General features: G+C 38.8%; 6 protein-coding genes, 1 non-coding gene and 3 pseudogenes across 14 annotated transcripts in view; 8 read left to right on the forward strand and 2 right to left on the reverse strand.

Moving 5' to 3' along the window:
* Nucleotides 1–6,133: 6,133 nt before the first annotated feature.
* On the forward strand, nucleotides 6,134–418,353 carry EDA (ectodysplasin A). 6 transcript variants are annotated; one of them, XM_027053657.2, is made up of 8 exons: nucleotides 6,134–6,741; nucleotides 290,369–290,474; nucleotides 396,879–396,902; nucleotides 407,222–407,401; nucleotides 408,792–408,826; nucleotides 409,757–409,808; nucleotides 412,422–412,552; nucleotides 414,358–418,353. In XM_027053657.2, exons 1-8 carry the CDS (start codon nucleotides 6,349–6,351, stop codon nucleotides 414,607–414,609), a joined length of 1,173 nt encoding a protein of 390 aa, XP_026909458.1. In that variant the 5' UTR covers nucleotides 6,134–6,348; the 3' UTR covers nucleotides 414,610–418,353. The 6 variants fall into 6 exon arrangements, with proteins under 6 accessions (XP_026909458.1, XP_026909459.1, XP_026909462.1 ...); XM_027053658.2 differs by having other exon boundaries at nucleotides 412,422–412,546; XM_027053661.2 differs by having other exon boundaries at nucleotides 412,422–412,510.
* LOC128311609 (60S ribosomal protein L12-like) lies at nucleotides 63,678–69,995 on the forward strand (annotated as a pseudogene).
* LOC128311608 (chromobox protein homolog 3-like) lies at nucleotides 131,496–148,587 on the forward strand (annotated as a pseudogene).
* Nucleotides 320,689–330,011, forward strand: LOC128311607 (keratin, type I cytoskeletal 18-like; annotated as a pseudogene).
* LOC113597480 (U7 small nuclear RNA) lies at nucleotides 347,064–347,125 on the reverse strand. The gene has a single exon (XR_003418254.1). It is a non-coding gene; the product is annotated as a U7 small nuclear RNA (small nuclear RNA).
* An 882-nt stretch (nucleotides 418,354–419,235) lies between the features above and the next one.
* On the reverse strand, nucleotides 419,236–427,812 carry AWAT2 (acyl-CoA wax alcohol acyltransferase 2). 2 transcript variants are annotated; one of them, XM_027053662.2, is made up of 8 exons: nucleotides 427,511–427,812; nucleotides 422,522–422,542; nucleotides 422,015–422,125; nucleotides 421,563–421,633; nucleotides 421,112–421,316; nucleotides 420,709–420,883; nucleotides 419,925–420,124; nucleotides 419,236–419,704 (listed from the first exon to the last, which is right to left on the reverse strand). In XM_027053662.2, exons 1-8 carry the CDS (start codon nucleotides 427,596–427,598, stop codon nucleotides 419,550–419,552), a joined length of 1,026 nt encoding a protein of 341 aa, XP_026909463.1. In that variant the 5' UTR covers nucleotides 427,599–427,812; the 3' UTR covers nucleotides 419,236–419,549. The 2 variants fall into 2 exon arrangements, with proteins under 2 accessions (XP_026909463.1, XP_014936034.1); XM_015080548.3 differs by lacking the exon at nucleotides 422,522–422,542 and having other exon boundaries at nucleotides 427,511–427,801.
* A 9,852-nt stretch (nucleotides 427,813–437,664) lies between these two features.
* On the forward strand, nucleotides 437,665–442,688 carry OTUD6A (OTU deubiquitinase 6A). The gene has a single exon (XM_027053625.2). It carries the CDS (start codon nucleotides 440,305–440,307, stop codon nucleotides 441,178–441,180), a length of 876 nt encoding a protein of 291 aa, XP_026909426.1. The 5' UTR covers nucleotides 437,665–440,304; the 3' UTR covers nucleotides 441,181–442,688.
* Nucleotides 442,689–478,670: 35,982 nt separating this feature from the next.
* Nucleotides 478,671–512,419, forward strand: IGBP1 (immunoglobulin binding protein 1). Its single transcript, XM_015080584.3, has 6 exons — nucleotides 478,671–479,413; nucleotides 479,797–480,090; nucleotides 488,211–488,406; nucleotides 496,210–496,289; nucleotides 496,964–497,076; nucleotides 511,941–512,419. The coding sequence occupies exons 1-6, from the start codon at nucleotides 479,223–479,225 to the stop codon at nucleotides 512,084–512,086; spliced, it is 1,020 nt and encodes a 339-aa protein (XP_014936070.2). The 5' UTR covers nucleotides 478,671–479,222; the 3' UTR covers nucleotides 512,087–512,419.
* A 12,001-nt stretch (nucleotides 512,420–524,420) lies between these two features.
* On the forward strand, nucleotides 524,421–549,111 carry DGAT2L6 (diacylglycerol O-acyltransferase 2 like 6). 2 transcript variants are annotated; one of them, XM_015080551.3, is made up of 7 exons: nucleotides 524,421–524,663; nucleotides 541,548–541,658; nucleotides 542,186–542,256; nucleotides 542,618–542,822; nucleotides 544,209–544,383; nucleotides 547,749–547,960; nucleotides 548,389–549,111. In XM_015080551.3, exons 1-7 carry the CDS (start codon nucleotides 524,579–524,581, stop codon nucleotides 548,541–548,543), a joined length of 1,014 nt encoding a protein of 337 aa, XP_014936037.2. In that variant the 5' UTR covers nucleotides 524,421–524,578; the 3' UTR covers nucleotides 548,544–549,111. The 2 variants fall into 2 exon arrangements, with proteins under 2 accessions (XP_014936037.2, XP_026909446.1); XM_027053645.2 differs by lacking the exon at nucleotides 541,548–541,658.
* Nucleotides 549,112–571,990: 22,879 nt separating this feature from the next.
* AWAT1 (acyl-CoA wax alcohol acyltransferase 1) overlaps nucleotides 571,991–576,716 on the forward strand; it is an 8,135-nt gene continuing 3,409 nt past the window's right edge. Inside the window, exons 1-5 of the mRNA XM_015080549.3 lie at nucleotides 571,991–572,333; nucleotides 573,282–573,389; nucleotides 573,659–573,729; nucleotides 574,606–574,810; nucleotides 575,495–575,666. Of these exons, the coding sequence (XP_014936035.2) occupies nucleotides 572,258–572,333; nucleotides 573,282–573,389; nucleotides 573,659–573,729; nucleotides 574,606–574,810; nucleotides 575,495–575,666 (632 nt within the window). The 5' untranslated portion in view covers nucleotides 571,991–572,257. The remainder of the gene's footprint in view (nucleotides 572,334–573,281; nucleotides 573,390–573,658; nucleotides 573,730–574,605; nucleotides 574,811–575,494; nucleotides 575,667–576,716) is intronic.

Raw genomic sequence — 576,716 nt, forward strand, 5'->3', positions numbered from 1 at the left:
ATAGATAAAGTAGTAAACAAAAATAGAGTCTGCCTTCATGGAACTGATATTCTAGCTGTGGCTCCAGGGGAGTCATACAATAAGCAAATGCATATATAATATGTCAGGTGCTGATAAGTGCTAAGAAGGAAAACATAGCAAAGGAAGGGGACAGAGAGTGATGGGAAATTGGTCAAGGAAAGGTTCTTTGATAAGGTGACATCTAAGAAGAGACCTGGAAGAAGTAAGGGAGAAGCCATGTAGCTATCTGGGAGAATAGCATTCCAGGCAGAGGGAAGGACAAGTAAAAAGACCTGTAAGTGGGAGCATGCTTTGCAAGTTCAAGGAACAAAAAAGAGGTGCCTGGGGCAGAGTGCAAGGACAATAGTAGTAGGAGAGGACCCCGGGAGGTGGCTGTAAATCACATTATGTAGGGCCAAGGCAAAGACTCTGAAGAAGATGGGGGAGCCATTGGAGGATTTGGAGCAGACGATTAATAGGCTCTGACTTCAAATTTTAACAAAAATCCTGTGACTACAGGGTAGAGAATATAGTATGGGGTGGCAAGGACAAAAGCAAAAAACATGGAGACCCAGGAGACAGCTAAAGTAGTAATCCAGTGAGAGATCTTGGATTAGGGTGGTGATGGGGAGATAGTGACAAATGGTCAGGTTCTAGGTATATTTTCTTTTTGTTGTTGTTTAAGTAACCTCTACCTCCACTGTGGGGCTCAACTCACAACCCCAAGATTAAGAGTCACATGCTCTACCAACTGAGCCAGCCAGGTACCCCCTAGGTATATTTTGAAGGCAGAACTAACAGCATTTGTAGACAGATTGGATGTGAGGTGTTCAAAAAATAGAGGATTCAAAGATAACTTCAGTGTTTGTCTTGAAACATGGGAGGTTGGACTTGCCATTTGCTGAGATTTAAAAGACCAAGGGAAAAGCACAATTTGGGGGAGAAAAGTTTTGGGTTTGGTTATGTTGAGTTTGAGATGTCAATTAGATATCCAAGTGGAAATGGAGAGGAGGAAGTTGGATACATGATACATGAATCAAGAGTCCAGGAGAGGGTGATGGGAACATAAGGGTCTTATCTTAACTTTAAGAATGCAAAAAGAAGGGGGCAGGCATTTCGAAAGGGCAAAGAATGTAGATGCATTTTTATGTGTTCTTGAGTACTGTTATATAGTTTTCCTCTCATCTCCATTTGGTGGAAATCTCTTAGATAGCAAGGACTAACATTTACTGTGCTTTTATTATGTGCCAGACTCTTTGATATATAGCATCCCATTCAAGCGCAGTTATATCACAAAACATATGTTGTCATCTCCATTTTACAGATGAGAAAAGTGGGTATCTGCAAGACAGGCAAAAATTATCTGCCTAATCCACACAGCTGGTAAGTGAATATGCTGAGATTTAAACCAGGAATCAAATCCTAAACTCATGTTCTTCCACAACTACCTATCTGCTTATCACCAAGTGGGTCAGAGAGTCAACTCTGATTTCTTTGTCAATGATTTGTTCTGTATATTAACCAGAGCTAAGAGGTATTTAAAACCAGTCCCTGCAGGGTGCCCGGGTGACTCAGTAAAAGTGGCCAACTTTGGCTCGGGTCATGACCTTTGGTTTGAGTTTGAGCCCCACATCTGGCTCTCTACCGTCAGCATGGAGCCTGCTTTGCATCCTCTGTCCCCCCCTCTCTCTGCCCCTCCCCTGTTACACTTTTTCTCTCTCTCTCAAAAATAAATAAAAATTAAAAAATAAAAAGTAAAACCAGTCCCTGGCCACCTCCTTATCATATTCCACCAGAGGTTGTCAACTTGTTCTGAAAATTTATTATTCAGGTATTGTCAACTAATATTATTAAATTTTTTTAATGTTTATTTATATTTGAGAGAGAGAGAGAGAGACTGAGCACAAGCAGGGGAGGGGCAGAGAGAGAGGGAGACACAGAATCTGAAGCAGGCTCTGGGCTCTGAGCTGACAGCACACAGCCCAACATGGGGCTGGAACCCACAAACTGCAAGGTCATGACCTGAGCTGAACTCATATTATTTTAATATTAGGCCTAAACAACATTAGGAAGGTAAACTTGATGGGACAAAAAGTCAGTGAAGTACTACAAACCAACTATATTTGGATTTATGGGTCATTAACTTTTCTAGATTATTCACAAGTACAATAGCAGTCCAAACAAGAGGATAATTGCACAGTTGTCATTTGGTTTTATTTCCTTAATATCTTTCTATGATGTGGTATACAGCTTTGCACACAGTAGGTGCTTCATAAGTGGTACTGGCAGGCATCCCTTGGCCCACTTCCCTTTTTGGAATTCTAGGCAATGTAGGTTACCATAGGAGACTTCATGCACCATTAATTTGACAAACAATACTGGTGCCTACTATGTGGTAGGTGCCACGTTAGTTACTGGGACTACCAACATGGAAAGGATGTGGTTCTTACCATCAGAGAGCTAATAGTTCAGTGCTGAGAAAGCATGTGAAAAAAAGAAAAATACAATGTGGTAAGTGATATCATTGAGATATGCTCAGGGTACAGTGAAAGCATAATGAAAAATCTATTTGGAATGAGTTGTGGGTCTGTACCAAAGGAAACACATGATTTGATTCTTGAGGAAGTTATCAGCTGCCCAAGGTGGGAGCATTCCAGGCAAATCAGCTTGTGCAGGGGAGCCTGGGTGGCTCAGTCAGTTAAGCATCCAACTTCGGTTCAGGTCATGATTTCACAGTTTGTGGGTTTGAGTCCCACATCAGGCTCTGTGCTGACAGCTCAGAGCCTGGAGCCTGGTTTGGATTCTGTGTCTGCCTCTCTCTCTATGCCCTACCCCCAATCATGCGCTCTCTCTCTCTCTCTCTCTCTCTCTCAGAAATAAACATTAAATAACATTTAAAAAGAAATCAGTTTGTGCAAAGACACACATGTATGAGAAATGCCAATGAATTTAATTTTGTGGGAATACGGGTTCCTTGTAGGATGGTGGGAGATGAGGTTGGAAAGGCAGATTATGGGTCATGATAAGGAGCTGATACTTTGTCTCCTGGAATACATGAGCCCAGACAGGCAAGGTAAATGGGTGACAAGGGCAGTAATGGAGACTAGATGAAGGAGGTAGGGATGACTGTGTGGAACTTGATTGTTCCCACTTGTTTCAAGGGGTTAGGTCTAGCTGACTGTAGCCATATTGGAATGTGGATCCAGTGTTAGCAGGTTTTTTGGTTTTTTTTAGAGAAAGAAAAGGAGGAAATCTGGATTTTTTTCGTGTGAAATCTCCTGATTTCTAAATGGTGGCAATTAATTTTTTTAATTCAAAGTTTTAGCCAACACTGCACCAAACACAACACATCTGTTTGCTGGTTGTGGCCAGTAGGTTGTCATTTTGAGACCTGTGCTATAGGGGATGGGGTATTTACAGAAACATAGAAGCTAACTGAAGTAACACTTCAAAACACCTTTTTAAAATTTTTTTTTAACGTTTATTTATGTTTGACACAGAGAGAGACAGAGCATGAACGGGGGAGGGTCAGAGAGAGGGAGACACAGAATCTGAAACAGGCTCCAGGCTCTGAGCTGTCAGCACAGAGCCCGACGCGGGGCTCGAACTCACGGACCGTGAGATCATGACCTGAGCCGAAGTCGGCCGCTTAACCGACTGAGCCACCCAGGTGCCCCAAAACACCTTTTTAAAAAATGTTTATTTATTTATTTTTGAGAGAGCATGAGCCCAGGAGGGGCAATGAGAGAGACAGACAGAGACAGACAGAGAATCCAAAGCAGGCTCCTCACTGTCAGTGCAGAGCCTGATGTGGGAACTCACAAACTGTGAGATCATGACCTGAGCTATGAGATCCTGACCTAAGCCAAAGTCAGATGCTTAACCAGCTGAGCCACTCAGGCACCCCTCAAAACATTTTTACAGAATAACCACGTACATTCTTCACCACATTGCTTTATTTCAACATATCTACTGCATATGAAGACATATGTTCTTACTCTGGGGAACCAAAGTGAGGTTCTAGGTCAGATGTAACTTGCAGGTCTTCTGAGGGTAATGGTGCAACCCAGGGTCTTGGTCAGGCTGTTAAAAGCCTGGTAGAAGAGGGTAAGCTGAGACCAGTAAGGCTCCTGAGCACCACTACCAGGAGATGGCTGCTATTTGTTTCCTTTTCACTTTAAGGAAACAAGGGGCAGCCGTTTTGAACTGTGTATATAACCAAATTAACATAGCCAGTGATAACAGATAAAACGCAATGTTATAGTTGTTAAAGTCCAAACTCCTCTATTTACCATTGGAGAAACTAATGTTTCTGGCCAAAAAGCCCAGTGACTTGCTCAGAGTGACCCAGAAATCCAGTGGCAGGGTCAGGTCTACAGACTCTTAGTGTAACATTCTTTCTAATAATCCTAGGCTATGATAATTAAGGTAAATCAGCCCAGTAGTTCCCCTAGCATCTAGAATCCCTAGACAGAACAAGCAGGACTTGAGATTAGCTTAGCTATTAAATGCCCTTTTTAATTTTCTTCTTATCATCTCATGGTGATATTCTTTGCAAACTTTATACTTCATGAATAAGGGCCAATGAGGGGGCAAATAGATCTTTCTGAAGCACTGAGATCATTCACAAAGTGTCTGGAAGAAAACTTGGCTGTGGCCAATATATTTAAGGTTTATGAACTCTGTGCTTTCTGGACAGACCTTTCCATTATATGTTTTGCTTTTGTTTCATTGTTTCTCTTTTCTTGTCTTCTTTTCTATATCTCCTTATTTTTCTTCTTTCCCATCAGCCAAGATCTGAGGCCTACCCTTGACAAATCAATAAACTGCTAATTGTTCATAACATGGGAATAGGAGTACATAGTGACCAAGAAGCATACATATTTCCCCTGCTATGGTCATTTAGCTCTCTATAATCTCAGACTAGTAACTCTTGTAGATATTGACTGAACTAATCCTTTCCATCCTTCATTTCAGGGTCTATTGTTCTGACATTTGCCTTTTTTTGGAGGGGGGTTGCTCTGAACCCTTTTCTTATTGGTTCAGCTGTTGAAGATGCTGCAGTTGCAGCCATGTACATCTGGAACATTTGGCTGACTTGTTGAACTTCCCCCAGGGACTACTCCAGGGAAAGGAGGGGAGGAATGGAGAGGCCAGAACAGTTGCCTGCAAATAGAGATGCCAATATTGCCTGGTCATTCTGTGGACCACCGTTGTAAAAATCCACCTCATCTGGCCCTCAATTTCCCCATTTGCTCATTGAAGGCACATATTCTCCACTCAAAAGTCCTGTTGCTGAGGCAGAAGAGAAACTCCACTGGCTGTGGATTATCTCATGCAGTACTTTCTACATTGTAAAGGGACCAATACATATTTGTTGAATTAATTAATGTGTCACGAAATCCTAGGGGAGTGTTTGAACCTGCGTGGGACAAAGTCATTTCAGTTCCACCTGGCATAGGTAGACTTCTTGGACACTTAGAAAGAGGCCCCAGGCTCACTCTAGGAGTGGGGCTGCCTTAGTCCCACCCCAACCTCATTCCTTTTGGCTCCCAGGCTCCTGGGTCTCCTTTTCTTTTGGCGCGCCACTGGATTGCAAACACAGCAGGCATGGTTTCATTCCAAACCCAGAACTGTTTTAATTAGTTTAACGTCTGTTAAACGCTTTGAAGATTGAAAGCAACAGATAAGTGCTGGATGATGTTATTAACAACTGCAGTTAATTGCAAACATTTCTATTAATTCTAGTTTCTGCCTCCTTTCTTTGCTGTACTTTCTTTCCAAGGTGCCCCAATTCTTCTCAGCCTCCCCCTCTTTCCTTTCTCCTGCCCACCCTCCCCCCACCCATACAGGCGCTGTAGGGTTAAATTGGGGCGGAGTCCAGGGATGAACGACAGCGTTGGTCACCAACTGAAACAGGCGCAAGCGGGAAGAGCTGGGTGGGGCCGTTCGGCTGAGGCGAACCCACACGCCCCCAGGCCCCGCCCCTTGGCTGGAGGCCCCGGGTGGAATGGCAGGGGGCGGGGCGCCAAGGCTTGGCGGGTCGGTGGTTGGGCGTCTGGGCAGCCGCTTGGGAGATGGGGCGGGGTTGGCCTCCGCCTCCTCCCTCATTCTCCCCGCGGGCAGAGCCACCCCTCTCCCGCCCCTCCTCCTCCCTTTCCCACCCCTCGGAGTGGAGCTGCACATGCGGCAGCTCCCAGCTCGGTCCCGCCCAGCATCCGTTGCACTGGAACGGGTCCCTACAGCCTCCAGCCGATGGCAGGGCGGTAGCCGCCTGTCAGGGGTCCTGAACGGCTGAGGAAGACGCGGCGGCTCCCGGGCCTCAGAGAGTGGGTGTCTCCGGAGGCCATGGGCTACCCCGAGGTAGAGCGCAGGGAACCTCTGCCCATGGCAGCGCCGCGGGAACGGGCAAGCCAGGGCTGCGGCTGTCGCGGGGCCCCTGCCCGGGCGGGCGAAGGGAACAGCTGCCGGCTCTTCCTGGGTTTCTTTGGCCTCTCGCTGGCCCTCCACCTGCTGACGTTGTGCTGCTACCTGGAGTTGCGCTCCGAGTTGCGGCGGGAACGGGGAGCCGAGTCCCGCCTTGGCTCCGGCACCCCTGGCACCTCTGGCACCCTGAGCAGCCCCAGTGGCCTCGACCCTGATGGTCCCATCACCCGCCACTTCGGGCAGCCACCACCGCAGCAGCAGCCTCTGGAACCGGGCGAAACCACACTCCCCCCACACTCCCAGGACGGGCACCAGGTGAGTCACCTAGTAGGGGCGGTGGCGGCGGAGGCCCCCTCCCCTTGTGCTCAGGGCGGGGGCCCTCCTCCACCGGGCCCTGAGGAGGACTCTGCCACCTCCAGCCAAGTTGTAGGGCCGCACCGGGGAGGGGGCAGGCGAGCAGGGGAGAGGTCGCCCCGGGGTAGGTTGTCCTGGGTCCGGGTCTAGCTCACCCAGACCCTTAGGACCCCTGGACTTGGGAGCCCTGGCTGGCGCCCGCCGCCCCCAGCCATGGGCTGCCGCGGGAAAAGTTGGCTGCTCTCCCGGCCGCGGAGGTGCGGGCGCTGCCCCTCTGGCGGACTAACGGCCCCTCTGCTCCTGGTGAGATTTTCTGCCTGCGGTGCTTGTTTTTTCGTGTCCAGAGCTGATGCCAGCACGAGCAGGCTCTCCTCTGGAGTTGGAGCTGTAAACAGCTGTAATAACTGCTCCACAGTTGAAATAACTTTTAATCGCATTTTCAGCGCGGGTCCTTGTGCGCTGACCAGAACTTGGGCTTGTTCACACTTACCTGCAATTTGAGACTGATTGTCCTCAGTGTTCTAGTGAGGATCAGCGCCCCTGTGGAATTCTGGTAGAACTATGCCATCTTGCTAGACAACTTCTGAACAGCAATTTAAAAAATCTATGGAAATAAAACTCACCCTTTGCATACCGGTTCTGACTCTTTTGGGGGGGTTAGGTAGGGTGAGTGTGAAGGCTGTTAACCACTGCTAGTTTGAGAACAGGAGTCTATTGATTGGAATAATTACTCAGGAGTAATCTTCCAAGACCAGTTATTGTTTTGTTTGTTTTGCAATCTTTATGGTGTTTGCGCCCTTGTTAGCTAACTATTAGCTTTGGTGTTTGTCTTCTACATTTTCAGCTCTTTATTCAAGTAAATTTAGTGCATTTAAAATAAGTTTTCTCCTCACTGCCATATTTTGTCATGTGAAATTTAAAAGAAGCAAGGATCCAAGAATCCTTTTGAGGTGGTTAGAGAATAACAGTGAATTTATTTTGGGAAAGAGGGCAAGTTGTGCAAATGAGTTTCTTGAAGTGAGGGACCCAGGGTTTCTATATTTACTACCACATCATTGTCATACTCTGTAAACATTATTTGTGCTATTATTTGTGGTATTTTGACCATGCATCCAAAGCTGGCATCACATTCATGATAAAACTGTAATGTTAGGATGGGCCATATATTCTACATTGTGTATTATAAAGTTACCCTGAACCTAAAAATGTCTTGCTAGCACACTCCAACTTATATAACAGTTTATCAAAGAAGAGAATCAGTAGACATGCTTCTCATACTTGAAACTTTAAACACTGTAGCTAAATGATAATTAACTAGGATTCTGGCTTTCTTTATCCATCCCCTGCCCCCACAGCGCCCAGTGGCAATACTTAGCAGCTGAACATTGATATTCTGTGAAAAGATAAAGGAATTGAACTTCCTTTCCTTAGTCAAATGGTAGCCAAAGCCTTTTGGTATTTAGGATGGACAGACCTATGTTTATATATTGAGGATTAGCAGGACAGCTGTGCTCTAGGGCTTCTGAGATAGTGTGGGACTCTTACAGGTCTATAATGGCATTTAGTCGCCTTGTCCTTCACATGGCACTTCAAATAGTTCTGTCTAGGTTTAAATACAGATCCCTATTTTCCGTCCTTTATTTCTGTTTTAATCTTTTTGAGCAGTAGCAACAAGCATACTGGCTCTTTACATTTGCTGGCATCAATTGGTGTCAGAGATTTTTAGAATTGTGAGGGGCTATATAAGTCCATTTTGTTTGATCCCCTTGAATAGCACATAGGCCCTGCGGGGGGTGGGGGGCAGTGATTTGTCCAAGGTCATACAACTCTGGTCACTGGTAAAAGGGAGGTTGGTTTCTTGACTCCCAGTACAGTGCCTGTTCCCCTGTAGCATATAATTCCTGGAGCCTTTTTGAGGAAAGCGGGGTGGAGCTCCATAGTACCATTCTTGCCATGTAGAGAGCTCAGATTTATATCATTTTCTTTTACTCCACCTATATTTTGGTCAGACTAAATTTAACATGTATTCCTTACTCTTCTTAAACTTTACTTTCAGGAGAATTGAAGTATAATTTAAAGAAATTTTAGCCCAGATTCAAATTATGTTTCTTTTGAGGATGTTAGTTTTAGTATACCCACCTCTCCCCCCCAAAAAAGGCAAAAAGTTGATTGGCTATTAGAGTTAAACTGATAACTGCTACATCTTGGGTAAAATTGCTAGTACCCTGGTGCACCCTCTGCTGGCTTTGCAGGGACATTTAATTGCAATATCTGCTGACAGTCAAGATTCTAAGTTGTGCTGACATTCTGATTCATAAACAAGGAAGTAAACAGCCTTGTGGGATTTGGCCACGTAGGTCATATTTTTATATTTTAGTTTTTCAACACAAACAGCTGCTCTTACAGAAACTCTTACATGGAGAGGAAGAAAGATAAAAATATACACCCTTTAATGGGCAGAACATTCAGGTTCCTCGCCAGCTTATTTGCAAGGAGTAAAGACAAACTGATGAGAATAAATTACAGAAAGACCAAGTGGGCAAAACAGAGGCTCTTCATTGTATAAGGTCATGCCCACCTATTCATCTTTATGAGATGATAGGCTCAGTTATGACTCAAGAAAGGGATCTAGAGATCACTGAGGAGGTTTTTAAAACAAGAGGGGCACCTGGGTGGCTCAGTCGGTTAAGCCTCTGACTCTTGATTTTGGCTCAGGTCATGATCTCACGGGTTCGTGGGATAGAGCCCAGCATTGGGCTCTGTGCTGACAGTGCAGAGCCTACTTGGGATTCTCTTTGTCTTTCCCTCTGCTCCTCTCCCCTGCTCATTCTCTCTCAAAAATAAATAAACATTTAAAAAAAAACTTTTAAAACAAGATACAGAAGGAAATTAGGGCAGTTGGGATACATAACAGAGAGATCAGCAAAGTTCTCCAACGGAATTGTTAGAAAAGCCTCCCCAGTGGAGACGTTGCTAATGATAAAAAGTGAGAGGGTCGCTTCAGACCTTTTAGAATCATAACTCTCTCCTTTAGCTGGAGTAGTCAAGGAATACCTGTAGATTTATCTGGCTACTCACAGGAGATGATATGAAGATCTAGGTACACCTCATTTTCTGAGTTAGTACACAATATGATTGTTAGAGTAAAATAAAAATAAAAATAAAAATCATTATTGATCATTTTGTGAAGAAGTTGCCCCAGTTGTGATTGTGGTCCCCAAAGCAAGTAATATGGTGGGCAGTATCAGTAAGGGTGTTGAAAATAATGACAAAACAAAACCATTATCTTTTCTATGTAAAAGAACAAAAAGTGGATTTGCATCCATAATCATATAGGAAATTCTGACGGTCACTTCTCAAGAAAAACTTAACAGCTGATAAAAGTCTCCAGAAACCCAATCTCACGGTCCATGAGTTCGAGTCCCACGTCAGGCTCTGTGCTGACATCTCAGAGCCTGGAGCCTGCTTTGGATTCTGTGTCTCCCTCTCTCTCTGCCCCTCCCCCGCTCACCCTCTGTCTCTCTTTGTCTCTCTCTCTCAAAAAATAAACATTAAAAAAATTTTAAATTATAGCCATTCTGGCAGATGGGTTTGTAATACTATCTCATTGTAATTTTAATTGACATTTCTCGGAAGACTAATGAAGTTGTACACTTTTTCAAAGGTTTATTATCTATTTGGATAACTTCTTCTGTGAAGTGTCTCTACAAGTATTTTGTGCATTTTTAAAAATCAGGTTGTTTGTCCTTTTCCTATAGATTTGTAGGAATTCTTTATATACTCTGGCTATGGACCGTTTTTGCACTTTTTATATTGCAAACCCTTCCCAAATCTCTTCAGTGTTCTTTGAGGAACAGACGTTTTAAATTTTCATGTGTCTAGTTTTTCAGTATTTTCTTTTATGACTGTTTTTTGTGTTTCATTTAAATAGTATTTTCCTACCTTGAGATCATGTAGGTATTTTTTTCATGTTATCTTCTAGGAGCTTTATGTATTTTGCCATTCACATTTAGATCTACAGTCCATCTGGAATTGATTTATGTGTATGATGAGATATAGGGGCCAAGCTTTATCTTTTCAACTGACCCAGGCCATTTATTTATAAGGAATGTCTTTTTCTTTGCTTCTTTACAGTATCACCTTTGTCGTAAATTGTCTGCATATGTGTGAGATTGTTTCTGAACTGTTCTGTTAGTCTATTTGTCATTGTAACAATACTATAGTCTTAATTACTGGACTTCATAATAAGCTCTTGATTTCTGGTAAAGCAAGTCCTTCCACCTTGTTCCTCTTCTTTAAAAATATCTTGGATGTTCTTGGCCCTTGGCATTTCTCTATATATTTTAGAACCAGCTCATCATATTCCACAAAAAGAGAATAATTTTAAAGGGGATGATGTCAGCAAGATGGTAGATTAGGAGATTAGGACACCCTCTTGCCAGAGTATCTGCCACCAGCTCAATACCATATGATAAGGAAGAAACCCCCTAGCTTCAGCATCTCCCAGTGGAGGGAAGAGGTTGGTTCACTTGTCCAGCACTCTGCCAATCTTGAAACTCTGAGGGGCATGCCTCAGAGAAAACAGACAGTGTCATGGGCTGGTAGATATCATGGATCATCCCTCCTGCTGAGCACAGAGCAAGAAGACAAAAAATACCAGCTCTCAATATTTCCCTGGGGAAGAAAGTTTATTTTTGCATCTGGTGCTCCAACTTCTCCAGGGTTTCCCAAAGAACTGGCATCTGACTTGTCAGTCTAGGATCTCAGGGTTCTGGCACAGTCTAGTCTCCTGGAGGAGAACAGAAATGATGGCTAGGACTGATAGATACCATAGATCCTCCTACCCCACTCAGCACAGAGTGGGTAGATGAAACATGTCAACTTTCACCTTACTCCTGGAGGTGGAAGAGTTGATATGGGATTCAGTGCCAGAACTTCTCCAGGGCTGCCCAAAGAACTGGCATCTGCCTTGCCAGAGTCTTGGATCTCTGATGGATCTGGCTTTGTCTAGCTATCTGAGGGAGAATGGAGATGGCACTTTGGAGTGGCAAATGCATTCTGTACAGAGTAAATAGACAAAGACACAGCTGCTTGCTTCTCTTTAAGGAGGGAAAGAATTGATAGAAGCCCCCAGAATCTCTGATTGGGCTGCTTGGTGAAGGTCTTCTGTACAAGACCAGTCCATGGAGATTGGGAGAGATGATTGCTTTCTGTAATATTTTGACACCAACACAGAGAGTCAATGAAAATGAAAAACTGGCAAAGATGTTCCACACAAAGAAATATATGTTCAGATACTGACCCTAATGAAACAGTTATGAGATTTACTTGACAAAGAATTCAAAATAACTCTTATAAAGATGTTCACTAAGATCAAGAGAACAGTGCATAAAATGAAAATTCTAACAAAGAGATAGAAAATATTAAAAAGAACAAAACAAAAGTCATGGAGCTAAAGAACCAAATAATGAAACTGAAAAATTCATGAGCAGGATTCAGAGCAGATTAGATAAAGCAGAATAAAGGATCAGTGAAATAAGATTGGTCTTTGGAAATAATTCAGTCCATGGAACAAAAAGAAAAAAAAAGAAAAGAAAAATAGTGAAAAAGCATATGGGACTTAAGTGATACCGTCAAGTAGACCATTATTGGCATTAGGGGAGTCCCAAAAGGCGTAGAGAGAGAGAGAAAAGACCAAAAGCTTATTCAAAGGAATAATGGCTGAAAACTTTCCAAATGTGGAGAAGGAAATGGATGACCAAATTCAAGAAGCCCAAAGAATACTAAGTAAATAAACCCAGAAAATCCACACCAAGACAAATTATAGTCAAATTGTCAAAAGTCAAAAACAAAGAATTTTGAAAGCCTCAAAAGAAAACCAACTTACCATGTACAAGGGAACTCCCCTTAAGAACATCAGCAAACTTTTCAGCAGAAATTTTGCAGACCACAAGGGAGTGGGATAATATATTCAAAGTGCTGAAGAGCAAAAAACTGCCAACTAAGAATACAATACCTGTCAAAACTTTTCTTAAAAAATAAGAACAGATACATTCTTAGACAAACAAGAGCTGAGGAAATTCATCATCACTAGACCTGACTTACATGAAACGCTACAGGGAGTTATATTAACTTGAAATGAAAGGACACCAAAGAGCTATGTGATAGCATGAGAAAGTATGAAACTTATTGGTGAAAGTAAATATATAGACCCATACAGAATACTGTATTACTGAATGGAAGAGGATAAATCACTTTTATTTCTAGTATAAAAGTTAAATGGTAGAAGTATTGAAAATAACTCTATGTTAAAAGATACACAATATGAATAGATGTAGAATGTGACAAAAATAATAAGTTATGTATGTGAAATAAGTTAGAGTGTAGAGTTTTTATATGCAATTGAACTTATCAGGCTAAAATAGACTTAATATTTTATGTAAGCCCCAAGGTAACCATGAAAAAATACCTATAGAAGTTACACACATACAAAAGAAATAAATCAAAGCATATCAATACAAAAAACAATAAAATACAAAGGAAGAGAGCAAAAGGGGAAATAAAAGAATCTCAAGACTAACAAAGAACAACTAACAAAATAGCAATGGTAAATCCTTCACTATCAAAAATTACTTCAAATGTAAATAGGCAAAAATCTCTTCCAATCAAAGTCATATAGTGGCTGAATGGATAAAAGCAAGACACAATCATGCTTTCCACCAGAAACTCTCTTTAGGTTCAAGGACACAGATATAGACTAAACATAAAATAATAGAAAAATCATATGGTATTTGTCTTTCTCTGACTTATTTCACTTAGTGTGATACTCTTTAGCTCCATCCTTGTCATTGCAAATGATTTCACTTGTGTGTGGAATTTAAGAAACAAAACAAATGAACAAAGAAAAGATAAACTGAAAACAGACTCTTTCTTTAAATCTTTATTTATTTTGAGAGAGAAGGAGAGGGAGAGAGAGAGAATGAGAATGCATATGTGCAAATGGGGGAGGGGGGGAGAAAGAGGGAGGAGAAGAATCCCAAGCTGGCTCTGGGCTGTCAGCGCAGAACCTGACATGGGGGTTGATCCTACAAACTGTGAGATCATGACCTGAGCCTAAATCAAGAGTAGATGCTTAACCAACTGAGCCACCCAGACATCCCAAGACATTACCAGAAGGGAGATGGGGGGGGGGGGAAGATGAGTAAATTAGGTGAAGGAGATCAATAATACACTTATGGTAAGTATAAAATTTTTGAATCACTATATTGTACACCTGAAACTTAAATAACATTGTATGTTAACTATACTGGAATTAAAATTTTTAAAAAGTAGAATAATTGGCCTAAACACAGGTATATAGGCCAGTTGAACAGAATAGAGATCCTAGAAATAAATCCATGTATATATAGTCAAGTAATCTTTGGGAAGGGTGCCATGAATACACCATGGGGAAAGGATAGTTTCTTCAACAAATAGTGTTGGGAAAACTGGATATTCACAATATTTTATAGTTTTCTGTGTAGAACTCTTATACCCCTATCATTAGATTTATTGTAAGGTATTTGATATTTTTTGAAGCCATTTTAAACGATATCTGCAGTTAATGCCATGATCTGTCACCAAAGTCCCCATTCAGAAATGGAAGACTTATTCCTCAAAGGCTGAGAGTGCTGCTAGAAGACAGATCTCAACTGACAGGCCCTTTTTGAATTTGTCCTGGTTGAAGAAAACTGTCTCACCCATAGAGATCCCTCCTTTCAGGGTATCCCATATCCAATGACTGATAAGTTAGGAGGTGGAAAGGCTTGCCCCTTCCCACTAAATCCAGAATACTTTGAAGGACTGTATTAGCTCCAGAGCTCCCTATGGTTTCGGCTAGAGCCTTTTGGGGATTTCTTTTTTCCTTTCTCTTGCCCATATGTTGAACCCTGCAAAAATTAGGAATTAAAAGTCCTGCGTAGTAATCTATGTCTTCTAGTCTGCTTCACAGGAAAAACAACCTGGGACCACATTATCTTAAAATCTCATTTTTAAATTGCTTCTGGCTGATGCTCAGAAACATATTTTTATATATTGTTTGGTGTCCAACATCTTGCTGAACGCATTTATTAATCCTAATAAATTTTCTGTGGATTCTTTTGGATTTTCTACATACACTATTACATTTTGTGACAAAAGACAGGTTTTATTTTTTTATTTTTTCTTTTCCAATATTTGTACTTTAAATTTTTTTCTTTATTGTACTAGCTTAAGCCTTCAGAACAATGTCAAATAGAATTAGTGATTGTAGGCATCCTTACCCTATTCCCAATCTCAGAGGGAAAAGCTTTTAACATCTTTAGGTATGATGATGGTTGTAGTTCTTTTTCTAAAGATAGCCTTTATAAATTTAAAGTTCTGTTTTAGTCCTAGTTTATTAAGATTTTTTAAAATCATAAATGGATATATCATTATATCAATGGCTTTCCTGCATCTATTGAGATAATCCTATGATTTTTTTCCTTTATTCAGTTAATGTAGTATTAAACTAACCTTGCACTTGTGGAATAAACACTTTGTCACAATGATTATTCATTTTACATATTGCTAGATTTGGTTTGCTAATATATCACTGAGGGTCTTTTTTCCCTCTATATACATGAGTGAGATTAGCATGTAATTTTCCTTTTGTATCAGGTTTGGATAAAGTTAGAATGTTCTTATAAAATTAGTTGGAAGTGGGGCACCTGAGTGACTCAGTTGGTTAGGCATCCCACTTGAGCTTAGGTTGTGATCTCACCATTCCTGAGTTTGAGCCCTGCGTTCAGGCTCTGTGCTGATAGCTCAGAGCCTGGAGCCTGTTTCAGATTCTGTGTCTCCCCCCCCCCCTCTCTCTCTCTCTCTCTTTCTCTCTCTCTCTCTCTTCCCCTCCCCCACACATGTTCTGTCTTTCTCAAAAATAAACATTAAAAATTTTTTTTTAATTATTTGGAAGTGTTTTAAATTTTTTGTCTGTAAGAGTTTATGTAATATTTCTTCCTTAAATGTTTGGTAAATTGGTGAAACATTTGGGCCTGGAATTTTGGGAGGGAGAAGCGGGGATATTTTATTTGTTTATTTATTTATTATTATTTTTTAATGTTTATTCATTTTTTTGAGAGAGACAGACATGAGCTGGGGAGGGTCAGAGAGAAGAAGACACAGAATCCGAAGGAGGCTCTAGGCTCTGAGCTGTCAGCACAGAGCCCCACATGTCCCCCCCCCCAACTCATGAACAGTGAGGTCATGACCTGAGCTGAACCTGACGCTCAACCGACTGAGCCACCCAGGCGCCCAGAAGAGGGGAGATTTTAAACTGTAGATTTGATAACTTAATAGGTATAAGATTTACAGATATCTTGGTTTTACTTGTGTCAGTTTAAATAAGTTTTTAAAAATGTTTATTTTGAAAGAGAGAGAGAGACAGAAAATGAAAGAGTGGGGGAGGGCCAGAGAGAGAGAGAGAGAGAAAACCCCAAGCAGGGTCTGTTCTGTCAGTGCAGAGCCGTACATGGGGCTTGATCTTATAAACCGTGAAATCATGACCTGAGCAAAAATCAAGAACAGGACACTTAACCAACTGAGCCACCCAGGTGTCCCTAGTAATTTTTATGTTCTAAGAATTTGTTTACTTCAGTAAAAAATTTAAATTTATTCACATGAAGAATTTCATAATATCCTCACCATCTGTTGTTTAATTGTGGTAAAATACATAACATAAAATTTATTATAACCATTTTCAACTGTGTAGGTCAGTGGCATGAAGTCCATTCACAACATTGTGTACCCATTACCACTATTTTCGGAACTCTTTCATCCTCCCAAACAGGAACTCTGTGCCCATTAAATAATAATTCCCTATTCCCTTTTCCCCAGCCCCTGGTAACCTTTAGTCTACTTTTTTCCTTTTGAATTTACCTATTCTAGGTACCTCATATAAGCAAAATCATACAGTATTTGTTATTTTATTTTGGTCTTATTTCACTTCACATAAGGTTTTCAGGATTCATTTGATGTTGTCACATATCAGAATTGTACTCTTTTTATGGATGAATAATATTTGTGTGTGTGTGTGTGTACCATATTTTATCAATTCATTTGTGATGGACGCTGGGTTATTTGTACTTTTTGGCTAGTGTGAATAATGTTGCTTTGAATATTGATGTACAAATATCTGTTGTAGTCTCTGCTTTTAATTCTTTTGTGTGGAATTGCTGGATTATATGGTAGTTCTGTTGAATTAAGAACTGCTAAATTGTTTTCCACAGTGACTGCATCATTTTATATTACTGGTAATGCACAAGAATTCCAATTTCTTTACATTCTCACTAACACTTATTTTCTATTTTTTAAAATATAATTATCCTAATGTGTAAGAAATCTTTCCTTCTTGTGGTTATTATTGCCTCTTTTAAAAATTTTGTTTTAAATTAATGTTTAAAAAAATTTTTTTTAAGGGCGCCTGGGTGGCTCAGTCATTAAGCATCTGACTTTGGCTTAGGTCATGATCTCACGGTTTGTGAGTTCCAGTTTCACATCGGGTGAGCTCTAGCCCCGGTTCGGGTGAACCCGCTTCTCTCTCTCTCTTTCTCTCTCTCTCTCTCTCTCTCTCTCTCTCTCTGTCCTTTGCTCACCTGCACCCTCTCCATCTCTCTCTCTCTCTCAAAAAAATAAATAAAATAATAAAAAATACAACCTTTTTAAAAGCTTTCATTTAAATTCCATTAGTTAACACAGTGTAATATTAGATTCAGGTGTAGAATTTAGTGATTCAACACTTACATACAACACCTAGTGCTCATCACAAGTGCATTCCTTAATCCCCATCACCTGTTTAACCCATCCCCCCCCCCACCTCCCTTCCAGCAACCCTCAGTTCTCTATAGTTAAGGATTTCTTGGTTTCCGTTTCCCCCCCCATGTTCGTTTATTTTGTTTCTTAAATTCCACATGTGAGTGAAATCATATGGTATTTGTCTTCCTTTGACTGACTTAATTTCACTTAGCATAGTACTCTCTAGCTCCATCTACATCATTGCAAATAGCAAGATTTCATTTTTTAAATTTATGACTAATATTCCATTGTGTGTGTGTGCATGTATATATGTGTATATATATATATGTATATGTGTGTGTATATATATATGTATATATATACACATACACCACCTCTTTGTCCATTTATTAGTCAATGGACATGTGGGCTCTTTCCATAATTTGGCTATAGTTGATAATGGTGCTATAAATGTCAGGGTGCATGTATCCCTTCAAATCAGTATTTTTGTATTTTTTAAAGTTTATTTATTTTGAGAGAGAGAGAGAGAGTGGCAGAGGGGCAGAGAGAGAGAGGGGGGCAGATAGAATCCCAAGCAGGCTCCATGCTGTCAGCACAGAGCCTAATGCAGGGCTCAGTCCCACAACCCTGGGATCATGACCTGAGCCGAAATCAAGAGTTGGATGCTTAACCAACTGAGTCACCCAGGTGCCCCAATAATTTTGTATTCTTTGGGTAAATACTTAGTAGTGCAATTGCTGGATCATAGGATAGTTCTATTTTAACTTTTGAGGAACCTCCATACTGTTTTCCACAGTGGCTATACCAGTTTGCATATCCACCAACAGTGTGAGAGTGTTCCTTTTTCTCCACATCCTCACCAACACCTGTTGTTTCCTGTGTTAATTTTAGCCATTCTGCCAGATGGGAGGTGATAATCTTATTGTAGTTTTGATTTGTGTTTCCCTGATGATGTATAAATTGATTGAATAAATGTATAAATGGAATCATACAGTATATATTTGAGATTGCCTTTTTTTTCACTTAGTATAATGCCCTTGAGATTCATAATAGTTGTTATGTGTATTAGCAGTTTGTGTACTATAGTGTGTTTAAATCATTGAATTCTAATCTGTATGATCTGTAGTTTTCCCCTTTTCATTTCAGTTTTATTAGTGTGCAGTTTTCTTGGTGGTTTTACCAGAGATTTGTCAATTTTATTAGTTGATCTACACTATGGATTGTTTTCTATTTCATTAATTTCTGCTAATATCTTTTAAATTTTCATATTTCTACTTTTGTTGGCTTTAATTTGGTGATTTGAAAAAACATCTAAGGGGCACCTGGGTGGCTCAGTCAGTTAAGCCTCCAGCTCTTGATTTCAGCACAGGTCATGATTTCATAGTTCGTGAGTTCAAGCGCTGCATTGGGCTCTGTGCTGACAGTGCGAAACCTGCCTAGGATATTCTCTCTCTCTCTCTCTCTCTCTCTCTCTCTCTCTCTCTCTCTCTCTTCTCCCTCTCTCTCCCTCTCTCCCCTTCTCTCCCCTTCTCTCTCCCTCTCTCTCCCCTTCTCTCCCCCTCTCTCTCCCTCTCTCTCCCTCTCTCTCCCTCTCTCTCCCTCTCTCTCCCTCTCTCTCCCTCTCTCTCCCTCTCTCTCCCTCTCTCTCCCTCTCTCCCTCTCTCCCTCTCCCTCTCTCCCCCTCTCTCCCTCTCCCTCTCTCCCTCCCTCCCTCCCCCTTCCCCTGCTTGCTCTCTCTTGAAATAAATAAGTAAACTTAAAACAATTTTTAAAAATATATCTACTTTCTGCTTTTTTTGAGAGTGAGTGCATGCACCCATGCAAGCTCAAGAGTGAGGGAGGGGCAGAGCTAGAGGGAGACAGAGAGTCTTCAACAGACTCCACCCAGCTTGAAGCCCCAGGCAGGGCTTGATTTCACTACCAGAGATCATGACCTGAGCCGGAATCAAGAGTTCGATGCCTAACTGACTGAACCACCCTCTAGTTTCTTGAGAAGATGCTTAAATCATTCTTTTTTAAAATATGCATTTTAGGGGCACCTGGGTATCTCAGTCAATTGAGCGACTTCCGCTCTGGTCATGATCTGCCCTTCATGAGTTTGAGCCATGCATAGGGCTCTGTGCTAACAGCTGAGAGCCTGGAGCCTGCTTTAGATTCTGTCTCCCCCTCTCTGTCTCTCCCCTGCTGGCGCTCTGTCTCTCAAAAAAATATATATTAATAAAGTAAAATAAAATGTTCATTTTAGGGGTGCCTGGGTGGCTCAGTAGGTTGGGCGTCAGCTCATGATCTCACAGCTGGTGAGTCTGAGTTCGAGTCCCACATGGGGCTTGGCTCTGTGCTGATGGCTCAGAGCCTGGAGCTCTCTTTGGATTCTGTGTTTCTCCCCCTACCCCTACCCTGCTCATGCTGTGTCTCTTTCTCTCTCTCAAAAATAAATAAACATTAAAAAATTTATTAAAATGTGTAGAGTATAAATTTCCCTCTAAGCACAGTTTTAGCATGTTACATAAGTTTTGATTTTGATATGCTATAGTTTTAACATTCAATACAAATAATATTTTCTATTTTCCATTGTGGTTTATTAGTCATTTTAAGTGTATGTATTGATTTCCAAAGATGATAATTTTCTAGTTATCTTTTTTTTAATTTATTTTTAGCTTAATTCCACTGTGGTTAAAGAACATCTCTGTATGATTTAAAGTATTTGTTATTAATGGTGACTGTAGTCAGTTTTTATAGATGCTCTGTGTGTACTTGAAAGAATATGTCCTATAGTGTAGTGCGTGCTATTTATTTACTAAATAGGTCAAATTGTGTTCTTTGAATAATTTTTGCCCTCTCTGATTTTTTTTGTTTACTCATTCTATCAGTTGTTGAGATATTTGTGTCAAAAATCTCTCATGATAATTATGTATTTATCCATGTCTTCTTTTAGTTCTGGTAATTTTTGATTCACGTATTTTGAGATTGTGTTATTAGGTAATTACGTATTTAGAACTGATATATCTTCTGTTGAATTAAACTTATTTGTTTTCAAAAATTTTTAATGTTTATTTTTGAGAGAGAGACATAGAGATAGAGACAGAGTGCAAGTGGGGAAGGGGAAGAGAGAGAGGGAGACACAGAATCCAAAGCAGGCTCCAGGTTCTGAGCTGTCAGCACAGGGCCCGACACAGGACTCGAACCCATGAACCGTGAGATCATGACCTGAGCCAAAGTTGGACATTTAAGTGACTGAGCCACCCAGGCACCCCTGAATTGAACTTTTTATTGCGAAATGTCCCTCTTTAACTGTAGTAATGCTTTTTACCTTAATGTCTACATTGTTTTATATTAATAATGCTACTTTCTCGGGGCGCCTGGGTGGCTCAGTTGGTTGGGCATCCGACTTCGGCTCAGGTCATGATCTCACCGTCCGTGGATTTTGAGCCCCACATCAGGGTCTGTGCTGACAGCTCGGAGCCTGGAGCCTGCTTCGGATTCTGTGTCTCCCTCTCTCTCTGCCCCTCCCCTGCTCAAGTTCTGTCTCTGTCTCTCTCAAAAATAAATATTTTTAAAAAATAATGCTACTTTCTTTTGATCAACTTTTGCATGATATGTCTTCCATCTTTTAAAATTATAACCTTTCCATATGTTTTTTGTTAAAATTTTTTTAATGTTTATTTATTTTTGACAGAGACAGAGGGGAGAGGGGCAGAGAGAGAGGGAGAGACAGAATCCAAAGCAGGCTCCAGGCTCTGAGCTGTCAGCACAGAGCCCGACGCAGGGCTCAAACTCATGGACTGTGAGATCATGACCTGAGCCAAAGTCGTATGCCCAACTGACTCAGCCTCCCAGGTGCCCCTCATATGTTTTAAATGCATCTCTTATAAATAGATATAGTTTTCCTTTTCAATTTAGTTGATCTAACTGGCACATTTAATCAATTTCAATTTAATTAAATTACTTACATATTTGGCTTTAAATATACCATCATACTATTTGTATTTGTCTTGCCCATCTTAAATGAACATTTTTACTCCATATTGCCTTCTTTTGGATTTTTTTTACTAATCTTTTTTACTCTTTGTTAATATTGTAGATACATATTTTTACTGTCGTTTTAGTGGATACCCTAAATATTACAACATGCATTTTTTCCTTACAATAGTCTGATATAATTAGTTCTTTGACCTCTTCCTGCACAGTGCAAAGGCCTTAGAATAATTTAACTCCATTTACCCCCTGCCAACTCTATGCTATTGTTTTTTGGTAATTTAATTATGTATATGATTTAAGCTGCACAAGACATTGTTATTTTATAGTTAATATTCATTTAGATTTCCCCTATGTTTACCCTTTTCTTATCATTTTTTCTTTTCTTACCAAATTTCAGTTTGAGGTCATTTCCTTCTGCTCTAATAATACCCTTTAACATTCCCTTTAATGTGTATCTACTGCTAATTTTTTCCAGTTTTTGTTTGTCTGAAAATATTTCTTTATTTCACCTCTATTTTTGAAAGACCTTTTTACTGGATATAGAATTATAGGTTAGTTATTTTTCTTTCAAAATTTTGAAGATACCATATCAATGCTAAAAAGCCTTCTATTATGTATTTTGGGAAACCAGCTGAAACTTTTATATTATTAGCTTTTCTGAAGGTAATGTGTCTTTTTGACCTGCTGATTTTGATATATCTCTTTATTTTGGGGTTTTATTTTTTATGTTTTTGGCTTTTAGAGTTTTTATTTTAATTCCAACTAGGTAATATACAATGTTATATTAGTTTCAGGTGTACAACATAGTGATTCCACAATTCCATACAACACCTAGAGCTCATCACTACATGTGCACTGCTTAATCCCTTTCATCTATCTAACCCATCCCTCCACAATCATCCCCTGGTAACTATCAGTTCTTTATAGTGTAGAGTCTGTTTCTTGATTTATCTTTTTTTCCTTTGTTTTGCTTCTTAAATTCCACATATGAGTGAAATCAATCATATGGTATTTTTCTTTGATTTATGTCACCTAGCAGTATACTCTAACTCCATTCATGTCATTGCAAATGTCAAGATTTCAATCTTTTACATGGCTGAATAATGTTCCATCTCACACACATCACTTCTTCATTATCCACTCACCAATCAGTGGACACTTGGACTGCTTCCATAATTTGGCTCTTGTAAGTAATGGCAATATAAACATAATCGTGCATGAATCCCTTTGAAGTAGTTGTTGAAGAAGTTGTTTTATTCTTTGGGTAAATACCAAATAGTGCAATTGCTGGGTCATAGTGTACTTCCACTTTAAAATTTTGAGGAACCTTCATACTGGTTTCCAGAGTGGCCATACCAGTTTGCATTCCCACTAATAGTGCATGAGTGTTCCTATTTCTCCACATTCTCACCAGTACCTCTTGTTTCTTGTGTTGTTAATTTTAGCCAGTCTGATAGGTGTGAGGTGATACCTCATTGTAGTTTTGATTTGCATTTCCCTGACGGTAAGTGATAATGAACATTTTTTTCACCTCTTTATTGCCATCTGAATGTCTTTTTTGGAGAAGTGTCTCTTCATGTCTTCTGCCCATCTTTTAGTTGGATCATTTAGGTTTATTTGGTGTTGACTTCCATAAGTTCTTTATGTATTTCAATACTAACCCTTCACTGAATATATTTGCAAATATCTTCTCCAATTCTGTAGGTTGCCCTTTAGTTTTGCTGATTATTTTCTTCACTGTGCAGGTTTTAATTTTGGTATTTTCCCAAAAGTTTATTTTTTTAATTTTTTTTAATGTTTTATTTATTTTTGAGGGAGAGCCCAATAGTTTATTTTTATTTTTGCTTTTGTTTCCTTTGCCTCAGGAGACATATCTAGAAAAAAGTTGCTATGGACAATGTCAAAGAAGTTGCTGCCTCTATTCTCTTCTAGGATTTTTATGGTTTCAGGTCTCACATTTAGGTCTTTAATTCATTTTGAATCTATTTTTGTGTATGGTATAAGAAAGTGGTCCAGTTTTATTCTTTTGCATATTATTGTCCTGTTTTCACAGCACCATTTGTTGAAGAGAATGTCTTTATGCCATTGGATATTCCTTCTGCTTTGTCAAAGAATAATTGACCATATAGTTGCCAGTTTATTTCTGGGTTTTCTATTCTCTTGTATTGATTTGTGTCTATTTTTGTGCTAGTACCAAACCGTTTTGATAATTACATCTTTGTGATATACCTTGACGTCTGGAGTTAAATGCCTCCAGCTTTGCTTTTCTTTCCCAAGATTGCTTTGGATATTTGGGGTCTTTTGTGGTTCCATACATTTTAGGATTGTTCTAGTTCTGTGAAAAATGCTGTTGATATTTGGATAGGGATTGAATTAAATGTGTAAATTGCTTTGGGCAGTATAGACATTTTAACAATATTTGTTCTCCCAATCGATGAGAATGAAATGTCTTTCCATTTCCTTGTGTCATCTTCAGTTTCTTTCATCAGTGCTTATAGTTTTCAGAGTATGGGTCTTTCACTCTTTGGTTAGGTTTATTCCTGGGTATCTTACTATTTTTAGTGCAATTTTAAATGGAATTGATTTCTTAATTTCTCTTTTTGCTTCCTCATTACTGGCATATAGAAACACAACAGATTTCTGTACTTTGGTTTTGTATCCTGTGATTTTACTCAATTCATTTATCAGTTCTAGCAGTTTTTTGGTGGAGTCTTTCAGGTTTCCTATATATAGTATCATGTCATCTGCAAATAATGAAAGCTTTACTTCTTCATTGCCGATTTGGATGCCTTTTATTTTTGTTGTCTTATTGCTGTGGCTAAGACTTACAGTACTATGTGGTAGAGAAGTGGTGAGAGTGGATATCCTTGTCTTGTTTCTGACCTTGGGGAAAAGCCGTCTCTTTTTCCACATTAAGGATGATGTCAGCTATGTGGTTTTCATAGATGGCCCTTATGTCAAGGTACGTTCCCTCTCAACTTAACTTTTTTGAGGGTTTTTTTTTTTTTTATCATGAACGGATGTTGTATTTTGTGAAATGCTTCTTCTGTGTCTATTGAAATTTTCCTATCATTCACCTTTCTCTTATTGATGTGATGTATCACAGTGATTTGCAAATATTGATCCACCCTTGCAACCCAAAAATAAATCTAACTTGATTGTGATGAATGATTTTTTTAATGTATTGTTGAATTTGGTTTGCTGGTATTTTATTGAGAATTTTTATATCTATGTTCATCAGGAATATTTCCCTTTTTTAATGGTGTCTTTATCTGGTTTTGGGATCAGGGTAATGCTGGCCTCATAGAATGAATTTGGAAGTTTTCCTTTATTTTATACTTTTTGAAATAGTTTGAGAAGAATAGGTATTAAATCTCCCTTAAATTTTTGGTAGAAATTGCCTGTGAATCCATCTGGTGCTGGACTTTTGTTTGCTGTGTGTTTTTTCATTACTGATTCAATTTATTTGCTGGTTATTGATCTTAAGTTTTCTCTTTCTTCCTACTTCAGTTTTGGTAGGTTTTATGTTTCTAGGAATTTATCCATTTCCTCTAGGTTGTCCAGTTTGTAAGCATATAGTTTTTTTAATAGTATTCTCTTATAAATGTTTGTATTTCTGTGTTGTTGGTTGTAATTTTTCTTTTCTCATTTGTTTTCATATTTGATTCCTTTGTCTTTTTTCTTGGTATGTCTGGCTAGAGGTTTATCAATTTATTGATTTATTTTAAAAAACCAGCTCCTGGTTTCATTGATCTGTTTTATTGTTCTTTCAGTTTCTATATAATTTATTTATGCTCTGATCTTTATTATTTCCTTCTTTTTGCTGGTTTTAGGTTTTGTGTGTTATTCCTTTACTAGCTCCTTTAGGTGTGAGGTTAGGATGTTTGAGATTTTTCTTGCTTCTTGAGGTAGGTCTGTCTTGCTACAAACTTCCCTCTTAGAAACACTTTACCTACATCCCAAAGATTATTGGGCTGTTTTCATTTTCATTTGTTTCCGTGTACTTTTAAATTCTTTGATTTCCTGGTTGACCCATTCATTTTTTAGTAGCATGTTATCTAACCTCCACATATTTGTGGTCTCTCCAGATTTTTTCTTGTGGTTGACTTCTAGTTTCATTACGTTGTTGTCAGAAGAGATGCATCTTCTTGAATTTGTTGAGGGAGGGCTGTTTTGTTACCTAATATGTGATCTATTCTGGAGAATGTTCCATGTGCACTTGAAAAGAATGTGTATTCTTCTGTTTTAGGATGGAATGTTTTGAATATATCTGTTAAATCCATCTGGTCACATGTGTCATTCAAAACCATTGTTTCCTTGTTGATTTTCTGTTTAGATGATGTGTCCACTGACATAAGAGTGCTGTTAAAGTCCCCTACTCTTATTGTATCATTATCATTTAGTTCCTTTATTTTTATTATTAACTGTTTATGTATTTGGGTACTCCTGTGTTGCATGCGTAAATATCTTCGATTGTTATATCTTCTTGGTAGATTGTCCCCTTTACTATTGTATAGTACTGTCCTTTGATTCTAATTTCAGTCTTATTTTTAAAGTCTATTTTAAATAGTATTGCTACACTGGGTTTCTTTTGAGAACCTTTGCATGATAGATGTTTCTCCATCCCTTCACTTTCAATCTGCAGGTGTTGTAGGTCTAAAATGAGTCTCTTGTTGGCAGCATATAGATGTGTCTTGTTTTTCATACATTCTGTCATCCTATATCTTTTGATGGGAGCATTTCAGTCATTTACATTCAAAGTAATTATTCATAGATCTTTATTTATTGGCATTTTATTTGTTTTGTTGTTTCAGAAGATTTTCTTTGATCCTTTCTCTCTTTCATGGTTTGCTGATATTCTTTAGTGATATATGTGCATTTCTTTCTTTTTATTATTTGCATATTTATTTTTTGGTATATGATTACCACTAGGTTTGTACATAACCTCTTCTGCATATAGCAGTTATATTAATTTGATGGTCATTTAAGTTTGAACCCATTCTTTGTTTCTCTCCTCCATACATTTAGGTATATGTTGTCACATTTAAACCCTTTGTTTTAGGAACTCCTTCACTGATTTTTTATAGAAATACTCCTTTTTACTGCTTTTATGTTTCCTACTTCATGCTGTCACTTTTGGTCTCTCCTTTGCAGTCAGAGTCCCCTTTAATATTTCTTGCAGGACTGGTTTAGTGTTCAGGAACTCCTTTAGTTTTTGCTTGTCTGGAAAACTGCTTATCTCTACTCATATTTGGCATGATAGCCTTGCTGGATAGAGTATTCTTTTTATTTTTTAATGTTTATTTATTTCTGAGACAGAGCATGAGTAGGGGAGGGGCAGAAAGAGAGGGAGACACAGAATCAGAAGCAGGCTCCAGGCTCTGAGCTGTCAGCACAGAGCCTGACGCGGGGCTCGAACTCACAGACCGCGAGATCATGACCCGGGCTGAAGTCGGACGCTTAACCGACTGAGCCACCCAGGTGCCCCACTGGATAGAGTATTCTTGGCTGCAGATTTTTCTCATTCAGTACTTTGAATATGTCATGCCACTCTCTTCTGGCTTACTATGTTTCTGCTAAAAGCTACCCTGCTGGCTTTATGGGGTTTCCCTGGTATGTTGCTGTCTTTTGTCTTGCTGCTTTAAATTTTTTTTTCCTTATCACTGTTTTGCTGATTTAATTACAATATATCTTGATGTGGATCTGGTTTTGTTGATTTTGATGGGGGTTCTCTGTGTCTCTTCAATCTGGGGATCTGTTTCCACCCCAGATTAGGGAATTTTTCAACTATTGTTTTTTGAAATAGATTTCTGTCTCCTTTTCTCTATGTTCTTCTTTTGGGACTCCTATAATATGAATGTTATTACATTTCATGGAGTAACCGAGTTCTCTAAGTTTATTCTTGTTTTTTATAATTCTTTTTTCTCTCTTTTTTTTCAGTTTGAGTACTTTCCATTACTTTGTCTTCTAGGTCACTAATTTGTTCCTCTGCTTCTTCCAGCCTGCTGTTCATTCTGTCAAGCAAGTTTCTAATTTTATTTATTGAGCCCTTTATCCCTAATGTGCTATTCCTTACCTCTATGTTAAAGGTCTCAGTTGTCTTCCACTCTTTTCACAAGTGAAATGAGTATCCTTACATTCATTACTTTAAATTCTCTCTCAGGCATGTTCCTTATAAATGTTTTCTGAGATCTCTGGCCATGGCCTTCTGTTCTGTCATTTGGGATAAATTACTGTGTCTTCTCATTTTGTCTAATTCTCTCTGCCTTTTTCTATGTATTATTAATGTCAGCTATTTTTCTTATTCTTGTGGGTATTGGTCTTAATGAAGAATGGGTCCTGTTGTGCCCTGCCATGTAGTATCCCCTTTCCCCAGGGCCTGGTGGTTCCATAGTGTGCTGTATGTGCTCTGCTGTTTTTTCCTGGCCACTTTATTCTTAAGGCCAGCCATCTGAAGCCTCTCTTTGCCTGTTATAGGCAGTTTTGGTCCCTGTGCTAAATATGGTGCGCTTTAACTAGGTGTGCTTTACTCAGTTTGTGAAATGAAACCTGTTGCCACTGCCACTGGAAACTCTGCTAAACTCTTGCATTGGGAGATGTGTTGTGGGAAGGGTTTGAGCCAGTCTTGGGGACGGGTACTGCTGCACTTGGACTGAGGCAAGTGTGACTGAGAGGGGCACTTCCAGTGGAGTGTGGGGTGCTGGGACTTAGTGTCAGCAAGTTAAGTAACAAGTATCAGCATTTAAAAAATATTTTTTAATTAAAAAAAAATTTTACATGTTTATTTTTGAGAGAGAGAGAGAGAGAGAGAGAGAGAGAGAGAGAACAAGTGGGGAAGGGGCAGAGAGAGGGAGACACAGAATCAGAAGCAGGCTCTAGGCTCTGATCTATCAGCACAGAGCCTGATGCAGGGCTCAAACTCATGAGCGGTGAGACCAGAACCTGAGTTGAAGTCAGATGCTTAACTGAATGAGCCACCCAGGTGCCCCAACAAGTGTCAGCATTGAACTGGTTTCCACAGGTGGCCCTGTGCTTATGCTGAGAGATGGGGTAGGGAAATGGCTCCCGTTATTTCCTTAGTTCCTGGAGAGATCTCTCTGTGAATGATGCCTATCTGGAATATACTCCAAGGTGAGTGAACAACCTACTCATTGTGTGCCCCAGGCACCTTTCAGCTGCGAGAACTTGGCCCCTCTCACTTTCCAAGCCAATTGCTATGGGGATTCATTTTCCCCATGTACTTCATTGTGTGCTAGTCTCTCTCACCCTTCTCTGTGACCACAGCTCACTCTCCATCACTGCAGCCACAATCTTTTTGTCTGCCAAACCACATCTCCACACTTTCTACTTTCTTCATTGTGACCTCTTCTCTACCTTTAGTTGGGGAATTTGTTCTGCCAGTCTTATGTTCAGTTTATGGGGTATTTAAGATGATTTGATACTTGTCTAGTTGTATTCATGGGATGAGGTGATCTTACAGTCCTCCCACTCTGGTGCCATCTTCCAAACAAAAAACTTTATCTTTGCCTTTTAGTCATTTGTCCATGATATGTTTAGGTATGACTTTCTTTATCTTCCTTGGGGTTCATACTATTTGCATCTGTGGCTTGATGTTTTTTGTCAGTTTTGAAATATTCCCAGTTATTATCTCTCTAAATGTTGTTCCTGCTTTATTATCTCTCTACTCTTTTTAAGATCCAGTTATAAACTTTCTTATACATTTTCTCTTATGTATGTACTTTTTTTAAAAGTGTTTTGTCTTTTTTCTCTCAGTATCACATCCTGATTATTCTGACCTATTTTCCAACTCATTGATTCTTTGTTTAGATTTGTCTAATCTCTTGTTAAGCTCACCCACTGAGTTCTTAATTTAACTTCTTTTTTTTTTTAATTTTTTTTTCAACGTTTATTTATTTTTGGGACAGAGAGAAACAGAGCATGAATGGGGGACGGGCAGAGAGAGAGGGAGACACAGAATCGGAAACAGGCTCCAGGCTCTGAGCCATCAGCCCAGAGCCTGACGCGGGGCTCGAACTCACAGACTGCGAGATCGTGACCTGGGTGAAGTCGGACGCTTAACCGACTGTGCCACCCAGGCACCCCTTAATTTAACTTCTTATATACATTTTTATTTTCTAGAATTTCCATTTTGTTATTTTTTAAAAATAGTGTTAAGATCTTTGCCAAAATTTATAATCTAGTCTTTTCTCTTTTTTTGAACATATTAACCACGATTACTTAAAATTATTCATTTAGCAACTCTTTTATCCCAATCCTTTAGGGTTTGTTTCTGTTGTCTATTGTTTCTCTTGATTTTCTATTTGCCTTGTTTGCTTATATGCCTGCTTAGTTTTGGTTGAGTGGCAGATATTGCATATGAAAAACTATAGAAGAGGTTGTCTTAAGCATCAGGTTTTGTTTTTCTTTTTATCCTTCTGCATTAAGGATTTATGCTTATTTCTGACAGGTGGTTAGCATATTAGCAATCTCATATCACTTTAATCCAATCTGATATTGAGATAATTTGAATCTGGCCATGTGAATGCTGATTTAGCCTTCCTTTCAGTTTCTGTCCTTTTTCAGTTAGAACCCACCATCTGAGAATTTTTATGGTTCACCTCAATTGTGGGGCCTGAATTCCAACTCTTGTTATTTTAGTTCCATGATCCTGTTAAAAGCTCTGCTGTCTCTCAGCTTCTCCTGTGATCAGCCAGTGACCTCAGGAGATTAAAATAGTCTCTTTGAGTTTTCTATTTATTCTTCATCTTGGCTTTATTGCCTTGTTACATGCTGGTTGCCTTCAAATATATACTAGTTATATTGTATCTATTTTTGTTGTTGTTTATAGCAGGAAATTTCATCTGAATTACTTAGTCTTCCATTATTAGAGACAGAATAATTTTATCATTTCTTTAAGAGGTATTTATTGATCATGTCCTATGTATTAGGCAGTATACAGAGCAGTGGAAATAAAACTATTGAACTGGTTAGAGAGGATTTTTACATTATTGAGCTTACAGTCACATGAACAGGCAAATTTAGTGAAATGTGATAATGCCATGATAAGGTTAATCATTGGATCATCTGCAGTACTAAGTAGGAATACCTGACACAGACTTTTGAAATCAATGAACAGTTTCTGGACAAAGCATCTTCTGAGCTCAGACCTGAAAAATGAGTAAGAGTTCTCTAGGACAAGAGTGTTTTAGGCAGAAGGAATAGCCTGTGCAAAGACCTGGAGGTGAGAGAGAACATGTCATGTTTAGGGAACTGAAAACACAGTTTTTATAAAACTATAGTTATCAAGACTGTGTGGTACTGACACAAGGATAGGCATATAAACTTTTTTTTTAACGTTTATTTATTTTTGAGACAGAGAGAGACAGAGCATGAACGGGGGAGGGGCAGAGAGAGAGGGAATCACAGAATCGGAAGCAGGCTCCAGGCTCTGAGCCATCAGCCCAGAGCCCGACGCGGGGCTGGAACTCACCGACTGCGAGATTGTGACCTGAGCTGAAGTCGGACGCTTAACCAACTGAGCCACCCAGGTTGCCCCAAGGATAGGCATATAAATCATTGGAACAGAACTGATTGTTCAGGGACAGCCCTTACATTTATGGCCAATAGATTTTTTACAAATGTAGAAACACTCTGTTCATCAAATGGTGCTGGGACATTGGGATATCCAAGTACAAAAAAGATCAACCTAGAACCTTGCTGTACAATATACGCCCAAAATTAACTCAAAATATACAACTGGTTTAATTGTAAATGCAAAAACAATAAAACTTAGAAGAAAATACAGGAGAAAATCTTCAAGACTTTGGGGTGGACAAGAGTTTATTAAATAAAACACCAAAACAGTCCAAATAGAAAATTTGATAACCTGGACTTCATTAAAATATAAAAACTCTCGTTTAAAAAATTAAAAATGAAATAAATGTAGCAGATTAGGAGAAAATATTTGCAGTACACACATGGAATAGAGAATTTTATCCAGAATTTTAGACTACTCTTGGAACACACTAATAAGATAATCCAAATACAAAATGGTCAAAAGATGTCAACAAATATTTCAGCACAGAAGATATTCAAATCACTGAATAAATATGTGAAAAGATGCTCAACATCATTGCCCATCAGGGAAATGCAAATTAAAACTGCGATGAAGAAAATTACCACATGATCTCACTTATATGTGAAATCTAACAACAACAAAACCCAAGCTTATAGATACAAGAATTGATTCATGGTTGCCAGAGGTGGGGGGTGGAGAATGGGCATAATGGGTGAAGGAAGTCAAAAGGTACAATTTTCCAATTATAAGATAAATAGGTCATGAGGTTGTAATGTACAGTATGGCGACTGTAGTTAATAATACTGTATTTTGTATTTGAATGTTGCTAAAAGATCTTAAAAGTTCTCATCATAAAAAAAAACTTCTGTAACTATGGTGACAGATGTTAACTAGACTTATTGTGGTGATCATTTCACAATATATACAAATATCAAATCATTATGTTTTACAGCTGAAACTAATGTATGTCAATTATACCTCAATAAAAATAATAAACATTTTTAAAACCACAATAGAGATACCATTTCATATTCACTACAATGGCTATAGTGAAAAAGACAATAAAATGTGGAGATGTAGAGAAAAAAAACCTCGTAAATTGCTGGTGGGAATGTAAAATTATGCAACTGTCTTTAGAGAACAGTTTGGGACTTCCTCAGTAAGTTAACATAGAGTGACCAGATGATCCAGCAATTCTTATCCTGGGTATATACCCAAGATAAATGAGAACATAAATGTTCACACAAAACCCTGTAAAGAAATGTTGATAGCAGCATTATTACTGATAGCCCAAAGTGAAATCAACCCAAATGTCTAATGGATAAATAAAATGTGGTATAATATTTTCTACAATGAAACGTTATTCAGTTATAAAAAGGAATGAAGTATAGATACATGCTACAATATGGGTGAACTTCAAAAATATTATACTAAGTGAAAGAAACCAGTCACAAAGCACATAATGTATGATTCCATTCATATGAAATATCTGGAATAGGAAGATCTGGTGCCCAGTTTGGTTTCTGTGCCACAGATGGAAATAATCCCCTGGGTTTGGGGGCAAACAAATACGTAGAGACAAAAATTAGATCAGTGAATACTTGGACCAGCTGGATGGAATGGAATTAAGAGAATATGGGCATGAGAGAGTTTACTGAGGGAACTTGTTGGAGGGATTAAAATATTTTAAAACTCATTTGCCAAAGCCAGGGTGATAGCAGTGAAACTAGAAGAAAAGAAATGATGCAAGAGGTATCATGATTATAGAATTTGGTAAAATTTCTATAAATCATTGAATTGTACAACTAAAATGAGTGAATTCTACAGTATGCAAATTTTAGCTCAGTAAAGCTGTTATTTTAAAAAGTGTCTGGCACATATAATATCAATAAACGTGTAGGAAGTCGTTGTTTCTGAGTGATACCTATCTTTAGAGGAAGACAGTCTTCAACACTATTCATCCCAACGACCCTCAGAGCTATCTCCCATTAATCAGTGTGTCTGGGATCCCAACCTAGAATCAATTAGAAGCTCCGGGGGTGGAAGTTTCATCATGTATACTTTTTTAAAGTTCTGTGGGTGATTCTGGTGTGCACTCTTGGGTAAGAATCTGTGATTTATGGAATTGTGAATGGCTTAGTATGGTTAGAACCTAGATTGCATGTGGAGTCCAATGGTTGCTTGCACTAGAATGGACACACAGAATGCAAGGATCTTAGCCCAGAATGATCTTTGTCTCTATCTCTCTTACTCTTATTCTTTCTAATAGAAATATTCCTAGATCCTACTTACAATTTTTTTCAGAATTGTAGGGTTAAAATATATTATGCTGATTATCAGTTGCAGAGGTTCTTAACCACAGGTTCTTAATGCACAGGGTGCATTTTAGTCTTACCTTGGAAACTTTTCCAAATGCACATGTCCCTGGCCACACTCAGACACATATCATCAGAGCCTTTATAGTGGGAACATGAGCATATATTGTTCAGGAAAGGAAAAGGCTTGTTCAGTGATGCTGACACTCATTCCATTTGAGAACTAATGCTTTAAAGGAAGGAATAAAGCAAAGAGTGTAAATGAGATAACAGTTGTTTTCCAGGGCCTAACTTCAGCTCCCCTGTTATGGCCTATTTGGCCTTTATCATCTGTGATACTGGGACTACTTTTGAAGACCACTGGACCATAAGCTTGGGTGGTAGTGGATGCTTAATGAACTTCTCTATGGAACACTATTTGGGAAATCAATTTATAAACTCTGTGTCTTTGGGGGGAGAGATCGGTTTCAATTGCCAGTTTCTCAGCTAGATGATAGTCCTGTGTGCTTGGAATAGTCAAGGCATGAGGGTGGTTCCCTGCCTCCTGTGGATTCATGGAGACTTCCCTGCTGCTAGCTGCTGAAACCAGTTTAAAATAATAGGCTGCTGAGTAAGCGTCACTATGAACATCCACCTGTCAATGGCCTGCACTTCAGAGATGAAGAGTAATTTTTATTGGAGTGATGGCATACAGCAGGGGTTGAAACTAAACAGCCACGATGAAATTGATTTTCAAAAGGAGGTTACTTCTGAATTTTATTTAGTGGTTTGTGAATTGTTATTCTTGTTTTATCCTGCAGTACCAATGGCCTACAAGGGCAACAAGATACTGAACATTAGTAAGGTTTTGGATCAATTCACAAGGCTCTCTGCCTAGAAGCATTGCAATGCTTCACAAGCTTGTGTGAGTGGAGAAGGGGCAGAGAGAGAGAGAGAGAGAATCCCAAGCCTGCTGTGCACTGTCTGCCCCAGTGTGGGACTCCATCTCATGAACCGTGAGATCAGGACCTGAACTGAAATTGAGTCAGATGCTTAACCAACTGACATCCAGGCACCCCTGGAAGGAAGATTAACACTCCTTACAGTTAGTCAGACTCCCGGGAAGAAGAGGGAGGAGCAGAGTTCAGGAGTTCTCTTGACTCAACCACCACTTCACTGAGTCCCTATTATGTGTACAAGACACACATTTAGTGGGGATTCGATTTCTCAAAGCTGATTTATCTAACAAAGACTCACTCAACCAAGGGGAAACCTCCTTGGTTTTTAATGACATTAGACACATCCTTTTGGTGCAGTTTGTTTCTGCTTGGATTTCCAGCTGTCATCTCAAATTCAATAAATTAAACTGAACTCATCTCCATTCTTAGCCCCTCCCACCACACACACCAAATTTTACAAAATTAAACCATAGTTTCATTCTCTCATTCACTCAGGCATAAACCCCTGGAGACTTTTTTTTTTTTAACTTAGCAATCAACTGCTAAGTTGATTCATACTTTGTGGAGTTGATATATACTATTATGATGTCTCTTGCATCACTCCCTTTTTTTTTTAGTCCCACTGCTACCACTCTGGTTGCATTTGGCTTAGATGATCTTCAAGGTTCCTCCCAACCAAGAAAATCTGTGATTCTACCTCAGTTCCTTATCACCTCACTCCTGCAGTGGTTATCTGGTCAAGAGGTGCTTTGTTCTCTACTCCATATGCATACCTCAACTAGATTATTTTTTCAGGTACCACTTTGTCATGTCATTCCCTCCTCAGAAATCTTTTTATGTCTCCCACTGCCACTGTTCAAACTTTTTGCACTGCCATTCTAAGCCCCTCTGCCATCAGGCTTGAGATGCTCTGCTAGTCTGCATCCAGGTTAGTCTATTCACAGGCCTCTCACATTCTGGACTTTGTTTACCCATTCCTCAAAGCAGAATGTCTTTCCCTCCAACCTACCTCTTGGATCCCTTCAGGTCCTTCACATCTCAGCTTAAACCTTACCACTTTAGTAAATTCTTCCTTGTCCATCCATCTCAACACTTCTCTATGTGCCTCATTTGGCACGTTATGTTGTGGGCAACCTTCACTTAGCCAATTAGCACACTTCCTGAACTAGAGGGAAGTTTTCTGAAGGCAGAGACTGGGTCTTACACTTTGTAGCTCTTACAACTGTATTGATCTGTACTCTTTTAGTTAAAAATGAAAGTAAATCTTGTTATTAAAGCATTTTCCTTAATATTGGACTCTAAAACACAGTTGTACACATTCGTTGAATACTACTACTACGAAATCATGCTACTTTAAGGATCTGGTGATTATTCATGGCATCTGTCACTAAGGCTTCTTTCCTTTTAGAGCCCTGCGTAAGGTCAAACACCCTCTCAAAAAGCATATTGGACCCTAGAGCCTCCACCCTCAATTTCTTTCCTTCCTTCAAATTTTTAAAAGCCTCCCACATATCAGACATTCATATTCCACTTTGACCTACTGTGTACTTAATTCCCCCAACCTAGCAAGTCCTTGCTTTTACAATACTTTTGTAATTAATTTCCCCCAGAGACTAGTAAAGTTACTTCAATTTCTTGACCTATGGATTCTAACTGATTTGCCAGGTCGCTGGAGGCTCCATACCCAAGTTTTCTTTAAAGTTCAAAGCCTTCCCCCATCATGCATCAGAACTCCTTGTTTGTATTTTTAACAGTATCTCATTTAATGTGTAAATATGGGTAAACACTTAAGGCAAGGACTCTATATCTTGTATAATACAAAATATGCCAGTGTTCCAAATAATAAAGGCCTAGGGAACAATCAGGGTTGTGGTTAGGGGTGTGTGTGTGTGTGTGTGTGTGTGTGAGGGAGAGAGAGAGAATAGACTGTATGTGTATGCATTTAAATATTAAACACTTGAATTCTGTCTACTGGGAGATATAGTATATATCACAGCTATTTAAGTAATATTATTTTGCCTTTTGACATCATTCCAGTAAGAGCAGTTTCAGTGTTTTCTTCATTTCTAGCAGGACTCATAAAGCATATGGTTTGTGACCCGAGAATAATGACATAAGGTTATATTTACCATCCATAGACAATATGTATATAGATTGAAATTTGTGTCATTAAATTACTAAACAAATAACTACTCTGTACCTACTATATACCAAGATTTTCTAGGACAGATGTGATTCAGAGCACCAAGTAGTACTGCTATCTCATAAACTACTCTCTCACTCTTCCAATTAACCTATTTTCTCCTTACCCCTGCCTTTACCTACTCAATCACAATGTCTTGCTCCTACCTGCTAAACCAGATTGCCTCATGGTTGTTTTGTTCTATTTTGGAGATTTGCATTGTCCCAGAAGTTGTAGAAAGAGTACTGGAATGAGTTCTGGCTCTTCACTTAGCCAATCAGCACATTTCAGTGTCCTTATTTGCAAAATTTGAAAGGTAATACCTTCTCTGTCTCCTTCATGTTTTTTTTTTCCTGAGGGTCAAATACAAATATATGGGAAAAATACAAAGTTGTAGTTATTTCTAGAGGACTTACCAATTTATGTGTCAGTCTTAATTGTGTAAAACTTTTATTCTGATTGTTCCTTTATATATTCCATAGTTGTCCTGTCTGTTGGCATAAATTCACAGGAATTGATGGTATTGCAATGCTTTAAGTTATATTCCTTTATGTGTACTTCCTTATTATATTTGCAAATTCTTTCAGCAAAGTCATGTGCTGGTTTCTTTCCATGTGTGGTAGAAGGAGAACTAGATTGAAAGTTGGGAGATAGGGGTTCTGGTCCCAGGTATGAGTCTATTTATTCTCCCCTAGTTAAGTTGGGTTAACTTAGGTGGGTCACTTAACCTTTCTGCCTCTCAGTTTCCTCAATTGGGTCAGTGACCTATAAGGTCTCATAATGCCATCAGTTTTTATCACTACAGCTAAATAAAAGCCCCATTGCTTCTCCCCTCCCAGATTTTCTTAACCTTGTTCCCCCCTTGAGAATCATTGGCCTAATAAATATAGTCCAAATGTTTTAACTAGCCATTCAAGACCCATGTCAATGTTGGTTTGCCAACATTATCTACTGTTCATAATAGGAACTCCCAGTTATATATAAATTGGTTTTCTTACTGAATATTCCTATTTCGTTGTCACTTGTGTCATCCCTCCTACTAAAATTATCTTTTTGGTGGTAGAATAATTATCTTTAAGGACAAGCTTAAATTTCACACTTTCCTGTGAAGCCCTTTCTGATTACTTAGCCCTTAGTGTTTTTTTTTTTCTATTTCATCTGAACTCAAATCCATATTTATGACATGTCAGCCACTCTACTTGGCATTCTAGGAGATAGAAAGATTTTTAAGGTCCCTGCCATTAGAGACAAGCTGAAATTATAAATGAGCATTCTGAGCAGAGAACAACATGACTGAAGACTAGGAAACAGTAGAGAGGGTAAAGGCTTAGAGGTCATGGACCTTATTTTTGTCTTATAACAGTTCTTGTGATATGCCACCATATAATATAAAATTATGGTTCAAATATAACACTGTTAACTAACTGAAATTTAAACCTTAAAAATAAAAAAGAATATGGTTCCTTTGTTATTTATTGGTCACCCAGCTTCTATTTCCTTTTCTTAATAGCACTGCATTTTCCTTTTGGAGTAGTCCCTCTCCAGTACTGGATAGTTTTGGGAAATCTTGGTGCCTGTCCCACAAGAGAAGCCAAAGAGATTGGGTCTTTCTTTTTACTACCCCAATAAAACTGCATTGGTGGCCGTGTGATGTCAGATCGACTAGCTTACATTCTCTTTTGAAACTGGCTTGACTTTTTATCTAGATCCTTTTACCCATTACTCCAATTGCCCTTTTGCAATTACTTTCAAGTATCTTGACTCCTTATTTTCATTTCTCCCTACCTTAACAAAACTTGCAAAACTGTAGTTGTTTCATTCTCCTCACTCACTGAAGTACCTACAAGACTGAACTCCATTTGCACCCACTCTTGACCTTCTGTCTCCATAGAGGAAGTGTGGGTTTTTTGTCTAAGACCAGTCCTTTCACCTGGGCTTTGGATCATATCCCCTCATACTATTTCATGGTCCTTTCTTTGACCTCTCTCAAATGTGTTTTTTTTTTCTTTTTAGCATGTAATCATGTTTACATCTTATCTTTGTGGGGGAACTTTCTTTGGCCCAATATCTTCCTAAAACTACCCTATTTCCCACTTATCTTAATAGTGAAACTTCTGAAATGAATAAACTTGCTGGCTACATTTTAACAACTCATTGATTCTTTCTATGGTTAGGTTTCTGTGCTCCCCTCACCACTGAATCTTTTCTTCCTAAGGTCACTAGTGACTTTCATATTGCAGAATTAAAAAAAAAATTTTAATGTTTTTATTTATTTTTGAGAAAGACAGAGAGCAAGTGGGGGAGGGGTAGAGAAAGGGTGAGACACAGAATATGAAGCAGGCTCCAGGCTCTGAGCTGTCAGCACAGAGCCCGATGCAGGGTGCACTGTGCGATCATGACCTGAGTGAGCCGAAGTCAGATGCTTAACTGACTGAGCCACCCATGTGTCCCATCATATTGCAAAATTTAATGGAACTCTTGTTATAATCATATGTTACGTCTGTGTCATGTTTGATATTGTCCAATCCTTTATTTTCTTTTTCATTTGCTTTTTTAAAAAATTGATAACAAGAAAACCACTTGATATTATGAATTTACTGGTAATGGGATAGAGTTATTTCAATTATTAATGTTAGTGAATATATTAAATGTAAAGTTTAAGTCATATTTTGTTTTAAAATTTGTTGAGATGAATTCACATGCCATAAAATTCACCCTTTTAAAGTGTGTGATTCATTGTTTTTTTAGCATATTCACAGAACTGTGCAACCATTAGCACTATCAAATTCCAGAATATTTTCATTACCCCCTGCAAAATATGTATCCATTAGCAGTCACTCCTCACTTCCTCATTTTCCCCTGGCCCCTATCAACCACAAATCTACTTATTTTCTGTATGGACTTGCTTATTCTGGATATTTCATATAAATGGAATAGTATGTGTCTGACCTTATTCATTTAATATAATATTTTCAAGGTTCATTCTTAGTAGCATGTATCAGTATTTCTTTCCTTTTATGGCTGAATAATATTCCACTGTATGAACATACCACTTTTATTTATCCATTCACCCACTGATGGACATTTGAATTGTTTCCACCTTTTGGTATTATGAAGAATGCTGTTGTGAACAATATAGTTCAAGTGTTTGAACATCTGTTTTCACTTCTTTTGAGTATATACCCAGGAGTGGAATTGCTGGGTCATATGGTAATTCTATGTTTAACATATTGAGGAACTGCCAAACTGTTTTCCACAGTTGCTGAACTATTTTACATTCTCACTAGTAGTATGTGAGAGTTCCAATTTCTCCACATCCTTGCCAACACTTGTCATTATTTGTCTTTTTAAAATTATATCCATCTTAATGGGTGGAAAGTGGTATCTAATTGTTTTAATTTGCATTTCCCTGAAGACTAAGGATACTGAGCATCTTTCCATGTGCTTATTGATAATTTGTATATATTCTTTGGAGAAATGCTTATTCAAATTCTTTACCCATTTTAAATTGTATTATGTATCTTTTTAATGTTGAGTTGTAGGAGTTTTTAATGTTTTCTAGATACTAAAATTTTTTTTTTAATTTTTGTTTATTATTTTCTTTTTTAAATGTTTATTTTTGAGAGAGAGACACACACACACACACACACACACACACACACACACACACACACACACAGAGTATGAGCGGGGAAGGGGCAGAGAGAGAGGGAGACCCAGAATCTGAGCAGGCTCCAGGCTCCACACTGTCAGCGCAGAGTCCACTGGGGGGCTCAAACTCACGAACTGTGAGATCATGACCTGAGCTGAAACCAAGAGTCAGAAGCTTCAACAGACTAAGCCACCCAGGCGCCCCTAGATACTAAATTCTTATCAGAGAAACGATTTGAAAATATTCCCAACCCCCAATTCTGTTTGTTATAGTTCTTTATTCTTTAAATTCTCTCCTGTTTTGATTTCTGTGACAATGGGACTTCCTGTTTGTTTTCCTAACTCTCTGAGGGTTACATCTCAGGTTCTTTTAGAAGATCAAGATCCTCTTCTGCTTATCTTTTAATTGTTGATATGTCCCTTGACATCCTTGGCTCTTTTATTACTCTATACATCCTCTTCTGCTTATCTTTTAATTGTTGATATGTCCCTTGACATCCTTGGCTCTTTTATTACTCTATACATTCTCCCAGAATGACTTCATTTATGCTTTCCTCTATTCCTACCCACTGAGCTCCAGTACAGTTTCTATTGGAAATCTCGAGTGTCCCATATACAGCTTAAAATCAATTTGTCCTGAATATATTTGTCTCTTTTCCACCCCAAACCTGCTTCTCCTTTCCTGTTTCCTATCTCAATGAGTAGCAGTACTGTCCATTTACTTATCTAAACCAGAGATGTAGGAATTGTTCTAGATTCCTCTTTTTCACTTATTTTCCACCCAAATTCTAATTCCTATATACAGTCTACTTTTTAAATGTTTCTTTTATCTCTCCTCTCATTTCCTACTGCCTCAAATGCAACTCTCACCCTGATTTAGTTTAACTTTTACTTTTTACTCTCAAAGCTCAAATGTCACCTACTCCAAAAATTTTTCCCTGACTACTCTCTGCCAAATCTAAAATAGATGCTCTTTTGTATTCCCATAAGAATTCTAGGCATACTCCTGTTACTATACTTAACTGTAATATATCATAGTCTGTGAATGTTTTTTAAGCTGTCTGCCTTCTCTACTAAAGCTCTTTACTAAAACCTATCTTATGTGACTTTATATTTTCAGTTCCTTGAACAATGTTGTATACATAGTAGGTGCACAAACTTTTTTTTGTTGTTCAAACTTTTGAAGGAAGGAATGAGGGCGTGATACTTTATTATGAATTCCTAGGCAAAATAACATTTATCCCTAGGCAGAAAAATGTTCAGGGAAACTTCTTTCTTGCAATTAGCTTTTTGTTTCATAGCTGTTTATTTATTGAGAGGATTCTGTTCATGGTGGGACCTGGACTTGTGTGAGGTAAAAAAAGAAGATCAAGTATGCTCTGTCAGACACGCCATCTGACCTTTTTCATCTTGCTCCAGTGGAGTGTTGCAAGATTGTGGCGCTATTACAAGTGGGGCAAGGGATTGGAAAGACAGGACAAACAAACTTATCAATCAGCATTAAAAAAAATTTTTTTTAATCTTTGTTTTTGAGAGAGTGAGACAGAGTGCAAGTGGAGGAGGAATAGAGAGAGAGGGAGACACAGAATCCAAAGCACGCTCCAGGGTCTGAGCTTTCAGCACAGAGCCTGATGCGGGGCTCAAACTCACAAACTGTAAGATCATGACCTGAGCTGAATTCAGACACTTAACCAACTGAGCCACCCAGGTGCCCCTCAGTGAGCATTTTTTAAAACATTGCCCTGGAAGATCACATAATAATAGAGCTGAGAGAATTTGAAGAGATTGTGTTGTCCAGGACCTCTACCTTCAAGGAGGTGAATTCTAAAGGATTAATGACAAATCGTTGCTCAACAATATTCAATATGAATAGGAACAAAAAAAGGTATAAAGAACAAATATAAAAGTACAAAAAATATGTATGCCAAGTAGTCTACAGTTGTACTTCAATACAGAGAAGAGATAAATTAGGAAATGACTCTAAGGTGCAGCTTTATAAATAGAACCCTGTTTTCTCATTGACTCCCATTAACACATGGGTGATTTCATTCCTCTGAGAACTGAGGACTTTTTCTGGGATGGAGCCAAAGAAAAGAAAAAACCGGAGAACAAAGAAGGACTCGAGTTGCTTCTAGGATCTGGGCTAAGGGAGTGAGCCAACTGCCTTGGGAAAGACTCATATCAGTTACATGAGTTATATTGCTTCAGGCTGCTTAATTAACATGATTGAATTCTGTAACTGACCCATGGATATAAAATCTGAAGACTAATTTGAAGAGATACGTACCCCCCCTATGTTGATTGCAGCATTATTTACAATAGCCAAGATATAGAAGCAACCCAAGTGTTCATTGATAGAAGAATGGATAGAGAAAAATGTATGTATACATTTATAGATATATACAATTGAATATTAGTCATAAAAAAAGAATGAGATCCTGCCATTTCTGACAACATGGATGGACCTACAGAGTATTATTCTTAGTGAATAAGTCAGACAGAGATAGACAAATATTATGTGATTTCACTTATATGGGGAATCTAAAAAAAACCCCAAATGAATAAACAAACAAAAAGCAGAAACACTCATAGAGAACAAATTGATGGTCACCAGAGGGGAGGCCAGTGGGGAGATGAGCAAAATGGTTGAGGAGGAGCAGGAGATACAGGCTTCCAGTTATGGGATAAATAAGTCACAGGAATAAAAGGTACAGCATAGAGAATATAGTCAAAAAAATCTGAAGACGTTGGAACATAGTGTGTACAAAGATTTTGCATTCTAAGTGGAGGATCATGGAGAGGTAGTCCATATACATGGAGTTGGGATCCAAGTCAGGATTTGAACCTAAGCTCTGACATTTACTAATTTCCTACTAACCTCAATTTCTTCATCTATAAAATAAAAATAATAAAATATCTAGTCTATAAAGTTGTTATGAAAATCAAAGAGCAAATGCATATGAACTTTATAGCATAGTGCTTAGAATGTAGTAAGCGCTCACTGAATGTTAGCTACTAATACGAGTAACAGCAGCAGTAGTAGTGTTTTAATTATTATTGTGCTGTACTGAAGAGACCCTGAAGAAGCAAAGAGGAAAAATCTTGGTCAGTCTTAAGTAAATGAAATTCTTAGTTATTTGTTAGTGGTGATGGTGGCAAAGAAAAAGTACACTATTGCACCAAAAGTGTAAATACCTAGAGAACCTTCTCATGGGTACCCGAATTCTGTCACATTTCCAATGTGAGACAACATTCACCCATTATATGAGGGTTACAGCTATTATATGGGATTTGGCATAAAAAAACATTTCCATTGTCTTAATATTTTAGGCTCTGCCTCTCCTTCCAAAAATAAATACAAGCCAAAAACAAACAAACAAACAAACAAACAAACAAACTGGAAACTCTATTTACATTCTCTTTCTTAAGAAATACTGTAGTCCTCCCCCAAATTGACACTTTGCTGATGAATTAAACAAAAAAAAGGAGAAAAGACTAAAAGAAATAGTCCTGTTGTACCAGAAACAACCAGCAGCGTTTTCATCTGATGGGTCTGTGACTTAAAAGCAAGAGAAGTTCATGTATTTGGAATCTGACTGTTAGACTAGGAAAACTCATGTAATAGGTTTACCACGAGCTCTCCCTCCATTCCCCCATACCCCCATCCCACCCCCGGTAGAGAGTCATCTTAAAAACAACTTCCTGATAATCATTTACAGTCAAATTAGCTATTTTCCTATTTGTAGTATGACTTTTATTCAGCCTGGCTCATTTAAAATTGTTTTTCAGTAATGCATTTGGGGCTTGATAACTTCATAAATGGTTTTCTCAAACAGCATTGTGATGATGCCAAGTACTCTGTGTGCTTTTTATGTCTTCACCATAATTTTACATTTGAACCTGAATATGCTGAACCAAGCTTTCTCTGAACTAATCTAAGCAGCAACTACTAGACACTTACAACAGGAGGTAAGAGTATAGGCTGAAGAGTCACAGACCTGCTGTTTTGTTATTTTTTTACGTGGTAAAATATACATAACATAAAATTCACCATTTTAACCATTTTCAGGTGTATAATTCAGTTTCATTAATTACATGTACAGTGTTGTACAGACATTAACCACTATCCCTTTCCAGAATGTTTTCATCCACCCAAATTGAAACTCTGTATCCATTATACAATAGCACCCCATTTCCCACTGTCCTCGACCCCTGGCAGTCACCACTCTACTGTTTCTATGAGTTTGACTACATTAGATAACCATTTTAATGGAATCATACAGTGTTTGCTTATTTCACTTAGCATATTGTCTTCAAGGTTCATCCATGTACCTTGCATCAAAAATCCATTGCTTTTTAAGGCTGAATAATATCCCATTAAATTTTGTTTATCCATTCATCCATCATTGAGTACTTGCATTGTTCCCACCTTTTGGCTATTAAGAAAAGAATAATGTTGCTATAAACATGGATGTATAAATATCTATGCATGTCCCTTGTTTCATTTCTCTTGGGTATATACCCAGAAGTGGAATTGCTGGATCACGTGGTAATTCTATTTTTAATTTTTTAAGGGATCACCAAACTATTTTCCATAGCTGCTGCAATATTTTACATTTCTACCAGCAATACAGAAGGGTCCAATTTCTCCACATCCTCACCAATCTTTGTGTGTGTGTGTGTGTGTTTTGTAATAGTCATCCTAATAGGTGTGAAGTGGCATTTCCTTGTGGTTTTGATTTGTATATTTTAATGATTATTGGCACACTGAGCATCTTGTACTTGTTGGTCATTTGTATATCTTTGAGAAAAGTCTATTCAAGTTCTTTGGACGTTTTTAAATTAAATTTTTATTTTATTTTATTAAAATGTTTGTTTATTTTTGAAAGAGACAGAGACAGCATTTAAGTGTGGGAGGGGCAGAGAGAGGGGGAGACACAGAATCCAATGCAGGCTCCAGGCTCTGAGCTGTCAGCACAGAGCGCGACACGGGGCTCAAACTCATGAACTATGAGATCATGACCTGAGCTGAAGTCGGACGCTCAACTGACTGAACCACCCAGGCGCCCCTCAAATTCTTTGGACGTTTTTAATTGGGTTGTTTGGGTTATTTTTGTTGAGTTGTATGAGTGCTTTATGTATTCTGGATATTAAAATTTTATCAGATAAGTGATTTGCAGATATTTTCTCCCATTCTCTGGTTTGCCTTTTCATTTTATTGTTAGTGTTTTTTGATGCACAAAAGGTTTTTTTTTACCTTTATTTTTATTTTTAGTAGGCTTTATGCCCTGTATGGAGCCCAATGCGGGGCTTGAACTCATGACCCTGGGATCAAGACCAGAGCTGAGATCAAGAGTTGGATGCTTAACTGACTGAGCCACCCAGGCAGTGTGCTCTTGACACACAAAAGTTTTTAATTTTAATGTAGTCCAACTTAGTTGTTTCTTTTGTTGCTTATGCTTTTGGTGTCATGTCCATGAAATCATTGCCAAATCCAATGTTGTGAAGTTTTTCTCCTATGGTTTCTTCTAAAAACTTTATAGTTTTTGCTCTTATATTTAGGCCTTTGCTCCATTTTGAGTTAATTTTTGTATATGGTATAAGATAAGGGTCCAACTTCATTCTTTTGCATATGGATATTCAGTTCTCTTAGCACTGTTTATGAAAAGACTGCCCTTTCCTCCACTGAAGGTTTTGTCACCCTTGTCAAAAATTACATGACTGTGTATGTGAGGATTCATTTCTGGGCTTTCTATTTTATTCATAGACCTGTTTTTGAATCTTGGCTTTGTTACTAGGTGATAATACCTCTCTGATTATCTCCCCATATTCTATCATGAGGGCAGAAATTTTTTTCCCCAAGTTTTTATTTAAATTCCAGCTAGTTAACATACAATGCAGTATTAGTTTCAGCTGTAGAATTTGGTGATTCAACAATTACATACAATACCCAGTGCTCATCAAAATACATGCCCTCCTTAATACCCATCACCTGTTTGAACCATTCCCCCACCCCCTCCTCACTTCCCCTCCAGTAACCATCAGTTTGTTCTCTATAGTTAAGAGTTTGTTCCTTGGTTTTCCTTTCTCCGCTCCCCCCCCCCACATGTTCATTTGTTTTGTTTCTTAAAATCCACAGATTCATGAAATCATGTGTATTTGCCTTTGTCTGACCTACTTAGTTTGCTTAGCATAATACTCTCTGCCCCTATCCATGTCGTTGCAAATGGTAAGATTTCATTCTTTTTGATGGCTGAGTAATATTCCATATAGACATTTGAGCTCTTTCCATATTTTGGCTATTGTTGATAATGTTGCTATAAACATTGGGGTGCATGTATCCCTTCAAATTCGTATTTTTGTATCCTTTGAGTAAATACCTAGTAGTGCAATTGCTGGATCATAGGGTAGTTCTATTTTTCACTTTTTGAGGAACCTCCATACTATTTTCCAGAGTGGCTGCACCAGTGTACATTCCCACCAGCAATTTAGGAGGGTTTCCCTTTCTCTGCATCTTTGCTAACATCTGTTGCTTCCTGTTGTTGTTAATTTTAGCCATTCTGACAGGTGTGAGGTGATATGTCATTGTAGATTTGTATTTCCCTGATGATGAGTGATGTTGAGCATCTTTTCTTCTGTCTGTTAGCCGTCTGTATGTCTTCTTTTTAAAAAAGATTTTATTTTTAAGTAATCTCTACACCCAACATGGAGCTTGAACTCACAACCCCAAGATCCAGAATTGTATGCTCTGCTGACTGAGTCAGTCAGGCATCTCAGCCATCTGGATGTCTTCTTTGGGAAAATGTCTTCTGCCCATTTTTTATTCGTGTCTGCTGCCCATTTTTTAACTGGATTATTTAGTTTGTGGGTGTTGAGTTTTATAAGTTCTTTATATATTTTGGATACTAAGAGGGAAAAAATTTTTATCTCTTTTGTTTATTATACTGTTAGTACCTAGAATAATCAATTAATTGCAATCAATAATTTTGCTGTTAAATGAATAAGCAATATTCTCCCTCAGAAGGCTATTGTAAGAATTAAATGAAATACTATATGTAAAGCATTCAGCATACTTACTAATAAAAAGTGTATAAGAAATGATGGTTAACTTAAAATATTCATATCAATTATATGATTCCTATGGATTAAGTGAATAATATTAACAGATATTATAATATCTGTTGTAGTTTGGTGGGTCTCTCTTCAGATAAAAGCACAGGTTTGTGTGGGTGTGGAGTTACTTTGACTTGAGTGGCCCTCAGTTGGAAGGCACACTAAGATTCAGCACAACCATCTTCTCCCCCTTCTAAATTGCTGAGACTGGCTCCCTTATTTCTGGCAGCAGAGACAAAGGCTAGAAGAACACTGCTGCTGAGGTCTGAAAGGAACAAAATTAGTATCACCATGATTCTGTAACTATTTTGCACTAACCCCAGTCCTGGCAGGGGGATTAGAGGGATTTGGATCGTTAAGGGTCTATCATGTGCTAAGTGCCAACCACTGGACTAAGAGATTTATAGTTATTCTGATGTATTCTCCACAATTTTTCTGCAAAGTAGATATTATCCTTATCTTACAGAGGAGTAAGCAAGTTCTGAGAGATGAAATAATAGTAAATAGCAGAACTTGGGTTTAAACTCACATATATTTTGACTCCATGGTCTCTGATCTGAAGCAACAAGATTTTGTTCGGTTTCCTTTTCAAATTCCAGCCCTTCTGGTAAGGGTGGGAACAGCTATTATAAATTTTTGTACTCATGTAATGTATTATTTTGTTGTTGTTTCTCTGATACATGACTGCTTAGCCTTTGCATTATCACCATGTCCTGGTCTGGTTTTTTTTAAATTTTTTTAATTTAAAAAATAATTTTTTTTCAACGTTTATTTATTTTTGGGACAGAGAGAGACAGAGCATGAATGGGGGAGGGGCAGAGAGAGAGGGAGACACAGAATCGGAAACAGGCTCCAGGCTCTGAGCCATCAGCCCAGAGCCTGACGCGGGGCTCGAACCCACGGACCGCGAGATCGTGACCTGGCTGAAGTCGGACGCTTAACTGACTGCGCCACCCAGTCACCCCTGTCCTGGTCTGTTTTAACTGGTAAGTTGGAGGTTGCAAAACTGCTAGGAAACTATTTTTTCTGAGAAGTCTATAATTTTCTATATATTATAAGCCTATGCATTTAAAAATTTTAATTTGCAGTAGCAAATGATAAATGATTATCATAATTGTCATGTCATTCTGGTGCTAAGTCTTGGACCAGTTTGTTTTACTGCTTCCAAGCCAGACCAATCATTTTAATAGACTCATATTATTATTTATGAGGTAATAAGGGCAGAAAATGTGTATGGTTCCTCAAAAAGTCATTATCTTAGCTGTAAGTTGACATAAAGTGATATCTTTCTGGGCGATTGGTGCCATCTTCATACAAGGAGAGGCTTGGGTGTATGCAGGACTTCAGTGAGTGTGCCCCATCTAGACCGTAAGGACAAGAGTTCAGAGCTGAACTTCATGGTTTTGAATCCTTGTTCTGACCCTAGCTTTGGGACCTTGAACAAGTTACTTAAGGAAATTGAGACTCAAAGTTTATGTGAAAAGTGGACCTAAGAACAGGCTATCTATCTACCCCATAAGGTGGTTATCAGAATAAAAGAATCCAGTTGACCCTTGAACAACATGGGTTTGAGCTGCCTGGGTCCACTTATGTGTAGATTTTTTTTTATTTAAAAAAAAAGGTTTTTTTAATGTTTATTTATTTTTGAGAGAGACAGAGCTTGGGTGGGGGAGGGTCAGAGAGATAGGGAGACACAGAATTCGAAGCAGGCTCCAGGCTCCGAGCTGTCAACACAGCCCGATGCAGGGCTAAAACCCACGGACGGTGAGATCATGACCTGAGCCGAAGTCGGATGCGCAACCAACTGAGCCACCCAGGCGCCCCCTATGTAGATTAAAAAAATATATTTTTTTATGTTTTTATTTTTGAGAGAGAAAGAGACAGATTGCAAGCAGGGGGAGGGGCAGAGAGAGAGGGAGACAGAATCTGAAGCAGGCTCCAGGCTCTGAGCTGTCCACACAGAGCCCTCACAGAGCCCGATGCGGGGCTCAAACTCACAAACCACCAGATCATGACCTGAGCCAGAAGTTGGACGCTTAAGCGACTGAGCCACACAGGTGCCTTTATGTGTATCTTTTTTTTTAAATATGAAATTTATTGTCAAATTGGTTTCCATACAACACCCAGTGCTCATCCCAAAAGGTGCCCTCCTCAATGCCCATCATCCAACCTCCCCTCCCTCCCACCCCCCATCAACCCTCAGTTTGTTCTCAGGTTTTTTTTTTAAATTTTTTTTTCAACGTTTATTTATTTTTGGGACAGAGAGAGACAGAGCATGAACGGGGGAGGGGCAGAGAGAGAGGGAGACACAGAATCGGAAACAGGCTCCAGGCTCTGAGCCATCAGCCCAGAGCCTGACGCGGGGCTCGAACTCATGGACCGCGAGATCGTGACCTGGCTGAAGTCGGACGCTTAACCGACTGCGCCACCCAGGCGCCCCTGTTCTCAGTTTTTAAGAGTCTTTTATGTTTTGGCTCCCCCCCTCTCTAACCTCTTTTTTTTTCCCTCTCCCCCATGGTCTTCTGTTAAGTTTCTCAGGATCATGTGGATCTTTTTTTGATAAATACAGTACAACACACTTAAGTGTAGTTACTTTTCCTTATTATTTTCTAAATAACATTTTCTTTTCTCTAGCTTACTTTACTGTAAGAATACTGTATATAACACATATAACATACAAAATATGTGTCAATGAATTGCTAATGTTACCAGTAAGGCTTCCACTCAATAGTAGGGTATTAGTATTTAAGTTTTGGGGGAGTTAGAAGTCACACGTGGGGTTTCAACTGTGTGAGGGGTTGGTGCCCTTAACCCCACATTGTTCAAGGGTCAACTGTACATAAAAAGCATTTAGAAAAGTTCCTGACTCACAGAAAGTATTCAATAAGTGTTAGCTGTTATGGTTGTTATTGTTGATTACTTTGTTCTTATTCTGGTGGTGGTGGTGGTGGTGGTGGTATAGATATGTCGCAGACTGATCATGAGTAAGGAAATAATACCATATAGCCACAAAATTTTAGCTTTTGAGGCTGGAAAGCCTGGGTTTCATTACTGCTTTTACTTAGAACTTCTTTAGTTATTCTTTCATTTGTAAATGAATAAAATCATACTACTAATGCTTATGTCACAGTATTATTATGAAGACCAAATTGAAATTACATACATAAAAGTACTTGGTAAGGGAAGTATACTATATGTTATATGTATATTTTACTGTTTACTAGATTTCTTATAAAGAACTCAAGAGCATTGAGAATGACATTGATGCTTCCACAAGTACAAACTTTTCTTTGTACTAAGTACTATGATATACACTATAAAGCTTGCTTTATGTATTCCTTGCAACAGCCCTGTCAACAGGAGGGTGAGGAAAGAGCATCTCAGGGAGATGATATGCTCTTTCCTCACATGAGTACATGGGTGAAGGCCTTGGTGCAGGAGGGAGATGACACATTTAAGTAGAATTGAAGATAAAATACTGAGTGCTCAGTTAAATTTGAATACTTTTTAAGTAGAATTATGTCTCATATAATATTTGGGACATATTTCTATTAAAAATACTTGTTTACAGGGCACCTGGATGGCTCAGTCAGTTGAGCATTCAACTTTCACTCAGGTCATGATCTCACAGTTCATGAATTCAAGCCCTGCGTTGGGCTCTGTGCTGACAGCTCAGAGCCTGGAGCCTGCTTCGGAGTCTCTCTCTTCCTCTGCCCCTCCCCCACTCGTACTCTGTCTCTCTCAAAAATAAATAAAACATTAAAAAAAAGGGAGGGCTATTATTTCTTTACTTTTATTAACTTATAGCAAACTTCCCAGTAGAATCATATTACATGCTATGAAATAAGCAAAGTGCATACCCAAACATATTTCCTTTGTCTCCTTTTAGTATGTGAAGTAGAGTCTTTTTTTTTTTTTTTTTTGAGGGTGAGGAAAGAGGTAGTACTTATTTCAGCAAAATCCTTCAAAGCTAAGAACTGGAGTTGAGGTTACCACATATTTATAGGAAATGTAACTCAATGAGTTTATTATAGTTTTTGGGTTCATGCAACAAAGGGCATTCCCTGTTCAAGTAGTATAAAACAAACGCATTGAATTTGGAGTTAGATGACTTTAGTTCTATTACTTACTGTGTGACTCTCTACCTATATAACACGGGATAAGAACACGTTGCTTATCTCCTAGGATATTGGAAAATCAAAAAGAAATGATGGATTTATTCATATATTCCTTCTAAAGATATTATTTTTCCTAGTTTATATGAGGCATTATACATTAGATAAATATGGAAGCGAACAAAACAGATAGTGTCCCTTCCCTGATGTAAGTTATAGGCTAATGAAAGATAGCCAATATATATGTAGATATATGTTTACAAAGGGCTGTGAGAGAATAACAGGTGAGGACTTGCTAAGGAGGTAGCATTGATACTGAGACATAGAATCAGAAGAGGATTGGGGGGGGTCCCATATTGCATAGTGAGAAAACTTGCGTGGAGGTTGTGAAACAAGGAAGGTCTTGGAATGTTGAAGGAACTGAAAAATGAGCAGTGTGACTGGGAAATAGTGAGTTAGGTAGAAAGTTATGCCAGATGAGGTGGTAAAGGCAAGAGGATCTATATCTTCCTAGACAGAGTTAGCAGCAGAATTTGGATTCTATTCTAAGTGCAAAGTCCTAAAACAGGAAAGACTTTGGCATGTTCCATGTACAAGAGGATGCCAGTGTGATTAGAGCCTAGTGCCAGTGAGAGATTGGTGGGGACAAGGAGTTTGGATTTTTTTTATGTAAATGCCTAAGGATAATCTATAGAGAAGGAGAGATTGACGATGCACAAAAGCCAAAGAGGTGGTGCATGATGTGGAAATGTTGGGGTTCTGAGCCAACAGTCAGGAAAGAATTCTTGAGATGTCTTTGGTGCAAAAAGGTGCTTTTATTAAAGCATGGGGACCAGACCAGTGGGCAGAAAGAGCTGCCCTGGGATTGTGAGGAACAATTGATTAAATACAGCTGCGGGGAGGTAAAGACAAGAGGGAAGTTTCCAAAAGGACTTTAGTTTGGTAAAGAAGACTCACAGGATCCTGGAGGCCTAGCTATTTTAAAGCTGAAGTTGTTTTTCTCTCTAGCAAAACATGAACAATATAACAGTTGGGGGAGTTCCTGGAGGAATGTTTTACTCTGCCAGCCTCAAGTATTTGTCAGTAAGCTGCAGGTAATAAGGAAATTTCATCTTATCTACCTTTCCTTTTTTGTCTTTGTTCCCCACATCAGTGCAGGGAGAGAAATGGGATACATGGTACAAGTGGAAGGTTTGACCTTTGAGAGGGAGAAGTTCATCCACTAGAAACGGAGAAAAGAAAGAAAAAAATGTGTTCAGATAGAGATCAGCTGACAGATTTGGGGGTGGGAAAAGGGAGTGCCCACTTCCAATGGTACTCTTTACAATGAAGTTTGGGCAAGATCATAAGGGTAGAGGGCAGAGAAGAGTGGAGGGAGAGGTTTGAGGACAGAAAAAAATATATATAAAATAATTATCCTGGAACATGAGGTTAATATAGAAAAGCAGTGGATTTCAAACAGGCATTTAGTACTTGTCTGATGTCTGTGATCATGAATTTAAGTGCGACCTCTGAGCAAGATTGTGGGATTTTCTCTAGGAATATTCAGTGCTCAGATGCAAATTCAGAGCAGGTAAATGGTTGGATTTATCCAGGATCAAGGATTTGCCAGAGTAGTTTACTGACAGGGTGAGAGAGGCAAGGACATTGAGGAAGTGATAATAATGGTAGATCATTGAATATGCTAGATAAGGAGGGGAAAGACAGGAGGAGGCGAGAAACTGGCAGGCTTAATATATTGTAATCTTAATGAAGTCCGTACATTTATTAATTCATCAAAGAATTGGAAGGCTTGGGGTGCCTGGGTGGCTTCAGTGGGTTAAGTGTCAGACTCTTGGTTTTGGCTCAGGTTATGATCTCCCGGTTCATGAGTTCAAGCCCCACATCCAGTTCTGTGTTGGGATTCTCTCTCCCTCTCTCTGTCCCTACCCTGCTTGTGCTTGCTCACTCGCTTGCTCTTTCTCTCTCAAAGTAAATAAACAAACTTAAAAAAAGAATTTGAAGGCTTAATATATACAGTAAAATATAAAAATGAAAGCATATTAAAGATAAAAATTATTAAAATTAAATACAAAAATAAGATATATAACAATAAATATAAAGTATTAATGAACCAGAGAAGACAGAAATTATAATCCATGGTATTTACTGGGGGTGAAGGGCAAGTAGAAGAGGTAAAGGGATCATTAGAGACAACATGGACATGTTTTTGGTGCAACTAAAAAAATGAGCTTTTAAACTTCTCAACATATTTCATATGTGACTACACAATCCTTTTTCTTGACTTTTTTAGCAGGCTTCCAACTTAAGTATTGCCAATAGAAAGTAGTTTCACTATTCAAAAAGTTCATCATTCCTGTCTTTGACCTTTTGCCTCTGGCTTCCATGAAGATGGCCCACTTAAACTCTGTTTTGTTAAGCTACTGCCAATCCATTACTATCTTATAAGAAAGAAAGATAGTACTTAAAGAAATATATAAAAATGTTAGAAAATTTTATGTTACTATAAACATAGAATCAGCTATCATTTACATGAATTATTAAGAAGAAAAGTCCATACTTGATATTTGTGTAACATTCTCAGATATAAAAGCACTTTCCTATACTCATTCACCTAAATATCCATAAGCTCCTGCTATTATATGCCAGGCTGAGTGCCAGAGATACACTAGGAAACAGGACAGTGAAGGTCCCTGCCTAGTGTACAGACCTTACATTCTATGCACAGACCTTATGATTATGTAGGAGAGGTATCATTACTTTCTTTTACAGATAATGAAAGTGAAGATCACATTACTCAACTTGGACTAGAAGCCAGGTCTTCAGACTCTCAATTTTGTCTTTCTTCTATTCTGTATCATTTCCTTATTAGCATGATAATATCTACCTTTAGTGATCACCTCTAGGTAAATTTGAAGGATTTTTGACCACATATTTTCCCAATGTGTCTGAATTCCTTCCATCTTAAGAAGGTTCTCCACCATTATTTACATCATTAGAATACATATTATTGCACTTTGCGATTTAAATTATGTTGTTCCCCTATCCCATTTGTCCAGTCTTCATTGATCCTGTCCTAGGAGTCCATCTCCCTCTCCACCTCACTATTACTTAGGTGATAATCAACTCCATTGTCCACTGACTTTGCCCACCATCAAATTTATTGCCAATTCAGGCAAAATTACCTTTGCCTTCCTGTCCTAATTTCCCTAGCCCACTATTTGCCAGGTATATGCCTTATCTGCACATCTCCAGTGGCTCAGCACTACTTGAGGAAATCTAGGACTACAGCTGACCTCTAAAATCCCACCTGTGCAGGACTTTGTGAGCAGCTAGTGTTTACATGCTGTTGCCTGGTTAAAACGTATGCCGGGGCATTTTTTGAGCCTCTCATGCATCTTAGCTAAATCCTACCAATCTGATCTTCAGTGAATCTCAGTCTTATCCCCTTCTATTTCTACCACCACCACTCTAATTCAGGCCCCTAGCATACATATACACTTAACCCTCCTTGCCTCTTTTCACTTATTTTTTTTTGTTTCTTCTTACTATTTTTAATGTTTATTCATTATTTGAGAGAGACGGAGTGTGAGTTGGGGAGGGGCAGAGAGAGACGGAGATACAGAATCTGAAGCAGGCTCCAGGCTCTGAGCTGTCAGCACAGAGCCCGATGATGCAGGCTCGAGCCATGACATCATGACCTGGCTGAAGTCAGATGCTTAACCTATTCCGGAACCAGGCTGGAACACTGGCGGAAAAACCAAGCGGCACACGGAGATCTTGGTGGATTGGAGATTTATTTTACAGTGGCGAGCTCAGAGGAGACTGTTTCTCCAAATGTCTGAGCCCGGAATGCAAGTGGGCAGGGTAATTTATAGCCGACAGCCTCTAAATCTGTGGGGGTTTTCGCGGGCACAGCAAACGAAGGAAGAAGAGACCGGAGGAGGGGTCTCTAAGCTAGAGGCCAGAGTTTGTTTTAGTCCAATCAGCCACCTTTGGTGTACTTTATCCACTTCTCCAACAAACCAACTGAGCCACCCAGGTGCCCCTATTATTATTTTTTAATGCTTATTTATTTTTGAGAGAGAGAGAGAGAGAAAACGTGTGCGACAGAGCATGAGTGGGGGAGGGGCAGAGAGAGAGGGAGTCACAGAATTCAAAGCAGGCTCCATGCTGTCAGCACAGAGCCTGACAAGGGGCTGAAACTCCTGAACCGCAAGATCATGACCTGAGTTGAAGTAGGACTCTCAACTGACTGAGCCACCCAGGTGCCCCTCTTATCAGTTATTTTTTTTTAAAGCTTTTAATTAACATATTTATTTTTGAGAGAGAGAGAGCAAGAGAGAGTGTGAGCAGGGGAGGGGCAGAGAGAGAGAGCAAGAGAGAATCCCAAGCAGGCTTTGCACCGACATCGCAGAGCCCAGCATGGGGCTTGAACCCAGGAACCTTGAGATCATGACCCCAGCTTAACTGACTAAGCCACCCAGGCCCCGCTCCTCTTACTTATTTTTATTTACTTGACAAAACTACAATTATGGTAATTTTCTGCCTGCTTGGTTCTTGTACCTATGCATTGAAAGAAGCTGGAGAAAAAAAAAAAACAAAACATGACCACACTGCCTGCTCTTACTTTCAATTCATGACCACAGAACTCAAGTTAGACCCCTAGTGCTGCCCTCCCATTTCCTACCTATGGTTTCTAGATTTTTTTCATACTTTCTCAAATCCCCAACACCTCTACCCTCACCCCCACCCCCCCACTATCAAATGAGAACTTTGCTTCCTCTATTTGCATAGTACTTAAAAGCTTACAAAGTACTTTTGCACCCTTTTCTGACTTAATCTCTTCGTCTTGTGCCCTAGGAAATGGTTAATTGGAGCAGCATTCTTTAGAGACAATGACTCTTGGTTATTCTGTTGGTTCTAGTATTTAGTTTACCTAGCTGCATTTTTGAAGTCCTCACCATTCGAGCTGCACAAATCAACCCCTGCTTGTTTCTTTTTGAAAAAGGAGGATCCTCATACCTGCCTTTTCCACTCACTCACGGGAATATTTTGTGAGCATTTGTCTGTACTCTGGTCCTTTTAAATCTTACAGTACAAAGAAACAGACTTGCCATCCACATTCTTTGCCAGATTAATGCACAGCACTACGAAAGATAACCACCTTGCACTGGAGATTCAGTGATTACTTTTTTGGGCTCTAAAGTATATGATCTACAGGTTGATATTCAAGAAAAATACCATTTGCACTGTAACCTAGACTAACTTCTACTTAAATATTATTGTGCCCTGTTTTAATATATATTCCATGTATTAAATCAAAATTTTCAGAGCAAATAAAATTAGAATGAGCTTTATTTTTCTCAACGTATTCCTTTGTTTACTAAAGGATTCCTTTTAGGTTAAGCGAGTCCATGGTAGAATTTAAATGACTTGACTGATAGAAATTCAGTTTGTACCAGGATGTCTGGGTGGCTCAGTGGGTTAAGCACCTGACTCTTAAGATCTCATTGTGTTTCGTGATCGTGGGTGGTGGTGGGGGGGGGGGCGGGGGAGGGGGGTGGAGATCGAGCCTCTCTTGGGCTCTGTGCTGACATAGCGGAGCCTGCTTGGGAATTTCTCTGTCCTCCTCCCTGTCTCTTTGCCCCTCCTTGTGCACTCTCTCTCCCAAATAAAATAAACAAACAAAAAAAGAAATTCAGTTTGTACTACTTTTCAGGAACATACCTTTTGTGAAAAGTGAGCTACACCACTGTAGTGTTCCTGCAAATGGTGTCATGAAATGGATTATACTTTCCCACAGGAACAATATTATAATTGGGGGGTTGTGTTCCTGACCAAAGACTCAGCATCAAATAAATCATAGATATTAACTGACAGTGTGGCATAACAGCAAACATATAGGAACTATAAATTTCTAATCATTTAACGAATTTAAAAATTATGCTCCAAGTCTTACTGTTGGGAAAATAAGTAAAGTTATGCACCATAAGATGGCCTAAGGGATTAACATAAACTCTAGTTCCTAGTTCAGAGACTCCTTCCGGGTTCTTCTTTCTTCCTGCCCTGCTTGCCATGCACGCCAAATCACTACTAATACAGAATGCGGAAGTAGCAGACGGTAAATTGTCCCACGTGCTTGTGTTTGGGGCTCAGATCTCTGGAGAAGGATCTCCTCTGAGGCTGCTGGTGCAAAATAAAACTCTGATCCAACAAGATCGCTGAGTGCCACTTGGTTTTTCCGCCAGCGATCCAGCCTGGTTCCTTAACACTATAAAATGGACATAAATGTAGCATATTCAACCATGCAAAGGACACTGCTACATTATAAAGTGTGCATAAAGCTCTTAAAATACAGTTCTATTGTATAGTAAACTAAAAAAATTTTTAATGTTTATTTATTTATTTGAAGGAGAGAGACAGAGAGACAGAGTGTGAGCAGAAGAGGGGCACAGAGAGAGGGAGACACAGAATCCCAAACAGGCTCCAGGCTCCCAGCTGTCAGCACAGAGCCCAATGTGGCACTCAAACTCAAAAGCCGTGAGATCATGACCTGAGCTGAACTCAGACGCTCAACCCACTGAGCCACCCAGGTGCCCCTACTGTATAGTAAATTGTATTTACTTTACTGTTAGCCTCAAGAAATCTATTTTTAGCAACAAATCAATAATTTCTTTTGGTATCCTGTAATAGAGAAATTTTTGTGGGGTTGTGAGTAGTGAACAGTCTAAATGATTTAACTTTGGTTTTCAAACCTGATAGTACATCAGAAAAATCTGAGGAGTTTTAAAGATGCAGATTCCTGGGCCTGAACCCCAAGAGTATGAATAGGCCTGGGGGTGGAGTGGGAAAAGGAATATGTGTTTTTAAAAATTCCCTAGGTGATTTCTAATGCATGGCTGAGGTAAGAACCCTAGGCATGGATATGTCAGCACCAATTTTCTTTTTTCCACCCTTTTTTCTTAAGGGCTGATACATTCAGGATCATTCTATTGACCACAAAATTTGTACAGGTAATATATTTAATAATGTTTCCAAGGTGTTTCTTCATTGAAAAACAGAAAAATTTTTTTAATATTTATTTATTTTTGAGGGAGAGACAGACAGAGGGAGACACAGAACCTGAAGCAGGCTCCAGGCTGAGCTGTCAGCACAGAGCCCGATGTGGGGTTCAAACCCACAGACCACAAGATCATGACCTGAGCCGAAGTCAGATGCTTAACCGATTGAGCCACCCAGGCGACCCTCCATTGAAAAACATTTTAAAAGTAAAGACTGTCTTGAAATTTGAAAAACCTTTTAATAAGTTGGGACTAACTCCACATTTCTCTACTCACCTGCCCCAATCTGTAGCTTTGAATAGTCTCAGGGCTTGCAAGAAACACATGCTCTTAAATTGTATTTTAGGAGGTGACAGTTTTTTGACAGCCATCAGAGTTCTTCATGGTTGATTGGGAAGCAATAAGAATTGCTAGGTCATTCATTAATCACTTGCCTTTTTTTTAAGTGTTTTATTTATTTTTGAGAGAGAGCACGAGTGGGACAGGGGCAGAGAAAGGGGGACAGAGGATCTGAAGCAGAGTCTGAAGCAGACTCCGCGATGACAGCAGAGAGCCCAATGCAGGGTTTCAACTCACAAACCGCGAGATCATGACCTGAGCTGAAGTTGAACCCTCAACGACTGAGCCACCCAGATGCCCTTAATGACTAGTCTTTTTAAAAATTTTTTTATTTTTTAAAAATTTACATCCAAATTAGTTAGCATATAGTGCAACAATAATTTCGGGAGTAGATTCCTTAATGCCCCTTACCCATTTAGCCCATCCCCCCACCCACAACCCCTCCAGCAATCCTCAGTTTGTTCTCCATATTTATGAGTCTCTTCTGTTTTGTCCCCTTCCCTGTTTTTATATTATTTTTGTTTCCCTTCCCTTACGTTCATCTGTTTTGTCTCTTAAAGTCCTCACATGAGTGAAGTCATATGATTTTTGTCTTTCTCTGACTGATCTCACTTAGCATAATACCCTCCAGTTCCATCCACGTAGTTGCAAATGGCAAGATTTCATTCTTTTTGATTGCCGAGTAATACTCCATTGTATGTATGTACCACATCTTCTTTATCCATTCATCCATCGATGGACATTTGGGCTCTTTCCATACATTGGCTATTGTTGATAGTGCTGCTATAAACATTGGGGTGCAACCTTGAAGGTTGTGGTCAGAGAGTGTCATGTTTGAATTAGTGATTTTGGAGTGGTAAAGGGTGATGATAATTTCCAAGGTGGGTGTGGGGTGTGGGTGGCTGACATGGAATGGAAGAGAAAGTCATTGGAGATGAAGAGGTTAAGGAACTGAGAAGTCTCGGTGCATTAGATGTGCTATACCACACTTTCCTTAAGTTATCTTCCTTTTAAATGGTAATAAAAATACACCTGACACCCAGCAAATTTTTAATCTATTAAAAAAATCATTTAGAGTCAGTTTGTGAAGTAAGGTTGAATACATTCTATACTCTGAGGCAATTCATGGGAGCTAATAATGTTCAGTAACTATTTTCTCTATGTTTAGTAGTTTTACTATGAAATTTATTATTGAATCAAGCTTTTTTTTTTTTGGTGGAGGATGGGATCTTTATTAGCGTTCACAAGAGACACATTTAAATGTCAGGTCTAGGATGGGTATTCTAGGCTATTCAACCTCTATTCTCCAAGGAATTTGAAGAGCTCTCGGAATGGATATGTTAAATTAGCGACAGCAGTAAGAAAGATGTGTGGATTTTCAATCTCTGCTTCTCTCCTATCTCCTTTGTCTTGGCACATGCTCAAGTTTCCTTTTCTTTTTAAATTTTTTTTTTCAACGTTTATTTATTTTTGGGACAGAGAGAGACAGAGCATGAATGGGGGAGGGGCAGAGAGAGAGGGAGACACAGAATCGGAAACAGGCTCCAGGCTCTGAGCCATCAGCCCAGAGCCTGACGCGGGGCTTGAACTCACGGACCGCGAGATCGTGACCTGGCTGAAGTCGGACGCTCAACCAACTGCGCCATCCAGGCGCCCCTCAAGTTTCCTTTTCTAAAAAAAAACATTTCCTCAAAACCTGCTTCTCCTAAAGCCACCCTCTCAACTCTCTTCTTCCTTTCATTGCTATAAATATTTACTTTCCTGTTTATTTGTTGGAGATCGCTATTTTTCTTGAAATATGTTTTTCTTGAAAAAATATTGTTGGGAAATATATTGGAGAGTAATCCTACCTTCGTAACATACAACTTTTGTCATTTGAGGGTATACTTTTCTCTGTTTGCATGTATGTATATATCTTTTCACAGTTTTGATCAGACTATTAAGTCTTATGAGGATAAAAGGCCTGTTTTATCTGCCACTGTATAATGTAGTATGTGCCTGTAATATTAGGGAGTGCTCCATAATTGAATGTCAAATAAATAAATGGTATATGTTTTAAATTTACATTTTGATTTTTCTACCTAACATATCAAACATTTCCTGTTTCTTCATATTCTTTATATTTAACAATTATTTTATTATTTTAGCATATCATCAATTACTAGACTATTTTCCTATAGTTGGATATTTCTAATAGTTTATAATTTTTTATTATGACTGGTAACAATGAAATGTATGTCTTCCTGTGCTCATGTATTTGTTTGCTGTCATTCTTTTGTTGAACCATTTTTTGAGATAAATTCCAAAGAGTGGGGTTATTAGGCAAAGACTATGAACATTTTTACGCTATTAAGCCTACTAAAAGAATTGTACCTTTCATTTTTAAATGCCTTAGAATTTGGCTTCTACCCTTGCCACTTCAATGAAACACCTCTTCTCAAAGGTCACGAATGGCTTCCTAATTACCAAATCAACCCTCTTGACTTTTCTTGCAATATTTAATACTGATTTACTATCACTTTCTTGAAAGTCTCTTCTCTCTTGTCTTGATGATATGACATTGTTTTGGCTCTCTTTCTACTTCCCTGATTTTTTTTTTCATTGAACTTCCTAAATGTAGCCTTTCCCAAAGTTCAATTCTATCTGCTTCAACACTATTATCTCTATATCTTTAGTTTTGACCTCTTTCTTAAGGTCTAGACTTGCATTGCTTGATCTCTCATTAATGCTCCCATATCATATGTCATCATGTCTAACAATGAATTAATTTTCCCTCTCCAATCAGTTTCCTGTATTTTATCTCTGATAATGCTACTGCTATCCCTGGAGTCTGGACACCATGGAGACATTTTGATCATTTTTCCTTCCTTGCTCAATCTATCACATCAGTTGTTTTGCCCTGTTATATAAATTCTAATTTTGCAGTGTCCATGTTTCTTTCACTTAGTTTTTCCTGAATTCATTAATTTATTCATTTGTTCATTCATTCATTTATTCAATACTTATTGAGGACTGTCACATGCCAGGCACCATTCAAAGCACTAAGGATATGGCAGTGAACACACCAGACAAAAATCTTGGCCATCTTTTAGCTGATATTCTAATGGAGGAAGACACACAAGCAGATAAGTAAAATAGAATGTCACATAATGAAAGTTTTATAGGGAAAAATTAGGGAAGTTGGATAGGGAAGATTGGGACAGAATGTGTATATGTGCACAATTTGAAATGGTATACTCCAAGAGAGCTAATTGACATTTAAGCAGAGATTTGAAGGAGGTCAGGAAAGGGCCAGACAGATATGGGAGGGCAAAAGTGGAGCATTCCAGGCAGAAGGCCCAGCAAGTGGAAGGCCTTGAGATGGAAGAGAACATGTGTTCCAGAAATAGCAAAGTGGCAGTGTGATGAAGCTGAGTGAATAAAACAAAGAGTAGTAGGAGGTATGGTCAAAGAGGTAAATGGAGAGGCCAGACCATGTAGGGCTTTGTAGGCCATTGTAAGGACTTGGGGTTTTTTTTTTGTTTGTTTGTTTTTTACATTTTTGTTTATTTTTGAGAGACAGAGAGACAGAGCACAAGCAGGCAAGGAGCAGAGAGAGAATGAGACACAGAATCTGAAGCAGGCTTCAGGCTCTGAACTGTCAGCACAGAGCCCAATGTAGGGCTCAAACTCACAAACTGTGAGATCATGACATGAGCCAAAGTCAGATGCTTAACCAGCTGAGCCACCCAGGTGCCCCAAGACTTTGGCTTTTTACCATGAGTGAAATGGGTAGCCATTGGATAGTTTTCAGAAAAGGAGCAACCTGATTTGACTTTTTTATTAGGAAAGCTCTGGCTATTGGCTTGAGACTAGACTGTAGTAGGGCAAGGATAGAAACAGGGACTAAGTAAAGGGATACTACATTAAGCCAGGTGAGAGTTGATGATGGCTTGGATGAGGGTAGTGGTAGTGAAAGTGGTGAAAAATTGTTGGATTCTGGATTTGCTTTTGATTGGATATGGGATATGAGAGGAAAAAGAGGAATGAAAAATGCCTCCAAGGTTTTGGCCTGAACTGGAAGAGAATGTGGTTTTCAATAGTGTGTGTGTGTGTGTGTGCACATGTGTGCGCACACATTTTATCTCTAGTTTCTTGGAACTCCCATAAATTGTTATGTCATAAATTATTATGTCATGTTACCTGTTAGGTTACATTATGTTATTTTCCTTGATTACTTTTCACCAGGGCTATGTCAGTAATCTTAATAAAAATATTCAGTGGTAAATCTGATCTCCTCTCCTAGCCTTTCTCCTCACTCCAGTTCATCCTCTATAAAGTGAGGCATTAATCATATGATCATCTTCAGTGACTTCCAATTGCATTTAATTCAGCAGACAGACTCTTCTGTCTTATATTCAAGACCTTCCATAGTATAAGCATGACCTATTTCATCAGCTCTTTCCTTTACTATTCCCTTATATATTCCAAGTAAATTGGCTTACTGCTCCTTGAATATAGTGCTTAACATGTTATAGATCATGTTTATATGGTATATGATAATGGGTAAGATCACAGTCTACAGCATGGACACCCCAGGTTTGAATTGTGATTCCATTTCTCATTGTGTGCTTTTGGGCAGTTTATTTCACCTCTGTGTCTTAGTTTTCTATCTGAAAATGGCGGGGGGGGGGTAATAGTAATCTACGTCATAGAGATGTTTTGAGGATGAAAAAGATTTTAATTTTTTTTTAACTTTCACTCATTTTTGATAGAGCAGGAGCGGGGATGGGGGGGCGGGGTGCAGAGAGAGAGGGAGGGTGCAGAGAGCAGGCTCCAGGCTCTGAGCTGTCAGCACAGAGCCTGATGCGGGACTCAAACGCACAAACCATGAAATCATGACCTGAGATGAAGTCAGAAGCTCAACCGACGGAGTTACCCAGGTGCCCCAAGGATGAAAAGATTTTATATGTAAAGCACTTAAACAGTGCCTACTACAAGTGCTCTAATGTGTTAACTGTTACTGCTGTTATTAGTTACTATTTTTGGTTATTCTCATTCTCCTCTCCCACGATCTCATCACCCTCACCACCTTAATATCAGCTCCATAAAGGTGGGAATTTTTGTTGTGTTCACTGTTGTATCTATCCCCAGTAACTACAGTAGTGACACATAAGAAACGCTCAGTAAATATTTGTGGAATGAATGACTGCATTTTCCTCAGTTTGAGATGCTGACTACTGTTGCCTCTTCCTCCTGTTCTCTTAAAAACCCATCCAACCTGTAAGGCTCATCATGAATGCCATTTATTCCATGGAACTCTTTGTTACTTTCTGATCCTTCTCCCAAAACTAAATCTCTTTCTTTCTTTGAACTCCCATTATATCTTGTTTATGTATTTCTTACATCCCTTACCTTTCTTTGCCTTTTATCTTAGTCATTTGTATCTAATCTTGCCTACTAGATATTAAGTTCTTAAAGCATGGACTGACTGTGTATTACTCATTTTATATCCCCTGTAGTGTCTACTATAATGCCATGAATATGCTAGATGCTGAATAAACATTTGCTGATTGAATTGAATTTGTTCTCTCATTTATATGCTTAGTTTTATATGAAATTTCAGATTTCTTAGTCATGCTTCCAAAGCATTAAATCACAATGCAATTTATCTCTTAGGTATCCTAAGTGTTCAGGTTTAGAAAGACTATACTTTTTTTTTATCTTCAGTTGCAGAAGGAGTAGAGTTATCTTAATCAAACCTTGTTTTAACTGCCTAAGGACTTTGTGCCAGATCGTAAATTGTTCCAATGGTAAAAGGGAGGTTTTATCAAATATGGCATACAGCTGGAATTCAGTGGTCCAGTGACTTCACCAAAGAACTAGGATGAAGAAAAAAGGCTTTGTGCAGATAAAGTATGTGTCACAAAATCCATGCACTTAAGCTCATGCACTTTATAGGGTAAGCTCCTCAAATCCTCACTCATAATTTATTTACTCATCATTTTGCTTAAATCATGATTATCAGATTTTCCAGCCAACAGCTATGGAGAGGCAATTTAGAAATGTTAGAAAGGCTCATAGAAGATAGGTGGGAGGGACAGCTGACTGTAAGGAAGGAGACAGCAAAACCAAAAAACAGGCCAAGGACTCACAGCAGTGTGGGACTAATAGCTCTATATTGCTTAAATAGGCCTTGAGGGCATTGGTGTGTTATAACATAATATGGTAATTGATGTTCATAATAATGACCCAAATTCATAAAAAAATGATTAATTTCTGATCATCCACATATTCTATTTATGAAAATAAGCAGTGAGTATTGTGTTTAGATTCCTACCCATCAAATTAAATTAAAAATGGTTTATTTATAAGGTCATAAGACTTTAACGAGGTGGACAACTTGGATAATTCATGCCTGACAGGTTATAGATAATCAAGGTTTCCCTGCATTTAGTATATACTTTCTTGTTGAGGTTCCTCTAACTAAAATTGAAAAATAGTTGAGAGGCAGCATGAGGCAGTAAATCCATAAAAATGAATTGTTCATCTATATTTATAACATAGGAAATATGATTATAGAGCAGATGTTGACTGAAATGCTGTATGCTCAATCATGTTAGTGTTTATTTGATAAGGAATGCCATTTGTTTAGCTTTGCTCATTTATTCAGTGACTGTGGCCTGGAATTTTATTAGATGCTGTACCCAACAGAATGTTGAGAGAGCCAAAACTTGAAGGAGATTGGATAAGAACTTGGAACTCAAGCTTGGGAAATGAAAATGGAAAGAAGTCTTTAATTTGGAAAGTTTTCAATTTTAAACCTCTTGGTTTTGTTTTATTTAGTTTATATATGGATACTGGAACACAGAAGCGACTGTGTGGCAATATTCATTACTTTTTAAACTTTTTTTCTGAAAACTTTCATTTTCCTAAAAGTCTTTTCAGTGACTACCCAGGGAGAGAAAGAGCCAAGAAAATTTCCTGAAATGGAACCATTTACAACTAATGTGTTTCTGAATAATGGAGTAAACTAAAATTTAATTTTAAAAGTACTTTAATACTGAACAGCTCTTATATTTGAAATAAATTATTCAACTAATTTTTTACTCTCCCTTGGAGCCAGTTAGCAAATATCTTTTGTGTTGTAGCAAGATTACAGCAAATGATTTCATGGGAACATTTATTCAAATATTGTATTTTATTAGCTGGTAATATCTGGGCCTTTGTGATATAAAAATGAGTACAATAAATATTTGAATGAATAGATTTATGACCTAGATAATTTGGAAGAATAATTTAAAAACTTGGATTAACTGTGACATCTAGAACTAGCATTTTAGGCCATCTTGCAACATATTATACAATTCAAGATACAGTGGAACAGATTTTGAAAATTAAGACCTTAAGCAGTATATTTTAGAAAGAACTTTATTTTTAAGAATAAGATAAATTACGTTCCTAACACTGCCACCCAAATATTTTTGTGTATATTTTTCCCTCTTGAGAAAAGCAGAAGAGGATTTTTGACTGTTGTCAATGCAGGATAAGAGTTTTTAACTTCTACAAACTACACAAGCAAACTGTAGTCACTTCAGAAGGATGCAGTATGTTATGTTGCATTACAGGTTTTTATGATTTCTATAGCCTTTAAAATTTGTTTCATTTATTTAAAAATAACAATAATAGGGGCATCTGGATGGCTCCGTGGGTTAAACGACTGACTCTTGATTTCAGCTCAGGTCATGATCTCACCGTAGTGAGATTGAGGAGATTGAATCCCGCGTGGGGCTCCGCGCTGGGCTTGGAGTCTGCTTAAGATTCTCTCCCTCTGCTGCACCTCTGCCCCCACACACGTGCAAATGCACTCGTGTTCTCCTATAAGTAAATAAAAAGAATAATAAACCCAATGCATGTTAACATAAACATTTTAATGAACAAAAACTATAATGCCTTCTGCTTCATCAAGAGAATTCTTTTTTTTTAATTTTTTAATGTTTATTTCATTTATTGATATTTTGAAAGAGAGAGAGAGAAAACGTGAGTGCGAATGGGGGGAGGGACAGAGAGAGGAGAGAGAGAATTCCAAGTAGGTTCCCTGTGCTGTCAATAGCAAAGCCCAACATGGGGCTGGAGCCCACAAACTGTGAGATCATGGATGACCTGAGCTAAAATCAAGTTAGTAGTCCAACCAACTGAGCCATGCAGGCGCCCCATCATCAAAAGCATCCTTAAGTGAGCTTTTTTTGGCTTTCGGCTCGGAGGAGGCGACGGTGCAACAGTCTTCGGTGGTCCCGAATCCGGGTTCATCCGACACCAACCGCCTCCACCATGCTGCGTAAGTTCTACCCCAAAGAGACCAAAGTCATATACCTGAGGTGCACCAGTGACAAAGTCGGTGCCAAGTCTTCCCTGGCCCCGAAAGTCAGCCCGCTGGGTCTGTCTCCAAAAAAGGTTGGTGATGACATTGCCAACTGGTGATTGGAAGGGTCTGAGGATTACAGTGAAACTGACCACTCAGAACAGACAGGCCCAGATTGAAGTGGTACCTTCTGCCTCTGCCGTGATTATCAAAGCCCTCAAGGAACCACCAACAGACAGAAAGAAGCAGAAAAACATTAAGAACAGTGGAAATATCACTTTTGATGAGACTGTCAACATTGCCCAACAGATGCGGCACCGATCCGATTGTTAGCCAGGGAACTCTCTGGAATCATTAAAGAGATTCTGGCCACTGCCCAGTCTGTGGGCTGCAATGTTGATGGCCGCCACCCTCATGACATCATAGATAACATCAATAGTGGTGCAGTGGAATGCCCAGCTAGTTAAGCACTGCAAAAGAAAATATTTTAATAAAGGATCCTTTGACAACAAAACCAAACCAAAGAGCATCCTTAAGTGAGATGGTATTTATTTTGCCCCAAGTGCATTGTGGTAAAGAATATAATGGCCAGTAGTATAGTTTGGTGCCCCACCTTCATCCATGACATGGTGCCAGCAGTTTTACTCATTACTGCTTTTATTTTAAGCAACAGTTTTATTAAGATGTAATTCACATACCATACACTACACCCATGTAAAGTGTACAGTGAGTTTTAATATATTCAGAATTGTGCAGTCATCACCAAAATCAATTTTAGAGTCGCAAAAAAGCCCCATATAGATATAACGTATATATAACTAATCACTCCCATTTCCCTCTAATCTTCCTCTCCTCCAGCCTCCAAAAACCATTAGTGTACTTTCTGTCTCTATAGTTTGGACTTTTCTGGACATTGCATGTAAATCGAATCATATAATTTTTTTTATTATTTTCTTTTTCACTTACCATACTATTTAAAGGTTCATCCATGTTGCAATCAGTACTTTATTGTTTTTGTGGTGAAAGAATATTCCATTGCATGGATTCTATATTTTGTTTATTGATCCATCAGTGAATAGATGTTTCAGTTGTTTCCACTTTGGGCAATTATGAATAATGCTGCTATGAACAACTGTGTACATGTTTTTGTGTGGACATTTGTTTTCAGTTCTCTTATATACCTAGGAATAGAATTTCTGAGTCCTATGCTAACTCTATGTTTAACATTTTGAGGAACTGCCAGACTGTTTTCCAAAATGACTGCATCATTTTACATTCCCACATACAAGGGTTCCAATTTTTCCCACATTTTCTCCAATACTTGTTATTATCTGTCTTTTTTATTAAATCCATCCCAATGAAGTGGCATTTCAATTGTGATTAAAGAAAATTTTTTTAATCTTTATTTATTTTTGAGACAGAGACAGAGCACAAACCAGGGAGGGGCAGAGAGAGAAGGAGACACAGAATCTGAAGCAGCCTCCAGGCTCTGAGCTGTCAGCACAGAGCCTGACACATTGCTTGAACTCACAAGCTATGAGATCATGACCTGAGCCAAAATCGGATGCTTATCTGACTGAGCCACCCAGGTGCCCCTCAATTGTGATTTTTATTTGTATTTCCCTAAAGACTGATGATGTTAAGCATCTTTTTATGTGCTTACTGGCTAATTGTATATCTGTTTTGGGGAAATGTCTGTGCATATTCTTTGCCTATTTTTTAATTGAGCTATTAATATTTTTAAAATTTTTTAAATATTTATTTTTGAGAGAGAGAGAGAGAGAGAGACAGAGCATGCGTAGGGTAGGGGGCAAAGAGAGATGGAAACACAGAATTCAAAGCAGGCTCCATGCTCTGAGCTGTCAGCACAGAGCCCGATATGGGGCTTGAACCCACAAGCCATGAGATCATGACCTGAGCCAAAGTCTGATGCCCAACTGACTGAGCCACCCAGGCCACCCAAGCTATCTATCTTTTTATTGTTGAGTAGTAAGTTATTTATATAATCTGGATAAGAGTCCCTTATATATCTGTGACCCCAATTCTGTGAGTTATTTCACTTTCTTAATGGTGTCCTTTGTAGCATAAAAGTTTTAATTTGGGGGCACCTGGGTGGCTCAGCTGGTAAAGCATCCAACTCTTGATTTTGGCTCAGGTCATGATCTTGGTTCATGGGATCAAGCCCTGCTTCAGGCCTTCTGCTGTCAGCGCAGAGCCTACTTTGGATTCTCTCTCCCTCTCTTTCTTTACCCCTCCCCTGTTCATGCTCTCTCCCTCTCAAAATAAATATTTTTAAAAGGTTTTAATTTTGATAATGTCCAATTTATTAATTTTTTTCTTTTGCTGCTGTGCTTTTGGTGTCATTTTTAAGAAACTATTGCCTAACATGGGTTCACAAGGATTTTTACTCCAGTATTTTCTCCTAAGGGTTTTATAGTTTTAGCTCTTACATTGAGGTCTGTTTATCCATTTTCCGTTAATATTCTTGTATGGTATGAATAAGGGATCCAATTTCATTCATTTGCATGCAGGTGTACACTTGTCCCAGCACCGTTGTTAAAGACTATTATTTTCCCCCATTGAATTGCATGGTCTTGGCATGTTAGTGGAAATCAATTGATTTTAAATGTAAGGGTTTAGTTTTGGACTCTCAACTGTACCCCATTAATCTGTATGTCTATCCTTCGACCAGTTCCATTGTTAAATATGTCTATCCTTATGCCAGTACCATACTGTCTTGATTACTTTGTAGCTTTGTTTTTATTAAGTTTTTATTGTTTTTTAAATTTAAATTAAATAAAATATTGTTTTATTAAGTTTTTATTGTTTTTTAAATTAAATTAAATTTATTTTAATCTAATTTTAAGTTTTTTTTATTTTTTTAATATGAAATTTATTGTCAAATTGGTTGCCATACAACACCCAGTGCTCATCCCAACAGGTGCCCTCCTCAATGCCCATCACCCACCCACCCCTCCCTCCCACCCCCCATCAACCCTCAGTTTATTCTCATTTTTTTTTTTAATTAAAAAAAATTTTTTTTAGGGTTTATTCATTTTTTAGAGACAGAGCATGAGTGGGGGAGGGGTAGAGAGAGAGGGAGACACAGAATCCGAAGCAGGCTCCAGGCTCTGAGCTGTCAGCAGAGAGCCTGATGCGGGGCTTGAACCCACGAACTGTGAGATCATGACCTGAGCTAAAGTCAGACGCTCAGCTGACTGAGCCACCCAGGCGCCCCTGTTCAGTTTTTAAGAGTCTCTTATGGTTTGGCTCCCTCCCTCTCTAACTTTTTTTTTCCTTCCCCTCCCCCATGGTCTTCTGTTAAGTTTCTCAGGATCCACATAAGAGTGAAAACATATGGTATCTGTCTTTCTCTGTATGACTTATTTTTGAGACAGAGAGAGACAGAGCATGAATGGGGGAGGGTCAGAGAGAGGGAGATAGAATCCAAAGCAGCCTCCAGGCTCTGAGCTGTCAGCACAGAGCCCGACGTGGGACTCGAACTCATGACTGTGAGATCATGACCTGAGCCAAAGTTGGACGCTCAATCGACTGAGCCACCCAGGCGCTCCAATTTAATTTTAATTTATCCATCTATTTTGAGAGAGAGAGAGAGAGCTCCTGCAAGCAGAGGTGGGGCAGAGAGAGAGAGAGAGAAGGAATGAATGAATGAATGAATGAATGAATGAATGAATCCCAAGTAGGCTCCACTCAGCCAGCTCTGAGCCTGAGGTGCGGCTACAACAAACGGTGAGATCATGACCTGAGCCAAAATCAAGAGTCACATGCTTAACTGACTGAGCATCCCAGGTTCCCCTGGGTTTTTAAATCAGGAAATGTGAGTTCTCTAACTTTATTTTTCAAAATTGCTGTACCCCTTGGATTTCCATATGAATTTTAAGATCAGCTTCACAATTCTGCAAAGATTCTGACTGGGATTTTGATAGGGATTATGTTGAATCTATAGATCAAGTTGGGAAATGTTGCCATCTCTTTAAAAAATGTTTTATTTTATTTTTGAAAGAGAATGTATGTGAGAGTGGGGGAGGGGCAGAGAAAGAGGGGGACAGAGGATCTGAAGTGGGCCTTACGCTGGCAGCAGAGAGCCTCTTGTGTGTGACCTCATGAATGGTGAGATCATGACCTGAGCCAAAGGCTGGAGGCTCAACCAACTGAGCCATCCAGGAGTCCCGGAAATGTTATCATCTTAACAGTATTAGGTCTTCTACTCTGTGAACACGGAGGTCTTCATTACTTTCTTTCAACAATATTTTGTAGTTTTTGGCATAAGTTTTGCACATCTTTTGTCAAATTCATTTTTCTTTCTTTTTTTAATGTTTATTTATTTTTGAGGGAGAGTGACAGAGCATGAACAGGAAGGAGACACAGAATCCAAAGCAGGCCCCAGACTCTGAGCTGTCAGCCCAGAGCCCGACGTGGGGCTCGAACCCACCAATTGTGAGATCATGCCCTGAGCCAAAGTTGGACACTCAACCAACTGAACCACCCAGACACCCCTGTCAAATTTATTTCTAAGTTATTTTATTTTATTTTATTTTATTTTATTTTATTTTATTTTATTTTATTTATTTTATTTTATGTGTAGCTTTATTATAATTGGCATATAAAATTATGTACATTTAATGTGTACAAATGATGACTTTATATACATATATTTCAAAATACCACAATAAGGTTAGTTAACAGCTATGTCACCTTATATAGTTACCTTTTTTTTGGTGTGTGTGGTGAGAATTTATAAGATTGACTGTCTTGGCAACTTTCAAGTATACAACACAGTATTTTTAACTATAGTCACCATCCTACATTCAGTCCCCAAAACTTATTCATCTTTTAACTGGATGTTTGTATCCCCCCCACAATTCCCCTGGCACTGGCAACCACCAATCAAGTCTCTTTCTCTAGGAGTTGAGGGTTTTTTTTAGATTCCACATATAAGTGAGTTCATACAGTATTTATATTCCTCTGTCTGACTTATTTCATTTAGCATGATGCCCTTCAGGTCCATCCATTTTCTCAGGATTTCCTTCTTTTCGTGACTGAATAACAACATTCTATTATATGTATAGAATGTTCTGTATAATATTATACACACACACCACATTTTCATTGTCCATTCATCCATTGAAGGACATTTAAGCTGTTTTTATGTCTTGACTCTTGTAAATAATGCTGTTGTGAATGTGGGGGTTGCACATCTCTTCATGATGGTGATTTTTATTTCCTGTAAATATATACTCAGAGCAGGATTGCTGAATCACATGATCTATTTTTTTTAACTTTTTCTTTTAATTCCAGCTAGTTAACATACAGTGTTATATTAGTTTCAGGTGTAGAATATAGTGATTCAACACTTCCATACATCACCCAGGGCTCATCACAAGTGCACTCCTTAATCCCCATCACCCATTTCACCCTTCCCCCCACCTACCTCCATTCTGGTAACCATCTGTTTGTTCTCTATAGTGAAAAGTCTGTTTCTTGGTTTGCCCCTCTCTTTTATTTTTCCCTTTGCTCATTTTTTTCTTAAGTTCCACATATGAGTGGAATCATATATTGTCTTTCTCTGACTTACTTCACTTAGCATTATACTCTCTAGCTCCATCCATGTCATTTCAATTGGCAAGATTTTATTCTTTTTTATGACTGAGTTAGCATTCTATTGTGTGTGTGTATGTATGTGTACATATGTATGTACACAAACACACACACACACACCATGTCTTCTTTATCCATTCATCAATCAGTATATACTTGGTTGCTACTATATCTTGGCTATTGTAAGTAATGCTCCTATAAACATAGGGTGCATGTATTCCTTTGAATTAATATTTTTGTATTATTTGGTTGAATAACCAGTAGTGCAATTCCTGGATCATAGGGTAGTTCTATTTTTCACTTTTTGAGGAATCTCCATTCTGTTTTTCACTGTGGCTGCACCAGTTTGCATTCCCACCAACAGTGCAAGAAGATACCCCTTTCGCCACATCCTTGCCAACACCTGTTGTTTCTTGTGTTGTTGATTTTAGCCATTCTGACAGGTGTGAGGTGATACCTCATTGTAGTTTCGATTTGCATTTCTCTGATGATACTGATAATGAGCATCTTTTCATGTGTCTGTTGGCCATTTGGATGTCTTCTCTGGAGAAATCTGTGTTCATGTCTTCTGCTCATTTTTTAATTGGATTATTTGCTTTTTGGGTATTAAGTTGTGTATGTTCTTTATATAATTTAGATATGAGCCCTTTATCAGATATATCATTTGTAAATATCTTCTCCCATTCAGTAGCTTGCCTTTTAGTTTTGTTGATTAATTCCTTCACTGTGCAGAAGGTTTTTATTTTGATGTAGTCCCAATGGTTTATTTTTGCTCAGGAGCCATATCTAGAAGAAAGTTGCCACAGTCAATGTCAAAGAAGTTACTCTTCAAGGATTTTTATGGTTTTAGCTCTCACATTTAGGTCTTTAATCCGTTTTGTATTTATTTTTGACGTGATATAAGAAAGTGGACCAGTTTAATTCTTTTGCATGTTGCTGTTCAGTTTCCCAACACCATTTGTTGAAGAGACTTTTTTTTCCATTGGATATTCTTTCCTGTTTTGTCAAAGATTAATTAACCATGTAATTGGGCATTTGCTTCTGGGTTTTCAATTTTGTTCTATTGACCTATATGTCTGTTTTTGTGCCGGTACCATACTGTTTTTTATTACTACAGCTTTGTAATATAATTTGAGGTCCAGAATTGTGATGCCTGCAACTTTGCTTTTCTTTTTCAAGATTCAGGGCTATTTGGCTATTTGGGGGTCTTTTGTGGTTCCATACAGATTTTTGGATTGTTTCTTCCATTTTTTAAAAATTTAATTTTTTTTTAAAAGTTAAAAATGCTGTTGGCATTTTGATAGGGATTGCATTGAATGTGTAGATTTCTTTGTGTAGTATAGATAAAAGTATTTGTTCTTCTTCACATGGTAATTCTATTTTTAATTCCTTGAGGAACTTCCATATTGTTTGCAACAGTGACTATACTAATTTACATTCCCAACAACAGTGCACAAGGGCTTCCTTTTTTCTATGTCCTCACCAGCTCTTACCATTATCTTTTTTTAATAATTTTTTAAATGTTTTTATTTATTTTTGAGACAGAGAGAGACAGAGTATGAGCAGGGGAGGGGCAGAGAGAGAGGGAGACAGAATCTGAAGCAGGCTCCAGGCTCTGCATTGTCAGCACAGAGCCCGACACAGGGCTCGAACTCACTGACTGTGAGATCATGACCTGAGCTGAAGTCGGATGCTTACCCGACTGAGCCACCCAGGTGCCACCCCCCCTTCTCCTGTTATCTTTTTGATAATAGTCATTCTAGCAGATGTGAAGTAGCATCTCATTATAGTTTTGATTTGCATTTCCCTGATGATTAATGATGTTGAATACCTATTCATGTACCTGTTAGCCATTTGTATACCATCTTTGTAAGAATATCTATTTAGGTCTTTTGCCCATTTTTAAATTTTTTTTTTCAACGTTTATTTATTTTTGGGACAGAGAGAGACAGAGCATGAACGGGGGAGGGGCAGAGAGAGAGGGAGACACAGAATCAGAAACAGGCTCCAGGCTCCGAGCCATCAGCCCAGAGCCCGACGCGGGGCTCGAACTCACGGACCGCGAGATCGTGACCTGGCTGAAGTCGGACGCTTAACCGACTGCGCCACCCAGGCGCCCCTTTTGCCCATTTTTAAATTGGATTATTGTGTATATTTTGGTTTTGATGGTATTGTAAATGGTATAATTTTTAAATTTCATTCCTAGTTGTTTATTACAAGTATAGATATACAACTAATTTTGTATATTCATCTTTCATCTTGTAAACTTGCCACATTCATTTATTCTAGTAGTTTTTTGTGGATTCCTTGGCATTTTCGTTATTTACCATCATGTCATCTGCAGGTAGAGATAGTTTTTTTTTTTTAATGTATATTTATTTTTGAGAGAGAGAGAGAGAGAGAGACAGTGTGAGAGGTGGAGGGACAGAGAGAGAGGGAGACCCACAATCCGAAGCAGGCTCCAGGCTCTGAGCTGTCAGCACAGAGCCCAACATGGGGCTCAAACCCACAAATCTGTGAGATCATGACCTGAGCTGAAGTCCAATGCTGAACTGACTGACCCACCCAGGTTCCCTGAGATAGTTTTACTTCTTTTCCAGTCTGGATGTCTTTTTTTTTAAATTGCTTTATTTCATAAACAGAATCTCTACCACAGTAGTGAGTAGAAATGGTGAGAGCAGGCAACCTTGGCTTGTTCCTGTCGTTCATCATTGAGTATTACATTAACTTAACTCTAGGTCTTTCCCAAGTATCCTTTATCCAGTTGAGGAAGTTCTCTGACATTCCTAATTGGTTGAGTGTTTTTATCACAAAAGGGTGTTGAATTTTGTCAATATGTTTTTATGGCTTTTTAAATATTCATATGTTTTTTTCCTTTATTCTATATATATGGTGTATTTCGTTAACTGATTTTCTGATGTTAACCCTTTTATTCCTGGGATAAGTCCCACTTGGTCATGGTGTAAAATCCTTTCTATACGTTTCTGGATTCAGTTTGGTAGTATTTTGTTGGGGATTTTATGCCTATATTCCTGAGATACTGGTCTATAGCTTTCTCATGATATCTTTGTCTGGTTTATCAGGGTTACCCTGACCTCATAGAGTAAGTGGGGAAGTGTTTCTTGCCTTCTGTTTCACGAAGAGTTTGTGAAGGATGGGTGTTAATTGTTCTTTGAATGTTTATTAGAATTTACCAATAAAGCTGTCTGAGCCTAAGCTTTTCTTTGTGGGCTCTTTTTTAATTATTAATTTAATCTATTTACTTGCTATAGTTCTATGCAGATATTCAATTTATTTTTCAATCACTTTTGGACATTTGTGTCTTTCTAGGGATTTGGCTATTTCAGCTCAGTTATCTAATTTGTATACATACAGTTGTTATAGTATTTTTTATATCTGGACAGTCACTAGAAATGTCCTCTCATTCCCAATTTTAGTAATTTGATCCTTTTTTTTTTTTGCTATATCAGCCTAGCAGTTGTCAAGTTTATTGATCTTTTCAAAGAATATAAATGGCCTTTTGATAAAGGAAGCAACAAATTGAAAATTAGAAGGCAGCTAAGTAACCACTATATAATGGTCTCACTGGTAGTGTGTTCTTGGCTACATGTTTCTTTTCTTTTCTTTTTTTTTAATTTTCTTTTTAATTTTTTAAAATTTACATCCAAAGTAGTTAGCATATATTGCAACAATGATTTCAGGAGTAGATTCCTTAGTGCCCTTTACCCATTTAGCCCATCCCCCCTCCCACAACCCCTGCAGTAACCCTCAGTTTGTTCTCCATATTTATGAGTGTCTTCTGTTTTGTCCCCCCTCCCTATTTTTATATTATTTTTGTTTCCCGCTTGGCTACATGTTTCTTAACATCTTGGAGCCTCAGTTGCTTCATTTATAAAATGGGACAGTGAGGCTTGCCTCACAGATTTGACTATAAGATTAATGAAATAACATGTAAAATTTCTAGTACAATACTTATTCATGGTAGTGTTTCAACAATGTCTCATACACTTTTTTTCTATACCATTATGCTGACCCTTGTTTAACTGCATTACTCTCTGGTTACTAGTCTAATTTAATAAACATTAGAAACGACTTTTTCTAATAATGTCTAAAAATATTTTTTTCTGCATTGTCTGCTTACCATAAAACCAAGTTGACATTCATTTTCATGAAGACCTTGGGACACACCAATTTCTTAATGTAATCAGGTAAAGAAATAATGATAGTTTAATGTAGGTGACTCTAAAAGCACAAATGAGATCCTATATAATAAATAACTAGGCTCTGTATTATTTTCATCTTTTTCTCATTTCAGTAGTAATTGCATTTTCCTATCAAATATCCATAGAGATGGGGTACCTGGGTGGTTTACTCTGTCGGTTAAGCATCCAACTTCAGCTCAGGTCATGGTCTCGTGGTTCATGGGTTCCAGCCCTGCTTTGGACTCTGTTCTGACATCTCAGAGCCTGGAGCTTGCTTCAGATAATGTGTCTCCCTCTGTCACTGCTCCTCCCCTGCTCAGGCTCTGTCTCTCTTAAAAATAAATAAGCATTAAAAAATATATATCCGTAGAGATAATATCTCTCTTCTTGAAGGGGAGCACCATCTCTAAGATAACTTGAGCATTTTTGAGAGATAATTATGACCTTTTAATGAACCTCATGATAATTTAGTACTATTATAAAAGTTATCGAAACTCCCTTTAAATTGTGGTATATAAGTTATTTAAGTAAAGAAAGGGACCTCTGGGGGAGTGGGGGAGAAAGGTACCTCTGATCCAATTTTACTTTTTATTAAAAGTGTCTACCTCCTTTTATTAGAATTTGCGTTGTCTCTTTCCTGAGTATCTTTTGGCCTAATTTCCATAGTTGTGTATCCTCATTGCTTGCTAGTAACTTGGGAAAACATTTTTCTAATAAACTTTGAGTTAATGAAGAGCGACTCCTTTTTACAAATAGATATTGAAAGTTATTGTCACAATTATGAACTCAGTGTTTGGTACAGATGTTTTACATTCTTCTGAAATGAGGAGCATTTGATAATGCCTCACTTCATATGTGTCTGGCTAGCTGTGGTAACATGTATCTCATGAGCACTATCACTGGCTTTACCCTGTGGATGATCAACATAGCTGGAAAATTTGAATTGCAAAGTAGGGTTATGGCTAAGTTATGACTGGATTTCTGTGGCCCACCCTGACACATGCAGAACATAAAATGGATGAGGTTTTTAGGGAGATAGTGGGGTTCATGGGGTCTGGGGCCAACAGCCAAGAAAGAATTCTTGAAGACGTCTTTCGTGCAAAAAGGTGACTTTATTAAAGCATGGGGACAGGACTCATGAGCAGGAAGAGCTTCCCCCGGATCATGAGGAGAGACTGGTTTTATACTATGGAATTGGGGGAGATAAACTCCAGGGGAAGTTTCCAGTGATATTTTCATATGCTGAAGAAGACTCCCAGAATACTGGAGGCCTAGTTATTGTCAAGCTAAGGTTGTTTTTCCTTCTAGCAAAGCATTAGCATTAAGACATTAGGGAGTTCCTGGAGAAACATTTTGCCCTGCCAGCCTCAACTATTTGTCAATGGGCTGCAGGTTATAAGGAAATTTATTTCTATCTGCCATTTCCTTCTGCCTCTGTTCCCCACATCACTATGGAGGGGTGATGGAGACTTAAGGTCTTGCATGGTAATGATCTCTATGAGTTAACCATTTGTTTCCCCCTTTCCTTTGTTCTTGGGCAGCCAGGAGTGTGGAGGAGTATCACACATATCCCACCTGGGTCAGGGGGATGTTTGCATCCTGTCAGCTTGCCTTATGCTCCCTCATCAAAAATGATCATGATTCTAGTGTTGATGATAGGAAAGCATTCCATCCCCTCCGGGCCCGTATCTGTAGAGTTCCCAGGGGTGACTTCTTATCTCAATAGATCCCTAACCCCATCCAGAAGATACTTTTCCCCCCTCTGGGATACAGACAGTGGTGACTCCTGAATGGATGAGAATACCTTCCCAAGAGACCTCCCTTTTAGACAACTCATGTACTTTACTAGCAATATGATCTTAGGAAAAATTTTCAACTTCTCTGAGCTTCAATTTTCATATGTATAAAATGCATATGAAATGTAATAACAGGGTGGTTGTGAAGTTTTAATAAGATGTGTGTAAAGTACTTACCATAGTGCCAAGCTATTTGTAAGGAATCTTTATCAAAGTAACTTACCTCCTAAGACCCACCTGGATGTAGCAACAGGCTCAATAAAGCTTTCTCAGACTACATTTAAATTTTTGGATTTTAGACTATTTGATCTTAAATCTGGTATAAATTTTTTGTAAATTTATGCAAGCTAATTTGCTAGTGGTAACAAACCATGCTTGTTTACCCTGTCCTGTTATTGTAACTAGCTCCTCTATTGATGGTCTTTTTATTTTGGTTTCTGCCCAGCCTGTGACTATGCTAATTAATATACGGTCACCAGCTTTTATAATCCTGCTATGTTCCAGATAATGCCACTTACATATCAAGAGGATCAGGCCTCCAGCTCAACCAGGCCAAAAGTATCTTACCAATAAAAGTAGATCCTGTTGAGTGGCACATTATTGTGGTAGCAGGAAATGAATCTCAGTAGATGAAGAGATTCTTGCATTATAAAAGGCTTACATCTACTTTGGTGTTATTACCAGAGTATGTTTCTGGACCCCATAGGCTTTTATAATTAGAAGATACTTTAAAGATTATCTTCTCCCATTCAGTAATGATATCAGACATATATTGAGTTTTTATTGTATGCAAGACACAGTGATAAATACCCACGTGCATCATTTAATTTAATTCTCCCTACCTGCAGAAGTATCCTATTGTTAACTGAAATTTCATAAATGAGGAAATAAATCAGAGAGGTTAACTTGTCCAGGTTTACATAGTTAAGAAGTAAGATTCAGGTTTCACACCCAAGTCTGGTTGCAGAACTGCATTCCTCAATACACTATATAGTTACTCTCCCGTGCTGCAAGTATCCCTTCTAGAGTATTCCTGCAAGATTATTCTGTGTTCTGCTTGAATATCTTCATGGATGGTCTGTTGACTATTCTCCTGAGGCAGCTCTTTCCATTATTTGATAAATTTAGTGGCTAGTGGGAAAAACGTTGAGCTAAAGTCTGATTCTTTGTAATAACAAAATCATGGACTATTAGAGTAGGAGGGACTGGAAGATTGTCTTATCCATTCTCTTCATTTTACAGATGAGAAATTTCAACCTTAATGATGGCAGGTGGACAAGATCTCACAGGACTTCCAGAAATTTTGTCCCCTGGAGCCTGACAGAGTAACTCAGTTCTCTATTCTTCAGATCAGTACTTTTAATGTTTAAGATAGCTTTTATTTTCTCTCAATTTTACATTTATGCCAAACATCCCCAGTTTTTTCATTCCTTCTTTATAAAAGTGATTTGCAGGATTTTTATTATTCTGGAAACCATACTTGGAACCTACCCTCGGTTGTTTATTTCCTCCTTAAAAATGGAGCATACAGAACTGAACCTCATACCTTAGAGATTATTTGTCCAGCCTAGAGTACCATGGAATTGTACCTTCCTTTAATTCAGTCAGTAGACTTCTACTTGTATAGACTAAGATTACTGTACACGTTTCTTTCCAACAGCTGTTGTATAAATTGTGGCTAGATCAAAGGAATCATTTCTGAGGCAAGAGACATTTCTGAAATCATAGTTCTGAAGCTCTCATTCAAGAATTCTTTTTTTCAGCACTGAATGTCTGCATGCTGGTTCTATCAGTAACCTATTTGCTTAGAGACTGATGTAGTAGAAAGATGAAATGGCATTTGTAATTGTGTATTGGATACTTTATATTTACATACATACATTTGAGTGATTAATTTATATGCACCAACATTTTCCACATCTGCTGTTCAAATCTTATCTAGAAAGACTAGCTTATAGAGCGCTGGCTTCAAATGAAATTGTGAAGCTAATTCTTATCTGAAGCCTAAGTGAGGAAAGGCTTTTTTCCCCAAACAAAACCAAGGATAGTCCTAAATTAAATGAAAATGAATTAAATGGAAATCAAGAGCTTATTCCCTCCTCAGCTTTGTTCTCTTTGCCCCCCAGGAAGAAGGAAGAGGGTAGCATAGCCTGTGGGAGAAGACTGCTGGAGTGAGAGGAGCCCACCTACAACTAACCTGTTAGTTAGATACCTGACAGTATCATTAAAAGAAAAAGGAATTATAGGGGCGCCTGGGTGACTCAGTTGGTTGAGTATCCGACTCGACTTCGGTTGACTTCTGCGCTGACAGTGCAGAGCCTGCTTGGGATTTTGTCTCCCTCTCTCTCTTCCCCTCCCTCGCTTGCTCTCTCTCTCTCATAATAAAGAAAAAAGAAAAAAAAAGAAAAATTATAGAACAAAGAGAGGATCAGTTTTTATCATATTTTTACTTGTCTTTGTTATGAAGTTTTTGGAGTGACAGTGGGGTTCATGGGGTCCAGACCTGAAGGCCAAGAAAGAATTCTTGAAGACGTCTTTGGTGCAAAAAGGTGATTTTATTAAAGCATGAGGACAGGACTCTTGGGCAGGAAGAGCTTCCCCCGTACCATGAAGAGAGACTGGTTTTATACTATGGAGTTGGGGAGGTAAAGTCCAGGGGAAGTTTCCAGTGAGATTTTCATATGCTATAGAAGACTCACAGGATACTGGAGGCCTAGCTATTGTCAAGCTAAGGTGGTTTTCCCTCTAGCAAAGCATTAGCATTAAGACAGTAGGGAGTTCTTGGAGAATCGTTTTACTCTGTCAGCCTCAAGTATTTGTCAATTGGCTGTAAGTTATAAGGAAATTTCTTTCTTTCTGCCATTTCCTTCTGCCTTTGTTCCCCACATCACTATGGAGAGGTGATGGAAACTCAGGTCCTGCAAGATAATGATCTCTATCAGTTAACCATTTGTTTTTCCCCTTTTCTTTGTTCTTGGGCATCCAGGAGTGTGGAGGAATATCACACAAATGGGGGGGGCGGGGGGGCTGGGGAGGAAGGGGGACGTTTGCTGCTTGTCAGCTTGCCTTATGCTCTCTCATCACTTGGATTATCCAGGACAGATTTTGAATAGGAGGGAAGCACTAAGGATTGAGCCTCCCTTTACCCCACTTTAGGTGATATCAGAATTATTTTGTTACATTAATGTTTTAATGCCTAAATGTTTACTTATTGTACTATATAGAAGAACTGTCATTTGGAAATATTTAAGGTTTTATTGCCTTTGAAAAACCTCAGTTTCCATGACTACACTTTTTTGTACCTCAATTTCCTTATCTATAAAATGAGGATAAGAGTACTTAGAATTCTCCCTAGCTTCCCAGTCCCCTCATACAGAAATTTCACTGTCTTTCCACTTATCTTTTATACTGCTTTAAACCACTCCTAGTAGCTCACATAAAATTGTGTAAATTGTGGTTACATGTATTATGTTGTATATCTCCTACTAAATTACAGTTTCTTGAGGTCAGGAATTAGTTGAGTTTTGATCTTTTTACCTTCATAGTTTCTGGTTTAGTGCTTATATATTAAATACACTTGAACATTTATTATAATAATTTTAGGTGCCTTCTTTAAATCATGATTTTTGTCTCATCTTCTAATAAAATAGCAGGAATTTATTTAGGCATATGGAGCAGCATGAACAAGAAGTAAGTAGAAAAAAAGGGAAAAACGAGAACAAAACAAATATACTTGACATAAGAGAAGAACCAAGTTAGGAAGCACAGAAGGAATGAAAAATGTGTATGGTTTAAATTTTAAGCAGGAAAGCATCAATGACTATCTTTAAGTTTGAGGGAGAGGAGTAAGTCACATTACTCTTAGTGATAAGTGAAAATCAACTTGATTAGACATGGTCACAGTGTTGGAGAGGAGCAAAATTACAAGATATGGGACAGTGAGATGTCCATCACCAGTGTGAGAGAACACTCAAGTCATAGTTCTTTGTATCTCTAATAGTTAATTAGTAATAGTTCTCAACTGCTTTGAGTATGCAGAAATCTAAGAAAGCAAGTGCTTTGGAATCCAACAGCCTGCCTTTGGAGTTGAGGGAGATAAAGACAAGAGGAAGTTTCCAAAGGGATTTTCATATGTTAAAGAAGACCCACCGGATACTGGAGGCCTAGCTATTGTCAAACTAAGGTTATTTTTCCCTCTGGCAAAGCATTAACATTAAGACCCCAGGGAGTTCCTGGGGAACTGTTCTACTCTACCTGCATCAAGTATTTGTCATTGGGCTGCCAATTATAAGGAAATTTAATTTTATCTGCTGTTTATTTCTGTCTTTGTTCCCCCTATCACTATGGAGGGGAAGGTGATGTTGGGGCTCCAAGAAACAGTCTATAAGTTTCTGGACATAAGCCTATTGATAAGACTACCTTTTTCTTATAATTTACTAAGACATTTGCAAATTGATGGAGACTGGGGTCCTGTGATCTCTATCAGTTACCCATTTGTTTTCTTTCCTTTCCTTTGTTCTTGGCCAGCCAGGAGTGCCTGAGGGATATCACACATATCCCACCTGGGGGAGGGGGTGCCATTTGCAGGGTGTCTGCTGGCCTTTATGCTTCTTCATCATCTTCATCAAGTTTATTTACAGTGGGAAAGTGAAGAGGTATAATAAAGTAGGAGGTATGACCATTAGGTACTATGTCAGAGAGCTGGGTGACATGGAGAGAATGATGTTAGACTGGGAAGGGTTAGATGGAGTAATAATAATAATTAATTTTATTGTACAATTATTATTATTAACAATATGTTTAGCACTTAATTTATGAATTGTTTTCCAGTACATTATGTCATTTGGTGCACATTTCACTTCAACCTACTCCAATCCTCTGGAATCCAATCTGATTGATTTTGGCATACATGGAAAAGCTGTTGTTTAGTCAGGATAGTTTAAAAGACAGAGAAAAGAGTAGTGATTGTAAAACTTGTCACCTCTTCCCCTCCCACTTCCCCATACTCACTCTCTAATACCTATGACTGGAAGGGGGTTGACTTTAGTTTGCTTACTAGAGGATATGACAAACACATTCACCCTTTTCTCTTGCTCTCATTTTTGTCACCCACACAGAGCCTTTATTTTTTTGGAGTAGCACTTAAATGGAGCAATGTTTCAGAGTTCATGTGTAGAATATAGTCTTTGAGGCTTGGGCTTAAAACTTCAATGAAACCACAAGAAAGTAATCAGGAACATCATTGAGCATGTGGAACAAACTTGTTAAATTTGTTTTGGGAAAACAATAACTGGTTTTAAGGTAATAAATCAGCTTCAGGTTTACTGTTCCATAATCAGGGTGGAAACAAGGGAGGGAAGAATTGTAGGTTTTCTGATGGTATCTGAGAATACAAGTGCTATCTCTAATATGGCTGATTCCAATGGGGAATGGAGGAACCTCTTCCTTCTCATATCCAGCAAAACTGGGAAGCTTGTCTTTAGCTCTCCTGTGAGGCAGATGAGTTCAAAGGAAGCTGTTCCCTTCATCTTGTGTATGTTGTACTAGATAGCAATATTTCAAACTATCATAAAATAAGGGATTTGAGGGATGATATTAAAGTCTAATATGTACTGCATGAAGAGGCATAATTTCTATTAACTACTGATCTTTTACTTAAGACATAGCTGGACAGATGTATTTAGTATAGGACTCTTATTGGAAAAGATTGAGTTTTCCCTCCTCTATCTAAAAGAGAGATCAGAAGTGTCAGAGAATCTCTGTGTTAGAACGGACATGAAGATCATCCACCTTAAGTCCCCATCTCCTCTGTGAATCGCCTCTATAATATCTCTACCAAATTGTCATCATCCTAGGCTTGAAATGTGTCAGTAATGAAGAACATGCCCTCACCAGAAATGGCCTATGTCATTTGCAGGCCAGTCTAGTTGTTAGAAAAGTCTTCCTTAATTAATACGGCCATCAGCTAGCCTGTGCCTCTCCTATACAAACTCACAAGCTTTCTTCTACTTGGCAGCCATTCAGATAGAAGACAGAAATCACCACAGCCTCCTCAATTATCTCTCACCTGCTCTAGACTAAATATCTTCCAACTGTTCCTTTCTTTGTTGCACTTCTCATACCATATTATGGTTATAATTTTAAAGCTCTATTTTCCACACAATCCTCTGATTTGTGAACTCCATGGACTGTATCTTATATTTGAGTGTGTGTGATATATAACAAGTGTTTGAATGAGACAAATATGGTATTAAATCCTTCCTAGGCTACTCTTGTTTGGATGTTCTCTGATTTATTCTTCATTAAACAAATATTTACTGAATGCCTTCTGTGTTTTATTTTTTTATTTTTTTTTCTCATCCCGATAAATCATTTTATTTTTATTTTTATTTTTTTCCAATATATGAAGTTTATTGTCAAATTGGTTTCCATATAACACCCAGTGCTCATCCCAAAAGGTGCCCTCCTCAATACCCATCACCCACTCTCCCCTCCCTCCCACCACCCATCAACCTTCAGTTTGGTCTCAGTTTTTAACAGTTTCTTATGCTTTGGCTCTCTCCCACTCTAACCTCTTTTTTTTTTTTCTTCCCCTCCCCCATGGGTTTCTGTTAGGTTTCTCAGGATCCACATAAGAGTGAAACCATATGGTATCTGTCTTTCTCTGTATGGCTTATTTCACTTAGCATCACACTCTCCAGTTCCATCCACATTGCTACAAAGGGCCATATTTCATTCTTTCTCATTGCCACATAGTACTCCATTGTGTATATAAACCACAATTTCTTTATCCATTCATCAGTTGATGGACATTTAGGCTCTTTCCGTAATTTGGCTATTGTTGAGAATGCTGCTATAAACATTGGGGTACAAGTGCCCCTATGCATCAGCACTCCTGTATCCCTTGGGTAAATTCCTAGCAGTGCTATGGCTGGGTCATAGGGTAGGTCTATTTTAATTTTTTTAAGGAAACTCCACAGTGTTTTCCAGAGTGGCTGCACCAATTTGCATTCCCACCAACAGTGCAAGAGGGTTCCCGTTTCTCCACATCCTCTCCAGCATCTATAGTCTCCTGATTTGTTCATTTTGGCCACTCTGACTGGCGTGAGGTGATATCTGAGTGTGGTTTTGATTTGTATTTCGCTGATGAGCGATGTTGAGCATCTTTTCATGTGCCTGTTGGCCATCCGGATGTCTTCTTTAGAGAAGTGTCTATTCATGTTTTCTGCCCATTTCTTCACTGGGTTATTTGTTTTCTGTGTGTGGAGTTTGGTGAGCTCTTTATACATTTTGGATACTAGCCTTTTGTCCTATATGTCGTTTGCAAATATCTTTTCCCATTCCGTTGGTTGCCTTTTAGTTTTGTTGGTTGTTTCCTTTGCTGTGCAGAAGCTTTTTATCTTAATAAGGTTCCAGTAGTTCATTTTTGCTTTTAATTCCCTTGCCTTTGGGGATGGGTCAAGTAAGAGATTGCTGCAGCTGAGGTCAGAGAGGTCTTTTCCTGCTTTCTCCTCTAGGGTTTGGATGGTTTCCTGTCTCACATTCAGGTCCTTTATCCATTTTGAGTTTTTTTTTGTGAATGGTGTGAGAAAGTGGTCTAGTTTCAACCTTCTGCATGTTGCTGTCCAGTTCTCCCAGCACCATTTGTTAAAGAGACTGTCTTTTTTCCATTGGATGTTCTTTTCTGCTTTGTCAAAGATTAGTTGGCCATACGTTTGTGGGTCTAGTTCTAGGGTTTCTATTCTATTCCATTGGTCTATGTGTCTGTTTTTGTGCCAATACCATGCTGTCTTGATGATTACAGCTTTGTAGTAGAGACTAAAGTCTGGGATTGTGATGCCTCCTGTTTTGGTCTTCTTCTTCAAAATTACTTTGGCTATTCGGGGCCTTTTGTGGTTCCATATGAATTTTAGGATTGCTTGTTCTAGTTTCGAGAAGAATGCTGGTGCAATTTTGCTTGGGATTGCATTGAATGTGTAGATAGCTTAGGGTAGTATTGACATTTTAACAATACTTATTCTTCCAATCCATGAGCAGGGAATGTTTTTCCATTTCTTTATATCTTCTTCAATTTCCTTCATAAGCTTTCTATAGTTTTCAGCATACAGATCTTTTATATCTTTGGTTAGATTTATTCCTAGGTATTTTATGCTTCTTGGTGCAATTGTGAATGGGATCAGTTTCTTTATTTGTCTTTCTGTGGCTTCATTACTAGTGCATAAGAATGCAACTGATTTCTGTACACTGATTTTGTATCCTGCAACTTTGCTAAATTCATGTATCAGTTCTAGCAGACTTTTAGTGGAGTCTATTGGATTTTCCATGTATAATATCATGTCATCTGCAAAAAGTGAAAGGTTGACTTCATTTTTGCCAAGTTTGATGCCTTTGATTTCCTTTTGTTGTCTGATTGCTGATGCTAGAACTTCCAACACTGTGTTAAACACCAGCGGTGAGAGTGGACATCCCTGTCGTGTTCCTGATCTCAGGGGGTCAGCTCTCAGTTTTTCCCCATTGAGGATGATGTTAGCTGTGGGCTTTTCATAAATGGCTTTTATGATGTTTAAGTATGTTCCTTCTATCCCGAATTTCTCGACGGTTTTTATTAAGAAAGGTTGCTGAACTTTGTCAAAGGCCTTTTCTGCATCGATTGACAGGATCATATGGTTCTTATCTTTTCTTTTATTAATGTGATGTATCACATTGATTGATTTGCGAATGTTGAACCAGCCCTGCATCCCAGGAATGGATCCCACTTGATCATGGTGAATCATTCTTTTTATATGCTGTTGAATTCGATTTGCTAGTATCTTATTGAGAATTTTTGCACCCATATTCATCAGGGATATTGGCCTGTAGTTCTCTTTTTTTACTGGGTCTCTGTCTGGTTTAGTAATCAAAGTAATACTGGCTTCATAGAATGAGTCTGGAAGTTTTCCTTCCCTTTCTATTTCTTGGAATAGCTTGAGAAGGATAGGTATTATCTCTGCTTTAAACGTCTGGTAGAACTCCCCTGGGAAGCCATCTGGTCCTGGACTCTTATTTGTTGGGAGATTTTTGATAACCGATTCAATTTCTTCGCTGGTTATGGGTCTGTTCAAGCTTTCTATTTCCTCCTGATTGAGTTTTGGAAGCGTGTGGGTGTTTAGGAATTTGTCCATTTCTTCCACGTTGTCCAATTGGTTGACATATAATTTTTCATAGTATTCCCTGATACTTGCTTGTATCTCTGAGGGATTGGTTGTAATAATTCCATTTTCATGCATGATTTTATCTATTTGGGTCATCTCCCTTTTCTTTTTGAGAAGCCTGGCTAGAGGTTTGTCAATTTTGTTTATTTTTTCAAAAAACCAACTCTTGGTTTCGTTGATCTGCTCTACAGTTTTTTTTAGATTCTATATTGTTTATTTCTGCTCTGATCTTTATTATTTCTCTTCTTCTGCTGGATTTAGGCTGTCTTTGCTGTTCTGCTTCTATTTCCTTTAGGTGTGCTGTTAGATTTTGTATTTGGGATTTTTCTTGTTTCTTGAGATAGGCCTGGATTGCAATGTATTTTCCTCTCAGGACTGCCTTCGCTGCATCCCAAAGCGTTTGGATTGTTGTATTTTCATTTTCATTTGTTTCCATATATTTTTTAATTTCTTCTCTAATTGCCTGGTTGACCCATTTTTTCTTTAGTAGGGTGTTCTTTAACCTCCATGCTTTTGGAGGTTTTCCAGACTTTTTCCTGGGGTTGATTTCAAGCTTCATAGCATTGTGGTCTGGAAGTATGCATGGTATGATTTCAATTCTTGTATACTTATGAAGGGCTGTTTTGTGACCCCAGTATGTGATCTATGTTGGAGAATGTTCCATGTGCACTCGAGAAGAAAGCATATTCTGTTGCTTTGGGATGCAGAGTTCTAAATATATCTGTCAAGTCCATCTGATCCAATGTATCATTCAGGGCCGTTGTTTCTTTATTGACCGTGTGTCTAGATGATTTATCCATTTCTGTAAGTGGAGTGTTAACGTCCCCTGCTATTACCACATTCTTATCAATAAGGTTGCTTATGTTTGTAATTGTTTTATATATTTGGGGGCTCCGGTATTCGGCGCATAGACATTTATAATTGTTAGCTCTTTCTGATGGATATGCCTTCTGTGTTTTAGACACTGTGCCAGCATTTAGGAATGTAACAGTGAAAGAGACAGACATAGTCTCTGTCTTCCTGGCACTTAAAATCTAGTGTGAGATATAGACAAGGAAATAAGTATTATAAAATAAGGATATAAGTCTTCAATACACAAAGGACATAGGACATGGCTTCCAACCAATACTTTCTGGGGTCAGAGAAATCTTTTGTTTTTTATTGTTAAAACAAGAAAAATATTCTAGATATGATCTGACCAGGCCTGATGGTCACACTCTTCAAAGATCTGGATATATGTCTGTTGTTATAGCTTCAGATGATGTTGGCCTTGATTAAGCTACTGCATATTGTTTATTCATTCATTCATTCATTCATTCGTTCAGTAAATTTTTAGTGAACACCCACCATGCTTGACAAAATGTGCTAGGAACTGGCACTACAACAGTGATTAGAGGTAGGTATATGATGAAGCTAATAAAGCATAAGTTCGAAGGCCCCTCACTTGCAGGTGTACCTTCCAAGGGCCTATAGCTCATTTTGTATTTGTAATTTTGTATTCTTTTTCTTAAAGAAGGTCTTGCAATTTGTGTATACTTCAAGTCCAAAAAAACCTGTATCTATCTCTGGCTAATATTCCATGGTATGGTTGTGTTACGTAACCTGGTATGGATCACTCGGTGGAAGAACCAAGTGGCACTCGGAGATCTCGGAAGGCAGGAGGTTTATTTCACACCGGTGGGCTCAGAGGAGATCACTCTCCAGAGATCTGAGACCCCAGTGTAAGCAGAGGGAAAAATTTATAGTCTGTCACTTCTGCATTCCACATTAGTAGTGATTTGGCACACGTGGCAAGCAGGGTAGGAAGAAGAACCCAGAAGGTGAGTCTTACGTCGGGGACTGGAATTTCCCTATCAGTCCTGTTGGCCATCTTATAACAGATTTTTCCCTATCAGTTGTACCATCGTTTAACCAGTTACCTGTTGAAGAGACATCAAAGCTGATTCCAGTTTTTGGCACTTACAAATAAAGCTGCTATAAACATTCATGAACAGGTTTTTATATGAACACAAGTTTTCATTTTCCTGAGATAAATGCCCCAGAAGTACAGTTGCAAGGTGCTATGATAGTTGTACCAAAAAAACTGTTTAATTTTAGAGTGGCTGTACCATTTTACATTCCTGTCAGCAATGTATAAGTGATCCTGTTTATCCATATACATTCCAGCATTTGGTGTTATCACTGTTTTTTGTTTTAGCTATTCACATAGGTGTGTAGTGATAATCTTATTGTGGTTTTAGTTTTCATTTCCCTAATGGCTAATTATATTGAACATCTTTTCATGTACTTGTCTGACATCTTTACACCCTCTTTGGTTAAGTGTCTCTTTATGTATTTTTCAATTATCTAATAGGATTGTTTTTTTTACTGTTGAATTTTGGAATTCTTTATATACTCTAAATATAAGTCTTTTGTCAAATATGTGGTTACAAATGTTTTTCTCCAGGCTGTGACTTTGTCTTTTTATCTATTAACATAGGCTTTTACAGAGCAAAAGTTTTTAATTTTGGTGAGGTTCAATTTATCAATTTTTCCTTTTATGGAAAGATTTTTGGTGCCCTGTCTAAGAACTCTTGTCATGTCTAAAATGTTTTTGGTGTCATGTCTGAGAACTCTTGGCCTATCCCTAATTCCCAAAGATTTTAATCATATGTCTTTTTTTTTCTAAAATTTTTATAATTTTGCTTTTACTCTTATGTCTATGATTTATTTTGAATTAATTTTTATATTGTTCCTATTTCTGCGTTCTCTATTCTGTTACATGGATCTATGTATTTACTCTTCCACCAATACCACACCATTTTGATTACAGCAGCTGTATAGTAAGCCTTAATATGTGGTAGAATAATTCATCCCACTTTTTTGTTCTTCTTCAAGGTTGTTCTAGATATTCTAGGGCTTGTGCCTTTTCACATAATGTTTGGGTAAGTTTGCCTGTCTACAAAATTCCTTTCTGGGATTTTGATAGGAATGACAATAAACCTGTGGATCAATATGGGAAGAATTGACACCTTTACTGTATCATCTTCTAATCCATAAACACAGTAAATCTCCCCATCTATTTAGGTATTTGATTTCTTTTATCAGCATTTTCTAATTTTCAGTGTATACATCCTGTTCATGCTTTGTTAAGTATATATCTAAGTACTCCATTTTCTTCAGAGCAATTGGCACTGGTATTGTGATTTTTATTATTGAGCTGTAGTTGACATACAATGTTTCTTTGCTTTCAGATGTATGGTATATTTATTCAGAAGATTTTTTAAATTAATTAATATTTAAATTTACATCCAAGTTAGTTACTATATAGTGCAACAATGATATCAAGAGTAGATTCCTTAATGCCCCTTACCCATTTAGCCCATCCCCCCTCCCACAACTCCTCCAGTAACCCTCTGTTTGTTCTCTGTATTTAAGAGTCTTTTATTTTTTGTCCCCCTCCCTGTTTTTATATTATTTTGCTTTCCTTCCCTTATGTTCATCTGTTTTGTATCTTAAACTCTTCATATGAGTGAAGTCATATGATACTTGTCTTTCTCTAATTTCGCTTATCATAATACCCTCTAGTTCCATTCACGTAGTTGCAAATGGCAAGATTCCATTATTTTGATTGCTGAGTAATATTGCATTGTATATATATACCACATCTTCTTTATCCATTCATCCATCAATGGACACTTGGGCTCCTTCCACACTTTGGCTATTGTTGATGGTGCTACTATAAACATTGGGGTACCTGTGCCCCTTCAAAAAAGCACACCTGTATCCCTTGCATAAATACCTAGTAGTGCAATTAGAGGGTCCTAAGGTAGTTCTATTTTTAATCTTTTGAGGAATCTCCATACTGTTTTCCAGAGTGGCTGCACCAATTTGCATTCCCACCAGCAGTGCAAAAGAGATCCTCTTTCTCCGCGCCTTTGCCAACATCTGTTGTTGCCTGTGTTGTTAATGTTAGCCATTCTGACAGGTGTGAGGTGGTATCTCATTGTGGTTTCGATTTGTTTTTCCCTGATGATTGGTATTGAGCATTTTTTCATGTGTCAGTTGGCCATCTGGATGTCTTCCTTGGAGAAGTGTCTATTCTTGTCTTTTGCCCATTTCTTCACTGGATTATTTGTTTTTTGGGTGTTGAGTTTGATAAGTTTTTTATAGATTTTGGATACTAGGCCTTTATCTGATATGTCATTTGAAAGTATCTTCTCCCATTCCATAGGCTGCCTTTTCATTTTTCTGATTGTTTTCTTTACTGTGCAGAAGCTTTTTATTTTGATGAGGTCCCAGTAGTTCATTTTGGCTTTTATTTCCCTTGTCTCTGGAGACAATTATTGAGTAAGAAGTTGCTGCAGCTGAGGTCAAAGAGGTTTTTGCTTGTTTTCTCCTCCAGTATGTTGATAGTTTCCTGGCTTATGTTTAGGTCTTTCATCCATTTTGAGTTTATTTTTGTGTATGGTGTAAGAAAGTGGTCCAGGTTCATTTTTCTGCAAGCCGCTGTCCAGTTTTCCCAGCACCATTTGCTGATTTGTTGATATTTTGATGAGGAATTTTATATCTAAGTTCATAAGCAATATTGGCAAATTTTCTTTTTATATACTGTCTTTTGTCAGATTTTGGTATAAAGATAATATTGCCCTCATGGAATGAGTTGGGTAGTATTACCTGCTCTTTCTCTTTTCTGAAAGAGATTTTATAAAATTGAAATTAATACTTTAAAAAAAATTTTTTTTAATGTTTATTTATTTTTGATAGAGAGAGAGAGAGACAGAGCATGAGCGGGGTAGGGGCAGAGAGAGGGAGACACAGAATCCGAAGCAGGCTCCAGGCTCTGAGCTGTCAGCACAGAGCCTGACGCGGGGCTCGAACTCACAGACGGTGAGATCATGACCTGAGCCGAAGTCAGACGCTCAACCGACTGAGCCACCCAGGCGCCCCGAAATTAATACTTTTAAAAAATGTTTGGCGGAATTCTCCAGTGTATCCAGGTTAGCCTAGATATTTCTTTGTCAGAAACTTTTTAGAGTGAGAGGGAGAGAATGCTAGCCAGGGAGAGGGGTGGAGGGAGGGAGGGAGGGAGGGAGAGAGAGAGAGAGAGAGAGAGAGAGAAAGAGAGAGAGAGAAAGAGAGAGAATCTTAAGCAGACTCCATGCTCAGTGCAGAGCTTGATGCAGGGCTTGATTCCACAACCCTGGGATCAGGACCTAAGCTGAAATGAAGAGTTGTATCCTCAACCAACTGAGTCACCCAGGTGCCCTTGTCAGGAACTTTTAAATTAGAAATTGAATTTTTCTGTTGTTTATAAGGCTGTTCAGATTGTCTGTTTCATCTTAGTTGGGGCTTAGTAGTTTGTGATTTTTGAGGAATTGGCTTGTTTCTTCTCAGTTGTCAAATTTATGAGCATAATATTATTCATAGTATTCCCCTCTTTTTTTTAAAGGTTGTAGATTTCAGTGATATAGTCTATCTCATTTTTGACATATGTGATTTGTGTCTTTTCTCTTTTTATTTTTGTCAGTCTTGCCAGAGTTTTGTGTATTTTCTTGTTTTCAGATTCAGTTTTTTTGTTTTATTGATTTTCTATTTTATTTTTCTATTTTCACTTTCATTGAATTTGCTTATCTTTATTTCCCACCTTCTGCTTCCCCTAGGTTTCTTTTGGTCTTTTTTCCTAGTTTCTTGAGGTAGGAATTTAGGTTATTAGTTTGAGACCTTTTCTTATTTCTAACGATAGCATTTAGTGCTACAAATTTGCTTCTCAGCACTGCTTTAGCTGAATCACAGATATTTTTCTATGTTGTATTTTTAATTTTCACTAATTTCTGTGACTTTTATTTCCTTTGATACTTCTTACACCCATGGATTATACAGAAGTGTGTTTTATAATTTCTAGGCATTTAGAGATTTCCCATTGTCAATTATATTCCTAATTTCATTCCATTATGATTGGATAATATAGTATCCTAGCTGAAGTTTGTTTTATGGCCCAGGATATGGTTTGTTTCATGAGCTTGAAAAAGATGTGTATTCTGCTGTTGTTAAGTGAAGAGTTCTAAATACAGAAATTAAATCCTCTCGGTTGTATTTTCTGATCTTGTATATCCTTGTTAATTTTCTTTTTTGTAGTTCTATCACTTGCTGAAGGCTGGGTGTGTAAGTCCTTAACTATAATTCTGGGTGTTTTGATTTTTCCCTTTAGTTCTATCAGGTTTATTTCATGTATTTCGAAGTTCTGTTTTTTGTTCTATACATGTGTAGAATTGCTACATCTTCCTGGTAGATTGGTCCTTCATTATTATGTAATAACCCTGTTTGTTTGTAGTAATTTTATTTGCTCTGAAATCTATCTTATGTTAATACACTCATTCTTGCTTTTTTTTAAAGAAAATAATGTAATATTTTTATGGTACATCTTTTTCAGTCATTTTACTTTCAACTTATGTTATTGAATCTGAAGTGAGTTTCTTGTAAAGAATATGTAGGTGGGTTGTGTATTGTTAGCTACTGTGTAAGCCTCTGTTTTTGATTGGTATATTTAGACCACTTACTTTTAAGGTAATATATACATATATAAGCATGCCATTTAAAATTTTTTTATTTCAATTTTAATTTAAATTCCAGTTAAATATGTTATTTGTGGTTCAGCAATTCCATACATCACCTGGTGCTCATCACAAGTGCACTCCACATGGATGCAGATAGAGTATAATGCTAAGTGAACTATGTCAGTCAGAGAACATCTGCCATTTTATTATTCATTTTATGTATGTTTTCTCCAATTCTCATTCTTCTATTTTCGTCTTCTCATAGGTTGCTTCAGCATTTTTAGCTTAATTTATTTATAGTGTCTTTGAGTGCACCTCTTTATTTTTTAATGTCTATTTGTTTATTTTGAGAGAGAGTGAGAAAGAGTGCAAACGGGAGGGACAGAGAGCGAAAGAGAGACTCCCAAGCAGGCTCCATGCTGTCAGCACAGAGCCCAACAGGGGGCTCAAGTTTTCGAATTGTGAGACCATGACCTCACCTAAATGAAGAGTCAAATGCTTAACCAATTGAGCCACCCAGGCACCTATGAGTGCATCTCTTAATATAATTTTTGTAGTTGTTGCCCTGGGTATTACAATATACATAACATGATTAAGAATCTACTGGTAACATTTTAACACTTCAAGTGATGTTTAGAAATATCATTTACATGTAGGTCTCTTTACCTTCCCTGTAGTCACATATTATTGTTTTAAGTATCAGATGGTTTTGGGGCGCCTGGGTGGCTTGGTTGGTTAAGCGTCTGACTTCGGCTCAGGTCATGATCTCACGGTCCGTGGGTTCGAGCCCCTCATCGGGCTCTGTGCTGACAGCTCAGAGCCTGGAGCCTGTTTCAGATTCTGTGTCTCCCTCTCTCTCTCTGCCCCTCCGCTGTTCATGCTCTGTCTCTCTCTGTCTCAAAAGTAAATAAACGTTAAAAAAAATTTAAAAAAAAAGTATCAGATGGTTTTATAATTTTTGTTTCAATTACCAAAAAGATTTATGCAACTCATGAGAACAAGGATAGTCCACTGTGTAACCTATACTTTCTGCTCTTTCTATTGTTCCTCTTTCTTTCCTAATGTTCCAAGGTTCCTTCTGTTACCATTTTCTTTGAGAAGGAAGGAACTTCTTTTGGCCAGCCTTTTAGGGTGGGTTGGCTAGCAATAAATTCTTGTAGTTTTTCTTCATCTGAAAATGTGTTTATTTCCCTTTTACTCTGAAGGATAGTTTCACCAGATACAGAATTCTTGGTTGACAGCTGTTTTCTTTTAAAACTTGAAAAATATTGTGACACTGTCTACCAGCTTCCATGGTTTCAGAATAGAAATCCTTGCTCTTTGGATTGACATTTCCCTGTAGGTAATAATGTCATTTTTTTCTTTCTGCTTTCTAGATTGGGCGGGGCGGGGGGGTCCTTTAGTTTTTAAAATTTTAATTACAGTGTGTCCTGGCATGGATTTTTTTTCTTGAGTTTATCCTATTTGAGTCCAGTCAGTTTCCTGCATGTGTGTCTTTTACCAAATTTTGGAGGTTTCAACCATTCTTTCTTCAAATGTTCTTTCCACCCCACATCCTTTCACCTGTCTTTCTGGGACTCCAATGATACAAATTGTGGATCTTTAGTTATTTTCCCATAGGTGCATGAGGCCCTGTTCATGTTTTTTCAGTTTGTGATTTCTTTGTTGTTCAGATTGGATGAATTCTGCCATTAAGTTCACTGATTCTATCCCTTATCATTTCTTTTATACTATTGAGCCCTCAAGCAATATTTTACCCCCCTCTCATTTTATTTTCTGGTCCTATACTTTCCATTTGGTTCTTGCAATTTCTATTTTTCTTTGTTGAGGTTTTCTATTTTTTTCATTTGTTTCAAGAGAATTTGTAATTGATTCTTGAAGCATTTTTTGATTGCTGCTCTAAAATCTTGTCAAATAATTGGAACATCTGATTCAGCCTAGCGTTGGCCTCAATTGCTTGTCTTTTTTCCTTCAAGTTATTTCCTTTTTCTTGGTAGGGTGAGTGACTTTTTACTGTATCATACATAGATGTGTATTTATCATGTTATGATACTCTGGGTCCTATTTATTTCTTTTATTTTAGCAGATGGCTAAAATAGGTTTAACATGAGAGTGTTCGCTTACTTTGTGGGTTCTAATCACAGTTTGATTTTCATAGACTTTGTGGTATAATTTTAGTTTGTTTGGTTTATCTGGTGTGCTGGGGCTCCCACTGGTCCCTGCTGGTGATTCCTAATGGGGAAGAAGGAGTTTCTCCAGGCCTACTACTGGATGTCTCTGAGTCAAGAATGGGCACAGTGGGCTCCCCTACCAATGTCCCCTACCCTCACGCTGGCCCAATGTCTGGGAAGGGGAAGGGAGTTTTGGGTCTGTGAGACAGAGTAGCTTCCTGGAACTGGGATGTTATGTCCTGAATCCTATGTCTGGTTCTGTCTTCCCTCCCAGTGTCTTTGGGTGGGAGTGGGGATTTTGGGGCCCGGGAAGAGGCTTCCCGGACTAGGCTGCCTGTGATAGCTGTGTCTTGTGTGCTTTTGCCTCCTTGTAGGCAATGAGAATCTCAGACTTGGTGCAGAAAGAAGAGTGTCTCTCCTGGCTACTTATTTCTCATGATTCTCCTGTGATATTGTGATTTATAAGAACTACATATTTGGTCACACAAATGACCAAAATACAAAATGCTTAGAATTTCCTGAGTGACAAGACCAATTATTGGGAGCATCTTTTGTCATAATATTTCATCTCTTGTCTTCAGTTCCTGAAATTGCTTCAGAGCCATAAAGGTGAAATGGGTGTCTTGTTATTTATAACAAGGCCCTTTACACCACAACTGGGTTTAAGTTAGTGAGGTAACTTTTGGAAAGCACCTAAGGGTGGGAGCTGGTTGCCAGGGAAAGCAACCATGATTGGAGAGTTGGATCTTCCAATCCCACCCCTTGATTTCCAGGAAGAGATGAAGGTCTGGAGGTTGAGTCAGGCACCGATGGCCAATGTTTTAATCAATTGTGCCTGTGTAATGAGGCTTCCATAAAAACTGAAAAGGAAAGTGTTCAGAGAGCTTTTAGGTTGGTGAACACGAAGAGATGTGGAGAGAATAGCTCGGAGAGGACATGGAAACCCTTTACCTGTTCTCCATACCTTGCCGTATGCATCTCTTCCATCTGGTTGTTCCTGGGTTGTATCCTTTCATAATAAAAACATTAATTTAGTATGTAAAATGCTTCTCTGAGCTCTGCCAACTGCTCTAGCAAATTCATCAAACCCAAGGAAAGAGTCACTGGGTCTCTGGTCTATAGCCAGTTGGTCAGAAGCACAGGTGATAAACTCAACTTGTGACTGGCATCTGAAGTGAGGGAAAGGGCAGTCATATAAGACCAATCTTTAACCTGTGGGATCTAATGCTGTCTCTGAGTAGATAGTGTGAGAATTAAGTTGAATTCTCAGACACCCTCCTGGTGTTGAAGAACTGTTCATATAAAACCAACCTCCTTACCCACATGTTGGAATTGGGTCCAGAACTCCCTTAGCTCCCAATTGATTCTCTATAGTGGTGATGTTGGGCTAGCCTAACGTTGTCAAGTGTACACCTGTTTGATCTTGGAGAGGAATGAGTCTCCCTGGGGCTGATCTCTTGCTAGGGTAAGGATATGGAAACACCAGGCCTGGGTGGGTTTTCTTTGTTGGGTACAGGTACGCAAGACATCCTGGTGTGCTGTTCTCTAGTTCTGGTGTCCCCAAACCATTCAGTTTCTTCCTACCATCCTTCAGAGTTCTCTGTTGGTTGTCTTTTGTACCATTTCCAGGTTTTATACTTGTGTTTAGCTAAGAGAAGTAAGGAGAAATACCATTCTGCTTATACCAGAACTCTTCCTTTCTCTGTAATAATATATTCCTTTCAACTTGTTTAGAATTGAGATTAAATCCACCAGCTTTCAGACATGACTTTCATGTTTCCTTTCAACTTGTTTAGAATTGAGATTAAATCCACCAGCTTTCAGACATGACTTTTTTTTTTTTTTTCTTTTGATAATCAGGACTACATTCGCCTCTTTCCAGAATTTGGTTCCTTTCTCATTATGCACAATTCTATCTAGACAGCAGTTTGGAAACTTTAGCCCAAAGTCTTTCCCATATCCTGGAATGTGATTATTCTAGGAAAACTGCTTCTTAATCTCTTCTTGTGTGTTTTAATTTTTTATCCACTAATCTTTGTTGTACCCTTTCTTGGTCTTTCAATTTTATTAACAGTAGATACATGGAGATAAAGTAGGAATTTTATTGGTTTTCTTTATTTGTGTCACTTAACATTACAGTTCTTTTTATTTCTGATGAAAATTTTGAATACCCTTTTATTATCCTGAGAATATCTCTTTCTAAGACTCAGGTTATTCTGAACCTTGGCTTTTTTAGTGTTGCAGGTACACGTCACTCTTTTGTAGTTATTATTGGTTATGTCTCTGTTACATCAGTAGTATGATTTATACCAACATGAGAGTCTTACCTCTACTTTTTTCTAGATGTGTGATTTGAGGTTGGTTATTTAACCTCTGAGTTTCCCTTTCCTCATCTATAACTAAAGTAATATTACTGATAACAGGACCAACTTTATAGGATTGTTCTGATGATTAAATGAGAGAAAACACATTAAACATGTATCATGGTTCCTGACACAGATTTAATTACTCAGTAAATGGTATTGCTATTGTTATAAATTTTAAAATCCGAGATTATGAAAAACTTTTTATAGCTATCTCTTTGGATGTCTACTGTTTTCTCCTTCTTTGCAATTTTATAGTCAGAATTTCCTTTTTGAGAGCCTTCCAGTCAGATTATGTAAATTAAAGTTCCCAGGGCAGGAGATTGCATATCCTTTAAAATGTGAAATTTCATCTAATTTAATTACAACTGACATTCTTAAGCCAGTGCTGCGATGGTCCTTTTAGTGAGTAGTAAATGCAAATATTTCACAGCTCTGTCTCCATGCAATTGATGTGTAGGTGTTAAATTAGCCTTTCTGGTTAACCATCCATAAACACTTCAAAATACATACCTCATGTGAGTACCCAGCTTGCTTCTACATGCTAGAAAAATTCTTGCTTGTTAGACATTTTGCATTATCATAAGTCTACCTGTATTTCTTGCTGTATTTTAAAATAGGTTTATGGTTATAGTATATTTGCACACTTATCTGGTAAAATATGAAGTTTATCAGACACTTGATTTGAACTCTAAACAAGAATCATATCTAATTTTATATTTTGTACAGTGTCTAGCCTATTGTCATTCAGGTGTTTATCACTAACAATTGTATCTAAAATTATGTAGCAATTGTATAAAAGTTAACAAATTGACGTTATTGAGTGTATTCCATTTTTTATTTGAGTGTATTTTTTTTATTTATTTGAGTGTATTTTTTATTTGAGTGTATTATTTATTTATTTGAGTGTATTTTTTATTTGAGTGTATTATTTATTTGACGTTATTGAGTGTATTCCGTTTTTTTCCTGAGTTAAAGTTGGTAATCGTTTTAATCTTGGTAAATTCATTAGGTTTAATGTTTGATAGCTATAATTCTGGAACCTCCCAAAACTATCTTAATTAGAGGCATGTTGGAATGTGTTTGAAATTTTTCTGCTTGGGAGTTCAGTTACTTTGGAGCAGTATTATGTAATCTCCAGGATGTTAGTTTTCTTCAGGGATTCAACCTTTCCTGCTTTCTTTCACCTACTTTTCTTAGCTCTCCAGCTCCTTCCTGGCAAGAATAGGAATCCAAATAGTTGTTAGTCTTTTGGAGATGTTTGGAACTAGGGTCTTTCTGACTCTAACCTATGAATGTTTTAAATTGTTTTTGAGGGCAAGCAGTGGCATTATGGCCACATTCTAACTTAGATTAGATTCTGATATCTAGATTCCGATATCAGAAATCTAATTGAAATGGCACAAGATATAGTATTTTCCGTTTTGTTATCAGGAAATGGTGGTATGCAGTGGCTAGGTACTATGCTATCTCAATGATTCATTGGTGAATTAATTGCTAGATACGATTTGTTTAAATGCTTGTAGAGTGGTGAGGCCTTTGAGGGAAATAAAGGATTGATTAGTAGTGACTGGATGCTTCATGTGAAGTTACAGAATTGTAACTTGCCAACAAAAAGAAAGATAAAAGGGACTGGGGCCTTGGGCCCGAAAGGAGGATGAGCTCACTCTGTGCTTTCATGGCCCACTTCCCTTTCCTCATCTCTTCCTTTAGCCTAATCCATGACTTTGCTTTTCTTAGAGAAACATATTCTGACTTTTTTTTTTTTGGCAGGATCCTCTTGCTTAGACCATTTGCACATCGTACCATATTTATGGAAAAGTGCCCTCTCCTTTGTCTGCCAAACTCTTTGTCTGCTGTCAGCCAGTGAGAGCTAGAAATCACATCTTCTTCATTAAACTCTGTTGACGTGTCACATAAGTGACAGCGCCCTGAGGCACAGATCATGTAAACACTTCTTGTCAGTTTATGTACACGTTCAGTGTTTTTATACTGCTGTCTTGGTATCTTTGTGAGATAGTTATTTGTTGTCTGGCATCTTGGATTTTCAAATCCAAGGGAGAATCCTATCAGACTTGCTGGGGTCTTCAGCTTCACAAGTAAGTAGAAATTTAATAGAGGGCTCTTTGATGGCAGTGCCATTAAGGGCAAAAGTTGACAAATAGCCTCTGAAAAATTAGAACTGTTGTTGCTGCTCGCTGAACTTTCTAATAGGTAACTGAACTTATATGCTTAGGAAATAAAACTTGAATCATTTCAATTCTTGGCCACATAGTATCTACTACGATATTTCAGAATTTTTTTTTTTCTTTGTAAGCTAGTCAGGTGACTCAAAGACTTGACTTTATTGTTTCGTTACCCTACTACATTGCTTAAGTATGGTAATACTGCCTTTGAATTTATAAGGCATTGACTGGAGACGTCTTAAATTTCTGTTGTTGAATTCTCCATAAATCTGACTGAACATGTGGTAGATTTCTACCTCGGGAAATGTCATTCATGCATTAACTACCTAAATAATAAATTTTAGGGAAGAGACAAAGCCCTCCACAATCAGAACTCTGCCTGCATGTCTTTTTTTTAATATATATTTTTTTAGTTTTATTTTTCATTTTTTTAAAATTTACATCCAAGTTAGTTAGCATATAGTGCAACAATGATTTCAGGAGTAGATTCCTTAGTGCCCCTTACCCATTTAGCCCACCCCCCACCACAACCCCTCCAGTAACCCTCAGTTTGTTCTCCATATTTATGAGTCTCTTCTGTTTTGTCCACCTCCCTGTTTTTGTATTATTTTTGTTTCCCTTCCCTTATGTTCATCTGTTTTGTCTCTTAAAGTCCTCATATGAGTGAAGTCCTATGATTTTTGTCTTTCTCTGACTAATTTCACTTAGCATGATACCCTCCAGTCCCATCCACGTAATTGCAAATGGCAAGATTTCATTCTTTTTGATTGCCGAATAATACTCCATTGTGTGTGTGTATGTATATATATACACCACATCTTCTTTATCCATTCATCCATCGATGGACATTTGGGCTCTTTCCATACTTTGGCTGTTGTTGAGAGTGCTGCTATAAACAGGGGGTGCATGTGTCCCTTCGAAACAGCATACCTGTATCCCTTGGATAAATACCTAGTAGTGCAATTGCTGGGTCGTAGGGTAGTTCTATATTCAGTTTTTTTTGAGGAACCTCCATACTGTTTTCCAGAGTGGCTGTACCAGTTTGCATTCCCACTGCATTTCTTCTTCTATGTTCTATTGTAAGCTACACTCATCTAGTTCCAACAGTAACAAACTAATTGTACTTTCCCATGCCAACTGCCATACCTTTACTCATATAATGTTACCTCCTCTTGAAGTGTCTTTCTTCTATTGTTGCAACTCCTTATTCACCTGGCATATTCTTTTTTTAAATGTTTACTTATTTATTTTAAGAGAGAGAGAACACACGCAGGGGAGGGGCAGAGAGAGAGGGAGACAGAGAATCCCAAGCAGGCTCCATGCCCTCAGTACAGAGCCCAGCATGGGGCTCAAACTCATGAACTGTGAGATCATGACCTGAGCCGAAATCAAAAGTCAGGCGCCTAACCACCTGAGCCACTCAGGCACCCCTGGCTTATTCTTGACATACCTCAAATACCTTCTTTTTAAAAACATTTTGAGAGAGGGAGAAAGAGAGAATGAGAGAGCATGTGCAAGGGAGGAGCAGAGAGAGGGAAAGAGAGAATCCTAAGCAGGTTCGTTACTGTCAGTACAGAGCCGGATGGGGGCTCAATCCCACACAGGGCTTGATCCCATGAACCATAAAATCATGAGCTGAGGCAAAATCAAGAATTGGATTCTCAATTGACTTAGTCACTCAGGCGCCCCACCTCAAATATCTTCCATTCTGTGATAACTTTTTAAAAAAAATGTTTATTTATATTTGAAAGAGAGAGAGCGAGAGAGCCAGCGAGTGAGTGCTGGGGAGGGGCAGCGAGAGAGGGAGGAGGAATCGAAGTGGGCTTTGTGCTGAGAGAGGAGAGCCTGATGTAGGGCTCAATCTCAGGAACCATGTGATAGTGACCTGAGCCAAATTCAGGCGCTTAACTGACTCAGCCACCCATGTGACTCAGGCACCCCATGTGATAACTTTTTGATTCCTGCACCCAACAAAGGTTGTTACTTAGTTTTAAACACTCAAGAATTGTGTTTTCACTATTTATGTTTGTAGTTTTACCCCCACTGATTCTACTATGAGTTTCTTAAAGACAGGACATTTTGTTTTCCCAGAGTCTTACAGAGTTCTTGACACCTACCATATGCTCAATACATGTTGGAATGAATGAATGGATGAACCAAGGACAGGCATATCAATGGACTTAGAAACCATGGATGTGGGTACTTTTACTTTTGACTTTGAGAAACTAACCTGTATCAGACCAAATATCCCTCAAGGACGAGAAAAGCTAGATAAAATTATAAAATATTTGTTTGAAAGCATCAGAGAGCTACCAAAGCAGCTAGAGGTCTAAATCTCAGAGAGGAGAGCTGTATTGAGGTGAGCCCAACATTTTGAGCTACATTTCCCTTCAAGGCATTTGCCAAAATAAGTGCTATAGGTAAAGAGACTCAGACACCAAATTGAAAGTAGTAATTAAGAGACAAAAAACCTGAACAGAGGTTTTAGCGTCTCACAGGGCTGTAGAGACAAAAAAAATGGAGTTTAGGGCTATCATATTAGGACTTAAGGGTCTAGGATGAAGAGAGAGAAATTATAATGTACTTAGTCCAATCAATACTTTACACTACCTTTCCCTTGGGTCATTTGCTGATATCTAAATGATATAGGTCAAAGAAGTTGAAACATTAAGCAGAAAGTGGCAGATACAAATCTGAGTAGCTAAGCATAGCTTTCAGCAATTTCACAATCCTGGAGAGTCAGAAATCGGAGTTTAGAGCCTGTCAAAGAGGAGGGACACTGGTAATTACTTCATGTTTTCATTTGGGATTCCCAAAGGGCTAAACCTCAGGAGAAAGGATAAACTATAAAATACCATTCCTCACAAAGAGTAAAGTACAGCTTTGAATCAGCTCAATCTCAGGCAGGATTAAGGCGATCTGTCCTTCATCACCTGGCAGGAACAAAAGTAAATCTTCTCTGAAGGAAGATAATATCATCCAGAGCTTCACCAACTTTTAATATGCAATGTCTGGCATTTAATCAAAAATTACTAGGTTTACCAGTATGAATTTCCTAGGACTGCCATAAGAAAGTACCACAGACTGGGTGGCTTAAAAAACAGAAGTTTATTGTCTCCTAGTTTTCGATGCTAGAAGTCAGAAATCAAGGTATTGGCAAGGTCGATTCCTTCTGAGGGCTGTAAGTAAAGGATCTATTCCAGGTATCCCTCATTGGCTTGTAGATGGTCATTTTTTCCCTGTCTCATCACATTGTCTCACTTCTATGTGTATCTTTTTGTCCAAATTTATTCCTTTTCATAAGAATGTCAATCATATTAGATTGGGTCCCACCCTAGTGACCTCACTTTAACTTGATTACTTCTGTAAAGATTCTATCTCCAAGTAAGGTCATATTTTGAGGTTTTCTAGATCAGTAGAAAGTACTCAGACTGAAGAATCAAGAGGAAAAAAAATAGAAAATACAAAAAAAAAATACATCAAGAATTCATTGTTGATTGTTCATTGTACATTGGCTTCACTTTAGTGTACTTGTTGGGAAGCCATGAAAACCTCAACTTAGCCTGTGCAGTGAATAATAGATTTACAGTCAGATGGACATGGATTAGAACCCTAGCTCTACCTCTAACTCTTTTACTGTGTGACCCTGGATTAGTGATTCTCTGAGCCACAAGTTTCTTCATCTGTAAAAGGAGGACAATAATACCTACCTGACAGGATTATTGTGGAGATTAAATGAGATAATGCATGTGAAAGTGCTTTGTAAACTGCAAAGCCACACATATGACAGCATTTGTTCTTTATTGTGCATAATATACAATACCTTGAGACTTTTCTGAGCAGAAGTCTACAGATAACTTGTTTTCTAGAGCCAATATCTGCCTTAAAAACACTTGAATAAAAGTGTATTCCATCTCTTATTGTGTATAATTGGTGAAAAAAAGAGGGGTGTTTGCTGTGCTATGTATTATTCTGTCCGGTCTCATTTTATCATCTTTGTCAAAAGTTAAATCTGCTTCTTTAAGATTGCTGAGATTTTCTGTGTTTTTTCTTTTTCTATTCCGTAAAACATTTTGTAGAAATATATCTTGTTTGGGTGTGTTAAAGAATTTTTATTTGTATTTCATCTGTCAACTTATATTTTTATTTTATTGCTGTTTCTAATCTCCTCAATTCTGTAATCAACTCATTCAATAAACATTTGTTTATTGAACAATGTATATTGTATATTGAACAATATACTATGTGCCAGGCACTGTGCTAAAGTGCTTGTGATAAAAAGATGAATAATATATCTAGTGGAGAAGTTAGATACATAAATACTTTTGATATAGTAAGATGAGTGCTATGGGGGAGGCATGTAAGCACAGAAAAGAGGTCGTCACCTCTGCCTGTGGTGCCACTGAGATGGTGACATTTGAGTTAAGTCTATAATGATTAGTAAAAATACCTTGCTGACAAAGGGCAGATGTTCAGTTCAGGTAGAAGAAACAGGATGTACAAATGCCCAGGGGAATTGAAGGATCTAATGTATTTAGGGATCAAACGTAATTTGGTATGATTAGGGTGTAGGATGTGAGGCAAGAGGGGATGGGATGACAGACTCAGCTGGAAAATTTGCAGGTCTTTAACTTGAAGAGAAAAAGGAGAGGAATAATAATGAAGGGTTTAAGCAGGGGAATTGAATAAACTCTATGTATTAGCAGTGGTGTGGACAATGGACTGGAGAGTGGGGAGAGGAAAGGTCAAGAGATGAGTTGGGAGGCTGGTGCAGTGGCCCAAGTCAGAAATGATGAAGGCCTGAACTAATGCAGTGGCAGTGGCAGTGGCAGTGGCAGTGGCAGTGGGAATGGAGAGAAGAGCCCAGATTTGAGAGTTGTGACAGAGATAGTAGATAAAACACATCCCTTCCTCTTGGTGTAGAGGTTTCTCCTCACAATTGAATGGATAGTTTGTATCTGTTATTTTCTTTCTAGTAAACTATAGAGTACCTCCATTGGGTGAGGGTTTATCGCTAACTAAAATGAATCCAGCTGGGTGGAAATTGATGTGGAGATCGTAGGATTTGGTTACGTGAGTAGCTGGATCTGGGTCAGTTTGGTCAGAATGGATATCCTTGGATGACTATTTCCTGATCTCTTTTTTTCTCCTTAACTCTTTATCACATCTTTCCTCTTTACTCTAAATTCCATGTTTTTCCTTTCATGAGAAAAGAGAAGACAATCACTTGTGGACCTCCAAAGGTTCTTACTCCACACCTACTCACCTACTTGGATTTGTGTCTATTTTCTCTGTCTTCTCTCCTGTTAATATAGATAAACTGTTCATGCTTTTATCTGAAGTCAACCCCTCCACTTACATACTAGATTCCATCATCTTTTGCCTACAAAAGGAGATTCATTTATACCATAGTTCTCCTCTTTCTCTTGTACTCCACAGCCAATCCTTTAGCAATTCTATCAGCTCAGAATTTTAAATATATCCAAGCTGCTTCTCATCCCCTACACTGCTACCACCCTGATACAAACCACCATAATTTCTGAACTAGATTATTTCAATACCCTCCTAACCGACTTTTCTGCTTCTACCCTTGCATCCTGTTTCATTCCAATCTCCACACAATAGCCATACGGTCCTTTTAAAGGGTAAGTCAGGGGCGCCTGGGTGGCTCAGTCGGTTGAGCGTCCAACTTCAGCTCAGGTCACGATCTTGCAGTCCGTGAGTTCGAGCCCCACATAGGGCTCTGGGCTGATGGCTCAGAGCCTGGAGCCTGCTTCCGATTCTGTGTCTCCCTCTCTCTCTGCCCCTCCCCCATTCATGCTCTGTCTCTCTCTGTCTCAAAAATAAACGTTAAAAAAATTTAAAAAATAAAAAAAGGGTAAGTCAAATCAAGTTGCTCTTTTGCTCCCATTGTCCTCTTATGTAAACAGTCCTTAATATGGCTTACAGAAAGCTGCCTTTTTGACCACATTTTCTACCACTCCATTCCTTACTCTCAGTATCAAACATGCCAAATTTGCCTTGGGGTCTTTGTACTTTCTGATCCCTCTGCCTGGAATGTCTTTCTCCACCTCTACGAATAGGCACCTTGTGGTTTTCTTCCTCACTTCTTTTGGGTCTTTCCTCAAATCACAAATATCCATCCAGACCACACTTTATAGCACACAAAAATTTCCTGCCCACCATCTTTGTTTAATGCCCTTTCCTGTTTTATTTTTCTTCATATCATTTACCCACTAGTTTGTGTTGTTTCATTTATTTGTTTATTGCATATTCTCCCCTTAAAATGACCTAGTTCTGTGAGAAATGGTATTTAGTTTTGTTTGCTGCTGTATCCACAGTACCTAGAAGTATTAGGTGCTTGATAAATATTTCTGAATGAGGAAATGATTTAATCAATTAGTGAATCCATCCTGGAGGAGAAGAGTCTTGAGGAGCAGTTTCAAAGCATGAAGGGATATGACTTGGTGGAAAAGCGGAGGAAGGGCATTCCAGACGAAGCATTGTCATTTACCAAGTCAAGACTATACGAATGAGCTCTTGAGGTATGGGGGACAGTAAGCATATGTCTTACTACTATGAAATAGCTGTTAAGATGTGAATGGAAGTAGGTAGCATTATCCTCTTCCTTTTTAAATACTATTCAATCTTTAAACCCTTAAACTTTACCTTTCTGAGGTCTCATTTGACGCTACAAGTTTTACTTTCACAACTATACTGTTCTTTGGAGGCAAGAACTTCAGTTAAGCCTTGTGTACTTGATAGATGCTCAAAAAGTATGTGTGTAGTGTTGGATATTGTCCAGTGTTGTTAGTGCTTTAGTAAATGAAAGGGTCTACATTTTGTGACTTTTGATGAGTGGACCGTAATGAAAAATATTTATTACACTTTGCCTATCCACTTTTTTGCTTTGTGTCAGGTAGTGCTACTGAATATGTATTAACTCCCAGACATACATATTCTGCTTTTATCTTGGGAAGATAATCATATATGTCAGACTTCATTAAATTGTTCATTTAAATTGGCTGCATTTATTATATTTTAATTCTTCTTTAAATATTGAAGAATTTGGAGTAGAATTCTCCAGTAAAATCATGCCAACCTGGAGTTTTCTTTGTTGGAAGGTTTGTAACTACAAATTAAATGTATTTACTAGATATAGAACTGTTCAAGTGTATTTATTTCTTTTTGAATGACTTTTTATTTTGAATCTTTTAGAGAATTGGTCTATTCCAACTAAATGTCAAATTTATGGGCATAAAATTGTTCATACTATCCTGTTTTTGTCTTTAATGTCTTCAGGGTTGTGTTAACCCTGCTTTCATTTCTCTTATTGACAATTTGTTTCTTTTTATTTATTGGTTTGTATAGCTAGAGGTTTCTCAATTATGTTCATCCTTTCACAGAGCCAACTTTTTATTTCATCAACTTTTCGCAATAAAAAAAAAATCATGGATTTCTCAATGGAACAGGATTGAGAGCCCAGAAATCGATCCATGCTTATATAGTCAATTATAACAAAGACAAAAATGTGCAATGGGAAAAAGAGCCTCTTTAATAAATGGTGCTGGGAAAACTGGACAGATACATGCAAAAAAAAATTTAAACTGGATCACTTTTTTATACTATACAGAAAAATAATCACAAAATGGATTAAGGACCTAAATGTGAGACCTGAAACTGTAAAACTCCTAGAAGGGAACACACGTGGTAAGTTCTTTGACATCGCTTTAGCAACATTTTTCTATACATATATTCTCAAGCAGGGAAAACCGAAGCAAAAATAAACTATTAAGACTATACCAAAATAAAAAGGTTTTGCACAGCAAAGGAAGCCATCAACAAAATGAAAAGGAAACCTATTGAATGAGAGAAGATATTTGCAAATGAGATATCTGATAAGGCGTTAATATCCAAAGTATATAAAGAACTTATATAACTCAATACCAAAAACCCCAAATAATCTGATTAAAAAATGGTCAATGGACCTGAATAGACATTTTTCTAAACAAGACCTGGAGGAGATGGCAGACAGACACAAGAAAGGTTGTCCAACATCACTAATCATCAGGGAAATGAAAATCAAAATCACAATGTGATATCCTCTCATACTTCTCAAAATGGCTAGTATCAAAAAGACAATAAAAAACAAATGTTGCCAAGGACATGGAGAAAAAGGAACCCTCATGCACTGATGGTAGAAATGCAGATTGGTGTAGCCACTGTGGAAAACAGTATGCAGATCTTCAAAAAATAAAATAAAATAAAATAAAATAAAATAAAATAAAATAAAATAAAATAAAATAATCTTATAATCCAGTAATTCCATTACTCAGTATTTGCCCAAAGAAAATGAAAATACTAATTCAAAAAGATATATACACCACTATGTTTATTGCAGCATTGCTTATAATAGCCATGATATGACAGCAACTCAAGTGTCCATGGACAGATCAATGGATAAAGAAGATATTAGGGAAACTAGGCCAGATCTGTGGGTATTTTTCCTGCCCAAGGTGTCTCAGATTCATTCTTAAGGAACTGAGAACCTAATCTTTCCAAATGTCAAAAAAGACCATCTTGCGCCCCACCTCCCAACCCAGCTCCTACAGCATAAATGCCCAGCACACCAGGGTTTGTGGGATATAATCCATACAGTCAACTTGTCTATAGCTGCAGGCTGGGAGGTAACTCAGGCACCAACTGTTGGGTCACAGCATCCTTTAGTATTATGATTCTCAACCCCCCAAAGTCACCACATAAGCCATTCATGTCCTACATGAGGTACAGTAGAAACGTCTGGGACCAAGTAAAAGCTTCTAACCCTGACCTAAACTTGTGGGAGATTGGCAAGATTATTGGTAGCATGTGGCAAGATCTCACTGATGAAGGAAAACAAGAATATTTAAATAAATATGAAGCAGAAAAGATAGAGAACAATGAATCTATGAAGGCTTATCATAATTCCCCCCCACATAGCTTGCTTACACAAATACAGAAAGTCATGCAGAAGCTGCTTTAGAGAGAGAAAGTCTACATGGAGAAAGGGGAACCTTACATGAGTATTCAGTTTGCTGAAGATCTAGATAATTACGATGATGGCTTTTCAGTGAAGCATTCAGCCACCTCCCATTTCCAGAGAAACCATCGCCTCACCAGTGAAATCTCACTTAATGAGAGTGTGGTGTCAGATGTTTATTCAGTTGTCACATTAGCTAGAATGTTGGTCCTCAAATGACAAGTCTAGTCCTCAATGGTTTATCAGTGAAAACTAGAAGTGGACTTTTTTCAAATAGAGGAACACCACCAGAAAAGAAGAGGAAAATCACGGAAAGCACAGATAGGCAGTAACCTCATTGACATTAGCTGTAGCAACTTCTTTCTAGACATGTCTCTGGAGGCAAGGGGAACTCAAGCAAAAATGAACTATTGGAACTTCATAGAAATAAAAAGCTTCTGCACAGTGAAAGGAACAATTAACCAAACTGAAAGGTAACCTTCAGAGTGGGAGAAGATATATGTAAATGACATATTTGATAAAGGGTTAGTATCCAAAATCTATAAAGAACCTATCAAACTCAACACCCCCAAAATCAAATAATCTAGATAAGAAATGGGCAGAAGACATGAATAGACATTTTTTGAAAAAATACATGCTAATGATCAATGGACACATAAAAAGATGCTCAACATCACTCATCATCAGGGAAGTACAAATCAAAACTACAATGTGATATCACCTCTCACCAGGCAGAATGGCTAAAATTAACAGCACAGGAAACACCAGGTGTTGATAGGAATGCAGAGTGGTGCAACCACTCTGGAAAAGAATATGGAGGTTCCTTAAAAAGTGAAAAATAGAATTACCCTATGATACAACAATTGCACTACTAGGTATTTACATAAAGGATACAAAAATACTGACTTGAAGGGATATGTGTGTCCCAATGTTATAGTTGCGTTATCAACAATGGCCAAATTATGGAAAGAACCCAAATGTCTATCAACTGATGAAGGGATAAGTAAGAGGTGGTATATATATACTATATATACAATGGAATGTTACTCAGCTGTAAAAAAGAATGAACTCTTGCCATTTGCAAGGACATGGGGGTTCAAGAGAGTATCATGCTAAGTGAAATAAGTCAGTCAGAGAAAGAAATACAATATAATTTCACTCAGATGTGGAATTTAAGAAACAAAACAAATGGACACAGGGGGAAAAAGAGAGGAAAGCCAAGAAACAGACTCTTTAACTTTAGAGAAAAAGCTGATGGTTACCAGAGAGGAGGTAAGTGGAGGGATGGGTTAAATAGGTGATGGGGATTAAGGAGTGCACTTGCTGTGATGAGCACTGGGTGTTGTATGGCAGTGTTGAATCACTAAATAGTACACCTGAAACTAATATTACACTGTATGTTAACTAACTGGAATTTAAATAAAAACTTTAAAAAGTTCAAAAATATTTTTTGAGTTTTAATGGTGTTATGTGGTTTGTACATTAATATTTTTCTTGTCCATATCATACCACCAAAGGCTTTTGGACCATTTATCATCATGAGCTGAATAGCACAGTCACCTTTCTTAAGCCATTGTGAAGAAGGTTCTTTTCTTTGGGTCTTATTTCTAGCCCTCAACTACTGAAAGCCTCACAGTATAAGTTCATTGAGAAATGCCCACCTCTTTTAGAGAGTTATCCTTTGATGCTGCACAATCTACTCTTACAAAGGCCTTCCTACAGCTCCCTGGGGTGCTTTCCATAGCCATAGCCATAAACCTCCCAGTTCCCATCAACAGCTTCCTGAAAGTCCCCTTTCCTGTATACTTCCACAGAGAGTAGCTTTTTGAAAACTTAATCATGTATGAGTATGTGTTTGTTCATTTACCCCTTTTTATTTTTAATCAAAAGTTGTGTTAAGGAGTTGACTGCAACTATGCTTGGGTCATATTGATCTGGAAATAGTCTCCATAGTTAAAAGTAGTTACTAGTTTATGAAGTAGTCATTAAAGTTAACATGGCACATATACATTATGTATACTGCTTTTTGTTATAATTAATATTTGGTATGTTCTGATAAATTCATCCTTATTGCACAGAAAATTAATTACCTGTTTACCAAGTTTTCCAAAGACAGAATAGATAACAAAGCTTAAGAATTGAATATTCTTGCAGTGGACTAGATAACTTCAAAACTATTAGCCCATTCCAGAAGGAAAACTGCTGGGACTTAAGTTCATCCACTTGAAATTGCTCTACAGTTATCAAAACATTCAAAAGCTCAAGGCTTAGGATCCCATAGATCAGATCCTACCTTATTTTTTTAAGTTTATTTATTTTTGAGAGAGAAGGAGAGAGAGCAGGGGAGGGGCAGAGAGCAGGGGGAGAAGAATCCTAAGCAGCAACTGTGTTATCCCAACATGGGGCTCAAACTCACTAACTGTGAGATTATGACCTGAGCTGAAATTAGGTGTTGGACGCTTAACCCAACTGAGCCACCCAGGCACCCCAGAGTCTACCTTTTTGATACATTCTTAGTAAGGTTTTGGAGACTAGATGCAAGATAGTTTGTGACACATATGCTTCCCAAAAACTAGAATAGATTTTTCCTGAATAGTGGTATATCAGATGGTATATGTTTCTTCAAAGTCCAAATGTAATTATTAAGTGGGAAAAAAGATAGTGTGATATATGTATGCAATGGAATATTATTTAGCTATAAAATGAATGAGATCTTGCCATTTGCAACAGCATGAATGGACCTAGAAGGTATTATGCTATGTGAAATCAGCTAGACAGATAAAGACAAATACTATATAATTTCACTTAGATGTGGAATCTAAAAAAAACAAATGAACAAACAAACTAAGAGCAGAAACATACCCATAAATACAGAGAACAAGCTGGTGGTTGCCAGGGAAGAGCAGTTAGGACCATGGGAAAATGGTTGATGGGGAGTGGGAGATAAAGGTTTTCAGTTATGGAATGAATAAGTCATGGAGATAAAAGGTATGGCATACGGAATAGAGTCAATGGTATTAGTGCTGTATGATGACAGATGGTACTATACTTGGGGTGTGCATAGCATCATGTATAGACTTGTGGAATCACTATCTTGTATACCTGAAACTAATGTAACATTGTCAACTAAAATTTTAAAAATTTTAATCATTGATTTCTGTTATCATAATTATTATTTTTCATTTTCCTTACCTTAAACTTCATTTGCTATTTTTGTTTAGTTTTGTTAAGTTGGATGCTTAGACTATTCAATTAAGACCTTTTGTGTTTTCTAATATAAGCATTTAATGCTATAAATCTCCCCTAAGCACTGCTATAGCTGCTGAATAGGAGTGGTGAGAATGCATATCCTTGTTTTCTTCTTGATCTTATGGGGAAATTATTAAATCTATCACCATTAACTATATTTTTCACTCTAGATTTGTAATAGATGATTTTTATCACATTGAAGAAATTTTTTTTCTATTCTATTCTATTGATAAGTAACAAAAATTGAACTGAGTAAATTTAAAGATCACATTGTCTCTATTCAGCAATTCATTAGACAGCATCCCATCTAGCAAATATAAAGGAGCTCCATCAAGTTGCAGAAAAGGAAAGTTTTTTAAAGGAAGAGAGTGAACAGAATAAAATTAATTATTAGCAAAGAATGCATTGTTTTAGGCAAGGTTACCCTCCCTAGGGAGAATCCTATCTCAGTGGATTACCTCCTAGTGCTGACTCAGGTTAGCTGGTGAAAGATCACATTTCCAGGAAAAGCTGAAGCTGCACTTAGGTTAGGTATTAAGTTTTGCTGGAGTTTAGCATAAATGACTCTACTTGGGGCCTGCTGTCTCCTTTTAACACTAGTTTGCTTAACCTTTTTTTCAAGAATAGATGTTGATATTTGTCAAATGCTTTCTTGGTGTGCCTATGGAGATGATCGTCTGCTTTTCTTCCTTTATTCTGCTCATATGGTGAATTACATTGATGTTTGAATATTTTACTGAAGATGTTAAACATCTATGTTCATAGGTGATATTGGTGAAGTAGTTTCCTTCTTGTAATGTCTTATTTGGCTTTAGTATCAAGATGATACTAGCCTCATATAAAATGAGTTGGGAAGTTTTCCCTTCTCTTTTATTTCCTGGACATTTGTGTGAAAGTGGTATTATTTCTTCCTTAAATGTTAGAATTCACCAGGAAGGCTATTTGGGCTTAGAGTTTTTCTTGTTGAAAGGTTTTAAAAAACAAATAAAAATTTAAAATAAATGTGCAACTATTTGAGTTATCTATTTCGCTTTCAGTGAGCTTTAGTAGTTTCTGTTTTTTTTTTTTTAAAGGAATTGGTCCATATTATTTAAGTTGTCAAACTTATAGGCATAGAGTTATTTGTAGTTCTTCCCTTATTATCTTTTTAATGTTTCTTGGGTCAATAATGATGCCTCCTTTTTTTATTTCTGATATTGATGATTTGTGTCTTCTTTCTTATTTTCTTGGTCAGTCTGGTTGTATAGGTTTGTCACTTTTATTGATCTTTCCAAAGGACTGGATTTTGGTTTAAAAACAAAAATAAAAGAGAAATTGCATCAATTTCTGGTATTATCTGTGTCCTTCCTTCTTGCTTGTATAATTTGCTTTCTTTCTGTAGCATTGTAAGTTTGGAGGTTAGATTACTAATTATAGTCCTTTCTTCTCTTCTAATATAAGCATTTAATGGTGTATTTTCCTTGTTCACACTGCTCTAACTACATCCCAGAAATTTGTATATGTTGAACTTTCATTTTCATTAGGTTCAAAATATTTTATACTTGCCTTGAGAATTCTCCTTTAACTTATGGGTTCTGTACATGTTTGTTGTTTAATTTCCAGATATTTGGAGGATTTTTTTGTATATCTTTATGTTTTTAATTTCTAGTTTAATTCCACTGTGGTTATTGAACATATTTGGTATGGTATCAATTCCTAAAAAAATCTTTTGTCATACCTATTAGGATGGTTAAAAAAATAATATTAAGTATCGGTAAAGATGTGCAGAGAATGGAACTCTTGTGCACTGTTGGTGGTATTGTAAAATCGTGTAATGAGTATGGAAAACAATATGGAGTTTTCTTTGTAAATTAAGAAATAGAACTACCATATGATGCAGCAATTCCACTTCTGGATATTTAACCAAAAGAGTCAAAAGCAGCATCTCAGGGATATCTGTACGTCCACATTCATAGCATTGTTATTCACAATAGCCAAAAGGTAGAAGTGGCCCAAATGTACATTGATAGTTGAATAGAAAAACCAAATGTGGTATATGTATATATATACATACACATACACAATGGAATATTATCTAGCCTTTAAAAGTAAGAAAACCCTATGGCACCTAAGACTGTGTTGGTTTTGTAGTCCCCTTGCTTATGTTTAAATGTGGTAAAAATCAAAGTTTCAGAGCTGAGATTTATTACATGAGGATTTCACAACATTGGAGTCAGTTGTTCAACTGATTTTCCGAGAAGCAGTATCATACAAAAACTAGGCTTAGAAGCAAACCAGCTAGATTTGAATCTCTGTGCAGATATTTACCATCTATAATGCATTGAAGATATTACTCACTAAGCTTTGGTTTCCACATTTATAAAATAGAGTTCCAAATAATTGAGTACCTATTTTATAGAACTACTGAGACAATTGAACAAACTGAAGCATATAAAATTATTAGCATAGAATCTGGTACACAGTAAATGTCCAATAAACACAGCTCTTGTTATAGCTATTGTTAGTGGTATTGTTGAAAAGTAAATGAAGCAAATTTGCATTCATTAATGTTACATTTTATCTCACTGATTTGGACCCATTGCTCAAATACACTTTGAATCTGGAGCTTGTCATGTGCCATAAATCCATTTAGCTGAGCCATCATGTTAAAAAAAAAAATTCAAAAGACATGTTGTCACATGCTACAATATAGATGGACCTTAAGGACATTATGCTAAGTGTAATAAGCCAGTCATAAAACGTCAAACACTGTATGATTCCACTCATATGAGGCATCTAAGGTAGTCAAATTTATAGAAACAAAAATGGAATGTAATTACTGGAGGCTGGGGGAAGGAGGAAAGGAGGAATTGGTTAATGGGTATAATGGGTATAGAATTTTGGATTTGCAAGATAAAAAGCTTGAAATCCATTCCCTACATTATCTACTGAACTGTACACTTAAAAATGGTTAAGTTGGTAAATTTTATGTTATGTGGGTTTTTTCATGCTTGACCACTTTTAATAATGAAACTTTAAAAATAGCCAAATTATGGATATAGCCCAAGTGCCCATTGACTGATGAATGGATAAATATATGGCATAAATACAATGGAATATTATTCAGCCACAGAAAAAAATGAAATCTTTCCATTTGCAATGGTGTGGATGGAGCTAGACTGTATGCTAAGCAAAATAAGTCAGAGAAAGACAAATACCATATGATTTCACTTTTGTGTGGAATTTAAGAAACAAAACAATCATAGGGAAAAAGAGAGAGTGGCAAACCAAGAAACAGACTCTTAACTATAGAGAAAAAAACTGATGGTTACCAGAGGGGAGATGGTGGGGAGATGGGTTAAATAGGTGATGGGGATTAAGGAGTGCACTTGTTGTGATGAGCACCAAGTGTTGTATGGAAGTGTTGAATCACTATATTGTACACCTGAAAATAATATTATATTGTATGTTAACTAACTGGATTTTAAATACGAACTCAAAAAAAAAAGAGTTATATAGAGACTCCCCCACAAGTTGGGAGCCATTTAGACAAGCAGATATTTACTATTAAGTAAAAAGACAGCATTAAAAATGAAAAATCCTCAAATCTAAGGAGAATGCTTGTTCACGTCTTTGATATGCATTTATATAAACATGAGAAAACAAAGAGTATTTTCATTTCAAGGAAATCAACTCTTGAGTCCTCACCTTTCTTCACATGTGATCTGTCTCATCTTCATTTTGACTGCATACCCCTCCCTACAGAGCTTCATCTCCACTGACCTGCCACTTCCAGCACAGGCTAACCATGAAGCCTTCTATGCCCCATTCCTATGTGGGTTTTTTTTTTTTAACCATGATTTGAAAAAACCTTTTTGTGGTTTGTTTTACAGACCAGAATATGGTCTAACTTTGTGAATATTCCTTGTGTACTTGTAAAGACTAATTTGCTCTTGCTGGGTGAAGTGTTCTATAAATGTCAATTAGGTAAAGTGTGTTAATAGAGTTGTGCAATTCCTTATTGATTTTCTACCTGTTTTATTGATTGCCAAGAAACGGGTGTTAAAATCTCCAACTATAGTTATCAATTTTCCTATTTCTCCTTTTCAATTGTATCACTTTTTGCTTCATGTACCCTGAAACTCTGTTGTTAGCATCTTGCATGTTCAGGATTATTATGGTTTTTTGTGATTTGATCCTTGTATCACTATGTAATATCCCTATTTATTATCCCTGGTAATATTCCTTGTTCTGAAGTCTACTTTGTCTTTTAATGTAGCTACTTCAGCTTTATTTGAATTAGAATTTATATGGTATATAATTGTGCTTTCATTTTTAACTCATATGTCTCTATATTTAAAGTGGATTTCTTGTAGACAACATGTAGGGTTTTTAATTTAACCAGTTTGAAAATCTCTGTCTTTTATTAGGTATATTAAACAATTTATATTCAGTTTAATTATTGGTATGGCTGGGTTATATTCTACTATTTTATTATTTGTTTTCTGATTGTCCCCTCATTCTGTGTTATTTTCCATTCTTGCTTTCTTTTTGGGATGTGTTTTTTTAATGTTTATTTTTAGAGAGTGAGACAGAGAGGAGTGAGCACATGAGTTGGGGAGGAGCAGAGAGAGAGAGAGAGACAGACAGACAGACAGACAGACATGGAATCTGAAGCAGGCTCCAGGCTCTGAGCTGTCAGCACAGAGCCCAACATGGGGCTCGAACTCATGAACTGCGAGATCACAACCTGAGCTGAAGTCAGAGGCTTAACCAACTTAGCCACCCAGGCACACCTGGAATATAAGTGTATTTATTAGGCCATTTCAATTTTATCTTATGGGAGTTTTGCTATATGTCACACTTGTATCTTGGTCCTTGCTCTATGGATGACAAGTCACACATACTTAATATTGCAGTGTCTGCTTTGAGTTAATAGTGCACTATATCAAGCAAAATATAGATGCCTTACAATTGTATGTATCTGTTACCCTGCTCCACTTACCTTTATTATTGATATATGTACATGTGTATATGTATATGTATATATGTATTTATGTATATATGTATATATCTACATACATTGAAAATTCTACATATGATATCATGGGCTTTGCTTCCATTAGTCATACAGATTTTAAAGAATTTGAGTGTAATTTTTAATATTTACCATATATTTACTGTTTCTGTCACTCTTCCATCATTCTTAAAGATCTAATTTTCCCTGTGATATCCCTTCACTTGGTAAGAGTTTCTTTTAGAGAAGATCAGCTGGTGATGAATTCTCAGTTTTCCTTCATCTGAAAATGTCTTTCTTTCACCTTTATTTCTGAAGATTATTTCACTGTATATAGAAGTCTTGGTATACACTATATTTAGCACTTTAAATATGCTGTTCTACTGTTTTATGACCCCCATGGTTTTTTGTTTTGTTTTGCTTGAGAAATCCATGGTTCTTTGAATCTTTGTTCACCTATTGTACAACAGTAATTTAAAAAACCCTGATTTCAATATTTAAAAAAAATCTTTGGTTTTCAGCACTTTAGTTATGATGTACATAGACATAGCTTCCTTTGAGTTTATTATATCTGGGGTCAGCTGAGCCTCTTGAATCTTATAAACATGACTTTCACCAAATTTGAGAAGTTTTTAATCATTATTTCTTCAAATATATTTTATACCCAATTTTTTCTTTTCTTCTGGCATTCCAATGACATGTTAGAATTTTTTTAATTTGTTAATATTTATTAATTTTTGAGAGAGAGAGAGAGAGAGAGAGAGAGAGAGCACAAGCTGGGGAGGGGCAGAGAGGGAGATACAGAATCTGAAGGAGGCTCCAGGCTCTGAGCTGTCAGCACAGAGCTCAATGTGGGGCTTCAACCCATGAACTGCGAAATCATGACCTGAGCCAAAGTCAGAGGCTTAACCGATTGAACCACCCAGGTGCCACATAATGTTAGAATTTTTGATGTTGTTCCATAAGTATCTGAGCATTTATTAATATTTTTTCAATACTTCTGTTACTCTTGATAATTTCTGTTGATCTCTGTTAAATTTCATTCATTGTTCTATAATTTACATTATACTTTGAGCTCATCAAGTCATGTTCTTAAAAAAATTTGAGATCTTATTTATTTCTAAAATTTGCATTTTTGGGGCACCTGGGTGGCTCAGTCGGTTACGCATCCAACTTCAGCTCAGGTCATGATCTCGCGGTCTGTGAGTTCGAGCCCCACGTCGGGCTCTGTGCTGACAGCGCAGAGCCTGGAACCTGTTTCAGATTGTGTCTCCCTCTCTCTCTCTCTGACCCTCCCCCATTCATGCTCTGTCTCTCTCTGTCTCAAAAATAAATAAATGTTAAAATTTTTTTTAAATAAAATTTGCATTTTTTTATAGATTCATTTTTTTCTGCTGAAACTACTGTCTTTCCATTCATTTAAAGTGTGTTACTGCATGGGGCATACTTTTTAATTTTTTTTAACGTTTATTTATTATTGAGAGACAGAGAGACACAGAGCATGAGCAGGGAAGGGGTAGAGAGAAGGGGAGACACAGAATCCGTGGCAGGTTCCAGGCTCTGAGCTGTCAGCATGGACCCCAACACAGGGTTTGAACTCACAAACCATGAGATCATGACCTGAGCTGAAGTGGTCGCTTAACCAACTGAGCCACCCAGGTACCCCTGCATGAGGCATACTTTTAATAGCTGTGTATTCATTTTCTATTGCTGTATGATAAATCACCACATGCTCAGCAGTGTAAAATACATACATTTATTATCTCTCAGTTTTTGTGACGTCTGTCCGTGGCCTAGTTGACCGGTGTCTCACAAGGCTGTAATCAAAGTGTCACCTGAGCTTCATTCTTATCTGGAGCTTGGGGTCCTCTTCCAAGCTTTCATGGTTGTTGGCAGACTTCAGTTCCTTGAAGCCTATAATTCCCTCCTACATGACCCTCTCCATAGGCAGTTTACATTATAGCAGCTATAGCAGCTTGCATCTTCAAGATCAGCAAAGAATCTCTCTTTGGAGTCTGCTAAGACAGAGCCTTATAGAACATGACATAATCACTGAAGTGATATCTCATCACCTTTATCATGTAATATAATCTAATTAGGGGAATGATATCCCATCATCTTTGTATTTTCTATTGCTTGGAAGCAAGTCATATATCCTGCCTGCACTCAAGGGGAGAGGAGTACACAAAGCCATGGCTACCAGGAAGCAAGAAATCTTCTTAGGGTGTTTGCCATAAGCTGCTTTGAAGTGTTTGATAATTACAACATCTAGGTCATATAAGGCACCTGTTGATTGTTTTTTTCTTGAGAATTTGTCACATTTTCCTGGTTCTTTGTATCTTGAGTAATTTTGGAGTATATCCTGGGCATTGTGAAAGTTATGTCATGGTTACTCATGTAACCATGAGTTACATTATAATCCTGTAGAGAAAATTTTTTAAAGATATTCAACCAAGTTAGGGTTGGACCACAAGTTCAATCCTACCTTCTGTGGATGGAGATTCTAATTTTAGTTCAGTTCCAAGTCATTAGCTTACTGTTTTATTTCTGTTCTGTGCATGTGCCACTCAGGTGTTTGAGTGCTGGGTTGTAGTTTAAATCTTAGTTCATTCCTCCTGCCCTTTGTTATGATCTGGGTCATAGCTTAAATCTTAGTTCATTCCTCAGTGCCCTTTGTTATGATCTTTTGGGTCTTTCCTGCACTTGTTCAGCTTTGGAATGAGCCCAGGACTTGTGTGAATGCATTTACAGGATTAGGAGATCTTTTTCTCTAGCTCTCTCCTATACATAATTTCCTTCCAAAGCCCACTTTTGAGGCCATGGTGTCCCCTTTCCTGGTTCCTCTGGCCAGAAATTGTATCTCTTGGATTTTTGGTTGCTTACACAGCCATCACTGGCAAACAGCTCCATGACTGGGCAAAGCTGCTAGAGAACACAAAACCCAACAGAATTACATCTCCTTCTTTGGGTTATAGTAGTCCCTTGTATGGTTACTCTACCTGGTAACATGGGGTTTCTATTCAAATTTTCACAGAATCATGCCAGTATTCTGCTGTATAGCTCTGCAACTGAGATCCACTGTCAGGAAAAATCTGCAAGAGAAAAAAATATATAAAATATCCACCTTGTTGCAGGTACCTTTTCTGAGTTTTAACTCCCTTTCAAATCTATCTGCTTTTGGGGTGCCTGAGTGGCTCAGTCAGTTGAGCACCTGACTTCTGCTCAGATCATGATCTCATGGCTCGTCTCATGGGTTCAAGCCCCATGTCGGGCTCTGTGCTGACAGCTCAGAACCTGGAGCCTGCTTCGGATTCTGTGTCTCAGTCTCTCCCTGCCCTTCCCCTGCTCATATTCAGTCTGTGTCTCTGTCTCAAAAATAAGTAATCATTAAAAAAACATTTAACAAAATCTACCTACTTTTGATTACTTTTTCAATCTTACGGTACTTGATTTTTGTTCGTTTTTAGTTGTTTATCAGAAGAAGAGACAAGCTGTAGTGGGATTACTCTATCTTGGCCAGAACTGAAATTTGTCCTTTGACTTGTAAAGTATCTGCACATTTATATTTTAAGTACTTTTCTTTTAAACAATAAAGAGTTTGCTTGTGCTTTTTAAATCCAATGTGATAATACATGGCTTTTAATTTGAATATTTAGATAATTTTCATTTAATATAATTATGGTTATGGTTGGGTTTAAATTTACCATTTTGGTATTTGGATTTTATTTGTTCCATTTGCTGTTTGTTTGTTTTCTTCCTCTCTATTCTTGCCTTCTTTAGGAATAACTGAATTTTTTTAATATAAATATATTTTTAAATATAAAAGTATACCTTTATTTTGCCTTTTCCATCCTTTGTGCTATTGTTGCCATATATTCGTTTTACTTCCATACACGCTATAAACCACAAGATGCATTGTTATTATTTTTACTGTAAACAGTCATTAATCTTTTAAGGAGATTTTTAAAATGACAAAAGTTCTTTTATATTTAGCATTTATGGCACCCTTTATTTCTTTATATAAATCAAAGTTGGCTTCTGGAATAATTTTTCTTCTGCCTGAAGAGCTTCATTTAATGTGTTTTTAATGTAGGTCTGCTGCTCATTAATTCTTTCAGCTTTTGTTTGCCTGAAAAAGTCTTTATTTAGTGCTCAATTTTGAAAGACAACTTCACTGGGTAAAAAATTCCAGGTTGACAGATTTTCTGCCATTACTTTAGAGATGTCACTCCACTGTATTCTAAATGGAGTAGTTTCTGATGAGATGTCTGTGATCATTCTTACCTTTGTCCCTCTATGTAATATGCCTTTAATTTGAATTTCAGGATTTTTTTTTTTTTAGTACTAGTTTAAAGGAATCAAATTATGGGCACCTTATGTGGTTCTGATTGTGTTTAACTTGATTCAGATTTGTTGACCTTTAATTTTCAGGCTTATCATCTTTAATAAACTGACAAATTTGGGCCATTATTATTTTTTGACCCTTATCTGTTTTGGGGAGTCTGATGATCTGTTCATTTAAAAAATTTTTAGTCCTTTTGCTCTAGGTGATTTATTTGGTATGACTTCTATTCCTTAGTGTTCAAGTTTACTTATCTTTTTCTCCAGTGTATAATCTATTATTAATCCCATTCAATATACTTTTCATTATAGATAGCATATTTTTAATCTCTAGACATTCTATTTTTTTATTTCAGTAAAGTCAGTAGTGATGTCGTCCATTTCTTTCCTGATTCTACTAATTCAATTATTATCTCTGTTTTGCTTTGTCAGTTTAGCTAAAAGTTTCTCAATTTTGTATTATTTTCAAAGAACCAACTTATGGTTTTATTGATTTTCCATATTATTTTTCCATTCACTATTTGATTAATTTTCATTCTAAACATTTGTATTTATTTATTTACTTTGAGAGAGAGAGCAGGGGAGGGGCAGAGAGACGGAGAGAGATAATCCCCAAGCTTGCTCCATGCTGTCAGTACAGAGCCTGATGCAGGGCTGGAACTCAACGAATTGTGAGATCATGACTTCAATCAAAATCAGGAGTCAGACGCTTAACCAACTTAAGCCACCCAAGTGTCTCGAGTAATCTCCATTCTAATCTTTATTATTTCCTTTCTTTTGCTTGCTTTGGTTTAATTTGCTCTTCTTTTTCTAGTGTATTAAGATAGATTACTGATTTGAGATTGACTTTTTTAATGTAGACACAGCTATAAATTTCTAAGTATTGTTTTAGCTGCATGCCATAAATGTGATGTTATGTCTTCATTTGTATACATATCAAAATATTTTGCAATTTCTTTTTTTGAGTGAAAAGAAAATTTTAATGTTTATTTATTTTTGAAGGAGAGGGAGACAGAGCTTGAGCAGGAGAGGGGCAGAGAGAGGGGGAGACACAGAATCTGAAGCAGGCTCCAAGCTGTCAGTGTAGAGCCCGACATGGGGCTTGAACTCGCCAGCTATGAGATCACAACCTGAGCCGAAGTCGGACACTTAACTGACTGAGCCACCCAGGCACCCAAAATATTTTGTAATTTGCACTGTGATTTCTCCATCGACCCATGGATTATTTAAAAATCTATTGTTTATTTTCCATATATTTATGTATATCCCAAATTTATTTCTATTAATATCTAATTTCATTACACTGTAGTCAGAGAAGATTATTTGCATGATTTGTGTCTTTAAATTTATTGAGGCTTGGGGTACCTGGGTGGCTCATTTGGTTGAGCATTTGGCTCTTGATTTCAGCCCAGAGTCATGATCTCACTATTCATGGTTTCATTCCCCACATTGGGCTTTCCCTGATAGCACAGAGCCTGCTTCAGATTCTCTCTCACCCTCTCTCTCTCTCTCTCTCCCTCTCTCTCTCTTGCCCCTCCTACACTTGTGCTCTCTATCCCTCTCTTTCTCTCAGAAAAATAAACAAAAATTATTGATGGGGCACCTGGGTGGCTCAGTCAGTTAAGCATCCGACTTCAGCCCAGGTCATGAACTCACAGTTTATGGGTTCCAGCCCCACGTTGAGCTCTGTGCTGACAGCCCAGAGCCTGAAGCCTTCTTCAGATTCTGTGTCTCCATTTCTCTCTCTGCCCCTCCCCAGATCATGTCCTTTCTCTCTCTCTCTCTCTCTCTCTCTCTCTCTCTCTGTCAAAAATAAACAAAAACTTTAAAAAAACTTAAAGAAATTATTGAGACTTGTTTTATGGCCTGGAATGTTCTCTAAATGTTCCATGTACATTTGAGAAGAATGTGTATTCTGCTGTTTTTTTTTTAATATATGAAATTTATTGTCAAATTGGTTTCCATACAACACCCAGTGCTCATCCCAAAAGGTGCCCTCCTCAATACCCATCACACACCCTCCCCTCCCTCCCACCCCCCATCAACCCTCAGTTTGTTCTCAGTTTTTAACAGTCTCTTATGCTTTGGCTCTCTCCCACTCTAACCTCTTGGGTTTTTTTTCCTTCCCCTCCCCCATGGGTTTCTGTTAAGTTTCTCAGGATCCACATAAGAGTGAAACCATATGGTATCTGTCTTTCTCTGTATGGCTTATTTCACTTAGCATCACACTCTCCAGTTCCATCCACGTTGCTACAAAAGGCCATATTTCATTTTTTCTCATTGCCACGTAGTATTCCATTGTGTATATAAACCACAATTTCATTATCCATTCATCAGTTGATGGACATTTAGGCTCTTTCCATCATTTGGCTATTGTTGAGAGTGCTGCTATAAACATTGGGGTACAAGTGCCCCTATGCATCAGTACTCCTGAATCCCTTGGATAAATTCCTAGCAGTGCTATTGCTGGGTCATAGGGTAGGTCTATTTTTAATTTTCTGAGGAACCTCCACACTGCTTTCCAGAGCGGCTGCACCAATTTGCATTCCCACCAACAGTGCAAGAGGGTTCCTGTTTCTCCACATCCTCTCCAGCTCTATAGTCTCCTGATTTGTTCATTTTGGCCACTCTGACTGGTGTAAGGTGATATCTGAGTGTGGTTTTGATTTGTATTTCCCTGATAAGGAGCGACGTTGAACATCTTTTCATGTGCCTGTTGGCCATCCGGATGTCTTCTTTAGAGAAGTGTCTATTCATGTTTTCTGCCCATTTCTTCACTGGGTTATTTGTTTTCTGGGTGTGGAGTTTGGTGAGCTCTTTGTAGATTTTGGATACTAGCCCTTTGTCTGATATGTCATTTGCAAATATCTTTTCCCATTCCATTGGTTGCCTTTTAGTTTTGTTGGTTGTTTCCTTTGCTGTGCAGAAGCTTTTTATCTTCATAAGGTCCCAGTAATTCACTTTTGCTTTTAATTCCCTTGCCTTTGGGGATGTGTTGAGTAAGAAATTGCTGCGGCTGAGGTCAGAGAGGTCTTTTCCTGCTTTCTCCTCTAAGGTTTTGATGGTTTCCTGTCTCACATTCAGGTCCTTTATCCATTTTGAGTTTATTTTTGTGAATGGTGTGAGAAAGTGGTCTAGTTTCAACCTTCTGCATGTTGCTGTCCAGTTCTCCCAGCACCATTTGTTAAAGAGACTGTCTTTTTTCCATTGGATGTTCTTTTCTGCTTTGTCAAAGATTAGTTGGCCATACTTTTGTGGGTCTAGTTCTGGGGTTTCTATTCTATTCCATTGGTCTATGTGTCTGTTTTTGTGCCAATACCATGCTGTCTTGATGATGACAGCTTTGTAGTAGAGGCTAAAGTCTGGGGTTGTGATGCCTCCTGCTTTGGTCTTCTTCTTCAAAATTACTTTGGCTATTCGGGGCCTTTTGTGGTTCCATATGAATTTTAGGATTGCTTGTTCTAGTTTCGAGAAGAATGCTGGTGCAATTTTGATTGGGATTGCATTGAACGTGTAGATAGCTTTGGGTAGTATTGACATTTTGACAATATTTATTCTTCCAATCCATGAGCAGGGAATGTCTTTCCATTTCTTTAAATCTTCTTCAATTACCTTCATAAGCTTTCTATAGTTTTCAGCATACAGATCTTTTATATCTTTGGTTAGATTTATTCCTAGGTATTTTATGCTTCTTGGTGCAATTGTGAATGGGATCAGTTTCTTTATTTGTCTTTCTGTGGCTTCATTGTTAGTGTATAAGAATGCAACTGATTTCTGTACATTGATTTTGTATCCTGCAACTTTGCTGAATTCATGTATCAGTTCTAGCAGACTTTTGGTGGAGTCTATCAGATTTTCCATGTATAATATCATGTCATCTGCAAAAAGCAAAAGCTTGACTTCATCTTTGCCAATTTTGATGCCTTTGATTTCCTTTTGTTGTCTGATTGCTGATGCTAGAACTTCCAGCACTATGTTAAACAACAGCAGTGAGAGTGGGCATCCCTGTCGTGTTCCTGATCTCAGGGGAAAAGCTCTCAGTTTTTCCCCGTTGAGGATGATGTTAGCTGTGGGCTTTTCATAAATGGCTTTGATGATCTTTAAGTATGTTCCTTCTATCCTGACTTTCTCAAGGGTATTTATTAAGAAAGGGTGCTGGATTTTGTCAAAGGCCTTTTCTGCATCGATTGACAGGATCATATGGTTCTTCTCTTTTTTTTTGTTAATGTGATGTATCATGTTGATTGATTTGCGAATGTTGAACCAGCCCTGCATCCCAGGAATGAATCCCACTTGATCATGGTGAATAATTCTTTTTATTCGATTTGCTAGTATCTTATTGAGAATCTTTGCATCCATATTCATCAGGGATATTGGCCTGTAGTTCTCTTTTTTTACTGGGTGTCTGTCTGGTTTAGGAATCAAAGTAATACTGGCTTCATAGAATGAGTCTGGAAGTTTTCCTTCCCTTTCTATTTCTTGGAATAGCTTGAGAAGGATAGGTATTATCTCTGCTTTAAACGTCTGGTAGAACTCCCCTGGGAAGCCATCTGGTCCTGGACTCTTATTTGTTGGGAGATTTTTGATAACCGATTCAATTTCTTCGCTGGTTATGGGTCTGTTCAAGCTTTCTATTTCCTCCTGATTGAGTTTTGGAAGCGTGTGGGTGTTTAGGAATTTGTCCATTTCTTCCACGTTGTCCAATTGGTTGACATATAATTTTTCATAGTATTCCCTGATACTTGCTTGTATCTCTGAGGGATTGGTTGTAATAATTCCATTTTCATGCATGATTTTATCTATTTGGGTCATCTCCCTTTTCTTTTTGAGAAGCCTGGCTAGAGGTTTGTCAATTTTGTTTATTTTTTCAAAAAACCAACTCTTGGTTTCGTTGATCTGCTCTACAGTTTTTTTAGATTCTATATTGTTTATTTCTGCTCTGATCTTATTTCTCTTCTTCTGCTGGGTTTAGGCTGCCTTTGCTGTTCTGCTTCTATTTCCTTTAGGTGTGCTGTTAGATTTTTATTTGGGATTTCTCTTGTTTCTTGAGATAGGCCTGGATTGCAATGTATTTTCCTCTCAGGACTGCCTTCGCTGCATCCCAAAGCGTTTGGATTGTATTTTCATTTTCATTTGTTTCCATATATTTTTTTTAATTTCTTCTCTAATTGTCTGGTTGACCCACTCATTCGTTAGTAGGGTGTTCTTTAACCTCCATGCTTTTGGAGGTTTTCCAGACTTTTTCCTGGGGTTGATTTCAAGCTTCATAGCATTGTGGTCTGAAAGTATGCATGGTATAATTTCAATTCTTGTAAACTTATGAAGGGCTGTTTTGGGACCCAGTATATGATCTATCTTGGAGAATGTTCCATGTGCACTCGAGAAGAAAGTATATTCTGTTGCTTTGGGATGCAGAGTTCTAAATAGATCTGTCAAGTCCATCTGATCCAATGTCTCATTCAGGGCCCTTGTTTCTTTATTGACCGTGTGTCTAGATGATCTATCCATTTCTGTAAGTGGGTATTAAATTCCCCTGCAATTACCACATTCTTATCAATAAGGTTGCTTATGTTTGTGAGTAATTGTTTTATATATTTGGGGGCTCCGGTATTCGGCACATAGACATTTATCATTGTTAGCTCTTCCTGATGGATAGAGCCTGTAATTATTATATAATGCCCTTCTTCATCTCTTGTTACAGCCTTTAATTTAAAGTCTAGTTTGTCTGATATAAGTATGGCTACTCCAGCTTTCTTTTGGCTTCCAGTAGCATGATAAATAGTTCTCCATCCCCTCACTCTCCATCTAAAGGTGTCCTCAGGTCTAAAATGAGTCTCTTGTAGACAGTAAATAGATGGATCTTGTTTTTTTATCCAGTCTGATACCCTATGTCTTTTGGTTCGAGCATTTAGTCCATTTACATTCAGTGTTATTATAGAAAGATACGGGTTTAGAGTCATTGTGATGTCTGTATGTTTTATGCTTGTAGTGATGTCTCTGGTACTTTGTCTCACAGGATCCCCCTTAGGATCTCTTGTGGGGCTGGTTTAGTGGTGACAAATTCCTTCATTTTTTGTTTGTTTGGGAAGACCTTTATCTCTCCTTCTATTCTAAATGACAGACTTGCTGGATAAAGGATTCTCGGCTGCATATTTTTTCTGTTTAGCACACTGAAGATATCGTGCCAATTCTTTCTGGCCTGCCAAGTTTCAAAAGAGAGATCAGTCACGAGTCTTATAGGTCTCCCTTTATATGTGAGGGCACGTTTATCCCTTGCTGCTTTCAGAAGTTTCTCTTTATCCTTGTATTTTGCCAGTTTCACTATGATATGTCGTGCAGAAGATCGATTCAAGTTACGTCTGAAGGGAGTTCTCTGTGCCTCTTGGATTTCAATCCCTTTTTCCTTCCCCAGTTCAGGGAAGTTCTCAGCTATAATTTCTTCAAGTACCCCTTCAGCACCTTTCCCTCTCTCTTCCTCCTCTGGGATACCAATTATGTGTATATTATTTCTTTTTAGTGTATCACTTAGTTCTCTAATTTTCCCCTCATACTCCTGGATTTTTTTATCTCTCTTTCTCTCAGCTTCCTCTTTTTCCATAACTTTATCTTCTAGTTCACCTATTCTCTCCTCTGCCTCTTCAATCCGAGCTGTCGTCATTTCCATTTTGCTTTGCATTTCATTTAAAGCGCTTTTCGGCTCCTCGTGATTGTTCCTTAGTCCCTTGATCTCTGTAGCAAGAGATTCTCTGATGTCCTCTATACTCTTTTGAAGCCCAGCGATTAATTTTATGACTATTATTCTAAATTCACTTTCTGTTATATTATTTAAATCCTTTTTGATCAGTTCATTAGCTGTTGTTATTTCCTGGAGATTCTTCTGAGGGGAATTCTTCCGTTTGGTCATTTTGGATAGTCCCTGGCGTGGTGAGGATCTGCAGGGCACTTCCCCTGTGCTGTGGTGTATAACTGGAGTTGGTGGGCGGGGCCGCAGTCCGACCTGATGTCTGCCCCCAGCCCACCGCTGGGGCCCAAGTCAGACTGGTCTGTGCCTTCTCTTCCCCTCTCCTAGGGGCGGGATTCACTGTGGGGTGGCGTGGCCCGTCTGGGCTACTTGCACCCTGCCAGGCTTGTGGTGCTGGGGATCTGGTGTATTAGCTGGGATGGGTAGGCAAGGTGCACGGGGGCAGGAGGGGCAGGCTTAGCTCGCCTCTCCTTAGGTGATCCACTTCAGGAGGGGCCCTGTGGCAGCGGGAGGGAGTCAGATCCGCTGCCGGAGGTTTGGCTCCGCAGAAGCGCAGAGTTGGGTGTGTGCGTGGAGCGAGCAAGTTCCCTGGCAGGAACTGGTTCCCTTTGGGATTTTGGCTGGGGGATGGGCGGGGGAGATGGTGCTGGTGAGAGCCTTTGTTCCCCGCCAAACTGACCTCTGTCGTCCGCGGGCTCAGCAGCTCTCCCTCCCTTTGTCCTCCAGCCTTCCGGCTTTCTGAGCAGAGCTGTTAATTTATGACCTCCCAGACACTAAGTCGCGCTTGCTGTGGGAACACAGTCCGTCAGGCCCCTCCACTTTTGCCAGCCAGACTCGGGATCTCTGCTTGGCCAGGGAGCAGCCCCTCCGCCCCTCCGCCCCTCCGCCCCGGCTCCCTCCCGCCAGTCCGTGGAGCGCGCACCGCCTCGCTGCCCTTCCTACCCTCTTCCGTGGGCCTCTCGTTTGCGCTTGGCTCCGGAGACTCCGTTCTGCTAATCCTCTGGCGGTTTTCTGGGTTATTTAGGCAGGTGTTGGTGGAATCAAAGTGATCAGCAGGAGAGCCCAGCGTCCTCCTACGCCACCATCTTCCTCGAGATCTATTCTGTTTTGGGATGCAGTCATCTATCTATGTCTGTTACATGTATTTGGTTTATAGTTTTGTTCAAGGCCTCTATATCTTTGTTGATCTGCCTAATTGTTTTAATCATTGTTGAAGGTGGGATATTGAAGGCATCAGCTATTATTGTTGAAAGGCCTATTTTCCCCTTCAATTCTGTCAGATTTTCCTTCATGTATTCTGGAGTTCTGTTGTTAGGTACATATATGGTTTATGATTGGTATGACCTTCCTGACAGATTGACCTTTTTATCATTATACAATGTCCCTGTTTATCTTTTATAATTTTTTTAAGTCTATTTTGTTTGATATTAGTATAGCCACTCCAACTTTTTTATAGTTGCTATTTGCATCATTTATCTTTTTCCATTCTTTACTTTCACCCAATTTAGATCTTTGAATCTAAAGTAAATGTCCTGTAGACAGCATGTAATTGAATCTTATTTATTTTTTTTTTAATTTTTTTTTCAACGTTTATTTATTTTTGGGACAGAGAGAGACAGAGCATGAACAGGCGAGGGGCAGAGAGAGAGGGAGACACAGAATCGGAAACAGGCTCCAGGCTCTGAGCCATCAGCCCAGAGCCTGACGCGGGGCTCGAACTCACGGACCGCGAGATCGTGACCTGGCTGAAGTCGGACGCTTAACCGACTGCGCCGCTCAGGCGCCCCTCAATCTTATTTTTAAAGCTTTTTAAACAAATGTTTACATATTTATTTTGAGAGAGAGTGTGTGTGTGCAAGTGAGAGGTGGGGCAGAGGCCGGTGGGGTGGGGGGCGGGAATCCCAAGCAGGTTCTGCACTATCAGTGTGGAGCCCGATGCAGGGCTTAAACTCACAAACCATGAGATCATTACATGAGCCAAAGTTGGACGCTTAACCGACTAAACCATCCAGGCACCCCTGATCTTATTTTTCAATAGAGTATGACAATCTCTCACTTTAAAAAAAATTTTTTTTAATGTTTATTTATTTTTGAGAGAGAGAGAGAGAGAGAGAGAGTGCGAGTGGGGAGGAGCAGAGAGAGAGGGAGTCACAGAATCCAAAGCAGGCTCCAGGCTCTGAGCTGTCAACACAGAGCCCGATGCAGGGCTCGAACCCACGCTGTGAGATCATGACCTGAGCCAAAGTCAGACACTTAACTGACTGAACCACCCAGGTGCCCCCAATCTCTCACTTTTTATTGGATTGTTTAAATCATATTTAATGTTGTTATTGATGTAGTTGAATTTATGCCTGTTACTTTACTTTTGGTTTTCTGTTTTGTGTCTTTTTCCCCCTCTGTTTGTATTTATATGTTTTCTTTTGATTAAATGAATATTTTCTAGCATAATACTTTAATTATTTTTATGATTTTTTTCCACTATATTTTTAGTTACTTTCCTTGTTGTTGCTCGAGCTCACCATTATATCTTAATATATCATAATGTAGTTCATATTTTTACCAATTTAATTATTGTCAGATAGACCTCTTACCCGTGTATAGTTCTACCCTGCCTCCCCTTTTTGTGCTATTATTGTTTCTTATATATCTATATATGATACACATCCAACAATACATTAGTATATTTACTATCTTAGATCATTTATAGTTTTAAAGAAGCTAAGAGAATAAATGCAAGCAAGTATATATTTATAGAGTTGATCCTATTTGTCTTTCTATTACTGTTCTTATTTGCTTCATTTTTTCCTATAGTTTCGTTCCCATATGATGTCGTTCCCTTACGTCAGTACAGCTTCTTCTCACCCACTTTCCTGGTGCTGTTATTGCCAAACTTATTATATTTCTATATATTAAATGCCCAACAATTCCATACAACGTGTATTTTCATACAAATTAATTAAACGAAATGAGAAAAATACACATTTCACTGCCTTTTACATTTATCAAATAACCTTTACCAGTGCTCTGTGTTTTTTATTGTAGGATCAAATTAACATCAGGGTCACCCTCTTTCAGCCTGAATAACTTCTTTTAGCATTTCTCGCGAGGCCGATTTGCTAACAACAAATTCTCTGTCTTTGTTTTCCTGGAAATGTCTTTATTTTACCTTCATTTGTGAAAATAGTGTTTCTGGATAGAAGATTCATGGTTGACAATTTTTGGTTCAATATTTTAAAAATATCCCACTGCTCTTCAACCTCCATTGTCTGTGGTAGGAATTCTCTGTTAAACTTAGCGGGTTCCCTCCTTTGTGATGACTTGTTTTCCTCTTGCTGCTTTCAGGATTTTCGTTTTTTGTCTTTCAATATTTTGCTATTATTTGCCTGGGTGTGTATCTCTACCTTTATCTTACTTGACGTTTATTAAACTTCTTGTATGTGTAGGTTAATGTTTTTCACCAAATTTGGGGAGTTTTTGGCCATTGTTGTTTCTAATATTTTTTCTATCTCTCTCATTCTATTACTATATTACACATATGTTGGCTTATTTAATGGAGTCCTGCATTGATTGCTCTGAGGCTCTGTTCATTTTGGTTCATTTTCTCTGTTCTTTGGATTGTACAACTTCCTAGTCTTTCCTGAATTCATTTCACTGATTTCACTCTTCTATATGTAAAATCTATATATAACACCTCTAGTGAATTTTTCACTTCAATTATTATAATTTTAAACTCTAGAATTTCCATTTGGGTTTTTAAAATTCTGTGTATTTAGCTTCTATATTAGATGTGACATTGTTATGATAGCTTCCTTTATTACTTTAGCCATGGTTTCCTTTAGTTCTTTAAACATATTTACACTATCTGTTTTGAAATTTTTATTTGCAAAGTCTAGTATCTGATCACTCTTGAGGACAGTTTCTGTTTCCTATTTTTTCCTATGTGAGTCACACTTTCCTGTTTCTTTGCATATCTTGTATTTTTTTGTTGTTGAAAATTGAACATTTTAGATAAATAATTGTAGAAACATGAATACTTATTACAGCCCTCACCCCCCTCCCCCCACCTCCTGGGCTTCTTGTTGTCTGTTGTTGATTTGCTTAGTGACTTAGCTGTACTAGTTCATTAAAATCTATTTCCCTCAAAGTATAAAGCCTCTGATGTCTCTTCACAGGGAATAAGGTTTGGTGTGTGGATAGTCACCTTGGGATGGCAGTGGTTTTAGCAAAATCTATTTGCTCTCTCTTTTTCTAGTCTGTGTTGTCTGTCTCTATTGGTACAATCAGCATTAATTGCCATCTGGTTGTTGTATTGTTTTGACAATGTCCTGGGGCATAAATTGTTCCATCTGATCTAATTAAATTCAGGTCCTTTTGCAGGGGTAGTTTTGAGACCAGTATTTGAGATATATTATGACCCTGGGAAGCCTCTTCTTAGCTACATCTTTTCTTGGTTCTCTCTTTTCAGCTTCTAGCTTATGTATGGTTTTGCTATCATGGGCCAACCAGTCCCTTCTTAAGTGCTCACCAGTGAAATCTCCACTGTTTTTCATAGCAGTCTGTGGTTTGAACTTCCTCATGCTCTGTTCAAAATAAATCAGTTCCCTTGGGGAGAGTTCTGGAGTTCACCATTCTTAGGGCCTTCCTGTTCTGCTGGGAAAACATCTATTCCTTTACTCAAGAGCTAGATGTTAAGACAGTGACCTCCTTCTCAGTTATATCCCTAGTTTATTCACAGTGTTCTGGGTGGAGGTGGTAGCTTCTAGACTTCTTGACTTTACTGTCTTGGTATGGAACCTCATCTTATAAGCAAGCTGAGGTGAGGGCATTTGAGGCCCAGTATTCTTGGCCTGTCATGCCTGCCCCATGAGTGGTAGCTGAGTAGAGGAAAGGGGTCCTAAGTCCTTTCAGCCATGCCCAATCAGATTAGAGCTTCTGAAACACAGGGTTGGGGATGATTAATGTGGGTATGCTGGTATACCCCACGTGAGATTGCAATCCTAGGTTTTGAGTTGAGGGGGAAAGATCCCAGGTAGTTGGCTGCAACTGCCCATGTAGCTTCTGTCACACTGAATTGGGGGACTGTCAGGTAGGGGCAGGGAATGGATCATGTCTTAAAAGCAACAGACTGTCATTGTTCTTACCAAAAGTTAGTGCATTTTCTTGATGAAATGTTTGTTGGTTTGCTGTGTGTCCTTAGGAAAATTTCCAAAGAACTTTAGTGGTTGTTACTTTTTTTATAATTTTAACTAATTATGGTTCTTTACTGGGTTTAAAGTCTGCCAAGCTCTTCATGCCACTATCCTGTAAGTCATTCTGTCTATTCCTTTCTCATCGTTTCATCGTTCGTGTCTCATCTCAGCTTTCAGTAGGTTCAGTAGCTTTCATGAGCTTCTCTCATGCATATTACAGATTCCATAATCAGCCAGAGACTCAAAGAGACATCTTTGTAGGTCTTTGGAGCTCATACTCTCTATATAGCTCCCTTTTGTCCTTCACTCTCCTCAACAATTTCAAACCACATTGGCCACTCTGAACTCTATTCTCTGTCTCTTCAATTCCCTGATCTCTTTTTGAATTCCCTCTCCTTGCACCATGTCATGGAAACTGCCTCCATACAGTAAACTGGGGCAATGTTGCACTTACCTTTTTTATTTACCTTTTAGCAGGGGGAGATCACAGTCCTGTGTTACTTGTCTGATATCTGAGAAAGGTTGTTTTACAACCCCCTGGTTTTCTAGTCACTTAAGGAAGTACAATAAATCTGGTCCCTTTTATTCCATCTTGGCTGGAAGTAGAATTCCCATTCCAATGTTCTTCTGCTACTTCCTTTTTGCACAGTGATTAAGAACCACAATTCTGGGTTTTATTTCTGGCTGTTTAAGGCAGTTCACTTCACTTTTTTGTGCCTCATCTTCCTCTTCTACAAAGCAGAGATAATAAGAGTATCTTCCTTCTAGGTTTGTATTAAGTGAGTTATTGCTTGTTAAGTGTTTATGACAGGATATGGCCAATAGGAAGTTGAAATAAGTTTTCACCACTATTGCTATTACTACTACTATCTTCATTTCCAATATATCACTGGGGAAATTGCCTAAGGCATTACTTGTGGAAGAGAAATAGAAGAGGACTAGATCAAAATGCGTCGTATTTGTAATTAAATATTAGACACAATACAGCAGCTGGAATTTTATATGTATAAACTCATTTATTTGTATCAATATACAAACTTAAGATGGCAGACTCTTTGAGATGTTAGAGAACACCTATGTTGATTCACTTAGTTTGCACAAGAGCAGCATTAGGTCTGTAGAGCTGATTCCGTGGGCTCATACTATATAATAAGTCAGTTTCTGACTTCCATTAAGTACTTTTGGTGTCACACCATGATATTACTTGTCTTTTCTATTTCTAATGCCTTCTTTCACCACAATCCAAGTGAAAATGTTGCTAGTAAATCTCTAAAATTATGTGATTAAAAAAATGGATACATAACAAAGATAGTGTTACCACAGTCTTTGGGTAATTAACCCAAGAGTAGGTGGATATGTTGAAAACCCAAGCATTTGCAGAATATCCATGGCCTATTTTTATTTTATGAAGATCTGGAAATAGTTAAGGTGGCTAATTTTGGAAATGTGTTGTATTTCCATCTGGTCTGAAATCAATGGACTTGAACTTTATGCTACATGAGATGGAGACATTTTTTTTTAAGTTTTTATTTTAAATTCCAATTAGTTAACATACAGTGCACTATTAGTTTCAGGTGTTCAAGTGATTCAACACTTCCATACAACACCCAGTGCTCATCACAACAAGTGTACTCCTTAATCCCCATCACCTATTTAACCCATCCCTCCACCTACCTCCTCTCTGGTAACCATCTGTTTGTTTTCTGTAGTTAAGAATATGTTTCTTGGTTTTCCCCCCTCTCTACTTTTTCCCTTTGCTCATTTGTTTCATTTCCTAACAAAACATGAGTGAACTCATGTCAGCCTTTCTCTGTCTGACTTATTAAATAGTAAGATTTCCTTATTTTTTATGGCTGAGTAATATTCCATTGTATGTAAATACCACATCTTCTTTTTTTAATATAATTTATTGACATTTGTTTCCATACAACACCCAGTGCTCATCCCAACAAGTGCCCTCCTCAATGCCCACCACCCACTTTTCCCTCTCCCCCAACCCCCATCAACCCTCAGTTTGTTCTCAGTATCCAAGAGTCTCTTATGGTTTGCCTCCCTCCCTCTCTGTAACTTTTTTTTCCCCTTCCCCTCCCCCCAAAGTCTTCTGTTAAGTTTCTCAGGATCCACGTATGACTGAAAACATATGGTATCTGTCTTTCTCTTACTGACTTATTTCACTTAGCATAATACCTTCCAGTTCCATCCATGTTGCTGCAAATGGCCAGATTTCATTCTTATTGCCAAGTGGTATTCCATTGTATATATAAACCACATCTTCTTTATCCATTCATCAGTTGATGGACATTTAGGCTCTTTACATAATTTGGCTATTGTTGATAGTGCTGCTATAAACATTGGGGTACATGTGTTCCTATGCATCAGTACTCCTGTATTCCTTGGGCAAATTCCTAGCAGTAAATACCACATCTTCTTTATGTATTCACCTGTTGGTGGACATTTGGGCTATTACCATATTTTGGTTATTGTAGATAATGCTGCTATAAACACCAGGGTGCATGTATCACTTTGAATTAGTATTTTTGTATTCTTTGGGTAAATATCTAGTAGTGCAATTGCTGGTTCATAGAGTAGTTCTATTTTTAACTTTTTGAGAAACCTCCATACTGTTTTCTAGAGTGGCTGCGCTAGTTTGCATTGAGATGGAGACATTTTATGAGACACCAGATTTAGAGACTGTTATATAATATTCCCAGAATCTTCTTTTTTTAATATTTATTTATTTTTGAGAGAGAGAGCACAAGCAGGAACAGAGAAAGAGGGGGACAGAGGATCTGAAGCAGGCTTTGCACAGACAACAGATTGCCCAATGGGGGGGCTTGAGCTCAGAATCCATGAGATCATGACCTGAGCCAAAGTCGGATGCTTAACCGACTGAACCACCCAGGCACCCCCAGAATCTTGTTTTTGTGTTAGAAGTTAAGGGGTGCCTGGGTGGCTCAGTCGGTTAAGCATTTGACTTAAGCTTGGGTCATGATCTCATGGTTCATGGGTTCAAGCTCCACAGCAGGCTCTATGCTGACAGCTTGGAGCCTGGAGCCTGCTTTGGATTCTGTGTGTCCCTCTCTCTCTGCCCCTCACCTTCTCATACTCAGTCTGTCTCTCAGTCTCACAGAAATAAACATTAAAGAAAAAGAAGTTTAATTACTTATCTGGGCACAAATAATGTGGTATTCATACTATCTGATGAATAAAGCAAGTGGATGTCTCCTGTTGACTTTGATACTCAATTTTGAGCTCTCAAACCTTCCATGTATGTGTGACATACTGTTTCAGGCGAACAGTGCATTTGGTGCTTTACTGTAATGCTCTTCACCATATCAAGGTGGTATTCTAATAAAACTGACAATCTGTTGTTCAATGTCTGTGTGCCAGGCGTTGTGCTATACCATTTACATGCATTATCTCATTTACTTCTTAATAGAAACATTTGGAAGTTGGTATTATATTCCAATTTTACTAAGGAGGAAACCGAGGCTCAAAAAGATGAAGTATCTTTTCCAAGATTGCATAGCAAGCTGGGAGTAGATATAGAATTCTGATACTGGATGTCTTACTCTGAAGTCCTGTGCTTCCCATAAGACTTGGAATTATTACTGGGATTTTTGGTCTTAGCATAGCTATCTAATGCATGCCTCTACTTCATGAACTGTTAATGTCATAAAGATACTCCAGCATGTCTTTGTACCCCAAAGGCTAACAGGGGAGACAAAGTAATTAAAGGTCTTGTGTTAGATAAGATTTTGATGAAAGAATGCAAGAAGCTAAAGAAGTGCTATGAACTCAACCCCTGAATGGTATCCACACATGGGTTTTACTAGCCAGCAGGTGATCTTCAAGAAAAGAGGATTGTAAAAGGTTAAGCAAAAAGACTTTGTAGTCATTGTAGTTGCGGGGGTGGGAGGATAGTGCTGCTAGGTGCTTTATATACTTCTGATCCTCATAAAAGTGCTTTAAAATAGATGATATCACCCTATTTCTGTATAAATAACTTGAAACCTAATAACTTGCTTCAGTGTACAAGCTGGTATATTCTTGTAGAATTTGGCAGTCAACCCTCAGATCTGCATACTCTATAGTCCATGATCTTTTTTTCCTCTCTCACTCTGCCTAAAGTGGCATCCACATAGCACCAACCCTGTGAGTAGCTTCTCTTTCTCCCTGCTAGGGTCTTCTGGATCATTTTTCAATGAATGGCAATGAATGTGTTTTCCCATCACTTAATTATTGTTTCACTGGAGAGCTATGTGGGATTGTTTACATCACACATAATTCATCTGGAGTCTATGAAGGGCAGGAATGGGGATATTTGAGCAGTTCTCACATCCTGATTAACATGTTCGGTTTCTATGCTTTACCTTGAATTGTGTCAACTTGTGATGATACTCATTATCTCACTCTGATCACAAGTTCCATTGAGTAGCTATGTTTTCAATTGATAAAACCTAAAAAATGATTAATTAATAAATGCTATTTGTCTATGAGGTTAAAACTTTCAGAAATGGGGTCTTTTACGGGGGGGGGGGATAGAGTAAAGAAAAAACTTGATGGAAAGGTTTAGAAGTCATTGCACCAATATATCAGCAGTTCTTGGAGTTAGTTAATGCTATTTAAAATTGGTGATCTTCCTAGCTAGTGGTTCTGCCTCCTGCCTTTCATTAACTAACTTTTAATCAGAGCTATCAAAAAGAAAAAAACCCAAATACATGGCATTGATCTCCCAAATGTTTTGATTTTGGCTCCCCTTTGCTCTAGAGCATCAAAGTAGTCGTTGCTCATTAAGAAGGAAGAGACCTCACAACCTCACTGATGGAATTGACTTACCAGTGTTCCAAAACATGGAGTACCCCAGAAACAATCAGTCATAGAAGCTAAATTATGAAAACAAAGATCTACTCCTCTCTTCCTTTCCCTTTCCCCATTCATTCTGTCATTGTTTTTTTTTTCATTCTTTCTTCTGTGGTCTCTCATCCTCTCTCTCTTGCTCTCGCTCTCGCTCTCATTCTCTGTCTCCCCTGTAATTCTCTCTCTTTGTCCCTTGTTCTCTCTGACTCCCCCATTATTTGTATTGTAGCTGCCTCTACTTTATGTAAACACTAAGCAAGAAGCATGTTTGCTTCAGGTTGTCATGGAAATGTTGCAAGTGGGCCTTTTAAGGAAACTGGCCTCTTATATTAGTGAAATCACCCAGCTCTTCTAAGGTTGGTAATTTAGGGACATTTTCTACATAGAGATTACAGTTCAGGACTCCAAAGATTAGCCACTACTCCCAACCTGAACTTCTGTTCTCCTGTATCTAGTTTTCTTCCTATTGTGTCTTCTAAGAGATTTGGGTATAATTTTAATAAGGGGAAGGATGGATTTCTTCAGACTTCTATTATGATTTAAAATTCTTTTCAGCCTGCAAGACATATTTTGTGACTTCCAGTATGCTCTTTTTCAGAGCAGAAACGAGGGTACAAGTTGGAGTCTTGGGGATACAAAATCTGGCTTGGAGTGGGAGGAAAAAAAGTGGAGTGAGGAGAGAAAAAAAAGTCTTAACTCTGACAAGGAGGGGCAGATAGGAAAAGATGAAGGTTTTGCTGCCAGAAGGGGGTTCCTCTCCCCTCTTTTGCCACCAGAAAAAAAAATTGAAGAGAGGCACCACATCTGGATGAAGAAAGGGGGAGACAGGCAACAAATTTCAAAAATAGTTAAGAAAATGTCAGATGGTAATCAATACGAAGAAGTACAGAATCCACATAATAAAATAAAGATAAATAATGATAAAGATAGTTATGATAGGATGGTTAGAAGGCATGTTGGAGGAGATAACATTTAAACTGAGCCTTATCGAGGGGACAAATCTAGCCACACAAAGAGAACAACTGATACAGGTAAAGGAAAAGGTGAGTTCAAAAATCCTGAGATTAGGAAGAGTTTGGTCTTTCTTAGAACCCAAGGGAAAATATGAGTAGTGTGAAACATCAGCAGAGGCCAGATTATTCAGAGTGGCTTTTATAGGCCATCGTAAGCAATTTGGATTTGTTCTGAGGTTAGTGGGAGGCCACCGGAAAATTTTAAGGAGGAATGCGATTGATCAGATTGTGCTTTAAAAAGATTACTGTCTACAGAGTGGACATTGGATTGTGGGAAGTTAAGAGTGGAAGCCAGGACACTATTTAGGAGGATGAGGTTTTTGGGGGTGACAGTGGGGTTTGTGGAGTCTGGAGCCAATGGCAAGAAAGAATTCTTGAAGATGTCTTTGATGCAAAAAAGGTGATTTTATTGAAACATGGGACAGGACCTGTGGTCAGGAAGAGCTACCCTGGGACCTTGAGGAGAGACTGGTTATATACTATGACATTGGGGGAGGTAAAGTCCAGGGGACGTTTCCAGGGAGATTTTCACATGCTAAAGAAAACTCACAGGATACTGGAGGCCTAGCTATTGTCAAGCTAAGGTGGTTTTCCCTCTAGCAAAGCATTAGCATTAAGACAGTAGGGAGTTCTAGAGAAACATTTTACTCTGCCAGCCTCAAGTATTTGTCAATGGGCTGCAGGTTATAAGGAAATTTAGTTCTATGTGTCATTTCCTTCTGCCTTTGTTCCCCACAGCACTATGGAGAGGTGATGGAGACTTAGTTCCTGCAGGACTTTGATCTCTAATGGTTAACCATTTGTTTTTCCCCTTTTCTTTGTTCTTGGGCAGCCAGGAGTGTGGAGGAATGTCATGCATATCCCCCCTGGCTGTTTGTGTGTGTGTGTGTGTGGGGGGGGGAGGTGTTTGTGCCCTGTCAGCTTGCCTTGACTTCCCTCATCAAGGAGGCAACTATTTTTGTCCTAGGGAGAGATAATGTGGTCTTAGTTTAAGATGATAAAGATGGAGAATGAGAGAAGTGGGAGGATTTGAGTTATAATTTGAAGATAGAGTCCACAGGGCTTGCTGATAGATTGGATATGGAGATAGAGGAAAGGAAAAAATTAAGGCTTTCCTGTCTTTCTAGTTTTAGTATTTTGGGGAACTCAAAATAGGTGTTGGAAAGGTGGTCGTCAGGATTAACAGGTGAGACAGTGATTTTGAAAAGTAGAAGCCCAAATGAGACTGACAGAGCCTAGGAATTGATAGACTAATAGCAGTCACATCAACAGCTGCCATGCCAGTAAGGAGGGCAAATATAGGAGGATGAAAGCCCCTTGGAGGAGACTGATGGTAGGAAGTTCCTTAGCCTATGCCTGTGTTGGGGGGGAGCACTTAGGTGGTACAGGAAAGAATTGGAAAGCTTGGAGATTCAGTATTTGAGTGGGGTTGGGGGGGGGGGAGTTTGATGTCTCCTTTTGCCTTCATTGTGATTCAAATATTTTAATTTTAGCCCTCAGGCTACTGAGCTCCATAGAAACACCTGTTAAGCTTATAATAGAACAATCTTTGGAAATGAAAAACACAGTCTTCTGTTTACAAAAGAGTTAATTAGGTAAAGGCAGAGAAATAAGATGATTTGCAAAGTTCTGTATCTGTCCATCTCCAGGGGTATGCAAAGTTATATATTACTAAGGACTGTGCTAAAAAGGCCTGTCATGTGATACTTGTAAGTGTTATCATTGGTTATGCTGGTTGCCTTTAAGGAATTACAGTTTTGATATTATTACATTTAAAAAAAAGCAGAGGAACTTTTGGGTAATTGATAAACCAACAACCATTATTTGACTGTATCCTTTGTGAAGACAGCATAGTATAGTAGCTAAAGGCATGGATTCTTGGGATGCCTGGATTCAAAGCTCTGTTCCACCATTTACTTGCAGCATTATTTTGGGTCAATTAACCTTCTCTAAGCCTAAGTTATTATGTATGCAGTGAAGATAATGGAACTTCCCTTATAAGGTTGTGTTGATGATTAGATGTATTGATATTTATAAAATGCTTAAAACAACATCCATATTAGTGTTTGTTAAATAACATAAAATAAACAAGCACTTGGATAGGAGGATTATCAATAAATATAAGACTGGCCGTAAATACTGGGTCATTGGGTAGAGTAGGCAGGACAAAAAATAAAAGCAACTTACTGGGACTTGAGACACAGGTTTAGAGTCGCTTTGAAGTAGGACCAGGGGTGCCTGTTATGACTTGATTAGTCTTTTTCTGGCTACAAGACAGGAACTAATGTAGACCTCTTGAGGCCTGGAGATAGGTGAAGAATCCCTAGATTCTGTAAGAACATTGAACTGTATACAAGTAATAGAAACAATGACATGCTGACATTAGGTCTAATAGAATATTAGTCCCTGAAAATCACCATTTTACCAAAGCTAAATATAACTCCCAATATGTCCATTAAAAAACAATTCCACTCTCTAGAGGTTTCTTTTTCTTCTTTCTTTCTTTGTCACTTTGTTTTCTTTCTTTCTTTCTTGAAAGAGATGGAGCTATCACTTCTGTCATGAGAAAGGGTGAAGTAAAAAACACTTTGATAATTTATTTTTCTCTTGAAGAAGTGACCTCAAAGTTTTTATTGCTATACATAATTTTTTCTTTAACCAAAACATTTTCTCCTTCCTCCCATTTTATCTCAAGTATTCCCATCCAAAAGACATAATGGCATTCTTTGTATATTATACTGAGTGGTGCTTTGTGAGCATCAAATGGCAAAAGTCAGCATCTCTGGATGGATCAGGATAATAATTATAAGTGGCACATTTATCTTATTCCATCTGTGGAGTTCACAGAGTTAAGGCCATTTTTAGAGTTATAGGGCTACATGGGTTTAGAGAGGTCTCATCCATCTTCCTCCTTCTAGTCTTAACTCTACTTAAACCTTTCTAGAAAGAGGAATCCTTTATTTTTAAGGGGCCCCGGGAATGAAATTTTTCATGATCCTTTTTTTTAATTTTTAAAATTTTTATTTAGTTTTGAGAGAGAGAGAGAGCACAGGTGAGGGGCAGAGAGAGAGGGAGGCACAGAATCCAAAGCAGGCTCCAGGCTCTGAGCTGTCAGCACAGAGCCTAATGTGGGGCTCAAACTCATGAACTGTGAGATCATGACCTGAGAGAAGTTGGACGCTTAAGCTACTGAGCCACCCAGGTGCCCCTGTAAGATCCTTTAAGTCCTTTAAGTCACAGATATAGATGCAAATGCCTCAACAAAATATTAGCACTGAATCCAACAACATATTTAAAAAATCATACAATTAGATTAAGTGGGATTTATTCCCAGGATGCAAGTGTGCTTCAGTATTCACAAAAAAACCAACGTGATATGTCACATCAATAAGAGAAAAGATGAAAATCTTATGATCACTTCAATAGATGCAGAAAAAGCATTTGACAAAGCATAACATCCATGCATAATTAAAGCCCCCTGCAAAGTAGGTATAGAGGGAACGTATTTCAACATAATAAAGGTCTTATATGAAAAACAGACAAGAGGTGTTCCTGGGTGGCTGAGTCAGTTAAGCCTCCAACTTCGCCTCAGGTCATGATCTCAAGGTTCAGGGTTTGAGCCCCTCATTGGGCTCTGAGCTGTTGGGCTCTGTGCTGACAGCTCAGAGCCTGGAGCCTGCTTCGGATTCTGTGTCTCCTCCTCTCTCTGCCCCTCCCCTGCTTGTGCTGTGTCTCTGTCTCTCAAAAATAAATAAACGTTAAAAAAAACCAGACAACATTATACTCAAGGGGTAAAAACTGAGAGCCTTTCCCCTAAGGTCATGAACAATACAGGAATGTCCACTCTCACCACTTTTCTTCAACATCGTACTTGAAGTCCTAGCCACAGTAATTAGACAACATAAAGCAATAAAAGGCATACAAGTTGGTAAAAAGAAGTATATATGCGTTTGACATGTGATTATATATAGAAAACCCAAAAGACTCTACCAAAAAACGACTAAACTGATAAATGACTTCAGTAAAGTTGCAAGATATAAAACCAATGTACAGACATCTGCTGCATTCCTATACCAATAATGAAGCAACAGAAAGAGAAATTAAGACAGCAGTCCCATTTACAATTGCACCGAAAACAATAAAATACCTAGGGATAAACCTAACTAAAGTGGTGAAAGACCTGTACTCTGAACAGTATAAAACCCTGATGAAAAAATTGAATATAACACAAAGAAATGGAAAGACATTCCATCTATACTCCTGGATTGGAAGAACAGATATTGTTAAAATGTCTGTACTCCCCAAAGCAATCTGTACATTTAATTCAATCCATATCAAAATACCAGCAGAATTTTTAACTGAGATAGAATAAGCAATCATAAAATTTGTAAAGACCTCAAATAGCCAAAGCAACATTGAAAAAGAAAAGCAAAGCTGGGAGCACTTGGGTGGCTCAGTTGGTTGAACGTCTGACTCTTGATTTCAGCTTAGGTCATGGCCCAGGGTCATGAGATCAAGCCTGGGAAAATTAAACAATTAAAAAAGAAAACAAAAGCTGGAGACATCAGGATTCTGGGTTTCAAGTTATATTACAAAGTTGTAGTAACCAAAGCAGTATGCTGCTGGCACAAAAATAGACACATAGATAAATGAAACAGAATAGAAAACCCAGAAATGAACCCACAATTATATGGTCAATTAATCTTCATTAATGAGGAATGAATATCCAATGGAAAAAAGACAGTCTCTTCAACAAAAAATGTTGGGAAAATTGAATAGCCACATGCAAAAGAATGAAGCTGGACCACATACAAACATAAACTCAAAATAGAGTAAGGACCTAAATGTGAGACCTGGAATCATAAAAATCCTTGAAGAGAACATAGATAGTAATATCTCTGATATTGGCAGTAGCAACATTTTTCTAGATATGTCTCCTGGGGCAAGGGAAATAAAAGCAAAAATAAACTATTGGGACTACATCAAGATTAAGAAAAAAGCTTCTGCACAGCAAAGGAAACATTGAACAGAACTAAAACGAAGCTACTGGCTGGGAGAAGATATTTGCAAATGACGTGTTTAATAAAACGTTCATCCAAAATATATAAAGAACTGATGCAAGTTAACATCCAAAAAACAAATAATCCGATTACAAAATGGGCATAAGACATGAATAGACATTTCTTCAAGTAAACATACAGATGGCCAACAGACACATGAAAAGATGCTCAACATCATTCACCATCAGTGAAATACAAATTAAAATTACAGTTAGATATCACCTCATGCCTGTCAGAATGGCTAAAATCAAAATCACAAGAAACGACAATGTGGAGAAAAAGGAACCCTGTGCACTGTTGGTTGAAACACAAACTTGTACAGCCACTCTGGAATATAGTATGCAGTTTCCTCAAGAAGTGAAAAATAGAACTGCCCTACAATCCAGCAATTGCACTACTGTGATTTCATCCAATAAAAACCCCCACTAATTAATTTATTTTTATTTATTTATTTTGAGAGAGAGAGAGAATGCAAGAATGAGTGGGGGAGGGGCAGAAAGATAAGGAGTTAGAGAATCCCAAGCAGGCTCTGTGGTTGATCCCATGAACCATGAGATCATGACCTAATCTAAAACTTCAGATGTGTAACCAACTGAGCCACCTAGGTGCCCCCAAAAACACTAATTCAAAGGGACACGTGCACTCCTATGTTTACTGTAGCATTATTTACAATAGCCAAACTATGGAAGCAGTCCAAGTGTACACTGATAGATGAATGGATAAAGAAGTGGTATATATATACAATGGAATATTATTCAGCAATGGAAATGAACCAAATCTTTACATTTGCAACTATATGGATAGAGCTAGAGACTAATGCTAAATGAAGTAAGTCAAAGAAAGACAAAGACCATATAATCTCACTCATATATGGAATTTAAGAAATAAATGAGTAAAGGGAAAAAGAGACACACCAAGAAACAGACTCTTTACTATAGAAAACAAACTGATGGTTACCAGAGGGAAGGGTGTAGGGGATTGAGGGTAATAGGAGATGAGGAGTAAAGAGTAGACTTATCATGATGCAAAAAAAATTTTAATGGCATTTAAAAAATAAAGGCTAAACAGGTGACCCAGTAATTCCACTCTTAGGTATATACTTCAGAAATCAAAACATATGTCCACACAAAAACTTTACAAAGAATTTCATAGAAGCATAATTCATGATAGCCAAAAAGTGGAAACAACCTAAGTGTTCAGCAACAGATGACTGGGTAAACAAATTGTGATGTCACCATACAATGGATTATTATTTGTTTATAAAAGGCAATGAAATTCTGATACATGCTACAACATAGATGAATCTTGAAACATTATGCTAAGTAAAAGACACTAGTTAAAAAGACTAAGTAGTATATTATTCCTTTATGAAATATCCAGAATAGACCAATTCATACAGACAGAAAAGTAGATCAGTAATTAAGGCAGGAACAGGGATGAGGGTTGCAGCAAAAATGAGGAATGACTTGCTAATGAGTGCAGGGTTTCTTTCCAGGATGTTATAAGTACTTATAAATTAGATTGTGGTGATGACTGTACAAATCTATGATTGTACTGAAATGTATGAACTATAAATAGGTGAATTTTATGGTATATGAAGCCAACCACAATAAAAGCTGTTTAAAAAAGAAAAGAAAAAGGGAGAAAAGACTAAATGGAGAAGCCACTTGGAGAGAAGAGGACCTGGAACTACATGCAGAAAGAGAGATGCCCCACCTTCCCAGCATTTAAATCCATTTACAGAACTCCAGCATTACAGAACTTTACAGCATTTACAGAACTCCAGCCCCAGCCACCAAGTACTGCAACTATACAAGAGAACCAGAGGCAAGATTAGCAGAACTGCTCAGCTGAGTCAAATCTTCATAATAGCTATGGAAGCTAATAAAGTGGGTATTATTTTAAGCCACTAAGTTTGGGGGTAGTTTGTTATACGTTGATAAATAACCAAAATAGCCACTTGGGAAAAGATACCACAGAGTCCAAATCGGTCAGAGATCTAAATGCAAATCTTGAAGCAACAGAAGAATTAGAAGAAAATATGGGTAGATTCTTCTATAATCTGTGTATGGGGAGAGATCTTTCTTATTATGTTTCAAAATGAAGACGCAATAAAATAAAATATTTACACATTTAATTACTTAAAAAAATTAAGGCTTTTCAGGACAAAAGGTCCATTAAAAAATAAATAAAGGGGGAGATGCTGCAAACCAGGGACCCAGAACTGCTCAGAGGCAGTGAATAAATGCTCTTCAAGCCTGCAATAAAAAATGGCCTCCAATAAAACTACATTGCAAAAATTGGGAAAGAAATAGAATGAGAAGAGAAAAAAAGTAAAAGAGGCAGAGCCTGAAGAAAAGTACTGAAATGTACTGAAATGACATGTAGTGAATGGGAAGGTGGAGTATTTCCTTAAGTGAAAGGGATTTACAGATGCTGACAATACTTGGGAACCTGAAGAAAATTAAGATTGTCCAGAATTAATTGAAGTATTTCTTTAATTTTCAAAAAACTGACAAAGAAAAAGATTGTATGAAAAGAAAATCTGTATCTGACAATGAATCTGATGATAGCAAATCAAAGGAGAAAAAAGATGCTGCTGATAAATACTGAATGAATAATTGGTGCCACGGGCAGTAGTGGAGAATTAATGTTTCTCATGAAATGGAAAGATTAAGATGAGGTAGACATGGTGCTGGCAAAAGAGGCAAACATCAAATGTCCTCAAATTGTAATTGCTTTTTATGAGGACAGACTAAGGTGGCATTTTTGTTTAGAAGATGATGCTCAATAACTTTTTATATATAGATTGTGTCTGTGTGTGTATATATATATATATATACATATATATATGTTTATATACACACATATACACACACATGTAATCTGGGTTTTGGGGTTTTTTTATGTTTATTTTTGAGAGAGAGAGACAACAAGAATGCTAGTGGGGATGGGGCAGAGAGAGAGGGAGATACAGAATCCAAAGGAGGCTCCAGGTTCTGAGCTGTCAGCACAGAGCTCAAAGTGAGTCTCAAATTTGTGGACAGAGGAGAGATCATGACCTGAGCCAAAGTTGGATGCTTAACCTACTGAGCCACTAAGGTGCTTCTGGGTTTTGGTTTTTTGATTTATTTGTGTGAAGAAATAGTATTCTAATAAAAATCAACTTTGATAGGTTCAATTTGAAGTAGTATTGGGGGAGTTGTTGTTGTTTTCCAGTCTATATCTCTGGTTACTTTGAAACAATAAAAGTTTTCTGTAGTTGATTCCTTCGTCAGAAAAGAATATTTGAGACCATGGGAAAATCTTTAGAGTCATTACTCAATCAGAATTTGTGTTTTACGGGTCACCTGGGTGGCTCAGTCATTTGAGCATCTGACTGCATCCCAGGTCATGATCTCACAGTTCATGAGTTTGAGCCCTGCGTAGGGCTCTGTGCTGATAGCTCAGAGCCTGGAGCCTGTTTCTTATTCTGTGTCTCTCATTCTCACTGCCCCTCCCCCACTCGCACTCTGTCTCAAAAATAAATAAACATTAAAAAAAAAAAAAGAATTTGTGTTTTACTCCCATATGCCTAAGGGCCATCTGGGTTTTTGCTTATTTGTGGTTGTTTTTGTGTGTATACATAAAAATACAAACGTAAATGGTTTCCTTTCCTTTCCTTTTTTTTTTTGACATTCACCAAAACAAAAACAGCATTTCATAATCATGGCTAAGCCTATGTTTCTGGGATGCTGTCATTTTCAGCAACCTAGGAAATGAATCACTTAAAGTTAAATTGAAATTTTTCCTGAAGCCTTAACTTTTCAAATTTTGTAATTAATTGGACAATTTAAATATATTGTAAACAATTTAAACAGAACAATTTAAAAGCAGCCATATCAGAATCCATTTCCATACCTAGAGTGATATAAATGCAAGTTTATTTGCAAGATCCCTGAAAGAAAAATTTTATCACTACCAACAACCTCCCCATGCAAATGAGAAAACTAGACAAATCCTTGTTTAATTAGGTAAGTGAAAGTTAGTTAAATGGACATTTAAAGGTTCCTTGTACTGAACTATTCCTTTTCAAGAAGTGGAAATCTTTGTGCTGTATTGACTAAAAGATCATGATTCATGGAATGTCTAAGACATTCTTCATGGAAACCTAATCATAATCAGATATTGGCAATTTAGGACCTGCTGAAATAAATGGGTCAACAAACTTTTGTATTCTAAATTCTTTGAGTTGCGTGTTTTTTCTTTACCCCAAATTCTTCCTTACATGTAGGCTCAGTCTTCTCAGTATTTGAGTTACTGGTTCAGCAGAAACCAGGAAAAACACTAACTTTGTAATAATCAGAATGTTATCCAACTATGTATTGTTTACTTTATTGTAAATACTGGTAAACAGTAGTCAATAAATAGTTTTATATTCTTTTAAAATAAAGGGCCCCTGGGAATGAAATTTTGTAACCTCTTTCTAAGTCATTTCTGTGTTTAGGACTTTCACTGTTCAGGACATCTTTCCTTTTATTCAAGTAAAATCCTATTACAAAGACAAAGATATTTCCATACCATCTTGGAGGCTCTATAGTAATGGTGCTTTGTTTGCAGTGACTATAGTGGACTACATTACTACAAATAAACCTATAGAAGAAAATGGTTTTGGGGGGCCCTGATTTTGTAACAGCTTGTTTATAATACAAATATCTGGTTTTATGTCTGCTTTGTGTAGGGAAGAAGAGTAGAAAACTCTAGAAGAGGTGTGAGAGGTTTGCTTTGTAAACTTCCCTAATTACTGCTAGGTTGTGATCATGTGCTAATTTACCATTAACAGCATGAAGTGAGCTCTCTCATTTTCTGGTCCTGTGGGTTAAGAATGTGATTTCTAGCAATACACCAATTATTTTAAAAAATCACAGTCAAACCAGAGGAATGGGAGGGTTAGTTTAAGGGAGAACAATTGGTAGTGAACTCTTACTTGCATTTAACAGGAGTCCCCTTTCTCTTTCCCAGTATGTTAGTCTCCTGGTCCTTTTGATTTTCTAATTTTTATGAATGTAGCCCATGAGAAATTCCTGGTAGATGCTGCTAAACTCAGAAGAAATAAGTTAAAGCTATGTCTCCTTAGTTTTTAAAGGGTTTGCTGCAAATAATTTATTAATTAAGGAGAGTGCTAACCAAACTTGGTTGGTCAAGTGTGATACCTCACAGTTAACATTTATTTAGCCAACTTAATTCCAAAGTTGAACATGAAATCGCCTTTTTTTTTTTTTTTTGAGTAGTATTGATTGTATGATCCTGAGTATTCAAGGTTAAAGCATGTTCATCCAATGCATCTCTTTTAGGAGGTAGAAGGTTATCATATGGTATACATTTGACTTATTGTAGTCTAGAGTTCTTTCCTTATAATGAAAAGATATTCTAACTTCATCCCAGCAGATACTACGTTAGCTGCTTAACAGAAACATGTCCATAAGGAAGAAACTCTTACACTCTTAATTCTGCCTGGAGGGGCACTGCAAAGCATTACAAATAGAAAGCTGAAATTTCATAATAAAGCCATTGTAGATAAGGTGTTAAGGTATCACTTTAATCCAAATTTTAATCATCTGGACTTCACCTGTCACATATTTTCTATTAGCCACACACCTGTGAAATGCTCACTAAGGGGCATTGGAGATAGGATCTACACCTGTCCTGATAGGTTTTCACTGCCAGGATTTGATGGATCTTTGTGCACAGATCTCCATATGGGCTGTCTCTGTGGGATAAACTCTTTATGTGGCTACAGATATGAACTTAATAGCATTTTTTGGCTATGGAGCCATCATTCTCAAGCAATTTATTTGCATTTTTGTTGTATATCACTCAGAAGTAGGGTTTATACTGAAATGTCCTTTAGATGCTAAAATAATTCATGTTTGTATCCTTCCAGTTCTACTACATGCTCTTCTTTGGAACTTTTCTTTAAGACTACTTGCAAATGTCAGGTACAGTGTTTAAAAGGTGTCCATCTCCATGTGTACACACAAAGAGTAAGGATTAGGCATTGTGATTCATCCAGATAATTGAGCATAAGCCAAAAACTCCTGTGGGGTGGAGAGTAAAACTATTGCCCATGAACTGGATGAAATACGGACCTTGTATGAAATCTCCAATGACATGAACTAGATTTTCACAGTGAAAGAAGATTCATTGCCAAGGGATTACTCCTGTATGCTTTGTAAGAGCTAGTTGACAATCACAGTTTATGGAGTATTCTAGTTTGCTTGCTCCTTCCCTCTTCCATTGCCCACATTTGGGCTTTTTCACTGTTTCTTAGACCTAGGAACAGCATCTATATTGAGCAAATATATTTTGAGCAAAAGTTTCAGACAAGTTTGTCACACACACAAAAAAGGTAGAGACATCTTTCTCTCCATGTTGATACTTATGAAACTAATTGCTGAACGGGATTTGGGATTATATCTGACTCTTGGTTCCACACAACAATTTATGTACAGTCCGATCTATTTATCCTCCAATACATTTTGATTTTTTTAAAAAAAAATTTTAATGTTTATTTATTTTTTGAAAGAGAATCTGAGCATGGTGAGGGGCAGAGAGAGAGGGAGACACAGACTCCAAAGCTAGCTTCAGGCTCTGAGCTGTCAGTACAGAACCTGACGTGGGGCTTGAACTCATGAACCATGAGATCATGATCTGAGCCAAAGGTGGACACTTAACTGACTGAGCCACCTAAGCAACCCTAATGCATTTTGGTTTTTTAACTTTACGTTGTCATTAAATATTTGCATTAATTGAAAAAATGGAATTTATTATGCAGTAACTCTGTGTATCTTAAATTGTCTTTCCCCTCTGTTTGTTTTAGGGAAATTAATGACTTTATTTTTTTAGCCAGCATTGTTCCCCCTGATACAGCATTGTAACTAATGATAGCTGGAATATATTCAATTCCAGGTGGACTGTTGTCATTTTTCTGTACAGCAGGAGAGAATAAGATTATCTGTAGATTAGCCAGAAGGAAAATGGCTTTGTATTTTGCCTTTGTAGCAGACTATTGGAAGGTATTTAATTTGATATTGTTATCTGTAAGAAATAGAATAAAGCAGGATGAAGCATGTACATTCAAATGTGTAGCTTATCGCACTCTTGAAAGCAGAAAGTGCTAATTTTTTACTTTAAAAAAATCTGGAAGAGGGCCCCAAATAATTCAGTGGAAGAAAAATGATGGCCAAGTGAAATCACATGACTAAGTAGATAATTCCAGTGAAACCCAGGAAGAACCGCATTAGTGATAGTCTGTAAGTATACACAGTACTTTACAATAGGTTGATTGCACTAAACAAAGAAGAAAATCCTTTCACTAAGGAGCTTACAGTCTAAAGATACAAGTTGGTGCAGCGCAATATAAAATGAGAACAATAAATGAGCCCCATAGTGGGTGGTCTTCATAGCTGAAATGCTTAAAAAATAAATGCCTTCTTAGAAAGGTAGAGGTTTGAGAGGGAATGGTCTGGGCGTGCAAAGAAGTGGAAAGCTATTCTTTGGGGCTGGAAGATGAGGACAAGGAAGGGAGGGTTGGATCCTATGTCTAAAAAGAGGCTCAAAATAAGAATGGGTAAAGAGATCAGGCTAACATTGGCATGGTAGAGCTTGGTGATTTAAAGAACAAGATGAAATGCCAGTAGAGAAGGATTTAGAGAGAGGGGACAAACAACATACAATACGACTTTCTATTACAGCATATACCACATCTTTAATAACCCAGATATGGAGAATGCTGCTTGAAACAGCTTCTTGCCAATGTGAATGGCTTCTACAACAAAGAATAGTCCGGAATGGTTCCATTGAGATACTATATGTGAAAGGGGTTTGTAAGCAGCAAAGCAGTACAAATGTAAGTCATCATCATATTCTGTTTAGCTTTGACTTCATTACATTTTCGCTTGGTAATATATTTTAAGACAAAAGGTTAGCAGTAGAACTTATTTTCAGAGATGTTGTCAAGAATAGATTTCTTACTGTAAATGCTTCGTTTGTTTCCCTGTTAGCTTATTACAAATGCTGATAGTAAATGTTCCCCAAATGGTTCTCTCTAGTTTTCTTACAATTGAACTGATACCTTTACATCAGTGAAGATCATTCTCATCCTCATTCCTGCTCCCTCTCTTGCTACCCAGTCTTTTTTCCACCTTTGTTCATATGGTCATGTAGTGTTTTAAGTCTCACAATATCATTTTATACTCTACCTCATTCTAACAGGATTTGAGTTGGTTTACTGAGAAACTAATACAATGACAGGATGAACAAATTGACAAATGCATGTGAAGGGAAAATAAATGTAAGAAACTGAAATGAGGCCACAATAAGGACTTTTTTTTTGAGAAAGCGAGTGAGAGAGAGAGAGAAGGGGAGAGGGGCAGAGAGAGAAAGAATCTCAAGTAGGCTCCGTGCACAACGTGGAGCCTGACATGAGGCTCGATCCCTTGACCCTGGGATCATAACCTGAGCAGAAATCAACCAACTGAGCCACCCAGGCACCCCAGTAAGGTTTTAACCAAGTATACAGCATTGGGGACTTTATAGTTGTAATCTAAGTTTGGCTCTGAGTGTCTTAGCAGACGAAGAGGGAAATATTCACTATAAGATATGCAGAGATTCATGACATTAAAATGAACCAATTTCTCAGAAGAAGCAAGCACAGATTTTTTGAGACTTCTGAGAAATTCTTCCCATGGATTTTTATGAATGCCAGTTTGGTGATTTTGGATTTTATCCTGAGGGCACTGGGAAGTCAGTGAAAGCTTTTGATCCAGGGGATGACCTACTTGAAGCTGTCTTTAGAACAGCTATAAGAAAGTTTACTTAACTAGAAACTAGATACAAGAAACTAGATATAAGAAAACCAGTTAGAGATGATCTCTGAGGGTCTGGAAAAGGATGCATCCAAGTGAATGGAAGGCAAAGGAAAGCTATAGGAGGGGTTAAAGAGGTGGCCAAGGTCATTACTTAGATATGAATGGAAAGGGAGGAATCAAGGATGCCTGTTGGGTTCAGTTTTACCTAGAATGATGGTATCATAATCCCTCACAAATATAAGAGGAGGAGAGATGTGTTAAACGAGAAACCACAGAAAGTTATGAAAAGGGTAAGATAACCACTATGGATTCTTATAGTTGTATTTTGGACTAAACAGAACAAAGTAAATGGAAAGCTACCATTTTTTAACACTTTATATTTAATGAAGTGTTTTACATACAGTATCTTATTTTGTCCTTATGACAGTCCTGTCAGGGAAATAGTAAGTATCCACATTTTAAATTTTAAATTTTCAGACCCAAACTATCTGAAACTTGCTTAACCGGTACATCTAAAGCCATATGAGGAGTAAGTGCCTTGTTTTCTTCCCTCCACTGTCTGACACCACCTCAAGAAGGCCTTCTGTTTGGAGCTATTGGTGTAAAGTGGGATCCAGTAGGATGACAAAATCAGGACAAGATTAGAGTTTTGCCAACATTATGAATCTCAAGTTTTTGCTTTGTCTTAACTATAATTGTTCCAGTGGGGACATTTGATAGGAACAGTACTGTTTTTCCCCACACTAAATGTCCCCAGACTGCTATGCTTTTTAAATTTCATATCTGCTTTTTATAGTTGTATAATCTCTTCCACTGATGTCAGCTGTTACTATTTGGTGTATTTGGCAGCCCCTCATTCCAAATCAGTTGTGCCACTGGGACCAGATAAATAGGCTTGTTATTTTTAGACACAATTTTAAGAGTGACTATACCTTGAACACATAGGCAATCCTCTTATGAGAACCTAACCCTAATGTTGTGTTATGCTATATTTTTATGAGCAAAGGATATATGTCTTAATGTTTGATCATTCTTAGAATGTATATTATTGGCTGTCTTGTAGGTTATTGGCTACTTCTGGGTAGTTAAAGTATTGGATAAGTTACCTAGAAATGTTTACTATATAACTCTTGACTCTTTTAAAAGCAGAAGCTATTGGTGGCAACAGGGAAATACACATAGGAGGCTGTGTATTTCTGGTGCATAGCAATCTAGTTGCCAAAGTCTTGAAATTACTGCCCAATCCCCTTTATTCCAGAATGATTTGTGGCCACTTCTTCCAGTCTCCAGTGCCCTCTGCTAGAAAGGTTACAGGCATTCCCTTTTGTTTCCAATAAGTCGTCTCTCCTGAAACAGCCACAGAAGTTTTCAACCAGCCCTCTCCTGGTTCACTTGTCTCTCCCTTTTTCCCTTTGGAAGGAAGGCTTTTAATAAAGATTTATTGACTATCCACAGGGGGATTGTTCCTATAGGAAGCACTGCACTCCTCAGTGTGAAATCTGTGTCTCCAGCTGGCAGAATAAAACATTTTGTGACACTTGGTAACAGTGAGTGTGTAATTCAGTGAGTGCTCACTTCATGAACACCCAGTCTATCTCCAACACAAGTGATGTTTTTTCCAAATCTACTTTTCAAATTAATTTTAAAGATGATGAACAATCAGTAACTAATCAGTACATTCATTAAGCAGACTGAACTGGTTGGAAATAATAAGAGGAAAGATGATTTCCCTTTATGTTCTACTGAAGGATGAAATTAATAAACGTTGCTATCATTAGAACTCAGCAGGGTCCATAACTGAAATGCTTGGCGTGTCAGATGTTGATAGGTAAGACTGTATTCTTCTTGGTGTTAGTAAGGAAAGGTGTTTATTCCTTTGCATAGGTACTTTGGGACAAAGAAGCTACTTTTATTTTTAGCTAGAAATACCTGCATATCTCCTTGTGCCCTGAAAAATGGGAATGAGTTTGGATTTGCTGCGGCCTATGGAAAGTAAAGCTGTGATATTAGAATCTTATGGCCCTGAGTTAGGCTTTGAGAGAAAGTTTCTGGTTTGATGGTTTTTAGAACCAACGACGACAGATAAGAATTACAAAGAAGATTGGTAGATTGGTGGAATAAAATTCCTGATGCCCTTACATAAATACATTGAAGTCATGAAAGTATTTTCTAAAAATATGCAGGGCATCCAAGCCTCCTTGAGAGTGAAGTAGATTTCATAGAAGCTCTTGGGCTTTGGTAGTTGTCTTGATTTGCAAGTGAGTATGTCATTGTTTATATTTTAGACCGACCTTTGAGAAGGAGAGAAATTTGCTTTCCATTTTTTTTTTGTTTTGTGTCTAAATGTCTATTACAGGAGCATACATTTGGTGAGCAATCAAACGTCTCTGAGATGTTTATTGGTAAATAAGAAAAATGTTTTCTGAAGGGAGCAAGTGGTATGCTCTCTAAAGATAATCAGATTTATCAATTTGAAAATATGACAATGCAACTGAAGTATCTAGATTGAATGGAAAGCTATGAATTATGCCTACAGAATGCTGCAGCTTCTCCCTTATGTGACCTCTGACAGTATAATGAAAGTAAATTATTAAACATTTAAAAAGCCTCAGTAAATGAAAACAATTAGTGGCTTGATATGTTATATTTGGACCTAGCACTAGAGAGGCTTCACTGGTTATAGCGCTTGTGAGCACTGAAGCCAGCCCCTGGTATTTTAGGTACATTATGCAAATTTCCCTAGAGCAGCATGGTTGGAGTTCTCTGCCTGATGCATCAGTTAGCTTTAGTGCCCTCTGACTAAAAAGGATATGATGATGAGTGATTATCAGGCATAAGATTTAAGCCAATGAGATTTGAGACTTTAGACTTCAATTGCATTTCATCTGTCAACTGCATTGAACTTTCCTGTCAAAAACCAGACTAACATTGACCTGCCAGAGTCTGTGGGGAGACTCTGCTATAATACATCTTGATTAGGTATTAGTAGAAAGATATAATAGGGACAAGCAATGAGCTAGCCAGAAAGGGAGAGGTGAGCATAAGAGACTTTTTTGAGCTGAGAAGATAATGAGATAAGATCAAAAGAAAGTTTATATTCCTCTTTGTCCTTCCTCTCTGATAGTACCTTGGTCTAGTACTGAACCTTACTTGTAGATCTGTTCTTATCTTTCCTTATTTTTTTTTCCTTCTACCACTGCCACCTCCATTCATTCCTTGCTTCTGAGACTCTGTCCTAATGAAAATTCCCTATTAAGGTATTACATAATAAGAAAAAGACACCAAGGAAAACTGTTAGTTTTCCTTTTTTGTTGTATTTTTGAAAAATACTTCCTACTTTTACCCTCTTATCTTTATTTATTAAAACTGCCCTGATAAAACCTTTATTAGACAGTCTCATCTCCCATATTTTTATAAAGTGACTCCATTATAAATGACCAGAGCTGAGATCATTGTATTTATCTAAGGGACAACATTCTTTTTATGGCATCTTGATCACTCTGACATCTTGTCATCTAGGGTGGTATCCCAGGATGTTTACAATCTTATCAAAGGTTAGTGTGAAATTCTCAAACCAAAATTAATTCAAAGTCATTGTCTCTTTAACTTAAAATGACTTGGATAAGATCCGCAAATCAAATGGTCATAGGCACAACACCACCTAACAATTAGAAATTGGTGCTTTAAAAAATTGGTTTTTAAATTACTTATGGAGGGAACAAAATTATATTAACACTCCACCCTAAAGGGGGAAAAACCAATCATTTATCACCAAAGAGCCAAAATTCTGGTCTCCTTTAGCCACACACACCCCTAAAATGTTTTTTTAAAGACTGTGAGAGAGCATAGCAATGATGACATAGATAAGAAGGAAACTGGCTTACCCATTCATTCATTCATTCAACATATATATTTTTAATATGTTGATAGCCTACTATATACCATCTTTATTCTCTCTCTACCTTGTTATCCCAAAGATAATGTTCCCAAGTTTGAATATAACCATTCTCTAGTGGTGTGTAACCTATACTTGGAGTAAAGTAACCCTTCATTCCATTTCTCTTCGGTAGTCAGTGATTTGGTAATATGTTGTTTGGATGACGACAAGTATAATGCTTTTGTTTTCCCACTCTAGGATGTCTCTAGCCTGCAGAATCTTACCCATCATTCATATTTGTTAAATTGTGTTTCTAGTTGTTTCCAATGTCTTTGTTAAAATTTTATTTATTTACTTTGAGAGAGAGAAAGAGAGCGTGAACAAGTGAGCAGGGGAAGGGCAAAGACAAAGAGAGAGCGAGGGAGAGAATACCAAGCAGGCTCCAAGTTGTCAGTGCAGAGCCCGACACAGTGCTCGATCTCGTGAACCGTGAGATCATGACCTGAGCCAACATTATGAGTCCAATGCTTAACTGACTGAGCAACCCAGGTGCCCTTCCAATGTCTTGATTTTATTTTTTCTTTTTAAACGTTTTATGTTAAAATAAATACTATTAATATAATTTAATATAAATAATAAAATATAAATTATTGTAAATTAAATTCAATATAAAATATTAGAATATTCAAAATAACATTTTATTTTGTATTATTTAAAAAATTTTTCCAATGTTTATTTATTTTGGAGAGAGGAGAGAGAGAACATGAATGGGGGAGGGTGAGAGAGAGAGAGAGAAGGAGACACAGAGTCTCAAGCAGGCTCCAGGCTGTGAGCTGTCAGAACAGAGCCTCGATGCTGGGCTCGAACTCACAAACTGTGAGATCATGACCTGAGCTGAAGTCCGATGCTTAACTGAGTGAGCCCCCAGGCACTCCAAAAATAATCTTTTATTTTTAAAAATTCACAGGGGGTTGCAAAAATAGTACAAAGAACTGTCGTATCCTTTATATAATCTCCCCCAATGGTTGCAGTCTACATAACTAGAGTGCTATATCAAAACCAGGATATTATGTGCGTATATAGTTCTGTGTCATTTTATCATATGTGACGATTTGTATAACCAACCAAGAGACAGCACTATTCTATTACCACAAAGATCTTCTACTTGTTACCCACCCCTTTGGAATCAAGTCTCCCGCCTCTCATCTTTCACTATCCTTAACTTCTGGCAACCACTAATCTTTTTTCCATCTATAAAGCTTTGTCATTTCAGTCATTTCTATAGTCTTATATAAAAGAAAACATACAGTATGTAACCTTTTGAGATTGACTTTTGTTCACTGAGCATAATACACTTGAGATACATCTGTTTGTTGTCTGTATCCGTTTTTTATTTTTATTGTTGAGTAATATTCTCTGGTATGGATGAACATAGTTTGCATAATCTTATACCCATTTTATTGTTCTATTTCCAAGTTTTCTGATTCTTTCCTCCATTCTATCCCTTCTGCTGTTGAGTCCATCCATTGAGTTTTTAATTTGGCTATTGTATTTTTCAGTTCTAAAATTTCCTTTTGGTTCTTCTTTATATCTTCCTTTGTTGAGACTTCCTATTTTAAGTTTTTATTTAAACTCCAAGGTTTATTTACTTATTTATTTGCATGTAGTTATCCATTTATTTCTTCATCATTTTTTGAATAGACAGTTCTTTCCCAGTTAGTTAGGGGCACCTCAATGGCTCACTTCTTTGAGTGTCTGACTTCAGCTCAGGTCATGATTTCATGGTTTGTGAGTTCCAACCCCACCTCAGGCTTGCTGCTATCAGCACAGAGCCTCCTTCAGATCTTCTGTCCGCCTCTCTCTCTGCCCCCCCCCTCTCTCTCTCAATAATGAATAAACATTAAAAAAATAAACTCCAGTTAGTTAAAATACAGTGAAATATTAGTTTCAGGTGTACAATTTAGTGACTCAACACTTCTGTACCAAACCTGGTGCTCTGATGATTGATTCTTAATTGAATACTGGGCATTTTGAGCATTATGCTATAAGTTCTGGATCTTATATCAGTTTTAGCAAGCCTCCTTTGATGCTACACCTGTGAGAGAAGGTAGGCACTGACTAGTTCATGCCAGGTGGATGTGGATATCTAGGTTCCCTGCTCAACCTTTCTTGAAACTCTAGTCAAGAAGAGGATGCCTTGTTACTGCTAGGTGGAGGTGGGAGTTCAGGCTCCCCAGGAGGCCTCCACTGACACCACCTTGGCAGGGAGGAAGAGGAGTGCCTTCTTAACCATTAGGTAGGAGTTGAAGCTCAGGTTTACCAGATGGTTTTTAATGACAGTAAGTAGTGGGAAAACCTTGTTATTGCCAGACATGGATGAAGGTCCCAGGTCTCTACTCAGTGTTTTCTGACATCTTCCCAATGGGGAGGTAATAGAGGCTCTTCCTTACAGATAGGCTGGAGTTGATATTCAAGTTTCCCATTTGGCCTTTACTGAAGGTGATATGGGTGGTGCCACAGTTTTATCTATGGTGTTTGTGTAGAGTAGGGAGAAGATTGTCTACAAGTTTTCTGTCTTGCTAGTCTGCCATTGTCCTGGTCCTGTGGCTAGAAAGACTTGATTTTTCAGGGGGTTGACATTAAACACTTAGAAATCTTTACAAGTAGTAAAATAACTATGAATAAAATTGTGATTGTGTTAACTATGCCATACTTTTCCTTATAGTTTTTAACACTTTTATTGAGGTATAATAGACATATAATAAAGTACATTTAAAGTGTACAATTTGATGTATACACCCACGACCACAATCAAGATAATAAATATCCATCATCCCCTAAAATTTCCTGGTGCTTTTTTGTGTTCCCTCCATTCTCTGATCCTTTACTACTTTCCCTTCCAGGCAACTACTAATCTATTTCCTGTCATTACAGATTAATTTACAGATTCTAGAAATTTCTATAAATGGATTCATTCTGTATGAACTCTTTGTCTTCTTCCACTCAGCATAATTATTTTCATATTCATCTATGTTGTGTATAAGACTAATTCATTCCTCTTGAATGATTAGTAGTATTGCGTTGTATAGATACATGACAATTTGTTTTTAGTTTCGACTATTGATATTTGACTTACTTTCACTTCTAGCTATTATAAATACAACTGCTATGAACATTTGTGTACCAGGGTTTCTGTGTACATACACATTTATTTCTCTTAGATAAATGAATTGTGGAATGTCTGTGACATTTACGTTTTAAAAGCTGCCAAACTTCCAAATTTTGTACTACCACTAGCAACATGTGAGAGTTCAGTTGTCCTACATCCTTTCCCATACTTAGTATAGTGAACTTTTTTAATTGTAACCATTGTAGTGAGTGTATAGTATTATCTCATAGTGGTTTTAATTCATATTTCTCTGATGGCTAATAATATCAAACATCTTTTTATGTGCTTATATGCCACCCAGATATATTCTTTGGTGAAGTGTCTTAAGTATTTTTCCTATTTTTATTAAGATCTTTGACATCTTACTATTGATTTATAAGAATTCCTTATGTAATTTAGATACAAGTCCTTTGTCAGATACATGTTTTGCAAATACATGTTTTCCCAGTCTTTGGCTTGCTTTTACCTTTTCACAGTGGTGTCTTCTGAAGGGTAAACATTTTTAATGTTGATGAAATGCAACTTACTGATTTTTTCCCTTTTATAATTTGTGAGTTCATGTCATATTTAAGAAATCTTTGGCAAACAAAAGGACACTGAGATTTTCTCTTATGTTTTTGTCCAGAAGTTTTATCATTTTAAATCTTAGATTTACAGGTCCATGATTCGTATTGACTTAATTTTGTATATAGTGTATGATAAGAGCCAAGGTTTATTACTTATTTATTTGCATGTAGATATCCATTTGTTTCTGCATCATTTTTTGAATAGATGGTTCTTTCCCAGTGTATGGCTTTGGTACCTTTGTTGAAAATCAATTGAGATTATAAGAGCATAATTGAATAAGTAGGCAGTATAATGAAATATAATGAATGACAACATAATGAAATATGATGAAAATCAAATGTCAATATTGTTTTGTCTATCTTTACACAATAATATACTATCTTGTTTCATGTATCTTTATTGTTTTCTGAGCAAAGTAGTGTAAATCCTTCATTGTTCTTTTTCAAAATTATTTGGACTATTGTAGGTGCTTTATATTTCATTATAAGTTTTAGAATCAAATTGTTAATTTCTACAAACATTTCCTTTTATGTGGATTTAATTTGTTCTTATTTTATTACATAATGTAGAAACCTGAGGTCATTGATTAGAGACCTTTGTGTTTTTTTCTAATATAGATATTTTCATGATATAAATGTCCCCTGAATTTTTTATTCTGATATATTGTATATTCATCATCATTCAGACCAAATCTTTTTCTAATTTCCCTTTAGATTTTTTCCTTGACCCATGGATTAGCTAGAAGTATGTTACCTAATTTCCATAGAATAATCTAATTCTTGATTATTTTCCAGATGTATTTCTGTTCTTGATTTCTGTTTTAATTCCATTGTGATGAGAAAACACTTTGTGTGACTTGAAATCCTTTTAAATTTATAGAAACATTTTTATGGCCCAGAATATGGTCTATCTTGGTAAATGTTTCATATGCAGGTGAAAAAGGATGTGTACTCTTGAAAGGCTTAGTGGAGTGTCATTTACATATCAGTTCACCTTGGTTGATGGTGTTTGCAGTCTTCTGTTTCCTTACTGATTTTATGTCTACTTATTTTTTCACTTAGGAAGGGGTAATGAAATCTCTGAGTATATTTGTGAATTTGTTTATTTCTCCTTACAGGTGTCAGTTTTTCGTTTTCGTATTGTGAAGCTCTATTATTAGATACATAAACATTTAGAATTGTTCTTTTTATGAATTGACCTCTTTATCACTATGAAATGAACTTCCTTGTCCCTGCTTATATTCTTTTCTCTAAAATCTACTTTGTATGGCGTGCCTAGGTGGCTCACTCAGCTGTGTCCAACTGTTGGTTTTGGCTCAGGTCATTATCTCACAGTTTTTGAGTTTGAGCCTTGAATCTGGTGGTGTGCTGACAGCAGGGAGCCTGCTTGGGATTCTCTCCCTTCCTCTCTCTGTCTCTCCCTCCCCCATTCTCTCTCTCTCTCTCTCTCTCTCTCTCTGTTTCTCTGTCTCTCTCTCTCTCTCTCTCTCAAAATAAATAATTAAAAAGCAAACTTTCAATAAATAATAAAATAAAATCTACTTTGTATGGCTAATATAATACTCCAGATTTATTTTGGTTAGTGTTAGCATGTAATATCTTTTTTCATCCTTTTACTTTTAACATTTTTGTGTCTTTAAAATAAACCATATTTTTGTAGGCGGCCTATAGTTGAGCCTTGCTTTTTAAAATCCAGTCTGACACTCTCTGCCTTTTAATCCAAGTGTTTAGAATATTTACACTTAGTGTGATTGTAGATATGGTTAGGTTTAAATCTGTTATCTTGTCATTTGTTTTCTGTTTCTTCCATCTATTCTTTGTCCCCTTTCCCTCTTTTTCTGCTTTCTTTTGGATTGAGTGTTGTTATTCAATTGCATGGGTTATTAGCTATAATTCTGTTTAATTACTTTAGGGTTTATAGTACACATAATAAGAAAACAATTGTATGTAATTTGCCCATGTAATTACCATTTCTGGTGCTCTTTATTCCTTTGTAGAGATCCATGCTTCTCTTTGCTATTATTTGACTTTTTCCTGAAGGATGTGCTGTAACATTTTTTATACTTTGGGTATGCTGGTGATGAATTCCTTTAGCTATTATATCTCTGAGAAACTCTTTTAATTTGAAATACCTTTTTATTTTGAGATAATAGATTATGTGCACATGTAAGAAACAATACAAAGAGGGGCACCTGGGTGGCTCAGTCAGTTAAACGTCAGACTTTGGCTCAGGTCATGATCTCTCACATTTAGTGGGCTTGAGCCCCGCTACAGGCTCTGTGATGACAGCTCAAAGCCTGGAGCCTGCTTCGGATTCTGTCTCCCTCTCTCTCTGCCCCTCCCTTGCTCACACTATGTCTCTGTCTCTCAAAAATATAAATAAATGATAAAAAAATTAAAACAAAGAAATAATATAGGGAGATCATGTGTACCCTTCACCCATTTTTCCCCAATAGTAGTATCTTGCAAAATTGTAATACAATGTAAAAAACCAGGATGTTGACCTTGGATACACTAAACACAGAAAAATTCCATTACCATAATGATCCCTCCTGTTGGTTGCTCTTTTATTAGCCACACCCATGAAACCCTTACGTTTTACTCATGACAATTACTATTCTCCATCTCTATAATTTTCTAATTTCTAGAATGCTATATAAAAGGAATCATTCAGTGTATGTCCTTCAGAAATTGACTTTTAAATTCAGCACAGTTTCCAGTTGATGTTTGTATCAATAATTTGTTCCTTTTATTGCTACAGTTTATTCACATGTTGAAGAACATCTGGTCTGTTTCCAGTTTGGGGTATAATGAATTAAATTGATATGAACATTTATATACAAGTTTTCATGAATGAATATAAGTTTTTATGCCTCTGGGATTATTGCTTAAGTGCAAGTGCTGGTTGTCTGGTTTAGTTTTATAAGAAACTGTCAAATTGTTATCCAGGCTAGCTGTATCATTTTGCATTCCCACCAGCAATGTATAAGTGATCCAGTGTTTCCACATCCTTTCCAGTATTTGGTGTTATAACTAATTTTTATTTTATCCATTTGGATATGTGTATAGTGCATTGTGATTTGAGGTTGCATTTTTCTAATGGCTAATGAAATGAAACATCTTTTGATATGCTGTTTTGCCATCTGTATAATCTCTTCAGTGAAATATCTCTCTCTTAATGTCTTTTATTTTTTCATTTTCTAATTGGATTTTAACCATTGCATTTTGAGAGCTCTTTATATATTTAACATACTACTAGTCGTCTGGTGGATATGTAGTTTGTAAATATTTTCTTCCAGTCTGTAGCTTTTATCTTTTCATCTTCTTACGTGAGTCTTTTGAAGAGCAAAATATTTAATAAAGGTGAGGTCCAATTTACCACCTTTTTAAAAAAAGTGTATCATGCTTTTTGGTGCCAACTCGAAAAACTAACTCATTGCCTAGTACTAAATTCTGAAGATTTGCTTTTATGTTTTTTTTTTATTCTCTTGTAACTTTTGTCTCCTACCATGGTTTTGTAAAAATTGAAGTTTAGTTGACCTACAATGTTATATTAGTTTCAGGTATACAACATAGTGATTACTTTACATCTTACACTTATGTTCATAATCCATATTGACTTAATTTTGTATATGACTGATATTAAGTTCAAGAGTAATGTTTTTTAAATAGATGGATGTTCACTTGTCCCAGCATCATTTCTTGAAAAACTATATACTTGACCCATTAAACTGCTTTTGCTTCTTTATCAAAAATCAGTTGTATCATGGTAATTAATAAAATATTTATACATTTATACATAAACTTGCATTAGTCTTGAAAACATGCTAAGTGAAAGAAGCTGGTTGCAAAAAGCCACAAATAGTAGTATTCAATTTATGTGAAGTGTCCAGAATAGGAAAATCCATAAAGACAGAAAGTTGATTAGTGGTTGTGTTGGCTTAACTGAGAAGTGATTAGGAAGTGACTATGTTAGGGCATAAGAATTCTTTTTGGCGTGATAAAAATGTTCTAAAATTAGATACTGGTGTTGGGTGCACAATTCTATAAATATACTGAATAAAACTGTCATAAAAAACAAAACAATTAGGGGTGCCTGGGTGGCTCAGTCCGTTAAGTGTCCGACTTCAGCTCAGGTCATGGTCTTGCAGTTCACCAGTTCGAGCCCTGCTTTGGGCTCTGTGCTGACAACTCAGAGCCTCAAGCCTGCTTCGGATTCTATGTCTCCCTCTCTTTCTTCATCCCCTGCTCGCACTCTGTCTATCTCTCAAAATAAAGATTAAAACAAATTTTTTAAATAAAAATAAAAAAATAAAACAATTAGGCATATTTTTTGCGGGTCCATATGGGGTTCTCTATTTTGTTCTGTTGATTTGTGCACGTATTGCTCTGCCAATGTCACACAGTATGATGTTAACTCTAGGTATTTTGTAGATGCTCTTTATCAAGTTGAGAACTTCTCTATTCCTAATTGCTGAGTTTTCTCGTGAATGGGTGTTGCATTTTACCAAATACTTTCTATGTGTCAGTTGATATGATATTCTTAGTTATCTGTTGATATAGTGGATTACCATATTAATAATATAATTCATCATATTGATTTTCAAATGTTGAACCAGCCTTGCATGCATGGAATAAGATTTACCTGACCATGGTGTGTAATTATCTTATACAATGGTAGCTTCAAATTACTAATACCTTTATTGAGGTAAACTTTATATAACATAAAATTCACCATTGTAGTCATGTTAAAGTGTACAATTCATTGTCTTTTAGTACATTCACATTGGTATGCAAACATCACTACTATCTCATTCCAGAACATTTTCATCAACCCCCAAATAAACCCTGTAGCCATTAAACAGTCACTCCCCATTTTCTCCCTCCCTTAGCTCTAGGCTACTCCTGTAGTTTCTATATCTACATATGTGGACATTTTATATAAATGGAGTCATAACAGTAACAGTACATAGTCTTTTGTGACTGGTTATTTCACTTAACATAACGTTTTCAAGGTTCATCCATGTTGTAGCATGTATCAGAATTTCATTTCTTTCTAAATCTGAATAGTATTTCATTGTGTCAAAATACCACATTTTGTTTGTCGATTCATATTGATGGGCATTTAGGTTGTTTTCATCTTTTGGCATTTATGAATAATAACAGTGCTATGAACATTCATGTACAAGTGTCAATTTGAGTCCCTGTTTTCAATTGTTTTCGTTAAATATCTAGGAGTAAAATTGCTAAGTCATAAGTTAATTTTGTGTTTAACTATTTGAGGAACTGCCAGAATGTTTTCCCCAGTGGATGCACATGTTATTTTCCCACTATTAATGCACAGTGGTTCTAATTTCTCCATATCTTCACCAAAATTTATTTTCTTTTTTTTAATGATAGCCATCCTAATGTGTGTGAAGTGGTATCTCACTGTATTTTGATTCATATTTCCCTAATGATTACTGATATTGAGCATCTTCATCTGTTTATTGACTACTGTATGTCTTTGGAGAAATATCTATTCAAGTCTTTTGCTGATTTTTTTTAAAGTTTCTTTATTTCTGAGAGAGAGAGAAGAGAGAGTGAGCAAGCATGAACAGGGAGGAGCAGAGAGAGGGAGACAGAATCCAAAGCAAGCTCCAGGCTCTGAGCTGTCAGCACAGAGCCCCATGCGGGGCTCAAACTCATGAACTGCGAGATCATGACCTGAGCCAAAGTCAGACACTCAACCAACTGAGCCACCCAGACACCCCTTTTGCTGATTTTTAATTGAATTGTTTGCTTTTGATGTGTTATGTTTTAAGAATTCTTTATATATTTGGATATAGTTTTCTGGATACTAGATATTTTTGTATTCCATTTTATGTTCTTTAGCTCTGTTCTGAGCTACAGTTAAGTTTCTAGGAAACTGTTCCTTTCCAGTATTGTTTTTAAGATTATTTAAGATTGAGCTCAGTCTAGTACTAATTATTCACTACTCCTTAAACAGTGACGTATTGGTTTATTCTATTCAATGCCTTTTGAATTATGAGTTTTTCCATTCTAGGTGCCACAAGCAGGCATTACTCCTGGGCCTTGTGTGATCACTGGGTGTTGCTCTGCCTAATCCTTTTGGTTTCCCCCCAACCCCAGGTCTTGGGTAGTTTTCCCACATTCATGCACTCTGCTGGATACTCAAGTGGGAACCTTTAAGATTTCCAGGATTTTCTTTCTGGGCTGCTCTTTCTACTTTCTGGTAGTTTATCCCGTAAATAAGACCAAGATACCTTGGTTTTCTTATACTCTCAGTTCTGTCTCCTCAATTCAGAGAGTCTTCCAACCTGTAGCTGGGTTCTTCCTTAACTACAATCTGGAAACTGTCTCACAGGACTAAGCTGGGGCAATCAGTGGGCTTACTTTATTTGTTTCCAGATTCTCAGGGACCATCCTCCTTTGTTCTCTGATGTCCAAGGCCTGGAAATCCTTTGTTCTGTATATATTGTCTTTAAAAAATCTTTACTACTTTGCTTTAGTTGTTACAGGCTGTTACTCCATTTTGACCAGAAGTGAAGCTGTCGTATTATTTTAAATTATAAAGTTGTGCTGGTAGCTCAGAGAAATCTCTGACTCAAGAGACTTTTCTAAACTTGCACAGCCTCAAGTTCTTTAGGCATATTATATTTCAAAAACATACAGGTGTAATAGGGAGATCAACCTAATCATCTTGATTGTTACCTTTGTTTATTTTCCAACCTTCCCTACTCAACTAACTGGAAACCTTTTTTCTTTGCTAGGCACCCACTCAAATTTTTATTCTATGTTGAATCATACTTATTATTATATGTTAAGCACAGGCATGTGTGGAATATTTTATAGAATGACATGATTGCTCCTGCTGTTCCCAAACACCCATGTTTAAAATAATCTCCATGCCTCCTAGTTCTCCCAGTAAAACATTATGGCTCCATTATCCATGAACTTAAACCTTGAAAATAACATTATTTATATTTATATTCTGAACCATCTTTTGAGATTCTTTTAATTTTTCTGGATACCATGGGAAGTATTCCTTCTGATTGTTAGTGTTTCCTAAATTCTAGCCCCTGTAATTTCAAACAGAACTCTGTTCTTCCAATATTTTGACAGACATCTCCCCCATGCTGTTCATATTATGGTCTGACTATGGTAATATCCCATGTCAGTCATCATCTTTTAAAACTGAAGAGATCTCATTCATCTTTTTAATCTATTATTACCACATAGCAACCTTCCTTTCTGTACTCACACTATCCCTTCTATTGTTTCTATATTTCTATTCTATCTTAAGATATAGCTCCCAGAGCTACATTATAATATTCTATATTGTATCTAAAATATTTATATTATAGAATGACAGAGAAGAATAATATCCTTCTTTTTCCCTTTCTTGAAAATTCCCACTAATTAAAAAAACTTTTTAATTAGAGTTAATTAGAGTTGCCTGGGTATCTCAGTCAGTTGAGTGGTCCAACTTCGGTTCAGGTCATGATCTCGTGGTCAATGAGTTCGAGCCCCGCATTGGGTCTGTGCTGACAGATCAGAGCCTGTAGCCTGCTTCAGGTTCTGTGTCTCCCTCTCTCTGTGTCTCTTCCCCACTGTTACTCTGTCTCTCTCTCTCTAAAAAATGAATAAGCGTTTAAAAAATTAAAAACAATAAAAAACTTTATAATGTTTTTAAGATATCACATAGATTTGACATCACATAGATTTGATGTCTTCTGGAAATATTCCCATATTCTTTTTCGCTTATACAACTAACTCAAAGCACATCATACTGTAAGTTATTTATATTGATACTCACCGAGCTCATCCCGTTATCTATATAAAATTCATCTAATTGGTATAATTTATTTTATAAGCTCAATTTTTTCATTTGCTATAAAGTCAACAAACTAGGATAACATTGCTTTAATGAACACAAATTTTGAAATGAGGTTATAGATGATAGTTATATCCTATATCTGTCTCAACATCTATTATATTTTTTTATTTTGTTTTTGATGCATATGGAGTAAATCCTAACACATACATATAAATAACTTTAAATGCCAAAAAATTTTAATAGCTCATCTTAATCTTTAAGCCTAAAAAAAGAGTATTAGGAAATGTTTTCTTTGAAGTTGAATTATTAACTATCTGACAAGTGCTCATATTCTTTATCAAAAATATAAGAGAAATATCTAAAACTCACAAATAAGTTCATTAATGATAATTAAGTGTATTGACACGTTTACTTGTTATTTTACAACTGATTCTAATAACAAGACAAAGGCATATGTTGAACAGATGTGCACAGGCTCAATTTGATGCCAGACATGTCTTAGGTACATATGTTATAGTACTGTACTTGCTTTAAAGTTTTATATGAGCAGAAATGCATAGCCCTGAATAAGAGGGAAGCTGTGATGTTCCTAATCTTATATCTATTCAGAAGAACTTAGATAAGTGCACAGAAACGGCAGGACAAGATTTATTCTGAGGTTTGAAGAAACAAGTTAGTAATTAGGTGGTCCTTGATCTTATATATTTGGTATACAACCTAATCAATTGTTTGTGCTGATAATTCATAATTGTTTTTATAGATTCTAAAATAGCTAAAAATATTTTTAAGTGATTTTCAAATTAAGTATAAGCAGAACTCCTAAAGTATCTCTGTATCCTAGAGTTTTGGAGAATACATTTTTTAAATCGTTCAAAATCTAAATATTTATTATTATCCTTTGTCAAACTTCTTTTTCTGTTGTTTTATCCTCAATAACTTCAAAAGTTTCTAGTCAAGATTTTCTTTCCAAAAACTATGAACCTTTTCTCCAATACCTTATGACATTAGTTTCTTTTTATTGTATTTCATTTTTAAGGCAGATTATAAACTTGCCCAATATGGAATTTAAACTTGTTAGTTTGTGGTTCTATAGAGGTTTCTAATGAATGTTTGGGATGTGGGTAGGTATTTTGTTGACAGTTCTTAGCTATTTGGTATGATGCCCATAAATCATGGCAAACTGTACTTTTATAAATGGTAATTTTGATTTCTCACCTGTGTTTCTTTAAAAATCTTGGGTGAATGAGACCTCAATTATTTTAATTATATACAGTTTATCATTTTTGATTTAGGAGTTACTGTCAGTAAATTTCGTACATCCAACCTGTGTGTTTCATAGGCCAATTTATGAATAAAAGACTAATATTCTCTAAGTATTAACTCACAGAATTTATTTGTTTAATCCCTGTGATAGTCCTTTTTTATCTATGACTGTATCCTTTTCACTGTGATCTTTGAGTGGACCTATCCTTTTCTTGTATGTCATGTGATATACCACAGTCATGAGCCTAGATAGACTATGTTATTTGTAATGCTATAAATGGAGAAAGAGAAGTTTTGTGAAATTGCCCCCAAATTAAGCATAGGACACTTCCATACAGCATAGTTTTGCCCCACTCAGCATTCATATGGAACCACCTGAAGAAAGTAAGTAACACAGCACTGCCACTGCCTGCTTAACCACCCAGCTGCACTCCTGTGGAACTACCCTTCTGAGTCAAGCTTGCCTTACTCCTGGCACAGCAGGCCCTTCCCCCAGAATACTAGCCCAAACCCCTGACCACACCACCTCTCTAAAACCTGGAAATTTAAAGGTCAGCAGGCTTGGCTGGTATTGAGCCAGGAGGGCAATGTGCTACTCCTGGATAGAAGGCTGGTAAAAAACCCTGAGGCAGAGAGCATTGAAACAGCTATCTGAAAAATGCCTGGGGCACACAAAGGGAAGACAATTCCCTATTCTAGGGGCCCATCCTTGAAAGGCAGAATTCACTGAAACACCTCTCCAGGAACAAAGGAGTTGATGGCACCATTTCCTTCCCCCACCCCTCAGCATAAGTACAGAGCCACTTGTAGGAAGCAACTCAGCTCTTACAGTGGCTGCCTAAGTTGTTCACATCAAGCCCCCTACCCTGTGCCCTGGCTTGACTGCCCTTCTGTGTCAAGATTACCTCTGTCCCAGTGTGGCATGCCCCTTCCCCAGAAGACCAGGACAAACCCTTGCCCATACCACAACTCCTGACCAGAGAATTCTGATTCTGTAGGGCTTCAGTTCTGGTAGAGTTGGTGTCTCTTCTCATTTCACAAGCCGACCAGAGGACACCTAGGTAAAACTCAGCAGATACAGGCCAGTGAACGAGAAGATACAACAATTGAAAATATTCATGCACTCAGCATGGGAACACTCATATATAAAACAATTAATCACAATCATAAAGGAACTAATTGCTAATAACACAATAATAGTAGGAGACTATAACACCCACTTGCATCAGTGGACAAATCATCTAAACAGAAAATAAACAAGGAACTGGCTGTGAATGACACACTGGAACAGGTGGATTTAACAGAGGTATTCAGAACATTCCATCCTAAAACAGTACAGTACACATTGTTTTCAAGTGCACATGGGATATTCTCTAGAATAGATCACATATTAGGTCGTAAAACAGACCTTAACAAATACAAAAAGTTTGAAATCATAACATGCACTATTTTTGACCACAACACTATGAATCCATAAGTCAAACACAACAAATAATTTGGAAAGACCACAAATACATGGAGGTTAAACAACATGCTACTAAACAATGAATGGATCAACCAGGAAATCAAAAAAGAAAGAAAAAATACATGAAAACAAATTGAAAACACAATGGTTCCAAATCCTTTGAGATGCAGCAAAATTGGTCCTAACAGGAGAGTATGTACCAACGCAGGCATACCTGAAGAAGTAAGAAAAATCTCAAATGAATATCGTAACATTACACCTAAAAGACCTAGAAAAAGAACAGGAAACAGCCTAACACTAGCACAAAGAAAAAAGTAATAAACATTAGAGCAGAAATAACTGATATATAAAACTAAACACACACACACACAGGAACACAATAGAAAAGATCAATGAAACCAGGAGCTGGTTCTTTGAAGAAATTAACAAAATTGATAAACTTCTAGACAGGTTAATTAAAAAAGAGACACAGAGATGTGGGGGGAAGACTTGAGTAAAATCAGAAATGAAAGAGGGGAAATAACAACTGACACAAGAAATATAAACAACTGTAAGAAAATATTACAAAAAATATTCCAACAAACTGGATAGCCTAGAAGAAATGGATCCATTTCTAGAGATGTATAATCCACCAAAAGTGAATCAGGAAGAAATGGAAAATTTGGACAGACAGGAAATTGAATCGCTAATCAAAAAACTCCCAACAAACAAAAGTCCAGGACCAGATGGCTTAAGAGGTGAATTCTACAAAACATTTAAAGAAGAGTTAATATCTATTCTTCTGAAGCTATTCTGAAAAATAGAAAAGGAAGGAAAACTTTTAGATTCATTCTATGAGGCCAGCATTACCCTGATACCAAAACCAGATAAAGACTGTAAAAGAGAACTACAACCAATAACCCTGATGAACATGGATGCAAAAATTCCCAATGAAATACTAACAAACAAAAAGCAACAATACATTAAAAAATAATTCACCACAATCAAGTGGGGTTTATTCCTAGGTTGCAAGTTTGGTTCATTAATTACAGATAAATCAATAAAGGAAGATAAGAACCATATGTTCATTTCAATAGATGGAGAAAAAGCATTTGACAAAGTACAACATCCATTCATGATAAAAATACTTTAAAAAATTAGGTTTAGAGGGAATATACCTCAACATATTAAAGGCCATATATGAAAAACCCACAGCTAACATCATCCTTGATGAGGAAAAACTAAGATCTTTCCCCCTGAGATCAGGAACAAGATAAGGATGTCCATTCTCACTACTTCTGCTCAACATAGTACTAGAATTCCTAGCCACAGAAATCAGACAACATAAAGAATAAAATGGGCATCCAAATTGGCAAGAAAGAAGTAAAACTTTCTATATTGAAAACCTGAAAGACTCCATGAAAAAGCTACTAGGACTAAAAAATAAATTCAGTAAGGTTGCAGAATATACAATCAATATACATAAATCTGTTGCAGTTCTATACACCAATAATAAAGTAGCAGAAAAAGAAATTAAGGAGCCAATACCATTTACAACTACACGAAACCAATAAAATACCTATGATTAAACCTAACTAAAGAGGTGGAAGACCTGTACCCTGAAAACTATAAACATTGATGAAAGAAATTGAAGAGGACAGAAATAAATGGAAAGACATTTCATGCTCATGAGTTGGAAAAACAAATACTGTAAAAATGTCAGTCTATACATTTAATGTAATCCCTATCAAAATATCAACAGAGGGGCACCTGGGGGCTCAGTTGGTTGGGTGTCTGACTGCAGCTCAGGTCATGATCTTGTGGCTTGTGAGTTTGAGTTCTGTGTTGGGCTTTGTGCTGACAGCTCAGAGCCTGGAGCCTGCTTCAGATTCTGTGGCTCCCTCTCTTTCTGCTCCTCCCCCACTTATGCTCTGTTTCTATCTCTCAAAAATAAATAAACATTAAAAAAATGAACAGAATTTTTCACAGAACTAGAACACTCCTAAAATTTGTATGGAACCACAAAGGATCCTGAGTTGCCAAAGGAACCTTGAAAAAGAAAAGAAAAGCTGGAAGTATCACAATTTCAGACTTCAAGTTATATTATCAAGCTGTAGCGATCAAAACTGGATGGTACTGGCACAAAAATAGACACATAGATCAGTGGAAAACAATAGAAAACCTAGAAATGAACCCACAATTGTGTGGTCAATTAATCTTTGACAAAGCAATAAAGCATATCCAATGGGAAAAGCACAGTGTCTTCCAACACATGGTATTGAGAAAACTGAACAAGAACATGAAAAAGAATGAAACTGCACCACCATATGCAGACATAAATTCAAAATGTTTTAAAGATGTAAATATGAGGGTTGAAACCATTAAAATTCTAGAGGAGAACAGAGGCAGTAACTTCTTTGACATAGCCCATAGTAACTTCTTACTAGATATGTCTGAGGCAAGCAAAACAGAAGCAAAAATAAACTTTTGGGACTTTGTCAAAATAAAAAGCTTGTGCACGATGAAGGAAATAATCAACAAAACTAAATGGCAGTGTAGAGGATTGGCAATGATATTTGCAAATGACATATCTGATAAAAGGTTAGTACCAAAAATATATCAAGAATTTGTAAAACTCGGGGCCCCTGGGTGGCTCAGTTGGTTATGTGGCTGACTTCGGCTCAGGTCACGATCTCAATGTTGGTGATTTTGAGCCCCTCATCGGGCTCTTTGCTGACAGCTCAGAGCCTGAAACCTGCTTCACATTCTGTGTCTCCCTCTCGCTCTGCTCCTCTCCCACTCGCCTTCTGTCTCTGTCTCTCAAAAAATGATAAACATTTAAAAAAGTAAAGAAGAATTTGTAAAACTCAACACCCAAAAACCAAATAATCCAATTAAAAATAGGCAAGAGACATGAATAGACATTTTTCTAAAGAAGACATACAGATGGGCAAGCAACAAATAAAAAGATGCTCAACATCACTCATCAGTGAAATACAAATCAAAACTACAATGAGATATCACCTCATATCTGGCAGAATGGCTAAAATCAACAACACGGGACAACAGGTTTGGGCAAGGAGAAAGGAACTCTCTTACATTGTTGGTGGGAATGTCAACTGGTGCATCCACTCTAGAAAACAGGATAGAGGTTCCTCCAAAAGTTAAACATAGAACTGTCCTATGATCCAGCATTTGTAAGTACTAAATATTTACCCAAAGAATACAAAAATTCAAATTCAAAGGGATAAATGCACCCTGATGTTTATAACAGCATTATCTACAATGTCCAAATTATGGAAACAGCCCAAGTATGCATTGACTGAGGAATCAATAAAGAAGGGGTGGCGTGTATACACACACACACACACACACACACACACACACACAATGTAATATTACTGAGCCAAATAAAAAGAATATAATCTTGACATTGGTAACAACATGGATAGAGGTAGAGAGTATTATTATACTAAAGTTAAATAAGTCAGAGAAAGACAAATACCATGGTTCCACTATATCTGGAATTTAAGAAACAAAACAAATGAGCAAAGGGCAAAATAAGAGAGAGGGGCAAATGAAGAAATAGATATTTTCCTATAAGAGAACAAATATGGTTTCCAGAGAGGAGATTAGGGGATGGGTAAAATAGGTGATGGGGATTAAGGAGTGCTCTTGTTGTGATGAGCACCAGGTGTTGTATAGAGTTGTTGATTCACTATGTTGTATGCCTGAAACTAATATTATCCTGTATGTTAATTAAATGGAATTTAAGTAGAAACTTTTTGAAAAATGATAAATTAGTATTTAATAAAATTTTTGTTAAACTGCATATGAATGTTGAATGTGCTGTATATGAAAACAAGCTTACCGTTTCTCTTTAAGGGAATGAATTTTACATGGGCTTCCAATAAATAGCCATTCTTGTAGATTGATTCCTCTGTGTGTCATTTATGACGCCTGTCAGAAGAGACACTGCTAGTATTTTTGTAACAAAGTCTAAATTCCTATTCTTGTCCAATCTGCATAATGACCATATTTAGTTGAGTTTCTGAGGTTTATCTTTTATTACAAACTCAACAAAATTTTTTTAATGTTTATTTATTTCTGAAACAGAGACAGAGCATGAGTGGGGGAGGGGCAGAGAGAGAGGAAGATCCAGAATCAGAAGCAGGCTCCAGGATCTGAGGTGTCAGCACAGAGCCCAACGCAGGGCTCAAATTCACAGACCGCGAGATCACAACCTGAGCCGAAGTTGGACGCTCAACCAACTGAGCCACCCAGGCTCCCCTACAAACTTTTTAAATAATCTTGAATGTATAAATTTTCCCCGGTGGTATTTCGATTTGATTATAGCAGTGTGAAACCAAAGTCAAGGTTAATGTGCTGGGATTTTAGAAATGGCTGACAAGCAGATGCTCCCCTAAATATGGCTGAGACTTTCATTTAACATTTCAAGTCAAACTGATGAGCCAAAGTGAGATCTTTATAGCTGCAGATAAATTAAAGGAAGTATTGTTTTATTATTTGTCTGTAGTATCACTGATCGAGGAAAAAATACCTGGAGGCAGAGGTGAACCAGACTCCTTAACAGTGATAAATAGTGATCTGAAACTCATGCCACTAAAGATTTAAGAGTCTGCTTGCCATGAAATATTTGATAAATGTCTCCTCCATGATGTATTTAAATAGTTCTGGCTTGTGTGGCCCCTTCATTTCCTTTCATGAAGAGCTTACTAAGGAAACCTCGTGAAACTTCTTGTGGTAAACCATGATTACATTCTATGGTTTTGACAATTGAAGAGTTCATTGGATTTTTATACAGGCTGTTAAGTACAATAATCATTAGTTCATGCAGAGTGTATGAGGTCTGGCTGTCTTGTTTTCCTTCACTTTTGAATTATAGTTAAGGCAACCTCCTGTTTGAGCCTGCATCTTGCTATTCCATGTTTTCTTAGTGATGAAATTTAGTAAACCCATGATTGACCCATGAATCTTTACAATAGATTAGTAAAAATGCTTCCTAGAAGTTTCTGGCTGAAACTTTTATCTCAGCAGTCAGCAAATATTTTCTCTAAAGGACCAGATAGTAAGTATTTTCTTTATAAATTTCTTTTAACATTTATTTATTTTGAGAGAGTGAGTGCAAGCAGGGGAGGAGCAGGGAGAGATGGAGAGAGATAGTGCAGAGCCCAACATGAGGCTCAATCTTTCGAACCATCCATGAGATCATGACCTGAGCTGAAATCAAGAGTTGGGCACTTAACTGACTGAGCCATCCAGGCAGACCCCCCCCCCCACCGACATAGTAAATATTTTGACCTTTGTGGGCCATAAGTTCTCTGTTACAACTACTTGACCCTCTTCTATTACATATATAGCCATAGATAGTATGTAAATAAATGAGCATAGCTGTGTTCTGATAAAAATGTATTTACAAAAAGAGGGAACAACATTTCTTCAAAGACTGTATATATATATATATATATATACACACAAATGTCCAAGCAGGACATGAGAAGATATTTATCACTATTAATCATTAGGGAAATGTAAATCACAATCACTTTGTACCCTACTAGGATGTATGTAAATTTAAAAAAATGGAAAAGAACAAGTGTTGGTGATGATTCAGAGAATTTGGTATCCTTGTATATTGCTGATTGGAATGTAAAATGGTACAACTACTATGGAAAACTGTTTTAGCAGTTCCTCAAAAAGTTAAACATACGAATACCATATGATCCAGCAATTCCATTCCTTAGTATGTAGCCCAAAGAATTGAAAACAGATATTCAAATATGTGTTCACAAATGTTCACAATAGCTAATAGGTGGAAATGATCCAAATGTCCATATGTGGATGAATGGATAATTAAACAGTGGTATATCCGTATAAAGGAATGAACTCGGATTTTGATGACTTCTCGTCTTACATTTAGGTCTTTCATCCATTTTGTGTTAATTTTTGTATATGGTGTAAGAAAGTGATCCAGGTTCATTTATCTGCATGTTGCTGTCCAATTTTCCCAGCACCACTTGCTGAAGAGACTGTCTTTATTCCACTAGATATTCTTTCCTGCTATGTGAAAGATTAATTAGCCATGTTTGTGGGTCCATTTCGGGGTTTGCTATTATGTTCCATTGATCTATGTATATGTTTTTGTGCTAGTAGCATACTGTCTTGATGATTATAGCTTTGTAATACATCTTGAAATCCTGAATTGTGATGCCTCCAGTTTTGGTTTTCTTTTTCAGGATTGCTTTGGCTATTTTTGGGTCTTTTCTGGTCCGTACAAATTTTAGAATTGTTTATTCTAGCTCTGTGAAGAATGCTGGTGTTATTTTGATAGGGATTGCATTGAATATGTAGATTGCTTTGGGTAGTATAGACATTTTCACAATATTTGTAATTCCATCCATAAGCATGGAATGTTTCCATTTCTTTGTGTCTTTTTTAATTTCTTTCATAAGATTTCTGTAGTTTTCAGTGTATAGATTTTCACCTCGTTGGTTAGGTTTATTCCTAGATATTTCCTTGGTTTTGGTGCAATTGTAAGTGGGATTGATTCCCTGATTTCTCTTTCTGCTGCTTCATTATTGGTGTCTAGAAATGCAACTGATTTCTGTGCTTTGATTTTATTCTTGCAATTTTGCTGAATTCATCGATCAGTTCTAGCAGTTTTTTGGTGGAATCTTTTGGGTTTTCCACATAAAGTATCATGTTGTCTGCGAAGAGTGAAAGTTTCACTTCCTTCTTGCGATTTAGATGCCTTGTTTTCTTTGTGTTGTTTGATTGCTGAGGCTTGGACTTAACACTATGTTGAATAACAGTGGTGAGAGTAGATGGACATCCTTGTCTTAACTTATCCTCGGGGGAAAGCTCTCAGTTTTTCCCCATTGAGGATGATCTTAGCGTTGGGTCTTTCATATCTGTCTTTTACGATCTTGAGGTAGGATCCTTCTAGCCCACTTTTTTGAGGGTTTTTATTAAGAAAGGATGCTGTATTTTGTCAAAATAGTGAGAATCTATTGTTAAGAATCTATTTCTTCATTTTTCCCTCTCTCTTTTTTGGCCCTTTGCTCATTTGTTTTGTTTCTTAAATTCCACATATAGTGGAATCATGGTATTTTCCTTTCTCTGACTTATTTCACTTTAGTATAATACTCTGTACCTCCTTCCATGTTGTTACAAATGGCAAGATTATATTCTTTTTATTTGGCTCAGTAATATTACATTGCATATATATATATATATATACACACACACACACCACCCCTTCTTTGTTGATTCCTCAGTCAATGCATACTTGGGCTGTTTCCATAATTTGGACATTGTAGATAATGGTGTTATAAACATCGGGGTGCACGTATCCCTTTGAATTAGAATTTTTGTATTCTTTGGGTAAATACCTAGTAGTGCAATTCCTGGATCAAAGGGTAGTTCTATGTTTACCTTTTGGAGGATCCTTGAAGTGAAGGGAGAAAGGTTAAAAATCCTTGCCTGGAAGTTATTTTGTTCTTTTGTGGCCACACAAAAGTGTAGCTTAGCAACTCTGTTCAACTGTGAGGCACACTAGTGCTGCTTTGTGTGATTATGAAGTGGTACTTGTTTTAAACAGATCCAATATTATTGTATAGGAGCTTTATTCCTGGAGGATTTGTTAATCCTGGAGGATTTGTTAATGAATGTGTCCCATTGTTAGAGTTTTGTTTCAAATATATTATAAGAAATCACTGTCCTAGGGTAGGGAGCAAGCCAATAAACCATATGATACCTGGCTTCTCTGTTGTCAAAAGGTGAAAAGACCTTTGAAGCCAACCTGAGACTTGAAACACATGTAAAATATAACCTGTTTGAACTCTCAATCTAGTACTGGAACAAAACAGCATGTATATACACGTTCAAAATGAAAAGAGGTTTTAGTGATTGACATGCATTATTTTTTACTTCCCTCACTTATACTGCAAAATTACTTCTTATATAGAATGAAATAAGGTGACATCAACAAATTATTTTCTGTGGATCATTCACCAGGTCAATTATATTCTTCAGAATTTAAGTCTTGCTTTGATAGTCATGAAGTATAAATGTTTCTATAGTGCAATAAAGAATTACAGAATAAGGACATTAACATCAGTATATGTCAGATATAAGTTCAGTTATGGGCATCTGGGTGGCTCAGTCAGTTAAGCACCTGACTCTTTTGGTTTTGGCTCAGGTCATGATATCATGGTTCGTGAGTTCTAGCCCTTGTAGGTCTCTATGCTGACAGTGCAGAGCCTGACTGAGATTGTCTCTCTCTCCCTCTCTCTTAGCCCCTCCCCTGCTCCTGCTCTTTTTCTCCCTCTCAAAATAAGTAAATAAACTTAATAGAAATAAGTTCAGTTAAAAATAAACACAGTGGGATTGGGGTTGAGTACACTAACGTCATTCAATTAAAAGTTTAAGCAAACCAATGAAATAGCTCTCATTGGATGAAATAGGGATGGTTTCTGGAGAAGCTGAAAATTTAGAATATTCTCAATGTCACAAGAGATATTTGGTGACCAACAGTAGTGAACACAATCTAATCTTGTTTCTTAGCAGAACCAGAAGTAGCAGCAGAATGACCAAAGGAAAGGATTTATGAAATTAGCAAAGATAGTATGTAAAAAAGTCATGTCAGTTTCCTTGGGAGCAAATTTTTCTAATGAATTCTCTAGACTAGCGATCTCTATTTCCTTTCTACCCTTCTTCCTTGATACTTTATAGTATCTATCCACTGTCACCATTCTATTAAAACCAGTGATATAGTGTAATTTCAGGCTAAATTCTGAAACCCGTTAGCCTTTATTGAGTCCTTATGCTTCACGATCTCTGCCATATTTGATGTAACTTCTCCAAAACTATTCATTGTTCTCCATGATACTGCACCAACCTAGCTTTCCTTCTGCTTAAAAAAAGTTTCTTTTGTATCCTTCCTTATCTCTTTCTTTTTCCTTTGTTTTCTCTAATCATTTTCTTGTGAGACCATCCACTCTTCAGTTTGCAGTTAAATAGTCTCTTGTCATAACTTCAGAATGCAGACAGTGCTTTGTTAACATACTTAAACATCCCAAGTGGCTGATGACACAGCTTTCCAAAATGAAGAGGTAGAAATCAAGTCAGAGAAGTGATTTGTAATTTTTTAAGTATTAAAATAAGGTATTAATGTTGGGTCAAACTTGAACATAAGTTTCTGATACCCAAGCCTGTTTTAGAGTACTTTAGAAGATGTTTTTCCAGGTTTGTTCTATCAGCATGTTTTGAACATCTTGAGCACTATTTGCTTATGAGTGCAATGGCTGCCTAACTAAATTATCTAATCTTAATATATCATAATGGCTCTGATTCGTGAATATTCACATGACTTTGGTGGATTAAAAAATATAAAGGAAGCCTAGTAAGTACCTGTACCATAAGCATGTCCTCTTTTGTCAAGATGTGTGTGTGGGGGGTGGTGGAGGGAGTGTTCAGATTTCACTCTTGTCCATTAAGTTGCTTAGCTATATAGTTTATTTAATCCTAGTTCAGTTTTTAGCTCATTAGTCAAGAAAAGATATTCAGTGTGTGAGCAATTCAATCAATGAAATAGCCTGCTGCCAGAAGTCCCTGAATATGTGTAGGATACCTTCTATATTTAATAAGACTATTCAGGCTCACAAGTATAGCAGAAAAAGGATACATCACCTGGAAACCAACTTTTGTTGTTGTTCTCAATGTTGTGTTCTATTATAGAATTATATGTTTAACATGAACCAGTGTCTTAGTGTCTTTTTGGAGTAAGTGGAGCAAAACTTCTAAATGGTTTGCTCCATACTATAATATTTAAATATATCACTAGTGCCAGCTGTTCACCTGTCGTCCAAAGTGCCTTATAGAATTTCTTGGATGAATTATAAGTTTTGGCAGCCAGTAATTTTCTTGTTACTTATTTTTGGTTTACTCAACCAAATGCTCCAAAATTATGTAATCTTTTTACACATATACCCCCCCAAACCAGCAAGTAAAGTAGTATGATGAGTGAATTATAGTCTTTGCTTTTCATTTCAATAAAATATTGCCCTTTGATGGGCATATATGCTTGTACTTAATTTATGATAGAGAAGATGTGTCTTCTTTAAGGTTGTTTAATTTTGTTATGGAGAATTGAAAAATGTACACAGCCACCCCACATATGAATATACATCATCCAGCTTCAACAAGCATCAACCCGTGATCATTTTTTTACAACAAAACTTGAAATTACAGAATTGGTAAGTTAATTATGGATTTTCTATTTATATCTAGGAACTTGATGGAATTTAGAAATAATTTGAGAAGTTCTGTAGATAACATTAATAAAAATAATAACAAAAATATTTACACATTGGTACCAAGCCCTTTTTAAAATGCTTTACTTGTATTAGATGCTTAATTCTCACAAAACCCCATTTCAGGGAAACTATATTACTATAATTTTACAGATAAAAATATCATCTGAGGCACAGAAAGATAATGTGTCTAAGGTACCCAGTTTGTAAGTGACAGAAGTGGGGTTTGATCTCAGGAAAACGGACTCCAAAAATCTAAGTTCTCTATCACAAAAGGGAGAATTTGGAGAAAATAAATGTAATATCCAATTGAGGGTCATTCAGATACGAAGGCTGTATTGTATGAAATTCTAATGTATGCCCATAGGCAAATTCTAATTTTATAAACATTTGATTAACTCAGCTTTTTAAGGCTCCACCTGTTTCACAAAATAAAGGCATACCTGTAAATTAGAAAGGGAACCCAGTTAATATGGCAGAAGCCCTCTGACATGAGCTGTATTTTTGTTGTCTGCATTCTATCATGCTGTATCATCTTTATCAGTTAAGGTCCTTTTGGGTACAAGTAACAGAAAATCCATTCCAAGTGGCTTTAACAAAAGAAAATATCTTTACATATAACTTGATAAGGGGCTCACTATTTGTAGCTGTTCTTCCTGTATTTTTTCACTCAACAAATATTTAATGACTGCTTTCCACTCAGAAATGCTTAAGTTGAAATCTGAAGGATGAATAAGAGTTAACTAAGCAAAGAAAGGAGTGACTAGGAGAGATTCTGGACAGAAGAAACACCCTGTGCCAAGATGCAGTAGCATAAAAAAGCAAGGTATATTCAAGGGACTGAAAGAAGACTGACCTGGAAAGCACCGAGAACAAAGGGAAGACTGATTTTTTTAAAAAAAGAACTAGATTTGAGATGTAGGCAGAGGTCAGACTCTGCAGGGTGTTGTAGGCCATAGTGATGGTTTTTAGCCTTTAGGCAGTGATAGGAAGCTATTGAAGGGCTTTATGTAGGGGATACTGTGATCAACTTCACATTAAAAATTTTTTGAACTTTTTATTTGAATAATTTATACTAATAAGTTTCAAAAATAGTACAAGGGATTTCAGTATACCCCTTACTCATATTACCCCTGTGATAACATCTGAAATAACCATAGCACAATTATCAAAACCAGGAAACTAACATTGATACGATACTAATAATTAAGTACAGATGTTTGTTGTATTTCACCAGTTAGCTATACGTGTTTAAGAGATCCTTCTCATTGCAATTCAGAGAATGCTTTGAAATAGTGGAATGTAACTATAAGTGTTTAAGAGATCCTTGTGGTCACAATGCAGAGAATGCTTTGAAGGAGTAGAATGTATGTGGGGACACCAGTGAAGAGGCTGTTCAAATTGATGAAGTGAAGTGATACTGGCTGAGATTAGGGTATTGGCAGTGAAGATGCTGAAAATTATATTCACTAGATATTTAGGAGGTAACATAAAAAAAGACTAGGTGATTCATTTAATGGGATGCTGAGAGGGAAAAAGGTTAAGGATAACTTCTATGTTTTTGGCTTGGAGAACTGGCTAGAAGATGGTGCAATTCACTGAGATAAGGACTAGATTTGTGGCGGAAGGTCAAAGCTCATCCTTGGATAGACAGAACTATTGAGTAGGAAGTTGGATATGAAAATCTGAAGCTTGGAAGAGGGGCTGTGTAGTATTCTATAGTATAAATGTACCAAAACTTACTTACAAACCCCATCTTATTAGACATTAGACTTGTTTCCAAATTTTTCCTCCTAAGTACAGTAAACATAATTGTAGCTAAATCTTTCTGTACATCCTTAATTATTATTTCCTTTGGTTAAATTTCCAGAAGTGTAATTTCTGGGCTAAAGAACATGTACATACAATAGTATTTGTAATATTCTCTAAATCGTTAAAGACAAACTGATAAATCATTAGCAGTTTTTAAGCTAGAGTACTTCATGTGGGAAAGTATTGGTAACTTGTGGTAGACTATAATGTTGCTTCTAAACGATGAGACATCAAAAAAGTTTGTGGTGCTATATGTGACATCAGTGGGTAGTCTGGCATGGGATGAAATTCAATATTCTAAGAGAGACTAGAGGCTGGTAAGTAATAGAAAGGAACTGAGACTGTGGAAGCTTGGGAAGATGGTGGAAAGGAGTACCCTGAACTCTACCCATTCCAGGTTTATAAGTATATATCATCCATATCAAAGTAAATAAAACAGTGATCCAAAGACTGGCAGAATAAACTCCACAACTAAATGTGGAGAACAGTTTGCATCTGAAAGGCGTGGAAGGTCAGAAATTTGGAGGGAGGCTTCCTGCAGGAAGGAAACAGCTGCACACTAGGAGAAGGAAGAGAAATGGGCCTTCCCATCAGGAAGCTCACCTGAGGAAGACTAATCCCCATAATGTTTGCCTTTGAAAAACAGAGGGAGTGAATTCCATGAGTTTGTATAACCTGTTGGACTTGGGGCCTGAAGCTTTAAAAGTCAACTGAGTCAGCACTGGGTGAACCCAGTGGGCTAGTGGTAGATGTGTCCCCACCCTTAAAGAGACAGCAGCCTATGCAGAGAGGCATCATAAAAATGCCAGTTTACACAATACTGGGAGCAAATGGGAGACATACCTGTTCATACTGAATTTGGAGTGTATTTGGGGACTTCCCGTAAACAAAAGAGTGGGTAGGCACTATTTGCTTCCCCCACTGCCCAGCATAAACACAGAGCCACTGCAGGATGTGGCATTGCACAAACAATTGCTACTTAACCAACTAGCAGTCCCCCATGCTCAAGAATTCTCCTGAGGACTTGCCCACTCCAGGCCTGCTAGCTTTGGCCTTGGGTTCAGGAAATTTTTGATAGTGCACACACCCTGTCCAGCCACCACCACATGACACACTCAGCCACCAGATGCACAGCTGCCACCACACACCTTGCTGGGCCACACACCATTACCCGCCATTGCACATTGGGCCCAGCTGCACCCAGCCATCACCATATGCAGTGCCCAACTTTGTACCCTCCAGCTGCCCTGGCATGCATCCCACAGCTGACTCGGTGCTTTGGGAGATCCAGGATAGGACAGCCCAGCACAAATTTTGCTAACACTCCTACCCTGCTCCCAAGTTCCCTGGTGGTCATATACCCTCAGAGCTGGCCTGCTTGAGTCCCATAGCCCACAATAGGCAGAGAGTCAGTGAAGACACTGAAATGAAAAGTGACTCAGACACAACAGCAGGGCATAAGCAACACACATGGGATACTCCTGAAGTGCCAAGTTCTGGTGAACAAGGGATATTGCTCCGAAGGGTACTCCAAGACCTTTTGTTCATAAAGTCACTACTTTCAAGATCAGGAGACATAGCTGACACTCTTAACACACAAGAATAGAAACAGAGAGGGGCACCTGGGTGGCTCAGTAGGTTAAGCGGCCTACTTTAGCCCACGTCATGATTTCTGTGCTGACAGCTCGGATCCTGGAGCCTGCTTTGGATTCTGTGTCTACCTCTCTCTCTGCCCCTCTGCTGCTTGCACTCTGTCTCTCTCTCTTTCTCTCTCAAAAATAAAAATAAACATTAAAAAACATTTTTTTAAATAAAAAAAGAATAGAAACAGAGAGGCAGACAAAATGAGGACACAAGGAAACTTACACAAATAGAAGAAGAGGACAAGGCCATAGCCAGAGACCTAAACAAAACAGATATAAGTAATATGCCTCATAGAAAATTGAAAGCAATGATTATAAGGATACTCTTTGGATTTGAGAAAAGAGTGGAAGATGTGAGTTAGACCCTTAACAAAGAGATAGGGAATAACATAGCAGAGGTAAAGTGCTTAATAAACAAAATGAGAAACATATATGATGGAATGATCAGCAGACTGGAAGAAGCAGAGAAACAAAATAATGACCTAGAACACAGAGTAATAGAAGGTACTCGAGGTTAACAAATCAGAGAAAAAAATAATTATGCAATATGAGAATAGACTTAGGTAAGTCAGTGACTCCATCAAACATAACGTTTGTATCATAGGAGTCCCAGAAGAAGGAGAGAGAAAACTTATTTAAAGAAATAATAGCAGAAAACTTCCCTAATCTGGGGAAGGAAAGAGAATACAGATCTAAAATGCATGCAGAACTCCTATGAAAATCGACAAATGCAGGCCTACAAGAAGAAATAGTATAACTAAATTTGCAAAATATAGTGATAAAGAAAAATATCTTAAAAGCAGCAAAAGAAGTCAGTAAGTTACAAGGGACAACCCATCAGCCTGCCAAAAGATTTTTCAACAGAAACTTTGCAAGATAGACACAGTGGCATGATATAGTCAAAGTGTTAAATGGGTAAAATCTGCAGCCAAGAAAATGTTATCCAGCAAGGCTATCATTCAGAATGGAATGAGAGATACTTTTCCACACAGACAAAAACTAAAGTTCATGACCACCAAACCAATGCTGCATGAAGCATTAAAGAGGGCGCTTTCAGTGGAAGGGAAAGACTAAAAGTGAGAGTGTAAAGGTTTGAAACAAAAAATCAGTATAAAGGAATATTTCTAGAAAATAAAATCACTGATGGAACTCACAAAAAAAGGATGTAAAATAATATAAATAAGATACCTAAAACACGAGGATGAGAGGAGAAATTAATGGCTTCAAACATAAATGACTCTCTACTTAATATTGACGACTGTGTGCAGAAGAGGTTATATACAAATGTAATGGTGACTGTATATCAAAAACCACTAATAAATATGCAAAAGAAAGAAATCCAAATATATCATTAAGAAAATTAGCAAACATGAAAGAGTGAACGGTAAGAAAGGGCCAGAGAAAAATCTTCAGAAACAACTACAAAACAAGAAATAAAATGGCAATTAAAACATATCTGTCAATGATTACTTTGAGTGAAATGGCCTAAATGCTCCAATCAAAAGAATTGGGGTGACAGAATGGATAAAATAACATGAGCCATCTATATGCTGCCTATAAGAAACTCATTTTAGACCTAAAGACACGTACAGATTGAAAGTGAGGTGATGGAGAATCACCTATCATGTAAATGGATGTCAAAAGAAAGCCAGAGTAGTAATCCGTATATTAGCCAAAGTGAACTTTCAAACAAAGAATATAACAAGAGACAGAGAAAACAGCTATATAATAATAAATCAGACAATCCAATAAGAAGATACATCAATTGTAAATATTTATGCAACCAACATGGAAGCACCTAAACACATAAAAAAGTGAATAACAAACATAAAAGAACTAATCAATAATAATACAATAATTATAGGGCACTTTAATACCCCACTCACATCAATGGAAAGATCATCTAAACAGAAAATGAACAAGGAAACAATGTCTGTGAATGATACACTGACCAGATGGATTTAGCAGATATAGTCAGAACATTCCATCCTAGAACAGCAGACTACATATTCTTTTCAAATGCACATAGAACATTCTCTGCAGTAGATCACATAGTAGGCCATGAAATAAGCCCTAACAATTTCAAGAAGATCAAAGTGATACCTTGCATCTTTGCTGATCATAAGTCAAATACAAGAAGAAATATGGAAAGACCAAAAATATAAGGAGGTTACATAACATGCTACTAAACGAGTGAATCAACCAATAACTAAAAGACATTAAAAAGTACATGGAAACAAATCAAAATGAAAACACAATGGTCCAAAATATTTGGGATGCCACAAAAGTGGTTCTAAGAGAGAAGTTTATACCCATTCAGGCCTAACTCAAAAGCAAGAAAAATCTCAAATAAACAGCCTACCCTTGCACCTGAAAGATCTCAAAAAAGAGCAAAAAATCACATCCTAAGCCAACAGAAGTAAGGAAATGATAAAAAATTAGAGCAGAAATAAAAGATAAAGAAATTTTAAAAACCAGTAAACACAGAAATGAAATCAGAAGCTCGTTCTTAGAAAAGATTAACAGAATTGGTAAAGCTGTATCAACACTTGTCAAAAAAAGAGAAGGGACTCAAATGAATAAAATCACAAATATGAGAGGAGAAAAACAACCAACACCACAGAAACATAAACAATTGTAAGAGAATATTACGAAAAAACTATATGGCAACAAGCTGGAGAATCGAAGAAATGGATAAATTCCTAGAAACAAACTACCAAAACTGAAACAAGAAGAAAAAGAAAACTTGCACAGACTATTAACCAGAAAAAAATTTTAGTTAGTAATTAAAAAAAAAAAAAACAAAAAACAACTCCAAACCAACAAGAGTCCAGGACCAGATGGCTTGGCATGCAAATTCTGCCAAACATTTAAAGACGAGTTAATACCTAGTCTTCTCTAACTATTTATTCCAAAAATTAGAAAAGGAGAACTTCCAAATTTATTCTGTGAGACCAGGATTATGCTGATAGCAAAACCAGATAAAGACACCACTAAAAAAGAGAACTACAGGCCAATAAAATATTAGCAAGCCAGTTTCAACAATATGCTTAAAAAGTCATTCACCATGACCAAGTGGGACTAATTCCTTTGTTGCAAGGGTGGTTCAATATTCACAAATCAATCAACATGAGACAACACATCAATAAGAAAAATAAGAAACATATGGGGTGCCTGGGTGGCTCAGTCGGTTAAGCATCCGACTTCAACTCAGGTCACGATCTCGTGGTCCGTGGGTTCGAGCCCCACATCGGGCTCTGTGCTGATGGCTCAGAGCCTGGACCCTGTTTCGGATTTTGTGTCTCCCTCTCTCTCTGCCCCTCCCCCGTTCATGCTCTGTCTCTCTCTGTCTCAAAAATAAATAAACGTTAAAAAATTTTAAAAAAAAAGAAACATATGATCATTTCAATCGATGCAAAGAAAGCATTTGACAAAGTGCAACCTCCATTCATGCTAAAAACCTTTCACAAAGTAAATTTAGAGGGAACATACCTCAACATACTAAAGGCCCTATATGAAAAACCTCACAACAAACATCATCCTCAATGGGAGAAAACTAAGATCTATTCCCCTAAGATCCAGAACAAGATAAAGATGTCCACTATCACCACTATTATTCAAAATAGTACTAGAAGTTCTGGCCACAGGAATCAGACAACACAAAGAAATAAAAGGCATTCAAACTGGTAGCGGAGAAGTAAAGCTTTCACTATTTGCAGATGATATCATACTGTATGTAGAAAACCCAAAAGCTTCACAAAACGTCTGCTAAAAATGATAAACAAAATCAGTAATGTGGCAGGAAATAAAATCAATGTACACACAATGTACTGTGAATGTACTGTGAAAACTATAAAACACTGGTGAAAGTAATTGAAGACCACAGAAATGGAAAGTTATTGCATGCTCAAGGATTGCAAGAACAAATATTGTTACAATGTCTATACTACCCAAAGCAATCTACACATTTAATGCAATCCCCATCAAAATACCAACAGGATTTCTCCCATAACTAGAACAAACAATTCTCAAATTTGTTTGGAAACATCAAAGACCCCCAAATAGCCAAACCAATCTTGAAAAAAAAAAAAAAAACACAGCTGGAGACATCACAATTCCGGACTTCAAGTGATATTACAAAGCTGTAGAAATTAAATTGGTATGCTACTGGCACAAAAATAGACACATAGATCAGTGGAATAGAATAGAAAACACAGAATAAACCCACAAATATATTGTCATTTAATCTTTCACACAGCAGTAAAGAATATCCAATGGGAAAAAAGACTCTTCAACAAATTGTGTTTGGAAAACTGGACAGCAACATGGAAAAGAAAAAAAAAACTGGATAACCTTCCTATACCATACAGAAAAATAAATTCAAAATGGATTAAAGATCTAAATGTGAGACTTGAAACGATAAAAACCATAGAAGAGAACCCATGCGGTAACCTTTTTACATTGGCCAAAGCAACTTTTTTCTAGATATATCTCCTGAGGCAAGGGAAACAAAAGCAAAAATGAACTAGTGGGACCTCATTGAGATAAAAAGCCTATGCACAACAAAGGAACAATCAACAAAACTAATTGGCATCCCACCGAAATGTAGAAGATATTTGCAAATGACATATCTGAAAATGGGTTAGTATCCAAAATATATAAAGACCTTATAATACTCAACACCCAAACAAAAAATAATCGAATTGAAAAATGGGCAGAAGACATGAATATACATTTCTCAAAAGAAGACATACATCTGGATGGATGTGCCAAAAGACACATGAAAAAATGTTCATCATCACTTACCACCAAGGAAATACAAAAAAAAAACTATAATGATCTATCCTCTCACACCTGTCATAATGCTAAAATGAACAACAGAAGAAACAATATGTTTTATTGAGGATGTAGAGACAAAGGAACACTCATGCACTGTTAGTGGGGGTGCATACTGGAGAAGCCACCCTGGAAAACAGCATGGAGGTTCTCCCAAAAATTAAAAATGGAGGTATCCTATGATTGAGGAATTCCACTGCTGGGTATTTAACCAAAGAATACAAAAACAGTACACAGAAGGGGTATATGCACACCTATGTTTATTGCAGCATTATTTACAATAGCCAAGATATGGAAACATGCTGTGTCCATTGACTGATGAATGGGTACAGAAGTGATAATATATGCATGTATAAATACCACTTTTGCACACACAGACACACACACACACACACACACACACACAATGGAGTATTATTCAGCCATAAAAAGGAATAAAATCTTGCCATTTGGAACACATGGATGGAGCTAAGGAGTATAATAGTAACAAAATTACAGAAGTCAGACAGACAACCAGGAAATGGGCACTTAATTATAGAGAAGAAACTGATGGTTACCAGAGGGGAGGGTGAAGGGTATTGGGTTAAATGGATAATGGGGATTACAGAATATACTTACGATGAACAGCATGTGATGTGTGGAATTGTGAAATCACTATATTGTAGTCCTGCAACTAATAGAACACTGTATTTTAACTAACTGGAAGCAAAATTAAAGCTTTAAAGAAATAAGTAGACAGACACAGGAAGCAAAGAAACCTAAGTGATCAAAGGTTGACTAATTTTTTTTCTTTGGTATATTAAGATTTTTTGGGTGGTTGAAATAATTATGTAAAGCTGATACAGATACTAAGATTTCGGTTTTTTTAAAGTTTATTTGAGACAGAGAGACAGAGCAAGCAGGAGAGGGGCAGAGAGAGAGGGAGAGAGAATCCCAAACAGGATCTACACTGTCAGTGCAGAGCCTGATGCAGGGCTTGATCTCAAGAACCAGGAGATCATGACCTGAGCTAAAATCAGCAGTCAGACGCTTAACCAACTGAGCCACCCAGGTGCCTCCAGGTTCAAAGATTTGAGATGAATTCATACCAACACTGTGAACATTCTCTGAATTAAATGCATTTTGTCTTTTTAGGATTTGAAAAAGGTAATTCAAAGGATGATTTTTTGAAGACTTGTTTTAGAAAAATGGTTCTCATACCATGCTTGATAACTAACATAGGTGAATTCTACTGCTTGTAGTCATCACTCACCTAACTTACATCACTTATCAAGGATTTGCTTTACTAATATTTCTTTTACATAAAGTAGATAAGATTTTTATTATTTCTTTTGAGATATATAACTCAAAGGATTCATAGAAATCAGTTAGAAACACAATTTACTCTGCTGAGAAGGCTACGGTTATGATTTAATTTTTGTTTCCACATCTGTGAAGTATTATTACAAATGAATGCCAACCATTATTACAAATGGATGCCAGACCAGTTCTCCTCTCACGTGGGCCAAGCTAAAAGAAAAAGGGTTAAAGTATATTGGGAATGTTAAAGCAGGCTTAAATTTTATTGAAAGTGTTATGTTACACATAAGGAAGAAATGTTCAATAACAAGGTTTATTAAATACTTCATTAACCAAGGGAGAGAGCTGAATCTCACTCCTGAGAACGTTACAAAATAGGCAGTCATCTAACAAGATTTAGTAGTGGGAATGATGTGCATGTAACTAAATAGTCTTTTTTTTTTTTTAAAAAAAAACTATACGTTTAATTTATGATGGCATAAATCATAAAAATTAAAAAAATTCCTATAAACCCCATTTCCAATCTTACTACCAGGGTACTTACTTACCTTATTATTAAGATGATTCGTTAAAAATCTTTAATTATTATCACAAGTGTTAGTAAGAATATTCATACAGGCACCTGGGTGGCTCAATTTGTTGAGGATCCAACTCTTGATCAGCTCAGGTCATGATCCCAGAGTTGTGGGTTTTAGCCCTGCATTGGGCTCTGTTCAGCATAGAGCCTGATTAAGATTCTCTCTCTCTCCCTTTGCCCCTCTCCCCCCACCATGCTCTCTCCCTCTTTAAAATAATTTTTAAAAAGAATATTTATATAACCATCTTCTAAAAAGCAAATATGCACATGCTTTTTTTAATGTGGATATTATTAACAGAAGTTGACTCACTAAAGGTTCTTGTTTTTTTTATATGTAAAACTCTGACTTCAAAACTTCTTCAGTGCTACATGGTCCCAACAGTTTAAAAAATATGTTAATTATCACTAGGGCAGGAAAGCTAGATGGTCATGAATATTAAAATTTTTACACTAAATATGTTTTTACTTATAAAATACTGATAATAGCTTTTTTAAATGAAATGTATTGTCAAATTGGTTTCCATACAACACCCAGTGCTCATCCCAACAGGTGCCCTCCTCAATGCCCATCACCCACTTTCCCCTCCCTCCCACCCCCCATCAACCCTCAGTTTATTCTCAGTGTTTTAAGAGTCTCTTATGGTTTGGCTCTCTCCCTCTCTTTTTTTTTTCCTTCACCTCACCCATGGTGTTCGGTTAAGTTTCTCAGGATCTACATAGGAGTGAAAATATATGGTATCTGTCTTTCTCTGTATGACTTATTTCACTTAGCATAACACTCTCCATTTCCATCCACATTGCTACAAAAGACCATATTTCATTCTTTCTCATTGCCACATAGTACTCCATTGTGTATATAAACCACAATTTCTTTATCCATTCATCAGTTGATGGACATTTAGGCTCTTTCCATAATTTGGCTATTGTTGAGAGTGCTGCTATGAACATTGGGGTACAAGTGCCCCTATGCATCAGTACTCCTGTGTCCCTTGGGTAAATTCCTAGCAGTGCTATTGCTGGGTCATAGGGTAGGTCTATTTTTAATTTTTTGAGGAACCTCCACACTGTTTTCCAGATCGGCTGCACCAGTTTGCCTTCCCACCAACAGTGCAAGAGGGTTCCTGTTTCTCCACATCCTTTCCAGCATCTGTAGTCTCCTGATTTGTTCATTTGAGGCACTCTGACTGACGTGAGGTGGTATCTGAGTGTGGTTTTGATTTGTATTTCCCTGATGAGGAGTGATGTTGAGCATCTTTTCATGTGCCTGTTGGCCATCCAGATGTCTTCTTCAGAGAAGTGTCTATTCATGTTTTCTGCCCATTTCTTCACTGCAAATGACATATCAGACAAAGGGCTAGTATCCAAAATCTATAAAGAACTTAACTAAATGGTCTCTTAAGACTGCTTCCAAACTTTGGATTCTGTAAAAATAATTTAATTAAAATCTGTTACCAAAATAAATAGGTATTTTTAGTACAGGGTAGATTTGTTTAGTAAGTTTACAGTAAGTATTTACCTAATTCTCACAGAAAATCTAGAATACCCTGAAGCCTTATGATAATGTCATCATAGGATCTTTGTTATTGATATTATTATTGTTTAAGTTGGAATGTCATTCTAATAGGTGAGGAAACTAAGGAACTGAGGAACTGAGGTTAAATAACTTGCTTAAGGTCATAAACTGGCACAAAACTAGAATTTACCTCCATTTTTACTCCTAATTCAGAACTTTTTCTATCTCATCACCCTAGTGACCCTAGGCTTTCTGTGCCACTGCTGGGAGATGAGAATTTCTTTTATCCACGACTTTCTGAAACATCCTAATTCTTCTGACACATGTCTTGGACCAACTTACTTACTTAATTAATTAATGCTAAATTCTGATCTGTATCAGAGTTATAAAAAGTGTAGGAATAGCTTCAGCAACCTTGAAATTAGAAAACACTCTGGCTTTATCTGCCTCTGGAGGGGTCCGTGTAGTTATGTATATATATCCTGTCTCCCCCACTACACTCAAAGGAGCCATGTCTGCTTTTCCTTCTACTGAATCTACAGTCCTTGACACAGAAAAGGTAGTGAAATATCCGTTGAATGTATATGAATGAAATTAACCTTCTTTATTATTAGTCAGAAATAGATTGTTGCACTGGGACACTCACTGTTTTTAAAGTGGATACATTTTCTCTTTTGTCTTGCAAAATGCTTTACCAAGATAAATTGTTTTTATTTTTTACCTTCTCTGCTTATAAGAGTGAAATAAAGGTAAACTAAACTAAAAAACTTTTTTACTTTTTCCCAGGTAAGAGCTTTCATGTTGGTTTGCTTTTAATGTAAAGCCAAACGCACTGTAACACTTAACAACACAGTGTGCTTGGGTGGGTGCCTGGTGGCTCAGTTGGTTAAGTAACTTTGTCTCAGGTCATGATCTCATGGATTCATGAGCGTCGCCTCAGGTTCTGTGTCTTGTGCTCTCTCTCTGCCCTTCCCCGGCTTGCACACTTTTAATAAATAAAACATTAAAAAACACAGTGTGCTATTAAACTCAACACCAATACAAAATGCTTTAATTAAGCAAGCAAGTGCCTGGGATGTTCGTTGAAATTAAGGAGCTGTGGTCCCTGCTTAAAATCTAACTCAAACAATACCTATCCAGACATGCTATATTTGTAGAAGTACTCAAACCTTTACAAATGACAAGTATCCTAAATTACTTACATGCATGTGTTTCACTTGGTATATAGTATGCTCTAATATAGGAAAGTCCAATTCACAAAAATTTGAATACTAAGATGAACAAACCATGTTTTATTGCAGCATATCATTTATTGCCTTCCTACTATGTGCTAGGTGTTATGGTAGGGAATCTGTATGTTTTTTCTAACTCTCACATAAACAATGTATGATAGAAATTCTCCTTAATATATACACAGAGAAATCATTTGGAAGGAGGTATTTTACCCATTGTCACATTGGTACATGAAATAGAATTTTAGGCCTGGTTATCTAATTTGATAGTCTGTGATTTTTCTTTTGTAACATCTATCTTGTTTTTTTAATGTTGATTATTTATTTTTGAGAGAGAGAGCACGCACGCAAATGGGGGAGCATCAGAGAGAGAGAGGAAGATACAGAATCCGAATCAGGCTTCTGGCTCTGAGCTGTCAGCACAGAGCCCAACCCGGGGCTCAAACACATGAACCATGATAATGACCTGAGCCAAAGTTCGATGCTTATCTGAGCCACCCAGGCGCCCCTGTACCATCTACCTTGTGTGATGTAATAGAAAGAACACTGGAAATGTAATCAAAATATCTGGATTTTAGACCATATTCTGCTTTGAAGAAGTTACCTAACACTCCAGATTTCAGTTTTTCCATTTCTATAATGCAAAAGGATCAATTATTTTGAATGTTAGGGCATGTTTTTGATGGTAATATTTCCTATGTGAATATTATTAACTTGTTTTATGAATAGGGGAGAGTATGTAATATTGGTAAGGTCCTTTTGTGTTTTGTTGGAAGTGTCTGTTTATTCATCCAGCAAATATTGGGTGAGTACTTAGAATATGCAAGACAGGTTTTAAGTGTGCTAAGTGCTGGAATGGTGTGGGACAAAAAAAAAAAAGATTATGAATCCTACCTTCACTGAGTTTACAGTAATTTAGTGGGAGAAATAAACATCAGAAATCAACAGTAAATGTAAAATTTACAACTCTGTTACATGCTTCAAAAGAAAGAAATATGATGCCATGAAACCATATGATAGCTGCCTTGACTCAGTCATGACAATGATCAAGGCTTTCCTGAGGAAGTATTGATAAGACCAACATCTGAAGGAAGAGTAGTTATTAACCAGAGATTAAGGAGATTAAGTAAAAGAGTTCCAAGCACAGGGAATGACACATGTAAGTTCCTGTAGTAGGAGGGGGCATGGTAAATTTGGACAAATGAAAGGATTTAATTGTAGGTGGAATAGAGAGAAGAAGTGATAGTGAAGCTAGAGGAGGCTAATCTAAATCATAGGTAGAGACTAATCTAAATCATGACTGGACTCAAAGGCAAAGTTAAGAATGTGGTTAAGTTCTGTTTAAATCCAACTTGCTTTGTATACTTCTGTTTTCCCAGTGGTTTTACAGAGAAATTATGTGGTTATATGCCATCCACACTTGAGTCAACTAAGTGTAAACAATATCTGGAAATGTGACTAATTAATGAATGATATACAGTTATAAATGGGAACTAGTAACAAAATTCTTTTTAGATAAGGAGAATTAAAATCCCTGACATATAGTACCTTAAGAGGATCCAGTCCATTAAAGAGGCAAAATTTAAAATATAACATGTTTCTTGTGAACAATTATTGTACAAGATACCGTTAAATCAGAAAAATGATGCTGTAAATGAGTAAGAGATAAAGTGAGTGGGACCGATAAGTGCTGATAGAAGCAAAAGAAAGAAGAAATGGCTTGGACTAGCATAGTCTGGAAAAACATTATCAAGTTGATTAGACTTGAACTCATCCCTAAATACTAGGTACGGTATGGATTGCAAGAGATGGGCACACTAGATACCTCTACCATGTCTCAAAATCATTACTAATAAATTCAGATTTTGGAGCATAGGAGGAAAACAATTGATTTCTTAGCCTTTACCTCTGGTATCACAATTCTCCCATCCAAAGTAGGTAATCTAAAGACAGTTGGGGGGTGTGCCTTGGAGGCTCAGTCAGTTAAGCATCTGCCTCTTAATTTCTGCTCAGGTTATGATATCACGGTTCATGAGTTTGAGCTCCACGTTGTGCTCTGCACTGACAGGATGGAACCTGCTTGGAGTTCTTTCTCTCCTCCTCTCTCTCCGCCCTTCCACCATGCATTCTATCTCTCTGAAAATAAGTAAGAAACATTTTTTTAAAAGACAGTTGGAGAGTTATTTCCTAGGCTTGAACTTGTGTATATCTGCCTATCAACCACATCTCATGCCAGACAACATTCAAAGTATAAAAAAACATCCCAGACCATATGATTGGGAAACAGTCTCCTGACATGAATTGGATCAGAGCCACCAGTGTCCACCATATGATCACTAACAGAGAATACTCAGAAAGATATCATTTAAGGAGAGAACAGGTAGCGTAAGAACACCTGAGTGTGTCAGTATAAAGAAAGTGAACTTCGAAATCAGAAGACCTGGCTTCCCAGCCCTGCTACTGCCAAAGACCTTGAAAAACTTACTCAATATCTCTGAACTTATATTACTTCAAGTATTTGTTTATTGGTGAAAAACTCAAACATACACCTACAGCTGCTATAAAAAGAACAATCAAAACTGAAACCCAGAAGAAGGAAAGAAGTAATACAGATTAGAGAAGTCAATGATATAGCAAATAAGAAAAAAAAAATTTGGACAGATAAATAAAACCTGGCACAGGTTTTCTAAAAGATCAGCAAAATTGATATGCCTCTAGCCATCAAGAAATTTAAATAAAGAGAGCATGTGAGAGATCTTAAATAAAGAAAATCACCAATAAAAGAGGAGAAATAACAAGTTACACCACTGAAATAAAAACAATTGCTAGAGAGTATTATGAAGAATTATTTGCCAGCAAATTGGACAACCTGGAAGAAATATATAAATTCCTGTATACATATAACCTACCAAAAGTAAAGCTGGAAGAAACTGAAAATTTGTACAGACTAAATACCAGCAAGCAAATTGAATCAGTCATCAAAAACCTCCCAAAAAACAAAAGACCAGAAGGCACAGATTTACAGTTGGATTCTACCAAGCTGTATTTTTTCAGAGAGAGAGAGAGAGAGATCATGGAGGATGGGCAGAGACAAAGGAAGAGAGAATTCCAAGCATGCTTCACACTGGAAGTGTGGACCTGATGTAAGGCTTGAACTCTCAAACTGTGAGACCATGATATGAGCCAAAATCAAGAGTCAGACACTTAACTGGCTGAGGCCACCTAGGTGCCCCTCTACCAAACATTTAAAGAAGAGTTAATACCTATTCTTCTCAACGTATTAGAAAAAGGGAAAAGGGAAGGAAAACTTACAAATTCATTCTATGAGGCCAGCATTACCCTGATACCAAAACCAGATAAACACACCACAAAAAAAACAGAACTACAGGCCAATATCTCTGTTAAGCATAGAAGCGAAAATCCTCAACAAAATATTAGCATACTGAATCCAATAATACATTTAAAAAAAATCATTCACTGTGATCAAGTTGGATTTATTCCCAGGATGCAAGTACTGTTCAGTATTTGCAAATCACTCAGTGTGATACATCAATATGAGAAAGGATTAAAACCATATGATCATTTCAATACATGTAGAAAAAGTATTTGGCAAAATACATCATCCATCCATGATAAAAACCCTCCAAAGTAGGTTTAGAGGGAGCATACCTCAACATAATAAAGTCCTTATATGAAAAACCCATAACTAACATTATACTCAATGGGGAAAAACTGAGAGCTTTTTCCATAAGGTCAGTAACAAGACCAAAATGTCCATTTTGCCACTGTTCTTCACCATAGTACTAGAAGCCCTAGCTTCAGCAATCAGAGAACAAAAAGAAACAGAAGACATCTAAATTGATAACTAATGAGTAAAATTTTTACTACTTGCAGACCACATGATATTATATATAGAAAACCTAGAGTTTCCACCATTCAAGCTATGTTTTCAAGCTATATTCAGCAAGACAGTATGGTACTGGCAAAAAAACAGACACATAGTTTAATGCAACACAATAGAAAATCCAGAAATGGACCCACAGCTCTATGGTCAGCTAAGCTTGACAAAGCAGTAAAGAATATCTAATGAGAAAAATACAGTCTCCAACAAATGGTGTTGGGAAAACTGGACCACTTTCTTACACCATACACAAAAATAAATTCAAAATGGATGAAAGACTTAAATGTGAGACAGGAAACCATCAAAATCCTAGAGGAGAACACAGATAGGAACCTCTTTGACCATGGCTGCAGCAACTTTTTACTTGAACCATTGCTAAAGGCAAGGGAAATAAAAGTAAACATGAACTATTGGGACTTCATCAAGACAAAAAGCTTCTGCACAGTGAAATAAACAATAAACAAAACTAAAAGGCAGCCTACACAATGGTAGAAGGTATTTGCAGATAGTTTATCTGATGAAGGGTTAGTATCCAAAATCTATAAAAAACTCATCAAACTCAACACCAAAAAAACAAACCAGTTAAGAAATTTGCAGAAGACATGAATAGACAGCTTTCTAAATATATCCAGATGGCTAACAGGCACATGTAAAGATCCTCAACATCACTCAGTATCAGGGAAATGCAAACCAAAACCATGATGAGACATCACTTCACACCTGTCAGAATGGCTAAAATTAACAACAGACAAATGCTGGCAAGGATGAGGAGAAAGTGGAACCCTTTTGCACTGTTGGTGGGAATGCAAATTCATTCAACCATTGTCAAGAACAGTATGGAGGTCCACATGAAAGTAGAAATAGTACTACCCCTAAAATCTAGCAATTGCACTATTGGGTATTTACCCAACAAATACAAAATTATAGATTCTAAGGGGTATATGCACCCCAGCATTTATAGCAGCATTATCAACAGTATCCCAAATGTCCATCTACTGATGAGTGGATAAAGAGTGGATACACACACACACACACACACACACACACACATAATGAAATATCAAAAACTTAAAAACAGAACTACCCTACGACCCAGCAATTGCAATATTAGGTATTTATATAAAGGTTACAGGATTGCTGTTTTGAAGGGCACATACACTGCAATGTTTATAGCAGCACTATCAACAATAGCCAAACTATGCAAAGAGCCCATCAAGTGATGGATGGATAAAGAAGATGTGCTATGTATAGTGTGTGTGTGTGTGTGTGTATATACATATACATATATATACATATATATATATATATAGTGGAACATTACTCAGCCATCCAAAAGAATGAAATTTTGGTTTTTGGAATGCCATAGATGGAGGTAGGATGTATTCTGCTACGTGAAATCAGTCAACCAGAGAAAGACAAAAACCATTTTATTTCAGTCATGTGGAATTTAAGAAACAAAATAGATGAACATATAGGAAGGTAAGTGGAAATAGAAGAGGGAAACAAACTAAAAGACTCTTTGTGATAGAGAGCAAACTATGGGTTGATAGATGGAGATGGGTGGTAGATGAGCATGAGCTAGATGGGTGATGGGTTCTAAGTAGGGCCCTGGTTGTGATGAACAAAAGTAGAGTCCACCAAAAAATTACTACAACTGATAAATCAGTGCAGGATACAAAATCAGTGTACGGAAATCAGTTCCATTTCTATATACCAATAATGAAGCAGTAGAAAGAGCAATTAAGAAAATGATCCCATTTAGAACTGTACCAAACATAGTGAGATACCTACAAATAACCCTGATGAAAGAGGTGAAAGACCTCTACTCTGAAAACTACAAAACAGTAATGAAAGAAATTGAAGATCAGAAAAACAAATGGTAAGACATTCCATGCTCATGGATTGATAGAACAAATATTGTTACAATGTTTATACTACCCAAAGCAATCTATATATTTAATGAGATCTGTATAAAAATATCAACAGCATTTTTCACAGGACTATAACAAACTATCCTAAAATTTGTATGGAATGATAAACGTGCCAAATTGTCAAGGCAGTCTGGAAAAACAAAACTGGAAGTATCACAATTCCAGTCTTTGTTATATTACAAAGTTGTCCTCACAACTATATGGTACTGACACAAAAACAGACACATAAATCAATAGAACAGAATAAAAAGCCCAGAAATAACCCCACAATTATATGGTCAATTAATCTTCAATAAAGGAGGCAATAATATTCCATGGGAAAAAGTTTCTTCAAAAATAGTGTATGGAAAACTGTACAGCTATATGGAATAGAATGAAACTGTACCACTTTCTTACACCATCCACAAAAATCCATAATAGATTAAGAACCTAAATGTGAGATCTTAAACTATAAAAATCCTAAAAGAACAGGCAGTAATTTCTCTGATATCAATTATCTCAGCATCTTTCTTGACATGTCTTTTGAGGTAAGAGAAACAAAAGCAACATTGGAATTACATCAAAATAAAAACCTGCACAGGAAAGGAAACAACAAACAACACTAATAGACAACCTACTGCATGAGAGAAGTTTGTAAGTGACATATCTGATAAAGCATTGTTATCCAAAATATACAAAGAACTTCACACTAAAAAAGATGCTCAATTAAAAATTACAGAAGACATGAATAGAAATTTCCCAAGACATACAGATAACCAACAGACACATGAAAAGATGCTCAACATCATTCGTTATAAGGAACGTGCAAACCCATACTACAATTAGATATCACCTCACACCTGTCAGAATTGCTAAAATCAAAAATTCAAGAAACAAAAGTGTTAGCAATGATGTGGGTAAAAGGGAACCCTTTTGCATTGTTTGTGGGAACACATACTGGTACAGCCACTCTGGAAAACAGTATGGAGGTCCATCAAAAAGTTAAAAATGGAAGTATCCTATGGTCCAGAAATTACACTACTGGGTATTTACCAAAGATTTTGAAAACTCTAATCCGAAGGGATATATGCACCTGTATGTTTATAGAAACATGATTTACAATAGCCAAACTATTGAATCAGCCTGTCTATCAGTAGATGAATAAGTAAGGAAGATTGTGTGTGTGTGTGTGTGTGTGTGTGTGTGTGTGTGAGAGAGAGAGAGAGAGAGAGAGAGAGAGAGAGAGAGAGAGATACAGTATTACTCATGCACAAAAATGAAGTTTCGGCATTTGCAACGACATGTGTCATTTTAGAGAGTATAATCCTAAGTGTAATCCAGTCAGAGAACAACAACTGCCATATGATTTCACTCATATTTGGAATATAAGAAAGAAAATAAAGGGCAAAAAAAGATATAAACCAAAAACAAACTCTTATCTATAGACAACAAACAGATGGTTATCAGAGGAGAGGTGTCTGTAGGTACGGGTGAAATAGGTGATGGGTGGTAGGAGTACACTTAGCACTGAGTAATATATGGAATGGTTGTATCACTGTATTGTACACCTATAACTAGGATAACATTGTTAATTACACCAAAATTAAAATTTAAAAAATAATAAATATTTTTAAAATTCCCTCCCGTATAAAAATGGAAATAAGAAAAATACTTCCTCACAGCACCTGGATGGCTCAGTCATCTCATTGTCTGACTCTTGATTTCAGCTCAGGTCATATTCATGAGATTGAGCCTCACATCAGTCTCTGTGCTGAGTCCTTACAGCCTACTTGGGATTTTCTCTTTCAGTCTCTCTCTTCCCCTCACCTGCTTGTGTGCACTCTCTCTTTTTCTCTTTCAAAATGAATAAAGAAACTTAAAAAAAGAATAATATTTCCTCTACAAATTGGTGTAAGGGGTAAGTAAAATTATGACTAAAAATTTTTATAGTAAAAGAAATATTTTGTAAATTATGAAAACTTGGGCAAGTATATATTGCTGTACAGACAGGATACACCAATCCAAATTGTACAACAAAACAATTGTATATATGACAGCAACTGTACTGACCTTATAGTTGCATTTTGGCTTCTTCTCTTTTTCCATTTTAATTTAATATTTATATACTTTTAATTTTTTTCTATATCATTTATTATAGGGATTGTATACAAATTACACCCCAAAGAAAAGACCCATACAGGAAAGTTGGGGAGGGATATAAACATAAAGCTTCTATTGCCCTTAGGATGCATTATCTTCCTCGCATCAGTATGTATCAACACCAGGTATTACCAGTTTAGGAAGCTCACCTAACCTTTTGTGACTAGACTTTTTATTGGAGCTTCATTACATAGACTTGATTGATTGATTGCTCATGTGACTGAAATCAATGATTAGGTCATATTACACTTCATGAACCAAGCCTGCATCCTAAGTGATATGGTTGGTCTTTCTAGCATGGCCAGTCCACATTCTAACATTCTCACATTCTCAGGTGTGTAATATACCTACACTTGTTGAAAAAGTTGCATGCAGTTAAGACCTTGGCAACAAAGATCTTACAAAAAAGCTATTGAAGTACCTACCCTATGAGTAGGCAGGTCAATGTGTATTGTATCCCTTTGAAGGGGAAGGCAAACTGCACCTGAGAGGATACTCTAATAGTCAATGAATATTAGCCAAATCTATGAAAGCAAATTATTTTCCAGTTCTTGGAGTCATTAATTTTAATATTGCGTATTGGGTCCTTAATTAGGATTACTGTGTCATTAAGTTGGTGGGATCCCACTATTAATTGTTATTCATTTTTATCAGGTGTAGGCACTGGCTACATTGGGGTCTTCAAGGGGAAGACAGTGTGATTAATGGCCTCTTTATGCAGTAGGCCTTGTATAATGGTTCTTAATTCCTGTAGGCCTTGCTTTAATCATATTGGGTCACATTAACTATTTTAACTACAGAGGGTGGTCCACGGGGTATCATTTGGCAAGCTTATTTCAATCTGTTACTCTTTAAGTCAGAGCATCCATGTCCATGATGGCATATTTTAGGCCAGTGAGCATTATCACCATGAAGAATTTAGGTAAGGTAAGAGTTCCAATAGTCACTGTGAGGCCTACCTCTTTGTCCTCTATTTTATGTTTGATTATTCCCCTAAAAGTGTAGAGGGCACTTTGGTTCAATATAGTGGGGTCTTCAGGTATAATTATACATGGAGACCCAGTATTGGTTAAGGATATGAAGATTTGCCACGTGGTACATTTTGATAGATGTTAAAATTAATTTAGAACCTACGTTGTAAAGCAAAAGCTAGCTGACATCCTTGCACCTTTCTATTGCATAGATTTTTAAGTAAATTTTAGATAGCTAATTGTAAAATCATAGACATATGTTTTAGTTTTTGTTTCTTCCCCCTTTATCAAGTTTTTTGTTTCTTTGTTTTTTGTCATTATTGGACATACTTTGAGGGGGAGGAGGTTCTCTCTGTCCTGTTTTTATTTGTAATTTTCTTCCTCCAGAGTCTGAATTCAGTACCACCAGGGTAATTTCCCATGGTGATTACTGATTTACTGGATTTAAAAACCCTGGGGTTAAGTCAAATTTTAATTAACCTCTTGGCATTTGACAAGCCATGGGACTCATGTGAACCAGAGTCTTTCTTGTTGCCCAACAGGGTGATGATGTTCTCTGGACTTTTTAAAAAGGTAGTAGTAAAACACCCAAGAATGATTTTCTTAACAGCCCATGCCATTGGGTCCTGTGGTGTTCCTCTATAACCCTGAGGATCAAGACCTTTTTTGGTGACACAAGAAGCAGCAAAAGCAGAAGCAGTAGCAAAGGCATTTCATAGGGTGCTAGTGATCCATCTGATTTTCAGATTGTGTACTTCAGCATGCCACGTGGTCACTGCTTTTCTTCACATTACCAACCACCCAATGGGCCCACATATTGTATAGGAACTAGTCTTTCCCCTAAACACTCTATATACAGGGCCAATACTCATTAACTCATACAACCTATGGTCATAGGGTAAAAGTCATTTCCCTGAGCCTAGCATCAGCCATGCATTATGCTACAGTCAAAACACATGGTTTAATATTAAACACACAGATAGGGGTGCCTGGGTGACTCAATCAGTTAAGTGTTCAACTTCGGCTCAGGTCATGATCTCACAGTTCGTGGGGTCGGGCTCCGTGCTAACAGCTCAGAGCCTGGAGCTTGCTTTGATTCTGTGTCTCCATCTCTCTCTTCACCTCCCCTGCTCACACTCTGTCTCTCTCAAAAATAAATAAACGTAAAAAGAATTTAGACCGTGGCTGATATACACAAGCCAGAGCTACTTTAAGGAGGGCCCCAAATGCATCCACCTATCCTTAAATGTCACTGACCCTTCTGCATTAGATTGGTTAGATCCATAACAGAGGCTCAGTAGGACTTGGCAAATATACTGTATAGCACAGAACCACACTTAACACAAATTGGACAACAGGTAGTAGCAATGCTCAAAATGTACTCCGGCTAGCAGACAGCACACCTAAAGTAACAGAAGAAAGACCCCCAGGTGCTAATGGCTATTGCCTCAACGTCCTACTCACAGTGCCAGTTGTCTTCTTTCCCTACAAGGGATGAAATCGATCCACCTATCCAAATGTGGTTCACAGGTCAATGATTCCATATACACACTAGAGGCTATGAAAGTTTTATTCCTGACATAAGGAGGTTTTCTTCGGAGAGCAAGTCTGGCTCCCAAACCAGTCCAATAGTTTGAGTAAAGGGAGAGGCAAGTGGCTTTGGTTTTTATGGTGGTTCGGGGTTGGGTTGTCATGGGGTTTACTATGCTGAATGTTACTTGCATGGTTTGAAATTCCTGGTCAGCACCATGAGAAGGAATAATCAGGCCTTTCTTATTCGTTTGTCCTGACATGCGGCAGAAAAGGAAAAGAAAGAGGGGTGGGTCTCAAAAACTATCATTGGCTGTACATCAAAAATGAACTCAGACTCTTATAATTTCCATGTCTAAAAATAAATTCAGGTTGTATCAGTAGAAGGCAGAGTTGAAGCTTGCAAGGTAAACAAAAAGGCTATAAAGAAAAGGAAAGCCTGCACAGAAGCTGTTTTTTATTTTGATGTCCCAATAGTTTATTTTGGCTTTTTTTTTATCCTTTTCTAAGGAGACATATCTAGAAAGAAGTTTCTATGGCTAATAGTAAAAAATGATTGCCTGTGTTATCTTCTAGGATTTCTATGGTTTCAGGTCTCAAAATTAGGTATTTATTCCATTTTGAAGTTTTTGTGTGTATGGTGGAAATAAATGGTTCACTTTTTTTTCTTTTGTATGTTGCTGTCCAGTTTCCCAATACTATTTGTTGAAGAGACCGTCTTTTTCCAATTGGATATTGTTTTCTGCTTTGTCAAAAATTAGTTGACCATATATTTCTGGGTTTGTTTCTGGGTTTTCTATTCTATTCTATTGATCTCATATGTCTATTTTTGTGCCAGTACCATACTGTTTTGATTACTACAGCTTTGTAATATAACTTGAAGATCAGAATCGTGATGCCTTCAGTTTTTCTTTTCTTTTTTAAGGTTTTAAGGCTATTCAGAGTCTTTTGTAGTTCCATACAAATTTAAGGATTGTTTCTTCTAGTTCTGTGATAAATGCTGTTGGTATTTTGATAGGGATTGCATTAAATGTATAGATTGCATTGAGGAGTACAGATATTTTCACAATATTTGTTCTTCCAATCCATGAGACTAGAATGTCTTTCCATTTCTTTGTGTTATTTTCAGTTTCTTTTATCAGTATTTTATAGTTTTCTGAATACAGGTCTCTCACCTCTTTGTTAGATTTATTCCTGGGTATCTATACCACAAAGGAAACAATCAACAAAACCAAGAAGCAACTTATATAATGGGAGAATATATTTGCAAATGATGTATCTGATAAAGGGTTATTATTCAAAGTATATAACGAATATATAAAACTAAACCCTCAAAAAGTGAATCATCCAATGAAAAATGGGCAAAAGTCTTAGACATTTTTCGAAATAAGACATACTAATGACCAACAGACACGTGTAAAGATTCTCAGCATCACTGATCTTCAGGAAAATACAAATCAAAGCTGCAGTGAGATATCACCTTACACCTGTCAGAGTGGTAAAATCAACAACATAGGAAACGAGTGTTGGAAATGATGTGGAGAAAGAAGAATCCTGTTGCACTGTTGGAGAGAATGCAAACTGGTACATATAGCCACTCTGGAAAAAATATGGAAGTTCCTCAAAAAGTAAAAAATAGGACTACCTTATGATCCTCCAATTCATTACTAGGTATTTACCCAAAGAATACAAAAACACTAACTCAGTGGGATGCATGCACCCTGATATTTACAGAAACGTTATGTATAATAGCCAAATTATGCAAACATCCCAAATCCATTGACTTATGAATCAAGAAAGATGTAATATATCTTGCAATTTGCAACAACGTGGATGGAGCTAGACATTATTATGCTAGGTGAAAAAAGTCAGTCAAAGTAAAATACCATTTGATTTCACTCATATGTGGAATTTAAGAAGTAAATAAGCAAAGGGAAAAAAAGAGAGGGGCAAACCAAGAAACAGACTCTTCAGCATAGAGAATAAACTGATGGTTACCAAAATGGAAGTAGGTGGGAGATGGGTTAAACAGGTGATGGGGATTAAGGACTGCATTTGTGATGAGTACTGGGTGTTGTATGGAAGTGTTGAATCACTGTGTTGTACACCTGACATTAATATTACACTGTTAAATAACTGAAATTTAAAGAAAAACATTAAAAAATAAATCATTGTCAATTTTTTTAAAAAACTAGTAGTGTTTTTAATGTACTGATATATATAATCTCAGATTTATTCTTATTAAGATCATTAGCCATTTTTTGCCCTTATACATAAAATTAAAATGTAGTGGTGATATTTATTTCCCTTCCACCAAATAATTCTCTTTTTGGGAGTCCTATGTCACATTAATATTATGCTTCATTTTGAAAATACATGGTTTTATTTCTAAATATTTCTTATCTATCTTAAAATAAAGCCAAATATTGCCTCAAAGAAACCAAGACCTGTGCTCTGCATGGAATGCATTCTGTACTACAAACTAGTGTGTCTTGAGCCAACTTTTTATTCTGTGTTTCATACTTTCATCTGTAAATTGATCCTTCCAATTAAGTGTTTTAAAGTATCTTCTATGAGCTCAATATTGAATGAGCTGCTGAGGGTACAATGCTGAAGACGGCATCGTCTGTGCTCTCAAAGAGCTCACAGTGTGATGGGGCACATATATGTCTGCAATTGCAGTATAGTATAGTAATTGCCATATTAGAAGTATTCACATGGTGGGGCGTTTTGGTGGCTTAGTTGGTTAAGTGTTTAATTTTAGCTTTTGTCGTGATATCACGGTTCATGGGTTTGAGCCACGTCTCAGGCTCTGTGCTGACAGCTCAGAGCCTGGAGCCTGTGTCTGAATTTGTGTCTCCCTCTCTCTGTGCCATTCCCCTGCTTGCTCTCTCTCTCTCAAAAATAGATATAAAAAAAGAAGTATTCACATGGTGCTAGTATCCATATAATAATTACATTGAATGTAACCTTCACTTATCTTCCTCATTAGGAGGGGAATAAATTAAGAGCACCCATATTAAAATACTTTGAGATGTATAAAGCTAAATAAAAATACAAACCTTTACCCTGCATCTTTTCATCTAATTTACTCATTTTGATCTGAAGTGCTTAGAGGTTTTGGTACTCTTAAAATATATTTTTGGAATCTGAATTACCTTGGTGCAGTACTTAATATATTTCTAATTAAGATTCAATTTTAGTTTCCAGTGTTCCAGTCTCTAGATTATGGGACTGTATGTTCCTCTTACCATAATGGCTTGATGCTGCTGGAGAAAATAACACAAGTGTTTAGGCTGTTAATAGTATAAAATTATGGTTTCTAAAGACCTCAACTGGACCCTTAGCATACCGTTTAGCAATCCTTAGGACACCATTTAGAAATTCTTGTATGTACCCTGAATTATTCCCCTCTCCAGTTGGCAGTGGCTGCTAGTGTAAACTTTAGTACCTTTCTCATGACCACTGTTCCATACATTGTCCTTGATATAACCCCTGCCAGACCCATCAGTCTTACCTCCTACCATTCTCTAAGGCACCATTAGGCTCTGTCCCTATCTAACTGTCGAGTGGGTCATGGTGCTTTAGGTATCTGTACCTTTGCACATATTAGTCCTTTGCCTGGAATACACCACCACCAAACTTAACTTCTGCTTTTGTCAAGACTCATCTCCCATGTATCATTTCTGAGAGGCCTTCTTTGACAACCCAAGCATAGCTTGTGACTCTTTCTTTTGTATTACCACTATACTGTATTTTTTGCTACTATATAAAGTATTATACTGTATTGCACTTGTTTAGTTTTATAACTATCTCCTTTAATAACCTGTGAAGTCCTAGAGAGCAAGGACTATCTCTTATTTTTGAATGCCCAGCTCCTATTATGGTGCCTGACACAAACAAATACTTACTGAAGGGTCAAAGGGAAGGAAGTAGCATATATATTAGAAGTATACAGCTTCCTTGAGAACACAAAACCACTTTTTACACTACTTTCAAACTTTTAAGTTAATTTTCAATGGTATATTCCCGTTTCCTTTTTCTCTTAATCTCCCGGAAAATTTCTTTCCATTTAATAGATGCTGAAAAGTTTTTTAAAAGAATTTTAACAAAGACATCTGCATGACAGCTGCCTACCATCTGTGCTTTCAGGCCTGGGTAAAAACATCTGGCTCCTTGAGAATAGAAGCTCTATACTAAAGGAGTTTCCCAGAATGGTGGTGATTAGCATTCTGCAAATTTGCCTTGCATTGTCCTGCTTTGACATGATAATGTATACAATTTGTCTTTGTAAATTGTAAATTTCGCTTGCGTACCATGGTGAAGGTATTAAAAATATATTCACATGCTGCTGCATTTTGTCCATGAAAATTTTATAGTAAAAAATGTGACAGTGAAGTAGGTGATTAGTCCAGGGGAATGTGTGCATGTGTACCCCCTCATTCATGTAGTTCAGTGTACATAGCATCCAATCTGTACTATACGGAAATTTCTCTTCAAACAAAATAATTCAAGTCCAAACATCCTTTTCTTTATTTATATGATGTGGAACCACCTCAGAGACCATTTGCATAAAAAAATACTTGAAATAAATGGAGTATATAAAAGACCTATTTTTCTGTGTCCAAGTACCTGCAGTGCTAACTATATTTAACTTTCTTTGATAAGCTTCCTCTTACTTGTACAGATCAATTCTGAAAAATATCTTACTTGTTATCACAAATAGCATCACACACACACACACACACACACACACACACACACAGTTTATTCCAACTGTTTTCCCTTTAATAAAGCTTTGAGTAGCTATCAATAATGATAGTGATTGAATTTCCAAAATTGTGTTCAAATACCATATATATCATATTCCACAACTCTCATCCTGGTTCATCCAGTATCATTTATGTTATCCTCTGTAATGAAGGAATAAAATATATCTTAGATCATTAGTTTCACTTATCATTTCACTTTAATATTAGCATAGGATTGACAGAAGTTCAAATTTTCGTGTCATGATTCTGACCTGGGTGTGTGTAAAGATAAGAGTAAGTGTACAGATGGAAATCTGGTATATCAGTAAGTGATTAATAAAATGAGGTAGAATGACAGTGGTGCCCATAACAACACATTTTTTTCTTCTGGGTGCCCATTATGTTATATCTAATACCTACTATTGAACACTAAAGTATATGACTCATGCTTCCACCAGATGCAAGTTTCTTGAGAGACAGACTTTTTTTAATTAACTTTTTTATTTATTATTTTTAATTTTTTCAACCTATAAACATTATTTTCCTTTTTCCTTTTTCTCTCTTTTTTTAAATTTAAATCCTAGTTAACATATAGTATAATAATGATTTTAGGAATAGAATTTAGTGGATTCTTCACTTACATATAACACCCAATACTCATCCAAACAAGCACCCTCCTCAATGCCCATCACCCATTTAGCCCATCCCCCCACCCAACAGCCCAACAGCAAACCTCAGTTTGTTCTCTGTATTTAAGAGTCTCTTATGGTTTTTCTCCCTCTGTTTTTATCTTATTTTTCCTTCCCTTCCCCTGTGTTAATCTGTTTTGTTTCTTAAATTCTACATATGAGTGAAATCAAATATTTGTCTTTCTCTGACTTATTTCGCTTACCAGAATATACTCTACTTTCACCTAAGTTATTGCAAATGACAAGATTTCATTCTTTTTGATTGCCCAGTAATATTCCATCATATATATATATATATATATATATATATATATATATATGGATAAAGAAGAATGGTGTGCATTATATATATACATATATATGTTGATATATGTACATATATATACATATACACACACACACACCACATCTTCTTTATCCATTCATGAGTTAATAGACATTGGGCTCTTTCCATAATTTGGCTATTGTCAGTAGTGCTGCCATAAACATTGTGGTACATGTGTCCCTTCAAATCAGCATTTTTGTATCCTTTGTACAAATACCTAGTATTGCAATTGCTGAGTTGTAGGGTAGTTCTATTTTTAATTTTTTGTGGAACCTCCGTACTGTTTTCCAGAGTGGATGCACCAGCTGACATTCCCACCAGGGAAAAGGATTCCTCTTTCTCCACATCCTCACCAACATCTGTTCTTGTCTGAGTTTTTCATTTTAGCCATTATGACAGGTGTGAGGTGGTATCTCATTGTGTTTCATTTGTACCTCCCAGATGATGAGTGATGTTGAACATCTTTTCATGTAAGAGATAGACCATTTTAATTCAATTTTAAATCTTCTCAGCACCTAACATAATGCTTTGCATATATCAAGTTATCAGCATATGACTGTTGAACATGTTTAGTGAGTATACCACACTCTGTTATTGAGAATTAGGGCCCTTATTCTTTCCAAATTTTGTAGGTGTGTCTAGAGGTAGTATGATTTTTAAAGTAACTTACTAATAAACTATAGTGTATCTAGAGGAAGCATAACATCTACATGATCTAGAATCCTGAAACAGTGGGTGAAAATGTAGATCCTAGAGCAGAGCACTGAGGGGCCTTAGGATATTTGAAAGTGAAGAGCTAGAGTCCATATTGGAAATTGACAAAGTACTATTTTCAGCTCAGTTTAAGAAAAGCTTTCTAGTATCTGTGATGCCTCACTATTGGAGTTTAAGCAGGAGAACAATGTGTGGAATACATTGTGTGGGATATTAGACTAAATGAGTTTAACATCTGTCTATGATTCTTTTAAGGATAGAAAGGTATTGGATGGTTATCTTGTTTCCTGTTATATCATTTTTATTATCAATGAAACAATCTTCACCTTTTTAGATTGTCATCTTATTCAATGACAGCTGTGTACCCTTTGCCTTTTAATTTTTCTTTTTTTAAATTTATTTATTTATTTTGAGAGAGAGAGTGAGCTTAAGTGAGGGGAGGGGGGAGCAAAGAGAGAGGGACAGAGAGAGGATCCTAGGAAGCCTCTGAATTGTCAGCACAGCCACCGATGTGGGGCTGAAACTCATGAACCATGAGATCATGACCTGAGCCAAAGTCAGATGCTTAACTGAGTTAGCAATACAGGTGCCCTCCTTTACCTTTTCCTGTTTCTTCTGCCCATAGTCTACTTCTCCTAGATAGAGCTTGAAATAAACAGTGCCATTTTTATTTTTTATTTTATTAAATGAAAATGGCATTTTATGCCAATTTACCTCAGCTCAAATGCCATCAGTTCAAAAAGTACTTCCCTGATCATCCTATTCAAAATAGCACCCACATCATCCCCCATTACTCCGTCATTTCACCTTATTTCTTTCAGAGAAATAATTATACTCTGTGATTTTCTTGTTTGCTTTTTTTCTCTTTCAATGCTCAAATATAAGCCCCATGAAGGCATGATCCTTGTCTTATTCATAAATAAATCCCTAGTTTCTGGTACAGGACCTTGGTAAATATTTGTTATATAAGTATATATAGACTCTCACAGGTTTGGTTTTGTGTTATTTTGGGGACTGGAAGGTCCAGACATTTTCCACTTCTTCACCACCCAAATTTAGATATTTGGATGTCCAAAGTTGATACTTTTAAAATTTTTATTATGTGTCAAAAAGTGGCCCATTTTCTGACACTACTTTTTTTTTTAATTTTTTTTAACGTTTATTTATTTTTGAGTCCGAGAGAGACAGAGCATGAACGGGGGAGGGTCAGAGAGAAGGAGACACAGAATCCGAAACAGGCTCCAGGCTCCGAGCTGTCAGCACAGAGCCCGACGCGGGGCTCGAACTCACGGACCGTGAAATCATGACCTGAGCTGAAGTCGGATGCCCAACCGACTGAGCCACCCAGGCGCCCCTCTGACACTACTTTTAATGAAAATATGTTTTTGGGGTGTCCAGGTGTCTCAGGTGAGTGTCTGACTTTGGCTCAGGTCATGATCTTGGGGTTGGTGGATTTGAGCCCCATGTCCAGCTTTGAGCTGACAGCTCAGAGCCTGGAGCCTGCTTTGGGTTCTGTGTCTCCTGCTCTCTCTCTGCCCCTCCCCGACTCCTGCCGTGTCTCTTTCCCTCTCTCTCTCAAAAATAAACGTTAATGACAATAGGTTTTCTAAAATATAAAGACAAAATTGGAGGATTCATGGGAAAGAATGTTATTGCAGTTAAAATTGTATGTACTATTTTAGAATTACTGATAGCCATAAGAGATGGTTGTTTGCAAAGATATAAGTGAGTGCTTGCTTACTTCTGGTTCATCTAGTGATTTGCTATAACTTAATTACTTACCTGATGGAATCACAAATAGAAACACCTGAAGCATTAGAGTAGTATCTGCTTCTGAAACCACTATGAAAGTAACCTTTATGGCATTTCCTCCCAGGATCTAGTGAAGCTAACCATCTACTTACCATGGCCCATCCTTTATGTTTCCTTTGTGGTTTTTTTTTTTTTCACTCCTATCTTTAATGATCTTTAAAGATAATGTCATCAGTAAAATGTGGGTACTACTGACATCAAACACATTTCTGTAAAAGCAATTTTTAATAAATTCTTTTTACAAATTCTCTAAAATTTATATCTTCTTAATTTACAATGACTCATGTTACATTTTTCTAGAACTTTATTTTCTATATTTGAACATTAATGCCTAATGTATTTTGAGCAGGCTTTTTGATCAGGTTTTAACTGTCAATAACAGGCAAGTATTTTCATTAATCTTAGTCTTCCTGCTCCTTTACCTCTGTATTGTTTTTTCTTATATTTTCATTTTGTTTCTTCCCAATACATTTCTTCTATTTATTTTAAAAATACTTTTCTTGAGTTCCTGGCTGGCAAAGTCAGAGGAGCACATGAATCTTGAATGCAGGGTTGTGACTTTGAGTCTCACTTTGGGTGTGGAGATTACTTAAATAATCTTTTAAATTTTTTCTTGGGGCACCTGGGTGGCTCAGTCATTAAGCATCTGAGTCTTGATTTCAGCTCAGGTCATGATCTCTCAGTTCATGGGATCGAGCCCTACATTGGTATCTGTGCTGACAGTGTGTAGCCTGCTAGGGATTCTCTCTCTCTCTTTCTTTCTCTGCCCTTCACCCACTCTCTCTTTCTCTTCAAATTAACAAATAAACTAAAAAAATTAGATTTTTCTTGTGTGACATGTCATTGTTATTCACAAAATACTTTGTATCAATAAATGCCTTCTTCAGTTTACTGCAAATTTTAACTGAATCGTTCAGAGCTAGAATGGTGTCTTGTTTTCTTGCAAAGATAAAAAGCTACTTGTGTCCTCACCTTTTATTTTTTTAATTTATTTTAATGTTTATTTACTTATTTTTTGAGAGAGAGAGTGTAAGCTGGGGAGGGGCAGGTAGAGAGGGAGAGAGAAATCCCACGCAGGCTCTGCACTGTCAGCACACAGCCCGACGCAGTGCTCGAACTCATGAACTTTGAGATGATCTGAGCCGAAACCAAGAGAAAAACACTTACCTGACTGAGCCAACCAGGTGCCCTGTGTCCACACCTTTTAATCTGAGCCTTGCATTCTTGATCTTTTGAAAGCCACAAAGCAATTTTTTAGCAAAATTTGTGTTGTTTTCTAGACGCCAGAATACTGGTTACCAATGAGGTAATGATTTATTAGGAAACTGTGCCACATGTTGTATATGTTATCATTATGGCTCTTAAAGTTCCAAGTATGAGAAATCCTGGAAGCTGAAAAAACAATTTTTCATACATCTCAAAATACTAAAATTTCAGAAACATTATTTGCATAGATGCCATGTAGAATTGGCTTTGAAAATCAAAAGCAGCACATGGCTGGGCTGTCTCAGGATGGAAGAACATGCTACTCTTGATCTCGATGTGGTGGGTTCGAGCCCCACATTGGGTGTAGAGATTAGTATAAGAAAAGAAATGAAGTACTTATCTATGCTACAACGTGGATAAACCTGGAAAATTAAAAAAAAAGTATAAAAAGAAGGAATTCAAGGAAAAATAATACTTGTATAACATCTTAAGTGACTTTTAAGCACTCAAAAAAATAAAAAATATGATAACTGCTAGTGTATCTTTTGTGTATCCCATGGAAATTTTGCTTGTAGTAATGAGTAGGACATTGTTTGATATGAAGTTAGCTTGCAGAAATCAAGTAGCTAACTAAATATTTGGTGAAATACAATGTTTCCCAAATGGCAGCCTCTGGTGGAATATTCTGAAGTCTTGAATGTGATGTTTATACAGCAGATTTTCTCAAACTTGGGTCTTAATAACCCTAGTGTAGCGTAAGATCTGAATAATTTGGCTTGAGAGAAATAGAGGATTTTATAGCCAAAGAAGTTTGGGGAACACTACTTAACTATATTTTCCCCCTTGGATCCTTATAATACACATTAACATATTAAAATCAGTAAAATATACCTGTTATTTGCGTGTATTTTCTCTATTGATTCCAAACCTACTTGAAGAGAAATCCTTTTATTAGTCAACTATTAAATTTTGGGATGCTAGTTTTCCTCAGAATACAGTTTGGAAAAGTCTGTTTTAGAATACCCTCCAAAATCTACTTGCTGGATTACCATTCTCTTAATGCTCTAATTTGATACTTACCATATCTTTTCTTTAGGATGTTTGATAATGTGTCTGAAGTACCTAATTAGCAAACTGGAAAAATAAAGTCTAGATAACTGTCTAAAGAGGAGTATACAGTTGAATCAAAGAATATAATCAGAGTTATGGCCTAGTCCAGTTCTCTGTACCTTATTTCTACAGTCTATGGTGTTGCCACACAATCCTCTGCCACTGTCAAACAACCTATCTTCTGTCTTTTATTTTGGATTCTTTTATTTTAATTGTTCCATGAAATTTTCACTGTATTAAAAACAAATTGAATCACGTGACACTGCTTAAGAGACTCATAAACCAGAGTTAAATGAGAGTGCATGGAAACAATATAAAAAATTGACTTGTAATCATCTTTCTGTACAGTTGACCCTTGAAAAACATGAATTTGAACTGCACAGGTCCACTTTTATATGTTTTTTTTCAAGTACTGTAAATGTATTTTCCTATATTTTCTTTTCTTTAGCTTACATTATTATAAGAATGTAGTATATAATACATATACACAATATGTATTAATCAACTGTTTTTGTTATCAGTAAGTCTTCCAGTAATATTAGGTGATTAGTAGTTAAGTGTTTGGAGAATCAAAAGTTATATGCAGATTTTCTACTGTAGGGGAGGGGGTGGTTGGCTCCTAACCCCTGCAGTGTTTAAGAGTCAACCATAATTGTGACACAGCTTTTTCTAAAGACCATGTTTCTCTTTCTATTCTTTAAAGCACATATGAATAAATCCTGTTTCTATTCACTCTATACCATTGTACAGATAGTTGTCTATGTAAAGTAGATCAATTGAAAATCAATGCCTACAATTTAAAGTACCTGCCACTATGATTTATGAATCATTATAGAAATACCCACTCACCAGGAAATGCATATGTTTGGAAGTTAATGGGTCATCTAAGGGAATTGGTGGTGTCTATGAAAATGATTGTCCCCTTTAGTATACCTTGTTAAAATTTCCTATGGTAGAAACTAGTGCTGAATTCCATGTGTTGTTACTCAAATTAAGCTTTTAGAGGGACTTGGGAACTCAGGAACTGATCCCAATATCATCTTACCATTGCATCTTTAAGTCTGGCCTTTCCATTTCAGAGCAATACAATGGTGATTCATTTCATACATTGTACAGATGTTAAATTTCTTTTGGGTTTTTCTTTAAAATTACTGTTTGTTTTCTCATAGTTTTTCAGGAATGTAAGAGGAATCTCTCACTTTTGATAGCCACATTATGTCATGTTGAACTTCAATCTACTTTATGGTAAAGAATAGGCTGTCCCTTTCAGTAAGCATATAGCCTGTTAGTGGAACTATGTTTTATCACCTCTGGTAGAGGGTGCTGCCTTGTTCTGGGTGATCAAACATTCCTTCTCGTAAGTGGCAGTTGCCCTTGGAGGAGCATACTGTACTATCTTTTTAATCAACTAGCAAATGATCTTCACATCATATATCTCATTTGCCCTCAAAGCTGCCTATCTCTTATGTTTGGCCCTTTGTTTGTAATGTTTTACTTATTTTTGATAGAGACAGAGAGAAAGAGAGAGAGAGTAAGCAGGGGAAGAGTAGAGAGAGAGAGGGAGACACAGAATCTGAAGCGGCTCCAGGCTCTCAGCTGTCAGCAGTCCAACATGGGGCTCAAACCCATGAAACATGATATCATGACCTGAGCCAAAGTCAAACGTTTAACTGACTGAGCCAACCAGGCACCCCTGTGATGTTTGGCTCTTCAGTGATTATTAGTTTCAGGCTCATTATCAGATTCTCAAAATTCACATTTGCTTTTAGTTTCTGCCAATATATATTTGTCCATTTTCAAAATATCTTCTAAGTCCAAGTTCTTAATCAAAGTCACAATGACAAAATTAAATCCAGTATTGTAAATATTTACAAACTTCCTCCTAGACATATTTATGTTAGAAAGAGAAACAGTAAATTTGTAAATCAAATTAATCAACATTTTATTTTTTATTATGATATTTATTGTCAAATTGGTTTCCATACAACACCCAGTGCTCATCCCAACATGTGCCCTCCTCAATGCCCATCACCCACTTTCCCCTCCCTCCCACCCCCATCAACCCTCAGTTTATTCTCAGTTTTTTAAGAGTCTCTTATGGTTTGGCTCCTTCCCTCTCTAAGATTTTTTTTCCCTTCCCCTCCCCCATGGTCTTCTGTTAAGTTTCTCAGGATCCACATAAGAGTGAAAACATATGGTACCTGTCTTTCTCCATATGATTTATTTCACTTAGCATAACACTCTCCAGTTCCATCCACGTTGCTACAAAAGACCATATTTCATTCTTTCTCATTGCCAAGTAGTATTCCATTGTATATATAAACGACAATTTAATTATCCATTCATCAGTTGATGGACATTTAGGCTGTTTCCATAATTTGGCTATTGTTGAAAGTGCTGCTATAAACATTGGGGTACAAGTGTCCCTATGCATCAGCACTCCTGTATCCCTTGGGTAAATTCCTAGCAGTGCTATTGCTGGGTATAGGGTTGATCTATTTTTAACTTTTTGAGGAAACTCCACACTGTTTTCCAGCGCAGCTGCACCACTTTGCATTCCCACCAACAGTGCAAGAGGTTTCCCGCTTCTCCACATCCTTTCCAGCATCTATAGTCTCCTGATTTGTTCATTTGAGGCACTCTGACTGGCATGAGGTGGTATGAGTGTGGTTTTGATTTGTATTTCCCTGATGAGGAGCGACGTTGAGCATCTTTTCATATGCCTGTTGGCCATCTGGATGTCTTCTTTAGAGAAGTGTCTATTCATGTTTTCTGCCCATTTCTTCACTGGATTATTTGTTTTTTGGGTGTGGAGTTTGGTGAGTTCTTTATAGATTTTGGATACTAGCCTTTATCTGATATGTCATTTACAAATATCTTCTCCCATCCCGTTGGTTGCCTTTTAGGTTTGTTGATTGTTTCCTTTGCATTGCAGAAACTTTTTATCTTCATGAGGTCCCAATAGTTCATTTTTGCTTTTAATTCCCTTGCCTTTGGAGATGTGTCTAGTAAGAAATTGCTGCGGCTGAGGTCAGAGTGGTTTTTCCCTGCCTTCTCCTCTAGGGTTTTGATGGTTTCCTATCTCACATTCAGGTCCTTTATCCATTTTGAGTTTATTTTTGTGAGTGGTGTAAGAAAGTGGTCTAGTTTCATTCTTCTGCATGTTGCTGTCCAGTTCTCCCAGCACCATTTGTTAAAGAGACTGTCTTTTTTCCATTGGATGTTCTTTCCTGCTTTGTCAAAGATCAGTTGGCCATACTTTTGTGGGTCCATTTCTGGAGTCTCTATTCCATTGGTCTGTTTTTGTGCCAATACCATGCTTTCTTGATGATTACAGCTTTGTAGTAGAAGCTAAAGTCTGGAATTGTGATGCCTCCTGCTTTGGTCTTCTTCTTCTTCAATATTACTTGGGCTATTTGGGGTCTTTTGTGGTTCCATACAAATTTTAGGATTGCTTGTTCTAGCTTCGAGAAGAATGCTGGTGCAATTTTGATTGGGATTGCATTGAATGTGTAGATTGCTTTGGGAAGTATTGACATTTTAACAATATTTATTCTTCCAATCCATGAATATGGAATGTTTTTCCATTTCTTTGTATCTTCTTCAATTTCCTTCATAAGCTTTCTATAGTTTTCAGCATATAGATCTTTTACACCTTCGGTTAGGTTTATTCCTAGGTATTTTATGATTCTTGGTGCAATTATGAATGGGATCAATTTTTTATTTGCCTTTCTCTTGCTTCATTATTAGTGTATAGGAATGCAACTGATTTCTGTACATTAATTTTGTATCCTACAACTTTGCTGAATTCATGTATGAGTTCAAGCAGACTTTTGGTGGAGTCTATTGGGTTTTCCATATATAATATATCATCTTCAAAAAGTGAAAGCTTGACTTCATCTTTGCCAATTTTGATGCTTTTGTTGTCTGGCTGCAGATGCTAGCACTTCCAACACTATGTTAAACAACAGCAGTGAGAGTGTACATCCCTGTCATGTTCCTGATCTCAGGGGGAAAGCTCTCAGTTTTTCCCCATTTAGGATGATATTAACTGTGGGCTTTTCATAAATTTCTTTTATGATGTTTAAGTATGTTCCTTCTATCCTGACATTCTTGAGGGTTTTTATTAAGAAAGAATGCTGAATTTTGTCAAATACTTTTTCTGCATTGATTTACAGGATCTTATGGTTCTTTTCTTTTCTTTTATTAAGGTGATGTATGACATTGATTGATTTGTGAATGTTGAACCAGCCCCGCAGCCCAGGAATGAATCCCACTTGATCATGGTGAATCATTCTTTTTATATGCTGTTGAATTCGATTTGCTAGTATCTTGTTGAGAAGTTTTGCATCCATATTCATCAGGGATATTGGCCTGTAGTTCTCTTTTTTTTGCTGGGTCTCTGTCTGGTTTGGGAATCAAAGTAATTCTGGCTTAATAGAATGAGTCCAGAAGTTTTCCTTCCCTTTCTATTTTTTGGAATAGCTTGAGAAGGATAGGTATAATCTCTGCTTTAAATGTCTGGTAGAATTCCCCAGGGAAGCCATTGGGTCCTGGACTCTTATTTGTTGGGAGATTTTTGATAACTGATTCAATTTCTTCTCTGGTTATGGGTCTGTTCAAGTTTTCTATTCCTGTTTGACTTTTGGAAGTGTGTGGGTGCTCAGGAATTTGTTCATTTCTTCCAGGTTGTCCAGTTTGTTGGCATATAATTTTTCACAGTGTTCCCTGATCATTGCTTGTATTTCTGAGGGATTGGTTGTATTAATTCCATTTTCATTCATGATTTTATGTATTTGGGTCATCTCCCTTTTCTTTTTGAGAAGCCTGGCTAGAGGTTTATCAATTTTGTTTATTTTTTCAAAAAACCAACTCTTCGTTTCATTGATCCGCTCTACAGTTTATTGAGATTCTTTATTGTTTATTTCTTCTCTGGTATTTATCATTTCTCATCTTCTGCTGTGTTTGGGGGTGTCTTTGCTGTTCTGCTTCTATTTCCTTTAGGTGTGCTGTTAGATTTTGTATTTGGGATTTTTCTTGTTTCTTGAGATAGGCCTGGATTGCAATGTATTTTCCTCTCAGGACTGCCTTCGCTGCATCCCAAAGCGTTTGGATTGTTGTCTTTTCAGTTTCATTTATTTCCATATATTTTTAAATTTCTTCTCTAATTACCTGGTTGACCCATTCATTCTTTCATAGGGTGTTCTTTAACCTCCATGCTTTTGGAGGTTTTCCAGACTTTTTCCTGTGGTTGATTTCAAGCTTCATAGCATTGTGGTCTGAATGTGTGTGTGCATAGTATGATCTCAATTCCTGTATACTTATGAAGGGCTGTTTTGTGACCCAGTATGTGATCTATCTGGAGAATGGTCCATGTGCACTCGAGAAGAAAGTATAGTTTGTTGTTTTGGGATGTAGAGTTCTAAATATATCTGTCAAGTCCATCTCATCCAATGTATCATTCAGGGCCCTTGGTTCTTTATTGATCCTGTGTCTAGATGATCTATCCATTGTTGTAAGTGAGGTATTAAAGTCCCCTGCAATTACCACATTCTTATCAATAAGGTTGCTTATGTTTGTGATTAATTGTTTTATATATTTGGGGGCTCCTGTATTCAGCGTGTAGACATTTATAATTGTTAGCTCTTCCTGATGGATAGACCCTGTAATTATTATATAATGCTGTTCTTCCTCTCTTGTTACAGCCTTTAAGTCTAGTTTGTCTGATATAAGTATGGCTATTCCAGCTTTCTTTTGACTTGCAGTAGCATGATAGACAGTTCTCCATCTCCTCACTTTCAATCTGAAGGTGTCCTCAGGTCTAAAATGAGTCTCTTGTAGACAGCAAAAAGATGTGTCTTGTTTTTGTTATCCATTCTGATACCCTATGTCTTTTGGTTGGAGCATTTAGTCCATTTACATTCAGTGTTATTATTGAAAGATACGGGTTTAGAGTCATTGTGATGTCTGTAGGTTTCATAGGTTGTAGTGATGTCTTTGGCACTTTGTGGTCCTTGCAACATTTCACTCACAGAATCCCCCTTAGGATCTCTTTTAGGGTTGGTTTAGTGGTGATGAATTCCCTCAGCTTTTGTTTGTTTGGGAAAACCTTTAACTCTCCTTATATTTTGTATGACAGAGTTGCTGGATAAAGGATTCTCGGTTGCATATTTTTTCTATTCATTCATATTGAAGATTTTCTGCCATTCCTTTCTGGCCTGCCAAGTTTCAGTAGGTAGGTCTGCCAGTACTCTTATGTGTCTACCTTTGTAAGTTAGGGCCTGTTTATCCCTAGTTGCTTGCAGAATTTTCTCTTTATCCTTGTATTGTGCCAGTTTCACTATGATATATTGTGCAGAAGATCAATTCAAGTTAAGTCTGAAGGGAGTTCTCTGTGCTTCTTGGATTTCAATGCCTTTTTCCTTCCCCAGATCCGGGAAGTTCTCAGCTATGATTTGTTCAAGTATACCTTTAGCCCCTTTTTCTCTCTCTTCTTCTGGAATTCCTATGATACGGATATCGTTCCATTTGATTGCATCACTTAGTTCTCTAATTCTCCTCTCATACTCCTGGATTTTTTTTAATCTCTCTTTTTCTCAGCTTCCTCTTTTTCCATAATTTTATCTTCTAATTCACCTATTCTCTCCTCTGCCTCTTGAATCCGAGCTGTGGTCTCCTCCATTTTATTTTGCACCTCATTTATAGCATGTTTTAGTTCCTCATGACTATTTCTTAGTCCCTTGATCTCTGTAGCAATAGATTCTCTGCTGTCCTCTATGCTTTTTTCAGCCCAGAGTTTCATTTTATGACTAGTATTCTAAATTCTTGTTCCGTTATATTGCTTAAATCGTTTTTGATCTGTTCGTTAGCTTTCGCTAATCCCTAGAGTTTCTTTTGCGGAGTATTCTTCCATTCCGTCATTTTAGGTAGTCCCTGCCGTAGCTCCAAACTGCAAGGCACTTCCCCTGCGCTGTCTCCAGTAACTTGTATTGGTTGGTGGGGCTGCAGTCAGACCCAATGTCTGCCCCCAGCCCACCGTTGGGACCACAGTGAGACTGGTGTGTAACTTATCTTCCCCTCTCCCAGAGGCAGGACTCTGGAGTGGTGTGGCCCCTGTCTGGGCTACTTGCACACTGTCAGGATTGTGGTGTTCCTTTAATGGGATCTGGCCAAGGGCATATTAGTCTGGCTTGATCTGCAAGGTACACAGGGGCAGGAAGGGCTGGCTTAGCTTGCTTTGCTGTCAGTGGTCCTCTGCCAGAGGGGCCCTGCAGCACTGGGAGGGAGGGGAGGGAGGTAGGCCTGTTGGAGGGATGGATCCACAGAAGCACAAAGTTGGGTGTTTGCGCGGTACAAGCGGTGTAAGCAAGTTCCGTGACAGGAGCTGGTTCCCTTTGTAATTTCAGCTGGGGCATGGGAGAGGGAGATGTCACTTGCCAGTGCCTTTGTTCCCCAGCCAAGCTGAGCTCTGTTTTCTGGGGCTCAATAACTGTCCCTCCTGGTGTCCTCTCACCCTCACCGCTCTCCGAGAGCAGAGCTGTTGACTTTAACATTCCAGATTTTAAGTCCCGCTGGCTGTCGGAACTCATGGAGTTCGGACTCCCACTTTTGCTAGCCAGACATTGGGGGCTCTTCCTTGCCGGGGTGGGGAGGTGGGCTTCACCTCCACGGCCCCAGGTCCCTCCCACCAGTTCGCGTAGCACACACCAGCTCTCAGCCCTTCCTACCCACATGCTCATTTGATCAGATGACATTAGCTAACTAACAGAGAAAGATCATAGCACTTTGCATCCCTCAGGCTACAACTGCTGGGCTTCGTGGCTTTAACTTGTCATATCACAATATACACTCATTCCTTTGACTAGTCAAGAGAATAATATGTTGTTTCGTTTTGAAAAGATTCAGTTCAATACTTAATTATCTATATGCTCTTCATGACCATCTATTTAAATTCTTCCCTTACTTTTTAGAGAGATCTCAAAAATGTTTGCTAGTGACAAATGAGTATATGTGATGGAGGGTAAGAGTGGGGGTAGGAAGCCAGCTCTGGCATCAAGAAAACATCAGTCAGATGGTGAATTAGCTGAAGAATGGCATTATCAACTAGGGTTAGGGAGCAACATGTGATCAAATTGCTTATGAGACAAAAACTATTTCAGAGTTAGAATGGACTGACTATACCAATGTTTCCCAAACTCTGCTGCAGTATGTTAACAAGTATTATAAAAAGAAAGAAAGAAAGAAAGAAAGAAAGAAAGAAAGAAAGAAAGAAAGAAAGACATTTAACCTGCTGTGTTTACTTACTTCTCCCTTGTCTAAAACTCTTAAATAGCTACTCTCTGACGTTAGAATAATTTCCAACCTTTCTAGCATCAATTATAAGTTCCTGCCTCATTTTGGAATTTCACCTGTTTCTATGCTTCTCTGAATTGAACTGTGCTTCTGCCTCACAGGCCTTTTCTTTTCTCAAACTCACCAAGCTCCTTCCAAACTCATGATTTGCATACGTTCTTCCTTCTCCCTGGAAATTTCCTTTTCAAGCTTATGCATGGTTAGTAAAAGGAATCACTCCTCTTTTGTGTCTGGCATGCTACTTTCTCAGAGAGGCTTCCAAACCTATTCTCTGTTTATTTCATTTGTAGAAATTCTCATGCTTAATTTTTATAATGTTTTTTTTTTTGAGGCAGAGACAGAGTGCAAGTAGGGAGAGGCAGAGAGAGAGGGAGACACAGAGTCAGAAACAGGCTTTATGCTCTCAGCTGTCAGCACAGAGCCCATGTTGGGGCTCAAAGTCACAAACCGTGATATCAAGACCTGAGCCAATGTCAGACTCTTAACCCAGGTTCCCCCATGCTTAATTAATTATCTTGTTTATTGTCTGTCAGTCTTCCTATACCAGAATGAAAGCAGGGTCTTTATTTATTTTGTTTACCTTTGTGTCTGTATAACATAGTATAATTCCTGACATATGGTAAAAGCCCAATAAATATTAGAATGAATGAATGAATGAATGAATGAGTGAAATGTTGTCAAAAGAATGTAGGAAATAACCTAAATGTCCAAAAATTAGAAAATAATTTACAAATTATTTTATTGGGGATTCAATACAATAATTTTTTATCATAAATAGTAGGAATATTAAATATTTTTGTTAGGATAAGTGAAATACAAAGAACACAATGCAGTCTATAAGCTATGGTGAAATATGTATATATATGAACAATAAAAGGAAATATGTGTTCAAATAGTGGACTCAAGTTTTCCTGAATTTTGAAGTGTTTGTATTGTTTTCATAGTAAAAATCAAATAATGTATCTAGGAATCTAGTTACCAAAGAAATGTCAATGGATTAGCCTTGTTTTTATGGAGGATAGCGTTAGAAAACAGTGATAGGAACTTCAAAATCCTTGTGAGTCTCAAGATTTGTGCCTCAAATTTTGTCTTGAAGGATATGTAGAAATTGGAGAGATTTAGGAGAGTTGGGATACGGAAATAATGGAGAAACACTAAATAAATTGATTTTTTCAGGGAGAATGATTCATCTTTATACTTCTTATTGAAAGCTGAATAAGAAGTAAGGGATCTAAATTACAGTTAATTATAGAATTATAAATTTTGGAGATGAGTGTCTTAAAAGCACTGAATGTTTGAAAAAGGGGCTTGTGGCATCCCCTCTAAGGAAGAGCTCTTAGTAACAAAGATTCTGGATGATTGTTTTTTAGTCTGAACTGGGTTGAGTGTAGTCCCACTAAAAAGCAGTGAATGGATAGGTTTTCCATGAGATTCTTTAAGTCTTGTCATTCTGCTTCTCTGATTTTGAAAAGACAAAATATTTTATATCTGTATAGAATGAATTCATTTATTTGGGTAACTATTGTTATTAAACATCTATCTGGTTTAGATCTTGAGAATGTAAAGAGATATAAAGATACATATGATGGGGAAAGTACCTTAAAGGAGCTTTTGTGCTGTCAGCTACATTTGATAAAAATGAAGGACTATAATTTCCTCTATAAATTAAGATGAAACCTCCCCATACCACTACAGCAATCCTTTGACAGTCAAATTTGCTGATTTTACTCTTTCACAGGGCCTTGAGTTTTCACAGATTGTCTTTATTCTCTTCTTTTTGACCATTTCCCTTTTGAAAAAAGATATTCAGTATCCCTTTCATTTTATTATATAAACGCTTTCTCAGTCAGTGCAGTATAGTGGAAAGATCTCTAGATTTGGAGTTAAGAGATCAGTTTTTCCATACTGACTTTGCTCTGCAGTAGCTATTCAGTTGCCTTAACTATAAAATAGGGATGATGAGTCTTGCCCTGCTTACCTCATATAAATACTTTGGAAACTTTAAAGTATCATATATATGGAATGGGACTATAACATCTTCATTTCAATGAAATGAAACATAGCATAAATCAGATGGCACCTTACAAAGGGGAATGGGGGAAATAAAATGAGAATGAAATGTAGTTTTTAGTAAATCATTTTAAGTTTATTTTTTAGAGAGACAGTGTGAGTGGGGGAGTGGCAGAGAGAGGGACAGAGAGAATCCACTTAGGCTCCACACTGCCAGCTCAGAGCCTTATGCGGTGCTTGAACTCATGAAACCATGACATCACGACCTGAGCAACCAAGAGTCGGACACTTTAACCAACTGAGCTAACCAGGCTATAGTAAATTTCAACCTAGCTTTTTATGGTTCTCAGGCATCGATAACAGATTTGTGTCCCAATTTTGACCCAACTGAGGTAGAAAATTTTAAAAGACGATGAGAAAACTTCAAATATTCTCATGTCCTTGAAAGATAGACCCTGAAAGATCTTATTTATTGGAGTCACTATTTCTGAATTCATGAAAAATACAAATGGGCTTTTATAAAATCTTCCAGTGTAGTTAACAAACAGTTATATATTAGCTTCAGGTGCACAGTATACTGATTCCTTGTATTACTCAGTGCTCATCAGGGTAAGTGAACTCTTAATCCCCTACACCGATTTTGATACAGATTGCATGAAATGTGTGGATTGAGTTGAGAAGAATAAACATTTTAACAATATTTGTTATTCCAATCTATGAGTACGGAATATCTTTACTTTTTTGTGTGTCATCATCAATTCTTTTCATCAATGTTTTATGTTTTACAGAGTACAGGTCTTTCACCTTTGTGGTAAGTTTATTCCTAGGTATCTTATTATTTTGGTTGTAATTATAAATTGGATTATTTTCTTTATATCTCTTTCTGCTGCTTCATTATTGATGTTTAGAAATGCAATGGTTTCCTGTGCAGTAATTTTGTATCCTGTGACTTCACTGAATTCATTTATCAGTTCTAGTAGGTTTTGGTGGAGACTTACGGATTGTCTACATATGGTTTCATTTCATCTGCAAATAGTGCAAATTTTACTTCTTCCCTAGCAGTTTGGATGCTGTGTATGTCTTTCTGTTGTCTGATTACTGCAGCTAGGACTTCTAGTACTACGTTGAAGAAAAGTGAGAGCAGACATCCTTGTCCTGCTTCTGACTATAGGGGGAAAGTTTTCAGTTTCCCCGCATTGCCTATGATGTTAGCCATGGGTTTTTCATATGTGGCCTTTATCATGTTGAATTGTGCTACAATTAAACCTACTTTGCTGAGGCATTTAATCATGCATGGATGTTGTATGTTGTCAAGTAGTTTTTCCGCATCTCTTGAAATGGTCACATGGTTTTTATCCTTTCCCCTATTGATATGATTTACCAAGTTGGCTGATTTGTGGATACCGAGTCACCCTTGCATCCCAGAAATAAATCCCATTTGATCATGGTGAATGATTTTTTTTAATGTATTCTTGGATTTGGTTTGCAAATATTTTGTGGAGGATTTTTGCATCTATGTTCATCAGAGATACTGGTCTGTAGTTCTCTTTTTTTGTGGCATCTATATGCAGTTTTAGTAACAGGGTAATGCTGCCCTCATAGAGTGAATTTGGAATTTTCCTCCCTCTTCTAGTTTTTGAAATAGTTTGACAAGAATAGACACTAATTCTTCTTTTTTTTAATTAACTTGTTTTTTTTTAATTTACATCCAAGTTAGTTAGCATATAGTGCAACAATGATTTCAGGACTAGATTCCTTAGTGCCCATTATCCATTTAGCCCATCCCCCCCTCCCACAACCCCTCCCATAACCCTCAGTTTGTTCTCCATATTTCTGAGTCTCTTCTGTTTTGTCCCCCTCCCTGTTTTTACATTATTTTTGGTTCCCTTCCCACATGTTCATCTGTTTTGTCTCTTAAAGTGCTCATATGAGTGAAGTCATATGATATGTGTCTTTCTCTGACTAATTCCTCTTAGCATAGTACCCTCCAGTTCCATCCACGTAGTTGCAAATGGCAAGACTGCATTCTTTTTGATCGTCGAGTAATACTCCATTGTATTATACACACACACACACACACACACACACACACACACACACAAATACCACATCTTCTTTATCCATTCATCCATCGATGGACATTTGGGCTCTTTCCATACTTTGGCTATTGTTCATAATGCTGCTATAAACATGGGGGTGCATGTGTCCCTTCAAAACGGCACACCTGTATCCCTTGGATAAATATCTAGTGACACTAACTCTTCTTTAAACGTTTGGTAGAATTCATCTGTGAAGCTGTCTGGTCCTGGACTTCTGTTTTTTGGGAGTTTTTTTGATTACTGATTCAATTTACTTGCTGGGAATTGGCCTGTTCAAATTTTCTATTTCTTCCTGCTTCAGTTTTGGTAGGTTATATGTTTCTAGAAATTTATGCATTTCTTCTAGGTTGTCTAATTTTTTGTCATATAATTTTTCATAATATTGTCTTACAATTTCTTGTGTTTCTATGGTGTCCATTGTAATTTCTCCTCTTTCATTTGTGATTTTATTTGAGTGCTGATTCTTTTCTTTTCATTGAGGAGTCTAGTTACAGATTCTTTTCATTGAGGAGTCTAGTTACAGATTCATTAATTTTGTTGATCTTCAAAAACAAGTCTGGGGTTTCATTGATCTGTTCTATTGTTTTTCAGTTTCTATATCATTTATTTCTGCTCTAATCTTTATTATTTCCTACCTTCTGTTGGTGTTGGGTTTTGTTTATTGTTCTTTTCCTTGCTTTGTTAGGTGTATGGATGGGTTGATTATTTTAGATTTTTCTTGGTTCCTGAGGTAGGCCTGAATTGTTATAAACTTCCCTCTCAGAACTGCTTTTGCTGTATCCCAACGATTCTTGGTTTTTGTTTTCATTTCTCTTCATGTAATTTTTGATTTCTTCTTTGATTTCTTGGTTGACCCATTCACAGTTTAGTAGAATGTTAACCATGTATTTGTGCTCTTTCCAGATTTTTTTCTTTTGGTTGATTTCTAGTTTCTTAGCACTGTCGTTGGAATAGATGCATGGCATGACTTTGATCTTTTTACATTTGTTTAAACTTGTTTTGTGGCCTACCATGTGATCTATTCTGAGCATCTCCCACATGCACTTGAAAAGAATGTCATTCTGCTGTTTTAGGAGGGAATGTTCTGAATATATCTGTTAAATCCATCTGGTCGAGTGTATCATTCAAAGCCACTGTTTCCTTGTAGATTTTATGTTTGGATGATCTGTCCATCAATTTAAGTAGGGTGTTAAAGTCCCCTACTATTATCATATCATTATTAATTAGTTCATTTATGTTTGTTATTAACTGTTTTATGTATTTGAGTGCCGTCAGTTTCGGTGCACAAATATTTACAATTGTTATACCTTCTTCTTGGAATATGTACTTTATTATTAGATGTTATTAGATGTTATATATATAACACCTTTCTCCTTTTTTAACAGTGTTTGTTTTAACGTCATTTTGTCTATTGTAAATATTGCTACCTTGGCTTTCTTTTGACATCCATTTGCATGATAAATATTTTTCCATCCCCTCACTTTCAATTGTGCACGTGTCTTTAGGTCTGAAATGAGTTTCTGTAGACAGAGTATACATGGTTCTTGGTTTTTTTTTATCCATTTTTATGCATTCGTTCACCCTATGTGTTTTGATTGGAATATTTAGTCCATTTACATTCAAAGGAATTACTAATAGATACGTATTTATTGCCATTTTATTACTTGTTTTGTGGTTGTTTTTGTAGTTTTTCTCTCAAGCTTTCACTTCTTGCTTTCTTTCATGGTTTGCTGACTTTCTTTACTTATATAGTTGGATTCTTTTCTCTTTATTCCTTGCATATGTATTACTGGTTTTTGATTTGTGATTACCACTGGGTTTATATATAACATCTTGCGCATATAGCAATGTAGATTAAGTTGATGGTGGCTTACGTTTTAGTCCATTCTTTACTCGTCCCCTGCCCCCACCAACTCCAGACTGCATGTTTCTAGTATATGGTGTACTATTTTATATCTTTTTATATTATGAATCCTTTGACTGAGTTTGTACAGATATATTTATTTTAAGTGTGTTTGTGTTTCCTACTTTTCATACTCTTACTTATGGTTTTCATGCTGCTCAACGAGTCCCTTTTAACCTTTCTTGAAGGGCTGCTGTCATGGTCATGAGCTCCTTTAGATTTTGTTTGTCTGAGAAAATCTTTCTCTCTCCTTCTATTCTGAATGATAGCCTTGTTGGATAGAATATTCATGGCTGCAGACTTCTCCCTTTCAGCACTTTGAATGTATCATGCCACTCCCTTCTGGCCTGCAGAGTTTCTCTGAAAATTCCACCAATAGCTTTATGGGGGTTTCCTTGTATGTAACTGTCTCCTATTCTCTTGCTGCTTTTAAAATTCTTTCATTATCATTACGTTTTGCCAGTTTAACTACTATGCGTCTTGGTGTGGGCCTCCTTCGGTTGATTTTGTTGGGGGAATCTCTGCCTCTTGGATTTGGATATCTGTTTCCTTCCCCAGATTAGGGAAGTTTTCATCTATTATTTCTTCAAGTAAATTTTCTACCTCTCTTCTCCCTCTTCTTCTACTTGTGGGATCCCTATAATGCGAATGTTATTATGCTTGATAGAGTCACTGAGTTCCCTAAGTGACTATTTTGCATATGTTTTATGCAATTCCCATTTTGCATAATTTTTTTCCTCTCACCTGCTCTGCTTGATTGCTCTCCATTACTCTGTCTGCCAGGTCACTAATTCATTCCTCTAGCTTGCTATTTATATTCCATCTAGTGTTTTTTAAGTTTCATTTATTGTGTCCTTCATCTCTGATGGTTCTTCCTTTTTTTTTAATGTCTTTGTAAAGGGTCTCAATGATGTCCTCCACTCAAGTCCCGTGAGTATCTTTATGTTCATTTCTCAAATTTCTCCATCAGGTACATTAGTTAAATCCATTTTTGCATAGGTCCCTTGTGTTTTTGTCCTGGGCTTTCATTTGGGACATATTCTTCTGTCTCCTCATTTGGTCTAACCCTCTGTGTCTGTTTCTGTGTGTTTGGACAGTCAGCCATGTCTCCTGCTCTTGAAGGTAATGGCCTCAGGAAGAAGAGGTCATGTAGTATCCTACAGTCAGTGTCCCTGTTCCCCAGAACCTGGCGTTTCCGGCAGCAGAGGGGTGGGGGGTGTGTCTCCTATGTGTGTTGCATGCGCCCTGCTGTTGTGTCCTAGCCACCTTTTCCTTCAGTTCAGTTGTCTGCAGAGGCTCTCTTTGCCTCTTGTAGGCAGTGTTTGGTCCCTGGCCGCGATGGGGTGTGCAGTTTTAACAAGGTGTGTGCCAGTCTACTTGCAAAATGAGACCTGTAGCCACTGCCACGGGGACCAGAGCTATCATTCAGAATAGAAGGAGAGACAAACAAAATCTAAAGGAGCTCATGACCATGACAGCAGCCCTTCAAGAAAGGTTAAAAGGGACTCGTTGAGCAGCATGAAAACCATAAGTAAGAGTATGAAAAGTAGAAACACAATGCAGTAGAAATAAGTATATCTGTAAAAACTTGGTGAGAGGATTCATAAAACCAGTAATAGATACGCAAGGAATAAAGAAGAAAGAATCCAACTATATCACCATGAAAGTCAGCAAACCATGAAAGAGAGCAAGGAGAGAAAGCATCAGAGAAAAGCTACAAAAACAAGTAACAAAATGGCAATAAATACATATCTGTTAGTAATTCCTTTGAATGGAAATGGACTAAATGCTCCAATCAAAACACATAGGGTGACAGAATGGATAAAAAGAAACAAGAACCATGTATACCCTGCCTACAGAAACTCATTTCAGACCTAAAGACACATGCAGATAGACAGTGAGGGGAAGGACATTTATCATGCAAATGGATGTCAAAAGAAAGCAAAGGTAGCAATACTTACATTAGACAAAATGCACTTTAAAACACTGTAAGAAGAGACAAAGATTTTATATATAAATATATATATTTAGTGAAATGATACCTAATAATAAAGCAGACATTCCAAGAAGAAGATATAACAAGTATAAATATTTATTTACCCAACATGGGAGTACCCAAATACATAAAGCAGTTAATAAAAAACAGAATGGAATTAACTGATAATAATATGATAAAAGTAGCGGCCTTTAACACCCTGCTAACTCCAATGGACAGATCATCCAAACAAAATCAATAAGGAAACTGTGGCTTTGAATGATTCACTCAACCAACTGGATTAAGCAGATCTATTCAGAACATCCCCTCTAAAACAGCAGAATGACTTTCTTTTCTTTTTTTTAATGTTTACGTATTTTTTAAGAAATTTTTTGTAAATGTTTTATTTATTTTTGAGACAGCATGAGTCAGGGAGGGACAGAGAGGGGGAGACACAGAATCTGAAGCAGGCTCCAGGCTCTGAGCTGTCAGCACAGAGCCTGACGTGGGGCTTGAGCTCATGGACCACGAGATCATGACCTGACCTGATGTTGGATGCTCAACCAACTGAGCCACCCAGGCACACTAGAATGACATTCTTTTCAACTGCACATGGAACATCCTCAGAATAGATCACATGGTAGGTCACAAAACAAGTGGCCACAGAAAAAGATAACTACAGGCCAATATGTCTGATGCACGTATATGCAAAAATCCTCCACAAAATATTAGCAAACCAATTCCGAGAATACATTATAAAAAATCATTCGCCATGTTCAAATGGGATTTATTGCTGGGATACAAGGGTGATTCGGTATCCACAAATCAATCAATGCGGTACATCACATCAATAGGAGAAAGGATAAAAACCATGTGATCATTTCAAGATATGCATAAAAACCACTTGACAACATACAACATTCATGCATGATAAAAGCCCTCAGCAAAGTAGGTTTGAATGTAGCATACTTCATCATAATAAAGACCATATATGAAAAACCCATGGCTAACATCATACTCCATGTGGAGAAAATGAAAACTTTCCCCCTATGGTCAGAAGCAGGACAAGGATGTCCATTCTCACCACTTTTCTTCTTCATAGTACTAGAAGTCCTAGCTGCATTAATCAGACAAGCCGAAGAGTTACACGACATCCAAATTGGTAAGGAAGAAGTAAAACTTTCACTATTTGCAGATGACATGAAAACATATGTAGAAAACCCGTAAATCTCCACCAAAAACCTACTAGAACTGATAAGTGAATTCAGTGAAGTCACAGGATGAAAAATCAGTGGTCACAATCCATTGCATTTCTTTTTTTTTTAAGTTTATTTATTTATTTTGAGAGAGAGAGAATGAAAGAGAGATGGAGAGAGAATCCTAAGTGGTTCCAAGCTGTCAGCACAGAGCCTATCCTGGGGCTTGAACCCATGAACTGTGAGATCATGACCTGAACTGAAATCAGAAGTCAGATGCTTAACTCACTGAGCCACCCAGGCACCCCTTTGAATCTATTGCATTTCTAAACATCAATAGTTAAGCAGCAGAAAGAGATAATAAGAAAACAATCCCATTCATCATTATAACCAAAACAATAAGATACCTAGGACTAAACTTACCAAAGAGGTGAAAGACCTGTAGTCTGAAAACTTGAATACATTGAGGAAAGAAATGGAAGATGACACAAAGAACATCATTCCATGCTCATGGATTGGAAGAACAAATATTATTACAATGATTTTGCTACCCAAGCAACGTACAGGTTTACTGCAATCCCTATCAAAGCACAACAGCAGTTTTTAATGAACTAGGAGAAAAAAAATCCTTAACATTTGTTTGGAACCCTAAAAGATTTGATATAGTCAAAGCAATTTTGAAGAAGAAAAACAAAAGTGGAGATATCACAATTTCAGTGTTCCAGATGTATTGCCAAACTGTAGTGATCAAAAAGGTATGGTATTGGCACAAAAATAGACACATAGATCAATGTAAGAGAATAGAAAACCCAGAAATATACCCACAGTTATACGGTCAATTAATCTTTGATAAAGCAGGACAGAATATCCAATGGGAGATAGTGTATTCAAGAAATGGTATTGGGAAAACTGTTCAGGTACATTCACAAGATTCAAACTGGACCACCTTCTTACACCATACACAAAAATAAACTCAAAATTCATTTAGGACCTAAATGTTTTACCTGAATCAATAAAAATCCTAGAGGAGAGCACAGACAGTACTTTCTCTCACATCCATGATAGCAGCATCTAGATATATCTCCTGAAACAATGGCAACAGAAGTAATATTGGTACATGAAATTGAAAAGCTTTAACACAGGAAATGAAACAACAAAACTAAAAGACAACGTATAGGATGAGAGAATACATTTGCAAAGGATATTTCCAATAAAGAGTTTGTATCCAAAATATATAAAGAACTTCTAAAACTCAACACCAAAAAAAAAAAATCACAAATAATCCAATTAAGAAATAGGCAGAAGACATAAACAGACATTTCTCCACAGAAGGCATACAGATGGCCAACAGACACATGAAATGGTGTTCAACATTACTCCTCATTATGGAAATGCAAATAAAAACCACAATGAGATATTTCAGACCTGTGAAAATGGCAAAAATCAAAAACTGAAGAAATAAAAGTGTCGTCAAGGATGTGGTAAAATAGGAATCCTTGCGCACTGTTGTTCAGAATGCAAATTGGTGTAGCCAAGGTGGAAGACAGTATAAAAAACTTAAAAATAAAAGTAGTGTACAATTCAAGAATTGCAATACTGGGTATTTACCCAAAGAATTTGGAAACACTGCTTCAAATGGATATTTGCACCCCTGTGTTTATAGGAGCATTATTTAAAATAGCCAAAATATGGAAACAGCCCACATGTCTATCAGTAGATGGAGAAAGAAGTAGTGGTATATATATGTGATTGAATATTTTTCAGCCATAAAAATGAATGAAATCTTTCCATTTGTAATAACATGCATGCATCCAGACAGTATAATGCTAAGGGAAATAATCCAGAGAAAGATACATACCATATGATTTCATTCATATACAGGATTTATGAAACAAAACAAATGAACAAAGGGAAAAAATGAACGAGAGAAACCAAAAAAGAGATTCTTAAATATAGAGAAGAAACCAATGGTTTCCAGAGTGGAGGTAGGTGCGGGGGGTGGGGAGGGGGATTGGTTAAATAGCTGAAGGAGGTTAAGAGTACACTTATCTTAGGGGCACCTAGGTCATTCAGTCTGTTGAGCATCCTACTCTTGATTTCCACCTAAGTCATGAACCCAGGGTCATGGGATTGAGCCCCGTGTTCGGCTCCTCACTAAGCATAGAACCTGCTCAAGATTCTCTCTCTCCCTCTGCCCCTCTCCCCTGCTCTCTCTCTGTGTCTATAAAAAAGGGGGGGCATCTGCATGGCTCAGTCAGTTGAGTGTCCGAGATTGGGTCACGTCATGATCTCCCGCTTCACGGGTTCAAACCCTGAATTAGGCTTGCTTCTGTCAGCACAGAGCCCACTTCAAATCCTTTTTACCCCTCTCTCTTTGCCCCTCCCCCACTTGTGCTCTCTCAAAAATAAAATATTTTTAAAATCTTCTAAAAAACAATCATTAATAGCATACATATCTTGATGATAATATAGCACTGTATGTTAAGTACATGGGAATTAAAATCAGTAGCAGCTGGATAGCCCAATCGGTTGACTGATTCCTGATGTTGGCTCAGGTCATGACATCAGAGTTCCTGAGATTGAGTGCTTCGGGGGCTCTGTGTTGACAGTGCAGAGCCTGCTTAGGATTCTCTCTCTCTGTCCCTCCCCTACTCACGTGTGCTCTCTCAAAATAAATAAATAAACTTTAAAAAATATTTAAATTAAATTTGATTGTAAACAAATTTTAGTAGCACATTAAAACAATCATACTCCATGTCTACATAAGATTTATTACTTGAAAGACAAGATGATTGAATATACCCATATCAGTTAATGAGATACACAATACTGATAGAATGAGGGATAAAAATCACAGAATCATCTCAATAGATGCAGAAAAAGCATTTGACAAAACTCAAAACTTTCATGATAAAAACTCTCAACAGAGTGAGTTTAGAAGGAATTTGCCTCAACAATAAAGGACATATTTTACTGTGGGTTTTAACAGCATATCCATTTTATTCTTTGTTATAGTTTCCATCTCTTTACTGAAATTACCCATGTGTCATTGTGTGTTATCATTTCCAGTAAAGTCTTTAAGTTATTGATCACAGTTGTTTTAAATTCCTTATAATTTGCCATATCTGAGCTTGGTGCTATTAATTGATTTGTCTCCTGACAATGAGTTGTTTTCTTCCTTGTGTGTGTACGTCATAATGTTTGATTGACTGCAGATCTCTCTCCCTCTCTCTGTCTTTCTCTTTCTCTTTTTGCATCTGTACCAGTGTCCTGTTTTTTTCATTTATTTATTTATTTGTAGGTTCAGGTATTTCATTTGTATAACAATAGAGACTGACATAGACAATCATCATCATAAAAGGGGACTGTTATCCCTATGTACAGTGTCACACTTAGCAATCAGTGATTTAAATTTTTGTACAGCTGCTAAATTATACAAAACTACTTCTATTGAAGAATGGTATTTCTATGCTTGGCTAATCTTAAAGAATTATGACCTTTTCATATTCATTTTACTTCAATGTGTGTTGACCACAATTTACAGTATCATGATAAATATTTTAGATATGGTGGTAAAATAATGGTAGCTAATGTGAGGAGTAACAGTGCAAAGTGACATATTTGCTGAGATTGGCCTTAGCTGTTATATTTTATTTTAATTTTTTAATGTTTATTTATTTTTGAGAGACAGCAAGTGGGGGGGTAGAAGCAGAGAGAGAGGGAGATAGAGAATCCAAAGAAGGCTCCGCGAGGTCAGCGCAGAGCCCAATGTGGTGTTTGAACTCACAAACCATGAGATCATAACCCGAGCTGAAATCAAGAGTCAGATGCTTAACTGACTGAGCCATCCAGGTGCCCCTTAGCTGTTATATTTGATATGTGAAACAGAGCAAGTAAGAAAATATTAATTTGAGAGACACACGTATGAATCATTTCTACTTTCTCTTCTTGCTCTTTTAGAATTGTGAAGTAATTCACTTATCATATAATTTACCCATTTAAAGTGTGTAGTTCATTGGTTTTTAGTATATTTGCTCACATGTGCAATCATCACCACAATCTAATTTGTTTAGTATTTATTTATTTCGAGTGAGAGAGTGCAAGCAGGGGAGGGGCAGAGAAAGAGGGAATGAGGGAGGATCCCAAGCAGTCTCCTCTCTGTCTCTGCATAGCCTGATGCTGGGCTCAGTATCAAAACCATGAGATCATGACCGGAGCTGAAATCAAGAGTTGGTGACCCCAATTACAGTCTAATTTCAAAACATTTTCATTTCACCAACAAGAAACTCCATATCTATTAGTTCTCATTCCACATTCTCTTGTCTCCCTCCCTCTCATCCTAGGTAACTGTTAATCTACTTTTTATCTTTATAAATTTGCCTGTTCTGGATATTGTATATAAAGAGAATCATATAGAATGATATTTGTGATTGGCTTCTTTCACTTAGCATTATATTTTTAAAGTTTATCTAGGTCGTCTTATGTATCTATACTTCATTTATTCATTCGACTACTCTGAATAATGCTGCTCTGAATGTGTACAAGTTTTGGTTTGAACACCTGTCTTCTATTCTCTTGGGTATATATGTAGCAGTGGAATTTCTGGGATATATGGTTACTCTATGTTTAACTTTTGGGGGAACTGTCAAAGTGTTTTCCAAAGTGGTTGCAACATTTTCTTCCCCACAAGCAGTGTCTGAGGATTCTAATTGCTCCATCACCAAGATTTATTATTGTCTATCTTTTATATTACAGCTATTCTAGTGTGTGAAGTGGTATCTCCTTGTGGTTTTGACTCACATTTTCCTAATGACTAATGATGTTAAGCAACTTTTCATGTGCATATTGACTACTTGTATATCTTCTTTGGAAAAACATCTGTTTAAATCCTTGACCAATTTTTAATTGGTTTACTTGTCCTTTTTATTGTGGTAAAATATACATAACATAAAATTTACCATTTGAACCATTTTATAGTACACAGTTCTGTGGCACTAACTACAGTAAGTACATGCACATTGTTGTGCAACCATTACCATTATCTATTTCCAGAACGTTTTCCCCTTCCCAAACTAGCACTCTATATCCATTAAACACTAAGTCCCTTTCCTTTCTGCCCTCAGCCCTTTGCAGTCGCCATTCTACTTTTTATCTATATATATTTGACTACTCTTGGTTTCCCATGTAAATGGAATCTTACAATATTTGTCCTTTTGTGATTGTGTCTTTAAGTTTCATCAACATAGCATGTATCAGAATGTCCTTCCATCTTAAGGCTGAATAATATTCCATTGTATGTGCATATCACATTTAGTTTATCCATTCATCCAGTGTTAGAAACTTTGGTTTCTTTTACCTTTTGGCTATTGTGAATAGTATTGATATAAACATGGGTGCAAGAATATCTGATCTAATTTTTCCTTTAAATACTTTTGGACATATACACAGAAGTAGGAATGCAGGATCATGTGATTGTATATATACCATTTTTCACAGAAACTGCACTATTTTACATTCCCACCAGTAATACACAAGGGTTCCAATTTCTCCACATCTTCCTCAACATTTACTTTTTGTCTTGTTTTGTTCTGTTTTAATAATAGTCATCCTAAAAGGTGTAAAGTAGTATCTCATTGTAGTTTTGATTTGCATTACCCTACTGATTAGTGATGTTCAGCATCTTTCAATGTGTTTTTATTGGCTATTTATATATATTCTTTATAGAAACATCTACTCATATCCTTTGCCCAATTTTTAAATTGTTTGTTTTTTATTTTTTTTTAAGAATTATTTATGTATTTTGGATATAAGTCTTTTTTCAAATATATTACTAGAAATATTTTCTCCCCTTCTGGGGTTTTCATTTTATTTTCTTATGGTGTTTTTAAAGACAAAGAATTTCCTGCTGCTGAGGTCATATTTATCTTTTTTGTTGTTGCCTGTGTTTTTGGTATTGTATTTAAAACTCCACTGCCTAGTCAAAGGTTATGAAAATTTATTTCTGTTTGCTGCTAGCAGTTTTATAGTTTAGCTTTGTCGTTTAGGTCTTTATGATCTTCTTTGAGTTAATTGTTATTTATGTTTATGACACAACAGTACAACATCATTCTTTTGCATGTTGACATTCAGTTGTCCAAGTACCATATGTTAAGAAGACTATCGTTTTTTCATTGACTTGTCTTGGCACCCTCATCACTTTTTTTTTTTTAATTCAAAGTGAGTGCATAGGTGTATAGGCTGTTAGAAGAAGACACAGGATAAAAATTCTTAAGTGGTGGTTTTTAGAAGCTCAGATTTAATCTTGTTGAGTCTTCATATTTCTAAAGAGTATAATATGAAAATGAACTTAGTAAGATACTGTTCCAGTACAAAGTATTGAAGGGACATATACATTTTCAGAAAGTGTTTAACTTCATCACTTGCAAGTATAATCACATAGCTGCTTCTTGGATAAAAACTTGCAAGTATTAATATAAAGAAAATTAACTGAGTTTTTGAATGCCTTTTCTGCTAAACAGGATACGTTCAAGTATAAATGTCTTTGCCAGTTGTGAACTAATACTACATTGTCTTTCAGTTTCATTTTCATACCCAATAACACTTTTAGTAAGTAAAATGATGCAGAGACCACACTTCCTGGGGTTTATTTTAATAGGAAAAGTTTCTGACCTGTCTATTTTAAATAAACCTAGAAAAGAAGTGTTTGACATGGTTCTCGTTTAGACATAAACTAACAAAATGTCACACTTATGCTGTGACCACTGCTACTGTTGTCCCCACAATGCTAGATCAAAAAATAATAATAACCTCCAGTTCTAATAACATATTACAATCCCAGGGTGAACCACTTGAAACAAAGACAATTAGAGCCATAAGAACATTAGAGATTAATATTTAGCTCTAAGGTTAGGTTTGTTTGGTTTTTTTTTGATAAATAGTGTATTTTTTAAAGTTTATTTATTTATTTTGAGAGAGAGAGAGAGAGAGAGAGAGCACAAGTAGGGGAGGGGCAGAGAGAGAGGGAGACAGAGAATCCCAAGCAGACTCCATGCTGTCAGCACAGAGCCTGATGTGGGTGATCTCACGAATTGTGACATTATGACATTAGCCGAGTTCAAGAGTCTGATGCTTAACCAACTGAGCCACCCAGGCACCCCTTGACACATAGTGTTTTAAAAATTAAAATTACTTTTCTTCATTTTTAAATGGAGACATTTCAAATAAAAGATTGAACTTCAAACTTTTCTTGAAATCTGGAACCTCTGGCAGTACTGGGCCTACATTCCCACATGATGATGATAGGCTAGAACTGAAGTGTATTATTCAAGTTGTCACTATTTTCTCTCTGATACCACGATACTTGTTTCATTTTTATTAATCATTTCACTTACACTTGTGTTTCATGTGGCAGCCCATTTCATTCATTTATGTTATGTGCCTGGACCCTCATACCTGATCCCATAGTCACTCAGTGTATTAGTTTTCTAAGGTTGTTATTACAAATTACAAATTTGGTGGCTTGAAATAACAAAAGTTTATTCTGTCATACTTGAGGAGCCTAGAAGTCTGAAATAGACATGTTGGAAAGTTTAGTTCCTTCTGGAAGCTTGGAGAGAGTGTATGTTCCATGCCTTTCTCCTTGCTTCTCATCAATGCAGGCAATTCTTGACATTCCTTGATTTATAGATCCATCGGTCCAGGTTGCTGCCTCTGGCTTCATGTCTCCTTCTTATCTGTGTGTCAAATTTCTCTCTCCCTTTTTCTTGTAAAGATGTCTGTCATTGAATTTGAGCCCCACTGTAAATCCAAGATGTTCTAATCTTGAGATCATTAATTATATTTGTAAATACCCTTTCTCCAAATAAGGCCACATTCACTTGTTCCAGGGGTTAAGACTTGGACATATCTTTTTGTTGACCACTATGCAAGCCACCACACACTCATTTCACAGGTAGTAAAACTGAATCCAAGATAGATTGTTACTTGTCCAAAATCATATAACTAGTTTGTGGCACAGAATTGATTCAAGAACCCTAGTCTTCTGACACCTAAATGGGTCTCCTTTCCACCATATTACACAGCTTTTTCACATCTAATTAGTTTATGTTCCAAACAAAATAGAGAATAAAACAAATAATAAGTTGCCTCTAGCTCTATTGCTTTGCAATTTTGTTTGCTATTTTGGCTGATGGAGACCTTGAAAAGTGATAGTCTCTTTGAAAGTTTCTGTTACTTTATATAAAAACAGCAAAGATTAGTAAAAGTCAAGAAGATCTAGAGCAAGAGAGAGGGGAAGGGGGAGGGGGAGCAGATGTAGTCCAGTTAAATGTTAATTTAAAGCTGTCTGAGGAAAATATTATTTTAGGTTCAAATTCTGTCTCTGCTACTGTCTTGCTATGTGACCTTGGGCTGTTCTCTTCTCCCTAGGCTTCAATTTGCCATTGTAAAATAAGAGAAATGGACCAGATGATTTCCAAGGTCCCCTTTAGCTCCAACTTTGGGATTCTGTTTTTGCAGAATTATTCTGAATGTGGTTAGTCTGCCACTAGAGATCCAGTTGTCCAGATAAACTGTTATTAAAAATAGCTTCTAGGGGCGCCTGGGTGGCTCAGTCAGTTAAGGGTCCGACTTTGACTCAGGTCATGATCTCGCGGTTTGTGAGTACAAGTTCTGCGTCAGGTTCTGTGCTGACAGCTCAGAGCCTGGAGCCTGCTTTGGATTCTGTGTCTCCCTCTCTCTCCGCCCCTCCCCCACTCATGCTTGCTGTTGCTCTCTCTCTTTGTCTCTTTCTGTCTCCCCAAAATAAATAAAAACATTTTTTAAATTAAAAAAAAAAGCTTCTAGCAGAGAAAAGCTAATCCACTACCACCCCTATTTTATTGGGGTTGCTTTAAAGTTTAGTTTTCAGTGGTGAGAATGGATTTTTACTGAGCTATTCATCGCCATCCTCCCCCCACCCTTTCTTTGTAGCCTTCCCTGACCTGAACACATGCACACTGATTCACACACCTTATCATCATCCTCCTACTCCAGTCTATAGTCATTGAAGAACAGGTGAAATGACAGATCAAGATATCAAACCCTGATTTTAGACACATTAATACCATCTTGAACCCGCAAAGATCAATTTGATTATTAATTAGGTATAAGTAAAAATAAAATATCTTAAGTTATATCATTTTTTTTTGTTAACAAACTCTTCTCACCCTGGTTTCTCTTTATTGTGTTGTAAGGTTTCAACTCCCTTGACACTTGACTTTGTAGGGTACAACCTTCCACAATGGCAATTATCATTTTTCTGTGGCTTGTTTGGGAAACCTACAAGTTCTGAAATTAAGAGCCAGGAAATTCGAAACTTCAGCAAAATCATCCTGAGTACAATTTTACCCTTTGGAATAAATTACTTGAGTCTTCATGTAAATGATGCACTGTATTAGTTTACTGTGGCTGCCTACAAAATACCACAAACTGGGTTGCTTAAACAACAGAGATTTCTTTTCTCACAGTTTTAGAGGCTGGAAGTCTTGGATCAAGGTGTTGGTTGGGGTGGCTTTGTTTGAGGTCTCTTGCCTTGGCTTAGAGATCACCTCTTCTTGCTGCCACTTCAGGCAATCTTTTCTCCGTGTGAATGCATTCTAGGTATCTCTCTGTTTGCTTTAATCTCCTCTTTTTATAAGGACAGCAGACATAATGAATTATGGTCTCCTCTGACAGCCTCATTTTACCTTAGTTACCTCTTTAAAGGTTCTATCTGAATACAGTCACATTCCAAGGTACTGGAATTTAGGGATTCAACATACGAATTTGTGGGAAGTGGGGGGACACAACATAACATGTACCATATTGTTTCACAAATTTTGAAATATTAGAGTTAGAAGGGACTTTAGAAACTAGTACAATCCCCTCATTTTGCAGTGTGTAGAGACTGAGGCACAGAAAGTTTAAGACACTTGCCTAAAGCAAGCCACATGGAGTTAGTGGCAGAAATAAGAATAGAAATTAGGTCTTCTGGCTCCAAGTTCCATGCCGTTTCCACCATATCATGTTGCTACTTTTGTTCATTTGATTTATTCATACCTTTATTCTCTCTCTCTCCCTCCCTCCTCCCCCCATCTCTGCCCCTCCCTGCCCCAACTATTCAGGATAGATCTGGGGGTAAAAAGCTATGTTTAAAACTATATTTGCTTTTATTTTATTATATCTAGTACTCTCTACAATTCACACTTTGAAAAGAAAACAATTTAAGAGATTTTCTGCTTAATTTCTTATCACTTTTCTATTTTATACATACATTTTTCACTTTTGCTTTAACATAACAGTATTTTTTCTAAGGTAGATGAACTTGTCTTTGCCTGGATAGGCAAAGGACTAAAATCAAAGGAACCTCAGCCTTCTTTACCTTCTTGGCATCTGTTGTAGAGAAAGAAAGCACAAACCTATGCTTCCCTCCTTCTTTTTGCCCATATTCTTTCCTTATAGTAGGAAGTCAAAGTTTCTAGAAAACTTGATATACACCCATCCTCTCCATCTAATCTCACATCCACCCAAGACCATGAATACCAACACTGAAATGCCTGATTTTTCTTTTTTATCCAGAGATATTAAGTTCAAATCTTGGAACCTGAAAGGAAGGAAAATTCTGAATGGAAATGTACCTTTTCTTCACTTGTAAATCTTCACTCTGCCTTTTTATCACAATAGAGATGGAAGAAATTTTGCATAGAAGAAATTTTGAATTATAAAGTACAGGAGCTGAACATTTGAAAGATTTATTAAAATGAGGTGTACTTTTCCATTTAATCCTTGAGGGTTTTGCTTAAACTACTGGCAGAAGCTATTTGTTCTCAACAGTCAGCTAGTTACCTCAGTAGACCAGGGAACATTTTCCTTTCTCCCCAATTGCATGCTTCTTGAAGCCATTCTTCAAATGAGTCTATTTGGGTAACCTCGCCCCCATGGTGCCCCTCTCTTGCTATACTGCCTCTGGTGCAGTGTGTCAGAGGTTGATCCTATTGTCCACTTAGTTTAGTACAGACCAAAGCATTCAGAATAACTAATATTATAGGTGCCTTTTCATTGAAGTACAAAAGACAATTAAATCCACATTTGTCAAGCAGATCTATATGGTACCACATGATTTGGACTCTGCAGGAGATACAGACCTAGATTAAATTTGATTGGCTTGATCTATGACTAGATGTAAATATGAGGGTGAAACTAAGTATGGACAACATGAGATAATAAAGCAGCGATTTCTTTTTCAAGCTATATTCAAGAAATTCCTGCTTTGGTAGGTGGTGTTTGGCTACATGGCTCTAGTTTTCCCCCTACTCAAGTCATTCCAACTGGAATTTCTAATCTTCAGAATATAAAGTTCTACTTTTTATGTTGTAAAAATTTTATTTTATTTCTGGGGTAGCCTGGGTGGCTCAGTTGGTTAAGCATCTGACTTCAGCTCAGGTCATGATCTCATGCTTCACGAGTTCAAGCCCCGCATTGGGTTCTCTGCTGTTGGCACAGAGCCAGCTTTGGATCCTCTGTCCCCCTCTCCCTCTGTGCCTCTCTCTCTCTCTCTCTCTGACTCTCAGAAATAAATAAACATTAAAAAATTTCTTTTTAACTGTTCATTTGAATAAAAATTTCCCACCTTCTAGAAAATGTTCTAACATACTATGAAAGAATTTTTTCCTGATTTGTGACTATATTATTTATATAAAAAATCTTGAATGCATAAAATATAAATAAGTATTGTTATATCTTTGAATATTTTTATTGAAAAGAACTAAATTAGAGCTGCCTTGGTTGCTGTACCTATTGAATAATTTTCCTTCACATAGTGATGATTCATGTGCACCATCAGCTTTTCCTTATCCTTGTTTTCAGCAAATAGCAGGTGCCACTAGGTTGTCTGACCTATCTAGAGCCAGGCTCTAGTGAAGACAGAGTCCTCCTGATTTCTTCTTCTTTTGCAGTTACTGAGGCTTTCAGCAGACATTTGCACCCCTGTAATTTTGTGGCTGCCACTCTTACTGTGATTTTTAACTGTTTTCCTCTCTTATGCAATATAGTCCTAAAGAAGAGCAATGGTGTACTGGGGGTATAACTGTTGAGTTTTAGTGGATGGTTCTCTTGTGAGATCATGCCATCCATTAAGCCACAGAGGAATGTATTGAAGGGAGATATTTGAGAACCACTTCTATCCTTTTCCAGTACAATTGCTCATCACAAGGGATAGAACTTGTTCTGTGAGAGACACACAATGCAAGTACATCTAGTGGGCTAGATTTCCTGCAATGGCCTTGTCAAACGGTTCATCTTAATTACAGCAACCAGTAATTACTTTATCATTGCTACAGGTTGCCATTTGCAGCAGTTTTTGATTAGTAATAAACTGTACTTAGGCTAACTGATGACCTCAGGTCTGCTAAGTTCACCTGAGACATATCGGAAATACACCATTCCTAGTAGCATAATCTAAAATTCTAAAAGACCATGTTGCAAAGAGGAAGGACGTCATAATTCCTGAGTATTGTATGTACCAATTGTTACAGTCTACATATATACACATAAAATTTCTTAACTGTCTTTACCCAGTTTGTTCATTAATTCCATACAATTATGTATCACTTTACATTTTCCAAAGAACTTCTACGTACATTCCTGTTTAATTCTTACACTTATCCCTATGAGTTAAAATTGCTCTCTATTTCATAGGTAAAGAAAGTGAGTCTAAGAGAGGTAACATATCATTGGTAGGAATGTCAATTGGTGCAGCCATTGTGGAAAACAGTATGGAGGTTCCTCAACAATTAAAAATAGAAATACCATATTATCAAATAATTCCATCAGTGGGTATTTACCCAATGAAAATGAAAACATTAATTTGATAGGATATATGTACCCTTATGTTTATTGCAGCATTATTTACAATGGCCAAGATATGGAAACAACCTGTGTCCATCACTAAACAGATGGATAAGGAAAATGTGCTGTGTATATACACTGTGGAATATTACACAGCCATAAAAAGGATGAGATCATGCCATTTGAGACAACATGGATGGACCTATAGGGAATTATGCAAAATAAGTCTAACTGAGAAAGACAAATTGCATATGAATCCACTCATAAATAGAATCTTTAAAAAATTTTTGAATAAGGGCACCTGGGCCTCTTAGTCGGTTGGGTGTCAGACTTTGGCTCAGGTCATGATCTCACAGTTTGTGAGTTTGAGCCCTGCTTCTGGCTCTGTGCTGACAGCTCAGAGCCTGGAGCATGCTTCGGATTTTGTATTTCCATTTCTGCTCCTCCCCCGCTCACATTCTGTCTCTCACTCTCAATCATAAATAAACATGAAAAACATTTTGAATAAACAAACCAAAAGCAGAATCAGACTTATAAATACAAAAAACAAACTGATGATTGCCAGAGGGTATGGAAGTGGGGGGATGGGGGAAATGGGTGAAGCAGAAGGGAGATACAGGCTTTCAGTTATGGAATGAATAAGTCACGGGCATTAAGGCATAGCATAAGGAATACAGTCAATGATATTGTAGTAGTGATGGAATAAGACCGATGGTAGCTACAGTTGTGGTGAACACAGCATAATGTATAAACTTGTTAAATTACTCAATGGTACACCTGAAACTAATGTAACAAGTGTCAACTATGCTTAGATTTAAAAATAAATAAAAAATAAACATGAAGAAAAACAGAGGTAACATGTTGCAAGATTTCAGAACTAGTAAATAGTTGAACCTGAATTGTTTTTCTGAACTCCTAGCCTACTGATTTTGCCTGTTATACCCCATCTATCTTTGTTACAGAGGCAATGTGTTATAATGGAGCCAGAATACCTGGATTTGAATCACAGATCATTTACTTCCTAGTGGTGTGTCAAAATTTCCACATTTGAAACATGGGAATAATAATATCTACCTCGTAGGATTGTTGTGAGGATTAAAGGATTTGGCATACAGAAGGTACTTGCAACAGTGCCTTGAATAGTCAATGTTATAGTACTGTTTGTTGCCATTATCACTTATTATTATCATCTTTGTCATAATCAGCAGCAGCATTATTGTATACTGTGGTGCTTAAGATCTCAGTCATTGAATGCAGACTGCCTGCATTCAAAGCCAGACTCAACCACTGACTGTGTGACCTTGGGTAAGTTACTCTGGTACTCTGTGCTTCCGTTCTCTCATATATAGATAGAATGCTAGTCACACAAAAAAAGCTGCTATGACTATTAAATGAGTTAGTCCATGTAACATGCTTAGCCCAATGCTTGATGCATAGAACCCCCACTTGCCTTCTTCCTAACATCTTGGCTGCAAATTCAAGCCCATGAAGTGTCTGTATGGCAGTTGTGTATTGTATATGGCATATGTAATTCATCAGTCCTCTACAGTCTAATCACACAAGCCAGTGGTTTGGTTGTCATGGTAGTTCTTCAGTAGGAATGTATTTGTCATATAAAAGCTATTTTTTGTCAATCAGTGTGGTGTGGTAAAATAAGCATTCACTGGAGATCTGGTTCTATTGCTGAATGGTCTTCCAAATGAAATTATGGAACCTAGAAAAACTATTTTAACAAGAGTAAGAAATAATAATTTCCCAGTCACCCTCTTTTCTCTCTATTGCTATGCTGTGATACTAAAGGTTCCAGCCTATAGAGGAGTAGGCCTATTCTGTGTGATGGCATCATATTTAGGGATTAAAAAATGTTTTAGTTTGAAATTTTTCCTAGTTTTATACTATAAGTCAATTGGAAAATCAGATTTACTTTAGAAGTAACTTATAGATCTCACTTATTAGGCACTAAGGGGAATTCTATGCACAGTTTCACAGGCAAACCCTCAGTTTATGAGATGATTTCATTCCAAAAGATCATGTTTGGCAAGTTGGTTGTTTGGCAATTGTATGTTTTCTTGTAGAAACAATGTTACTGTGATGGGAAAGATCCGAGGCTAGCCCACAGAATTGGATTTCACCTGTGATATGACTGAAATACCATACATTCAGTTCATAAGTCATGTGTAAGAATGCTGTCTCATTACTAGTAATTAAAGCAAAAATATAATTGAATAAGAAGTTGCACTCTGAATGCTAAAGCATGAGAATAGCAGAGTTAATTACAAGTTAAGGAGATAGATGCAAGCTTTGAGAGATTGTTTTCAAGAGCATTTCTGGGTACTTTCAGTGGACATTAAAAGTTGATGCCACAGGTTGTGTGTCTAATTTCACTTAACAAAGGACAGCTTTCCTTTTCCTTGATACACAGTTATCTTATTAACAGTGCTCTTATAACTGATGGTTTACAAATTATTATTTGTAATTATTTGGTGGTTCACAAATAGAGCAAAGGGACTGAGAGAGAAGTTATCTTGAAGTAACTGGGCAAGGGAAAAGGGAAGAAAGAATGAATATGAATCCATGTGAGAATATGGGATTACTTAAGTGGAGTTCAATAACCACAGTCAATGATGAAAGAAGGGAAGTGGGACCTCAGGTTGTGCACATGATCCCCGTGGAAAGAAAGAAAGCCACAAGTTTTCTATACTACTACACCATCTTTTTAACTTGTATTCACACATTCTTCCTATGCTGCAGTTCTTTGTATGTGTCCTCTGTTCCCTGCTAGACTACCTCTTGGAGAACAGAAATGATTCTATCAATAATTAGCACATAGTAAGTATAGAACACAGTGTATGTTGAAATAAAATCAGATATGCTTTTTATTTGACCAGGGCATAAAAAGTTCTCAAACTCTGCCCTCGACCAGCATGTAGTAGTACCAGCATCTATTTTCCAGAGTTGAAACTAGAATCAGGATATCATAAATAGAGAATTGAAAATCCATGCATGAATTGTCTGGTTCTCTTCTCCTTGTTCATGGTTGACATGTTTTACTCAGTCCTTCTTTCTCTACCTCCTTGCCTTGGAGCAGGGTTTGGCCAAATGGGATTAGCAAATACTCTAATTGATTGACAAAGCTCCCTGATTGACAAAGCTCTCTGCAGATACAGACTTTATAGCTTCCCTCAGGAATATACAACAACATGTTTGTTATGAAGAGGTGGTAAAGAGTTTGACTATTGATTCTTTGTCTTCGTCTTTGCTTTTGTTCTGTTTGACCCCTTCCTTAATTCATTCCTGCTGGAGACAAAGCCACATGCTGAACCACGGGGAACAGTCTGTAATGAAACAACAAGCTGCTCCCAATTTTAAATATTACATGTTGGGGCAAAGGCAGAGTTCCTTTTCCTCTAAAGCTATAACATTAAAAAAATTCTGTTTGATATTCAGAGTTATTTGATCTGGCAGTTTAACAACTGTTGATGTTTTAATTGCTTCTCTAAAGGATTTCATATACATTTCTAGGTTTATTTTTATTTTACTGTGAAGGAATGTCAATATTAGCCATCACTTTGCCCAGTAAGTTATCACTGTAGGAACTTGGAGTAAAATCCCGTAATTACTGGACCTCTTAACTTGAGACCCTGCTGAGAAACTTGGCAATTTCCCTTTTCCTGAGGAGGCATCTCTTCTTGGGGAGCTAGCAGTCATCTGTTGTTCTGAATCAATTTTAAGTAGGTGTTGTACCTTCAAGATCAGCTTCCTGTATTCCTTTGGAAGAGATTGAGGTCATTCTATTCCAGGTGAAAGAAGAATTTTAAGTCACTCTTAACTCAGACAAATGTACAATTGTAAGATGTGCTACCAAGAAAGACTTAGTGAGTTTATAATCTCTGAGGGTCTTACGTCATTTTTACTTGTGTATTTGTATTCTTCCAGGACCAAATGGAGTAATTTGTTGGCATACTACTTATGTGTATGCAATTAGCCATTTAAGTTCTCTGAACAAAACTACATTCATAGCTCTTTAGAGATAAAAAGGTCTTCTGAAATCATCTAGTCTAGTACCCTATAAATGATTTTACTTGTATTTATTAATAAAAGGAGGGCTGATTGAGCTTCCATCTTTGCTCTTATGTTATATATCCTTTGAGTTATTCCTGTCAAGAAATGTCTCTTAAGTGCTTACATGCTGAAGCCACCCTGAAGCAATTTGGTTCAGATGGCATGATTCTTGGAATTTTGTAGCTCACATGCTAAAACCAACAGCACTGACCTACTACATATTGGCTTTCCTGTTTTCTCTTCTGAAATTTCTTTATACTCCCCTTTATACTTCACCACAACCTGCAACAAACATATATTCTGAGGAGATGAAAACAAGTCTCCTAAACATTTCTCTTTCTGCTTTGAAGCAAAACTGCCAGAAGAGGCTTCCTTTTGCAGGACATGCTTTATCTTTATCAAGGATTATCAAAGGTTAGATGAAAGGATCAGCCAAATGATTGATTAAGGGAGTACTGGCTAAGATCAGTGGGGAGAAGTGAACTTAAGCACCAGGTATATTATTCATCCACTCATTACCTTTTCCTGCCTTTACACTCTCTCTCAAATACTAGGAATGTGACTTAAGACTATACTTACACAACACTATCAACAACCTGTTTTGGGGAATGGAACCAATTACTAGTTTGGCTGTCTGGTTCCTTTTCTCAAAGACATTTTTTTAATTTTATTTTTTTATTTTTTTATGTTGATTTATTTTTGAGAGAGAGAGAGAGAGAGAGAATGAGCAGGGTAGGGACAGAGACAGAGGGAGACACAGAATCCAAAGCAGGCTACAGGCTCTGAGCCGTCAGCACAGAGCCTGATGCAGGGTTCGAACCCATAAACTGTGAGATCATGACCTGAGCCAAAGTCGGACACTTAACCGACTGAGCCACCCAGGAGTCCCTGAAATACATTTTTTTAAGTGCTTAGAACCTAGAAGAAGGTCTTGTGCCACTTCACTAGGCTTAGGGTAATCTTTTTTGTGCTATTACTTTATGATTGTAACTGTGGACCATTTTTTTTCTTGGAGTCCCAGTTCAATAGATAGCACTTAGTCATTGAAAATTTAAGAGAATTGGGGCGCCTGGGTGGCGCAGTCGGTTAAGCGTCCGACTTCAGCCAGGTCACGATCTTGCGGTCCGTGGGTTCGAGCCCCGCGTCAGGCTCTGGGCTGATGGCTCAGAGCCTGCAGCCTGTTTCCGATTCTCTGTCTCCCTCTCTCTCTGACCCTCCCCCGTTCATGCTCTGTCTCTCCCTGTCCCAAAAATAAATAAACGTTGAAAAAAAATTTTTTAAAAAAAAGAAAATTTAAGAGAATTCTGCCATGTGAGGAATTTCAGAATATAAACTATGGTAGTTAGATAAATATATGTACAAATGTCAAAGCTTATTTTTGCCTTGATCACTTTCATTAAGTCTGCCTCTTTCTGTCATTGTTGACTCATTCTAACTCTTCTCAACCCAAGTATTGTTTTTTCACCTAGACTTCGGTAGACTATAAACTTCATGAGGGAGGAGACTACTCTGTCTGCCTTATTCATTGCTATAAATCTGTATAGTTCATATGCCTAACACAATACTTGGTACATAGAAGGTACTCAATAAATAGTTATTGGCTGAATTAAGCAGTTGATAGTGTTATCCTACTTCCTGTATTTTCTTCTCTCACAAGCCTACATAGAATCTTCTAGCTAAAATCTACCTGGCAATTGATGAAGGACCTCTATTGGTCTCTGAGTATAGAGTACACGGCAGCAACCCCCTACTACCTTATTTCTAATGGCAATATTTCTCTGATCACTCACTCTTAAAACTTTTCAAGTGTCCTCTTCTCAGACCAAATTTCTCTTCTAACCACTCTCTTTCATTTCTGACCCATTCTTTCCTTTATTTATTGTACACAGGTTTTCCTAAGGTTACCTGGTTTTGAAAAATTTCATGCAGTGGATCCTTGCAGTCTCCTGCTTTATTTCCTACAGAGCACAAATTTACATTTAAATGTTTATTTGCATAAGGGCCAACTCTTTTGTACCCCTCCAAAAAGGGCTACCCCAAGTCACAAAAAGTGAAGATCTTTTGAGCACAAGGACACAAAGAAGCAGGTAACTCCATTTTTTTAAAGCAATTTTTAAAATATCACATTGAGGTGATGGTGTGAAAGTACTTTTCTAAAGTTAAATTTGCAAGTGTCTGCCTTCTTCTTCTCTCCTCTGGATATCATACTGACACATCTGCCATTTGAAGTGGATTTTGTGAAGCTTTTGAATTGCGAGTGGTGACATAGAATACTGTGGCTTTTGGAATGTCTTTCTATTGTTACCTCCTGAGAGCCAGAATGATGGGATATATTACAGTGGTGCCGTGTGTATTCCCAATCATCAGTGCAAATTGACGGCAGCCCCATAAAGTCAGGTTTATTGGCAAAAAACAAAACAAAAAGCCACAGATTGTTAGAGTATGATTTCTACAGTATTTACATAGAGGAAAGAAGGAAAGACTTTTAACTGAAGATAATGCCTTGTTTTCTTTGTATTACCACACAGAGCTGGGAATATAGAAGACATTCAGTAAGTATATTGCAAAGATTAAATTGTTGCCTTGATGACAGTTTCATTTCTCAGGATGTAGAATAACTCAAGCAAGGAATTGCTACTTTGGTCATAATACAAACAGGAAACAAGAGCTGTTTGGTAAGATAGTGGAGATAGGAACTTTGGGAGAAAGTGAGTCGTCATCTTAGCATTTGTAGTAATGAAGGTAGGAAATGCTATTTATGGTCCACGTCTATTACAGGCTTTAGAAAAGTATATTTCAAAAATTAAGGAAATGAAAGAGAAGTATAAACCCCTTGTCCTTACATAATACATTTTTTTAAGCTTTATTTATTTTGAGAGAGAGACAGCGTGTGAGCAGAGAGAGAGGGAGACACAGAATCTGAAGCAGGCTCCAGGCTCTGAGCTGTCAGCACAGAGCCTGATGCAGGCTCGAACTCATGGACAGTGAGATCATGACCTGAGCCAAAGCTGGATGCTTAACCAACTGAGCCACTCAGGTACCCCAACATAATACACTTTTTGAAGGAAGAGAGAGTCTCAAAATGAAACATTCCTAATTTCTGGGTGATCGAAAAAGGAAGTATCCAAAACAGTCACACTAAACCTTTCTTATGCCCTAAGACACCAGAAGTGACACACACCAGAAAGTACGTGAAACATACCTATTAATAGTGCTCACTTCAGGGGCATCTAGGTGGCTCAGTCGGTTAAGTGTCCATCTTCAGCTCAGGTTGTGATCTCATGGTTCGTGGGTTTGAGCCCCACATTGGGCTCTGTGCTGACAGAGCAGAGCCTGCTTCGGATTCTCTGTCTCCCCAAAATAAACATTAAAAAAATAGTGCTCACTTCAGATACTACAAAAATACATATCACAATTTGTAGAGAAGAATGTGTAGTTTGAAACCCAATCAGAAATGGCATTCATGTTTCCCTAGCCCCCAAACAGCATTACTGATCTGAGAGACTGCACAGGAAGTTCGTTAGTAAGTTCAGATGTGACACAATAATGGTAAGAGCATAGAATCAAATATACATTTCAGAAAAGGATATAATTTTTTTAAATGTTTAATTTTGAGGGGGGGGGGAGGGGCAGAGAGAGAGAGAATCCTAAGCAGGCTCCGCGCCATCAGTACAGAGCCCGACATGGGGCTGGAACTCATGAAATGTAAGATCATTACCTGAGCCAAAATCAAGAGTCAGAGGCTTAACCAACTGAGCCACACAGGCACCCCAAGGATATAATTTTTAAAATCGTATCAGGAAAGCCAGAGCCTTGTAAAAACAATGCTAAGTACCACTAAATGTGTACATATATTTAGTTCCATTGAGAGTCAAGAACAAGACTTAAGCCTGCTTGGCCATGCTATTAAAAGTGACAACTGGGGTGCCTGGGTGACTCAGTCGGTTAAGCGTCCAACTCTTGATTTCGGCTCACGTTTGATTTCTCACGGTTTGTGAGTTCAACCCCTGCATCGTGCTCTGCACTGACAGTACAGAGCCTACCTGGGATTCTCTCTCCCCTCTCCCCTACGACTGTACCCAACTCGTGCACTCTCTCTCAAAATAAATAAATACACTTTAAAAACTTTTAAAAATAAAGTGGTAGCTGACAGTACTATTCACCCAGACTTCTCCATCACTGGGAGTAATGTTCATACACAAAATGGTGGATGAAACATGGTTAAGAAGGATGTTGAAGCTCAAGGAAGATGAAGAATTAGAGGAGATATATCAGTTTCCTTTAAGTAGCTTAAGTCTCCAGGCCCAGGATCTAAAAGCACTGAAAAACTGCAGAAGCAATCACAAAACTACTATTACCAGTTTTTGAGACATCACAAAAACCAAAGATCCCATAAAAGTAAAGATGAATAAATGCCCTGATTTTTCTCGAAAAGGTTGGGGGAGGATAATTTGCTAAGACTATGGATCTGTAAATTTAACATTTACTCCCAACATAATTCTACAAAATATTTTCAATGATATAGTTTATAGGTATTGATTTAAAGAAAATAATAGTCATCAAGATCTCCAAGCTTCTGTAAGAATGAGTCACTACAAAAAATACTTACATGTCATTTTTTGAAAGGATTACTAAGTTAGACTTTAAGGGAAAGACATCATAAAATAGGGATCCAGTAAGACAATAAACCTTATATCTTGTGTTATTCTTTCAGAAAGAGGAAATAAGGGAAATTTGATAGTAATTAGGGTGATTTATAGTTAGTTGAACTCTGCATATTTATTTCTACCTTGAGAAAATTATGGGTTACTGTAGAGTATCCTATTCATTCTTATCAATAACTTGGAAAATATATTGAAGGTATACATATTAAATTTTTCAATCATATAAAACTAGAAATAATAGCTAATATGTGCATGAAAAAATCAGAACTCAGAGGATCAAGAAAGGCTTGAATTATAGCCAGCAAGATGAAAATCAAAGTTGCCATGTTTTTTTCATCATTTATTCTGGTACTAACCAAGGCTAGGTACCATACTTCAAAAATGTTGCATCTGGAGAAAGATTTTATTTAGAGGCTGTAAAGCATGTCCAATGATGAAAGGGAATTTTTTAGCTTGGAGAATAAGAGACTTCAGTGGGACATGGTAGTGGTTTTAAATATTTGGAAAACTGGCATATATAGGACAAATTAGAAGGATGAGGGAAGAATTGAGACCAGGTGGAGGAAATATAGGAAGGAGGATTTTAGCTTAGTTTAAGACCAATTTTCTAACAATTTTAGCTCTTTAACTTTGTCTTGGTCTGTCTAATAAGGTAAGTGAACTCCCTATCAATAGAGGAATTCAGGCAGAAACTAAATGACCATCTTTTGATCTATTAAGATAATTCTTTCACTGGAAGAAAATTTAGACAAGATGAAATTTTTTTAATGACTTTTTTTAAAATTCTCTTGATGTTTATTTACTTTTGAGACAGAGCACGAGTGGGGGAGGGGCAGAGAGGGAGACACAGAATTTGAAACAGACTCCAGGCTCTGAGCAGTGGGCAGGACCTTGATGGGGGGGTCATGAGAACATGACCTGAGCAAAGTCAGACACTTAACCGACTGAGCCACCCAGGTGCCGCATAGGCAAGTTGAGTTCTAAAGTCCCTTCTAACTCTAAGATTCTGTGATGTCTGTATTGGCAGTTTTCTTTGTCACCAACCACTTCTATCATAATTTTCAAAGGTAAAATTGTAATTCTGAAAGCCTCATCACAGATATCTATAAAGCTTTATTCCCCAAATACTTATTTCCTTTTTTCTTATACCTTTCCTCCTTTCTTTCCTTCCTATGTACCCATTGAGATATGCTAAATTATTGATGTACCCATAGTGATAATCAGGGCCCTACTTGTTTATGCTTTGTACAAAAGACTATTTGTGTCATCAGAACAAACTATAAATATGCTTGCTCTTTCCTTTTTTATGTCCAGGCATACCTTGTTTGATTGCACTTCACTTAATTGTGCTTCACATATACTGCATTTTTTACAAATTGAAGGTTTGTGGCAACCCTGCATCAAGCATGTCTATTGGTGCCATTTCTCCAATAGCATTTACTCACTTCAGGTTTTTTGTCATATTTTGATAATTTTCACAATATTTCAAGCTTTTATTAATTTAAAAAAAAATTTTAATGTATATTTACTTTTGAGAGAAAGAGAGAGAGACAGAATACGAGTGGGGGAGAGGCAGAGAGAGAAGGAGACACAGAATCCGAAGCAGGCTCCAGGCTCTGGGCTGTGAGCACAGAGCCAGATGCAGGGCTTGAACTCACAGACTGGTAGATCATGAACTGAGCTGAATTTGGATGCTTAACCGACTGAGCTACCTGGGCACCCCATCATTATTATTATTATCACTATTATCATTATTAATTAGTTGTGATTACCCGTGGTCAGTGATTACAGCTTGCTGTAGCTTAGGTGACGGTTAGCATTTTTTAGCAATTAAGTATTTTTTAATTAAGGTATATACATTGTATTTATTTTTTTTAATATTTTTTAACGTTTATTTATTTTTGAGACAGAGAGAGACACAGCATGAACAGGGGAGGGTCAGAGAGAGAGGGAGACACAGAATCCGAAACAGGCTCCAGGCTCTGAGCTATCAGCACAGAGCCTGACGTGGGGCTCGAATTCACGGATTGTGAGATCATGACCTGAGCCAAAGTTGGACACATAACCGACTGAGCCACCCAGGCGCCCCTGTACATTGTATTTAGATGTAATGCTATTACACACTTAATAAACTATAGTATAATATAAACATAACCTTTATACACACTGGGAAATCAAAAACTCATTTGACTTACTTTTATTGTGCCTATTTGCTCTATTGCAGTGGTCTAGAACTGAACCCACAATATCTCCAAGGTATGCTTCTATGTGTTTGAGGAAAAAAGAAACTCCCACAGCCAAATTTTAAAAGAACTAAGTCAATAATTATTTTGTGGAAGCAGTACATTGCTCTGTCTCCACCATATATTGAGTGAAATATTCCATTTTATATATCTATCAAGTACTATTTTGCAACTTAGGATGTCACCTAACAATATTGAGGCTATAGTCCAAGCTTTCCAGTTTCCCCTTTTAAACCACTATGGATTTATTGCTTATCTGCAAATGTATACAAACTTCTCTTGAACCTTTTTTAGAAGTTCATTTATTTTGAAAGAGAGAGAGAGAGAGAATAAGCGGGCAGCGGGGGACAGAGAGAGAGAGAGGGAGAGAATGGATCCCAAGCAGTCTTTGCTCTGTCAGCACAGAGCCTGATGTGGGGCTCAAACCCACAAAGTGTGCGATCATGACCTGAGCCGAAATCAAGAGTCAGAGGCTTAACCAACTGAGCCACACAGGCGTGCCTCTCTTGAATCTTTTTTCAAGTCTAGATAAGTTCTTCATATAATGATAATGAATTCACAAACCTTGGGTAAAGTAATATGTATTTTCGTTGGCACAGATGTTTCATATTGTTGCATATCTCTTTTAAATGAATAATTCAACAATTATTGAGATTTATGCTGGTTATTACCATATGCTAGGCAGTTTTATACCCATTATCTTTGCTCCTTTTAAAAAAGTGCTTGTGACTTAGATGGCATTACTCACAGGCTTTAACTGGTTTTTAGCCTGTTGTCTGTGAAATGCTAGGTAGGTGGTGTGTGTGTGTGTGTGTGTGTGTGTGTGTGTGTTAATTTTCCTAGGGGTTTAGTTTACTTCCTTATTATTTGAATCTATAAATTTGTATCTTTGATCAAATTTTGGGACATTTTGACCACTTATTCAAATAGTTTTCTGTCTTGTGGCGCCTGGGTGCCTCAGTTGGTTAAGTGTCAAGCTTTGGCTCAGGTCATGATCTCAAAGTCAGTGGGTTCAAGCCCCTGTGTCACGCTCTGTGAGGACAGCTCAGAGCCTAGAGCCTACTTCGGATTCTGTGTATCCCTCTCTCTCTCTGCCCCTCCCCTTCTGATGCTCTTTCTCTCTCTCTTTCAAAAATAAATATTTAAAAAATTAAAAGAAATAGTTTTCTGCCTCATTTTCTCTCTCCTCTCCTTCTAGGATTCTAGACTCCTAGAAGGATTCGTATATATTAGATTCATATTTATTAGACCATTTGAGGTTTCACAGTCTCTGAGGTTCTGTTTATTTTCTTCAATCTTTTTTTCTCTGTGTTATTAAGATTAGACCATTTCTTTGAGTCTGTTATCAAGTTCACTATTTTGTCATTTCCATGGACTGCTGCTGCTAAGTCCCAAGAGTGAATTTTTCTTTCACATATTAGGTATTTCTGTTTTGGAATTTTCGTTTGTTTCTTTTTTATAGTTATTGTTCCTTTGTTGAGATTTCTTATATTTTCATTCATGACAATTATATTTCCTTTTATATCCCACAGCAGTTACAATAGCTGCTTTAATATCTTGTCTGCTGATTTCAAATGCAGGTATCATTTCAGAGTTGGTTTCTCTTGATTGTCTTTTCTTTTGAGAATGGATCACATTTTCCAGTTTTTTAAATATATTAAATAATTTTAGATTATATACTGGATATTATAGAAGAATATGTTATAAATGATCTGGATTCTGTTATTCTCCTCCAAAGAGTATTATTTTTTTAAGTAAGCACTTAACTTGGCTAAACTCAAACTTCAAACTGTAAATCCTATCTTGCCTGCAGTGGGAGGCAGCTCAAATCTAAAGTCAGTACTTGTAGGTTTAGCTGGGCTTCTTGTCATCTGCCTTGCATATGTACAACTTAGGTGTTAGCCAGAGATTCAGAAAGGACTTATATGCATAATTTGGGATACTCTCCTGGCTTTCTCCTTTCCAGGATTTCCTCTCACTTTTCAATGCCTGTGGTTGCCCTTGAATTTTGACCTCTTTGTTCAGGCCAGTGAGAAACAGATTTCTGTCTGAGTTTAAGCCATCCCTGAGGTTATTAAAGCCATTTTTAAAAATGGGGAACTCACTCAGTTTCACTCCTTATAAATGTCATTTCTCTCCATAAATGCCATCTGCCTGCTTTTTTATTCTCCAGTGCCTTCAGGTAGTTTTTATTTTTTCTTTTATTCAGAGTGTACAGTTGCTATCTGCAGGAGGGTTTGGTCAGATGGGAGTTTACTTGGTCATTACTAGAAGTAGAACCATCTTGCAGTGCATCTACTTAGATGAGGAGACTGAGAGTCAGAACGTTATAGCTTAAATGTAGGTTTTCTGGATCCAGAATCCAAATCTGGATTCTGCATCTCTATATATTATTTTTAAATATTGGTAATACTCTTCCTCAAGCATTATTCTCCCAGATCGGTAAGTCCTGACTCTGTTGTCTCTCCTCATATAATAGCTATTCCTTCCATCACCTTGATTCATTTTTCTTATATATATCCATTAAACATTTCCAACTTCCTGCTGATCTCCTGTAGATTCCCACCATATTCCTGTGGTGGGTTTCACCGCATTAAAGAAAGAAACTTGATTTTGCCTTTCTTTCTAATGATCTTTCTGAATAATGCCCCAGCAGTGTTTTCTTATAATAATTTGTGGTGCTCTTAGACATAATTTCTGTGTTAAAAGTAGGAAAAAATATAATCTTACATAATTAAAATTATTCTTCTTCTCCAAATATGTTACCTTACTTACCCTCCTAGGAAATTTACCTTTTCAACCTTCTCATGTGTCTCATTACATCTTTCTTGCTGTAATGTTTCCGTGTTGTTATATTTTTTTAAGTTTTTATTTATTTTTGAATGAGAGAGGCAGAGCATGAGTGGGGGAGGGGCAAAGAGAGGGAGACAGGGAGTCTGAAGCAGGCTCCAGGCTCTGAGCTGTCAGCACAGAACCAGACGTGGGGCTCGAACTCATGAACTGTGAGATCATGACCTGAGCCAAAGTTGGACGCTTAACCAACTGAGCCACCCAGGCACCCCTCCCTGTTGTTATCTTTATGGAGAGAACTTTGTTTCATCTACAGTCTTAAATCCACACTCTTCCATATCACGAGCAAAAGTCTTAAAATAGACTCTGGTATAATGAATAAAAAGAGCATCATAACAGATATATATTCATGCAAAATCTATTTTCTGAGTGCCTAGTCTGTACTCATCACTTTTGCTGAGTGATAGAGATATAATAATGAGTAAAGCAAACATAGTCCTTGTCCACCTAAGGCTTTTATAGTCTAATAAAGAAGTCTTACAACTAAATAAGCAATAATAAAAAGAACTAAGTGTATACATGAGTGGGAGTACAGGGAACTACCTTCAGAGAAAAATTTGAGAAGTACTGTGTGAAAATACCTAGTATGTTTCTTGGTACCTAACAGGAGCTCAATAAATGATAGTCATATCAACACAGTGTTCATCATTTACATAGTTTCATGTAAAGCAATCTCCTTTGTTTACTAACTTGACAATTGTTCTCCTGGTCTTACAGCTTCCGTGTTAACCCATTTTTATTTTTAAGTAATCTTTGGTATATGATCATGAAAAAACACCTGATTCAAAATCCAAATAAATTGCATCCATTGGTTTTCTGTTGGTCATATCCTTATTTACCTCCTCAAAGAACTCTTATAAATGAATTAAGACATGATTTCTATTTATAGAAATTGTGTTGACTTTTCCCCAGTTGGTTATATTTCCATCTGTACATTTGATCACATATAGATTAAAGTGTTTGAACTCAAAGCTACAAGAATATTTCAGAACCATAGTAAGCTTATTAAACCCAACTCTTAGTGTCTGTGCTAATAATAGGCAAAGGAATATAATATTATGGATAAATATGATCCACAGGTAGTCCTCAATCCTTCCTTTTAGCTGTTGTTTGAACACATTTTCTCATCAGAAACTACATGCCAGGGGAAAATTGACTAATTTCACTTTTTATTTTCTCCATCAAGTCATCCCAGCTTAACTCTATTTTATGCTAATCACTCCTTTATGCCTAATTCCCCTGCCACTTGGGTTTTCTATTTTTTTAATAATGGCATTTTTAATGCAATATGTTTTAAGTCAGTCTCAGTTTTTTATATGCCTTGTATTTTACTACCCTGAAAAGATCACCAACCCTTATAGGGTTCTCTTTTCATATATAGCCTGTTCTATAATCATTGATAAATTTTGCACAATGTAGAATGCTTAGTACCCATCTGTTAACTACTTGCATACCTTCATGTGGATGTAACTATGGGGGAAAAATGCCAAGGAATATTAGGAGGAAGGAAATAAAAGGGAATTAGTGGTGGTAAGTACTTGTGGGGATGAATTACCCCCAAACTGAATTATTTCCCAAATTCAAGAGTAGATGAAACCATTGTTTTTGCTAAAGGAAGCTGAATATCTGTTGAAAGTGAAAGATAAGTTGAACTCTTTGTAAAGAAATCATTATTCTGATATAATCTGCCTTACTGTGAAGTGACAGCTCTCTAAAAATGTATTACCTTTCTTTTCCTACATAAAGAACCTTCTCTCTTTTACCAGTCAAATGAGGTAATTTCCTTTCAGTTTTTTCAAAACCATTTCTAAACTTCATCTTAGTTTCTCCAAGATAGGCAGTCAACTTTAGTGGTATTGATATACACACAGTGTCTTGAAAAAAAGTATCTGGAAGAATTAAACATAGGGTTCTTTTAGGGGCGCCTGGGTGGCTCCGTCGGTTAAGCGTCCGACTTCGGCTCAGGTCATGATCTCAGGTTCCCTGTGTTCGAGCCCCGCATTGGGCTCTGTGCTGACCCTCAGAGCCTGGAGCCTGTTTCAGATTCTGTGTCTCCCTCTCTCTCTGACCGTCCCCTGTTCATGCTCTGTCTCTCTCTGTCTCAAAAATAAACGTTAAATAAAATTTAAAAAAAATAATAAACATAGGGTTCTTTTGAAAGCAACTGATTGGATTCAGTCTAAATAGATTTTTTTTGACATATGCTTAAAGTATTTGTGACTGGTTAATAGGAAGAAATATAATAGATTCTGTAATCCAGCAGGAGTCGAAACCTGAGAAATGGCCATTGATTATGAAAACCCCTAGCTGAAGGATAATTAACCATTCAGAGTACTATAAAATGGGGCAGAAATATCACTCTTAATTACATTTTTTTGTCCCCGTTACAAAAGACCCTTTGGTGCCTTTACAAACACATAGACACCAAACATAACTAGGATCACACCTGGACTATTCAGCTTCTCCAAACTCATTAAGTGTAAAGATATAGATTAATTGGAGAGAGTTCAGAGAAGAGTAACAAAAATGATTATTGGGCCAGAGGGATTGATTTATGAGCAAAGATTAAAAGAATTTTGTCTATACAATTTAGCTAAGTGATGACTAAGGGGGAAGAGGGTGGGGATAAAACTGTCTGAAACGTATAAACACCAAGGAGAGAAGAGAATAATTTACTATGCAACATGAGAATATAACTAGGGCTAATAAGCCATAATTACCCAAAGGAATAACAGAATAAATATTTCAGGGAAACTCAGAACCATAAGACTGCCAACTTGTTTCTCAAGGAGACGGTCACAGACACTTATAATCCTAGTCTCATTCAGATCAGCAAATATATGTGTTGTGAAATAATCATCTCACACCCCCCACCCCTCCAATGGTCTTGTCTTTTACATTACTGTGGCATGTTTCAAGTCCAGCCCAGCATGCAGGTCTATGTAATTTGTCCTTATTGCTGCTGGTGAGTCTTTCAAAGTTTAATTCCAATAATGGCCATAGAAGAGCACTTTCTTTTAGATTTACTGTGAATTCCATTGTAAAGCATAAAAATAAGGAACAAAATCTGGAGGTGCAAAAATCTTGGATTCCACTTGGGACTGTAAACAAATCAGAAGTCATTAGTGTTTGTGTTTGGAATCTCCAATAATGAACTTTCAAATTGTATTCCATATCCTAAAAAGGTCAATTTTAGCATTATCTGAAGTGAAACAAAAAAAAAAGAGGCACTAAAAAAAATCTTTGTAGGCTTCATGATTTGTGTAAACTTTGGAATGTGGTTCTTCAGAAAACAAATTAGTCTGTGGGTAACTGCAGGCTAAGTTATTTGGCTAATTCCTACTGTGATATCCTGACATTCCACAGCATTGCCATTTAACCTTGGCAGATAAGATTTTGCATGTCACTGCAGTGAAAGATGCTTCCTTTGTATGCATACTTTTCTCCTTTTCCTTTGTGTTAAGAATCTTCTTAGGGTGATCCCACTCTAGAAATATGTTTTTCTTCTTCTTCACTATTGCTTTGACAAGTTCTGGTTTTATCTTAGGTTATATACTTCTTTGTGAAATTTTTTTCTAGGTAAATAGTATCTCAATGCAATATTTTAAATAAACTTTTTAAAATAAACTTTTTATTTTGGCGTAGTTTTAGATTTACAGAAGAGTTGCAAAAGTAGTTCAAAGTTTTCATATAACTCCATTCCCAGTATCCCAGTATCTCTTGTTACATTCACATGGTACATTTGTCACAACAAATGAACTAATACTGATATAATATTATTAACTAAAATTCACACTTCATTCACATCTCCTTAGTTTTTACCTAATGTCCTTTTTCTCTTACAGGGTCCCATCTAGGATTCCATAATACAATTAGTCATCATGACTCCCCAGTCTCCTCTTAACTATGGCAATTTCTTAGACTTTCCTTGCTTTCAATGACCTTAATGGTTTTGAGGAGTACTGGTCAGCTATTTTGTAGAATTTTCATTGAATGGAATCTGTCTAATGTTTTTCTCATGATTAGATGGGTTATTTATAGGTTTTAGGGAGGAAGACCACAAAGGCAAAACATCATTCTCAACACATTATATCAAAGGTAAATACTATTAACATTACTTATCACTGTTGATGTTAGCCTTCATCACCTGGCTGAGGTAAGGTTCTCCCCTGTAAGAGTATTAATTTACCCTTTTTCATGCTGTATTCTTCATAAGTCATGATGTGCAGCCCATGCTTAAGGAGGATGGAGTTAGCATCTACCTTCTTGAGGGTAAAGTAGCCACATAAATTATTTGACATTCTTCCACATTGTTGTTTTATCTATTCTTGTTTGTTTGTTTGCTTGTTTAATCATTTATTTATGTAAGTATAGACATAAGGATATTTATTTTACACTTTGAATTATAATCTGAAACTACTTTGTCTTGTTCAAATTGTTCCAGCCTTGGCCACTGGGAGCTCTTTAAGTTGGCTCCTATATCCCTTTGACATATCACCGTCCACGTGGACTTTTACTGAATACTTCTTTATGGCACTTCAAGATGCTACTACAAGATGCTACAGGTGCATATGTGTATTTCTTACCCCAGTCAGTCCTGTCATCAACCAGTTCTCCAAGGATTCCACTTTTTATCAAAGAATGGCATTAGAAAGCAAGATCTGAATGCTAAATGTGCTCGTTGATGCTGTAGTGTTATTACTTCTAGGCCTTCTCAGCTGACAGAGGAAGGAAATATATGAGTGTATACTAGCCTGCATTTATACACATATCTATAAGCATTTCTAAAGGTAACCATTTGTGTCTATATTAAACTAAATATGAGTTTATACTCATGTCTCCTACTCTAATCCTTTACCATATGGATCATTCTAGCCTTCTCCCCTTTTTGGTGGTGTCCCACTCCCATCTACCATCCGTTTACTTAATCATCCAGTTCCAATGCACATGTATAGTAGTTTCAGAATTGTTACCCACACCTGTGTGGGGACAACTTCATCAAATGGAGTACATGCTTATTTATAGTTTCTTTTGTCTTCAGTCTGAGAAACTTACTTCCAAAGTTACTTAAGTCAACCCTTTTTCCCCCACCTCCTTCAGTTAAGTTGTTTCATACACATATAATTAGATTCTTCTATCACATTCTGCAATTCCATCCTGAAATCAATCCCCTGATGGCTTCCTAAATGACTTTTAAAAGTTTGCATTCGTTACAATTCAGTCTTTGTGCTATAAGATTCTATGGGTTTTAAAAAATGTATTGTCATGTATCCACCATTACAGTATCATACAAAATAGTTTTACCAGTTTTACCAGCCTAAAAAGCCCCAGTGCTTTACTTATTCAACCTTTTCTCCTCCTCCTCAAACCTCTGGCAACCACCAGTCATCTGTTTACCATCTCTACAGTTGTCTTTTCCAAATGTTATATAAATGGAATAGTGCAGCATATAGCCTTTCCAACTGGCTTTTTTCACTTAGCAATATATATTATAGATTTATCCACATCTTTGTGTGGCTTGATACCTTATTCCCTTTTTTATCACTAAATAATAATTCACTATATGTACGTGCATGCTTTGCATTTACCTATTGAAGGATATCTTGGTTGCTTCTAGTGTTTAGTGATTATGAATAAAGCTGCTATAAACATTCACATGCTACTTTTTGTGTAGAAATAAGTTTGAAATAAGTTACATAAATATTTAGGAGAGAAGTTGCTGGGTTGTATGTTAAGACTATGTTTAGCTTTGTAAGAAACTGCTGAACTGTCTTCCATAATGGCGGTACCATTTTTGCATTCCCACTGGCAATGAATGAAGGTCCCTGTTGCTCTGCATCTTTGCCAGCAATTGATATTGTCAGTTTTTTGGATTTTAGCCTTCCTAATGGCTGTTTAGTAGTATTTTATTATTGTTTTAATTTGCATTTCAGTAGTGACAACCTTGCCGGCTTTTGATTGGCAATCTACAAATGTTTTAAACAATAGTTTGGGTTTTATTTACCAATTCTCCCTTCGTTGAAATTGAGGGAGCAAATGCTTAAAGTGATAAGCTTTATTTATATTGGAAAAATTGTTTACAATTCAGGCTACACCTTTTTATAAATGTGTAGATTATGTGCTTCTATATTAATTAGCTACAACATAGGCAAAGGAAGCATCTGCTAAAGCAAATGCTGAGTCACTGGTGGCAGAGAGTCAATTCCATATGATTATTGTGCAGAAAATAGAGGGAACTTTATTGGTAAGCAAGATGCTTATAAGATAATTGTTTTTCTGGTTATATCTAGAGCTTCCTTTATTCTTCTCTCCCTCATGACGACACACACACACACCCACACACACACACCCTACCTTCTATCCTCGCCACCTAAACATGTGAAAGAGACATATACTCAGAATGTGTGTGTGTGTGTGTGTGTGTGTGTGTACACATACAGCATGATTTCTTCTTGTTTTAGGAACAGATAACCAGAGTGACTTAACTGCCTTTTCCCATCAGAATGTTACTTGCAGATATATAATTTCTTCTAAAACTATTAGTTGCATCTGATTTTTATTGCCCTGTACCCCTAACTTAGTTCCTCCCTTTCTGCGTATACCCAATGCTGCCATGTTGCCCCGGTCTTTTCCAGGCTACAAACTTGCTTTTCCCCCTTCAATCCCGATTGCACCTTATCCATTCTATATCCCATTCCTTCAAGGTCACACTAGGCACACACACAAAAAACAAAACAACTAATTGGTTAAATCAACTTTATTTTAAATTGTAGAGCAAAGAATGCCACTAACATTGAACATTGACAGTGCACTAAGTACTTTCCTACGTGTTCTCATTTTATTCTCACAATGACCCCATGAGGTGAATGTGTTTCCCATTTTATGGATGACAAATTGAGTTAAGTAGCACACTGTAATACTTTTGCATGTGCTATTCCCTCTGCCTAGGACACCCTTTCAATTCTATCTCTGTCAAGCTACCAAATCTTCAGAAGCCACTTCAGATGTTACTTCCTTAGGTGGTGGTCTTAGCACTGCATATGTCAATTTTGAAAAGACTATAAGTAATTCTTTTGTTTGTTTGTTTGGGCCCACTGCCTTTTTTTTATTGAGATAAAACTGACATATAACATTGTGTAAGTTTAAGGTGTACAAGGTAATGATACATGTATATGTTGCAAAATCATTAACCACAATAAGGTTATTTAACACCTCCATCACTTCACATAATTAACATTTTGTGTGTAATAAGAACATTTAAGATATACCCTCTGAGCAACTTTCAAGTAGTCTATAACACAGTATTGCTAACTATAGTCACTGCACTCTACATTAGATCTCCAGAACTGATTCATTTTATAGCAATTCGCATATCTGTTTTTGTCAACTTGAGTGCATTGTGTAACACACAATGTTACATTAGTTGTGGGTTCACAACTTAGTGAATTGACAAGTTTATACATTATGCTATATTTACAAGTATAGCTACCATCCTTACATCCTTATTGCAATATCATTGCAATATCATTGACTGTATTCCTTATCCTCTGCTTTTTATTCCAATGACTTACTCATTCCATAACTGGAGGTTTGTATCTCCCTCTCGCCTTCGCCCATTCTGCCCAACCCCCCACCTCCCTACCCTCTGGCAACCATCAGTTCGTTCTCTGTATTTATACTTCTGATTCTGCTTTTTATTTGTTTTATTTGTTCATTCATTTTTTTAGATTCCATTTATGAGTGGAATCATATGGTATTTGTCTGACTTATGTCACTTAGTATAATGCCCTCTATGTCCATCCATGTTGTCTCAAATGGCACGATCACATCCTTTTTATGGCTGTGTAATATTCCACTGTAGTTATACCACATTGTCTTTCTCCATTCATCTAATTATGGACACTTGGGTTGCTTCCATGTCTTAGCTATTGTAAACAATGCTGCAGTAAAACAGAAGGGAGCATATATCTTTTTTGCATTAGTGTTTTTGTTTTACCTGGGCAAATACCCAATAGTGAAATTATTGGATCATATGATATTTTCTAAGTAATTCTGATACTTACCCCGGTTAAGAGCCATCATGCTAAACTATGATGATGTCATCCAGGGCCATATTTTACTGATATTTGTATTCCAATTAAATTGCATAGTATTTTTGCATTCCACAGCATTTTATCAGTCAGTATTTGTTAAATGAATGATTTGGATGTTTATGGAAATGTAGATTTGTGTGTGTGTGTGTGTGTGTGTGTGTGTGTGTGTGTGTGTTGCAATGGGTGGGTAGATTTAGGACCATGTGAGTAAATTTATTTGGATAACTGCTAGATCTTTAGGGAGCAATAGAAAGAAATGAACAATAAGACAAAAAAGACTCTTAAATACATAGAACAAATTGGTGGTTGCCAGAGGGGAGGTGGATGAGAGTATGGGAGAAATAGATAAAGGAAATTAAGAGTACCCGTATCTTGATGAGCACTGAAAAATGTATAGAATTGTTGAATCATTTACTTTGTGTACCTGAAGCTAATATAACACTGTATGTTAATTATACATGAATAAAAAAAGAAAGGTAGTGATAACTATGAATGGATCCCATATGGACACTAAGGTGATCATTTTTAGAATGAAGAGAATGCCTGTCATATTTTAATTTTTTTGGAAGCAAAAACTACTGTCCTCATAATGCAAACTACAAAAAGTAAAGTCTGATAAAATCTATTTAGCTAGTGCAGATACACAGCAAATACTTGTAAACCATTGCTCAGTCCATTACTTGGTAAATGAGTTGCCATCAGAAAGACGGACTGCCCATTGACACAAATGGCAATATTTCATCCTTTTTTATGGTTGAGTAATGTTCCACTGTGTGTATATATGCCACATCTTCTTTATCTATTCATCTACTGATGAATTCTTGGGTTGCTTCCATATTTTGGCTATTGTAATATTGCTGCAATAAACATAGGAGTGCATATATCTTTTTGAATTTAGTGTTTTGGTTTTCTTTGGGTAAATACCCAGTAATGGAATTATTGGATCATATGGTATTTCTATTTTTAATTTTTTGAGGAAACTTGACACTGTTTTCCATAGCAGCTTTACCACCTACAGTGCACAAGTCTTCCTATTTCTTCAAATCCTCACCAATGCATGTTATTTCTTGTCTTTTTTATTTTAGCTATCCTGTGAGGTGTAAAGTGATATCTCATTGTGGTTTTGATTTGCATTTCCCTGGTAATTAGTGATGAGAATATTTTCATGTGCTTGTTGACCATCTGTGTATGTTTTCTTCAGGAAAATGTCTATTCAGGTCCTCTGCCCATTTTTATTTTTATTTTTTATTTTTTTTGAATGAAATAGAACTGTTTTTATTTACATGGATACATCTCAAAAATATGAGATTAAAATTTAAATATAAAAGGACACCTAGAGTTAAGTCAATATTTTTTGAAACATTGAAGACAAATGTAATTTTTTATGGATACGTTCAGACATAATAATAGTCAAAAGCATGCATTGGAATAGAGTATGTCCACTTCAATGCAATAATACAATTAACTCTAAAGACTGATTTTTTTTGGTATGGATAGCTAAAGCAAAATTTTAAATTACTGATATTAAACTGTGTGATCAAGTCATGTTCTATTACATATCTACATATTTAAAGTATTTATTTCATAATTAAAATTGAAATGTTAAAAAGCTACTACTCATATTTTTATCCCTTCTACTACATTTGTTTTTTTTTAATATATGAAATTTATTGTCAAATTGGTTTCCATACAACACCCAGTGCTCATCCCAAAAGGTGCCCTCCTCAATACCCATCACCCACCCTCCCCTCCCTCCCACCCCCCATCAACCCTCAGTTTGTTCTCAGTTTTTAACAGTCTCTTATGCTTTGGCTCTCTCCCACTCTAACCTCTTTTTTTTTTCCCTTCCCCTCCCCCATGGGTTTCTGTTAAGTTTCTCAGGATCCACATAAGAGTGAAACCATATGGTATCTGTCTTTCTCTGTATAGCTTATTTCACTTAGCATCACACTCTCCAGTTCCATCCACGTTGCTACGAAGGGCCATATTTCGTTCTTTCTCATTGCCATGTAGTACTCCATTGTGTATATAAACCACAATTTCGTTATCCATTCATCAGTTGATGGACATTTAGGCTCTTTCCATAATTTGGCTATTGTTGAGAGTGCTGCTATAAACATTGGGGTACAAGTGGCCCTATGCATCAGTACTCCTGTGTCCCTTGGGTAAATTCCTAGCAGTGCTATGGCTGGGTCATAGGGTAGGTCTATTTTTAATTTTCTGAGGAACCTCCACACTGTTTTCCAGAGTGGCTGCACCAGTATGCATTCCCACCAACAGTGCAAGAGGGTTCCCGTTTCTCCACATCCTCACCAGCATCTATAGTCACCTGATTTGTTCATTTTGGCCACTCTGACTGGCGTGAGGTGATATCTGAGTGTGGTTTTGATTTGTATTTCCCTGACGAGGAGCGACGTTGAGCATCTTTTCATGTGCCTGTTGGCCATCCAGATGTCTTCTTTAGAGAAGTGTCTATTCATGTTTTCTGCCCATTTCTTCACTGGGTTATTTGTTTTTCGGGTGTGGAGTTTGGTGAGCTCTTTATAGATTTTGGATACTAGCCCTTTGTCCAATATGTCATTTGCAAATATCTTTTCCCATTCCGTTGGTTGCCTTTTAGTTTTGTTGGTTGTTTCCTTTGCTGTGCAGAAGCTTTTAATCTTCATAAGGTCCCAGTAATTCATTTTTGCTTTTAATTCCCTTGCCTTTGCCTCTGCCCATTTTTAAATCAAATTCTTTTGTTTTTTGGGGGCCTAGAGGTTATTACCCTATGTGAAATAAGTCAGAGGAAAACATACCATATGATTTTATTTATTGGAATGTAAATAAAATAAATCAAATGAATAAACAAAAAGCAGAATGAAATGCATAAATACAGAGAGCAAACCAATGATTTCCAGAGGTGAGATGGGTTGGGGGATGGGTAATGTAGGTGATGCAGAGAGGAAGCTACATGCTTCCAGTTATGGAATGAATAAGTCATGGGAATGAAAGATACAGCATAGAGAATATAGTCAGTAATACTGTAATACCATTGTATGGGGAACGATGTTGGCTACACTTCGGGTGAGCATAGCATAACATACACAGTTGTCAAATTACTGTTATACACCTGAAACTAATGTGAAACATTGTGTGTCATGCATACTCAAATTTTTAAAAAGAGGGACTAAATAAAGTATTAGTTATTAAAGTACATAGGTTACATTTTTAAATATTTCAAAAACACTACAGTAGGAAGTCATAAAAGTTTTGGTAGCCTAATATCCTTTACAAAAAACAAAATCCTTATGATTCAAATCTTTTGGTTACCCTGAGCCCTATTGTATTGAATGTTGCTAGAAATAAATGTGCCACCAACTTACACTTAGTAGTTTCTTCATTCTACAAAAGCTTGCATTATATGTTAAACGTATTTGTTTTAACAGAATTTTACCTTTATTGGCAAGAAATAATGCAAAATATTTCTAATCGATTCTCTAGCAGGATATGGCAGCACTTTCCATACAACTAGGTATCAGCTGATGAGAGATGAGGTCTCTGATTAGGATTTCAACAGTTAACCATTAGTACAAGTCAAAATGAAAATTGTGACTGGCAAGTGGTCAAGGATCTCGGTACTAACATAATTCCTCATGTTATTTATTGCTTAAAACAAGTCTCTGCATGGTCCCAGTTCAATGTCATTTCAAGATCCCAGCAAGGTACTATACTGCTGACTTGATTTGCCAAAGAAATTTAGAAACTTGTTTAAGACTATTAAGAGCATTCTTGCTGTTTTTTTGTTTTGGGGGGGGAGGTTTGTTGTTGTTTTTTTGTTTTTGTTTTTGTTTTTTTGGCAGTGTTAAGTAGAACTTGGCTCATCATGGAGCTGGGGTAATCAGAGAATAAGCAAATGATAATTTAGATCCTTATGCAAACATACAAGCTTTGAAGCCAGAGTATTTCTAATTGCATACCTAATGCTTGCTTGACATAATTCTGAGATTAGACAACTACTCCAATAAGCTGTTCCCAGTTTCTGATGGTTCACCAGTGACCCTCAGGTCCTTCACACAGAGCTGTGCTTCACCAACTGGAAATGGTCTGCCAGCATCCAGGATTTATCTTTTAGCACCATAGATTTTACTGTGGGTTAAAGAAAATCATTATATTTAAATAAATATATATTGTAATAGAATGCAAAATTCTTGTTAAGTGGGTGGGGAGGGCATTGGGAGTGTGGAAAAACTTCTAAAGCAATGCTATAAGTTATGGCTACTTTTCTGGAATGTACTTCTCTCTCGCCTCCACCTAGAAGTCTCCTGCTTACTTGTCAAAAGCCAACTCAGAAGTCATTCTCCCCAACTTCCCTGCCCTGAGCAGAATTATCTCCCTCCTCTGTGATTTCATTGACTTTCCTCAATGGCCTTAGTATGGCATCCATCCCACTAATGTGATTAGCTATTTATCTCCTCACTAGGTGGAGTGTGAGCTTTAAAAAAAACAAGGTCCACAAGGTTCTTTATATCCCCAGTTCCTTGCACAGTATTTGACCAGTGCAAGTGCCTAGCAATTGGATGGGTGGATAGATGGATGGATGGATGAATGGATGATAGAAAAGATAGACAAGAAATTGTCTAGTTGTCAAGGTATACTCACTTGAACAAAATTTTGAGCTCCTCTCCTAAGGTTCTACTTGAGGCCTTTGAATACAGAGCTAGATGACCACTGGATTGTTTCAACTTATGTGTCAGTTATGCCATAATTTTTTTAAGTGGGGAGAAATCAATGTGATTCACCCTACTACAAGGCTCAGGAAGAAAAATCATGTGATCATATCAATTCAGATAAAACATTTAACAAAATATAACACCAATTCATTATAAAAACTCTCGGAAAACTAGTATAGGGAACTATATTAAAACCCCTACAGCTAACAACATACTTTATGGTGAAAGACTGAAGGCTTTCTTTCCAAGATTAGAAACAAAGTAAGGATATCTGCTTTCATTATTTCTAGTCAACATTGTGCTGGGGGTTCTAACCTGTGCAATAGAAAGGAACAATAATAAGTAAGAGGCAGCAAGTTTTGAAAGGAAATAAAACTCTTTATTTGCAGATGTGATCATCTTTGTAGAAAATCATACAATAAATCTACAAAACAACTACAAGAACTAGTAAGTGAATACAATAAGTTCACAGGATACAGAATCACCATTAAATAGTCAATTATATTCCTACATACTAGCAGTACTCAATCAGAAACTGACATTTTAAAAAATACTTTTCATGATAGCATCTCAAGTATGAAATAATGTTAACATGTCAGTTTTTCTCAATTGATCTACCCTAATTTTTCTTGTAGAAATTGTCAAACCAATTATAAAATTTACCTGGAAAGGAAAAGGACCTAAAATATCCAAAACAAGTTTGAAAAAGAACAAACTTATACTACCTGATCTCAAGGCTTATTAGAAAGCAACAGTAATCAAGATATAGTGTTCTTAATATAAAAATAGTTCATCTTTTCAAATTAGTGTTTTCATTTTCTTTGAGAAAATATTCATTAATAGAAATACTGGATATGTTTATTATATGTGTATTGCAGCATTAATTACAATAGCCAAGATATGGAATCAACTCAGCTGTTCACTGATAGATAAATGGATAAAAAATGTGTGAGAGAGAGATATACATAATGGAATATTATTCAGCCGTAAATTGGAATGAGATCTTGCCATTTGCAACAACATGGATGGACCTAGATGGTATAACACTACATGAAAAAAATTAGAAAAAGACAAATGCCATATGATTTCACTTATATGTGGGACTGAAAAAATAAAACAAACAAACAAACAAACCTGGCTCTAAAATACAGAAAACAATGATAGTTGCTAGAGGGGAGGTGGTTATGGGAATGAGTGAAATAGGTGATGGGGATTAAGGAGTCCACTTATGATGAGCACTGGGTGATATATGGAAATGTTGAATCACAATATAACACTGTATGTTAACAGGAATTAAAAACTTTAAAAAATTAAATTAAAAAGGGGATTGAGTAAGTCATCTAAGAAGAACTGAAGTAGCTAGTGTAGGCATTTGTGCCCAGAGCAAAGATTTTCATTGTGGAATTTGGAGGTCCTCAATCATAACGGTCCTATTGTACATGGGTGGGCCTTACAGGCCTCATTTTGGGGCAGCCAGTCCATTTGCTCAATCCCTAGACAAAATGTGAAACTTCAGAACATCCACAATAAAAAGAAGATCCCAAGAGCTCCTAGAGAGGAAAAACATTAACAGTTAAAGGAACAAGAATTGGAATAGATTGGGGCTGTCTGTGTGGCTTAGTGAGTTAAGTGTCTGCCTCTTGATCTCAACTTAGGTCTTGATCTCAGGGTCGTTGAGTTCAAACCCTGCCTTGGGCTCCATGCCCAGCATGGAGCCAGCTTTAAAAAAAATGGAATAGATTGGTCATTACATCAACAACACTGGGTATTAGAACAGTGGAGAAATGCCTTCAAAGTTGTGAGGGAAAATTATTTTGAACCTAGAGTTTTATTCGTAGCCAACCATAAATTGAGCTTGATGATAAAAGAAACACATTTGTAGATTTCAAAGACTTAAAGTTTACCTCTCACTTTTCTCTTAAAAGTTACTTAGGAATATACTCCAGCAAAATGAGATAGTAAAGAAGGCAGAGATATACACTGGATTCTGGAAACAGTGTACCTAATACCAGAGATTAATCAAAGTAAATCCAAGGGTGACAGTTACATCACAGGCCTAAGGAGCATTCTGTGCAAATGGAAGAAAGGAGGGTTCCAGGAGGGGGGCATTCAAAGGAGAAAAAGGAGAAGGGGTGTTTCAAGATTTTATCCACCTTTAATAAATTAAGGAAACCATAGATGCTGCAGACAATGCAAGAATAAAATTAAGCCAATTATAAAATCTACAATAAAATAATACCTGACAGAAGAAAGAAAAATTCTAGAAAGCCACAATAATATAAACACTGCATACTGATTTTCAACTTTCAGAAATAACCAATATACAAAAGTACAGGATACTTAATTATAGAGATAGTTAATTATAGATAAAGAGCAAAACATAAATGTTATCCCTCTTGCCAATGTGAAAAGTAAAAGTAGAAATGACAAGAGTTAGTAGGTAGAAGAAATGAGAGATAAAGAGAAGAGCAGGGAACTAATAGCCTTATCTTGGCAAATAGAGTTTAGAGATACTGTTTGTAGTTTATGGAATAAGAAATAAAGGTCTAAGTATATTCCTCAAACCAATGAATAGAGGAACTAAAAATTACAATAACTACTTTGGGGTGAGAGGTAGAATAATTGAGGGAAAGCCTCATTTATCACAGGACAAAATTAATAGATAAAATCTAAAGTAGATAAATAATAGCAGTATATATGGAAGCAATTACCAGAAGAACTAGACAGAAACAGTTAAGACAGTTAAAGATAATAACCTCAGAGGATTAGGACTGGAGGTAGGGAGGGTTAGAACAGTAAAATGTTGCTTACGTTCTCCACCTTTATGTACATAGTTTATATGTTTTAAAACCACATGTGTGTATGACTTGGCTTTAAAACCAACCCTGACATTGAAACACAAATCTTTTGCCACTACTAAACTCAAACCAGCCTCGGAGAATCCTCACCTGAAAAAGAGTGCTGGCAAAGGGCTATCCAAGCGTAGCTCCTGATTCTATAATTCAACTTTCCTGTTTCCCCAACCCCTGCACCAAAGCCATGTCCTTTCTGTTATGACAGAAATATGACACAACCTGCTTCATTCTCAGCCACTGAGATTACTGTTTATGGCTCTATATGGATAAAGTAAACACATATTGAAGTGTACAACTTGGTAAGTTTTGACATATGTATGTACGTGTAGGTACAACAGTGAAACCATCATCACAGTCAAAATATCCAGCACCCCCAAATGTTTCCTTGTACCCTTTGTAATCTCTTTCCACTCAATCTTGTCTCCAATGACCTCTACATTCTTAGGCAACCACTGATCTGCTCTCTGTCACTATAAACTGTTTTTATTTTCTAGAATTTTATATAAATAGAAACATACAATGTTTACTCTTTTTTTGGTCTGGTTTCTTTCACTCAGCATGATTATTTGAAATTCATTCATTTTGTATAACATGTGTAGCAGTTTATTCCTTTTTATTGATAAACTGTATTATGTTGTATGGATGTAACAGAGTTTGTCCATTCACCTGTTGATGGACATAATGGGTTATTTCCAGTTTTTAGTTACTACAAATAAAACTGTTACAGACATTGGTCTACAAGTGTTTGTGTGGACATATGCTTTCACTTTTCTTAGGACATACCTAGGAGAGTTAACTGTTGGGTTGTATGATAGAAACTGCCATACTGTTTTTCTAAACTGAATGTACCATTTTATATTCCCACCAACATGGTATGAGAGTTGCAATTTTTCCTCATCAAAAGTTGGTATGGTTGGACTTTTTAAGTTTAGCTGTTCTAATGGGTGTGTAGTGGTCTTTATTGTGGTTGTAATTTGCTTCTTCCTAGTGACTAATGATATTGAGCATCTTTTCATGTATCTTCTTTGGTGCAGTATCTATTCAAATCTTTCATTTTTAAAAATTGACTTGTTTCTTATTTTGTGTTCAGGGTTCATTGTATATTCTGGATACAAATTCTTTATAGAATATGTGATTTGCAAATATCCCATTGTATGTACCACTTCTTCTTTATGCATTCATGAATCAGTGGACACTTGGGCTGCTTCCATATCTTGGCTACTGTAAATAATGCTGCTATAAATATGGGCCTGCATGTATCCCTTTTAATTAGTATTATTGTATTCTTTGGGCAAATACCCACTAGTATGCTTGCTGGATCATAGGGTAGTTCTATTTTTAACTTCCTTAGGAACCTCCATACTGTTCACAGTGGCTGCACCAGTTTACATTCCGACCAACAGTGCAGGAGGGTTCCTTTTTCTCCACATCTTTGCCAACACACGTTGTTTCTTGGGTTGTTGATTTTAGCCATTCTTACAGGTGTGAGGTGATATCTCACTGTAGTTTTCATTGGCATTTCTCTGATGGTAAGTGACGATGAATATCTTTACATGTGTCTGTTGGCCATCTGTATGTCTTTAGAGAAATGCCTGTTCATGTCTTCTGCTCATTTTTTAATTGGATCATTTGTTTGTTTTGGTGTCAAGTTATATAAATTCTTTATATATTTTGGATACTAACCCTTTATTGGATGTGTCATTTGCAAATACCTCTTCCCATTCCATAGGTTGCCTTTAGTTTTGTTGATTATTTCCTTTGCTTTGTAAAAGCTCTTTATTTTGATGTAGTCCCAATAGTTTATTTTTACTTTTTTCCTCTTGGCACAAGAGACATATTTAGAAAAAAAAAATTGCGATGCCAGAAGTTATTGCCTGTGTTCTCTTCTAGGATTCATATGATTTCAAGGTCTCACATTTAGGTCTTTAATCCATTTTGAATTTTTTTGTGTGTGTGTATGGTATAAGAAAGTAGTCCAGTTCCATTCTTTTGCATGTTGCTGTCCAGTTTTCCCAGCACCATTTGTTAAAGACACTGTCCTTTTCCAATTGGATATTCTTTCCTGCTTTGTTGAATATTACCTGACTATATACTTATGGTTTACTCAATCTCTTTAAAGGAGAACTTTCTGGGGCACCATTGTGGCTCAGTCGGTTAAGCGTCCAACTCTTGTTTTCAGCTCAGGTCATGATCTCACAGTTCGTGAGTTCGAGCCCCGCATTGGACTCCATACTGACAGTGTGGAGCCTGCTTGGGATTCTTTTTCTTCATCTCACTCTGTCCCTTCCCTGCTTGCTCTGTCTCTCTCTCAAAAAAATAAATTAAAAAATTAAAAAAAATAAAAATACAAAAAGAACTTATATATGTGTGTGTATATATATGTATATATGTGTATATATATGTGTATATATATATGTATATGTATATATGTATAAATATATATATAAATAAATATATAAATATATATATATATATATATATATATATATATATATATATATATATATATATTTGCCTTGGGACTAAATGACTGAATACTAGGGCTTCTATGCACAGGGGCAGGGGATTATTCAGTACACAGGATTTAAACAAAGTTTTCATGTTTTATTCTCACTGACTCCCTTACTTGGCATTTCCAAATTTCAGACTTCTCTAGGGTCCTAGAGACCAGACCAGCATCATCCTAAACTGTAAGCCCCCTCTGTCATTTCTCTGACCTTCTTTATCAGTCAGTATCGTATCCACTTTGTGTTTCAGAAACATGTTGAAATCTCTTTTCTGCTAATTCCATCTATTATTCTCTTCATTTTTTTAAATTTGTTTAATGGGATCTTGGCAGAGAGAGGAGGTAAAATTGTGTGGTTAGTCAGCCACCTTGATCCACAAGTCTATATACTCCTCAAATTTTAAGGTTTATAAGTGTTTTGTCAATTGGGGGTGGGAATATTTGTAATTAGTAGCAATTAGCTGGACAAACCTAACATTGTTTACCCATTACTATAAATTAGAGGATTCATTAGGGTTAAAGCTCTGTGAAAGAGATCAGTAGACAGCAATGAAATCTAATTCTCCATTACTCCATGGAAAGATAGCTTTGGTTCCTAAACTAACAATAAAATAATGGATATGCATAAAATTGACTCTAATGAATAGAGTATTTTGCTATACTTCATTTCATTTGTTTATGTTTTATCCTAATTTCTTTTTGAGTGGGTAGCTCTGTTGAGATGCTGTGGTAAAGATAATATGAGACAATACTCAGCATGAGGCTTTCTTCACTCACTGTCATGGTCATAAGCAAGAGTCAGGAACTTTCCTGTGAGAAAAGAAGATTTCCATAGAAACACTTAAATGCTGGATTCTAATCAACAGCCATATTGAAAAATTTTTTTCTCTCTCTTTTATAGCTACTGAAACACTACTAGTCTACCATTATGTCACATAACCAGTTGTTTTGTATTTACCTCAAGGGAGGGCCTAGAAACACTTGTATACAAGAGGCACTAAATGCCAAATTATCTGAGGACAGCATTGCAACTCTAGATTTATCTAATCTCACAGTGAAATGGTCTTCCTTGACTCTCCATTTTCTTGCCAGTACTTTTTCTCCCCCCTTGGTGATTCTAGTTTTATAGTGTTTAAAGTTCTGAATTTTTGTCCCAGGCCCTTTACTGTTTTTCCCAACAATGGTTTGTGTTTCACCACTGATTCACTTCCCTGCCTCTAAGATACTTATCTTAGACTCTCCTTTGAATTAAATTTACTGATCTTTCCCTTCGGATTGAGCTCTGAGATTCACTCTCTATATTCACATTCCTGTGAGCCAGTTATGTACCTACATTCATATCCTTCTTATCCTCCAACCCCATGGATATTTTTGGACCATTGTTTCTAGCCTTTCTCTCATCATCCGAGTCCTAGTTACAATAGTTGAACTTTTGTTTACAACATATTTCAACATCAACATAAACTGAATGACTCATCTTTCTCAAAATCCTTAATATTGCTTAATTTTCTACAATGTTTAGAATATTTTCATTCTCTTACAAGCAGTAGCCATTTGTTTCTTAATCTGCTTCTTACCTCTGTCCTATTCCCCACCCCCTCAAGTTCTGACTGTTGCAACTTTCTTCTCACTAGCTACTTTATTTTTCCCCTTCCTCCATACTTGCTCTTGAATGTTGTGTTCAGATAAGGCTTAGAGGTGGTTTATGTGGTTTAGGTCTCCATTGGAAACCAGAATGGATTTTATACAATGCTAATGATAGTTCAATTTTGAACAAGGGAAAATCCTAGTTTAAACTAAATGGATCGCATAGGCAATCTCATTTCGGTCATAATCCTACTCTAACCTGCATTGGGCTACCTTTGTAAAGGTAAACTGAAACATGGTTATAAAATTTTCAAATACTGTGGCTCCTGGGTGGCTGAGTACATTGACTGTCTGACTCTTGATTTCGTCTCAGGTCATGATCTCAGGCTTGTGGGATCAAGCCTTTCATTGGGCTCCATGCTGAGTGTGGAACCTGCTTAAGATTCTCTCCCTCTGCTCCTCTCCCCCACTTGCATGCTCTCTTTCTTTCTCTTAAAATATAAATAAATAAATAAATAAATAAATAAATAAAGTTTTTTTTAATAAAAAATAAAATTGTCAAAAGCCACTTAAGAATTTATAATTAAGAGGATGCATTTGAGCTAATGTTTTCTGAATCCAGAGCTCAGGATTGCTGGAATGGTTTTATCCTGGTTCTTCTATAAATTCTATAGGTACGTTCTAATTTCTAAATGGATTCTATTCAAAAATGATAGTCTTTAGTAATTTCTAGGTTTTACAAGTGGAAGTGGAAGGTTTTTTCCCTTATGTGTCTAACTGTCTTAAACTTTAGAAGTATGGGGAATTACAAATTAAGCAGACATTCCCAAGGGAAGGCAATGACATCTAGTATATTTTGCTGCCCTTCTTATTCAAAGATGTCACTACTGATTATACCCACAGTTGTAGGGAGAAAAAACTAAATCTTCAACAAAAAGTCCTTTCTATACGACATACATACAACCTGCTTTTTGATTTGTGACTGCAGCTGCTATTTGTAGAGTCTGTCACCATTGGTATTTCTGTGTTCAACTTGTGGTCAGCTAAAAAGCCTTTGCTCAAAAAGTTTCCAAATTCCATATTGTTTCATTCCAAACTTGACTCTGCTGCTGTTTTCCCAAGCATCCCACAATTATGTCATGTTACTTAAAGCTATGCTTTAGTGCATCCTTTAGAGTATTTCTTATGTCACCCTTGCTTATGGTTATGCTTTAAAGCTCACCATATGAAAGATGCTTGGGTATTCTTCTGTCATAGCATCTCTGAAAATGTCAGCAATGAACATTGTTTTAATGCTCACATACCAGCTGACTTCCAGAATCTCCGTAGTGGTGATCCTTTCTTGCCATTTCACATTAAACACGATTCCGACCCTGACGATAGAACAGTGCAATGAGGTAGATGTGACATCTGTGGTGGTTATGGATTTCAAAGTCATACAAAAGCTGGATACAACTTATATTGTCCATTGATGAGAATCAATTTAGTAAGCTTCCCAGCTCTGTTCTGTATGTTAGGAATAGAGCTGAACCTAGAAACAGATGATTAGAGAAGGAATCCATTTTCCCCCTTTGCATTAGTAGTTGTGTGTTTGAAATAACTCATCTTTCTCCTTGATATGTATCTTAAACAGATTTCACCTTGTCCAGAGGACAAGTTCACACAGGTTCTGAATCTACAAATATAGCTACCTTTAAGGAGCTTACTAGGAATGAAGGAAGAAATTTAATATTAAAGATATATAAGGCATTATTTGACAAGTGTTATGTGATTCGGAGAACCCAAAACTGGGAGGTAAAAAAAGCCAGAGACTGAACTTTTTTATAGTATATTTTCTTGCTGACGCCACACCATGGTAATCTCTCAAACAAAGATACTGTTATTTTTTTTCTTTCTACTTTGTAGTCACTTGCATTGTTGGATGGTGATTTTTAAGTCAAACTACCTATGAAGCAGAATTCAGTGACTGCTTTTAGCTCTATGTGAAAAATATTGGTTATGTTTCACTTCCATGTTTAGATTTACTGCATAATTTCAGTCATCCTCAGACATATTTACAACAAGGGATGGCAATCCCTGGCACTCACACCAGAGATGTCCAAGGTGCCAATTTTCTTTGGCATCTGGGCTGATTGCTGCCATCTCTATTCCTACCCCACTGGGGGCAGGTTCCATGAAGTGCTGTGATCAATGTTGAGTGTTCTTGTTTGCTTGCTCTCAGAAGCTGGCACACTCCGTTCAGCAACCAGAACATACTGTGCTTCCCTTCTTGTCACACTGCTTTTAAAAACCTCACTACCTCCTGTTATGTAGTGCTATCATTGCACTACAAAGCAAGTTGAGATTATCTGTGTGTTGTTTGTCTATGTATGTTAAAGATAGTATCTAGTTCACTGCCCTCCATATGGTAAGTAAGTACTCTGTGTTTGTTCAGCAAGCACCACCATCCTGAGTGACCCTCTCCAGACCTTTTATTGAAAATCAAAGCATGCTGAGTTAAGGGTTCTTATAAGATTAGAAATGTCTTCAGTGCGAGCTTCTGTATTCATTATATACCCGTGACCTACCCATCAAAGTTTAGTCAATCCTGCTTCATTCATTGGTAGTGGGATGCTCACAACTTGCTATGGTAGAATCACCTGGAGATTTTGTTAAATATCTCATGGTATAAATGGTTTTATTTTACTTATTTGAAGATCCTTGGTGATTGCTGGTGGGTGATGGCAGTGAAAGCAGTGATTGCAATAAGAAAAATAGATTTATTCAAGAATATTGAAAGATAAATCTTTTTTTAAAAAAATCAGTGATTTGCCAATTTTAGAAAGCCTGGTAGGTACCAGCCTCTTCTTTAGAGAGATGAAGTACCAGTTTCTATAAACAGATTAACTCCAGGAATGATGGAGTAAAATGTGAAAACCGTGATCTATGTGAGAGCCCTATTTCACCAGTGGCAAAACAAGACAGCCTGTTCAGTCTCCAGATAAGAGACCAGTTAAGGAATGAACAATACAGCAGTTTCTCTAAATGTGGATCAGGGACCTCCTGCATCAAAATCCCATAGTGAGCAAGTTGAAAAATCAGACTCTATGGTCTCTCCTTAGCCTATTCAATCTAAATTTGGGGAGGGAAAGGCCCAGGATTCTACATTTTAACACTCATGCATAGTGATTCTGATGCACACCAAAGTTTGAGAGCCACTGACCCACGAACTCTCTCATTCTTAAGAACCCTTTGATTTGATTGCTGCCAGTAGTATAATAAGTCCTTAGACTACCTCTCCATGGTTAATCCTAAGAAATGAGGTCCAACTAGGGTTCAACAACATTCTGGCTTAAAAGGATGGTTTACCAATAGTCCTATTATTCTTCCAACAGCTAGATATTTATTAGGGGCCTACTATGTGCCTCTACTCTCAAGAAGGTTATGAATAATTTTCTATGAATTATCTAATACAATCAAGTACGTTAACCATAAAATAGAAAATGAATTAAATTTATTCTATGTCATGGCAAAAAGAGATAAATGTACCAAATAATTTTGTTGGTTTAGATATTAGAAAAAAATATGTAGCAATATCTGGAGAGTCACTAGCAGTAATGGATATATCCCTTATATCTCACTGTTAACGAATTGTTTCCAGCTGAGATCCCTATAATCTGCAGGTGCTGTTTACCATGTAATTTTACCATAGGAAACAAGGGTGTAATCAGTTAATAAAGTGTAAAGAATTAGATTTTTTTTCCCTTGAGCAAAATGTCTGACTGTGGCCAACATTCCTGATGCCTCCTCCCTAGTGCAATAGGAAAGCAATATTCAAAGAGACAAAGCTGTTTTGTTCATATTCTGCAACTTGCCTCTGGAGGCCATGCTAATGAATGCAATACTCAAGCTAGAATTCTAGATTGTTTGTATCAGCAGCCACTGATTTTTGTCTTTGCCATTATACTAATCAGAGGATAGTTTCCAATCCTACCTCTAATTGAGACTCAAATAAGGGCATTGTGAATAGAGATCCTCTTTCAGTTTAAACAGTTTTTTGTGTTGTTTTCATATGGTTTTTAATTGACATTACAATTGTCATATAAAGGCAGTCCCCTTCCAATAAACATTTGATTTATGAATGTTCCATACTCATCAATAGCCTCTCTTAAGGGACTTTAAGCTATTCCTACTACCCATGTGAGCTAGATTGTTTCTGCTATCTGAAGGAGTTTATTTCTTCCTTAGCCCTCCTCTTTTGGGAGCTTGAGTTCTCTCAAACTCCCATCAGACCCATTGTAACAATTAATATATGAGCATTTTCTGTTGCCATCTGTTGCCTTCTGTTGACACAAGACTATGCTAAAGACCCTACCAGAGCACCCATACAAACTGAGACCACGAGGGAACATGGAATATGAAAAAAATTCTGGAATTGTAGTTGCTGATGGCAAGGAGGGTCTCCATTTGGACTTCAAAATTCCTGTCCCCTACAAATAGCATTATACTGTAATAACATACCTGTGTAAAACTCAGTAATTTGAACAAATTCACCTATTCAAACCACAGGCAGGAATCAAGCAGTAAGCAGATGGCCTCTAAACTGCCAGGGAATATGCATCTCAACTATTGGAAAAGCCATTCAAAAATGCACTGATTACCAGGGCGCCTGGGTGGCTCAGTCATTTGAGCAACTAACTTCAGCTCAGGTCATGATCTCACAGTTTGTGAATTCAAGCTCCCACTAGGCTCACTTCTGTCAACACAGAGCCTGCTTAGGATCCTCTGTCTCTCTCTCTGCCTCTCCCCTGCTCACTCTCTCTCTCTCTGAAAAATAAATAAAACATTTGAAAAAATGCACTGATTACCTGTTTATTTTGTTTGCACATGATTCTGATTAGTTTTAGCAAGATGTCAATCTTATAGCAGATTATAAGCAGTAAACTTAAAGGGACTTGAAAAGATTATAGGTAAGTTATAGGTAAGTGATGTGAAATCTGATAGTTGCTAGCAAGATAAAAGAAAAATATTTTTAAAAGTTTAAGAATTCAAACACCATTGACAATGAAACACTACATCTGCAAGAATGGTTAAAATTAAAAATATTAACAATATCAAGTAGACTAAAGATGCACGAAACATGAACTCTCATACATTGCTGGTGGGAGTATAGAATGGTACAGTCATGGGACACCTGGGTGGCTCAGTTGGTTGAGCGTCTGACTTCAGCTCAGGTCATGATCTCGCAGTTTGTGAGTTCGAGCCTCGCGTCGGGCTCTGTGCTGACAGCTCAGAGCCTGGAGCCTGCCTCAGATTCTGTGTCTCCCTCTCTCTCTGCCCCCCCTACTTGCTCTCTCTCTCTCTCTCTCTCTCCCCCTCCCTCTCCCTCTCCCTCTCTCTTTCAAAATAAATAAACAAAAAAAATTTTTTTAAAGAATGGTACAGTCATTCTGGAAAACAGTTTAGCAGTTCCTCACAACAAATACATACCATATAACCCAGAAGTTCTCCCCTGAGGTGTTTGCCCAAGAAAAATGAAAACATATGTCCCCAGAAAGACTAATACATGAAATCTCATATTAGCTTTGTTCCTAATAGCCCCAAACTGGAATTAACCCAAATGTCCTTCAATAGGTGAATATATTAGAAATTGTGGTATATCCATTTAAGGAAATACTATTCAGCAATATAAAGGAAAGAACTACTGATACCCAAAACATGGGTGAGTCTCACAGACATGTTGCAAAAAAGATACAATACACAGAAATCATTCAGTCATACTGTATGATTCAATATATGTGACATTCTAGAATAAGAAAAACTAAGCTATGGTGACAGAAGTCAAAACAGTGGTTTCCTGGATTAGGAGATAGACCTGAAGAGTGACTGGAAGGGGCACAAGGGAAATTTCTGGGGTGATGGAAATGTACTATACCTTGATTTTGATGATGGTTACAAAGGTGTGTATATTTTTTCAAAACTCTTCAAACTGTATGCCTAAAATGTGTACATTTTGCTATATATAAATTATAGCTCAGATTTTCATAAGGTACAAAAATTTGCCAAGGTAAAACCTTCAGAGGATCCCCTTGCTTCAGGATAAAGCCTAAATTCCTTATCATGATCTGGCCCTTATTGAATGTCTCTTGGCTCATTTTTTGCCATTGCTCCCACCTCCTACCACTTATTCTAAGGTACTTGTATTTTCAAAAACTGCCATTCTCTTTCCTCTGAACCTCTAAACAATGCTCTCTATGCCTGGAATTCCTTTTTGCCTTCCCATTCACCACTGAATCTTCAACATCCTTCAGGACTCAGAGGTAGCACCTCCTCCAAGACATCTTGTTCCCTCCTAGTCTATATTAGATGTTTTTTTTTTCTTGCTCTCAGAGAACTATATACTTCTTTCTAACAAAGCATGTATTGCTCTGTAATTTAATTTGCAATTTTTTAAATTTTATTTTATTTTTAATTTAAATCCAAGTTAATATATAGTGTAATATTGGTTTCAGGAGTAGAATTTAGCAATTCATCACTTACATATAGCACCTAGTACTCAGCCCTACAAGTGCCATCCTTAATGCCCATCATCTATTTAGCCAGTCCCCCCACCCAACACCCCTCCAGCAACCCTCAGTTTGTTCTCTGTATCTAACAGTCTCTTATGCTTTGCCTCCCTGTATGTTTTTATCTCATTTTTCCTTCCCTTCCCCTATGTTCATCTGTTTTGTTTATAATTTTTTTAATGTTTATTTTTGAGAGAGAGTGAGAGGGTGTGGTGGGGGAGAGGAGCAGAGGGAGGGAGACAGAGGATCTGAAGCCAGCATCTTGCTGACAGCAGAGACCCCAATGTGGGGCTCAAACCCATGAACCATGAGATCATGACCTGAGCTGAAGTCAGTCACTTAACCAATGGAGCCACCTAGGTGCCCCCATCAATTTTGTTTCTTATATTTCACAAATGGGTGAAGTCACATGCTACTTATCTTTCTCTGAGTGACTTATTTCACTTAGCATAATATGTTCTAGTTCTATCCACGTTGTTGCAAATAGCAAGATTTCGTTCTTTTTGACTGCCAAGTAATATTCTAACACACACACACACACACACACACACACACACACACACACACACCATATCTTCTTTATCCATTCATCAGTCAGTGGACATTTGGGCTTTTACCATAATTTGGCTATTGTTGATAGCGCTGCTATAAACATTGGGTTGTATGGGTCCCTTTGAATCAGCATTTTTATATCCTTTGTATAAATACTTAGTGGTGCAATTTCTGGGTCATAGGCTACCTATATTTTTAATTTTTTGAGGAATCTCTATACTGTTTTCCACAGTGGCTGCACCATTTTGTATTCCCACCAGCAGTGCAAAAGTGTTCCCCTTTCTCCGTATCCTCATCAACATTTGTTGTTTCCTGAGTTGTTAATTTCAGCCATTCTGACAGGTGTGAAGGAAATACAACAGATGAACATAAGGGAAGGGGAGGAAAAATAAGATAAAAACAGGGAGGGAAACCATAAGAGGCTCTTAAATACAGAAAACAAATTGGGGGTTGCTAGAGAGGAGGTGGGGGATGGGCTAAATGGGTGTAATGTTTTTTTAACTTAAATCCATAGTGGACTGGGGCGATTTACAGTCTACTACATTTTCAGTAAACCCTCAGTTAAATCATAGATTGTAGACTAATTTCTATCCAAAGAGCTGAAATTTCAGCAAAGTTATCAAGAAAAATCTTCTATCCAGAATCACTTGTTCTTCTAGAGTTGGAAATGATTGAGATTTCATTGTAAATAGCAGTTTGGGTTTATATTATTAGTTGTGTGATAGCTTATTTAAATTGTCAGTTAACTGTCTATGGGCTTTCTGGAAACCTAGCCAGACTTTATTATGTTTATTCTATGGGAAAATCCATTTTAAATTCCAATTAAGTGATTTAAGAATACTGCTCAGTTGAACTGTGTGAAATTGCTGATATTCAAGCATTTTGGATACAAAACAATGGCAGTTTCAAATAGTTCAACCTAAATATTTTTAAATACAACCCAATGGCAATTTGGAAATTATATATTCATTTATTAATTTTATATTTAATACATGAATATATTCTTCAAGACACGAACTATGTGTGGTAAGGCTGTTTGATGTAATTGTTCTATGTAAACAGTAAACCACAGGATTTTGAAAAAAGTTTGTATGGAATGTTAGGACCTTTTTAAGTCTTACCCATTCTTTTTCCAGTTAATCAGAGATGCAGCAGATATGAGGATTTTTTAATTCTTTTTTGAACTGACAATAGGGTGAAAATGCAGATTTGTTTCTTCTTTTTTAACTCTCAAAATAATCAGTGTATTGTGAAGATTAATTTTAATAATAGTAATAGCTAGCATTTATTGAATGTATATTAAATGCTGGGTACTGTACTAACCCTATAACTACTTTATGAGCAAAGTACTATTATTATCCCAATTTACAGATGAGAAAATTAAAATTTAAGTAACTTGCCCAAGATTACACAGCTATAAATGGCAGAGTCAGGATTAGAATCACTCTGAAACCTACTACTCGGTCCATGGTTTACCTCAATCACATTTTTTTAACCGCAAAGAAGCATTCGTGTTAAAAGATTATGATTGACTTAAACAAGTATATATTTAAGCTATGATTATTGTTAGTGAAACCAGGCCCATTCACATATGAAACATTGTATTATTATGAAAGATCATCATAAGGTAGTAGAGGTCTAAGTACCCAAATGAGTCTTATAGACCACGAGTGCTGTAGGAGTCCTGTAAGAGCCTTGGAAAGGGACAGAATAATTGTGTGCTTTGTCATGACTAAATCCCAGAAGAATGTGGACATAACTCATACTATCCAATCATAATTGGATGCACAGCATTCTAGGAACAAACCAAAAGTTCGTCACAAATAGGAATGTGGAAATGTCATGGATGGATAATATTGAAGTCCAAGAGGGGGGAGCAAACTTAAGTCTAATTCTGGACAGACATCAGTATAATATGTGAGAGAAGTTAGAAATTTGTGACTGGGCTCTCTAAACCCTAGAAATATGTGGAGAATGGGACTTGAAGGATCACTTATTAGGTATTTGTAGAGAGGGGATTCAGAGATTAACCAAAATTTCATAGTTGGAATGATTGGCATAATGCATCAAAAGTAAAAGGATTTATATAGTGGAGAAGATGGGCTCAAGCTTTAGACACAGTGAATTTAAGGTGAAGGTAGACTGTCTACAGAAAGCCAGTTTTTTATGTTGGCTATGGTTGACTAGAGTCAACCTTTTACTCATTTACTTTTTTTTTTTTTTTTGTAGGTGGCCCTTCTGAATTTCTTCTTTCCTGAAGAAAAATCATACTCTGAAGAGGAAAGCAGGCGTGTTCGCCGTAATAAAAGAAGCAAAAGCAGTGAAGGAGCAGATGGTAAGTCTATCTGGGTCACAGAAGATTTTTTTCAAGCCTCATATATGAATCAGTCGATAAACTTGATATAAAGCTGATTTTATAAGGATCCTCTTTCTTCCAATCCCAGATATTTTCAGTCATTTCACAGTATATGTGAGAGCCATGGTAGCATTTATATCTCTCATGATCACCCTCCATAAGGACCTCATCTCTCCTGGAGACACCCCATATCTACTAAGGCCACCAAGAGTATTCAATCCTATTCTTCCAATTGACAGAATGTCACGGTGGCACTTACATGATGTGTTAATTCCAATGGTCATTATGTCAATGTTGCTATCAGCTACCATGCTCAAACATGAACTAGAGCTTTTAGAACTCATCTGTAAACTCCTTGAGGGCAGGGGTTCATTTCTCTTTGTATAACTTGAGACTCTAGCCTAGTGTCTGGCAAATTGTTGGTGTTTTAGTGTAAGTTGATGATATTGATTTCCCCTTCAGCTAGGTTATGATGTGCCATTAAAACCCTTCTTACTGATTTGAGTTACAACAGATTTGAGTTACAACAGATTTGAGTTAACTAGCAATACATTTTGTGGGGCATAACAAAATGTTGCACTAGCTCCTACGCAGGGTCATTGAATTGCTCTGTTTCAACATCACTCTGTCAAATGACAGAATGTACCTCTTCGTCACAGGAATTTGTAGAATGCAGAGCTCTGGACTGCTGCAAAACCATCTGGATTTAAAGACAGCATGTATCTGTCTACATCTGCCAAAGATATATGCCGGTGGGGGAGGGGGGTGTTACAAAACAATATGACTATATAAAGATTAAAATGAGATTTTTGAGCTGACATTTGTCAATGTGAGTAAGGGCCAATGATGGAAGCAATTCCAGAAGGCATGAACTATTGAAGAAATGGAGCCAGGAATTTGTCAGTAGGAACAAGAAGTAGAACTAAATGAAGTCTGAAAAGGACTCAGAACAAGGACTCTGTAATTAAACAGGAGAGTCAGAAAAATTAGATAAGTGGGACATTCTAGTCTCTGGAAGTGGCAGCATTATTGAGCCCTCAAATGGAGAACTGGACCAGTGGGGCCATTCTCGAGAGCAGACATTTTGCATAATAATTGATGACTAAGTTCAAGCCTAGGAAATGCAGTCCATGAAGTAAAAGGCACCCATTTTTCACACACTGCTTACAGCCAATTTCCTGGAAGTCTTCAAAAGGCTATGTGGAAGCTACAAACAGAATTATTGTTCCTTTCCTCTCCTAATGATCTCACCCCTTTGATGCATGTAGGTTTTTCTATCTTTGACTCCTCCTGAGGCTACTTCTAGAACCACTAAATCTTTCATATTCCCTGGTTGTTAAGGAGGAGAAGGAAGAGGTTGTAAGAGCAATATCACCTTATGCAGTGGGCATATTCTTCCCTTCTCCAAGTGGGAAGTCTAATAGATTCTAAAATTTACCTCTTCATCTGGCCTACTAAGTTTTCTCTTAAAGAAGGCCACTTCCTCCTCTCTCCCAAACCACTTTATCTGGATCTAGCTACCAGCATCTCTGCTTGTTCTTTACAGTGTTTATTCTGTTTTGATACAAAGTATTTTTGTCTCTAGACAAGGCTGAAACTTCTATTATTAATTTGTATCACTCCTTATCTCATTTCCTCCTGGTCTGATAGTCACTAGATTCCAGTCCCTTTGTGTTGATGCCATATTTCTCATACAATACCAGATATTTTTTTCTTTAAAAAGTATACCTAGGAGGAATCCAAGAGCCCTTAGAGTCAGGAATATAGAATGTCTGGAGGTCGTGGGATTTGAATAAATTTCTAGCCTTTTACCTGGGAAGCTACAGAACCATTTCTTTACATGGGGTGGGTGATCCAATTACTTGTAGAGTGGGGAACCAATCCAAACATCCTTTACTTTTGAACCATTCCTATTACTCTATTGAGTGAATGCTATATTTATTCAATGCATTTATCAAATATTTCCTGAGAAAATATAGCACCTTATATAATTCTAGATTTGAAATGCCGGAAGGATAGTGGTATTATCTGTTTTGTTCACTTTTATATCCCCATGGCTTAGGAAAGGACCTGGTACATAGTAAACCCTTTTTTTCTAAGTTTTTCTTTAATGTTTATTTATTTTTGAGAGAGAGACAGAGTGCGAGCAGGGTCTGGGCAGAGAGAGAGAGGGAGACACACAATCTAAAGCAGGCTCTAGGCTCTGAGCTGTCAGCACAGAGCCTGACACGGGGCTCAAACTCACAAACCGCAAGATCATGACCTGAGCCAAAGTTGGACACTCAACTGAGTAACCCAGGTGATCCCATAGTAGACTCTCAATACATATTTCTTAATGCCCTCAAAGAGTTTAACTTACACTGTAAAAAGATGGGCAATAAACAACATTGGTGGTAGTAAGTGGTGAGGAGAGAAATATAGCAGTGTAAAAGGGAGAGAAGGTGATGGTGTATGCTGTAAAGTGATCAGGGAAGGTCCCACTAATAAGGTAATATTTGTGAAGAGACTTGATGAAATGAAGGTGTGGGCCCTGCATATAATATTTTGAGGAGGAAAGGGAGAGAAGAAATAGTGTATACAAATGCTCTGAAGCAGAAAAACTTTTGGTATTTTCTAGAAAGATCAGTGTGGCTGGGAACAGAGTGAGCAAGAAAGAGAAGGAAGGAGATGAGATCAATTAGCAAAGTCAAATATAGACCCTTGTAAGACAAGGTAAGGACTTTGACTTTTACACTGTGTGAGATAGGGAACGATTGGAGGATTTTTGAATGGAGGATTGGCAAGATCTGACCTCTGTTTCAACAGAATCTCTCTGTCTACTGTATTGAAAACGGCTGAAGGGACTGTTGATGGAAATTCAAACCAGTGCAGCCACTGTGGAAAATAGTATGGAGGTTCCTCAAAAAGTTAAAAATAGAACTACCCTATGATCCAGTAATCCCACTACTGGGTATTTACCCAAAGAATACAAGAACACTAATTTAAAGGGATACATGCAGCCCTGTTTATGGCAGCATTATTCACAACAGCCAAGATATGTCAACTGCTCAAGTGTGCATCAACTGATGAATGTATAAAAAATATCTGGTGTGTGCATGTGTCACACACACACACACACACGCAAACACACATGATAATAAAAAAGAATGAAACCTTGATATTTTCAATGACATAGATGGAGCTATAGTGTATAATGCTAACTGAAATAAGTTAGAGAAAGATAAATACCATATGATTTCACTCATGTGAAATTTAAGGAATAAATGAGTAAAGGAGAAAAAGAGAGAGACAAACTAAGAAATAGACTATAGAAAACAAAGTGATAGAGGGAAGGCAGGTGGTGGGATGGGTGAAATAGGTGATGGGGATTAAGGAGGGTACTTGCCATGACGAACACAGGGTGTTCGTCAAAAATCTATAGATTTTTGGAATCACTATTTTCTATAACTGAGACAAATATAACATTGCATGTTAACTATACTGGAATTAAAAATAACTTAATAAAAAATAAATAAGAAAATAGATGTAGGGAGAAAGAGCAGAAGCAGAAATACCTGTTAGGGAAGTATACCAATAATCCAGGAAATAGATAATGTTGGTTTATACCAGAGTGGGGACAATGTGAGTGGTTAGAAAGTGGTCAGATTCTGAATACATTTCAAAAGAATAGCTGACAGAATCATCAGATTGATTAGAAAAGTGGTATGAAAAAGAAGAGCCAAGGATGACCCCACAGTTTTAGACTTAAGGTACTAGAGTAGTAGAATTGCCATTTCTGAAACAGGAAAAAACAGAGGAGATGCAGGGTAAAATTTTACAGAGAAAGAATAAAAAAAACTGGAGGTTTAGAATGGTTTTAAACTTAAGTGACTATGAACTTAATATAGACTGCTATATTCATAAGATGTTATATATGAATCTAATGGTACCCACAAATCAAAAACCTATAATAGATACAAAAAATGAATAAATAAAGGAATCCAATCATATCACCAAATAAAGCCATCAAACCACGAAGAGAAAGAGAAAAAAGGAACAGAAAGGAACTTAAAAAACCCCACATAAATCAAGTAACAAAATGGCAATAAGTATATACCTATTAATAATTACTTTGAATATAAATGGACTAAATGCTCCAATCAAAAGACATCGGATGACTCAATGGATAAAAAAGCAATGCTGCCTGAAGGAGACTCATTTCAGACCTAAAGACTCGCGCAGATTGAAAGTAGAGGGATGGAAAACATTTGTCATGCAAATGGAAGCAAAAAGGAAACTCAGACACCAATACTTCTATCAGACAAAACAGACTTACAAGATTGTAACAAGAGAGAAAGAAGAATACTATATGATAGAGAGCAATCCAACAAGAGGATATAACACTTGTAAAAATTTATGCACCCAATATAGGACTTCCTAAATAGAAAAAGCAACTATTGACAGATGTATACAAACTGACAGTAATACAATAATAGTATGAGACATTAACACCCCACTTATATCAATGGATAGATCATCCAAACAGAAAATTAACAAGGAAACAATGGCTTTCAATGACACACTGGACCTGATGCACCTAATAGATCATACCTACCTAAAACAGTGGAATACACATTCTTTTCAAGTGCACATCCCAAACATTTTCCAGAATAGATCACATGCTAGGCCACAAAACAAGACTCAATAAGTTTTAAAAGGTAAAAGTCATATCATGCATCTTTTCTGACCACAGCACAATGAAACTCAAATCAATCACAAAAAATCTAGAAAAAACACAAATACATGGAGGGTAAATAACATACTTGTTAACAATGAGTGAGTCAACCAAGAAATCGAGGAAATAAAAAAATACATAAAGTCAGATGAAAATGAAAACACAATGATCCAAAATCTTTGGGATGCAGCAAAAGCTGTTCTGAGAGGAAAGATTATTGGAATATAGGCCTACATCAAGAAGCAAGAAAAATCTCAAATAACCAACCTAACCTTACACCTAAAAGAGCTAGAAAAATAAAAACAATTAAATCCAAAGTCAGTAGAAGGAAGGAAATAATAAACATTAGAGCAGAAGTAAATGAAATGGAGACTGAAAAACCAATAAGACAGATCATTGAAACCAGGAACTCATTCTCTGAAAAGATCAACAGAATTGATAAACCTTTAGTCAGACTTATCAGAGAGACAGAGAGGGTGGCACCTGGGTGACTCAGTCAGTTAAACATCCAACTCTTGATTTTGGCTCAGGTCATGATCTCACAGTTGTGACATCGAGCCCCACATTGGGCTTTGTGCTGGGCATGGAGGCTGCTTAATATTCTCTCTCTCCATTTCCCTCTGCCCCTCCCCATCTCTCTCTAAATGAAAAAAGACAGAGAGAGAGAGAGAAATGACTTAAATAAATGAAATCAGAAATGAAAGACAAATAACAACCAATACTAGAGAAATACAAAGAATTATAAGAGAATATTATGAAAAATCCTATGCCAACAAATGTACAACCTAGAAGAAATGGATAAATTCCTGGAAACATATAACCTTCAAAAACTGAAACAGGAAGAGTTATAAAATTTGAATAGACTGATTTCTAGCAATGAGATTGAGTTACTCAAAACCCAAACAAACAAACAAAAAAACAACTCCCAACAAACAAAAGGCCAGGACCAACGTGTTTCACAGGTAAATTCTGCCAAATATTTAAAGAACGGTTACTACCTATTGTTCTCAAACTATTCCCAAAAATAGAAGAGAAGGGAAATCTTCCAAATTAATCATATGAAGGCAGCATTATCCTGATACCAAAACCAGAAAAAGACACTACAAAAAAAAACAAAGAAAGAAAGAAAAACCTACAGGCCAATACTCTAATGAACACAGACACAAAAATCTTCAACAATATATTAACAAACCAAATACAACAACACATCCCAAAACTCATTCACTACAATCAAGTGGCATTTACTCCAGAGATGCAAGTATGGTTCAGTATTCATAAATCTATCAATGTGATACATCACATTAACTACAGAAAAGATAAAAATCAAAATTGATGCAGAAAAAGCTTTTGACAAAGTACAACATCTTTTCATGATTAAAAACTCTCAACAAAGTAGGTTTAGAGGAAACATACCTCAACATAATAAAGGCCACATATGAAAAAACCACAGCTAACATCATACTCAGAGGGGAAAAACTGAGAGCTTTTCCTCTAAGATTAGGAACAAGACAAGGACATCCATTTTCACCATTCTTCAACATAGTACTGAGGTGCCATTCATAGCAATCAGACAATAAAAAGAAATAAAAGGCATCTAAATTGGCAAAGAAGTAGTAAAACTTTTGCTGTTTACAGAAGACATGATACTGTATATAGAAAACCTGAAAGACTCCACCAAATCCTGTTACAACCAATAAATGAATCAGTTTGCAAGATACAAAATCAACATACAGAAATCTGTTGCAATTCTATAGATGAACAATGAAGAAACAGAGTAATTAAGAAGACCATGCCATTTATATTTGTACCAAAATTAATAAAGTACCTAGGAATAAACTTAACCACAGAGGTGAAAAAACCTGTGCTCCAAAACCTATGAAACATTGGTGAAAAAATTGAAGATAACACAAACAAATGGGAAGTTATTCCATGTTCATGGATTGGAAGAAACAGAATTATTAAAATGTCCCTACTGCGCAAAGTAATCTACACATTCAATGCAATCACTATCAAAATACAAAGAACATTTTTCATAGAACTAGAACAAATAATCCTAAAATTTTGATGGAATTACAAAATACCTCAAATAGCTGAGACACTCTTGAGAAAGAATAACAAAGCTGGAGGCATCACAATCCCAGATTTCAAGATACACTACATAGCTGTAGTAATCAAAACAGTATGGTACTGGCACAAGAATAGACACATAGGTCAATGACAGAATAGAGAGAAATAAACTCAAGCTTTAATGTTCTATTAATCTACAACAAAGGAGGGAAGAGTATACAGTGGAAGAAAGGCAGTCTCTTCAACAAGTGGTGTTCAGAAAACTGGACAGCTACATGCAAAAGCATGAAACTGGAACACTTTCTTACACCATACCCAAAAGAAAATTGATTAAAGATCTAAATATGAGACCTGAAATTATAAAATTCTTGAAGAAAACATAGGAAGTAATTTCTTTGACATCAACCATAGAAACATTTTCTAGATGTCTCCTCTGACAAGGGAAATAAAGGTTAAATTAAAATACTGGGACTATTCCAAAATAAAAAGCTTTTGCATAGTGAAAGAAACCTTCAATAAAATAAAAAGGCAACATCCTGAATGGAAGACAGTATTTGCAAACAATATGTCCAATGGAAGATTAATATCTAAAATATATATAGACCTTATACAACTCAATGCCAAAAAATAAGTAATCTAATTTAAATGAGCAGAGGAGCTGAATAAACATTTTACCAAAGAAGACATATGGATAGCCAACACACATGAAAAGATGCTGAACAACACTAATCATCAGGGAATTGCAAATTAAAACTACAATGAAATATCACTTTATACTTTCAGAATAGCTAAAATAAAAAACACACAAAATGTTGACAAGGATTTGGAGAAAAAGGAAATCTTGTGTTTCAATTTTTTTAATGTTTTATTTATTTTAGAGAGAGACAGACAGAGTGCGAGCAGGGAAGGGGCAGAGAGAAAGGGAGACACAGAATCTGAAATAGGCTCCAGGCTCTGAGCTGTCAGCACAGAGCCCAAAGCAGAGCTTGAACTTGTGAACCACAAGGTCATGACCTGAGCTGGATTCAGACGCCTAAGTGATTGAGCCACCCAGGTGCCCTGAGAAAAAGGAAATCTTATTCACTGTTTGAAGGAATGCATATTGGCACAACCACTGTGAAAATAGTATAGAGATTACTCATGAAATTAAAAATAGAAATATAATATGATCCAGTAATTCCACTGCTGGGTATTTACCCAAACAAAATGAAAACAGTAATTCAAAAAGATATATGCACCCCTGTGTTTATTGCAGCATTATTTACAAGAGCCAAACTATGGAAGCAACCCAAGTGTCCATTGATGGATGAATAGATTAAAAAGATGTGAGATTAGGTAGATAGATATGGATATGGGTATGGATATGGGTATGATATAGGTACATATATATAATGAAATATTATTTGGCAAAAAAAATGAAATATATCCATGTTGTTGTAACAACATGGATGGATCTAGAGGGTATAATACTAAACGAAAGAAGTCAGAGAAAGATAAATACCTTATGATTTTACTCATGTGGAATTTAAGAAACAAAACAATCATACAAAGAAAAAAAGGCAAAAAGAACAGACACTTAAATATAGAGAACAAACGTGGTTGGCAGAAGGGAGGTGGGTGGAAGATGGTTGAAAAAGATAAAAGGGATTAGGAGTACACTTACCTTTTATTTAGATTTTATTTAATCTAACATACAGTGTGATATTAGTTTCAGGTGTATAATACAGTGATTCAGCACTTACATACATCACCTGATGCTCTCACAACAAGTGCACTCCTTAATCCCCATCAACTGTTTAACCGATCCCCACCCCCACCTCCTTTCTGGTTACCATCAGTTTGTTCTCCATAGTTAAGAGTGTGTTTCTTGATTTGCCTCTCTCTCTCTTTGTTCCCTTTGCTCCTTTGTTTTGTTTCTTAAATTCCACATATGAATGAAATCATATGATATTTGTCTTTCTCTAAATGATTTATTTCACATAGGATCCTAAGCTCAAGTTCCATCCATGTCCTTGCAAATAGCAAGAGTTCATTCTTTTTTATGGCTGAGTATATTCCATTTTATATATATGCTACATCTTTATCCATTCATCAGTTGGTGAACATTTGGGCTGTTTCCATAATGTGGCTATTGTAGATAATGCTGCTATAAACTTTGGTGTACATGTATCCCTTTGAATTAGCAGTTTTGTATTCTTTGATAAATAGCTAGTAGTAGGATTTGTGGATCATAGGGTAGTTCTATTTTTAACTTTTTTGAGGCACCTCCATACTGTTTTCCAGTGTTTGCACAAGCTTGCATTCCCATCAATAATGTAAGAGGGTTCTCCTTTCTCCAAATCCCCTCCAACACCTGCTGTTTTTTGTGTTGTTGATTTTAGCTAGTCTGACAGGTGAGAGGTGATGTCTCATTATAGTTTTGATTTGAAGTTCCCTGATGATCAGTGATGTTGAGCAACTGTCTGTTGGTCATCTGGATGTCTTCCTTGGAAAAATGTCTATTCGTGTCTTCTGCCCATCTTTACTGCATTGCTTATTTGGGGGGTTTTGATTTGAATAAGTTCTTCATATATTTTGGATACTAACCTTTATCAGATATTTCATTTGCAAATACCTTCCCCCATTCCATACGTTGCCTGATGTTTTTTGTTGATTGTTTCCTTCACTGTTGCAGAAGCTTTCTATTTTGATGTAGTCCCAATAGTTTATTTTTGTTTTTGTTACCTTTCTCTCAGGAGACATAGGTAGAAAAAAGTTGCTATGGACAATGTCAAAGAAGTTACTGCCTGTGTTTTCTTCAAGTATTTTAATGGTGTCATGACTCACATTTAGGTCTTTAATCAATTTTGAGTATATTTTTGTATATTCTGTAAGAAAATGTTCAAGTTTCATTTTTTTGCGTGTTGCTGTCCAGTTTTCCTAACACCATTTGTTAAAGAGACATTCTTTTTCCCTTTGAATATTCTTTCTTGCTTTGTCAAAGATTAATTGACCATTTGGTGTGGGTTCATTTCTGGGATTTTATTCTGTTCCATTGATCTATGTGTCTATTTTTGTGCCAGTACCATACTGTTTTGATTACTACAGCTCTGTGATATAACTGGAACTCCGAAATTGTGGTAACTCCAGCTTTGCTTTTCTTTTTCAAGATTGCTTTGGCTCTTTAAGGGTTTTTTATGGTTCTATGAAAATTTTAGGATTTTTTTTTCTACCTGTATGAAAAATACTGTTGGTATTTTCATACAGATTGCATTCAATATGTATATTCCCTTGGGTGCCATAAACATTTTAACAATATTTCTTTTTCCAATCCATGAGCATAGAGTGTCTTTCCATTTCTTTGTGTCATCTTCAATTTCTTTCATCAGTGTTTTATGGTTTTCAGAGTACAGATCTTTTACCTCTTTGGTTAAGTTTATTCCTAGGTATCTTATGGTTTTGGGTGCAATTGTAAATGGGATTGATTCTTTGATTTCTTTTTCTTCTGCTTCATAATTGGTGTATAGTAATGCAACAGAATTCTGTACATTGATTTTGTATCCTATGAATTACTGAGTTTGTTTATCAGTTCTAGCAGCTTTTTGGTGAAATCTTTGAGGTTTTTATGTAGAGTATCATATCATCTGCAAATAGTGAAAGTTTTATTTCTTCCTTGCTGATTTTGATGCCTCTTGTTACTTCTTGTTGTCTGACTGCTATGGCTAGGACTTCCGGTAGTATGTTCACTAAAGGTGGTGAGAGCATATATCCTTGTCTTTTTCCTGAGCTTAGGGATGTAACTCTCAGTTTTTCTTGATTAAGGATGATGTTAGCTGTGGGTTTTTCATATACAGCACTTACTATGTTTAGCTATGTTCCCTCTAAAGGTACTTTGTTGAGGGTTTTTATCATGAATGGATGTTGTAACTTTGCCAAATTCTTTTTCTGTTGTCTATTGAAATAATCATATGGCTGTTTCTTTTATTAATGTGATGTATCAAGTGGATTGATTCAGGAATATTGAACTACCCGTGCAACCAAGGAAAAATCCCATTTGATTGTGGAGAATGATTTTTTTAATGTAATGTTGGATGGAGTTTCTAGTGTTTTACTGAGGATTTTTGCATCTCTGTTCATCAGGGAAATGGGCTTGTAGTTCTCTTTTTTTGTGGTATCTTTATCTGGTTTTGGTATCAGGATAATGCTTGCCTCATAGAATGAATTTGGAAGTTTTCCTTCCTTTTCTATTTTCTGGAATAGTTTAAGAGGCATAGGTATTAAATCTTCTTCACATGTTTGGTAGAATTTGCCTGTGAAGCATCTGACCATGGACTTTTGCTTGTTGGAGTTTTTGTTTTGTTTTGTTTTTATAAATGACTCAATTTCTTTGATGGTTATTGGTCTGTTCAAGTTTTCTATTTCTTCCTGTTTCAGTTTTGGTAGTTTATGTTTCTAGGAGTTTATCCATTTCTTCCATGTTGTCCAATTTGTTGGCATATAGTGTTTCATAGTATTCTCTTATAATTGTTTGTATTTCTGTGCATTGTTTCTTATTTCTCCTCTCTCATCTGTAATTTTATATATTTGGGTCCTTTTTCTTTTCTTTTTGATCCATCTGGATAGAAGTTTATCAATTATGTTGATCTTTTCATAGAACCAGCTCCTGGTTTCATTGATCTGTTCTACTTTTTCATAGTTTCTATATCACTTATTTCTTCTCTAATATTTATTATTTCTTTCATTCTGCTGGTTTTACATTAGGTGTGTCATTCTTTTTGCAAATCCTTTAGGTGTAAGATTAGTTGTCTATTTGAGCTTTTTCTTGCTCCTTGAGGTCGGTCTTTATTGCTATAAGTTTCCCTCATAGAACCACTTTTGCTACATTCCAAGTGTTTGGGGCTGTTGTGTTTTTATTTTCATTTGTTTTCATGTATTTTTTATTTCTTCTTTGATTTCTGGTTGATCCATGCTTTGTTTAGTAGCATATTATATAGCTCCATATATTTGTGGTCTTTCCAGTTTGTGTGTGTGTGTGTGTGTGTGTGTGTGTGTGTGTGTGGTTGATTTATAGTTTCATAGTGTTGTGGCCAGAAAAGGTGCATGGTATGTCTTCATTGTTCTTGAATTTGTTGAGTCCTGTTCTGTGGCCTAATGTGCGATCTGTTCTGGAGAATGTTCCATGTGCACTTGAAAAGAATATGTATTGTGATGTTTTAGGATGGAATGTTCTGAATATATTTGTTAAGTCATCTGGTACAGTGTGTCATTCAAAGCCATTGTTTCCTTATTGATTTTATTTCTTTTTTTCTAATATGAAATTTATTGTCAAATTGGTTTCCATACAACACCCAGTGCTCATCCCAACAGGTGCCCTCCTCAATGCCCATCACCCACTTTACCCTCCCTCCCACCCCATATCAACCCTCAGTTTATTCTCAGTTTTTAAGAGTCTCTTACGGTTTGGCTCCCTCCCTCTCTTTTTTTTTTCCCTTCCCCTCCCCCCTGGTCTTCTGTTAAGTTTCTCAGGATCCACATAAGAGTGAAAACATGTGGTATCTGTCTTTCTCTGTATGACTTATTTCACTTAGCATAACACTCTCCAGTTCCATCCACGTTGATACAACAAAAAAGACGTCCTCCTATGCCACCATCTTCCCAGATCTCTCCTTATTGATTTTGAGTTTAGATGATCTGTTCATTGATGTAAGTGGGGTGTCAAAGTCCCCTACTATTAATGTATGATTATCAATGGGTTCCTTTATGTTTTTTATTGTTTTATGTATTTGGGTGCTCACATGTTGGGTAAGTAAATATTTATAATTACTATATCTTCTTGTTGGAATGCCCCCTTTATTATTATATACTTCCTTTCTTTCTCTCTTGTTTCATTGTTTGTTTTGAAGTCTAGTTTGTCCAATATAAGTATTTCTACTCTAGCTTTCTTTTGACATCTATTCTCATGATAGATAATTTTCCATCTCCACATTTCACTCTAATGGTGTCTTTCAGTCTTAAATGAATTTCTTATAGACAATATACAATGAGTCTTGTTTTTTAGTCATTCTGAGCACTATGTCTTTTGATTAGAATTTTTAGTCCATTTACATTCAAGGTAATTATTGATAGATATGTATTTATTACCACTTTATCACTTATTTTGTAGTTTTGGGGTATTTTCTCTGATCTTTTCTTATCTTTCTCTCTTTTATGTTTTACTGATTATATTTAGTGAAATATTTGGATTTCTTTCTCTTCTTTGCATGTTTATTAAGTGGTTTTTGATATATGGTTTCTATTAGGTTTATATATAACCTCTTCTGTTTATAGAAGTCTATGTTAAGTTGATGGTCATTTATGTTCAAACCAATTCTTTTCTCCTCTCATCAGCACATTTTAGGTATATGTTTTTATATTTTATATCCATTTTGTGTTTGAGTTCCTTGACTGATTTTTACAGAAATATTCATTTTACTGCTTTTGTGTTTCATACCTTCATGTTCTCACTTTTGGTCTCTCCTTTCCACTCAAAGAGTCCCCTTTAATATTTCTTGCATGCCTGGTTTAGTGGTCATGAACTCTTTTAGTTTCTATTTGTCTGAGAAACTATATCTTCTTCTATTCTGAATGATAGCTTTGCTGGATAGAGAATTCTTGGCTGTAGATTTTTCCCATTCAAAACGTTGAATAAATCATGCCACTCCCTTTTAACTCACAAAATTTCTGTCGAAAAATCTCCTGCTAGTCTTTTGGGTTTTCTCTTGTAAGTTGCTCACTTCTTTTGTCTTGCTGCTTTAAATTTTTTTTTCTTAATCAGTATATTTTTCAAATTAAATTATTACATGTCTTTATGTGGGTCTGCTTTTGTTGATTTTGAAGGGAGTATTCTGTTCCTTGTGAATCTGGATGTCTGTTTCCTCCCCCAACTTAAGGAAGTTTTCAGCTATTATTACCTGAAATAAATTTTCTGTTCCCTTTCTCTTTCTTCTTGTGGGATTCCTGTAATACAAATGTCACTACATTTGATGCATTATCAACATAGATCTTAACACAGGGCTCAATCTCACAAACCGTGGGATCATGGCTTGAAATGAAATCAAGAGTTGGATATCCAACCAACTGAGCCATCCACGTACCCTGCTTTTGTTGATTTTGATGCCAGTTCTCTGTACTTCCTACATCTGGATGTTTGGTTCTTTCCAAACATTAAGGATGTTTTTAGCTATTATTTCTTCAAATAAATTTTCTGTCCCTTTCTCTCTCATCTGCTTATGTGACTCCTGTAATACAAATATTATTCTGTTGGATGAAATCAGTGAGTTCTCTAAGTCTATTCTCATTTTACATAATTATTCTTTGTCTTTCTCAGCTTCATTGCCTCCATTACATTGTCTTCTAGCTCATTAATTCATTCTTCTGCTTCTTCCAACCTGCTGTTCATTGCATCAAGCATGTTTCTAATCTTGTTTATTGCATTCTTCATCTCTGATTCTTTTAAAACTCTTTTATCTCTGTGGTAAGGTCTCACTGATGTCTTCAGTTCTTTTCTCAAGCCCAGTGAGTACTGTATGTTCATTGCTTTAAATTCGCTATCAAGAATTTTGCTTACATCTCTTTTGCTTAGGTACCTGACATTAGCCTTATCTTGTTTTTTCGTTTGGGATAAATTCCTCTTTCTTCTCATTTTTTCTACATCTTTGCCTCCTTCTGTATTTTAGGAAAGCAAGTTGTGTCTCTTTCTCCTGAAAGTAGCCTTCTTATGAAGAAGTCATATAATGTCCATGGCTTGGCACTTCAGGGAGTGTCTCCACTCTGTGCTCTGCTTGCTCTCCTGTTATGTTCTGGCTGCTCTGTCCTTCAGGCTAGTCATCTGCAGAGGCTCTCCTTGCCTGCTGTGGGGAATGTTTCATCCCTGGCCTACATGTGGTGAGTTTTAACTAGGTATGCTCTGGTCTGCTTGCTAAATGAGACATGTCACCACCTTCACCAGAACTGAGGCCCTGAAAAACTCTCTGGTGGAGACATGTGGTGTGGGCAGGAGTTTATGCTGGCCTTCTGGTCGTGGGGCCTACCACATGGTGACTAAAGTAAGTGTGACTGAGAAGGGCAGTTCCACCATAGTGGTAGGATGAAACTTAGTGTAAGCAAGTTAGGCAGCCCATGTCTACACTGTACTACTTCCCAGAGGTGGTTCTGTGTCTATTCTAAGGGGTGGGAGAGGGACATGTTGCTGGCTGGCTCCTTTGTATCTGGAGTGCTGTCTGCATGAATGCTGCCTCTCAGGGACTCACTCTGAGCAGAGCAAATAATCTCCCAAATGTGTGCCCTTGAGATCACTTTTTAATGCTGTATGGCCCTGGTTTGTTTGCCTAACTTTCTTCAAGAGCGTTGTGGTACTCTCTAGGCTCTATCTCAGTCAAGCCTGCTCCCTTTTAAATTCCAGGCTTTTAGCCCCAATGGTGCAAGAATTCATAAAATTCAGTCCCTATTGTTTTGCAAACCAATGGCGTTAGGAAAACATTCTTCTTGTGCATTCCCCTGTGTGCCCCTCTCACCCTTCTGTGTAACATGGCTCTGTCCCCTCTGCAGCAGCCAGGAAATGTTTCTCCCCTAAACCATATCTGTGCACTTCTTGCCTTTTTTGATGTAGCCCCTTCTCTCCTTTTAGTTGTAGAGTTTGTCCTGTCAGTCTTCAGATTGATTTCTGTGGTGTGTCGGATGATTTAATAATTATCTAGTTGGATTCATGGGGCAAGGTGAGCCTAGGGTCCTCCTACATTACTGCCATCTTCCTGTCTCCAGAAGTACACTTATCTTGATGAACACTGAGTAATGTATAGAATTGTTGAATCATTATATTGTATACCTGATAATGTTATAATTCTGTATGCTAATTATACTTGAATAAAAAAAGAATTCAGAAGATGGAGTAGGAGGAGGACACTAGGCTTGCCTCATTCCTTGAACACAGAGACATAAATATCAAGTCATTCTGAATATGCAAGAAATAAATGTGAGAACTGACAGAACAAACTTCACTACTAGAGGGAGAGAAGAGGCCACATCATGGACTGTAGGAAGTACAGAGATGTGGTTTGGGGAGAAGCAAATCATGGTTGCCGTAGAGAGTAGGGATCCCTGGTCACACAGAGAGAGAAAGGAATGTACAGCGGATCATACAAGGAAAGCACATCCTCAAAGCCATTGACTAGGTCATGCTGAATGGGAAAACTATGCAGGTAAGAATACTTTATCCAGCAAGCCTGTCATTCAGAATAGAAGGAGAGATAGTTTCCCAGATAAACAAAAACTAAAGGGAGTTTAACCACTATATCAGCCCTGCAAGAAATATTAAAGGGGACACTTTGCATGGGAAAGAAACAACAAAAGCACAAAAAAACAGAAAAGAATAGAGAAAATCTCCAGAAACAATAACAAAGTATGTAATAAAATGGCACTAAATACATATCTATTGATAATTACTGTGAATGTAAATGGACTAAATTCTCCAATCAAAAGACTTTGGGTATCAGAATGGATAAAATGGATAAAACCAACAAGGTTTGGACACTTGTGTGGCTCAGTCAGTTAAATGTCCAACTCTTAATTTCAGCTCAGGTCATGATCTCACAGTTCATGAGTTCGAGCCCCGCATCAGGCTCTGCACTGACAGAACAGAGCCTGCTTGGGATTATCTCTCTCCCTCTTTCTCCACCCCTCCCCCACTCATTCTCTCTGTCTCTCTCTCTCAAAATAAGTAATTAAACTTTAAAAAAAAAAAACAAGACTCATCTATATTCTGCCTATAAAAGACTCATTGTAGAGCTAAAGACACCTACAGATTGAAAGTGATGTGGTGACATACAGAAAAATAAATTCAAAATGAATGAAAGACTTAAATGTGAGATAGGAAACCATCAAAATCCTACAGGAGAAAACAGGCAGCAACTTCTTTGACCTCAACTATGCAGCTTCTTACTAGATGTGTCTCCAGAGGCAAGAGAAATAAAAACAAAATTAATTATTGGAACCACATCAAGATGGAAAGCTTCTGCAGAGTGAAGGAAACAATCAACAAAACTAAGAGGCAACCAATGGAATGGGAGAAAATATTTGCAAATGACATATCAGATAAAGAGTTGGTATCCAAAATCCAAATAACTTATCAATCTCAACACCCAAAAAACAAATAATCCAATGAAGAAATGGGCAGAAGAGATGAGTAGACACTTTTCCAAAGAAGACATCCAGATGGCTAACAGGCACATGAAAAGATGCTCAACATCTCTCATCGGCAGTGAAATAGAAATCAAAACCACAATGAGATACCACCTCACACTGGTCAGAGTGGCTAAAGTTAACAACTCCAGAAACAACAGATGTTGGCAAGGATGTGGAGAATGGGGAACACTTTTGCACTGTTGGTGGGAATAGAAACTGGTGCATCCACTCTGGAATACAATATGAAAGTTCCTACAAAAATTAAAAATAGAACTAGCCTACAACCCAGCAATTGCACTACTAGGTATTTATCCAAAGGATATAAAAATGCTCATTTCAAGAGACACATGCACCCCAATGTTTATAATATCACTATCAACAATAGCCAGATTGTTGGAATATTACTCAATGATCAAAAAGATTGAAATGTTGCCATTTGAAATAACATGGATGGAATTAGAGTATATGACGCTAAGTGAAATAAGTCAGGCAGAGGGACGCCTGGGTAGCTCAGTTGGCTGGGTTTCTGACTTCAGCTCAGGTCATGATCTCACAGTTTGCAGGATCGAGCCCAGCATCAGGCTCTGTGGCATCAGGAGCCTGCTTTGGATTCTGTATCTCCCTCTCTCTTTGCTCTTCCCTGCTCACTCACGCACTCTCTCTCTGTCTCTCTCTTAAAAATAAATACACATTAAAAATTTTTTTTAAAAAAAAGAAAAATAAGGCAGAGTACAAGAAATATAATTTCACTCATATGTGGAATTTAAGAAACAAAACAGATGAACATAAGGAATGGGAAGGAAAAATAAGAGAAAAACTGAGAGAGAGGCAAACCATAAGAGACTCTTCAATACAGAAAATCAACAGAGTTGCTGGAGGCGAGGTGGGTGGTGAGATGAGCTAACTGGGTGATGGACATTAAGGAGTCTACTTGTTGGGATGAGCACTGGGTGTTATATGAGTAATGAATCACTAGGTTCTGTTACTGAAACCAATAATACACTGTATGTTAACTAACTTGACTTTAAATAAATAAATTTAAAAATAAATAAATGAATATATCTCACAGCTAAAAAAAACAACAAAAGAATGGTATGTCAAGAATCTGCATTTTTAAAAAGCTATGCAAGTGATTCTTATGGCCACTGAAGTTTGAGAACTAGCGTGGAAGGAGACAAGCACTCTCATATATTGCTGAATAGAGGACAAGTCAATTGTACTTTATTGGAAGGCAGTTTAGTATAAACCCTCTCAACCAACCCTAAAATAACTAAAGTATTAGATAAACTGACCCTCTATCCTCTCTATAAAACACACTGCTGGCCAGGATCCTTTGAGTCCTTTATACCAGTAGACTACTCTTTGATCTGCTCTTGACATTTTGAATTTTCTGCTCAATAAGAGTCAGTGTTTTTTAAATACTTTTATGCCAATTGTACTTGTTGTCTAATTATGTTATTTATTCAGTATTATGTAAAAGAAAAAGAGATGTTTCAGGGAAAACTAATTTGAATGCTTTGGATAGATTGATTACAAAGACACATCACACACATAAAATTATCAAATTAGGAGTAAAAGATTGGAAGAGGAGTATACATTTTTTGAGTTCTTGCTCCATCTTAAAAAAAAAGGGAGAAACTAAAAAGCCTATACATTTCATTGAGGATGTCACTTATCCAAGGAAGATTACATGGAACTTTAATCATGGGTCCCATTGTCAACAAGAACAACAATATATTCCGTAGTCCAAAAATGAAATCTAAAATTTCATCTAAATTAGTGAATGGATATGCATTTATATTTTTAAAGTAAAAGTAAAATTCTTAAGATATATGTATATATTATATATGTGTATATGTCTGTATAACTGTGTGTATACATATGTATGTAATAATATACATAATATTTTCATGATTCCCCTCTTTAGCCACCTATTTTTATTAATAGGCCATTTACCAGCTTTTATCTCTTTGGTTAAGAGTGCTTCTGTCAAAATATCCACATTCTTGGATCCAGTAAATGTGTATCTAGGAACTTTTTCTACATTTGATCTTAGCCAAAAGGATGAGAAGAAGCAATGCAACTTTTTCTAAATAAATTTCATTAGTCAGTTATCATAATGATGGGTTATATAAATATATAGATATATGTATGTGTCTATGTGTGTATACATGTAGGCATTGATTACACTAGCAAAACCTTAGAATCTTCCCAAATATCCATCAATGGACATTTGTTGAATATGTTATCCATTCCATGGAATATTATGCAGAACCATCAAAAATATCAAAACAGATCTATTTTGTTACTTATATAGTAACTAGGAAACACTGTTCAAGTTATATTGTGAAGTGTTAAGTAAGAGTTACATTCACATAGAAAAATGTCTAGAGTATTTATATTAAAAAATTCACAGTGGCTTTCTCCAGAAGACAGTAGAAATTCAAGTGATTTTCCCCATTCTGTTTATCTCTAATTTCTAAAAGGAATATGTATTGCCTAGTTGCTAAAGATAATAAAAGACAAATGAAAGATTAAAACAAAAATAAAAAAGAAAGTGAGGGAATGGAGAATCATTTATCATGCTAATTAACATCAAAAGAAAGCCTGAGTAGCAATACTTGTATCAGACAAACTGGATTTTAAACCAAAGACTGTAATGATACGAAGGGCACTATATCATAATAAAGGGATCTATCCATCAAAAAGATGGATAAATTGTAAATATTAATTTAACAATTGTAAATATTAATACCCCCAACTTGAGAGAACCCAAATACAGAAAATAGTTAATAACAAACATAAAGAAGCTCATTGATAGTAATATAGTAATAGTAGTGTTTGTTGATGCCCCCCATATATCAACAGACAGATCATCTAAGCAGAAAATCAAGGAGACAATGTCTCTGAATGACATCCTTGAACAGATGGACTTAACAGAACATTCCATCCTAAAGCAGCAGAATACACATACTTTTCAAATGCACATGGGACATTCTCCAGAATAGATCACATACTAGGTCACAAATCAGGCCTCAATAAGTATAAAAAGGCTGAGATCATATCATGCATATTTTCTAATCACAACACTATGAAAATTGAAGTCAATCATAAGAAAAAATTTTGAAAGACCACAAATAAATGGAGGCTAAAGAATATGCTACCAAAAAATGAATGCTTCAACCAGGAAATTAAAAAAGAAATAAAAAATACATCAATATAAATGAAAATGAAAACACAATGGTCCAAAACTTTTGGGATGCAGTAACAGTGGTCATAAGAGGGAAAGATATACCAATACAGGGCTACCACATGAAGCAAGAAAAATCTCAAATACACAACCTAACCTTACAGTGTAAGAAGCTAGACAAACAACAGCAAATGAAGCCTAAAACCAGCAGAAGGAAAATAGTAATAAGTAGAGCAGAAATAAGTGATAAAGAAGCAAAACTAAAATAGTAGAGCAGATCAATGAAACCAGGATGTGGTTCTTAGAAAAAATTAAAAATTTATAGTCTGCTAGCTAGACTTATGAAAAAGAAAAGAGGAAGGATCCAAATAAATAAAATCATGAATTAGAGGGGAGAAATCACAACCAATACTACAGAAATAGAAACAATTACAAGCGTGTATTATGAAAAATTAGGTGCCAACAAATTGGGAAATCTGGAAGAAATGGATAAATTCCTAGAAACATGTAAACTAACAAAACTGAAACAGGAAGAAATAAAAAAAAATTTGAGCAAACCAATAACCAGCAATAAAATTGAATCAGTAATCTAAAAACTCCCAACCAAAAGAAGTCCAGGGACAGATGACTTCCAACTGGAATTCTACCAGATATTTAAAGAAGAGTTAATACCTATTGTTATCAAACTATTCCAAGGAATAGAAATGGAAGGAAAACTTCCAAACTCATTTTATAAGGCCAGCATTACCCTGACTTCCAAAAAAGAAAAAAACTCCACCAAAAAAGGCCAATATCCCTGATCAACATGGATGCAAAAATTCTTAACAAAATAATAGCAAATTGAATCCAACAGTACATTAAAAAGTATTTTTTTAATTTTAATTATTTTAAATGATCATTAAAAAAATTATCAATTGGGATTTATTCCTGGGCTGCAAGGGTGACCCAATATTTGCAAATCAATTAATGTGATATACCACATTAATAAAAGAAAGGATAAAGAACCAGATGATCCTCTCAATAGATTCAGAAAAAGCATTTGAGAAAGTAAAGCATACATTCTTGTAAAAACCCTCAACAAAGTAGGGATACATAAAGGGAACCTACCCCAAAATCATAAAGGTCATAGTCAAAAAATCCACAGCACATATCATCCTCAATGGGGAAAAACTGAGAGTTTTTCCTCTAAGGTCAGGAACAATACAGCAATGTCCACTCTCACCAATGTTATTTAACATAGTACTGGAAGTCTTACCCTCAGCTATCAGAAAAGAAGAAATAAAAGGTATCCAAATTGGCAAAGAAATCACACTTTCACTATTTGCAGACAGCATGGTACTCTGTAGAGAACCTGAAAGACTTCACCAAAAAACTGCTAGAACTCATAAACAAACTCAGTAATTCATATGATACAAAATCAGCATACAGAAATCTGTTGCATTTCTATATACCAATAATGAAGCAGGAGAAAGAGAAATCCAGGAATTGATCTCATTGACAATTGGACCCAAAGCAATAAGATATCTAGAAATAAACCTAACCAAAGATGCAAAAGATTATACTCTGAAAACTATAAAGCACTGATGAAAGAAATTGAAGATGACACAAAGAAATAGAAAGACATTCCATGCTCATGGATGGGAAGAAGAAATGCTTTTTAAATGTCTATACTATTCAAAGCAATCTACACATTTAATCCCTATGAAAATGCAAACAGCATCTTTCACAGAGCCAGAACAAACAATTCTAAAATTTGCATGCAACCAGAAAACAAAACAAAACAAAACAACTCCAAATAGCAAATGCAATCTTGAAAAGGAAAAGCCAAGGTGGAGGCATCACAATTCCAGAGATCAAGCTATATTACAAAGTTGTAGTGATCAAACCAGGATGGTACTGGCACAAAAACAGACACATAGTTCAATGGAAGAGAATAGAAAACCCAGAAATGAACCCACAACTACATGTCAATTCATCTTTGAAAAAGCAAGAAAGAATATCCAATAGGAAAAGACAGTCTCTTTAAAAAATGGTGTTAGAAAAACTGGACAGCAGCATGCAAAAGAATGAAACTTGAACACTTTCTTACACCATTCACAAAAATAAGTTCAAAATGGATCAAAACGTAAATGTCAGACATGAAACCATCAAAATCCTGAAGGAAAACAAAGGCAGTAACTTCTTTGACATCAGCCATAGCAACTTCTTACTTGATACATCTTCAGATGCAAGGGAAACAAAAGTAAAAACGAACTATTGGGAATTCATCAAGATAAAAAAGCTTCTGCACAGTACAGGAAACCGCAAAACTAAAAGGCAATCTTTGGAATGGGAGAAGATATTTGAAAATGATATATCTGATGAAGGGTTAGCATCTAACATCTATAAAGAACTTATAAAACTCAACACACATAAAACAAATAATCCAGTTATGAAATGGGCAGAAGACATGAATAGACATTTTTCCAAAGAATATATACAGATAGCTAACAGACACATGAAAAGACACTTAACATCACTCATCATCTGGGAAATAGAAATCAAAAGTATAATATACTATCAACTCACACCTATCAGCATGGGTAAATTAACAGAGGAAACAACAGGTGTTGGTAAGGATGTAGAGAAAGGGGAAAGGGGAGAACCCTCTTGCACTGTTAGTAGGAATGGAAACTACTAGTGGAAGTGGAATGGAAGCAGCTCTGGAAAACAGTATGGCAGTTCCTCAAAATGTTAAAAGTAGAACTACCCTAGAATCCAGCAATTGCACTACTAGGTATTTACCCAAAGGATACAAAAATAAAAGGCCAAAGGGATACATGCACCCTGATGTTTATAGCTGCATTATCAATTATAGCCAAAATATGGAAAGAGCCCAAATGTCCATTGACTGATGAATGGATAAAAAAGTGGTAGTATATATATAGAAGGCATATGGGGCACTTGGGTGGCTCAGTCAGTTAAGTGTTCTACTCTTGGTTTTGGCTCGGGTCATGATCTCATGGTTCGTGAGTTCAAGCCCCTGCACTGGGCTCTTTGCTGACAGCATGGAGCCTGCCGGGGATTCTTTGTCTCCCTCTCTCTTTGCCTCTCTGTCTCTCTCAAAATAAATTTTAAAAGAATGGAATATTACTCAGCCAAAAAAATGAAATCTTGTCATTTGTAACTAAATGAGTAGAGCTAGCGTGTACTATGCTAAGGGAAATAAGTCGTTCAAAGAAAGACAAATACCATATGGTTTTATTCATATGTGGAATTTAAGAAATAAAACAGATGAACATGGTGGAACAAAGCGGAGAAACTAACCAAAAAAAAACCAGACTCTTAACTATAGGGAACAAACTAAGCATTGCTGGAGGGGTAGTGGTCAGGGGGATTGGTTAATTGGGTGGCAGGTAAAGGAAGGCACTTGTGATGAGCGCTGGGTGTTTATGTAAGTGATGAATCACTGTATTCTACATCTGAAACTAATATTACACTGCATGTTAACTATCTGTAATTTAAATAAAAACTTGAAACTAGAAAAGTTTCACTTAGGCATCCTACATTTGAGTTGTCTATTACACAACAAAGTATGTACATTAAGGAGGCAGGTGGATATATAAGTCTACATCGTATATCACTGTATCTCAAGAGAATAAGCTGACTGCTTTATAAAAATAAATAACTTCTCTTTCAAATAATAACTTCTCATTCAAAAGTGAATCTATAAACTGAACACAGGAAAATGTAGGATGGGGTAAGCAAATCAGAGTGGATGCCGTAAAAAAATAAAACAACCAGATGTTGATTCTAAATCCAGAAGTTACTGATAAATTAGAATAAAAATTTAGTTACCCACCTCATATTTGCATCGCAATTGTCAATGAAAAAGTCATTTACTTTGAACATTTAAGAATATGACAAAGATTTCAGTGAGAAAATATTTTTCAAAGGTCAAAAATAGGGATAAGTTTAAAAAGAAACAGGAAAATTAGTTCTATTTCCTTTATACATTTTTTGATCTGTTGCTATCCTTTAATTTCACTTTAATACCCAAAACTTTATGTTGTTGTTATTTAACACGCCTCTAGGCACTACCAGAAAATTTATAAAGATTAATAAGACCCTCAGAGAAGCTTACACTTTAATGAGGAAGCAGGTACATTTATAGGCCGTAGGTAAAAATAAAGCAAAGGTAGATTGGTCAAAGAAGGTCCTGGAGTTTTACCTTATACAGCACCAGCACATAGAATACACCCAAATATTTGTTAAATGAATGACTGAGAAAACAAATGGGGAAAAGAAGGAGTCTAGATTTTCTATTTAGGAACTATAGAAATTAAGCTTGATGATCTTCACTAATCCCTATGGGAGAAAAAAATTTGACAAATAGTTGATTCACACTTTAGAGAAGTAAAGTATGTAGTGATCCTTAGGAACCTGCCTAAATTCACCAAGAATAAATCAAGCTATAGAAATCTTTTTTCTTGTTTTCACTGGACTACTAAACTAGTTGATTATAAGCACGGGCATAGTATACCTTTCCTTGAAAAATGTCAGTAGCCATATTCAGGACATATCCAATCTTTTTGACCTGCCATTCAAGAAATTATTGGATTCATTCATCTCAGTTTCTTCTTTTGGATTACTCTATAAATGAAGGCATTGAATAGGAAGCAAGAATCCCAAACAAAAGGTCAGTTCTCCTCCAATATGAAGCATTTGATACAGGTTCAAAGTTAATTTTTTCTAATTACATGAAGTCTTTTAGCTGTCTTGTTCTGTGAAGAAAGCATGATCCCTTCATTGTAGGTGTTGTGAGTCACAATTGTTCCAGAAATCTGTGCCAGGATTTCCTGCTGAGACCCATCCTTGTGATGTGTTTCCGAAGTAATAATAGCTCTAGGTGACTTGCTTGGTCATCTTTTGCTGGGTTCTCCAGAAATCTGCAGAATTTTATTTTCTAGTTAGAATGAAATGTAGAGTATATTCAGACTGTCATGAGGTCTTAGTATCACATAATATGAATTCAGAATTCCCATGGAGGTGGTTTCCATATTTCATAAGTTTTATTATAAAACCATCTGTTCCCTTCCTGTAGGAGCATTTTCAGGAGTCAATCAGAATATTAATATCTGTCCACAACAGACCCCCTCCCATATTTCTGACCTAGTGAAAGAATAAAAAAGTGAAGCATGGTGTAATAGAAAAGATACTAGCCTGAGTCGCAATTTCTGGATCCCAATCCTGATGTCATTGCCACCTTAGCAGCCATGTGACCTTGGAAGAATGACATCCCTCTGAGCTTCAGTTTCCATAACTTTAAAATAGGGGAAAATTAGCTTTGCTTACCTAATGCTATTGTTGTAATAATCAAAAGTGTTAGTGTATGCAAAAATGTGTCAGAAATTATTAACTGCTATTACTATATTCTCTCCAGAAAACACATATAATAGCATGGTGTTCCAGATATTTTAGACACACATTCATTAATTCATAGATAATCCATTATATATCACTTCTCAGCCTTTTGGGTAAAATTAAGTATAGATAACACATTACATTTTTGCAAATATACTCCCTTTCAACCAGATTGTCTCTTGTTGTGCTCACTGATTGTATCCAAGCCCATAGGAAGAAGCCTCCAAGCCTCAAACTATGGTCTACCTCATAACAAGACATGATCACATATGTACAGTTCTGTGTGATTCTCTTACTGTCTGTCTGGCTGTATATATGTGTCCATTTTTGTCAGTATCTCTTCTTTGTAGTTTACTTTTGGACAGATCAAAAAAGTATCCTTTTTTGCTATTATAAAAGAGTAAAGTGAAGAAACAAGATGGAAATATATCCTTTTTCCTTTGTTTCTTTTTAAAAAATTTTTTTAACGTTTATTTATTTTTGAGAGAGAGACAGAGCATGAACTGGGGGAGGGTCAGAGAGAGAGGGAGACACAGAATCCAAAACAGGCTCCAGGCTCTGCGCGGTCAGCACAGAGCCCGACGCGGGGCTCGAACTCACGGACAGCGAGATCATGACCTGAGCCGATGTCGGCCGCCCAACCGACTGAGCCACCCAGGCGCCCCATCCTTTGTTTCTTAACAATAACCATGAAATAGGGCATAGCTACCATTAAATTGATACAGATGAATATGAAAGGCTATGGCCTCAAAGAAACAGACTTTGTACCTATACAAATGTTAGTTAGAATTAATATGTGCCCTCAGTCTAGTATTGCTCTTATATTGATTGCTTTTCAGTAAGCCATCTCTGTGGTGTTATCAAATGAGAGAGACTAAAATCATTTTGAGAGCTTACAAGGGCTTGTTCACGAGACTAACTTAAAGCTTTTAGAGTTTACCATGTGTGTACACTTGAAAAGGATTGTTGATTTCAGATAGAGAGTCCCCAAGGTTGTCTACTGGTCATGAAAGCCAACAGCATAAGTGCCCACAGCAGACCCCTCTGGAAAATGGCTTTCTATCAAATAAGTCATTAAGTAAGCTAAAATGTCTTAGATTGCTCATACTCCTAAATGCCCTTTAAATCTATATTTTCATTGATGGGACTAGCTCTGCAATAGATGATCTCCATAAGCTTTTGCCACTGCCACTCGGTTGACAAGCATTTTTAGAATACCAACTACCTGTAAGACATTGTACCAAGCTCTACAGTTGATATAGCTACCAAATTCCTTTCCTCGGTACCTAAGTCCTAAAGTGAACTGAGTGTAAAAGTTAGTTAAATACTAGGCTGCTTAAAAATATTTATGAACTTTTTGAATTAAAAAATAATATATACTCATAACAAGCATAAGTAATTCAGCATCATGTAAGGTAAAATGTGAACATGCCTGCCTTCCATGAGAAAATGCTGTAAAGGTCAGATATCTTTGAGGAATTTCTTGCCTAAAAGAGGTCAGAGGCCCACTTGACCTGAGGTTCACTAACGGTACTTCTGGTCTGCCTCACTCTGTCTTAAATTCCATCTAGTTATTTGTTTCTAAATATTATGAAAAATGATGAACTTTAAGTCAGGAGACCCTGATTATAGTCCCAGTTCTGCTATTAGCATACTAGCATGATGATCTTGGGTAAGTCTTTACTTCTCTGATCATAGTTTTTTATAAAGGTTAAACTAGAATCAGTGACTCTCGACTCTGGTGTAACAATTCATAATCATCTAAGGAGGTTTCTTCAAGGTATACACAGCCCTGGACATTCTGACCACTCTGCACCCCATTAAGAACATTATAGTGAGAATACTATTACTGATGAGATCATATCATATTCCTCAGATGTATTAGGGTAAGAAAAAAATGTTTAGCTACTAGAATAGGTGATCTAATTGTTTCCTTCTAATTCTCTTATAGTTTGTTCCTAACTATTCCTGATTTCTATAATATAATGATAATATCTAAGGTAGTTTTAGTCAATTAGATATGTTTACACGATTAAATACTCAGGTTTTCTTTCAGTTTGGATGGTGAAATTTAAATACTCAGGGTTTCTTTCAGTTTGGATGGTGAAATGAGCCTTTTCATTAGCGTCCGTAAAGAGACTCAGTAAGGATTAAGAACATGCATATGGTTTTAAGAAGTGAAGGCTGTAAGAAGGTTAATCTCTTGGCTAAGTGTTAAACTGTCAGCTCCCTTTGTATGGCTTCTCAAAATATCACAGGCAGATGTAGATGTGTAGGCAGATGGCTCCTGTTGAATTTGTAGTGGATTACTTATGCAACACTGCCTTACTCTAGATTCTACTCCTAAACCTGGAGGGCCTCTTTTGTCTTACAAGTGAGGAGCTACTAGAGCTTCCTTCTTTTTTTCATTCATTCATTCAAATAAATTATTGAGTAAATGTTTGAATAAATGTTTATTGCTCTCTCTTTGGACAACTAGGGACACAGAGTTGAACAAGACCCTACCCTCATCAAGCTCACAGTTGGATAGTTTCAACATAGTATAGTAAGTGATATAATAGGGTAAGCACCGTGGTGCTAAGGGACACATCAGTACCTGATCTACACCTGGGAGGTCAAAGAAGTTCTCCTAATGGGGGTGACATCTGAGCAGCAACCTGACTGATGCTAAAGAGTTAGCCATGTGAAGGTTTGAGGGAAGGGTAAATGAGGGAGGCTTAGAGTAAGAGGAGCTTGGTTCATTTGAGGAACCAAAACAAGTTTGTATGGTTAGTATAGATTTCTAAAGAGGAAGTGATAAATGAGCTGGCCAACAGGGCACAAATCATACAGGAACTTGGAATCCATTTTTTTGGAGCATGTAAATCATCCTAAAGGCAATGGGGTAGCACAAGATTAATGTCAAAAATAGATTATATGGAAAATATTTTCAAATGCTAAATGCATATACTATGATCCAGCAATTCCACTTTTACTTCTAGACATACTCACATGTGGGAAATCATTTATCAACAGTGATATTCTTTGCTGTAATATTTGAGAGAGCAGAGAATTGGAAATAATGTAAATGCCCATTATTTAGGAAATGGTGAAATAAATTATGATAAATCTATAACTGGTAACTGGTTGCTTGGAGGAAGAACACTGAGTGTTTAAAGTTGCAGTGAAGGGAAATTTAACTTAATTTTCATATTTCTGTATCTTTTGAATTTTTTATTGTTGTAATTATTTTTATTTTTGAACTTTTTTATTTTGTTAATGTTTTATTTATTTTTGAGAGAGAGAAGGAGGGAGAGGATCAAAGTGGGCTCTGCGCTGGCAGCAGAGAGCCCAAGGCGGGCTCAAACTCACAAACCGTGAAATCATGAGCTGAGCCAAAGATAGATGTTTGACTGCGCTACCCAGGTGCCCCTCTTTTGAATTTTTAAAATATCTACATGTATTACTAATTTAAAATAAGAAAATTAATTTTTTAAATAAATAAAACATGTATGATATGTCCTTTTTCTACCCCTCACCCAAATACATTAGCAATAATTTTATAATATAATAGCATCCTATGCTAATTAGAAGGTGGGAAAAACCAAAAATTTGTGGAAAGAATATAAATTGTTTTTTCCCAGCTTTATTGAGGTATAATTGACAAATGAAAATTGTATATACTTAGGGTATACAATGTGATATTTGATATACATATATATTGTGAAATACCACAAACTAATTAACATTTCCATCACCTAACATAGTTCCCTCTTTTTTGTGATGAGAACACTTAAGATCTACTCAGCAAATTTCAAGCATAATATATACAGTAATATTAACTATAGTCATCATGCTATGCATTTTTCATCCTCCATAACTGAAACTTTGTACCCTTTGACCAATACCTCTGCATTTCCCCTAACACCCAGCTCCTGGTGACCATTTTATTCTGCTTCTATGAGTTTAATTCTTTAGATTCTACATATAAGCAATATCATGCAGTATTTGTCTTTCTAGTATCTGGCTTATTTAACTTAGGGTAATGTCTTCCAGGTTCATCCTTGTTGTAAATGGCAGGGTTTCCCTCTTTTTTTAAGCTGAATAATATTATATCACATCTGTGTGTGATCACATTTGCTTTTTCCATTTATTTGATACTTAGGTTGTTTCCATATGTTGGCTATTATGACTAATGCTGCAACAAACATGAGAATGTAGATATCTCTTCAAGATACTGATTTCATTTTCTTTGTATATACACCCAGAAGTAAGATTGTTGAATTACGTGGTATTTCTAGTTTTAACTTTTGAGGAAACTATTTTCCATAATGGTTGTACTGATTTACATTCCTACCAACAGTGCACAAAGGTTCCCTTTTCTCCACATCCTAACAAACACTTGTTGTCTCTTATTTTTTTTTGATTAGAGCCATCCTAACAGGTGTGAGGTAACATCCCATTGTGGTTTTGATTTGCATTTCCCTGGTGATTAGTGATGTTGAGCATCTTCTTATATATCTGTTGGCCATTTGTAGGTCTTCTTTGGAAAACTGTCTATTCAGGTCCTTTGCCCATTTTTAAATCAGTTTGTTATTATTTATTTCATTTTTATTATTATTTGCTATTGAGTTGTTTGAATTCCTTACATATTTTGGATACTACCCCTAACCAGATATATATTTTCCCCCATTTCATAGGTTGTCTCTTCACTCTGTTGATTGTTTCCTTTGCTGTGCAGAAGCTTTTTAATTTGATGCAATTCCACTTGTGTGTTTTTGCTTTTGCCACCTGTACTTTTGAGATCATATCCAAAAAATTATTGCCCAGGCCAGTATCAAGAAGCTTTTTTCTGACAGTCTGATCCTGAGCCCTGGCATCTTGTCTTCCTCCCTGAACAGCATGAGCTTCACCATTCACTCTACCTTCTCCTCCAACTATTAGTCCCTTGGCCCTGTGCAGTTGTCCATCCATCAGATCTTGCCTGTCAGCAGTGTGGCCAACATTTATGAGGCACCAGGGACTCAGGCTCCTGGATCTCTGTGTCCTGTTCCACCAGTTTACAGGGTGGCTGGAGGTCTGGGGGTCTGACTACAGGGATGACTGGGGGCCTGGTGTGCATAGGGGATATCCATGGTGAGAAGGAAATCATGAAAGACCTGAATGACCACCCATCCTCCTACTTAGAGAGGGTGAGGAGCCTGGAGGCTGATAATCAGAAACTAGAGTTTAAAATCTGTGAGCACCTGGAAAAGAAGGGACCCCAGGTCAGAGAATGGGGCATTACCTCAAGACCATCGAGCAGTTGAGGGCTCAGATCTATACAAATTCTGTGGGCATTGCCTACATTGTTCTGAAGACTGACAATGCTTGTCTTGCTACTGATGACTTCAGACTCAAGTATGAAACAGAGTTGGCCATGAACCAGTCTGTGGAGAATGACATCCATGGGCTCTGTGAGGTCATCGAAGACACCAATGTTACTCAGCTGCAGCTGAAGATGGAAATTGAGACTCTCAGGGAGAAGCTGCTCTTCATGAAGAAGAACCATGAGGAAGAAGTAAAGGGTCTACAAAACCTGATTGACAATTCTAGGTTGACTGTGGAGTTGGATGCCCCCAAATCTCAGAACCTCGGCAAGATCATGGTGGACATCCAGGCCCAGTAAGACAAATTGGCTCAGAAGAACTAAAAGGAGCTGGACAAGTACCAGCTTGGTCCCAGAAAATTGAGGAGAGCACCACAGTGATCACCTCACAGACTGCTGAGATAGGAGTGGCTGAGATAATGCTCATGGAGCTGATACATGTGACTCGCTCCTGGGAAATCACCCTGGACTTCATGAGAATCTAAAGGCCAGCTTGGAAAACAACTGAGGGAAGTGGATGCCTACTCACTGTGCAGATGGAACAGCTCAATGTAGTCCTGCTGCACTTGAAGTCAGAGCTGTCCCAGACTTGTTTAGAGACACCCAGGAGTGCAAGGCCCTGCTGAACATCAAGGCCAAGCTAGAGACTGAAATTACCACCTACTATCACCTGCTGGAAGACAGAGGATTTCAATCTTGGTGACACCCTAGACAGCAGAAATTCCATGTATACCATCCAAAAGACCACCACCTGCAGGTTTGTGGAGGGCAAAGGGGTGTCTGAGACCAATGACATCAGTTTTGAGGCTTTGAGGCAGCAGAATCAGTGTACCCTTTGGGGAGCAGGAGACCAATAAAAAGTTCATGTTTTCCCTATGGTTTCTTCTAGTAATTTTACAATTTTAGGTCTATGTTTAGCTCTTTAATCTATTTTGAGTTGATTTTTCTGTCCTGTGAGGTAAGGGTCCAATTTCATTCCTTTGCATGTGCATATCCAGTTTTCCTAGTACCATTTATTGAAAGACTATCCTCTCCCCATGGTGTGCTCTTGGCATCCTTGTTGAATATTGGTAGCCTGTAAATGCATAATTTATTTCTGGGCTTTCTATTCTATTCCATTGGTCTATATGACTGTTTTTGTGCCAGTACCATACTGTTTTGTTTACCATACCTTTGTAATATGTTTAGAAATCAGGAAATGTAATGCCTTTGGCTTTGTTCTTTTGGTTTAAGATTGGGCTATTCGGGGCCTTTTGTGGTTCCATATGAATTTTAGGATTGTTTTTCCTATTTCTGTGGAAAAAATTATTGGAATTTTGACAGAGATAGGATTGAATCTTTAGGTAGCTTTGTATAATATGAACATTTTAACAACATCAATTCTTCCAATCCAAGAATACAAGGGTATCTTTCTACTTTTTTGTGTGTCTTTTTCAATTTCTGTTATCAGCATTTCATAGTTTTCAGTGTACTGATATTTCACTTCCTTGGTTAAATTTATTCCTAAGTATTTTGTTCTTTTTGATGCTATAGTAAATGGGATCTTTTTCTTAATTTATTTTTTGAATAGTTCGTGATAGTGTATAGAAAGAGACTTTTATATGTTCATTTTGTATCGTACAACTTAACTGAATTCATTTGTTATTTCTAACAGGTGTTTTTGGTGGAGTTTTCTATATATAGGTTTATATCATCAGCAGACAGAGGCAACTTGGCTTTTTCCATTCCAATTTGTATGCCTTTCATTTATTTTTCTTGTGTAATTGCTCTAGCTATAGGACTTCAAGTACTATGTTGAAAGAATTGGTGAGAATGGGCATCCTCATCTTTTTCCTGATCATAGAGGAAAAGCTTTTTTAGCTTTTTGCTGTTAAGTGTGATGTTAGCTGTGAGCTTGTAATATATAGCCTTTCTTATGTTGAGATACATCCTTTCTATACCTAATTTATGAAGAATTTTTATCATGAAAAAATGTTGAATTTTGTTGAATGTTTTTCTGAATTTATTGAGATGATCATATGATTTTTACCCTTCATTCTGTTAATGTAATATATCATATTTGAGAACATAAATTGTTACACCCATTTTGGATATTAATACATCTCCAGTCAAATTAAACATTAGGATACCTTTATAATCTAGCATTTACAGTTTAGGGAATCTATCATACAGAAATAAGAATACCAGTACCTAGGTCATATGTACAAGGATATTTATTATAGCACTGTTTCAGTGGCAAAAAGAGGGATAACCCTAGCATCTACATGCAGGGAAATGGTTGAGTAAATTATGACATAGCTATACTATTGAATACTATGCCGCTATTAAAATGAATATGTTAGAATGTTATGTATGGACTGAAAGAATACCCATGTTCTTTTGCTAGGTAATCAAAATCAAGTTTCAGAATAATCTGTAACATATAATCCCATTTTTATATAAAAAAAGAAAGATATTAACCCCCTAAAATTTTTATAGATACAGATATATGGATATAAATATAGAAACAGATGTGGAAAGCAGAAACACCAAACTCTGGATTATTGATTACATCAGGTGGAAAGAGGTTGGATGGGAAAGGGATAGCTCTTAAGTGGTTCTGTATTTAGTTCTATATTGTTTGACTTGTTACAATAAGCATGTGTTACTATAATTTATTTAAAATATAATTAAAAAGTGGAAAAAATGGAGAGAAAATGGACTAGAAGGGGAATAAGGGAAACAAAGAAGCCAGTTAGGAGGCTGTTACAATGGTACACATAAGAAATGATGGTGACTTAATTAGTGTAGCAGCAATGGAAACAGAAGTAGACAGGTTTATTTTAAAAAAAATTTAATGTTTATTTTATTTTTAAGAGAGACAGAGAGTGAGTGGGAGAAGGGCAGAGAGAGAGGGACACACAGAATCTGAAGCAGGCTCCAGGCTCTGAGCTGTCAGCACAGAGCCTGATACAGGGCTCAAACTCACAAACCATGAGATCATGGCCTGAGCCAAAGTCAGAAGCTTAACCAACAGAGCCACCCAGGAGCCCCAGACAGGTTTATTTAGGAAAAAATTAGGACTTGGTGGTTTGTTTGAAGGGAGAAAATGAGGAGTCAAGGAAGCCACCCAGGTTTCTGGCAAAGTGCTATACTAGTCACTGAGATAACAATCAGAAAAGGAAGATGTGTGGTTTTAAACAGGTTTTAAGTTTCAGGTACTTGTGTGAAATTCAAGAAGAAAAAACCTGTAAGCAGTTGGGGATATGCATCTGAAGCTCAGGAAAAATATCTGGGCTGGAAATATGGATATGGAGATCATTAGCTAGGTTAGGACTCTCTCAGTTACAAGTGACAGATAGCTGGCCTAAACTGTATTAAGATCTTTTTTTCTAAAGAAGAGGGCATGGCCAAATGTCCATCCACTGCTGAATGGATAAAGAAGATGTGGTATATATATACAATGGAATATTACTCAGAGATTTAAAAAAATGAAATCTTGCCATTTGCAACAACGTGGATAGAACTAGAGTGTATTATGCTAAGTGAAGTAAGTCAGTCAGAGAAAGACAAATATCATATGACTTCATTCATATGTGGAATTTCAGATACAAAACAGATGAGGAGCACCAGGGTAGTTCAGTTGGTTCAGCATCCAACCTCCACTCAAGTCATGATCTCATGGTTTGCGGGTTCAAGCTCCACATGGTTCTCTGGACTTACAGTTCAGAGCCTGGAGCCTCCTTTGGATTCTGTGTCTCCTTCTCTCTTTGCCCCTCCCCTGCTTGCGTTCTGTCTCTGTCTCTCAAAATGAATAAATGTTAAAAAAAAAAAAAGACACAAAACAGATGAACATAGAGGAAGGGAAGCAAAAATAATATAAAAACAGAGAGGGAAACAAACCATAAGAGACTCTTAAATACAGAGGACAAACTGAGGGTTGCTGGAGTGGTTTTCGGTGAGTGGGGGCTAAATGGGCAAGGGGCATTAAGGAAAACACTTGTTGGGATGAATCACTAAATTCTGCTCCTGAAATCATTATTACATTATATGTTAACTAACTTGGGTGTAAATTTTTAAAAATAATAATAATAAAAAGAAGAGGACATGGGATTTATTGGTTTATTTAACTGTAAAGTCCTTGATGAAGCTGGCTTAAGATATGGCTGAACCTTGGAGCTCATGTGATCTCGCCAGTACTCTCTCAGCTCTACTTTCCTTTGTATTCACCTCATTCTTCAGGCAGGTTCTCCCTATAAAATGGGAAAGATGGCTAGCAGCTCTAGCTTACAATTATCCAACTTAGTAAAGCCAATGGAAAAGTGTGCCTCACCCATCTACTGAAATCAGTAAGAAGGATGTTGTTGGCAACAGTGATGAGAGCAGTTTTAGTAGAGTAATAGGAATAGAAAGATTGAGAGTCAAGTTAGATGAGTCAGTAGAAAATAACATATAAATGAATAGCTAGAGATTTACTAGCCATCTACTATGTGCAAAGCACTGTGCTATATTACACGCAGGGATACAAAAATGATTAAGATAAAGTTCCTTAGTTCTGGAAGCCCATGGTCTTCATAAAAGAGGATCTTGTAAATAATTCCCAGAGGTGATTAGTACTTATATGGAGGTATGAGATTGTAGTGGAAGCATACAGGAGGGAGCCACAGAATGGCCAATCCAATACATTACCAAGGAGAAGCACACAATGGCTGCCATATACTAGGCATGCATACATGAATGGATGGAGGGAATGAAATTTGAATTGAATTTTGGAGGATGAATAGGACTTTTTTTTAATTTAACTTTATTTTTATTTTTTAAAAATTTACATCCAAATTAGTTAGTATATAGTGAAGCAATGTTTCCAGTAGATTCCTTAATGCCCCTTACCCATTTAGCCCATCCCCCCTCCCACAACCCCTCCAGCAACCCTCAGTTTGTTCTCCATATTTATGAGTCTCTTTTGTCCCCCTCCCTGTTTTTATATTATTTTTGTTTCCCTTCCCTTATGTTCATCTGTTTTGTCTCTTAAAGTCCTCATATGAGTAAAGTCATATGATTTTTGTCTTTCTCTGACTGACTAATTTCACTTAGCATAATACCCTCCAGTTCCATCCACGTAGTTGCAAGTGACAAGATTTCATTCCTTTTGATTGCTGAGTAATACTCCATTGTATATATATATACCACATCTTCTTTATGCATTCATCCATCGATGGACATTTGGGCTCTTTCCATACTTTGGCTATTGTGGATAGTGCTGCTATAAACATGGGGGTGCACGTGTCCCTTCGAAACAGCATCCCTGTATCCCTTGGATAAATGCCTAGTAGTGCAGTTGATGGGTCGTAGGGTAGTTCTATTTTTAGTTTTTTGAGGAACCTCCATGCTGTTTTCCAGAGTGGCTGCACCAGCTTGCATTCCCACCAACAATGCAAAAGAGATCCTCTTTCTCCGTATCCTCACCAAAATCTGTTGTTGCCTGAGTTGTTAATGTTAGCCATTCTGACAGGTGTGAGGTGGTATCCAATATGGTTTTGATTTGTATTTCCCTGCTGATGAGTGATGTGGAGCATTTTTTCATGTGTCGGTTGGCCATCTGGATGTCTTTTTTGGAGAAGTGTCTTTTCATGTCTGTTGCCCATTTCTTCACTGGATTATTTGTTTTTTGGGTGTTGAGTTTGATAAGTTCTTTGTAGATTTTGGGTACTGACCCTTTATCTGATATGTCATTTGCAAATATCTTCTCCCTGAATAGGACTTGAATAAAGAAAAGTAGAAAGTGCAATTCTGACAAAGGGAACAGCAAGTGCAAAGGCTAACCAAACCCCCTAGGTCTCTTAGCTCTCCTCATGGCTTAAATAAAAACCAATATGTAATGTAGGAGCTTGGAAGAAGGACTGAGGGAAGCCAGAACAATTGGGCAGAGAAAATGTGTTAAGATCCCAGAACTGCCTGAGAAGCTTTCAAATGCCCACTCAGACATTTCATAAATGGTATTTTAGTCCCAAATTATCTTGGCATCTTCCCCACCTCACTGTGTCTCTTTTCTACCCTCTGTTCACTTGAGAAAGAAATACTAGCTAGGCCAACACAACTCTTCCTTTCTACTAAATACAAGATATATAAGCCATGTGTAATGTTTTTTTAACTTTTATAGCAGTTTTAATTTCCCTGATATTCTAAAAAAAATTTTTTTTAGTGTATTCATTTTTGAGAGAGAGAGAAAGAGAGAGCATGAGCAGGGGGAAGGGCAGAGTGAGAGAGGGAGACACAGAATCCAAAGCAGGCTCCAGGTTCTGAGCTGTCAGCACAGAGCCCAATGTGGGGCTCAAACTCATGAACCGCGAGATCATGACCTGAGCCAAAGTTGGATGCTTAACCGACTGAGCCACCCAGGTACCCCTCTCTGATATTCTATTTAGTAATCTCTGGTGCAAGGTAGCAAAATACATTTAGAACCTCAATATAATTTGAAATCAATGATTCATCCTACTTTCTTTCTTGGTTAGGATTCCAAGCTGATTTAGAAGACATAGATCCTATGCCATTAACATGTTCAGAAATGTAGAGAGAGCTATTTTTGAAATAATTAAGTACCAAGGATGCTTTGCTATATATAGACTTATGAGTCTTAGCTTCATTTTATTTATTTTTTTCTTAGCTGCATTTTAGCACTGCTTCCAGTATATACCCTCTTTAATGAATCTAGTACTGTAGTAATTTAGGTCAGTTCTTGAGGGTTTAGCCTCACTTAGGTACTACATATGCCAAGCCAGGGTTCTAAGCAACCTATGCTATTTGTTAAATAGTGTACTAATTAGAAGGTGGCTTTGTGCAGATCTCTTCTCTCTATAGCAAAACAACTCATAGGCCTAGCCTATAGCCGGAAAGTTAGTAGTGTCATGTAGATGAAATTCAGCACATCATTATCTTACATTGTGCCAGAAGAGCTGAAAGAAGATTGACTTGGTAATTCGCTATGTTTTGATCCTGATCTGTTTAGAAATATGACTTCTTAAAAAGGAAATGGAAAAAGAATGTGTTCCTCATGATAGCTTCACAGTATCTCCTGACAGTGTGTTCAGCTATTGTAAATACAGCAATTTTATTCTCTCCTCAAATTTCAGATATATTTCATTTATTTAAAAAAAGAAACTACATTGAAATGATCAAATTTTAAAGTATGAATTGCATGCTTTCAAAAGTGAAATTTTATATTTCATGTTACACATTTAAATCTCTGTTTTGTTCAAAAGCAAAGACAAACTTCTTTTTTTGTTTTTTCAATGTTTATTTATTTTTGAGACAGAGAAAGACAGAGCATGAACAGGGGAGGGTCAGAGAGAGAGGGAGACACGGAATCTGAAGCGGGCTCCAGGCTCCAACCTGTCAGCACAGAGCCAGCCGAGCCGGACGCGGGGTTCGAACTCATGAACCATGAGATCATGACCTGAGCCAAAGTCCAACGCATAACCGACTGAGCCACCCAGGTGCCCTGTAAAGACAAACTTCTTTCATGAGTCACAGAGTCATTGGTTTGTATAGTGCATTATCTTTACAAGTCATCTCCAAAACTTTATAAACTTAGGTTTACACTGTAACTTGCTTAAGGGAGAGGAGTATATTTGTGGTACAAATATTTTAACTCAGGTTGTTTTCAAGTTTCAGTTCAGCATTTTGAATCCAATCTCTTTTCCCCATCCCCTAGCATAGTATTCAAAATCCAGAAGCTATCAGAAATAAGGCCCAAATTTAATACAGTAAAGCTGCCAGTATATGGTTGAAATATATATACAAGAAAGAAAACTCAGTTGATATTATCAAGCAATCTTTCTGACCCTTGATTTCTCTCTCGGACACCTTGTTGCAGAGAAATAGCATAGAATTTAAAGCCACATAGACCTGATTTCAAATTTAAAATCACAGAGACCTAAATTTCAAATCTGAGGTCTACTACTTTTAGCTTTGTGGCCTTGGCCAAGTCACATAACCTCTCTCAACATAAGTTTTCTCATTATATAAAGACAATAATGATATTTTCTTTGATAAGATATCATAAAGATTAGAGGTAATATAAAATTCCTAATTTAATGCTAGCACATAACAGGTGCTCAATAATTGGTAATTATTAGTATCAACTGTAACATAAGAGTAGTACTAATCCATCTACTTGTCAGGTTATAGATAAAATGGATAAGAATGCTTTTTTCAAACAACATGGTCTTACCCATGTTTATAGTGGAGAAAAGAAGCTATTCTGTGTATCCCACAGGACTGTGATGATCAAAAGAGATAATATATACTAAAGCACTTAGAAAATGTAAAGTGCTGTTAGGATCAAGGTGGAGTCTGTAGTTTAAATAAGGCTTAAGAGACCTCTTTGCTTCTCCCTCCAATGAATTAAAAGTTAAAGAATAAAAATTGAGGGGCACCTGGGTGGCTCAGTTAGTTAAGCATCTGACTTTGGCTCAGGTCATGATCTCACAGCTTGTGAGTTCGAGTCCCACATCAGGTGAGCTTGAGCCCCTCTTTGGGTGAGCTTGAGCCCAGCTTCAGGTGAACACGAGCCCCACTTCAGGTAAAAACACAAACCCTGCTTCTCTCTCTCTCTCTCTGTCTCTCTCTATCTCTCTCTCTCTCTCTCCCCACTCTTTGCTTATTTGCACCTTCCCTCTCAAAAAAAAATTAAAGAATAAAAATTGAATATCACAAACTGGTATTACTATTGATAGTTTGTTACATCTGATTTTGTCCATCTTGCAGGAAAATACAGAATACAAGTTTTGTAAATAAAATATACTTATTCTCAGTATACCCTGATTATTCAGAGGTCTTTTATTTAGCAACCGCAAACATCCAGAACACAGCCTGGACACCTCACAGGAGGTGAGATGAAAGCCCTATGATCTGGAAACAAAATCTCAAGCCAATGAGGCCTCTCACTCTACACCTATAAGAGAGGAGTAGTGCCAACTTTACTAAGCATCTTGATTTAGTGTTGTATATAAAATAAAGGTTGCTTACTAATATAATGAGCTTAGTTGTCTGACAACCAATTAAAATGAGAGAAGGGGTCAAGGTGCCTGGGTGGCTCCGTCAGTTAAGCGACTGACTTAATCTCAGGTCATGATCCCACAGTGTGTGCGTTCGAGCCCTGCATCAGGCTCTGTGCTGACAGCTCAGAGCCTGGAGCCTGTTTCAGAATCTGTGTCTCCCCCTCTCTCTCTGCCCCTCCCCAACTTGTGCTCTGTCTCTCTCTCAAAAATAAATAAACATTAAAAAAATTTTTTTAATGAGAGAAGCGGTCTACTAGATGTAAGAAAACTGATACCCTAAGAAGGCATAGTTAGTATAAAGACAGAATTCTAAAAACAGAACAAGAAAAATGAAGTCACTTGGGATCATTCATGTAGGGGTTCTAACTTCCCTGTATGCCTTAGTAGACACTGAGCACGTCACTCGATGGTCCAGTAGGGAATTTTCATAGTGATGCTTAGTCCTCAACAGACAACTATATCTGACATGACAAGACAAAGAAGTCTCAAAACATTTTAGAAAGATTTCTGTCAGATTTCAAAGTTTGCTATTATTGGAGTAAGTTTTAGTTATCCAGAAAACTCATTGCTGTGGAGTCACTTCTATGGTGCCAAGTAAGTAAGCTATTAACTATACATTAAAGCTGCTAGTTGGGGTACCTGGGTGGCTCAGTTGGTGAGCATCTGACTTCAGCTCAGGTCATGATCTCACGGCTCATGAGTTTGAGTGCCACATCAGGCTTGTTGCTGTCAGCGTAGAGCCTGCTTCAAATCCTTTGTCACTTTCTTTCTCTGCCCCTCCCCCATCTCTCAAAAATTATTAAACATTAAACAAATTTTTTTTAAAAAGCTGCTAGGCAAAAACCATATAACATTGTAATTAGAAAGAAATATGTATGGTATTTAACCAACTCTACTAGAAGCCATCTTAAAGATTAATAAATTCTAAAATAATATATACATATATCAAATCATTACCTTGTACACCATAAACTAATCTACTGTTATATGTCAATTATATCTCAATAAAACTGGAAAAAATAAAAATAGTATGTATGTAATAAGTGCATTTAAGACAAAAATCACCTTATGGGATGCCTGAGTGGCTCAGTCGGTTGAGCATTGGGCTTCGGCTCAGGTCATGATCTCACAGCTCATGAGTTTGAGCCCCACATTAGGCTCTGTTCTGGAGCCTGGAGCCTGCTTCAGATTTTGTGTCTCCCTCTCTCTCTCTCTCTCTACCCCTCCCCCACTTGTGCTCTTTCTGTCTCTCAAAAATAAATAAACATTTTTTAAAAATTAAAAAGAAACATCACCTTGGACCTATAATTACGCAAAACCTATTTGAATACTGAAAAAAGTAATTTCCAAAATATTAAATACAGTATTATAACCATTATATAGTTACAAACAGCTAAGGTTTTTTTTCTTAAAGAAAGCTTTTTGGGAATACACATAAATGTGATACAATTATATGAAAATTATATGAAAAGAATGATGAACACAAGATTCAGGATAGTTTACCTCGGGTGGGGGAGAGATAGGAGGTGAGAGTGAGAAGGAACTGCATGATTGGATGTAAGTTTTTACAAAGTCCTAGGTTTTGTTTTAAGTGATTGGTTCCCAGGTGATTGTTCCATTGTGTTGTTTTTTTTTTTAACTAAATAAAGTGAGTTACACATAGACCGATGTGAGTTAGGATATGCTGTAAGTGTAAAATACACACCAGATTTCAAAGACTTAGGTACCAAAAAAAAAAAAGCAATGTAAAACATCTTATTAATACATATTTACATTGATTACATGTTGAAATTATAATATATTGGATATATTGAGTTAAAATCCAATAAATTGGATATATTAAGTAAAATTAATTTCACTTTTTTACTTTTTAATATGGCTAATAGAAAATTTAAAAGTACATATGTGGCTCAAAATTGTGGCTGTGGCAGTGTAAGAATTCTACAGCACTGGTCTTTATGTTTTTAACCAGTTGTTTTCAGACTTGAAGCTAGTTAGTTTGTCTTTTTAGACTTAGTAATTCTAATTTATTTCATTTTTGGCTTCTAAAATCTCAACTGAAAGTTTTAATAAATATGAAAGCAATGCATGTCCCTTCTAAAACAAAGTTAAACATGAGAGAAATTTGATTTAACACAAGGAAAGTAACATCACAACCTCAGTTTCCAGACATAGCCACCATTAACAATTAAGTAGTTTTCTAGGTGTGTGTGCTTTTAAGGTTTTAGAACCTGAACATCAAAGTTATCTATCTCCTTTCTCACATTCTCTGTGACCAGAGAAGTAATGGAAAGTCATAGCTTGCTTTTGTGCCACTTCTGGAGTGGGAATACTCTAATGTTAGCTGGATTTGGATTTCTTTCCCTGGCCAAGATTCTTCTCCTCCCCAAAAGAAATGCCATTTGGCCTATATTTATAGTAAAATCCAAAGTGAGCTGAAATTAATTTTCCAAGAATTTCCTAATATCCCTGGAAGAAATCAGAGAGCCAATGGGTTAGTATAAAACCAGAACTAAGAATCACTGTTTCAACCTATTGGTCTCCAACAAAGTACCTGATAATTTCTCCCACTGGGTATTAAGCAGGCTTCTGGTGGGAGTGTAACAATCTGAAGAAAACAAGGTGCATCCATTTGTCTTCAGTCATAGCTTCCTCTGTATTCTTAGGAAACAGTTTAATGGAGATAGCTGTAAAGGGAAAAAAGAATACAAAGGTCAGATTTGGATTATGTGACAGGTCTTGAAAATGTTCTTTCCATATTGCCTGAGGCTCTATATGAAAATCATTAATAGAGGAATAGCTTCTTTTTTTTTTTCAAGTGCCATAGAGATTATAGAAGCTATTTTCTTTGTTCACATTACTGATTGATAAGGTCAAAGATTCGGGATGCATTTCTTGGAACAAACACCAAATAATTTGACATTTTTCCTTGTTGTCTGTCCAGTGAAGCAAATTCACTCAACAATTATATTCTTAAAAACATAACAATGGACTTTAATATCATATTGTATATGATCTCATTTTTCACATTCTATATGATCTCAGGTTGAGACCTGCATGAGAAAAATAAATACAAACTGCACTCTTACTGCTATTCTGATTAGGATCTCTTTCCTCTCCCTTTTACAGAGGAATGACTGACGTGAAAGAGGCATTCCAACCAAGGCTTTTCTGAAACTCTTTTTAAGTCATTGTTCAAAGCCATCCTATCTACCCTCGAGTCCATTATCATTTTTCTTCTATCCTAACTCTCTTCAATTCCAGTTTGTTTCTTTATTGGTCACATATTGTTTTTGTGTCTTACCTCCTCCTCCTCCTCCTGTAAGATTGACAGTTCCTTGAAGTAATAGACCATGTCAAAATCTAATTCTAAAGTAATATAATGCACGTATCCAGAAAATACTTATCAACAATATTATTACCTAGAACCCATTTGCCCTAAACCTTGTCTGGGTTTATCTTATGCTATTCATGCCTTTTTTTTAAGGCTGCAAATGCAAATAACATACTAAACTTGTCCAGAGGTCACAAAAAGATAAATGGGAATTAGAAACAAATGGACAACATATGAGAGTTTTATATATTAATGGCTTATTTATATATTTTTTATATTTTTGTTTGCTTTTCCTATGTAGAAATGTATCCTTTTTATGGAGCACTGTGTGATTTAATTTTTTGAACAGAATAACAGATTAAACAGAATAGTTGGCAGAAAATAGATTTAGAATTCAGATCTAGTCCAACTACTAACTAACTGTGGGATTTAGGTGAATCAAACCTCTGTTTAATTTCTTGGGAATGGGAGGTAGATGGCTTAACAGTTATCCTGATCACCTCACAAGGATATTAACAGGATAAATACATCAGAAAGTGCTTTGTAAATTAAACACCGTATAAATATGAGGTTCTTCAGATGTGATTACATTTGCACTTCCAACATTCAGGGAAAAAATTCATTTCCTGTTAGCTTCCTTTGTAGTTTGCAGATGTAGCCACAAAGTACTTTGGCCTTTGTCAGTATAGTAAAAATGCCAGCCAGCCTTTAGACAGATGTAATTTATTTGAGAAAATGATATTAGCTCACTTCTCTCTTTTTTTAAAAAATTAAAATCAATGTTTTATTAAAATAGCTACACATAGAAATATAAATATTATATTAAATAGTATACATACAGCAAAATTCCAAAGCACCTCAGTAATACATTGCTCACTAATTATTCACTGTTATAATCCTCATTATTGTTTTAAAACAGATTTATTGAGATATCATTCACATAGCATACACTTCACCCATTTAACACGTTAGTTATTAGACTGTTCACAGAGTTGTACAACCAACAACAACATCAGTTTTAGAACATTTTCCTTACTTCAAAAAGAAACTCTTTAGCTATCATCTCCTAACTTCTCCGTTCCCTACCCCAGCCCTAGGCAACCACTAATGCATTTTCTGTCCCAGTAGATGTCCCTATTCTGGACATTTCATGTTAATGAACTCATATAATATATAGTCTTTTGTGTCTGACTTCTTTCTCTTAGCATAAGATTCTCAAAGTTCCTCCATTTTGTAGCATGTATCAATACTTCTTTTTTTATCATGATAAAATATATATAACATAAAATTTACCATTTAACAATTTTCAAGGATACAATTCAGTGACATGAAGTACATTCACAATGTTTTGCAACCATCACTACTTTCCATTTCCAAAATTTCTTCATCCTCCCAAAAAGAAACAAACTCTCCATCCATTAAACTATAACTCCCCTTTTCCCACTCCCACCAGCTCCTGGTAACTGCTCTTCTATTTTCTGTCTCTGTGACTTTGCCTATTCTAAGTACCTCATATAAATAGAATCATACAATATTTGTTGACAACATACATTATGTTGTCAAGGTTCATATATGTTGAAGTATGTATCAGTACTTCATTCTTTTTAGGGATGAATAATATTTTAGGGATATACCATATTTTATCCATTCATCAGTTGATGGACACTTGAGTTGTTTCCACTTTGGGCTATTATGAGTAATACTGCTGTGAACTTCCATGTACACATTTTAATGAAAATATATTTTTATCTCTCTTAAGTATATACCCAGGAGTAGAATTTCAGGGTCAAATAGTAACTCTCTGTTCTACCTTTTGAGGAACTTCCAGAAATGTTTTCCAAAGTAGCTGTACCATTTTACAATCCCACTAGTAGTGTATGAGGATTCCAATTTCTCCACATTCTCACCAACACTTATTACTATCTGGTTTTTTTTATTATAGCCATCTAGTGGGTGTGAAGTGGTCTCTCATTGTTGTTTTGCTTTATATTTCCGTGATGACTAATGATGTTGAGCATCTTTTCATGTACTTATTAGCTATTTGCATATCACCTTTGGAGAAATGTCTATTCAGATCTTTTGCCCATTTTCCAAGTGGATTATTTTTTATTGAGTTCTATATATATTGTAGATTTAATTCTCATAAGATATATGATTTGTAAATATTTTCTCCCATTCTGTGGGTAGTCTTTTTACTTTCTCATTGGTATCATTTGTAGCACACAAGTTTTTAATATTGATGAAGTCCACTCTATTTTTTCTTTCATCCCTTGTGTTCTTCATTGTTTTTATTGCTTCTGTTTTAACTTAGAAAAGAAAAATCCAGGGTATGTTTTCCACTCCCCATGTCATTTACGTTCAGTCACAACTCAAGTGGCTCTGGTTTTTCTATGATTTCAGGTGTCCGTAGCTTAGAAAATCCAGAAAAAATAAAAGTAAAATCCAAGGTATGTTTTCTACTCCCCTTGTGATTTGATATTTGGTCACAACTCAAATGTCTGTGCTGTCTGATCTCCATAGCTTCTTTGACAATGGTAGTCTACCTTTGCTACATTACTTTCCTTGCAGAACTGAGTAGTCTAAACTAGGAAACAAGAAGTCAGTTATTTCCTCTCTCTCACCCTTTTGTAAGGACTATTTCTTCCTATCTTTCAGTTTGCAGACATGGAGTGAGATTATAGTCATATCTGTGCTTTAACATATAACCAATATACCTGTTCTTAATTGATTAGATTTTGCCTACTATAAAAATATTCTTTTACACTTAACTATGATGTTAGCTGTTTGGCTCTAATAACACATGTTTTTTCTGAATAACTTAGTTACAGAATACCTCGGCAAAAGAATTTGAGCTGATGACCACATGAGATCAAATTTCTGCCAGAACAAAACACTTACACATTTAAATCAAAAACCTTAGATGACCTCTAGGATTCTTTCAGCCATGAATTATGTTCATTTTAGGCAGATTTGAAATTATTTAGGGGCGCCTGGGTGACGCAGTCGGTTAAGCGTCCGACTTCAGCCAGGTCACGATCTCGCGGTCCATGAGTTCGAGCCCCGCGTCAGGCTCTGGGCTGATGGCTCAGAGCCTGGAGCCTGTTTCCGATTCTGTGTCTCCCTCTCTCTCTGCCCCTCCCCCGTTCATGCTCTGTCTCTCTCTGTCCCAAAAATAAATAAACGTTGAAATTATTTAATAAAACTATTTAACATATCTAGTTCATTTATTATGGACTAAATAAGCCATGTGCTGTGATATAGACCTCAGGCTCAATTCTAAAATTAGCTTTCATCTATTGTATTCCTACTAGGTTCTGGGCATTGTGCTAGGCATTCTAATCCTCGCATTATCCCTGCACATTAAATGAAGGTTATTCTCATTTTACATACAAACATAACATCAACCTCAGAAATGTGATGTAATTTGAGCAGAGGGTACAAGTGGTTAAAAAAAAGAACAAAAATAAAGTGTTCATTGTCTTAGTTTGCCCCTCTTGGCAGGTGTTCATTTTGCCTTTTGATGCTTCCAGACCTAATCTTAACCCTAAAGTATTCATGTTGATCTGCTCTTGCCTGAGTCTTGGACACACTGGGTTTGTTTTTTGTTTTTTGGTTTTTTTTTTAGAGATTTTTTGGATAGAAACTTTTTCGAGCCATAAGCATTCCACTGGGGTTGCAGGGCACCAACTTGCTTTAGTGTCTCTAGGTGGAAAAAGCTAAAAGTGTCTTTTTTTGTATGTTTTCATTTAAATTCCAGTTTGTTAACTTACAGTGTGATATTAGTTTCAGGTGTACAATATAGTGATTCAACACTTCCATACGTCAACACTTCCATACGTCAGAAGAAAGTGAATTTTTGAATGAAAGTTTAGAATCTTAGTAAAGCCGCAAAACCTAGACCCACCCCCAAACTACTGTCTTGGTGATGCTCATCTCTCTTTATCACTAGATCCTTTTAGGTTGGTGGGATAGGACCTTGGTATGCAGTATCATTAATACACCATTAAAACTCAACATTTAGGTTCAGTTTCCCCATTTATACACCAAAAATCAATCTTGTACTGTGGAAACCAACCTGGACTATAAAATATAAGAGAATTGATCAAGAAATGTTTATGTTGCATGGCAGAAATTTTTTTAATGTTGTTTTTTCCTTTTTTTGAGCATCTTGGGCTTCTATTCTGAAGAAGCCCATTCTTTTTAGGGATGGGCTAACTAATTATAAATATCAGAAAAAATGAGCATATCAATCTTTTTCTTTTCCAAATGAATGATGGGCTCTTTGTCCCATAAGCTGTAACATGCATAAGTACAGAGATTGGATTTAAGGTATGGGAGAAGCAGGAAATAGTCATTAATTACATGGTCAAGTGGGAGAAATATCACATGAATACAGACATAATTGTCAGAGGCTAGTCATCTTCTTTAGAAGCTTTTTTGGAGTTGTTGAGCACAAAATATGGGCCCTTACTTTATGTACTTTATGTCATTGAATTCTCATAATAATCTTATAAAGTCAACATTATTGTTCTCATTTTACAGATGAGCAAACTGTGGCTCAAACATTAAGTAATTTACCCGAAGCCACACAACTGGTTAGTGGCATATTCAATAATCAATCCAAGGTATTTTTGATTCGAAAGTTCTTTGAAGTACGCTGCTTCCTAGTGACTTAGCATGGTCAAACACTTGCTTTTTCCTTGTGATATTCAGTGCTATAATCAGTCTGGTACTAGTAATGCAGCAACACCTGAAGCATACTGATTTGAGGGGTAAAGGAGAGTTTAAGGGCCAGAAAATAGCATGTAAGACAGGGGTTGTAAAGTAAAGATATCAGCCTTTTCTGAAATGTTGAATTTGAAATTATATACTTTATACCAAGAATCCCAGCAAGTAAAACTTACTATTACTTTGAGTTGAGAATGTGTGTATGGGGAAATTTTCCTGTTATTGCTTTTGAGGCTTAAAGCAGCTGTTATTACAACCCTCCAGAATAACCTTTCACCAGTCTTACCTTTACTTAACAGTAACTGTGAATGTCAAATCTTGTTTTATACAGAAGGAGCCAAAGTTTCCCTGCCACTTACATCTTTCCCCCAAAAAACAAAACCTTTAGAAACCCACAAAGGAGCATTGTATAGGAAGAGAACTTGGGCCACACCAAGAGTGATCACTTAACATTCCACAAATTTCCACTGAAATTAGGAAAGGTATTTTACAGTGCTTTTCATAAACCTAGTAAATCTCCATCTCTTAAAGTTTTCCTAGACATTCTTTCACTATGGTTTATTCCTTAAATCATTACTACTGCTCAGAAATCCCCTTAGATGTCAAAAAAATCAATTTTTGAGGGTGTTGTGTGCTTTGCTGATTTTTTTTTCTTAAAAAGAAAATAGAAGGACTTATGTTTCTTCCAAGACCAAGCAATTTCCTTCTAGCTCCTCCGTCTTGCACTAAAATCCCCTGGATATTATATATATCCAGGGAATATATATATATATATATATATATATATATATATATATATATATTATAACACGACAAACAAAACTCTGAAAAGTGGAAAGAACAAGCAGACTGCCTCAGAACTTGAGGAACAATACAGTGGTACACTCCCTGGATTTCCTCTTTGCCTCCTATATATCCCAGACAGGTCACTACAGAAGCCTCCAATCCATAAGTGCCAACAGACACAGACAAAAACATCTCTAAGAAAAGCCTGATACCCATATCTAAAAGAAAGGAGGAAAGGGTTGCCTAACAATGGAAAACCTTTTGGCAATACCTGTTCTATTCTAGCCAAACAACAGAAAAAAAAATCATGCCCTCCCCACTGTCCCCCAGTTTCAATGGAGCCTAGTAGGAAGTAATCTTTCACTCCACTCCTTCCACACAAATAAGCAGGCATCATGCTCCTATTCCCACTGCTGAGGTGGTGTTGGCAGAACTGGACAGGCAGTCTTTCTAATCCCCTATTCGGCAGAAGCAATGGTACTCCTATTCTCCTTCCAGAGTATTGTCAGCCCAGTCCACTGGCAAGCTAAGCTGCCTCACTCACACCCAGAAGCAAAAAGAGTTAACAACTTGGTGCAAAGTAAAGCTAGTCACCACTGGACTTCATCACCATCTCCATGTCACTGAGGCCCGATGAGGAGGCTGAGCTTCCACCACCTCCACATCAAAAAGACTGAACAAAGGGATGCATATCAAGGCTAGTAAGCATTCCACTTTTCCCCCAACCCTGGTGTCAGGGATGCCCAGTGGGAATCTGCACTTGCACATCCATCTGGCAGCAATGAGACTGAAAAGGGCAATACAAAGCAGAGCTAGTCAGCACCCCTATCTCCATCCCACCCCCATTTCAATGGGGCCCAATGGAGAGCTGAACCTTTACCCCCAGTCAGCATCCAGTCTTAAATTAACAAGGTGGTAAAAGGTAGAGCTAGTTGGTACTTTTCTTTCCTTTCCCCTGGTGTCAGTCAGCAGGGCTCACAGGGAGCTGAGCTTATACTTCCATTCAAAGATAACAAAAGCCAGAAAAAAAGATAACAGAAGCTTTACAGATCAGTGCCCCACTTTCACTGGGATAGTGCCAGCAGAGCCAGAGGGGTAGCTGAACTTCCACTCCCCATTTGCAACTAGGAAGTAAGAGTCAGTGCCCCATTTTTGTCAGGGTCACATCAGTGAGATGCAGCAGGAACATATACACATACTCAACCCTTACATTATACCTCACCACAAGGACTCCCTCCTTTAAAAATGTAATGTTAAGTCTAGTAAGACAGTGTCCAAAAACCTCCAGTTTAAAGAAATATATAACTCGTGAGTGAGAACAGACACCAACATTCAGTTGAATCAGATTTTATCTGACAAGGATTATAAAGCATCAATAATAAAAATGATCCAACAAGTAATTACAAATTTTTTGGAAACAACATACAAAATCTCAGCAAAGAAATAGAAATTATTTTTTAAAAGAAGCAAATCAAAATTATAGGACAAAAAATACAATAACTTAAACTCAGTGAATGGGCTCAATAACAGAAGATAGAATCAGTGAACTTTAGGTCAGAGCAGTAGGATTTACTCAGCCTGAACAGCAAAGAGAAACTAGACTAGAAAAAATGAACAAAGCCTCAGAGAATCTGGGACGACAACAAAAGATCCAGTATTCATATCATCAGTGTCCAAAAGGAAAGGAGAGAAAAAGAAGTACTTGAAGAAATAATGGCTGACTTAAAAAGGATAGAAATTCTGACATGCTAAAACATGGATAAATCTTAAGGATATTATACTAAGTGAAATAAGCCAGTCACAAAAAGACAAATACTATATGATTCCACTTATATGAGGTACCCAGAGTAGTCAAATACATAGAAAGAATAAGATGATTACTGCTAGGGGTGGGAGGTAGAGGGGAATGAAGCATTGTTTCATGGACGTAGAGTTTTAGTTTTGCAAGGTTAAAAGAGCTTTGGAGACTGAGTGTACAACAATGTGAAGATAATTAACACTACTGAACTTACACTTAAAAATAGTTAAGATGGTAAATTTTATGTGTATTTTAATCACAATTAAATTTTAAAGAAATTTTAAATGTAAGAAACTCTGAAAACCTCAAATTTGGCAAAATACATATTCAAGGCGATAAGTGAAACCCAAATATAATAAACCCAAACAAATCCATGCTAAGACACATCATAATTAAACTTATGAAAACTAAAGATATTTTTAAAATTTTGAGATCAGCCAGGAAAAAATGATGCATTACTTCTAAGGGAACACCAGTTAGACTAACAATACATTTCGTATTTAAAAGCAGAGAGACCAGAAGGAAATGGTACATTTTTCAAATGCTGAAAGAAAACTGTCAACCACAGATCTACATCAAGAAAAACCCCTTTGGGAATTAAGAGGAAATAAAGGAATTTTTTAAATGTTTATTTATTTTTGAGAGAGAGAGAGAGAGAATGAGCAGAGGAGGGCAGAACGAGAGAGAGACACACACAGAATCCAAAGCAGGCTCTAGGCTCTGAGTTGTCAGCACAGAGCCCGATGCAGGGCTTGAACTCACAAACCACAAGATCATGATCTGAGCCAGAGTTGGGCACTCAACCAACTGAGCCACAGGTGCACCTAAAGGAATTTTTAGAGGAATAAGAGTATCTTTTTTTGCTAGCAAAACTACACTTAAACATTGGCTAAAAGAAGTTCTATAAACAGAAATGATAACAGAATAAGGCTCAGAACTTCAGAAAAGAAAGAAATATACCTTAGTGGTGAAAATAGGGGTAAATACAATAGACTATGCTAGTTGTCATGAGTTTCTTAAATCATTTCTGATGGTTGAAGCAAAAATTATAACACCATCTGATGTGGCCCAATGTATGTAAAGGAAATGCTTAAGGCAGTTAAGACATATTGAAAAAGTGGGGAGGATTCTCAACATCATTAGCCATTAGGGAAATGTAACTCAGAACAATAGTGAGATAAAACTTCGTACCCACTAGGGTGGCTATAATAAAAAGATAATATAACAAGAGTTGGCAAGGACATGGAGAAATTGGAACTATCATAAACTGCTGGTGGGAATGTAAAATGATGCAACTAACTCTTTTGGAAAAAACAGTCTGGCAGTTCCTCAAAATGCCAAATATATGATCCATTACCATATGACCCAATACACATTCCCAAGTATAATCGAATAATTGAAACAGATATTCAAATTCTTGTACATAAATGTTCATAGCACCATTATTTATAATAGCCAAAAACTGGAAACAGCCCAAATATCCATCAACTGGTGGATGGATAAATAAAATGTGGTATATTCATACAATGGAACACTATTTGGCAATAATATTGATGTGTGGTATGACATGGATGAATCTTGAAAACATTATGCTAAGTGAAAGAAGGCAGTAACATATTCTATGATTCCATTTATATGAAATGCCCAGAATAGCCAAATCCATAGAGACAGAAAGTAAATCCTTGGGGTGGAGGGAGATGGACAGAAATGAAGAGTGACTGCTAAGGGGTATGTGGTTTCTTTTGGGGATGATGAAAATGTTCTAAAATGAATTGTGGTGAGGTTTCCACATCTCTAAAAACCATTGAATTGTACATGTTAATGGATGAATGGTATGTGTGAATTGCATCTCCTTAGAGCTCTTAACAAAAAATAAAATGCAGAGTATAGATGGACCTAAATGAGAGGAAGGCTCCTGTGCTGTATTTGAAGTACTAAATCATCAATAGCAGTAGACTGTAATAAGTTATGTATGTATCATAATGCCTAGAGCAACCACTAAGAAAACTATACTGAGTGGAATACTCAAAACATTATAAATAAAGATGCAATCCTTAGAAGATTTTCAAATGGCCCACAAGAAGGTAGGAAAGAGAAAAAAGGAATTAAACAAAGGAAACAAACAGGAAACAAAATATAAAATGGCAGATGTAAGTGCTAACAGATCAATAATTACATTAAATGTAAATGATCTAAATATACCAATTAAAAGACAGAAATTAGTAGAATGGGTGATAAAATATCACGCAACTACATGTTGCCTACAAAAAATTCATTTTGAATACAACCAAATACGTACATTGAAAGTAAAAATGGAAAAAGATATATCATGCAAAAATTAATGGAAAAAAGCAGGAGCTGTTATATGAATATAAGATAAAATGTAATTCCAAGCAAAGAAAATGACTAGAGAAAAAAAGGGATAATATAATAAAATGATCAATCCATCAGGATAATGCAACATCCTAAATGTGTACACACCAAACAGCAAAGCCTCAAAATACATGAAACAAAACAGAAATAGGTAAATCCACAAATATAATTCGGACTTCAACAACTTGAAACAATTGATAGAACTACTGGACAGAAAACTAACAAAGATAGAGAAGAACTGAACAACACAATGAACCCACAAAATCTAATTAATATATATAGAACACTACTCCCAACAACACCAAACTAAACATTTCTTTTAAGCACCATGGAACATTTATCAAGGTAAAACATATCCTGGGCTGTATAACAAAACTCATCAAATGTGAGAATTGTAATAATAGAGTATGTTCTCTGATAATCATGGGATTAATAAGAGAAACACAACAGGAAAATCTCTAATCACTTAGAAATTAAATAACATGCCTCAGAATAATCCATGGGTCTAAGAGGAAGTGTCAAATCAAGTTACAACATATATAGAGCTCACATGTAATTAAAATCTCCCTAAAAAGAAATCTCCAAGCCCAGATGGTTTCACTGAATAACTCTACCAAATATTTTAAGAACTAGAACCAATTTTACACAATCTGTTCCAGAAAGTAGAAGGTGAGGGAACACTTCCCTATTATTTTATGAGAGCACTATACCCTGATACCAAAATCAGACAAAACAGCACTAAAAAGGAAAACTAGGGGCCAATATCTCTCATCAAATTAAATGTAAAAATCCTCAACAAAATACTAGCAAATCATATGCCAAAATATATAAAACAATTATATATCATGACTAAGTGGGATTTATTCCAGGCTTTATGCAAGAAATTAATAAATTCAGCCTCACATATCAATAGGCTAGAGGAGGAAAATTATATGACCATATCAATTAATGCTGAAAAAGCTCTTGACAGAATCCAACACCCATTCATGATTCAAACCCTCAACAAACTAGGAATAGAGAGGAACTGCCTCATACACTATGTATATATATATACATACATATATACATATATACACTATGTATACATAGTGTATACATATATACATATACACTATATATATATATATATATATACACACACACACACACACACACACACACACACTACAGCCAAGATAATACTTTACAGTAAAAAACTGAATGCTTTCTTCCTAAGATTGAAACAATGCAGGAGTATATGTTGTCATCATTCTTACTGAACATAGTACTGGAAGTGCTTTGCATACTGATCAGAAAGAAGAAATGGTATTTAGACCATTTACATTTGAGCTAATTACTGATAGATTAGGGCTTTAATCTGCCAAATTTTTTTCCATTTTCTTTATTCTCTGTTTTGTTTGTTTTCTTTTCCTGCTTTCCTGTGAGTTACTTGAACCGTTTGCAGAATTTCGTTTTAGTAGTGCTTTTGAATGTATCTCTTTGTGTTGTTTAGTGGTCGCTCTTGGTATTACATTGTGTATACATAACTTACCAGTTTACTGGTATTGACATTTTACCACTTCGAGTAAACTGTAGAAAACTTACCTGTCTTTAAGTCCCTTTACTCTCCCCTTCCTCCATTTATGATATAATTGTCTTAAATATTACTCCACATATATTGTGAAACACATAAGAAAGACAGTGTTATAACTTGATTTAATTGTCACACGCAACTCAGAAAGTCAAGAGAAGAAAGTCTATTGTATTTACCTTATTTTTGCTCTTCTTTTGTTCTTTCTTCCTGATAGTCCAAGATTCCTTCCTTTATCATTTCCTTTCTCTTTCAGAACTTCCTGTAGCCATTATTTTAGGTTAGGTCTGCTGGTCACAAATTTTGTTAGTTTGCCTTCATCTGGGATGTCTTGATTTCCCTTTAATTCCTGAATAATATTTTCACTGGGTATAGGATTCACTTCTGTTCTTCCTGGCTTCTTACAAGAAATTCACTGCCATTTGAGTTGTTTTTTCTCTAAAAGGTAAAGTTTCACTTTTCTCTAGCTAAGAAGGTTTTCTTTTTGTCTTTGGTTTTAGAAGTTTAACTTCATGTGACTGTTATTGATCCCATGAGCTAAGCTTTTCATTTCAGTTATTTTTCAATTCTAATATTTCCATTTGGTTCCTCTTTATATCTTCTATTTCTTTGCCAAGACTTTCTATTTCTATGTGAGGCTTTAATTTTTTTTTTACCTATTTCAAGAGTGTTCATAATTACTCATTGAAGCATTCTTGTGATAGCTACTTTAAAAATCTTAGTCATAGAATCCTGTCATCTCTATTATCTCACTGTAGGTTTTTATGTATTATCTTTTTTCATTCAGTTTGAGATATTCTTGGCTCTTGGTATGACAAATGGTTTTTTTATCAAACCCTCAACATTTTACAGTTTGTTTTAAGGCTCTGGATCTTATTTAAACCTTCTGCTTTAAATGGATTTTTGTGACACTGCTCTGTCAGGTGGTAGAGGGGTTGTCCACCTCATTGTTTCCAGGTAGAGATTGAAATGCAGGTTCCACACTTGGTCTTCTTTGACATCTGAGGGAGAAGAGATTCCTCATTATTGTTGGGTAAGGGTGGGAGTTCCAACTTACCATATGTGTCAGCCTCTTCTGACATTGCAAGTGGGGTAGTCTAGTTACTTACTCATGGGGATGAATGTCCCAGCTCCTTATTTCACTTTCTCTGACCCCACATGAGAGGGGATGGGGGCACCTTGTTATAACTTCATGAGAGTGGAATTTTAGGGTTCCCATTCATCCTTTGCTGGAATGGTTGGGATGGAGCCACAGGTGTTTTTCTGCAGTGTTGCTGGAATAGAAAAGTTATTGACTAAAAGCCTTCTCTCATGCCAGATCATTCCTTATCTGGGCCTTTAGGTCAAAGAGGATTTTGTTAAGGTTTTTCTTTTTCTGCTCCTGTTGGTATTTCAGGGCTGCTGGCATGTTCAGTTCCACGTCTGGGGTATATGAATCACAAAGAAAACCTGGAAAATTTATCATTCTGTCATTCCTTGGGTTCCAAGTTTTCTAAACAGTTTGTCTGTCTTCTTCTCTCCACCTTTCCAAGTCTTATGTTTATTTTATTATATATTAATGTGCAGGATCTTTTGTTTTATGTAGCAAGAGGAATAAGGAAAAGTATGCCTACTTCAGGAAACTTATCCATTTAATGGCTACAAGATCTATAGTGATCCCCTGTTTTATTCCTTATATTAGTGATTTTTGTCCATTCTACTTTTGACTTTTGTCAGTCTTGTTAGAGGTTTATCAATGTTATTGATTTTTTCCCCAAAGAACCAGATTTTTATTTCATTGATTTTCTTTTTGTCTTCCTGTTTTCAATTTCATTTATTTCTTCTCTTATCTGTATTAACTTCTTCCTCCTGATTATTTTGGTTATATTTTGCTTTGTGTTTTTGGTTTCCTGAAATGGAAATTTCAATTATTTCTTTGAGACCTTTCCCCTTTTCTAAATGTAAGCCTCTAGTGCTATAAATTTCCCTGTCAGCACTGCTTTAGTTGCATCCATAATTTTTTTTTCTTTTTTTTTTTTTGTGGAGGGGTCTTCCGGTAAAAACTGGAAAACCTGCTAGACAAATTCTAAAAGAGCTGTAATACTACATCCATAAATTTTGATATGTTGTATTTTTATTTTCATTAAGTTCTGTGTATTTTTTGTTTCCTTTGAGACTTCTCTGATTCACAGGTTGTTTGAAGTGTGCTTTTGAAATTTTCAATTGTTTGTATATTTTCCTTATTTTCTATGTGTTACTGATTTCTAGTCTGATTCCTTTTTACTCTGAGAACACATTCTGCATTCTTTTGATGTTTCTAAATTTGTTGAAGTTTGTTTTTTGACCCAAAATATAATTAACTCTCATGGTGAATGTTTCATAGATGCTTGGAAAAAAAGTATATTCTGCTATTATTGAGGGAGTGTTATATAAACGTAAATCAGACTTTCTTGGGTAATTGTAGTGTTCAGTTGTTCTTTATGTTTGCTGATTTTCTGTCTATTAGCTCTATCAATTGCCCTGAATGGGGTGTTAAAGCCCTTAACTCTAATTTTGGATTTGTCTGTCTTTTTGATTCAATTTTGATTTAGTGTATTTTGAAGCGCTGCTGTTTGGTGCATACACATTTAGGATTGCTATGTCTTCTTAGTGTATCCATCATTTTGTCATTTTGTGATGTCACTGTCTGTCTCTGGTAGTTTTCTTTGCTCTAAAATCTTCTGTGTCTCATAATACTGATCTTCATATTTTTGTTATTTTTAAAAATTTATTTGTTTAAATTCAAGTTACTTAACATGCAGTGTAGTATTGGTTTCAGAAGTAGAGCCCAGTGATTCATCACTTATATATAATGCCCAGTGCTCATCCTAACAAGTGCCCTCCTTAATGCCCATCACTCATTTAGCCCATATCCCCACCCACCTCCCCTCTAGCAACACTCAGTTTGCTCTATTTAAGAGTCTATTATGGTTTGTCTGCCTCTTTGTTTTTCTTATTTTTCCTTCCTTTCCCCTATGTTCATCTGTTTTGTTTCTTAAATTCTACATATGAGTAAAATCATTATATTTGTCTTTCTCTGATTGACTTATTTTGCTTAGCATAATACATTGTTGCAAATGGCACAATTTCATTCTTTCTGATTGCCAAGTAATATTCCATTGTATATATCTATTCCATATCTTCTTTATCCATCAATTGATGGACATTTGGACTCTATAATCTGGCTATTGTTGATAGTGCTGCTATAAACATTAGGGTGCACGTGCCCCTTCGAATCAACATTTTTGTATCATTTGGATAAATACCTAGTAATGTAATTGCTGTGTCATAGGGTAGTTCTATTTTTAACGTTTTGAGGAACCTCCATACTGTATTCCAGAGTGGCTGCACCAGCTTGCATTCCCACCAATAGTGCAAAAGTGTTCCCCATTCTCCACATCCTCAGCAACATCTGTTGTTTCCTGAGTTATTCATTTTAGCCATTCTGATAGGTGTGAGCTGGTGTATCTCATTGTGGTTCTGATTTGTATTTCTCTGATGGTGAATGATGTTGAGCATCATTTCATGTGTCTGTTAGCCATCTGGATGTCTTCTTTGGAAGTGTGTATTCATGTCTTCTGCCTATTTCTTCACTGGATTATGGTTTTGGGTATTGAGTTTGATAAGTTCTTTATAGATTTTGGATATTAACCCTTTATCCGATACATCATTTGCAAGTATCATCTCCCATTCTGTAGGCTGCCTTTTAGTTTTGTTGATTGTTTTCCTTCACTGTGCAGAAGCTTTCTATCTTGATGAAGTCACAATAAGTTCATGTTTGCTTTTGTTTCTCTTGCCTCCAAAAACATGTCTAGTAAGAAGTTGCTGCAGTCGAGGTCAAAGAGGTTGCTGCCAGTTTTCTCCTGTAGGACTTTGATGGTTTCCTGTCTTGCATTTAGGTCTTTCATCCATTTTTAATTTATTCTTGTGTATGGTGTAAGAAAGTGGTCCAGTTTCATTGGTTTGAATGTTGCTGTCTGGTTTTCCCAGCACCATTTTTTGAAAAGACTGTCTTTTTTCCCTTGGATGTCTTTTCCTGCTTTGTCAAAGATTCATTGGCCATACATTTTTGGGAGCATTTCTGGGTTCTCTATTCTGTTCAATTCTTCTGTGTGTCTGTTTTTGTGCCAGTACCATAGTGTCTTGATGAGTACAGCTTTGTAATACAGCTTGAAGTCCGGAATTGTGATGCCTCCAGCTTTGGCTTGCTTTTCAGTATTACTTTGGCTATAGGGGTCTTTTCTCGTTCCATACAAATTGTAGAGTTGTAAAATATTCAATTCAATTCAGTTCAGCTCAGTTTAATTCAATGTTCATGCACTGGAAGAACAAGTATTGTTAAAATGTCTATACTACCCAAAGCAATCTACACGTTCAATCCCCATCAAAATAACACCAGCATCCTTCACAGAGCTGGAACAATCCTAAAATTTGCATGATCTTCATTTTTTGGCTAATGTTAGTATGATATATCTTTTTTCATCCTTTTGTTTTTAAGCTGTATCACTGTGTTTACAGTGAGATTTTGTTAACAGCATATAGTTGGATCATATTTTTAAAATATACTCTCTCAATCTCTGTGTTTTAATTAATGTATTTAGAGTATATTTAAAGTAACTATTGATATTTAGGGCTTAAGCATGTTATTTATTTATTTATTTATTTACCTTTTCTCTCTTTTTCCTTGCCTTCCTATGGGTTTCTTGCACATTTTTAAGGATTCTATCTTGTTTTATCATTACAGTTTTTAGTATATTACTTAGTATAATTTTCTTACTGGTTGCTCTAGATATTTGTGTGGGTTTTTTAAAATTTTTTTTAATGTTTATTTATTTTTGAGAGATACAGAGACAGAGTGCGAGTGGGGGAGGGGCAGAGAGAGAGGGAGACACAGAATCTGAAACAGGCTCTAGTCTCTGAGCTGTCAACACGAGCCCAACACAGGGCTCAAACTCAAGAACCGTGAGATCATGACCTGAGCTGAAGTCAGATGCCTAACCGACTGAGCCACCCAGGCACCCCATAGATATTTGTGTGTTTGTGCGTGTGTGTATGTAACATCACAGTCTATGCATGCCAACAATTTACCATTTTGAAGTATTGAAATCTTACTATATTGAGTAACATTTAAATCTTTCCTACTTTTTAAATATAATTGTGTCAAGTATTTCCTCTACATAACATTGAGCACCATGACAAACACTGTTAACAATTTTTACTTCAACCATCAGATATGATTTAGGAAAAACATGAGAATTAGGATAGTTTATTATCTTTACCTTTATTTTTACCATTTTCTTTGTTCTTTTCCTTCTGAACTCTGAGCCTTTTGTTATCCTTTCCTTTTTGTTTAGAGAGCATTCTTTAGCCATTTTAAAGGGCATATGTGCTAGCAAGAAATTCTCCTAGTTTACCTTTGAAAATTTCTTTAATTCCTCTTCATTCCTGAATGGTAGTTTTGCTGGATATAGAACTTGTTTTTGACAGTTTTTTCTTTTAGCATATGAATTATTGTGCCACATCCTTCTAACCTCCACGCTTTCAGATAAGAAATCCTCTGGCATTCAAATTGATGTTTTGTGTTTGTTTGTTTTTTTTTATAGGTAATACACTGTTTCTCTCTAATTGCTTTCAAGATAATTTCTCTGTCTTTAGTTTTCAGAGTTTAATTAAGATGTTGATTGGTGTGGGTGTCTTTTGGTTTACCTTGTTTGATGTTCATTCAGCTCATTGAATCATAGGTTTATGTCTTTTGCCAAAATGAGGTGCTGTCAGCCATTAATTATTTGAATATGTTTCTCTTCTACTCTTTCTCCTCTCCATCTGGGCCTCCCATGTTAGCTATCTTGTTTTTGTTCCACAGGTCCCTGAGGCTCTCTTCACTTGTATCAGTGCATTGTTTATCAGTTGTTCAGACTGAATAAATTCTATTCATCTGTCAAGTTGGTAGTTTCTGTCTTCTTTTATCTCCACTCTACTATTGAGCCAAGACAGTTTTTTATTTTAGTTATTTTGATTTTTAGTTCCAGAATTTCCATTTTGGTTTTTCACAACTTGTATTTCTTTTCTGAGATTTTCTATTTTTGTCATTTGTTTCAAGGGAATTTGTAATTAATTGTTGAAGCAATTTTATGGTGGCTGCTTTAAAACCTGTGTCAGATGGTTATGACAATCTTACCCATCTCAGATTGTATCAATTGATTTTCTTTTCTCATTCACATTTTGATTATTTTATTGTATCATTGGGTATTAAGAGATTCTTCATTCTGTTTAAATCTTCTATTTTAGCAAGCAGCAAGCCTAGTTAGGTGTAGTGTTATTCTGGCCTATTTTTATAAGCCATATTCCAGTGACAATTTAGTTTTCTGAGTCTTTACGATGCTACTCTGGTCTGTTTCATATTCTGGCTCTACTTGTACTCCAGCTTGATCTCTGCTGGTGCCACCTATGGGGGCAGAAGGTGCTTCCATGGGCCACCCGGTGTCATGAGGTAGAAGTTCAGGAATGCAAGAGCTATGAGACTGAGAACATTTTCCCTTGCCTATTCTCTGGCCATCCAATGCTGGTGGGATCTCCACTTCATCTTTACTGGTGCCTACAGAGGAAGAAATCACCTAACAGGTTGCCTTCTGGAAGATAATACAGGTTCTATTCTGGTCTTTGCCACTCAGTGGAGGTAGAGGAACCTTGGACCCTGGTTCATCTTCTGCCCACTCACTGCAGGACTAAGAGACACTTTGAATAGGAATGGGTTTCATATATTAAAGGCACCTAATGTAATGCTAATGTTATATCAGCCCTTGTTTGATTTTATCATATTAGCGCCACTGGATGTTGGTATCTTATTGACCTATCATTTTCCCCTTTTTTGAACCCAATGTCCTTTGCTTTCTGAAACTTAGGAAGAAAGTTGTAATAAGTGAAAAAAATGAGAGATTTAGCATCAAATAACTTGAGTTTGAACCTTGACTTTGCCTTTGGCTGAGAGATCCTAAGCAAGTGGTATTCTCTTCCTTGAACTTCAGTTTTATTCCTGGTAAAATTGACATGCTACCACCCACCCACAGAGCTAATGTGAGAATTAAATTAAAATAATTGTAAATTTACTTTCTGAAATGATATACAAAGGGATGTGGCACTTTTTGTACTCATCTGTTGTTCTCTATAATTGCTTCTATTCTTGTCATATCTACCTGTACCATCACCACCACACTAGGTAACCTTAATGCACCAACCCCAATACCCTTATTTTAAGTTCTGATCCTTGAACTGGTGCCAGGCTGACAACATAAGAATCAGCTAAGGGCTTGCTTTTGAAATACAGATTCTCTGACTTGACCCCCATATTTTATTTAACAGATCTCAGATGAGGCCTAGAAATCTGTATTTTTAAAATTCTCTCCAGACAGTTCTTTAAACACAGCCAGATATGGGACCCTCTTTGCCTGAAACACTTAGCACCATACCTTGTACCTGCAGACAGTTATAAAATGGTTGATAAATTAAAGATATTCTGGAAAAGAGCAATCCATATGACTAAAAGGATAGAAAGTTGGTTCTTGGGAGGACGGGAGAAAGGAGGTAGAGTATAGGAGACCAAAGAAGGGGAGACAATTTGTGGCTGTTTTCTATTTGCAAAGTGGGTTATTTTGAAGACTCTAACAGATTTTTCTCCTTTTGTGCAATAAACTGAACAGGCAATAAGCTTATGTGGTAATGAGCAATTTCCATTATATATCAGGAGGAATTTCTTGACACTTGGTGGGATTCAGGGTTAAAGCAGGTCACAGTAAGAGGTTACAAACCAGCCTTTCATGTTCCAAACTCCTGCCCCTCCTAGGTCAAAGGTGACCTACTCACATGATCTCTTAACATTCTCTTCCACTTCTGTAATTTCAGCTACATCATGGGTCCTTAGAAACAAAGCCTGGTCAATTAAACTAGCAATTACATCTTTTAAAATGCTGTGATTTTAAGTGTTTTGTTTGAAAAGTCTTAGTCAATAGGAGCATAAGACTATTAGTAACACAAAAATATTTAGCTGTCTATTGAAATTTCTTCGCGGTATCAAATAAAATGGGAACAGATGCAACTAGACAGTACTTGGTTAGTAGGTAACAGATTTATTGGACTTGGTTATTTTAAAAATTAATGTTACAAACAACATATGTTAAAAATCCTATAAAACTGCTTTGGAAATCATCTTCCTGGAAAGCCAAAATCCCTGCTAATGTTCTGAATTTGCTTTTCAAAACCAAATGATGACATCGTATACATCTGCAGCAATGTTTAAAACAATGTTTCTTTGAAACAGAGTTTACTCTGCATGGGTGTGCATTCAGTAGCAACCCCAATGTTTCAAACACCTGGTCTCTTCCCAGAATATAATCCATCCAATCCCTTGAGAGAAGACAGTTTCTCTATTTACAAATACAGGTGGTGTTGCTATGAGTTACAGTTTTCAGGAAGTTTTCATACATAGTTCATGATTTTAAAGCAAAACCAAGTCATGAGAGTGAAATCAACAGATCTTTGGCCTATCCTGAAGGCCAGAGACTTAAGGAGAATCTCAACTGGCTTTTTATTTTTTCTGTCACATATGCAAGTCTCCTGTTGAATCTCTTTGGTCCACCGTTCCCTCTAATGAAGTCATGTTCTGTGCTCAGGGCAGTAATATCCTCAGAAGCATATGTCTCCCATAAAGCATGACCTCATTCCTTGGAATGGGAATAGCCAGCAGTAGACTGTTGGGGTAATGTGGGGGTAACGGATTTGTTTAAAAATAGTTTTCTTAAATAATTTGTTCAACTTTTTTTTAAATAAATTTCTGTTAAAAGGCAAATCTAGTGTGTTCCTTTTTTGTTGTTGTTAACCTTGCTTCTCAAATACAGAAGGGGCAACCACTAGGCCAGAAAGAACAGAATCCTCACAGAGCATAGTCACTTCCATCCAATTATGTTTTAAAGACAGAGTGACAGATTTGGGCACAACAGGATAAAACTTTGGATTTTCCAAATGCTAAATCTAGGCTCTATATCAGATGTCACTGAATCACAGCTTAGATTTCAACAAGCACTTTATAACAGACCTGGAACTCAGAGGAAATAAACTCAAGTGCCCAAGGAAGCTTACTGACCCAGATGCTCTCAGCAAATTAGACAAGTGGGAACATTGCTAGAGAAGGAAAAGATAGAGGAAAAGAGTGGACCAATTAGAAAGATGCAGTTGAAGCAAATCCAAACTTGCTCAGGAAGATGGCTATTCCTGTTCCAGATGTAGGGCAGTTCCTGAGCACTAACTTCCCAAATTATTAGTAATAACCAAAATTTGTGACATCTCTGACATCCTATAGCCAGGCCTTTCAGTCACAGCCCCTATGTCCTAGTGTGCTCCTCACTTTTGTTTGTGTCTATGCAGAAAGTGAGCACCCTAAGAAAGAAAAGGTCCGAAGAGCTAATTTCCTAAAGAAAAAAATGAAAGACCTTTCCACAAACACCATCACAAGGAAGTATAAGGTACTTACCATCTGAGCTCAGCACCTGCAATTTGTAAGTTTAATCACTACATTCCCATAAGAGGTTTGTTTCAATTATAGTTGTGCATTTAATAAATGAAGACATGCCAATAATGCTGTAAATATTAATTGTTGGTGATAAATACTGAAATTATATTTCTTTCTTCAACTCCCACATTAGTTGCCTTAGCTGGCAACTAGTTATCCTTCAAAGAGTAATTTAAGCTTCATCCCTACCATAAAGCAAACTTTCCCAGACTTCATTCCTTATGCTCCTTGAGGCCAACCATCCTCTTGCCTTCTTCCATTCTTCATCTTCATCTTTTCCACATCTGATTCCTCTGGAAGCAATGACAATAGCACCTAAAATGAAAATACAAAGAAATCAGAGAAGAGACCAAGGGACTTTTTTAAAAGTTAGCATGGCTGGGAAAACTGTTTAAAAATCTGAGGTCGTGTATCAGTTGTCCCTCAAGAAAGTGCTGCAAACTAGGAATAGCGTAAATTTTTTCAATGAAGGCTATTATATACTTTTTTCTACCAGTAATAAACAATACCCAATAATATCCTAGGAGAGAAAAGAGGTAAGCCCAAATCAAGATATTACAGAACAAATATTTCCCATGTTCCATTAACTGTTGCATAGCGTAGAAAGAGAAGGAATGCTTACCAGTATTTTATGAAATTGGTATGATCTGATAACAAACCCTTCCAAAAACAGCATCAAAAAGGAAACTAAAGATGTCTTACATAAAAATCCTAAATAAACTTAACAAATCAAATCCTGCAATGTAGTTAATGTATATGTCATAACCAAGTAGGATTTATCCTAGGAATGCAAAGATGGTTCAATAATAGGAATTCTTAATATTACATGACATCAGCTCAAAGGATATAAGTTATATGGTCATCGCAGATACCACAAAGCCATTTGATAAAAATTTAACCTCCTTTACTGATAATTTTAGCAAACTAGGATAAAAGGATATTATTTAATATAAGAATTTCTTAGTCTAATAAATAGCATAGCACTTAATGATAAGTATATCAGAGGCATCCCTGCCAAAACTAGTAATAAGACCAAGATGTTCATTATAATTGCTGATGTTCAACATTATTCTTGAAGTTGTAGCCAATGCAATGAGACACGAAACTGAAATAAAAGTCATAACTATTGGGGAATTATACAAACTATCATTATTAATAGATATGATTCTATAGCTAGAAAAACTAATTGAAAGGTATGTTAAATAAGAAATACCATCAATGTGGCCAGGTCTTAAAATGTCTGTTCTGTGTAGTACAAATATAATACTAAACATTCCTTTATTCAAACATTTATAAGTTGAATATTATTGAAAAACTAAAAAGAAAAACTTTCTGCAAGAAGTTAAATCCTTCAAAGCCATTTTAGAATTTTGCTGTGCGTTAGGACCATTATTCTGAACATCAATTCATATTATATTAAAAGGTTTAGTTTTTTGAGCTTTCTGTTTGCTTGGGTTTGGGTTGAGTGAAATTCATATGAAATTTTGCAAAGAAATAAACTTGTAATTTTTGAGTGCTTAGAGAATATCTTACATATGGTATTTATGTTATCTTTTATAACCCTAACAATTCTGTAAGATTAGAAATAATTTCTCCATTTTACAAATGAGGATGCACTCAAAGAAATGAAACAGTTTGCTTAATGTCATACAACACTTAGTAAGTGGCGGAGCTGGAACTTGAATGCAATTATGTAACCAGTAATTATGGATCCAATCTCCCTGCAAGGGAAAAGGTATTTCCTGGAACAAAGTTCTGCAGAGTACAATGTGTGGAAGATAGCGTGAACAATGTGGGTGACAATACTGAAAATAGAAAAGGCAAGCTAACATTTACCATGTTGAAAGATAATCTCAGATGAAGCCAGGTAGGTATATCCATGTTGGGAAAAGATAAAATTGGATTGGCTTCTTCCTAAATCAAAGTATTGAGCAGCATTTCCATCCTAGGGAAGGAATTAATGTAAATGACCAGAGTACACACCAACTGAGCATTAGATGTCCCCAGTTTATTCCATCATTAGAAGAATAGAGTGTGACTCAGGTTGAGCCCTCTCATTAAAAGGGCACCACATACACAATAGCACAACAGCTAGCCATCTTTAACTATTCTGGGACCCAGCCTAGAGCCATGTTGCATACATGTAGTTCTTAATTAACTGCTGTTTGTGGTCTGGCTGACCAACTGTTGTGGCTGCACTTCTCCCCAGTATAAGGGAACCAAGGGACCACCTACCCAACTTTAGCAAGGCTGGCAGAATTGCTTCTGGGAACAGCACATGGCACTAGCCTTCTGGGCCCATCAATGGGGTTGACCTGCCCACAGAAGGATAGTGTAGCTCTGAGGATTTATGTCATATCCCAAAAGAAGATTCTCTCTGACTCCTCTCCTCTGCTTGACAAAAAGGTTAAGATAATAAAATTGTCAGTGTAACCTTTAACATGTTTAATGAGTTAGCACATCCCACTACTAAAGAAATCTACTTAATTCATGTGCATAAAATAATTCATGTTCATAAAGTAATTTCTTGCATTTTCTTAAAATTTCACACTTTCCAAATTTGATTTTGGTTCTATTATCTCATTGATCCCCAGAGCTGAATATTGAATACCCCTGATTTCAAGTCCAAGTTAAAAGGAAAATGAACATTAACAGAAATGAAGGAATTGGCACTTACAGATTGACCTAGAGCAGTGGTTCTCAATCTTGACCACACATTAGAATCACCTGGGGAGTTTTAAAAATTCTTATGTTCATGCCTAGCTCCAGACCAATTGCATCAGAATCTCCAGGCATTAAGTTTTTGAAGTTACCTAGGTGACTTCATTCTATAGCCAGATTTGAGAACAATTAACTTAGAAGATGACTTCAATCTGAAGCATTTGAGTTTCAGGTAATAGGAATGCATTCATGTGGCAATGTCACAGTAGTAGTTGGAGACATGGGTTGTGATTTGGGGACTGTGATTCTCCACAAGAGTTGAACCCCTGGAAAGAAATATACTTGTGAGAGAGTTTATAAGTAGAGAAAAGGAAGGGCCTGAAGGCTAACCTTTGATATTCATAGTGTTAAGACTTTTTTAAAAAGCCGTATGTTTTCATAATAAAAATACCATGACTAATAGAAGCCTTTATAGAAGAAACTGGGTATGTGTCTAAAGGGATCAATAGGAGTGATTTATTTAGACACTAAGAAAACCTTTAATTAAAGTTCTGCAACAAAGGTTATTATGTTTTAGGTTGTGTCACCACACACCAGGGGATTACAGGAACCATCCTATGAAGAGGGCTTGAATACAGTGAAAAAGGGTAGTGATCAATGCACATCTTACTAGGTTGGGGAGCATCAACAGTAGAATTTCTATAATAGCTGTTTTTGGTTTCATTTAACATTTTTATATATGATCTAAGTGTGAGTTTGCAGTGAAATCTCTAAGCTCATAGATGACAACCCATTTAATCCACACACTCATTCAAAGCTCTGCCACTTACTATCTGTGTAACCTCTGACAAGTTGCTTAACCTCTCCTGTTTCCTCCACTGTAAAATAATGAAATTGGACATAAACGTCGCAGCTAGAAATTCTATAGTTTAGCATAACTCAGCTCCTCATTCTGTGTCTACAATGGAAACACATAATCAAGTTCTTTAGTTGATTAGAGCAATGTTAGAGAGTGGCAATTATGGGGCCAAGGACCAGAGAGAGCAATTGTTATACAGAACTACTCACTATACAGAGTTCATTGTAACCAGATTGGCAAAGCACTGTTTCTGCCAGCCATCTGCTGGATCATAAAAATAGCTTTGTTATACAGGACCATCCTTTATAATTGGATTTAACCTGTACCACAGATTTATTCAACAATAAATTTATAAATCTCTTATATAGCATTTTAGAGCTGAGGTTCATAAAATTTTAAGGAAGTCACCTAGTCCATACCTATATTTGGCAGAAAGAAAGAGAAAAACAGACAAGTGATTTGTCCAAGGTCCTCCAAGATCCATTTCCTATTTGTGTAGTAAAAGATCTAAGAAGTCATCATTGAAAAGATCTGTTTAGGGGCTCCTGGGTGGCGCAGTCGGTTAAGCGTCCGACTTCAGCCAGGTCACGATCTCGCGGTCCGTGAGTTCGAGCCCCGCGTCAGGCTCTGGGCTGATGGCTCAGAGCCTGGAGCCTGTTTCAGATTCTGTGTCTCCCTCTCTCTCTGCCCCTGCCCCGTTCATGCTCTGTCTCTCTCTGTCCCAGAAATAAATAAACGTTGAAAAAAAAATTAAAAAAAAAAGAAAAGATCTGTTTATTTTTTCTTAACCCTTTGTTTCCCAAACTCTTTTAGACCGAGCAATTCTTTTTCTAAGAACAACTGAAAATATTACAAAAGACCTTTGTGTTCCCTGGAGCATAGTGTGGAAAACACTGCACTAGACCACATAATCAATTACATTCATCTTTTTAATCTGAAATTGTTGCTCTTAGGTCTGGCTTTTTCATCCTAACCACTAAAGTGACCAAAGACCAAGTGTTGCAAACTATTTCCTTAGTAAGAACACACACCTGTCACTTTGGAACATCTTTGGTAACATGAAGAAATCTATGCCTCATGGAACTTTGAGAGACCATTAAGCTTCTGAAATGGCAGCAGCTAGTGGTACTGTTATAGTGTTGCCTGAAGCACAGTAAGACTTTTTATAATATTTTTGAGTCTTTCCCAAACTAGGCCAGAACTGAGCCAGAAAATTGTCACCTCGGATCATAGCTTTAAGTCATGCTTGTGGAGCCTGAAGTACCAGGCATGAGCCCCTACTGCAAGGGCTAGAGAGGAAATCCTTGGATGAAGGATGCAAACCTTCTCATATTGGAAACACTTTAGAGATTGGGATGGGATGAGGTAAGGTGGGAATCATTATGCACAGCCTACCTTTTCTTGCCTTCTGTCATGCTTAGAGCAGATGTTGGAAATGTAATCTGGGCTCTGAACATGAGCATACCATGTGGTTCTTATTCAAAATTCTCACTCCTCTTTGAAGCTAATGACTTCCATCTTCTTCAAATATATTGAACATGCCACACGTATTTGTGCATTCTGTTTACAGTTCTAACGGTGTGAGACAGAACATGAGGTAAACTCTTAAGGGTACAAGATTTAAAAATACAGACTATGGTGAAGATTGTTTTGCCTTTATTTTAAATAAAAAATTCCAGTCCTATACCTCCCTATCTGCCAGCCATTGTACTTACTTTCCTCCTTATTGCTTCACTATGGTCCTAAAGAAATGTTGGCCATGTCCAGTTCTCTGGTATAGCTCTATATATAAAGAAAGGAAAGCATGAAAGCAGGGAGACTACTACCTGTATAACCAAGAACAACTGAAATTAAATAAACATTTATTATCTACTATAGGCACATCATTTTTACTTCTTTAGTCTGCAAAACAACTCTATAAATTGATAGAATTATGCTCATTTTTCAAATTGACAACTTTTGATGCTATTATTGGTATTTCTAGCACGACTATGATTTAATAAAAGGTGCAATGAACGAAGTCAGAAGAATCTTCATTCAGGGACACCTGGATGGCTCATTTGGTTGGGCGTCCAACTCCTGATTTCAGCTCAGGTCATGATCTCATGGTTCATGAGATTGAGCCCCAGATTGGGCTCTGTGCTGAGTGGAGCCTGCTTGGGATTCTATCTCTCTCCATCTCTGCCACTCCCCACTCACTCTCTCTCTCTAAACATAAATAAATAAACTTAAAATAAAAGAAGAATCTTCATTCGTATTCCAAGTTTACTACTTACTTTAGTCGTTCATGTATTCATTCAGCAAAAACTGCATTGAACACCTATTATAAAAGAAATGTGTTAGGTGCTGAAAATACAGAGATGAATAAAGAAAGCATAGCCTTTGCCCTCAAGGATTTAACAATCTAGTAAATGTAACAATCACTTAATCAGAAAATTACAGTGTGATAAGTGCAGCAGTTTATTATGGGAACACAGGAAAATAGTTGCCTGAGCGATCTTAAAGGATAAGTAGGCATTTGAAAGAAAGATGCACAGGAGAACACTTCAGGCAGAGGGAATTGAATGAAGAAAAGAACAGAGGCAAGAGATGTGAAAGTGGAGTGTGGTGGATATACAGCCAGGGCTTAGAGATCTATGTTGAATTACATGCAGTTCATTGTTGTTTTTATTTTTATTTATTTTATTTTTTAAAATGTTTATTTATTTTTGAGAGAGAGAGAGAGAGAGAGAATATGAGCAGAGAAGGGGAAAAGAGAGAGAGGGAGACACAGAATCCGAAGCAGGCTCCAGGCTCTGAGCTGTCAGCACAAAGCCTGATGTGGGGCTTGAACTCATGAACTGTGAGATCATGACCTAAGGCAAAGTCAGACACTTAACCAACTGAGCCACCCAAGCACCCCTTGTTTTTAAACCAGTGGATATTTTATAAATTTATTTTCATAATTAATACACTATATTTTAGAGCAGTTTTAGGTTTACAAGAAAGTTGAGTAGAAACAGGGAGTTCCCATATATTCTCTCTACCTCCACCACTGACAACCACTGATATTTTTACTATCTCCATAGTTTTGTCTTTTCCAGAATATGATATGGTTAGAATCATGCAGTGTGTAGCCTTTCAGATCAGCTTTTTTGGCAACATGCATTTAACTTTCCTCCATGTCTTTTCATAGTTTGATAGCTCATTTCTCTCTTTTTAGGTTTTTATTTAAATTCCAGTTAGTTAATATACAGTGTAATATTAATTTCATGTGTACAATATAGTGATTCATCGCATACATACAGCACCCAATGCTCATCACAACAAGTGCAATCCTTAATCCCCATCACCTATTTAACCCATCCCCACACTCCCATCCCCTCTAGTAACCATCAATTTGTTCTCTATAATTAAGAGTTTCTTTCTTGGTTTGCCCCCCTCTCTCTTTTTTTCTCCTTAGCTCATTTGTTTGGTTTCTTAACTTCTGTAATTGTAATCATATGGTATTTGTCTTTTTCTGACTTATTTTGCTTAGCATAACACTCTCTAGCTCCATCCATGTCCTTGCAAATAACAAGATTTCATTCTTTTTATAGCTGAGTAATATTCCATTGTGTATATATACTACATCCTCTTCATCAGTTCATCAGTTGATGGACACTCAGGCTCTTTCCATAATGTGGATATTGTCGAAAGTGCTGATATAAATATTGGGGTGCATGTATCCCTGTGAATCAGTATTTTGGTATTCTTTTGGGCAAATACCTACTAGTGAGATTGCTGGATCATAGGGTTGTTCTATTTTTAACTTTTTGAGGAACCTCCATACTGTCTTCCAGAGTGACTGCAGCAGTTTGCGTTCCCACCACCAGGGCAGGAGGGTTCTCCACATCCTCACCAACACCTGTTGTTTCTTTTGTTGCTGGTTTTAACCATTCTGACAAGTGTGAGGTGATACCTCATTGTAGTTTTGATTTGTATATACCTGATGATGAGTGATGTTGAGCATCTTTTCATGTGTCTGTTGGCCATCTGGATGTCTTCTTTAGAGAAGTGTCTATTCATGTTTTCTGCCCATTTCTTCACTGGATTATTTGTTTTACGGGGGTGGGGTTTGGTGAGTTCTTTGTAGATTTTGGATACTAACCCTTTATCAAATATGTCATTTGCAAATATCTTCTCCCATTCTGAAGGTTGCCTTTCAGTTTTGTTGTTTCTTTCACTGTGCAGAAGCTATTTATTTTGATGAAATTCCAATAGTTCATTTTTGCTTGAGTTTCCCATTGCCTCAGGAGACATATCTAGAAAGAAGTTGCTACAGCTGATGTCAAAGTGTTTTCTCGTCTAGGATATTTTAAAATTTTTATAATGTTTATTTATTTTTGAGAGAGAGACAGAGCATGAATGGAGGAGGGGGAGAGAGAGAGGAAGACACAGAATCCAAAGCAGGCTCCAGGCTTCAGGCTCTGAGCTGTCAGCACAGAGCCTGACGCAGGGCTCGAACTCACAAACTATGAGATCATGACCTGAGCTGAAGTCAGATGCTTAACTGACTGAGCCACCCAGGCACCCCTCTCCTCTAGGATTTTTATGGCTTCATGTCTTACATTTAAGGCTTTCATCCATTTTGAATTTATTTTTGTGTATGGTGCAAGAAAGTGGTCCAGTTTCATTCTTTTGCCTGTTGCTGTCCAGTTTTCCCAACACCATTTGTTAAAGAGTCTTTTTCCTATTGGATATTCCTTCCTGTTTTGTCAAAGATTGAGCATAGAGTTGTAGGTTCATTTATGGGTTTTCTATTCTGTTCCATGGATCTATGTGTTTATTTTTGTGCTGGTACCATACTGTTTTGATCACTACAGCTTTTTTTTTTTTTTTTAATATAATTTGAAGTCCGGAATTGTGATGCCTTCAGCTTTGCTTTTCCTTTTCAAGGTTGCTTGGCTATTTGGGGTATTTTGTGGTTCTATACAAATTTTAGGATTGTTTGTTCTAGCTCTGTGAAAAATTCTATTGGTATTTTCACAGGCATTGCATTAAATCTTTGGATTGCTTTGTATAATATAGACATTTTAACAATATTCCTTCTTCCAATACATTAGCATGGAATGCCTTTCCATTTCTTTGTGTCATCTTGATTTTTGTTCATTAGTGTTTTATAGTTTTCAAAGCACAAGGCTCTCTCTTCTTTGGTTAGATTTATCCCTAGGTGTCTTATCGTTTGGAGTGTGATTGTAAATGGGATCAATTCCTTAATTTCTCCTTCTGCTGCTTCATTATTGATGTATAGAAATACAACAGACTTCTGGGGCGCCAGGATGGCTCAGTCAGTTAAGCATCTGCCTTCAGCTCAGGTCATGATCTCATGGTTCATGGGTTCGAGCCCTGCGTCTGGCTCTGTGCTGACAGGTCAGAGCCTGGAGCCTGCTTTGGATTCTGTCTCCCTCTCTCTCTGCCCCTCCCCTACTCACACTCTGTCTCTCAAAAATACATAAACATTAAATTTTTTTTAAAAAAAGAAATGCAACAAACTTCTGTACATTGATTTTATATCCTACAACTTTACTCAATTTGTCACTCTAGCAATATTTTTGGTGGATTCTTTTGAGTTTTCTATATAGAGTATTGTCATCTGCATATAGTGAAAGTTTTACTTCTTCCTTGCCAATTTGCATGCCTTTTATTTCATTTCTTACCTAATTGCTGTAGCTAGGACTTTCAGTACTATATTAAAGAACAATGGTGAGAGTGGACATCCTTGTCTTGTTCCTGATCATTGAGGAAAAGCTCTCAGTTTTTCCCCATTGAGTATGATATTAGCTGTGGGTTTTTCATATATGGCCTTCATTATGTTGAGGTATGTTCCCTATAAACCTACTTTGTTGAGAGTTTTTATCCTGAATGGATGTTGTACTTTGCCAAATGCCTTTTATGCATCTAGTGAAATGATCATGATCATATAGTTCTTATCTTTTCTTTTATTAATGTGGTGTATCACATTGATTGATTTGCAATATTAAACCACCTTTGCAACCCAGGAATAAATCCCACATGATCAAGGTGAATGACTTTTAGTGGATTAGGTTTGCTAGTATCTTATTGAGAATTTTTGTATCCATGTTCATCAGGAATATTGACCTGTAGTTCTCTTTTTTAGTGGAGTCTTTATCAGGGTAATGCTAGACTAAGAATAAATTTAGTTTTCCTTCCTTTACTATTGTTTGGAATACTTGTAGAAGAATAGGTATTAATTCTTCTTTAAATGTTTGGTGGATTTCACCTGTGAAGCCATCTGATCCTGGACTTTCATTTGTTGGGAGATTTTTGGTTTTTTCTTTGCTGGTTATCAGTCTGTCTAAGTTTTCTATTTATTCCTGTTCCAGTTTTGGTAATTTATGTCTCTAAGAATTTATCCATTTCTTCTACATTGTCCAATTTGTTGGCATATAGCTTTTCATGATATTCTCTTACAATTGTTTGTATTTCTGTGGTGTTGGTTTCTATTTCTCTTTTCTGTTTTGTGATTTTTTTTTGTAGCTCCTTTCTCTTTTAATTTTGATAATTCTGACTAGGGGGTTAACAATTTTTTAATATTTTCAAATAACCAGCTCCTGATTTCATTAAATCTGTTCCACTGTTTGTTTTTTGGGTTTTTGTTTTTGTTTTTGTTTTTTTAGTTTTTATGTCATTTATTTCTGCTCCAGTGTTTATGATCTCTCTCCTTTTGTTCACTTAAGGCTACATTTGTTTTTCTTTTTCTGTCTCCTTTAGATGTAAGGCTAGGTTTTTTATTTGAGATTTTTCTTGCTTCTTGATGTAGGCCTGTATGCTATATACTTCCCTCTTTGGACTGCTTTTGCTGCATCCCAAAGGATTTGAACCATAGTGTTTTCATTTTCATGTGTTTCCGTGTATTTTTAATTTCTTCTTTCATTTCCTGGTTGAGGCATTCATTGTTTAGTAGCATGTTGTTTAACCTCCATGTATTTGTGGCCTTTCCAGATTATTTCTAGTGGTTGATTTCTAGTTTCATAGCTTTGTGGTCGGAGAGGGTGCATGGTATAATTTCAATCTTTTTGTACTTTTTGAGACCTGATTTGTGACCTAATATGAGATCTATTCTGGGAATGTCCCATGCACACTTGAAAAGAATGTGTATTCTGCTGTTTTAAGATGGAATATTCTGAGTGTATCTGTTAAGTCCATCTGGTCCAGTGTGTCATTCAAAGCCATTGTTTCTTTGTCCATTTTCTGTCTAGGTGATCTATCTATTGATGTGTGATGTTAAAGTCCTTCTATTATTGTTTATCAATGAGTTCCTTTATATTTGTGATTAATTGCTTTATATATGTGTGTACTGTCACTTTGGGTGCATACATAATTAAAATGTTACATCTTCAGGGCACCTGGGTGGCTCAGTCAGTTAAGAGACCAGCTTTGGCTCATGTCATCATCTTGTGATTCATGAGTTCAAGCCCCGTGTTGGGGTCTGTGCTGACAGCTCAGAGCTCAGAGCCCAGAGCCCACATTAGACTCTCTGTCTCCCTCTCTCTCTGCCCCTCCCCAGCTCATGCTGTCTGTCTTTCTCTCTCTCTCTCTCTCTCTCTCTCTCAAAAATAAATAAACATAAGAAAAATGTTAATGGTATATCTTCTTGTTGGATTGTCCCCTTTATTATAATATAGTGCCCTTCTTAATCTGTTGTTACATTCTTTGTTTTAAAGTCTAGGTTGTCCAATGTAAGTATTGCTAGTCCAGCTTTCTTTTGACATCCATTTGCATGTTAAATGTTTCTCCATCCCTTTACTTCCAATCTGCAAGTGTCTTTAGGTCTAAAATGAGTCACTTTATAGGCAGCATATAGATGGGTCTTGTTTTTTATACATTCTGACACCCTATGCATTTTTTTTTACCCTATGTGTTTTGATTGGAGTGTTTAGTCCAGTTACATTCAAAATAATTATTGAAGGATATATGTTTATTGCCATTTTATTATTTGTTTTGTCATTGTTCCTGGAGATTTTCTCTGATCCTTTCTTGTCTTTGTCACTTTTGGTCTCTCCTTTCCATTCAAAGAGTCCCCTTTAATGTTTCTTGCAGGGCTGGTTAGTGATCACGAGTTTTTGTTTGTCTGGTAAACTTGTTATCTTTCCTTCTTTTCTAATGATAGTCTTGCAAGATAGAGTATTCTTGGCTTCAGATTTTTCCCATTCAGCACTTTGAATATATCATGCCACTCCCATCTGACTTGCCAAGTTTCTGTTGAGAAATTTCCAGCTAACCTTATGGGTCTTCCCTTGTAAGTTAAGGACTTCTTTTGTCTTGCAGCTTTTAAAATTTTTTTATCACTGTGTTTTACAAATTTAATTAGAATATGTCTTGGTGTTAGCATGCTTTTATTGATTTTTAAAATATGTCTATTTATTTATTTTGAGAGAGAGGGGGGAGAGAGAATCCCAAGCAGGCCCTGCACTGCCAGCACAGAGCCCAATGCAGGGCTTAATCCTGCAAACTGTGAGATCATGACCCAAGTGGATACCAAGAGTCTGATGCTCAACCAACCAAGCCACCTAGGTGCCCCAACTTTTGTTGATTTTGATGGGAGTTCTCGGTCTCTCCTGGATCTGGATGTCTGTTTCCTTCCCCAGATTAAGGAAGTTTTCAGCTATTATTTCCTCAAATAAATTTTCTGCCCCCTTTTCTCTCTCTTCTTCTTCCAGGACTTCTCTAATATGAATGTTATTACAATTCATGGAGTCACTGAGTTCCCTAAGTCTATTCTTGTATTGTGTAATTCTTTCTCTCTTTTGTTCAGCTCAATTTTTTCCTATTAGTTTTTCTTCTATGTTATTAATTTGTTCCTCTGCCTCTTCCAGGCTGCCGTTCATTGCATCCAGTCCGTTTCTAATCTCATTTATTGAATTCTTCCTCTGTGATTGATTGTTGTTAACTCTTTTATCTCTGTGTTAAGAGATTCCCTGATGTCTCTACTCTTTTCTCGGGCCCAGTGCATATCCTTAATATTGTTGCTTTAAATTCTCCATCAGGCATGATAGTTATATTTGTTTCACTTAGTTCTCTGACCATGGACTTACTTCTCTTGTTCTTTCATTTGGGATAAATTCCTCTGTCTTTGCATTTTGTCTAAGTCTCTGCCTTCCTCTTCTGTCCTAGAAAAGCCAGTTATGTTTCCTTCTCCTAAAATTAATGACTTTATGAAGAAGAGGTCATGCAGTGTCCAGGGTCTGGTGCTTCTGGGCATGTCTCTGGTGTGTGTCACATGCACTCTGCTGGTGTGTTTTGGCTGCTGTCTCCTTCAGGCCAGTCATCTACAGAGGTTCTCCTTGTCTGCTGTGGGCAGTGTTTGGGCCCTGGCCTGAATGTGGCAAGTTGTAACTAAGTGTGCTCTGATCTGCTTGTGAAATGAGACCTGCTATTACTTCTATGAGAACTAAGACACTGCCGACCTCTCTGTTCAGGAGACATGGTGTGCAGGTTTGTGCAGGTCTTCTAAGGGAGGGGTACACTGTGCTGTGAGTGAGGCAAGCTTGACTGAAAGAAGCAGACTGCCACAGCACAAAGGGGTCAGGGTTGGTGTAAGCAAGTTAGGCAGCCAGTGTCAGTGATGCACTGCTTCCCACAGGTGGCTCTATGTTTATGCTGAGAGGTGCAGTAGGGACATGGTACCCACCAGCTCCTTTGTTTCTGGAGAGATGTCTCTGAATTCTGCCCCTAAGGGAAGAACTCTGAGAAGAGCAAATAATCTCCCACCTGTGTGCCCAGACATTTTTCAGATCACTGTTTCCATGCTCTCTGCCCTTTGGGGTTTTTGCTTGCCTTCTCTCCAGGAGCAGGGCAGTGCCCTCTGGGCTCTATTCCAGCCAAGCCTGCTGACCTTTAAAACTCCAGGCCTTATGCCCTGCTGGTTGTAAGAACTCACAAAATTCAGCCCCTCTCATTTTCCAAGCCAATGGCTTTGGGGAAACCTCCTCGTGCATTCCATTGTGTGCTCTTCTATCGCCCTTCTCCACAATCATGGCTCCCTCCCCTTTGCTGCACCTGTGATTCATTTCTCTCCTAAACCACACCTCCATACTGCCTACCTTCTTTGCTGTAATGTCTTCTCTCCCTTTAGTTGTGGAGCTTGTTCTGTCAGTCTTTAGGTTGATTTATGGGGATGATTTGATAGTTATCTAGTTGTGTTCATGGAATGAAACCAGCCTAGGGCCCTCCTACTCTGCTGCCATCTTTTCTCTCTCTCCAGCTCATTTCTTTTTACCACTAAATAATATTCACTTGTAAGGTTGGACCACAGTTTGCTTATCCATTCACCTATTGGATGATAACTTAGTTGCTTCCAATTTTGGCAATTATGAATAAAACTACTATAAACATTCATATGCAGGCTTTTGTTTGAGCATAAGTTTTCAACAAATTTGGGTAAATACTTAGGAGTACAATTTCTGAGTTGTGTGGTAAGACTATGTTTAGCTTTTTAAGAAACTGCCAAACTGTCTTCCAAACCATATTCCCACCAGCAATAAATGAGCATACCTGTTGCTCCACATTCTTGTCAAAATTTAATGTTGTCACTATTTTGGACTTTAGCCATTCTAATAGGTATGTTGTGCTATCTCATTGTCTTAATTTGCATTTCTCTAAAGACATATGGTGTTGAACATCATGTCGTTATTTACAATCTATACATTTTCTTTGGTGAGGTGTCTGTTTTAGATCTTTTTCCCATTTGTTAATTGGATTTTTTGTTTTCTTGTTGAGTTTTAATAGTTCTTTATATGTTTTCAATACATTTTGCAGGCATTTTGTCTCATTCTGTGGTTTGTCTTTTGATTCTCTTAACAGTGTCCTCAAAACAGAAGCTTTTAATTTTAGTGAAATCCAATTTATCCATTTTTTTCATTCTTGGTTTGTGTTTTTGGAGTTCTACCTAGAAGCCCATTACCAAACCCAATGTCACCTAGATTTTCTCCTGTGTTATCTTCTAGGAGTTTTAGGGTTTAATGTTTATATTTAGGTTGCTGATCTATTTTGAGTTCATTTTTGTGAATGGTGTAAGGTCAATGTCTAGATTCTTTTGTTTTGTTTTGTTGTTTGTTTTGTTTTTGTTTTTGTTTTTGTTTTCCATATGGATGTCCTGTTATTCCTGTTTTTTGTTGAAAAAACTAGCCTTTCTTCATTGGGTTGCCTTTGCTTTTGTGTCAAATATCAGTTGACTATATTTGTTTCAATTTATTTCTAGTCTCTCTATTCTGATACAGTCATCTTTCTGTCTATTACTTCAGTATCACACTGTTTTCATTACTATAGCTTTATGCTAAGTCTTGAATCAGGTAGTGTCAGCCTTCCAATTTTGTTCTTATTCTTCATATTGTGCTGAATATTCTGAAATATTTTTCCTTTCCATATAAACTTTAGAATCAGTTTTTTCCTATCCACAGGGTAACTTGCTGGGATTTTGCCTGGTATTGCATTGAATCTATAGACCAAGTTTTGGGGGATGGGGGAACATTAGATCTTAACAATATTCAGTCTTCCTATGCATATAAACATGGAATATCCTTCCATTTATTTAGACTTTGATTTCTCTCATCAGAGTTCTGTAGTTTTCCCCATACAGATTTTGCACACATCTTGTTTGATTTGTACTTAAAAATTTCCCTCTTTTTTTTTTTTTGGTGCTAATGCAAATAGCGTTTGTTTGTTTTCTAATTTTTTTTAATGTTTATTTGTTTTTGAGACAGAGAAAGAGCATAAATGGGGGAGGGTCAGAGAGAGGGAGACACAGAATCTGAAGCAGGCTCCAGGCTCCAGGGTCCGAGCTGTCAGCACAGAGCCCGAAGCAGGGCCCGAACTCCCGGACTGTGAGGTAGATCATGACCTGATCCGAAGTCGGATGCTTAACCAACTGAGTCATCCAGGTGCCCCAGCGTTTTGTTTTTTTTTTTTAATTTCAAATTCCAATTGGAATTCATTGCTAGTTTATAGTAAGACTAGTAAGACAATGGACTATTATATATTAGACTTGTATCCCGCAGCTTTATTATATTTGCTTAATTACAGGAGCTTTTTTTTTCTTTTGGTCAATTCTCTTGGACTTTTTACATAGGAAATCATGTCATCTGCAAACAAAGTCAGTTTTATTTCTTCCTTCCCAATATGTATAACTTTTATTTCCTTTTCTTGCCTTATTGCATCAGTTATGAGTTCTAGGGTGATGTTGAATGGGATTGGTAAGAGGGGGCATCTTTGCCTCATTTTCATTGTTAGGGGAAAAGTATCTAGCCTCTTGCCATTAAGTGTAACATTAGCTGTAGATTTTTTGTAGACTTTTTTGTAAAATTGATGAAGTTTTCTTCTATTACTAATTTGTTGAGAGTTCTTACCATGAATGGATGTTGGATTTTGTCAAATGATTTTTCTGCATCTATTGATATGATAATTTGATTTTTTATTCTTTAGCTTATTGATATGTCATGAATTATGTTAATTCATTTTTGAATGTTGAATCAGCTGTACATATCAGGAATAAATCCCATTTGGTTGTGGTATATAAATCTTTTAAGACATTGTTAGATTTGACTTGCTAATATTTTATTTAGGATTTTTATATTTTTTATATTTTTATATTTTTATATTTGTGTGAGTTTTAATAGGTTGTGTCTTTCACTGAATTAGCCAATCTCATCTAAGTTATCAATTTGTGGGCATAGAGTTGTTCATAATATTATTTCATTGTCCTTTTAGCATCTATGTGAGAAGTAGTAGTATTTCTAATATCAGTAATTTGTGTCTAATCTCCCCCTTTCTTGGTTAGCCTGGGCAGAGGCTTATCAATTTTATTGATCTGTACAAAGAACCAGTTTTTGGTTTCTTTAATTTTTTTCTATTGCTTTCCTGTTTTTAATTTCATTTATTTTTGCTCTTATTTTTATAGTTTCTTTTCTTCAACTTACTTTGGATTTATTTCTTTTAAACTTTCTGTATTAATTTTGAGAGAGAGAGCATGAGCAAGGGAGGGGCAGAGAGAGAGAATCCCAAGCAGTCTCCACACTGTCAGCAGAGAGCCCAACGTGGGGCTGGAACCCATGAACTGTGAGATCATGACCCAAGCCAAAATCAAGAGCCAGATGCCCAACCAACTGAGCCACTCAGGCACCCCTCCTTTGGATTTAATTTCCACTTCTTTTTCTAGTTTCTTAAGCTAGAAGCTTATATTGGAGATTTTCCAAAGCCATTTAGCTCTTTATCTTGTTCTCTAATATGTGACTTTCCAGCTATCTTTCTGTTATTGATTTCTAGCTTATGTCCATTGTCATGTGAGAACATAGTTTTTAAGATATTTATGCATTTAAATTTCTTAAGATACATTTTACGACATGGAATGTTTATTTTATGAGTGTTCCATGTGAGCTTGAGAAGACTGTATTGTTGGATGAAGCATTCTAAAAATGTCAATTAGATCTAGTTGATTGATGGTTTTATTCAGCTCAAGTATATCCTTACTAATTTTCTGCCTGCTGGATATTTCAATTACTGATTGAAGGATGTTGAAGTCTAACTGTAATAATGGATTCATTAGTTTTTGCCTCATATTTCTGACACTCTGTTGTTAGGCATATATACATTAAGGATTGTTATGTCTTCGTGGAGAATTTACCCCTTTATCATTATGTAATTCCTCCTTATCCCTGATCATTTTCCTTGTTCTAAAGTCAGCTTTGTGTGAAGTGTGTGTGTGTGTGTGTGTGTGTGCGCAGCTTTCTTTTGATTATCGTTAGCATGGTATATCTTTCTCCATCCATTTACTTTTAATCTACCTGAGTCTTTATATTTACAGTGTGTTTCCTATAAACAACGTATCATTGTTTCTTGGGGGTTTTTATCTACTATGGGTTTCTATCTTTTAACTGGTGTATTTAGAACATTCACATTTAAAGTGATTTTTGACAGGGGCGCCTGGGTGTCTCAGTCCTACTTCAGCTCAGGTCATAATCTCGCAGTTCATGAGCTTGAGACCCACTTCGGGCTCTGTGCTGATAGCTCAGAGCCTGGAGCCTGCTTCGGATTCTGTGTCTCCCTCTCTCTCTGCCCCTCTGCTGCTCATGCTCTGTCTGTCTGTCTTTCTCTTTCTCTCAAAAATAAATAAATAAATAAATAAATAAATAAATAAATAAATAAATTTTGAAAGTAAATTAAGTGATTATTGATACAGTTGCATTAATTTCTCCTATATTTGTAACTATATTTGTGTATACTATATTTGTTTACTATTCACTGCCCTTTTTTTGTTGCTTTTTTGTCTTTTCCTTTTCTGACTTCTCTGATTTTAATTAAGCATTTTAAACAATTCCATTTTCTCTCCTCTTTTAGCATATCAATCATCCTTCTGTTAATAAATTTTGGGGCACCTGGATGGCTCAGTTGGTTAAGTGGCCAACTTCAGCTCAGGTCATGATCTCACAGTTCATGGGTTCAAACCCCGCATTGCACTCTATGCTCACAGCTTAGAGCCTGGAACCTGCTTTGGATTCTTTGTCTCCCTCTCTCTCTGTCCCTCCCCAGCTCATGCTGTCTGTCTCTCTCTGTCTCTCTCTGTCTGTCTGTCTCTCTCTTTCTCTCAAAAATAAACATTTATTTTGTTTAATTTTAGGGGCACCTCGGTGGCTCAGTCTGTTGAGTATCAGGCTCTTCATTTCAGCTCAGGTCATGATCTCACAGTTGTGAGATCGAGCCCTGAATGGGGCTCCATGTTGAGTGTGGAACCTACTTGTGATTCTCTCTCTCCCTCTCTCTGCCCCTCCCCTGCTCACACTTTCTCTCTCAAAATAAATAAATAAATATTTTTAAAAATTTGAGTGGTTGCCCTACAGTTTAAAATATACATTTATGATTGATCCAAATCCACTTCCAAATAACATCACACCACTTTACAGGTAGTACAACTACTTTATAGCAGAGTATTCCCAATTCTTCCCCATTGCTTACAACATTTCAGCCATCTCTTTCACTTATCTATAAGCTATAATCACTGAGTACATTGTTGTTATTATTGGAGAAAACTATTATCTATTTAATCAGTTAAGAATAAGTAAGATAAAATATTTTACTTTCATTTATTCCTCCTCTAATATTCTTCCTGTCTTACATAGATCCAAGTTTCTGACCTATTCTTTTCCTTACTCTGAAGAACTTATTTTAACATTTCTTAAAAGGCAGGCCTACTAACAACAATTTCCATCAATTTTTGCTGAGAAAGTCTTTATTTCTCCTCCATTTTTTGAAGGATAATTTTGCTGTATATAGAATTCTAACTTGGCAGTTTTTTTTCTTTTAACACTTTAAATATTTCACTGCACTCTCTTCTTGCTTAAATGGTTTCTAATGTGAAGGCAATGAAATTTTTTCTTTGTTATTTTATAGTTGTTGTTATACTTGTTATATAGTTAAGGTGTCCCCCACACACCCCAAATTCTCTAGATATTGTCTCTTTGTTTTTCTGCAGTTTGAATATGATTGTGTCTATTGATAAACTCTTTGGTATTTATCCTACTTGGTGTTCTCTGAGCTTTCTGCATCTGAAATTTGTTGTCTATAATTACTTTTAGAACATTCTCATTCAATATTATATCAAATAATTCTTCTATTTCTTCTTTTTTTCTCTTTCTCGTATTCCCATTATGTATGTGTTACACCAATTGTAATTGTCCCAGTCATTAGACACCCTGTTCAACCTTTTTTATTGTTTCTTTCTCTTTGCATTCTTTTAGGAAGTTTCTATTAATATATCTCCAAGGTCACTGATCCTTTACCATCAAAGAAATTATTTTTTTTATTTTTTAAAAAATGTTTATTCATTTATTTTTTTCATTTTGAAAGAGAGAACACAAGCAAGGGAGGGGCAGAGAGAGAGGTAGAGAGAGAATTCCAAGCAGGCTCCATGCTATCAGCACATAGCCCAATGCAGGGCTCAATCTCAGGAACCATGCAATCACAACCTGAGCTGAAATCAAGAGTTGGACACTCAACCAACTGAGCTACCCAGGTGCCCCCAAAGGAATTCTTTTATAATGTTTTCCAATAGCCAAAATTATTTTTGTAATTTCATTTATTTAAACTAAAAACAAAAATAGGTTACCCAGTGCTCTCATTGCCCACCCCCCCACACATGCACACACACACTGGTCTGGCAATCACCACTCTGTGTCTGTATTTATGAGTTTTGGGGTTTTGTTTTTGTTTTTGTTTTTGTTTTTTTAGGTTCCATGTGTAAAAGAGATTATATGGTACTTGACATTCTCTGGTTTATTGCACTTAGCATAAAAGCTTCAAAGTCCATCCACCTTGTCACAAATGTCAAGATATTCTTTTTTATGGCTGAATAATCTATTATATATATGTATATGTACATATATATAATAGATTATTCATCAGTGGATGAATGGTTAAAAAAGATGTGGTGTGTGTGTGTGTGTATGTATGTGTGTGTATATATATATATATATATAGGTTATTTCCATATCTTGGCTATTGTAAATAAATAAAGCTGCAATGAACATGGGGGGGGTCCGTATATCTTTTTATTCAGTGTTTCCATTTTCTTCAGATAAATACTCGAAAGTGGAATTGCTGGAACATATAGTAATCCTATTTTTGAGAAATCTCCATACTGTTTTTCATAAGGGCTGCATCAATTTACATTCCCACCAACACTTCATAAGGGTTCCCTTTTCCCCACATCCTTTCCAATACTTACAATTTTTTGTCTTTTTAATAATGACCATTCTAACAATTGCAAGGTGATATCTCATTCTGATTTTTATTTGAATTTCACTGATGGTTAATGATGTAAAGCATCTTTTCATATGTCTGTTGGCCATCTGTATGTCTTTGGAAAAATGTCAATTCAGATCTGCCCATTTTTAATTGGATTGTTTTGGTTTTTGCTATTGAATTATAAAAGTTCTTTACCTATTTTAAATATTAACCCTTTACCAGATATATGATTTGCAAATATTTTCACCCATTCTGTAGGTTGCCTTTTCAGTTTTTTGATGGTTTCCTTTGCTGTGCAGAAAGAAGATTTTTAGTTTGATGTAGTCCTACTTGTTTTTTACGTTCGTTGCTTTTGCTTTTGATGTCAGATTCAAAACATCTTTGCCAAGATCTGTGTTAAGGAGCTTACCACCTATGTTTTCTTCTAGGAGTTTTAAGGTTTCAGGTCTTACATGCAAGTCTTTAATCCATTTCAGGTTAATTTTTGAATATGGTAGTCCGATTTCATTCTTTTGCATGTGGATATCCAATTTTTCAAACACCATTTATTTGAAGAAACTGTCCTTTCCCCATTGTATACTCTTAGCTCCTTTGTTGTAAATTAATTAACTGTATATGCATGGGTTTATTTCTGGGCCCTTTATTCTGTTCCATTGAGCTATATGTCAGGTTTTTATGCCAACATGATACTATTTTAATTACTAAAGCTTTGTGATATAGTTTGAAATCAGTGACGATGATGCCTCAAGCTTTGTTCTTTTGACTCAAGATTGCTTTGGCTAGTCAGGGTCTTTTATGGTTTCATACAAATTTTAGGATTGTTTTATTTCTATTAAAAATGCCATTGGAATTTCAATAGGGATTTCATTGAAAGTATATATTATTTGGATAGTGTGGGCATTTTAAGAATATCAATTCTTCTAATACATGAACGTGGTATATCTTTCCATTTATTTTTTGTGTTTTTCCATTTCTTTCATTTATGTCTTTAAGTTTTCAATATACAGGTCTTTCACTTCCTTGGTTAAATGTATTCCTATGTATTTTATTATTTTTGTTGCAACTGTAAATGGGATTGTTTTCTTAATTTCCCTTTCAGATAATTCATTATTAGTGAATAAAATGCAAGATGTTTGTGTATTGATTTTGTATCATGCAACTTTACTGTATTTGTTTATTCTAAAAGTTGTTTTAATAGTCTTTAGGGTTGTCATATATAATATCATGTCAACTGCAAATAGTGACAGTTTTACTTCTTCCTTTCCAATTTAGATGCCTTCTATTTCTTTTTCTTGTATAATTGTTGTAGTTAGGATTTCTAATACTCTGTTGAATAAAAGTGAGTATCTTTGCATTGTTCCTGATCTTAGAAGAAAAGCTTTCAATGGTGGGCTTGTCATATATGGCCTTTATTATGTTGAGGTTCATTCCCTCTATGTTCACTTTGTTGAGAGTTTTTATCATAAATGGATATTGAATTTTGTCAAATGCTTTTTCTGTATCTATTGAGATAATCTTATTATTTTCATCCTTCATTGTTTTTTTAAAGTTTATTTATTTATTTTGAGAGAGAGAGAGAGAGAGAGGGAGGGAGAACACACACAAGCAGGGGAGGGGGAGAGAAAGAAGGAGAGAGAGAATTCCAAGCAGGCTCTGCACTGTCAGCACAGAGCCTGATGCAGGGCTTGAACTCATAAACCATGGGATCATGACCTGAGCCAAAATCAAGATCAAGAGTTGGACACTTAACTGACTGATCTACCCAGGTGCCCCTCATCCTTCATTGTTAATGTGGTGTATCACATTGACTGATATGCAGATGTTGAACCATCGCATCATTCCTGGAATAAATCCCTCTTGATAATGGTGTATGATCCGTTTAATGTATTATTGAATTTGGTTTGCTAATATCTTGTTGAAAATCTTCGCATCTATGTTCATCAAGGATTGAGGATTGATATTAATTTTTCTTTGAGTGTTTGGTAGAATGCACTAGTGAAGCTGTCTGGTCCTGGACTTTTGTTTGTTGGGAGGTTTTTTTTTATTATTATTATGGATTCAACCTCCTTACTAGTAATTGGTCTGTTCAGATTTTCTATTTCATCATGATTCAGTCTTGGAGGTTGTATGTTTGTAGGAATTTATCCACTTCTTCTAGGTTGTCCAAATTTTTGGTATATCCTAATCTTTTATGATCCCTTGTATTTCCATGGTATCAACTGTAACATTTCCTCTTTCTTTTTTAAATGTTTATTTTTGAGAGAGAGACAACGGGCAGAAGGGGCAGAGAGAGGTGGACAGAGGATCTGAAGTGGGCTCTGCACTGACAACAGTGAGCCCTACATGGGGCTCAAACTCACAAACCACAATGTCATGACCTGTGCCAATGTCAGATGCTCAACCGACTGAGCCACCCAGGCATCCCACATTTCCTCTTTATTTTCTGATTTTATTTATTTGTTATCTGGTTTTTTGTTGGTGAGTTAGCTAAAGGTTTGTCAATTTCATTTACCTTTTCCAAGAACCAGCTCTTAGTTTCAGTGTTTCTTATTAACCTTTTCTTCTTATTTATATCTACATTTTTAGAGCAATTATGTTCACAGCAAGACTGAGGGGAAAAGTAGAGAGATTTCCCATATATACTTGCCCCCACTCATGAAAAGCCTTCCTCCATTATCAACAGTCTCTCACCAGAGTAATACATTTGTTACAATTGTTAAACCTACACTGACACATCATAATCACCCAGTTCATATTTTATACTCCTGTTGTTGTACCATCTATGAGTTTGGGAAAATATATAATGACATGTATCCACCATTATAATATCATACTGACCCAAAAATCCTGTGATTGACCTATTTGTCCCTTACCCCCAATTCTTTTACTATTTTCATAGTTTTGTCTTTTCTAGAATGGCATATAGTTGGAATCATATAGTATGTAAACAGATTGGCTTTTTTCGATTAGTAATATACATTTAAGAGTCTTCCATGTATTTTCATGGCTTGATAGCTCACTTCTTTTTAGTGCTGAATAATATTCCATTGTCTGGATATACCACACTGTATCTATCTATTTACCTACTGATGGACATCTGAGTTGTTTCCAAGTGTTGGCAACCATGAATAAAGCTGCTATAAACACTCATGTACCACTTTAGGTGTGAACATAAGGTTTCACCTTTTGGGGGGTAAATATCAAAGTGCATGACTGCTATGTTGTATAGTTAGAGTATATTTAGTTTCGTAAGAAACCACCAAACTGTCTTCCAAAGTGGCTGCACCATTTTGCATTCCAACCAGCAGTTAATGAGAGTTCTTGCTGCTCCACATCTTCAGCTGCATTTGGTATTGTCAGTGTTCCTTCCAGATTTTGACCATTCCAATAGGTGTGTATTATTATCTCACTGTTTTAATTTGTATTTCCCTAATGACATGTGATGTGAAGTATCTTTTCATATGCTTGCTTGCCTCTGTATATCTTCTTTAGTGAGATGTCTTGTAAGGTCTTTGGCCCATTTTTTTAAACTGTGTTTGTTTTCTTATCGTGAAGATTTAAGAGCTCTTTTTATATTTTGGATAGCAGTCTTTTACCAGATGTTTCTTCTGCAAATATTTTCTCCCAGTCTTTGGCTTATCTTCTTGACATTCTCTTGACATTGTCTTTCAGAGAGCAGAGAGTTTTCTTAATTATTATTATATTAATAAATTCCAGCTTATCAATTATTTCTTTTATGGATTATGCCTTTGGTCCTGTATCTAAAACATCATCATAATACCCAAGGTCATCTAGATTTTGTCTTATATTATCTTCTAAGAGTTTAATAGTTTTGCATTTTAAGTTTAGGTCTGTGATCCATTTTGAGTTAGTTTTGGTGAATAGTGTAAGGTCTGTGTCGATATTCACTTTTTTGTATGTCAATGTCCAGTTGTTCCAGCACCATTTATTGAAAACACTATCTTTGTCCTCCTACTGCATTGTGTTTGTGCCTTGTCAAAGATCAGTTGACTATATTTATGGGGGTTAGCATTTCCATTTTATTCTTTCTTACAGTTTTCATTTCTCTGCTTACAATATTCATTTGTTATTGCATGTTGTCCAGTTTTTCATTAACACCCTTAGCATATTAATCATAGTTAAATTCCAGGTTTAATAATTCAAAAATCTCTGCCATATCTGAGTCTTATTCTGATGCTGAGTTTGTCTCTTCAGACTATATTTTTAACTTCTTTTAAATTTGGGTGAAAGCCAGACATAATGTACTAGTTAAAAGTAACTGAGGTACATAGGCCTGTATGTAGGATTTTACGTTAATCTAACTAGGAATTAGGCTGTGTTTACTATCTGCTGTAGCCGTGTTGTCAGAGGCTAAAATTTCCTCTTTTATTTTTTGTTTTAGTCTCCTCTTGTTGTCTTTGGGTGTCCCTAGAAACTCCTTAAGTAGGGTCTGAAACTTGCAGGGAGTTTTAGCTATAATCCACTGTCATTATACAAGAGCCCTGTTCATGTGGTGGTAAAATGTAAGTGAAGGGGAAGCATTCTATGGTCCTGTTATTATGTCCCAATCTTTTAGTGTGCCTGATCTGAGTATTTCCTATTCCCTAGGTCAGTTAGGCTCTGATAAAACCCAGTGAGTTAGGATCTGATAAAATAGTTTTCCTTGAGAGCAGTCCTTGTTAAGGAGAATAGAGAAATTTACAAACATTTCAAAATGGCTACTTTTCCTCTCCCCTTGCCATAAACACAAGGAAAATTTTCTCCAATCTTCACAGTGAGATCCTGGTAAGTCTCTTGAAGGTAAAACTCATGAAAATGTGTGGGCCCACCTAAGACTGGACTCCCTTGAGGTTTTTAGCTTTTAAGCTAGTTCACACTGAGCCTGCAGAAATCTGTCAGTTACAGTTTTAAAGTGTTCTTGCTGATACTGGCTCCAGCTCCAGGCTTTTCCTCCTCATAAACTGTGATTCTCTGTATCCATCAGAACAGCAGTTTGCCTTGTAACCTCAATTCTCTGATGGATCTAAGAGTTGATTTTAAGTTTGTTCAGCTCTTTTCTTGTTGTGAGTATGGGAGTGATGACTTTCAAGCTGTTGACATGTCAAACTAGAAACAGGAAATATATATTTATTTTTAAGTTTTCAAAACACATCTAGAATAATGTGAATCATTCTGAAGTTCCAGCTTATCTTAAAATACCTGCAATTTGTGTGACCTTGTGCAATTTATTTAAGACATCTCTTTATCTATAAAATAAGCATAATAATGCCTACTTTTCTGGATTATCATAAGACCTAAATAAGATATGTAAAGCAACTATTGCATGGTTCATATATATTCAATAAATGTTAGCTTTGGTTATCACAGTATTTATCTTCATCAAAACCCTAGGCCTTGAATAAAGACAAAGTATACAAACTGTTCCCTAACTTAGAAGATGAAGAATCAGAAGAAAAGAGTCATCTACTCTATCTTCAGTCAGGATCAGAATCTGGCTAGGACTGCTGCTGGCCTCCATGGCCATGTTGCTGTTACAAGACCCCCTTTTCTTAATGTCAGATAGCAAATTCCATGTCCACGTTGATCAAAACCTGTCACGTCTCAATTCTCCTATCAAAGCAGTCTTAGACTGGACACCTGTCTGTCCCACTCTGATGCATTTGTGGGTTATGCCTGCAGAAAGTATGGTTACAAATAGAGGGAATTGGAGTTATATAGAAATATTGGCAGTTACCATATAAACAGACATGTGACAGTCTTAGTGCTCTGAGTAGATATGTAAAAAAGTTCTGAAGTACATAAGGAAAATAAATCAATGTATCTAAAAGGTTATAGAACTCAAGTTGCTGCTTATGTTCTGGGTCAGGATGCTCGTATCTAACATCTAGCTCCCTGGCATTTTCTCTCTAGAAGCTGGAAAACTGCCATGGTCTCAAATGAAAGAAATGAGTATGGTGGGTATAGAGCCAGAGGTTAGAGGTCCATGTTAAAACTCATAAGAATCATTTACTAGCTGTGGTGAGCTATATTAGAACAAGAATGAAATCCTACACTGCTGAGATGATGTGCTCACTAGTATTTGTGAGAAATGTAATATAGTCTAATGACAATCTTGCCTATACTTTTTCATACTTATTTTTTTCCAAGGGATATGCCAAATATCTACTGAGTAGAAGCTCCATGATAGCCCTTCTGTGACACAAATTGAAGTAGAAGAAACATCTGGCTTTGAGCCCTTGTTGCTCTCAGCACTCTTTACCTCGTGGTCATTTTGGAAAATAAAAATAAAAATTTTAATTAGCTCCTTATCTCACTGTATACTAAAATCTATACCAAATTAAAGATTTAAACATAAAAAATAAAATCATAAAATAACCATAAAAATCTAAAGAGTTATGTTTATAATGCTGGTGAATCTGTATTAAAAATGATAATGTAGAAATATAGTTACTGACATAGAAATAACTATATATAGTTATATACATGTTTATATATATATATACATATATATATAAACAACATTTTTATTTGATCCCATTTTATAAAAATACCCATACATATGCCTAAAAAATTTCTAGATATCCATTAAAATGTTATCTGTGGTTATCTGTAGTTATCTGTGGGTAGTTTAATAAGCTGTTTTTCACACAAGACCCAAGTATATGCTGCCCACAAGAGACTCACTTCAGATCTAAAAACACATACAGATTGGAATTGAATGGATGGAGAAAAAATACCATGCAAAGGGAAGCAAAAACAAACAAACAAACAAAAAACAGGGTAACAATGCTTATATCAGACAAAATAGACTTTGAAACAAAGACTGTAGGGGCGCTTGGGTGGCTCAGTCAGTTGAGCGTCCAACTTCGGCTTAGGTCATGATCTCACAGTCTGTGAGTTCGAGCCCCGCGTTGGGTTCTGTGCTGACAGCTCAGAGCCTGGAGCCTGCTTCGGCTTCTGAGTCTCCCTCTCTCTCTGCCCCTCCCCGCTCGTGCTCTGTCTTTCTCTTTCTGTCAAAAATAAATAAACATTAAAAAAAACAAAAACTGTAGTAAGAAACAAAGTCACTACCTAAGGATAAAGGGATCAATCCAACAAGAAGTTATAACAATTGTAAATATCTATTCACCCAACATAGGAGCACCTAAAATAACATAAAGCAGATGTTAACAGACATATAGGGAGAAATTGACACCAATACAATAATAGTAGGGGACTTTAACACCCCACTTACATCAATCATCCAGACAGGAAATCAACAAGGAAATAGTGGCTTTGAATGACACATTAGACCTGATGGATGTAACAGATATATACAGAACATTCCATCCCAAACAGAAGAACACAAATTCTTCTTCTCAAGTACACATGGAACTTTCTCTAGAATAAATCATGTTATCCCACAAAATGGATCTCAATAAGTTTCAGAGATTGAAATCACATCAAGTATCTTTTCCAACAACAATGGTATACAATTAGAAGTCAATTAGAAGTCAATTAGAAGAAAAAAATTGGAAAAAACACAAACACATGAAGGCTAAACAACATGCTACTAATCAACAAATGGGTCAATGAAGAAATCAAAGAGGAAATCAAAAAAGAGCTGGAGGCCAACAAAAATGAAAACACAACAATCTAGATTCTTTGGGAGGTAGAAAAAGGAGTTCTAAGAGAGAACTTTACAATACAGGCCTACCTCAAGAAACAAGAACAATGTCAAATAAACAATCTAACCTTACACCTAAAGTAGCTAGAAAAAGAACAAAGTCCAAAGCTAGCAGCAGAAATGAAACAATAAATATTAGAGCAGAGTAAGTGAAATAGAGACTTAAAAACAATAGGAAAGATCAGTGAAATCAAGAGCTGGTTCTTTGAAAAGATAAACAAAATTGATAAACCTTTAGTTAGAGTCATCAGGAAAAAAGAGGACCCAAGTAAATAAAACCAAAAATGATGGAGAAGTAACAACTGACACTACAAAAATAGAATTATAAGACAGGGTGCCTGTTGAGAGTTCAACTCTTGATTTCAGCTCAGGTCATGAGCCCAGGGTCATGGGATTGAGCCCCCACATCCAGCTCCACAATGAGTGTGGGGCCTGTTTAGGATTCACTCTCTTCCTCTGCCCCTCTCCCCCACTCATACTCTATTTCTGTCTTAAAAAAGAAAGAAAGAATTATAAGACAGTAGTATGAAGTTATACGCCAAAAATTTGGACAACCGATGGGAAATGGATAAATTCTTAAAACATACAATCTTCCTAAACCAAATAGGAAAAAATAGAAAATTTGAACAGACCAATTACTAGTAATGAAAGTGAATCAATTTTTTTTTTTAAAAAAGGGGTGCCTGGGTGGCTCAGTTAGTTAAGTGTCCAACTTCAGCTCAGGTCATGATCTCACGGTTTGTGGGTTCAAGCCCCACATCAGGCTCTGTGCTGAATGTTTGCTCAGACCCTGGAGCCTGCTTCAGATTCTGTGTCTCCTTCTTTCTCTGCCCCTCCTCTGCTCATGCTCTGTCTCACTCTGTGTCTCAAAAACAAATGTAATAAAAAAAAGTTTTTTACATTAAAAAAACCAAAAGAACTCCTAACAGGCACATCTGGGTGGCTCAGTTAGTTGAGTAACTGACACTTGATTTTGGCTTAGGTCATGATCTCATGGTTGTGGCATCAAGCCCTGTGTCCAGCTCCACACTGGGCAGGGAGGCTCCTTGGGATTTTCTCTCCCTCTGCCCCCTCCCCTGCTCATTCTTGCTCTCTCTCTCACTCTCTCTAAAAATATAAAGTAAACTTCCTAGCAAACAAAAGTACAGGACTAGATGGATTCACAGGTGAATTCTGCAAAACATTTTAAAAAGAATTAATACCCTATTCTTCTCAAACTATTAAAAAAATAGACAATGAAGAAAAACCAAAATTCATTTTGTGAGGTCACCATTACCCTGATACCAAAACCACATTACAAAAAAAAAATTCATGTCAATATCTCTGATGCACACAGATGTAAAAATCCTCAACAAAATATTAGCAAACCAAATTCAACAGTACATTTAAAAAATCATTCACCACAATCAAGTGGGATTTATTCCCAGGATGCAAAGTGATTCAATATTTGCAAATCAATTAATGTGATAAGGTCACATTAACAAAAAGAATACAAACCATATGATCATCAGTACATGTAAAAGCATTTGACAAAATACAGCATCCATTTATGGTTAATAACTCACAACAACATAGATTTAGAGGGAACATAGTTAAACATAATAAAGTCCATATATTTAAAAACCCACACCTAATATCATACTCAGTGGTTAAAAACAGAAAGCTTTTCCTCTAAGTTAAGGAAAAGACAAGAATGTCTGCTCTCACCAGTTTTATTCAATATAGTACAGAAATCAGACAAGAAAAAAATAAAAGACATCAAAATTGGTAAGGAAGAAGTTAAATTGACACTATATGTAGATGATAGGATACTATACATAGAAAACCCTAAAGACTCCACAAGAAACTATTAGAACTAATAAATTCATTCATAAAGTTGCAGGATACAAAACTAATATACAGAAATCTGTTGTGTTTCTATACACTAATAATGAAATAGCACAAAGAGACATTAAGAAAACAATTCCCTTTACAATTATTCAAAAAGAAAAATTAGGAATAAATTTAACCAAAAAAGTGAAAGGCCTACACTCTGAAAACTATAAGACATTGATGAAGGAAATTGAAGATGATACAAATGGAAATATATACCATACTCATCAATTGGAAGAATTAATATAATTAAAATGTCAGTACTACCCAAAGTAATCTACAAGTTTAATGCAATCCCTATCAAAATACCAGTAGCACTTTTCACAGAACTAGGAGAAAAAATCCTAAAATTTTTATAGAACCACGAAAGACCTTGAACAGCCAAAGCAATCTTGAGAATGAAGAACAAAACTGGAGGTATCACAATCCCAGATTTCAAGTTATATTGCAAAGCTACAGTAATCAAAACAGTATGGTTCCAACACAAAAATGGATACATAGATCAATGGAACAGGATAGAGAGTCCAGAAATAAACCCATGCTACATGAATAAAGCAAGAGTATAGAATGGAGAAAAGACAATCTTTTCAATAAATGATGTTGGGAAAATTAGACCGCTAAATGCAGGAGAATAAAACTGGACCTCTTTCTTTTTATAATCTTTACCTTTGAGAGACAGAGAGAGACAGTACAAGTGGGGGAGGAGCAGAGACAGAGGGAAACACAGAATCCAAAGCAGGCTCTAGGCTCTGAGCTATCATCACAGAGCCTGATACAGGGCTCGAACCCACAAACCACAAGATCATGACCTGAGCCAAAGTCGGACGCCCAACTGACTGAGCCACCCAGGTGCCCCTGGACCTCTTTATTAACCACACACAAAAATGAACTCAAAATAGATTACAGACCTAAATGTGAGGCTTGAAACCATAAGGCTCCTAAAGGACAGTGTAGACAGTACTCTTTTGGACATAAGCCATAGCAATACACTTATGGCTATGTCTCCTCAGGCAAGGGAAACAAAAGCAAAAGTAAACGATTGGAACTACATGAAAATAAAAAACTTTTGGGGGTGCCTGGGTGGCTCAGTGGGTTAAGTGTCCAACTTCAGCTCAGGCCATGACCTCACAGTTTGTGAGTTCAGGCCCTGTGTTGGGCCCTATTCTGACAGCTCAGAGCCTGGAGCCTGCTTCAGATTCTGTCTCTGTCTCTGTCTCTCTCTCTCTCCACCTTTCCCCTCCTTGTGCTCTGTCTCTCTGTTTCTCAAAAAATAAATAAACATTAAAAAATTAATAAAAATAAAAAACTTTTGCATAGCAAAGAAAATCAAAAACAAAACAAAAAGGTAACCTAATGAAGGTATTTGTAAATTATATACCTGGTAAGGAGTTAATATCCAAAATATATAAAGGACTTCTACTACTTAGAATTCAGGAAAATGGTGGCAGAGTAGGATGGCCTTAGGCTCACTTCATCCCATGAATACAATTAGATAACTATCAAATTATCATAAATACCCCAGAAATTGATCTTAAGACTAGCAGAACAAACTCCATAGCTAAAGATAGAAAAGTGGCCACATCGAAGAAGGTAGGAAGTACAGAGACATGGTTTGGGAGAGAAACAGATCATGACCACTGCATCAGGGAGGGAGCCACAATTGTGAAGAAGGGTGAGAGACAGACTAACATACAGGAGAATGCATGAAGAAAATGAATTCCCCATAGCAATTGGCTTGGAAAATGAAGGGGGCTGAATTTTGTAAGTTATTGCAACCAGTGGGGATTAAAGCCTGGAATTCTTAAGGTCAGTGGTCTTGCTAGGGAAGAGTCTGGAGGCATTGGAGCTGCTCTTGGTGAGACGGCAGAGCAAACAGCATGAAAACATATAGTATGTAAACAGCAATCTGAAGAAGGCCTGAGGCACATAGTGGGGAGGTTATTTGCTCATCTCAGAGCTTGTCTCAGAGAGGCAGTATTAATGGAGACACTCTTCCAGGAAGAAAGGAACTGATAGGCATCATTCCCCCACCCCCCACCACTCCCAGCATAAACACAGAGCCACCTGTAGGAACCAGTACAGTGCCAACACTGGCTACCTACATTGCTTATACCAAGCCCCATAGTTCATGCTCTGTTGGAACCACTCTTCCTAGTCATACTTGCCTCAGCCCCAGCACAGATGGCCCCCTCCTCCAGAAGACCAGCCTAAACCCATACCCACGCCATGTCTCCTGACCCAAAAGTTTTGCAGGACCTTGTTTCCAGCAGCAGTAGTGACAGGTCTCATTTCACAAGTACACCAAGCATACCTGGTTAAAACACACCATATTCAGGCCAGGAACCAAACACCACCTATAACAGGCAAAGGCATCCTCTGCAGATGACTGGCCAGAAGGATAAAGCAGCCAGGACACAATAGCTGAGTACACACAGCACACATTGGAGACATTCCCTGTAGTGCCAGGACCTGGGGAACAAAGGACACACTGCAGGGCACTATAAGCCCTCTTCTAAATAAGGCCATTACTCTCAACAACAGGAAAAGTAGCTGATTTTCCTAACATACAGAAGCAGGCACAGAGACTTAGACAAAATGAGAAGACAGAGGAATCTGTCCCAGATGAAAGAACAGAAAATGGCCATGAACAGAGATCTAAGTGAAACAGATATGAGTAACATACCTGATAGAGAATTTAAAGTAATTATCATAAAGATACTGGACTAGAGAAAAGAGTGGACAACATCAGTGAGACTCTTGACACAGAGATAAACAATAACATACCAGAGATAAAAGGTTCAATAAACAAAATGAGAAACACATTTGATGGAATGAACAGCAGGCTAGAAGAAGCAGAGGAATGAACTAATGACTTAGAAGATGGAGTAATGGAAAATAATCAAGCTGGAAAAAAAAAGAAAAAAGAATTATGAATAATGAGAATAGACTTAGAGAACTCAGTGAATCCATCAAATGTAATCACATGGGCATTATAGGAATCCCAGAAGAAGAAGAGAGAAAAAAGAGGGCAGAAAAATTATTTGAAGAGATGATAGCTAAAAACTTCCCTTCCCTAATCTGGGGAAAGAAACATATGTCCAGATCCAGAAAGCACAGAAAATCCCAAACAAAATCAACAAAGCCAAATCCACCCAAGACATATTATAATCAAAATGGTAGGGGCACGGGGTGCCTGGGTGGCACAGTCGGTTAAGCGTCCGACTTCAGCCAGGTCACGATCTCGCGGTCCGTGGGTTCGAGCCCCGGGTCCGGCTCTGGGCTGATGGCTCAGAGCCTGGAGCCTCTTTCCGATTCTGTGTCTCCCTCTCTCTCTGCCCCTCCCCCGTTCATGCTCTGTCTCTCTCTGTCCCAAAAATAAATAAAAGTTGAAAAAAAAATTTTTTAAATAAATAAATAAATAAATAAATAAAATGGTAGGGGCACCTGGGAGGCTCAGTTGGTTGAGCATCCGACTTTGGCTCAGGTCATGATCTCACAGCTTGTAAGTTCGAGCCCTGCATCAGGCTCTGTGCTGACAGTTTAGAGCCTGGATCCTCTTCTCATTCTGTGTCTCCCTCTCTCTCTGCCCCTCCCCCGCTCACACTCTGTTTCTGTTGCTCAACAATAAATAAACAAATTTTAAAAATTTAAATGGTAAAATATACTGACAAAGAAAAAACTTTTAAAGCTGCAAGAAAAAAAAAGAAAGCAGTTACATAAAAAAAGAAATCCCATAAAGCTACCAGCTGATTTTTCAGCAGAAACATCCCAAGCTGGAAGGGAGGGTCCTGATACATTCAACGTGCTGAATGGGAAAAATCTGAAGCCAAGAATACTGTATCCAGCAAGGCTATATTAAGAATAGAAGATGAGATAAAGAGTTTCTTAGACAAATAAAAACTAAAGGAGCTCATGACCACTGAACCAGCCCTATAAGAAATATAAAAGGGGACTCTTTGAGTCAAAAGGAAAGAACAAAAGTGGCAGCATGAAGGTAGGAAACACGAAAGCAGTAAAAATAAATATTTCTATAGATATCAGTCAAAAAACTCACAAAGTAAAAGAATATAAAATATGATGCCATATACCTAAAACATGAGGATGAGAGGAGTGGAGAATGGGTTTAACCTTAAACAACCATCAACTTAATATAGACTGCTATATGCAAAAAAGGTTATATACAAACCAAATGGTAACCATATATCAAAAATACTAATAAATATGCAAACAATATGGAGAAAGAAATCCAAATATATCACCACAGAAATTCAGCAAAAATGAAAGAGAGAAAGACAAGACAGTATCACAGAAAATCTTCAGAAACAACCACAAACTAGTAATAAAATGGCAATAAATATATATCTATTAATTAATTACTTTGACTGGAAATGGACTATATGCTCCAATAAAAAGACATAGAGTGACAGAATGGGTAAAAGAAAAAAACATGGCCCATCTATATGCTGATTACAGGAGACTTATTTTATTTGTAAATTTTTTAATGTTTATTTTTGAGAGAAAAAAAGAGTGGGGGAAGGGCAGAAAGAAATGGAGACACAGAATCTGAAGCAGGCTCCAGACTCTGAGCTGTCAGCACAGAGCCCAGTGTGGGGCTTGAACTCATGAGCTGTGAGATCATGACCTGAGCCAAGTCAGACTAAGTCACCCAGGCATCCCTAGGAGTCCCATTTTAGACCTAAAGACAGCTTCAGAGTGGAAGTGAGTAGATGGAGAAATATTTATCATCCAAATTATTGTCAAATGAAAGCCAAGGTAGTAATACTTATATCAGGCAAAATAGACTTTAAAACAAAGACTGTAACAATAGATAAAGAAGAACACTATATAACAATAAATGGGCAATCCAACAAGAAGCTATAACAATTGTAAATATTTATGCACCCATCAAGAAAGCACCCAAATACATGAAACAGTTAATAACAAATACAAAGTAACCAATAATAATATAGTATTAGTAGGGCACTTTAACACCCCACATACATCAATGGACAGATCATCTAAGCAGAAAATAAACAAGGAAACAATGGCTTTGAACGATACACTGTAACAGATGGATATAAGATGTATTCAGAACATTCCATCCTAAAACAGCAGAATACACATTCTTTTCAGCTGCACATGGAACATTCTCTAAAACAGATCATATATTAGTCTACAACAGAAGCCTCAACAAATTTAAAAAGATAGAATTCATACCATGCATCTTTTCTGAGCACAATGCTAAGAAACTAGAAGTCAACCACAAGAAAAAAATCTGGAAAGACCACAAGTACATGGAGATAAAAAAACATGCTACTAAACAATGAATGAATCAGCCAAGAAATAAAAGAAGAAATAAAAATGCGTGTAAGGGGTGCCTGGGTGGCTCAGTCAGTTACGCTTCACCACAGGTCATGATCTCATGGTTCGTGAGTTCGAGCCCCACGTTGGGCTCTGTGGTGACAGCTTGGAGCCTGGAACCTGCTTCAGATTCTGTGTCTCCATCTCTCTCTGCCCCTCCCCCACTCATGCTCTGTCTCTCTCTCAAAAATAAACAAACATTAAAAAAATATTTTAGGGCTGCCTGGTGGCTCAGTCAGTTAAGTGTCCAACTTCGGCTCAGGTCATGATCTCGTGGTTGGTGAGTTCAAGCCCCGAGTTGGGCTCGCTGACAACTCAGACCTGGAGCCTGCTTTGGATTCTGTGCCTCCCTCTCTCTCTCTCTCTCTCTTGCCCCTCCCCACTTGCACTCTGTGTGTTTCTCTCTCAAGAATAAACATTAAATTTTTTTAAACAATTTTTAAGTACATGTAAGCAAATTTAAATGAAGACACAATGGTTCAAAACCTTTGGGATGAGACAAAAGCAGTTCTAAGAGGCACATTGATAGCAATACATGCCAACATTAAAAAGGAAGATAAAGCTCAAAAAACAACATAAATATATAACTAAAAGTGCTAGAGAAAGAACAATACACAAAACCTAAAACCAACAGAAGGAAAATAATAAAAATAAATATTACAGCAGAAATAAATAAAATGGAAATGAAGAAAAATAACAGTTCAAAAGATCAATGAAACCAGGGGCTGTTTTTTTTTTGTAAAGATCAATGTAATTGATAAACTTCTAGCCAAATAAATAAAATTACAAGTGAGAGAGGAGAAATAACAACCAACACACAGAAATACAAACAATTATAAGAGAATATTTGAAAAACTGTATACCAACAATCTGGACAACCTAGAAGAAAAGGATAAATTCCTAGAAACAAATAAATTACCAAAACTGACACATGAAGAAATAGAAAATTTGAACATACCAACAGCCAGCAGAGAAATTGAATTAGTAATCAAAGAACTCCCAATAAACAAAAGTCCAGGACGAGATGGATTCACAGGCAAATTCTACCAAACATTTAAAGAAGAGTTAATAGCTATTACTCTTAAACTATTCCAAAAACTAGAAATGGAAGGAAAACTTCCAAATTCATTGTATGAGGCAAGCATTATCTGATACCAAAACCAGATAAAGACACTACAAGAAAAAGAGAACTACAGGCCAATATCCCCAATGAACATAGATGCAAAAATCCTCAGTAAAGTACTAGCAAACCAAATCCAACAATACATTAAAAAAATAATTCTCCACTATCAAGTGGGATTTTTTTCCTTGGTTGCAAAGGTGATTCAATACTGATAAATCAATCAACATGATACATCACATTAATAAAAAAAGGAGAAAAACCATATGATCATTTTAATAGATGCAGAAAAAGCATTTGACAAAGTACATCCATTCATGATAAAAGCCCTTAAAGAAAGTAGGGTTACAGGGAGTATACCTCAACATAATGAAAGCCATATATGAAAAACCCACAGGTAATAGCATCCTTAATGGAGAAAAGCAGTGCTTTTCCCCTATGGTCAGGAACAAACAAGGATGTTCACTCTCACCACTTTCATTCAACATAGTACTGGAAATCCTAGCCCCAGCAATCAGACAACAAAAAGAAATAAAAGCCATCCAAATCAGCAAGGAAAAGTAAAACTTTCACTGTTTACAGATGACATGATACTCTATGTAGAAAACCTGAAAGATTCCACTAAAAAACTGCTAAAGCTGATAGATAAATTCAGTAATTCACAAGATACAAAATCAACATACAGAAATCTGTTGCATTTCTATAAAGCAATAATGAAGCATCAGCAAGAGAAATTTAAAAAACAATACCATTTACAAGTGCACCAAAAATAATAAGATACCTCAGAATAAACCTATCCAAAGAGATAAGAGATCTGTACTCAGAAAAGTGTACAACACTGATAAAAGAAATATAAGATGACACAAAGAAATGGAAATACAGTCCTGCTTGTGGATTAGAAGAACAAATATTACTTTTTTAACTTTTTAAATGTTTATTTTTGAGAGAGTGTGTGGGATGGGAGCAGAGAGAGAGGAAGACAGAGCATCCGAAGCAGGTTCCACACTGACAGCAGAGAACCCAACACAGAGCTCAAACTCACAAACTGTGAGCTCTTGACCTGAGCCGAAGTAAGACACTTAACCAACTGAGGCATCCAGGTGCCCCAAGAACAAATATTCTCAAAATGTCTATACTACCGAAAGCAATCTACACATTTAATGCAATCCCTATCAAATTATCAATAGCATTTTTCACTGAAATAGAACAAACAATCCCAAAATTTGTATGGAACCACAAAAAAACCTTGAATAGCCAAAGCAATCTTCAAGAAGACAAGCAAAGCAGGAGGTATCACAATTAGGACTTCAAGTTATATCACAAATCTATAATAATCAAAACAGTATGGTATTGGCACAAAAATAGACACATAAATCAACAGAACAGAATAGACAACCCAGAAATGGACCCACAACTATATGGTCAACTAATCTTCGTCAAAGCAGGAAAGAATATCCAATGGAAAAAAGTCACTTTAACAAATGGTGTTGGGAAAACTGGACCATTTCTTACACCATACACAAAAATAAATTCAAAATAGCTTGAAGACCTACATGTGAGACAGGAAACCATCAAAATCCTAAAGGAGAACATAGGCAGCAATCTCTTTTACCTCAGCCATAGCAACTTCTTACTAGACATGTTGCCAGAGGCAAGAGAAACAAAAGCAAAAATTAAGTACTGGGACTTCATCAAGATAAAAAGCTGCACAGCAAAGGAAACAACTAACAAAACTAAAAGGCAGTCTACAGAATGGGAGAAGATATGTGAAAATGATATACCTAATAAAGGGTTAGTATCCAAAATACATAAAGAACTTATCAAACTCCCCACCCAAAAAACAAATAATACAGTTAAGAAATGGACAGAAAATATGAATAGACATTTTTCCAAAGAAGACATCCAGATGGCTAACAGACACATGAAAAGATGCTCAACATCGCTCATCATCAGAGAAATGCAAATCAAAACCATGATGAGATACAAAACAAAACAAATGAGCAAATGGGTAAAAGAAAGACAAACTAAGAAATAAACTTTTTTTTTCTTTTTAGCTTTGTATTTAAATTCTAGTTAACATACAGTGGTTTCGGGAGTAGAATTCAGTGATTCATCACTTGCATACAGCACCCAGTGCTCATCCCAGCAATTGTTGTCCTTAATACCCATCACCCATTTAGCCCATCCTCTACCCACCTCCCTCCGTCAACCCTGTTTGTTCTCTATCTTTAAGAATCTCTCCTTGTTTGTTTCCCTCTCTCATTTTTCTTTTTTGTTTCCCTCTCCCCTGTGTTCATCTATTTGCTTCTTAAATTCCACATATGAGTGAAATCATATGGTATTTTTCTTTCTCTGCCTGACTTATTTTGCTTAGTATTGTCTAGGTCCATCCATGTCATTGCCAATGGCAAGGTTTCATTCTTTTTGATGGCTGAGTAATATTCTATCATATATATATACACACACACACACACACACATATAGAATGGCAAGGTTTCATTCTTTTTGATGGCTGAGTAATATTCCATTATACATATATACACACACAGAATGGCAAGGTTTCATTCTTTTTGATGGCTGAGTAATATTCCATCATATATATATATATATATATATATATATATATATATATATAATCATATACACACACACACACATATCCCATCTTCTTTATCCATTTATTACTTGATGGATAGTCGAGCTCTTTCCATAGTTTGGCTATTGTTGATAATGCTGCTATAAACCTCAGAGTGCATATATCTCTTCAAATATATAGTTGTGTATCCTTTGGGTAAATACCTAGTAGTGCAATATCTGGATCATAGGGTAGTTCTATTTTTAACTTTGAGGAACCTCCATACTGTTTTCCAGAGTGGCTGTACCAGTTTACATTCCCACCAACAGTGCAAGAGGGCTTCCCTTTCTACACATCCTGGCCAAAACCTGTTGTTTCCAAGAAACAAACTCTTAACTATAGTCAACAGACTGATGGTTACCCAAGGGTAGGGGGTGAGGGGATGGGTTAAATAAGTGATGGGGATTAGGGAGTGCAGTTGTCATAATGAGCTTCAGGTGATGTATGGAATTATTGAATCAGTATATTGTATACCTGAAACTAATATAACACTGTATTTTACTAACTGAAACTAAAATAAAAACTTAAAAAAAGAACTTTTACAATTCAACCCCCCAAAAATATAATTTAAAATGGGCAGATGACCTGAATAGACATTTATCCATAGAAAACATACAGATAGCCAAGAGACACATGAAAAGATGCTCAACATCACTAATCACTAAGGAAATATAAATCAAAAACACAAGAAGATACCACTCGTCAGAATCACTAGAATCAAAACAATAAGAAATAATATTACTCAGCCACAGAAGAGTGGGATCCTGCAAATTGTGACATTGATGGTCCTAGAAGGTATAATGATGCTAAGTGAAATAAGTCGGACAAGGAAAGATAAATACCATAGATTTCACTTACATGTGGAATATAAAAAGTAAAACTAATTAATAAATAAAGAGCAGAATCAGAGCTATAAATACAGAAAACAAGGTGAGAGTTGCCAGAGGCAAGAGAGGTAGGGTGATGTGCAATGGTTGAAGGGGAGTGGAAGATACAGGCTTCCAGTTATGGAATGAATAAATCACAGGGGTAAAAGATACAGCATAGGGAATCATCAGGCCTTGTGCTGAAGGCTCGGAGCCTGGAGCCTGCTTCGGATTCTGTGTCTCCCTCTCTCTCGGACCCTCCCCTGTCGCACTCTCTTTCTCTCTCTCAAAAATAAACATTAAAAATTAAAAAAATAAAAAGATACAGCATAGGGAGTATAGTCAATAATATCTTAATAGAGATGTATGGTGACAGATGGTAGCTACACTTGTGGTGAACATAACTTATAGAGTTGTCCAATCACTATGTCATACACCTGAAACTATGTGTCAACTATACTTCAGTTAAAAATAAGAATCACTGAAAAAAAGAATGGAATAAAAATAGTTGTGTTTAAAAAATATTTTTCCTTTTTTCTCTTCCTTTTTATGTACATATGTATGCATTTATATATGTACAATATAAACACAATAGAAGTTAGAACATTTTTTTAAACTTCCCTTTCCCTCTTTTCTGTTGTTGATTTAGTTCAGACTTTCTCCAGGAAGCTTTTTTTTCAACTAGCCAGTATATTCCCTTAGGTCTCCCCTCTTTAGTATTTTCATATCCAATTGTAAATTCTTTCAGGATAGAGTTGTGTTTCATTATTTACTGTGCTGCCTTCCATAGTCATGCTTGGTGAGGGCTGGTTGCTTGGTGATGGTCTGATTTCCTCAAAACCTGCTTTGAAGTATGATGTAACAATGCTACCTCTAGCCAGCTAAAATGGTCAGAAACTTGTCCAGGGCTAGCACAACTTGTCTATGAGTGCAGTGTTGCTGCAATGGCTACCATATCACCATTCTGCCAGGCTGAGGTAGCTGACCAGCTGGCTGGTAGCTGGCTGATGGGACTGGGCTTTTCTGTGTAAATTGTTCCTCAAATAGCTTTTTTGGTCAAGGACATGGCCCTTCTCATGTTGAGTGCTGCCTCTTAGTCGGCAGTATTTGTGTAGCCATGCTTCCTTGCCAGAACCTCCCTGCACATTGTTAAGAGCTGTCAATGCCATTAGAAACATAAAGGATAAGCCCCAGAGAAAGAATACAAAGGACTGGGAGGAGGAAAAAGAATGGAGAGTTATGACCTTAAGTGTGCAGGTTGCTAAACCCAATGTAAAACACACCCTGCACATAATAATTCCTACTGTTACACATGAAATTTAGCAGGAAAATTATGAAAATAAAATTATTTTGCAAGAGGAGTCTACACAGACATTGGTTTCAAGGGACCTATATAAGGTTTCATGGCCACACTGGTGGCCCTCCAGGTTGACTTCAGATTGAGCCTGCCTCTGTTAGAGCCTGCTCTTATAAAGATCATTCTAGGCTTGTTGCAAGGATAAAATGAGATGATACATGAAAATTGGTTTTATAGACTATAAAACAATATGCAAATGCTTGGTGTTCTTTTTGTAAGCTCCTGAGGGCACTGACAGTGGTTTAATGTTGTCCAATAGTGTCTTCATGGGAGTTTGGAACAGATTTTAAACACCTGTATCTGAAGAAAATCAAATCCACCTACAGAATGAAGAGAATTGGGTCCCCAGGAGGGAAAAACATGTCTGGGAGATACCTAAATTGTGTCTGGGGAGTGGTCGTTACCTAACCATGTAAGAAAAACCTTGGGTTTCCTGAGTGTCCTCAATTGATGAGAATTGTTTTCTTTAGAAGTAATTTCCAAGAAAATGCCTGTGATCTCATTGTCAGTGAAACTGTTGACACTTCTTTAAAAGTGTCTGTTAACTTATAGTAAATTACAGTGGGAGTGCATGTGGTCCCCACATGAATGTATTATGGTCACACTGTTTTAATAACTAAAATTTAAATCACAGTAAGTGACTAAAAAGTAAACTGCTGCTGCTTCTGCTCCTTCCATGAAAATGACCCTTTTTTCCATTTAGCTTCAATGCATGAGATTTCATATCAGTTCTTCACCTGAATGCATGAGTCTTCAATCTCAGGAATGGTTGTTGACTTCTGTGTTTATGGGCATTTCATCCCCATGAAGAACTACCCATTCCCTCGCTGCAAAGACTGAGCCTGAAAGATTTTTCTCTCTAAGGAAGAATCTTTCTTATACCTTTCTTGTTACAGTAGTCAAAAAACACAAACAGACTGGGGAGGTCTGATAGTTGGGAGATACCTTGCCAATAACCTGACCCTTGGTGTGGAGCTCCCTCCAACTCTACAATGTCATGGGAGTTTCTCCTGTGACTGTCTTGGAGAATAAACACTCTCTGTTAATGTCCAGTGACTTAATTTTCCATTTTCTTTTCTTAACAGGTCCAGTTAAAAACAAGAAAAAGGGTAAGTTAAGCTCCTGATTTTATGAAATTGCTCTCATGTCTTTTCTAAAATTAGAAGAAAAGGGGCACCAGGGTGGCTCAGTCAGTTAAGCATTTGACTTCAGCTCAGGTCATGATCTCACAGTTCGTGAGTTCAAGCCTCGCATCAGGCTGTCTGCTCTCAGTACAGAGCACACTTGGGATCCTCTGTCCCTCCTCTCTCTGCTCCTCCCCCTCCCTCCCTCTCTCTCTCTTTCCCTCTCTCAAGTAAATAAACATTTAATTTAAAAATTAAATAAATAAGTAAATAAATAAATTTAGAAGAAAAAAGGGAGTAGGATTTTTATATATTCTTTCAATGCTGTTTGTTCATTGATTTATTCAATCACCTGTGATCTTCTCGAATATTGTAGCTTCTGTGGAACAAGAAATAGAGATTGTGTTTTGGTGATGATCCATGAAATTGCTACTCTAGCAGCGTATGAAAGTTGTTTTTATTTTTCTTTCTTGCTCCCTCTTTCATACAATTAAATTGACATCTCTTCTATTCATTCTTCCTTACTCTTTTCCCTGTCCTCCTTTGTCCTTTTTTTGCTCTCCTTTATCAAATCACTGATCATCTGTAAATTAAGTCCTGATGAATTAAGTCCTGAGACAGCTTGTGGGGACTAGATATACTACCTTCTGAAAGATGTCAGTACCCTATTCTTGGCCTAAAAGCTATCCCCATCCTATGTCTCAGTCAGGGAAGATGTTTCTTGCTTTGGAGTTTCAATATCATTTTCTCTGTGATGGAAAAACTATGCTGAAGTAATACCCTGATCTTTTAGTCTTTTCAAAGAAGCTTCTCATTGAGCAGATCCATTTTGCCATTGTTGGGTCAGTAAGTTTCTGATATACCTCCAACAGGACTGATCCAAGAGCTTGTATAAGCACTTGCATACTTGAAGAGTATACAAACATACATACAAAGAGTACCCAAAGACAGAACAAGTTCCAAAACACAAAAGTAGGCAACATGGCAATATGGTCCACTCCTTAGGACTAAAAAAAAAAAAAGAAAGAAAAAGAAACTACAAAATCAGTTTTAAATACCTATTTGTTTCTGTTTTCCTACATAGAAAGAAAAAAGAGTGAAATTAATGATTTTTCATTAAAACGCTTTAACCAAAATTGTTCGGTTAAGATTTCTGGAGCTTCATAGTACGCCAATCCCAGAGTAGTCCAAAAAGACTGGTTTCAGCCACTGCCTGCCACTTCTCTGAGCACTAGGGTACTCTGGTGGCTTGAAGTACCATGGCCCACATGGAAAACCTATGTTGCTACTGTAAAGAAACTGAGGAATAGTCTGGCCTCCTGAGGACCTCATCTGAGCAAAGGTGGAAAAGAAGCCAAGAGCTGGGATCAGTGAGGAAATCTTTCTCCATTGGGCCTGGGCACTCACCAAGATATTATGTATTTAAGAAAGTAAATTTGACTTTTAAGCATGTATGTTTTTTTTCTAATAGTTTTTTTTTAAGAGCAGGTTTAGGTTCACAACAAAATTGAGGGAAAAGTACAGAGTGTTCCCATATATTCCCTGCCCCCACATGTGGATAACCTCCCCCACTGTCAGCACCTTGGACCAGAGTAGTACATTTGCTGTAATTGATGAACCTCCATTGTCATACCATTATCACTCAAAGTCCTTAGTTTATGTTAGACTTCATCTTGGTGCTGTACATTCTATGGGTTTTGACAAATGTATAATGACATAGATCCCCATAGATTACAGTATTATACAGAATAGTTTAACTGCCCTAAAAATCCTCTGTTCTTGGCCTCTTCATCATTGCCTCTGCCCTAAGCACTGGCAACCACTAATATTTCTATTGTCTTTTTAGTTTTGCCTTTTCCAAAATGTCAGTATGTAGCTTTTTGAGACTGGCTTCTTTCACTTAGTAATATGCATTTAAGTTCCTCCATGTCTTTTCATGGCTTGATAATTTCTTTCGATTTTTTTCCTTTTTTTCTTTTAAGTTTTTATTTTAATTCCAGTTAGCTAACATAAACTGTAATATTAGTTTCAGGTGTACAGTATAAAGATTTAACAAATCCATACATCACCCGGTGCTTATCACAAGTGTACTCCTTAATCCCCAGCCTCTATTTCATCTATACCCCCTCCCCTCTGGTACCATCAGTTTGTTGTCTATAGATAAGAATCTGTTTCTTGGTTTGTCTTTCTCTCTCTCTTTCTCTTTCCTTTTGCTTGTTTGCTTTGTTTCTTAAATTCCACATGTGAGTGAAATCATATGGTATTTGTCTTTCTCTGACTGACTTATTTTGCTTAGCTTAGTACTCTCTAGCTCCATCCATATCACATCTTCTTTCTCAATTCATCAGTCAGTGGACACTTGTGCTATTTCCATAATTTGGCTACTGTAGACAATACTGCTATAAACATCGGGGTGCATGTATTCATTTGAATTAGCATTTTTGTATTCTTTGGGTAAATACCTAGTAGCACAATTGCTGGACTTTAGGGCAGTTTTATTTGTAACCTTTTCAGGAACTTCCATACTGTTTTCCAGAGTGGATGTACCAGTTTGCATTCCCACCAACAAGGCCAGAGGGTTCCCCTTTCTCCACATCCTCACCAACACCTGTTGTTTCCTGTGTCATTAATTTTAGCCATTCTGACAGGTGTGACGTGATACCTCATTGTAGTTTTGACTTGCATTTCCCTGATGATGAGTGATGTTGACCATCTTTTAATGTGTCTGTTGGCCATCAGTATGTCTTCTTTGGGAAAATGTCTATTCATGTCTTCCACTCATTTTTTAATCAGATTATTTGCTTTTATGTGTTAAGTTTTATAAGTTCCTTACATATTTTGGATACTAACCCTTTATCAGATATGTCATTTGCAATTATCTTCTCCTATTCTGTCAGTTGCCTTTTAGTTGTGTTCATTGTTTCCTTTGCTGTGAAGAAGATTTTTATTTTGATGTAGTCCCAATAGTTTATTTTTTATTTTGTTTCCCTTGCCTCACGAGACATATCTAGAGAGAAGTTGCTATGGCCAATGTCAGAGAAGTTACTGCCTGTGTTCTCTTCTAGGATTTTTATGGTTTTAGGTCTCACATTTAAGTCTTTAATCCATTTTTAATTTATTTTTGTGTATGCTGTAAGAAAGTGGTCCAATTTCATTCTTATGCATGTTGCTGTCCAGTTTTCCCAACCCCATTTGTTAAAGAGGCATTCTTTTTCCTACTGGTTATTCTTTCTTGCTTTGTCAAAAATTAATTGACCATATAATTGTGGGTTCATTTCTGGGTTTCCTATTCTGTTCTATTAATCTATGTGTCTATTACAGTACCATACTGCTTTGATTACTACATTAAGCATGTAGTTTTTAACTTTTGTCATATCTCCTTTAAAATAGAAATTATATACTAGCCAACTGGATCAAACAATACATTTAAAAAATTATTGGGGCGCCTGGGTGGCTCAGTCGGTTGGGCTTCCAACTTCGGCTCAGATCACGATCTCGCGGTCCATGAGTTCGAGCCCCGCATCGGGCTCTGGGCTGATGGCTCCGAGCCTGGAGCCTGCTTCCGATTCTGTGTCTCCCTCTCTCTCTGCCCCTCCCCCGTTCATGCTCTGTGTCTCTCTGTCTCAAAAATAAATAAACGTTAAAAAAAAATTTAAAAAATTATTCACCATGACCAAATGGGATTTATAGGGATGCAGGGCTGGTTCAATATCCGCAAAACAGTTACCATGATTCATCACATCAATAAAAGAAAGGCAAGAACCATATTATCCTCTCAATAGATGCAGAAAAGCATTTGAAAAAATACAGCATCCTTTCTTGATAAAAACCCTCAAGAAAGTAGAGTTAGAAGGATCATACCTGCAGATCATAAATGCCATATATGAAAGACCCACTGCTAATATCATCCTCAATGGGGAAAAGCTGAGAGCTTTCCCCCTAAGGTCAGGAACATGACAGGGATGTCCACTCTCACCGCTGTTATTCAACATAGTATTGAAAGTCTTAGCCTCAGCAATCAGACAACAGAAAGGAATAAAAGGCATCTAAATCAGCCAGGAGGAGGTCAAACTTTCACTCTTCGCAGATGACATGATACTCTATATGGAAAACCCAAAAGATTCCACCAAAAAACTGCTAAAACCAATCCATGAATTCAGCAAAGTTACAGGATATAAAGTCAATACACAGAAATCGGTTGCATTCCTATACACAAATAATAAAGCAACAGAAAGACAAATCAAGAAATCAATCACATTTACAATTGCACCAAAAACTATAAAATGCCTAGGAATAAATCTAACCAAAGAAATGAAAAAATCTATACACACCAGAAACTATAGAAAGCTTATGAAAGAAATTGAAGAAGACACAAAAAAATGGAAATATACTCCATGCTCCTCAATAGGAAAAACAAATATTGTTAAAATGTCAATACTATCCAAAGCAATCTACATATTCAGTGCAATTCCTATCAAAATAACACCAGAATTCTTCACGGAGCTAGAACAAACAATCTTAAAATTTGTGTGGAACCAGAAAAGATCCCAAATAGCCAAAGCAATCTTGAAAAAGAAAACCAAAGCTGAAGGCATCATAATCCCAGACTTCAAGATGTATTACAAAGCTGTAATCATCAAGACAGTATGGTACTGGCACAAAAACAGACACTCAGATCAATGGAACAGAATAGAGAACCCAGAAATGGACCCACAAACATATGGCCAACTAATCTTTGACAAAGCAGGAAAGAATACCCAATGGAATAAAGACAGTCTCTTCAGCAAATGGTGCTGGGAAAACCAGACAGTGGCATGCAGAAAAATGAACTTGGACCACTTTCTTACACCATACACAAAAATAAACTCAAAATGAATGAAAGACCTAAACATAAGACAGGAAGCCATCAAAATCCTAGAGGAGAAAGCAATCTAAAACCTTTTTGACCTTGGCCACAGCAACTTCTTACTCAACACATCCCTGGAGGCAAGGGAAACAAAAGCAAAAATGAATTATCGGGGCCTCATCAAAGTAAAAAGCTTTTGCACAGTGAAGGGGACAATCAGCAAAACTAAAAGGAAACTGACATAATGGGAGAAGATATTTGCAAATGACATATCAGATGAAGGGTTAGTACCCAAAATCTATAAAGAACTTATCAAACTCAACACCCAAGAAATGAATAATCCAGTGAAGAAATGGGCAAAAGACATGAATAGACACTTCTCCAAAAAAGACATCCAGATGGCCAACCAACACATGAAAAAAATGCTCAACATCATCATCATCAGGGAAATACAAATCAAAACCACAATGAGATACCAACTCGCACCTATCAGAATGGCTAACATTAACAACTCAGCCAACAAAAGATGTTGGCAAGGATGCAGAGAAAGAGGATCTCTTTTGCACTGCTGGTGGGAATGCAAACTGGTGCAGCCACTCTGGAAAGCAGTATGAAGGTTCCTCAAAAAATTAAAACTAGAACTACCCTACAACCCAGCAATTGCACTACTAGGTATTTATCCAAGGAATGCAGGTGTGCTGTTTCAAAGGGGCACATGCACCCCCAATGTTTATAGCAGTGCTATCAACAAAGGCCAAAGTATGGAAAGAGCCCAAATGTCCATTGATGGATGAATGGATAAAGAAGACGTGGGGTGTGTGTGTGTGTGTGTATCTATATACACACAATGGAGTGTTTCTCGGCAATCAAAAAGAATGAAATCTTGCCATTTGCAGCTACGTGGATGGAACTAGAGAGTATTATGTTAAGTGAAATTAAAGACAAATATCATATGACTTCACTCATAAGGAATTTAAGATGCAAAACAGATGAACATAAGGGAAGGAAAGCAAAAATAATATAAAAACAGGGAGGGGGGACAAAACATAAGAGACTCAAATATGGAGAACAAACAGTTGCTAGAGGGGGGATGGAATAAATGGGTAAGGGGCACTAAGGAATCTACTCCTGAAATCATTGTTGCACTATATGCTAACTAACTTGGTTGTAAATTAAAAAATAAATTAATTTTTAAAAATGGAAATTATAATAAATGTAGAAAGCTCACCTGGCTTTAACAAGGATACTCTCTGCTCCTAACACAAGTCCAGGGATGACTTTCCTTCTTAATAGGTCGACTTAGGAACACTTTCTAATTACAGCTACTAGTTTTGTTTTGTTTTTTTTTCACCCATTAACTAAACAATGAATAAGCATGTTATATTTATCAGGAATAGAGATACTGAGGTAAAAAAAAAAAAGTGGGAAAAAAAAGAAAGAAAAAAGAAAAGTGGTGCTTGCCCTCTATCTTGAATAGTGGAAGTACACACAAATAATTACAGTGTAAAAAATGCTATCATAGAAACATGAACAGCGTGCTGTGGGAGCACAGAGAAAGAACATGTAGTTCTCCCTGGTGGAGTAAGGAACCACATCTAAGAAAAAAAAACAGGGCTGCCTGGGTGACTCAGTTGGTTAAGCATCTGTCCGACTCTTGATTTTGGCTCAGGTCAGGATCTCAGTTCATGAGTTCAAGCCCTGTGTCAGGCTCTGCACTGACAGTGCCGAGCCTGCTTGGGATCTTCTCTCTGCCCCTAGCCCCCCCTCTAAATAAATAAATAAATAAATAAATAAATAAATAAATAAGCATTAAAAAAGAAAGAAAGAAAGGGGTGCCTGAGTGGCTCAGTTGGATGTCTGACTTTGGCTCAGGTCATGATCTCAAGGCTTGTCAGTTCGAGCCCCCGTGTCAGGCTCTGTGCTGACAGCTCAGAGCCTGGAGCCTGCTTCAGAATCTGTGTCTCCCTCTTTCTTTTCTCCTCCCCTGCTTGTGCTCTCTCTCTTCTTCAAGAATAAATGGGAAAGAAAGAAAGAAGAGAAAGAAAGAAAGAAAGAAAGAAAGAAAGAAAGAAAGAAAGAAAGAAAGAAAGAGAAAAAGCAGTATTTAACCTGGACTTTGAAGGAGAGGGGAAGAAAGAGGGGGAAAAATATTCCAGCAAAGGGAACCGCATATTCAAATCCCCCAGAAGGATGAGAACATGGCATGTTTGGTGGAACTGCAAGTAGGCTAGTGATGTACTATAGGCCATGTGTGTGGTGGGTAGTGGCACCCAGTTGTAATGTTCTCCAGTGAGTGAGCACTGAGAGAACACACCTGCTAGTGACAATAGAAGGCAATTGTCCAGGCTAGAAGCCCTGTAATTACAATCCATAGAATGCAATGCCTCTGGCAGGGACTCGGATTGCTGCTTAGCACTGCTACCTTGTATGGGCCGTTATTGGAAGGAGAATGCACATAGACCTTAAACATTTACTTTGACTGAAAGTGATTTAGAAGCCACTTAATACAGATTTCCTTGGACACAGTGAATAGGCACATGCATGAAGAGGTAAATTGAGTTGTTCATTTAATTTCCATCTCTAACAGAATTTTCCCCTTCTATAACTAACTCACTCACACTCATTCTCTGTCTCTCCCTCTCCCTCCCTCCCTCCCTCCATCTCTCTCATTCTCACTCACTTGCTTTGATTTGTTTTTTCAACAATTTGGTTTTCACTAAAAGGTTAGGGAAATGCCCCTTCTGTGAAGTTTAGCTTTGAAAAGAATGAGATTACTCTTCCATCTAAGACTGCACAGGATAATTTTCTAAGTACAGAAGTCTATGGGCTTTTGTGTCATGAAGCGTCCTTTTAAAGTAAGGAAACCTGGAGAAGGAATTCAACCCTCTAAATGCATCCTCTCGTCCAGAGGTCATTTTGCACATGCTTCTCTCTGGGCCAACTTTCTGGAAGTTACACAAATGTGAGAAGCACACATGCCTAAGCCTGGTTACAGAGAAGCAAAGAGGACCAGCTGCAGAACTGGATCCCAGCAGGAGCTTTTTTCCAAATGCTTTCCAACATTTTCATAAGTGAACATCCTCTGTTTATGCTGCAACCATTATTCTTTTTGACTAGAGGAGCTTCTGGCTGTAATTCTTCCAACATTACATTAGGAATCACAAGAGATTCACAGTCTTGACACTGAAGTTTGTACCCAAAGAACACCCTCTAGCTTGAAAAATCAGCTAGGCCTGAAAATTCTGGGACTTAGAACAGTCTAATATGCACCTTCCTCTACATCTATGCCACCCAGAGAACAATATGGAGAAACAAACCTTACAACCAGGCTAGGGCAGTTTCCTGACTGCCAGGGTTAAGTCACTCTTCCTTATGGAACCTCAGTCTTGGGAGGAAACTGAGAGAAATCATCAAGGCCAAGCTCCTCGTTTCACTAATGGAGAAACTAAGGCTCAGGGAGAGGAAGGGATTTGCCCAAAGTACATCTGTGGCAGACCTGGGGCTTACAGCCTTATCTCCTGACTACAGATTTTGTGTTCTTTCCACTGCACTAGCTGGAATTGAAACTTGGGCACTGAATAAGCCTGACTTGGAAGCCGCCCAAATCTGAAGGGAGATGGCTTTCCTGTTCAGCATCTTGAAATTGGCTAATCTAGAAACTGGGCAGATCCAATCTTTTGCTGCTGCTATGTGCAGGGAAAACACTAAAGCTCCTTCCTGCCTCTAAGTCTTTAAGGCTCCAGGGACACTCCATGGGAGAGAAGCTCTTTGGACCTTCCTTTCCTCCCTGGGAAAGGAGCCCCACAGTGACCCCATTGTTTCATTCCAAATGCAGATGTGGTTAGACATGGACAACTGGCCTCTTGAATGGCATTGCCATAGGGATTGAGTTTCTTGAAAATGCAGCATTATTTTTAAAGGAGAGCCTGATAAACTAGGTCACGATTCTCCTGCCTAAGAGTCTGGGGAGTAAGGAGTCAGAGTTATTAAGGAAATGTTTAAGTGAGATTTAAGAAGGTTACATTTAAAACTAAGAGAGTACCACTGGTGGAGATACTGTCATGGAGTCTCTGATCAAAGCCCTGTATTCCTAGGATTTCCACAAAATTGTGAGAAAGTAGTGAAGGGAAGAACCCTTCTATGGCTACCTGCAGTGGGTAAATTGGGCTGCACAGAGCCAAGGAAGTAAACAGGACTTGTAGGTTTTGGTTCAAGACCACAGTTATGACTCAGTCAAATAGCTACATCCTGGTGGGAATGTTGGAAAGACTGGAATATAGAATAGAAGGGCCAGGATTTTTCTGAAAGGACAGTGAGGAGGAAAAGGGGAGGAGTTGGTGGGTTTGATTAATAATACATTCGAGAGAATAAGGCCTCTGAGGAGAGATGTTGGGAAGCTACATTATGCAGCCTATAAAAATGGAGGTTGATAGGTGATTTAATGTCTTTGAGCATATGAAGGTGGTTATGTGTATGATGGTAACTATTCTTCTCTATCTACACAAAGAATAGAATAAGAGCTTCAATTGCCACAGGAGGAAATTTCAGTTAAATATACAGAAGAACTTCCTAACAGTGAGGGGGTGATAAACACTGGAACATGTTACCAAGGGACTTTGCAGAAGTGCCTTTCCCAGAGATCTTTAAAAATAGGGTTTAGAGAGGTCAGCTGAAAAAGCAAAACCTGCCAACTGCCTCTTTAGCTTTTTCTACTCTCTACCTCCCCTTCTTTCCTTTAATCTCTCTTTCCCTCCCTCCCACCCTCCCTCCCTCCCTCCTTCTCTCCCCATTCCCCCCAACCTCTCATCTCCCAAACTCCTTCTCTTTTGCAGCTACAACCACCTCTATACCAAGCCCTAATTCCTGTACATCCTGACTTCTCTAGGAAACCTTCCTGGAGTTGATATTATTCCCAAGGTCAGTCCGTCCTCCTAGCTCCCTCTTGTCATCTCCATCAATTCCACCAAACTGAGCAGTAAATATGAAAGCCACACTCTTTAACTATAGCCTAATTCTCAATTCTAAAAAGTGACCCACAAGTCTGGCCACTTGGTAATTCTAATCTTTTGGACTCAGCTGAAATGTAAGCTGTTTTTTGAAGCCTTCTCTGACCTCTTAAAATTTTTGTCTACTAATTTTGCCACGAATATAGCACTTATACTATCCTGTGACTGTGTCTGTTTCCTAGTAGACTGAGCTCCTTAAGGGTCATTTATTTCTATATCTTCAAACCAGTTCTGTAAATAATTATTCATGAAAGAGGGTAGGGATGTGTGTGTGTGTGTGTGTGTGTGTGTGTGTGTGTGTGTGTGTGTTGTATAGTGTAATAAAGGTGTTTACCTTTATTACAGCAGGAATTCCCAGAGGGCTGACCTTGTTTCCTTAGAAGTCTGTAGAACTCCTGACAGTATATTATCAGTCAATAACTACAAATTTAACACTAAATCTTGTCTTTTAGGAAAGAAGGCAGGACCTCCTGGGCCCAATGGCCCTCCAGGACCTCCAGGACCTCCAGGACCCCAAGGACCCCCAGGAATTCCTGGAATTCCTGGAATTCCAGGAACAACTGTTATGGGACCACCTGGCCCTCCAGGTCCTCCTGGTCCTCAAGGACCCCCTGGCCTCCAGGGACCTTCTGGTGAGTTCCTCTGTCTCTCCACCTGCCCCCAGGCTCCTTGCAAGTACCTTAAAAGAGCAGGAGTAGGTGATCCTGAGAGAAGTTTCAAATGGTGGTGATGGCTTTGGTGAGCAGTAAGAAAAGCAGGTCTCCCAGCTCCCAGCTCCGTGGAGAGCTGGGAATGTAAGAAGGCAGGAGGGCCTGCCCTACTCTAACTTCCTGTGTATACCAACATGTCAAGGACAGGCCACCTGTTCTCAACCTTTTCATCGCAATCCCTCCCTGACTCTAGGCCTCCCTGTACTGAGCAAGTAAACTCGTATATATCAGAGTTCCAGTGGGGGGGTGGATTTGGTCTGTTCTGATTTTTAGCATCTATCACCACATGGCCGGCATCTGATTAGAAGCAGGCTATGGAGAGGAATGTTGGGGACTAGAAAAAGTGGCAAGCTTTATAATAGTCTCCTCCCATGAACTCTGACGTGCCTTTCCATAGAGGTAGAAAAACAGTCACTGGTGGTCAAGCAGTTGGAAACTTACAAGTCCCTCAGACTGTGGAAGAAGCAAATGCAGTCACTGAGACTGAGGAACCAAGTGCCTCTTGCACTACATCATTACTGCACCACATTGCCCATTCAAATAGCATCTAATCTCTTTGCATCTTTTCCCTTGGGCCCAGAAGGGCATCCAAAAGGTATAGATGCCAGTCCAAACCTGCCTAATTGGAATTGACAGGAGTCAGACTGCCAGGGCTTAGGTCAGTTGTTATTTCCTCCTCCTGCTCCCCTCTTGTATCTTGGGGCTTTAAAGAAATGGACTCTCTACAAAACTGATTTCTCTAGGCCCCAAAATTCTGGGTCTTTGACTCATAGTTCAAGTGGGGCTAATCAGCATTACTGTGACCACAAGAGAAGGAGATAGAGGGTTTTTTTTTCTTTATCCAATCTTTCCACAGATACTGAGCATTTTCTACATACAAGAGATAGATTGATAAGTGGTCCCTGTTCCCATGGAGTTCATGTCCTAGAAGAGGAGAGACCTGATTAAAGAAGCAAGATATTTACAAATGGCAAAGCTGTCTATGAAGAAAATTAAAGAAAGGGAGCAAAAGACTAAGGAAGCAAGTAACATTGTCTCAGGGTCACACAGTGGCAGGACTGCTCTCTCATCTGTCTTTATGGGTGCACAGTGAGGCTTGCCTTGGGCCAGCATTAGCAAGAGGCCAGTTTCCCTGCTGGATGCTAGGCCCTCTGAAGAGACAGGTCAGGGACAAGTAAGAGAAGGAAGTGGTATCCTCCCCCATCCCCAGGCCTGGCTGCCCAAAGCAAGTCTCACTGCCACTGGCTGCCTAGGTAAGGGGAAAGGGAAGTAGAAGGAGCATGCCCTCTGATTGTCCTGTCCTATTTTGCAGGTGCTGCTGATAAAGCTGGACCTCGAGAAAACCAGGTTGGCTGGGAATTGCTTTCTTCCTGGGGAGGAGGGAAGGCCACAGTCTAGAGCCACCTTAGAATTTGCTCCCTATTAAAATTGCTGAGGCTTTGTTTTGTAAGGATACCCTGGAGCTCCTGAGATGGTTCACTCACAGCCCCCTCTCGTCTATGAGCAGAAAAGCTTTGCCCCAGGGCCTGCCGTTAACTAAGGGAACTGAGTCTTGCCAAGGCCATTCCCCCCCACCCCCCACTGCACAGAAGACAGAGGGTCACCATATCCAAGCTCAGGAGTCAGCTGAAATGAGATGCCAGTCAGGCCTATCGACCTGAGCCTCCAACTTCCCAGCTACCCCAGACACCTTGTCGGCACTCAGGCACTCAGACCGCCTAGGATCAGGAGCTTGAAAATCAGCCAACCAGCTCCAAGCTAAACCCAGCCTGGGCTTCTGCCTTAAAGGCCCAAAGGGCTCCTCCCTTGTCTTTAGAGCTTCCTAATCTTTGTCTATTGGCAAGTTCTGCTGCCTTGCCTCATCTCATCTCAGCCCTCCCTCACTACAGCTGTTTGGCCACAGTTATAAATGCACACAGCTGCACAGTGCTTGATGGCTTGCAGGGAATTTTATATCCATCACCTCATTTGATCTTCAGACATCCCTGTGAGAGAGGCCAGACAGAGATTCTTTAAAATCCCCATTTTACAGTTAGGGAAATGAAGCTCAGAGGCATTCCATTCTGCTGAGGTCACATAGCTAGGAAGTGGCACAGCTACAAATCATATTACTCACTAGCAGAGATGTGGTCACTGGCATCCCAAGACAGGAGAAACGGATCAGAATTGGGATATGAAAGGAGAGTAGAAGTCAGAGGTGAAAATATGGAAACTGGTGGCTAAGCAAGAAGCCATTACTCCCAGTGACTACTCTTTCTGTCCTTCTCATCCTCCCAGCCAGCTGTGGTGCATCTACAGGGCCAAGGGTCAGCAATTCAAGTCAAGAATGGTAAGAGTCCAAATAGACTCTCTCCCCAAGAGGAGCTTCTCCTCTTCCTTACCCCTAGCCTTCAGGTAATCACCAGCCTAGCTCCTCCTGGGCTGCTAAATACCCTTGGTGGTAGGGGGCCATTCTGCATGCCATTTGCCCTCTACTGGCCGTCCTGGGTAATTGCTTGCACTGAGACCCATCACTACATACCAATTCCATTTACAATCACTGATGAGGAAGCTGAAAGGGACTTGAGACATCATCGAACCTGGGAACTCCTGGGAGAAGCAGGTTGTATCAGAGTCACCATGGGGATATGTGTAGTTTGATCAACATTTTCCCAATACAAACTAGAGAAGGTAAAACTACAGAAAATTAAATTCTTCTTGTCTGACGGGTCTCCACAGAAAATGGGTGGAGGGAGTTTTTCTCGGGGTGAGGTGGGAGCATGTTAGACTCTCTACGGAGTATGAGATGCTAGTATCTATAAAAAGGTGAAACAGGTTTAAGGAGGTTAAAAAAACGGATTTAATGTAACCCCTACATTTAAAAGATGGGGAACCAGAGTCCCAGAGAGATTCAATAATACCATAAGAAATCATACTGCCTTATATTTGTATGTACTTTAAAATTTTCAACATACTTTCTTTGTCTTTCATGTTATATGATCCTCACAACAACCCTATGATATAGGTATTAGCTCCTTTGTGCAGAGACAGAAACTGAAGCTCAGAGAGGCTAATTACCTGGCCCAGGTTTTCAGCTAAGTGGAGGAGCCAAGATTCAAAATTATGTCCATCTGATTCTTTCCACTGCACTATGCTACTTCGGCGATGTATGTACACTCCCCTGAATGACTAGGTTCATCATTTCCCCCAAAGAGACATGAACATTCATTAACGAACAGCACTTTAAAATAATGTCCAGTCCCCAGGGTGCACAAAGCCTAAAATGCATGAACCCCCAGGAGCCTTAGGAAGCAGCAAGCCAGCCAAGATGCCAGATGCTTACAGAGCTTGGAGTGGAAGGGAGGGGCTCTGAGTGCAGAAACAGTAAATGAAGCTTAAGAAACCTGCTGCATGGGGAAAGCTCCTAAGAGCCCAGTCAGTCCTGAATTGGCTGTGCTGAGCTTCGTTAATGATTGGGCTTAGCCACATCCTGGACTGCCACCTGGATGCCTGGAATTTAATAGCCTCAAAAGTATAAGTAGGAACAGAATAGTAGCAAAACCCAAACAATCCTGCTGGGACCAGCTGCCTTGGGTCCTGGGGTCTTGGATGGGCCATAATCACCATCTGTCCAGGGAGGAGTGAGACAGGCAGGAAATAGATTTGTCTGGTTGGACAGGTGGCCTCTGTGCTTATTCTATGCCGGAAGCTACAGATTTTGCTCCCACTACCACACAGCAAGACTGATTCCAGCCCCTCTGGGCCAATCCCTAATAGTAGTTTATGCTGATCTTCAGTTCTACCACAAGCAGAAGGGAGGGAGGCAGGGGTGGAAGGACATCATGCAGAGCAGTCATTTGAAGGGGTAGAGCCAGGGCTCGCTTCCTAACTCCTATCCCACCCACTTTCACCTCAAGGGAAGATGAGGTCTTCCAGAAGGCCAGTTTCCTCACACCTCAGAGAACCAGGCCTCCTGAGACTAGCCCAACATGGACATTCAAAACATAATTTCTTGGGTGAAGAACAGAAGGTTTTGATGGGTAAAGACCCCATGGGCTTGGACTCCCTCCTCTGGTGGTAGGAAGGAACATCCCTCTCTGTGCAGGATTGAAATGGAAGCTTGTCCTCTGCCCTCACATACAGTTTCTCACTGTCCAGCAAAGGTGGTAGGATTCTCCCTCTGCCCCAAATGGGGTTGGGCTGACAGACAGATGCTTTACCAAGGGTGCCTCAGGTCCCAGATACCCTCAACATCCTTTTGGCTCATTCTAGTGCTGCTTGGTGGGCTATCCCTCACTCTCATAAAAGATCCCCCTCTCCTGTGGGGTCCTATTACCAGTGGTCACCCATCCCAGCTGCCATGAAATCTGACTCACTCCTGATCCCTAAGGTTCTTCAGGTGGACAATTCCTAGGGCTGAGTGGTTTCCTGGAGGGCCCAGGGAAGCCTTCCAAAAAGGAATGGGCATGAAAGAGCTATAAAAAGGAATCTTTTAAAGAAAAGGACAGACAACACCCACGAACCTGTAAGACAGGAGAGAGATTCAGGAGCTATGGCTGAAGAAGTAGAACGGAATAATAAGACCTAGCCTGCCACTCAGTGTCTGAATTTTGCCTGTGCAGTCCCCAAAACAACAAAGAAAATAGGGCAGCATGCCCACTCTCTTCTTACCCCCACTCCCAATTCCAGCCAGAAGGTGTTAGTTACAGACCCTTCCAGATGGAGGGGTCAGGAAAGGAGAGAGGGAGACAAACAAGTAGACCCCAGGAGCCTGAGGCAGGCCTGGCAGCTGCTTCACAAACTGAATGCTGTCTGCTTCCAAATGCTGTTCTTAAAGCTTGGCCCCCTGGGCTACCCAGGTTGCATTGGGATAGGGGTAGGGGGTTGCTGCTTGATATTTCTTGTTTCTGTTGCCCAGATTATTCTGACATGTACTGAGTGACTGCCCTTCTCTCATACTGAGATCTTTCAGGTGGAGTGCTCAATGACTGGTCTCGCATCACTATGAACCCCAAGGTGTTTAAGCTACATCCCCGCAGCGGGGAGTTGGAGGTACTGGTGGACGGCACCTACTTCATCTATAGTCAGGTAGAAGTGAGTACGGTCTCAGGCCTAACTCTTCTTACATCCAGAATGCAGATCCGGTGTAGGCCACATAGGGGCACTGTGGAGCCAGCCAAGACCAGCTAACTTCCTGCTTTCTAGGGTGACTGGGGTGGGGGCCTTTCACTAGGAGTTGAAAGGAGGGGAGAGAGAAGGGACTGTTTTGGTTTGGATTTTTTGCCCCCTAGCGAGATATCCTTGAAAAACTGAAAAGAGGCCCTTCCCACACCCTGCCATCTGATTCCCTCCTGCGGGGCCACAGAGCCCTTGTTTCCCCACCGAGCTGTTTGGTTCTACTGCCAAACTTGATCTCTGTCTCCATGTATTCTTTGAAAGTCAGTTGCAGGGCTGCTGAGCACCCCTTCCCCCCGCCACACACACGGCCAACTTTACAATAAATAGTGCTCCTGCAGACTTTCTCTCCACCTCAAAAACATTTTTGACGGTCTTTCCTTCCTCTCTCTCCCATTTGCTTGTCTACCTTTCTGTTTCTCTGTCATTCCCTCCTCCTTCCTGCCATCATTCTCCCAGCCCCTTTCACCCCCAGTTTCTGTCCTTGTCCTGCCCTGGGCCCATTCCCCACATCTGCCAATGCCCATCCACTTCCACGCCTGTTGTTTGCCTCCACTGTGGTGGCTCCTCCAAGCTAGAGGTAGATGAGCCCTGAGGTTGGGGCTTCTGTGGGGCAGGCAGCAAGCAGGCAGATGGACAGAAAGACTACAGAGCCAACAGAAGGATCTCACGGGACAGTGGCCAGAGAAGGTGGGTTAACCAGCACTTGCTAAGCCCACCAAGCATTCTGGCACAGCCTGGGTCCTGACCCAAGAAATCATATGGCACCCAAATAAATTACTCCTTCCTAAAGAGCCTATGGAGGGAGCAACCTTTCATAAAGTGATTTAGGATGACAGATGAGGGTTCCAGTGTCCAGGGGGCCCATAGGTATAATCCCAATGTCCTATAGGCCATTTCTCCTAAACTCCATTGGCAGGGGGAGAAGGGGACTCAAAGCTTGGGCTGGGGTGTTTTCTGGGCCTAGAATAGAGCTGGGAGTGGCCTCAGGCCTTGAACACCTTGACAACTGGGAAAATTTCCCTTGACACCAGACCTTTGAACATAGGTTAGCACTTCCTCCAGGCCTGGGTTTTGTCCTTTATCTCATTCGTGGTGGATAGCACTCCACCTCTCTGGATGTTTCCTTAATCATCAGGGGGCCAAGAGGCAACTGTCAAAAACAGTGAGAAAAATCCAGTCACGGGGAGGGGGCACCGCAAGCTGAGTGAGTGGCCATCCTTAAAGAGCCTAAGGAATGGCAGGTTGTTACTGCACCCTGTCTGGGGAATCAGTGACTTCTAAGTTCAGCCACAAATAGCCCTTGGGGCTTGAATTTGGCAGTTAATTTGTATTCATTTGTCTGTAGCTCCAACTGAGCACCTACTGTGTGCAGAGCACTGTGCTTCATACCAGAGCTGAGGAGGGCAGAGGGCAGGGGAGGGGTTAGGGGGAGGCAGAGGGGTGATAAGGGCATGGTTCCTGCCCTCACAGAGTTTACAGCCCATGTACTATTGAAAAAAGATTTGCTCAGCCACCCAAACCAGATGGAGTGGGGGAAGCACCGTGTATAAGCCCATCGTCTTGCCTTTCCTGTTGACCAACTAACATGCCCTCAGTGGCACTGCCCCCTTCACGAGGTGTGCTCGCAGCTCATCTGAGACAGTCCCGTCTGTTGTCGCAGGGAAGGGCCCCACCCTCTCTTTCCTCTCTCCCCCAATCCCTTCTCGTTGCCTCTCACCCAGGTATACTACATCAACTTCACTGACTTTGCCAGCTATGAGGTGGTGGTGGACGAGAAACCCTTCCTTCAGTGCACCCGCAGCATCGAGACAGGGAAGACCAACTACAACACTTGTTACACCGCCGGCGTCTGCCTCCTCAAAGCCCGGCAGAAGATTGCCGTGAAGATGGTGCATGCTGACATCTCTATCAATATGAGCAAGCACACCACCTTCTTTGGGGCCATCAGGCTGGGCGAGGCCCCTGCGTCCTAGATTTCCCCTGCCCTCTGTTTTGCCCCTGCTCATGCCCCTGCCCCAGGTTTGGGAGCCAAGACTCCCAGAACCTCTACAAGCTGCTGTGGAGTAAGGTATATGGGTGTTGCAGCCAGAGACAAATACCCCAGTGCTATTTATTCCCCAGTGACTCCAGGATGACAAGGCCTGCTTGACTTTCCAGAACAGCCTTGAGTTAACAGGACAGTTGATAGAGCCCCAGAGTTTGCATGAAGCAGGACCTTCTTCCTTGGCTTCATGTTTACTGGCTCCTGCCGTGACTCTTCAACCTCAAGCTCCCTATTGTCAAAGTTTTATTGTTTCTTGCACTAAAGTGGGGTTCCAGGGAAGCAGGCAAGAGAAAGCAAAGGTGTACGCCAGACTGCGGGGACGGGGGGCAAACCTCTGAGCCTAAGGGGCTGCTGTTCCTCTCTTGGGTAGGGCTAGGGGCAATTGTGGGATGAGAGCAGAGTGCTGAAGCCAGAGCACAGAGTCAGGGAGGGGAAAGGCACGTGCTTGTGGCAGAGACCGAAACAGAAACCTGCCAAGCAGGGCATCCTCAACAGTGGAAGCATCCTTGCTGCTCTGCGCCACAGCCTGCCAGAGGGTCAGAGTGTTCTTCCCACTCAGGCTTAGAGCCACTTTGCGGCAACTCGCTGGGCTTTGGGGACAGGAGGTTTGCCCTTGGAGCAGTTGCAGAAAATGGCCAGAAACCAGCCTGCCTAAGAACCTGAAGGCATACTGGGGCCACACGTCTTTCACTTTGTTTACAGCCACACTCCACGCTCAGAAAAATCTCTGGCTCCCTTTCCAATTGCTCTCTTTCCCAGCCTGACCAGAACTCCTGTCTTCTTTCTCCACAGAGCCTACCTCTGTCTGAGACAGGTGCCTAACCTGGGACCTGTGCTTATTCAAGTCTGGGATACTCTTTAGATGACCTGGGCATAAAGAGACTTTCCCGTTTATTAAGCAACACAAATATTCATCTAGTCAAGTTGTGTCTGGGGGCAATGGGTTGGACTGGATGGCCTCCAGGAGTCCCTTCAAATTCTAATATTTAGCTTCCATGATAGTCTACAAAAATTCCCAAACTCTAGCCTGCCCCTGGGCATCAACGAGGCAGAACTTTTCTGCATGACCCCAAAAGGGCAAGAAAGAGGAGAGGACAGTGGGCTTTTTTCAAGTTAGCTGCAACCCAAGTGGTCATTAGCCTAGGCTTTATCCAAAAGGGCAGCACCTGATGCCCTACTGACCCACCTTTCTTCACTCTGGCTTTAGAAAAGCCACAGCAGAGTCACCATGGATTCCAGTGCTGCTTCCCTGAATCCAGGCTCAAGAGAAGCCAGCATCTAGGCACTGGGCAAAGCTCTGCCCTGTACCCAGGTCCAAAGACACCTTCCCCCCCCCACCCCAAGTTTCCCACTGAATCATAGAGTGGGACCATTCAAGGGCCTTATTTCTAACTGCCTGGGACCAGTCTGGTTTCTGGATGCTGGGTCTAGTCCAAAGCTGGGGAGGGCCAATCTTGTATAGTCTGCTACCTCTGCTCCTGAAACAAGTTTCCCTTTGGAGAGATTGGGGATAAAGCCCTTCAGGCAGTGGAAACCCCCCAAGAACAGGGACTCATTTCTCAGCTGTACCTTCCCTTTCCAAACAACTACAGTGCTTGGCCCTTCAAGGGTCAGGGTAAGAGGTGGTGGGCTATGACACCATCATCTGGTTGCTAATGAGAGCCTTACAACCCCAAGTAGGGCAAACTGTAGGCATGTGTCTGGCCCAGGCTCCTCTAAAGTGCCTTAGACAGTCCTCAGTTATAGCAAGAACTGAAGGGAACCTCTCCTTAAAGTTTGGAAAGTACTTTCTTATTATGTCCTTCGATGATACTATAACTCCCATCATTTAGACAAGGCTCAGAGAAGTTACGTGCTTTGACCGGGATCTCAGCCAGGTCGGAGTCCAAAGCTATTCCATTGTGCTACACCATTGCGTTGTATTTGTGGTCTAGAAAGAACCAATAAAAATGGGAATGAGGACCCCAAATCCTTCAGCGTCCCTGAGAGAAACCCAGGAATGCTCGTTTCCATTCCTTGATGGCAATTCCTTGATGTTCTTTTGGCTGCCAGGGGCTTCATGGAAAAAGAGTAGGCCATTTCTTTGGGAAATAGCCATCAGCCATAGAGCTCTTATGAGAGCTCAGAAGAATTGTCTTGGCACCATGTCTAAGCAGCAGGCCTCTAGTACCAACAGAACTGTACCCCTCATGTTTTTCCACTCACCTGGTAATCCAGCCACCTATCATGTATCCAGCCCCTGCTGCAGGTGAGGTCTTCCATTGGTTATCCTATAGACAGTTTATAGGAGCTGATCCACTTCCCACAGCTACTAAATGATTCCTGATGTCTTTCTACCATACCACAGAGAGCTCTGTCTACCAGGATCTGTCCTAATGGAGGAAAGACCCGAGAGGATGTGTGAGGAGAGGGAAGGAGAAGGCTTCCTAATTGTACCCCTAAAGGACATTCTGAAACCCATTCTATTCTCCAGACATAGAGGGGATTATAGGGGGAAGAGGATTTGCACAGGACGCTTTATTCATTGTGAAGCCCCAAAAGGAACCCTAGAGGGAAGGAGGTGATGAAGGAAGCAACAGATAGCTGGGGAGCCCAGTTGCAGCAGTCATTGGCAAAGTGGTGAAGCAATTTACTAGTAAGAGGATGTGGAAATAGATTTATAGTCTGGAATTCCGCTGATGTGAGTTCACCAGAGGGCCAAGGCTAGCGTGGATGATGGGACGAGGACATTTGTGAGTGAGCAAATGGCAGAGGTTTGAAAGAGAATTGCATAGCAGGGGCCTTTGCCAGCTACTTGGGGTTCAACAGCCAAAGCTGGCATAAAAGATAGCTTTGGGGGGCTGCTCAGCTACTGGCTCCTTGGGAAATGTAGTCTTGGCCTTAGGTCCCCCTTCATCCATCCTGAGTCAAATCTCTTTTCCTGAGTAGGAAAGGGTTAAGAACCCTGGAGGTGAACAAAGACTTCAATCCATGTGCAAGTACATGTGTTTCCTATAACTTTCGGTGGGTGCAAATAGATTCAGAGAAATTTAGAGCTAGAAACAGAGGCCCAGAGATGGAAGGTGACCTACCCAAGGTGAAGGAGCCCTGACCTGCTGACACAAAAGAGCGAGGGGGTGGAGCAGTCCCTGTCCCACACGGAACCCCTTCTTTCTTCTACCCACAGACTTCAGACTAGAAGTACTTGGCCCCCTTCAGGAGCCTGGCCAGGCAGGGAAAAGAGTAGCTGTAGCCTTTGTCAGAACTCTTCCCCCAAGGCATTTATTTTCCCTGCTCCGGCCTCTGGACTGAAAGGCTCTCCACTGGCCTAATACCAGGATGTCCTGAGGCTGCCCTGGCACTGCCTCATCCCCCACCTCCCAGCCTAGAGGCTCCCCTAGGCCATGTAAGCACAAAGAAGGAACCAGACTCTTTCTTTTAATTCATGTCAGGGCTCCCTCCAAGAGGACTTGGGGTGTGTCATTTCTTTATTCAAAAAACTTCCACTAGGGGTGGAGGGTGGGCTTCACGGGGAGATTGGCCTGGAGCAGGCCCAGTGCTGCTTTGGGGGTCAGCATCCAGTGTGAGATACTATGTACATAAACTATATATAATGTATATAAACTGGGATGTAAGTTTGTGTAAATTAATGGTTCATTCTTTGCAAATAAAGCTTTTTTCCCCATTCTTGAAATAGACTTAAGCACTACCTATATGCTAGGTGCTTCTTTGCAAGCGTTGCCACACATGAGCTAGGGGAAGGACCAAGGCACTCATGTCAGAGGGGGCAACAGAAGGAAGGAGGTCTGAATTTCCTGTCCCAACATCCCACATCCTCTCTGTGCATCAGATCACACGTTCCCCATCCCTAACACCTTAGGTCTTTTCCTGTAATTGCCTGTCCAGTAAGCCAGAGGTCCTACAAAGAAAGGAACATTGTCCTGAGGCAGAGACACAGCACGGAGTTACCCTTAGCTTGACACTGTGGCATCTGTAATGGATATTTCATGCCTGAGCCCATTAACAGCTTGGGTGTACCCAAGATCCAGCCTCCAGCCCTCCCATGATGTATCATCCCATTTTGCAGATGAGGAGACCAATGCTTAAGGAATGATGCCCAACTAGAAAGGTTACTTAAACTTCCAAAGGGCTGTTGACAAGATCTTACACTGTAAATGTTCTTTTAAACATTCAGATACCATGGAATTTAGGGCATAGTTTGCTCAAGGATAGGAAATGGGCAAAATAACTGGAGGAGAATAATTTCGTATAGCTGTCCAATTTCAAAAGTTCAATCACATTCAGTATCATTTGATCTTCCCAATGGCCTCTGAGGTAAGCAGGGGACGGATTCTTCATCCTACAGATGAGGAAACTCAGGCCAAGAGATGACAGATTGTTCCATGTCCTATGGCTTGAGGGTGGTGGAGTCTGAACTCCAAGCACACAGGATCTCAAGGCACCCAGTCCTGTAGGAGTCTCGATGCCAGGAGATGGGGCTGCGTGAGAGCTAGAGAAGCAAAGCCATGATCAGGGATCCTAGGCCCTTAAAACAGACTACTTGGGGCACAATGAGTTTCAGAAGAAAAGCTTTTTATTCTGTCCATTATTTTCCTCAGTACTGATGCTGAGTGAGCATGGGAAACCTCGGGGTACTTCTCTCTTAGGGCTTTCCCTGAGCTTTGGGACTATTTCCCTTGTAATCGCAAGGAAAAATCAGAGAAGTGCTGGAAGGAGGAGAGAGATGGAGGAAGAAGAGGGGTCTAGAGAACAGCCACATGGACAGCCCTGCCTCATATTGAGGTCTGGCCAAATCGGGAACAGGAGGCCCATAGGTGACTTTTGTCCTATTTCACAGGTTCCAGGCTGAGAAGCTGCTGGGGATGTCTGTCAAACTATCACCAGTTCCTGGGTCTCTGAGATGCCAAACTTGGTCTTATGCTGGTCAAACAGTTTGCGTAGGGCATCAGTATAGAGTGCGTGGTATTTAGCCACAGTCTCCTGGCTCGGGTTCTCAATCTTGGGCAGTGGTAGAGGCTTCCCAACTGCCAGAGGAGACAGAGAAGGAAAAGGGGAAAGCATCAGAACAGCTCACTCCTTAGAATGGGCCTCAGCCCTCATGCCCAGTTTCTCCCCACCCTTACTGCAACCATGCCCCTTATCCTGGCCAGCCTCTCTGCCTCCAGACACAGCCAAACCCAAGGCTCAGCCTCAGAACTGGAGCCTATATCCTAGATGTGGCTGCCAGTGGAAAGGCTCACTCACCAATGGTGGTTACAGGCTGAGCATAGGGCAGTAAGCCCCAGGAGTTCTCAGTGAAGCCACGTCCATAGAAAGCACAAGGATAGATGTGTACCATACTCTGGAACCACTTCTGGAATCGATTCACCAAGCCCCCAGGAGTGAAAATGTGCTGACTGTAGAGGTCTGCCTCCCCAAAGGCATAGGCAGGGATTAGAGGCACTCTGCAGAGGAAAGGTATATACTTTGATGGCCAGAAAGGTAGGTACCCTGCTGAAAGCCAGATGTGCTACCAGTGGTCCCTAGGTCTCCCTATAGGTTTCTCAGCACCTAACTTAGCTGGGCCTATGTCCAGACTAAGTGTGAGGGCCCCACTGTCTACCTCAGGCTGCCCGTAGGGGCAAAATATCAGTAAGCTAAAGGAAGCAAGTCCCAGACCCTCCTGTGAACCCACAGGTCTGAAACACTAGAAGATAAGACCCAAGGGCCATCTCATTTAGCTTTCTTCCCTTTAACCCAGACAGTAATGTTGGTTCTCTCTGACATGAGGTTACAGCCTTTTGTCGAGGTACTTTCGTATAGGTACTGGCCCAGATGAGAGGCTTGTGTGAGGCAGAGCAGCTCAGGGCTAGCCCTCTAGCCTTTCTTCATAAGCAGAAATGCCTCCAGGACATGGCCCAGTCTCTACTCCAACACAGAAGCAACTTTCTACCTCCCTTTTTGGATATAATTTCTTCAAAACCCCTTACTCCTTCCCTGCTAGGCTTTTGGAGCCCTTCTGCCCATTCTGGACCAGAGGTGTCCTTACCCATGCCGAAGGGCCATGCGTACAAAGCCAGTTCGGTTCTTCAAGACCAGGGTGGTAGAGCCTGGAAGGCTGTATTTGCACTCAGCCAGGCCACCAACCACCACAATCAGCATGTTGCCTGTGCCTCTGTGGGTAAGCAGAAAGTCCATGGAGGATTGGCTCACAGAGCAGGTCCCTGGTAGGCAGAAAATGCCAAAAGCTGATTGGCCACTTCCCACACCTCCTAACTTTCCTCCCTACATCTTCAAAGAGGGGAGAGCCTCACATCAGGCAGGTGAGCCTTAGGTAGCTTTTTAAGACCAGAGAGGATCACTGAGTTGGCCTTGCTCTCACCCATTCCCCCAACACTTCTCCCTTAAGGAACCATGTTTCCTTTGGCTTTACGTCCTAGGAGCCAACTCACCTGAAGACATGACATAGTCTCTGAGCAACGGCACCCAGAAAAAGGCTCCCAGTGTGAGAACATAAGGGGTGATACCAGGAAAGATCTTGGAGAAGCATAAGCCGTTTGTGGCAAACTGGCCAAACCACGAGTGGGACAAGACCCCATGAGGATGGCAGACAAGGATATAGTTGTAGCTGGGGGAGATATCATGAGTCTTCAACAGCTGTAGAGGAAAGTGGAGTCAGAAGGGGCATAGCCAAGGAAGAGTATTCCTCTTTATGGCCAGAGACCTGGAAGGGGAAAGGGCTGCTGTGTCCAGCCACACGGGTTGGGTAACACACAGCTCCAGGGGGCATCATTCATGTGGGCCTCAATGGGAATGATGCCCCCAACCTCCACCCTGGCCCAACCACTGGCATTGGAGTTGGGGCTGGGCCTGGGACCCAAGTGGGGATCTGGGGCTACTTACCCTGAGGGGGAAGTAATCACAGTAGTGTTTCCACAGGCGCCAATTCCTCACAGAGGTAACCCGGCGGCCACCTGAAAACAGAGCCAATGTAGCCAAGTTTTCCCCACCCCCACTGTCTTCTTCAGAGCCCTTGTCAACGAGCCACAGGGGGGCCCTCACCCCCTACTGTTTCCTGGCCTTGTGACAATCAGGATGGGCTATGTCACATTCGGGCCAATTTGGGACAGGCCTGAATTTCTGCTTTATTAGCTGCCTTTCCCCTAACCTACTCCAGTTCTGACCTGGGCCTTTCTAGCACTTTTAAAAAGACCCCCTTCCCTCAGCTTCTCTAAGCCAGGTAGGGACAGGCTTGAGGACTTCTTGGGAATTGGCCAGAGTCTCTTAGAACTATAATAAGAGAAGAGGAAAAAGCCTGTGGCAGGTAGCAACGCAGCCCCCAGGGGGGCCCCTACCTCGCTCAGGGGTCTTCCAGTCATAAGCCAGCCAGGTGAGAATGAGCACAGTGACCGGCCAGTACGATGTGAACACCACCAGGTACAGGTTGACAAAGATTACGGTGATTACTGCAGGGAAGCCCAGCCCAGAGTTAATGAATTATGAACAGTCCTTCACACTTGCCCTCCCTCTTGGGGTCTCTCCACCTCAAGGTCACACACACTCCACCCACATGCCCACTCAGTGCTCTTGCTTCCTCTCCTTAGCACATGGTCTCTGTGCCCACGTCCCCAGCCCTCCATCTCCTCTCTGTCCTTGGGAACCTGCTTCAGGTCTGGAAAACCAGATGTTTTCCTCTCTAGCTGTGGTCCATGCAGTAAGCCCTCTACTCCCCAGGACCTGCTCCAGCACTGCTCTGGGCTGTGTTCAATGGCAGGGAGCCAACGATGGGTCACATTGATCCAACCACTAGAGGTTGGGAGTCCTGGGACAATAGAGCCAGGAGCAGTTTTCCTCCAACTCACATTTTCTTCTCCAGATCTTCTCTGTGAGGCATCGGTGGAGGGAATACAAGAGAAAGAGAAGACCCAGTATCAGCCAGGTTGGGAGTACACAAGTTTGCAAACGAGAAACAAAGGAAAGGGCAAGGTAGGACAGAATCAGGTACTGGACTGTGTCAAGCTCCAGTAAGACAGGAGCACTGTAAGGTAGAATAATTAGGACAGACTTAATGGAGATGAGTCCTAGGGAGCCGCACTCACTTAGAATTATTACCAGACTCAGTTTTTAAAACAGCTGTGAATGAGACTGTGTGAGAGAAAGTGGGTCAAAATAAAGGTTAGAAAAGACAAAATACACTTCCAACTGGACATGGCAGATTGAACACAAGTTTTTATCTTTTTTTTAATGTTTATTTATTTTTGAGAGAGAGAGAGAGAGTGTGAATGGGGGAAGGGCAGAGAGAGAGGGAGGCACAGAATTTGAAGCAAGCTCCAGGCTCTGAGTTGTCAACACAGAGCCTGATGCAGGGCTCAAACCCACAAGCTGTGAGATCATGACCTGAGCTGAAGTCAGACGCTTAACTGACTGAGCCACCCAGGCGTCCCACAAGTTTCTATCTTGACTCCTTGCTGAGGCCTCGCTAAAGTTACCATAAGAATGTTTTAAAAAGTATAGATCTGCAAGAAGAAAAAGAATTAGAGAGATACCAACAAGAGTGGACAAGAGATACCAGCAAAATGTTTGCATGCTTGAAAGTAGTTGAAGGAAGGAGTAAGTGACTTCAAGGAAAGAAAGCTGAAACCTAGTTACCTGCAAGGGGAATGGCTACAAGAGCAAGCCTGTTTGTTGTAGAAAATATAGGAAAGACTCATAATTTGGAGTCATTAGATGTGACAAAAAGCACTGTGAGGCACAAGGCTTGATTGAAAATCTATCAAAGAGGTAGTTAGAACCCCAGGTCCCATCCCCACCCCTACACCATTGGACAATGGGAGGACTATTCTCTGAAAAATTGAACCGAAGAGACTCTAAACTCAGACACTTATAGTAGACACAGCTAAGACATTCTATATGCAGCCAAATTGTGAATCCAGTATGAAAGAATAAGGACCATCTCAGACATATAGTCTCAGAGAGTTTATCTCCCATGTCTGTTTCTCAGGAAACTACTGGAGGATGTATGTGGTCCATCAAGGTAAGAGAGTAAACCAAGACAGAGGAAGGCATGGGATCCAGGAAAAAAAGGAGCCAACGGAGGAAGAACTGACCAGGGCCAGGGCTAGGGTGAGGCAAGCAAGGTGCTTAGGACACAAAATTTAAGAAGACACTCTCAGGGTCAAGCAAGTACTGACCGAATACTTGCACAACCCAGAGAGTGAGCACCTTCTTAAATTATGCACCCAAGGTACCTCAAGGGCCCTGGAGGTGAGAGCTATGTGTAAGACCAGATTGTAACAGGAAGATGCTGGGCTCCAGCAGCAATATCCTCAAGGAAATAAACAATGGGGGATGGGAGAGGACCTTACAGATTCCTGATGTGTTCACTGATATTGAGAGATTAATGTCTGTGGAGAGTTTGAAGATGAATTGGTGTAACTAATAGATAGCTAATAGAGCATAAACGAAATTTAAAATGAGGCAATTGTAAGTTCCAGAGAAACAAAAAATTGTACAAGAAAGGAAATATACTCTCAGTACACTAAATGGCTCACCTAGGGATATTCCTAGTCATAGTCAGGCATTTAACCAAACCTGTGCTACAACAATCTCGGGAGGATGAAGGAAATGGACAGATCTAGCAATAGTGTATAGAACCAAATTCTCATTTTCCATATTAGAAAGTCAGTGACAATATCTAAAGTTGTTAAATCAGAAACTAGCAATATTTAGACATTTTAAACAGTAAAATGTAGACACGTGGAGATAAATACCAGAAGAAAAAGCTAACAAAGCTGAAAATGGCTACCTCTAGGGAACAGATGTAAGGGTGAAACAAAGGCCAGCAGTTTTTAGCTTTTGATATACTCCTTATAAAACTATTGGACCTTTCAAGAAATAGAGTCATGGGTCTAGTCCAGAGGACACCTCCCTGTTTCCCTTGGGCTTTGCTCAAACCAGATGGTGTTGGGGACATCTTGTGAGGCAATGTGGCCTCAGGTAGAGTGCCCTGACAGTGAGATAAATCCTGGCTCTGCCATTTACCATGAGTCTGCTCTCAGAGTAGTCACTGAACTCCATCTGCCAAGTGGGAATTACACTACCAATGTCTGCCTTATCTTCCTCATAGACTTATTGTGAGGGTCTTCTCTCAAAGCCTTTAGGGTCCAAAGGGATATGATTCCATGAACAGAGTGAAGAGCTTGGAAGGTTCCAAGGGGCCATTTGCTCCACCTACCCCATGTGAGCTAGCATGGGAAGGGGGAGTGCTGGAACCCACATTTCCTAAGGCCCAGGCCTAGAGCCCTCCTGCCTGTTCCATACTACCTCTCTTTATGTCCCACAGGCAGACTCTAATTAAGACCTCTCTGGGACAGTTTGCCCCCTGCACTCATCTCCCTTTCTGTCGCACACCTCCTTCAGCCTCCTCTGCTCCACCTCAAACTGGGCCCTAAGCCCTCCGTCTTGCCTCTTCCGTTTCTCTTGCCCATATCTTCTGATCATCAAGCCTTATTAATTCTGTTCCAATTTCTCAAATCTCTCCTTTTTTTCCCTCTTGTCTCCATCCCAATTACTACTGGTCTGGTATGAATCACTACCGTCTCTCACCTGGATGATTTCAACAGCCTCTTCCTTATAACCAATTTGCTACACAGAGCTATAGTGATCTCTTGAAAACACAAATCTGATGCTGTCGTCCTGTGCCAAACCCTATCATGGCTCCACATGGCCCTCAGGAAAAAGTCCAAACCCTACTCCTTAGTTTACAATGCCCTGCACCATCATCCCCAAACTGCCTGCTTCTCCAGTATCCTTTCTTCTGTCTCCCATTCATTCACTCGATATGGATTGGGCATCAGTTCTGTGTCTCTTACCCCTCATCCTGCTTAACCACTGACAGCTCCTTGAATGCTTTTTGCTCTCCCTCATCCTAGCCTTGTCATGTGTCACACCCACTCTCTGCCCTGAACACTCCTCCTTCTTCACCTAGTTCCTATTTGTGCTTCAAGAGTTAACTCATTCAACAGAAAAAAAATGGGCAAAGGTTATGAATGGGCAGTTACCAGAAATTTTAAATGAGGCAATTATGAATTAGACTGCACCCTGGGCTAGCATGTGCTCCAGGGACACATCCAGATCCAACCTCCCAATCAACATTGAGTGAGCTGAGGCAAGAGGTAGGGAAAGAAATTCATAAGCTGGAATCAGGCCCTTGTGGGCTCAATTCCCAGGCCAGTTACTCTGCTTCCTAAGCTGTGTGATCTTGGACAGACCACTTACACTACATGTACCTCAGCTTCCTCATCTGTACAATGGAGATTATTTGACACATAAGGTGCTTAGAACAGTGCCTGATGTGATAAAAGGGCACAATTAATGTTAGCTAATATGAGTGTTAGCACTTATTATGTATGTGTGGCTATTGGTGTATATATTAGTGCTTATTATGTATGTGTGGCTATTGGTATATATTGGTAAATCTATACCAATATATATATATATATATATATATGCCAATGTATATATATATATACACACCAATAGCCACACATAGATAATATATATGTATATATTATATATATAATATATATTACTATATATATAATACTATACTATATATAATAGTATATATTATATATAATAATATATAATTATAATATTAATATTAATTAATATATAACTAGTTATATAAATATATAGTATATATTAATATATAATAATATAATACATTATAATATAATAATTATTATATAATATTTAATATTATATAATATAATGGATATATAATTTATAATTATATATAATTATAATATATAACAATTAATATGTAATACTATGTAATATATAATACTATATATATTATGTAAATATATATGTGCATTATATATATATAGTATTATTATGCATAATAATAGCTTCTACATCATGAAGCTGGTGTGAGGCTAAAAGGAAGAAATATGTGTGAAAATACCAGGTACAAATTACCTAATACATATGAATTTCTTTCTGCTGGTCTCTTCCTGCTCTGATTGCTAATCATTCCTAGGTTAACACTGCTCTTTTCAGCACAGAGGGGTCCTGGTGCCCACCCCAGGCAGGCCTCCTAGCCTCCCATTGCCTGTCCTCTAGCCCACGCTCCCTATTCACTGGCAAGCCCCAGACTCCCAAGGCCTACCTGCAGTCCTTCCCAGATATCTTACAAGGTCATTTGGTTCACACCCTTGCCTCCAGCTAGTACTCACTTAAACCACCTGACAAGTGAGAATTTTTTCCCAGCCCCTCCCCCTCCCACAGGGATGCTTTGCTTCAGCACCTAGAATACAGTGGCCAGCATCTAAGTAATTCAAAGTGTTTGTGGTATAGATAGTAGCGGAAAAAATGGCTGGATAAATGGATGAATTGCTCTGGACAAGAGGTTTTCAGAGCCTTCGTCTGCCACCAGGCTGCTATTCCCCACTGGTGGTTCATGAACAGCTAAGTCCTTTTGCAGCTAAGTCCTTTTCCTTGACTAGCCTCAGTGAAACTGCTCCACATCTTCCCAAAACATGCCTGGCATGCCCCAGCGTAGACCCAGGAGAGCTCCCCATTCACGTCTGCATCAAGGCTCGCTTGCACACACGCATATGCACCCTTGCATAGGCACACACCTCTATGCGCACACACACACACACACACACACACACAAACACACAATCATATACACTCAGAGATTCCATGAGTACCACCACCAGGCACGTCAGGCAATGCCTGGGACGACCCGGGTTTTGGCATTCAAAATCCTGCTAAACCCTAAAACCCCTCAGTCCCAGGCATACCAGGGCAGTTGGTCACCCTACCAAAGGCTGAAGACTCACCAATAAGAAAGACACTTAGGGGCCACTGAAAAACAGCAAAGACCTCCAGGGCAGTCTTAAGGTCCTTCTTAGAGGGCAAGAACATCATCCTCGTGGTCTCCAGAGACTCCAGGTGAGTGCTGTTCCTTTGGTTTCCTAGGCTTGATTGCTCAGGAGCCTTCAATATTTCCTCTCTTCATGCTTTCTTCTCCAACCCCTAGCTAGTCTCCACCCCCCACATGACAGCAGGGACGCATGCCGCCTCTGCTTGCCCAGCTCCTTCCAGCAGTCTACCCACATGCACTTTTACCCACTTGGGCATAGCCTAGGCTGAGATTGTGACACCCCCTTGCACACCTGCGTAGAGAAATGCAGACGAAGCTCTGGTGTGGGAAGTGAGTGGGAGGGGGTTTTGGGGCTGATGAGAGGCCTCCAGAGCCAGTGTCATTGGTGGGGAGAGGCAAGCAGGGAGGAGCCCAGGGCACCCACCTGCCTGGTGGCCTGCATTTCCATTCACGACACCCAGTTGTGTGTGCATAATCTCTCAGTGACAATGTGATTGCAGGGGAGGAGAGAGAAGGTCATAGGTCATGCCTAGAAATAGCTTTGGTCTTTGGTCAGTCCGGGAGAACTCATTACTCCCCATGAACAGACATCAGATATAGGTCTCTGAGCATATGGTAGGTGCTGCATGATTTTTTTATTGAATGAATAAATGTAAGTACATATCAAATTATTCTGTGTAAATAAAATTCTAGAACAGACAAAAACTAACCCATCGTGAAAAAAATCAGAGTAGTGGTTGCCTCAGCTAGTGAATTGACCAGGAATGGGCATGATGGAAATGTTGGGAGTGACAACAATGCTCTCTATCTTGATGGAACTTTGAGTTACACAGGTGAAATCAGGGCACCTGGGTGGCTCAGCTGGTTAAGTATCCAACTTCACCTCAGGTCATGATCTCACGGTTCATGAGCTCGAGCCCCACATTGGGCTCTCTGCTCTCAACCCAGAGCCTGGAGCCTGCTTTGGGTTCTGTGTCTCCCTCTCTCTTTGCCCCTTCCCCACTCGTGCTTTGTGTCCCTTCCTCTCTCAAAAATAAATAAACATTAAAAATTTTTTTAAATAAAAAAAAACTGAGTTACACAAGTCAAAAACTCATTTGTCAGAGCTCAGTAAATGTACACTTAAGATTTGTGCATTTCTCTGTATGTAAAGTTTACCTAAAAAGCAAACAAATATTGAATTCTCTCTAATGCTAGAGTAGGGGGAAAGAATACTTAAATGCATATAGAATGTATTGATGGATGGATAGAGAAATACATTCATAGATAAATGTACAATAAATCAAATTAGCAAAATTTTATCTGTACAATCCATGTAGTGGGTATTCACTTCACAATTCTTTCAGCTATTCTGTAGGTTTGAAATATTTTATAATAGAATTTTGCCAAAAAAGGTGCCTCAAAATCATAATAAAAAATTAATTTCAAAAATGTGATTTGTCCACGCATGTACATGTGACTTTGCATATGTGAATATATGTAAAAAGGTAAAAAAAAAGTATCTAGTTGTCAACTTACAGTTATATATCCACATATATATCTGCCATCTCTGAGCATGTGTCTCTGTGCTCTGGGGATGTGTGAAAGCATCTAAGTCCAGCCAGGTGTGTGCTATGGGCCAAGTAGATGAAATTGTGAAAGATTGGAAGGGTTTCTTAAAGCAACATACAATTAATGAGGGCACAGTATATGCCAGGGACTGTTCTAGGCAGCTGGGTTATATCAGTGAGCAAAACATTTTAAAAATTCCTGCTTTTGTAAAGTTTACATTTTGATAGGCAAAGACAGATGATAGAAATTAATTAATTACCTAACTATATAGTGTGTTCTAAGGTGGTAAGTGCTATGAGAAAAGAAAAATAGTTTGAACCGAGTAAGAAGGAGCCAGAGTGCTGGGGGTGGGGGTGGGGATTAGGTAGGGAGAGCAGACTCTACAATTTTAAAAGCCCACTGAAAAGTTGGCATTTGGGCAAAGAGATGAGGAAGCAAGCCACATGGCCATCTGGACTGAGAATGTTCTGTGATGAGGGCACAACCAATGCACACACCCTAAGATGGGGTGTGTCTGACAGGTTTCGAGAAGCAGAAGACTTGAGCTGAATGAGGAGAAAGGAGGAGGAAGGAGAGGCCAGAGAGCATGGTGGGGTCAGATGGTGTACAGCCTTGGCCATTTACTTTGATTGAAATGGGAAACTGAAGGGGCGCCTGGGTGGCTCAGTCGGTTAAGCGGCCGACTTCGGCTCAGGTCATGATCTCGCGCTCCATGAGTTCGAGCCCCGCGTCGAGCTCTGTGCTGACAGCTCAGAGCCTGGAGCCTGTTTCAGATTCTGTGTCTCCCTCTCGCTGACCCTCCCCTGTTCATGCTCTGTCTCTCTGTCTCAAAAATAAATAAAACGTTAAAAAAAATTAAAAAAAAAATGGGAAACTGTTGTGAGGTTTTGAGTGACAGATTCAAACAGAGACAGGATTCCTTATGGTTTTAAAAGGCCAGTGAAGAAGAAGGAGGCTTTTGAGGGGCTAGGGCAATAATCCATGTGAGAGATGATGGTGGCTCGGGCCAGATTGGTGGTAGTCAGGATGGTGAGAAGTGGCTGGATTCTGGATGTCTCTTCTGAAGCAGAGATCCCATGTGGGCACTCTCCTCTCTGATGCTCTGATGCCTTTACAGGGGAGTCCCATTGGGGAGCAGCTCCCCTGGGTCTTGGCCTGGGTAACTTCCTTGCATTCAGCCTTGTCCTGTCCAGTTTTGCAAGAAGTATGTGGAGGGTGTTAGGTGCAATTCACCTGCTTGGCTGGAATAGTGGTTCTGTTGAAGGGGCTGGTGGGAATTCAGGCTGCAAAGGGCAGCAGAGCCAGTCTCCAAAAGAGCCTGGCACAGGGATGAGGAGTTTGGTCTTAATCATGTGGACGCCGAGGAGACAAGATCAGCTTGTGAGCAGGGATAGTGACTTGTGCCAAATGCTACATGAGGACTACTACAGGGCATGAGATGAATGTCAAAGCCTAGGGTCCCATATGTCCCTGTGATTGACACATAGGCTCACCCTTTTCAACTTTCTAATGCAGACTTGCAGGACCAGCTCCACGTCCATGGACTGTGAGTTGATTGGCTCATGGGGACCTTACCTAGGACAGAAAAGCCTGCTGGCCCAAATCTCTCTCTTCATTAGACTGACTTTATGGTTTGGGGTAAAGGTAGCCCACTCTTTATTTAGGCTCCTGCTAGGGAAACTTTCTGAGACTATCCCCTATTGGGGAAGAAAACTCCATGAACATTGAATACAGATGAGGGGTGAGGGATAGAGAAGGCCCGACCAATAGGAAATAGTCCAACCTGAGTATTTGGTGTGGAGGTGAGTGGGAAGAGGAGCCATACAAGTGATGGCCAAAGTTCTGGCTCCAACCCTGGGTGGATAGTGGGGATGGGGAATGTGGGAGGAGGAGCACTTCTTGCAGGGTGGGTGGAGCAAATGGTAAGCCTAGTTTGGGCCACCGTTTGGGAGAGGGGTCTGTGAGAAGAGCAGGACCTATGATGGCTAGCAAAGCTAGTTGCTGGTCTCTAAAATGTGTCCTGCTGACCCCAGGCTTTCAGAGACATGCTCCAGGGACAACTACAGTGGAAACCAAGCATAGGATTCTGGACTTGCCAGATCCCACTTGAAAGAGAGCACCAGCTCTCTTTTAATCTGCTTTCAATTGGAATTCCACAGAAGACAGTATTTGACAAAAGAGTGAGTGGGGGAGGGGAAGGTGCAGCAAGGCCTTTGGGGAGTTAGCAGGGAAAGGATCTGTACTTCCTTGCCAAGGAGAAGTTGCCTCAGCCTGGCCAGGATGGGCTGTTGCACCAAGCGCGTGGGGCCCAGGGACAGTCCCAAAGGCCAGCAATACAGCAGCAAGTGGACATTGTGGCCTGCCTGAAAAGAGGAAGAGCTGCTTGCTAGAGAGGAAGAATGTAGGGAGGGGGCTAGGGCGGGGTGGGGGCCGTGTATGCTACCCCCTATATTGAGCCATCCCTGAGGGAGTCATCATTCACATTAAGCCTGGCCCTGAGGACTTGTTTTGTTATTCCAGTGCCTCTTCATGCATCTGTCCACCAACCCTGACTCCTCACCACCCTCCAGCCCCTGCAACCTAGTCTGGGAGTTCTTGGGGGCAGAAACTGGGTGGTACTGGGTCTTACTGTTCTCATATGCCCAGCTCCTAACACAGGCCACACAGTAGCAGACACTGACGTGAGTTATAAAAATGCCCAAGTAGGGTGAGGCTCAGCCTGTGTGGAAGGCACTGGGCAAATCTCTGGGGCTTGGTTTCCTCAAATGTAAATAAATGAGTATTGCCTCTTGGACTTGTGAGAATCCAGACAAGTGATGGCCACTTTGTGAACTGTGAAATGGTGTTCACATGTAGGTTGCTGCTATCACTATGATTGAGAGGAGTGGGGAGGGGAATACAGGGCACTGAGGAAAGAAGGCCCAGAGTTCAGCTGGGCCTGCCCTGGGCTGAACTTCCCTCCAAGCAGTGTTACCTCAGAGAAACAGAATCAACAACAGTGTGAGCATTTGGAATCTTCTAGAAACTCACTCTGCATGGGCACAGAGAAAGCCACGTGCCCAGCTGATGCACCTGCAAGTGTCCTACCATCCTAATGATGAGGGAGCATAAGGCAAGCTGAAGACAAAGCACAAGCTAGCATACCCCATCACCTGCAGGTGGGCTATGTGTGATGGTCCTCAGTCACTCCTGGCTGCCAAGGACAAAGGAAAGGAAAGAAAACAAATGGTTAACTGATAGAGACCACAGGACTGGAGTCTCCACCAGTTTGCAAATGTCTTAGTAAATTATAAGAAAAGGGCAATCTTATCAGTAGCCTAATCTCCAGAAACCTGTAGACTCAAGTTTCCTGGAGCCCCAACATCACCCTCCCCTCCATAGTGAGGTGGGGAACAAAGGCAAGAAGGAAATGACAGGTAAAATTAAATTTCCTTATAACCTGAAGCCCATTGACAAACACTTGAGGCAAATACAGACTATAACATGTCTCCAGGAACCCCCTACTGTCCTAACATTAATGCCTTAGTAGAGGAAAAACAACCTTAGCTTGACAACAGCAGGGCCTGTGGCATCTTCTGAGTCCTTTAAGCATATGAAGGTCCTTCTGGAGTCCTCCATTTTGCCTTTGTCTCCCCCAACTCCATAGTATATAACTAGTCACTCCTCACAGCCCTACTGCAGCTCTTTCTGCCCATGGGTCCTGTCCCCATACTTTAATAAAATCACCTTTTTTGCACCAAAGATATCCATGAACTTTCTTGGTCATCGGTTCTGAACCCACCATCACTCTGAAACCCATCACCACGGAGGCAACAAAAAGTGACACGACCTTTTTCAAGAACTGAAAGAAAATAGTGAACCTAGAGTTCTATCTCCAGTGAAACTATCCCTCAGAAATGAAGGGGAAATCAAGGCATTCTCAAATGAAACCTCAGAGCATTTGTGACAGACTTACCTGAAGGAATGGCTAACTGAAGTTTTCTAAACAGTCAAAATAAAAGAAGAAATTTTAGAAAACTGGGAAGAAAAAACATGACAAGCAAAACTATGGGCAAATATAATAGACTTTCCTTCTCCCCTTGTGTTATCTATTGTTTGAAGGTCAAGGCCAAAATTAGAAAACTAATGTGGTTCTAAATTTACATACAGGACATTTAAGACAATTGTATTATAAATGGGTGAGGGTAAAGAGATGCAAAAGGAGATACAGTTTCTATGCTTCACTCAAACTGGTAAAAATGACAACATCACAGATTTTTGATCACACACACACACACACACAAATGTACCTAGAATGTGCACTTAAAAAGTTATACAGAGTTACACTCAAAAACACCATAGATAAATCAAAACTGAATTCTAAAAAATGTTCAAGGAACCCAAAGGAAAGCAGAAAAAAGGAAACAGAAATGCACACAGAACAAACGGACAAAAATATTAAATTGCAGAGTTAGGCCCTAACATATTAATAATTAGCTTAAATGTAAATGATCTGTATACACCAATTGAAAAACAGAGCTTGGCAGAATGGATTTAAAAACATGACCCACTTCCATGCTATCTACAAAAAATACACTTCAAGTAAAATAATATTGAGAGGTTGAGAGTAAAAGTATGGAAATATATATTATGCAAACATTAATAAATAAAAAGGATTTGATTAATATCAAATAAAGTAGATGTTAGAGCAAAGAAAATTACCAAAGACAGAGAGGGGCATTACATAATGATGAAAGGAGTGAATCTACCAAAAAGACAAAGTAATCCTAGGTATTTGGAATTTGCAACAAAGGTGCAAAATACATGATGCAAAACCGATAGAACTGAAAGGAGAAATAGAAAAAGCCACAATTACAGTGGGAGACATCCAACATTCCTCTGTCAATGATAACAGAATTGGACAGAAGATCAGGAAGGATATAGAAGTCAACAACACTGTCAACCAATGTGATCTGAAAAACATTTATAGAACATGTCACTCAACCACAGCAGAATACACATTCTTTTCAAGTGCCCATGGAACATATATCAAGATAGAACATATTCTTTGTCATGAACAAACCCCAACAAATTTATATTATTTTTTTAAGTAAGCTCTATGCCCAACATGGGGCTTAAACTCACAACCCCAAGATGAAGAGTTGCATGCTCCACGGACTGAGCCACCCAGGTGCCCCCAAACTAACAAATGTAAATGAACTGTGTTTAAATGCATATGTTCTCCAAACACAAAGGAATCAAAGTAGAAATCAAAATCAGAAAGATAACAGGAAAATCTGCAAACACTTGGAAACTAATCATTCACTCCTGAATGACCCACAGGCCAAAGAGTCTCAAGGGAATCCAAAACATATATTGAACAGAATGAGAATGGAAATACAATATATCAAAACTTGTGACTTTTGACAAAGGTGCAAAACCAGTTCAATGGAGGAAGCATAGCCTTTCCAACAAATGATGCTGGAGCAACTGAACAACCACAGGCAAAAGAACAAACTGAGACCTAATCCTCAAAAAGTACACAAAAATAAACACAAAGTAGATCACATATTTAAATTTACAACCTAAAGTTATAAATCTTTGAGTAAAAGACAGGAACAAAATCTTTGGGCTCTACAGTTAGACAAAGAGTTCTTGACACCAAAAACATGACCCAGAGGAGGAAAAATTGATAAATAGGACTTCATCAAAATGTAAAGCATTTGCTCTGAGAAACAGCAGGTAAAATGATGTAAAAGACAAGTCACAGTGTGATACAAAATATTTGCCAACCACATATCCAACAAAGAACTAGTATCTATAATATATAAACAGCTCTCAAAGCTCAAATGTAAAAAACATTCCAATTATGACAAATGACATAAATATTTTACCCAAGAAGATATGGTACAGATGGCAAGTGAGCACATGCAAAAATGAACATGATTAGCCAGTAGGGAAATCAAAGTTAAAACCACAGTGAGATGTCACTACACATGCATCAGAATGACTAAAATAAAAAATAATGACAACACCAAATGCTGGTGAGGATGTAGAAAAACTGGATTCCTCATATACTGCTGGTGGAAATGTATAATGGTGCAGCCACTCTGGAAAATAGTTTCTTAAAAAATTAAAATACCCTTAAAATATAACCAAGCAGGGGATACAAACTGGTGCAGCCATTCTGGAAAACAGTATGGAGGTTCCTCAAAAAATTAAAAATAGAACTACCTTATGACCCAACAATTATACTACTACGTATTTATCCAAAGGATACAGGTATGCTGTTTCAAAGGAGCACATGCACCCCAATGTTTATAGCAGCACTATAAACAATAGCCAAAGTATGGAAAGAGCCCAAATGTCCATCGATGGATGAATGGGTAAAGAAGATGTGGTATATATATATAGAATGGAGTATTACTCGGCAATCAAAAAGAATGAAATCTTGCCATTTGCAACTACATGGATGGAACTAGAGGGTATTATGCTAAGTGAAATTAGTCAGAGAAAGACGTATCTTAAAGATACAAAACAGATGAACATAAAGGAAAGGAAGCAAAAATAATATAAAAACAGGAAGGGGGACAAAACATAAGAGACTCTTAAATATAGAGAACAGAGGGTTGCTGGAGGGGTTGTGGGAGGAGGGATGGACTAAATGGGTAAGGGACTTAAGGAATCTACTCCTGAAATCATTGTTGCACCATGTGCTAACTAATTTGGATGTAAATTCAAAAATAAATTAATTAAAAAATATATGACTCAGCAATTGCACTCTTGGGCATTTTCCCCAGAGAAATAAAGATGTTCACACAAAAACCTGTACACAAATGTTTATAGCAGGTTTATTCACAGTAACCCCAAACTGGAAACAACCAAGATGTCTTCAACAGGTGAATGGTTAAACACACTACAATATATTCATATCATGGACTACCACTTAGCAATAAAAAGGAGTGATCACAACTAACACAACAGAAATACCAATAATTATAAGAGAATACTATGAAAAGAGAATCTATGAATACTATGAAAAATTATATACCAACAAACTGAACAATCCGGAAGAAATGGAAAAATTCCAAGAAACTCACAAACTTCCAAAACGGAAATAGGAAGAAATAGAAAATTTGAACAGACCCATAGCCAGCAAAGAAATTGAATCAGTAATCAAAACTCTCCAATAAACAAGAGTCTTGGGCCAGATCGTTTCCCAGGGAAATTCTACCAGATATTTAAAGGAAAGTTAATACCTATCCTTCTAAAACTGTTCCAAAAAAAAAATAGAAATGAGAAGGAAAACTTCCAAACACATTCTATAAAGCCAGCATTACTAAAACCAGACAAAGACCCCACTAAAAAGGAGAATTACAGGCCAGTATCCCTGATGAACATGGATGCAAACACTCTCAATAAAATACTAGCAAATTGAATTTAACAGTACATTAAAAGAATTATTCACCACAGTCAAGTGAGATTTATTCCTGGGCTGCAGGGCTGGTTCAATATTCACGAATCAATCAATGTGATACACCACATTCATAAAAGAACCATACAATCATCTCAATAGATGCAAAAAAAAAGCATTTGATAAAATACAGCACCCATTCTTGATAAAAGCACTCAACAAAATAGTGATAGATGGAACATACCTCAACGTCATAAAGGCCATATAGGAAAGACCCACAGCTAATATCATCCCCAATGAGGAAAAACTGAGAGCCTTTCCCCTATGGTCAGGGACAAAATAAGGATGTCCACTCTCACCATTACTACTTAACATAGTACTAGAAATCTTAGCATCAGCAATCAGACAACAAAAAGAAACAAAAGGCATCCAAATCAGCAAGGAAGAAATCAAACTTTCATTCTTTGCAGATGACATGATACTACTCTATGTATAAAACACAAGACTCCACCAAAAATTGCTAGAACTAATACATGAATTCAGCAAAGTCGCAGGATATAAAATCAAAGTACAGAAAAAATCTGTTGCATTTCTATACACTGATAATAAAGCAGCAGAAAAGGAAATCAAGGAATCGATCCCACTTGCAACTGCAATAAAAACAGTAAGATACCCAGGAATAAATTTAAAGAAAGAGGTGAAAGATCTGTATTCTGAAAACTATGGAACAGTTATGAAAGCAATTGAAGAGGACACAAAGAAATGGAAAAGCATCCCATGCTCATGGATTGGAAGAACAAACATTGTTAAAATGTTTATACTACTCAAAGCAATCTATATATTTAATGCAATCCCTACCAAAATACCACCAGCATTTTTTGCAGAGCTAGAACAAACAATCGTAAAATTAGTATGGAACTATAAAACACCCTGAGTAGCCATAGCAGTCCTGAAAGTGAAAAACAAAATTGGAGGCATCATGATTCCAGATTTCAAGCTATATTACAAAGCTGTAGTCACAAGACAGTATGGTCCTGGCACAAAAACAGACACATAGATCAATAGAACAGAATAGAAAACCCAGAAATGGACCCTCAAGTATATGGTCAGCTAATCTTTGGCAAAGCAGGAAAGAATATCCAATGGAAAAAAGACAGTATCTTCAACAAGTGTTAGGTGTTGGGAAAACTGGATGGCGACATGCAAAAGAATGAAACTGGACCACTTTCCTATACCATACACAAAAATAAATTCAAAATGGCTCAAAGACCTAAATGTGAGACAGGAAACCATCAAAATCCTAGAGGATTTTGCAACCTCTTTCACCTCTGTCAGAACACCTTCTTACTGGACACATCGCTGAAGGCAAGGGAAACAAAAGCATGGATGAACTATTGGGACTTTATCCAGATAAAAAGCTTCTACACAGTGAAGGAAACAATCAACAAAACTAAAAGGCAGCCCATGGAATGGGAGAAGATATTTGCAAATGACTTATCTGATAAAGGTTTAGTATCCAAAATCTATAAAGAATTTCTCAAACTTAACACCGAAAAAGAAATAATCCAGTTAAGAAATGAGCAGAAGACATATATAAACACTTTTCCAGATGGCTAACAGACACATGAAAAGATGCTCTATATCACTCATCATCAGGGAAATATAAATCAAAACCACGATGAGATACCACCTCACACCTGTCAGAATGTCTAAAATTAACAATACAAGAAACAACAAGTGTTGGCGAGGATGTGGAGAAAGGGGAACACTCTTACACTGTTGGTGGGAATTCAAACTGGTGCAGCCACTCTGGAGAACAGTATGGAGGTTCCTCAAGAAACTAAAAATAGAACTACCCCATGATCCACCAATTGTACTATTATGTATTTACACAGAGGATACAAAAATATGGATTCAAAGGAGTACATTCACCCCAATGTTTATAGCAGCATTATCAACAATAGCCAAAGTATGGAGAGACCCCAAATGTCTATCAACTAATGAATGGATAAAGAAGTTGTGGTACACATATACAATGGAATATTATTCAGCTATCAAAAGGAATGAAATCTTGCTATTTGCAAAGACATGGATGGAGCTAGCAGGTATTATGCTAAGCAAAATAAGTCAGGCAGAGAAAGAAAAATATCATATGAATTCACTCATATGTGGAATTTAAGAAACAAAACTGATGAACATATGGGAAGGCAGATGAAAGAGGAGAAAGGGAAATAAACCACAAAAGACTCTTAACAATAGAGAACACATTGAGGGTTGATGGAGGGAGGTTGCGGTGATAGGCTAGATGGGTGATGGGTATTAAGCAGGGCATGAGTTGTGATGAGCACTGGGTGTTATATATAAGTGATGAATCACTGAATTTTACTCCTGAAACCAATATTGCACTGTATGTTGGCTAACTAAAATTTAAGTTAAAAAATAAAATAAAGCAAAAACTTAGGGGCGCCTGGGTGGCTCAGCTGGTTAATCGTCTGACTTCGGCTCAGGTCATGATCCTACATTTCCTGAGTTGAGTCCCACTTCGAGTGAGCATGAGCCCCACTTCGGGTGAGCCCTGCTTCTCTCTCTCTCTCTCTCTCTCTCTCTCTCTCTCACCCTGTCTCTCTGCTCCTTGCTTACTTGTGGCCTCTCTCTCAAAAAAAAACATTAAAAGGTGTGAAATTTAATATACACAACAACTTGGACAAATACTTGCCTCATTTGTAAAAAGGTATGGAGGGGGTGGGTCTCAAGGGTCTTCCTGGTTCAGAATTCAAGATACAGGTGACCAGATTGGGGCAGGATGAGAGCATATTTGGAATAGCTTAGGGTTTATATTTATTTTATATTTTATTTTATGTTTTAGAACTTTTAGAGATTCAAAATCATCAGGAGTGCCTCAATGAATGCCAGCTGTTATGTTTCATAGGGGCGCCTGGGTGGCTCAGTCAGTTAAGGGTGGGACTCTTGATTTCCACCCAGGTCATGATCTCAGGGTTGGTGATTTTTGAGCCCCACATGGGGTTCCGTGCTGATGGTGCAGAGCCTACTTGTGATTCTCTCTCTCTCTCTCTCTCTCTCTCTCTCTGCCCCTTCAGCCCTCTCTCTTTCTCTCTCAAAATAAATAAACATTGGGAAAAACAAGAATTGTGGCTGTTGCCTTCCTACACTGAGATGGGACAGTGTCAATTACTGTGAGACCTAACATGAGAGGAGTCTGTGTTCCCAGGAACTTAAGGAAATGTAAAGGTTCACCATTCAAGGGACCTGAAAAAACGAGAAGGCAGCATTGCCATCTGAACAGTAAGAGTGATGGGAAGTCCATCGTCAGAGCACATTTGTCCGGTGGGATAGTATTTGTCACATGATTCAAGCCTGACCAGTGTCTGAACTGTGTTCAGGTTTGGAAATGAAGTAGGGAGTGAGAGTCCGTTAACAATTCTACAAGACTAATTGCTGCACGTAGTATTCAAAAGCAAGATTTTAGGCATGGGATTTGGGGCCATGCTAAAAGCAGAAAAAAACGGTTGCTACGGGGTCTAACGGGGGCGTATTTAGGGGCTCTCAACAGCCAATCCTAGTGCCAAACGTTCTCAAGGGGGCGTGGCCGTGGGGAGACAGTAGCCAATGACAGGGCCGTGAATAGGGTGGGGCAACCAGCCGGTGAAGAGAGCCAAGTGCAGCAATTGGGCGAGGCTGAGGACGTAAGGACCCATAGCGTGCTCCGTCTCTTGAGCTGTTAGTTTTAAGTGTAACTGGTACTTCAGCTACCACCAAACTTCGAGTCTCAGCTGCCGTTAAACATCATGGAAGATTCTCAGAGAGACCAAGAGCGGATGATACGACGCCACCTTCGCGAGAAGGAAGAGCTTCAGGCCCGCATCCAGGGCATGAAGAACTCGGTCCCCAAGAGCGACAAGAAGAGAAGAAAGCAGTTGCTCCTAGACGTGGCCCGCCTCGAGGCTGAGATGGAGCAGAAGCACCGGCAGGAAATGGAGAGGTTCCAAGAGAGTTGCCCTGATAACGGCAACCTCGATTCCATCACAGAAGATCTTGCCAAGATGGATCTTGAGAACCGGCCTCCCAGCGTGTCGAGGGCACAGAAAAGGCGCGAAAGAAGGGCGGCCCTCCAGAGAGAGCGCCAGGGGAGCATCGCCGAGGTGGAGATGGAGCATCTGGCCAGCTTCCGCCGTGAAGAGGAGGAGAAGCTCGCCGCCATACTGGGACCCAGGAACCTGGAGATGAAGGACATCCCGGCCGACCGCCACTGCATGTACCGCGCCATCCAAGACCAGCTGGTGTTCTTCGTGACCGTGGAGAGCCTGCGGAACCGCACCGCCCTGTACATGCGCAAGCACGTCGACGACTTTCTGCCCTTCTTCAGCGACCCCGAAACCGGCGACGCCTACAGCCGCGATGACTTCTTGAGCTACTGCGACGACATCGTGCGCAAGTCGTTGTGGGGAAGCCAGCTGGAGCTGAGGGCCCTCTCGCACGTCCTGCAGACCCCCATCGAGGTGATCCAGGCCGAATCGCCCATCATCGTCATTGGGAAGGAGTATACCAAGAAGCCGCTCACCCTCGTCTACTTGCACTACACCTGCAACCTCGGGGAGCACTACAACTCGGTGAGGCCGCTGGAGGCCGGCGCCGTCGGGGGCGCGGCCCCGCGGCTCTTCTAGGCCCCCGCGCCAGCTGCCATGGCCACTGGAGCCGGAGCCGAAGCCACCGCCGCACCTCCCCAGTAGGCTCCGTTTTTTTTTTTTTTGTTTTTGTTTTTGTTTTGTTTTGTTTTGTTTTGCCTTCGGTTTTCTCGGTTTTTTTCTTGGTTCGTTTCACTCGAATGTCGAACCCCTCTCTCCCTCCCCTCCCCCACCCCCACGCCAGCGCTCTCCTACCTGGCAGTTCTTTCTTCTCTCACCCTTGTGTTGCTTTTGAGGGGTAGGGGGGCGGGGAGGCTCAGCACACGGGTAATATAATATCTGTATTGTTCTACCCAAGGGGAGGGAGTAGGTTTGCTAAAGTTGAACCGCCTCTCGCCCTTAGGGGGCTTCGCCTCCCTTACCAGTGAGAATTGTTCGCCTTGCACTTACCTTTGACATAAAAATAGAAATTTGGTTTGATGCCTTCTTAACTTGGGAAAAAGCAGTGGAGCTCAGGATCTTCAGATTGTCCCATGAATGTATTATATTGGATTACTTAGATAAAGTTGGAGTTTCTGTGATCGAAATGCTTTGTGAATGCCTTTTGCTTACTAGTTCTTTGGGAAAAAATGTATCCTGGTCTATTTTGACGGTTACTTTTTAGAGCCCAGCTGGGCTCTTCTGGAGATGTCTCAAGTTATGGATAAGAGCTCCTCTAGTATTTTACTTTGTTTTTTTCCATACAAACTTGTGTGGTTCCCAATTAATTTTAGTTATTTAGGTATTTGCTAAATTCTACTTAAAGCGTTTGTTAAACTTAGAAATTAAATGTAAGTGCTAAACATAGAAGTTAAATAATTAAATTTACAAAAATTGGCAGGTTAGATAAGGTTTGCTCTAAGATGCGAAAGATATCAATTTAATTTCCTTTATTAAAGATAGGAAGGGATATGACTTCATTCAAGTAGTTGATCCATTTCATTGTGTCTACACCAAGTATGAAGCAAAAGGAGACATACTGATAAGTAGCTTAACTTACTACAAGGCTGAGATCTGAACCAGTAAGTTTTCTTTAGTCTGTGACATAAAAGGATACAACTTTATTTCAAATAGTTGATCCAGTTTGCTGTGTCTACAAGTGGTATAAAGTTTGAAAGATCTGAACTTAGCATGTTTTCCTTAATTCTTAGAGATAGAAAACTTTTTTAGAAGATTTTAAGAAGTAAAAATAGTTGATACATTTTGTTACATCTACAACTGGCATGAGGCAAAAAAAGTGAGCAAGATACTTTTGTTGGTATCTTTTGTTGGTTGAGGCTCATTGATATCTTGAATTTGCCAATAGAATAGTATAAGTGAAATGATTTGCAATAAACAACTTACAATGTTTTAAATCTTTAGATCCTGTATTTCAGTGAGTTTACTTAAATTCATTGAAAAAATTTATTGTACACAGCAAATGTTGTAAAACAAAATATATAAATTCAAAAGAATTTTTTAAATATTATGCAGCTTGTTTTAAAAATAAAAGTTTTAAAAATATCTGGTTCTCTATTTTTGTGTAGCTGACTTAGTTTACATAGAGTTTGCATCCCAGGATTCACTTCAGCAGAGGAATCCTTGAGGGTTAGGGAGAGGAGTTGGGAGACAGATGAGACTTTGGAGAGGAGGCCTGGCCCAAGGTCTTGGTGGCAGCCTGGAGTGGAGTGTTTCCCAGAAAAGGATTTAGGGAGGAGCTTTATCTAGAGGCTGCCCTGATTTGATGTTTCACTTGGTGAAAAACATCATGAAATGGTTTTGTTTAGGGATGTTCTCATTGCTATGCATGAAAAAGAACTCCCACTTCCCAAAACTCACCCATCCAGGGCTACATTGCAGAAGGGAAAGAAGTACCACTGTTTGGGGGGAGGGGTCCCAAAATGCAAATAGGGAAATCCTACCAGATAGCTCACTGTGTAAATGTGCATCAGATAAGTTTCACATGGCCAGCTAGCTGAGGAGAGGAGGGCCCCTGAGAAAACCAGGGATTGGGGTGCATTGTAACAAGAAGGCCTTTTATAAGGGTGAAAATCCTGGCTGTGGAAGGGAGACAAGGCCCAGAAGGGAGGCATAACCTATAGAAGGGTGCCTGGCTGGGAAGGAGGGTGATAATTGGGGAAGGGGTCAGCCTAGGAGGAAGAATGGGACATGGCAGGGGAAAGGGGCAGAGGCTGAGGAAGGGGACTAGCTGGCAAACAAAGCATAGGCCTGGGTAGAGGAGGGAAGCTGCATGGGGTATAGGGCACAGGTGGGTGAGCGGGACCTGAGTGGGGACATAGGTAGAGGCTGGTAACAGGCTCTAGAAATGGGAAGGGTGCTCCACTGGGATGAGCTGCATTGGGTAGGGGAAGGGGCTGGTTAGGGTAGGGGACCTTGATGGGTAGGGGGACACAAGCTGGGGAAGTGTACCTGGCTGCAGGAGGATTCCACTTCCCTAGTGGTCCAGGCTGTCAGCAGGACCATAGGCTAGTGAAGGGCTTCTGGTAGGAGAAGGTGGCCCAGCTGAGGTGGGTTGTGCAGGGAGGAGAAGGGAAGCTGGCTGGGAACTAGGTCACATTCTGGGGAAGGGATCAGGGTAGGGAGCGAGAATAGGACTGAAAAGGAGGCTGGGTGGGGAAGGACACACTGGAAGGAGGAATAGACTGGTGAAGGGACTGCCCATTGGGGCAAGAGGCCTGGTTGGAAGGGCACACTGGATGATAAAGGGGTCCATGGCTGTTGGATGGGGAAATGGCTGGGCCAGGCTGCCTATCCAAGGGAGAGACACTTGCCTGGGAAAGGGGTCTGGAAGGAAAAGGGGCCTTCTTGGGGAAAGAGGCATTGACTAGGAAACAGGGTCTGATTGGGGGAGGACTGGACAGAGAAAGAAACCTGGCTGATGAAGGAGCCACCAGGCTTAGAAAGTTGCACAAGGCTGGAGAAAGGGACCAGGCTGGGAGGGGGACCCAGCTTGAGAAGGGGGGTGGCTGGGAAAAGGGACCTGCCCCAGAAGGGGGTAGAGGCAGCAGAGGGGGGTCCTTGCTGGGAAATTGGGCCTAGATGGGGAATAGAGCTTAGATAGTAAGGGACACAGGCTGGAGAAGGGACATATGGTGTGGAAGAGGTCCTGGAAGGAGAAGGGAGGCTGGCTGGTACTGGGGAGATGTCTGGGGAGCACTAGCTGGGAAAGGTGGCCTGGGAATAGGGGCTTAGGTGGCCAAATGATGCCAGGCCAGGAATGCATGTTTATCTGGAGAGTAGACCCGGCAGGGCAAGGAGGAATATCTTGGGGAAAAGGGAACAGGCAGGGGAAAGGGACAGGAGTAGGCAAGGGAACCTGCCTTTGGACTGGGGCACACGGTGGGGAAGTAGGTTTGTCCAGGAAGGGGCTAAGGGTGAGAGGCTGGTCAAGGGAAGGAGACCTAGTTGAGTTGGGGGGCAAAGGATAATAAAGGAGTTCTTGACTGTTAAAGGGGGGAAAGCCTGGGGAAAGACACCCAGCCAGGGAAAGAAATCTGGCTGGGAAAGTAGGCATAAGCTGGGGAGTAGGACATCAGCTGGGGAAGGGACCTAGATGAGGAATGTGCCTGTCTTGTAAAGGGAGCATAGGCATGATAGGGTGACACAAGCTGAGGACAGGAGACTGGTTGGAATAGGGAGCACTGGGGGGGGGGGGGTGAAAATACCCTGGCAGGGAAGGGTGGCCTGACTGGGGAGGGGCTCTGGCAGGGGAATAGAACCTGGGGGAGATCTACCTGGGGAGGTACAAAGAAAGGAAGCTGGTGGTGGGAGAGGTTTGAATGCTGAGAACCACATAAACTGGGCAAGGAATAGTAGGCAGGTTAGTGGACCTAGCTAGGAGAGGGGACCTAGCAGGTGGAGGAGCCTGCTAGGAAAGAGATTCTGCCTTCTAATGAAGGCATGTGCCCTGACGGAGGTCATGGCTGAGGGAGGGCACATGGTTGAGAAAAGGGACCTAGCTGAGGAGGGGGGCACAGGATAGGGATGAGAGGAGGTCTGGCCAAGGAGGAAGAATAAGCTAGAGAAGGGACTTGGCTGAGGAAGGGGGCCTTACTGGAGAAGAGGCTTGTCTGGGAAGATGAGCATAGACTGAGGAAGAGGATGTGGGTCCTTCAGTGAAGAGACCCTGGCTGGGGGGGAGGAGTCTGGCTGGGAAAGAGCTCCTATCTGGAGGAGACTTGGTTCAGCATGGGGGCACCTGCTGGTGAAAGGGTCTTGGCAGGGAAAGGTCACATAGCTGGGGAGGGACTTGAAAGGTGATTCAGAGCTTCAAGAGGAGGATGTTTGGCTGGGGAAGGAGGAACGGGCTCTGAAAGGCCAGTGAAGGGGCAGCTCCTTGGGAAAGTGATCCAGCTGAAGAGGGAAAAGCTGGGCACAGGCTAAGGAGGAATAACTAGCTGCGGCATGGGGCCCAGGGAGGGTTGCTGCAGATGGGGATACTGGCTGGGAATGTGGCTCAGTTGCAGAGGGGGTGGGTGTGGGTGGGTGTAGGTAGGTGTAGGGGAAGCCTGCCTAGCAGGGAAAGGGAGCCCGCCTGGGGACCTGACCGTGGCTGGGGAAGGGGCCTTAGTTGGGGAGGAAGGCATAAGTAGATGAAGAGAGCCTGACCAAGTGAGGGGACCTGGCTGAGAAAAAGAAGGCATGGCTGGGTTCTACATTGTAGGTAGGTTAAGGGCTTCTGATGGGGGAGGGGTAATCTGCTGGGGCAGGTTGCATAACATGGGGAAGGAGGACTACCTAGAAAAGGGGGCCTAGCTCTAAGGGGGTATTGATGGGACAAATAAGGTTAGGGAAGTGGACCTGGGTGAGGAACGGGGAATAGGCTGGTGACGAGGACCACGGGCTTGGCTGATATACGGTATAAATTAATATAGGGTAAAAAAAAGGATTCCTGGCTCTTGAAGGAGGAAGGGCTAAGGAGTGGGACCTGGCTAGGGGAGGAGATACTTGCTAGGGAAAGGATACTGGAGAGTTCTCTGTGTATAAAGTAGGGGGTTACCGGATGGGATGGGGATGGGTTGAGGTGAAAGGGTACGCTGGCTGAGCACTGCAGCACGGACTGGGCAAGGGCCCTGTCTGGGAAACCAGGCACTCCTGGATGATGTGGGCCTTGCTGGGAGTGGGGAGGGAGGGTTGGTGCTGCCCAAAGAATTTTGTGGCAGAAGGTACTAAATAAAGGCAGCCGAGTCCCATTTTACAAGCTATCCCTGAATAGAGAAATAACTGTTCCTATCTTGGGAACCCTTAAAATCTCACACGGCCTGTAGAGGAGGAGGGGAGTTTTCCCAGGCCAGATCCTAAACAGGCCCACAGAGCACAAACCAAGAGAGAGTCTTCATTGTGGGATCTGCTAGGACATGAGGCATGTACAGTCTGTTCCATTTGTGTGACCACAATCACTGAAGACACTGACTGTTCTGGGCAATTTCATGTGCAAAAGCCATGAGCATTGTTCCCAAGGGGATCCAATTCCGGAAGCAACTTTCATTCATTTACTATTTTTCTTTTGCTCTCTGTCATGCCCTCCTCCTCTTGCCATAGCAGCCAAATATAAGGTGCATGTATTTATCTGGGTTTGAAGCTCAGCTCATCTACCTACTTCCTAGCCTTGTGACTTGGATCAGTCACCTAATCCTTCTGGGCCTCAGTTTCCTCATCCATAATATGGGAAAATTAAAACCTGTATTAGAGATTATCTCTGGGGATGTTAAGTGCATTAAATGAAAATCCACGTGAAGTGCCCAATAAATGTTAGCTGCTGTTAGTATCCTTATCTAAGAGCCTTGATTTTGTCTGTGGCAACTTTGGGGGCCCCTTGGCCTCTTCCCACATCTCACAGTGGAAGCAAAGCTTCTGCCAGGGCTACCTGCCCCAGCTGTTGCAGCCAGAGCTTCCTGGGCTGCAGTGTGAAAGCAGAAACCACTGGAGCTCACCCCAAGGGCCCTCCTGGGGACAGGATGGCCTACATGCAGGGACTCCCCCCCGACCAGTCAGTATCTTCTTTCTAGGCTTTTCCTACACAAACACATAGATACACATTTAAAAAAAATTGGTATCATTCATTATATTCAAGCTACTTTTTCCTCCCTACTTAACAATATATTATAAGCATTTCCCTGTGTCCTTAAACAGTCTTCAATATGATGGTTTTAGTGCCTGCATTCTGGCCTGTGAATGTGCCATAATTTATCCTATTCTTTTGTTGGACATTTAGATTGCTTTCAATTTCTCACTACTATAAATATGCCACTGTAATATCGTTGTAGCTGAATTTTCGTCTATATTTCTCATTATTTCCTTTTGATAGGGTTTCTACAAGTGATCTAGGTCAAAAGGAGTCTTTTCATGCATACTGGTAAATTGTCCTCTGGAAAGGTTGCACCAATTTATACTCTTGGGGTATGAGAGTGTTATTTTCCCATATGGTTGCCAACACTGAAAATGATCATCTTTGCTAATTTGTTAGGTGAAAAATGTGATGTTAGTTGACCCTCTGTTGACTACTAGTGAGGGGAAATATTTCTCTGAGTGTTTATTAGCATGTTCATTTCATTCATGCAAGAGCAAATAAGTCTTATTTTATTGCCTATTCCTGAACTTTGCTTAATTTTCTATTTGTCTTTTTCTTATGGAGTTTTAACAGGTCTTTCCAGTTGTCATTTGGATATTTATAAAATTTTTTCTCATACTTTATTAGCCTTTCAGTTTTGTTTCTGACTTTTTGCATATGCTGAGTTTAAAATTGTAATGGAGTGGGGAGTCTGGGTGGCTCAGTCGGTTGAGCGTCTGACTCTTGATTTCAGTTCAGGTTGTGATCTCACAGTTCATGGGTTCGAGCCTCACATTGGGCTCCATGCTAGCAGTATGGAGCCTGCTTGGGATTCTCTCTCTCCCTCTCTCTCTGTCCCTCCCCTGCTCTCTCTCTCTCTCTCACTCAAAATAAATGAATAAACTTAAAAAAATAATTTAAAAAATTGTAATGGAGTCTACCTATCAATCTTATGGTTTCTTTTTTGGTATCATGCTTAGAAAGTTCCCCATCTTGAGTTTGAATCAATATTCTTTTCTTTTCTTCAGATTTTTATGCTTTCTCTTATTTTTTAAGTTGATTTATTTATTTTGAGGGGGGGGAGAGAACAAGTAGGGGAGGGGCAGAGAAAGAGGAAGAGAGAGAATTCCAGGTAGGCTCTACACTGGCAGTGTCCCAATGCGGAGCTCAATCTCACAAACCATGAGAATATGACCTGAGCTCAGATCAGGAGTCGAATGCTTAATTGCCTGAGCCAACCAGACACCCCTATGCTTTCTCTTAATATTTAACAAACCAAACCCATCTGTAAATTACTTGGGTGTAAGATAAGGATGTACATTGATTTTCCCCAATTATAGTAATTAACCATTTATTGAATAATCCACCATTTCACCCCTGCTTTGAAGTACAACCTTCCACATATTACATTCTTATAGTACAAGGGTAAATCTTTTCAGTCAGTCACACAGAACAGCTGCATTCCAGTGACCTCAGTCTACAACTGCCAGCTATCTATTCATCCATTCATTCCATATTTACTGACGAGAATAAACAATAGAAGTGATAAACAATAGATAAAGAGAGATAAAAGATCCAGTCCCAGCCCTCACCATCTAGTGGAGATGGCACACAGGACAACAGACAGAAATAAACCGAAAGCAGCCTGTCCAGTGCTGTGATGGAAGGAGGCACAGAGGAATGACATCTCATCGCACCTGGGGCATCAGGGAGGCTTAGGAGGAGCTTCCAGAGAACAAAGCCAGAGAGGGGAGGTGGGAGTGAAAGAACACCGTGTCTCCCTATTCAGCGGAGCTGAGGGGTGGATGTGAGAGGTGAGATAGTTGTAGGAAGAGTCTGGAGGAGACAGGCCTAGTGGCCTGGTCTTACTAAATAAACATGAGTTTTACTCACAGTATTATAAATTAATGAGATACCACTTTCATCCGATTAGCAAAGAAATAAGGTTTGACAATATGTTGATGGGGAAATGCATAAACAGGCACCCTCAAACACTGTGGATGGTGTGCAAACAGGTACAGTCTCTATGGAGGACAATTTGGCAATAACTACCAAATTTAAAGCACATAAACCACTTTCAGTTGTATTTTTATGTATATAAATACACAGTTTCACTTGTGCATGACTAAAGTATATATTAAAAATGATAATACTTGTTGCTTTTGAGAAGGGGAACCAGGTGCTGGGGGAAAAGAATGGGTGGCAGCTTTTCACCATATAATCTCGTGAATATCTGATATTTTGAACTATATGAATTAATAAATAAATCTAAACCTAACTCACTAAATAAAATGCACATAGCTTTTGACCTAGAAGTCTATATCCAGGGATATATACTACAGATATATACATATTACAAGACATTATATTTCAAGGATGTTCACTACAGCATTGTTTGTCAAAGCAAAAATCTAGATACAACCTAAATATCTTTGGTAAAGACTAGTTGAATAATTTTTGAATCTTCCATATGAATTGTTTCATGTAGGGAGTGGGGTAAAAATGGGTGGGTGGAAGGAGAAATATGGTGAGCTCTTACTTTTAAACTATATACTTTATAGGGTTGAATTTATTTATTGTGATTACATATACATTTGAGGTTATATATAATATATATAATTTTATAAATATAAAATATTTAGATTTATATTAAATTTATATTTATAAAATTTTATAGATATAAAAATGTATATAAATATACACTTATATAAGTGTATAACTTTTATGAGATATATATTTATATTTCAGATATATAGTTTTATGATATATATATCATACCAACATTCTACTTTCTGTCTCTCAGTCTTACTACTCTGGGTACCTCATATAAATGGAATCATACAATATTTGTCCTTTTGTGACTGGTTTATTTCACAGAGCATAATATCCTCAACTTTCACCCACATTGTAGCATAAGAATTTCCTTCCTTTTTTTTAAAAATTTTTTTTAATGTTTATTTATTCTTGAGACAGAGCGTGAACAGGGGAGGGGCAGAGAGAGAGGGAGACACAGAATCTGAAACAGGCTCCAGGTTCTAAGCTGTCAGCACAGAGCCCAAGGCGGGGCTCAAACCCACAAACTGTGAGATCATGACCTGAGCCGAAGTCGGACGCTTAACCGACTGAGCCACCCAGGCGCCCCAAATTTCCTTCCTTTTTAAAGCTGAATATTCCATTATGTGTATATATCACATTTCATCTATCCATAATATTGTTGAATTTCTACATAGAAAATTGTGTCTAAAAATTGAAAAAATAATTTTAAAAAGCTAAGACAGTTTTCTTATCTTCTTCCTCTGGAATATTTTAAGTAGCATAGGAGTGATCTGTTCCTCGAAAGTTTGAAATAACCCATTCACTCTTGAAACTGGGTCTGGGCCTTTTTGAAAGTGAGTCTTTGGCAGTCAGGTACAGTCCTGGGAAGAAAAGGTATGCAATGTGAAAACAATCATAACTTATCTAAACTAGATAGGGACAAAGATGGAAGAACAAAAAATCAGGAGGTAAAGAGTACATGTGACAAGTTTATTTCTCAGAGGGTAATACCATTTCACTTTTGAAGTTGAACAATTGGGAATGATAGGCTTAAGCATGGTGCTTAACATCATAAAAATAACCACCAGTACAACTAAAACAAAACATGCCTATGTTCCCATTTAGAAGATATTTTAATAAAACGAAAAAGAAAGAAAAGAAAACCTAGCCCTTGGAACAACAAATAGAAAACAAAGGAGATGGAAAAAAACAGTTTACTGGCCTTTTGTCATGGGGTGGGGGTGGGGAGTTAGAGAGGAGTAGGGTAGCTTATGCATTTTTCTCCTGGTGTCGTGTTTTTACTTTGGTTTCAGTTATTTTGCATATGAAAATACAGAGGTTGTTCTAGGCCTCTATGGCCTATACCTACTTTCAGAAAGATGTCTTCTTATCTTTTTTTGGCTCTTTTTTTTAAAGTTTATTTATTTATTTTGAGAGAGAGAGAGCAGATGCGTATGCACATGCGTGTGGGAGAGGGGCAGAGAGAGAGGGAGAGAGAGAATCCCCAGCAGGTTCTGTGCTGTCAGCACAGAGCCCGACGTGGGGCTCTATCTCATGAACTGTAAGATCATGACTTGTGCCCAAATCAAGAGTTGGTGCTTAACCAACTGAGCCACCTAGGTGCCCCATCTTTTTGGTTCCTTTTTATTTCAGTGGGTATTCCCTAGGGCAATTATACAAATACACATTTACTCAACCATCACACCCAACTTCAGTTTGAATGGGAAATGTGCCCCCTAGATATGTTTATTACTTCTCAATTACTTTTGCCAAAACCATTTTAAACACTGACATAAGGCCTTCTCTGGGCCCTTCCAGCTCTCTCCATGTCTTTTTCAGTCTGTCTTTGTGCCTGTCTCTCTCATTCCTTTTCATACACCCGCATACACAGAAATCTCTGAACATGGTGTGTGACCTCACAACACTACAAGGCAGAAGCCAGTTTGGGTTTGGCATAAGAAAGAATGTGCTAATAATCAGAGGTATTTGACAATATAAAGAACCATCTCACAAGGCAGTGAGGTTGTGTTATTGGAGGTGTGTAAGCCCAGGCTGGATAACCACCACCTCAAAGAGGTTTTCAGGTAATTCAAGTGTCTCATGGGGCACTTAGAAGCTTTCCACCTCGCCTGAGAAATTAGAAAATGAAAAAGGGTCGTTTTTTTGTTGCTGTTGTTGTTTGTTTGTTTTTGCTTGGTGGTGGGGTATGAACTGGAAGGGAAGCACAGAAAGCCCCAGGGCATGGCAAGTCTGAGCTGGGAGCTAAGGGAGTCCTAAAGGAGGTTTGATAGGCCTCTTTTAACCAGTTGAGCCCTACTTCTAGAACCACGCAAATGTTATTCCCTCTCCCAGGCCCTGATCAGTCTTGAGGAGTTTAGGAACACACCAGTATTGTTGAGCTGTAGGAGTAGCCAGAACTGCATTGTTGACTCTGGCCCTTGTTCGTAAATACAAAACCGTTGCTTCAGCCCACTTGGAGCGTTGCTCAAGACACTTGTTCTAATGAATAGCCTAGAATGACTGGGACACATTCTCAAGTGTGTAAATAATGCTTCTGGAAATATTTGAGGGGGCTTGAAAACAACATGTTCTCTTAAGTATCCTATTCAATTCAACTAAATGTACTGAGTATCTCCAATAGCAGGCACAGCTGGCTGGGTAGGGCCCCAGAAGTCCAAGCGAGGAGCCCCAAATACTGCGTTCCTGCTCTCTGAGGTAGCCTTAGGGCCTCAGAGGTGAAACCCACACAAATCCAAGCGACTGCCTACCAAAGGTCCACCAATAGGTGTTGTGGTCCCGTAAGAAGATGAGGAAACGAAGTGGGAATGCTCTGGGCCAGCTTGGGACTGATTGGAGCCAGGTGGAAGAGGGAATTGGGAATCTTGAAAGGTCAGCTTAGATTTAGGTGGGCAGCCCTAAAGGGAAGGGCGCTTCAGGCTGAGAGGACCACATTAGGCAAACCCACAGAAGTGACAGTGCATGAGACATGAGTAGAGAACAGTTGTTCACATCTCTTCATCTGTATTCCCCCATTCCTGCAAAAGTTCCCACCTTCCTTTTGGGCTCTCATCCCTCTGTCACCTACTTGGTGTGAAAGGGGTTCATCACCAGGACCCGCTCCCTTCTGGCCCACCAATCAAAGCACTGCTTCTCCCTGGCCACAATGGCTGGCTCAAGCTAAATCTGTGGCTTGGTTTGTCCAATCAGAGCGAAGCCCAGAATTTGGTGAGTACATGTGCTTTGTTGCTGTTTCAAACCTGTGAGAAACTGGGGCCCAGCCATCTTGCAACCATTGGGTGGGGCGGGCAGTCCAGGATTGCAGTTACAAGGCGGCCTCTGGTGATGCCACCATGGGAAATCACCAAATTGAATTAGTTCTTAGGAAGAGGCTAGCAAGGCCTTATGGAATTGGAAGTGAGTTCTAAGTTCTTGAAGAATCTCAATCATAATTTTGTTTGAAAGAAAGTAGGATGGAAATGAGTAGCAACAACAGTTTCCCCTTGTTCACGTAGCCACTTGAGCTGGGTTTCTCTGCTACCTCGAAACCAAGAAGGGAATACTCAGGGTATTCTAGTTCATGGGGAGTGCCCTCTCTAAGTAGTTTGTGGGAACTGTGGGGTCTGTGGCAGTTATTTTGTCCATTCCTGGGAATGCAAGCATGACTGTGGGGGATGGGCAGCTTGGTTCTGGAAGTATCTGGTTTCTGATCCTGAGGACCAGCTTCCATCGCAGATTCATGAGCTGTGTTCCTATAGGGCCCAGACTCAGCGACCAGCCATACCTGTGAAGAGATAAAATTTCTGCAACTTGCTTCACCCTTTGAGGAAAAAAATCTTCCCTACTGAGGAGTTAGAATGTTGCTGTAGAGGCAATAAAATCTGTTAAAAGTTTGTTTTTCAGAAGGAATGACACATCAAAGCTATGCTTTAGGGATAAGGGATCTGATGGCATTTGGGGGAAAGAATGGATTGCAAGGAGAGAGATTGGAGGCAAGAAGGTGATTTGAGAGGCTCTTTTTAAATCCATGACAGAGGACACTGACCTGACCTGGGGCTGTGGCAGCAAGGAGAGAAGAGGGGACCAGTGATGGACACTGGGAGTAAAATTAACATTTGTTTTGTGTGGAGAGTAAGGAGAAAGGCAGGATCAGAGGTGATTCCCTGATTTTGGCTGGAGTAATTCAGGAAATGGTTCACTGAGATTGGTCCTTAAAAATCCCTTAAACTGCAGGGGTACCCGGGGTGCCTTGGTTGGTACCTCAGTTGGTTAAGCACCTGACTCTTGATTTCGGCTCAAGTCATGATCTCAGGGTTGGTGGGATTGAGCCCTGGGTCAGGCTCTGTGCTGGCAGCATGGAGCCTGCTTGGGATTCTTTCTCTCCCTTTCTCTCTGCCCCTCCCCCACTCAAGTGAGGGCCTGCACTCTCTCTCTCACTCTCTCTCTCAAAAATAAGTAAACCTAAAAAAATTTTTTTAATCCTTTAAGCCTGCCAATGAAGTAGAGTATCCCCAGTTTCATGCATACCACCTTTGTACCCTAAAGCTTTTTGTACCTTCCAGCCAAACTAAAAGGAGGCATATGTAAGAATGAGCGAACACAGACTATCTTAGAATGGATACACAAGAAACTCCAAGGAGACAAACTCAGTGCTGAGAATAGGGTGTGAATACATTGCTTATTCAAAATGTAGTTTCAAATTTTAAATATATAATTAAAATTATATAAAGTCAGTCGCAAGGCAAGCATATGTCAGCAGTCACCCAGCTGTAATTCTCAACAGTACTGTCACCAAACTCAGAATTATTCAGTTGATAATAATAAGGCAGGAACTTCAGCAGGATAATGGAGGGAGGGCTCTGGCACTTTCTGCAGATGTAATATGCTCTGCATCTTTTTCCCCATAATTCTCCAGTGGATAAACTGTTTGATCAGAGTTCACATTCTCTCTTTGTCATATGTACATCCCACCCCTTTCAAGAAAGCACCAGTTCTCAGAGATAATAAAGTCTAATTCAACATTTTAAAAGCAAATAATTTTTTTCTGAATTCAGATCCACAACGGATTTTGAGTTTTAAATAGTTTGCAAAGCAGTTTCTGTTTCTTCTGCTTCTGCTGCTCTAGACCTGAGGCCAACTACAATGCCTCGTCTAAAAGCAGATTCATTAAACCCTGGTTTAGACACAAACTGCACCAGAAGTTTTGAAATTTAAGAACTTTTTGTTTGCTTTATTGTTTTGTTTTTGTTTTTTCTTTACTTTGAGTCAGGTCAAGTTCTTTTAGCCTTGATGTGTCCCCCTCACTCATCTTTGAAAATGAAAGGAAAGTCCCCAGAGACCAAAGCAGAAAGGGTGATAGGCAGATTGGAATCAGGAGCAGCTCTCATAGTTCCATTGCATAGAATAAGCCTGGCAAGAATAGACACCAAATATTAACAGAGGTTTTCTCCCAGTGGAATTATAGGTGAATTGAGTTTCTCCAGATTATTACCAGTGAGCATATTTCACATGTTATTTCACATTGTATTTCAGTAAAAACAAGTCAGTGTACAAATTCCTAGATACCGTGACTCATTAAAATGATTTTGTAGTATTTTTTTCTTCAAACAAAATACCTTTATTTAAATAAGAAAAAAAGACATTTTAATTTCAAATGCTTTCTTTTTTTTTAAATGAAAAAATAATCAGCTATGATATTTTTCAGTGAGTAAAAATTTCCCCGAGCAGGCTTGCTATAAAATTTAAATTTTAAACATTTCAGTGTTGTAGTATGCTAACTCTATAATAGCTAACATGATTAAAAGTGAAAATCTTCCTGGGGTGCCTGGGTGGCTCAGTCAGTTGAGCGTCTGACTTTGGCTCAGGTCATGATCCCGTGGTTTGTGGGTTCGAGCCTCACATTGGGCCCTATACTGATAGCTCAAAACCTGTAGCTTGCTTCAGATTCTGTGTCTCCCTCTCTCTTTGCCCCCCTCCCCCTGCTCATGCCATGTCTCTCTTTCTCTCAAAAATAAATAAAACATTTAAAAAAATTGTTGAGTGAAAATCTTCCTTAAGACACTGCATCATTATAATGAATAGTTTAAAATTTTTTAATTCAATGTTTTCCTACAAATAGCTTTATGTTTTCAGAACTTAATAGAAAAATGAGGCTACAAAGTAATTTGTAAAATAAGATCATACAAGCAAATAGGTAATTTACCATAAAATTCATTGTCCTTCTAAATTTTTAGGTGTTACATAAAAACCATAATAGGTTAAAAAGTAAATTTTTATAAAAGGTGGCTTCTATAGGTAGTGATACTGCTCTATTTATTGATCTGAGCCCATAACAGGTATATTCTTTTGGAAAAACTCATAGAGTTGTGTCCTTATGAAATGGGCACTTTTCTGTATGTGTGTTATTCTTCAATAAATAGTATTAAAAACAAAAAAGAGGGGTAAGTCAAACAGAATTGAAGGTCACAGAATTTCAGGAGGAGGATTGAGACTTGGTTGATGGATATTGTGGATAATAATAATAGAATAGGGGCGCCTGGGTGGCTCAGGTGGTTAAGTGTCCAACTTCCGCTCAGGTCATGATCTCACAGTTCATGTGTTTGAGCCCCACTTTGGGCTCTGTGCTGACAGCTCAGAGCCTGGAGCCTGCTTTAGATTCTGTGTCTCCCTCTCTTTCTGCCCCTCCCCTGTTTGCAGTCTGTCTCTCTCTCTTTCAAAAATAAACATAAAAATAAAAAATAATAATAATAAAATAATAGCTACCATGTATATGACAAATAATTACAATGAACACTTAACCATGTGCTCTAAGCACTTTACATATATTAATAAACGTAATCCTCTCTAATTGTGAGGTACGTACTATTATAATCCTCATTCACAGATAAAGAAACTGATGTAGAGAGTGGCTTAGTAACTTGTCCAAGGAGGTTATAAACTACTCTTTCAAGAAATTTATGCTAAATGAAAAGACAGAACAGTAATTCACGCAGAAAGGATGTTTGGGTTTTTTGTTGTTGCAGGCAGTGTTGAGCGCATTTATAATTTAGGAGAGAAGCGAGAGAGAACAGGAAAGAGAGCAAAAATGCTTGATTCTCACCCAGGAGGCCAGCAGAGGGTGGATCAAGAACCCATATACATACACTTTTGTCCAAGGGAAAGGTGCCTTCTAAGAGCTGAAGAAAGGAGAGGTCTGTGCAGTGGAGAGTTGAGAGATCCCACATCAGCTAAAAGAGATGGTAAGGACCTTTGCTGAGCCATAGGGAGGCCAGGAGTGGATAAAGAAAGCTGAAGAAAATTTAAAGTGAGGATTACTCAGTGTTTATGACAGCTAAAATGATGGTAAATGCTCATTTCTGGATCCCACCCCAGGCCTACTGAATCAGACTCTGGAGGTAGAGCCCCAGTGTGTGTGTGTGTGTGTGTGTGTGTGTGTGTGTGTGTGTGTGTGTTTTAACAAACTCTGAAGGCAGTTCTGATGACCCCTGAGTGTGAGAAACATATTGGTTTATGAGACCCACAGGCCTCAGAAGATCAAGGGAAGATGGGTCCAACCTGTGAGAGCACGAAGGGGTAGTTTTCCTCAGGAATTGGAAGTTTTAAATAAACTCTCCAAGTGATTCTGACATAGGTGGTCTGTGGATACACTGAGGAAACTTGTCTCAAAGGTGACAGTGGCTAAGCATGTGGGCTTTGGAGCTAGAGTCTGAATACTACTATTTATTTCCCATGCTACCTTTGGCAAGTTAGTTAACCCCTCTGTGCCTCAATTTCCTCATCTGGAAAATGGAGCTAATGGTACCTTCATTGCGTTGTTGTGACGATTAAATAAATTAATGCATGTAAAGTGCTTGAAACATAATAAACACTCAATACTCAATAAATATTAGCTCTTAGTATTGCTCTGGTTATTATTCACCATAGTTGGAGGGCCAAAGGTCACTGACAGTGTAACCTATGAAAAGTAGGTTAGGCAATGGAATGTTTGAGCGGATTCGTGAAAATCACCCAGAGAGTGGAAAAGACAGTCCTGTGACCAGAAAAGAGCTCACAAGGCAAACGGGACATGGCAAAGTGAGGGCTGTACCCACTTACTGGGTTCCCTGGCTGGCAGAGATAGCCACTGACAAGGTGCACCAGAGCTACCCCCTACAAAGTTAGTGATGGAAAACAAAGTGGGGTTGGTGAGAGTCGTGGGGAGGTGGAGATAAAACTGCTGCTCTGTCCTCCCCAAGGAACCAGTACTGCATCAAGGGCTAACTGCTTAAAACCTGCCTTGTTTTCCCTCTGATGGGAAGCCCACATTCTAAAAATGTTCCCCGTGAACAGAAGTCCTTTATTACTTTTCTGTCGAGAGGCCTGCCCTTAGATTCTACACTGAGCCTCTTGGTCAGGTACTTGGAGCTCTGTCTCCAGCTGTGGGTTCAGGCTGTTGCTTAGCCTCTTGTCTCTCTTTATGCACCTTTTGCACTCAATCCTGCTTCCCTCCCCACCTACCCCCCTGGCACAGACCGGCTGGGGAGAGAGCTGGAACTCAGGTCCCATGAGAAACAGTTGAAAGAGCTGAGGCTGTTTAGCTTAGAGAGGACTGAAGGCAGTGTGGTTTCTGTACCTCCAAAAGGCTGTCACAAGACAGCAAGAGCAGATGGGGTGGGGTGGGGGGCCTGAGGGGCAGAACTAGGACCCATAAATGGATAGAAACCATGGGGAAGCATATGTCACCCCAACACAAGGAATTAACTTTTTAACAGAACTAACTGATCAACCATGAATCAGAATAGATACCTTGGGAGGTAATGAGCTCCTTGTCACTGGAGGAGTGCAAGCTGTGATTGGGTGACAACTTTATAGCAGACAACAGTTAAGTGGCTGGTTGAACTCTATGGCTAAAACCCTTGTCCTGTGTGTGTTTTCAACAGCCTGGTTTCATTTCTATAACCCTTGGCTTTCTTAGTCCTGCTTTAGTATCTGGTAACCAAGTCATATTTTATATACTAGGGAGTGGATGTTGGGGAGCACTCTAAGTATCCCATAGGACCCAGGAATTGATTGGCTCCATGTGTGTCTCTCCCTTTTAGCTATCATCACCTCCCTTTCCAGACTGCCTACAACATCGGATACATTTCTCTAGCTCTCTGTTTTCTTGCTGTCCCTGAAACAAACTCGTAGGCCTTTTAGGATTTAGAATATAGAGTCACTGATGGAAGGTGACAAAACACGAAACAAGTAATCCAGAGGCCCAAGAACTCTGCCCAGGTTCCCATGGCCATTGTCCATGGTCTATTAAACAAGTGCTTCTCAAACTTCAATGTGAATTGAATCACCTGAGGATCTTGTTAAACTGCAGATTCTGATTCAGGAGCCTGAGATTCTGCATTTAAACAAACTTCCAGGTGCTATTGATGCTGCTGGTCCACAGATCAAAATCCTTATACAAATATCAGGGTTGTTGCTATGTTTGCAGTTATCACATTGTTCCATGGCAGAGTTGTAATAAGGGTTGCAAACTCAAATGCTTGTCAGGATTAATATAAATGGGCGAGGGAAGCCACTAACACAGTGAATTCTGAGCTGTTCGGATTGAGACCCAACCTAACAGTAAATACAGAGGGTAGACACCAGCAGCCACCAGTCTGGGAGCTCTATGAGTCTACATCCACACTGTGTGTATGTGTATATGTATTTAATTCTTTGTGAGAAGCCCCTCATCTTGATCTCAATTTGGCAGAGGCCCTAGGGGTTCTGAGAGGAGAATAAAAGGATAAACCATTTGCTCTTCAGGTGCCTCTGGACTCCTGGAACCTAGACATACCCCCTCATTTGTCCAAGTGAAAGTTTCTTGGGCACTTTCCTCAAATTTGTCTCATTGAAACAAAGGACTCATTTATCTTCATTCAACACAATTAGCAATGGGTATCTCTATTTCAAACTCCCCCCTCCCCTGTACGCACATGTTAAACAGAAGGTTTGCTGTGGTCAATTTTGGCCAGTAGACTACAGAACAGACCCCAGGTCAGAGGGGTAAGAAGTGAATTAGGTTAGGGCTCTGAGCCACAGGAGAATCCTGCACATTAGTTCTCCCTCCAGAAAAGGGGGAAATATGAAAAGAGAGTGGTTGTAATGATGTGGACACTTGGTGATGGGAAAACATATTTTGCCAAGAGATTGTGTTGTAATTCTAGAAATCCAGTCCCAAGCCCAGTACTCTGTGTCTAGGTTTGGGGAGAGAAACTCATTTGAGAAGGGAAAAGATGGTTTCTCAAGCTGTCACTCAAGTCGGATCAAAGGATCACTGTGAACATTTGCCTTTGCTCTGATTTTTGTGACAACTTTGACTCTTCTTTAAACAAGCTTGTGATCTCTTTGGAAGAGATCTTAGAGTATGGCTTTTAGTCCAGTGTACCACTGTCCCCTCCCACTCAGCAACGCCCCAATGTCTTCTCTGTTCCTCAGGTGGCTTTTTTGAGTTGGCATTTATTTTCCCAAGTGATCTTTCTCCCCCAGACAAGAATTTTACCTGCCAGGGAAGCACTGTTCTTGGGCTCAGTTCATGGGTATGGGTCAGTCTTCAATAAGCACAAGCCCTTTATTTCAGGGTCCATTATTTACTGTCAGAGTCAGGTGCTAGAAGTCACAATGCTAAGTGAAAACACTGTTCTTCCACAAGAAACACATCCAATAAGAAAAATGACAGTAGGGAAAAAAGCCCAGGTATAATCACTGATAGGAAAGCCTACCTCAACTCCCTTGGGACCCTTGGGAAGTGGCATTATAGAGTAAAACCCAGCTCACTCTACAGAAGAGATAGGATGTTGTGCTGTATTTTCTCAAACCTCTTTCATAATAAAAGCACAAATACCTCCCCAAAAATTGTGCTAACTTTTAAAAGTGGGCAGTCCAACATTGCGCACAACCTGGGCACAGAGCCAGATGAGCCAGGAGTGGGAAACACCAAGGATCCCAAGGAGTGGAAAGGACTCCAAGAACTCACTGTCTCCTCTGAGGGAAGGAGGAGCTGCTGGAAAGTCTCCAGAGCATTATCCCTTTCACACTATGCTCTGGACACGTGGAGGGAGTCTCACCACCCCCCCAGAGACATCAAATGATATCCTTACAAGCCTTTGTCTTGGCACCCTCCCTGGCAGATTGCACCTCTGTGCTAAATCAAGCCTGATTAGAATTTGAGGAGCCAAGTTCTCTGGCAGCTGGTCCTTCACAGGTGTGATGAGAATGGTGATGGCACCTCCAGCTGGGCTTGAAGTTAGGCCCCAGGATGGACAGCTAACAGGACCTAGTGAGGTCTGCTCCCAGATAAACTTCTGCTTGGTAGGAACATCACAGCTGTCGCAGGGCCTGTCGAACTGCAGGAAAAGCTTGATCTGAGAATCAATCCCATCAGGTTGGAGTTCCAACTCCCCCACTTTCTTTTCTTTTTTAAATGTTTATCTCTTTATTTTCAGAGAGAGAGAGAGAGAGAGAGAGAGACAGTGCGAACAAGGGAGAGGCAGAGAGAGGGAGAGAGAGAAGCCGAAGCAGGCTCTGCACTGTCAGCACAGAGCCCGACATGGGACTCAATCTCACAAACCGTGAGATCATGACCTGAGCCAAAGTCAGGAGTCAGACAACCGACTGAGCCACTCGGGCGCCTCTCAACATCCCCGCTTTCTAGTCCTGTGACCTTGGGCAAGTTACTTCACTACTCTGTGCCTCAGTTTCCCTACCCACAAAAACAAAGAGGTACTTACCTCTTAAGTGCACTGTGAGGATTTAATGAGGTATTTGTAAAGATAATTGACACAGAGCACGTGCTTAGTAAGTGTTCCTTACTTTCCCGTGGCTTGGCAGAATATGTTTACTAGGGTAAGTTGAGATACACAAAGGCCAGCCTTATCCCCTGGAGTGGTGCCAGCTTGGAGGCTTCTAGGTGCTATGCCTAGGAAAGAAAAACAAGGTTAGAAAAAGGTTAGGTAAAGCTGCTCTCCACCTACCTGCCAGCTTGACAGTGTACTGTCCATCAGATACGTAGCTGATGTTCCTGAGCCATGGGCTTGCTTAGGCAGGGGATCATGTCTCTACACCAGGCTCACTGCAGTCTGGTCTTCTTGTGACTAAAAGCAGTTATTTGCAAGACAGTTTTTCTATGCGAAGCTAATCAGTCTGTGAAGTACTTTGAACTTCACTCCCTTCTACGATGAGCCCTTACAAATTCCCATCCCCTACCCTTCTTTCTCCTGGATAACTTCTCCTCCTACTAGCCTCGACCTTAATTATTAATTCTGCAGGGAAGTCTTCCAGACTAGTAAACTAGGCCAAGTACATGTACTTTGCCTGAACACTTTACACACCTGCAAATAATGAAATGATTGTGCATTTGTGTATCAAGGCTGTAATCCCCACTGCACTGGAAGCTCCTGAGAGAGGGACAAAGCTCCATAACCCCAGCACCTGGCACAGTGCCTGGCACATGGTACATGCTCAAATATTTGGTGACTGACTAGACGATCCCTGCAGTCCTCTCAGCCTTAGGATTCTAGGATCACCTAGGCAGGCTGTTCCTCTATAACGACCAATGGCATGGGCACAGCTGACCAGCCAGAGTCTAGTCTGAAAAGGGTTTGGGACACCCTGAAATGTGACACCTCTTTTTTTCTCTCCTTTCCTCTCCTCTCTCTTAATCTTGAGCAGCCATTCAGCCTCCACCACAGTGAAGAGAGAGAATTAGCCTGCAATCCCAGCAGCTCTTTTGGGTTCTGACAAAGAAGAACAAACCAGGATGAACATAGCGCCAGATCTGGGTGTTTCAGATCCCAGAACAAGGTCTTAAATCCTGGGTGACAAAGACTAACTGCCTCAGCCTGGCATACAGTCTGAGGCTGTCAGATGTGTAAGAGAGGCCTAGATCAGGGAGTCACGATAACTCAGACTCTGACTGCCAGCAGAAATGCGGTTTCTGTAGTCAGAGGTCAAGAAGCTTCCCTCCTGCTGAGTGCCGGAGAAGAGTCCCAGAATGAACGGGAAGTGCAAAGAGAGAGTCAGCCCTGAAGGAACCATCCATCAGAGGCTCAGATTGCAACTGCTCTTCTGTGCGTTGGCTTAAAAATCAAATTCCATTCTAGACAAATTTCCTTATTGCATGCAAGCTGCTCTAATTTCAAGAATGTCAAATACGCGGCCAAATGCAATTACATTTTAAGCACAGCACTCACTTGAAATATAGCACAAATTTCTAAACCAATTTTAATCACATTACAGAGAGGGCAGACATGCTCAGCAATCTGAAATTCCACCTTATCTAGAGAGCCTTTCCTGATTAGTTAGAAGAGAGGCCAATTTGCTGGCTCTGCCCTGCCTGTTCACACTCTGCTGTCAGGTATTCATTTATCCTTATTCTTGTACATAATGTAGATGTGTTTGTCGATTATTCATTCTGCCTCGCTTACCTGTTCACTCAGTTTATCACATGTCTTTTATGCCTGAAAAGTGCTTTGGCTATTTTCTTTCTGGGACCCCTTTGTGAGTATAGGCCTGGCCTTGGATTCCTCTCATGCAGGGCTCATCCCCACCCCACTCCTGTCCAGGTGCTTAATATGGGTCCTTTGAGAATGAAAGCTCAGGGAGCCATAGGCCAAGCCACTTGATTGTAGGGACATTATGTGGCAAGGAGTCCAAGCTCTCCCGGACTTCAGGCACAAGGGATATTTTTGTCTGGTCGGTGGGTCTAAGTGCCACAGTTTCACTCTGGTCTGGGAAACTGGCGTACTTTTTGCAGGCCAGCATCACCAGAGATGCCTGCATGTATATTCTTGCCTTGGGGTGGCTGGAGAAAGGACTGTCTGACTGTTCCCTGTGATGCCCAGTCTATTGACCAAGACCTGAGGGAACTGCATTCAGGACGCAGCTGATAGGAGGGAGACAAGAATGTGGCTAGTTATAGGGTCTGGCCTTTGGAGTTTTTCTGGTTGGAAAATCCAGGAGCCTGATTATCTTTTCCCAAGAGGCTTCAGGGCCATCATTTGGGTGGGAAAGGGTTCCCGGTTCCACACATAGACAGCCTGAATCCCATGCTCACTTGCCCTTGGTGACTTAAGTGTCTCTCTCTCCTTTTCTCTCCCTCTCACTTGTTTGCTCTTTTTGTATCTGACTATATATGTGTCTCAGTCTCCCTCTCCACTGTCTACATTTCTTTCTTTGCTCTTTCTGTGTGTGTGTGTGTGTGTGTGTGTGTGTGTGTGTGTGTCTTTCCCCTCTCTGGCTCTCTCTGTTTCTGTGTGTGTACATGTGTCTCTTTTTGTTTCTCTCTGCGGCTTTCTGTCTGTCTCTCTTCTGTCTCCCTCTCTCTGCCACCCCCACTCACTACTCCTCTTTCACTCACTCATCACTGCTCACTCCACATGCCCAGACACAGAAACACCCATTTTGTCCCTTTGGCAAACACACATTTAAAAAGGTAATTAGAAATGAAGGGAAAGGAAGTGGCCCAGAGCACAGATGTCTGCTTCAGTCAGGATGCTCAACCAAGCCCCTTGACTCTTCCTCTGGTGTGTGTTGAGGTCACAGGGCTCCAATCCCCCAAGGAACTATTGTCCTCCCAGAAACTGGTTCACTGGGATATCCGTGAGATGGATGACAACTTGCTGGGGCCTGTAGCATCAGATGGAGGAGCTGGGGGATGAATGAAGGTGGACTCCATGGAGTAGATTAATGACTTTTAAGGTCTGTCCCTGATGTGAGATTCTAGGATTCTGAGATTTTACACTTGTGATTTACTTGACCCTGAAATGACTAGACGGGGGTCAGTTCTAGGCTTCGTACATTAAGTATTACAAACTACATTCAAAGGAGAGTGAGTAGAATGGAACAGGACTAGAGACCACATCACTGTCTCACAGCCAACATAAAATTAAATGCCTCTGTGTGCCAGACACTAGACAAAGCATTGGCCATATGGAGATTAATAAGGCACAGTCTTTTTGACTTCAAAGAGTGATCAAATCTAGACATACAAGTTTAATGATAATAACCCACATTTACTGAGTGCTTACAAATGTGCCACATACTGGTCTAAGTTTTTTCCATGTGTTATCTGGTTTAGTCCCCATTTTACAGATGAGGAAACTGACACACAGGTTACATTTGGTGACACTTCAGTACCATAAGGATTGATTGAAAGAGCTAGGGCTGCCTAGCCTGGAGGAGAGAGGATTCAAGGGAACGTGGGTCTTTTGTCTTCAGACTTCCATCAGAGTCCAAGAGAACAGACGTATTTGTATGTGGCCCCAGAGGGCAGAGCTGGAACCCAAGAGTGGAAGCAGATCTGGACTTCATACAAGGAAAAAACCTGTCTTAGGAGTCAGAACTGTCCATAGCTAGAAGAGGCTTCCTGGAAAGGGAGGAAGATGTCTAAGCAGAGGCTGCATGAGCATTCAGGTAGGAGGGAAGGGAAGATGTGCCTAAAGGTCTCTTATCGTTCTCAGAGGCTACATACTGGCTTAAAGACCCAAACATGACCTCTTTAAAGTCCTCTGGGGATTCACACTGTAGCTGCCATGTGTCTACCTCTATATATAGGGAGCATCTGTGGCCTGCTTGTGCTCATCCTCCATCACATATTTCCTAATTCTCTTCATTTGTCTGCTCCCAAAGGGTTTGGGGCCATGCCTTGCAAAAGAATTCCCCCCAGTCTCCCCCCCTCCCCGCAGTTTCCTAGTCAGGCCTTGAGCTGACAGACATTGGCTCTTTCTCAGGATGATCAAACCACAGCAGGTGACTAACAAGCCAGTCACCACCACTCAGGTCCACGAAGCCCACAAACTCTCATGCCTCATACAGGGTGAACTGTGGTCACCCATTAGTCTGGCCCAAGAGACTTCCTGGCACCCAAGATACCTACTCTAAGTGTGGCACACTCACATTGGCAGCTAACCAAAGCATCCAGCAGTGGAGAAGATTGTGAGAAATGGTCAAGCTCATGAGGTGGCCAGGCACAGTCCTCAAGGTCACCCCTTTCAGGGCTTGCAGGCTATGGTAGGGAAAGTCCAGACTGGCCAAGCAAGATCAACCAAGGCCCCTGGGAAGGCTAATCAGTTTTTAGTCAGAGAAGCCAAGGGTCTGAGCTCCTGTAGGCAAGGGGGCCATGCCTGGGAGCTTTTCATTTCATTGTGCTACAGAAAAATCTTCCATGGCTTAAAGAGGACTACAGACCCTGAAAGGTGTTCGTGGTTAAAGTCACCCCTGCATTGCCAGAGAGATCTATGGAATGAAGGGAGGCAGGAGCAGACTCCTGAACATAAGACTGTGGGCTTGTTCCTTTGAAGGCCCTAAGGGTTCACTAGGAAAGCTGTCCTGAAGGGCTGGGGGTACCTTTTGAACGGTTCTTCCCCCATGGAACCATACTTCCAACACAGGTGCAGGTTCTGGCCCCCTGAGTCCACAGTCTCCAGCTTGGGCATAATCTCAAAGAACTAGCTGAGCAAATACTAATATTCCTCTGGATATCCAGAGATGTCAAGGGCAGAAGGACAGTATAGAAATAGGGACTGGCCTCAGAACTGGGGATGCCATGAGGCAGTGGGTTGTCACATTCTGGAGACAGTTCCAGGCCAAGCTGAGGTGCTGAAGGGCAGGAAGCTTACCAAGAAAGTGTCTTGGGAATTCTGCCTACTTTGGCCAAGTGGGATATGTCAAGATGATGCCATTTAGATTGGATGTATGTCATGGCCACTCTGAGATTCTACCTAGTCATCTCTTGGTACCAACTGGCAGCCTCCTTAAGCTGGGGACAAGGGATTTAATTCTAGAAAGGCCAGGGAGCTGTCAGAGAGATTAAGATAGAGGAGATGGTATTGGATGGGGAGAAACGGAAAGGTACTCAGTCAGTTATGACTCAGGTCTAATACCTGAGACTGGTATGCCCCATCCCATTCCTCGGCTGCAGGTAACTGCAGGCCATTGGGGCTCAAGTGGAGCTGCCATAGGTTTTGGACGCAGAGGTGCAGTGAATAGAATTCCTGGCCAAGTCGAGCTCCTACAGCAGGAGCAAGCCAGCAGAACCACAGAATGTAGTTGTTGCTCAGGTGGATGTCCAACAGCAAAGGGGATCTGACAAGGTGCCCCAGGCCAGGCAAGGCATGTGGTTGTCTAAGACATTGAGGCTCTTGAATGAGCTGAGTTTGGCCACCTAGTAAGCAGTCATGTCACTGTTGAAGCAGTTGGCTGAGAGGTCCAAAGCCTGAAGGTGACCCAAGGACTGGAGTGCTCTGTCATTAGCTGGATGGTCCTGGAGGTTGGATGCCAGGATGAGGGGGCTGGACCAACGAAGCTCATGAAGGGCCTCTGAGGCCAGAACCTTCAGCTAGTTTCCCTGAAGTGCCAAGTGTTGGTCTGGCCTCAGTTACACCATCTCCACCGCTAGGGCTTTTAGAAGGTTGTGAGAGAGGTCCAGTTGTTCATGGGAGCCCTGCCAGAGAAGTTTGGAAGCCAAGACCCTGGCAGGAAATATAGCCTGGCCATCAGGGTGGGGGAGAGAAAAGAGTATCCCGTGAGCTAGACAGTGAGGTGGAGTCAGGGAACAAGAGCTGAACCCCATTCACTTTTGAGTACCTCCTATGGCACTGTCACATACATGACCTTGCTCCAAGAAGTAGGGGTGGTTGTTCTTGCTTTGGAGATGACGAAAGACGCTCAGAGAAGCAAAGTGACCTGCCCAGTGTACAGAATTTTAACCCAAGTCTCACTGACTCAAAGCCCATGCCCTTTACATTACTTATCTTGCCTCCTTGAGTGTATCTTGTTCTAGTTCAAAAGGCCCTTGTTCTCTATGGCAACAGGAAATTTGTTTCTATCTGCAAATGAATCAGGGGATCCTACAGTACAATACAATCAATATAGTCCTTGAGTGTTAGAGCCAGAAGAGACCTTAGAGACCATGTCTCCCTGAAAACACTCTCATTTTATAGCTGGAACAAAAGGCTCAGAGAGGGGGAAGAGACTTGTTTAAGGGAACAGCAAACCTGAGTCTGCCCGCTCACCTGCTGCCCCAGGAGTTCATCAGGGCTGGAGAAGAAAGGAGAGAGGCAACAATGACTCCATTTCTGGATTCCTTGGGTAGATACTGCCTACTCCTAGTTACTCTTTCTTAGAGATGGGGTATCCACCCAGGACAGGAGAACCCTATTTCTAGCCCCTTCTCCTGGGAAAAGGGTCATCCTGGGAGGTTCTTTTCCCATCCTCCAGCTCACCCCCATTGCCCACCCTGCCCCACAAATATAACTCACTGGGTAAAAATGAGTTTCGAGGTAAAAACAAACGAGGTTCAACTCTTCACTCTACCAGTAACTAGCTTAATAATCTTGGGCAAACTCTGTAATTTCCCTGAGCCTCAGTTTGCTCATCTGTAGAATAATGATACAAATACCTCTCTCATAGGCTTGCTGTGGAGATAAAATTCAGTGATACCTATAAAGCTCTTAACACAGAGTACGTAAGCATAGATATTCATTTGTCTCTGTCCTATCCACCACAGACTCACATATTTTCACCCCAGACTGGACCAGAAAGGCAAAGGTCCCCAACATGGGAAAGGTAGCAAGCTTGGGGCTGCCACCCATGAGCTTCAGAGACAGCAAGGCCGGGAGCGGGCTGAGTTCTGGTTGGGCCTTGCCGTTAGGCTCCTTCAGTTTTCCTCCAAAACCTGAACCTGGATGGACCTTGAGTACTTTTAAATAGGCCCATGCCAGTGCAGGAAGTGCTTTTTCCACAAGAACAAACAAGTGTATCTTTTTCTAGTTCAAAAGTCCCTTGTTATCTATGGCAACAGGAAATGTGTTTCTATCCACGAATGAATCAGGGGATCCTACACTCAGTACAGTCCTTGAGTGTTAGAGCTGCAGGAGGCCTTAGAGACCAAGAACCAACAATTCTCATAAGGCAGAGAACTTGGGGATGGGGATGAAGGCCTTTGAAAGTGAAAAGGAAATAGAGGACAGTTGCCAGGCTTTTCTAACATCTCGAGGTGCCAGGAAATGAGCAACATGGGATCCCTTCCCTGACTGGCCTATGTTTTCCTCAGCTCTATGGGGCTGTCATAGGGAAATTCCTTCAGAGGAAGGGACATTGAAGCTCTGAGTAAATTGCCCAGCCTCTCAGCCGCTGTATCATGGGACTCTGGCTCAGAGAGGAGAAGAAAGTCTGAGGGTGGTGGCCAGGTTGGATCTGGGATAGCACCACTTAGTAGGTGTTGTGCTGGGTGCCTTCCACCCACTCACTCAATTCATTTATGCCAAGCTACATGGGGGGTAGAAGAGCCTCAAGTCTCACATGTATTAAAACATAACAACTGTTCTATGACATCCTTCTTTGGCCCTAGCTCTCCTTCCCTTTTCAGGCAAGCTCTTAGAAAAACTTGATTGCTGATTTCTTCTTCTGAAGAACAGTCCTTGGACTTTATCCCTTGGTCTCCATCTCTAATACTTCTCTAGGCAAAGCCCAACTCATCTCTCACCTGCCTCTAGTCTCTTGGCTCCTTCACAGCAGCTGGACCGCCAAGCCGGCAATTACGACTATCTACTTCCTTGCTTTAAGCTCTTTGATGACTCCCCACTGTCCACCAGATCAAGTGCCCCCTCCTTCACCTGGCACATGACACCCTTTGTGATCTGGCCCCTGCTTATCTGTCCTTATTTCTTGTCACTCTTCCACAAGAAACATGCATTTTAGTCATACTTAACTAATTACAGTTACTGGAATGTGCCCACACTTTTTGATACCTCTCTCTGTTTGCACATACCATTCTTTCTCCTTGGAATGCTCTTTCCAGCTTGACTGTCTGGCAGTTTGACTTTCCTATAAGCTGCAGCTGAAACGTGTTTTCTCTCGTGAAGCCTTCCTTGATCTTCTTTTTTTTTTTCTTTGCTTCAGGCTCCTTGTCACCTAGGTGGCACCCTCCTCATACTACCTGGCCAGTTCTTGTCACATCTGGTCTCGTTTATCTCCACCCCAGCCCGTAATTGTTTTTCTCGTGAGCTTTATTCTATACCAGGCACTCTGGTAACAATGTACACATTTATCCCATTGAATCTTCACATAACCCTGTGAGTTTGGTACCATTATCATCCTTGTTTTACAGCTAAGAAAATTAAGGCTTGAAGAATCTAGGTCACTTACCCAACATCACCCAGGATATGGGTTTAATAAATAGCACAGTGGAGATCCAAATGCAGGCTGACTCAAAAGGCTTGACCCTGGCACTAAAGTATCTAGTCTTTATTCCTTCAACTTGTGTAATAATACTGGGAGAGGCTTGCTTAGGCTGGGCAGAAGCAGAGATGAAATTCTTTAGGTCCATGTGTCCTGATGTCCTAGAGGTTACAGAAGTGACCTTGGGGCAGCCTAATGGCCAGAATCTGAGACAGAGAGCAGGGTGAGGAAAGAAACCAGGAGAAAAAGATGCAAAGCTTGAGGTACTGACGCTGTTCAACAGCTCACACAGTATCCCCTGGCCATGCCTAGACAGAGAAGGTCAAACAGTCCTGAGCAAGACTGACAGGTGGCTAGGAGAAGTGGTGGGAAGGAGCAAATGAAGCTAGAGTTCAGGCTCCAACTGCCACCTGGTGGTCAGCCTTAGAGAGACAAGTAGATGGGGCTAGGGTCCTGTCTTGGCACAAGCCAAAGGGCAGAGAGGCTGCTCAAGTGAGCTGGGCCCTGGTTCACAGCATTCATTCAGTCATTCATCCATCCATCTTTCCACTCATGTCTTCATTCAACAAAGGTGTATTAATACCAGGCACAGTCCAGGCACTAGGAATACAGCAGTGAATAGTACAAAAATGCCTGCTGTCACTGAGCTCATATTCTTGCCGTGGAAGACAGACAAAAAATAAGTAGATGACATAGTGTGTTAGATGGTGATGAATACTATGGAGGAAAATCAGGGAAAGGGGAGCGGCAGAGGCTTTGCCATTTTAAATACAGCCTCACCGAGAAGGGAAAATTTGAGAAAATACCTGAAGGAGGTGAGAAAGTTAGCCATGGAGATGTCTGTGGGAAGAGGATTCTACGATAAGGAAACAGCCCAGGAAAGACCCTAAGGTAGGAGCACATGTGATTGAGGAACAGTCAGGAGGCCAGTGTGGCTGGAGCAGAGTGAGTAAGGGGTGGGATAATAGGAAATAAGCGCAGAGAGGTAGGCAGCGGTTAGATCGTGTGGGGCTCTGAAGGCCTGTTTTCTATACTGAGTGACATGGGGAGCTATGGGAGAGTACCTTGCTCAGGGTCACCCAAGCTGGCAAGTGGCACTAGACCAGAACAGGAATGAGAACCCAGAAATAGCCCCACACAAATCTGCCCAAGTGAGTTTTGACAAAGGCACAAAAGCAGTTCAGTAGAGGAAGGATAGTCTTTCCAACAGATGGTGCTGGAGCAGTCCGACAGCCATAGGCAAAAAAAAAAAAAAAAATAATCCTTGACCTAAACCTCACACCTTATACAAAACAGAACCCACAATGGATCGGTTACGGATGACTTCAAATATAAAATGCATTACCTAAATGTAAAACATAAAATTGTAAAACTCTTAGAAAAAATTAGGAGAGCATCTTTGGGACCTGGGGCTAGGGAAAGGATTTTTATGCTTTTTTTAATGCTTTTTTATGCTTGACACCAAAAGCATAATTCACAAAAGGAAAAATTGATACATTGGACCTCATCAAAAGTAAAAACTTCTGCTCTGTGAAAGACATCTTTTGTTCACAACACACCAAAATAAAAAACAAAACTATCAGCTTTGTTTATGATAGCACCAAGATGTCCTTCATCAGGTGAATGGTTAAACAAACTGGTACATTCATGGAATACTACTCAGCAATGAAAATGATGAACTATTGATACAGGCAACAACTTGCATGAATCTCCAGGGAACTATGCTGAGTGAAAAAAGCCAATCCCAAAAGGATACATACAATATGATTCCATTCGTGTAACAATCTTGAAGAAACAAAATTATAGATAGGAAAACAGATACATGGTTGCCAGGGACTAGTGATGAGGGGAAGGAAGTAGGTGAATGTGGTTATAAAAAAGACAACAGGAAGACTCCTTGTGAATGCTGAGCAGTACTGTACCTTGACTGGGGCTGTGATGCATGGACCTCCCCGTGTGACAAAACTGCACAGAACTCCACACAGACACCCAAATAAGTTCATGTAAAACTGGTGCAATCTGAATAAGCTCCGTGGAATGTCTCTCTGTCAGTCAACTGGTTGTGATACTGTCATACAGTCATACAAGATACCAACATTGGCAGAAGTGGGGTGAAGGATGCACAAGACTGGGACCCTGCAGCTTCCTATGAATTACTTCAAAATAGAAATTTTGAAACAAAACCAAAAGCCCTAGAAGAAACCGTGAGAGACTCTAAACAAAAACTTGGAGTGTTTTGATCAAAAAAGTTTGGAGACCTCCACTGTGACAGTTTAAAAAACAACAAAAACACCTTAAAAGATTTTCCAGTGTTAATACCTGAAAAATCAATGAAAAAAATCAGAACTATTATGACCTGACATTAATAAGGGGGATATTCAAGATGACAATTTGTCCAACAGTCTTATTTTACAGATGGGGAAAGTGAGGCATGGAGACGGGAAGCTACTTGTCCAAGGTCATATATAGCAAAGGAGAATGTTGGAAGTAAAATCCTCTTGGTGCCCAGTTTCAGTGAGGATGATAAGGGGCTCGGTGGGGGCAACAAGGCCAAGTGCCTTCATCTTTGTGAGCTTCTCTTCCTTAAGCTCTGTAAAATGGCTGGTTATGAGTTTAAGTACCTAGCCCAGTGCCTGGCACCTAATTAACTGATACTCTGTAAACTGTAGTTTCCTAACCCCCTTTGTTTGAAAGAGGGGTCACCATGCCTTCAAAGCTGGGAGAGACAGAGACTGAAGCCACAGCAAGGAGTCACCCTTACCTTCCTTCCAGCCCTCTCTGAGTTCTAGACCTCTAGTAGAGATTGATCCTGGTACTGTCCTGGGGGTAGGGCTGAGGGTCACCATGGAGATGAGTGAGGAAGGGGGATGAATGAGGCTTTTAGTTTCTTTTCTTTTTTTTTTAATGAAACTGATTGTCAAATTGGTTTCCATACAACACCCAGTGCTCATCCCAACAGGTGCCCTCCTCAATGCCCATCACCCACTTTCCCCTCCCCCCCACCCCCATCAACCCTCAGTTTATTCTCAGAGGCTTTTAGTTTCTATGGAGACAGCTTGAGAAGTGGGGATGTGATTTGGAAGAAACGTTGGGGAGTGTGGAGTTCTTTCCATGAAGATGGGGAGGGGGCTTTCTGAGGCTCACCTAGGGGTGGAGGAGGGGAATTGGAGAAATGAAGCCTCTCATCTCCATGGCGACAGATGGGGGTGGAGTGGAGTCACCTAGGGAACCGTGGGAAGTGAAGCTTTCTATCTCTGGTGCTTAGAGGGCTACTAGGGGTTCACTTAGACCTATTGAAATGTTTTCCGTGTTCTTCTGTGTACCACCTAAATTCGTCTGTCACATCACCTGTATGCCTCCATACTTTGGGAAAGGCTGGACAAGTATATCTACTGTAGTCTCTCAGAGCTACTATGGAGCTCAGTTAAGACATTGTTTATCTAAGTTCTTAGAATTAAGGGTTATACAAATGAGCATGCAGTAGCCCCTGCTTGCTTTTCGTGATCCATGAGGACAGGGGTTTTGTCTGTCTTGTTCATTCCAGTGCCTAGAACAGTGTCTTACATATAGCAGGCATTCAGTAAATACATCGTGAATAAATTAATCACCTATCTGCTGTTGCCTCTGACTGTATGTTCCAATAATAACAGAATGGTTCAAGCTCCCCTACACATGCTGTCACCATTCAAGACTCAGTTTTGGCATCATCTCCTTTGAGAGTCCTTCTGTGAACCCCCCTGGCTAGGCTTCCTTCCTGGGTGTTTCCATCATGCCATCCATGTGTCACTATAAAGGCATTTACCACATTACATTGAAATCATTTGTTGTCTTTCTCTCCTTCACCTTAGCTGTTGGAGCCTCGAGAGCAAAGACTATGCAAATTCATATCCCAGTAGCTAGCACAGTGGCTGGCATGTAATAGGTCCTCAATAAATGTTTTATTGAACCAAATGCCTTCCTATTGTTTATACCACATCTACACTCCCCTGGCTGACTATATGTTCTCCATAATGCGGACCAGCCTACTGATTTGATCTTACTTCCTTTTACTGTTAACACAAGTCTGTTACATGTTCGTGTCCTCATGTTCAGGCCTAGGTCTGTCATGTCATGTTCAGGCCTAGGTCTGTAAATTGTTCTTCACTAGGTCTGTAAATCCCCCCCCTTTTCTATAGTACAATATAGTGGTTAAGAGCTTGAGCTCTAAAATCGGATCTCAATTCAATGAGTTGGGTTCAAATCCCAGTATAAGCCAACACCATTAGGCCAGTTACTTCAGCGTCTCTGAGCCACAGTTTCCTCTTCTGTAAAACCAGGTTGTAACATCAGCTTCTTAATGGAAGTTGTGAGAATCTGTTGAGAAAATGCATGTGAAGAACTCTGCATGGTCACCTGGCAGTAGTGAGTGCTTGGAGAAGGTTAAGTGTTGTTGTTATGGAACATTTTTCCTTTAACACTGAGTCCCTGCTGAACAGGTGTGAAGTGCTATGCTGAGGTAAACAAAGACTAATAAGACACTCTACCTGGCCTCAAGGAGCTCTCAGTCTAGTGAAAGACAGCTGTGGATAGAGAAAACCATTACCCAGTACTACCTATCATAGGGAGATGAGTGAAGTGTTGTAAGAGCTTAGAGGAGGGTGTCTCACCTACAGGTGAAAGATCAGGAAATACATCCTGAAAGAAGGGATTCTTGAGTTAGGTCATGAATAATGAATAGAAATTTGCCAGGCAGACAAGGGAAAGAAGGACATTCCAGCCAGAAGGCACAGCCCCTATCAATGCATGAAGGCCTAAGGTAGCACGATAGGTGTTGGAGAACAAGGAGTTTGCTAAAGGTAGAGCTTAGGGTCCATGGAGGAAGAGAATGAAAAAGATGTGAGCATTAGATCAGAAAGGATCTTGTAAGTCAGGTATAGAGTTTGACCTATATGGGAATGCCCCCCCCCCCCCCCCCCCCCCCCGCCGCTCAGGGCCAAAGTTATTCCCTCCATTCTTACCCAATCATTATTTGGTTATTTGTTTACAAGTCTCTTCCATTGAACTATGGGCCCCTTAAGGGCTCAAACCCTGTTTCCTCGCTCTTTGAATTCCCAGTGCCTAACATTGTGGTAGCACACAAAGAATGTAGAAAGAAGGATGGAAGGGGCTTCTGCAAAGTCATACAGTTACTCAGTAGCAGAGGAGGTGGAACACAAATCTGAGTGTCCAGAGTATTTTTATAACTGCAGAACCACATTCCTAAAAGTTAGATATAGAAGTAGGAACTGAAATCTTTGATTTAATGCAGTCTTTGTTGTTTTGGAGTTTTTCCTTTCATGGCTCAGTAAGCTTCTTGCCATTAGTCAGACAAATTCTAATCTCAAAAACAATTGGTGAAGGGGCGTCTGGCTGGCTCAGTTGGTAGGGCATGTGACTCTTGACCTTGGGGTCATAAGGTCAAGCCCCACGTTGGACATAGAGATTACTTAAAAAAAACTTGCTGAAGATAGTTTAAACACTAAGAATGAGAAAGTAATTATTCCACAAATAATTTTTGGCCAGTTACAGCCTGCTCTTGGCTTTGCCCCCTACACAAGTAGATCTCATCTAGTGCTGTTGCTGGCATTACAGGTACAATTATCAGTAGAATGTTACTCAGGACAAAACAGCAGTTGATCCTCTAAAGCAGACTGGAGAAGGTCTAAGCTGCCAAGCACACCAATTCAGATAGGCAGGAAAAGGTCTGCTTTAACATTTCTCTTGAATCACACAACTGGTTTACTAAGTTGACAAATTTTTGTTAAGAATCAAACATGACAGGGGTACCTGGATGGCATAGTCGGTTGAGTATCCAACTTCAGCTCAGGTCATGATCTCACGGTTTGTGGGTTGGTGAGTTCAAGCCCTGCATTGGGCTCTGTGCTGACAGCTCCAACCTTGGAGCCTGCTTCGGATTCTGGGTCTCCCTCTCTCTCTGCCCCCACCCACTCGTGCTCTGTCTCTCTCTCTCAAAAATAAATAAACATCAAAAAATTTTTTTAAAAAGAGTCAAACATGACAAGTGAATATCTGTCATGTCTATCAGGGAGTCACATCAGAAAATACTTGAAAAGTCATCTCATTTCTGCAGTCATATATAGATTACTTAAAATGCTTTCTACTATTCTCCTGGACTCTAGTTTCTCCTCATCCCAACTCGCTCTGTATACTGTTGCTTAGTCAGTTGTCTCAGCTCTGTGACCTTGGACAAATCACCAAACCTCTCGGCCTGTTTCATTATCTGCTAAATGATTGTGCTAGATTAGCGTCCTTTCTACTGTGTTAGAGTCCTCGAATCCCACAGAGGTACCTTGGTGCCTTTGGTGCCACTGAGCAGGTTGGAGGAAAGGTGGGCCAGAGGCTGAGTTGGCAGGCCTCTGTGTATCCATTCAAACACAGCAGCCCTTTTAGAAATTATAGGCCTGGGACGCCTGGGTGGCTCAGTCGGTTGAGTGTCTGACTTCGGCTAAGGTCATAATCTCACAGTTTGTGGGTTTGAGCCCCATGTCGGGCTCTGTGCTGACAGCTCAGAGCCTGGAGTCTGCTTCATATTCTGTATCTCCCTCTCTCTCTCTGATCCTCCCCGCTCACACTCTGTCTCTCTCTCTCTCAGAAATAAACATTAAAAAAAATTTTTTTTTAAAGAAAAAGAAGTTATGGGCCTGCCTAAAACCTGGTTTGGAAAGCCAGTTCTGCCATTTCAAAAAGTTTATTTCCATGATTTCCAAGGGCCCTTCTTGTTCCCTTAAACTAGGACTTAAAATTAAAATCACTAGGATGTTTTAATGTGATAGTGTTTACACACAGAAACACAATAAACAACTCATTTTTATTGTTGCTTTTTTTTCTAACCACTTTTTAATCTGGGGATCACCTCAGAATAGGATGCAGTGCACTACTTAGCACAACAATTTGAATATGCACTCTGAATGCAATTGGCAACTCCCATAAAGACTATTATTTTGAAAGCCATAGAAAAAGGGCTTACAAAGTTGAGGAGCAAATTCAATTTCTGCATACTTTTTTTTTCTCTGAGGCAACAGCAAAGCTGTGTCTTAATCCAAGCAAATGCACAGAAACACATTATCTGTAGTCCCACAATTACCGAGTTTCCAAGTCTCCTCCACAAGTACTATCTTCTTTGTATCTTCTTTGTATTCCTGTAGTCACTGACCCTGAAAGTTCAGTTTACTAGAGTAATTAGAGGTGCCAGACAAATCAAATAAGTAATTTTCCAGAGCCACCTTTCTTCCTCAGCTTCTAAAGCTGGGGGGGGTGTCAGGGGAGGCTTCTTAGAATCACCTGGGAAGCCTTTCCAACCTACACTTAGTGCGCCCCACACCTCTCTCCCTCCTGCAAAGCGCTGTTTTAGCTTGGGGCTTCATGGAGTCCCACTTAAAAGGGCCTGTCCATCTTTTTAAATCCTACTCGATCTAAGATAGATATAGGTTAAAAACAAGTGAACATAGAAGACACTGGCTTTGTCACAACTGGTTGGGCAAGTCACTTCTTTCTGGTCTCAGTTTTTTCCTCTGCTCTTTGAGGTCCCCTTCCAGCTTTGAAATTCTCAGACTGCATATCCTGTCTATGAAGCTTTCTGAAGTACTCTTAGCATAGAATGACTTGTCATTTCTTAGTTTTCCAACAGCCTGTGCAATACAGCATATCCCCTAGTTCTGTACTGTCCTATGTTGCCCTCTAGTTGTTTTCACATGAATTTTTTTTCTTCTCAACCAGTTAGTTTAAAATATATTTAGTTGAAGAACTTATTTTCCAGGTTAGGCAGTGTGCATTCTGTTTAACTTAAATCCCCTAGGGCAACTTGTGGTGTGTCCGAAGGCAATCAGTATATTGATTCATTCAAAGCAATGACATCCCTTCTTTCAAAGACCTGGAGTTCTGTTTTTACATCATTGCTGTCCAGTAGAAATATAATGTGATCCCGATATGTAATTTTAAGTTTTCTAGTGCGCACGTTAAAAAAGTGAAAAGACACAAGTGAAATTAATTGTAACCCTATCTTTAACCCAAACATATACAAAATATTAGCACTTTAACATATCAGTGTGAAAATCGAGATATTTTATATTCCTTTTTCGTAGTAAGTTTTCGAAATTGGTTGTGTATTTTACGCCTACAGCACATTTCGTTTCAAAATAGCCACATCCGCGGGCTCTGTAGCCCCATGTAGCTAGAGGCTACCCTATTGAACACCGCAGTTCTGCATGATTGGGTTGCTTTCCAAACCGACCACTTTTTTTTTTTTCTATTCTTAGGACACTGAGCACTAGGTTAGCTGGAAGGGTGTAAAACTTAATCGGACTCATTCTTGTAAGGGAAATAGAGTTGTAAATCGCTAGCTGTAATCCATTGTCGTTGGTGTTTTGACAGATTCACAGAAAGTGAAAATTTTCAGTGGCTTGGAGGGGGGGTATAAAAGAAGGTTTCACAAAATAAGTAACTTTTGAAAGGAAACTGTGGAGTGACTAGAGTTGCAGGTTACCAGGGGTGTGTGAGGGAGGGGTGGGTGCGTGTAGGAGCCCCGCCGATAGGTCGCAGGGGTGCGGGGGAGGGGTGTAGAGTGTGCATGCGTGCGTGCGTGCCTGTGTGCGTGTGTGTGTGTGTGTGTGTGTGTGTGTGTGTGTGTGTGTGTGTGTGTAGGAGGGTGACGTGAATCGGAAGAGGGCGGGCCCCAGAATTGGCTGGGAGAAGGCTGGGGCTCCCGAGGCTGGATGCATGGAAGCCGCAGGGGGGCGCCTTTTGCACTTCGCACTCAAGCGCACAGACGACCAAACCTAGGGAGCGAGGGGGCGCCTGGAGCCCCTGTCTGCCCCGGCCCCTCAACAAAGGGAGCGCCTCGTGAGGTGAGGCGTGCGCCTGGCCTGCCCCCGCAGTGAATTCAGCCTCGTCCGGCCGGGGCTAAGCTCAGAGCCCACGGAACATCCCGGCTAGGCGTCGGCCACGAGGAGCAAACCGTAAAACAGCACCCAGGGATGTGCCTGTTTGCTTGTTTTTAGCAGATCCCTACTACTTGTGATAGGCAGCAGCCTGCAAAAATAAGCCTATGGAACCGGTGGCTAGCGTCTGCAACCAGTGGCTTCCGGAAGTTCTTTGACGCTTTGGTAACGACGGAGCGACTGGACCAATACGGCGCTCTTTCCGGTCTCGTTCACACTCGCCGAGTTCTCCTTTTCCAAGATTGCCTTTGACCCCGGAAGTGAGGTTTTCCGCGTACCTTCCTCCCACCAAGATGGCAACAGCCGAAGATGAATTACTGCCACCGCGGCTTCCCGAGCTGTTTGAAACCAGCAAGCAGCTTCTGGACGAAGTCGAAGTAGCGACTGAGCCCACCGGTTCCCGGATAATCCAAGATAAGGTGTTCAAGGGACTAGACCTCCTTAAGAAGGCTGTTGAAATGTTAGCACAGCTCGACTTGTTCAGGTATGGGGGACAGGGTAATAATGGCTAAGAACGGAGGTAATAATGGTTACCAAGGGTGGAGTCATTGAGTCTGGGTAGAGGAGACCCTTTTAAAAAGGGCTAGGAACCTTTCATTCCCACCTCCCGCTGCGATCTTGTGTACCTTGTTTACGTTCTCCACCTGGCTTCGAGATAGTTGATATCCCGCGACTCTGCTCCCTAGTGTCGACTCTTTGCAAAGGCATTGGGTATGAGCCGTCAGCCACCTTCATTCAAGAAAACCGGCCACTGTTCCTCGGGCCTTCTCCCTTCGCACACCCACCGCCCTCCCCTCCCCCAGGCAGCAAGGGGCTACAGTGTGATTGCCCATCCAGGCTTCACAGCCTCCTCTTTGCTCTTTCCAGCCGAAATGAAGATTTGGAAGAGATTGCTTCCACCGACCTGAAGTACCTGCTGGTGCCAGCATTTCAAGGAGCGCTCGCCATGAAACAAGTCAACCCCAGCAAGCGTCTAGATCATTTGCAGTGGGCTCGAGAACACTTTTTAAACTACTTAACTCAGTGCCAATACTATCATGTAGCAGAGTTTGAGCTGCCCAAAACGAAGAACAACTCACCTGATAATAATACTGCTAGTTCCTCCATGGCCTATCCTAGCCTCGTTGCAATGGCATCTCAAAGACAGGCTAAAATAAAGAGGTGGGTCAATAGCTATAATTTGAGGACTGCCCAATGGCAGTGCTATTGTGGGGGTGTGTGTGCATGTTTTTGGGAGGGAGGGGAACAGTGGTGTCTGTCACTCTTTTGGTTCCTGTTGAGCATTAGGCCTGGTGAGAGGAAGTTCTCCTGAGTTTTTCAAGAAGCTTCTGCCTTTGTTGAGATGGTCATACCTGTCGGACCTCTGCTACCCTGTGGTTGCCAACAGCAGAATGTTCTTTAGCATAGCGATCATATCCCACAGCACAGCACAGCAATATTCATATGGTACAATGGGGTAGATATCTCTGAAGGGCACAGTGTCTTGTAGCTAGAATCCATTTATGGTCCACTGAGTGAGAAGTTCTGTTCTGAGTAATGGCTCAGGTGTGTAACATCCTGAGCTAATGTTAGTCCTGCACAGCTTCATCATGTGACCTTGAAGTTGCTTACTCTCAGTTTAGTGTAAAAAACCATTTGATGAGTGCTCACAGTGTCCAGGATCTATGCTAGGCACTGGGGGTACAAACTGAGTGTGTTTGTAGGAATATGGGTGGTCTCCACCTTGGAGGAGTTTACAGTATGGTGAGGAAAAGAGGCATAGAAACAGAGTAGCAATATAAAAGGATGTGATGGAGAAATGCACAGGTACTGTGAGAACAGACAGGAAGGGCACCTAACCAAAGAAGGAGCAGGAGAGACAGAAGTCTCCCTGGAGGAGGTGACTCCTGTGATGAGTTGTTTAAGGATGGATAGGAGTATCATCTAGAGGAAGAGGAAACACTATTTCCAGCAGAGGAAATAGTGTTAGTAAAGCTACAGGGGCATGAAAGAGCACAGTGCTGGGCTTGGAATGTATGTGGGGAACTACTGTAAGCAATCAGATGATGCTAGAACATGAAAGGGGTGAGGGAAAAGGGGAAGGAGCAATGCTGAAGAATGTTGTGGGGTCCAGACCAAGGAGACTTGGGGTGTGAGGAAGGTGAAGGAACAGCCCTACTGCTAAGAACGTGGGGAGGGGTTTTAGTCTCAGTTCCACCATTTAATCACTCTGGCTTGGGGTAAGTTGCTTAATCACTTGTGCCTTAATTTCCCCAGCTGTAAAATTGGATAACAATAGGTATTTCTTCATAAAGTAGTTTTGAAGATGAAAAGAGAAATACACAAAAAGCGCTTAGCACAGTGTCTGATACAGTAAATACTCAAAGTCAGCTACTGTTATATCTTAGTAGCCGAGTACAGGTTGTGGAGTCAGAGTGGGGTTTGAGACCCAGCTTTACCTGTAAGCCATTGGACTTTGGGTAACTTATATAACCTGTCTGAGCCTCAGGGTTCCTCATGTGAAATCATGTAAAAATAATAATTGTACCTGTTTTATAGGATTAAGAAACATAAATAAGAGCACATAAAACAGCTAGCACAGTATCTGGCACATAGTCACTAGTCTATAAATGTCACTTACCAGTAGGCCATGCTAAAGAACCTAAACTTCAGTTGCTGACTGGGATTCACTGGAAGTTTTGGGTTTTTTTTTTTTTAAAGAGTAGCACGATCATATTTGCATTTTAACTAGCATACACTGGTAGCAGTTAGGAAGCGGTGTGAGGGAGAATATTAGATCCAGTTAGGTCACAAGTAATGAGGCCTCACTACAGCAGTGGCAGAAGAGATGGGATAGATTTATTTAGAAGGGTTGAATCGGCAGAAAACTTGGTGATCAGTTAGTTCTGAGAGGTGGGGTAGATGGAAGCAACACAAGGAAGATGTCCATGTTTGTGTGATAGGTAGATGGCTTGTGGAACTCATTAAGATGGGGAATAGAGGAGGAAGAACAAATCAGGGGATAGGGAAGTGTAAAAATTTGGTATTGAGCCATTTAAGGTGTTTAGGAGTCCTCCAGATAGAGGTATCTGGTAGTATGTAGCTCAGAGGAGAGGCCTGGTCTAGAGAGGTGAAAATTGATTCATTCACTTGGCCAATATGTATTGAGCCTTTCTTGTGCACCAGGAACTGTTCTAGGTAATGGAGAACCAGATGAAGTCAATGGCCTCATGAAGCTTTTATTTTGGTGGAGGAGACAGATAATAAGCTAGTAAATAATAATATAATTTCAGGTGGTATATATAGTTCAGGGTTAGTGACAGTGAATAATTTTTGAGGAAATGGGATAAACTGATAGGAAGTGGAATTCAGCATCATGTCTTTTGTAAGAAGGTGGGGGCAGCTCATTGGCACGTAACAGGTAGTTTAAGCAGTGAGTTTGGTATCCAAATAATTATACTTTACCCCAAAAAGGACTATAAATGCCATAGAGATACAGTGTTGTAGAGAAAGACCAAGGAGTGAGCACATCTGGTTGGAGGGATGAGGATGAAGTTTCAGGATGCAATGCACTTGAGAAGAGCCTTGAATTATGGTCAAGAATGGAAATTACAGATTTTCCTGAATGTAAAAGAAATAATACTGATTGTAGAAAATTGGAAAACCAATATTTTTTGAATTAAAAAAAAAAGGCCTTAATCCTGGCACTCAAAGATGATCTTTGTTAACTTCCTGATGTATTTGCTTCCAGATATATAGTTACTTTAGTTAATAAATGTGGAATAATACTGTATATATAGTTTTTTTATCCTCTTCAAGCCTAACATCATATTGTGAGCATTTCCCTGTGTCTTTTGAAACCATGATATTTAATGGTTACATAATATTCCATCCTATAGTTGTGCCACAATTATTTAATCTTTTATCGTCAAATGTTTAGACTATGTATAGATTGGGGGGGGCTCGTTTGTTTCTTTTGGTTTTGCTCTTGTAAGTAGTGGTATGAACAGACATCTTTAACTGCATCTGTCACTGTTTCATTAGGATAGATTTCTAGAAGGACCAGTGACTAGATCAAAGGGTTTGAATATTTTAAGACTTGATGGTAGCAACATTGCTTTCCACAATAACAAAGTTTTAGAATATGCCCCACCACACTGGGCTTGCACGTTAACACTTAGAAAATCCAGTTGGGAAAACCAAAAAAGGTATCTCATTGTTTTTACTTGCATTTCTTTGGCTGGAAAGCTTGGTCTTTGAACATTTTTTAAAAATGTCTACCAGACAAGATAACAACGTTATCTTTATGCTAATGTCTCCCACATTTATGTCATGAACCCAGACCTTTCCTGACCTTCAGACTCACAGACATCTAAGATTTAACATGGCCTAAGTTGAACCCTTGGTTTTTTAACTCCCAATGTGCCCCCACACCCAGGTCTTCATCTCATTGAGTGCACCAGCATTCACTTAGGAGTTAGCTTCACTTCCTCCCTTCTGAATCTCTACATCCCATCCACCAGCCAGGCCTGCCAGTTCTAGCTACAAAACGAATCTTCTGTTCTTCTGTTTCTCTGGGTCTCCACTATCATACCTTAGTGTAGGCCAATAGCACTTCACCTGAAATAGCCAAACCACTAACTATGAGGCCCTGCACAGTCTGGCACCTGCTTCTCTTCAGGCTTACCCTCTCCGCTAGGTTCCAGCCCCAGTTGCCTTTTCTTTCAGTTCTTTGCACAAACCCAGTTCCTTCCTACTACAGTCTTTGTATGTGTTCTCCTTGCATGACATGCTCCTCACTTTTCTGTCGTCCTGGGCTTTGTCTTTCTCCTCTACTCTAGAATGTGTACTCCTTGAGGGCAGAAGCTGTTTCTCTCTTATTCACTGTGGTATGCCTAGCACAGGGCCTGGCAAAGAGGAGGTGCTCAAGAAATATTTATTGTTGACAAGCAGGGGGAACAACATGAGCAGAAGCCCAAGGCGCTTGAGGTATGTACAGGGAATGCAGAATGGTCCAGTTAGGCAGAAGCTAAAAGTACTGTGGTCGGAGGTCTGCACAAGGAAGTAATGTGTGTATAGAATCCTGAAAGTGAGAGGCAGAAAGACAAATTGACATGTTATAATAGTATTTCAGCTGGGAAGAAGAGATAAAAATGAAGTGACAGCTATCAAAGATATTAGTTTTGCAGGAAACATTTGTATGATTAGAAAACACATTGTTGAGATCCTTGTTTATTTTCTGTAAGTCTTCCCTCTTTACCTACTGAGGCCATCCTACATAAAACACCTAAACGGTATATCCTCTCTCTCAAAACCTGTTTCTTCACATATCCTCTCTACTGATTCTCAACTTTGACAGTAAGTATGAGTCTGGTTTGATTATCTGCACCTCCATTCTTGTGACAGAAATAGAGAAGTAGAAGCTAGGTAAGTAATGGATGGGTCTAGTGTTAGATTCACTGAACTTAGATTCTGAAGTGCCAGCTGGGTAGCCATGTCCATAGACAGAGGGCAATGTAACTAAAACTGGGAGGAGACTGTTTGGTGGCTAGTGCTAAAACTTTAGGAGCTTTTGGTGGGTATGGATAGTTTACCAAGGAAAAACGTTCAGAGAGGGAAAAAATGCCAAGGATAAAACCTTGGGGCAAATTAAGGGAGCAGAAAGAGGCGGGAAAGAGCAATCAGAAGTAAGACACTCAGCAAAGTATAGATAGAAGTGCTTTTAGAAGCCTGAGAAAGAGAGAGAGCAAATGTTAAGTACTCTTTGAAGCTTCTCCCTGCCAAGCTCCCCTCCTAAATACTGTAACATTTAGTTTTTGTTACTTATCACAGTGTAACTATCTGTCATTCTGTAAACTGCAAACTCCTAAAGGTCAGAGACCTTGACTAATTGTATCTTTAGTAACATAATTGTATCACTGTATCCCTAGAGCCCAAGACAACAAGACGATTATAGTAAGTACATGAAATTTCTGTGGGAGGAACAGTTACACGGTAGTCATAAGACAAATTGAAGCAATACAGTATTGCACATAAAGCCTGGACTTGGAGTGACCAATCTGATTTCCTCCACTTAATAAGTGGGGCATCATCTAGCCCCTCCTGGCCTCCATTTTCCCATCCTCTAACAATATTTGTATTCTGTTGCTGCTTATGAAGTACTTTCATGTGTATTGTTCCATTTGATTCTGTTAACCCCAGGAAATGTAGCTTATTATCTCTATTTTAGAGATAAGGAAATGGGATATGAGAATTTGTTTGTCCAGAGTTACCTCATAAGTGTTCGGGCTAGGATTTAAACGCAGATCTTCAAATTCCCAGTTCTCGTGCTCGTTCCAGCAAGGCACAGAAAGAGAAGAATGGTCATTTGAAAGGATAGACTATGGATTGAAGGAAGGTGTTTCTAGGATGGGGGAAAGGCACCAGTAGAGTGAAAAATTGTAACTGCTGATGCCAGGATGATTGATAGCGTGAGTCCTGGGAAAATGTGGGTAGTGACAGGTTTGATAGCAAAAGTGGAATGGTAAAGACATCGCCCTGGTAAAAACAGCATTAGCTCCTTAAAGACGAGGGAAGGAGGAAAGGTGAAACTACAGAGATTTTAAGGGAAAGAAGGAGATTGATGGCCATTGTCTGGCCATCTGGCACGTGTGATGGTGGCATGGAATCCACAAAAGATGAACAAAAAGAGATGAGCAAGAGTGACCGCTTGGCCAAAGTTTGATCATTTGAATTTGTTGTTGACTCATTTGACACAAATCTGTAATTCATGAGCTCTCTGCAGCAGCCTGAGACCAGAAAAAGGGAGTGGGGAAAGTTGTCCAGAGTCAGAAGGGGGACAGGCATCGGGGATCCTAGGGTGGTAGGGAGTGTTTCCATGTAATGGCTCACCATGGGAAATCTAGAACAGTGCTGAAGGTCTAGGATGGTGATTTTCAATCTGTCCCTTGGAGCTGTAAGATTCCACCACAGTGCTTGGGTAAGGGGGGATGTTGGGAGCCCTCCTCTATTTTAACTAGGGTGGATTTTTATCTGTTTATTACTTACAGAGTTCCAAATAAACTCTCACAAGAAGAAAGGGTTCTTGGAGTGCCTAGGTGGCTCAGTCGGTTAAGGGTCCGACTCTTGATCTCAGCTCAGGTCTTGATCTCAGGGTCGTGAGTTCAAGCCCCACATTGGGCTCCGCGCTGGGTGTGAAGCCTACTTTAAAGAAGAAGGAGAAGGAGAGGAAGGAGAGGAAGAAGAAAGGGTTCTTTTACTAAGACAAAACGGTTTTAAAAACGCTGGCCAAAAAAGCAGGAGTGGAAGAGCTAGAAGTTTCAAAGATGACAAGGAGTGAAATCGTAGGAGTGAGGAAGTGAAGAAGCAGCTGGAGAGCATGGTTACACTGCATTCAGATAATGGGAGAGGAAGCACAAGAATGTTACTCAGAGGACCAGTAAACTGACCCAGAATTTACCCTGGATTGTATACATTATAAGGCCCTGGTATGTTTTTTCCTGAGGTAGGTACATCCAGGAAAGAGGGTGGGGGTAGGATTGGGACCAGAATGAAATGTTCTCAAGCAATGTCTGTAATAGCATTCATGAACTAGGAATTGACCTTTGTGCTGTTTTGCTCAGAAGCTGCCAATGACAGTGCTGTGACAGTTATTTGTAACATATAAACTGCCCCATTTGTTGGGTAAAAGGATCAGAAGATCCAAAAAGTTTGTATAATAAAGAATGTCTCCAGAGCAGTGGTTCTTGATTTTACATGGGTCATGGACCTTGTTGATAATCTGATAAGAACTACAGATCTCTTCCAGGCCAAAAAATTTTAAAAATAAAAAGGTAGAATTCTATATTAAATTGCAGGGAATTCAAGGACCTCCTCCCCTCAAACTCTATCCATGGACCTTAGGTTAAGAACTCCAGATTCTTTTCCTTGACTTTTCTCTCTCAAGCCCTTACCATCCAATAAATCTGTTTTCTATTTTAAATACATCCACATCTCTCCACCTCCCTGTTTCAAGTCACTGTCTCATTTAGATTGTGGCAATATCCTCTTAATTGATGTCCCTGCTTCCATCCTTGCCTCCCACCTCCCGCCCCACATTCTATACTCAGTACAGCAGCCAGACTGGCCCTTATAAAAAAAATTTTCATGTCACTCTATTTATGTCATGTGTTTTCTTCAAAAGCCTCCAGTGGCTTTCCTATCTCAAAATATCCTGGTGTTTAATATTTGGGGTCTTGGAGCACACAGGGTTCTACAAATTGTGGTCCTGGCTATCTCTCTTACCTCATTTACTGTCATTCTTCTTCACGCCAGCCACACCGGCCTCCTATCTGTTTTGCAAACATGTCAAGTCAGGCTCTCTCCCACTCCAGGACCTTCGTATTGCTTTTCCACCTTAGAATACTTTTTTGGATATTGGCATGGCTTGCTTCCTTACTGAAGTCTTTGCTCAGATGTCACCTCTTCTATGCCATCATTCTGTTCACCTTACCTTGCTTTTTGCTGCTGCTTCATGGCACTTATCACAACCTGACTCATCATCTCTTTTTGTCTGCTTCCACTAGAACGAAAGCTTCAGGAGAGCAAGGACTTTGTTGTATACACTGCTGTATATCCAGCACTGAGAAGAGTGCCTGTCACACAATAGGTACTCAGTAAATATTTTTCAGATGAATGATAGATGACATGTAGAATGTATCCTGAAAAAGGCAAGCAGGATGGTTGTGAGTCTTTATATTAGGCACCTGGCTGGGTCAGATGGTGAGTTTAAGCTCCATGTTAAGCATAAAGCTTACCTTTTAAAAAATGTGATAGTGTAAATAAAAGCACTTAGTGTAGCACCTTGTACTTGAGAAAAATATAATAGAGTATTTCCTTGGTTCAAACCATATGATTCCCTTAGCAAAAGGATGAGCCAGAAGAGCTGGGACTGTTTTGCAATCTGTGACTCCTTGAAGTGGTACTTTCCAAGTGGACATTGTTTGATACTAAGTATCTAACCTAGTAAGCCTTGAGCTTCCACCTGGAAGATGATGGGAGGAGTTGCTCAGATCAGGTTATATCTGTAATTTTCCAGCTTTAGAATGTATTTCTGAGCCCCTATTCATCCATTCCTTGCCTTGCAGTCTTGAGGGAACTGCCCTGGTGGTGAGTTCTGGGGTATAGAATCTGTATTTTTGCCAAAGGGGAAACCGGCATACTCACTGCCTGGTCATCAGCAAAGGTAAACTCTTATTGTGGCCTCCTTTGATGGAATAGTGCTCTATTTTTGAGTTCATGGGTAATGCTTTTCTGTGCAACAGATACAAGCAGAAGAAGGAGGTGGAGCATAGGTTGTCCGCACTGAAATCTGCTGTGGAAAGTGGTCAAGCAGATGATGAGCGTGTTCGTGAATATTACCTCCTTCACCTTCAAAGGTGGATTGGTATCAGCTTAGAAGAGATTGAGAGCATTGACCAGGAGATGAAGATCCTGAGAGAAAAAGACTCCTCAAAACAGGTAAGCCTGGTCACTGCCCAAATAGCTCAAAAAGCTGTTAGAGATTTGGACGTTCTACAGGAGAGTAATCGAATTAAAATCCTTTTAAGTCTCCATAAAATCATTGTTCTTCTTAAGATTAGTGGAGAAGGCTGAAGATTCACTAGGCGTAGCCTTCTCTCTAGCTTACAGTGTTGTTTCCCAGGGATTTCTAACCTGTAAAACACGTCTAGCCATTTGTAATTTTGTGACATGCCACAGGTAGGGAGACTTCTTTAAAGTAAAAATTGGTTTTGGCCATGAGAGGTCATGACTGCCTAAGGAATGCACAGGGAGGTGGGCCTTTAAAATCTGTGTTTGACTGTAATAAACAAATCAGAAGAGGGATGGGATGGGAACTGAGAAGGAAAGTAGCACTGGAGGAGAGAAAGAAAAGTGTAGGAAGAAGATCAAAGGAAAGATCAGGAATATATTTAGGTTTGGGGAGGAATCCAAATTTAACCTTAGACAATGATGCACTCTTACACCCTTAGATCTCCCAAGTAGGAGACACAGAAGGACATTTCCATGCACAAAATACTGGGTGTACTGATAAAACCTGATGTAAGGCAGCTTTGGCCAACTTTGAAGATCATCACCGTGTTTTGGAGCTGCTGCTTCAAAAGATTAGGCTCCTCTGCCACTTACTTTTTGGTTCAAGATACAAGCATGGATTGAGTTGAATTTATCAGCTAGTCGCAAGCATTTATTTCGGTCCTCAGAGAAACCTCTTCCAAATTGGATTTGTGCTAATTATTAGCCTAGGAGCTTATGCCTCCAGGTAACATCAACCTAGTTCCTCATGTTAAACGATCAAAGAATAAACAATATTCTAAGACCAGGAGGCCCCTTGAGCATCTCTAGATGAATGGTTTTCAAGCATTTTGAGGCTGGACTCTTCTGGATCCTCTCCTGCCCCCTTCTTTGTTGTTGTTGTTGTTGTTGTTGTTGTTAAACACTCCCTTATTTGGTGTTGGGATCAGCTCTGGAAGTGATGGACGTAAACCCAAGTGAACACCTTTTCTCTGACCATACTTTGTTTCAGTATGCTCGGTACAGCTGAGGTTCCCTGAAACATTGTTATACGACACTGTATGAAAGTTACTAACACAGTCTTCCCCCCTTGCATTTAGGAACACCGTCTTCTAAAAACCTGGAAGTTCTTGACAGTTAATTGCATAGTTACATTGGAAAGGGTCTTAATCATTCAACTTTAGCACTGAAGGCCAGGCTGAGGAAAGGGACTTCAAAATCAGCTTGAGGGATTTATCGGGAACATGGAAAAAGCCTTTGGAATCTCCTTCTTTAGAGGGGAATATTTTTTTTTATTTTTTTTAGTAATGCAAATCATTTTATTTTTTTCAGTTTCTTTCCTTTTTTTTCAATATATGAAGTTTATTGTCAAATTGGTTTCCATACAACACCCAGTGCTCATCCCAAAAGGTGCCCTCCTCAATACCCATCACCCACCCTCCCCTCCCTCCCACCCCCCATCAACCCTCAGTTCTCAGTTTTTAAGAGTCTCTTATGCTTTGGCTCTCTTCCACTCTAATCTCTTTTTTTTTCCTTCCCCTCCCCCATGGGTTTCTGTTCAGTTTCTCAGGATCCACATAAGAGTGAAAACATATGGTATCTGTCTTTCTCTGTATGGCTTATTTCACTTAGCATAACATTCTCCAGTTCCATCCATGTTGCTACAAAGGGCCATATTTCATTCTTTCTCATTGCCACGTAGTACCCCATTGTGTATATAAACCACAATTTCTTTATCCATTCATCAGTTGATGGACATTTAGGCTCTTTCCACAATTAGGCTATTGTTGAGAGTGCTGCTATAAACATTGGGGTACAAGTGCCCCTATGCATCAGCACTCCTGTATCCCTTGGGTAAATTCCTAGCAGTGCTATGGCTGGGTCATAGGGTAGGTCTATTTTTAATTTTTTTAGGAACCTCCACACTGTTTTCCAGAGTGGCTGCACCAATTTGCATTCCCACCAACAGTACAAGAGGGTTCCCGTTTCTCCACATCCTCTCCAGCATCTATACTCTCCTGATTTGTTCATTTTGGCCACTCTGACTGGCGTGAGGTGATATCTGAGTGTGGTTTTGATTTGTATTTCCCTGATGAGGAGCGACGTTGAGCATCTTTTCATGAGCCTGTTGGCCATCCAGATGTCTTCTTTAGAGAAGTGTCTATTCATGTTTTCTGCCCATTTCTTCACTGGGTTATTTGTTTTCTGGGTGTGGAGTTTGGTGAGCTCTATATAGATTTTGGATACTAGCCCTTTGTCTGATATGTCATCTGCAAATATCTTTTCCCATTCCGTTGGTTGCCTTTTAGTTTTGTTGATTGTTTCCTTTGCTGTGCAGAAGCTTTTTATCTTCATAAGGTCCCAGTAGTTCATTTTTGCTTTTAATTCCCTTGCCTTTGGGGATAGGTCAAGTAAGAGATTGCTACGGCTGAGGTCAGAGAGGTCTTTTCCTGCTTTCTCCTCCAGGGTTTTGATGGTTTCCTGTCTCACATTCAGGTCCTTTATCCATTTTCAGTTTATTTTTGTGAATGGTGTGAGAAAGTGGTCTAGTTTCAACATTCTGCATGTTGCTGTCCTGTTCTCCCAGCACCATTTGTTAAAGAGACTGTCTTTTTTCCATTGGGTGTTCTTTCCTGCTTTGTCAAAGATTAGTTGGCCATACGTTTGTGGGTCTAGTTCTGGGGTTTCTATTCTATTCCATTGGTCTCTGTGTCTGTTTTTGTGCCAATACCATGCTGTCTTGATGATGACAGCTTTGTAGTAGAGGCTAAAGTCTGGGATTGTGATGCCTCCTGCTTTGGTCTTCTTCTTCAAAATTACTTTGGCTATTCGGGGCCTTTTGTGGTTCCATATGAATTTTAGGATTGCTTGTTCTAGTTTCGAGAAGAATGCTGGTGCAATTTTGATTGGGATTGCATTGAATGTGTAGATAGCTTTGGGTAGTATTGACATTTTGACAGTATTTATTCTTCCAATCCATGAGCAGGGAATGTTTTTCCATTTCTTTATATCTTCAATTTCCTTCATAAGCTTTCTATAGTTTTCAGCATACAGATCTTTTACATCTTTGGTTAGATTTATTCCTAGGTATTTTATGCTTCTTGGTGCAATTGTGAATGGGATCAGTTTCTTTATTTGTCTTTCTGTTGCTTCATTGTTAGTGTATAAGAATGCAACTGATTTCTGTACATTGATTTTGTATCCTGCAACTTTGCTGAATGCATGTATCAGTTCTAGCAGACTTCTGGTGGAGTCTGTCAGATTTTCCATGTATAATATCATGTCATGTGCAAAAAGTGAAAGCTTAACTTCATCTTTGCCAATCTGGATGCCTTTGATTTCCTTTTGTTGTCTGATTGCTGATGCTAGAACTTCCAACACTATGTTAAACAACAGCGGTGAGAGTGGACATCCCTGTCGTGTTCCTGATTTCAGGGAAAAAGCTCTCAGTTTTTCCCCATTGAGGATGATGTTAGCTGTGGGCTTTTCATTAATGGCTTTGATGATCTTTAAGTATGTTCCTTCTATCCCGACTTACTCAAGGGTTTTTATTAAGAAAGGTTGCTGAACTTTGTCAAAGGCCTTTTCTGCATCGATTGACAGGATCATATGGTTCTTATCTTTTCTTTTATTAATGTGATGTATCACATTGATTGATTTGTGAATGTTGAACCAGCCCTGCATCCCAGGAATGAATCCCACTTGATCATGGTGAATCATTCTTTTTATATGCTGTTGAATTCGATTTGCTAGTATCTTATTGAGAAATTTTATATCCATATTCATCAGGGATATTGGCCTGTAGTTCTCTTTTTTTACTGGGTCTCTGTCTGGTTTAGGAATCAAAGGAATACTGGCTTCATAGAATGAGTCTGGAAGTTTTCCTTCCCTTTCTATTTTTTGGAATAGCTTGAGAAGGATAGGTATTATCTCTGCTTTAAACGTCTGGTAGAACTCCCCTGGGAAGCCATCTGGTCCTGGACTCTTATTTGTTGGGAGATTTTTGATGACTGATTCAGTTTCTTCGCTGGTTATGGGTCTGTTCAAGCTTTCTATTTCCTCCTGATTGAGTTTTGGAAGGTGTGGGTGTTTAGGAATCTGTCCATTTCTTCCAGGTTGTCCAGTTTGTTGGCATATAATTTTTCATAGTATTCCCTGATAATTGCTTGTATCTCTGAGGGATTGGTTGTAATAATTCCATTTTCATGCATGATTTTATCTATTTGGGTCATCTCCCTTTTCTTTTTGAGAAGCCTGGCTAGAGGTGTATCAATTTTGTTTATTTTTTCAAAAAACCAACTCTTGGTTTCGTTGATCTGCTCTAGTTTTTTTAGATTCTATGTTGTTTATTTCTGCTCTGATCTTTATTATTTCTCTTCTTCTGCTGTGTTTGGGGGTGTCTTTGCTGTTCTGCTTCTATTTCCTTTAGGTGTGCTGTTAGATTTTGTATTTGGGATTTTTCTTGTTTCTTGAGATAGGCCTGGATTGCAATGTATTTTCCTCTCAGGACTGCCTTCGCTGCATCCCAAAGCGTTTGGACTGTTGTATTTTCATTTTCGTTTGTTTCCATATATTTTTTAATTGCTTCTCTAATTGCCTGGTTGACCCACTCATTCGTTAGTAGGGTGTTCTTTAACCTCAATGCTTTTGGAGGTTTTCCAGACTTTTTCCTGTGGTTGATTTCAAGCTTCATAGCATTGTGGTCTGAAAGTATGCATGGTATAATTTCAATTCTTGTATACTTATGAAGGGCTGTTTTGTGACCCAGTATGTGATCTATCTTGGAGAATGTTCCATGTGCACTTGAGAAGAAAGTATATTCTGTTGCTTTGGGATGCAGAGTTCTAAATATATCTGTCAAGTCCATCTGATCCAATGTATCATTCAGGGCCCTTGTTTTTTTATTGACCGTGTGTCTAGATGATCTATCCATTTCTGTAAATGGAGTGTTAAAGTCCCCTGCAAGTACCACATTCTTATCAATAAGGTTGCTTATGTTTATGAGTAATTGTTTTATATATTTGGGGCTCCTGTATTCAGCGCATAGAAATTTATAGTTGTTAGCTCTTCCTGATGGATAGACCCTGTGATTATTATATAATGCCCTTCTTCATCTCTTGTTACAGCCTTTAATTAATTAATTAATTTATTTATTTATTTTTACGTTTATTTTTGAGACAGAGAGAGACAGAGCATGAACGGGGGAAGGGCAGACAGAGAGGGAGACACAGAACCGGAAGCAGGCTCCAGACTCTGAGCCATCAGCCCAGAGCCCGATGTGGGGCTCGAACTCACGGTCTGTGAGATCGTGACCTGAGCCGAAGTCGGATGCCCAACCGACTGAGCCACCCAGGCGCCCCGACAGCCTTTAATTTAAAGTCCAGTTTGTCTGATATAAGTATGGCTACTCCAGCTTTCTTTTGACTTCCAGTGGCATGATAAATAGTTCTCCATCCCCTCACTCTGAATCTGAAGGTGTCCTCAGGTCTAAAATGAGTCTCTTGTAGACAGCAAATAGATGGGTCTTGTTTTTTTATCCGTTCTGATACCCTATGTCTTTTGGTTGGCGCATTTAGTCCATTTGCATTCAGTGTTATTATAGAAAGATATGGGTTTAGAGTCGTTGTGATGTCCGTAGGTTTCATGCTTGTAGCGATGTCTCTGGTACTTTGTCTCACAGGATCCCCCTTAGGATCTCTTGTAGGCCTGGTTTAGTGGTGACGAATTCCTTCAGTTTTTGTTTGTTTGGGAAGACCTTTATCTCTCCTATTCTAAATGACAGAGTTGCTGGATAAAGGATTCTCGGCTGCATATTTTTTCTGTTCATCACATTGGAGATATCGTGCCAATTCTTTCTGGCCTGCCAAGTTTCAAAAGAGAGATCAGTCACGAGTCTTATAGGCCTCCCTTTATATGTTATCTAGCTGCTTTCAGAATTTTCTCTTTATCCTTGTATTTTGCCAGTTTCACTATGATATGTCGTGCAGAAGATCGATTCAAGTTACGTCTGAAGGGAGTTCTCTGTGCCTCTTGGATTTCAATGCCTTTTTCCTTCCCCAGTTCAGGGAAGTTCTCAGCTATAATTTCTTCAAGTACCCCTTCAGCACCTTTCCCTCTCTCTTCCTCCTCTGGGATACCAATTATGCGTATATTATTTCTTTTTAGTGTATCACTTAGTTCTCTAATTTTCCCCTCATACTCCTGGATTTTTTTATCTCTCTTTTTCTCAGCTTCCTCTTTTTCCATAATTTTATTTTCCAGTTCACCTATTCTCTCCTCTGCCTCTTCAATCCGAGCTGTGGTCGTCTCCATTTTATTTTGCATCTCGTTTATAGCGTTTTTCAGCTCCTCCTGACTATTCCTTAGTCCCTTGATCTCTGTAGCAATAGATTCTCTGCTGTCCTCTATACTGTTTTCAAGCCCAGTGATTAATTTTATGAGCATTATTCTAAATTCGCTTTCTGTTATATTGTTTAAATCATTTTTGATCAGTTCGTTAGCTGTTGTTATTTCCTGGACGTTTTTCTGAGGGGAATTCTTCTGTTTCGTCATTTTGGATAGTCCCTGGAGTGGTGAGGACCTGCAGGGCACTTCCCCTGTGCTGTGGTGTATAACTTGCATTGGTGGGCAGGGCCACAGTCAGACCTGATGTCTGCCCCCAGCCCACCGCTGGGGCCACAGTCAGACTGGTGTGCACCTTCTCTTCCCCTCTCCTAGGGGCGGGATTCACTGTGGGGTGGCGTGGCCTGTCTGGGCTACTTGCACACTGCCAGGCTTGTGGTGCTGGGGATCTGGCGTATTAGCTGGGGTGGATAGGCAAGTTGCACAGGGGCGGGAGGGGTAGGCTCAGCTCGCTTTTCCTTCGGAGATCCGCTTCGGGAGGGGCCCTGTGGCACTGGGAGGGAGTCAGACCCGCTGCCAGAGGGGTGGCTCCGCAGAAGCACAGCGTTGGGTGTTTGCGCGGAGCAAGCAAGTTCCCTGGCAGGAACTGGTTTTCTTTGGGATTTTGGCTGGGGGATGGGCGAGGGAGATGGCACTGGCGAGAGCCTTTGTTCCCCGCCAAGCTGCGCTCTGTCGTCCGGGCTCAACAACTCTCCCTCCCGTTGTCCTCCAGACCTCCCGTTCTCCGAGCAGAGCTGTTAGCTTATAACCTTCCAGATGTTAAGTCCCGCTTGCTGTCAGAACACACTCCGTCTGGCCCCTCCGCTTTGCAAGCCAGACTCGGGGGCTCTGCTTGGCCAGCGGGCCGCCCTAGAGGGGAATATTTTAAATTTTTTTTTTCAACGTTTATTTATTTTTGGGACAGAGAGAGACAGAGCATGAACGGGGGAGGGGCAGAGAGAGAGGGAGACACAGAATCGGAAACAGGCTCCAGGCTCTGAGCCATCAGCCCAGAGCCCGACGCGGGGCTCGAACTCACGGACGGCGAGATTGTGACCTGGCTGAAGTCGGACGCTTAACCGACTGCGCCACCCAGGCGCCCCGAGGGGAATATTTTAAAGACAAATGATTTTTTACTTTTGGCGAGATGATTTCTGGGAGAACTTTCTTTTCCTCCGTTTTCAGCAAGGTACTCAGGGGAGCTAAACAGCCTCCACCATTAGTATTCTGCTGTTGTATCTTAGAGACTGATAAATAGTGAGTGGGCAACGTTTGAATCCACGGCTTTTCAGGCACCTGAAGCCTTAAGAGCCTGTATCATGGGGTAAGCAGAATGGCAAATGTGTTTCTGATAATGAATTTCCTTTCCAGGTACCAACTTCTTACTCACCTCGTCAGGACAGGCCTCCAATGAAACCCTTCATTCTCACTCGGAACATGACCCAAGCCAAGTAGGTAGTACTAAAAAGTGGGTTGCCTTTGTAGGCACCCTGCTTTTATGGTTCAGTTACAGTGCATGTTAAAAGGCCATGTCCTCATCTGTGGTGGCTGTTCTTTCATCAATGCGATGTTACCTCTAATATTTTCTATATGTCTGTCTTCATCAGACATATCACTCAAACTCAAGCTTAAAAGTAGGCTCAAAAGAAAACTAACAAAAATAAAACAGAGGAAAGGAATCTGGTGGAGAATTGTACACTTCAATTGTTTCCCATTGCCTTCAGCTACAGTTTTCAAAAGGACATATTGGCCTGTTTCGGATTTAATTCTAAGTTCTTGAAAGAAGACACTCTTCCATTGGGTGGCAGGAAAGTCTCCTTTCGTCTGTGTACTGTTCAGACCCACCTACTATAAATACAAAGCATCTGCTTTGTGGGACACTGGCCTCTGGGATTGCTTTCTGAGCGATGATCCTAAGCTATTTATCTTCTCGTGAAAGCTCTTGACTATAATGCCCCTTCCTGGATGCTTCTTGTTACATATCCTCCAGTTTACATAGCTCCTCAGAAGATAGCTGGGCAGGGGAGCCAGGATGAAATAAACGCAGCCTTTGTCACTAAAGAGAAGAGGCTTTTTAGTAGTGCTGTGCGTGTTTAGTTTTCTAAATGTGGTGTGATTCTTGCAGAGTATTTGGAGCTGGTTATCCAAGCCTGGCATCTATGACAGTGAATGACTGGTATGATCAGCATCGGAAATATGGAGCATTACCAGATCAGGGCATAGCCGTGACAACACCAGGTATGAAGGGGTAGGAGGAAAGCAGTTATACTATTATTGGTCCCTTACTCCCTAGCAGTTAAATTCAGACCAAGTATTATTGCCCTTTAGGAGCAGAAGGAATCTGAACAGAGATTCTAGGCAATATTTTATGTTATTTATTATTAAGATAAATAGCAGATGATTTGGGAAAGATGTAGGGAGCAGCTGTATGATTCTGGAATCTTTCCAGATGTCGTGGCATAAAAACAGACTGAGCATCTAGATAGCAAAACCAAAAATCCATGGACTGCATTTGCACCTCTGGTAATGGCAGAGTAGGTTGTATCAGGCCAATCCCTCCCACAGATAATAATTACAAACTGAAGAAAATAAAACGTCTACCTAAAGGAACTAGAGAGTGACCAAAAGCAGACATAGACTGGAGAGTAGTCAACACTTAGAAGAAGGGAATGGTACTTGGAATTTCTTGAAGACAGGGACTTTGACTTATTGTATTCTTGGTGTCCAACTCGGTAATTAGATCACAGTACATACTTGGAGTCATCTTTGGAAGGGAGAGGTGGAGACGGGTGTCCCTATAAAGATGGAAGCAACATGGTATATTAGAAAAAGTGTGGACAAACCTGGGGTAACCAATTACTCCTGCTACTTAATAGATAGGACATCACCTAGCCCCTCTGAGCCTGTTTCTTATATCATTTGATCCTCTTAACAACGCTATGAAGCAAACATCCTTATCCCCGTTTTAGGATGAGGAATTGGTGTCTGAGAACTGACGTACCCAAACGCAACATAGCTAGAAAGTGGCCAGGCTAGGATTTGAATTCAGGTCTTAAAACCCCCAGTTCCAGTGCTATTTCCACTATAGCACAGAGAAGAGAAGAGAAGAGGGGAGGGGAGGGGAGGGGAGGGGAGGGGAGGGGAGAAGAGAAGAGAAGAGAAGAGAAGAGAAGAGAAGAGAAGAGAAGAGAAGAGAAGAGAAGTCATTTGAAAGGGTTTCCTGTTTCTTACATCTTCTCACCCACTGGCAGTCTGCAGTTACTGTGATGTGGGGGTAGGTGAAACTTGGATAGAAACTTACAGCCTTACTGGTTGAGGAATGAGAGAAATGACTTCAAGGTGACCATAGCAACTGAAAAATGAGATGATATCTCATAAAGGAGAGAACCTCAGAGGAGGAGCCCTGATTCTCTGTATAAACCTTGCCCAAATCTCAGGCTGACACCTAAGCTATGTGTGCCCAGGATAGATTCCAAGCACTCTAGATAAGGCTAAAGTAACAATGGAGGATTCAGCTGCTGCCCAGTGCAGAGGAAATAGAATTTGGAATTTTGGTTCTAGACAAATGAAGTGCCTGCTAAAATGAAACAGAACTCAGAATCTCTACAACATACCATTCACAAAGTCTGGGATTTAATTCCAAACTATTATACATAGAGAGAAACAGGAATATGGGACTTCTGCTCAAGAGGAAAAGCAATCAGTGGAGACAAACCCCAGATGACACAGATGCTGAAATTAGCAGACAGGGACTTTAAAGCAGCTTATTTACATGTTCAAGGACAGGGGAAAATATGCTTGTAATAAGTGAGAAGATAAGAAGTCTTAGTAGATAATATCTATTATCCACTAACTTTGTATTTACAAACAGTACCTGCTACCCAGAGACAAGTATTAATGTAGCCCATATGGACTCTTGAACCCTCTTGAGATTACAACATACATGCTCCTAAATCATTGTGGTTGGATTTTCAAGTATCCTAACTTGTTCCTGGACATGTAACATGTTGATAAACCTCTCAATTTTTAGCAACATATAGAAACGCCTCCAATCAAAAACACTTCACAAGTTCTCCTTTGTGTCAGCCATTGCTGACATTCTGTCCCTAGAGAATACAGTGATATCTGGTGTGTTGCAAGCTTTCAAGATAGCCTGAACTTTAAAAAGTTGGTCCATTTAGTTGTATCCAATGGATGTAGAATTGCCTCCTAGTTCACTTTGTGTCAGGAGCTAAAACTGTGAACCTAACTTTCTGTTATTGGTGAGTAATAACTAAAAATAAAGATTTTATTTTCATGCTCAAAAAAAAGAAAAGAAAGGAAAGAACTCTCAGTGGAGAATTGCGAACTATACACAAATTCTGAAACTGAAAAATACAGTATCTGAAGTTTACAAACATTGGATAAGCTTAATAATAGGAAATTGGCAGTGACAGAAGAAAGTGTCAGTGAATTTGACAATAGATTAATTCCAATTAGTCTCACAAACAACAAATTGGAAAATAAAAGGTGAACACAGCCTCTGTGACCTGTGGAACAAGGTTAAAAGGTCCACGATATGTACAGTTGAAATACCATTAGGAAAGGAGAGAGACAGAGAAGGGGCCAGGAAAAAAATTTTTTGAAGAAATGATGGCTGAAATGTTCCCTAAATCAATGAAACACAAATTTACAGATTCAGAAATTGTATCAAGCCCCAAGCAAGTTAAATACAAAGAAAGCCACACATAGGCACATCATTGTCAAACAGCTGAAAACCAAAGGAAAAGAGAAAATCTTGAAAGCAGCCAGGGATAAAGTACACATTACATTTAGAAGAACAACAATAGGAGTTGTTTCTGACTTCCCATTAGAAGCAGTGGGAGCCAGAGACAGTGGAGCAACATCTGTAAAGTTTTGGGGGAAGAGGAAGACCTGTCACTCCAGAATTTTATACCCAGTGAAAATATACATCAAAATGAAGGCATAATTAAGGCATTTTCAGATAAAGCTGAAGGAATTCTTCACCAGGAAACTGGCATTATGAGAAATTCTGAAGGAAGTTCTTTAGGCTAAAGGGAATGATACCAGATGGAAACTTGGATATTCAAGGATAAGGTGCAGCAGAAATGGTAATTATGTGGGTAAATACAAAGGACTATCTCCCTCCCAACTTTTTGAAAGGGCTTTTTGAAAAAAGGCTTCCTTAAGGCAAAAATTATAATAGCATCCTGTGGGGATTATAATGTATGTAGATGGAATACATATGATGGCTATAGCAAAAAGAACAGAGTAAATGGGATCTTGTTTTGTGAGATTCTTCTGTTTTATGTGAAGTGGTACATATTATCTATTGCTGTGTAACAGGTTACTGCAAAATGTAGCAACTTAAAATAATAAACATTTATTGTCTCACATATTTTCTGAGGGTGAGGAATCCAGGATCAACTTTACTGGGTGACTCTGACTTAGGATCTCTTGAGGTTGCAGTCAGGGTGTCAGCTGACACGTAAGCTATACAGTCTTCTGAAAGCTTGACTGAGGCTGGAGGATCTGCTTGCCACTCATGGACTCATCATTCATGTGGCTATTGGCAGGGGGCCTCCCCTTGTGGTTCTCTGAGGTTGCTCACAGCTAAGAGCTTCCTTTCCCCAAAGCAAATGATCTGAGTGAGAATGACCAGGACAGAAGCCTCAGTATCTTATATAACCTAACATTGGAAGTGACATACCATGACTTCTGCCATATTCTGTGGGTCACATAGTATGGGAGGGGACTACAGAAAAGCGTGAATACCAGAAGGCTGAGACAGATAGAGTCCATCTTTGAGGCTGTCTCTGACATGGTTTGATATTAACTCCAAGTACACTGGGAAGTTAGGAAGGAATATTGTATTACCTAGAGCAACCACTTAAAAAATAATGGATCAAGAGAATGAGAAGACAAGACACAGACTGGCAGAAAATATTTGCAAAAGACAAATCTGATAAAAGACTCTTCTCCAAAACATACAAAGAATTCTTAAAACTCAACAATAAGGAAACAAATACCCAATTAAAAAATAGGCAGAACACCTGAATAGACACCTCACCAGAGAAGATCTACAGAGGACAAATAAGTATATGAAAAGCTCAACATCATATGTCATTAGGGCATTGCAAATTAAAACAACAGTGATACCACTACACCCCTAGAAGAATGGCCAAAATCCAAAACACTGACAACACCAAAAGCTGACATGGGTATGGAACAACGGGGACTTATTCACTACTGATGAGGATGCCAAGTGGTACAGCCACCTGGGAAGAGCATTTCTTACAAAACTTAAACATGCTCTTACCAGACAATCCAGCAATCCTGCTCCTTGGTATTTACCCAAATGAGTTGAAAATTTGGGTCTACATAAAACCCTGCACACAAGTGGTTATGGCAGCTTTATTCATAATTGCCAAACTTGGAAGCAACCAAGATGTCCTCAGTAGCTTGAAAGGATAAAGTGTGGTACATCCAGACAATAGAATAGTATTCATTGCTACAAAAAAAAATGAGCTTATCAAGCCATAGAAAGACTTGGAAAAACCTTAAATAACATATTACTAAGTGAAAGAAGCTGGTCTGAAAAGGCTACATGCTAATCCAATTCCAACTATATGACTTTCTGGAAAAGGCAAAACTGGAGAGACAGTAAAAGGATCAGTGGTTGCCAGGAGTTAGAGGAGGAAGGATGAACAGGTGGAGCACAGAGGATTTTTAGGGCAGTGAAACTATTGCATGTATACTAGTGGATACATGTCATTGTATACATTTTTCCAAACCCACAGAAGGTACAACACCAAGAATGAACTCTAACATAAATTATGGACTTTGGATGATACTGATGTGTCTGTGTAGATTTGCTGATTATAACAAGTATTTTACTCTGGTGCAAGATGCTGATAGTGGGGGAAGCTATGCCTCTGTGGGGGCAGGAAGTATATGGCAACACTGTGTATTGTTTGTTTTTAAAAATAATGCAGATAGACAAAGCTATAAAGTCAGTGGAGAAATTAAAAGAGAAGAAAGCAAAAAAGAACAAATAGAGAAACAAACAAGAAAAATAGATGCGGTGAACAGAAAACCAATAGCAGAATAATAGATTCCATTCCAGTAATATCAGTAATTAGTCTTACTTTAAATGGAATAAACCTCCAAATTAGAAATCAGAAATTGATTTCAGATTCAGCCACATGCTGTCTACAAGACATGCATTTGATTTTATTAAATGTTTATTTATTTTGAGAGAGCAAGAGTGAGCACATGTGGGGGAGGGGTAAAGAGAGAGGGAGAGAGAGAATCCCAAGCAGGCTCTGCACTGTCAGCACAGAGCCCGACACAGGGCTTGGTCTCACAGTTCGTGAGATCACAGATCATCAGATCATGACCTGAGCCGAAATCAAGAGTCAGACAATCAACCAACTGAGCCACCCAGGCACCTCAAGAGATGCATTTTATTATTTTTTTTAATTTTTTTTTAACATTTATTTATTTTTGAGACAGAGAGAGAGAGAGAGCATGAAGAGGGGAGGGTCAGAGAAAGAGGGAGACACAGAATCTGAAACAGGCTCCAGGCTCTGAGCTGTCAGCACAGAGCCCGACGTGGGGCTTGAACTCACACACCGTGAGATCATGACCTGAGCCGAAGTCGGCCGCTTAACCGACTGAGCCACCCAGGCACCCCAAGAGATGCATTTTAAATGTAAAGGCACAGATTGGTTAAAAGTGAAAAGATGAAAAAGAATATACCATGCTGACAGTAAGCATAAGAAAGCTGTAGTAGCTGTAGTAGCTACAGTAAAGTCAGATAAAGTAGACTTCAAGACAAAAGGTGTTACTGGATGTAAACAAGAACATTTCATACCAATAAAAGGGGAAATTTATCAGGAAGGATCTAGCAGTAATAAACATCTTCATGTCTAATAACAGGCTTTAAATTACAAGAATTAAAAATTGTCAGACCAAAATGGAGAAATAGACAAATCTACACTCATAGTTGGAGATTTTAATACTTCTCTGTAACTAATTGAAAGAATTACTAGACAGAAAATCAGTAAGGATGTAGATGATCTGGACAACACTAGCAGCCACCTTAACCTGTTTTATATTTACAGAACAATAAATCCAACAATTGCAAAATATACCATTTTTCAAATGCACATGGTACATTCACCAAGAGATGATATTCTGGGCCATCAAATAAGTCTCAATATGTTTTAAGGATTGAAATCACACTAAATATATGTTCTCTGACACAGTGGAATTATCAATAACAATATACCTAGGAAGTCTTCAAATATTTTTAGACTATAGTTGTTTTTTTTGTCTTAATTTACATCCAAGTTAGTTAGCATATAGTGCAACAATGATTTCAGGAGTGGATTCCTTAATGCCCCTTACCCATTTAGCCCGTCCCCCCTCCCACAACTCCTTCAGCAACTCTCTGTTTCTTTATATTTAATATATATAAATTATAAAATATAAATCTATATTTAATGTGTATATATATCTTAAGATCTTATATATATCTTATATATATTTGTATATATATAAACAAAAAGTAATGTTTTTATATTATTTTTGCTTCCCTTATGTTCATCTGTTTTGCATCTTAAATTCCTCATATGAGTGAAGTCATATATTTGTCTTTCTATGACTAATTTCACTTAGTATGATACTCTCTAGTTCCATCCACGTAGTTGCAAATGGCAAGATTTCATTCTTTTTGATTGCTGAGTAGTATTCCATTATATTATATATACCACATCTTTATCCATTCATCCATCGATGGACATTTGGGCTCATTCCATATTTTGGCTATTGTCAATAGCGCTGCTATAAACATCGGGGTGCATGTGCCCCTTTGAATCCACACACCTGTATCCCTTGGATAAATACCTAGTAGTGCAATTGCTGGGTCGTGGGGTAGTTCTGTTTTTAATTTTTTGAGGAACCTCCATACTGTTTTCCAGAGTGGCTGCACCAATTTGCATTCCCAAGAATATAGGGTTTTTTTTTTAATGCTTATTTTATTTTTGAGAAAGTGAACACGATGTGGGAGGGGCAGAGAGGGGGGACAGAGGATCCAAAGTGGACTCTGTGCTGACAGCAGAGAGCCTGGTGTGGGGCTCAAACCCACAAACCACGAGATCATGACCTGAGCCAAAGTCAGACACTTAACAGACTGAGCCACCCAGGCACGCTCCAAATATTTTTTTTTTAATATTTATTCATTTTTGAGAGAGAGACAGACAGACAGCATGAGCAGGGGAGGGGCAGAGAGAGACAGGGAGACACAGAATCCAAAGTAGGTTCCAGGCTCTGAGCTGTCAGCACAGAGCCCAACACGGGGCTCAAACTCACGAACTGTGTGTGAGATCATGACCTGAGCTGAAGTTGGATGCTTAACTGACTGAGTCACCCTGGCGCCCCTCCAAATACTTTTTTTAAATTTTTTTTAATGTTTATTTTTGAGAGAGAGAGAAACAGAGCATGAGTGGGGGAGAGGCAGAGAGAGAGGGAGACACAATGTGATGCAGGCTCCAGGCTCTGAGCTGTCAGCACAGAGCCCAAAGTGGAGCTCGAACTCACAAACTGAGATCATGACCTGAGCCGAAGTCAGAAGCTCAGCTGACTGAGACCACCCAGGTGCCCCTACCCCTCCAAATATTTTTAAATTAAAAAGCATGCTTCTACATAACTCATGGGTCAAAAAAGAAATCACAAAGAAAGTGAGAAAATATTTTTAACTGAGTAACAATGAAAATACATTACAATTTGTGGCATACGACTAAAGCAGTGCTGACTGGGAAATGTAGGACTTTTAGTGCTTATGTTAGGAAAAAGAGAAAGATAAAATTAATCACTTATGGTTCTACATTAAGAAATTGGGAAAAACAAGAACAAAAGAAACCCAAAGTAAATAGAAGAAAAGAAAAAATAAAGACGTGGAGAATCTAGAGGTGGTGGTGGTGATGCACAAAGGTCGCCCGTATGTGTACCCTCATGGCCTGGCGGTTTTGCTCATAGGTACATACCTGAGAGTAATGAGACTGTATGTCCACAAAAGGCTTGTGCAAGAATGTTCATAGCAGCATTATTTGTGATACCCCAAGCTGGATACTTCTCAAATGCCTTTACATAATAGAATGGATAAAGAAATTCTGGTGTGTTGACATAACAAAATATTGTTTAGCAAAAGTTAAACTAACTCTAGTTTTTGAGGTATCAGTGGCAAATATGGCAGAATTTTGCAAATGTAATTATGAGTGAGACAAGCCGGACACAAAACAGGATATACTGTAGGATTCCATTCATATAAAGTACACAGGCAGGTGAAACTTGTATATGCTGGTCAAAGGCCAGCATAATGTTTACCCTTAGTGGGGGATCATGAGTGGAATTGGACCTAAGGGGGACTTCTGTGGAGTTAGTGTTTGCATCTAATCTGAGTACCGATTACATGGATGTGTTCAGATGTGAAAATTTTTTGGGCAATGCTATGTTTGTGTCTATGTGTACATGTATGTTTCAATAATAACACACCAAAAAAAAACCTCATGAGCAACATTTTCAATAAGCCAGGCGACAGCACATCCCCATGAACTTCACAAGAAAAACAGTAAGGGCAAGTCACTCATAACCACAAGATGAGCATGTGATTGGCATCTGTGTAGGAGAAAGCAGGAAGCATTGACAGATCATCTGAAAGAGCTGACAAACAGCAGAATCCCCAAACAGCAAACAAGTACTCACTAAGCATGTGGCAGTCCAGTTTAAGGACAGCAGTTGAAATGGGAGGGGTTTTTCACTCCAACAAAAACTGGGTAAATACAAAGGACCAGAGGGTCCGGAAGATATGGAGAAGTCTAATCTTCCATGAACTCTTGAAAATGACCCAGCAGATCTTGCTTCCAAGACAAGGTCCCACACTAAGGAGAAATTGCTGACAGTAACATTGAAACTGAGTAGAACAGGGACCATAAAGAAGGAAAGAGAGGGGCACCTGGGTGGCTCAGTTGGTTAAGCATCCAACTTCAGCTCAGGTCATGATCTCACGGCTTGTGAGTTTGAGCCCTGTGTCGGGCTCTGTGCTGATAGCTCAGGGCCTGGAGCCTGCTTCAGATTTTGTGTGTGTGTGTGTGTGTGTGTGTGTGTGTGTGTGTGTGTGTCTGCCTGCCCTCCCCTCCCCCACTCACACTCTGTCTCTCAAAAATAAACATTAAAAAAAATTTTTAAAAAAGGAAAGAGAAGGGTCAGATGAAAGTGGGAGAGAGGACTGGAGCCAAGAACTCCAATGAAGCAAGAGTCATCTTATCTCTTTAACGTACATACAAATAGCAGAAAGGGAGCCTCCATGAAGTGAGAAAAGCTACCCTGAACCATACTTTCTGAAAGTTCAGGAAAGCTTATTACACGTAAGAATGAACAACAGATGGTGGTGATGGTTGCACAGCTCTGAATATCCTCAAATCACTGAACTGTACACTTTAAATGGCTGAGGTTTATGGTATGTGAAATCTGTCTCAATAAAGCTGTAAAAAATTTGAACACAAAATTATCAAGGTCAGATCCCACACAAAATTATTATAAAGTTGGGGGGGGGGGAGAATCAAAAGCATTCCAGAAAGACACACTCAAAAAAACAATAACTCTAAAATATATGCTGTTTTTAAACATTTAATATATTTTTACTGCTAAAAAATATATACTGTTTGAAAATTAGTTGGAAGGCATTAGGAAAACTGTATAAGACATAGGAGAACCATACAAATCAGGATTCATAAAACACAGAAATGCGGTGACAACTTGGGAGACGTAAGAATTATTTCAGAAGTAAAAGCTAGACTGGAAACAAGCAAGAATGGGTGAACAAACCAGAAAATGCCTTACTAAGGTAAAAAAGAAAATGTTTTACATAAAAAACAAAGATAAACAGGACTGGGGGTTGGGGGAAAGTGGGCAGTGTTAAAGATAGCAGAGTAGACCTGGCTTATGGGTAATAGGATTATCTACAGAAGAAAACCAAAGCAAGGAGAAAGAATAAATGCCAAAAACTAATGTTAAGGAAACTTTCCTGGTGGTAAAAAAAAAAAGATACAATTTGATAAAGCACACCGTGTACCTGAGACTGACAAGAAGACATGTTATAATAAAATTACTAGACTTTAAAGAAGAGGAAAAAATGCCTTAGACATTTCAGCAAAAGTAGCCTGTGATTTTAAACTCTTGTGACACCAGCGCTTTTATGCCAGAATAAAATGGAGTAACATATGTTTAACATACTCAAGGGGAAGAATATGAGCCAAGGACACTATATCAGGTAAAACTGTTAGGTATAAAGGGTACAGACATTTATCAACATAGAGGAGCTCAGGAAATACTTACTGTTCCCAGGATCCCTTCCTAAGGAATTTACTAGAGAATGAGCTTCAGATAGCCAAAATGATGAGAAAGACCTCAACTAAGTACTGGTGGTGAGCACTAGTTACTTGTAGAACCAAGACTAAATAGGGGTTAACAGGGAGACAGTAGAGTATGTAATGTTTATATGTTCAGTGCTCAGATAATGTAGATACAGTACAACTATTTTTTTAAATGGAGAATTGGGGAAAGCATATGCAAAAAATAATGAACTGTTCTCAGCAATTACATTGGTGACAACGTTAGTGTTATTCTAAGACTGTGTGAAATAATGTAATTATGAGATAGTCTAATTCTATCATCTTCTGTCTTTGAAAAGTAAGACTTTTAGTGTGGAAGAACACAGATGAAATTCAAAAAAGTTTAAGTTAGAAATAAAGTGCTGAATAGGAGCTCATGAGAAATTTTATTTATAAGTAAATACACGCATACAGCTTGTGGTCTTGAAATACCATTTCCCATTAAAAGAAACCATGATGTCTTAGAGAAATAGCTAATTCCAAGTCTGGGGCAGGAAATGTACAAGATGAGCTGGAAGCATCTTGTTAGAAAGATAGGGAAGAGGGGCGCCTGGGTGGCTCAGTCGGTTAAGTATCTGACTCTTAATTTCGGCTCCAGTTGCGATCTCACAGTTCGTGAGTTCAGGCTCTGTGCCGATGGTGGGGAGCCTGCTTGGGAATTTCTCTCTCTCCGTCTCTGCCTTTTCTCCCTACTGCCTCTAAATACATAACACATGCATGCATACATACATACATACATACATACATACATCCTTTAAAAAAAGACACGGAAGACATTTTGAAAGACAACTAGGCTCCTATCAAAAGGACTCAGAAGCCAATTTGAAAGTTTCCACTAGCCAGAGACAGTTTGGCTTCAAAAAGGGTAATTGTCAGTAGCAACAAGCACATCCAGGGCACAAATTTGGGTTTCTAATATCATTCTCTAATTTAAAAAAACCGGAGCCCAGGGCGCCTGGGTGGCTCAGTCAGTTAGGCGTCCGACTTCGGCTCAGGTCATGATCTCACAGTCAGTGAGTTCGAGCCCCGCGTCCGGCTCTGTGCTGACAGCTCAGAGCTGGGAGCCTATTTCAGATTCTGTGTCTCCCTCTCTCTCTGCCCCTCCCCTGTTCATGCTCTGTCTCTCAAAAATAAATAAACGTTAAAAAAAAAATTTAAAAACCAGAGCCCATTAGAGAAATGGCTGCTTCTAGGCTGAGGCAGAGAATAAACAAGATGACCCTGAAGAATCTTTTAGTACTAGAAAATGAAGAAGGACTCAAAAAACAAAACAATTTAAGTATGTTAATGGACACAAGGGCCAGCTGAAAGAACTCTTGCTGGCCAAAACTGGAAGAATTTGAGCGGGAAAATAACAGTATTGGATTACCAAAAATATATATAAATATCCTTAAGTCTATAGCAATAGAAATAAATGATGACATAAATAAATGGAGAAGAGACAGGAAAGTGCTACATAATCTGTGTATATACTCCTGTCTCAAAGACATGGAGCACAACTCCCTCTCCCCTTTAAGTGTGGGCTGTTTAGTGACTTCCAAAGACTACAGTGTGGAAGGGGACTGAGAGACTTCACAGTTAGGAACCTTACAAATGCTGTCTTATTCAGATGATCCAGGTTAATTAATATCAACAGTGAGAAGTCATGTTGATGGTTGTGTAGCCTAGATTTGATGTGATGAGAAGGGTGCTTCAGCCTTTATGATATTCTCTTCCAAAACCCATAACCTCAGTCTAATTAGGAGAAAAACATCAGGTACCCCTAAATTGAGGGACATTTTGCAAAATATCTGATCAGCACTCACCAAAACTGCTCAGGTCCTCAAAAACAAGGAATATCTGAGAAATTGTCACAGCCAAGATGAGACTAAAGAGACAGAGGACTAAATGTAATGTGGCGCTCTGGATGGGATCCTGGGGCCAAAAAAGGACACTAGATAAAACCTCAGGGAAAAAGTAGTGTAAGATGCTAATCATAGGGGAAATTGGGTACAGATGTATAGGAATTCCATACTATCTTCTAAATTTTTCTGTAAATATAAAACTATTCTATTAAAAGCTTATTTACCTATTTTGTAAGAAATCATTGCAATGGGTTAAAACCCATCAAATATGTTGGGGCGCCTGGGTGGCTCAGTCGGTTAAGCATTCAACTCTTGATCTCAGCTCAGGTCATGATCTCAGGGTCGTGAGTTCAGACCCTACATTGGGCTCCACACTGGGCATGAAGCCTACTTAAAATATATATATTTAAATCCATGAGTCATAATTATATTTTAAAGTAGAAATTGTTCAATTTCAGAAGATGATAAGGAACCAATTGATTACCTTCGCAAGTGGTAAACAAAGTGAAAGAAGCATTTACATTGTCTTTTTTTCTTGAGTAACTACATAGGAGATGAGGGGAAGCCTGTCTTCATAAAAGCATTCTAGTTAATAAAAAAGAAATGTTAAAATGAGGAGTATCAACTTTTTGAAACCTCCAGAAAGTCAGTGAGTCCAGGCATCAAGTGTCAATTGCTAACATCACCACACATGAGATATAGATGTTATGTGCCACCTGATGAGGGAATACAGCACCAGCTGGAGTCATGTGGAAGGGCTCAACCCTGAGTCAGATCAAGCCTCTGTATCCACTTGCCAATGTGCAGAAATACAGAAGACCCTGTTGGACTGCAGCACAAGTACACAGCAAAATCCAGATTTGGGGAAACTATACAGGTCAGATGCCCCAGTTTCTTCAGTAGATAACTTGTAAGGAAAGAAAAGGATGGAATTGGTGCCTGTAGATTAAGAAGATCACAAAACATTTTTATTTTTTTTACTGCATATTTTTTTAATGTTTTTATTTTTTATTCTTGAAAGAAAGAGTGTGAGTGGGAGAGGAGCAGAGAGAGAGGGAGACACAGAATCCAAAGCAGGCTCCAGGCTCTGAGCTGTCAACACAGAACCCGACGAGGGGCTCGAACTCACGAGCTGTGAGATCATGACCCAAGCCAAAGTTGGATGCTTAACTAACTGAGCCACCCAGGTGCCCTGATCGGAAAACATGTTTAAATGAGTAAGACTAACCTTAAAAACATTACGCTTAAGCGAAAGAAGGCAGACACAAACACCGTATAGTGTTTGATCCCGTTTATGTGAAATTTCCAAAATAGGCACATCTATAGAGACAGAAAGTAGATTGCTGGCGGCCAGGGGCTATGAGGAGGGAAGGAAAGGGAATCAACAGAACGTGGGCACAAGGGATCTTTTTGAGGTAAAGGAAATCATTTCTCGCTGATAGTTTCACAACTCTGTACTAAAGATCATTGAGCACAAAAATGTACAAGTGGACAACTCTGGTGTCTAGGGATGCACACTTGGGTAGTAAAGCTATAATAAACTCCAGGAAGTTATTATTATAAAAGTTGGTTTAGTGGTTACCATTTGGGAGGAGAAAGGGAGCATTCCTATTTGGAAGATGCTCCTGAAGAAGCTTTTGGGATAAGTACAGAAGCTCTATTTCTTTTCTTTTTTAAATGTTTTTATTTTTGAGAGAGAGAGAGCATGAGCAGGGGAGGGGCAGAGAGAGAGGGAGACAGAATCTGAAGCAGGCTCCAGGCTCTGAGCTGTCAGCACAGAGCCCAGTGCGGGGCTTCAACTCACGAACTGTGAGATCATGACCTGAGCTGAAGTCGGATGCTTAATCAACTGAGCCACCCAGGTGCCCCCAGAAGCTCTATTTCTTGGCCCAAGTGGAGGCTACAAAGGTATAGCCTCCCTATAAAAACTTAAAGTTATATATATTTTTGTGTGATTTCCAGTATCTTTTATTTTACAATAAAAAGTGTTAAAAAAAAAACATAGATCAGATTGGAAGAGATTAGATTCCCATGTATTTCATTTGTTATCATAGTAATGAGCATCTTTCTCGTGGGCGAAGTCAGGGTAGCCAAGAAACGCTCCTTTACCTCGCAAAGAGAAAACACAATTAATGCAAAAGAGGGATGTAGCAGTTGGTTTAATTTCTTTTGGGTGTGCCTTTTGGATTTCAGACCCTGTTCCAAACAAGTGTCAAATAGCACAGATACTTGTTTCTGGTAGGTTCAACTGCCCTGTGATTTACAATTTGACACACACACGCGCGCGCACACACACACACACACACACAGAACTGTAGAACTGTAATAAACTGGATGGAGGAGAAAAAGTCACCTGCAGTCCCTCCTTCCAGACATACCATAAATCAGTAAATCATAAATATTTTTTACTTTAGTGTTTTTGGCTTGCTGGGGTTCTGTTGGGCAGTTGGTGTTTTTGGAGTGTGTGTGTGTGTGTGTGTGTGTGTGTGTGTGTGTGTGTGTAAGGGGTGGTGTTTGGCCTTTTCAGCAAGAATTCTTTCCCAATATAGAACTGATTTTGAGAATTCAACTGTTATGTTTTGCCTTCTTGTGAAAACCACTCAGTGCATCGTTTCTTATCTATCATTTAACATGTCACTGATTAAGTAATAGAAGTATCCTCCGAGACTCTGCTGGCCCTGGGGTAGGCAGCTAGGTACTAGTCCTTGTTCTCATTTTGGGCAGCTGTGTTCAGAGTGGAGCCAAGGCTCCTGACATTCCCTCAGTTCCTCACCCCTGCTTTCCCATTTTTCCACTCTGGCAGAGCTCAAAAGAACTGCTCAGGAACATGAAGATCAGGAACAAAAGGAGGAAGAAGATGATGAACACACACTCCACAGAGCTCGGGAGTGGGATGACTGGAAGGACACCCATCCCAGAGGGTATGGCAACCGACAGAACATGGGTTAGTCTTCCCACAAGACGGGACTACATGGGCTCACACCTTCTGCAACAAGGAAAGCCGTGCTGTCTTCCTCTCCCTGGACTCCTGCTTCAGCTGTGTTCAATGAAGGAAAAGATGCTTAATCTTGCTTTGTGTTCAATAAAGTGTCAGCCAATTTAAGTATGTATTTGTACTTTAGGTGATGAGCCAGCAATCTTGTTTTGGCATTATCATCCTCATCATGGTGTATTTCCAATTTCTTAAGTAGAAAGACAAAAGTACTGAGAAATTGCTCTGTATAATCAATGGCTGTATGAATTATCTTTTAAAAAAATAATAAAGTCCCTTCTATTACAGGAGCCTGTGCAGAAATTGAGGGATCAGGGTTTTTTTGTTTGTTTGTTTGTTTGTTTTTTGAGGGGGAGAGAGTCAACTGTGGGTCCCCGGGCTTCTGAAGGGGATCCTGGTCATCTTTGATGTGGGCAGTGACTTTCCCAGCATCAAAACCACCCAGATGAGCTGGCACTTGCTTTCTCCTTCCTACCGTAGCACTGTGAAATAACCCAACATGGCTTGACAAGGGGCAGGTGTGAAAGCTGGGACTTTCCCTGCCTGAGACACAGCACTGTGTTCAGGAATTATTAGAGCTGTAAATGAATGGACCATAACAGTCCTGTCTACCTAGTCTTCCTTGCCTTGACTGGTAGAAATGAGGGAAGCATATAAGGTGCTGTGAGAGTCATCCTTGTGTACACGGCTGGCGCTGGGGCCTTTACTCTCCTGGAACTATTTGCCGGAACCCTTAGGGTAAAGAGCAGCTCAGGCTGTAGCCCAGCTCTTAAGTGGGCTGTCTTAATGATGAGGGAGCATAAGGCAAACTGAGGGCAAAGTACAAGCTAGCATACCACACCCCCCCCCCCCCCCAGGTGGGATATGTGTGATATTCCTCAGTCACTCCTGGCTGCCCAAGAACAAAGGAGAGGAAAGGAAACATGGTTAACTGATAGAGATCACAGTCATGCAGGACATGAATCTCCATCAGTTTACAAATACCTTAGTAAATTATAAGAAAAAGGCAATCTTACAAATAGCCTAATCTCCAGAAACTTCTACACTCAATTTCCTGGATCCCGTAATATCGCCTTCCCCTCCGTAGTGATGTGGGGAAACGAGGCAAGGAAATGGCAGGTAAAATTAAATTTCTTTATCACCTGCTGCCCATTGACAAATACTTGAGGCAAATACAGAGTATAACATGTCTCCAAGAACCCCCCTACTGTCCTAACATTAATGCCTTACTAGAGGAAAAACAACCTTAGCTTGACAACAGCAGGGCCTCTAAGGAGTCTTCTTTAGCAGATCAAAGTCCTTCTAGAGGCCTCCTTTTGCCTTTACCTCCTCAACTCCATTGTATACAGCCAGTCACTCTTCACAACCCCAGTGTAGCTCTTTCTGCTCACGGGTCCTGTCCCAGTGCTTTAATAAAATCACATTTTTGCACCAAAGACTTCTGGAGAATTCTTTCTTGGCCATCAGCTCTGAACCCCCACCACTCCAGAACCTCATCAAGAAGACCATTTGGTGGGTAAGGGGCATTAAGGAAGACACTTGTTGGGATGACACTGGGTGTTATACATAGGGGATGAAACACTGGAATCTACTCTTTGAACCATTATTGCACTATATGCTAACTAACTTGGATGTAAATTAAAAACTAAATAAAATTTTAAAAAAGGGATACATGTACCCCAGCATTTATAGAAGCATTACCAATAATAGCAAAATTATAGAAAGAGCCCAAATTTCCGTCAAACGATGAATGGATAAAGAAGATGTAGTATAATGGAACATTACTTAGCCACAAGAAAAAAAGCTTGCCATTTGCAATGACATGGATAGAGTTAGAGACTATTATGCTAAGTGAAATAAGCCAGTTAAAGACAAATGCCATATGATTTCACTCATATGTGGAATTTAAGAAATGAAACAAGCATGGGCGGGGGGGGGGGAGGCAAACCATAAAACAGATGCTTAACTACAGTTAAGAGAACACACCAAGGGTTGATGGAGGGAGGCAGGTGGGGTTTGGGCTAGATGGGTGATGGGTATTAAGGAGGGCACTTGTTGCGATGAGCACTGGGTGTTATATGTAATTGATGAATCACTAAATTCTCCTGAAACTAATATTACACTGTGTGTTAACTAACTGGAATTTAAATAAAGACTTGAAAAAAAAAAGACCATTTGGGCTCTCCTTGTCTGTGCTGTGCGATGCTGTGCTGGCACAGTCTGCCATGGTAAATGTGCCATGGCAGTCACTGTGCTGTTGGTGAGGTGCCTGCAGCCATGTCAGTAAGTGGGTGTGGAGGAAGGACAATGGCTCAGATGACATGGAAGGGTACCTACTTTCTGTTGTGGAAGTCCTCAGCTCTTGGGTTAATACAGGAAAAAAAAGCAGCCATGTGTCGAGGTATGATCTGTATAGAAAACATACTTTTGTTCTATGTGGCTTAGGTACACTTAGGTTTTCTTTCAAGAGGGAGATGACTCGGCCTTCCTATTCTAGCTTCTGCCATCTAACTTAGGAGAAGGGTTTGAACAGGAGACTCACGTCCCTCTTATTTATGGAGTGGTAAGTGGAGGGCTGTCAGACGAGAAATAGGTTTGTGTTTAGTGGGAGCAGACAGAAGACTACCAATAATATATTTGTATACTGTTTTTTAAATATGTTTTTTAAAGTTTATTTATTTTGAGAGTTAAGGCAGGGGAGGGGCAGAGAGAGAGAATCCCAAGCAGGCTGGAACTGCCAGCATAGAGCCTGATGTGGCACTCGAACTCACAAACCACGAGATCAAGACCTGAGCTGAAATCAAGAGTCAAACGCTTAACCGACTGACGACCTGAACCACCCACCCAGGTGCCCCATTTGTATACTGTTTAATAAAGGACTGACCTCACCCTCACAACATAAGCTCCTGAAACTGGGAGAGCACAGATTAAGTTCCCCAAGAATTTGGGAAGCAAACATTTGTTTTTATTTTTTTTAATGTTTATTTTTTGAGAGAGAGCAGGTGCGGGGGAGGGGCAGAGAGAGAGAGGGAGACAGAGGATGGGAAGCAGGCTTCATCTAGACAGCAGAGTCTGATATGGGGCTCAAACTCACAAACCAACAGTGAGATCATGACCTGAGCTGAAGTCAGGCACTCAACCAACTGAGCCACCCAGGTGCCCTGCAAACATTTGTTTTTAGCTCTCTTCCAATTACTACCCAGTTTCCTGTAGTAATGGCCCATTTCCTGCTCTTGAAACTCCACCCAGAGTTCATTCTCAAAATGGACCAGGTTGTTCTGAGTCTATCTAAAGATTAGCCTCCTAGAAGACCCAGCTTGATTAACCCCTTCACACATTCTGATACCTAAGAGGTAAATTAGACGAGGTGAGTTTGAATCCTGGCTTTACAAATCGCAAGCTATGTGATCTCGGGTGATAAAATTTCTCTGAACTGCTCCTGTTTCCTCGATGTCTAGACATGAGCTGTAGCATGGGGATGTTCAATAGTGGCAGCCATTATAATACACTTGAGCAGCTGAAGAGTAAATGCTTTCTGTTCGTCTGAGCTCCATGATTATAGTCTGTTCACTAGGAAGGGAAAGGAGACAGACAAGTATTGGGCACTGAACCCAGCGCTTTCACATACTATTAATACAATGGCGCTGCAAAATAGGTAGCACTGGCTCCAGAATACTGATTTCCCCAAGTTCACACTATTAAGCTGTGCTTCTGTCATTTTCCATAAGCTTCCTAGTTGCTTGTGCTTTTTTGTGTCTTAAAGCTGCTTAAAAAGAGGGAGCAGCTTTAAAAACCCAACCCCAAACCACCACTTATACATTATTGGAGCTCTAGAAATTCCTTCTTAGCTGACTCACCAAGGAAAAGGTTATGTCAGCTCCCCTGCCATTTCTCCCCCAGCTGGGGGATATGAAGACAGAGGCGGTGAGCAAGCCCAGCTTCCTCCATTTTCCTCCTCGCCACAGTCAGCCCCAAAAAAGAACCACCTTCTCTACCCCCACCACACCTGGCCCTTTCAGGGTCCTAGAGAGAGCTGGGTTTGATGTACTCCCGGAGGTGAGTTCACCAGATAGTAATACTGCATCATGGTTTACCAAATGCTTTTACACAGACTGCTTATTTCATTCTAACAACCTGTCAGGAAGGAGATGATATCTTTGTTTTACAAAGAAGGAAACGGGTTCAGGAAAAACGGCTCAGTCACACAGCTAATAAGTAGAAAGTGCAAACCTATCAGTGTAGCCAAAATGTTTGCCCTCAGTAGCTCTCACATGGAGGCCAGATTATTTTTTAAGTTTATTTATTTATTTTGAGAGGGAGTGAGTAGAGGAGGGGCAGAGAGAGAGAATCCCCAGCAGGCTCCACACTGTCACAGCCCAATGGGGAGCTCCAACTCATGAACTGAGAGATCATGACCTGAACCAAAATCAAGAGTCCAACCCTTAACTGACTGAGCCACCCAGGTGCCTGGAGGCCAATGGGATTTTTAAAAGGTGAATGCTGAGGGGCACCTTCGTGGTTCACTCAGTTAAGCGTGAGACTCTTGATCTCACGGTTCATGGGATGGAGCCCAGCCTCACCCTCTTCCCTCTTCTCTGACAGCTGCTTGGGATCCTCCCTCTTCCTTTCTCTCTGTTCTTCCCTTACTCACATTCTCATGCTCTCTCTCTCTCTCTTTTTCTCTCTCTCTCAATAAATAAGCTTAAAAAAATAAAAGATGAGTGCTGAGCACTGTCTTTTCGTGCCATTCTGCAGTGATCTGTCCCTTCCACTCTTGTTCCTCTGGATGTGCCTGTGAGAAAGATGGGGCAGAGGACTGAATGAGCTGATTTCAAGACCAAGAGGTTGGTGTTAAGAGTACTGAGCTAGGGTCTCAATCTGCCACTCCCTAGCAGAATCACCCCAGGCCACCCTGGTCACTCAGGTCACTTCTGTCATTTAAAACAACTTGCAAAGGGTGGGGGAACTTTTGGAACTAAATCCACCTCTCTGTATCACCTAAACACCACAGTCCTCCTCTGCTTACTCTGGGCCTTGCAGTTTGCTTATCAGCACCACAGACACCTTGCCACCCATTTCTGTTGGATGCCCTACAGCAAGATAGTATTGTTACCATTATCTCCTTGCCCAAACAGCCCTACAACACCTGCGCATCATTTCCTCACAGTTTGTTTTTAACCCATTCATTGAAGGTACAGCTTAACTCACATTCCACAACAAGGAGACGTGGGTTCTCATCCCATCTGTGTCATTGCCTTAGCCCCATCCAGATGCAGACAACATCTGCCCTACTTACCTCACAGGCAGAAGTGAGAGGCAAATGAAATCAAATATGTGAGCACACTTCAATGACAAAGTATGGCACAAGAGTGAGGAATAAGAGTGGTAGGCTGCTGGTAAGCTAGGGGGACAGAGGAGGGGATGAATTTTTTTATTAAGTCTTTCACAACTTTATTGTAACCCCTGCCCCTCTAATGCTTTCTCAATCTGTTGTCTATATATCACCACCAGCAAAAGGGTTTGTGAAATGCTCTGCTTTGTGGGCTGAAATGACCAGCGCAAGAGAGCACGGTTATGTGCAGTGGAACCTGAGAACCAGTTTTAACACATCTGTTCACCAGGCTACCTTTGACAGATGTATGTGTAGGATGGTGAACAAAGTCTTAGATTTCAGTTCCTTTTCACAACTGGCAATAAATCCCACAAAGACAGGATGACTCAGCAATAACTTAGGCTAGCCTACTCCCGTGTGGTAACACCAATAAAAATAATAGTTGCTATGCTATGCTATACTATACTATATACCAGGAGATTTACATTATTTCTAATCCTCACAAACAACAGCCCAAATAAGATATTATAACCTCAATTTAGAAGTGAGGAGACTGAAGGGCGCCTGGGTGACTCAGGCAGTTAAGAAACTCTTGGTTTCAGCTCAGGTCATGATCTCACAGTTCATGGGTTTGAGCGCCGCCATCAGGCTCTGTGCTGACAGCTTGGAGTCTGCTTGGGATTCTCTTTTCTCCTTCTCTCTGCACCTCTCCTGCTTGCTCACTCTCTCTCTCAAAGTAAATAAATAAACATTAAAAAAAAAAAAGAAATGAGGAGACTGAGGCTCAGAGAAGTGATTTCCCAATGATCACTCAGCCCTAAGTGGTATAGGTAGGCCTGGATTCCAGGTTGGCCTGACTCCAAAGGCCACACCCTTCTAGTCAGCCTCAGTGCCTCCCTAGAAAGCACAAAGCACAGGGGACCTATGCAGGTGGGCAATAACACCCTGGTGGCACACTGCTCTGGGAGTAACCCTTTCCCTTTCTCTAAGTTTTGGGCAACAATTCTATCAGTTTTGCCCGATAGGCACTCCAGGGCACATCTGAGACCTGCTCAGTGGGGGAAACACCCCCCTCCTAGAAACCTCCCCTTCCTGGGGTCCCCACATCCCGCAGTCTGTTGGGGGAGGGAACATTCCTACTCCCAATGCCAGGCCCATCTGCTCTCCCCTTCCAGTCCTAGCTGATCTTTAATCTTTTAAACCCTCTACCCCAGGGGCACCTGGGTGGCTCAGTTGGTTAAGCATCTGACTTCAGCTCAGGTCGCCATCTCATGTTTCATGGGTTTGAGCCTCACATCGGGCCCTGTGCTGAGAGCTCAGAGCCTGGAGCCTGCTTCAGATTCTGTGTCTCCCTCTCTCTCTGCCCCTCCCCCAGTCATGCTCTGTCTCTGTCTCTCTCTCTGTCTCACTCTCTCTCTCAAAAATAAATAAGCATTAAAAAAATTTAAAACCTCTACCCTAGCCTCTGGCTTAGGGACTTCTACATATTTTTAAGCTTGTCAAAGCCCCCCTTGGTCCAAGGCCTTCCTAAACAATTGAAACCAGACCCAGGCCATAAGTGCAAGAGGCTTAGAGGCCAGGTGCTGGCAGGAAGGATTTCTTTCCTGGACTCTGGGCCTTTGAACACTCAGCAACAGATACCACCTCTTCTATCCTGGTGCCCTTGGCCCTGGCTCAGACACATTGAGAGGTTTGCAGAATGACCTATCACCAGCTTTATGTAACCTGTCTTCTCCTTACCTGTCTACCTTCTCCCTGGGTGAGCTCCACCCACCTCCAGCTTCCCTGACCACAGGTACCCTGATGGCTAGCGCTAGCCACAACCTTTCTGCTGAGCTCCCAGAGCTAGATCCTTACTACACAGCTTCTCTTGACAAACAAACACAACTCAGATTCAACAGTCTTGAAATGAAATCATCACATTCCCACCCCCCTCACTCCATCAGAGCTTCTTAGGTGCCCACAGACTACTTAGTGCTCATCCCAAGAAGCTCCACATTGTTTCACGCTCTTTCCTCCTGACAAAGCAAGCCGTCAGTGTTTGTGGAATGAATTACTGAGTGAATGAGTCCCATCATGAATCACACTTCTTCATCAGTCAGATTCATAATAATCCAGCCTCTCTCTTTTCATATTCAAACAACTTGACATAAAAGACAACCCAGAATCTCTTCACCTTACAGCAGGGTTCATTTTTCTCTCTCGGATATCCTTTCATCCTATCACTGAAGAGACCACATTTGTACAAAGTGCATTCAACAAAGAGGTCTGCTTTATATTCTGCTTTTACAGCATAACATATCGCATACTACAGAGTCTGTCTTACAGTAATTTTAGTGACTTTTAATGATTGCAGGTTTGTCTGTAATGTTGCTATATAATAGCTTACTTAGCCAGCTCCAGATCGTGAGCATTTGAATTATTTCCGGGTTTTACTGGTTTGCTCCTGTATTCATTTAACAAAGTAAATTACCTTATTTGCCTTGTGCTCATGAAATATCCCTGGAGGGGAAAACAGTGTTGGGTGCTTAGAGGCCAGGAGTGGGAAGGAGATTTTTCACTGAATTCCTTATAGTCCCTTTTGAATTTTGAATCACATGAATATAGTAACTATTCAAAATATATACACCAAAAGCCTACCAAGCATTGTACTAGAAGCTGGGTGTAGAGGTAGGGTCCACAATCCCAGACTAACTCCCTGATATATACTCTCCCCAAAATAGGTGTAATGTACCCTGGGAATCCAGAGGGGAGAGCAGTGTAGAGATAGCAAGGGTAGGAGTTAGTCAAGCAGAAGAGGAGAGGGCACTTCCTGTTTGGGGAAGGAGGCTGTATTTAATGGGTTGTGAAAGTGATGGGAAATGAGACTCTCAAGGAAGGCAGAGACCAGTGTAGAAAGGGCTCTGGATGCCAGGCTCTAGGGTTCCAACTTGATCCCGAAGACCACGGGAGACCTTGGAGGGTTTGAAACAGGACAGATGCAAAGAACTGTATTTGACAGACATCCTCTAGCAGCAGCACGGAGACTGAAAAGGATGGGAGACCTGCGGAAGCTAAAGTCCAGGAGACAGTGACAATCACTTGAACTAGGGGACCAACCGCCTGGTTTGCCCAAGACCATCCTGGGTTTAGCATTGAAAATCCCACATCCTCAGTGCCTGGCAAACAGACATGGCTGGTCACCTTAGCCTGAACAAGGTACCAGATGCCATTGTACTCCAAGGCCTGCCTGCCCTGAGAAGTGATCCACTGACATTCATGAGATTTTGAAATACCCACCCTATTCTGCCCTACCCTCCACCTTTGCAGGCCCTTCCTTGGAACCACCTCTCCAAGATCTACTTTCACTAGATTCTAGACCCCCTGACCTCCAGACGTGAAGAGATTTGTAAGAAAAACATCCCATGTATGATTTCCAGCCTTCTGTCCTCTTCCCTTCCACGAACCTGAGACTCCAGTCAAACTAAACCAGTCCCTGTGCCAAAGCAAAACCCTCCAGACTTTTGTGTCTACTGGGCACCACAGGAAGGATCATATTCCCTACTTCTCTGCCTGTTGGAGCCCACTGCAAACACCACCTCCCTACAGCTGAATACCAGTCCTATCAAGCAGTTCCTGGGTGTCAGACACTGCCCAAGGAGCTTTTCAAACATTATCACTAATCGTCACAGTGAATAAATATGATTAGTCCTTTTTTTACCAGATTAGGAAACTGAGACTTGGAGAAGTATCTTGTCCAAGGTCACTAGCCTTTCCCTCTGTCTTTGTAATTTTCCGATGGCCCTAATCCTTGTATTGATGACCTATGCACTTCTTTTACTCTCTGCCTCTCTTCCCTGACACACCACACATGCACAGTTGTCAGCCTAGAACAATACCAGGCTTATAACCAGACCTCAATAAAAATTTGGTGAATGAAGGACTATGTGTGTACCTTCTATAGTACCTAGTCTGGTGCTTGCCATTAAATAGGTTCTCCATATGTACTTTTAATTGAACTGAAATTGCAACACCTAACCCAATAAGAATATGGCAGAAGGCGGGGGAAGGGGGCGCCTGGGTGGCTCAGTTGGTTGAGCATCCGACTCTTGATTTCGGCTCAGGTCATGATCTTATGGTTCGTGAGTTTGAGCCCCCTGTCAGGCTCTGTGCTGACAGCATGGAGGCTGCTTGGGATTCTCTTTCTCCCTCTGTTTCTGCCCCTCCCCCCTCTCTCTTTCTCTCTTTCTCTCAAAAAATAAACTTAGGAAAAAAGTATGGCAGAAGGGGAAAGATCAGAGGATAGAACACTATGGTAAAACCTCAGCTATCCAAAGCTTTCTGGAAACGAGTCATTCTGAAGGCTGAGGGTGGACCTTTGAATCCAGGAAGAAGAATCCTGGGACTGCTTCTTTCTCAGAGCTTCCTTCACTTCCACCATTCCTTTTGAACCCCCCAGTCCCCTTGACCTTCTCTTCCTTCCATTTTTCTCCTGTCTTTGTTTTTCTGTTGCTCCTTAGACACTCCTTAGCTTGCCAGCTTATCCCAGAACCCCATTCCTGTTGGTTTGAGAAACTAATTGCAGTCTTTCCTGGACTGTCCTTCATGCCTTTTGTGCCTAGTCTGTTTCCCTTCACTGCAGCACCTCCTCTTCCATAAAGTCCTCCCTTATCTTCTCAGGCTAGTAGGCGCTTCTCTCTTCTGCGCACCTCATAGTACCCCAGATGTGTTGGTGATTATGTCTACCTCACATCCTGGACTGTGACTTTCTTGAGGGGTAGAATCATGTCAGCCTTAAATGTTTGTGAATGAAATTGGCAGACCTTTGTGCTTCTTGGCCACCTTTATTTTGGTACTGCTTACTCTGAGACAGCTAAGCTTTTGTTTGTTGGTTGAATGAACTGTAATTAGGAAATCATGAGTGCTGACTGTTCAGGGTTTGTCTGCTGGCCTACTTCACTTTGTCCTGCCTTTTCTGCATTCCCTGGTATTTATGTTACACTTGTTCACTTGGCTCTAGAAAGCTCCAGCTCCAAAGCATGATTTCTGCTTTGGAGAGAAAAGGGTGACCAATCAGGGGCTTGACCCATCCCTGCCTGTCCACCTTGCTTGATGAACCAGGAGACCAGATCTCCTTCATTTGTTCCACAAACATTTACTTGAGTATCTACTCTGTACCAGGCCCTGAGCTGGACATTAGGGAGAGAGAAATGGAAATTGATCTGTCCTTGCCCTGCCTTGGACACCCTGTGTGACTTTGAGTCCTTTCTAGGCCTCTTCCATTTACCCATCTGAAGGTGAAGGAGGGTAGAGACCTGATCTATAAGGGGACATGGAGCTCTCAACATTGTGGATCTTGTCCATTCTGGATACTCCAGCCTTCTACATCTGCGCTTTCCCCTAGAAGACCGAGGCCCACCTAACTTAACTCTCTCCCTCCTCTTGTGAAAATTCTGAGTGGATATGCTCCAATACATCTCACCCTGTATGTGGCCAAGTATCCCCAATAAGCAGATTGAGAACCCCAGGAAGCCAGGGGAAGAAAAGAAAGAGGAATTAGACAAAATGGGGTGACATGCTTGGTGACCATCTAGAGTACATTGGGGAATGAAATCACACCACCCCCACAACATACCAAAAATGTTCCCTAAGCTTAACTCTGCAAAATCTTAGTCAGTCTAATCAGGCAGGTGAAAACCAGAGTGGAGTTTAGGGAGGAAGACAGAATTCTGTTAATCTGCATGGAAAAGCCTAAGGAATCTATTTCCTTGCACTTGTAAGATACTTGATACCATTTTTGTATTTGATTTTCCTAGCAGCCTTTTTGATTACATTCAAAATGTTTTTTGAGCACCTTCTATATCCAAGGCCTTATGCTGACAATACTGGCCTTTTTGTTTAAGACACTTACCACAAATTCAAGTGCATAGACACTTTTATGATTTTCTTTTGCTTAATGTCTGTCTCCCCCACTGGACTGTAAGGTCAATGAAGGCAGAAATCATGTCCATGTTCTTCCCCACTGAATTTTCAGCATCTACAGCAGTGCCTGGCAAACAGTAGTCACTCCATAGATAGTTGCAGAAAAAAATTATAAATCCAGAGTTCTGGGACCTGGGAACAATCTTTAATTTTGTAAAGGCCAGTGTGTAGAAGTAAGCCTCTTAGCCTGAAACATAGTAGATATTCAATAGACACGAACTGAACTCAACAAATAATGACAGGGAACACATAATGCTTACTGTGTGCCAGGCACTATGCTAAGCACTTTACACTCATTCACTCATCCCATCCTCAGAAAAGCCCTATGAAGTAGGTACTACTATCATCCCTGTTTTACAGATGGGGAAACCGAGGCACAGGAGTTCACCAACTTGTAAGTGGCAGAGCTGATATTTGAACCCCAGCTATCTGGCTCTAAAATCTGTGCTCCTAACCACTACACTGCCTTCCAACAACGAATGCTCAAGCTGAGATCTAGAGAGATGGAGCAATTGGCAAAGTGTCACGGGAATAGCATGGTGGACTTCGGACTGGAACCCAAGATATGTTCTCTGTACAGTGCCTCTCCCACTCTACCATGTGGTATCTGGCCGCTGATACCGAGCCCCTGCGAAATAGAGGCACAAGGAGGGATCTGAGAAGTTAAGATATCTGTACAGAAAAAGGCCCAAGTTGACGAGGTGGCTCTCAGCAGAAGACAGGAGGAGCCAAAGAGCAGCCACTAGGGCAGAAACAAGTGGAGTTACCAGGTCTCCTTTCTTAAGCAGGGAAGTAGGTTGCTTTTCAGAGGTCTTATTTGGAGTCTAAGCCATTCTCTTTTCCTGCACTCATCTATCAGGGACCTCCCCACACACAGCAAGAACCACCCCTAAGCGATATCTGCCTTATTGCAATGAAGCACACAAGGAGAAGGGATATATATTAGGGAGATTAGATAGCATGATCTGAAACCTCATGTGTGTGTAGGAAGCCAGGGCGGGACAGAGAACAAGGAAGACTGGAGGAAAGGTTAGGTCAAGCCTAAAACCTTCAGCAGCTAAAGGGACTCAGTGATAAGAGATGAAAGCAAAGCACCTGTAATCAGCACAGCTTTAGAAGTGCTGGCCTTCTGTTTGGGCTTCTTGCCACAACAGCCATGGCCTTCCTTTCCCGACTGGATCTTCACGAATGCCTCCAAACCCTGTCTGTTTTGCAGTGGCTCCCCGTCTACGTATTTTTAGGTAAGTGAACACCAGGGGTTGGAGAGCACATGAGAACAGGCCAAGAACGAGGGCAAGAATCCCAGATGAGGAAGGCTCCAAAGAGATCATTTGGCTGTTTCCTCCCCCCCCCCCCCCGCCCTCTCTGGGAAGGACTATTGCTTCTCACCCAGAAAGATGGATGCTGTTGAGCAAGAATGAAATCATTAGGTTTCTAATGAAACCATCAGATTTCCCTCTTTCCAACTGAGGGCATGAAGGCCATGAGTGAGCCTTTGGTTGTTCTAGTTTAAAGATCACCGCAGCCTTCCCAGGACTGCCCCCTCTTTTTTTTTTGTTAATTTCAAGATTTTATTTAAATTACAGTTAGTTAACATATAGTGTAATATCACTTTCAGGAGTAGAATGTAGTGATTCATCACTTACATACAGCACTCAGTGCTCACCCCAACAAGTGCTCTCCTTAATGCCCATCACCCATTTTATGCATCCTCCTGCTCACCCCCTCTGAACTTGCCAAAAAGAGTCCTATTCAGGGTTGGGGGCAAAGGTGATGGTGGCTTGCAGAGTTGGTATTGCTAGGTAGGCATAAGGTGATTTTCTAGTCTAAAACTATGGGGAGAAAATTCTGGAAAATCTGGGAGCTGCCCTAGTGACTCATTAAACAAACATTTTTAAAAAGTTTTTAAAACATTTATTTATTTTTGAGAGAGAGAGAGACAGAGAGAGAGTGCAAGTGGGGATGGGGCAGGGAGAGAAGGAGACATAGAATCTGAAGCAGGCTCTAGGCTCCAAGCTGTCAGCAGAGAGTCCAACGTGGGGCTCGAACCCACAAGCCGTGAGTTCATGACCTGAGCCAAAGTTGGATGCTTAACCAACCGAGCCACCCAGGCACCCCAGACAGAACTTTAATAAAAGGCAAGTTGCGCAGTGGACTCAGAGCATGGCAATTATCAGTGCTGGGCAAATGGGTTGAGAGTGCTAAGCTTTTCCCAACCGGAATCTAGGACTTCATGGGCAACCAATTCCAGGGCCAAAGCTTGGAAACTGGATGGGGGAGAAATGTCACCCTGAAGGCAGCCAATTCCAACCTATGGGAGACTATATGATCCCTTAGAGCAGAGGGTCTTAACCAAAGGCCTATGGACCTAGAATTGGGGGTAGGGGTGGACAACTTTGAATTCATATAGCAAAATTTACCTTTATTTTCACTAGCTTCGAATTGAAATAATGAATGTAGGCAACAAGCCATAGAAACATTAACAGCACCAGTGAATTTGTCAGTAATAGACATCACAGATTTGCGTTTCATTTGCCAGTTGTTGCAGGCATCTCAAAATGTCATTTATGCTCACGACTACTTCAAAATGCCAGTGGTTATTGGAACTGCCATTGGGTCTGGTTATTTGATGCATAAACCAAGAAGCCCATGTTACTATGACACATTTTTGGTGATGTTTTGAGAACTGTGTTTTAATATGTTGCATTTCCTTTGTAAGTCTATATATTTTATTTTGTGCATTTATAATATTATTCAGAGAAGGGGTCCATAGGCTTCACCAGACTGCCAAAGGCATCTGTGACTGCCAAAGATGATGACTTATTGAGCCTTATTGAAATCAAATCATGCTGAGCACTTAGTTCATCAATGGCCTGACTCTAGCTGTATTAAGGGGGAAAAAATGATTTTTTTATAAACTTGCTTCTAGTCTTTCATATTTTCTGTTTTCCTTTGCGTTTGTCTTAACGTCCTCAAACAGACCCTTTTGACAAGTTGCAGCCCTCAGTTAGGAAAGTGAGGGGGGCACAGGAATGTCCTAAAAGTCTTGGTATTGCGGTGGCAGCCACCATTTCAAGTCTGGATCCTAGAAAGAGTGGGCAAGTCTGGGGACTAGAGAGCAGGGAAAAGAGGTCAAGAGAGGAAGAGGGGCGCCCAGGTGGCTCAGTCAGTTAAGCGTCCAACTTTGGCTCAGGTCATGATCTCCCAACTCTGTGAGTTTGAGCCCTAAGTCTGGCTCTGTGCTGACAGCTCAGAGCCTGGGGCTGCTTTGGATTCTGTGTCTCCCTTTCTCTGCCCCCCCCCCCAAAGATAAACATTAAAAAAAATTTTAATAAAAGAGAGAGGAAGAGGTGTGTAAGTTCTTCCCTTTAGGTGTGGAGTCTGTACTGACCCAGAAACCCTTTGTGTGGTCTTCGAACACAAGTGCCCAGATTATTCTGACTCTTCTAGGGAGCACTCCTCAATAAAATGTTTTCATTTTTCTCCCAGAAAATGATTTGTTTTTAAGTATTTTCTTCTCTCTTCCTTTCCCCCTTTCAAAGGACACTGTGGACAGGGATAGGGTACAAGGCATATCCAACACTGAATATGTAAGGGCCCAGAGGTGAGGGTTAGCCTCCTAGTAATGCCCACTTCCCGCCCCCCCCCCCGCCATCTTACCAGCTTCCACTTCTTCTGGAAGAGCTGGAGGTGTGGGGTGGGGATGTTATGGACAAATGATGGCACCTACGTGTCTTAAGTGAAAACACTAATAATAAGTGTGAATGTTTTCTTTCACCTGCATTTTTAAAAGTTTTTTTTAATTGTGGTAAAACACATATAACATCAAACCAACCATTTTAACTATTTTTCAGTGTACATTAGAGCAGCATTAAGTACATTCAGTGTTGTGCAACTGTCACCACCATCCACCTCCAGAGCTCTCTTCCTGAAGTCTGTACCCATTGAACAAGAACTCACCATTGTCCCCTCCCCCCAGCCCCTGGCAACTACTCTTCTACTTTCTGTCTCTGTGAATTTGACTCCTCTGGGTACTTCATATAAGTGGAATCATACACTTTTTGTCCTGTTGCGACTGGCTTATTTCACTTAACATAATATCTTCATGTTTCACCCACACTGTATCACATGACAACATTTCCTTCCTTGTTAAGGCTGAATAATATTCTATTGTGTGAATATTGTAAACAATGCTTCTGTGAACATGAGTGTTCAAATATATCTCTGTGATCCTGTTTGCAATTCTTTTGGATATATTCCCAGAAGTGGAATTGCTGGATCACATGGAAATTCCATTTTAAATTTTTTTGAAGAACAGCTACACTGTTTTCTACAGCACCTGCACCCATTTTACATTCCCACCAACAGTGCACAAGTTCCAATTTCTCCACGTTCTCTCCAACACTTCTTTATTTTCTGGGGGTTTTTAATAGGAGCCATCTTAATGAATGTGAGGTGATATCTCATTGTGGGATTTTGATTGCATTTCCCTAACAATTAGTGATGTTAAGCATCTTTTCATATGCTTGTTAGCCATTTGTCTTGACTTATTTTTTTTTCTTTTTAAAAAATGTTTATTCATTTTGAGAGAGAAAGAGAGCAAGCACGAGCAGGCAAGGGTAGAGAGAGAATCTCAAGCAGGCTCAGCGCCGCCAGCACGGAGCCCGACACTGGGCCCGGTCCTACAAAGTGTGAGATCATGACCTGAGTGGAAACCAAGGGTCAGATGCTTAGCCGACCGAGCCACCCAGGTGCCCCTATCTTGTCTTGTTTTACATTATTTTTATCATTCCATTTGCCTTCCTCTACTAGGTTAGATGTTATACATCCTGTTTCTATCATTTTAGTGATTGTGCTAGAAATACAACATGAATCTTGGGTGTTGGAGCATCTGTAACAGTATAAGATGTCCCCAGAAGTGCCTAAGACATTCAAATCTGTTCAATAGTTATAGAGCAAATACTAATTACAAGGTGGTGACGGTCCTTGTCGAAACTACCATGGATCGAGTACAAACTCCTTACTATCTAGCAACAAAGATAAAGCAATCATTAGTTCCACCACTGTACACAGTTTATGCATCAGTGCTGGACACACACAGAAGTCACTACGATGTAAGACAGACTGTAGTAAGTGAAAGAAATAGTCACAACAAAGTGATATTAGGGTTTCAAGGAAAAATTATCACACCAAGTTGAGGGGATCAGGAAAAGCAGGAAATAGAAACAGTGAAACATGATGAACAGGACATGGGTTCTCGTTTGTCAAACTTGGATAACAATTAGCTGTGTGACTTCCAACAAGTATTTGGACCCCTCTAAGCCTCAGTATCCCCATCCTCTTAGCTTGGTATACAGTAAATGCTCCATATAGAATAGCTTCCATCCTCCCTTCCTTTCTTCCTTCCTTCCTTCCTAAATTCCTTCCTTCCTTAATTTCCTTCTTAATTTTTTCATGCACCTGCTTTCCTTCATTCCTCTCTCTTGCTTAGAGCCTCCCTCAGCACCTCTCCACTTTCCTGAATGACGTTTAGAATCATGGCTGATTACTGAGCATCCCTGAAAGTAATGGGAGAGGAAATAGGGGGAAAGAGGAGAAAAAGGAGAGGAACAAGAAGGAGGGATGAAGGGAGAAGAGAGGAATGAAAAGACAGTTTGGGGGAGGTGTAAAATACAAATATTCGTGACACTTAGAATTAGGCAATGGCCCTGAGAGGCCCTCTGAGGGCCAGCTTCCTTTGGAGGATGGCTCTCTGTCTCTTCTTTTCTGGGCATGTGTCACCATCTACCTAAACTGTTGCAATATCCGCTTTCCTGGCTCTCTACCCTCTAGTCTTCACCCTCTCCAATCTATTCCACTGCTTGCTCCCAGTAGAGTCTTTTGAAAACATCTTTAATTACAGTCCTCTCCTGCTCAAAAATAGTCAGTGATTTCCCACTGCCTACTCAGTGACGTACAAATGTGTTAGCCTGGGCATTCAAGGCCCTCCTCCACTCTCTGGCTCTAACCTTTAACCAGCTCATCCCCCCACTCTTCCCCTATAAGAAGCTTGTGTTCCAAGCAGTCTATTCATAGAACAAACATAAAGGGTACTCTCCCACTCCTTCACCTATGCTCTGACTATTCCCTCCACTGGAAAGATGTTCTGATCCCTCTCCCTGGACTAATAATCATGGACAACCTGTCCTTTGAAATATTGCTCAATTCACATCTTCTCTGCAACATTTTCTAGCCAACCCAAGACCGTATCACCTCTGAAAGTCCAAAGCACTTTGTAAAAATAGGTTAGGTAGCAGCCCTTGTATCCTTTGCCCCCTCTACTCAATAAGCCCCATGAGAATAGGAGCCATATCTTGTCATAGTTATATTTCTCACAAGACCAGGCCTGACACTAAATTGACACTAAATTCTGAATTCTCCCTCAGTAGAGACCATTAAGTCCATCTCTTTTTCTTTTTCCTCTCTTTCACCTGATCACCTCTGATCACCCCCCACTTTTTTTAGGTCTGCCTTCTTGCTCTGGTTTCTGATACTACATAAAATAGAACATAGTCTTAGTAATCAGATAGGCCAGGTCTGCCACCTGTTGCTACTGGACCTTGTGCAAGTAAGTCAATGTTATTTCTTCTTAAAGTTTATCTATCTAATTTTGAGAGGGGGAGGGGCAGAAAGAGAGGGAGAGAGAGAATGCTAAGCAGGCTCTGCACTCTCAGTGCAGAACCTGATGCAGGGTTTGACTTCACAAGCTGTGAGATGATGACCTGAGCCAAAATCAAGAGTTGGACACTTAATTGACTGAGCCACCCAGGTGCCTCCATCAATACTATTTTTATGTGATCTTCACAAGTAAGCCATTCACCCTCCACCATTGTAGAAACAGAGTATAGTATCTGCCTCTAAAGACCATTCTGAAGATCAAAGAGCCAAAAAAAAATCCTCAATAGATGTTCATTTTCTTTCTTTCTGTTATAGAAATTGACATTACTTCAAGTCCAACCACTCCAACTCATAAGACACTGCCAACCTTGCCATTTAATCAACAGAGGAAAGCCAACCACTTCTGAGACAAGCACCCTACATTCTGATTTCATTGCACCTTCAGGAAGAATAATGAGTAACTAGATCCTAAAAAATTAGGCAAATAGAGACTTTAATACTTTCCTAGCATTCCCAGATCCTTCAAGGCATTATTCATTCACCCCCTACATCTGATCAACTGCCAAACTCTGAAAATTCTACCTCCATAGTATCTTTCAAATTGGTTTGAGAAATAGTAACCTACTTCGTGTTCCCATTGTCTCTCATCTAAACTACTGCATCTTGGGGCACCTGAGTGGCTCAGTCAGTTGAGTGTCTGACTCTTGATTTTGGCTCAGGTCATGATCTCAGTTCATGGGATTGAGTCCCACACTGGGCTCTGTGCTGACAGCACAGCACAGAGCCTGCTTTGGATTCTCTCTCTCCCTCTCTCTGCCCCTTTCCTGCTCTCTCTCTCTCTCTCTCTCTCTCTCTTTCTCAAATATAAATAAACACTTTAAAAATATATTACTGCATCTCTTAATTAGTGCCTACAGTTTCTCTTGGTACTACAGTTGTCTCAAATTATTTTCCTGATACACAGATATGATCATGCTGTTCCTCTGCTTGATAACCTTCACTGGCTTCATATTTCCTCTAGCATGAAGCCTAATCTCCCCAGCTTCCTTCTCAGTTCCATCTCCTATTCCATGTCTTCCCGGTCTCCCTGTACTTTTTCAGGTTATGGTGTTATGGGCCTTGGGCTCCTCCATCTACAGATCTTTGTTCAAGTTCTTCCTCATGCATGGAAAGCCCTTCCTCCACTAATCTCTCTGTCAGAATCCTACTCTTTCTCCAAAATTCAACTTAAATCTTACCCTCCACAAGAAGCCTTTCCAGGTTCCCCAGCAGTAAGGAATGGTCTTCTGCTTGGGTTCACATAAAATAACATTTGACTATATAGTCTTACCCTCTGGTATCTATCCACTATTTATGGTATCAATTTTCTCCACTAGACTGTCAGTTCCTGGAAGGCATGAACTTTCTTTCCTACAGGTATTAATATGAGGTAACACACACAAAGTGTCTAAAATAGCTCTTGGCACATAGTAAAGACTCCACAAATGCTACCTACTTTTTTCCTAAAGCTTGGAACTTTTTATTCCTCCAAAGTTTGACCACTCCGAGCATCACATTTGTACATATATAAAATGGGGATAATAAAATTATCTATTTGTCAGGGTTATGAGAGAATTAAATGAGATAATGTACATTAAGTCCTGAACGAGTGCTTATTAATAATAAGTGCTGAGGGTGCCTCAGTGGCTCAGTTAAGCATCTGACTCTTGATTTCAGCTCAGGTCATGATCTCACAGTTCATGAGTTTGAGCTCCACATTGGGCTCTGTGCTGACAGCATGGGGCCTCCTTGGGATTGTCTCTCTCCCTCTCTCTCTCTCTATCCCTCCCCTGATCTCTCTCTCTCTATCTCTAAATAAATAAATAAATAAATAAACTTAAAAATTTATAAAACAAAAGAAGCTTAGTGTCTAATAGGGACAGGGCTAGACTTGTGAGGTACTAACTACATAAGCACCAGAGTGAAACAGGGTCAAACAGAAGCATAAGTAATGTGCTGTGGTTGTGTGGAGGAGGGAACCCTTCATTCTGAGCAGAGAATCACCAAAAGTATCATCAAGGGGGTATCATTTGAGCAAATCCTTGAAGGCTGAAAGAACTTTGATAGGCAGAAAGTTGAAGAGAGGGTAGTCAGAATAAAGGAACAGCACCACCAAAGGTATAGAGTTGGGAATGGGGAGTACACTAAGGTGGTTGGGCCCCTGTTTCCCATATTTCAGCCATTCACATCCCACCTTCTGGATTTTCTACAGTTGAGTACCACCTATGTTATTATGACTTAACATTTTTTTCCAAATTGACTCATTGCTGTTACCTAAAATAGTGTATTATAACAGATATTTTATATCACTACCATAAATTCACTTTTTATTCACTATATATTAAAATGATTTACCATCCATACACCACCTCAGATCATCTAGTGTACCTACAGTGATATAAGGACAATGCTTTGAGAAATACTGGGCTAGAGCATAAGCAGTATGAGTGCAGGTAGTGAGAGATGAGGTGAGGAAGGTGTTTGGGGCTAGTCCACGGAGGGACTACATGTTTACACTTTTTTTCTGTTGCAGTGGGAAAATATTGAAGGTTTCAGAGGCAAACAATATTATGACTGTGCTTTAGAAAGCAATCTGGCAATAACATGGAAAATTGACCAGAGGGGAAGGGACACGCAGGCAAAAAGAACAGACTCAAGATTGCAGTCCAAACCCGAGGAGATCAAGCCTTCAACCATAGCAGTAGCAATGGAGATACAGGCAGGAGAATGAATGGGAAAGAGAAAGAAGTCGAAGATAGTGCCAAAACATTGAAACTGTGACGTTTATCTTGAGGCCTAAAAGATAAATAGGAACTAGTCAGGAAAGAGCTGAGGAAAGGTTCTTCCAGGTAAAAGGGACAAAATGCACAGAGGCCCAGAGGCTAGAGAGCAGAATGAATTGAAGGAACTGACGGAACAGTATGGTGGAGTGCAGAGGACAAGGGGGGTGGCCCGGGGCTCCACCACAGAGTGCCTTTGAAACCCAGATTACAAGACTGGACTTCACCCTAAGAGTCATAGGAAGCCATGTTAGATGTTGAATTATTAAATTACCATTTGCTCCCCAATGTTCTTATATTTACACCATTTCGTGAAGAAACTGTCTTTTTCCCATTGTATATTATTGACTCTTTTGCCATAAGTTAATTGATCATATATGTGTGGGTTTATTTCTGGGCTCTCTATCCTATTCCATTGATCTATGTTTTTTTTTTAACGTTTATTTGTTTTTGAGAGAGAGAGAGACAGAGTGTGAGCAGGGGAAGGGTAGCGAGAGAAGGAGACACAGAATCTGAAGCAGGCTCCAGGATCTGAGCTGTCAGCCCAGAGCCTGACATGGGGCTCAAACCCCCCAACAACAAGATCGTGATATGAGCTGAAGTTGGACACTCAACCTACTGAGCCACCCAGGTGCCCCTGATCTATGTGTTTTTATGCCAATACAATACTGTCTTGATTACTATAGCTTTGTAGTATAGTCTGAAATCAGGAGTATGATACCTCCAGCTTTATTCTACTTTCTCAAGATTGTTTTGGCTATTCAAGATTTTTGGAAGTTCCACACAAAGTTTAGAATTATTCTAATTCTGTGAAAAATGTCATTGGGATTTTGATAGAGATTGCATTGAATTTGTAGATTCCTTAAGGTGGTATGGACATTTTAACAATGTTAATTCTTCCAATCCATGAGCACAGACCATCTTTCCATATATTTGTGTCTTCTTCACTTTCCTTTATCAATGTCTTGTAGTTTTCAGTGTACAGGTCTTTCACCTCCTTGGGTAAATTTATTCCCAGGTATTTTTTTATGCAGTTGTAAATGGGATTGTTTTCTTACACTCTCTTTGTGATGGTTTGTTGTTAGTGTATAAAAATGCAGCAGATTTCTGTACATTGATTTTATTTCCTGCAACTTTACTGAATTCATTTATTAGTTCTAACAGTTTTTTTTTGTGGTCTTTAGGATTTTCTCTATATAGTATCATGTGATCTACAAATAGTGAGTATTTTACTTCTTCCTTTCTGATTTGTATCCCTTTTCTTTCTTTCTTTCTTTCTTTCTTTCTTTCTTTCTTTTTGTCTAATTGCTGTGATTAGGACTTCCAATATCATGTTGAATAAAAGTGGTGAGAATGGGCATCTTTGTCTTGTTCCTAATCTTAGCAGAAAAACCTTCAGCTTTTCACTGATGAGTATGATGTTAGCTGTGGGTTTGTCATATATGGTCTTTATTATATTCAGGTACATTCCCTCATGAGTTTTTATCATAAATGGATGTTGAATTTTGTCAGGTGCTTTTTCTGCATCTATTGAGATAATCATGTTATTTCTATCCTTCATTTTTATTAATGTGGTGTATCATGTTGTTTGATTAGTGGATGCTGAACCATTCTTGCATCTCTGAAATAAATCCCACTTGATCATAGTATATGATCCTTTTAAATGTGTTACTGAATTCAATTTACTAATATTTTATTGAGGATTTTTGTGTTTTGTTCACTAGGGATATTGGCCTATAATTTTTTCCCTTTTTCTTTTTTTCTTTTTTCGTGTGTGTGTGTGTGTGTGTGTTGTTGTTGTTGTTCTTGTCTGGTTTGGGTATCAGGTTGCTTCTGGCCTCATGAAATGAGTTTGGAAGTGTTCCCTCCTTTTCAGTTTTTTGGAAGAGTTTGAGAAGAGTAGGTAATAAATCTTTTGTGAATGTTTGGTAGAATTTACCAGTGAAGCCATCTGATCCTGGACTTTTGTTTGTTGAGAGATTTTTAATTACCAGTCAGTCTAGTTCTTCATGATTCAATCTTAGAAGATTGTATGCTTCTAGGAATTTATCCACTTCTTCTAGGTTTCCAATTTGTTGGCATAATAATTGTTTTTTTTAATTTTTAATGTTTATATATTTTTGAGAGAGAAAGAGACAGAGCATAAGTGGGGGAGGGGCAGAGAAAGAGGGACACACAGAATGTGAAGCAGGCTCCAGGCTCCAAGCTGTCAGCACAGAGCCTGACACAGGGCTTGAACCCACGAACTGTGAGATCATGACCTGAGCCGAAGTCAGACACTCAACCAACTGAGCCACCCAGGTGCCCCTGTGGCATAATAATTGTTAATAGTCTCTTGTGATCTTTTGTATCTCTATGATATCAGTTAAAGTGCTCCTCTTGCATTTCTATTTTTATTTATTTGAGCCCTCTCTTTTTTCTTGATGAGTCTGGCTAAAGATTTGTCAATTTTGCTTATCTCTTCAAAGAACAAGGTCTTAGTCTGGGGTGCCTGGGTGGCTCAGTTGGTTAAGCGGCTGACTTTGGCTTAGGTTATGACCTCACAGCTCATGAGTTCAAGCCCCACAGTGGGCTCTGTGCTGACAGCCTGGAGCCTGCTAGCAACTCAGAGCCTGGTTCGGATTCTGTGTCTTCCTCTCTCTCTGCACCTCCCTTGCTCGCGCTCTCTCTCTCTCTGTCAAAAATAAATAAACATTTAAAAAACAAGAACAAGCTCTTAGTTTTATTGATCTTTTCTGTTGTCTTTTTACTGTTTGTTTCATTTATTTCTGCTCTGATATTTACTGTTTCCTTCCTTCTATTCACTTTGAGCTTTATTTCTTCTTTTTCTAGATCCAGTAGATGTAGCGTTAGGTTGTTTGACATTTTTCTTGTTACTTGAGGTAACCGTGTATTGCTATAAAGTTCCCTCTTAAAACTGCTTTTGCTTCTTCCCACAATTTTTGGACTACTGTATTTCTATTTTCATTTGTCTCCAGGTGTTTTTAATTTTCTCCCTTGATTTCTTCATTGACCCATTGGTTGTTCAGTAGCATGTTGTTTAGCTTCTACATACTGGGATGCTTCCAGTTTTCTTCTTATAGTTGATTTCTAGTTTCATAGTATTGTGATTGGAGGAAAATCCTTGATATCTCAATCTTTTTAAATTTACTGAGACTTGTTTTGTGGCCTAATATGATCTATCCTGGAGAATGTTTCGTGTGCACTTGAAAAGAAAGTGTATTATGCTACTTGGGGAAGAAATATTCAGTATATGTCTATTAAGTCCATCTTGTCTCATGTGTCATTAAGGCCGATGTTTCCTTATTGCTTTTCTGTCTGGATAGTCTATCCATGATGTAAGTGAGGTATTAAACTCCCCTACTATTACTTTATTGCTTGCTGTCAATTTCTCCCTTTAGGTCTGTTAATATTTGTTTTACATATTTATGTGCTTCTACGTTGGGTGTGTAAATATTTACAAATATTATATCCTCTTGTTAGATTGACCCCTTTATCATGAAGTAATATCCTTCTTTGTCTTTGTTTGCAGTCTTTATTTTGAGGGTTCTTTTTTGACATTTTATTTTATGTTTATTAAAGTACAATTGACATACAATGTTACATTAGTTTCAGGTGTGCAACATAGTTATTCAGCAACTCTATAGTTATGCTATATTCACCACAAGTGTAGCTACCATCTGTCACCATACACACTATTACAATACCATTTACTATATTCCCTATGCTGTACCTTTCATTCCCATGACTTACTCATTCCATGATTTAAAGCCTGTGCTTCCCATTCCCCTTCACATTTTGCCCATCCCCCTTCATAGCCATCAGTTTGTTCTCTATATTTATGGGTATGTTTCTGCTTTGCAGTTTTCTTTTTTCATTTTGTCTTGAACAAATCCTAAAAACTGTATTTTTACTCCCCCCGTGTTCTTTTTTTTAAAGTAAACTCTACCCCCAATAGTGGTGTCTCCCTGCCCATGTTCCCTGGGGGTGCCTCTGGATGTGAGACAGGTTCAGAGGCAGCCTGAACCTGCCCCTCAGGCTGAAACTTGAGGACAAGAAAATAAAACTTTTTCACATGAAGAGTGGGGGATTTGTTTCAGTCTGTTGTTTGTGCAGTGCCCTGTGGGTGGTAGCCTGCCAAAGACTATCTCTCCAATTATTTTGGACTCATGGGGCCCAGAAATGCAATTCCCCCTGGCCACCCACGCCAGGTGCTCAGGGGGTGTCCTTTGTGTGGGCTGCATGTGCTTGCTGACTCAGTGGGCCACAACTGTGAACATGAGGGTGGGGCACTTGGCCAGCCCAGCTGCAGTGGGGTAGGCTACACCTGCAGTTCATGGGTGGCACTCCCAGTGGAGCTAGCAGGCTAGAGGTAGGGCTTGTAAAAGTCACCTGCTAGTGCCAACCAATAAAGCAGAAGAACTCAAAAATGACACCCACCAGTGCCTCCATCCTTGGAAAGCATCCCAACAAGTTTCTGCTTCTTCAGCAGACGATTTAAGATTAACAAATGAGTGTCCTTATCAGATAAAGGGTTAGTATCCAAAATCTACAAAGAACTTATCAAACTTAACACCCAAAAAACAAATAATCCAGTGAAGAAATGGGCAAAAGACATGAATAGACACTTCTCCAAAGAAGACATCCAGATGGCCAACCGACACATTAAAAAATGCTCAACATCACTCATCATCAGAGAAATACAAATCAAAACCACAATGAAATACCACCTTACACTTATCAGAATGGCTAACATTAACAACTCAAGCAACAACAGATGTTGGCGAGGATGCAAAGAAAGAGGATCTCTTTTGCATTGTTGGTGGGAATGCAAGCTGGTGCAGCCACTCTGGAAAACAGTATAGAGGTTTCTCAAAAAAACTAAAAAGAGAACTACCCTACAACCCAGCAATTGCACTATTAGGCACTTATCCAAGGGATACAGGTGTGCTATTTCGAAGGGACACATGCACCCCCATGTTTATAGCAGCACTAGCAACAATAGCCAAAGTATGGAAAGAGCCCAAATGTCCATCGATGGATGAATGGATAAAGAAGATGTGGTATACATATATAATGGAGTATTACTCAGCAATCAGAAAGAATGAAATCTTGCCATTTGCAACTACGTGGATGGAACTGGAGGGTATTATGCTAAGTGAAATTAGTCAATCAGAGAAAGACAAAAATCATATGAATTCACTCATATGAGGACTTTAAGAGACAAAACAGATGAACGTAAGGGAAGGGAAACAAAAATAATATAAAAACAGGGAAGGGGACAAAACAGAAGAGACTCATAAATATGGAGAACAAACTGAGGGTTACTGGAGGGGTTGTGGGAGGGGGGATGGGCTATATGGGTAAGGGGCATTAAAGAATTTACTCCTGAAATCATTGCTTCACTATATACTAATTTGGATGTAAATCTTAAAAAATAAAAAAAGTTAAATCATAAAAACAAAAACAAAAACAAATGAGTGTCCTCAAAATATGATCCAGGCTCCTTTCAAACTGTTGCTTTTGTGCTGGATCCCAGGGCAAGAGGGTCTGTACATAAGCCCTTTCAAGAGTGAATGAATCCTCCATTTCCTATGGCCCTATGGTTCTCCTGAAAGTAAACCCCATTGATTTTTAACACCAGATGCTGTGCGGTCTCATCTCTCTGGTGCAGTTCCCAAGGATTGGGAGGCCTGAAATGGGGCACAAACCCCTCAGTCCTTAGGGATGAGCTCCAGATTTTGACACCCCTTCCAATTGTGGGTCACTGTTCCTGAGGTGGGGGTTTCTTGCTAGACTGTGTCTCCACCTCTCCTACCTATCTCAGTGTGGCCCTTTTGTTCTTTGTCATGGAGTCTCTGTTCAGCTAGGCTTCAGGCCCTTTTCAGAGGGAATTGTTCCTTCTGTAGCTGTAGAGATACTGTGTTCGTGGGAGAAGGTGAGTTCAAGATCTCTCTGTTGAACCCTCCTGTGGCCAGTTGATCTTTAACAAAGACGCAAAAGCAATTCAGTGGAAGAAGGGTAGTGTTTTAAACAAATGATGCTGGAACAATTGGATATCCATATGTAGTAAATGAACCTTGATCAAAATCTCGCATCTTAGGGGCACTTCAGTGGCTCAGTTAAGTGTCCGACTTCAGCTCAGGTCATGATCTTGCGATTCGTGGGTTCAAGCCTCTCTCATTGGGCTCTCTGCTGACAACTCAGAGCCTGGAGCTTGCCTCAGATTCTGTGTCTCCCTCTCTCTCTGTCCCTACCCCGCTCTCTCTCTCTCTCTCTCTCTCTCAGAAATGAATAAATATTAAAAAAAATTTAAACCTCACATCTTACTAAAAAAAATAACTCAAAGTGGATCAGAGACATAAATGTAAAACACAAAACTGTAAAATGTTTAGTAAAAAACTTATAAAGAAGCCTTCATTAAAAATAAGAAAAAGAAAACCTTCATGACATGAGGTGAGGTAAAAAGTTCTTAGATTTTACATCAAAAGCACAATCTGGAAAAGGGGGAAATGATACATTTGACTTCATCAAAATTAAAAGCTTTTGCCCTAAGAAAGAGCCTGTTCAGACAATGAAAAGATAAAGCAAACCGGGAGAAAATGTTTGCAAATCACATATCCAACAAAGAACTTGTATCCAGAATATATAAAGGACTCTTCTTAAAACTCACCACTAAAAACAAAACAAAACAAAACAAAACAAAAAAACTCAATTGAAAAATGGACTAAGGTGAAATGAACAGACACCTCACCGAAGAGGATATACAGAAGGCAAATGGAAGCATCATTAAGTATTTGGGAAATGCAAATTAGAATTATGATGAGATACCACACTACACATTTATTAGAATGGCTTGGCCATCTTCAATATAAACTAAATTAGGAGCCTACCTTATGTGAACCTCTTCCGTGATAATCCACACTATGACTTCTCCCTTCAACACAGACGAGATATTGAAAGCATCTCCTGGTGTCAAGGCCATAATATGTAACGGGGGGTCACGTACACATACACACAAATGGTTGTTCTCCATCATTCTTGCCTCAGATACCTTTGCTTTCTGTCACAGAACTCCTTGGTCCATGAACTTTATCTCTTCCATGTTTGGCCTCTGTTTCTCTTATGTCTTTAAATCCCACTTCTGTCACTGTGAGTGATGCCAATGACATTCGAACAGACCAGGTCTGGCAGGCTTCTCCTCAAAGGACGTTTATGGTCTCCTGAGGTGCCACACCTGCAGTTCAAATAGATTCCACAAGGAGGATGGTGTTTATCAAGGTATGGTTCTTGGTTAGACTACTGTTAGGCCTTGTGAATAACTGAAAGAGATCAGATATAAGGTACACAATCCATCCATGCTTTTTAAATAACATCACATTTAAATAGCACAAATCTGGCAAAACACTAACATTTAAGTTTACCTATTATTGAAAAGAGAAAACACTTATTTTATCTTCTAGCCAGTCTATAGATATTTGTTAAACACCTACTGTATGCAGGGCACTGTTCTAAATAATGGTGATGCAAACTAAATCTATTTGAAGCAAGATATAAGAGAAATTATACACTCAGACTACCTTTAATTAATGATTTTTGCTGAGTTTTCCTCTGGAGCTTACCTAGCAAATTTACTCTCATCTTTTATGAGGATCAGGGGTAGTAGGACATTTATAGATGGCAAGGTTCCTATAAAATCTCTCCCACCACTATTTTCTATTTAATTGGCATGCTTATAAAAACTATCTCAGCCAGCTCTTGCAAAGAGGATTCAGCCTATCACTAAGATTTCTTCTACTCCATAACATGATCTTTAAAGAAAGGCCTGTTCTATCTTTTTTCCTATTATTTTCATCTATGTCCAAAATTCAAGAGACAAACCCACTTCTAAGTAATTTTTGAGTTTCTTTCCATTCTCTGGAAATTTTATCTCTCGCGATGTGGTTACCTGGTCAAAGAAGTCATTCCCTTAGCTGGGTCTTTTTTCATTAACAATATGTGTACTTAGCCCCTCTTTCTCATGACTGCAGATTTTAAAATGGGAATTCCCACTGCTGTGAGATGCATCATGTTTACATTTCATAGCCTTTTGTGGCCCTTTGCTAACAGAGATAATATTTCCCCTTCTGAACTTTTGAAACATTTTGAATGAGACAAAATTGAACCTAGTAAAGCAGTTTCCAATACATGTTTTCTTCTCAGCATCAAACAGCCTGTGTACAGCAGACAGCCCTTCTCCACTGGTATGTGCTGGTTTAGCAGTCCCACAAAGAAAGGAGGGTTGAGCTTTTAGAAAGGAATTCCTGAAGTCCCAGAATGGGGATTTCAGCCACTGGTGCAAGTGCTGCTCTTGGGAAGCCACTTGCCAAGGAGGGCTGCTGTCCTTTGACCCCAGCTGAGGGCCTGCTCTGAGAATGTCATGGTTATGCAGTTTCCTCAGTTAAGATCTCAGCCATCAAAAGTACCCAGATCCAAGGACTCAGAGGTCAACCTGGACTACAGCAGAGTGGGGAAGGTTTGTGAGGGAAGTGGGAAAGAAGGGTCTCACACCAGCCTTGACCTCTCCTTCAGTAGAGAGCAGAGATGGTAGTTAGAATTATATTAAACTTGAAGGAACCTGAAGGGCATAAACCCTTTGTGTCCCCTCAGGAGCAATTCCTATTATTCTTATACCCTACTTTCTGATGTTCACTAAATTCTGGATCTTGTCTGTGCTCGCCTTAACCTGGCTCGCCTATGATTGGAATACTCACAGTCAAGGTAAGAGATGGGAAGAATGGTGGTACCTGTCTGTGCCAAGGATGGAACCACAGGGAGAAGGAAATGGATGGAGAGAGTGGAAGAGGCATAGGGAGAAGGGGTGCAAAGAAAAAGATGGGGAAAGGGAAAGGAAATGAGATAGGAAGGTGGACAGCAGGAAAAATTAAAAGAAGCAAATACGGGTAGAGGGAAGGAGAGGGAGAGAGGGGAGCAAATCTCAGCAAGGAACAGAGATCTCTCCCAGGCTTCCTAAGAAGAATTAAGAGGTTTCAGGGAATGTGCCCCCAGCCTTGGGATATCTTCCCATCACCTTCTTGGCTGGCTCCTGGAGAGCACGAACCTCCTATATCTTCTTGAGTGTTGGATTCAGGGACAGTACCTACAGCTCTGTGTTCTAGAATTATGGAAGTATGAAAATGAGAACTCCTGTGTGACCTGAGGACTGTAGAAAGAACCCTCCACCTCTGGGATAGGTAGAGGGATTGGCAATATCTCACCTGCTCTTTCCTTCCCTTCTGTATCCACAGGTGGTAGGCGTTCAGCTTGGGTACGAAATTGGACCCTCTGGAAGTATTTTCAAAATTATTTCCCAATAAAGGTAACCACCCTTCCTCTGAGTGCCCTTGGTTTATGTTGCCTGGACTCACCTTTCCCACTTAGCTCCATGTTTTCAAAGGCTTTAGTGGCCAGCAGTGAAGGTCAAGGCCCAGAGGGCATAATGCAGAGTAGGCACCCAAGATGGATGGGCAGGTGGGAAGATGGATAGATAGCAGCCTTTCTTCACAGTGGCAAATCCTCTGAGCATCATAACCCCTGGCAATCCTATGACAATGATTACATCCCAATGAACAGGGATTTGAGGCTCCCCAAGGAAAATAGGCTATGTGCTAGTATATGGGTCCACATGTCCTCTCTTCCTTCTTCTTATCCACTTCTCTGAGTTAATCTCCCTCTAACAGCTGGTGAAGACTCATGACATCTCTCCGGAACATAACTATATCATTGCCAATCACCCCCATGGCATTGTCTCTTATGGTGTGTTCATCAACTTTGCTACTGAGGCCTCTGGCTTTTCTCGGATTTTCCCAGGCATCACTCCTTCAGTAGGGACCTTGGAAGGGATCTTCTGGATCCCAATTGTGCGAGAATATGTGATGTCAATGGGTGAGTATAAGAAATCATTCCATCCTCTGACCTACCTCAGGGCTCCGGTCCCAGTAAGCCCTAACAGTCCACATCTCACATCCTGCTAGAAGAGAACTTAGTAGAAAATGAGTCCAGAACACACTAAGCCAGTAAAAAGAATATGTGGCTAAACATCAGGTTCTGTCCAAGATCTGGGAGGCAGGGTTTGGTTAAGCAGTAGGATAAGTTACAGGCATTTATAAGAGTTGCCAGGAATCCTTTCAGAGGAGGAAGCAGAAGACTAGATCTTAGGATTAAAGCAAAAGTGGAAAGCAAAAGGCAAAAGCCAAATATGAAACCCAAATGTAGGAAAAATCAGACATGAATGGGGCAGCTCAGATGAACTTTGCTAGATTCTTTCTGGGATGTCACTTGGCTTATTTTGGCCATTTGTATAGCAGCTCTCAAAATCTCTTAAAGACATTTTAAAGTCTCTCATACTAGCTTGTACCCTCCTTGCCCATGATCTTCATTTCCTGGGAACCACTTCAAACTTGCATAAGATGTCAAGGAATAAAGGATAGGCATACATCAGAATCCAAGATAACTTCCCCATGCCAGGCTTTAAGCCAGGGTACTGTGACAAATGTCCTTCTCTCTGGATGAATATTCCACTTCTGGACACCAGAAAACAACTGAAACCAAACATTAAAAAGATACATTTATCTGGAGAGGTTAGGTGGGACCACTGAGTCCCAGAGGATGGTTCTGCTCCCCTCTGAGTTTTGCATGAACCAAATGATTAAGGCTTGGGGGCAACTTCTGCCATCTCAAGAGAGAATAAAAAGTAATCCCAGAGTAAAGATGAAAAGCAGAAGTGAGGAAAGACTCCATGACTGTTGTGGAATGGCAGGGTGTTACCCTCATTCCATAGTTTGTCTACATTTCAGTTTGGTTTGTACAAGCTCCTGGATCTGCATACTCTACAGAAACCCAAGCCAATGGCTCCCAGTTGTCAGGTTGCTCTAGGGAGAAAGCAGGTTTCTGGTGGCTAGTCCTGATCACCCCTGAGGGAGAAAACTCTGGAGAGTCTCCAGACCTGTAAGACTGGGGAGAGTCAAAGATGGCTATGGTTTATGGGTAGAAAGGGAAGCGATGGGCTTAAATACTATTGAGCTAAGAGGAAGCAGGCAGAGGAACTCAAGGTATCCCCAACTGTAGTAGTACAGAACCTCCAATGCCAGAAGCTGACCCTAAGGACTAACCTCAGGCTACGGCTAACCCAGGATGTGGAGGTCAAAGACAAAAAAGTGGAAACAATACTCAGGAAACAGAACTGTCTCCAGCAGGAAGAGCCCAGAGGAACCCCTCACCCCAATCTCAGGCACCAAGTTTGTTATGCTACTTGATTCTTTGCTTTCACAGGTGTGTGCCCAGTGAGTAAGTTGGCCTTGAAGTATTTGCTGACCCAAAAAGGCTCAGGAAATGCTGTGGTTATTGTGGTTGGTGGAGCTGCTGAAGCCCTCTTGTGCCAACCAGGAGCCTCTACCATCTACCTTAAAGACCGTAAAGGTTTTGTGAAGTTGGCACTGAAGACAGGGTGGGTCCCCAGGTTCTGTACCCTATTGTCAGGGTGCCATAGGTACTCTGTAGCACCTCTCCAGAATGGTTCCTCCCTTGGAAACCCTTTAAAGGGGGCTCCCTCTTTACTATGATTGCTTCCCTCTGCTCCTTCACACTGTGTCTTAATGGTGTTTGGGCCTCCAGATACATTTGTAGGCATTTCTTTTACTTGAAGTTGGAGAAAGAACAGTAGGAAAAGACCTTTACCTCCTTCCCATTATCCTAGTTGGCTGTAGGTCTGGGGAAGTGGAGCTTCACTCTATATCAACCCATTAACTGAGAGGCCCAGAGAACCTACCCGGGGCAAGGAAGGCACTAGACTTGGTGTTGTGGGGATTGCAAAAATACAGAAGATATGGTTGTTACCCCCAAACAGCATATAATTTGGTTTCAGGAATAGGATGCATTCCTTCAGCAGTCACTTAATGCTTACTGTTGTGTCAGGCATAGTACTAGGCATTGAGGGTATAAAAATAAATAAGACCTTGTTCTTGCCTTTAAGAAACTGACAGTCCAGTGGGAACAACAGACATGCACACATATAACTATACAGGAGCCAACCACTTATCATCTCAACTACAACCCCCCTCCCTGGTTTAAACTAGCATCATCTCTGCCCTAGGTTATTACATAGTCTCCTAACTGCTCTACCTGCTTCTTTCCCTCTCTCCCCTACATCCAAGAGAATATTCTCAACTGTAGCTGATTACATTAAATGTGAGATTATGTCACTACTCCAAATGTTCCAATGGCTCCCATTTCACTCTGAGCAAAAGCCAAAATCTTTACAAGGGCCTGCAAAACTGTAAATAATCTGGTCCTTAGCCAGTCCTCATCACCTCCTGGTCTCACTCTTGCTTACTCTGTTAGAGCTACATTGGGCTCCGTGCTATACTTCAAACAAGCTACATGCTCCTGCCTTACGACCTTTGCTCTAGCTGTCCCCTCTGCCTGGAACATTATTCCTCCAAATAATTGTTTGTCTGATTGCTTTACCTCCTCCAGGTATTTGCTCAAATGTTGCTTCTCAATAAGGTCTATCTTGACCATCTTGCTCTACTTTTTCTGGTTGTGTTTATCATCCTCTTATATATCACTGATTTTATTTATTTATATATCTGTTTTTTGTTTATTTGTTATCATTGTTTACTGACTGTCTTCCCTCAAGAAAAAAATGTAAGCTCCATGAGGACAAAATTGTTTTTATTTTATTTTATTTCCCCCCCCCCGCCAGGGGAATTCTTTTTTTTTTCTGATTTTATTTTTTTTATTTTTTTCTTCAATATATGAAATTTATTGTCAAATTAGTTTCCATACAACACCCAGTGCTCATCCCAAAATGTGCCCTCCTCAATACCCATCACCCACCCTCCTCTCCCTCCCACCCCCCCATCAACCTTCAGTTTTTTCTCAGTTTTTAAGAGTCTCTTATGCTTTGGCTCTCTCCCACTCTAACCTCTTTTTTTTTCCCTTCCCCTCCCCCATGGGTTTCTGTTCAGTTTCTCAGGATCCTCATAACAGTGAAAACATATGGTATCTGTCCTTCTCTGTATGACTTATCTCACTTAGCATCACACTCTCCAGTTCCATCCACGTTGCTACAAAGGGCCATATTTCATTCTTTCTCATTGCCACGTAGTACTCCATTGTGTATATAAACCACAATTTCTTTATCCATTCATCAGTTGATGGACATTTAGGCTCTTCCCATAATTTGGCTATTGCTGAGAGTGCTGCTATAAACATTGGGGTACAAGTGCCCCTATGCATCAGTACTCCTGTATCCCTTGGGTAAATTCCTAGCAGTGCTATGGCTGGGTCATAGGGTAGGTCTATTTTTAATTTTCTGAGGAACCTCCACACTGTTTTCCAGAGTGGCTGCACCAGTTTGCATTCCCACCAACAGTGCAAGAGGGTTCCCGTTTCTCCACATCCTCTCCAGCATCTATAGTCTCCTGATTTGTTCATTTTGCCCACTCTGACTGGCATGAGGTGATATCTGAGTGTGGTTTTGATTTGTATTTCCCTGATGAGGAGCGACGTTGAGCATCTTTTCATGTGCCTGTTGGCCATCCGGATGTCTTCTTTAGAGAAGTGTCTATTCATGTTTTCTGCCCATTTCTTCACTGGGTTGTTTTCCGGGTGTGGAGTTTGGTGAGCTCTTTATAGATTTTGGATACTAGCCCTTTGTCCGATATGTCATTTGCAAATATCTTTTCCCATTCCGTTGGTTGCCTTTTAGTTTTGTTGGTTGTTTCCTTTGCTGTGCAGAAGCTTTTTATCTTCATAAGGTCCCAGTAGTTCATTTTTGCTGACAAAAATTGTTTTCATCCATTTTATTCATTGATGTGTCCCTAGGGCTCAAAACAGTGCTGACACATAGAAAAAACTCAGTAGATATGCTATAATGGAGAGATATACAAAGTGCTATGGTAGCAATAATTGATGAAAAAATTTTCACTCCCAATGTAGAAGTTTCATAAGTGGGTTACATCTGAATTGTGAGCTAAAATAGTAGGAGTTGCCAATCAGACAAAATGGGAGAAAGAACTCAGTTGACCTACAATGTATCAGGCACTCTGTGAGGCCCTAGAGATTCAAAGATGAATGACACAGTTCCCACCTTTGATCAGCTTGACAGAAAACTAGGGAGGAAGACAGGTAAGGAGATGACTGGAATAACTGAGTCAGAATAGTGTTAGTGTGGAGAAAGAGAAGCAGTAGATGAAGGGTACCTAATCTACACTGTGGAGGAGGGAACTGGAGGTAGTCCAAAAATGTTTCTTTAAGAGATTGAAATTGGAGCTGAGCATTGAAGGGCACAGTAGAATTAACTATATGAAGACATAGGAAGCATTTCTGGCAGAGGGAGCAGAATGTACGAAGCAGCATAGACAAGCAGCAACTTGGCACATTTAGAATGGCTAAGCAGATTGCAAGGAAGTGGTGGGGAGAGAGGAAGCTTGCCAGGTAGGCAGGGCTAGAGCACAAAAGCCATGGTAAGCAGCATGATACAAAGTGAGGATCTCTGGAAGAGTTTTAAAGAGAGAAATGACATGTCCAGATATGCAGTTTAGGAAGATCACTCTGGATGCTGGGTGCAGTGAAAGCAGTTAGAGTGTCTAAAATTTGTTTCTTCCTATCAGGGGACAAGGTGCAGCAGCTCCCCACAAAGGGTTGATTTAGAAGGGTGGAGCATGGCAAGAATGAGACATGAAGATGTTTGGGTGCTTGGGTTCTTGTCCTACAATGGGATGTTTGGAAAGTCTTCCCACCTTGGAGAGGGTTTTGCTGGGGGGAAGCTACCTGGGAGAGTTAATACTTATGCTCCTTTCTTTGCAGAGCGTACCTTGTTCCTTCCTATTCCTTTGGAGAGAATGAGGTTCACAATCAAGAGACCTTCCCTGAGGGAACATGGATAAGGTTCTTCCAAAAAACCTTCCAGGACACATTCAAAAAAATCCTGGGACTAAATTTCTGTACCTTCCATGGCCGGGGCTTCACTCGAGAATCCTGGGGCTTCCTTCCTTTCAATCTGCCCATTACCACTGTTGGTAAGCTTTCCAATACCTCTGGACCACTCTGGTCGTTGATTCCCACCACCCAGGTCATCCATCAAGTCCAGGAGACCCAGCACACAGCTGGGATGGGCACTGGGAATTCCAGTAGGTATGGTTGAGGGCAGGGTGGGCAGGACAACTAAACAGATAAGAGTTGTTGCCATTCCGTAGCTGCCAGGAGAGCATCATCATTCACATGCATTCCTTCAACACTCTTCTGAGCTTACTCTCATTCTCTTCAGCATGCATGAGATTAGGTATTTGGAGAATATGGGATGGGATGGGGCTAGAGCAGAGGGAAAGAACAGAGGAAAGGGAGGAGACACAGATACTGAGTTTCAGTATGTGGATCCCTCTGAGGGATGGGTAATTTGAGTTGAGGAAGGGAGGCTCAGATGCTTGTCTCTTCTCCTTCTCCATAGTTGGGGAGCCCCTGCCAATCCCTAGGATTAAGAAGCCAAACAAGAAGACAGTGGACAAGTACCATGCACTCTACATCAGTGCCCTGCGCAAGCTGTTTGACCAGCACAAAGTTCAGTATGGCTTTCCTGAGGCCCAGGAGCTGACAATCATATAATAGGAACTAGATTCCCCCATCACTAAAGTCCTAAAGCATTGATGGATCCAAATAGGGTAACCCAGAAGGAAGAACTTAGGGAGAGAGGAGAATCTCAGGCATGAGGGAGGAGGCCAACCAAGCCAGAAAGTACTTAATGAATGGGGTTTTGCAGAAGAAACCAAAGGAGCAGAAGAGTAGGCAACAACCCACTGTAGAAAGCAGAGTCTTGTTAATCCAAAGCTCTTTTTTTTTGTCCCCTGATTCCAGCCAACCCTCTGACCAAAGGAATGAGAAGCCAAAAACCACCACCGCTCCCCCTTACCAAACCTTAGTGACACCATCACTCTTTAGATTTAGGCTTAGAAGACTTGTTGAGAATAGGAATAGTTTGTTTCCTTCTCCTCCTTACAATTTGGGACCCACAACCAGGTAAACCAGGGACCTGAACTGTAGCTGCTGATGCGAACAGAAAGGATTCCCTCAGTTGTGACACAATTCTACACTGCAAAAGCTTGCCACATGCAGTTATGCTGTTTCTTCTATAAAAATAAAGGTCTATGGGCACCTGGGTGGCTCAGTTGCTTAAGTGTCTGAGTGTTGATTTCAGTTCAGGTCATGATTTCACAGTTTGTGAGTTCAAGCCCCACGTTGGGTTCTGTGCTGATCCTGTGGAACCTGCTTTGGATTCTCTATTTCTCTCCCTCTCTCTCTGCCCCTCCCCTGTTCACGCTGTGTTTCTCTCAAAATGAATAAATAAACTTTTAAAAAGTTAAAAATAAAGGTCTAGATGTATAAAAGAGGCTATGACTATTTTCTAATTACTGTGGTTCACTACTGGCCTTCCCTCAAACCTGGCCAGAAAGCTGGTCTGTGGAAAGCCATTTTCCTCCTCTTCATCCACCCTTTATACTTCCTCTGACAGAAGAGGTGATGGAGAGGAACCAGAACTGCTACACAGTGTAGGATACGGAGGCAAAATCATGAGAACTGGCATAGGTACCCACTGAATAGCCCATCTCTCCTGACCCCCACATAGCCATCCAGAGTCAGAAGGAAGGGAGCCACAAGACCATGCACAGACTGTGAGTCTACTTTATGTCAACCTCCTACTGTGTAACATGGATTATGCCATTATTTTCACAGTCTTTGTCTCTTAATGCTAACGCCAACCCTGTGAGATTCCATCACCTCCATTTCACAGTAGCTAAAACTCATAGAAGTTAAGTAAATTGCCCAAAGCCACATAGCTTTGGATAGAACTAGCATTCAAACCTAGGCTTTGCTAATTCTAATCCAAAGTTATTTCTAATACCATCACACATCCTATTCCTCGCTTCCTGGAAACCTATCAATCAGCTTCATTTTCCTAAAGAAGGAAAATTTAAAGTAGTTCATGGCACCCCTCTTGAAGTAGTTTATAAGTGTGGGCAAAAATGACATGGATTCTACTCAGAGTGGATCCAGGTTAGGCCTCAGGGAAAGTAGTTTATTAATTAAAAAAAACTTTTTGTATCAACAGATTGGAAGTGAGAATCCAGAAATAAACCCAAACATGTATGGTGTTGATTTTTGCCAACAGTGCCAAGACAATTCAACAGGGGTAAAGAATAGTCTTTTCACAGATACCATATGTTTTCACTCTTATGTGGATCCTGAGAAACTTAACAGAAACCCATGGGGGAGGGGAGGGGAAAAAAAAAGAGGTTAGAGTGGGAGAGAGCCAAAGCATAAGAGACTCTTAAAAACTGAGAAAAAACTGAAGGTTGATGGGGGGTGGGAGAGAAGGGAGGGTAGGTGATGGGCATTGAAGAGGGCATCTTTTGGGATGAGCACTGGGTGTTGTATGGAAACTAATTTGACAATAAATTTCATATATTAAAAAAAGAATAGCCTTTTCAATATATGATGCAGGGACAACTGGATATTCATATGGAAAAGAATGAAGTTGGAACTCTGCCTCAAACCATACACAAAAATTAACTCAAAATGGATCAAAGACCTAAAGTGAGAGCTAAAAGTATAAAACTATTGGAAAAAAACATAAGAGTAAAGTTTGCTGGCCTTGGATTTGGCAATGGATTCTTAGATATGACACCAAAAGCACAAACAACAAATGAAAAAATAGCTAAGTTGGACTTCATTAAAATTAAACACTTTTGTGCTTCAAAGAACACTATCAAGAAAGTGAAAAGACAACCCACAGGAGAAATTTGCAAATCATGCGTCTATAAGAGTCTAGTATCTATAACATATAAAGAACTCTTACAACTCAATGACAAAAAGACAACCCAATTCAAAATGAGCAAAGGATTTGAAAGACATTCCTCCAAATAAGACATACAAATGAAAAGGTTCTCAATATTATTAATCATTAGGGAAATGCAAATAAAAAACACAATGAGATACCATTTCACACAAAAAGACAGACAATACCAAATATTAGTGACGATATGGATAAATTATAACCCTCAGGCATTGCTGATAGGAATATAAAGTGGTGCAGCCCCTTTGGAATACAGGTTGGCAGTTCCTCAAAAAGTTACACAGAGAGTCATCATATGACCCACAAGTCCCACTCCTAAATATATACTCCCAATTTTGAAAATACATGATTCTACAAAAATTTGTACATGGATGATCATAGCACAATTATTTATAATAGCAAAAAATGAAAACAACAGAAAGCCCATCAATTGATGTATAAACAAAATGTGGTATAGTTATACCATGGAATATTATTCAACCATGAAAGGAATGAAGTACTGCTATGCACCACAACATTGATGAACTTGCAAACATCATGCTAATTTTAAAAAGCCAGACCCAGGTTGTATATTACATAATTCCATTTCTATGAAATAGCCAAAATATGCAACAATGGAGATAAAGAGACAGAGACATAAAGTAGATTAATGGTTATCAGGGACTGGGGGAAAGGGGAAATGGGAGTGACTACTAATGGGTATGGAGTTTCAGGGATCATGAAAATGTTGTGTAATTAGTGACAATGACTGTGCAACCTTGTGAATCATTAAAACCCACCATATTGTACACCTTAAACTGGCAAATTTTATAGTAGGTCAACTGTATCTTGAAAAAGTAATGTTTATGAAAAATCAGCCTTTTAATTTAAGGAAAAACGTGTGGGTTCTATGAAAAGTTGTATAAATGTTTCAGGGTGCCTGGATGGCTCACTCAGTTGAGCGACCAACTCTTGATTTCAGTTCAGGTCATGATCCCAGGGTCATAGGATTGAGCCCCACGTTGGGCTCTGCACTGAGCTTGGAGCTTGCCTGGGATTCTCTCTCTCTCCCTCTGCCCCTCTGCCCCATTCTTTCTTTCTCTAAAAAAACAATAGTTGTATCAGAGTTTAAAAAACACAATAATTCTTTTAATACTTTTTATTTTGAAATGATTGCCAGTTCACAGGAAGTTGCAAAAGTAGTCCATTGGACCCTTTACCCAGCTTCCCACGATGGTGACATCTTCTATAATTGAGTACAAAATCAAAACCATGAATTGACACCAGTACAATACTGCTGATTAGACTATAGGTCTTAATTTCACCATTTTTATGCACACTTATTTGTGCGTGTGTATGTGTGCGTGTATACATGCAATTTGATCTCATAGATTTGTATGACTGGGGTGCCTAGGTGGCTCGGTTGACCATCCAACTCTTGATTTTAGCTCAGGTCATGATCTCACAGTTCATGGGATCAAGCCCCCCTATTGGGTGTCAGCATATAGCCTGCTTGAGTTTCTGTCTCTCCCTCTCTCTCTCTCTGCCCCTCCCCTGCTCACACATGCACTCTGTCTCTCTCTCTCCTTCTCGCTCAAAATAAACATTAAAAAATATAGATTTGTATGACCCCCATGACCATCATGACATAGAACTGTTTCATCACCATAGAGTAACTACCGCATATCTCACCTATATAATCACACACCTCTGCCTTCATCCCTGTGCCCTGGCAATCACTGATCTATTCTCCATCTCTTTAGCTTTATCATTTCAAGAATATTATATAAATGGAATCATACAGTATGTAATGTTTTGAGATTGTTTTTTTTTTCACTAAGCATAATGCCCTTAATTAAGATCCATCCAAATTGTCATGTATCAATAGTTCATTCCTTTTTATTGCAGAGTAAGATTCCATGGTCTGGATGCACCAGAGTTTCTTTAAGCATTCACCCATTGAAGGACATCTGGATTGTTACCAGTTTTTGGCAATTACAAGTAAAGCCGCTTGTAACATCCATGTACAAATTTTTGTATAAATAGGATGTTTGATTTCTCTGGGATAAATGCCTAGGAGTGCAATTGCTGGGATACATGGTAATTGCACATTTAGTTTTATAGGAAACTCTCACACTATTTTCTAGGGTGGCTGTACCGCTTTGAGTTGCCATGAGCAATATATGAGGCATCTTAGCCAGTATTTAGTATTGTCACTGTTTTTTTTTTTTTTAGGTGTATTTATTTATTTTGAGACAGAGAGTGTATGAGTATGGGAGGGACAGAGAGAGATAGCAAGAGAAAGAATCCAAAGCAGTCTCCTTGCTGTCAGCATGGAGCCTGATGCAGGGCTCGAGCCCATGCGTCAGCACAGAGCCTGACACGGGACTCGACCCCATGGACCATGAGATCATGACCTGAGCCGAAGTCGGAAGCTTAACTGAGCCACCCAGGCGCCCCCCTCATGGTAGTTTTAATTTGCATTTTTGCTTTGGATCGGTCTCTGCTAGCTAGAAATGCCTGGGGACACTCACCTGGGCCCAGACTACTTGCAGCGATCCCACAAAGACATTTCCCCCTGGATCCAATGTGGCCGTCCCAGCTTTTGTGGTTTTTATGATTGAAAGACATACCTCAGCAGCAACCATCAGGGAACTTTGAAAAAAACAAGGTTTATTACTCAGGTTCTGGAGAGTCCACAGCACATGAGTTGCCACACAGTAAGGTCATAGGTAAAGACAACATGCAGACCTGGAGTTCTGCCTTTACTGGGGTCAAAGGTGGAGTGCCTAGGGCATTGCAAGTTCATTCTTAATTGAATTTAAGACATAAGAGTGGGAATTAAAACTTGGGAAGGGAAAAGCAGGGTCACTCAGTCATTTATGTCACCCAGGGCTTTCTAAAAGGGGAGCCTCATGGTTGGGGCAGCCTGGCTCTTTATCTCATTGTGTGGCTGGTAATGTGTTTGAGATGAAGGTCTTTGTGGGGTTTTTTTAATGTTTATTATTTATTTTTGAGAGAGAGAGAGAGAGACCGACAGAGCACTACTTGGGGGAGGGGCAGAGAGAGAGGGAGACAGATTCTGAAGCAGGCTCCAGGCTCCGGGCTCTGAGCTGCCAGCACAGAGCCCAATGCGGGGCACTAACTCAAGAGCTGTGAGATAATGACCTGAGCTGAAGGGCGGTTAACCCACTGAGCCACCCAGGCTCCCAGAGATGAAGGTCTTTGATGCGGAGGTCTTGGTAATCAAAAGCTAATTGTCAGGCACTTACACTACAATTGTCCTAATGGCTAATCATGTTAAACATATTTTCATGTACTTATTTGCTGTCTATATATCCTCTTCAGTGAAATGTCTCTGCATGTCTTTTGTCCATTTCAGAATTTTACTGTTGAGAGTTCTTTATATATTCTAGATGCTAGTTCTTTGTTGGATATATGGTTTGCAGATGCTTTTTCCCAGACTGTATCTTGTCTTTTTATCCTAACAGGGTTTTTTACAAAGAAAATATTTTTACTTTTAGTGAGGTTGAATTTACCAAATTTTTCTTTTATGTATTGTATCAGTTTAGTGTTACAACTGTAACAAATTACATTATCGTGGCTTAAAACAGCTATGTTTTCACTTTCTGTAATATATGAGAAAAGAAATGCCAAATCAATTCAAAAAATCAAGAAAAGCTATAACTTAAAACTAAAATATGATATTTTGACTTTTGACTCCATTACACAAAATAAACTGAGCAACAATTTTGACAAAAATATTGTCTCTCAATAACACATAAAAATCGGCAGAGTGAGATATTAAAGGAAAACATTTTATCCTGAACAGAGTATACCTCTGGTTTAATAGCTACAGGAAGAGAACTGTTTGTTGTAAGATCAGAATTGGGGGCGGGGTTATCTGTAGAAGCGTTAATGAAATTCCTGGCAAAGTTAACTGAAATCATTGAAGAGGAAGGCTACTATTTCCAAACAGGTGTTTAATATCAACAAAACAGGGTTTTTTGTAATCTTATGCTGTCACAAATCTACAATGCCAAGAAATACAAATCAAGGCTTAGCTATAAATCAGAGGAGATTGAACTGTTAGATTCTCAAAGGAACTCAGCCATAAAGATTTTATTGAAATAGGAGAGCAAAGGGTCACTGTTAGAGATGCTCCAGAAATTATCCTGCTCCAAATATTTGTCATGCATCAATACACATCTCACTGACAACAAAAACATTCCAGAAAGATGACCCTATTTTAAAATGTACTTGGAAGGTCCCGAGAGAAATAAAGAATGCTGATGTTTACTTAAGGAATATTCAGCAGAAAAATATGACATCTTCATTCTGAACTTCAAGGACTTATATTTTTATTTTTGAAAAAAATGGAATATAATTCACATACCATATAATTTACCCTTTTAAGTGTACAATTCAGTGGTTTTCATATAGTCACAATGGACAGCTTAGGCCAGCCCATGAGGAATAATTACACCTCAAAAGAAACATTTATAATGCAGCATTTCTATTTAGTGTTTTGTTTTATATAGTTAATAGTGTTTTGTTTTACATAATTAATGAGATTTTTAAAAAAACATATTTGGATTTTCTTTTTATTTATTTTCATTACCAATTTTGGTATTTTTACAGAGCAAGATGAATTTTCAGAAACAAATTACAACATATTATATTGCACCAGTAAGATATGAGTTTACTTTATGATAGTTTAATGCCTGAACTTGGTCCAGGAACCAACTGGTTACAAGTTATTTGCAAACAATATGATTATTTACTTTTAAAACTCAAGAGAATAAACTGATAAATTGTTAGAATTGGTAAGAGAGTTCAGTCAAGTAGCTAAATACAAAATAATAAATGCAAAATCAATTTTTCTTGTATACTAATAATAACCAATTAGTAAATATAATAGGAAAAAGATGTACAAAAACTTATTGAGATATATGAAGGAATGTGTAAATAAATGGAGAGACAAACCATGTTCCTGGATGAGAAAACTCAATATTGTGAAGATATTAATTATTCATTATTTCAAAAAAAATTTCCAAATTAGGTTGAATGTTTAATGCACTTCCAATTAAAATCCTAATAGTTTTGTTTAGCACTTAAGAAAGCTATTCTAGGGGCACCTGGGTGGCTCAGTCAGTTAAGCATCCAACTCAGTTTTGCCTCAGGTCATGATCTCACCAGTCGTAGGTTCAGGCCCACATCAGGCTCCTTGCTCACAGCATGGAGTCTGCTTGGGATTCTCTCTACCCTTCTGTCTCTGCCTCTCCCCCACTCATGCTCTCTCTCTCTCTAAAATAAATAAATAAACTTAAAAACAAAGAAAGCTATTCTAGGGGCACATGGGAGGCTCAGTCACTTGAGCATCCACTTCAGCTCAGGTCAAGATTTCACAGTGAGATGGAGCCCCGGGTCCGGAGCCTGCTTCAGACTCTCTGTGTCCCTCCCTCTCTGCCCCTCTCCCACTCGCTCGCTCTCCCTCTCTCTCTCAAAAATAAACATTAAAAAAAGAAAGCTATTCTAAAATTCATCCAAAAGAATAAACAGTCAAAAAGTAACAAGGCAATTTTTGAAAACTAAGTGTAATGTGGAGAAATTAGCACAACTTGATGTTAAAAAACATTATAAATATTCATGGGGCGCCTGGGTGGCGCAGTCAGTTAAGCGCCCGACTTCAGCCAGGTCATGATCTCGCGGTCCGTGAGTTCGAGCCCCGCGTCAGGCTCTGGGCTGATGGCTCGGGAGCCTGGAGCCTGTTTCCAATTCTGTGTCTCCCTCTCTCTCTGCCCCTCCCCCGTTCATGCTCTGTCTCTCTCTGTCCCAAAAATAAATAAAAAACGTTGAAAAAAAATAAAAAAAAAACATTATAAATATTCAAATATTAAAATAGAATAGTACTGGTATTAGCTAGGATGCAACAGGAAGCTACTCAAATAAGAGGGCTAAAAGATTTTTGCTTGGCCCTGGTGCTTTCTAGGACAAAGAAAGACCCCAATCCAATGGCACAACACTATTGTCTGAGTGTGCAGCAAAGTCAAGGTCTGTCAAAATTTGTTGAGCTTTAGAGTTGATTGGGGTCTCTGCACAGGCATCCCGGAACAGGCTTCCCTCCCATGTCACAGACCCAGGCTTACGAATGTCTGGTGGCTGCATAATGAAAGTATCAGGAGGGACAATGGAGAGGGGTTGGAGGGAAAATAGATGGAGAATGTTCCTTGCTGGGGAGGAGGAAAAAGACCTTCAGACTCACTGCTGCCCCCAGGTCCAAGACTACAGTAGGAAACCCATCATTTTTGGACCTCCACAACAGAAATCACCACAGCCTCAAGACATAATGTCTGAGGAAAAACTAAGATATTTTTAGAGCCTAATCTCTGGATCTCAGGACCTGGTGGAGCTTTATCTTAATAACCAGCTTTTCTCTCTTCCCCATTAACTGGAAGAAAACTCAGCTTTAGAGATGGCCTAGGACAAGGAATGGGTGAGTCAGAAAACAGAGAGCTTATAGGAATAGCTGGAGGGGGACTCCACCCCCTTGACAAACCCAACCGCCTGGAGGTAAGCCAGGTGACACAGCCCAAAAGCATCTGTGCAAACAAGTCCTCCCAGAAGACAAGCAGAGTCTGGGAGATGCCTCACTTTTTATCCCCAGGATCTCTCACACCATATGACATATACAGGTCATTATGGCACAGGTTGTTCCTAGAGGATTAGCAATTCAACAAATGTGTCAGCCCAAATTGTTATTTGTCCCACATCACTAGTGCTTTCAAGCTATCATAACAATATTCTGTAAATATTTTAACAACTGGTTATGGATTTCTTACTATGTGACAGGCACTGTTCTAGATGCTGGCATTGTAGCACTGAATAAAACAGACCCTGCCCTCTCAGAGACTACATCTTAATTGTAGGAGACAGAAAAACAAGCAAGCAAGCAACACCATCAGTGATATGTGCCATGAAGAAAAGTAAGGCCAATAAGGGATCAGTGTGTGACAGGGGGTCCTACTTCACCTAGGCTGGTAAAGGAGGTCTTCCTTGGAAAGGTATTATTTGGATAGAGATCTAAGCAGAGGCAGCCAGTCTTGTTAACGTTGGAGGAAAACCAGTCCCAGCAGAGGGACCAGTAAGGACAAAAGCCTGAGAGGAAATCTAGTTGGCAGGTTCAGAGAACAGCAAGATTTCCTGGTAACTGGATGGAGTGGAATGAACAGGGAAAGAAGGGAAGAATAGTGAACCTATAAACTATCACCTAGATTCAACAGTTGTCATGACACTGCCACTTCCTGGCTGGCTCAGTTGGTGGAGCTTACAACTCTGGTTCTTGGGGTGGTAAATTTGAGCCCCACGTGGGGTGGAGAGATTATTTCAAATAAGCTAATCAATTTAAAAAAAGATACTGCTGCTTGCTTCATCTATTCCAAAGGGTTTTTTTTAGCTGAAGTGTTGTAAAGTAAATTTCACCTTTATGTGGGTCACATCTAAAATAATGACCATTTTCTTAGGTAACAATAAAGTTATTATCACACCTAAAGAATTAACTATAATTCCCTAGTACCATCTAATACTTGCTTCATAGTCAAATTTCTCTCATTGGTTTCAAAATATTTTTTTTATTTTTAAGTTTATTTATTTGAGAGAGAAGGCACAAGTGGGGGAGGGGCAGAGAAAGAGGGAGAGAGAGAATCCCAAGCAGGCTCTGCACTGTCAGCACGGAGGCTGACACATGGGTTTGAAATTGTGAGATCATGATCTGACTAAACCACCCAGACGCCCCTCAAAATGTTTTTAACTGTTGGTTTATGATGTAAATATATTCTCAGTTATTTTCTTTCTTTGTTTATTTATAATTCCTATTTATTGTGTTTTTTCTATAGTCCTTTTTTAATTTAAATTTTAGTAAGTTAACATACAGTACAATATTGGTTTCAGGAACAGAATTCAATGGTTCATCACTTACATACAACAGCTGGTGCTCATCATAACAACTGCCCTCCTTAATACCCATCCTTCGTCTAGCCCATCCCTCACCCACCTCCCTCCAGCAACCCTCAGTTTGTTCCCTATTGTTAAGAGTGTCTTGTGGTTTATTTCCTTTCTCTTCTTTTTTTCCCCTTCCCATATGTTCACCTGTTTTGTTTTTTACATTCCACATATGAATGAAATCATATGGTATTTGTCTTTCTCTGACTGACTTACTTCACTTAGCATAATGCACTCTAGCTCCTTCCCCCATCATCATTGCAAATGGCAAGATTTCATTCTTGTTGATGGCTGAGTAATATTCCATTGTGTGTATGTGTGTGTGTGTGTGTGTGTGTGTGTGTGTACATCTCACATCTTCTTTATCCATTCATCAGTCAGTTGACATTTGGGCTCGACTTTAAATTATTTTAAATAAATTATTTTAATCTAGAGCAGCACTGCCTCTCCACTCCCCCCCTTTTTTTATACCATTGATTTTTTAAAGAAACTAGATCACTGGGACACCTGGATGGCTCAGTTAAGCATCCAACTTTGGCTCAGGTCATGATCTCACAGTCTGTGAGTTCAAGCCCCATGTTGGGCTTTGTGCTGACAGCTCAGAGCCTGGAACCTGCTTTGGATTCTGTGTCTCCCTTTCTTTCTCTGCCCCTCTACCACTCATGCTCTCTCTCTCAAAGATAAATAAACATTAAAAAATTAAAAAAAGAAACTTAGATAACTTTCCTATATAAGGTCCCATATTCTGGATTAGTCTGTTAGCCTCCTCATGGTGTCTTTTAACTTGTTCCTTTATTTCTCCTATTTCCTGTAAACTAGAAGCTAGCCAGAGGCTTCTTTAGATTCAGGTTCACCTTTGGAAGGGAGAATACTCTAAAGGTAGGTGTAAGGCTGCACATTGCAGTTATCTTCCTTACAGTGTTTCTAAGATTGACCCAAAATATGTGTGCTGATGACCTAATCTTTTCATCATAACATTCCACATCAACCTTTCACACCGTGATTTTAGCAGTCAATGACGGTCATTTCAGGACACAATTATTTCATCAGAGGTTGTACAATAATGTTTTTCTATTTCTATCATTCCATCCACATTTATTAGCTCACATAATGAAGTATATTGATAAATATCACTTCCAACTCCACCCCCCTCTGACCTGCTCCTTCTCTTTCCCTACAAGCAAGTATTTTTGATATTTTGAGGGCTTTTTTCTAGCGGGCTTCTTACAATTAGAAACATTTGTATGTATATATTTGTATATATGGATATATTTGTATCCCTTCCTTCTTGACAAAAGGTTACATTACTGTATATGCTATTCTGTATATTTCTTTTTTAATTTTTTAATGTTTATTTATTTTTGAGACAGAGAAACAGCACAAACAGAAGAGGGGCAGAGAGAGAGGGAGACACAGAGCCCGAAGCAGGCTCCAGGCTCTGAGCTGTCAGCACCGAGCCCGACACAGGGCTTGAACTCATGGACTGCAAGATCATGACCTGAGCCAAAGTTGGTTGCTCAACCAACTGAGCCACTCAGGCACCCCTATTCTGTATCTTTCTTTTTTCACTTAAATATATCCTGGAAATCACTCCATATCTGTGTCTCCAGATCTCCATCACTGGAAGATCTTCATCATTGGTTTTGAACAGGGGAATGGCAAAATCTGGTTTGCAGTTTAGAAGACTTTCTCTTGCTGCCTTGTGAAAAAATAGAATTGAAAATGGCAAATACCAAAGCATGGAGATCATGAAAAGGCTGCTACAATAGTCCAGGGAGATGAGCCATTTTTAATGATGTAAATGAAGACAACTCAGTTGAGGGAGGGAGGGGCCTGGGCCCTTGACAGCTTCCCTGAGTAGACCTGCAGAGCAGTTCAGACATGTCATGGTGTCCAAGAGAGAAAGAAATACATATTTACCTTATTTAGCCTACATTTTAGTTTGGATCTCTGTCACATGCACTGAACCACATTCTAACTAATACAAATCATTCTGGTTCTAACAAGCTCTGATTATTACCACTGGGAGTCACAACAACTGGCTTCTTGTCTTGACAGTATTGGTCATGTCACCTTGAACAAAGAAGAAGTAGGAGGGTGTTCAAGGTGGAGGTAACAGCATGGGTGAGGTTGTAGAGACTGTGTAATTTGGCCTTTATCTTACAAGCAACAGAGAGCACCTGAAAGCGAGAAGTACAAAAGGAATTTTCAGAAGATTAAATAGTACTATAGAAGGGAAGATAAACTAGAGACTAGGAGACCATAATAAGAATCCACTCCAGGCCTTGATTCTACCCAACAGGCAGTCATTGATGAGCCAAAATTATTTATTTCCTCAAATACTGAATATTTCCTGAATACTGCCACCACCTCTCTGACTCTACTTCCTACTATATATATATATATATATATATATATATTTTTTTTTTTTTTTTACTTGTTGCTAACTCCACTCCAGCCACACTGATGTGCTTGCTGTTTCTTGGATAAATTTCTTGAACAAGTATGCTCATGCCTCAGGGATTTTGTAGTTGTTGTATGCTCTGTCTGGATGACTCTTCCCCTAGAGGGCCACATGCCTTCCCTGACCAATCTACCTAAAATGGGAGCCCATTTCCCATCCCCCTTACTCTGATTTATGGTACTTCACAGAATGTATCACCACTTGGCTATATATTTTGTTGCTGCTGCTGTTGTTATCGTCTCCCCTCCCTAGAGTATAAGCATCATGAGGACAGGGACTTTGTCTATCTCACTGCTGCTATAACCCCAGTACTTAGAACATTGCATTAAAATATAGATGGCACATAATAAATATTTTTTGAATGAATGAATGATATATAAAATAGACTTCTCTTAAGTATTTCTACTAATATTTTACTTCAAGGAATGGAGAAACTAAGAGACAACCAAAGTAAGGAGGGGAGGGCTAAGATGCAAGACTCAGAGACTAAAAACATAAGGGAAGGAGATTGAAGAGGAGCTAAGAGGCTTAGCCCAGTCCAATTTACAGACTGAAATGCATTCAGATAAACTGTGGAGTAACTTTTCTTCTTGTTTTTTTTTAAATTTTTTAATGTTTATTTTTGAGACAGACAGACAGAATGTGAGCGGGGGAGGGCCAGAGGGAAAAGGAGACACAGAATCCAAAGCAAGCTCCAGGCTCTGAGCTGTCAGCACAGAGCCTGATGCAGGGCTTGAACTCACAAACTGAGCCATGAGATCATGACCTGATCTGAAGTCAGATGCTTAACCGACTGAGCCACCCAGGTGCCCCATGTAGAGTAAGTTTTCTGTAACTAAACCTGCTAGTTTTGCATCCCTGTCTTTTCCCCCAAAGTTATGAAAATTTTAAGAACAATAAACTTTTAAATTTTTAGAAAAATATATAGTAAAATATCTTCATAACCACAAAGTAGGGAAGAATTTATTAAGCAACACACAAAAAGTACAAACCTTAAAGGAAAGGATTGATAAATTCAACCACATTAAAATTAATAACTTTGAAAAATTCTAAAGAAAGGGAAAAGACAATCTACAAACTAAGAGAAAAATCATTCATTCAACAAATATTATTGAGCACCTACTATGTGCCAGGTACTGTTAATGGGCCTTAGGATAAATCAATGAACAAATCAAAACAAACAAAAAATCCCTACCCTTGAGGAGCATTCTATATATCTATATTTATATCTATATGTTAATTACTACAGACTAAGTACATTGTAAATATCTTACATATATTAACTCTTGTAATTGGCACAAGTCTATGAGTTAGGTATTCCACAGATGAGAAAAATGAAGCTAAAAGAGGTTAAGGACACAGGCACAGAGAAGTTAATTGCCTGAGATCACAGTTAATGAAGAGTGGAGCTGGGATTTGAACCCAGGCAGTCTGGCTCCAGAGGTTATGTCCTCTATACCTTAGCACAAATTGGTATATTAGCATTCACAGCACCTGACAAAGGATTAGTATATGGACTGTGTCAAAGAGCTCCTACAAAGCTGTAAAAGAAAAACAAGCATCAGAAAAATGAGTAAGAGACATAGCAGGTATTTTCCAGAAGAAAGATGGCCCATAAATATATTAACTGATGTTCAACCTCTTTAGTAATTGGGGAAATACAAGTTAAAACCACAACCAGGTAGCATTCAACACTAAACTGATTGGCAAAAATTAAAAAGTGAGTTCAAGTAAAACTGAATATGCACAGAACCTATGATTCAGCAGTTCCACTCCTAGGCATATATCCTAGAGAAACTTTTACACATGAGCACCAGAAGGCATGTATAAGAACATTCTGGAAGTTGGGGCGCCTGAGTGGCTCAGTCGGTTAAATGTCCAACTTTGGCTCAGGTCATGATCTCACAGTTCATGCGTTTGAGCCCCGCATCAGGCTCTGTGCTGACAGCTCAGAGCCTGGAGCCTGCTTCAGATTCTGTGTCTCCTTTTCTCTCTGCCTCTCCCCCTCTTGCTCTCTGTCTCTCTCTTTAAAAAATAAATAAGCATTAAAAATTTTTAAAAAGAATGTTCTGGAGAATGTTAATAACAAAACAAGCTGGAAACAACCCAAATGTCCATCAATAAGAGCATGGATCAACAAATCATGGCATATCCATCCATATTCACACAATAGAATATAAAAAACAGAACTACAGGGGCGCCTGGGTGGCTTAGTCGGTTAAGCGGCTGACTTCGGCTCAGGTCACGATCTCGCGGTCCGTGAGTTCGAACCCTGCATCGGGCTCTGTGCTGACAGCTCAGAGGCTGGAGCCTGTTTCAGATTCTGTGTCTCCCTCTCTCTGACCCTCCCCCGTTCATGCTCTGTCTCTCTCTGTCTCAAAAATAAATAAACGTTAAAAAAATTTAAAAAAAAAACCAGAACTACATATATCAACGAAGATTAATCTCAAAACCTTAGTGTTCAGTGAAAACAATCAAGCCGCAGCAGAATATCATATTTTATACACACACACATACATACATATGTATATATGCAAATATATACATATACATGCAAAACTAAACAATGTTTTATTGTTTAGGGACACATACATACATATATGACACAACTACCAATAAAAGGAAGAGAATAATAGACAAACTCATCAGTATAATGGTTTTTCATGGTGGGGGGAGGAGATGAGGGGAATATTAGGCAGAAGCATGTGAGGGCCTTCGACGCTACTGACAGCATACTATTTCTTTAGCTGGGTGGTATATACACATGCATTCTCGTGATTATTCTTTCAACTCTTTTATACATGTGATATATTTCACAATAATACAAAGAAAAAAATCTGAAAAGCATTAAGCTGGAAGCCCACGCTTCTTTCTGCTGGTCCACCCTTTGTTTCATGTCAGATTTCTTGATGTCGACTGAACTGCTGGGACTGCCTCCTGGCACGCCACACTTGATGTGTGCCCTTCATACCAGTTCTTCCCCAGTGGTGACAAATTAGCAGCCTTTGTGCCAAATCTGTTTGAAGTAGTGTTTTGTTTAGACAGTACAGTGATTGTTGTTTTTGAATTTTAAAATGGGTCAGAAAAAGAAAACACACACATGCACACACATATGCACATACATTCAAACATAGAAAGGTAAAATACATATGCAAAGTATTGACAATTGTTGAATTGAAGAGGTAGATGATATACAGCTGTGTATTATTCTATTCTTTCAACTTTCATTTGTTTGAATTTTTTTACCAAAAAAAGTTGGACAAACCAATTCTTAAGTTCTTTATTTTTTAAATGTTTATTTATTTTTGAGAGAGAGAGAGAGTGAGTGGGGGAGGGACAGAGAGAGAGGGAGACACAGAATCCAAAGCAAGCTCCAGGCTCTGAGCTGTCAGCACAGAGCCTGACGCGGGGCTCGAGCCCACGGACTGTGAGATCATGATCTGAGCCAAAGTCGGATGTTTAACTCTGAACCACCCAGGCGCCCCTGTTCCCTCATTTCTAGTACCTCTGTTCCCTAGAGACATTGGAGTTTGTAATTTGTGGTTCAGCTTGTAGATCTTGGCCCCTCCTAGATCGCCCTGCTTCCTAAATGTAAGCAGATCATGGTGTTGAGACATGACAGGCGTTTCTCTCATTTCCTTAAGCTGAATAAACCATACCTGAAGTTTTGTTTTTTATAACAGGTTCAGGACAATACAAACTGCTGTAATTCACCACTACCCTGCAGTGGAGAAGGAGACCCTCCATCAGCTACAGTAACCACAGTACCCACATCCAGCAGCTACAGTAAATTTGGCAACTGTACTATACATTGTAAGATACAGGTGGGGCCTTGAAACAGGCAAGCCACACCAGCTAGCTTCTCCCAGAAGATAAGATGAAGAATTTTATGATTCTTTATGCCTCCTGTACTCTCTCTGACACCAAAGGTGAAAAGGGTGGGAAAGTAAGATCTTTGAGCAACATCAAGGGGCCAGTGGGAGTAAACTACTGTATAGGGTATATAATGTCTGAGATAAATGGCTGTTACCTGTGCCTGGACTTGTGAATTAGAAAGAATCCCTTGAGGGTGAATAGACACCAGAAAGTTTGTGGTCAATAAACCATTTCTCTTCAGACTGATGGATTTAGTTGCTCAGAGACCAATTACATTAGAAAAACTGAAGCAGCTTCCCAGTTAGCATTTGTCTTGCCATGTTCTGTAATATGACAGTTTCTTTCTTTGCAAACTCTGGTTTTCATTCCTGCAGCTATCACACTGTACTAAACAAATCCTTGATCCCTGCCACCCCCAGCTCAGCTATTTCTGCACACACCATATAGCATGAATTCATGCAATTGTTTAGAATGCAAAACAGGATTAGAAGAATAGGCAGATATCCAGAGGCAGCCAATGTCACTTGGGGAATAAGCTGAGGTTGGCTAGTGATACTGCATGACAAGCTGGATCAGCATGCCAAAGAAGTCAGGGAAATGGCAAGATCCCTGTCTGATTGTTGTCATCACCTGGACAGGGAGGTCAAGATCACTTGTTCTTCTGATCCCCACTCACCTTTGACCTAGGACTAGAATTGAATGGTTTCTACTGGCCATGTTACTTTTTGGAATGCCCTTGCCTTTTGGTTTATTCTTGCCTTGACCTCCACGTGTAGTTGATGTCCCAGATTTTAGAACTTCAACTTGTTTCTGATACCTAGATCCCCACATGAACAGGAATTAGTTTGTGGGAATATTGATGCCTGCCCATCCTTCTCCATGACCTACTTTGGCTATTTGCTGTCAACATCCTATGGTTGCAGAACTCAAGGATTTGATACCGCTCTGATAAATCCTTACCAGGCCAGGGACTGAAGAAAAGGGAAAGAAGAACTCTATTACCAAAGCTCTGGCATCAAAAAGGTATCTTCAGGCCTCTGAAAAGGAAGTGAAGGCCAAGACCAGACAAATTAGCTGCTGAGTTGTGACCCAGAGACAAGACAGTACTTCTCATGTGCAGTGCCCAAGAGGGAAATCCTTACTAGAAAAACATGAATCAATAAATATAGACAGATAGAGAAGAGGGACATAATAAAACAATGATAAGAGTGTGTCATTAGCCAAGGATCATGAGTAATTCTGTGAGGTCATATTAACAAAAAAGAGAAAGAAAAGGGAGGATCAGTATGCTTACTAACAACCAGTTCTCACATTCCCAGGTTTCCTAATTTCTTTTGGCCATCACTCCATTTTCTTCAATATAATTCAGGGTGACCAGGACTACCCACATACCAAGAAAGTCGTTGGCCTAGGAAACTGCAGTCACTCTCATCCTTAGTTCAGGTGAGACTAGATTAATTCTTTTCTTAAAAATAAAAGAAAACAGTATGAAAGCATAGAAACCAAGGTATTGATAAAACAGATTTCTTACCCTCATTTTTCCTGGGTACAGGCTGATTTCAGTGATCCCCAGCTTACAAGTTCCATTTCCCCACACATCATCACAGCCCTGGACTTGGCTTACATTTAAATATACCCTGACCTTGAGCTGAGGTAAATCTGAGTGGCAGCTCCACTGGGTCTAGTAGGATTTGGGAGGGGCCTTCATGAAACCCTGTTTCCTGAGTTGTTTGAAGAAAAGGGCCAAGCCCTCTCTTCAGACCCAGTCATCTCCTTGGAGAGAGAGGCTGATTCTGCTGACCAGGCTACCTGGACACCTCCCAGGTTGACAGAGGCTCTAGAAAGCATCCCGCTTTCTGTACTAGTAAATCCTAAAAACTATTGGAAGAAGAGAATGAGCAGTGCCACTGAAAAAGCTGCAGATACATGAAGGTGTCTGATCAGTGACCTTTCATTATTAGAGGACCTAGAAGTCTGACCAGATAATGGAAAAGGCAAGTCTGAAGACTTGTGCTTCCTCTATAATAGGAGATTACTTGAATGAATCATGCCATATCCATACAATGAAATGCTGTGTATGATGTTAGAGAAGAAAATTGACATGAAAAATGTCCGCGATATATGGCTGAGTGAACAAGCAGGTTACAACACACTGTATATAATATGATTCCAGTTTGCTTAATAAATTGTACATAATAACTAACACTTACTGAACTTTAAATATAACCATATATATGAGCAAGGCACTGAGCAAAGTGCTTTGCATTAATGATTTTATCCTCATAACCATCCTATGGTGTAGGTAGTAGGTATTATGTTTTTACAGGTAAGGAAACTAGGCAGGAAAAAGGTAAGTAATTTGCCATAGTTCACTTGAATGACAGAGCTGAAATACAGACATAGATATGTTGGACTCAAGAGCCCAAATTTGCAGAAAACATGAATAGACACTTCTCTAAAGAAGACATCTGGATGGCCAACAGGCACATGAGAAGATGCTCAACGTCGCTCCTCATCAGGGAAATACAAATCAAAACCACACTCAGATATCACCTCACGCCAGTCAGAGTGGCCAAAATGAACACATCAGGAGACTATAGATGCTGGAGAGGATGTGGAGAGACGGGAACCCTCTTGTACTGTTGGTGGGAATGCAAATTGGTGCAGTCACTCTGGAAAACAGTGTGGAGATTCCTCAGAAAATTAAAAATAGACCTACCCTATGACCCAGCCATAGCACTGCTAGGAATTTACCCAAGGGATACAGGAGTACTGATGCATAGGGGCACTTGTACCCCAATGTTTATAGCAGCACTCTCAACAATAGCCAAATTATGGAAAGAGCCTAAATGTCTATCAACTGATGAATAGATAAACAAATTGTGGTTTATATACACAATGGAGTACTACGTGGCAATGAGAAAGAATGAAATATGGCCCTTTGTAGCAACATGGATGGAACTGGAGAGTGTGATGCTAAGTGAAATAAGTCATACAGAGAAAGACAGATACCATATGTTTTCACTCTTATGTGGATCCTGAGAAACTTAACAGAAACCCATGGGGGAAGGGAAGAGGAAAAAAAAAGAGGTTAGAGTGGGAGAGAGCCAAAGCATAAGAGACTCTTAAAAACTGAGAAAAAACTGAGGGTTGATGGGGGGGTGGGAGGGAGGGGAGGGTGGATGATGGGTATTGAGGAGGGTACCTTTTGGGATGAGCACTGGGTGTTGTATGGAAACCAATTTGACAATAAATTTCATATATTGAAAAAAAAAGAGCCCAAATTTGGGGCGCCTGGGTGGCTCAGTCAGTCAAGCATCCGACTTCAGCTCAGGTCATGATCTCATGGCTCATGAGTTCGAGCCCCATGTCAGGCTCTGGGCTGACAGCTCAGAGCCTGGATCCTGCTTCGGATTCTGTATCTCCCTCTCTCTCTGCCCCTTCCCTGCTCATGCTCTCTCTCTCTCTCTCTCAAAAAAATTTTTTTAATTAAAAAAAAAGCCCAAATTTTACAGTGATACTATGTCTATATTTCTACAGAAAAAAAAAAGTCAAGAAACAGAAATACCAAGATGTTAACATTAACTGGTTATTTCTGGGTGATGAGATTGTGAGTGACTTTTGTTCCCTTTATGCTTTCCTGAGTAGTCTGAAACATTTGTGATTTACATGGATTATGTTTATAATCAAGAAAAACAATAAATTTCCAGTTTGAAAAAAGCGAATACCAACTGTTTCCAACCTGTAAGTGGCAAACTTCTGGGGAGTGGAGGGAGTAAACTATCACAAGGGTTCTGGAAATTCCCACATGATCCAACCATTGTCTAGAATGAATAAATAAGGGGTATCTGGATGGTTCAGTCAGTTAAGTGTCTGACTCTGGTTTTCAGCTCAGTTTTTGATCTCGCAGTTCATGAGTTCAAGCCCCACATCAGGCTCTGCATTGACGAGCCTGCTAGGGATTATCTGTCTCCCTCTCTCTGCCTCTCTCTCTCTCTCTCAAAAATAAATTAAAATAAACATTTATAAAAATAGAATGAATAAATATGTTTGCATATATTTTTTTTCAAATGTCATATTGTATACTATCATGATGTATACCCATAGTGCTTGAGTTTATTACATATCTCTCAATCAATGAATATAAAAAATACAACTATTATCACGTGGAAGTCCATAAATTTTAAACACTAAAGCAAGGGATGGGATTTGCTGCTAAAAGGAAAAATATATGAGGGCGCCTGGGTGCATCCGACTTCAGCTCAGGTCATGATCTCACAGTTTGTGAGTTTGAGCCCTGCATCGGGCTCTGTGCTGACAGCTCAGAGCCTGCATCAGATTCTATGTGTCTCTATCTGTCCTCCCCTCCCATGTTCATGCTCTGTTTCTCAATAATAAATAAACGTTAAAATTTTTTTTTAAAAAGGAAAAATATATGTATGGATCAGCTCTGTAGCCTGAGTGTCTTCTCGACAGCTTACCTCCTTTTTCTCAGAAGCAATGAGAGGAAATGGAGGGGAAATGCACAAATTATTAAAAGTTAATCCAGGAGAAGACAATTCAGAAAGATGAGAGAATATGGAGAGGGAGTTGTTGTAGGCTCAGAAAATTCTATTATGGAAAGACAGAATGCTAATCTCCCCTATATTGCCAGAGGCTAGTCCTCACCCTCAATCATAAGGATGTCAACACCTGTGTAGGGTGAGATGCTGTAATACCTGAATGCTATCATTTGCTCAAGGGCCAGGCTGCTATCCAATTAGCAGGAAGACTTGGAGTGGGGCAGGCCCTCCATGTCTTTTGCCAAACTGACGCAAAGGTCAGCAACTGTCTTTCCTTTCTCTCATTCTTCCTCTCCCTTTTTGTAATGTGTCCCTTGTCTTCTGTTTCTGCACAACTTCTTGGCCCCCACTCAAGTCTCCAGGTTATACTACTCCACAGGACTTCTGTGATTTCATTATCCATAAAAAATGATCCTGTCACAAATAAGATACTGATCATTCATTCAACACTAAGGGCCTTAGGGGCAGAGGCGATGACAAATTAGATATAGTCCCTACCCCTTTTAGAAGCATAGAGACTTCAGGTGTGAAAAACAAACAGACAAAAATAAAAACAAATCTACAACTCAGTTTGCTTCATTGGGCATGAAGTTACAAAAAGGTAAGAGACAGAAGTCAGAGAGAGGAATGAAGGCTTCACTTCCCCCTTCCCATTTTAGCCTGCATTTGGGACTCACCTAGGGACAAGGCTCCACACCATCACCCCTGCTTAGGGGAGCTGGTGCTGAGGCTTGGAAGACTAGCTAACTCTAAGGAAGAACAGTCTTCAACAGTCCAATGGCATGGGGAAAAAAGAGGGTGGAAGGAGGATTGTTCTGTATTAAAAGCAAATTTAGATCTTGCCAAAGGGCTCAAACTGGATGTCTGATCCAGTCCTTGAATCCATATGTCAATCTGCAGGAAATACAGAGGAACACCATGAGCGTGCAGGAAACAAAGTCCAGGCTGCGGGAAATTCTCTAGGTCATATGTGGGTTCTTGAGGAGGTAAATAATGTCAGGAAAAGAAAGGGATGGAGGGGGAAACTGTATATGAAAACAGACTTAAACTCTTCAAAAATGCTAAGGTCATAAAAGGAAAGACCAAGAAACTATCACAGATTGGAGGAGTCTAAGGAGACATGATCACTAAATGCAATGTGAGACCTAATGGAATCCTGGAACAGAAAATGGACATGAGTAGAAAAAATTAGCACAATTCTAATAAATTCTGGAGTTAATAGTAATGTACCAGTATTGATTTCTTAGCTGTGATATCGATACCATGGTTACATAAGATGTTAACATAAAAAGAAGCTGGGTGGAGGGTATAGGGGACTCTCCATACTATCTTTGCAACTCTCCCATAAATCTAAAACTTTCCAAAATAAAAAGTTTTAAAAAAGAAAAATTTAAGGAACATATCAATTTTTTAATGGGCCAGATGAAGCCATAATCTTTAAGGAAGTATGTCTGGGTAATAAAATCATAGAAATGCAAAGAAAAGATCACGCTAAATGCCAGAATAATGGTTATTTGGGGAGGAGGAAGAGGGTTGTGATTGAAATGGGGCACATGAAAGGCTTCTGGGGTTTAGTTTTTTGATGTAGTGGTGGCTGCAAGGTATTTGTCTTATAATAATTTGTTAAGCCATACATTTTTTTAGGTAGTTTTCTGTATCTAAGTTTTATTTTACAATGAAAAATTAAAGAGAGAGAGAGAGAGACTTAAGAGACATAACATTCAAATATAATCAGTAAATATTGTTTGGATTCTGATTCCAATTAAACAACTGTAAAAAGATATTTGAATGTGGACCGGATATTAGGTATTATTCAAGATTTATGAAATTTGTTAAAGGTGATAGCGGCATCTCTCTGAAAGAAAACATTCATATTTTTGTATGCATAGTGAAGTATTTAGGGGTGAAATGGCATGATATCTTAGAATTGCTTTAAGATACCCCAAGGCAAAAAAAGAATGGGGCAATAGATGAAACAAGTATGGCAAAATGTTCATAGTTCTTGAAAATGATCAAACAACATGAACACAAAGATAACAATTTGTTGCATTCTCCGGTTTTGTGTATATTTGGAAATTTTTGTAATAGAAAGTTAAAAAAGGAGGACATCCCCAGCCAGGCTGCCTCAGGGCAATAGTCTATCTCAACAAAAACCTAATCCCAGGTGCTCCTCACCCCACAACCCCCCAGAGCTCCATTCCCACCAGCCATCTCTCTGAGACCACAACCTCTATAATCTTCGAGTGGCCTGTGAAAGGTTTTTCCCCTCTCTGGATCTCTGAGTCACTAGGACTAGATGACAGTCCTTCTTATCTTTCTTCATCCTTATGTCTTAATAATCTCAGGAACGAGTCAAAGGGCAAATGGCCAGGGCCCAGGGCTCAAACCTGATAGGGCAGGCCTTGATACTCCAAAGCCTGCCCCCTGCAGTGGGTCGTAGGTGTGGGGCAGGATAAGGAAGGGAGAAGGCAGGTAGAAATCCTTCTGGTCATATGCATTCCCTATCGAGCGAGCTTCCAGAGGCTGGTGGCACCATTGGCTGGAAGAGTGTTCTGGGATCTTTGTCTTCCTCAGGCTCCTGAGCATCATGCCTTATTTCAAACAGCCTAAGCACCTCCAGAGTCTGATGCTTCTGCAATGGCCCTTGAGCTACCTTGCCATGTGTGAGTACTGATCCAAGACTTCACGGCAAGAAGCCAGAGTGAGAGGCCAGGGCCAGGTCTGGGGTGAATTTCATGTTCATGGGAAGCCTCACCTCTAACCTGTGATCATCTCAGATGGTACCACAGAGTAAAGCCAAGGAGTCTTGAGTTCCACGAGTGCCCTGGAGAAGGAAGACATAGAGCCACAGGAGACAGAACAGGCAGAGGGGTAGAACAGGATCATGATGGATATGAGTAGACGCAGCTAATTTTAGCCACTTCTTAACCCTATCTGGAGAAGGGAAATAAGGCCCACGAATAGGCATATGATGTGTCCATGATCATAAGGAAGCATGAGTAGTGGGACAGAGAAAGCATTAGAATTACAGACTTGGAGGAATATAGCCTGTGTTTAAACCATAGAGTTTTCCATTCTTGGGAGTGGGGGTGGTAGCGTGTGGGGAAATGCTGATAATGGAAGGAATGGTGAATGGGCAAGAGGACAGGAATGATGAATGGGGAACAGTAGAGGGATGCAGATGCTGAGTGGGCAAGGTGTGGGGAGATATGGGTAGTATATGGGCAAGGAAGGATGATGGTTTAACAAGGGTTCAGGGATAATGGATAGCAAAGGAGACAGGAGACAAGAAGGAAAAGATGGTGGATGAAATGGGCTCAGGAGGTGGGGGAAGCAGGTGGCAGGCAGGGAGCAGGAGTAGAGGAATGGTAAGTGGGCAAGGAAGCAAGTGGACAGGGATGATAGGGAAGTAGACAAATAGAGCTGGTGTTTGGTACATGATAAAGGAAATGTCTGAAGAACAAGTAGACATGGATACCGGATGGCCAGGAGTTGGACTGTGCAGAAGGCCAGGACCAGGGGCTTGGGTAGTTTGGAGGGTTCTTAATGGGGATGCATGTGGTCACGTTCTGCCAGCAGCACAAATTTGGTCTGACCTGCTTCCTCATCAGTTTGGATCTTGCAGCCATTTTTCATTTACCTGCTATTTACATCCTTGTGGCCACTACCAGTGCTTTACTTTGTCTGGTTTTTCCTGGACTGGAAGACCCCAGAGCAAGGTAAGACTCATGGACCTAGAAAGCACAGGGCCTATGAATGTTCCACCCTAACCTGTTACCAGGGAGTCCCACTCAACATGCCACAGGCCTCTTATCCAAGTTCTCAGAGCCACAGGAGCTGGGCCAGCCAGGACCATCTTGGGGTCTCTTCCTTTTCCACCTTTCTAGCAGAGCCATGGTCTCTCCATGCTGTTAGGAAAGCCCTGGGTGAGCAGGAGGGATGGGGTTAGCAAGACAGACACCATCCCCTACTGATATTTCTCTCTCAGGTGGAAGGCGTTCAGCTTGGGTAAGGAACTGGTGTGCTTGGACCCATATCAAGGACTATTTCCCCATTACGGTAAGTGTCTTTTCTGAAGCATCCCCACAGTTCCCAAAATACTGGGCATTTATGCCAAATAACCAGGGTTGTCCATAAGGAAAATAAGCATACCAGAGAAATTTCCATGCAGGCTAGACATTCTTCAGGACTCAACACTGCTACTGGGTACTTGCTACTCCCCTAGGATACTTTGGACACCCTTGGCATGACCTACCAGATAGCACAGGCAGAAATGCAAAAACAGTTCAGTTTTACAAATATTGATTGAAAGCCTACTCTGTACCACATGTCTAGAGTACAGAGAAGTGAGTAGGATACAATCTGCCATCAAGGTGCTCACATCTAATGAGGACAGACATGTATTTATGGTTTGGTACAAGGTACACAAGTAGTTCAGATGAGGGGTAAGAAAAAGCTTCACAGACATGGTGATATTCAAGCAGGGTTTTCAAAGTTCAATAGAAGTTCCTTGGGCAGAAACTGGAAGGGGGCTGGGAAGAGAAAATATCAGGAAGAGGTTCTAGAAATGTACTGCTATGCTGATCCTCTGAGCATTCTTTGGAGTAGACAACAAACACTGCCTCAATTTTTAGAGCAGAGCTTTCTGACTTTTTCACACAGCAGCACTCAGACAAAATGATACCATGCATGAAGTGCACTGAGATAAATGGCCGAAGGTACTTGCAGCTGTAGGCAAGAGGCTCAGCAGTTCTAGCTGCCATAGATCGTGCTTGGTTTCCAGGGGCTGAGGAGACCAATATCTTGGCCCCTGAAACCCACTCATGGCCTACCTATATGTTGAAAAGCTCTGATTTAGAGAGTGCCCTGATCCCTGAAGTGTCTTCACTCTTGCTTCTTCATGTGATCTCATTTCACTTCTTTCCATGGCTGCAGATCCAGAAGACAAAAGATCTGTCACCTGAGCACAACTACCTCATGGGAGTTCACCCCCATGGCCTTTTGACCTTTGGAGCCTTCTGCAATTTCTGCACTGAGGCCACAGGCTTCTCGAAGATCTTCCCAGGCATCACTCCCCACTTAGCCACACTGTCTTGGTTCTTCAAGATCCCATTTGTTAGGGAGTACCTCATGGCCAAAGGTACTTCTGACCATACTTACTGGAGCTTCTGGCCCATTTCTCTGCTGAGAGATGTACCTTTTTAAGCCCCACCCCCACCTCTCAACCACATCTCACCCACTCCCATCATAGCATAGTAGTTAAAAGCGTGTCCAGGAGCTAAACTGTCTGGGTTTGAATCCTGGCTTTGCCACCAACTGTGTGGTCTTGGGTAAGCTACTGTACCCCTATTGGTCTCCGTTTCCTCATCTGTAAGGTGATATTGATGATAATAATCCAACCTCAGATGTGGTGTGATGCTATATGAGATAATACAAGTAAAGCTTTCAATATAGTGCCTGCCACAAGAGTATATGGTCAGTAAAGAATAACTTTTGCCATTTAGTGGCAATAGAGGACAAGAAAAGAGTAAGATTACATTTGGGATTCAGAAAGTCCTTCTGGTTATCCCTCTGGAAACCTTCCTACTATAGTTTTGACCCAGTGCCTCCTACGAAGTGGAAATATTGCCTCAAAGTGAAACATGTTGGGTTTTCCCACAGCCTTCATTTCTCCACACCCTTTGTCCCATCTCATTGACTCTCCTCGTAGGACTCATAGGAACAGTGGGCAATCACAATGAGGAGTAAAGCAGAGGATGTTCTGTCTCAGCCATTTTCCCCTCTCCTTATTTTGCTCCTCTCTCTGCTCCTTGATTCTCTTTAGGTGTATGCTCTGTGAGTCAGCCAGCCATTGACTACCTGCTAAGCCATGGCACTGGCAACCTCGTGGGCATCGTAGTAGGAGGGGTGGGAGAGGCCCTACAAAGTGTGCCCAACACCACCACCCTCATCCTCCGGAAGCGCAAGGGATTTGTGCGCACAGCCCTCCAGCATGGGTAGGTGTTTCTCCCAGGGCAGTGGGGGTGGCTTTCTCTGAGCAGCATGACCTGTTCTGTGATGCCAAGATGAATCAGATCTGAGTCTTGCCCTCATGGAACTTACTAGTGCATAGGGGAGACAGGCATAGAATTTTAAAAAGGTTTACATCATCCCCTCCTTCTGACCTAGCTGGACCAATTCTCAGGAAACCAAATCAGAAACCCAGATTCATTATCAGGGGGCTTGGCTAGGACTGTCCTAGAATACAGCTAATGCCCACATCATCTCTATCAATATCGATACCTACATGTGTTTGTTATTGGTAAGTGCAGGGGGCAGAGCACTATGGTGAGTACGTGCATAATATCTGAAGTCAGGGGGCCTGATTTGAAATCCTGGCTCCAAAACTTACTGTGCAGTCTGAGACAGGTTACTTAACCATACTGAATCTTGGTGTTTTAATTTTCATAATGTGGCTACTAATAATTGTACCTACTCCATAGGGTTATTGTGGGGAGTCATCCACTTAAAACACCTACATGTGTCTGGCACACAGTAAGTGGTGGATAATTATTAGCCACTCTGACTTAAGGATAAAAAGAGGAGATAAAGAACAGGTGCCCAAAGCTGGAGCTGTGGGGTGTACCATCAGGTCAAGGGGCCAGCCCACTGGACACAAGGACAATTGCCCTATTGCAGACTCAGGGAAAAGGGAAGTAGTTCTTCTAGGGACCTTGCCTGAGTGGCCTGTTCATCAATTTGGAGCATAATGTAGGGGAGAGAGTTCTAAGCTGGAAGGAAAGAATCCTGGGTTCTAGTCCAAGTCCTGACACTCACTCACTCACTGCCTGAGTGCCCTTTCCCCTTCAGAACCTGGGCTTCTGGATCTGTAAGGTAAAGAAAATAAGCCCCCTACTGTGCCCTGCACATTCTCTGCTGTGAGGGACCAGTAAGGTAACATACATCAGAGTGCTGAGAGATTGTTACTAATAACTCACAAAGATTTGTATAAGACAGACAGTGCTCTCTTTACCCTTCTCTCACAGGAAGACGTAAGGAGCCTGATT

Source organism: Acinonyx jubatus, chromosome X, assembly GCF_027475565.1.
Source record: "Acinonyx jubatus isolate Ajub_Pintada_27869175 chromosome X, VMU_Ajub_asm_v1.0, whole genome shotgun sequence".
NCBI classification, from domain to species: domain Eukaryota; kingdom Metazoa; phylum Chordata; class Mammalia; order Carnivora; family Felidae; genus Acinonyx; species Acinonyx jubatus.

Excerpts from the sequence above, each read along its gene's own strand:
- OTUD6A (XM_027053625.2), top strand. The coding sequence starts at position 440,305 with ATGGAAGATTCTCAGAGAGACCAAGAGCGGATGATACGACGCCACCTT.
- AWAT2 (XM_027053662.2), bottom strand. The coding sequence starts at position 427,598 with ATGATGTTCTTGCCCTCTAAGAAGGACCTTAAGACTGCCCTGGAGGTC. Across the intron at positions 421,317-421,562 it reads GTGATTACTTCCCCCTCAGG|CTGTTGAAGACTCATGATAT; the intron begins GTAAGTAGCCCC and ends TTTCCTCTACAG. Across the intron at positions 419,705-419,924 it reads TCAGCCTGTAACCACCATTG|TTGGGAAGCCTCTACCACTG; the intron begins GTGAGTGAGCCT and ends CTCCTCTGGCAG.
- DGAT2L6 (XM_015080551.3), top strand. The coding sequence starts at position 524,579 with ATGGCCTTCCTTTCCCGACTGGATCTTCACGAATGCCTCCAAACCCTG. Across the intron at positions 542,823-544,208 it reads AGAATATGTGATGTCAATGG|GTGTGTGCCCAGTGAGTAAG; the intron begins GTGAGTATAAGA and ends TTGCTTTCACAG. Across the intron at positions 544,384-547,748 it reads AAGTTGGCACTGAAGACAGG|AGCGTACCTTGTTCCTTCCT; the intron begins GTGGGTCCCCAG and ends CTTTCTTTGCAG.
- EDA (XM_027053657.2), top strand. The coding sequence starts at position 6,349 with ATGGGCTACCCCGAGGTAGAGCGCAGGGAACCTCTGCCCATGGCAGCG. Across the intron at positions 290,475-396,878 it reads AAGCAGTGAAGGAGCAGATG|GTCCAGTTAAAAACAAGAAA; the intron begins GTAAGTCTATCT and ends TTTTCTTAACAG. Across the intron at positions 407,402-408,791 it reads TGGCCTCCAGGGACCTTCTG|GTGCTGCTGATAAAGCTGGA; the intron begins GTGAGTTCCTCT and ends CCTATTTTGCAG.
- IGBP1 (XM_015080584.3), top strand. The coding sequence starts at position 479,223 with ATGGCAACAGCCGAAGATGAATTACTGCCACCGCGGCTTCCCGAGCTG. Across the intron at positions 496,290-496,963 it reads CGGAACATGACCCAAGCCAA|AGTATTTGGAGCTGGTTATC; the intron begins GTAGGTAGTACT and ends TGATTCTTGCAG. Across the intron at positions 497,077-511,940 it reads CATAGCCGTGACAACACCAG|AGCTCAAAAGAACTGCTCAG; the intron begins GTATGAAGGGGT and ends CCACTCTGGCAG.